The following is a 483,928-nucleotide window of genomic DNA, read 5'->3' as shown; positions in this document are numbered from 1 at the left end:
CTTCCGTAATTATGGAGCTAAAATTTACTTCAAAGAGAGTCTGAGGATTTGGTAAGACCATGTGTATTCGTTCCATTATGTTTATTATATGCATTCTATTTTAAATTATTTTTATCTAGCACTACATAAACATATTTATGCTGCTTCGTGATCTTCATAATTTTAAAATTGAACAGTAACTTGGAATTCCACCCTTTATTGCCTGAGACAAAGTAATTGCCCCTCTACTGGACAATACAAGGTTTCCAAGTTTTACTACAAAAATAATATTGTAAAGCAAACCTTTGTGCATTTGCTGAATTACATTCTTTGGATAATTTCCGATAAGTCAAAAGGTACAAAAATGTTAGTGCCTATCAATAATATCGCTTTCCAAAGTATACACTCACAGTGCCATCAAAATACAACCTAACACCAAATTATACCATTTTTTCCCTCTGAATTCCTTGCTACAAAATGTTACCTCTAGTTTGTTATACTTCAGGTTCCTTGATTGCTGTCAAGATCTGATGTCTTTCCTTGTGTTTATAAACTCTCTTATGTACTCTGATGTACATATTCTGTTCATAGCTTTGTTATACATATGAATTTCAATACCTTTATGAAGTGACCTTAAGCCTTGCCATATTTTATGCTATTGTTTTTCCCAGTCTCTTGTCTCTCTTTCCATTTTGTTTCTTTTGCTATTGTATTTTGTGATGTATTTAATGTTAGGTAGTCAAATTTCAGGTTTTCCCTTGTAAGGCCAAGAAAGCACACTACTAGAGTGTCTTACACCTGAAATGTCACAAGTTCATGCAGGTCTCAGATCAAGTTTTATTTTCTTTTGATTTTATATTTAACTATTCAACTATCTAGAATACATTTCGGTATATGCCATGAGATGTTATGTGAGTTATCTATTGCTGCATAACAAACCACCCAAAACTCTGTAGTGTGTCCATAGCTAGAGAAAAAAGGGTGTAGAAATGGAGACATGATTCTAGGGAGCCATTGCTGTAACGATCTACTACTTTTATCAAAATTGGTATTCCATTATCCAACAGGATTTTCTACATAACGCTTACCTTACCGATTGACTCATAATAATTCTCTTATTAAACACTTATCAGAAATAAAGTATTTTGGAATTTCTGTTCTCTTCAGTTAAAATATATGTCTATTTGGGGGCCAGTACCATGTTATTTTAGCCGCTGTTGTTTTTAAATGCTTTAATATTTGGCCATTAGGGTTAACCATTTTAGTATACTTAATTTTTCACAAAAATTCTTTGATTTTTGTGATTTTGCCCGGTAATTTTCCAAGTGAATTTTATGATAATTTTTCCAAGTTACAAGAAGATAATACTTTTGGATTTTAATGGGATAATAGAAAATCTATTAATAAATTTGAGAAAGGCTGATATCTTTATCATATTTAGTCCTTCATTCTAGAATATGGAACTCTCTCATTTATCTGTGGTTCCTTTTTTTAATTTCTCAGTAGAACTTTAAGCCAGAGATATCTAAACCAAGCCACGTCCTAAGCATAGTAAACATTTTTTTTTATTGTTAACATTTGTTGTTATTCTTAATGGATTTCTTTTTTCATTGTATAGGAAATACATATATATAATAATTATAAATAGGTAATATCTATAATATTATGTATTCTGATCAGTTATTGCTGATAGGCAGATCATATTTTCTGTCCGAGTACTCTTTCATCATTTTAATAAGAAGTATTTAATTATATTAATAATGAAAATTACTTAAAACTTTTGTTTGACAAATTGTTTTGGCTTTTCTAGTTTTTTTTTTTTTAAAGATTTTATTTATTTATTCATGAGAGACAGAGAAAGAGAGGCAGAGGGAGAAGCAGGCTCCCAAGGAGCAGAGAGCCCGATGCGGGACTCGATCCCAGGATCCTGGGATCATGACCTGAGCTGAAGGCAGACGCTTAACGATCTGAGCCACCCAGGCGCCCAAGCTTTTCTAGTTTTTTAATGTTATCCTCAAATTACCTTTTTGTCTCTTCCTTTCCAATATTATTTCTTGTATTTCTTTTTCACAGCTTATATTATGGCTGTGATTATATTATATTATGACTGAACACTAACTAGTAATGTTGATAGCAAGATTTTCTTCTTTCATTTTTGTTTTAAAAGGGATGGTTTTAACATTTTTCCATTAAGTCTATCATTAGCTGTAGGATTAGAATATTCATTGTCATGTTAAGGAAGTAGATTTCTATTTCTCTTTGTTTTTTCATTGAACCACTCCATTTCAAGTACGGGAGAGAGCCAGCTTCATACCCTAATGTAGGACACACGAACAGTTTTAAGCACCACTCAACATGGGAAATAATTTTTTTATCTGTTAATATGTGAAATAGAATTGTTTAAAATTTGGTTAGAATTGTTAACCATGGATACAGAGAACAGATTGGTGGTTGCCAGGGGCAGGGGCAGGGGTGGGCAAAAGGAGTAAAAGCATTCAAAAAGTATAAACTTCCACTTGCTATGTAAGATAAGTAGATCCTGGAAATGTGATGTTCAGAGCATGGTGACTCTAGTTAATAATTCTTTTTTTTTTTTTAAGATTTTATTTATTTATTTGAGAGAGAGAGAATGAGAGAGAGAACACGAAAGGAGAGAGGGTCAGAGGGAGAAGCAGACTCCCCGCTGAGCAGGGAGCCCGATGCGGGACTCGATCCCGGGACTCCAGGATCATGACCTGAGCCGAAGGCAGCCGCTTAACCGACTGAGCCACCCAGGCGCCCTCTAGTTAATAATTCTGAGCCCCACCCCCACCCCAGCCTGTCACTTGCCGGACCCTGGAGCACACTGTGTGTCCCACTGGCACCGGAGCAGACAGCGACCTGACGGCCAGCCACGGAGGCGCTCTTGGTGCTGCACTTGGTGCTATTGCTCCTGGCCGGGACTTGGCAACCGCTTTGGACTCTGAACTCGAGTTTAGCCAGCCTTCAGAATACAGAAACCAAACTGCAATCAGTATAAATTACCAGGATGCCCTAGAGACTTTAGCCCTGTGTGCAGAAAGGACATGTCTGCTTATCCCGGTGAGTGTACTGTGTGCATGAAAATCAGGGAAGGTGGTCATGATATCAAAATAATCCAGAATGGACCGTGTTGATGGAGCAGTTTATAGAAGAGAAATTGGAGAAACCACCTTCAGCAGTATGCTAGATGAATTCCATTTTCCCTTTTTCTCTTTCCTTCTTAGCACAGGATTTGTTAGCCCACATTTTCCGAGAGGAGGTGTGCAAGAGAGCTATGTGCAGTGACTGATAATTAAAGAAAACATGAAAAATCCTTCTTTCTTGGCTTTTGCCCCGTGAGTGAGCCTTATTGCCCAGGTGACTGGGGCACTGCTTTATTTAGCTGGAATAAAATCACATTGTATTCAAAACAAAAAACAAAAAAACAGGGCGCCTGGGTGGCTCAGTTGGTTAAGCGACTGCCTTCGGCTCAGGTCATGATCCTGGAGTCCCAGGATCGAGTCCCGCATGGGGCTCCCTGCTCAGCAGGGAGTCTGCTTCTCCCTCTCCCGCTCCCCCCTTTTGTGCTCTTTGTCTCTCTCACTCTCTCTCTCAAATAAATAAATAAAATCTTTAAACAAACAAACAAACAAACACAATACTGTATTGTATATTTGAAAGCTGCTGAGAGTAGATCTTAAAAGTTTTCATCACAAGGAAAAAACTATACACCTAAAACTATAACAATGTTATGTCAATTATATCTCAATTAAAAAAATTGTTAACGAGAGTCTGCATTTAGACTAGCATTCAATTACTCATTTAGTGAATAATTGACTTAACTTAGCAACTAACAGAGAAAACAAGCATTTGATTATGAGATCAAAATCACACACATCCATAGCATCTCTAATAAAAGTTTTCATGCATGACCCTCACAGGGAGTTCACCACAGAGTCTATCCATGTTGTTACTATTGTTCTTCAATCAAACAATAACTCAGATTAATTCTGTTGACCATAGTGTTAGATCAGTGTTCATTCTTGCTCTTTTTTATTATCTATGCCCCTACTGTTTCTTCTTTTTTGTTATCTTTTTCTCTCTCCTCCTGTCTGCACCAAGAACACCACTGTGTTATTCTTTCGCTGAGTGAGTATTTATTAAGCACCAGTTACGTGCCAGGCACTGTGCTGGTCACAGGCAATAAGAGAGAGAGCAAAAACTAAGCAGTTTGTTGCCCTCATTGGAGCTTACCGTCTAGGGGAGACAGATATTAACAGTAAAGCACTTAAACAAATGTAAAAGTCTAACAAGAGAATTTCTAGTAGGGAACCAGCCTTGTAAGGAACACCAGAGTAGGCTTCCCTGAGGAAATGGACTGAGCTGAAATTAATGAGTTAATGAGGCAGAAATGAAGAGAAGAGCTTTCAAGACAGGAACCAGCTTTGACACAGAACCTATGGAAGAAGGAAGCTTGAATTATTAAAGGAACTTTTTGAACGACCTTATGCATGCAGTTCAAAGAACGAAAGAGAGTGCTGCAAGAGCAAACTGCATTGCTAAGCAGGTGTCACATCCCTTCAAAGCCTTGGGGGTCAGGTTGAGGAAAGCCTCAGAATGGCAAAAATCATGCTGGCTTCAATGAGAATGGCTGCAGGTAGAGGATTTGGGAGGCCATGGCTACCGTCCAGGCAATGGTAGCTTGGACCAGCGAGGGTGGAGATGATAGAAATTCAACAGAATTTTAAGATCACAACCAACAGAATATAATGATGGATTATATTTAGAAAGCAAGAGAGAGGACAATTTCAAGAATGACTTTTGGATATCAACTTGTACAACCAAATGTTTTGTAGTACCTTTTTTTTTTTCAACATAAGGATCACAGGAAGTCGACCAGGTTTAGGATTCCTAGATAAGTGAGATCTGGTTTAAATATTTACCCAAAACAATTTGGAAGACGAACTTGCATAAACTTATTATCAATACTTTTGTGGCTACTAAATAAATGTTGTCACAAAATAAAATGTTGGGAAGGATACATTTAATCAGGATCAGAACATGGCCGGGCAGAGAGATTTTGCAATGTGGTTTTTACTATAGAATTTAATTGCTTCAGGCAAAACTGTTTCCTACAGTAATCAGCACCACAAGGATCTGATGTATATAGCACTTCATATCTAACAGTCAAAATGTTTCTTGGCAAGATAAAACTCAAAAAGGAAATGAGATATTTAATAAAATATAAATAGAAAAAAATCAGTTAAAATAAAGGAAAAGAGTTTTCTTTCCAGTGTATTTGTATCATTTCCTAGTACTAATTTTGATATTGGACCACCTTCAATTCCATTTCAGTTTGGCTTCAAATACTTTCCCTCCCTCCTTCCAGTGAGCCATTTAATAATAGTTTGTTGTCCTGCTGTAATCAATTTCCATCTCATGACCTTCTCATTAGCTTCAGAACTAACTCATAATAACATTGCTTCAATGTAAGAATAGAGCAATTGCCCTTCAAAGTCTCATTTTTGGAAATCCTGTGTTGTCATTAAAATGCCATAATGACCTGGACAGAAACTCATGTTGAATGCTTTAGTGATGTAAGACTTGATATCACATTAGCAGTGTAATCATCTCTTGTCAATCTGGTTCTGTTGGTACAAAGCTAATTGAGAGAGTTCAACTCTCCATGAGCTGAAAATTTCCTATAAGTGCAATTGCTTTTGTTCAATTGATTTTTATTCAATTGTATATTGCTTTTATTCAATAAGCATCTTGTGAAATTCTCTGAAGTCCCAGGAAGACTTAATAAATATTTTAATTATACTCTGTTTAATAAAACAGAGTCTCTCTTAGGAAGACACAGGAGTGGTGTGGAGGAGGGGAAAGAGTTGTGTGTTTACAGAAACTTGCAGGGAAGGTACTTTGGTAGGGCAGAATAATGGCTCCCCATGTCTTAATCTTTAGAACCTGTGAATATGTTACCGAACAGGACAAAGGGGACTTTGCAAATGTGATTAAGTTCTTGAGTAAGGGAGATTATATTGAATTTTCTGGGCGGGCGTAGTGTAATCACAGGGGTACTTATAAGAGGAGGGCAAGAGTGTCAGGGAAGAAAAGATGTGGTGACGGAAGCAGGGGTCAGAGTGAGGAAGAGCCACCAGCCAAGGATATGAGTAGCTTCTAGGAGCTGGAAAAGGCAAGGAAATGGATTCTCCCCTAGCACCTCCAAGAGAAACTCAGCTCTACCAATCCATTTTGCACTTCTGAGTTCCAGAACTATAAGATAGTAAATTTGTTTGTTTTAAGCTGTTAAGTTTGTGGTAATTCGTTACAGCAGCGAGAGGACTACTACCAGTACTTAAACTGTAAACAGTGGTCATCCCCTGGAGATCTGAGAAGGGAGACTGGGGTTTTAGAGGGCTTTTACTCTCCATTCTTCAGAATTATCTGAACTTCTCTGAAATCCTCATGGATTTATACAGCATCTTAAATAAAAATAATCATTAAAAAAACTAGATAATATTAAGTGAAAATAATGTAGAAAATTTTATATGGAATAATTTCTTAACCATCTAAAAAAAAAAGGACAAAAATAAGAAGAAAGCTTACTAAAATGTTATCAGTTTCTAGTCCTGGGTATTGAGATTATGGATGTTCTATTTCTATTTATCCATTCATTTACTCAACGGTTATTCATTGAGCATCTACCCTGTGCTAGAGAATATGCTAAGAACTGAGGATGCAGATGGGAATAAGATAGACACAGTCCCCACCCTCATAGAACTTAGAAATAGCAGGGAAGGCAGATATTAAACAGACAATTACACAAGTTATTAATTAATTATATTGTGATAAGTTCAACAAAGAAGTACTGGTGACATCATCATATAGGAGGGCAGCCTCACCTAATCAGGGGATGCTTTCCTGAGGAACTACAGCTTAGAACTCAAGGATAAATGGGAATTTGCTAGAAAGAAATGGGAAATACAATTTTCTTAATTTTCTATGAAGAGCAAACATCACTTTTATTTTCATAAAAAATGAATACTTTTAGTGGTTTTTAAAGGAATAACTAACATCTCTCCCTCTCTTTGTATCTGGTAACAACAGCTGCTCAGTGCTGGAAATGCTCTGCTCACTGATTGATTTAGCCAAATTTAGTTTAACAATCAGACATTTCTCTCTCTCTCAAATACTTCAGTCAAATAAAATATTTAAGTTAATAAAGCCACTAGACAAGTAAAATACAACAATGATTAAACAGCCTCCTTGTCTAAAGCTAACATTAGGAAACTGTTAAATTTATTACTTTTGGTAGCCGATCTACCAAGGAGAGCTTGTGAAATGCACTTAACATTGACCTTGAGGGAAATAAGACCCAGCTTCTTTGCTAGTTGAAGTTCTATTTTTATCAGATCAAAATTAAGGAACACAAGTGAAGGAAAAAAGGACAGAAGTCATTTTGAAATCAACACAAAATATATCACTAAAGGAATTTTTCTCAAAGGAATTTCATAAATGAAATAATTTGATATTAAAAGTTGGAATTCCAAATTTCTCAAAATTAGAACCTTCTGTTACAATTTCCAGATAAGTATTTTCCAAACTATAATTTGAGATAGCTTTGGAAGGGGAGAGGGTAGAATAATATCTCTGTAATAAATATGCTGTAATGATGTTTGTTGTTAAGGATTAACATCTCTAGGAAAACCAAAAGGAAGAAAAATAGAGTCTGTTAATAAATACCATGCCACCATAAATGCTAAATAAGTAAAGTGCTGTCAATTTTATTTAAGTGATCATTTTTATTTGTTTGCTTGTTTGCTTCTCAGTACACTGAGGTGTCTGTAATATTTTGAGTGGTAATGTCCTTTAACAAGAATCAGCAGAAAGGTAACTATTTCCCACAAATAATATATCATAGTGTAGAACTTTTAATAATGACACAATAAGAAATTACATTATTCACAACAGATTTATATCAGCTAAAATGCAAATAAGAGAGAATATAAAGATATTCATGAGAATGTTATAGAAATGGAAGATTTAGAGTTCAGATACTCCTGCTATCGATGAAATAAATAAAACATCTAGGATCTGTAGTGGATTGAATAGTGTCCTCCCAAAATTTATGAATGCTTGGAACCTCAGAATGTGACCTGATTTGAAAAGAGGGTCGGGGCGCCTGGGTGGCTCAGTTGGTTAAGCGACTGCCTTCGGCTCAGGTCATGATCCTGGAGTCCCGGGATCGAGTCCCGCATCGGGCTCCCTGCTCGGCAGGGAGTCTGCTTCTCCCTCTGACCCTCCTCCCTCTCGTGCTCTCTGTCTCTCATTCTCTCTCTCTCAAATAAAAAAAAAAAAAAAGAGGGTCTTTTCAGATGTAATCAAGATAAGGATCAAAATGACAGATCATACTGCATTAGGATGGGCCCCTAAATCCAGTAATTGTGTCCTTACAAGAAGAGGCAGAGACTCACACAGAGACCAGAGTCACGTAAAATGGTGGATTAATGTAACTACCAACCCACAGGACACCGAGGATTGCTAGGAGCCACCAGAAGCTGGAAGAGGCAAGGAAAGACTCTTCCCAAGAGACTTCAGGGAGAGCATAGCCCTGCCAACATTGATTTTAAATTTTCAGCCTCCAGGACTGTGAGAGTAAATTTCTGTTGTTTTAAGCCACCTGGTTTGCCGTAATCTGTTATGGCAGTCTTAAACAGGATCTAGTGTAGCTATTTTCATAGCCAATATTTTTTAGTATTATGCTATCTGCATCCATTATTTCCTCTACTTCTCTACCATCTTCTTTTGTAGAAATAGAGACCAACAAAAAACAATTTGTTTTCTGGTAATTATCACAATCAACATTTATTCATTCAACGACCATTTGAGCACTGCATCAGTAAGGATGATTTGCTCAAAAGCAACAAAAAACATATTCAATTAGCTGGCAAGACAAGCAGTCCACTGAAAGGGAGTTTCAAGGTTGGTTTGTAAACTCAATGATTTCTTCAAAGACCAAGTGTCCTCCTGATCCTCTGTCTCAGCATATTGCCTTTGGGACTCTTATTTGTTTCTCATGGTAGCAGAATGGTTGCTGAAGTTCCAAATATCATATCCTTGTATATCAAGAAGGCGATCTTAGTAGCCTCCCAGCAGGCTTTCCCTTAAGTATGCTTTTCCAGGACTTGGACACATGCCCATTTCCAGACCCAACAAAAAGGTGCAGGATTGGTAGGACTAGCAAAGATCAATCACTACTTGTCCTTTATGGCTGGTAACACTGTTTCCAGAAAAAGAGCTAAGATTCTGTGAGCAAAGAAGGAGTAGAATCACTTGGGCAAAGTATCTGCATATTTAATTTGATGAAGTGGGGCCAGATTTCTTTCCAAAATAGATGTCCCATCTAAACTACCACCAGTAGTGCATGAGGATTCCTACACCCCCCACACTTGATTTTTTTTTTCCATTCTTATAGGGGGAAAGTGATAGCCTAGTCTTTTAATATGCATTTCTCTGAGTACTTGTACTTTTGAGCATGTCTTATTAGCCTTTTGGATTTCCTCTTTCATAAACTGCCTGTTCAAATTCTTTGTCTATTTTAAAGGTGGATTTTCTATGTTTTCCTTTTTTATGTGCAGGAGTTCCTTACAAAGTACGGGTATTTAATCCTTCATTGGTTCTAGACATTTCAGATATGTTCTCCCCCTCCTATTATTGTTCTTTCAGCTTTGTCCATTTGTCCTTCATTGAACAGAGATCTTTAACTTAATGAGATTAAAGTAGACATACCTCACAGAGTTACTGTGAACTTTAAATATGATAATGTATATGGGACACCGGGGTGGCTCAGTTGGCTGAGCATCAGACTCTTGATTTTGACTCAGGTCATGATCTCAGAGTCCTGAGATTCAGCCCTGCGATGGGCTCTGCGCTCAACAGGAGCTTGCTTGGGATTCTCTCTCTCCCCCTGCCACTCCGTTCCCCCTCCCACACTCCCGCTCTCTCTCTCTCAGAAATAAATAAATAAATAAATAAATAAATAAATAAATAAATAAATAAAATAATGTGTATAAAACTCTTGGCTACAGTGCCAGGTACAAAGTAAGGGCTTAATAAAATAAATCTTAGATATTATTATTGCTTTTGTTGTAGTTATTTATTTGACCCTCTATATTGCAGAAGACTCAAAAGTATCTTTGGCTACCTTAACACCCTACATGTATCTCTGTGGTAGCAATTGCTAGATTGTCTCTCATGGTGGACAGACTGTGCTCTTTGAGGCCAAAAACCATGCCTTATTCATCTTGTATTTCCTATGACTCAAGACACCCTAAAAGGTGCTCAATAAATGTATTTTGAATAAATATATAAATAAATAAGGTTTTAAAGACATTTAAATAATGAAGAATACTGGGGCACCTGGGTGGCTCAGTCGATTAAGCAGCTGCCTTTGGCTTGAGTCATGATCTCAGAGTCCTGGGATCAAGCCCCACAATGTGCTCCCTGCTCAGCAGGGAGTCTGCTTCTCCTCTCTCTCTGCCCCTCCGTCTGCTTTTGCTCTCTCTCTCTCAAATAAAAAAAAAATCTAAATAATGAAGAATACTAACTGGGAAAATAATAATTATAGAAATCACAGAAAATTTTATATTAAAAAAATAAAATAGAAGAAAACATTTGCAAAAGACACATTGATAAAGGACTTTTATCCAAAATATACAAAGAACTTTTACAACTCAACAATAAGAAAATGAACAACCATATTTTAAAATGGGCAAAAGAGGGGTGCCTGGGTGCTTCAGTAGGTTAAGCATCTGCCTTCAGCTCAGGTCATGATCTCAGGGTCCTGGGATCGAGCCCCGCAATGCGCTCCCTGTTCAGCAGGGAGTCTGCTTCTCCCTCTCCCCCTGCTCCTCCCCCCCACGCCCGCTCATGCTCTTTATCACCCAAATAAATAAAAAATCTTTTAAAAAAAACAAACAATAATGACATACCATTACACGTGTATTAGGATGGTCAAAATCCAAAAACTGACAACACCAAATACTGACAAGTATGTGAAGCAACAGGAACTCTCATTCATTGCTGGTGGGAATGCAAAATGGTATAGTTACTTTGGAAGACAGTTTGGCAGTTTCTTGACAGAATCAAATACACTCCTACCATACAACACAGCAATTAAACTCCTTGGTATTTACCTAAATAGGTTGAGGGACTATGTTCACACAAAAATATGTACATGAACATTTATAGCAGCTCTATTCATAACTGCCGAAACTTGGAAGCAACTAAGATGTCCTTCAGTAGGTGAATGGATAAATAAACTGAGGTACATCCAGACAATGAAATATTATTATTCAGTGCTAAAAATAAATGAGCTGTCAAATTGTGAAAAGACATAGAGGAATCTTACATATGTATTACTAAGTGAAAAAAAAGTCAATCTAAAAAGGCTATGTACAATCACTATATGATTCCAACTATACAGCATTCTAAAAAAAACAAAACTACAGAAACTGTAAAAATATCAGTAGTTGCCAGGGTTTAGGTAGAAGGAGGGATGAATAGGCAGAACACAGAATTTTTAGGAGAGTAAAACTATTCTATATGATACTGGTGGTAGACACAGGTCCTTATACATGTCAAAACCTGTACAATGCACAACACCAAGGGAGACCCCTAATGTAAAATATGGTCTTTGGGTGAGAAGGATGTGAGAAGGATGGTGTGGAATGCCAGTAGAGAAGAAGGTTGTACATAAGGGGGTGAGGGAGAGAGGATATATGGGAACTCTGTACTTCCCACTCAATTTTGCTCTGAACCTAAAGCTTTTCAAAGAAATAAAGTCTATTTTAAAAAAATAAAAGGCATCAGTAAAAAGTACAGACTACATTATTATTACAAAATGAGAAAAGACAAATGGAGAGGACCAAATTCAGTGAATTAATCTAGAAGAAAGTGACATGGTATGTCAAAGAAAGCAAAATTAGTCCATTATTTTAAGAAAAAGAGTGGCTATTTTGAAAAGATGATTCTATGTATGATATATACTTTTCTTTTGATAAAGTGTTGTTTTAGCTACTAGCAAATATTTTTAACCACAGCAGCTAACGAGTAACAAGATGGTAGATTTTAATTACAAATAAACAGAGCAATTATATGGGGCAGTCAGCCAAAGAGAAAATGAGAAAAGTTAAGGGACATGGGTAATCCATAGTGCATAATCATTAACCTAGACCTTTGATATATCAACCCTTGACAGATTCATCAACAACTGGCAAATTCTTTCAACCCAGCAAATATTTCACCAGCCTAAAAATTCTTGCCAGTAATGACTCTGAATTTGCCCAAGGGTTCTCATGGCCCTGCAGAGTTATACTCAGCATTTTTTATAGTTTCCTTGAATATATATAGATGAAAAAATGTTCATCATTTGCACTTAAGGAAATTAGGGTTTAAATTTCAATTTGATAGATTCAGGTTCAACATCAGAAAGAAATTCATTACTATAATGTTTTTTTAAGGAGGCTGTGAACTACCTCCCCCAGAGACTTTTGAGAATATTGTAAAGACTGTATCTTTATAATGGTTTTGGCAGTAAGACCTCTTCAGTTGTCGTAAAAAATTATGTGATTCTATATGTACACCTTACTCTTTCTAATTGTACATGTAATTTGCTTATTGTCTAAGGAAGGAGCATACCTAATGAGGAGGCTTTGCAAGGTCCCCAAGACCAACAGGGATCAGTCTTGACTAGAAATGCCTTTCTCGACTTTCTATTCGTTGAATTTCTTTAAGTTGAACCTAACAATATTATTTGTGGAGGCTAACACTGAACATAGAACCTCTAGAGCCTCCCTTTTGGCCTCTTGAGTCTATTAGGGCACAGTGGTTAAAAATGCAGCCAATGCAGTCAGGGCTGCTTGGGTTTTGGTCTCAGTTAGTCCTCATTAGCTATGTCTCCTTGGGTGAGTTACATAGTTCTTATAAGCTTCGGTTTTGTCCTATGTAAAGTGGAGGTAATAATAATGCCTACCTTATGAGACACTGCCTATATGTTCATGCTAAAGCCCCTAACTCACTATCTGATACCCAGTGAGTACTCAACTAACGTTAGTCATTAACGTATCCTTCTTTCCCTCCCCTATGGCCAGCCCTATTCCTGGGATCCAGCAAGTTCTCAAGTTTGTTCTCTATCTGCCCCAATAAAAAATCAAATCGCAGGACTAAGGGGGCTGGGGGGCGGATTATTCCAGTAGTCTGACTGGTAACTGCACTACAAACTTCCGCTGCTTTCCTGAGTTTCACTTAATTAATAAAATAATTTTCCAATGTTCTTGTTTTTTCCATAACTTCGAGAAAATCTTTGCAAAATTAAAACAGGTATTTCTAATGCTTCTATCCATGGGGAAAGTAAAATAAATAAAGTTAAGTTATAATTCACATGGCCAGACATCTCTATTTAGTGGCATATGCTGAAAAAAAAAAAAACAACTAAAATTTTCACATAAATAGACTTTTCACAGCATTTCTAATTTTATGTTAGTTCTGATGAAAAAAATCCTAATCTTTTCATCTGTGACTTCAAAAGCTTCTTTGTAAATAAGACATAAATTGTTTTTGAAGAGAGAAGTAACCATTAGTGAAAGATATGTAGGGTTATTATGTCAGTAAACTTCTATAGCTGCATCCTACTGTTTAAAGAAAACACAAGAGGACAATTATTTTAGTTCTTAAGGGCATCATTAGGTAAAGAGGTCTCTAAACAAATTTAATCAAAATAAAAGGCATTTTTACTCCTTTTGTGTTAGTACCACAAAATGAATATGAATACTCTGTTGACATTTATTTCTTTTTATAGTTGGAGCTTTTTATCATTTGAGATCTAAGTTGATTTTTAAATAAATAAAACAAATTTTAATGTCTCCATGTGGCTCTCTCTCTTGTTTTCTCCACCCCTTCTTTAAAAGGATTTATCATTATTTATCTCAGGAAAAAGCTAATGAGGTCATTTTAAGCCAGGCTCAAGGATTCAAAGGAAACCTTAGAAATAATTAGAGAAAGTTCTGTAAAACTGATTTTGGACACCTTAGTGAAAGACAAAATTCTAGCAAAAGAAAGTGCTTTCTGATTAACTACTATGTGTCAGGCATCACAGTGAGCCCTGAGAATAAAAAGTTGAATAACAGAGTTCTTAGTTGTAGGGGTCTCATTCTGCAGGAAGGGAGGCAGAGAGCAGCCACTTGAATAAATAACTGTGTAACAGGGTTCTGGAGCTATAAGGAAGGTGTATCTCGTGTCCTACTGGGGACGCCTGGGTGGCTCAGACAGTTGAGAGTCTGACTCTTGATGTCAGTTCAGGTTATGATCTCAGGATGGTGAGATCAGGCCCTGCATTGGGCTCCACGCTCAGTGTGGAGTCCGCTTATTCCTCTCCCTCCCCACTCCCCCACTTGTGCTCTCTCTTTTTCTCTCTCAAATAAATAAATAAAAATCTTTAAAGTCCTATTGGAGTACAGAGAAATTGTTAATTCTAGCTAACTTCTCCTAATCCTAGTTTTTCCATGTGTATATGGAATTACATTAACCCTGTCTTCTAGAGTCATTAAAAAAATTAAGTGAGGGGCGCCTGGGTGGCTCAGTTGGTTAAGTGACTGTCTTCGGCTCAGGTCATGATCCTGGAGTCCGGGGATCGAGTCCCGCATCGGGCATCCTGCTCGGCGAGGAGCCTGCTTCTCCCGCTAACCCTCCCCCCTCTCATGTACTTTCTCGCTCTCTCAAATAAATAAATAAATCTTTAAAAAAAAAATTAGGTGAGATAATAAATGTGAAGTGTTTAGCACTGTGTCTGGCATATGATAAGTATTCAAGTTTAACTGCTGTCATCATTTTTGGTATTGCTACAATTATTATTAGGAAGAGCCAGGTAAGATTATGGTTATGGTTGGCAACATTAGAACTGGGTGTTCAGAGATGGGAGAAAGGATAAGAACTTGGCTGTCTGGAAGGGGCAAGGGGCATTCCAGGCAGAGGTAAGGACATGAGCCAAAATACAGAATAAGAGAAAGGCATGCTGTTAGCTTTTGAGGAAGGATGAGTAGCCCAAGCAACTGGAACATAGGAGTATGTTTCTGAGTGGTGGGAAATGGTGCTATATTGTGAAGAACCTTATACTCAATGCTGAGTGCTAAATTTCATCCTATGATCAGTTTACAGCCATTATAATTTTTTAAGTAACAAAGTAATATGATCAAATTTATGTTTTAGAAAGACAGCCGTAAAGATACTAGACATAGGAGGCTACAATAATAGTTTAAGAGAAAAGTAGTAATAGCTAACACATAATGCTTATTATGCACATATGCTAATTGCTTACCTCTTTATGTGTATTAATGTTTATAACAGCCCTATAAGGCAGATGCTATTATTAACTCCATTTTACAGATGTATGAACTTAAGTATTCAGTTGTTCAATAATTTGCTTAGGTTTCCATGGCTAGTAAATGTTGAGACTAGGATTCAAACCCAAAAAGTCTTCCTCTTGAGTCTGCATCTTTAACTGCTACCCTTCCCTGCTTTTCAAGTAATAAGAATCAAGCTAGAGAAAAAGCAATGAGAATGAAAAGGGAAGTTGTATTCAAGAGGCATTTTGAAAGTAGAATCAACAGAGCTGGATGACCAATTTTAATTTAATAAAGATGGATGAAGTTCCTACCACATGGCAAATACCTGCAGCTACAACATTGAAAAAAACAGACACGGCACACTGTTCTCATAAAACTTGTTTGCCAGTGGAAGAGCAGACAATATGTGGTTCATAGTAAAGACAAAGAAAGAACGAAATAGAATAATGGGTAATAGAAAATAAATAGAAAGGGAGCTTCTACAATTGGGTCAATTGTGACTCCAAGAAGATGTGAAGAATCCTAATGAGCCAGCCAAGGTAAACAATTTAAGTTATTAGAGTTTGGCAAAAGGAGAAGAGTGGCATGAGATGAGGCTGGAGAATTAGACAGAGATCAGTTTGTGTAGGATCTTTAAGGCCATGGTGAAACCTAGCCAAAGATAATGAGATGTAATAAGATGAGTATGAGGTATTCCAAAGGGTTTCAAGGAAAGGAGTGAATTGGTGTTGAGGGAAGAAGAGCAGAGTGGTTGAGGATTCTTTCAGAATGGGTGACTGAGAAGAAGATGCTGTTTCCATCGCAGTTGGCAAATACAGAAGAAGGGGCAATCTGGGGTTGTGGGGGCTAACAGTAAGTTCTGTTTGGGATATTTAGAGCTTGCATTACTGGCAGAACTTCCAAGCTAGAAAGATCTAAACTGGGCTTATTAGTAAAAGAGTCAAGGATAGACTTCATTATGTATAAGTCATAAGCTGGTCCTTGAAATCAATAGTGCTACTACCCAGGGAGCATCTTCAGATCAGGGCTTAGGCAAAGAAAAATGGAAAACCAGCCTGAAAAGAGGCAGTCAGTGAGGAAGAAGAAGGATCAATAGGGAGGAAATGGGAGGAGGCGGTAGGAGACTGGGGAGAACAATGCAACAAACATCAAGAAGGAAGAGACCTGGGAAGAAGGGCTAGATCTGGGGATTCAGAGGTCATTATGACCTTTGCTAGAGCAATTGAAAAATCATCTCTCATTTTCCACGGAAACCATCCAGGGCCTGTGCAGTCCAATTGCTGCCACAACAGGTAAAATTACTTGCATGCAACTGTTATCTGTGGATATCTTTATATTTCATGTTTCTGCTTTTATGATTATAATGATTCATTGTTTCAGTTCCTGTTACTGTTTTGTGTTTCCACCAGGAGAGATATAGGAAGCTGGTAGGAAAGATTTGGGAAGGAATGTAAGCTAAAATTGGAAATAAGACTATGTTTTATATAGGTGGAATGGAGGGGGGTGGTCGTGAGATATCTGAAAAGACAAACAAAATTGCAGAGGTCTAATAGCAAAATGCTGGAGAAATGGTAATTAGGCCAATTTAGTGGTGCTGACTAAGGATTCTTTTATGATAGTCATTAGTAATAAAGCTAGAAAGCTGGTTGGGATGGAATATGGAGGAGCTTAAATACAAGATTCAGCATGTCTGAGTCTTCTCCTGTATGTAAGAAGAACCTCTGAGGACTAGGAAGGAAGGAAGAGCCAGGACAAGACAACCATTAATCTAAGGATGGTGGCTGGCAGACTGCAGGCAGCAAGGTGTGTTAATTTGAAACCCTGTTCCAGTTAGGGAGGGGTCAGGGGAGGAGAGGCTCTATCAAGTGGAATCCTCATCAATCAGACAGCATGCACCAAACACTGAAGAATAAGTACTCTGCAAGACACTCAGAATCAGAGCCTGCTAGGACACCCCAAATCTATTCACCCACCTAGGAAGCAAGATCGATCGTAAGAGCCAAAGTATAGAGTCAAAACAGGGTAAGAGTGACCAAGACATCCAAAGGGGATGGACATGGCAGGAAGAAGAGAGGCTAAAGAATCCCTAAGTCCTAGCACAGGTACTGAGATAATAAGCTGCCATGGTCCAGTGGTGAGAGCCAGAATAGGGATGGGGTTGCAAATAAGATATATTTCAAAGTAATAATATGGGAGATGTGTCAGCTGTTAGACGCCCAAAAGAGGGAGTTTTAGACACAGTGACTACAAAAATGGTGATGCCCTTAATAGAAATGGAGTGAAAAGTGGGAGCTGGTTTTGAAAGGTGACAGTGAAGTGAAGAATTTGGCTTTGGACATGTTATTTTGAAGTGATGCTAAGTCCAAATTGAAATGTCTTCAAGGCCATTGAAATGTGAGATGAGAGATCAGGATTGGAGGTGGGCACTGCTTATAGACATACCAGATGAAGGTGTTGAAATGCATAAAATTTCAAAGAAGCAGAGACTAAAAAAAGAGAAAAATCAAGAGCCAAAACGAGAACCTCTCTGTCTAAGACAAAAGTAGGAAAGAAGAAACAGAACAAATTGAAGAGGTAGAAAGAAAATGATAATAGACCAGTGTCACAGAACCTAGAGCAGAATATATAAGAAGATGGTCTCTAGGTCATAATAGATGTTATGAGATTAGAGCATCAGACATTCACTAGGTTGTCTTCCCGCCCTCCTTTCTCCGTGAAAGGAGAAAGCTTAGACTCTGGTGGGTTCTCACAAGACGTCTTCTTCCTGCCCCCTCTAGCAGCCGGTCTTGGGGGAAGGTGGCAGGAACAGATCTGCCACGTAAATTTTGAGGGGTTTCTATAGAGGAGACTTGTGCCTGCCTTCACAGCAAAGCTCTGGAAGTGAAACACAAGGATCCCAAAGAAGTGCCTTGGGCTACAACAGGGTGAAGGCAGTGGTACAGAAAAGCCCAGTGATGGCTCTGGGTCATTCATCAGCCCTGGGAAAGTGAGGGGCAATGGCCAAACATTCTCCTTGCTTCAGAGAGTAAAGTATACAAAGCCAACAGCCAGAGGCCCAAAGGGTCTTATAGTCCTTAGAAGGGGATGGACATGGCAGGAAGATGGGAGACGTTAGTATGGACGGTGCAAAAAGTGAACCAGATGTGAGCCTAGTGTATGTCAGTGGGAGCAACTACCAGCCACTTTAAAGAAATCCAGAGCAAAATTCTCTGCTTACTCAACGCCATAATACCATGTACGACCTTCCAACCCCTGCTCCCTCCCTCTCCACACTCAGATGAGATGCCATCCTAGGGACAGTGCTCTAAACTGGACTATGTTTAAACCTAAATGGGAGTGCCTGGATGGCTCAGTCGGTTAAGCGTCCAACTCTTGATTTTGACTCAGGTCATGATCTCAGGGTTGTGAGATCCAGCCCAGGGTTGGGCTCCGTTCTCAGCACAGAGTCTGCTTATCCTTCTCCCTCTGCTCCTCCCTCCGATCTCTCTCTCTCTCTCTCTCAGTCTCTCAAATAAATTAAAAAAAAAATCTTTATAAAAATCTAAATAACTAAGAAATTACTGTATTTGTGTGAGTTAACCTCAGATTACAAGATAAAGCTTTCTGCCATCAGATAGAATCAAGAGCTAGAAGTAGAAATTAAATTTAGTTACGGGAAAATAAAGTTGTCATCTTTTGCACATTAATTTGTCTGTGAAATTTGCACCTGCTGCACATACACCCTAGCAACTATTTTGTTCCTTGAATAATTACAATATTCTACTTTTGATACAGATCAAAAAGCATTGTTGTATTTGATAAATTTAAGAGGTATGCAGTCCTGTCATTCTTAGGCACCCCAACCAGATTGCAGAAATCAAGGGAACGGTTAGCATACAAAGACTAGGCAATGAATGCAGTTGGCTCTGCGCTTTTTACCCAGCAGAATTGCTGAAATTTATCAGTGTTGCACCATAAACTGTTCCAGGAACCTCAACTCTCTTCTACCTTAGTGTTAATTTCCTTATCAAACAGGGCACTTACTGAGGTGTTCAGGAAGTCTATGTTCCCTGATAATTGCTTAATAGTCTTAGTCCTAGGGGGCTAATCAATCCAAATGGGTCCCTTCTCTGTGCCTGATGAATCGCTTCAGGTGCCCATTACAGAAAATCTGCAGTAGGTATGTGGACTGCTTCAACATCCAGGACCTCCTGGGAGTAGACAGAGTATTAATTCTAAAATGCAAAAGGCATTTCTACTTCCAAAATCCACAATATTATATATTCTGCTAACACAGATTCATGATTTGCCGAAGCCTAGAAAGCTTATGCCCACTGAAGGGGCTCCTGGAATAACACCACCAGGCTACCAGCCTCTGTTTTTTCAGGGGCTAGGGTGAGGAGGGCCCTGTGCCTGCTGGAACTCACAGAGCATCATCAGCAAACTCGCTTATTTTCCCAAACTCTTCTCTCAACATTTCCTTCACCTTCTGGCCTTATTATAAACCTGGTTCTCTCCTGAGATACTCTCATATGGTGCCTGGTTTTCCTCCATATTCCTGGAAATAATGGGCCTGCGGCTAAAATAGGATGTGGGATAGGTGTCCTCCTTGCTTCACCTCCAGGTCATTCTCTTTTCCTCCTCCCTAAAATTATCTGACTATATTATCAGATGAATTATCAGATTATCATCTGACTATACCGCTCAATACCTCTTCGTCTTGCAGTTATCCACCAGATTTTAATTCCTGGCTTACTGTCACTCTCTTCAACATTCCTACTGTCTTAATTCTTAGGCATTTCAAAATCCAGGCTTCTTCCAATATTCTAGCGTCTAAATTCCTTCACTTTCTCTCCTCCTTGCCCATCACCTTACATCAGTGACTCATTCTTTTGCTGTACCTTAGCCCTCATTATTACCAAAAAGGCAACCCTTCCGTCATCTAAATTTCCAGCGTCCAACCTTCTGTCACCACCTACTTTTCTAGCTCACTCTCTTAGAACCTGTCTCCAAAGATCTCTGACCATATCAAAACCAATGATTTGTTGATTCTATCCCCTTTTCACTTTCCTTCACCTCATCCCAGGTACTCATAGTCCCCTTTATCCAACTTGACTTCCATATTCAATCGTTACAATCAATTATCCTGTGTTCATGTTCATGTCATCATATTCCAGCATACAGCATATATGCCTGCCTAAAGCCTAACCCCTGTTAAATCCAAATCTCCATTGACAATATGCTCAAACCCCACCTCTAATCCATCACCACACCTGTCTTCAGAATATATCCTGAATACAAATGATGTGTATGTCTTGTACCATCAATACCCTGGTCCAAGCCATCATCACCTCTCTCTAGATTATTGTAACAGCCTCTTACCTAGTTTCTCTGCCCTTGCTCCCCAGACTCTATTCTCCGTACAGTAACCATAGTAAACCTGCTACCAAATAAGTCAGATGATGTCACACCTCTGCTTGTAAAATTCTAATCTCTTACCAGAGTAAAAGCCAAAGTCCTCACAATGACCTACCATGGCCTATCAACCAAATACTTGTACTAAGTAATTATTTGTTGCAGGGATGAATAAATGAATATTTATGAATAAAAAACTATTCTAAAAATGTCTCCATAGTATCCAAAGATGCCTTCTCTATGCTCTCTTCTCTACAAAGTTAAGAGCTTCGGGCTCTAAGTGGAATGTATCTGACATTCTCTGCAGACCATTGGTGGGAATTTTTTTCTTAATTTGACTTGAACTCTGTGAGGTCAAGGACAAAGTGTTGGTTATTTTTATAACCTTATCACTTAATATGATGCCTGGCACAGAGTACACATTCATATTTGTTGTGTATACCACAAAATACCATATGTGAGGAAAGTATCCATGTACAATTAGTGAACTTGTCCAGGGTGGCTTGAGAAATGTATTAACTGACAATATGCTCAAATAAAAAATAAAATAAAATAAAATAAAATAAAATAAAATAAAATAAAATAAAATAAAATAAAATAAAATAAAATAAAATAAAATAAATCCCTACTGCTACTTATCCTAAAGGATACTGCAAAAACAAAACAAACAAAAAAACTATCACATGATAAAGCGCTTTCTCAGAAATCAACACCTGCAATTTGGAGTGCCTACTTCTGTGAATTTCCATTTAGGATCCATATCTGAAACCCCAGTTTGGTTTTTCTGTCCTTGAACTTTTAATCTATATGGCACTTCTTTCCCAGTTGGCAGCACACAAGCTTCATGTACTTCAGTACCAGTTGCTTTAGAGGATACTGCCTGGCTTCTTGGAATGACCCAAAGACTCTCCAAAGTGACTTTCATCCCTGTCATGAAGTCTGTATTTTAAGTCAAGCCATCCTGAATGAATTCCTTTCAAACATATTGGAATCCCATCCAGATGTTATTGCACACTACGGTAACAAAGAGACAGACAGAAACTTCATTTTATTTACATCAAATAAAAATACGTATGCTTTGAAATTTACAGATACTTTCTGGAAGGAAAAATAAGACACTGTTAATAGTAGTAATCCTTGGGGCGCCTGGGTGGCTCAGTTGTTAAGCATCTGCTTTCGGCTCAGGTCATGATCCCAGGGTCCTGGGATCGAGCCCCACATTGGGCTCCCTGCTGGGTGGGAAGCCTGCTTCTCCCTCTGCCTGCCCTCCCCCTGCTGTGTTCCCTCTCTCGCTGTGTGTTTCTCACTGTCAAATAAATAAAATCTTAAAAAAAAAAAAATAGTAGTAGTCCTTGGCAATGGCATCACATGTGGGCATAGAGGTCAAAAAAGCAGAATTTTGCTTTTCATTTTTACACCTTTTGAAGTTTTAAATCTTTGGCTCTATGAATTTACGAGCTCAACATCATCCCTCCTACCCAGGCTTAGTGGTCACTTCTGCTTCCCAGCCTATGTCCTTGTGATCTGAGCTCCTCTCCTCCTCCTTCCAGAATCCTTGCCTGAAGGGCTCTTCAATTTGGGAAGAAGGGTCTATTATTTTATATACTTTGAAAATAGCTTAATTAAGGGCAAAACAGTATAAACCTTTGTAGAAGTTCTACAAGTGTACTTTGTTACTGTGTTGGCATATCTAATAGTCTCGTTCAAGCCGTTTCCTAATAATAATGACACCTGGCATTTACTGAGCCTGATCCAAGTGCTTTGCATGTATTAACTCATCGAATACTCACAAAAACTCATTAAGGTAGTACTAATTCTATCCCCATTGTTTATACTGGGAAATTAAGACACTGAGAACCTGAGTAACTGGCCAAAGAATTCAAGTAATTTGCTGGAAAAAGCAGAATCAGAATGCAAACCCTGGCATTCAGACTCCAGAACCACACTCTTAACCAGTAAGCTAGGCTCCCTCTTTTCATGCAAAAATTTAACATGTGTTTCTGTGAATTAAAAATAAAGAAATGAATAAATGGCTTTTACCTGGTTCATTATAAGTTTTTCAAAGTAAAATTTTGGCTAGCTAGTTTCTATTCCACATGTTAGTTTCTTATGAATTGCTTTTTTTTTTTTTTTTTTTTTTCCTTCATATTATACTTAGGGAGTTATTTTTAGTTTGGGGAAGTGTGTATACAAATTATAGTCTGATAGGATTGGGGACTGCTGGCTAGGACAATAGCACCCAGTTTTTTGGATTTTAAAAACTACCTATAATACTCTGAAGGTGTTATAGCAGTCCCACCCCCCCCCAGGTGGATATTCTCACTGATCTTTTGAGATTACAATAAGATTGTTGTAACCCCATATCATTCGAGGCTTTCTCTTTCCCTTGGGGATTTATGGAAACTTGGCCTGATGTCCTAATTTCAAGGCTTATGTGAGTACAGGCCCTCTCTGTATCCTTCCTGTGTCTCCACTCAGATTCCTGCACTGGGGCACAAAGTTCTAGCTTACCAATACTTTCCACAAAAACAAAATAAAGCAACACAAACAAGCAGTAATTTTTCTAAAGATTTGGTGTTGAGCAAGTAGCATCTGTTGCCTATCACCAGGAGTAGAAGTCCAAACACTTCTGCCCAATGCATCTTACTACCAGAGTCACCTGGGAAACGCAAAATAGTCAGGCACTGGGTGGAACAATGCTTTAACCACACAGGGAAGAGACAGGCAAGATCAGCTCCAGTAGTGTGTGGTGGTCCCCGATGGCCATGGAGTCCCTCTCAGCAGCCAACACAGGGCAACTGGCCTGCATGTACCCCTCTTGTGCTACAACAGAAGGACCTCGACTCTTTCCCACAGGGGACAGATACAGTAGTGGGGCTGGCCAGGTGCCATAGGACACACGTGCTTAAGCAGAACAAAGGAGTATGCGTTGAGTCTGAAACTGGGAAAGAGATTCCTACACAAGCTGATAAATCCAGCATGAGTGGTGAGTGCTCTTTATTACTTGATAGGGAAGTGTGATAAGGGCCATTCTTATGCAGCTGAGAGGGAACTGAAAGCCTGTGACTGCCTTTCCAAACATTTATAAACATCATGGGGAGGGGCACCTGGGTGGCTCAGTCGGTTAACCACTCTTGATTTTGGCTTAGGTCATGATCTCAGGGTTGTGAGATGGAGCCCCACTCTGGGCTCAGGTGCAGGGTGGGGAGCCTGTTTAAGATTCTCTCTCTCCCGGGCGCCTGGGTGGCTCAGATGGTTAAGCGTCTGCCTTCGGCTCAGATCATGATCCCAGAGTCCTGGGATCGAGTCCCGCATCGGGCTCCCTGCTAGGCGGGGAGCCTGCTTCTCCCTCTGCCTCTGCGTCTCTCTCTCTGACTCTCATGAATAAATAAATAAAACATTAAAAAAAAAAAAGATTCTCTCTCTCCCTCTCCCCCTGCCCCTCCCCCCCTTAAAAAGAAATATCATCGGGAAGTGATCCTTAAGATCCAGTGCTAGGAGGCTGAGTATGGGGTTGAGGGTGGGGGTTAAAGCAGAAAGGCAAGGGTAGGAAGAAAGGGCAAAAGAATTCAGTGATAAAATGGGATGTCAAGGTTAGAAATATTTGCACTTTTTCCTACCATGACTTAAAATATCTTAAGTTAAGGATAAATATAACATACACAATTGATCATTTAAATGGCTCAAATGCTTCTTTTTTAATGCTGGAAATGCTAAAAAAACACATTACCTAAATGAAAGAAAATATGTCATCATTCGCTACATCTGAAAACATTGAGTTAATAGCAAAATGTAGAGAAAAACATCTATTCTAAGGAAATTTCTAAATCAAAGTGCAAAGATATTAACAGATAACATTATTACTTTAAAAATAATTATTAAGTTTACTATATTAAGAAAAAAATTCAACCAGATTTTATAATTAAATAACTTGCCAGTTTTAGTTGAGGCTTTAACTTCTTTTTCATTCAGCTTTATTGAGATGTAATTGTATAATTGACATACAATGTGTAAGGTAGGATGTGATGATTTGATACATGTATGTATTTGAAAGTGATTACCACAATAAGGCTAGGCATCCATCCTCTCACATTATTACTTTTTATGTGTGTGGTAAGAGCATTTAAGATCTACTCTCTTAGCAACTTTCAAGTACACAATACCGTATTATTAACTTTAGTCACTGCACTGTAAATTAGATCCCAGAACTTATTCATCTTATAACTGTAAATTTGTACCCTTTGACCACTTTTACCCATTTCTCCTGTCTTCCAGCCCCTGGAAACCATCAATCTACTCTTCCATAAGTTTGGCTTTTTCAGATTCCATGTGCAAGTGAGATCATATGGTACTTGTTTCTGTCTGTCTGATTTATGTCACTTGGCATAATGCCCTTAAGCTTCATCCATGTTGTCACACATGGCAGGATTTCCTTCTTTGTTTTATGGCTGAATAATATTCACCACATTTGCTTTATTCATTCATCTGTTGATGGACACTTAGGTTGTTCCCATGTATTGAATACTGTAAGTAATCCACAATGAACATGCAGGTATTTCTGCAAGATCCTGATTTCATTTCCTTTGGAAATATACTCAGAAGGGGGCTTGCTGAATCATCTAGTAGCTCTATTTTTAATATTTTGGGGAACCTCCATACTGTTTTCCATAGTGGCTGTACCAATTTACCTTCCTGCCAACAGTACACTAGCATTCTCCACATCCTTGCCAACACTTGTTACCTCTTATCTTTCTGATAACAACTATTCTGACAGGTGTGACGTGATATCTTACTGTGCTTTTGATTTGGGTTTCCTTGATGATGAGTGATGTTGAGCATCTTTTTATGTACCTGTTGCCCACTTTTATGTCTTCTTTACAAAAATGTCTATTCAGGTTCTCTGCCCATTTTTTAATCAGATTATTTATTGTTTTTGCTATTATGTTGAAGGAGTTTAACCCCTTATTACATTTGTGATTTCCAAATATTTTCTCCCATTCTGTAGGTTTCTTTTCAGATTTTGTTGATTGTTTCTTCTGCTGTGCAGAAACCTTTTAGTTTGATGTTATCTCACTTGTTGATTTTTGCTTTTGTTGCCTATTCTTTTTGGTCTCATATCCAAAAAAATCATTGCTAAGTCCAATGTCAAGGAGCTTTTTCTTAAAGTATTTTTCTAGGAATTTTATGGTTTCAGGTCTTACATTTAAATTTTTAATGTATTTCAAGTTAATTTTTGTGTATGGTGTAAGATACAGGTCCAGTTTCATTCTTCTGCATGTGAATATTGTTTTACTAACACTATTTATTGAAGAGACTATCTTTTCCCCATTAAGTATTCTTGGCTCTCTTGTCAAGTATTAGGTGACCTTATATGTATGGGTTTATTTCTGGGCTCCTAATTCTTTTCCATTAATCTACAGAGTATCTATTTTATCCCAGTACCATACTATTTCGATTATTATAGCTTTGTAATATAGTTTTAAATCAGGAAGTGTGATGCCTCCAGCTTCGTTCTTCTTTCTCAAGATTGCTTTGGCTATTCAGGGTCTTTTGTGGCTCCATACAAATTTTGGAATTCTTTTTTTCCATTTCTGTGAAAAAATACCAGTGGGATTTTGATAAAGATTACACTGAAACTCTAGACGGCTTTGGGTAGTATGGACTTTCTAACAATATTAGTTATCCCAATCCATGAAAATAGAATATTTTTTCATTTATTTGTGTCTTCCTCAATTTCTTTTATCAATGTCTTAGAGTCTTCAGTGTATAGATCTTTTACCTCCTTGGTTAAATTTATTATTAAGTATTGCCCTTCCACACGATCACGCTGAGCTAGTACCCGGGCTTGGAATCGGGCCGCAACCTCAGCCGCGCCTGCCGCCGTTCACCGCCTCTGGACCATGGACCCCCGCAAAGTGAGCGAGCTTCGGGCCTTCGTGAAAATGTATAAGCAGGATCCGAGCGTTCTGCACACCGAGGAAATGCGCTTCCTGCGGGAGTGGGTGGAGAGCATGGGGGGTAAAATACCACCTGCCACTCATAAAACTAAATCAGAAGACAATATCAAGGAAGAAAAAACAGATAGTAAGAAGGCGGAGGAAAACATAAAGACAGATGAACCATCAAGTGAGGAAAGTGATCTAGAAATTGACAATGAAGGTGTGATTGAACCAGATACTGATGCCCCTCAAGAAATGGGAGATGAAAATGTAGAGATAACCGAGGAAATGATGGATCAGGCAAATGATAAAAAAGTGGCTGCCATTGATGCCCTAAATGATGGTGAACTACAGAAAGCCATTGACTTGTTCACAGATGCCATCAAACTGAATCCTCGCTTGGCCATTCTGTATGCCAAGAGAGCCAGTGTCTTCATCAAATTACAGAAGCCAAATGCTGCCATTCGAGACTGTGACAGAGCTATTGAAATAAATCCTGATTCAGCTCAGCCTTATAAGTGGCGAGGGAAAGCACACAGACTTCTGGGCCATTGGGAAGAAGCAGCACATGATCTTGCCCTTGCTTGTAAACTGGATTACAATGAAGATGCTAGCGCAATGCTGAAAGAAGTTCAACCGAGGGCCCAGAAAATTGCTGAACATCAGAGAAAGTATGAGCGAAAATGTGAAGAGCGAGAGATCAAAGAAAGAATAGAAAGGGTTAAGAAGGCTCGGGAAGAACATGAGAGAGCCCAGAGGGAGGAAGAAGCCAGACGACAACCAGGAAGCTCAGTAGGGCTCTTTCCCAAGTGGCTTTCCTGGGGGAATGCCTGGTAATTTTCCTGGAGGAATGACTGGAATGGCAGGGGGGATGCCTGGAATGGCAGGAATGCCTGGGCTCAATGAAATTCTTAGTGATCCAGAGGTTCTCGCAGCCATGCAGGATCCAGAAGTTATGGTGGCCTTCCAGGATGTGGCCCAGAACCCAGCGAATATGTCAAAATATCAGAGCAATCCAAAGGTTATGAATCTCATCAGTAAATTGTCATCCAAATTTGGAGGTCAAGCATAATAATGCCCTTCTGACAAATAAAGCCCTTGCTGAAGGAAAAGCAACGATCACCTAATGGATGTCGCAATAATACAAACCAGTGTACCTCTGACCTTCTCATGAAGAAAGCTGGGGTGCTGTGAAGAGAATCCCTACCCCTCTGCCCCACATGCAACTGAAACATTCTATAGTGGTTTGCCATTAGGGTAGTCATTCAGATAATGTTTTCCTTCTAGGAATTACAAACTTTAAACACTTTTAAACCTTAAAAACATTTAAAAACATATTAAAAGGGTGTGTTAGTCCCTACATTTTTCTTTACTAAAAAAAAAAATTTATTATTAAGTACTTATTGTTTTTGATGCTCTTGTAAATAGGATTGTTTTCTTAATTTCTCTTTTTTCCCCCCCAAAGATTTATTTATTTATTTATTTGAAAGAGAGAGAGCAGGGGGAGGGGGCAGAGGGAGAGGGAGAATCTTAAACAGACTCCCTGCTAAGCACAGAGCCCGACATGGGGCTCAATTCCATGACCCTGAGATCATGACCTAAGCCAGATCAAGAGTCAGATGCTTAACTGACTGAGCCACCCGGGCACCCTTAATTTCTCTTTCTGATAGGTCATCATTAGTATATGGAAAAATTAGAAGAAACAAATCATTTCTTGACAGGGAGGGTTCAGCCTATACTTTATGTCTATTTCCATTTCATTTCTAATCTTTTCAGCAGTGGAAAAACAATTTTACAAATGTATTATCCATCGGTAATAATGATTTACATTGAATCACACTGTATAGCAATGTTGTAGGCAAGATGTGTGTAATGAACTTCTTTTGCAGATGAAGAAACTAATTTTCTTCCCATGGTGTCACAATGTTTGCAAATTTCAGAGTTGACAGTCAAACCCAACAAGACAATTTTGTTTTCATCAGGACTACTTGACAATATTCCCCAAACTGAAAATCAGAGTGCAAGGTCTGATGGACACAAGTTCTGGCCCTTTCTTTTAATAATGCAAATGGCCACCAACATCTTAATGCCCTAGGACAAAATATAAAAACCCTCAATCCTAATTGTGTATACCAAGAAGAGAGATACACTCTTTATTTGGTCCACTTACAAATTGGAGTTATTACTGATACCAAGGTTTTAGAAACATGATTGTTTCACTAAGATCTTCTAATATAATAAACCAAAAGGAAAAGGACAAAGTAAAACCATTATACAAATGTCTGGTTATTTAAAGTTAACCAATGATAAGGTAGAATTTTCTGAGAAATGATATAGCAAAGTAGTTAAGACTCAGACTCTAGAGCTAGCATAGGTGGATTGGAAACTTGCCTCCACTGTATCCTAGCTGTATGACCTTGGGTCAGATACTTATGCATTTTGTGCTTCAATTTCCTTATCTGTAAAATTAGGATAATGATAGGATCTGTCTCATAGGATTTTTGTGAGATTTAAAGTAATTAATACACATAAAATTCAGTACGAGTCCACTACTATTTATTTCATAATTATTAATTAAGTGCTTACTATGTACCGGGTACTGTGGGTGCAACAAAAAATAATAGCATAAACAATGTTGCATTCATGGAACTTACTTTCTAATTGGAGAAAGACCATCATATAGAAAATATTTAAAAGTAACTGGTAAATTGTATAGTTTGCTAGATGATGATAAGTGGTATATAGAGAAAATAAGAGAAGAGAGAAGCAATAGGAAGTCATGTGGTGTGGGGAACAGTAAGGGAAGGAGGTTTTAGAGTTTAAAATAAGATTGTCAGGAAAGGTATGACTAAGAAGAGGATGTTGGAGCAAAAGTATGAAGGAAGTGAGGGAATAATCCACATGGATATTTGAGGGAAGAGCTATCCATCAGAAGAAACATAAAGTCAAAGGACATGAGAATAGAACATACATGGCAGGATCTGGGAATCCTAAGGAGGCAGAATGAACAAGGCAGGGGGGTAGGGGTGGGTAATGTAGGAGGAGGTCATGAAGTCAGAGGGAAGGGTTGGAGGTGGTGTGTGTGGGTGTGTGTGTATGTAAAGGCAGATTGTGTAGAACAGTTGTAGGCACTATAAAATTTTGTGGTTTTTTTCTGAGTGTGATGGGAAGCCACTAGAACAAGGAATGACATGGACTTAGTTTTTAACAGGATCACTTTAGCTGCTGTGTTGAGAACAGAAGTGGGCCCCATGGAATGGAAGCAGGGAGACCAACAGCAGGCTACTGCAATAATGAAGGTGAGAGATGATGTACTTGGACCAGGGTGGTTGTGATGAAAGTAGAGAGAAGTAGTTGGATTCTGGATATGCTATAAATCCATGGTAACAGGATGTGGGAGATGAAAGAAAGAGAAGAGTCAAGGAGGACCCAAAGTTTCTGGCCTGAGCAACTGGAAGGATTAAATGGTCATAACTGAGGTTGAGAAGACTTTGAGAGGGCAGGCAGAAGTGGAGGTGAACAGAAAGTTGGTTTTGGAATATTAAGTTTGAGGTACCAGTTAGAATTTAGAGTAGAATCATCAAATAGGCAATTGCATACAAGAGGTTCTGTAGTTTGAGAAAAGATCTAGGCTGGGGATATCAATTTGGGAAGACCAAGCTTACAGATGGCATATAAAGCCACAAGACTGGATGAGATTGTAAAGGGTTCCAGAGCTGAGTCCTCTCTGCAGTCCCCTGTAGATGGTACCCTCTATAATCAAGAGTTAGAAAAATAAAGAGGAACCAACAGAAATGACAAAAAAGGAGTGGTTAATGAGGTAGGAGTTAAACTGGGATGTGTTGTTCTGCCGCCTCTGAGCTCAGGCTAATTTTAATATTAGACCTCCATATGCTTAATATGTGGATAATATGAATCAACAACTAATTCTGGACTCCATCTGTTTGTATATCTGTCTACTTTTAAGGGTTCATAAAATCCTCCTTCCCAAGGATGGCACAAAGATGAAGTGAGACAGAACCCATGGGCAGGAGGTATTTTGTGCTCATAGATCAGTGAGGGTGAGGGACAAATGATACAGAATATTTGAATTTGCAAGTGTCTTGGAACATCCAGGAGTAGTACGACTCCTAGTTGTATCATGCTAAAATGGAGTAGAGAGGAATTGTAATCACAGGGAGTAGAAACATTGGGGAGATACTGAAATTGTGGTTATTGGATTATTAGAAGGCTTAGAAATAACACAGGTAGGGGTGCCTGGGTGGCTCAGTCATTAAGCGTCTGCCTTTGGCCCAGGTCATGATCCCAGGGTCCTGGGATCGAGCCCCGCATTGGGTTCCCTGCTCCGCGGGAAGCCTGCTTCTCCCTCTCCCACTACCCCCGCTTGTGTTCCCTCTCTCGCTGTGTCTCTCTCTGTCAAATAAATAAAATCTTAAAAAAAAAAAAAAAGAAAGAAAGAACACAGGTAGAGTTCAGTTATGATTAATCATGAATTAATTATGATTAATCACAGAGATAAGAATGAAGGAATTTAGCAAAAAGCAAAAACATTTGAAACAAGGAAGATACCTAGATCATGAAAATATCTAGATGCACTACCTCTTCTCTATTTTCATCTCAATGGTTGTAGTCATGTTGTGTCACTTTGTGTCATTTTGAATTAGGAAGCTTGAGAGATGTTTTTGTTCCTGATTTGTCTTCAATGTATATTATTAAACATCTTTTCGGCATACAGAAATGCTATGGATAAATAAGGAAAATACACTACCGGAGACAGAAAAGTTCGGTACCTTTTGCTATTCAAGTATTTATAGAACAAGTAAACCATGCTGTTTTCTTCTTATCTATTATTATTCTCATAAAGAGTTTTTCTCCATGCCTTTTCCATCATGACAGGGGACTATTTAGCTTTTTAAAGGGAATTAAAGTAATTTTTTTCAGGACAAAATGGTTCCTACTAGTTTGGAAGAGGAGGAACTCAGGGCCAAAAACAGCCTACTTGGTTACCTTTGAAGATCAAATAAAAATGTCTCAGTTCTCCATTTCCATTGTCTAAGAAACAAGTCTCAAGGTTTTCAGTGACTTCTAAAGTTAATTTCCACATTTAAGTCTCAATTTTTTCTCAATTCATTGAGGAAGTATATTTTAACGTAAGAGACTCTACAAAGTAATGTCAACAACAAATAGATTTTTACTTCAGTGTGGTTTTTGGTAAACATAGTCTAACTATAGTAAGCATTTGGAGAATTGGCTATGGTTAAGAGATTTATTAAGCTTTATTCATCTGAAGCAAATCCTAAGCAAAGTCCAGTGATTCTGACTTCCCTGTTCTAAAAAAAAAATAAGAAGGCCACAACATACAGTAATCATGCTAATGGTAATCCTCAATGTTGAGCATCACTTGTATGCCAAGGACTATGTTTGAACTCTATACGTGTTATTCCTAAACCTTATAATAATTCCACAAGATAGCTATTATTTTATACTTTCTAAAGATGGAGAAACTGAGGCAGGGAGATTAAGCAATGTGCCCAAGACAACACACCTAATAAGTGGCAGAGCTGGGAAATGAAGCTGTAAGAGTTCATATCAAAATAGGTTTAAAAAAAAACAACAGATTTGGTCATAGCTGGTTTTTCTGTATTACATTACTTCTACAATACATTACTTTTACAAGAGAACCTAATTTTTTAGACTTCTGGTGATCCAATTATTTATTTAACTCAATAGAGTATAGGAGGGTCAGGAATCCAGACTTGAAAAGTCAAGTGTACAAAATTAGTATAAATTCTTTATTTTGGTTATAGCTATTCTAGGTTTCCCTTGGCCCCCTCATCCACTGGTAAGTAGGAACAAAAGTCCAACATATTTTAAAGCTTAGTATCACACAAACATTTTAAAAACCCATTTGGGCAGTATTCAGTATGGTTTTTTTTTAAGATTTTATTTTTAAGTAATCTCTACACCTAATGTGGGGCTTGAACTTACAGCCCAGAGATCAAGAGTCCCGTGCTCTACTGACTGAGCCAGCTAGGGGCCCCTTCAGTATCTCTTAGATGAACATATATAGTGTTTCAGAGAGTCTTCCCCTGCTTCTCTCCTAAAATGGTCCTCATGTGATGACTCTAGGGTGTGGCCTCAGTGGGGAGGTGCTAAGGAAGGGTTGGAGTCTTCAGACACCAGGTCCTCTGCTTCCTCTGGTCCCAAGGTGATAAGCTTTGTTCAGCTGCTGCTTGACTTTGAGATGCTAGAAGAACCCAAAGTATGCTGACGGTATAATTCATGACCTGAAACCTATTGGCTTGCTCAGAGGTCAGTCCTTCTCCCTAAGCCTCATCTCAGGCAAGAGAATGACACAAATGTGTCCTTTGACGACCCAGGGCTACTTGATTGTTCTCCTTCTTCTCAGATGTAACCCTTATTTCCTTTCAGGAAGACTTCCACCTTGGTGTGGCAGAGTCATTGTCCCCTTTCTGTGGTTATCACCACTGATCTGACTTCCGATCTACTGTCTCAGTCTGGGGTGACTGGGGGACCCAGTGCCCCCCCTGAAGAAGGACTCAGATCCATAAAACTCCCTGGGACACTGGTGGCACCTTGTGAGACAGGGTCTGTTCTCTGGAGGATTCCTATTCAGCATCAAGCCACAGCCTTCCTGGGTATGTGCCTCTCTGCCTCCTGCTGCAGCAGTCCCCAACTAGCTCTGCCCCCTCCACAGATACTCTTTGGCACAGGTGAGAGGCCCACCTACTCACAGGCATCTGCTGTAGCTCTTGGGAATGGTGAACTCGCAGGGAAAGTTCCTGCTCCTAGGCCTCCTGGCTCACTGTAGTCACATCACCTCTTTCCCCCACGCTCCTACTTCCAAGAGCCCCAGGGCAGGTCAGCAAGCGACCACCAGGCTTTGAGATGTCAGTCTGTCTACCAGCTAAGCCACAAACTTTAGGGGAGATTCCCTTGAGCTTTCTTCCCTCAGCTTTGAGGAAATAACTATCTGAGCACCTCCCTTCCTTCCTCTATGGGGAGAGGAGGAGATAACTGTCCCACCTCCTCTTATCTGTCTCACTGGTAAAGTTTTTCCCTTTCACATGAAAACAAACCAGAAGTCTCCTGCCAAGAACCAGGCCTTTTTTAAATGCAGCATTAGACAACTGAGTAACTTAATTCTCAAAAATATGTTATCTCTTTTGTAACCCCATGCACTATTTGTAATCTTCTGGAGCTAGAAAAGATTTCTGTTACAACTTCACACTGCCTTATTACTCATTCAAAATGATGCCAGGTATTTAGGATTCAAGACATTTCATTTATTTTACTCTAATTCTTAATCTAACTGTGTTTTGTTTTGTGTTTTGTTGTTGTTACTGTTTAGCAGATTCCCTACTTTATTTCTCTCCGTGTGGTAAGGTTCCCATTATAGTTACAGAGAGTTTGAACACTTATCAAACAAACTCTTGATAATCATTATTGGTATTATTATTTAATGGGTAATTTTGATCAGCTACTCTTTGTACATAATATATTTCTTCATTAAGCAAGCACAGAGTCATCAAGATCAGGCCTAAAAAGGATTTTAGACATTAACTCATATGAATCTCTTATTTCACAAATGAGAAAACTGGAACTGAGAGTGGTTAAGTAATTTGGCCAGTGTCATATTGCTAGCTCATTAGCAGAGTTTGGTCAGGACTCGCCAATCCTTCAGAGCACTTAAAAATATTGAAGTTGGAATTATCTGTGTAATTTTTCTTGTATAGTCTGACTTCCCTCACCCTCAACATATGAAAATTAAGCTCCTTCAGAGAAGTAACTGGTTTATTCTCTTGTATTCCTAATGCTTAGCACAGGCTAATGCACATAATAGGTATTTGACAAATATCTATTAAATAAAGGAATGAATGGATGGATGGATTCAAAAGATATGTATACAGATTCTACTATGCTTGGTTTGGAAACTACAAAGATGAATAAGACAAGATCCAGAAAAGAGGAAGACAGAAACCAAGGGCTGTGGGAGCCCCCAAAGAATGATTCACTGTAGGAAGTAGTGTTTCTTCTTCTCTTGGATTGGGAAGACAGCCCTGGGGAAGATGGGCTGAGAGCCTCAGCCCTGGAGCCCTTCATCAGCTCCTATAAGATCCAGGACATAGATCTGTACTCAAGAATTTACACACCATTACTCTCCAGACAATTGCATATTGCATTTTTGTTCTGTTTTATTCTAGAAGAGTGGCTCATAGTATGTTAAAAATACACCAGTGTGTCCATAATTTCAGTGGAACAGGTGATTCACAGTTCAAATCACATGAAGGGAGATGATTATAAGTCAGCTATGAACTTATTGGTTCCAGAATAATTCAGGGCAGTAGACCGACTAGTTCAATGAAGACACTGGAGGAATCTTTTTCCATACGTGGTTCACAATCATGTGTAGAAATGATTTCCCAGGCTCCTTAGGATCCCTTGAGGTTGCCACGTAGTGTTGTAATAGTAGAGAGGTTATGTAATTATCAGGTTGAATTTTTTTTTTTTTTTCCCCATCAAGGAAAGTATCATGGGAGAAAGATGAGATTCCTTCTCCCTGTCCTTGGGTTTAAATTTTCAATCATGGGAAGTCAGAGGCCATAAAAATGGAAATGCACTTAGTTTACATAAACCACTCAACAAATTACTCACAGCGTCTGTTCTTCTAACCACTGGTGACAAAGTCTTAAGTGCCTCTAAAGAAGGATGAACACTCTTCTCAGTGGTATCAGTTGTATCCAGCCATTAGATCTACCTTCTCTCTTTCGAGAGGGTGCCCAGGCTGGAAACTATACGATATGGCTGAGATGGAAGCAAGGATTCGGCTGCTAGATGTAAATATGGTTGAAATAGAAAACAAACTTACATAATTATATCACTAGTCACTGATGCTATCATGGATCAACTATTTTAAGATGAAATGCCTCATACAGACACTCAGCAGTGGACAGTGGCCATCAGCCGACCACTCATTATCCATGGGTCAGTTGAATAATATAGGCCTTCCACATAGAATAAAACAATTCAGAATTCTGGTTAAATAAAGAGATCAGATAAACAAACAAACAAAAAATAGCAAGTCAAATCTTAGAGAATGTGGGAAATATGTAGCAGAGATGTTCCGTACAGAAATATTTGCTATTAACAGAAAGAAAAAAAATTCTAGAGAACTTGGAAAGTAAAGAACAAAGTCTCTGGCAGTCTCAGGAAAAACAAAAAGAGGGAATATTTATAGTATGCAGTCTGTATCCCAGCTGAAAGAGACAGATAAAATGATCAAGATTTTGAAATTTAAGGTATAGAGACGCTAAATCAACAGTATTAAAAACTTTCTAGGGGTGTCTGGGTGGCTCAGTCATTAAGCGTCTGCCTTCGGCTCAGGTCATGATCCCAGGGTCCTGGGATTGAGCCCCACATCAGGCTCCCTGCTCAGCGGTAAGCCTGCTTCTCCCTCTCCCATTCCCCCTGCTTGTGTTCCCTCTCTCGCTGTGTCTCTGTCAAACAAATAAAACTAAAATCTTAAAAAAAAAAAACAACAACTTTCTAGCAACAACCAAGGAAGAAACATTATAACGAAGCCAACAGAACAAGCTCATTGGCTTCATTTCATGGAGTGAAAAAGTATATCTGTGAATTAGGATTAATAAGGTAGAGTTGCTCACAGAGCTCATTGAAGTCATTTGTACATATTTATACATACATTCACCCTGTACGTCTTAATTTATACATATTCCTAGTAATGGGAAAGTGGAAATGATGGCATTCCTGCAAAATTAGGTACAACTGGAAGCATCGGTGAACATCTAAAAGCTTAAAAATGCTCACAACTCAAAGTTTTCATGAAGATTTATATCAGCTGGTTTTTATGTTAGGTTCATTATCACTATCTTTCATTTACTTTGAGACATAGAAACAAGTTTCCTGAAGACAGTAAGAAGAAAATGAAAGCGGTGAAGTGGGAAGGGCAAGGGTTAACTGAAGGTTGGATATGGGGAAAGGTGGGCATTCCTGCTTTTCTTTTTTCTTTTCTTTTTTTTAAAAGATTTTATGTATTTATTTGACAGAGAGAGACACAGTGAGAGAGGGAACACAAGCAGGGGGAGTGGGAGAGGGAGAAGCAGGCTTCCCGCCGAGCGGAGAGCCCGATGTGAGACTCGATGTGGGGCTGGATCCCAGGACCCTGGGATCATGACCTGAGCCGAAGGCAGACGCTCAACTGACTGAGCCACCCAGGCGCCCCTGCTTTTTTTTTTTTTCTTTTCGATTTTATTTATTTGAGAGAGAGAGCTGCCCACACACGTGGGGGGAGGGGCAGTGGGGGGGAGAGGAGGTGGGGGTGGGACAGGCAGACTCCCCGCTGAGGGGGGAACCTGATGCGGGGCTGGATCCCAGGACCCTGAGATCATGACCTGAGCTGAAATCTCACGCTTAACTGACTGAGCCACCCAGGCGCCCCTGGGCATTCCTGTTCTAAAGTCTATTAGTTGCTTTTTCATTTCAGAGATAAGATTGTTCCACCAGCTCTTCCACAAGCTGGAATGACAAACTGTTGTCACAGTTACAACATTTAAGTGCACAGATATTAATTATCATTCCTACCCTAGTACTTGATGTGACTTGCCTTCTAAAAACATCATTAAAAAAAGTTTGAACAAAATGCTACATGATTTTACGGGAAGCGGTGATCTTATGCTGCGGGAACCTAGGAAAGCTTCTTGAAAGAGATTGTATTTCATCAAGACATCTTGAAGCAAAAAGGATTTAGACATGCAGAATTGAAGATATTCCAAGCAGAAAAAAGAGCCTGAGCAAAGGCAAGGGGGCATCAGGCATTAAACGTATCCAAGGAACAGGAAGCAAATCAGTTTAATTTGCACTTACGTTGTGGGAGAGAAAACAGTGGATAATTAGGATCAGGGTCTTAAATAATAGAATGAGGAATTCAGTAAGCAACGGACTAGAACTTGGAGGCAGAGAATTAGGTTGTTTCAATTCTGCATTTGCCAGCTCAATTAACCCTCACAATAACTCAATGAGGTAAAGGTTTATATTTCCACTTTTATAAAAGAGAAAACTGAGGGGGTGCCTGGGTGGCTCAGCCGTTAAGCATCTGCCTTCGGCTCAGGTCATGATCCCAGGGTCCTGGGATCGAGCCCCACATCGAATCCCACATCGGGCTCTCCGCTCGGCGGGAAGCCTGCTTCTCCCTCTCCCACTCCCCCTGCTTGTGTTCCCTCTCTCGCTGTGTCTCTCTCTGTCAAATAAATAAATAAAAATCTTTAATAAAAAAAAGAGAGAAAACTGAGGCTCAGACTGGTTAATAACTTGTGGATTTCAGACATCAGAGTAAGAAAGACAAGAGTAGAAATCAGGACTCTTTCCCCTCTGTTATATTGTCCCTTGCTGCACTGTCATCTTTGGTTTAGTAGCCTTTTCCTCCGTGGAGACCACGAGCATTTTGCCACACTGGCCGTGTCTTTGTTTCCTAAAAACCTAGCACAGTGCTTGGCATACAGTATGTGATCAATAAATGTTAGCTGAATGAAAGAATGAGTATCTAGCAACCCGTTTTAATGGCAGAAGTGGAGCATAGGAGAAAGCCCAAGGCTGGAGATATCTAGATGTAGAAAGTAATCTGCTGAGGGGTTATTGGTGTAGCCATAAGATAGATGAGTTGAAAGGTATTTATAATAAATTTAAAAGCATTTAATGAATACACTGACTTTAGGATGAGCACAAGAAGGCTTTCTCTTTCCACTCTTATTGAATGGTAGCTACCAAGTCCAAAGATATCAGGATGACTGTCCCTATGAAGCCACCAATGCCATGTTATGAAACATCTTCTTTTGAAAGTGGATAGGATAACAGAGATATACAAAAACTTCCTCTTCTCCTTTCACAAAGGCAGTTCCAACATTGGAGCTTCCAAAATTTCGGTAACACCTGCCAATTTCTGAAACTTACAAATGAGAATGTTGTGGAAGACAAGAGAAACACAATTCAAAATTTCCTTAAAAGGAATATGCTGTGGTGTTCTGCTGTATTTTCTGGAGATGAGAGAAGTGATGACCTCTGAGAATCCATTTGGAGCTTATAATTTGAAAATAGATGAACTGATGTGACACTTGGTTTTACTTTAAATAATGGAAGTGTAGCAATCACCAACAGGTTTTTAGAAAGGCATGAAAAAGGTCATAACAACCTCCGTCTGTCCTGTTGATTGTGATTCTGCAAAACCAACAACCAGACACAGCTGAATAAAAAGACACCTAGCACCTAGCACCAATTATCAGGGATTAGAAGACACTCTCTTGTTTGATTGATTTAAATTTCATCCTGTTTTCTAGCTACAGGCATGGGAGATAATAGCGAAGGCAATTGAAATGCTCAAGCACCAAATTACAGTCATGAAAAGAGAAACTTGGATCTATAACTTGATTTAATTAGTCCCCTGTCCCCTTCCCCCCATTTAGGCTAGTCAGTGTCAGTGGGTTTTGGAAATGACAATCCTAAAAAATAATAGAGCAAATAAATTTACAAATTCAAAGCACATCAAACAATGGGCCTGCAAATGCTCAGAAAACAGAAGTAACTTTTAAATTTATTATGAATTACTCAAATCATCATTTTAGAATATTCATTAATATACATGGCAAAGTGTACTATGAAGATACATTTTGGAGTCTGGAACAGATGATAGAAAAAAATGTACATAAATAAGGTAGAGAGTTCGTTAGAAATACAAGAACATTTTAGAAAGCACAAAGGAAGAAATTACTTAAATCCATTAGGGCTGAATACAGATGGCTTTTGTGAAGAAGGTGCATTAAGTGAATCCGTGTAGATAAGGGAATTTTTCACTAAGTGAAAAACAGAGAAAGCTAATTGTAAGCTGAAGGAATCAAATAAGTAAGGGCTTAGAAATAAAAAAGTAGGGCGCCTGGGTGGCTCAGTCGGTTAAGCAACTGCCTTCGGCTCAGGTCGTGATCCTGGAGTCCCGGGATCGAGTCCCGCATCGGGCTCCCTGCTCGGCGGCGGGGAGCCTGCTTCTCCCTCTGACCCTCCCCCCTCTCATGCTATCTCTATGTCATTCTCTCTCTCAAATAAATAAATAAAATCTTAAAAAAAAAAAGAAAAAAGTATAAGATGCATGGGTTATTGCATATGATCAGTAAAGCGGACGATATAACTAGTAAGGTAAACTGGAATGAAATTAGCGAGGGCATGGAAATTTATGCTAAAAAACCAGCAATTTATTCTCTATACTAGCATTTTCCCATAGAATTTTCTGTAATAATAGCAATATTCTTTCTATATCGGCACACATGGCTATTTAGTACTTAAAATGTGGCTAGTTCAACTGAGAAACCGCAGTTTTAATTTTATTGTATTAAGGTTATTATTAAATAATTAATGTATCAAATTTAAATAGCCACATGTGACTAGTGTACCCTACTGGACAGTGTAGACAATGGTAGACACTAAAAGTTTTGTGGAAGAGAGCGACATGATTGGAGAAATGCTATAGTGTTAGTTTTCCTTCGCACAATCTAAAATGTTGATTTATTTGGGGAAGGAACCTCTTTAAATTCATCACTGCCCATGTAATCTTTAGTTTCATGATTTCACCTAATTAGAAAAACATTGTGAATGTTCATTAATTCTATTGCAGAAGAACAATTAATAGAGGAAAAATGGGTAAGCAGAATAGATTTAAAAAAAAAAACACCAGCAGATGGTAAATTCTGGTAAGTTTTAAAAATTTCTAGCACACCAACATGAATGCCTTGTGACTGTGTAGAAACAACACATTTCATTCCTTGGATGGAAAGATTATATCTTACTCATCCTAAATTGATTAATGTATGTATTACTAATAGTTTGCTCATGAGACTTAGAGTAGAAACACAAAACTAAGCAATATAGACACTCATAAGGGCATACTGGTTCTGACACATATGTGTAATTAAGAAATTTTAGGCCTTTAGGCTCACAGAATTGTCATTTGTCAATAATGATAAAAAAGAATAATAAAAACTCAAATGTGTTATTTGCATTTTGTGAAAACAAAAAAAAATTAATTGATGTCATCTGTTTCTTTTTCTCTGGGGCTTATGTGAAACTTAAAAAAGTTTTTACTTCAAAGCACATATTTATTTATTTATTTATTTATTTATTAAAGATTTTATTTATTTATTTGAGAGAGAGAATGAAATAGAGAGAGAGCATGAGAGGAAGGAGGGTCAGAGGGAGAAGCAGACTCCCTGCTGAGCAGGGAGCCCGATGTGGGACTCGATCACGGGACTCCAGGATCATGACCTGAGCCGAAGGCAGTCGTTTAACCAACTGAGCCACCCAGGCGCCCAGCACATACTTATTTAAATCAAAATGGAAATGCTTCTTTATATATTTTAGCTATAGCTTTTAAATTTAGAAATTAAATTTAGAAAATTTAGAAATTAAATTTAGAAATTAAATTTAGAAAAATAAGTCAGACTGAGAAAGACAGATATCATATGATTTCATTCATAAGTAGAATCTAAAAAAAAAAAAAACCAAAAAATGAATAAACAAACCAAAAAGCACAATCAGAACTATAAATATAGAGAACAAACCAATGGTTGCCAGAGGGAAGAGGGATGGGCAAAATGGGTGAAAGGGAGTAGGAGATACAAACTTTCAGTTATGAAATAAATAAATCATGGGAATAAAAGGCATAGCATAAGGAATATAGTCAAAAGCAGTGTAACTGGACTGTCCAATTTGCACTTGTGAAAATAACATAATGTGTAAACTTGTCAATTCACCAAGTTCTATACCTGAAATGAATGTAACATTGTGTGTCAACCGTACTAAAACAAAACAAAAAAAAAAAAATTAGAGGTTCCTTGGAGTTCAAGGAACTTATTTATATTTATTGTAGCTGTTAGGTTGACTGATAAAGACAAGATCTAATGGAATTACAGATTTCCCATTGGTAGGTAAAATATTTATGCAGATGAATGAACATTGAACTTCTAAAACCATTAAGTTCCAAGTACGTCCCTGAAAACGAGTGGAAATTCCTCTCTTCTACTTGCACAAGAGGTTAACTTTGTGCAACATGTAGGGTAACCTAAGGTGTAGGTTAACTTTGGAGCTAAGATGGCTGCCATAGGCCAAAGATAGGGGATGAAAACAGACACGTGGTCAGTAAGTAGCAGGGATACATACAGGATATATGCCACACTCCCTTCAGAGCAAGTCTGACTTCCCTTCCATGTATCTGCTTTTGTACGTTAGTAAACTACTTGTGGCCAATTAGTTAATAGTCTCCCACTATCCTCAGGCCAGAAATCACGCAGTCATCCTTGATATTTTCTTCCTCTCACTCACCACAGCCAATCTGTCAAGAAATCCTGCTTGTTCTATCTTCAAAATAGATCTAGAATCCAACCAGTCCTCATTGCCTTTACTGACTTCAGTTCTCATCTGAATCACATAGCCTCCCACTGTATGCCCTATTCCTACATTTGCTCTCTTAACTGCTTCTTTAAACAGCTGACAGACGTTCCTTTTAAAATGTAAGTCAGGGGGCGCCTGGGTGACTCAGTCAGTTACGCATCCAACTCTTGATTTTGGCTCAGGTCATGATCTCAACGTCCTGAGATCAAGCCCCACATCACGCTCCTCGCTCATCGGAGAGTCTGCTTGAGGATTCTCTCTCCCTCTCTCTCTGTCCACCCCTCCCCCCAACTCACGCTTGCACATATCTCTCTCTAAAATAAACAAATAAAATCTTAAAAAAAAATAAAATGTAAGTCGGATCACATTAGTGTGATTTCACTTTTCCAAAACCTTTCACAAATTTCCGGTTTCATTCAGAGTAAAAGTCCAAGAGCTTAAGACAGTTTACAAGGTCCCATGTGATTTGGCCTTACTCCTCTCTGCCCTTCTCCTCCATCACCCTGCTCCAGCCACACCAGCCTTCTTGCTGTTGCCAAACATGTCCGGCATCCTCCCACCCTAGGACATTTGAACGGGCTGCTCCCCCAGAAATTGGCAGGGTTAATTCCCTCACTTTCTCAAATCTTTGCTGGAATGTCACTTTCTCCATGACACCTTTGTCACTATTTAAAATTGTAACCAGCCTCTGGCTCTCCTTATCTCCTCTACTTTTTCTTTTCCCATGGCATTTATCACCCTCTATTTTATCTATGACCGATGTTGCTTATTGTTTCCCCCTCCTAGATGTATGTTTCATGCATTTGTTTTATTCATGTAAGTGCCTGGAAGCACAGCAGTGTCGGCAATGCCTGCCATGTAGCAAGAAATAATTGACTGAATGAATTATCATAAAGAATATTTTCACTGTAATGTGTGCAGCATAAGTGTATATTTATAAACCATTATATTTCTAGATATTACAAAGACATTGCTTAAGCTAGATTTTCTCTGCACCTAAAGATACTCCCAAATGATAAATGAAGAATCTCTATAAATGGCATTGACTCTTTCAAGTCATCATGATGTAACTTTAAAAGCCTTCAACATGTTTGTTTTAAAATATATATATATTAGAAAGTTTACTTTTTCCTGCTAGGGTATCTACTGAAATTTCCTTGGCTGAGTCTTATGCATTCTATAGATACGGATATAGATGGTTCATTCCTTCATTCATGTGTATCTATTTCAGGCCAGGCATTGTCCAACGCACTGTGAAAATAAGGATTTCTAGGACATGGTCCCTTCTTACGAGGAGCCCAGAACTTCACAGTGAGAGAGACTAGACTACAAATTATCACTTACAAACAACAGAGTTTATAACAGCAACTGGACTCAAATGCAATCTTAAAAGCACAAGCAAAGGGCCATGGATTGCAAATTTACTTTTGATCTGCTTATCACGTGACAAAATAGCACAGAACATTCAGCAAGGCATGGAACTTAAGAATGAGATGATCTGGGGCTTGGGAGCAAGATGGCGGAGGAGTAGGAGACCTGGATTTAGTCTCCTCTCAGGAATTCAGCTGGATAGGGATCAAACCATTCTGAACACCTACAAACCCAACAGGAGATCGAAGAAAAGAAGAGCAACAACTCTCTCATCAGAAAAGCGACCACTTTCTGGAAGGTAGGACGTGCGGAGAAGTGAATCTGAGGCGATATTCGGGAGGATAGACGGCGGGGGAGGGGCCTCCGTCGGCCGCTTCTGGCAAGTGATTGAGCCGCGGAGCACAAAATCGGAACTTTTAAAAGTCTGCTCCACCGAGGGACGTCACTCTGGTGGCTAAGCGGGGGCTGGAACCCTCCGGGACAGTGTGGTCTCAGGACCCTCGGGGTCACAGAAAGACCGGGGGTGCCTGAGTGCGGCAGAGCTCCCAGGTATCGGAGCAGGGAAGCCGGCTGCAGAGGCGGAGCCCAGGCGCGGGCTCTCAGCTCGGGGTTGCCATTGACCGTGATCCGCGGCACAGTCGGGCCCCTGCTCCTCCGGCAGGGACCCAACAAGCGGCAGATCCGGGGAGACTCCCCTTCCTTCTCTGGGAGGAGCCGCACGGAGCGCACCGCAGGGATCTGCTGGGTTTGGAGACTCCAGACCGGGTCGGGTACCGGAGATAGAAACGCGTGGTCACAGGCCGGTTGAGCACGGAGTGCAGCTGCAGACCGGGGAGACGGGAGTGACTGGCGGCTTTTCTCTGGGGGCTCACTGAGGAGCGGGCCCTGAGTTCTCGGCTCCTCCGGGGCGGAGATTGGGAGGCCGCCATTTTCACTCTCCGCCTCCAAAGCTGTACGGAAAGCTTGCAGGGAACAAAAGCCCCGGAGAGCAAACCCGAGCAGATTACTTAGCCAGGAGGGGGCAAGGGCGGAGCAATTCCGCCTCCGGCAGAGACATTTGGGAACCATGGCAACAGGCCCCTCCCCCAGAAGATCAGCGAGAACAGCCGGCCAAGACCAAGTTTACCAATCAATGAGAACAGCAGAACTCCAGCGCTAAGGGACTACTGCACATAGAATTCATGGCTTTTTTACCATGATTCCTTAGTCTTTTAAAGTTAATTTTTTTTTTTAACTGTCTTTTTGTCTTTTTATTTCTTTTTGAATTTTTCTTTTTCCCTTTTTCAAACAACATCTTATCAATCCCTTTTTAAAAAAAAAACATTTCTATTTTTCATTTTTAGAGTCATATTCTATCCCTTCATAGTAGTTTCCCGTATTTTTGGCTTATATATATAAGTTGTTCTCTCTTTAAAATTTTGAGATAGTTTCTTCTAACAGATTAAAATATACCCTAAATCTCTAGTATATGGTGTTTTCTATTCCCCTGCCTGATCCATCCTCTCCCTTTTTTTTCTTTTTCTTTTTTCTTTTTTTAAATCCTCTTCTTTCTTTTTTCAAACAACTTCTTATCAATTCCTTTTATAAAATTTTTTATAATTTCCATTTTTACAGTCATTTTCCATCCCTTCATCATATCAACCCTTATTTTTGTACATATATAAGTTTTTCTTTCTTTAAAATTTTGGGAGACACTTTCTTCTAAAAGACCAAAATACACCCCAAATCTAGTGTGTGGCACTGATCTATATACCATATAGATCATATTTGATCACATTCTGGTTTTTCTTTTGTTGTTGTTGTTTTGTTTTGTTTGTTTTTGTTTTTATCTTTATCTTTTTCTTTTTTTTTTCTTTTTCTTTTTTCTCTCTTTCCCCTTCTTATCCCACTGCTTCAGGTCTTTTCTGATTTGTTTAGAGTATATTTTCTGGGGACGTGGTTACTCTGCTAGCATTTTGTTCTCTCATTAATCTATTCTCCTCTGCACAAAATGACAAGACGGAAAAAATCACCTCAACAAAAAGAACAAGAGGCAGTACCGACTGCCAGGGACCTACTCAATACGGACATTAGTACGATGTCAGATCTAGAGTTCAGAATCATCACTTTAAAGATACTAGCTGGGCTTGAAAAAAATATGGAAGTTATTAGAGAAACTCTTTCTGGAGAAGTAAAAGAGCTAAAATCCAACCAAGTAGAAATCAAAAAGGCTATTAATGAGGTGCAATCAAAAATGGGGGCGCTAACTGCTAGAATAAATGAGGCAGAAGAGAGAATCAGTAATATAGAAGATGAAATGATGGAAAATAAAGAAGCTGAGAAAAAGAGAGATAAACAACTACTGGATCATGAGGGCAGAATTCGAGAGATAAGCGATACCATAAGACGAAACAACATTAGAATAATTGGGATCCCAGAAGAAGAAGAAAGAGAGAGAGGGGCAGAAGGTATAATGGAGCAAATTATAGCAGAGAACTTCCCTAATTTGGGGAAAGAAACAGGCATGAAAATCCAGGAAGCACAGAGAACCCCTCTCAAAATCAATAAAAATAGGTCAACTCCCCGACATCTAATAGTAAAACTTACGAGTCTCACAGACAAAGAGAAAATCCTGAAAGCAGCTCGGGAGAAGAGATATGTAACCTACAATGGTAGAAACATTAGATTGGCAACAGACCTATCCACAGAGACCTGGCAGGCCAGAAAGGACTGGCAGGATATATTCAGAGCACTAAATGAGAAAAATATGCAGCCAAGAATACTCTATCCAGCTAGGCTGTCATTGAAAATTGAAGGAGAGATAAAAAGCTTCCAGGACAAACAAAAACTAAAGGAATTTGCAAACACAAAACCAGCCCTACAGGAAATCTTGAAAGGGGTCCTCTAAGCAAAGAGAGAGCCTAAAAGCAACATAGACCAGAAAGGAACACAGACAATATACGGTAACAGTCACCTTACAGGCAATACAATGGCACTAAATTCCTATCTTTCAATAGTTACCTTGAATGTAAATGGGCTAAATGCCCCAATCAAAAGACACAGGCTAACAGACTGGATTAAAAAACAAGATCCATCGATATGCTGTCTGCAAGAGACTCATTTTAGACCCAAAGACACCCCCAGATTGAAAGTGAGGGGGTGGAAAACCATTTACCATGCTAATGGACACCAAAAGAAAGCTGGGGTGGCAATCCTTATATCAGACAAATTAGATTTTAAACCAAAGACTGTAATAAGAGATGAGGAAGGACACTATATCCTACTTAAAGGATCTATCCAACAAGAAGATCTAACAATTGTAAATATCTATGCCCCTAACATGGGAGCAGCCAATTATATAAGGCAATTAATAACAAAAGCAAAGAAACACATCGACAACAATACAATAATAGTGGGGGACTTTAACATCCCCCTCACTGAAATGGACAGATCATCTAAGCAAAAGATCAACAAGGAAATAAAGACTTTAAATGACACACTGGACCAAATGGACTTCACAGACATATTCAGAACATTCCACCCCAAAGCAACGGAATACACATTCTTCTCTAGTTCCCATGGAACATTCTCCAGAATCGATCACATCCTAGGTCATAAATCAGGTCTCAACCGGTACCAAAAGATTGGGATCATTCCCTGCCTATTTTCAGACCACAATGCTTTGAAACTAGAACTCAATCACAAGAGGAAAGTCGGAAAGAACTCAAATACATGGAGGCTAAAGAGCATCCTACTGAAGAATGAATGGGTCAACCAGGAAATTAAAGAAGAATTAAAAAAATACATGGAAACCAATGAAAATGAAAACACAACTGTTCAAAATCTTTGGGATGCAGCAAAGGCAGTCCTAAGAGGAAAGTATATAGCAATACAAGCCTTTCTCAAGAAACAAGAAAGGTCTCAAGTACACAACCTAACCCTACACCTAAAGGAGCTGGAGAAAGAACAGCAAATAAAGCCTAAACCCAGCAGGAGAAGAGAAATCATAAAGATCAGAGCAGAAATCAATGAAATAGAAACTAAAAGAACAGTAGAACAGATCAACGAAACTAGGAGCTGGTTCTTTGAAAGAATTAACAAGATTGATAAACCCCTGGCCAGACTTATCAAAAAGAGAAGAGAAATGACCCAAATCAACAAAATCATGAATGAAAGAGGAGAGATCACAACCAACACCAAAGAAATACAAACAATTATAAGAACATATTATGAGCAACTCTATGCCAGCAAATTAGATAACCTGGAAGAGATGGATGCATTCCTAGAGATGTATCAACTACCAAAACTGAACCAGGAAGAAATAGAAAACCTGAACAGACCTATAACCACTAAGGAAATTGAAGCAGTCATCAAAAATCTCCCAAAAAACAAAAGCCCAGGGCCAGATGGCTTCCCAGGGGAATTCTACCAAACATTTCAAGAAGAATTAATACCTATTCTTCTGAAACTGTTCCAAAAAATAGAAATGGAAGGAAAACTTCCAAACTCATTTTATGAGGCCAGCATTACCTTGATCCCAAAACCAGACAAAGACCCCATCAAAAAGGAGAATTACAGACCAATATCCCTGATGAACATGGATGCAAAAATCCTCACCAAAATACTAGCCAATAGGATCCAACAGTACATTAAAAGGATTATTCACCATGACCAAGTGGGATTTATCCCTGGGCTGCAAGGTTGGTTCAACATCCGCAAATCAATCAATGTGATACAGTACATTAACAAAGGAAAGAACAAGAATCATATGATCCTCTCAATAGATGCAGAAAAAGCATTTGACAAAGTACAGCATCCTTTCTTGATCAAAACTCTTCAGAGTATAGGGATAGAGGGTACATACCTCAATATCATAAAAGCCATCTATGAAAAACCTACAGCAAATATTATTCTCAATGGGGAAAAACTGAGAGCTTTCCCCCTAAGGTCAGGAACGCGGCAGGGATGTCCACTATCACCACTGCTATTCAACATAGTATTGGAAGTCCTAGCCACAGCAATCAGACAACAAAAAGAAATCAAAGGCATCCAAATTGGAAAAGAAGAAGTCAAACTCTCACTCTTTGCAGATGATATGATACTTTATGTGGAAAACCCAAAAGACTCCACCCCAAAACTGCTAGAACTCATACAGGAATTCAGTCAAGTGGCAGGATATAAAATCAATGCACAGAAGTCAGTGGCATTCCTATACACCAACAACAAGACAGAAGAAAGAGAAATTAAGGAGTCGATCCCATTTACAATTGCACCCAAAACCATAAGATACCTAGGAATAAATCTAACCAAAGAGACAAAGGATCTGTACTCAGAAAACTATAAAATACTCATGAAAGAAATGGAGGAAGACACAAAGAAATGGAAAAACGTTCCATGCTCATGGATTGGAAGAACAAATATGGTGAAGATGTCAATGCTACCTAGAGCAATCTACACATTCAATGCAATCCCCATCAAAATACCATCCACTTTTTTCAAAGAAATGGAACAAATAATCCTAAAATTTGTATGGAACCAGAAAAGACCCCGCATAGCCAGAGGAATATTGAAAAAGAAAAGCAAAGCCGGTGGCATCACAATTCCGGACTTCAAGCTCTATTACAAAGCTGTCATCATCAAGACAGCATGGTACTGGCACAAAAACAGACACATAGATCAATGGAACAGAATAGAGAGCCCAGAAATGGACCCTCAACTCTATGGTCAACTAATCTTCGACAAAGCAGGAAAGAATGTCCAATGGAACAAAGACAGTCTCTTCAACAAATGGTGTTGGGAAAATTGGACAGCCACATGCAGAAGAATGAAACTGGACCACTTCCTTACACCACACACAAAAATAGACTCCAAATGGTTGAAAGACCTCAATGTGAGACAGGAGTCCATCAAAATCCTAAAGGAGAACACAGGCAGCAACCTCTTTGACCTCAGCCGAAGCAACTTCTTCCTAGAAACATCGCCAAAGGCAAGGGAAGCAAGGGCAAAAATGAACTATTGGGACTTCATCAAGATAAAAAGCTTTTGCAAAGCAAAGGAAACAGTTAACAAAACCAAAAGACAACCGACAGAATGGGAGAAGATATTTGCAAATGACATATCAGATAAAGGGCTAGTATCCAAAATCTATAAAGAACTCATCAAACTCAACACCCAAAGAACAAAGAATCCAATCAAGAAATGGGCAGAAGACATGAACAGACATTTTTCCAAAGAAGACATCCAAATGGCCAACAGACACATGAAAAAGTGCTCAATATCGCTCGGCATCAGGGAAATCCAAATCAAAACCTCCATGAGATACCACCTCACACCAGTCAGAATGGCTAAAATGAACAAGTCAGGAAACGACAGATGTTGGCGGGGATGCGGAGAAAGGGGAACCCTCCTACACTGTTGGTGGGAATGCAAACTGGTGCAGCCACTCTGGAAAACTGTATGGAGGTTCCTCAAAAAGTTGAAAATAGAGCTACCATATGATCCAGCAATTGCACTACTGGGTATTTACCCCAAAGATACAAAAGTAGGGATCCGAAGGGGTACATGCACCCCGATGTTTATAGCAGCAATGTCCACAATAGCCAAACTGTGGAAAGAGCCAAGATGTCCATCGACAGATGAATGGATAAAGAAGATGTGGTATATATACACAATGGAATATTATGCAGCCATCAAAAGGAATGAGATCTTGCCATTTGCAACGACGTGGATGGAACTGGAGGGTATTATGTTGAGTGAAATAAGTCAAACAGAGAAAGACATGTATCATATGATCTCACTGATATGAGGAATTCTTAATCGCAGGAAACAAACTGAGTGTTGTTGGAGTGGGGGTTGGGGTGGGAGGGATGGGGGGACTGGGTGATAGACACTGGGGAGGGTATGTGCTCTGGTAAGCGCTGTGAATTGTGCAAGACTGTTGAATCTCAGATCTGTACCTCTGAAACAAATAATGCAATATATGTTAAGGAAAAAAAGAAGAAGAAGAAGGTAGCGGGAGGGGAAGAATGAAGCGGGGGAAATAGGAGGGGTAGACGAACCATGAGAGACGATGGACTCTGAAAAACAAACAGGGTTCTAGAGGGGAGGGGGGTGGGAGGATGGGTTAGCCTGGTGGTGGGTATTGAGGAGGGCACATTCTGCATGGAGCACTGGGTGTTATGCACAAACAATGAATCATGGAACACTTCATCTAAAACTAATGTTGTAATGTATGGGGATTAACATAAGAATAAAAAAATGAAAAAAAAAAAATTTTAAATGGTCAAACTTTAAAAAAAAAAAAAAAAAAAAAAAAAAAAGAATGAGATGATCTGGGATCTGAATCCCATACTTCACCTTCTTGTACTTTTTAATATATCTCTTTATTTAAGGATAATATACATCCACACAAGTGCATGTCTTATTTGTACAGGACAAGATGAGCACATCCATGTAACCTGCACCCAAATCAAGGAGCTGAACATGAGCAGTATCCCACAAGCCGCCCTTGAGTTCTCTCCCTATCACTTCACTCCCACATGGGGAACCACTATCCTGATTTCTTTTTCTTTTTTTTTTTTTTTAATTTATTTGACACAGTGAGAGAGGGAACACAAACGGGAGGAGTAGGAGAGGGAGAAGCAGGCCTCCCGCTGAGCAGGGAGCCCGATGTGGGGCTCGATCCCAGGACCCTGAGATCATAACCCGAGCCGAAGGCAGATGCTTAACTAACTGAGCCACCCAGGTGCCCCCACTATCCTGATTTCTAATGCCTAGATTAGTTTTGTCTGTTTTTCTACTTTATATAAATGAAACCAAATAGTTTGTATCTTTTGTGTCTGGTGCTTACTCAATATTATGTTTGTGAGACCCATCTGTATTGTTACATGTTGCTGTAGACTGTTGATTCTCATTGCTCATTGTATTCCATTTTGTGAATATAACATAATTTGTATTCTACTGCTGGTGAACACTGGAGTAGTTTCCAGTTTGGGGCTATTAAGAATAATGCTTCTATGAAGATTCTAATACATAACTTTTGGTGAATGCAAAAATACATATATTCAGCTCTAGTAGTTATTTCAAACAATTTTCCAAAGTGGCTGTACAAGTTTGTATCTCCCCAGGAGTGTGAGTTTTTATTACCCCATAGCCTCATTACCATTGGTATTTGTTGTCTTTTTACAATTTAACCATTCTTGTGGGTATACAGTGATATGACATTGTTCAATTTGCATATTTTTGATGATTAATGAAATTATTACTTCTCATATATTATTGGTCATTTGAAGTTGGATTTGGAGAGCCTCTTTTTGAAGTGTCTGCTCAAGTCTTTTGTCCATTTTTCTACTGGATTGTCTTTTTCTTATTGATTTGTAAAAGTTCTTTATATATTTGAGTCCTTTATTGGATGATTGTATTATAATGTATAATTATATTTAATATTTTTATTATATTATAATATATAATATATAATATATATTTCAGATATTGTATTATAAATATATCTTCTTATTTAATAAAGTGCCTTTTGTTTTCTTAATGGTGTCTTTGAGGAATAGACGTTCTTACTCTTATGATTTGTATGATTTGTAATTCATTCAACTACAGAAATTATTAACATAATTAACATAAGTTGCTGTTTCAAAACTCCTCAATGAACTCTTATAAAGCCATTTTATTTTATTTTTTTTAAAGATTTTATTTATTTGAGACAGAGAGAATGAGAGAGAGAGAGCACATGAGAGGGGGGAGGGTCAGAGGGAGAAGCAGGCACCCTGCCGAGCAGGGAGCCCGATGCGGGACTCGATCCAGGGACTCCAGGATCATGACCTGAGCCGAAGGCAGTCGCTTAACCAACTGAGCCACCCAGGCGCCCTTATAAAGCCATTTTAAAAGATCACTGTGTAAAGCATAGAAATGTATGTAATTACAGTTATGACAATGTTTCTGAAAATCTATGTATCTGGAAAAAATGGAAGAGAAAACAGAATAAAAACATTTTTTAAGGGTGGTGAAGAAATATTGGAAGAAAGTCTATTTTTAAAACTTTCTGAGTGCTTTTTACCATATATGTATTTCTATGAGTCATGTGCCTTTGTGTCCCCATAATAACAATCTCCCTCCACATATCCACTTCTATTGTGTTGCTAAAACAAATTATTACATTTATCTGTACTTAATTATCACAAGTCTATCTCTCTCTACAGACAGTGAACCCCTTGAGTCTTGCTCTTTGTATTCCCAGCTCCAGTCACAAGTCTGGAACATAAAAGGTTATTTTGTAATTGTTTAATGAATGAATGCATTACTTGATGAATAGATAAGTAAATAGAATTTTTCCAAATCTTAGCTATTCTCTCTCTATATATACTATATGCTTGGAAATTTTCCTAATGCTTTCAGACATTATGGAAGAGTTTTTAATCTCTTACCTCTAAGCCCCTCTAATTTAGGAGTTCCTAGCCGTCTTTGAGATCCAGAATCCAAATGTCTGGCTCAGCTACTCAACCAGTGTGGGGAAAAGAAATAGAGCATAGGGAAATTCTGCTTTGGCTAAAGAATTGTGTTACACCATTACTTCAGCCTGCATTTATTTACCCCAGATTTCATAGACCAGTGTGTATATTCTACATTTACAAAAAAGTAAAAGCCTCAGAAAGACCTAAAAAGAATACATGTAAACAAGAGGCACATTTACTAGGACAACATACAGGCATATGGTAGGTGTTACACATTTAGGGTTTTTTTTTTTCTGGGTAAGTGAAATATTTACAAATGGCCCAAGATATACAAATGGCTCAGTTGCTTATTTTCCATCTGTACTTCTCACAGACACTCTCTAGTTGAATGGAAGTTCCTCGATGGCAGCAATCATGTATGTCTTATTCCTTGCTGTATCTCAAAATCTAGCACACTCTCCCACGGTGGGAGCAGAAGACATTCTATCTGGTGACACCAGACATGCACTAATCATCTTGATTGGATAGAGCTTGCAAGACTGAATCCGCAAGTCAACAAGGAGCAAAGAGCCAAGAACCTTTTATATACCATCCTTAGAATTTCACATCAGGCAATGATATGAAAGCTTTCCCATGGCAAGCATGTATTTGTTGTTCCTAGTCCTCTTTCCCCTCTTCCAAACCACCAGCCTAGTTTTTAAGCACTATCCTCCCCTCATTCAGCCTTTCTCTACCTAGCCACACCTTCCTTTGCAAAAGTAATTATGAATATCTTGCCTTTCATATAGCTGGAATACGCCAAAAAGCACTGATTGTATGCATAAGGCTACCTGAAAACTTGCCATACCTCCAGTTACAGGCATACCTCATTTTATTGCTTTATAGGCATACCTTGCTTTCTTGTGCTTTGCATATATTTGTGCTTTTTTACAAATTGAATATTTGTGGCAACCCTGTGTCTTGCAAGTCTATTGGTGCCATTTTCCAACAGCATTTGCTCACTTCATGTCTCTGTGTCATTTTTTGGTAATTCTTGCAATATTTCAAACTTTGTTATTATTATATTTGTTATGCTGATCTGTGATCAGTGATTACAACTCACTGAAAGTTCAGATGATGGTTAGTATTTTTAGCAATAAAATATTTCTTAATTAAGGTATAGAGTTTATTTTTTAGACATAATGCTGTTGCACACTTCAATATGCATAAACACAAACTTTTATATGCACTAGGAAACCAAAAAATTTATTTGACTTACTTTATTGCAATACTCACTTTATTGTGTTGGTCTAGAACCAAGCCTGCAATATCTCTGAGTTATGCCCGGACTAGGTTTTTTTCAGATTCTCTAGACTATTTTGTGCAATGCAGTCTTTCTTATCCACTCTTCTTTGTATAAGTAAGTGGCCATCCTTGCCTGGCTATATTAAAGTGCATTTAGAATTACACATCCATTCAGGTTACATTCCTCTCCGGAGAGAAGGTGTGAGCTGTGCTCTGTCAGAATCTTGTCTATAAAGGGTGACCGTGAAAGGTCCTGCAGAAAGTGGCCTCTTAAATCCTAGATGCTTCACCTCAGCTGTGCTTGCTCACAAAGTAGGCTTCATGCCATGGATCCTGGTACTTTGCAAGTATTGTTGCAGAGAGAAGGAACAATGCTTAACTACGGCCATAACCTGCTCTCAAATAAGGTAAAGAATGTCAGAAGCTGGGACTGTAAGTTATGTGGCATATTCTGAGGGCAGAAATCAATTTCTATGGAACTGGAATGGAACACCTGCCTCATTTAAGGCTACCATATGACACACAGTTTCACAAGTGTTCAGAAAACTTCATTTACAAGACTCAATTAATTCTTGAGTTCCCTCCCTTGGGTAAAACAAAACTGTAGCTATAGTTAAGGCTTTGGTAGCAAGTGGCTTGTGTGACAAGAAATAGAATCAAGGAAAGATCTGCAAAGATGAACATGAAATGGACATTCAGACAAGGGTTTTGGGAAACAGCTGCGTGTTGCTTCTCTCCCTGGCAGATGTCAGTGGCCATCAAGGCCACCTTCTCTCTCACACACCCTCCCACAGTGTCAGGCCTCGAACACAGTTAGAGGTCATATTCTCAGGGTGACATGGACCATCTTTCAGACAGACAGTGAAAAGACATCTTAATGGGGGAAATGAGTCATCTTGAGAGCTAGGCGGAGGATGGGTATACCTTGATAATTGCGTGTTTAACAGGAAGATTCTTTACTCTCATGGCTGCACCATGAGCCCCTGAGAGCTCTGACGGCCCACGGCCCACTGACTACATACCCTTCGGATCCAATTAATGATGGCACCCACGCCACCTACCAAGCACATTTCCAATTTAAGCGGTCTCCAGCTCTCCATCACCACCCACTTCTCTCCTCCACCTTTCCATTCCTCTCTGTGGGGGTTAGCTAACTAGTTGACTACCTACTAGTCCTTCTATTAATGAAGATTTCAGCCTCCCTCTAAGGCCTTACACTGAAATCTGTAAGGATTTGTGACCCTGACAGGGAAAAAATTAGAAAGCAGCCAGCAAAACTTTCCTGAAGGATAGAAATACCCAAGATGTAAAAATTGTCTTATAAGGACGAATTCCACACTCTGAATCCTCCTTTTCTCCTTACCTCCAGCTCCCTGTGATGAAAGATCGGTAACCTTAGGAATAAATGACAAATTCTGTAACAATTAGGTTTCTTCCCAGGAGCTCCATGGGGATGCAGGAGTAACTCTGTGGTTGGGGGCTGGGGGGGCGGTGGGAAGGGGGCAGGTTTTTTGAGCCCCCGATTCTGCCTTTGGCCACCTGGCCCCAGGTTGCCGCGTCCCCGGGCGGCGTGCGCAGGTCAGCGCCGCGCCCCGGCGGTGGTGTGACTCGGAGGGGTGTGACTGCGAGCCCCCCGCGCGCGCCCGCCCCCACCCTCGCATTCTGTGCCCGCCCGCGCAGCGTGACTGGCCGCCGCCGCAGACCCGGCTCCGGGAGGCGCAGAGCGCTGCGCGCTGAGCGGGAGAGGCGAGCGGACTGCTGCTTGGCGTCCGCCGCGCTGTCCTCCCGCCTCCGCTCCCTCCGCCCTTCTCTGGCGGCCGCGCTGCCTGGGAGCCCGGGAAGCCGCTGCTCCGAGCCCGCAGCTCCGGCGCGCGGACCAGCAGCGAGGCGGGGGCGGCGGGAGCGCGGAGACCACAGGCCCCGGGGGCCGGAGAGGGGGCACTGGCTTGGGCGGGCAGAGCTGAGCGTGGGAGTGTTTGCGCGTGAGATCAAGGGCTGCACCCGTGCTCCGCGCGGACCCCGCCAGCCCCAGCCCAGCTCGCCGCAGCCCGGGAACCTCCCCGCCCGTGCCCCAAGGCACGCGCGGCACAGCCATGAACACCAACGATGCCAAGGAGTATCTGGCCCGGAGGGAAATCCCTCAGCTTTTCGAGGTAGGGGGCTAGGGCTGGCAGACGGCCGGGAGGACCCGGGGAAGGCATCTCCGGGCCTGGGGGGGGGGGGTCGGGGGAGGGAATGGAAGCCGCGCCCCGTCCCACCTTGCCGACACGGGGCGCGGAAGTGAAGGGGCTTGCAGAAGCTCGCTTTCCCGCTTGCCCGGGGTCGTCGCCTTTCCAGCGGGTTGCCGGGGTCCTTGTCCGATGGCTGGGCTTAGAAGCCCGCATCTCGCAGATCAAGTTTCAGCCTTCCAGCAGGGCTCTGGAAGCAGGTTGCCCCCAGTGTACCCCTCGGATGTGGAGGGTGGGCTGCCGGCGGCGGTCGGCCCCGCTTTCTAGGGGCGAGGGCCAGGCAAGGTGGGTACGCTGGCGCACAGGAGCGAGCAGGGACTCAAAACGGAGGGATCGAGAGCCCTAGCCCCTCCGCGCGCAGAGGGTCAGGACCCCGCGGGGAAGGGGAAGTGTGGACGGAGGTAGCCTTCTGCGGGGACAGCTTGGAGGAGAGAGATGAAGATGTAAAAAACAAATCCAAACCCGTCGAGTGCTGCACTATCTCCCGGGAGGCAGGCTCCCAGCGCTGCTATGCGCTTTCGGTGAATGAACTCCTGAGCACGTTTTCCGTCGCCTTGGAAGGGATCATTCCTTCCTCGCCCTGGCTGTAGCTTTCGCCTGCCTCCTCCAACCCACCTAGAGAAAGCAAGTCGGAGAGAGAGCGGCGAGGCGGACGTGACTCCTGTTGCTGTCTTCGGGGCCGCATCACAGCATCATCTCCACCAGGGACCCAGGGGATAAGGAACACTTTGGGAATGTGGGAGAGGAGGCTTGAGGGATGAACTAAAGGAACCTTGTTAGTTCTAACCGCAGCCTACGTCTCGGAGCCTTTTGCTTCCTCTCCTTCTCTCTATATTTGAATTTTGAAATATTCCTGAGTTCTGTGTGGTTTCGGTTAAAAACAAAACAAAACAAAAAATGGAAGCGAGCCAAGCTTCATAGATGGAGCTCCGGCAGATGAATTCCATTCACTGTAAACCTGCCCCCCCCCCCCCATTTCTGAAAGATGATAGACTGTAGACTGATCCCATTAAACCAAGGGTCATGAGTTGTTCTTTCTCCTGTCTGGGAGGTTTGTTCTGCTAAAAGGAATTTTAAAACACCATTTGGGAAAAGAATTTGATGCCTGTTTTCCCAGATTGTCTTTAAACTGGGCCACCATAATTGCAGATCTTCATTTTTTTCTCACCTCTGTAAGCCACCGGTTTCAGGTTGGTCTGAAGCCAAGATTCCCAGGTAAACCACACACTGAGCACAAGCCTAGTTTGTGAAACCCAAATCTAGCAAGTGTGTTACTCATGCTTGAAAAGAATCATGAGGTGTTGCATAAGGACAGGTCTCGGGGGTAGGTAGAGTTCTTAAAGAGTTTTCCTTTTTCTTCTTTTTTTTTAATTTTCAAAAAGTAAATATGGAGGGGCACCTGGGTGGCTCAGTCGTTAAGCGTCTGCCTTCGGCTCAGGTCATGATCATCAAGCCCGCATCGGGCTCCCTGCTCAGCGGGAAGCCTGCTTCTCTCTCTCCCACTTACCCTGCTTGTGTTCTCTCTCTGGCTGTCTCTCACTGTCAAATAAATAAATAAAATCTTAAAAAAAAAAAAAAAGTAAATATAGAGCAAAAGAGTTGAAGGTTTTGTCATAAATGTTACTACTGAGATCAATCTCATTTCTATACTTCTAAAATAATAATTAGAAACATCTGCAGGAATGTCACCTGATTGCAAAGTGCTGCTTAATAGTATGTCTATTTTCTTTATAAATGTGGGTACTATTTTTCCTCCTTGGTAACCACAGAGATTTTTGATGGTTTGTTCATGAAAATCTACACTGTGTATGCAGATAGGTGATAGCTGGCATTTTCATCCAGGTATTATGTTGTTTTGTTTTGTTTTTCTGCATATGAATGGGACATTTTAAAATAGTGTACACCCAGAAAAGGAAGTCTACTCTCTTAGGTGAAATGCAGTAATACAATGTACTTAAATGCAATCCTGGACATTTGGAAGATGGAAAAAGACTTCTGGTGACTTCCAAAGACTCCATCCTACCAGTAAGAATTTATGCTTTATCCAGCAGAAGACAGAAGTAAAACCTGCCAGTTCTCCATGTAATAAGCATAACCAAATGTTTTGTTTCCGAACAGAATTTTCTCTGTCAAACCATAATAATGGTATGTGAAGTTTCTAACTATACAGAGTTTATCAATTAGGTATCTATCAAACAAAAAACATTGCCTCAGCTTTAGATTTTAGACACCACTATAGACCACGTAATTGATTATTGGAATCTACATACTGTCAGACAACTAGATGTATTTAACTGACCTTTTCAGATTTTCTCCTGACTTCAGACATCACATGCACTAAATGGGATATCTCTGGTAGGTTCAAGTTTAAAATGTGTTTCTATTTTTAGAGTACATGTTTAAAATAAAAACCACGTTCCCCTGATATTGTCATGATTTCTTGACTCTAGCTAACCTTAGAGTGTATGTGTCGATCTTCTATTACTGTACCTTCGAGCAGAGATTTAGCAATTAATTTGAATTCTGGTGAAAGTCAAATTAGATTATTCAGCTTCTCTAAGGATTAACTCAAAGAGATGGAATAATAGGTTATCTTGGATCCCTGATGGTGGCTAACTATTAGAAGGAAGGGTTAAAATTATCCATGGAATGGAACTCATTCCTTCTAAAGTCAATACCCTTTGGGGAGTCAGATTTCTTTAGGGAGGTTGGAAGTGTATATTTTCCAGTTAAAAAAAATTTCATTGAGGATGTTCACTCATTTTAGGCAATAATAGGGATTTAAAAAAAAAAAAAAGAGAGAGACCTTGAGTGATTCATATTGTATAGTTGGATTATGTAGGGGGCACAGATAGTCTGGCATTTTGTTTTTATCCCATATCATATTTTTGCAAGATGTAGAGAGAGGAATATGTGCGTTTGGGAATCAGAAACATTGGGTTGGAATCCTGGGCCTACAAGTTAGTTTGATCAGCTCATTTACATCTCTGAGCCATGGTTTCCTAATCTATAAAATGGGGATAATAATACCACATAGGGCTGAGAGTGCATTGGGTGAGCTAAGGCATACTAAGACACAGGAAGCACTGCCACAGTTAGCTATATTAACATAGGAATGTGAGGAGTTAAACACAATGTGTGTGTCCGTATGTATGTGTGTCCGTGTGTGTCTGTGTATCTATAACACAGATCTTGACACACAAACTGAATGTGGATGCCCAGATTAGTTTTTTCCTCTCCCTCTGCAATTGAACTCCTCTCAGCACTCTAACCCACACTGTTTGGGATTTGAGAGAACAAATGTACCTGGAAAGAACTGCCTACCACTTTGAGCAAATTGTACAAGAATAATTTGAAAATAAAATATGGTATTTAGCAAAGATGTCAGCCTTTCAAAGGGTGTGTGTGTGTGTTGTACATTAATAACGTATATTGGTGATAATAATTCTCTGTGCTTTTTCCATGAAATACTGTAAAGGAAAACAGTTTGTACATCAGTCCAGTTCCCAGGAGTCAGCATTTCCAAATTTGTAGCATTTTTAGAAACTACTACATGTGACACATTGGACACCAGGTTTTCCTCTGTAACCTGAACGGATATTGTGGTGATTTATTATGTATCAAATAGCATTTTTTTTAAGTCTCAGACTATGTTTTGAGTAAAATATTTTTCCTAATTAGAAAACAGTCCAGGGGCGCCTGGGTGGCTCAGTCATTGATCGTCTGCCTTCGGCTCAGGTCATGGTCCCAGGGTCCTGGGATCAAGCCCTGCATCAGGCTCCCTGCTCAGCAGGAAGTCTGCTTCTCCCTCTCCTGCTCCCCTTGCTTGTGTTCCTGCTCTCTCGCTATCTCTCTCTGTCAAATAAATAAATAAAATATTTTTTAAAAAAAGAAAGAAAACAGTCCAATATGCACCTACCATGTGCCGGGGACAGTGTCAGGGGCTAGAGACTGAAAAATAAAAAAGACCCACTCTGGGTTGTTGAAGAGTTTACAGTTTAGAAGATGAGACCAACACATAAACTGATGGTTTCAGTATAAATGACAGGTAAGATTTTTTTTTTAAGATTTTATTTATTTATTTGAGAGAATGAGAGAGAGCGAGTACATGAGAGGGGGGAGGGTCAGAGGGAGAAGCAGACTCCCTGCCGAGCAGGCAGCCCGATGCGGGACTCGATCCAGGGACTCCAGGACCATGACCTGAGCCGAAGGCAGTCGCTTAACCAACTGAGCCACCCAGGCGCCCCAAGATTTTTTTTTTTCTGGGTAATACGGAATGCTAGGAAGAGGTCCATAAGCCAACGTGGGAGCTCAGAGGAGGCTTCCTGATCATAATAATATTAATGGGAACCACCAATTCTATTGAGTATTTACTCTGCGCCAGGCCCTCAATATGCACTTTACAAATATTACATTTTTAATCCTTAAAAAACTCTCTAAGAGGGGCACCTGGGTGGCTCAATCCTTAAGCATCTGCCTTCGGCTCAGGTCATGATCCTAGGGTCCTGGGATTGAGCCCCACATCGGGCTCCCTGCTCAGTGGGAAGCCTGCTTCTCCCCCTCCCACTCCCCCTGCTTGTGTTCCCTCTCTTGCTGTGTCTCTCTTTATCAAATAAATAAATAAAAAATCTTAAAAAAAAAAAAAACTCTGAGGTAGGTAAAACATTTTACAAATGAAGAAACTGAGGCTCGGAGCCTTTAAGAATGGGTAAGAATATGACAAATAATGACTGGAACACTTTTATACACTGCACTTTATCTCACTTTGATAGGGTGCCTCCATTTTAAACTATGTAGTTGTCTGAATTGTTTAAAAGGCAGAGAATGCTGAGCTGAACACTAATGGTCGAGAATTTAGGGGCTTTCTTAATTACTCAGCAGGTCATAATTCCAGCTCTAATTGTTCATTAAAAAAACAAATGCGAACACCAAAAGCAACCCAGAATTTAAAGATGGGACATACAACTCTTCTAACAAAGGTGGTTTTAAAACCTATATTACATGGGCATATTTTGTTGTTGTATTTCAGAGCCTCTTGAATGGACTTATGTGTTCTAAGCCTGAAGACCCAGTAGAGTACTTGGAAAGTTGTTTACAGAAAGTTAAGGAATTAGGTGGCTGTGACAAGGTGAAGTGGGATACGTTTGTCAGCCAGGAAAAGAAGACCTTACCTCCGCTCAATGGAGGACAGTCACGGAGATCCTTTCTAAGAAATGGTAATGTATACGTAGAATAATGGTTTATAGTTACAGCAGTTCTTTTTAAAACACACCATATAGACTATAGGTAGTTATTTGTTTTATTAGGTTTCCAAAAGCCTAGAAAGATATTTGACCCTGGAACATGATTAATCTCTCTGCTCCAAATTCTCATCATGTTTGTGATAAGACAAAAGCACATGCCACTGTCCAACACTTCCCTAAAGGCTTAATGAAATTTTGTCTTTCTGACTTTATTATTTTGCAATATGAATTACATTAGCAAACTATGAATTTTTCTTAAAATTGCAAATAAGAGTTTCCCAAATAAATGGATAGACAAAATAGTTATTATGTAATAATTAAACATTCCTTAATTAGCTGGGAAGAGCTTGGCATAATATGTTTCCAAACTCAGAGTTCATATTAGTGCATCTGCATAAATGCATATTAAGTTCATACTAGTTAATCCAACAAGTATTTATTAAGCAGCTACTGAATGCAACATAATAGATTAGGCATTTGGATGCTATAAAAGAAGTAGAAGACATGAACTTGTCTAGCAATTTTAAGAATAGTTTGGAACTAAGAACTGGAGTTCACTAGAGGAGATTCGTGGTATATTCTGATAGCTTTCTGAATTACATGCTTATCAAAATTAGTGGTTCAACATCAGCCAACCACCTTTTAGGCTCTGGTTGAAGTAAAATCGTATGTGCAAAATGGAATCATTTCCAATCAGGGGAAACTAAGTTTATTCTTTCCCAGTGGCCAAGATCATTATAATTTCAAAATTTACATCACTTTCAAAAATTGTACCATGAAATGTTTGCAGCATTTATAATACAAGTCTTACAAGTATTTGTAACAAATACAAGAGGGAAATAAACTTCTGTTTATTTTACTTAGTCATGATCTGCTTAGATTTTATTTGAATGCAGTGTAGGGGAAAAGTCATAGTGTGTTAATTTTTAAGAAACACAAACAGAAAGGGTAAGCAGAAACAACATTTTCTCAGAAGCATCTCCAGAGAGCAGACTCCTTCCCTGTCCATGCAGGAATCATCACTAGTTGATAGAGGCCTGAATGCTCAAGTGACAGTTACCTCTGAGGCACACCACTTAGTAAATTTCTGCTTGGGTGAACAAAATGACTTTTTCATGGGCTTGAAGGGTTCAAGTACCTTCCCAAAATGGCTAACTTACTTTCCTGGGTTGTTATATTGTTAGAATCTGGCTCAGTGTTAAATACGTCTGCCACACCCTTGTTTAATTAAGTGAGATTAAGTATGGGCAATCGTTTCCAAACCTTAAAGCACTGACAAACCTCAGGTATTACTGGATTTAATCTAAAATATTTTTACATTTTTAAATTTAAATCTAAGAGGATATTATATCCCCTTAGTTCAAAAGCTGCTCTCAGACTGGGTATGAAAAGTGACTGTTTTGCAACAAAATAAAATCCGAATGCTTCTATTTCATACTGTTACTTGGCTTGATTATACATAGAAGTCAGCAGGCCAAGTGTGTAATAGAGAACAGAGGAGACTGTGGTCAAATAAGTGAGAACAGTCATTGTCTAAAGGCAGTCATGTACAAATTTTGGAAAAATGTTGAGCTGAACAAAACATATCTACGGGGCTGTATTAGGCCCACAAATGACCAGTTTGGAACTCCTGAGTTAGCAGGATAAGCTAAAACAGGAATGGAAAATGTAGGTTTAACTTTCATTAGAATTACAATTGTTTATTAATTTTAGAATCTCCATACCTACTAATACTTTACCAGAATTCCTTCTCAGAGATCTTTTAATCATCAAATAGAACCTTTCAATGTACTATGATGACAAGAATGTCTTATTACATTTCTGTATCTAGGACACATGCTGAAAGACAGAGAAAGGTTTCTAAATGGACTTTTCTGTAATAATAACATTTTATTTTCTGAAATGCTTTACATACTTGTGTTTTGTAAGTAGCTATAATTTATGGAATATATTATTAAATTAAAGGAAACATAACTTCCCAGTAACTTAAAGCATTACTATTTCTAGAAATAAAAATGATTCATGCATATTTTGCTGAAATATTGATATAGATATGCTAATATATAATTATCATGAAAAATTATTCTATGAATTAAAACATTTTAATCATTTAGGCAAATTACTTTCATACATAAAGATATGATAAAAAAGTGAGGATAAATTATTGACTGAAAAGACTGTATTATCAATGTAAGATAAGCATCCATTTTTTTTTCTGCCATATGTACCCAATTGAACAAATAATTAGTTGTGAATAAGAGTTCTAATCCCATAGCTCCAAATGTCCCTAGAGCTTCTGTTCTGGAATATCTCATTGTCATCTTATACTCAACATGTTTAGAAGCAAGCATAGCATATTTGCTTCAAAACCAGCACTTCCTTCTTTTCTTATTTCGATGAAGTCAGAGAGTCAGTTGAGCATTAAAATAACCATTTATTGGGCACTACTATTGTCAGACATTCTTTTAGGACTGAAGATGTAGCCACTGAGAAAGAACAAACATGCTAACCTGCCCTGATGGAGTGACCTAGAGGGTATTATGCTAAGTGAAGTAAGTCAGTTAGAGAAGGACAAATACAGCATGATTTCACTCACGTGTGGAATTTTTGTTTGTTTGTTGTTTTTTTTCACTCGTGTGGAATTTAAAACAAAACAAACAAACAAAAACAGAATCCTAAATACAGAGAACAAACTGATGGTTGTCAGAGGGGAGGTGGGTGGAGAGATGGGTGATATAGATACAGGGGATTAAGAGTACACTTATCTTGATGAGCACTGAGAAATGTATAGAATTATTGAGTCATTACATTGTACACCTGAAACTAATAAAACACTGTGTTAATGATACTTCAATTTAAAAAATAAAATATTAAAATACATTAAAAAGAAATGTAAATACTATAGGAGTGTAGATAGTGAACACTCTATACAGGTATGATATATATGTATCATATACATATATGGTATATACATAAAAATTATGTATATATTATATATATACATCATATGTGTATAAATCATATATCTGTATGGTATATACATAAAAATTATATGGAATATAATGCTGAGGTTATTTTTTAAGAATTTTTATAAGAGATGTTAATCAGGAATAATTGTTGAAATAAAAATAATAAAGTTGGTGATCATTTTGAATATGGAATTTAAAAAACATTGATGGTGAAAAAAATAAATATATAATTAGAAACACAGTGGGTGCTATAGGAAATACCATATGCTATAGGATCAACCATATTAACGGGGGAATGGATTCAACCTAGGCTGGCGTTCAGGGTAGATTTCCTGGAAGAAGTGATATGCTAATGCTTGGAGACAGAAAGCTGCGTGGGTGTTAGCTAGAGAAGGATGGAGGAGTTTGAGTAGCTACCAGGGAATAGAGAATAGGAGTTCCTGACATAGAGGAAGAGGGTATGATATAGACAGGAGTGAGAGAAGCCCACTATTTCTGGAGCAGAAGAGAGAAGGCAGAAGGATGCTATATGAAATGCAGTGTTTTCCTTATTCATTTAGACTTGAAACCTGGTAATTGTTTTTGTAATATCACCTCCTTTCATGTCACAGATCCCAATCGTAACCATGTTCTTCATATCTACCGCTTGTGTCCATTTCCCGTGCCTCTAAGTGAAGCCCTCATTTCTCACCTGTGCATTACTGTACCTGACTCTTAGCTGTTATTCTTTCTGCTCCTCATCTCCCTACTCAATCCCTTCTAACCATCACCAGATTAATCTTCCTAAAAAACATATTTCATATTTAATTATGTCACTGCTCTACTCACCCCCTCCCAAAAAACAACACACCTCTCTGCTGGCTTTCTACCAGGTTAAAGCTAAACCCTTTACCGTGGTGGTCAAGGCCCTCTATCCTGTGGCCACACTCTGCCTACCCATCTTCTGGCTTTTCTCTATGGGAAGTCATCTATTCTCTTTGTTAACAATTCAACAAATATTTATTGGACACTGACTATGTGCCAAGCATAGTTCTAGATCCCAGGGATACAGTTCCAGATAAGTAAGGTCCCTGCTTCGGGGAACTGAACATTCTAATGGGAGAAGACAAACAGTAAATGGAGACTTCTCAGATGGTGAAATAGTAGATGCTATGTAGAGCATTGTTAGAGTAGTGCCCTGGAAATTAGGTGGCTACTCGAGATTAAAAAGTCAGTGAAGTTCTCTTATAGGAGGTGTCATTTGAGCTGAGGTATGAATGGCAAGCAGCAGATAGCCATGGGATTGCATTGGGAAAAGCATTTCAGGCAGTGGATTGTGGGGACAATTTAGAAGCAGGCAGACCAGTAAAGAGTCTATTATAGCAGTCTGGGTAAATGATGGTGGCTTGGGCAAGAGTTGTAGTAGTGGAGATGGAGATAAATATATGCATTTGGGATATGTTTTGGAGATAACATCTATGGCAATAGATGTGAAGAGTGAGGGAAGAAAGTAGTTGAGGATAATGCCTAGAGTTTTGCCCTGTGTTGGGTGAAGCAATTCAATTTCAGGCAAAACAGGATACTGTTGTCAGCGCCTTTCCTATCATAAACCCTTCCCAGAATTTTCTAAAGAATATCCACTATCATTGCAGACTATTCTACTCCTTTCGTGGAACTAAAGTGAGTCCAGCGGGTTAGTAGTCAATATCCTCATTTATTTATCAACAGAGCATGAGAAGTTCTACCAGATCAACATCCCAGAAAGAGATAGAAGCATGATGCCATGCTAAAATCCAGTAGTCCCCATAGCTAAATCCCTCATGGAAAGCCAAGTGGCCTCCTGTTTCTTTTATGCAGGTGCCTTTTGGATCATTAGGGCTTCTCTGGGCCCCCCAGAATAGTGACACACAGGGTGAGGAAGGAAGGAGCCATGAACTACAGGAACCATGGCTGAGTCTTGAACAACACGGGAGTTAGCAGCTGCATAAGGTTGTGAAAGTTGTGAGCTTGTATACTACATTACTCTAGGGAGCACCATTTGCAGAGATCAGGATATATACAAACTACAAGCAAGATTAGGCAGTACTTAAGAAGGTTCCTCTGAACAGGGGTTGGCAAACTATAGCCCATGACTTGGGTCTGACTCCTTACCTGTTTTTATAAATAAAGTTTTATTGTAACACAAGCTCATCCATTTGTTTTTATATTGTCTGTGACCCACTTTCCTGCTACCATGGCCAAGTTGAGTATGAGACTGTTAGAAGTTCAAAATATTGAATGTCTGGCCCTTTAAGAAAAAGTTTGCATACCACTTACAGGATGGGGTCTTCTTCCAGTTGAAAAAAACCAAACTCATTTAGTTTGAAAAATTTCCTCTACTAATGGGCTAAGTACAAAAAATGTTTTATTATGCTTTATTTTTCCCGTTTCAAAGTTATCTTACTCTTTTGCAGTAATGCCTGAAAATTCAAACTTTCCATATCGGCGGTATGATCGGCTCCCTCCAATCCATCAATTCTCCATAGAAAGTGATACGGACCTCTCTGAGACTGCAGAGTTAATTGAGGAGTATGAGGTTTTTGATCCTACTAGACCTCGACCAAAAATCATTCTTGTCATAGGTATGAGGACAGAAAGCAAAATTCTTATGCTATTGCTATAGAGGTTATGTTAATTATATGTATTTGCAAATACTAAGTTGGGTAATGACAAATAGAAACAAAAGTTCAAGAGACAGTAGATAGAAGTATTTTTAGCATAATTTTCAATAAAACAGAATTATTATAATTATATAATCTAATGCCTATTGCACTTTTATAGAATCTCATTACAATGTCCTAGAAATTCTCTATAATGAATTGGAAGTATTAATCTCCTCAAGATTTATTGTCCTATGGTTTTATCTGTTTAACTTTTAACAAGATAACTGAATCCATTAGAAGTTTTCTAAACATAGTATTTTTTTTGTTTTTTTTTATGTTTTGTTAATCACCATACATTACATCATTACTTTTTGATGTAGTGTTCCATGATTCATTATTTGCATATAACACACAGGGCTCCATGCAGAACGTGCCCTCCTTAATACCCATCGTCAGGGTAACCCATCCTCCCATCCCCCTCCCCTCTAGAACCCTCAGTTTGTTTTTCAGAGTCCATCGTCTCTCATGGTTCATCTCCCGCTCTGGTTTCCCCCCTGCTATCTTCTTCTTCTTCTTCTTCTTTTTTTTTTTTAATAAACATGATATGTTTTTTTCTTTTTAACTCAACAAATTGAATTTTTATTCACTATTAACTTTAGAGGGTAATAATAATAATAACATGTTGGTAACAACTCATATAAATGAAATCTTACATATGGCAAACTGGCACCTAAAATAAAGTCTAAGTTTTGATGTTTCAGACAGGCAAATCTAATAGAATAGTGTTTTACACAGCACATAACATCTAAGTATTAATCAAAATAATAATAAAAGTTACTTTTTAACATTGCTTACTATGAATAAGTATGAAATTACTAGTCTGATATCATTTCACAAGGAATGGATATGGAAAATGTTGAAAGTCTTTTGCAAAATGCATTTTTGACCATTCTTGCAAATTCTAACTTCCTCAAAATCTGTAAAAATCATGAGGAGACCTGTGAACATGCAATATGTCATCATTGTCTCACATTCCAGTTTCACTCAGCTTTCACAGAGATGACCAAAAGTGAAAATCGAGTGTGAAATGTTCAAAGCTCTTCTTGTCAGTAACATTAACAGAGGACAAAATGAATACAGCCCCCATGCAAATAAGTACTGTTTCCAGGAGATATAATGATGATGGCAACTAGGAAAAAAGCATACAAATAAACACACCAAGCTATAACAAGAATTTAAGTTCACCAGAGTAGAAGGAGTGACATTGGTCCATCTCTCAGTGTGATGAAAATGAAATTGCAAATATATTTAACCCTGAATTGTTTAAAATAATATCGTAGGAAGAAAGTATAGAAACTCTCTTTCTAAAAGTCATTATTCTTACGACGTATGGTAGCCACCATTATGCCATAAATCTCTTACTGTTCTTGAAAATGGAATGTTGTCTGTGTATGCTTAAAAGTTTGAGGTCCTTACCTAGAGGATGAGGAAATGCTTTATTAAAACATAGAGCTACAGGTGAAGAATAATTGGAAATTATTTTGCTATTTTGTGATGAAATATTCTTTCAATTTTATTTTTCTTGTTGCTGTTACTAAAATTTTGGTGATTATTAATAGGATAAACAAATGGAGGCTTGTTTGTCCATAAAAAATGTGTAATACCAAAATGCTCTTGTGTAAAACAACACATACATGAATTTTTTGTGCACTGTGAATTTTATATGAAAATGACTAAAATATTTCAATAAACTAAGATCTTTGGAGAAAATATAAATGCTTCAAATCTCCCCCGCTTCAAAGAACTCCACAGTTCTTTTTTACTCAGTAAAATCAACTGGCTTCCCAAGAGTGTGATGGTTTTAGGCTTACACACTATAAAGTTTTATGTATTCCAGGAATGATGCAGAACCAATGAGTGTAAATAACTTCTAGATTTTAGAGGATTGAGATACGAGAAGAAAGGAAAAACCGAACTTTAGGTTATCTGAGAAAATTGGGGCAATTTTATGATTTTTGAGGAATTATAATTGTACCTGAAGCTTACAAATTTTATTGGTACCAGCCTAAAAAAGGAGTGGAGGAGGTTCAGATACCCACATGGTATTACATTCAAATAAACAAAATTTCCTTTCTGATGATGCAGAATGTTTATTAAAGCCAGCCTTCTTGGCACAGACATGAATCTCTCTTATGTTAATTATAAAATCTAAGAGTTAGATGGATCCTAATATTTATAAGTATTAGAGATAAATAAATAGAGTAAGATTAAGCTCACTCTGGTTTCAGAGAGAAGAACATGAAATTAATTTGTTAATCAAACCCACCTAATAAATTAATGTTATTCTCTTCCACTGTGCTACTCATGTTTGTGTTGTCTGTTATTTGCTTCCATTAGTTGACAAAATTTTTTTTTCCTGAAGGTGCCATAACTTTCCTAGCATGCTTGATTTTTTGTTTAATTCAGTGGGATTTATAATCTCTTAGTTTGATGGTTTATGAGATAAAGTGTGGAAATACAGTTAATGAAAGATAACTTTCATTCTTCAAGGATCAAATCAGCTCAAATTTGATGGAGTTATTCATATAATTTTTTATTTCAAGCCAATCCATGAACTGCACCATAGGTTAATAGGCCAGAAACAGCCATTTAGAACCAAAACTTACTTTTTATTTACAAAGTAATGAATTTAACCTAGTAGCAGTTCATAATGTTAAATCTAATAGGATAGGATTTAGAGTTTCTTAGAAAGAGAATGGTTAAACATGCAAACAAATTCCTATCCTGATTTTAATAAAGCAGCAAAAAGGGGAAACCACATGGTATCAGGTGTATTACTTGGTATTGGGGTTAAATGATTCTCATAGATCTTAGAATTCTGTGCTTTAAAAATTTTATTTTTATTTATGAATTTTTTAAAGATTTATTTGAGAGGGAGAGACAGAAAGAGCAAGCAAGGAGCCTGAGGCGGGGCTCCATCCCAGGACCCTGAGATCATGACCTGAGCCAAAATCAAAAGTCAGACACTTAACTAACTGAGCCACCCAGACGCCCCTGCACTTTAAAATTTTTAAAGAGGAAATAAGCCCTGGCCAACTGTGTCTACTCATTCAGAACTCTTCTCAGAAAAAACAAACAAAACACCTGTCTTTCTTTTTTACTTATACCATTTGCAAAAAATAATTACTAAATAATTATATATAAAATGACTTCTACTCCCCCCAAAAGCTTGATATATTGAATTAGTAGGGAGAACATCAACTCACTTTTCTATTGAATTTTTTTCAATATTACTTAATAAATTATAATTATTTTCAGTGAGTATTACCAAAACATTTCATTCCTTATTAGACATTAACCTTTAGAAATATTTTGTCTATAGTCAATAATTTATGCTTAAATACTTGAAAATATTTCATTTTGGTAATTACTAAGAAGTAACAAATCGGGGCACCTGGGTGGCTCAGTTGGTTAAGCCTCTGACTTCAGCTCGGGTCATGATCTCAGTGTCCTGGGATCTAGCCCAGAGTCATTGGGCTCCCTGCTCCGAGAGAAGTCTGCTTTGCCCTCTTATTCTCCTTCTATCCCTCCTTCTCCCCCTGCTCATGCTCTCTCTCTCCCATATAAGTAGAGTCTTTAAAGAAAAAAAAAAAGTAACAAATCAAAATCAGGCTGGGCTGATTGCTATGTGCTTTATTTAGAAATTTGTTCAGATTTTAGATTCTAGTTAGTCTAGGTTGTTTAGAAATATAAATTAAAATAATCCAATATGATTGGAAATAAAATCTGAGGCATATATTTTATAATTATTTTAGGACTTAAGCTTCTAAAAAGTAAATGGTAATTATCAACGATTAGTATTGAGTAAGGTTGCAAAATGTTGATTACTTCATACTAATATATTACAAAATTGAAATTATCATAAGCTCTATGAAACTGTTCTGCTTTAAGAACCTATTCCATTCATTCTGTATTCATTACATAAAACTTCTGTGGAATTTAAAGGAGATGAAGCAAGGAGACCCATGAACGGAGTTAAGAAAAAAAAAAGATTTAAATAAACTGTCAATATTGATGTCCCTTTGGGTTTAAAAATAATAGTTACATTTCACCAAATTGCACATTAGCTCTTTGTTGGTATGGAACACATGTGTGTTATTTTGGTCATTGTCTCTTGTGTCCCATAGATTTTTCTTTGATTATAAAGGAAAAAACAATTAGGTTTTACAAAGAAGAACATGAAACAATTTCTTTCAACTGCATTGTCCAATTTTCTAAATTAGTTATTTACAAAAATAAGTAAAGGAAAAGATGTCTCTTTCCTCTAATAAAGTTGATCGTCATTCTGTCCTTCCCTTGGCTAAGTCTATACTTGCTCTGCATTCAGAGTTAGCACCAAGAATGGCACGAGCGTGGAGTTGCCCACTCTGCTGTTGGTGATCCAGACTCTGCATCTCAAGGCAGGGGTAGTAGCTGTATAAAAAGGAGTTTCTTCTTGTATCAGAAGGTCACAATTTTGCCTATTTTAACTGATAGGTGGTCCAGGAAGTGGAAAGGGTACTCAAAGTTTGAAAATTGCAGAACGTTATGGATTCCAATACATTTCGGTGGGAGAATTATTACGAAAGAAGATCCACAATACCAGCAGCAATAGGAAATGGAGTCTTATTGCCAAAATAATTACAACTGGAGAATTGGCCCCACAGGTACTGCTGTGTAATTTGCTTCTATTCTGCAAAGATTTTTATAGCAGTGGTGAGTGTAAGCTTAACTGTGTTTTTTCATCTTTTTTTTTAATTTGTAAAAGGAAACGACAATTACAGAGATAAAACAGAAATTGATGCAAATACCTGATGAAGAAGGCATTGTTATCGATGGCTTTCCAAGAGATGTTGCCCAGGCTCTATCTTTTGAGGACCAAGTAAGAATATCTCTATATTTTAAATGACCTATTTTTGCTTAAAACTTTGAGATTAAAAAAAAAAGATTTCTTGGAAGACTTGCTGTTGTTCTGAAAGAATTCTGGTCTGAAAACAGGAAAGTACATCAGTATGGATTAGCAGAAGGTCATTTCCTTGGCATGCACGCCTAAAAATTGAAGGCCATCTCTGCCAAAAAAAATAAAAACTAATAATAGAATTCATGATTTTTATCTAAAAATGCAAATCTCTCTGAATTTTTTTCAAAATACTTTACCTAAGATTATGTTTTGAATCTTTAATTACTTAAAACAAGCCTGTCCATACTGCCCAGCAATATAAAACACCACCCTGTACTTATATTGTTACCAAGTTAGGAAGCCCTCTTAACTGGGGTGTAAAATACTAAACCACCTACCTATAACAAGGTAGGGTTCAGGTAGCCGAAGTTTACTCAAATTTCAGTAGACTATGCATGCTCAACACCTAATATGTACATTTTTAAGGGAAATAAATCAATTAAGATATTTTGCATATCTATTGAATCTTTGAGAAGCAGGGTGACTGATTTTTCATGTAAAATTTTAATTACAAAAATAACACTGTGGTCATAAAAATTTTAAGTCCAGTGTAAAAAGTAAAAGTTCATTAATACCCTTATTCCATTCCACTGCCCTCCTCTCCTAAGAAATAGAAACACTGTTAAGCTGGTTATAGATCCTTCTAGGCTATTTTCTGTACATTAAACACACACACAGCCATGCATGTACATGTGTGCATGCTCATATACAAATGCATTTTTAATTTTCATAGCTATTTCCAAATGGTCCTCCAAAAAAGACTTTTCCAAGTTATAGTCTCATCAACATTGAATGAAGTATATTTCTCCAGATCCTTTCCAACCAGATAGAATTCATAGTTAAGATTTTTGCCAACCTGATAAGTAAGAAACAGTATTTCATCTTTTAAATGTACATTTCTTGAGTTACTACTAGAGTTAAGTACACTTTCAGATACTTTACTGCCGATTTCTATTTCTCATGTAAATTATCTGCTTTCCTTTGCCTGTTTTTTCTATGGACTTGTTTATCTTTTTCTTAGCTTTTAACATATTACAGATATGATATCAGAGAGAACTAAGTCAAATCAGATGTAAATTTGTATGTCATATAAAAGAAGTCTGGGGTTAGGCCGTTCAAAGCCAGAAGTCGGCTTCATAAAGCCTCTCTGAATATTCAGGTTAACTGTTTGGGGACATCTGTTGTGCTGGAATGTCTTTCTCCCCTCCTCAGGTTTCTCTTTCCCGCAGTACTCCGGAACCTTCCATGCTTTCTCAGTTTAAGGACTTGGTTCTAATTGCTCAGCCCTTGACGAGAGAAAAACTAGAAAAATCAATTTGTTGTTGTTGCCTCACCCGATGTTGCTGTTGAAAATGGGTACTGTGGCAGTTGTTTTATGTGAGTCTTGGCTATTAGTGGAGACCCAAGAGAGCCAAGGCAGGCATCCCCACTCAAACCCAGTCCCCCCTATGTATTGAATAACATGCATTTGGTGGGCACAAGCAGCAGGAGCTTCTTGATTTTTCTTCTCTCTTGCCTTTCGAACGTGCTGTGAGTCTCTTTCTTCTCCCCTGAATAATAACTCCCCTGAACTCAGGTAGATCTCTTAGCTTTCCTGGTCACTTTAAAATATTAACAGACAGGGGCTCCTGGGTGGCTCAGTCGGTTAAGGGTCCAACTCTTGATTTCAGCTCAGGTCATGATCTCAGGGTCGTGGGATGGAGCCCCACGTCGGACTCTGTGCTCAGTGGGGAGTCTGCTTGAGATTCTTTCCCCCTCCCTCTCCTTCTGCCCCTCTGCCCCTCCCCCCTCTCTTAAATAAAAAAAATAAATGAATCTTTCAAATAGTAACAGATAGTTTCACTTTCCGGTAATAAAAAGCCCAGTCCACAATTATATCTCAATAAAGCTGGGGAAATTTTTTTCATTAAAAAAAAAGAAGTCCAATATGAAATGAAAACTTCAGTTTTCCATTCAGTTTAACATGTCTTCTTGGACCTGGTTCAGCCTCAGGAATCCAAAGTGATGTCTCAGACTCCTGAAATTCTTCCTCACGTGACTTACAGTGGGGCAGGTAGTGGGGAAGGGGTAGGAAACGTGTAGCTCTCTGCCAACACTCTGGATGTCTGACCAGTCTCCATTTTCTCTTACAAAGCCTGCACATGGGTGATGGGCCAGGGGTCATAATACTGGTTGGGGACACCTGTTAACAAGTTCTATAAAATGGTCTGGTATCTCTCTGTAAGACATGCAGTCACTTGCATTTGCTGTTCTCAGCCATTCGTCCGAGGCTGGAAAAGTCCAGTCTGACATCTTTCTTAGGCTGGCGTTGTAACAGCCTAGAGGTTCTTGGCCACTGCAAGCAGAACGATTGTGCTGAGGTTGATGCCACCACAGCTGAGCTCCCAGAGTTCAGAGGGTGCAGAGGCAAAGCTGAAGTGTTTATGTAAAGCAAAGTGTTAGGGTCCACCCTGATTACTCCGTACCCTATGTAGGCTTAAGCTCTTGTGGTGTCTGTTTTTCTGGTACCATTCCTGACACCAAATGGGTGAGAGTTTTCCCTACCAATTCTCCAGTCCTCAACACAAACAAGATGTCTGATCATTGCATTCAATTCTAACACTAACTATCCAAGTTAGTATGGACCCTACCGGTTATGGGCTCAGTCCCACAAGACTGCCCCCACAGTCTTGAGGTCAGTCACAAGTTCCAGAGGCCACCTGTATTTCTGTCCAATCACGTATAAATTCTGGGGTTCCCACAACACCCTCATCAGTTTCAATAATTTGCTAGAATGACTCACAGAACTCAAGAAAATGCTTTACTTACATTTAGGGGATTATGACGAAGGTACAATTCAGAAATAGCCAAACGGAAGAGATGTGTAGGGCACAGTGTGGGATTGGGAATGCAGAGCTTCCATGTTCTCTCTGGGTGCACCACCCTCCCAGCACTTCAGCATGTTTACCAACCCAAAAGCTCTCCAAACATCATTGCTGAGTTTTTCTAACCCAATCTCTCTCCTTCTTCCTGGAGACCAGGGAGTGGGGCTGAAAGTTCCCACCTTCTAATCTCATGTTTGGTCTCTCTGCCAACAAACTCCAATAGTTTGACATTATTTTGGGCCCCACCTAAGTCACTTCACTAGCTTAGACTGAGGTATGGTCAGAAGGTGTTCGTTATGAACAACAGAAGACAGTCCTATCACTCAGGTAATTCTGAAGGTTTTAAAAGCTCTGTGCCAGGAATCAGGGACAACAACTAAATATATATTTTTCGTTATACCACAACTCCACAAGGTTTTTCTTTAATTAGCTCTTTTGTGTGTGCCTGTGGACCCATATATACATGCATGCAGAAATTTTCCCCAAGACTTCCTCACAGGTCCAGGGCGTAAGAAGAGATGGATTTCTTATATTGGCCATATACTACTGATGGTCTTACCTAGCACTTAAGTGTCTTATAGGACAAAGAAGTGTATTTTTTTCTATTAGGGAATAGTATCATTGTGAAGTGCAGATTGACTAGACAACTTTTCTCCTTGAGGTCATTTAGGGACCATGGTTCCTTCCACGTTGTTGTTCTGCCATCTCCTGGGATGCTTTCCTCATCTGTAGGGTCAAAGAAGGGTTGCTACCACATATGGTTCCAGCTGGCACATAAAGGGAAGAGAACATAAACCTCTGAAGGTCTGAAGTCCCAGATCTGGATAGTGCTCACATAGCAATTTTAAGAATTTAGTCATGTTGCAATTGTGAGGCAGGCTGGGAAGTATAATCCAGCTGGGTGACCAGATGCCTGCCTACAGTTCTGTAACTATGGAAGGATCAGAAAACGAACTGGCAACTTCTACCACAGTTTGCCCCTCTGGCAATCCAAATGTCGGCATGCTCCCTTCTTCCCAACATAGAATGTACTCACTCACCCCCAAGGAAAACACTCAGAGTGCCATCATTAGATCAAAAATCAAGAATCTCTACTTCATGTAAGTTCTCTCCATTAAGTCCAGATTAGACTCTTCAACCACCTACAAACTGAACATCACATTGTCTTCCCACCCTACCACCAATAAATAGTGGAGGAACAAGATCAGGAGAAGTGAAATAAAGGCTCCTGTTCAGAAAAGGGAATTTTGTGGTATATGACTACCAATATATGTGGTAGTCACTGAACCATAGCAAATAACAAATCCTTTCCCTAGCAGTAGAGTGATTTCAACTCCTCGTTCTCAATTGTCTTCTGAAGCCCTTGGCTTTCTGAAAAGTTATTCTTGTCCATTATCCTGCATGGTCACATCGAAGTATTGTGTTGAGAGACTATGCCTTCTTTGGGAGCTGTTCTTAATTTGAAAAACAAAAAACAAAACAAGCTTTTTCTGGCTAGGCTTATGGTTGTTTTGGTAAAACCATTTCCTCAAAAATTTGGTAAGTGTCTGCTGTATTTGCTTCCAGTTAGTTCCATGTGCCGGTAATTACACCCAAGTTCTTTTCTAGATATAGATATTAAGCTGCTTTCTTTCTTTGTTTTCTCATTTTGATGGTAGTTACTTTGAGGCCATATAAAAAACAGGCAGCATCCTTAATCTGGGTTTTGCCTCAGGGCTGGGTCTTCTTCTCTTTGGAGGTATAGAAGCAGTTGATTTTTTCAACCTGGTAAGTCTTAAGTTACTGGACACTTTCTTTTCTCTTTATCTGTTTACAAATTGGTCAGTTCTTTCTCAGGTTTATCTATTTCTTGTTGTATGTTGCTAAATGCAATAGAGAACAGTCAACACATATGATCATTCTAGCTCTTTCTGGTCATTTCTTCTCTAGCTGTGGGCTCCATAGGAACATGGTCTACCTTCCAAGTTACCACAAGTAATAGTTGTACCAAATACTTGGCAGTGGCAGACCAAGTGTTATTAATTTTCCAGCCTAAAATTTCTTTCTCTTACTGCCCAAGTGAATCAACGCCACATACGGTCATTAGTTTGATATAGTAGTACCCCACTTATATGACTAAATTGTCTATATTATTTAGAGTAAATCCAGGATGCTGTAATAAAAAGGCACAATGACACAGTGACATAACACAGAAACTTATTTCTCTTGTATGTAACAGCTGCACCGTGAATGAGGGCAGAGAACCTTCAGCCCGTACAGTCATTCAGAGATGCAGGTCATTGTTCCTCTAACTCCTAGGACAATGGTTCTCAATTTTTTTTTGGTCACAAGACCCTTTTACATTTTTAAAAATTATTAAAGACCTCAAAAAGCTTTCATTACATGGACTATATCTACTGATATCATATGAGAAATAAAAACAGAAATTTAAAAATATTAAGTCATTTTAAAATAACAATAAATCCATGCAGGTTAACATAAATAACACATTTTTATGAAAAGTGACCCTATTTTCCAAAACAACAACAAAATAGTGATAAGAGAAACATTACATTTTGCAAATCCCTTTAATTTCTAACTTAGTAAAAGACAGCTGGATTCTTAGGTCTGCTTTTGCATTCCAACTGCTGTGATATCATGCTTCATGTAGACACTGGAAAACTCCATTGTGCGTTTGTGAGAGAATGAAGGTGAAAAAGGCATGTAATTTGTTAGTATAAAAATAGCTTTGAAAAAAAAAAATAGCTTTGACCTGTGGCCTCCCTGAAAGGGTCTCAGCAATCTCCAGGGGTTTCAAGAGCTCACTTGGAGAACCCTGGGACATGTTTGACATTTGCATGGTGAAAGTGAGGTCAGCCGTGCCATGCCCCAAGGCCAGCTTCCACCTGGTTGGAAGGGGACAAAAGTGCAGAAGGCATGTGCTCACCTTCTTAAGTCCCAGACCCCAAGGTGCGCACATTAGTCTTCACAGTACATTGATGAGAACTGAAGTCACATGGCTACATCCTAACTTCAAGGGCCACTGGACAATGGAGTCACGTGTTTGGGCATGACCTGCCTACAGAACTGTTATTGTGGAAGATGGGAAAACAGATTTTGAGAGACAGCCAGCAGTTTCTACCACAAGCAGCATGCTTTCTTTCCCACCCTTACTTCTCAGTCTAACAGCTGAGCTCTCCCAGCCCTTGGCCTGCCATTGCAGGGGGCAGGGAGGAGATGGAGACACTCCTTGCTGCCAGAGCATAGCCCTGGTCTCCTCCTTGCATTTCGTGGTAGGTCCTTACTATCTGAAAAATTTCTTCTCACCTTCCACCTGATTGTTGAAAAGAAATAACAAATTAGTGAGGGGAAAGGAATCAAAATGGGCAAAAATGGGAAATCTAAGATCTTTTCACCACCAAGCAAACGTACTGCATAGCCAAGATTTTGCTAGATAGCCCAGAGTCCAAGGTGAAACCTAATAAGCAAAGTGTTTTTTTTAAAGGTTGTAGAATTTCATAGTTCACGGATGAACCTCTGTACTAGATTTCTGTACTGAGGATTTATTACAAACAGTAAAGCTGAAACCAGTAAGAACTCAAAGGTGCTATTCTTGAAAATGGAGGAGGAAAGCCTACACTAAATCTATTTTTTTTTAACTAACAGTAATTAACAATATATTCAACTCTCTGGCTCCAGCTAATTTTCCAATTATATTTTCTACCTCTGCATTCTACATGCTGGATTACTCCCTATTTCTCACGGTGATCTGCTCCTGCTATTTCCTCAGTGCTATTTATATCATCCCCTAAGTTTTTTCTTTCACTGTGCATTCTGTTTTTGAGCTCTGTTTGTGATACAAATAGACTTAACTTATTCTTTTAACTGCTTTATAATGCTACATTCTATAAATATGTCATATTAGCAGGCGATCAAGTTACTTTAAAATTTCTGTTACTGCCAACAATACTATGACCAACATCCTTGAACACATCTCCCTTTGCATATGTGAAGATCTCTCAGGAATATTTCTAGAAATGGATTTTCTAATGTAGAAGGAAGTGTGGGGGGGATATATATAATGTAGTAGAAGTGTGGGGGGGATATAGTTTTAAATCTATATTTTAGATTTTTAAAAATATGATATTAAAAAGTGGCCCCATAAATTTATGATTCCTTTTTTCCCATTTCTCCATACCTCACCAATACTTAATTTCAAATCTTTTTTATTTTAGGTTGTCTGATGGATTAGAAATGTAAATGTTTTGGCATTGCTATTTTATTTTGCGTTCTCTTAATCCCTAGCGAACTGAAATGTTTTTTAAATGTGTTTGTTGGCTATTTGTATCTCCTTTTTTGAGAATTGCCAAAATATAACCTTGGCACCTTTTTGTCTGATGGATTGTTTGAGTTTTTATTACTGATTTGGACATTCTAGATACTAATCTTTTGCTGTGTATTTTGATTATGTTTTTTCCATTTATATTTTTCCAAATTGTGGCAGAGAGACATACAGAATCATGTCCTATCTTTTGTCCTACAGAAGTTTTAAATTTTAATATGGTAAATTTATCAGCATTTTTTTGGGTTTTACATTTAGATCTTAAGAAAATGTTCCCTGCAGTCTCATAAAAATATTCTACATTTTTCTATTTATTTTTAATTTTGTTTTGAAGTTCAGGTATTTATTCTATCTGCATTAATTGTTGTGCATAGTGTGAGGTAGAGATAGAATTTTATTGTATGTTTTAAATGGAAATGAAAAATGTATCCTGTGGTTCAAAGATTGCTTGTTGCCTTGTACGTATTTTCCTCAATGAAATGACTTATTCCTGGATAGACACGGGTGTGCTTTGTCTCTTTATATTTTTCTGCATCAATATCATGGTTTCAATCAAAGAACTCTAAGTTATATCCTGATGCTTGAAGGACAATCTCTTCCCTTTCTTTTTTTAGTTGGCTATGCCTATATATTTACTCTTCTTTATGAATTTCAGAATCAATTTGTCAGACACATAAAAAAAACTGTTGAGATTTTATTTACATTTCAATATAGATCATATTATATATAGATGAATTTTCAGAGAACTGACATCTTCCCATCCATGAACATTGCCCTATCATTTCATTTACTCAGGTCTTGGTTTATGTTCCTCAATAAGTAAAGTTTTATAGTTTTCCGTAGGAAAGACTTGTACAATTTTTGTTGGTTTTGTTCCTGGTTTGCTGCTATTATAAATAAGCTACTTTTTCCCTAACCAATTCTCAATTGATCTTTGTGGAATTTTTGTGTGTGTCTGTCTGTCTCTGCCCCCCCCCCCCCAGGTAGGCTTCTGTTCTGTCCTTAGGGCAGAGCGGTCTCATTCATGCTGTACACTTCCTTCCATTCTTTTTATTTTCCCACCACTCCCACTCTCATGACCCCCACACCTGCCCTGCTACCTTAATATATTTCTTTACTACATTGGGTTCTAGTCAGTGTTTGTTGAAGTGGAAGACAGATGTTAGTGTCATGAATATCCAGAAAAGGACTCAGGTGATTGCTTCAAAAGTGATCTTGAGTTCCATCTCTCAGACCCTCATCTAATTCAGTGGAGTTGGTTATAATGTCAATGGACTACAGTGGGTTTTGACTCTCCTTTTCTATGTGCTTTTGGCTGATTTACCAACCCTCTCGAGGCCTCAGTGTTTTCCTTTGAAGAATGAGTATAATAAGATCACACAGGGTTATTGTAAAGATTAAATACAATCATGTACCTATAGTCCTTAGCACAATGTGTGGCTCATAGTGACTGCTTAACAAAAGGAAGTGGTTATTACGATTAGACATGTTGAGGACAAATACTCCATGGATTTGTACAATGGAAGGGCCTTCAATAGCCCTCCCTTCCTATTTGACAGAAGCTTTGAAGGTAAAAGGACCTTCAGGCTCCTTCTAGGGGAACCTTCAGATTGATGATACAGCCCTCAGAGGCCACCTTGAGGTGTTAAGGCAGCCCAGAACAGCTCTGCTTTTATTTTATGTTCTGAGGTTCCAGGCAAAACTCTGTTGAAAGAAATTTTTCTTGTGCTAAAAATGGCTAGAACCACTTCAGTGATCTGTCAGCTAGAGTCGGGACATTCACACTGTGGGGCAGAAACACTTGGAAGCCCACTGATGAGTAGGGGTGTTCTCAGTACGCATCTTGGCTTTCTGTATTTCAGCCAAGCCAGTGTCCCGCTCCCCCACCCCCGTTCTGGGTACCCTCTTTTGATTTCATCCATTTTTCCTGCTAGTTTCTCCTTTCTTGGGAGTGGTCCCACAGAGATGCCTCCTTTCCTTTCCTAGCTAGGCTTGTGCGTCCACATCCACGTGGTTTTCACGTGGGGAGTGTTTTGGTGCCTCTGGCGGCTTTGTTGGGGACCTGTGCAGAATTTCTTTGATGATAATGCTGGTTGATTTTCTTCCGAGTGTAATTATATATATATATATATATATATATAATGTATGCTTCTGTGAGCCAAATGTCCCAAAGATCCGGACATTTACTTTCTATTGTATTTATTGATACCATTTGGTGTTCAGCTAGCCTGATTTTTCCATTGTTCCTATATTTTTTATTTCGTTTTTGGTGCAAGCAAAGTATATTGTCTCTAGAAACTTGCATTTGAATATACGTATTTTATAATGGATTCTTATTGTGTTATCACTTTACTCCCCAACCTTAGCTGTTGTTAACTCCACTTTATAAGGAAACCGAAGCTCTGACAAGTTAAGTAACTTGCCTAAGGCCACCAGCAAGCAGACCGAGCTAGGATTCCCAAGGAGAGGATACAGATATTTAGACCACCAGCTTTCTGGAATCTTGAGGTCACAAACTCAGACTGAATGTGGGCATCAGACTTTTTTTTTTTACATTTTTTTTTTAAAGATTTTATTTATTTACTTGAGAGAGAGAGAATGAGAGACAGAGAGCGAAGAGGGCAGAGGGAGAAGCAGACCCCCTGCTGAGCAGGGAGCCCGATGCGGGACTCGATCCCGGGACTCCAGGATCATGACCTGAGCCGAAGGCAGTCGCTTAACCAACTGAGCCACCCAGGCGCCCTTTTTTTTACATTTTTAAATTTTATTTTATTATTTTTTAAATGTGTGCTAAATTCTAAAATTAGGAGATTTCAGATTAAAAAGCAGATTTCTACCTTGGCTTGCAATGGTAGCGAGGTAGCAGCTCCCCGTTCACGCTGCCACACCTGAGTACTGCTGGGCTGTCATTAGACAGTGTAGGGGGTGTCTTGTTCATGGCCATCCCCCACGCCCGCCCCAGCTGGTATCTCACTGTTTCAACCCCAGTCTGGCCCTTACAAGGCACTGGAGTCTGTACCCTGCAGTGCCCCTTGTCCTCCCCTTGTCTCCGCTGTGTCTATTTTTCATTATTGGTTTATCACAAAAAAATACCTCACAAAGATACGTACACCCTATTCTGTAGGTGACGTGACTGTCTGACATAGTGGGGGCCACACTGTCCGTCTAAATATTAAATGTTAGGAAGCTTCATCTCTCTTACTTGTCAAATTTAACAAATTAGAAGATCTAGTATTTCTTCCTGCCCTTTAGTTCATCATCTTGAGCCATCCTCCTGCAGTGCCCACAGCCTACGAAAAGAACCATGGCCAAGGGGATGAAATATGTCTTGATATGTAACACTCAGAGACCAACCGGGGGTAACTTCAATAATCACGTGTAACACAAATTCAGAACTTGTTTAAATCAGCAGCTTACCATGGTTTGTTTTCTGGGGTGTGTTATTTGTGGTTTTGAGGTACGACAATCATAGTTGAGGTACTGATGCTTAGCAATAGCAGGCAGGAGGCATTTTTCCTGGGTTATAGTGGAGTGGTCAAGCAGGGAAGGTAATGGAGAGAGCACTTGAAAGCCCCTCCAACCCAAGACACCTTCGCTTTCACCAGCACTTGGGAGTCTTTATTTTAAATAAAGCAATGGACCCAAGATTAGTCCTATAATCATGCCACTCTTACTCATGTGCTTTCCTTCAGGCTTCTTGAGCGAGGGAATTGTGCTTCTGAGGGTTGGGCCCATGAGTGCACACAACCCTTATGAATTCCACCTATCATGCACTGTGGGATCAGAGAAAGTGAGACTGGCTGGAGCAGGTGTATATAACTATGTGAAATTTTTATCTTTTTCTAGTTGTGGTTTCCTCTAGGATCTATAATTTAGCCTCAACTCTGCCATCTAAGAGGAGCCTAAAAATAGTTAAGCTCTGAGTTTGAATGAGTGAAATTGGATATATGAGACATTTTCAACTAGATAAATAGAGGTTTTAAAAATAAATAAATAAATAAGCAAACAACCAAACACTTAGAGATAAAAGAAAACCTATCCTCAAAGGGCTGTCATCCTACTTGCATAGTGAATTGATTTGACAGACATAATTTGATTTGCTGTTCCTAAGGGAGACAAATTTGATTTGTTCCTAAGGGGGAGTGATTTAATTTTAATTACACAAATTTTTTCTAAGCATTAGCACTTTTGTGCAAAATATAAGAGGAAATGTGGTTGTTTCCCCATGGAACTAATGACTTAGAAGTTTGCTTCTAATTATTTAATAATTTGGTTTTGAAATTGAGAATATATTACTAGATGGTTATTTATTTATTTATTTATTTATTTATTTATATTTTGATGAACTGTGACTAAGACCAATCAAGGTAAAAAGGCTGCTGAGGTTTTTACAACTTCCTTATATAAAGAGAAAAGACAATTTCCAAATTTCATAGAAAGATAAAATCAAAGTCCTCTTTGACTTTGTCCTGTAAACTAGGTACTGTTGCTACATAAGACATCATCCAAAATTTATTTATTGGTTTAAAATGACAGTATTTATAATTTCATATGCTTCTATGGATCAGGAAATCAAGAACTGCTCGGCAGGCTGGTTTTGACCCAAGATCTCTCATGACATGGTATTTAAATAGTGGTCAGAGTTAGGCTTCTTTACTCACATGTCCGATGCTTGGTTTGGGAAGACTCAACCAGCTGGGGCTGGAACAGCTGGACTTCCTCAGGCATCTCTTCCTTTCTCACCACATGGAAGTCCCAGGGTGGCTGGACCTCACAGCAGCTCAGGGCTCCAAAGGCATGTAACCCAAGAGAGCCAGAAGGAAGCCCGACTGCCTTTTCTAACCCACTTTCCAAAGCCATACCTCACAGAAAACAGGAGAGGGGAATAAGAATACACAACTTTTTTTTTAAGAGTGTCACAAAAAAACAAAACAAAACAAAACAAAAAAACTTGACGTATTTTAAACCACCACATCATGACACTCAGTAAAGAAAGACCCGTTCATTCTTCACTTTGTTCATATCTGTCTCTTCTCTTCAATTCCTTTCTTCCCAGCCTTTTCATGCCAGGTGCTCCCATCCACCTGCTTGGACTTTTAGAGTCCTCACTCTTCCACCTTCCTTGTCCTTATTCCCTCCACACCCAGTCTATCTTGTATCCTGTGGCCAGGTTAATCTTTCTAAAAGACCACTGCCATTAATTCATTCTTTTGGTTGAAAGTTTTTAATGCCAATTATTGTGTACAAGCACATGACTCCCTAGAGGGTTTGTATCAGAGTCAGGTACATGCCTTGTTAAAAAATGTGGATTGTTCAGGTTCCTTCACAGAATTACTGAATTAAAATTTCTTGTACGTCGAACCCAAGGATGTGCAATTTACCAAGTTAAAAATCAAAGCCGATTCTTAAGCACATTAAAGCGCAGACTTCAACTTGATGTTTAATTGCACACAGCAGAGGTTCTCAGCCGTAGCGTGCGGCCATAGTTATGGAACAAGCAGGCCATTGCTAACAACAGTAAAGTACTGACATTGAAGCACATCCACAGTTACCCCAATAATGTCATCTTCACTAGTCTTCACCCTTACTTTCTTGAGTGGGAGAGAAATTCCTCAGAATGGGAGCAGTTTCACATAAGATGTTTTCTCAATATTAATGTCATAAGGTTCTCGTGTCTCTGTGTAGATTCCCCGTGCAGTCTGACCCACATGGGGTTTGGGTTCCCACCATCCCTTGCATACATTTTGCCCTCACTCCCTTGCTATTTGTCTTTCCTTGATAGTCATTTTTTACTGCTTGTCAAATCTTACCTCCTTCTGGACAATTTCCCTGAGGATCCCCAAGGCCTTGGAGATTTCTCTTTACTCTCAGCTTGTTCAGCAAAATCGGTAATTGTCTTTAAGATTTATATGGCACTTATCATATAGTACCTAAATTCTTAACTGTCGGTTCATCAGATTGCTGTGTTGGTCAGGTTCCAGCAGGAAAGATGTGCCACACTCAGATAGGCTACACGGAAGAGCGCTTGATAAAGGATGTGTGTAGGACCCGGGGAAACTAACTATCGCAAGGCTGGTAAAAGTGGGATTTGTTACCCTCCCTAGGCCTGTAGATTCAAAAAGGGGGAGCAGTTGCTTGAATCCAGAAAAAGAATCAGACGTATGAAAAATGCTTCCTCATCGGAGCCTTGACCTTCCTTGAGGAGAGGTAACCAGCCTCTGGTGACCCCCACAGGATGAGAGCCAAGGGAATAAATATCCAGACTTTCCTCTCCTCCCTTCGTCTGATCTTCTGCTGGTGTTCACCAGTGAGCAGAACCAACTGGAAACTAGAGATCAAGGGACCCATTGATTTGTTCCAGAAGGGCAATCACCCAGGGCACAGGGTTGGGGAGAGAATAGTGGAAGGGGGAGCTTCAGAGGCCTAAGGAAAATATACAGCACAAATACAAATTTGCTCAAGTGGGGAGTCTTGTAACTACTTTTGTCTTTCTCATAGCCCTACGATGTACTACGTACAGTAGTTATTCAGTAACTCTAGCCTCATTCTTTTATGCCAGCATGCGTTGGTTTCATTTCCCTGGAATGCTTGATAAGGATGAGTGACAAAAGGCTTTCCCAATGTTAACATTTTCCATTTTTTGCACAGTGATTTACTCAAACATAAACTACTGTATTTCCTTAATTTCCAGGCCCAGTTCCCTTAATGTCTTTAATAGAAAAGGCCAGTTCCTTGAGAAAATGCAGATACACTTATAATTTGAGTCTCCTAAGTAATTACCAAAAATATAAATTCAAATTAAGCTAGCTGTCATATATTTTGGGAGCCCAACATACTATTCTCAGATCCTACTAATTTAGCCTCACTGACTATAAGCACATTACATTCTGTGAAGAGTAAATATGGGCACAAGGGTGCCCTGTGTTATGTGAAAATAATATCAGAGATGCTGGATTTCTAAAATGAATAAAGAGTAATTATTTACACTGAAAAGGACTCCGACCTTTTCAGAAAAATTCACCTGGGATTTCCATTATTTGGGTAGAAACAAACATACTTTATTTTTATGTGAGATGCTTTCTAAAAATAATGACATGGCCAGGTTGAAAATAAAGGACAGAGAAAGATATACCATGCAAATACTGAACATAAGAAAGCCGGAGTTGCTTGATCGTTATTAGATAAAGTAGACTTCAGGACAACAAGTATTGCCAAAGATGGAGAACAACATTTCCTAGTGATAAAAACGTCAATTCATCAGAACAACATAAAAATTTTAAATGTGTATATACCTAATAAATTTTCAAAATACGTGAATCAAACAATTGACAGAAGTAAAGGGAGAAATAGATAAACCTATACTCCTAGTTGGAAGTCTTAACAATCTTTTCTCAATCTTTGAAATAAAAACTAGACAAAATATCTGTTAAGGACCTACATCTGAGAAATAATAAGCATATCTAGAACATAGTATCCAACAACTGCACAGTACACATTGTTTTCAAGTGCACACGGGACTTTCACTAAGATAAACCGTGTATTAGGCCATAACACAAATCTTAATAAATTGTAAAAGCTTGAAATGTTGTAGAGTTTGTTCTTTGGCAACAATGACCAAAAAAGCAGTTGACAACTGTCAACATCAATTCATTTAAAAACTCAGCAAATTGAGAATATAAAGTGAATTCTTTTAATCTGATATGAAAAGCCTATAGCTAATATCATTCTTAATAATGAAACATTGAGTGCTTTCTGCCTAAGATTGGGAACTGCAGAGGTGTCCATTCTTACCACTTCTATCGAACACTATACTGGATGTTCTAAATAATACATTAAGATAAGAAAAATAAATAAAAGACATAAATATGGAAAGGAAGAAGTAAAACTGCTCTTGTGGATAATATGATTGTTTACAAAAAAAAATCCTAAGGAATCTATAAAATGACTACCCAAACTAATAAATCTAGCAAAGTCACAGAATACAGGGTCAATGTTCAAATCAATTTTAGTTCTATATATTAGCAACAAATTTCTATGTATTATGAAAATATAGGGTGAGCTACCTCTGGCTTATTGTTTAATTTCACTTCCCATGATAATTCCTTATTAAAATACTGACTTAGAAGGGTAACATCTTTTTTAAATAACATTATTTGAATACATAGTCATTAGTACTTGTCTATATATGAGGATGGGATAGAGGGTAAGATGCTTATGTTTGCATCAGAAAAGTGATAGTGACTAATGTTCTAATGTGATAAGTAGCCCTTGATTATTGCATTTAATCTGGTGTAGTCCTCAATTCTTTCTTTTTTTTTTTGCCCATGAGTCACGGCCAGAAAATAGCTTCCCATTCATGCTTGAAATAATGTCCTCCATGAGGACATAGATTCATAGAAGCACAAATTTTAGAGGGTACTTTCTCCTGAATATCATAACTGATGGTCCCTGCCTTTGGGGGTGGCTGAGTCATTACAGAGACAAACAAAACCAGGCAAAATTAGCATTTTCTCACTCAACTGACAGCAAAAGTACAGCTTTTACTACATGGAAAATTTCTTAGAATTTGTTTTTTAAAACAATCTTTGAATCAAAAAAGTTTGGTAGCTACTGATCTCCTTTTATAAATGACAAAATTGAAGCTCAGAGAAGTTAAGTGAATGGCTACATTTCACAAATCTAGTTAATGTGAGAGCAGGAGTAAATAACTCAATCCCCTGAGCTAGAATAAACAGCCCACACTTCTATGTCCAGTGCTCTTTCCACCCAATTGTATTGTCTTCCTGAGCACTAAAAAAGGATGAGTCTAGTCCCAAAGGACTGGGATTGATCATCTAACCAAACCTTTCTGTAGTTAGATCCAAAAGGCATTTTGAACAGTAGACAGCATATGAAAATGAATTTTTATATTCCCAAATGGTCTATTTTAAAGAGAAAGCACATCCAGTTTTACAAGCTCTGTTATGTTTACTTCAAAATCATTGTTTGTCTTCATAGTCACCTCCTCATAACTGTTCTCCAAGCATGTCTAAGAATTTTATAAATAGTAACTCTTTGGTTCTTCTCTACTGAGTAAATGTATTTGTATTTAAGAAAATAATTTTGGGGATGCCTGGGTGGCTCAGTCAGTTGAGCGTCTGACTCTTTGGTTCAGCTCAGGTCATGATCTCAGTGTCGTGGGATTGAGCCCCGCGTTAGGCTTCATGCTCAGCGAAGAGTCTGCTTGTTCCTCTCCCTCTACCCCTCCCCCTGCTGGTGCACTTGCCCTCTCTCTCTCTCAAATAAATAAATAAAATCTTTAAAAAAAGGAGAAAGAAAATAATTTTGAATTATATATGAAGAAAATCTCAAAAGTACCAATTGTTAAGCATTAGAACAAATTATTAGAGCCAACCGTTGACTTTTCTTGTCTAGAAATTTTTAGGAATTCTTTTTTTTTTTTAAGATTTTATTTATTTATTTGAGAGAGAGAGAATACATGAGTCGGTGGGGGGAGCAGAAGAAGAAGCAGACTCCTGCTGAGCAGGGAGCCTGATGCAGGGCTCGATCCCAGGACCCCAAGATCATGACCTGAGGTGAAGTTAGATGCTTAACTGACTGAGCCACCCAGGAGCCCCAGGAATTCTTTAATATTATTTTTGCGCACATTAAACACTTGGTATCTACTGAATGAATGAGTAAATGAATGAATGAATAATTAAATGGATAATGTTTTAAAATCTCTGGTGGGCCTTTCCATATCCATCATTCTTTACTTTCTATTAAAATTTAATAATGAGCCTTCTGAAAATTCATTCAACTATGTTTTCCTTGAACTACCAAATATTCTAATAAATATTATTTTTAGGCAGTGTGTATGTATGTATCTATATGTATGTTAATATATACACAGTTAGAGATAGAAAAACAGATAGAAAAAAAGAAATACACACACACACACAGGAGAGAAATATTTGGAAAGGGTTTCCAGCTCAGATTTGTTTCTGCCCAAATCATTCATACATTTCAAAGCACTAAATTAATAACCTAAAAATACCCTGTTAGAATGATTATATTTCAGTGCTCTGGCTCCCTGTTCAAGCAGAAAGGCCAAGGTGAAGGCGGCTGCTACTGTGGCGAAAAGAGACTCGAAAGTCTGGCTTCAACTCCATGGCACCAGCACAATCTGAAAAGACCCAGTCCTACAATAGCTATTGTCTTCTGGAGCCTTGGAAAATTACCCATTTACTAATTACCCATTTGCCATTGCAAACACTGAGTAGAACATGAAAAGTGGACATCAACAATTTTGGGAAATAACTTCATTGGCTTTAATAAAAAATCTCTTCTGTCCACCACTACTTAGCACTGAAAATCCTGTTGAGTCTGAGTGTGTGCGTGTGTGTGTGTGTGTTGTGACTATAGAATGAGACTGAAACGAAATTTTCCCGTATGGCTTATGGAGCCACCTTGCTAATGTGTATAAACCAGTAGTAGTGAAAAGCCTTCAATGTGTGTAAAGATAATGGCTCTCTGGCCTACTATGCTGAGAAGGATTTTGGAGCTGAGTCCAGAGTGCTGTGATCCTTAGCAATAATGATTCTCTTCATATCCCCAATGGAAAGCCTTTCCAGGATGGGCCATATCTGTGCTATACAGACTGAAGTTCTTAACACTTTGACTTCCCATTCAAGATGTTCTAGAACCCTGAATCTACCTGTTACATCTTTATAGGAGAAAAACACAAGACCTATACCGTTGTCGTAGAAGTGGGGTTATATTTAAAGGAGCATGGGGTGGGGTGGAGGTACCCACAGAGACTATTCCTGATTGTCAAAGAGAGTCCCAATTTCATGTATTCTGCTGGCCACTCATTAGGTAGTCTCTCAGCTTAGTTTGCTACTCTGGGTGTGATGATGGCTATCAGACCATCAACTTCTAAAATGAACCTTGAGTTCATCCCATTTTTATATCAGAGCAGTTCGTAACTGGAGGCCAGATTATGAGCTACTTTTTAAAATACAAGATGCAACTATTATACTTCTGGTGCTTGGTAGCACTCAACTAAGTGAATGAGCGGGTGATAGAAGAATAATTTGATTATATCAGCAGGGTTTTTCATAGACCCATTATTGCCTACCAGAACATAGACTTGGGTATAACTTCTTCATTCCTTCCTCTCCCCAAGTGTTTTTTCCAGTAAAATAAGAAAGAAAACATCCCATGTATTCATGGAGTATTCACATGGGCCACAAGTTTCCAGAGCTTCAGGCCCTCTTCTATGCCTCTGTTGTACCCTGCTTTGTGGCTTCCATTTTGGGACTGTATTCCAATATGATGGAATTTCCATACACTTTCACTGTGTTGAAATAACATTTTATGTGCCTGTTTCCACTTTAGATTGGGATATCCTTCAGACAGGGACCATGTCTTGTCCCTTTTGCATCTCTTTAATCTAGTGTGGCAGTTGGCTCATAGTAGATGTTTAATTAATGTATGTTGAACAGAAGTGGACACGTGTAAATACATTTCCCAGTATTGTTAGAACTCTTATTTATCAGAAGATTTTCAAAAAAGAAAAGGAATGAAATAATAGTGATCTAGTTTAAGCACTTGTAGGTACATATTAAAATAATTAATAAATACTTGTGAGAAGAATGAAGGGATCTTCCCTAGTGGTTCTCATACTTAGAATGTTCAAGAAAATCTTGAGAATAAGGTGTTCTACAGATATGGTCTCTAAATCTGGCTGGAATTTGTTTGGGTCTTACTTAGTTTCTCAAATGTTGTCTGAGAATATGAGTTTAAAGTATTTTTCTTCATTATCAATGTGAATGAGAAGAGTTATCCTAAGATAAACTAGGCAGAGAGATATAGTAATAGCCAATGAATAGAGTAGGATACCATCACTCCTCCAGCCACTAATAGCATAACAGTCTTTTCTGAATTTCCTTGGAGACAGTCTTTGTGTTTGAATGAATACTAAGCAATCAATGTAGATAAGTGTGAAATAGAATTGTATTAAGCATGTGTCTTCTTCTGAAGTGTTAGCTTCTCTTAGCCATACAAATCAAAATAACTTACACCTAAGAAAATGATACCAGTTTTTCTTTAGAACAACTGAAGTTTTGAAAAAAGTATTTCCATCTAAACTTCAAATGGAAATCTCTAATAATGGCATTTCTTGGTGAATTATCAGTCTATTTTCCATTCAGTAAGTCTTTGTGTGGAGTATTAATGGATATATCACATAATTTCTTACCTATTTTATATTCTCATATACTAGTTAGCATTTAATGTACCCTTGAATTTCATTTTCCTGCAGGAAATGCTTTTAAAAGATTTGGAAATGTGCTTCTTGGTAATAGAATTTCTAAACCACTTTTCTAATACTTCCTTTGAATGGTGGCAGTGTCTCAAAGCATAAAATCCAGTTGTCTAAAATAGGTAGGTCAGGAAGAAACCACACTGTTCTTGCTTTTTTAAGATATACTTTATCTTACTTGATGCAAATAGAAATATATCCTATATTTAGCTTCAGTAATTTTTTTTTGGAAAACTGATTGCTATGCGGCCGATCAGATAGGGATTTGGACCACATGATATTTAGAAGTTCATCCCCATCTTCTTTGAATTTAGAACATAATATACAATATGTCAGGTTTGTGCCCGCATATCAATGACAGGACTGCATGGGTAATTATTCCCATTGTCAATATTGAGGATCTAAATGCTAAATGTTTGTAAAGAAGCAAGGTTTAGAGAGGGGACAGTTCAGAAGTTGGCTAAATCGTAAACATTAGCAATATGCTGAGATCTTCCACTTCTTCAAGGTCTATCCCTATGATTTTCTTGGCTGGGTCTGAAAACATCACCTAACCATTTGCTTCTTAATAGACCCTGTTTTCTGTGGTCTAATCAGTCATGGGCCACGTGCACTCGTAATGAAGAGTCCATAGACTGACTACGATGAATCAGGCAGGCATGGCTTATCCCCCAGGTGTAGAAACAGCTGATGTGTTTTTGAACTCTACCCATTTGCCTTCATCCCTCTCTCCTGTCCAATCCTGTTTTATTTCAGTCTATTTGCCTAATGCTGACACTAATAGTTCCACCTATTTTCTAAATGATCATTAAGATTGAGCACATCTAGGGCGCCTGGGTGGCTCAGTTGGTTGAGCGACTGCCTTCGGCTCAGGTCATGATCCTGGAGTCCCGGGATCAAGTTCCGCATCGGGCTCCCTGCTCGGCAGGGAGTCTGCTTCTCCCTCTGACCCTCCTCCCTCTCATGCTCTCTCTCTCTCATTCTCTCTCTCGCAAATAAATAAAATCCTTAAAAAAAAATTTTTTTTTAAATAAAAAAAATTAAAATTAAAATTAAAAAAAAGATTGAGCACATCTATTAAAAGAATGTTAAGAATAATGGTCATGTTTTACATTATGTTTATCTGACCTCTTTATTTGTAAGGGGCGTTTCATCGTAGACAGTGCAGCTTCATTAGCTCTTCCAGATGATCTGCTTGCCCCCAGTCTGCCCCTGCGCTACCATTGGCATTCATTCTAGGGCATGAAATAAAATATAATACTCCCAAGTTCATAAGATAAAACCCCACCTGCTTAGTGTGGGAAGACAATCCCAGCCCAGCTAGTTTCAGCCTGCCTTTCCAGAACTTCAACTTTGGCTCATGAAAGGATCTTAATACATATTAGATGAATTAATTAAACAAATGAAGAAGTAGATACCTACATAATAAAATTAGTGGTGGGGAAAAGACATCTTGGAAAAAATAGTGCTGTAAATTTACATTCATTTCCATATTGTCAACCTGGTAGATATTAAATCAAACCTTAATCTTTTCCTCTTCATTAAATTCCTCTGTCTTGGCAGCCTAATGTATCCCAATTGCTTTATTGAAATGAAGATTTGTACCATAAAAACCAAACCACAGAAAGGTACTTTTCATGAACTAATGATATCTTCTTTTAAAAAAAAAAAAAAAAAGATTTTATTTTATTTATTTGTGAGAGAGAGAGAGTGAGAGAGAAAGCATAAGAGGGGTAGGGTTAGAGGGAGAAGCAGGCTCCCCACTGAGCCGGGAGCCCAACGTGGGACTCGATCCCAGGACTCCGGGATCATGACCTGAGCCGAAGGCAGTCGCTTAACCAACTGAGCCACCCAGGCGCCTCTAATGATATCTTCTTAAACCATTCGTGATATACTCTGTTCGGCAGATGTGATTAATGTGGTTTGTGACAAGTTGTGGGAAAAAAAAAAAGAAAAGAAAAAAGAGTAACCTAGATCACTACTTAATTAAAGTCATAGAAATGAATGCATTTGTAAGAGATGACCATAGGATCATGGAAAAGGGTAGAATATAGCTTTTCAGCAAGAAATGCCCAAAGTGTAAAAATAAGATTTCACATACTAGTTGTCTCCCTAAGTTAGTTTCTTTTTTTTTTAACTTTTTTTTTTTTTAAGATTTTATTTATTTATTTGAGAGAGATAATGAGAGAGAGAGGGCATGAGAGGGGGGAGGGTCAGAGGGAGAAGCAGACTCCCTGCCGAGCAGGGAGCCCGATGCGGGACTCGATCTCGGGACTCCAGGATCATGACCTGAGCCGAAGGCAGTCGCTTAACCAACTGAGCCACCCAGGTGCCCAGTCCTACTTTTTTTTTTAAGAGATTTTTTATTTATTCATTTGAGAGAGAGAGCAAACGAGAGCACGAGCGGGGGCGAGGGTTAGAGGGAGAGGAAGAAGCAGACTCCCCACTGAGCAGGGAGCCTGGTACCTCATAAATGGAATTATGTAATATTTGTCTTTGGGGGACTGGCTTATTTTACTTAGCATAATGTCCTCAAGTTTCATCCATTTTGTAGCATGTCAGAATTTACTCCTTTTCCCAGGTTGAGTAACATTTGATTTTTTTTTTAATTTTATTTATTTATTTGAGAGAGAATGAGAGAGAGCATGAGGAGGGGAGGGTCAGAGGGAGAAGCAGGCTCCCCGCTGAGCCAGGAGCCTGATGTGGGGCTTGATCCCAGGACCCTGGGGTCATGACCTGAGCTGAAGGCAGACGCTTAACTATCTGAGCCACCCAGGCACCCCTAGAATTATATAATTTTTAAAGTTTAAGTAGATTTTTTTTTTTAAGAAAAATCTGTTTAAAAAATAACGAGGCTGTCTTCAAATCATTTCTAGTTGAGGGGATTTTATCATTTGGGAAGGTCTGATCAAATCAGATAATAAGCTATTTGACTTGAACCTAATACAAATATTGTTAATGAAATAATATTAATATAAATAAGGGAAAAAGTAGGAATCTTATTGATAGATGATGCTAGTTTTATAAAAGGGAGTAGTAATAGTTATATTATGTTGGTAGGTTTGTGTTCTTTCTTTTTTTTTTTTTTAAAGATTTTATTTATTCATTTGAGAGAGAATGAGATAGAGAGAGTATGAGAGGGAGGAGGGTCAGAGGGAGAAGCAGACTCCCCGCTGAGCAGGGAGCCCGATGTGGGACTCGATCCCGGGACTCCAGGATCATGACCTGAGCCGAAGGCAGTCACTCAACCAACTGAGCCACCCAGGTGCCCCCTAGTTTCTTTCTTTTTTGACTTAATTGTATTATCCACTTCAGATTTTTATTGACACTTTAAAGATCCTGGAACTTTCATAAGCTCCCATTCTGAGCACTCATTTCTATATAGGGTTTCTTATAAAGCAGAGGTTAAACCGTAGCTTCTGGGGGCCTGTCTCCAGAGATCCTGATTCAGTAGAACAGAGTGGAGCTCGCTGATTTGCATTTCTGGCAGCCTTCTAGGAGATGCCCATCCAAAGGCAGCCAGGGCAAGGGTTGTTCTTTCAGCACCAGGGCTGTAGAGCCTCCTTCACATCACAGAGTTTGCCTCAGTGAAACACATTTCATTCAATTCATGTAATTTCTTGTGGTTGTAACAGTCTTGGGAGAGGGGGTGGAATTTGTCTTAGAGAAAGAAGCCTCAGGGAGAGTATGTTAACTGACATCAGGTATCATAAGAATTGCCCATGGAAGTGGCCCTCCTCTTTATTCTCGTATTTGCTTAAACACTGTGCTAATCATACTACAATTGTCTCTTGGCTCAACTATTAGACTATGAGTTCCTTAAGGTCAGGAAAAATGTCTTACTCCTCTTTCTAATCAAGGCCTAATAGCTACACTGATCACTGGAAATATGAGAGATGAAAATGTTATTTAGGGAACAACAGACTATCCTCAGTCTGTTAGTCCTCCACCATGATCTCTAAATCAAAAACGTGCAGGGACAGCAATTGACAGCAAGAAAAGAAATCTTTTATTATGAAATTTTGTCTCTAAACCCAGTGGGACCCAAGAGTACTGTCTGAACTCCTTGGGGAATTCCTTTTATGTAGGCTACTGGTAGCCTAGTGCCTGGGACCAAAGCAGGCGAGGAGACCTCCTCTGACCTTAATCCCACGTCTCCGATTGTCCCACCATTGTCACAGAAACATAAATCCAGATAATGCCAATGGAGGAGAAGAGAACAGGAAGTAGAGCCAGAAAAGCATAAATTGAGCTGGTGCTTAGAGCAGCCCAATGCAGACCTTCTGATAATTAAGTTTAGCAAATCTCTCTAGCTGCATAGAAAGAAGCAAGTTCAAAGAGAAAGGTGAGCAGCAGAAAGAGAGGTCAGTATTACTTCTCCAGCTTCTTGGATATAAAAGAGAGGATCCTAGGTGAGAGAAATCACATCCCTACCTCGTACTACAGTGGCTCAGTGTGGCTCAGTGAAAAGTCTTGATCTGACCAACTTTGGCCATACTTTTTCTCCTCAAAAGTGAAGAGAGGGAGATGGGGAGAAATGGAAAAGGAAGACTTGAACTTACTTTTCTTTTTAGGAATTAACATTTTCCAATCTTTTGTCCTTTTCGATAAACCAAAGGGTCTTAAGCTCAGGTCATAGAGTTTATAACCATATAACCATAAAGTGCCCATGCATATTAATTGGGAAAAGAGAGTGGACAAAGCATATGACAGAGCTCATCTGTTGCTAGGATCCCAGTTCATCTCTTCCAGTGTCTAAAATCTTCCACTTGTAAATGTCAAACTTAATTGGAGAAATCCCCATCAAGACATTGGTTGCTTCCATTCTCCTGGGGGGAAAAAATGCCTACCTGTTTAGATTATCTTCTGTGTAGGAGGATGAGGTCTAAAAGATTCTTATCTTGTGGGCTGCATACTTCACATAACATTTTGGTGTTGCATTCCTCTTAAGCCATGTGCCTGCCCTTCTCTGTGAATTTGTTGTCTTGGAAAGACCACTCTTCCCTCTCCATCTTTCTCTGGTTATTCCTTCCTCATCTTCATGTCCTGGCTCAATTGTAATTTCCTCATAGGAGCCTTCCAAGACCTCCATGACAGGGTTGGATTTCCCTATTATATGTTCTCATAGTAACAACTGCTCCACTTCTGTGTCATGGTACTTACCACAGTTACAGTTCTGCATTTGTTCGTGAGATTTTTTTGATGACAGTTTGTCTCTGCTAATTGGTCACAAGCTCCATCAGGACAAGAACATACCTGATTTGTGCTCACTGTTGGTCCTTGGTGCATAGAATAGAATTTAGCATGTAGTAGATACACAGAATATGAGTGTACTATTCTATGAGTTATCACAAACTTGCTCCAGTTTCTGTATATTCTTGTTAATACTTAGTATTGTTGGTCTTTTTGACTTTAGCCATTCTGGTGGATGTGTTGTTTCAATTTTCATTCCTTGGATTATTAACGATGTGGGCTCCTCTTCAGTTCATTTGTCATTTGGATACCCTCTTTTGTAAAAATGACAGTTCAAGTCTTTTACCCATTTTTCTATTGTTTTCTGTTTTTCTTATTGATTTGTAAGAATACTTTTTTTAAAGATTTTATTTATTTTTGAGAGAGAGCAACCGAGCACGAGTCGAGGGGAGAGGGGCAGAGGGACAAGCAGACTCCCCGCTGAGCAGGGAGCCCGCCACAGAGCTCCATCCCAGGACCCTGGGATCATGATCTGAGCTGAAGGCAGATGCTTAACCGACTTAGCCACCCAGGTGCCCTCATTTGTAAGAATACTTTTTATATTTTCAAAACAAGCCCTTTCTTGATAGTATGTGTTGCAAATATCTTCTCCAACTGACATTTTCATTCTCTTAATAGTGTATTTAATAAAAAGAAGTGGTTTTTTTTTTATGTTAAAGCCATTCAATTACAAAACTTCTTTATGGTTAGGGAATCTTAGGTCCTATTTAAGACATTCTGGTCTACCCTAAGGTCTAGAAGATATTTTGTTATATGTTATCTCCTAAAATCCTTACCATTTTACTTTTCACGTTTAGATCTGAACATCCATTTGGAATGAGTTTTGCATGTCATATCATATAGAGAGTCAAGTATCATCGTTTTCTTTTTTTTTTTTTAGTTTTTTTTTTATTCTTATGTTAATCCCCATACATTACATCATTAGTTCTAGATGAAGTGTTCCATGATTCATTGTTTGTGCATAACACCCAGTGCTCCATGCAGAATGTGCCCTCCTCAATACCCACCACCAGGCTAACCCATCCTCCCACCCCCCTCCCCTCTAGAACCCTCAGTTTGTTTTTCAGAGTCCATCGTCTCTCATGGTTCGTCTATCCCTCCGATTTCCCCCGCTTCATTCTTCCCCTCCCACTACCTTCTTCTTCTTCTTTTTTTTTTCTTAACATAGATTGCATTATTTGTTTCAGAGGTACAGATCTGAGATTCAACAGTCTTGCACAATTCACAGCGCTTACCAGAGCACATACCCTCCCCAGTGTCCATCACCCAGTCACCCCATCCCTCCCACCCCACCCCCCACTCCAACAACACTCAGGTTGTTTCCTGCGATTAAGAATTCCTCATATCAGTGAGATCATATGATACATGTCTTTCTCTGTTTGACTTATTTCACTCAACATAATACCCTAAGTATCATCGTTTTCTACATGAACATCCAACTGTCCAAGTAGCACTCACTGAAAAGGCTGTGCTTTCCCCACTGCATTGTAGAGCCACCTTTGTCCTAAGTCATATGCCCATATATTTAGACAGTGGATCTATTTCAGAGTTCTGTCTCGGTTTCAATGGTTTACTGGTCTTCCTTAAAATTCAGTACCTCACTGTCTTAATTACTGTGGATTTGCAATGAATCACATTCTCTGACAATAAGTTATATATCAGTTTATCCTTTTTCTTTAAGATTTTCTTGGCTATTCTTGGCCCTCTGCATTTTCAAATAAATTTCAGTCTGTTTTTCAATTCCCAGGACATACAAAAATTTAACAAAGCTGTTCACATTTAGAGATTACATTAAATCTATAGATCAGTTGGGAAGCATTGACATATTTTATGATATTAAGTGTTCCATTCATGAATATGGCATATACCTTGTTTTATTTCTGCCAAGGTCTGTGTAGTATTCTTGTGTCATTTTTCACTAGATTTTTGCACTAGGTGATTAAATGATTTTTTGTGGTTAAGTAACATTTTTATTTTTTCAATGAGATAACATTTCATAATTTTCACCATTTATATATAAACACAGGTTAATAAAACACATCACCAAACAATAAAATTTCATACTTAATATTTATAGTTGCATAGTTTCACGCTCACATGTTTTTAAGTATTGTATGTATTAACAAATTTCACAACACATCATTATTCTTAGAGTCATTAAAAGACACCGAGAAATCTTCTAATGTATGGTAGTAAATCACAACTGCTCAAGAACAGCAACAAAAAAATAGTGAAGATTTAGAAATAAGTGGGGGTCACTTAGGTGCTTTAATTTAACATTTTAGATTTGAAGCCACAATAGGCACCCAGCACACAAGGACCCCATGTTCACTTCAGTGAGAGGGAGGCGCTGAAACGCGGAGTAGGGGCAGGTACAGATTAACTTCAGTCAGTGCTGATGGAAGAGTTTAAAATACGCTACAAACGTTCAGAAAGTGTCATGACTGGGCATGTTGGAACTGAGTACTTGTACAGGATGGAACATCTGTCAGTAGGTCTCAAGAAACTGGGAGCAAAAGTGTTTCTTGGGTTGTCCATCGACAGATGAATGAAGAAGATGTGGTATATATATATATATATATATATATATATATATATATATATATACACGATGGAATATTATGCAGCCATCAAAAGGAATGGGATCTTGCCATTTGCAACGATGTGGATGGAACTGGAGGGTGTTATGCTGAGCGAAATAAGTCAATCAGAGAAAGACATATATCATATGACCTCACTGATATGAGGAATTCTTAATCGCAGGAAACAAACTGAGTGTTGTTGGAGTGGGGGGTGGGGTGGGAGGGATGGGGTGACTGGGTGATGGACACTGGGGAGGGTGTGTGCTCTGGTAAGCCCTGTGAATTGTGCAAGACTGTTGAATCTCAGATCTGTACCTCTGAAACAAATAATGCAATCTATGTTAAGAAAAAAAAAAGAAGAAGAAGAAGGTAGCGGGAGGGGAAGAATGAAGCTGGGGAAATCGGAGGGGTAGACGAACCATGAGAGACGATGGACTCTGAAAAACAAACTGAGGGTTCTAGAGGGGAGGGGATGGGAGGTTGGGTTAGCCTGGTGGTGGGTATTGAGGAGGGCACGTTCTGCATGGAGCACTGGGTGTTATGCACAAACAATGAATCATGGAACACTACATCTAAAACTAATGATGTAATGTATGGGGATTAACATAAGAATAAAAATAAATAAATAAATAAAAATTTTAAAAAAAAAGTGTTTCTTGGGCTTCAGGTTCATAGTCTTGACACCCTTCCTCAGAAGGCATCTCATATGCTTCGTTGTCCTGATGGTCAGGCATATCTTCCAGAATTCCTTCCTGTGGGCCTCCTTCTTCACTCAGGCTAATGTGAAGACGTCAGCAGGCAGGCATTTCTTTCTGGAGGTTCTTCGAGTAGGAAGTATTTCCTTGCTGCTCCAGCTTCCTGAGTCTCCCCACATTCTTTGGCAAATGCCCTTCGGGTCGTATGGAATTTCTTGGAAAGCCAACAATGACTGATCAAGTCTTTCTCAAGCAGCACCACACTAAAGCTCAATTAAGTAGTATTTTAAATTCATTTTTAAATTGTTTGTTCCTCGTATATAGGAATAAAATTGATTTTTGTAGGCAGAGACCATGCTAAATTTGCATATTTATTCTAACGGCTTTTAAATTCTTTTGGATTTTTTGCATGTACAATCACATTGTCTCACATGACTATTGTATTTCTTTCTTTCCAATCCTATGTTTTATTTCTTTTTCATGCTTTATTGTACTGTAAAAAATCTCCATTACAGTGTTGACTAGAAATGCTTATGATAAGCATCTTTATTTCAACGCAGGGGGAAGGTGTCAACATTTCTCAATTAAGTATGATGCTTGTTGTAAATTTTGTGTATTTATTCTTTACCAAATTATGGATGTTCTGTTGAATTCCTAGTTTGATAAAGAGTATTTATCGTGAATGAATGTTCAGTTTTACCAAATTTTTTCCCACATTTATTTTGTTAAGATGATCTTTTGATTTTTCTCTTCTATTCCGTTCATTTGATAAATTACAGTGCTTGATTTTTGAAAGGCAAACTAATTTTTCCTGCATGGAATAAACGCAAATTGGTCATGACAGACATAATCTGTTTATATCTTGATGGATTCATTTGCTGATATTTTACTTAGAATTCTTGCATCTATGTTCATGTGGGAGATTGTCCTATAATTTTTCTTTCTTTTAATGTCCTTATTAGACTTTGGATTCAAGATTATGCTGGCCTAATAGAATGAACTGAGAAGTAGTCATTCCTTTTATATTAAGTAGAAGGGTTTCTGTTAGCTTTGTGTCTGGTACAATTCACTGGTAAAGCCATCCAGGTTTTGAGTTTTCTTTGTATGAGGGTTTTGAATATGGATTTAATAATCTGATTTTCTGTTTATTCTTCTATCAGTGTAGGGAAGTTGTGTTTTTCCTAGAAATCTGTTCATTTCATATAAGTGTTCCAACTTGTTTTCATTAAGTTCTTAATATCCTTTGTCATCTTAATCTCTGTAGGATATTTAGGAATTCATTCCCTCTTATTATCAATATTTATTTTTGCCTTCCCTCTTTTTCTTGATTAGTTTCACCAGGGACCCTTAGTTATACTATCTTTATTTTATATTTTTGCCCCACTGTTATCTTTATCTTTTCCTTCTTTCTACTTTTTAGTCAACCTAAAAAAGGCCTTATTTTTTTTTTTACCATTTTGAGATGAATGCTTAGATCCCTAATTCCAAGGTCTTTCCCCCTCCAACATATACATTTAAAGCAATAAAATGTTCCGTGACTATGGGTGTAGCTACATCCCATAAGTTTTGAAATGTCATAATTTATTATCATTTAATTAAAAATATTTTCTACTTCCACTGTGATTTCTTTTTTTAATTTAATTTAATTTAATTTTTATTTTATTATGTTATATTAGTCTTTGACCAAGGATTATGTTAAAGTATATTGTTTAATTTCTAAACACAAGGATTTTTTAATTTTAATTTTTATTATTTATGCAGAGCTTCCTTTCACTGTAGTCACTGAAGGTAATCTGAATGTGATTTTCAATCATTTGAAATTTATTTAAATTTCCTTTATGGTTCAGAATATGGTCAACTTTTATAACTTTTCTATGTGTATTTTAAAAGACTTTATATTCAACTTGGTAGTTGTATCTATCTATCATCTATAAAATTGTTAATTGTGTTAAGATCTCCTCTTTCCTTACTGATTTTTTGCCATGTGTTCTATTAGTTACTTGGAAAGATATATTAAAATCTCCCACTGTTTGTGGATTTGTGACTTTCTTCTTTTAGTTCTGTTTAAATTCAGCTTTGTGTACTGAGAGCCTATATTACTGGGTCATGCAAATTAAGGTTATTATTTCTTCCTGGATAGTTAATCTTTTACCGTAATGAAATGACACTCCTTTAGCTCCAGTAATACTTCTCTTCCTAAAGTCTATACTTTGACATTTCAGGTTTTTTTCACTTTTATTGAAGTATAATTGACAAACAAAAATTGTACAACTTGATTTTTTATATATGTGAAATGATCACCGCAATCTAGCTAGCTAACTTATCCACCGCCTCACATAGTTACCATTTTCTTTGTTTTTCTTTTTTGTGGTGAGAAATACTTAAGATCTACCCTCTTAGCAAAGGTTCAAGCATATAATACAGTACTGTTAACCATAGTCACATTGCTATTTATAGATCTGTGGAACTTACTCATCTTGCATTACTGATAACTTGTACCTTTTCACCAACATCTCCTCATTTCCTTCTCTAGCCAGCCCCTGACAACCACCATTCTACTCTTTGCATTTGTGACTTTGACTATTCTAGATTTCACATATAAGTGAGATCATGCGGTATTTGTCTTTCCTTGTCTCGCTTATTACACTTAACATAATGTCCTCCAGATTCATCCATGCTGTCACAAAGGCAGAATTTCCTACTTTTTTAAAGGCTAAATAATATCCCATTGTATATATATTCCATATTTTCTTTATCCATTCATCTGCTGACAAACATTTAGGTTGATTTTTTTTGGTAGAAATGGGTTATTTGGAATTTCTTTTCTTCAGTTTTTTAAATTGAGGTATAATTGACATATCATTAATTCATTTCAGGTGTATAGCACAATTATTCCATATTTGTATATGCAAAATGATCACATAAGTCCAGTTAATATCCATTACCATACACAGTTACAAAAATTGTTTCTCTCATGATGAGAACTTTCAACATCCACTCTCCTAGCTACTTTCAGTTTTTTTTTTCCTTTGCCCATGAAATGTCAAATCAAGTTTGATGTTTGTATAGTTTTACCATCTTTCTATTGGTTAATGTTTCCATGGTATGTTTTTTCCATGCTTTTACTTTTAACATTTCTTTTTTTTTTTTATGTTATGTTAATCACCATACATTACATCATTAGTTTTTGATGTAGTGTTCCATGATTCATTGTTTGCGTATAACACCCAGTGCTCCATTCAGTACATGCCCTCTTTAATACCCATCACCAGGCTAACCCAACCGCCCGCCCCCTCCCCTCTAGAACCCTCAGTTTGTTTCTCAGAGTCCATAGTCTCTCATGGTTCGTCTCCCCCTCCGAGTCCCCCCCTTTCATTTTTCCCTTCCTACTATCTTCTTTTTTTTTCTGTATCTTTCTGTTTCAAGTGTACAGCTATATCAAGCACCTCTGATGCTCTTTCTTATATTCTTATAGCCCACCTTTTACTTGGTCATTGCTGCTGTGACCAACTTCATGCCATTGTAATCTGTAGCCACTCACTGGGGACATTTGGCTTCCTGCCCAGGGACTCACACATCCACAGTGTGAAAGTATGGGAAAGGTAATATGCCTGGGGGCAACTCTTGACCACTAGGGGATAGGATCTGGGGGATAAAGACTTCTCACATGTGCTCCTCAGAAAGCCTAGCAGCATGGAGGTCCCAGTCCCCAGTTGCAGTGACTAACTGGATACTGCACCTTTGCATTGGCTTGTCCTCCTCCTCTAGATTCTCCCCAGTCCCCACCACCAGCACCACCAGTTTATGGATCCTCCCATGCTGCAAGACCATATGGCCTGAAAAGCCTAACATATTCATTATCTGGCTCTTTACAGAAAAAATTGTCTAAATCCTATTCTAGGGATCACAACGTGCATCGTTAACTTAATGTCTCATAGAATTCAGTATTTCTGCCACTTCCTGAACAAATCCTTAAAACAGTTGAACTTCATGTACCTGTCTCATGACTGATCTCTATTTTTAAATACCACAAAATACTTTTAGTATTCTTTTATATGGTCAATACTCTTTTAGGTTTACCTACATATTTACCATTTCATTGCTGTTCATTCATTACTCTGGGCCAATTTTCTATCTTGGATCATTTTTCTTCTACCTAAAGAATATTTTTTAATGTTTCCATTAGTGTAGAATTTCTGAGGACAGATAACTCTCAGTTTTTGTTTGTTTGAAAATATCTGTATTTACTCTTGATTTTTGAAAGATATTTGTACTGCATACAGAAACCTAGGTTGGCAGTTATTTTGTATTGGCTCTTTAAAGATACCATTTTAAAAAATAAAATAAAAATAAAATTTGCATTTCTTTGAAAAAAGATACTATTTCATTGTTTTCTGGCTTTCATTGTCACTTTTGAAAATACAGCTGTTTATTGTTGCTCTTCTGAAGGTAATCTCTCATTGATTTTCTTCTGGCAGCTTTAAAGATTTTTTTGTTTTGTTTTGCTTTGGTTTTTTTGTCTGTCTAAACTTCTAGCAGTTTTACTATGATATGCTTAGATCTGAGGTTTTCTGTTTTTTTCTTTTTGGCTTTTATATTGCTTTTTGAATCTGAGGCTTGATATCATTTGTGAGTATACTGTCTAATACTCCTTCTTCATTTTCTCTCCCCTTCTAGAACTTTCTAACCATTCTCTCATTTGTCTTTTTTCCTATTTTCTGTACTTTTCCTACCCTTGTCCCCCCTTGTTTCATTCTGGATATTTTATTCTGCTCTTTTAGTTCACTAATTCTCTTTTCAGGTATGCCTAACTGGCTGTTAAATATACTTAATCACCTAATATAATGAGAATTTGGGGTGATTCTAAAGGGATTTAGTCCTGTGAGTCTGGTTCAAACATACCCTGATGGTGTAGCCCTGTGGAGTCCAACCAAAAGGGGGGCAGCAATAGTAGTTTCTAGAGCTCCTTCTCCTGGGTGGAACCCACATTCTAATTTCTGTCCCCCATCCCCATAGTCTGTTTAAAATTCTGCCCAGAAATTATTTCCATGTTAAATGATAGTGAAGTCTAATTATCTATCCTTTTTTTCCTCTTATGATCTAATCTAGCTTCTGTGACAATGATGTGTGTTCAGGAAATGTTTAATGGATGAAAGAAATAATTTATCTTACATTTTCACGGTGGGCAGAATAGGGAAGCAAATTTAAGCCCAATATTAGAAAGAACTTCCCAGTTATTAGAGTCTTCCAATAACAAAAGGGGCTGCCTTGTAAGTAGTAGGTACCCATCCCAAGAAATACTAATAAGAACATTCAAGTTCAAATGTTCAACTTTAAAAATCGCTTGTCAAGAGACTGTGGAGATAATTACAGGTTTGGCATTAATTTGGGTCAGATAACCTCTCAAGTTTTTTCCAGCCTTTGGTTTCTGTGATTTCAACTTTTGTTCCATTTGATCTTCTCTCTCTCTCTCTCTCTTTTTTTAGTGCTTTGCTTCCTGGTTTCTGACAGTGTCATCTGAATTATGGAGTGTAGGCCTTCTGACATATCTTCATAAAGAATAGGCCAGTCAAAAGTACTGACAGTTAGGAACAGGGAGTATTAAAACAAGCTCACTTGGCAATCTGACACGGTGAATATGTCTTTGCTTATCAAAGGCAGTCACGGGTTCATTTCAACAGAGTAATCATTCAGGTAAGGGAGACATGCCAAGGAGGTTTGGCATGTCTATATAATGACAGAAAAAAATTGATTTAGTTGATTCATTAAGAGAAATAATATCAACATTTGAAAAGCTTACTTCCTTGTAGACAAAAGTGGTATCTCAAATTTTGTTCTCATTTATGTATGTTCTCATTCATTCATTGAATCAGCAAATATATTTCGAGAACCTAGGGTATGAAAAGGTATGTCAAGGATCCATTTTGTTTGGTGATACTTCTCAACATGTCACAAGTGAATTTTATGAAAAGTTTCTAGGGACTTCACATCTTTTGGAATGCAGTGGTATCTGCTTCTATTTTGGGGAAAAAAAACATGAATGACTCAAATATTTTTCCCTTTAAAATAGAGTACTGTTTCATCTAAAACTAATGATGTAATGTATGGGGATTAACATAAGAATAAAAATAAAAAATAAAAATAAATAAATAAAAATAAAATAAAATAAAATAGAGTACTGTTGGAGAAGGTGAGGCCCTAATGACCGGGCATGTGTGGGGGTTACTAGGACTCAGATGAGCACACGAGTGGCTGTGGCTGTGTTATCCCCAGCTGCCACAGTCCTCACCGGTTCTACATCTTAATTGTTTTTTCTAATTCTCATTCTGTATTGTGTCATTCATACCAAAGAAAGATAGCAAGTTAATTACAATGATAAAATTAAATAATTCCCAGAGTCACTTCAAAGTCATCTTTCTCAAACCTGAAGTTGCATTTCATTGATCAAAACTTATTCCACTTTTCTGTAAACCTGAAACTGCTTTTTAAAAAAGGCTTTTAATTAAAAAAAAATAAGCAAAATGCAGTTTTATTTGAAGTCTGAAAAAGTCTTATAGGGCGCCTGGGTGGCTCAGTTGGTTAAGCGACTGCCTTCGGCTCAGGTCATGATCCTGAAGTCCTGGGATCGAGTCCCGCATCGGGCTCCCTGCTCGGCAGGGAGTCTGCTTCTCCCTCTGACCCTCCTCCCTCTCATGCTCTCTCTCTCTCATTGTCTCTCTCGCAAATAAATAAAATCTTAAAAAAAAAAAAAGAGTCATATAAATTTCTCTAATATTTCAGAAGCCAACAGTAAAAAACAAAATACAGTAGTGATTACATATATGTCTATCCATGGCTTCATTGTGTTATGTAGGGAGAAGCACTTACATTGTAGCCTGAAGCAAAACACAAAATGTATTAAAGTAAACCATTTCATTTGTTTAAGTGCACAATGAAAGAATTTCAAAAGTCAAAAAGTTTTTATCTGTATTTAATTCAGGGTTTTTCCCCCATATTTTGATATACATTGTAACTAAACCAAGAGTAATATAACATTTTATTTGTCAGAAATTGTCTTCTTCCTAGTATTTTCTATGTATTTATTTATTTTAGGGAGAGAGCAAGTGGGGGTCGGGATGGGGTGGGAGGCGGGGTGTCCAGGGCGGGGCAGACGGAGAAAGAGAATCTCAAGCAGTCTCCACGCTTAGCATGGAGCCTGACGCAGGGCTCAGTCTCACAACCCTGAGGTCATGACCTGAGCTGAAATCAAGTCGGATGCTTAAATGACTGAGCCACCGATGAGCCCTCCTAATATAATTTATTTAAAGCGAATTTTGAAGGATGTCATTTTTTATATTGGGTAAGGCTAAATATTACCAAGGATTTTATTAAACATAAATTTTACAATATATTTGATAAAATAAAGGTTTTAACTTCAAATAATGTCTTTATCATAAATGATTATAAAGTGATTTTCTAAAGTATTAAGGCTTCTCAAAAACTATTTAGAAGTTTTTTTTTTTTTATTAGGAAATACAAACTACAGAGATGGAGAGCTTTTCCTCTTATTTTACAGTTGAGAAAACGGAGGCTCAGAAAAAATGAACTATTTGTTCAAAGGCCAAAAATTAACAGATGGCAGATTCTAGATTTAAATTCAAGATGATCTGATTCTAAAATTCATGCTCTTAATCATAAATGCCAAAGTGTGGCTTAGGCAGTAGTAGGGGGACCTGGGGGAGGGGGAGTCTGAGTGACATTTCAAAGACAAAATCCATAGGCAATGCTGATGGCTCAGAGAAATGAAAGTTTTGATGAGTAAGGGTTCTCTTCTAGCTGAGAAATTTAGGAAAATAGTGTTGCTACCATAAAATACCATAACAATAGAAAAATAAATAAATAAACAAGATAGGAATTTCATTTAGGGAAAAAGGTGCTGAGATTGATTGTGGCCTTGCTAAGTCAAAAGTAGCATTAAGACTTATGGGTAGGGGCGCCTGGGTGGCTCAGTCGTTAAGCGTCTGCCTTCGGCTCAGGCCATGATCCCAGGGTCCTGGGATCGAGCCCTGCTTCGGGGTCCCTGCTCAGTGGGAAGCCTGCTTCTCCCTCTCCCTCTGCCTGCTGCTTGTGTTCCTTCTCCCATTGTCTCTGTCAAATAAATAAATACAATCTTTAAAAAAAAAAAAAAAAAGACTTACAGGTAGAGCTGTCCTATAAAGCATTTGAAAATACAGGCCTTAGATTCTGTTGAAAGTCAGTGCTGAAAATGTAGATTCAGGATCCATCAACTAAGGGTAGTGGTTGAAACCAGAACAGTGAAACAGAATGAGAAGAGAATGAGAATCTGGAGACATGACCTAAAAACAGTAGCATGATCTAAACCTCAAGGGAGGCCCCCACTTGTGGGCTTAAGGAGGGAAAAATGTGAGCCAAGAAAATAAAGAAATAAACAAATAAGTAACAAAAAGTTAAAGGAGGAGGGCGCCTGGGTGGCTCAGTTGGTTAAGCGACTGCCTTCGGCTCAGATCATGATCCTGGAGTCCCGGGATCAAGTCCCGCATCGGGCTTCCTGCTCAGCAGGGAGTCTGCTTCTCCCTCTGATCCTCCCGCATCTCATGCTCTCTCTCTCTGTCTCATTCTCTCTCTCAAATAAATAAATAAGAAATCTTTAAAAAAAAAAAAAAAGTTAAAGGAGGACCGGGAACAACCTAGAATCATGAAAGCCAAGAAATAATAAACATGGCTAAAATTTATTGAGCACTTACCGTGGATCAAATTTGTGTTGTGTATTTCACATACATTATCTTATTTAATCTTTAGAGTAACTCAAGGAGGTAGGTCTGTAGATCTTTATTGATAGATGAAGACACAGAGGCTTTGCAAAATTAAGCCAATATGCCTGTCACTCAGCTGGCAAGTCCTAGGGCAAAAACTGGAATGTGTGTTTCCAGCCTCCAGGGTCCATTTTCCAACCAGTGGTCTCTAGAGTGTACAAGGCAAACCACTGTGGTGTGGGAAGAAAATGTTAAAATTGCAATTATTATAGCTCTTCTTCTTTAAATTGCATTTTTGTGTATGTTTTACAACAAGCATCCTATATTAGTATGGTGAATGTGCATATTTTCTAAATTAATAAGTATATATTTATTGGGGCATATGCTCAGTAAATTTACTAATGTAAGGATGCAAAAAATACTGGAATCATTTCTTTATTATTATTTTTTTGAATCATTTCTTTAAACTGCTATACAAAACCACCTTTTTGTCTTGTCCCATCTTCAACAAGAAACTACATTCACTTTCTATGGCCATGCTGTCTTTTAAATGCAATACTAGTTCTAATTGAGTTAAATAAGAACTGTTTTCTTTTCAAGTTATTCCTTGGTATTTTCAGAAATTTGTGAAAGCTTTTGGGTTTAATTGGTTCTTTGTAATAGTAAAAGGAGCACAGGCTTTAGACCAGACAGATATCCGCTTTGACCTTTCTGACCATGTGACCTCAGACAAATACCTCATTTCTCAGAGCCAGGTTTGTTCATCTGTAAACTGGAGATAATATGTACCTGGCAGAGTACTGCAAAGTTTAGCAATATCGTATGAAAATAACTTAGCACTGGGCCTGGCATACAGTGGATACTTTCAGATTTTATTTATTTGAGGTGGGGGCGCACACGTGGTGAGAGGGGATGAGGAAGGGCAGAGGGAGAGGGAGAAAGAGAATCTGGAGCAGACTCTGCGCTGAGCCCAGAGCCCCATGCAGGGCTCAGTCTCACGACCCTCAGATCATGACCTGAGCCGAAATCAAGAGTCGATTGCTTAACCAACTGAGCCACCCAGGGGCCCCTACAAGCAATACTTTAAAAGAACAGCAAAAAGTAATAATAGGAGCAGTTCACTGTAGAGAATATCTATAGTTCAATCATCATGTCCCCTCTAAAATCCAGTCACATATACCTTTGGCAAAGTTTTGCCTATACTGTCCTTAATTTAACCTGGGTACTTGTTTGAACATAGACAAAAAGGATTTTCCAGAAATATGGAGGCCACTGCATACAGCTGTGCAGGTTGCGGAATGCCATTTATATGAGCTACAGGCATACCTTGGATATATTGTGGGTTCAGGTCCAGACCACTGCAATAAAGCAAATATCACAATAAAGCAAGTCAGGTGAGAATTTTGGTTTCCCAGTGTAAATAAAAGTTAATGTTTACACTATACTGTAGTCTATTAAGTGTGCAATGGCATTATGCCTTAAAAAAAATACCTTAATTTTAAAATATTTTATTGCGGGGTGCTTGGGTGGCTCAGTCGGTTAGGCAGCTGCCTTTGGCTCAGGTCATGACCCAGGGTCCTGGGATCGAGCCTCGCATCGGGGTCCTGGAGTCCTGGGATCAAGCCCCGCATCAGGTTCCTCTGATGGATCTGGGCAAAATCAACTGAAAACCTTTTGGAAAGGATTCACCATCCTAGATGCTATTAAGAAACAAATAATACATTATATGTTTAGAAAAAAAGATAATAGGAAGAGAAAAACAAAGGGGGGGAATGGGAGGGGGAGATGAACCATGAGAGACTATGGACTCTGAGAAACAAACTGAGGGTTCTAGAGGGGAGAGGGGTGGGGGGATGGGTTAGCCTGGTGATGGATATTAAAGAGGGCACGTACTTTTCATGGAGCACTGGGTGTTATATGCAAACAATGAATCATGGAACACTGGGTGTTATACGCAAACAGTGAATCATGGAACACTACATCAAAAACTAATGATGTAACGTATGGTGATTAACATAACATAATAAAATTAAATTAAAAAAAAAAGTCACCCACTTAATCTCTTTCCTTCCCAGCTTTTTGAATTTATTTTCATAGTGGGCTGATTCTAACACTAATCTTATATACATACTTTAGTAAAAATGGTAATCTTTAAAAAAAAAACATTTGTGATTCGTGGAAAGAGGTCAAAATATCAACATTAACAGGAGCTTGGAAGTTGATTGCATCCCTCATAGATGACCTTGAGGGGTTCAAGACTTCAGTGGAGGAAGTAGCTGCAGATGTGGTGGAAATAGCAAGAGAACTAGAATTAAAGTGGGCCCTGAATATATGACTGAATTGCTGTATCTCATGATAAAACTTTAAGGAGGTGATTCCTATGGATGAGCAAAGCAGGTGGTTTCTTGAGATGGAATCTACTCCTGGTGAAGATGTTGTTTGATAGCACTTTACCCACAGTAGAACTTCTTTCAGAATTGGAGTCATTCCTCTGAAACCGTTCTGCTGCTTTACCAACCATGTTTATGTACCATTTTAAGTCCTCTGTTGTCATTTTGACTCCCTTCACAGCATCAATTGACTTTGCCCAGATCCATCAGAGGAATCACTACCTATGGCAGCTTTCGCCTTACAAAATGTATTACTTAACTAGTAAGACTTGAAAGTTGGAATTACTATGTGGTGCATGGGCTGCAGAATCAATGTTGTGTTAGCAGGCCATGAAAGCAATGTTAATGTCACTGTCCATTTCCATCAGAGCTCATGGGTAATCAGGTGCATTGTTAATGAGCAATAATATTTTGAAAGGCATCTTTTTTCTGAGCAACAGGTCTCAACAGTGGGCTTAAAATACTCAATAAACCATGTTTTAAACAGATGTGCCATCATCCAGGCTTTGCTGTTCCATTTTTAGAGCATAGGCAGAGTAGATTTAGCATAGTTCTTAAGGGCCCTAGAATTTTCAGGATGGTAAATGAGCATTGGCTTCAACTTAAAGTCACCAGGTGCATTAGCTCCTATCTGAGAAAGACCTAGGTGGCATCTTCTTCCAGGACAAGACTGTTCCGTCTGTACTGAAAATCTGTTGTTTCGTGTAAGCTACAGCATTAATTATCTTACCTAAATAACTTGCTAGGTAACTTGCTGCAGCTTCTCCCTCAGCACTTGCTGCTTCACCTTTGCACTTCCATGTTACGAGAAGGCTTCTTTCCTTAAGCCCCATGAACTTACCTCTGCTAGCTTCAGACTTTCCTTCTGCAGCTTCCTCACCTCTCTCAGCCTTCCTAGAATTGAAGACAGTTAGGGCCTTGCTCTGGTTTAGGCTTTGGCTTTGGCTTAACGGAGTGTTGTAGCTGGTTTGATCTTCTCTCCATAACTTTCTCCGTATCAGCAACTAGCCCATTTCACTTTCACTTTCTTATCATTGACGTGTCCCTGGAGTAGCACTTTTAATTTCCTTCAAGAACTTCAAGGTATGCCTTGATAAGAGTAATGGCTCCCCCTATTCTTGTACAGAGCAGTATCCCTAGAAATATCCTGGCAAAGACATAGAGGGCCAAAGATACGGCATCCTCAACAGAATTAAAAGAGACGAATGCCACTGCCCACTCTTGCATTGGTTGGTGTGTTAAATGCTTGTCTGCTTATTTGATGTTCTTCGCAGATCTGTACTCCCGACTTGGTGGTATTCTTGGCTTGTGCCAATCAGAGGCTCAAAGAAAGATTACTGAAGCGCGCAGAGCAACAGGGACGGCCTGACGACAATCTGAAAGCTACCCAAAGGAGACTAATGAACTTCAAGCAGAATGCTGCTCCATTGGTCAAATACTTCCAGGAAAAGGGGCTCATCATGACAGTAAGTTAGCTATACTTTTACATGTCCAGTATAAGAACAATCTTTCAGATTTCTAATTCACCTGTTCTCATTTAGAAACCCTCTTTACTTTAAAAAAAAAAAAAAAAAAGATGGCTTTTCTTGGGTTTTAGATCCAATGGGAAAAAAATTGATAATTTTTACCTGCTTTGCCTTGATTAAGTCATTATGATAAAAATACTTTCAGTTTAGTTTAATTTTATAAAAAATGATAAATTTTAACCTTGGCTAGAATTCTATAGTCCCCCCCCCCAAAAAAAGTATTTTTAAATAATTAGTTGGATAATCTTTAGTACTTGCCCAGTTTCTCAACTCTTCTGTCTTTGGAAACCTAATAAAATTGATAGGCTTAAAAACACATAGTTGATAGAGTGTGCTATTAGACTTACATTATAAGTCCGGTTTTATCACAAAGTACCACGTAAAGAAATGAGATCCTGATGGCACAAAAAAGTTTCCTAAGGGTTTGACTTGCTTAAAGAAGTAATAGTGTCTGAAAATGGAAGGCATTGATCTTTCTGCTCCATTAACACAATGCTAGTATTTTCATAATTTGTTTTATGGTTAATGATACTCAATGTACCAACGAAAGATGAGACTGAATCATTATTTAATACAGTTATTAGAATACAGGAAGTTAGAGGTGAAGATTCAGCTAAATTATGATCCCATAACATCAAAAATTCAAGTATTAGAGGAGACAAAGGAATCACTGACCATCTGATGAAAACATTTTATGGAGGAAGACACCAACATCAGAGTAACTCCATGATAGCAGGATGGTGGCAGAGCTCAGCAGAACCTTCCCCCCAGCCCTTGGGTTTTTCTCACCAGACCAGAGAGTCTTGTCTAGTGAGGTTACAGTGCCTGGTAGACAATCTGATGAAAATAATTCATGCCTTTCTTAATAAAATTCACATAAGATTTTTTTTTTTTTACAAATTTTAGGTAAATCTACTGAAGCTCATCCACAGAGCCCCTATGACCTAGCAATTACTGGGTAAAAAAATATCTTCATTAGACTAAGATGCCCTTAGATCTGAGACAGTGTCACGACACTTGAATAATAATCTCTCTGCAGTCTTTTTAGCACTCTAAAGAAATATTTATTCGAATTTGCTCTTTGAGTCAAAGTTGTCATGTCAGAGAATTGTAAATCTGATCTGAAAATTGTTCACAGTGCCACAGTTCATTTTATGGTCTAAAAGAGACATTGAAAATAGGAAAGATTCAAGAAAGTCAGGGTGGATGTTTCTCTGGCTAATTTTGTTGGGATTGTTCCCTGTTTGTCTTGCAAATTACCAATGCTTCTGCACTGTGTCATGAAAAAAGAAATTTACCCTACAGACGAAACTGCCAACTGCAAAGTGCAGAGCCAGAGTTTTAATTGATGTTTGCAAGGCTTAAAGGTATTGCCAGAGTGTCTCTGATTACTCCCTGCCTGTCACGTTCGTCATCACAAGCAGAGCAGATTTCCCAAATGAATGCAGAGTGGGGATTGTTAATTTACTAATATTTTGCATGGAGGTGAAATGCCATTGCCTGTAATTGAGGGAGTCAATAACAATGTGGATGACAGCCTGTAACCTCACTGCTAAAACCAAATAAGCTTTAGGATAAACACCCCTTATTACTGGGAGACTTGCCTTGGAAAGTCACCTTTTGAAAAGTGGTGAACACAAACACAGGCTAGGCTCTGGGGAATAGAATTAGAAAATTTTGTCCATCAAAGGAGCAAATACTGCATCCTGAATCACATGTACTCCTTCAGAACGTGGATCATAGTTCGATTTTGGAATTAAAATATATCCGATAGCATTTCTGCTTTTAAAGACAAGTTAAATAATAAAACGATCATCCTTATTAATCACAAAACATATTAAGATTTTAATTAAAAAACTGGGAGTTAACAGATCAAACCCCTCTGTAGTTTTTTTCTGTTGCTTCTCCCTGCCCCTCTTAATTGATTCATTTATTCATTTAGTAAATATTTATTGAGGATCCCTGGGTGCCAGACATTCTCCTAGGTGCTAGGGATGCAAATCTAAATAAGCAAAAGGTAAGGATCTTTATTTTATTCCCTTACATATTACAAATTCCTAGAACAGTACCTGCGTGGTACATAGTGTGCTCCCAGTAAATGAATAAAGCTTACAGTCTATGGGGAGAGAGATACTAAACAAGGAGTTATTAAAGGTGGTAACTGTCGCAAAGGAGAATGTACAAGGCATCCTCACATATGTCATGCACTGTGTTAGGAATGGACTAGAACAGACTCTTCTCACCCACAAGTAAGATTAGTCATTTATCTTGGTGTGAGGTTCTTAAAGACCACGGAGACCACATCCCTCTTCAGTCCAGTTGAGAAACTTCATCTTGGTGCTTCTCTTCCCTAGGGCTTTGGAGTCTGAAACTCTCGCTTGAAATCTTATGCTCCAATGCCATTTAATAAATTCATGATGCTCTGGGACTTGGTCTCCATCTATAAATTGGAGATGACGTTACCTACCACATAATGTTGTTGTATGGGTGAAATGAGAGAATGTGTGTTACACGGCAGACGGTAGCAATGCAGAGGCCATGTTTAGGGTGCACCATGCAGCCCCACTGCCTGGCTCAGATTCCAGCTGCGCCACCTACCGCCTGCATCACCCCCTGCGGGCTACTCATCTCTGACTCAGCTGCCTGGCCTGGGAAATGGGTATAATCATCCATCCTACCTCAGTGTAATTATAAGGAGTAAATGGATACCATAACAATGCCTGGAATGTTGTAAGGCCAATTTAAGTGATTGATATTGTTTTATAATTCTTGTGTTTCTTTCTGTCTCTTCCCTTCCCCTCCCAACCCATCTTTTGGAACCTACAATTACCACTAACAATTCCGTGCTCTCTGAGGGCTCACTGTTGCCTTTTCTCACATAGATTATTGAGGAAATCCAAAATGAAGAATCTAGGTTTTAAAAACTTCATGCCAAATTCATTTTTTCTTTAAAAATGTCTGTTATCAATTTTTAAATTGTCCCAGTGTTTTTTCTTAACTTCTGTATTGGTTATCTAATCAAGCCATAAAATGGCTGCGTCTGAATACTGTGATTGGATTGCAGCAAACATCAACTCATTTTTTTTTCTTTTTTACTTCATCATTCACTCTACCTATTGGCAGATTTGACTCAAGAATGAACCCAGTGTGACTGAAGAGAAAACCTAATCAAAATAGCCAGGAAAATATGCTGTTATCTGAATACTGTATCTTATTGACATGATTCCCATGACATGGACCTTTTCATTTTTATTCCTTTATTATACTTATCCATATCCAGCCATCTGTGCATGAATTAAATGCTATGAAATCACAAGGCTAGGATATTAGGGACTTCATAGAATCTTCTCAGACAAGTTTATATGTTGTTTTTTAACTTACAATAGGGTCGGATGTAATTGCTCATCATGTCTTTTACAGTTTTGTGCTTCTAGTTAAGTTAGGTGCTGTGAGTTCCCCAAGTTTGTCAAGAGTTTTGTTTTGAAGTTTGTTTGAGTATTACTGGGACCAAGAAAGCTGCTTAGTTAGTCTTACAGAGTAAGCTCTGTTTCGTGACATTTTGAAGTACTGGGACTTGATGAAACTATAGAACTCTTGAACTATCATTGCCCTTCTATAGGATCTTCAAAAGTCTCAGTAATATATATGTGTGTGTGTGTGTGTGTGTAATGGTAATTTTTTATCTTTATTTTTAAAGCTTAAAGAAACCCCTAGTCTGTTTTAATCATCCTCCCTAAGTTGGATGAAACTTATTGAAGAAATGGTATTAGTTAAGACAGGTCAAGCTTAAGTAAATTTGATGAACTATTTAAAAAATACACACAGTTTTGTTCATTGTTTTAAGAAAAAGGTATTCTAAAATGATTGAAAAATAATAGGGTAAGATGTAATGTTTATATTGTTATTTTCCAAAATGCACTGTGCTGTTGATCCAGCCAGGAAAACGTGCCACTCACCAGGGAAAGGGTTACACACTTGTGTGCATGGAATAAATGCTACTCAATATAGATAATAATCATTACCACTGTTTGAAAGGCATATTTTTAGCACACACACAAAATATTAGGGATAACATGGTTACAAATAAAGTCTCTAAATAAATCTATTTGGCTTTAAGCAAAGCTCCCAATATTTGCCTTGTTTTTCTCATTTTGCAGTGGAGTAGGGAATACTTCATCACAGACTGGCTTCAGTGCTGGGGAACTGGCAGAGAGAACACATCCTTGTCAAAACCACAGTATTGTTAATTCACCAGATACTATCCCTGAGCCCCCCAGATAACCTCTTATGCCCTTATATCACTTCCTTCAAATTTGAGAATACCCATATTATATATTTCAAATTCACCACTGAAACTGTGTATTTCCCATCCCACCAGACACTCGTAGCCGAAGGGAAAATAAATAGAAATAGTAAAAGTTAATTTAGACAGAACTGAAAATTATTTGTCGATTAACTTAGTTTCATAGGAACCAACACTAACATTTAAACACAAGTACACTTACCTCTAAACTGCGAGTGCATAACCATTCGTTAATTATCACAGTTTCCACTAACATCACCGCACGGGGTGGGTGGAAAAGAAATCTAAACCGCACAAACCCTCAGCAGGTTTAGCAACTCACCTAAACATAAGAAAGACAGTGAAGATACTTTATAACAATTTACCTAAACAAATCCATTCTCCTAAAATTATACTCAGAGGAAAATTCTGTCATTGCTTCTCAGTACTTGAGGTTGATGAATTTGTAAATAGGTAACATAATGAAGCTGTATTTCCTTTAAATAGCGTCACTTATTCTATCCTGTTTAAATATTCATTGTCATGTAACGAAAAGGCCCGTTAATTCCTTTTGGGTGGGTTTAGTAAGACAGAATATAGTCAAGGAGTAGTGTTCAAAGGTTAATAAGAAAGGCTATAGTTGTATTCTGGCACATACTTACTTGGGTGAAAATGGTGAATATATGTGCTGGATATATGGCCCTCTGAATTGTTTTAAATTCAATTTAAAAAAACTGAGTAGACAGTGCCTTCTGGCATGAAACCTGATACTGTTAGAACTTCAATGTGAAGAGCCCAGAGGAAACATGAGAAATACCCATTTGACTTGAATACAGGGCAGCTTATAAGGAATCACACTGTGTGGGCAACAAGCATTTATAGACCCCTACTGCGTGCAGACGCAGCAAGAGAGAGCTGCCCTAGAGAAACTACTGTCGCTTCTTTTAGGAGAGTAGCATCTCTGTGGATTTTTTTGAATGGGTATTTAGATTTTTTTAAATTAGCATATAATGTATTATTGGTTTCAGAGGTACAGGTCTGTGATTCATCAGTCTTATAATAATACTCAGTGCTCATTTCATCACATGCCCTCCTTAATGCCCATCACCCAGTTACTTCATCCCTCCACCCCCACCCCTCCAGCAACCCTAAGTTTGTTACCTATGATTAAGAGCTTCTTATGGTCTGTCTCCCTCTCTGATTTCATCTTCTTTTATTTTTTCCTCTCTTCCCCTATGATCTTCTATTTTGTTTCTTAAATTCCACATATGAGTGAGATCATATGATAATTGTCTTTCTCTGATTGACTTATTTCGCTTAGCATAATACCCTCTAGTTCCATCCACGTCGTTGCAAATGGCATGATTTTTTTTTTATTGACACATAATGTATTATTTGTTTCAGGGGTACAGGTCTGTGGTTCATCAGTCTTCACAATTCACAGTGCTCACCATAGCACATACCCTCCCCAATGTCCATCATCCAACCACCCCATCCCTCCCACCCCCCTCCACTCCAGCAACCCTCAGTTTGTTTCCTGAGATTAAGAGTCTCTTATGGTTTGTCTCTCTCTGGTTTCATCTTGTTTCATTTTTCCCTCCCTTCTCCTATGATCCTCTGTCTTTTTTCTCAAATTCCTCGTATCAGTGAGATCATATGATAATTGCTTTTCTCTGATTGACTTATTTTGCTTAGCATAATACCTTCTAGTTCCATCCACATCGTTGCAAATGGCAAGATTTCATTTTTTAATGGCTGAGTAGTATTCCATTGTATATATATATATGCCACATCTTTCTTTATAGTTTCATCTGTCGATGGACATCTGGGCTCTTCCCATAGTTTGGCTATTGTGGACATTGCTGCTATAAATATTGGGGTGCAGGAGCCCTTCAGATCGCTGCATTTGTATCTTTGGGGTAAATACCCAGTAGTACAATTGCTGGGTCATAGGGTAGCTCTATTTTCAACTTTTTGAGGAACCTCCACACTGTTTTCCAGAGGGGCTGCACCAGCTTGCATTCCCACCAACAGTGTAGGAGGGTTCCCCTTTCTCCACATCCTTGCCAACAGATGTCATTTCCTGACTTGTTAATTTTAGCCATTCTGACTGGTGTAAAGTGTATCTCATTGTGGTTTTGATTTGTATTTCCCTGATGCCAAGTGATGTTGAGCACTTTTTCATGTGTCTGTTGGCCATTTGGATGTCTTCTTTGGAGAAATGTCTGTTCATGTCTTCTGCCCATTTCTTGATTGGATTCTTTGTTCTTTGGGTGTTGAGTTTGATAAGTTCTTTATAGATTTTGGATACTAGTCCTTTATCTGATATGTCATTTGCAAATATCTTCTCCCATTCTTTTTTTTTTTTAAGATTTTATTTATTTGTCAGAGAGAGAGAGAGAGCAAGTGAGCACAAGCAGGGGGGCAGCAGGCCTCCTCCTGAGCAAGGAACCTGACACAGGACTCGATCCCAGGACCCTGGGACCATGACCCGAGCCGAAGGCAGACACTTAACCTTCTGAGCCACCCAAGCGTTCCAATATCTTGTCCCATTCTCTTGGTTGTCTTTTGGTTTTGTTGACTATTTCCTTTACTGTGCAAAAGCTTTTTATCTTGATAAAGTCCCAATAGTTCATTTTTGCCCGTGTTTCCTTGCCTTTGGTGATGTGTCTAGCAAGAAGTTGCTGCAGCCAAGGTTGAAGAGGTTGCTGCCTGTGTTCTCCTCTAGGATTATGATGGATTCCTATCTCACATTGAGGTCTTTCATCCATTTTGAGTCTACTTTTGTGTGTGGTGTAAGGAAATGGTCCAGTTTCATTCTTCTGCATGTGGCTGTCCAATTTTCCTAACACCATTTGTTGAGGAGACTGTCCTTTTTCCATTGGATATTCCTTCCTTCTTTGTTGAAGATTAGTTGACCGTAGAGTTGAGGGCACATTTCTGGGTTCTTTGTTCTGTTCCATTGATCTGTGTGTCTGTTTTAATGCCAGTACCATACTATCTTGATGATTACAGCTTTGTAATAGAGCTTGAAGTCCAGAATTGTGATGCCACCAGTTTTGGTTTGCTTTTTCAACATTTCTTTGGCTATTTGGGGTCTTTTCTTGTTCCATACAAATTTTAAGATTATTTGTTCCAGCTCTGTTAAAAAAGTTGATGTATTTTGATAGGGATTGCATTGAATATGTAGATTGCTCTAGGTGGCATAGACATTTTAACAATATTTGTTCTTCCAATAATGAGCATGGGATGTTTTTCCATTTCTTTGTGTCTTCCTCGGTTTCTTTAATGAGTGTTCTATAGTTTTCTAAGTACAGATCCTTTGCCTCTTTGTTTAGGTTTATTCTTAGGTGTCTTATGCTTTTGGGTGCAATTGTAAATGGGATTGACTCCTTAATCTCTCTTTCTTCTGTCTCATTGTTAGTGTGAAGGAATGCAACTGATTTCTGTGCATTGATTTTATATCCTGCCACATTGCTGAATTCCTGTATGAGTTCTAGTAATTTTGGGTGGAGTCTTTTGGGTTTTCCTCATAGAATAACATGTCATCTGCAAAGAGTGAGCATTTGACTTCTTCTTTACCAATTCGGATGCCTTTTATTTCTTTTTATTGTCTGATTGCTGAGGCTAGGACTTCTAGTACTATATTGAGCAGCAGTGGTGATAGTGGACATCCCTGCTGTGTTCCTGATCTTAGGGGAAAGGCTCTCAGTTTTTCCCCATAGAGAATGATATTCGCTGTGGGCTTTTCATATATATGGCTTTTGTGATATGGAGATATGTTCCCTTTATCCCTACCCTGTGAAGAGTTTTAATCAAGAAAGAATGCTGTACTTTATCAAATGCTTTTTCTGCAGCTATCAAGAAGATCATATGGTTCTTGTCCTTTCTTTTATTTATGTAATGTATCACATTGATTTATTTGCAGATGTTGAACCACCCTTGCAGCCCAGGAATAAATCCCACTTGGTCGTGTTAAATAATCCTTTTAATGTACTGTTGGATCTTATTGTCTAGTATTTTGGTGAGAATTTTTTGCATCCATGTTCATCAGGGATATTGGTCTGTAATTCTCCTTTTTGGTGGGGTCTTTGTCTGGTTTGGGGATCAAGGTAATGCTGGCCTCATAGAGAGAGTTTGGAAGTTTTCCTTCCGTTTCTATTTTTTTGAAATAGCTTCAGGAGAATAAATATTAATTCTTCTTTAAATATTTGGTAAAGGGACACCTGGGTGTCTCAGTCATTAAGTGTCTGCCTTTGGCTCAGGTCGTGATCCCAGGGTCCTGGGATCAAGCCCCACACCAGGCTCCCTGCTCCTCAGGAAGCCTCCTTCTCCCTCTCCCACTTCCCCTGCTTGTGTTCCCTCTCTCACTGTCTCTCTCTCTCTCTGTCAAATAAATAAATAAAAATCTTTAAAAAATAATAATAAAAATAAATGTTTGGTAGAATTCCCCTGGGAAGCCATCCAACCCTGGGTTCTTGTTTGTTGGGAGATTTTTGATTATTGCTTCAATTTCCTTACTGGTTATGGGTCTGTTCAGGTTTTCTATTTCTTCCTGTTTCAGTTTTGGTAGTCTATACGTCTCTAGGAATGCATGCATTTCTTCCAGATTGCCTAATTTGTTGGAGTGTAGTTGCTGATAATATGTTCTTATAATTGTTTGTATTTCTTCGGTGTTGGTTGTGATCTCTCCTCTTTCATTCATGATTTTATTTATTTGGGTCCTTTCTCTTTTCTTTTTGGTAAGTCTGGCCAGGGGTTTATCAATCTTATTAATTCTTTTGAAGAACCAGCTCCTAGTTTCATTGATCTGTTCTACTGTTCTTTTGGTTTCTGTTTCATTGATTTCTGCTCTAATCTTTATTATTTCTTTTCTTCTGCTGGGTTTAGGCTTTATTTGCTGTTCTTTCTCCAGCTCCTTTAGGTGTAAGTTTAGGTTGTGTATTTGAGACCTTTCTTGTTTCTTGAGAAAGGTTAGTATTGCTATATATTTCCCTTTGGGGATCACCTGTATTTTCATTTTCATTTGTTTCCATGAATATTTTAAATTCTTCTCTAATTTCCTGGTTGGCCCATTCATTCTTTAATAGGATGCTCTTTAGCCTCTGTGTGTGTTTGAGTTCTTTCCAAATTTCTTCTTGTGTTTAAGTTCCAGTTTCAAAGCATTGTGGTCCAAAAATATGCAGGGAATGACCCCAGTCTTTTGGTACCAGTTGAGACCTGATCTGTGACCCAGTATGTGAACTATTCTGGAGAATATTCCATGTGCACTAGAGAAGAATGTGTATTCTGTTGCTCAAGGATGGAATGTTCTGAATATATCTGTGAAGTCCATCTGGTCCAGTATGTCATTCAAAGCCCTTATTTCCTTGTTGATCTTCTACTTAGATGATCTGTCCACTGCAGTGAGGGGGGGGGGTGTTAAAGTCCCCTACTATTGCTGTATTACTGTCTATGTGTTTCTTTGATTTTGTTACTAATTGGCTTATATAATTGGCTGATCCTATGTTAGGGGCAAAGATATTTAAAATTGTTAGATCTTCTTGTTGGATAGACCCTTTAAGTATGCTACAGTGGCTTTCCTCATCTCTTATTACAGTCTTTGGTTTAAAATCTAATTTGTCTGTTATAAGGATTGCCACCCCTGCTTTCTTTTGATGTCCATTAACATGATAAATGGTTTTCCACCCCCTCACTTTAAATCTGGGGGTGTCTTTGGGTCTAAAATGAGTCTCTTGCAGACAGCATATCAATGGGTCTTGCTTTTTTATCCAATCTGATAGCCTGTGTCTTTTGATTGGGGCATTAGGCCATTTACATTCAGAGTAACTATTGAAAGATATGAATTTAGTGCTATTATATTATCTGTAAAGTGACTGTTACTTTATATAGTCCCTGTTCCTTTCTGGTCTATGTTATTTTACTCTCTCTTTGCTTAAAGGACCCCTTTCAATATTTCTTGTAGGGCTAGTTCTGTGATTACAAATTCTTTTAGTTTTTGTTTATCTTGGAAGTTTTTTATTTCTCCTTCTATTCTGAATGACATCTTAGCTGGATAAAGTATTTTTGGCTGAATAGTTTTCTCATTTAGCACCCTGAATATATCATGCCAGTTCTTTCTGGGTTGCTAGGTCTCTGTGGATAGGTCTGTTGCCAATCTAATGTTTCTACCCTTGTAAGTTACAGATCCCTTGTCCCGAGTGGCTTTCAGGATTTTCTATTTGTCTGTGAGATTTGCAAGTTTCACTATTGTATGTCGGGATGTTGACCTATTGTCTGTGATTTTGAGGGGGTTCTCTGTGCCTCCTGGATTTTGATGCCTGTTTCGTTCCCGAGATTAGGGAAGTTCTCCACTATAATTTGCTCCAATATACCTTCTGCACCTCTCTCTCTTTCCTCTTCTTCTGGGATCCCAATTATTCTAATATCGTTTCGCTTTATGGTATCACTTATCTCTCACATTCTCCCCTCATGATCCAGTAATTTTTTATCTCTCTTTTTCTCAGCTTCTTTATTCTCCATCATTTGGTCTTCTATATCACTAATTCTCTCTTTTGCCTCATTTATCCTAGCAGTTAGAGCCTCCATTTTTTATTGCATCTCATTAATAGCCTTTTTTATTTCAACTTGGTTAAATTTTAGTTCTTTTGTTTCTCCAGAAAGGGATTCTCTAGTGTCTTCTATGCTTTTTTCAAGCCCAGCTAGTATCTATATAATCATTATTCTGAACTCTAGTTCAGACATCTTAATTATGTGCATACTGATTAGGTCCCTGGCAGTCAGTACTGCCTCTTGTTCTCTTTTTTGAGGTGAGTTTTTTCGTGTAGTCATTCTTGCAAAAAGTGGTCACTTTTCTATTTGTAGAGTTGCAGCTATTCTTTTCTTAGATCTCCAGTTGAGTTTACAGGTGTTCAGAATGATTTTACAGCTATCTAGCTGAATTCCTGGGACCAGATGAAATTAAGGTCTCCTACTCCTCTGCCATCTTGGACTCCTCTAGTAGTACACATTTAATTTACCTATTAGCATAGATCTTAGTAATCCTGGCTTTAAAATATCCAGAACTAAATTAAAAAGTGAATCTGATTACTTTCATTATTTTTTTTAATTTTATTCATTTTTTAAAAGATTTTATTTATTTATTTGACACAGAGAGAAAGTAAGAGAGCACAAGCAGGGGGAGCTGCAGAGGGAGAAGGAGAAGCAGACTCCCTGCTGAGCAGGGAGCCCGATGCAGGGCTCAATGCTGGGACCCTGAAATCATGACCTGAGAGGAAGGCAGACACTTGACCGACTGCCCCACCCAGGCGCCCCATATTTTTTTTTAAAGATTTATTTATGCATTTGAGGCAGGAGAAGCATGCTCAAGCCGGGGGGAGGGGCAAAGGGAGAGGGAGAATCCCAAGCCCACTCTGCACTGACATGGGGCTCAATCCCACAACCCTGAGATCATGACCCGAGCCGAAATCAAGAGTCCGACACCCGACCGACTGAGCCACCCAGATGCCCTCTGATTACTGTCATTACTGCGGGCTCTCAAAACTAAAATACATGCTATGATACCAGTTTCCTTCTCTGATCTTTTGTATAGAAAGGAAAGTAAAAGCACTGAGAGATAAAGCTATTTGCTCACAAAGTACAACCCACAGGTAGCAAAGCAGCATCTGCTGTTCTGGGAGCAAATTAGGCTGCTTCAGAATCGGCCTCAGAACAATGGGAGCAAACAAGCAGATACGGAATCTGCAGCGGCTTCTGTCATTCCATCTCCATAATAAGCAAGCATCAACTCACAACTTCTCCACACCCAAAGGTTGGTCAGTATCAGTGCTGTTCACACTCTGCAGACAGAGAGCAAACCAAATTACTCAGTGAAAGCCTCTCCTCTCAAAGTGGGAAATTGATGCCGATCATATGACAGATCCATTGTTGGCACCTGATGATAAGAGTGCCCACACCAGTAAAGGCAGTATTCTCATTGTGATGTTTCATGTAGGTGTTTACAGGAAAAATGAGGATGAACCTAAAGAATGAACATGCTTCCTTCTCCAAAAGAATGTAAAATATTTTTCTGTTGATTGTATTATTTTCAGACATCCATGAAATAGAGTCCAAAAAGCCCCAGTGCACGACTTATAAATCATCTTAAGTAGGGCCTGACACGATAACCATCTTAACCATCTGAAAGATTCACATGAAGAAAATTCCAATTCCAAGAACTATGATGGACAAGTCTATCTAAGAATATTTTAGTTAAGGCTTGTGCTGTTTCTATGGGACTGCTTTCATGACAATTTGTCTTTATTTATAATTTTTGTTTAGTAAAATGAAACTCAGAGATAGTTGCTAGCTGAATATCATGTCATACTAACAGCTTCCTGTAAACTCTTGTTTCACCCTTACAGTTCCTGACAGGAAAATGTACAATACTTGCATACACATTTTCAGCTGGTCATGTTTCCAGGAGATGCTGTGGTCAGAAAAATACTTGTGACAATAGTATCAATGAACATTCCACACTTCTAGAATTAGGTCTTGATTTACTTTAATATGTTATACTGAGACTTATTGGGACATTGAGTAAGAAAATCATATTTTTGGTAAAGTTCTTAGACTAATTTTTTTTTTTAATTTAAGACTAAACTAGTTGGAATCGATCAATATCTTTAAAGAGAGATGGCAGTGTAGTTAAATTAAGTGACTGAAGAGGATGAAGAGGAAAAAGGAGAAGTATGGGGGGGGGAAAAGAAGGGACAACAAAAGAAAAGGAAAAGGACAGGCATGAGAAACTTGCCAGTCAGGAAAAGACAAAAAAATATTATGAATAGATGGGGTCTTAAAAACAATGGCTAATAATTTTTGAGTGCTAAATATAAGCTTGGTACTACTCAAAGTGCTTCACATGTTTGAGGTCATCCATCTTCACTAACTCTCCATGAGGCAGACACAGGCATACTTTGTTTTATTGCGCTTCACAGATACTGTGTTTTCTACAACTTGAAGGTTTGTGGCAACCGTGCATCAAGCAAATTTATCGGTGCCATCTTTCCAACAGCATTTGCTTACTTTGTGTCTCTGTGTCACATTTTGGTGATTCTCGCAATACTACAAATATTTTCATTATTATTTGTCACGGTGATCTGTGATGTTACGACTCACTAAAAGCTCATATGATGGTTAACATTTTTTAGCAGTGAAGTATTTTTAATTAAGGTATGTAGATTGTTTTTTAGACATAATGCTATTGCCTCCTTATTAGACTGCTGTTAGTGTAAACATAACCTTTATATGCACTGAGAAACCAAAAATTCCATTGGACTGACTTGATTGCAACTTTCCCTTTATTGTGGGTAGTCTGGAATCAAACCTGCAGTATCTCTGAGGTGTGCCTGTCATTGCCATGTCCATTTTGTAAATGAGAACACTGAAGCTCATGAAAGCGTAGCTGGCCCAGGATTCCACCAGAGCAGTGCGGCTTTAGCCCGGACCTAGGACACCAGCCCCAGAGGAAGCATCTGTGATTGCTGTGTTGTCCCTTCATTCGAGATGGTGAAGAGAAAGCCCACTACTGCTTTCTCCAGGCATTTCTCATTTGATAAGCACCTCTAGTCAGCTGTAATCTCTTCATTTCTGTTTCTCTGAAAAGAATAAGTAAGAAAATTAACTCTGATGGTGCGTTCCATGGAGAGGTTGTAAAAAAAATAATAATAATTTTACTAGGAACAGATGTAAAATCATTAAGATAATTCATAAAAGTGATCCATCTGAGCACATATACAAGAAGGAAATTTTACCATGAACACCCAAGCCTTGTATTTTTGTTTATCTCCCCTACACATTATCTTCTTCGCTGGCTGAGTTGTACAAATCAAAGGTAAAGCCATGGCCGCAGTTTTGCTGCAGGCAAAACCGTGTCCTTATCTACTTAGAGTCTTATCATTCATCTTATCCATTATGACCGTTCTTTTATACTCATCCATTCAAACATTTTTATCCAGGGCCTGTTGCATGTCAGACGCTAGCACTTTCCCAACAAGGGCCCACGTGAGGCACGGTAGGGAATCCAAAGATGATGTGGAGATAAATCTGCCTTCATGGAGTTTGTGTGAAGGCAGTGATATAAACATAAATAACTTGAGAACAGCACAGGAAGGGGTAAGTGCCACTCACAGAGGTATAATAAGCCAGAAGGAGTCAGGGACAAGGGAGTGACTTCTTCCTGGAAGGATTAGGAAAAGCTTTACTGGACACGTGGGCCCTTGAGGGGTGAGTGAGAGTTCCCCAGAAATGGGAAGGAAGGACATTATAAGAGGACGTCAGCAGACGCAAGGCATGTAGGGTATATAATGGAGTTGTTAGAATTAGAAGGGTGTGGGGACAGACGTGCTGGACCAAACTGAAGAAGGCACTGCAGGGCTAGGCTAAGGAGGAAAGTCTAATTTGTGGGTGGGGCAGGCTTCAAAGGCCCTGAGCCAGGGAAGGATCTAAGGAGAAATATAAGCTGGTGGTTGTGTGCAAAACACTGAATGGAGAAGTGTCCGGAAGGGATCTGACAAGGGTGGATGCAGGGATGCTGACAGCATGTGACACAAGGTTTTACTCCTCCTGGGCAGGATCGACAACCATCTGGAGCTGACTGCAAACATGGGAGTAACTGAAAAGGTGCTTGAAGAAAATTAGCACGCATCAATCACTGGCATATGAGATGTAACATAAATTGTACTGATGTAACTATTTTGATTTCCCATTTGGATAGTGTTCATGGCAGAGTTGAAAGGAATTGGGATAGGAAAGGAAAAGTTACATAGCAAGGACTGTGATGAGCTAAAGCTTGTGAAGCAACTTTAAAATCCAAGCAGAGAGACAGCAGGGTCAGTTGAATCACCAATCTTTCCACAAATAGTTGTTTCAACATAACTCACCAAGTAAGTTAATGAATTAAGTGAAAAGTTATAGATATATTTGGAACCATTTATTTTCATGGCAGACAGCCCTACAGATCTTATAGATATGAGGACATAGTACCATTAAAGCACTGCACAGTAAAGGGTTATTATCAAAAATAAGAAGTTTAGGGGTGGGGATGCCTGGGTGGTACAGTCGGTTAAGTATCTGACTCTTGGTTTCAGGCTTGGGTGGGGATCTTGGTGTTGTGAGATCCAGCCCTGTGTTGGGACCTTTGCTCAGTGCAGAGTCTGCTTGACATTCTTTCTCCCTCTCCCTCTACCCCTCCCACTTGTGCACTCTTTCTCTCTCTCTCAAATAAATAAGTCTTTTTTTAAAAAAAGTTTAGGGGCTCCTGGGTGGCTCAGTGAGTTAAGTGTCCGACTCTTGATTTTGGTACAGATCATGATCTCAGGGTCATGAGATCAAGCTCCACATGGGGCTCTGCACTCAGTGGGGAGTCTGCTTGACATTCTCTCTCTCCCTCTCCCTCTCCCTTTGCCCCTGCCTCTGCTCACATGCCTTCTATCTCTCAAATAAATCAATAAATATATTTTTAAAAGTTTATATCCGTTAGGGATGTGTGTGATTACAAGAAATGGAGTGGCTGAATAGGTATGGGACACAGTGGAGGTTACTCCATTCATTCAAAAAAAGTAATCAAGTGTTTGAGATTACTGAAAGAGAAGTCATAATCATTCCAACTTCAGGATTGGAAATTGGAATAGGTGGACAGAAAAGACTGAATCAGGAGGTGGAACAACCAGGGAAGGAGTGGGGAAATAAAAGGAATTTTATTGTAACCATCTTAATTTCTTGCTGAGTCCCACCTCCCTAATTTAGGGATTTAACTGAGTACAGAATAAAATAAACTTAAGAATACATTTGGTCATCAATTACTTTTAGGCAATTATTTTGAGATTTCTAGCTAATATGAGGTACTTAATGAAGACATTGATTTTTGGCTTTCTGATCTCCAATAGGAAGTAACAAAACAACCCTAAATTTAAAAGGATGTCTGTAGAAAAGAAATCTGGATGTGTATAAGCTGTAACTTAAAAATATTTGTTTAATTAGGGGTGCCTGGGTGGCTCAGTCGGTTAAGCATCTTCCTCTTGATCTCAGCCCAGGTCTTGATCTCAAGGTTGTGAGTTCAAGCCCGGCGATGTGGAGCCTACTTGAAAACATATATGTGTGTGTTTAATTAATGCATTGACTAATGAGTTGGACTGAATTAATTAGTTCTAATAAGTTGAGTGTGAATAAGACGTGGTTAAACTTCATTTATTTGAGTTGGATAGGTACTTTTCAGTAGTGTTTTAAACTCAGCCTTTCAAAAACCCATGCCTTCCCCTGTGTATGGCCTCTAACCATTGCCAATTCACAGGTTACTTGAAGGTGTCAGCAACCATGAGAGATTTCTCAGAAAATACCACAGAGTGCGCTTCAGTTTCTACAATTCCTGTCGAATTCGGGAACAAGAAAGAAAAAGAGAAACAATAGATTGTTTTTTTAAAGAATCTTGTTTATTCGCTGAAAATTTTATCTGAAAATATCAAGATTGTCGTGCAATGTGAGATATGTTTTCTCCTCTCTGTTGAAACTTTTGCTTAAAAATCTGAATATAGACACCACCATCACTTGACATATACTTGATATGTTTATTTTTAGCTTTTCTACCAAGGCTTTAGAGTTCATATGTTCATGACAAACTAATTCTGACAAAAGTCCAAAAAGATGACTTGGTTCTTACAGTTGAATTCAGCAGTAACTCCAGTGAATCCCTGTCTGTCTCAGAAGATCTTAAAGCCTCAGGTGAAACAGTCTTGGCTGTGTTAGCAATGTTGGATGACTGCGGCTTACTTGTGGGTGCCTGTTCATTTCATCAACTCAGTCTGAATTCCCAAAACACTGGAATTTGGTATTAACAATATCAATTCATTAATTTCCTAAAATTGCATGCGTAGGCAGTTCCATTATGGCACTGCTCTTCTCCATGTTCTGTGAAATGATAGTTCTACTTTAAAATTGGACAAGAAGAGAAGAAACATTGGAAACTTCAATTGGTGCACATTATCTTCTATAACTTGTGTTGCTCACACACAGCATTCTCTTCAGCTAGGGGCTGTTGCCCAAGCTTTTTTTTTTTCCCCCAAGTATAATTAACGTACTGTGTTATATTAGCTTCAAGTGTACAATATAGTGATTCAACATTTCTATACATGACTCAGTGCTCATCATGATAAGTGTGCTCTTAATCCCCTTCACTTATTTCACCCATCCCCCCACCCACCTCCCCTCTGGTAACCGTCAGTTTATTCTCTAGAGTTAAGAGTCTGGTTTTTTTGTTTGTCTCTTTTTTTTGTTGTTGTTCATTTTTTTTAAATTTCATATATGAGTGAACTATATAGACTGCAATAAACATAGGGGTGCATATAGTGTTTTCATTTTCTTTGGGTAAATACCCAGTAGTGGTATTACTGGATCATGTGGTAGTTCTATTTTTTAATTTTCTGAGGAACCTCCGTACTCTTTTCCAGAGTGGCTGCACCAGTTTGCATTCCCACCAACAGGGCAAGAGGGTTCCCCTTTCTCCACATCCTCACCAACATCTGTTGTTTCCTGTGTTTTTTATTTTAGCCATTCTGACAGGTGTGAGGTGATATCTCATTGTAGTTTTGATTTGCATTTCCCTGATGATTAGTGATGTTGAGCATCTTTTCACATGTCTGCTGGCCCTCTGTACATATTCTTTGGAAAAACGTCTTTTCACATTGTCTGCCCATTTTTTAATTGGATTATTTGGTGTTTTTGGCATTGAGTTGTATAAGTTCTTTGTATATTTCAGATATTAAACGCTTATTGGATATATTATTTGTAGATATCTTCTCCTGTTCAATAGGTTGCCTTTTTGTTCTGCTGATGATTTCCTTCACTATGAAAAAGCTTTTTATTTTAGTGTAGTTCTAACAGTTTAATTTTGCTTTTGTTTCTCTTGCCAGAGGAGACTTGTCTAGAAAAATGTTGCTACAGATGTCAAAAAATTACTGCTTTTGTTTTCTTCTAGAAATTTTATGGTTTCAGGGGCGCCTGGGTGGCTCAGTCGTTAAGCGTCTGCCTTCGGCTCAGGTCATGATCCCAGGATCCTGGGATCGAGCCCCACATCGGGCTCCCTGCTCAGCGGGAAGCCTGCTTCTTCCTCTCCCACTCCCCCTGTTTGTGTTCCCTCTCTCGTTATGTCTCTCTGTCAAAAGACTTCATTTATTTACTTAACAGATAGAGAGAGAACGCAAGTAGGCAGAGTGGCAGGCAGAGGGAGAGGGAGAAGCAGGCTCTCTGCCAAGCAGGGAGCCAGACATGGGGCTCGATCCCAAGACCCCAGGATCATGACCTGAGCCAAAGGCAGCCGCTTAACTGACTGAGCCACCCAGGCGCCCCAATAAATAAAATCTTTTTTAAAAAAGGAAATTTTATGGTTTCAGATCTGGTATTTAGGTCTTTAATCTATTTTTAGTATATTTTTGTGTACGGTGTAGGAAAGTGCTCTGGTTTCATTCTTTTGCATGTAGCTGTCCAGTTTTCCCAACACCATTTGCTGAAGACACTGTCTTTTTCCCATTGGATATTCTTGCCTTCTTTGTCGTAGATTAATTGACCTTCTTACCATCGGTTTATTTCTGGGCTTTCTGTCCCATTCCATTGATCTATGTGTTTCTTTTTGTGTCAGTACCATACTGTTTGGATTACTACAGCTTTGTAGTATATCTTGAAATCTGGGATTATGATACTTCTAGTTTCATTCCTCTTTTTCAAGATTTCTTTGGCTATTTGGAGTCTTTTGTGGTTCCATACAAATTTTAGAATTATTTGTTCTAGTTTTGTTGTTGGTAGTTTGATAGGAGTTGCATTAAATCTGTAGATTGCTTTGGGTAGAATGGACATTTTAACAATGTTGATTCCTCCAGTACATGAGCATGGAATAGCTTTCTATTTGTTTGTGTTGTCTTCAATCTCTTTCATCAGTGTTTTATAGTTTTCAGAGTACAGGTCTTTTACCTCCTTGGTTAAGTTTATCCCTAGGTATTTTATTCTTTTTGGTGCGACTGTAAATGGGATTGTTTTCTTAATTTCTCTTTCTGCTACTTCATTGTTAGTGTATAGAAATACCACAGATTTCTGTATGTTAATTTTGTATCCTGCAACTCTACTAAATTTATTTATCAGTTCTAGTAGATTTTTAGAGGAGTCTTTAGGATTTTCTATGTGTAGTATCATGTCATCTGCAAATAGTGAAAGTTTTCCTTTTCCTTACCAATGTGGATGCCTTTTATTTCTTTTCCTTGTCAGATTGCTGCAGCTAGGATTTCTAGTACTATGTTGAGTAAAGGTGGTGAGAATGGACATCCTTGTCTTGTTCCTGATCTTAGAGGAAAAGCTCGCAGTTTTTCCCCATTGAGTATGATGTTAGCTGTGGGTTTTTCATGTATGTTGAGGTATGTTCCTTCTAAACTTACTTTGTTGGGGATTTTCATCATGAATGGATGTTATACTCTATCAAATGCTTTCCTGCATCTATTGAGATGATCATATAGTTTGTATCCTTTCTCTTGTTAATTTCATGTATCACATGGATTTGTGAGTATTGAACTACCCTCACAACCCAGAAATAAATCCCACTTGGTTGTGATGAATGATTTTTTTAATGTATTATGGGATTCAGTTTGCTAATATTTTGTTGAGGATTTTTGCATCTATGTTCATCAGAGATACTGGCCTGTAGTTTTCTTTTTTTGTAGTGTCTTTGTCTGGTTTGGGTATCAGGATAATGCTGGCCTCATAGAATGAATTTGGAATCTTTCCTTCCTCTTCTGTTTTTCGAATAGTTTGAGAAGAATAGGTATTAATTCTTCTTTAAATGTTTGGTAGAATTCACCTGTGTAGCCATTTGGTCTTGGACTCTTGTCTGTTGGGAATTTTTTAATGCATTTTTATTCTGGTAATTTGTCTGTTCAAATTTTCTGTTCCATCCACATTCAGTGTTAGAAGATTATATGTTTCAAGGAATTTATCCATTTTGTCTAGATTGTCCAATTTGTTGGCATAAATTTTTCATAATATCTTCTTATAATCCTTTGTATTTCCTTGGTGTCAGTTGTTATTTCTCCTCTTTCATTTTTGATTTTGTTTATTTGAAGCGTCTCCCTCTTTTTTTTTTAAATTTTTTATGAGTCTGGCTAAAAGTTTACCAATCTTATTGATCTTCTCAAAGAACCAGCACCTGGTTTCAGTGATCCATTCTATGGGGCTTTTGTTTGTTTAGGTGTTTGTTTGTTTTGTTTTGTTTTTTTGTAGTTTCTGTTTCATTTACTTCTGTTCTAATCCTTATTATTTCCTTCCTTCTATTGGTTTTGGGTTTTGTTTGTACTTTTTCTAGCTCCTTTAAGTGTAGGGTTAGGTTGTTCATTTGAGATTTTTCTTGATTCTCGAATTAAGCCTGTATTGCTATAAACTTTCCTCTTAGAATAGCTTTTGCTAGGGGTGCCTGGGTGGCTCAGGTGGTTAAGCATCTGCCTTCTGCTCAGGTCATGATCCCAGGGTCCTGGGATCAAGCCCCACATCAGGCTCCCTGCTTGGAGGGAAGGGTGCTTCTCCCTCTCCCTCTACTATTCCCCCTGCTTGTGCTCTCTCACACTCTCTGTCAAATTAATAAATAAAATCTTAAAAAAAAAAAAAGAATAGCTTTTGCTGCATCCCAAAGGTTTTGGACTGTTGTGTTTTCATTTTCATTTGTCTCCATGTATTTTTTTATTTCCTCTTTACTTTCTTGGTTGACCCATTCATTGTCTAGTAGTATGTTATTGAACCTCCATGTATTTGTGTTCATTCCAGATTTTTTCTTATGGTTGAAATCTGGTTTCATAGCGCTGTGGTCAGAAAAGATGCATGAGATGACTTCTATCTCTTTTAATTTGTTGAAATGCTTTGTTTTCCTTTTAGGTGTTAGATCTCTGTGTTTAAATTTTAAAGCTTACATTGAACATCAGATTTTTATTCTTTTTCCACACTCTCAGAAGGCAAATCAGTATTCTTCAAAGAATGCAAATTTCAGAAATAATGTGCATCTTACTGAAGCAAAAGCTCCACGAGAGAAAGTATTTTTACTGACGTCTTTACCACTGTATCCCAAACTCTCAAAACACTGTCTGGCACATAGTAGGTGCTCAATAAATATTTATTGAATGAAACATAGACTTAAGCTAACACCCTAATCATACCCTGGATTTGGAGACATAAAGAGAAAAAGTTACATGCCAGACAATTGAAAGCAGCATTCTTTATCAAAGGAGAAAAACGGGGTCAGTATTTAAAAACTAAGTGGTCACAGGCAAACTGATCATGGTTCTAGGCCATTAATTAGCTCTTGACCTTGCACAAGTTACCGAAACTCTCAGGGCCTAGCTATGACATTTGAAAACTAAATTTCCTAATACCTACCTCCTAGATAGTTTGTGGGAATTGAATGAGAAAAGGTAACTAAAACATTCAACGTGATGCCCAGAACAGAGAGAGTACTACTCAGACGGGTCTGTTTGTTATCATTTTGATGGTATTATCTCCTGTACTGGCCAGAAGTATTATTAGTCTTAATGCAACCCCATGTGCCATGCTACTTTCTCATCCTGATTCTTTTATTATATTGGATTTATGACGAGAGAAATCCCTGTATCCCTGTGGCGTGTTTAAGTCTCAAGAATGTGGCCACAGCAATTCCTATGAAATGATGAACAGAAAGTGGAACATAGCTAACAATCTGAATGAAGCCTTGCCAAACCTGTCACCAGCTATAAAAGCCCTTCAGAAGCTATTTTATAGGCTCTTGGTGTTGGTTTTTCTTTCTTCTCGTTTATTCTTCCAATTTCACTTTCACTCTCTCCATTGATTTCTGCCCCTTTCCCCTCTCTGAGGATAGTCTCAGTAGACACAAGGAGCACTGGGTAGGGTTGCCACTTCCATACGTTTGTTCATGCCTATGTCATTCAATTTCTAATATATTCAAACATATGCCATCCTAGGAAAAAGGTGCAAGGGACTCAATGATGGCTACAGCATTAAGCAAAACATAGTATGGTGTGGTGGGTCAAAGGCTGGCTTTGAAGTCACAAAGACCAGGTTTAATCCTGGCATGTTTCTTAACCTCTCTAAGCCAAAGTATCTTCATCTATAAAATGGGGATGGAGTTAACAGACTTGTAAGATTAATTAAGGATTAGAATAATATGAGTAAAGCCCTCCTATCACATGGGTGGTTAAATAAATAGTCATTAATGTACTCTGTAGTCCATGTCCCAAAACACTTAGAAACAAATCTAACAAAAAGATGTGCTAAATAATAATAATGAGTCATAGCTTATACTTATTGAGCACTTCATTGTGCTGAACAACATCATGGCAAATATTTGGAGGATGATGTATGCCCAGTGATGAATTATCTTATATCACGTGCTCTATCATGTCTAAGAGTATACCCATTCAAAGTGATAGAGTCCATGGGAAAGCTAAAATCCACTTCTGAAAGCTGCTCATTCCCTTTCAAAATGACTAAACTGGGAGACAACACCAACAGCTACTTATCTTAATGGAGACATTTTTTCAGAAGAAATGTCAACCACAAATCTGTCTTGGCAGATGCATGCTATGTTATTTTCTATCATTTTACTTCTCAACATTGGCAAGCAGAGCTGCTTGAAGGATGGGCCGCTTTTTAAGTTTCTATCAAGAGGAAGAGAAATGGAGTCTGTTTACTTCTGTTTTTAATTCTTTTTATGTAAAAATCTTATGCTTCTTTTTTCAAACAAGTGATATTTATGGAGAGATTGTGTGTATGGATCTGTGTGTGTGTGTTTGCACAGTGCCTATGCGTGGGTGAGTGTTGGTGGTGAGGGATGCAGAAGACCGTAAGAAGAAAATAAAAGTCATCCATTATTCTGCAACCCAGAAATAACCACTTTTAACATTTTGGGTCTTTTCCATGCAGTGTATTTCTATGATATTTTGACAGTGTGCTAGCTGAAATCATATTGTAGCCTGCTTTAAACATTTTTTTAACTTGAAATTATATCTTAAGCATGTTTGCAAGACATCTTTTGGGCAGTTTACCCTCTCAAGGCCTACTAGTAATGATCTAGTGTTTCTACTTCACAGAATTGACATGAAGCTCAAATTAGAAAAGATGTGAGTGTCCTTTGTAAGTTACTTCTAGAGCACACAAATTAAATTATTATTTGTTCTCATCCAGATACTGAGTAGTCAAAAGGCCCATACTTATTAAACATCTACAGAACACCCTGTAGATCACTGTTTTAGGGAGGGGAGATGAGCATGCTTCCATGTTGGTAGAAGGGACATAGTTGAAAGAAGAAAGGCTCTGAATCTATGCATGTAAACAGCCTAGTCAAAGTCTAGAATAGATCAAAACCAGCAGTTTAACCAATTTCTACAAATAGATGTTAAGCCCTTATAAGCCAGAGATTAAAAATGAACAAGATAGGGCGCCTGAGTGGCTCAGTTGGTTGAGCTACTGCCTTCGGCTCAGGTCATGATCCTGGAGTCCCTGGATGGAGTCCCGCATCGGGCTCCCTGCTCAGCAGGGAGTCTGCCTCTCTCTCTGACCCTCCCCCCTCTCATGTGCTCTCTGTCTCTCTCATTCTCTCTGTCTCAAATAAATAAATAAAATCTTTAAAAAAAAAATGAACAAGATAAATTCTCTTTTAGAAGCTACGGTTTGATAGAAACTCACTCATAGGAAGGGTATTCAGGGCAAGATACAGGAAGCCATGTAATTAATATCTGTCAAAACAAAGTTCAGAAGAAAACTAGCAGAAAAATAAGAAAGACCAATGCAAGCCCACAAGCCAAGACAAACCCTCTCTTCTAGCCCAGTCTCCTTAACGTTCCCCCAATGTGCCATTCCAGCTCACCCTCCCAAGGTTTGCTCCTCTTGCTGACACTGCCCTTCCTCTTCCCTTCTCCCTTTCAGGTCCTCCCCTTTGTCGCTCATTAGTTTACCTCTTCCCCAGACTGTCCCAGCCTATATCCGTCTCCTCTGTTTCTGAATTCCTTTACTCCTGAAACTTCACACTTGTACCACATATTTTCACTCTTAACTCTTTCCTGGGAGACAGTGTGGTATTAGGGGAAGGAACCAACTTTGGTTTCAAAGTGACCTGGGTCAAATCCAGCTTCTGTCACTTCCTGTAGGGCCTGAGCAAGTCCTGTATCTAGTTTGTTCCCCTCTAGAATGGGGAGATCTACCTCTGAAGGTGACTATCAAAAGTAAATGAAATAGGGGCGCCTGGGTGGCTCAGTCATTAAGCGTCTGCCTTCGGCTCAGGTCATGATCCCAGGGTCCTGGGATCGAGCCCCACGTCGGGCTCTCTGCTCAGCGGGAAGCCTGCTTCTCCCTCTCCCACTCCTGCTTGTGTTCCCTCTCTAGCTGTCTCTCTCTCTCTCTGTGTCAAATAAATAAATAAAATCTTAAAAAAAAAAAAAAAAGGTAAATGAAATCATATGTATAAAGAAACTGAAACAGAGTTCGGGCTGTTGATCCAGACCCCGTGTTCGACTCTGAGTTCTGCTGCAGCATCCGGGCAGAGTTACTCAGCTTATCTGTGGAGCAGGTTCCTCCTCTAGAGAAAGGAGTCCCTAACTGGTACCTACTTCTCAGGTAGTGTTAAAACAGCACCAGGCATGTAGTAAGTACTGTGTAAACATTTGCTGTTGTTATTGTTTTATTTGCTGCCACATATTAAAGTAAAAAGTAGTTTACCTATAATGCTTGCACTCACCCTCTAACAATTCAACAATATTTCCAGTTTTCAGGTAATTCTACTTCAGCAAACACAATGTTTTAATTTTTGAAAACTTTTTTTGCTTTGTTTTGATTTTTTTCATTACGTGTTTTTAAAAATGGATGGTATTATGTATGCTTCCCCAGTTGTAGTTCAATACTTTAAAAATTTAAAACTGCTAAAAGCTCTGGATCCAATTCCAACATGTGGGGGGTGGGACAGGAGTTTCCCCACAGCCAGCAAGCAATGCTCCAACACCAGCTGAGTATCTTGTAATTCAACTCAATTCTGACACTGTCTACCCAGAGATAGCATCAGATTCTTCAGGTTAAAGGCTCAGCCCCACAAGACTGTTCTTTGAACCCTCCACTTCAGACGCTAGTCCCAAACCCACTTGTGTTTCTGACCCACTGGCTCAAATTGGAGGGTTCAACATCCTCCACCTTTAGTCTGATTAAATTTGCTAGAAAGGGTCACAGAACTCAGAGAAACATTTTATCCATTTAGACTACTGGCTTATTATAAAAGGATACAACTCAGGAACAGCCAGGTGGAAGAAATTCAAGAGCAAGGTATGGGCAAATGATGCAGAGCCTCCACGCCCTCTCTGAGTGCACCACTCTCCCCAAATCTCCATGTATTCACCAACCTAGAAGTTTCCAAACCCTCTCCTTTGGGGTTTGATGAAGGCTTCATTGCCTAGGCATAATTGATTAAATCCTTGGGCTTCAGTGATTGAACTTAATATCCAGCCCCTTTCCCCTCCCTGGAGGTTGGAGGGTGGGACTGAAAGCTCCAACCCTCTGGTCACTTGTTTGGTTCCTCTGGTGGTCAGCCCCTATCCTGAGGTTCCAGGAGTCACCTCATTTACATAGCATATCCTTCTCATCACTTAGGAAATTCCAAGGGTTTTAAGAGCTCTGTTCCAGAAACAGATGACAACCACATGTGTATTTCTTTCTTTTTTTTTTTTTTAAGTAGACTCCATGAACCGTATGTGGGGCTTGAACTCACAACCCTGAGATCAAGACCTGAGTGAGATCAAGAGTCATATGCTTAACTGACCGAGCCACCCAGGAGCCCCCACATATGTATTTCTTATCATAAATTACAATATCACAGATGCCACTAACTGCCCCTGCATATAAAATGACCTGGAATATCACAACTCATGAGTTGCTGAAAGACCATATGGCATCAATCTGATTCCTCTCCTTAGCTTGTACTTCCTTATCCTATACATTAAAAAACCAAAGGATGATAAATGATTAAAATAATAAAACTATAAATTATGAAAATTACAAATTTTCTTAATAAAAGTACCCAAACAGGGGTGCCTGGGTGGCTCAGTCAGTTAAGCGGCTGCCTTCGGCTCAGGTCATGACCCCGGGGTCCTGGGATCAAGCCCCACGTCAGGCTCCTTGCTCAACGGGGAGTCTGCTTCTCCCTCCCTTTGCTCCTCTCCCTGCTTGTGCCTCTCCCTCTCTCAAATAAATAAATAAAATCTTAAAAAAAAAAAAAAAGTAGCCAAACAGAAAACTTACTCTAGGCAGGACATTAACAGCCAATGCACAGAAAAAAATGATCAGCAAACACATTATAAAACCTTTTTACTTCACTAGTCATCAGAAAAATCAAATCCATAATAATATTTTTATGTGTCAAATTAAAAGAGATTATTTAAAGTGCAATATTCAGTGTTGGCTGGTATATAAACTGTTGCCACCTTGAAAAGCAATTTGGCAATATGTATTGAGAGTCTTGGCAATGTCATGCCTTTTGACCCAATAATTTTACTCCTAGAAATCTGTCCTGATGAAGTGAGCATAGATAAGGATAAGTGTTTATGAATAAGAATATTCATCAAAGATGTATTCACTTCCTTGGTGATCTCATCCACCTTCATGTCTATAAATTTTTGTACACTGCTGACTCCCAAATTTATATCTCCAAATTCAACCTCTTCCTCGAACTCTGGACTCAAGTATCCAACTGCCCCCTTGACATCTCCATTTGGGTGTCTAATAGGCATCTCAGACCTAACATGTGTAACCTGAACTCCTGCTTCCTGATCCTCCACCACGAACACATCCTCAACCTTGCTGTACTCCAGCCTTCTCCATTTCGGCTGATAGCACCTCTATCCTTCGATAGTAGTTCAAGTCAAAAACTTTGTATTCTTTGACTTCTCTCGAGTCTCGTACCACACATCCAGCCTGTCAGCAAATCTTACTGGCTCTTCCTTCAAAATATATCAAAAGCCTACTGCTTCTCAGAACCTCTGCCACCCTAGTCCAAGCCACACCATCTCTCTCCTGGATTATCACAATAGCCTCCTAACTGGCCTCCCTATTTCCAAATTTATCCCCTGCAGATAGCAACACAAGGAAACATTTTTTTTTTTTAAGATTTATTTATTTATTTTAGGGAAAGGGAGAGAGAGCAAGGGGAGGGGCAAAGGGAGAGAGAGAGAAGCAGACTTTCTGCTGAGCATGGAGCCAGACTCAGGGCTCGATCTCACGACCCTGAGATCATGACCTGAGCTGAAATCAAGAGTTCAACACTTAACTGACTGAGCCACACAGGTGCCCCCAAGGAAACATTTTTAAAAGTTAATCAGATTATGTCATTCAAGTCCTTCAATGGTATCTCATCTCAGAGTAGAAACCAGAGTCTTGACCTTGCCCCACAAGGCCCTGTGTCGGCTGTGGTGTCCTGTTACGTCTCCGCCCTCATCCCTCCTCCTTTGCTCTTTGCTCCTTTGCTCTTTTCCACTTCTAGCACTGCCCTCCCTGCTGTTCTCTGAGTCCTCAGGCACAACTCCAACCACAGGGCCTTGCTTTGGCCATTCCTGGGATGCGCCTCCCTAATAACCGCATGCTTTGCTTCTTAACGCCCATCAAGTCTTTGCTCAGATGTTACCTTCTCGTTGAGATCTTACTTGACCCGCTATTCAAAATTGCAGCTCCCTTCCACCACACTCCCTACGCCTTTTGCCTGCATTACTTTTCTCCAGGACCTTTTACTATACCATTTAATTTATTTTATTTGTTGTCTGTTTCTACCGTTAGATAGTAAGCTCCATGAAGGCAGGGATGGATTTTTTTTTTTTTTTGGTCTATTTTATTCATTGCTATATCCAAAGCCTAGAATAGTACATGGTACATGGTAGGTGTTCAATAAATATTTTTTGAATGAATTAATCAACTCTCACAAGAGCAAAAGGAGGAAATAAAGTCCTACAATAGGAAAACTATTAACTATATCATGGTGCTTTTAAACAGGGAAATGTTTATAAACATTGAGTTGTGTTTTAATACTATACACGTGCAAAATTAAAAACTATCATAACATTTTTTTTAAACTTGAAGGAAACATAGCAAAAAAATTTTTTTAAGATTTTATTTATTTGAGATACACACACACACAGAGCACAAGCAGGGCAGAGGGAGAGGGAAATGCAGACTCCCCGCTGAGCAGGGAGCCTGATGCGGGGCTCGATCCCAGGACCCTGAAATCATTACCTGAGCTGAGGCAGACACCTAACCGACTGAGCCACCCAGGCACCGAAGGATTTTTTTTTTTAGAGAGGGAGAAGCAGGCTCCCCACTGAGCAGGGAGCCCGATATGGGACTCAATCCCAGGACCCCGGGATCATGACCTAAGCCGAAGGCAGATGCTTAACCGACTGAGCCACTTAGGCACCCCAACATATAGCAAAATCTTAATTCTGGTTATTCCTAGGTGATAATATTATAAGATATTTCTTTTATCTTTTATATCACTCTTTTATTGCCAAATATTGCATATAAGCATTACTTTTATGAAGTTTTTTTCAAAAACCATAGAATGGAAATATGATCATTATCATCATAACTACTATTTATCAAGAGTGTCAGAGGCTGATAAGTACAGTTGCTGAGTCTTTTCTGTCTATTTGGAAGGAGGCGGCATAACCAAGCTTTGGAGTCAGACAGGTTTAGATCCACTTGGTCTCTGTAAGCCGCCGCTTGTTCCTCCATGAACTAGGCTGACATTGCCTCCAGAGAACTTCTCTATAGACTAAATGTATATAAAACATTTGGCCCAGGACCTAGCACAGTGTAAGCCTTCAATAATTTGAAGATACTACGGCTGTTTTTGTTTTGGTTGTCATTACTATCCTCATCTGTTTAACAAACTCTAACTGTAACATGGGTAAGATAATTTACATTAATAGAGTGTAGGGATTTCCTCATGTTCACGTAGCAAGTGAGTGACGGAGCCAAAATCCCCACTGGAAAGCCTGTGCTCTTTCTGTCCCACTGTTCCACATCTACCCCAGAAAGGAAGATTACCAACTTCTGTTTTCACTGTGAGTACTAGAAACTTTGGTATCAAGTTATCTATACACAGCTGCTTTGTTTTTGACACTCTGCTTTGGAATGGATGTGTGAACATAAACAAAATGTCTTAGAGTTAAATTATCAGGGAAGAATGTGTGGTTTTAATTTGTGGACAATTTTCAGCTTAAAAATCTCTCCACTTTTCAATAAGGTCAAGTCAAAATGACAAGGAACTAACACTGGACTAAAAAGCTGGTAAATTTTTTTTTCTTTTTATTTTTTTTAGTATTTTTTTTATTCTTATGTTAATCCCCATACATTACATCATTAGTTTTAGATGAAGTGTTCCATGATTCATTGTTTGTGCATAACACCCAGTGCTCCATGCAGAATGTGCCCTCCTCAATACCCACCACCAGGCTAACCCATTACTCAGTGATTTAAAATTGGCTTTTGGGCGCCTGGGTGGCTCAGTCGGTTAAGCGACTGCCTTCGGCTCAGGTCATGATCCTGGAGTCCCGGGATCGAGTCCTGCATCAGGCTCCCTGCTCGGCAGGGAGTCTGCTTCTCCCTCTGACCCTCTCTCCTCTCATGCTCTCTCTCACTCTCTCTCTCAAATAAATAAAATCTTTAAAAATAAATAAATAAATAAAATTGGCCTTTGGCTTATATATTCTCTGAGCAGAACATTTGGTGTTTTTAAAATTTTTTTAACTAATTATAATGAATGCATATTAACCTTTACCCATTATTGTTAAATGTCAATGATCTGTCTGTGAGTAGTGTCATTAGAAATGCCAAGACTCTGCGGTTACTTTCTATTGGTCTTTGGTTCCAAAATAAATTATTCTCAAGAGGGAGAATAGAGGTATAGTATAGAAGGTTCTTTTTTCTTCTGATTGAATTGTGATAATAGCTTAGTAGTTGTACATAAAGATAAATATATGTAACCCTAATTTAACAGTTCAGCTCCATTTAGCAATCAAAAATGTCCTCCATCACTCCATGAACCTACACTATTTCCTGTTCATACCAGGATAACAATTTTTTTTTTTTTTTAAGTAATCTCTCTGCCCAACTTGGGGCTTAAACTTACAACCCCAAGGTCAAGAGTAACATGCTCCAACTGGGCCAGCCAGGTGCCCTTGTTTGCTTCATTGAAGTGGTGCCCATTTTCATCTTTATTCAAAGGTGGTTTTGTTATTCATTTTACGGATGAGAAAGCTGAGGTTCGGAGAAGTTAAATAACCTTTCTAAAATCACATCGTACATGATAAAAATGGATTTCAGACCAAGATCTAATTCCAAAACTTGTTTGCTCTCTAATACACAGCCTCAAATTTATTCAAAAGAATATACATTTTAGCCAGATCTACTTTTTTAAAAGGCAATCTAAATTTTGGAGGCAGGATTTTATTAGCAAATTGTTTTTTTTTTTTTCAATGGAAACAGATGCTACTTTTATTTTCTCTCATTTTCTTCTTCAAATAAGTAATATATACATCTCTCTTACAATGTCATGGGTTCTCCCAAATTATTCAAGTTAATGAAATCTCCTGTTGTCATCTTGGTCTGTTACCACACGTATAATTGTATTTCCTGTATCAATTAAACATGAGAATTATATTAATTTTGTCCTCTTCCATCTATATCATCTGAGGACAAAATGGGACTATACTGCCTTTTGTATAATATGCAGCATATGAAAATAATAAATGTGAATTGTTTAAAATAAGAATCTCATATTAAAATTACTCATATTACGAGAAAATAGTATTTTAGTTCAGAAGTAATCATTAGTTTTAAAAAGTACTTAACATTTAAGTAGCATTGAAGGTAAATTCATCATAAATTATTAAAGGAAAATAGACAAGTTTTGGAGTTTAGACTACAGCCATGCTCTTCCAAAAACAAGAATAAAAACAGCCGTTAAAGCTACTCCCAACTCATGCCATTTCCAGTATGGGATTTACTATCACTGTGAAATAGCAATTCTATCTACTGAGAACACCATATAATTGCCCCATATTACTTTTCTTCCCACAACAGCATCCCATGCTGTTGGAGGAAACTTTTCTCAGCAGCGTGTTTCTGCCCTTCCAGACTGAAGCTAACGTGCCGGGAGCAGGTCACAGTGAGTCTGGGACTGGATTCCGGCAGACGCCTTCTTCAGGGCTCTGGTCCCACCCGGCTGGTTCTCACCTGCTCACATCTGTCCCAAGCAACCGGTACACAACTTTTGTTTCCACAATTCACCTCCAGCCCTGTGGAGAATTCCAGCAGAGAGCGTGTCTGCCTGACCCTTTTTCCCATAAGTCACTGAGAGTGATGAAGCCCCAGATCTAAAAGCTAAAGGAAGCAAAGTCTACCTTCCTGCCTCTAACAAATCATCCCCCACGTGTCTCTCAGAAACCCCCAGGCAGCCTCACAGCCTTGCAGGCTCTCTCAAAGTAAACTTTCACACCAAGCAGAAGAAATTGCAAACAGACCAGGGAGAATTTGGAGGACAATTTATTTTCCAACTTCACATCTGAAAACTGTAAATAATCTAGTAGATCTTAATGAACAGGATTTAAAACCTTGAAAGATGGATCAAGATTGTCAGAAAGGACAATGGAATGAGATAGAAATATGGAATGGCATTCCTTCTCTTGGTTATTCTCCCATTTAGTACAGTCTCTTGTACCGAATGCCGTGGATTGTGGAGGAAAGGAGTATTTTACCTCACCTGAGCAAGGTGTGAGATTCCAGACTCCAGCTCTGGGCCTGTGCAGGTTAGCATGGTGGGGCCGGTCCGGGTTCCAGGACCCTATCTCCCAGTTGGGCATTGCTTCAGAGCAGCCCAGTGCCTCCCTAACCATTCAAATACTTCTGGGATCATTTTGGCTGTCCATCACCATGCTGAAGTTAACAGTGACTGCCGTGCTTTGTTCTACAACTCCTTTCTAAAGCCTTCCTTTACCGGTTCTGCTTTTTATTTATTTTTTTCTTTTAATCATCTATGTGTGGCTGGACGTCACTTTTCATTGCATGCTAATTTCCATCCCCTGCTGAACAAGAGAGGGTGCAGGCATGGAGAGATTATAAACATGGGCACACTCTTTCCGTTCACATTTTCACACAGTGAGTGGCTTCTCTCTTGCTGTCAGAATATTGCTTAGGCTCTGATTCATGATAATGTGCTTTTATTCCTAACTATAGTTCTCATGACCCAGAGCCCTTCTTGGCATTGTTTAGAACCTTCCAAGGTTACGTGAATGACTTTGAAGGAACGGTCCTGGCTTGACCAGGAGCTGGCTATCTAGTCTGTCTAGATAGGCAAGATGGGGCAGGGGAGGAACCTTATAATAATCCCTGAACCTAGAGACCTCCAGATGAAAAGAGTATTCTATAGCCCTGGAGTGGTCTTTGGAAAGGGGATTTCAAAGGAGGTTGCAAAAGCAGAAGTTTGGGAGTAAATTCAATGGCACTTTTAGGCCTGCTAGTAAGTCCCTTTCTGTCTGCAGTCCCCTGATCTAGTTTATTTTTATTCTCACTGTTGCCTATCCCTCAAGCATTTAAGAATCTACTCTAAAGCTTGGTTGCAAAGAATATGGGCTTCTACGTCAGGCAGTCCTGTGATGGTATCTCTGTCCCATCTACATGACATTGGAGCAGCTTACTTTCCATTGGGGTCAGTTTATTTTTCTATAAAATAGAAATAATAACTCCTCCACGGGATTATTAGGAAGATTTTAAAAGATACCTAGTGTAAGGAACTTTGCATTTAATAAATGTTTGATACATTAAAATCCCCATTATTTCACTGCTCCATAGTTAGTGTACAAACTAGAGAGTAATGAAGGGAAAGGGAGTAAAATTTTTAGTTATAAGTTCTGATACTTATTAAGACTCCTTGAGGAGATCTATCCTGGGAGAGGGAAGAGGGATCGAAGCGACAAAATTAGGTGATTGGATTAGTCATCCCCAGGCTGCCTGACCCTCTCAGAAAGGACCTAAGGAAGGGGCACACACACTCCTCCAAGAAAGCATGCCCTCATCTGAACTTTTGGATCTCTCACATCTGCTTTCGATTTCTTTTATTGTTCCTATTCCTAATCCTTACTGATGCAGCAAGCACTGTTAGCATTTGCTTGTCTTTGCTAAATCACAAATAATAACCCACTCTCTTCATACATTTTTAGCAACTGACACTTACCAGATCTTGAATTCTACCAGTAGATTTTTAAAAAATATGTTTCCTTTGAAATTGTGCAATGAATTTTAGAAAAGTGCTTTCAAAAATTCTAAGAACAAAAATGGCACAATGCAGAGAGAAATGCATGCCATTTCCTCTTTCATAGTAATGGTGGTGAAAATGCAGGGACTTAGCCCAATCGATCATGATAATGCTTCTTTTAGGAGCACTTAAACACCAAAATTTAACTGGAATTAAAATAAAAACTTAAAGGATAATGAACACCAAAATTTAGGCATCAAAGGACTTCACACACCTTTTTCCCATCTTCTTTGTGGAAAAAAATTATTAATAAATTTCAGCACCCTGGGGAATAAAAACAAAAGAGAATCCTTAACAAAACCGGGCTTGTGATAAAATCTCTACATTTAATATTCTAAAACAGAAGCATGACATTTTTAATACATTTAACTTACTAATGTCAAAGGCCAATGTTTTAGAATGAATTTCAGAACCCCATTCTCTCTTTGATCAAAAAAATATATATCTACCAAATCACTCTGGATATAAAAGGAATCAGATTTACTCATGCAAAAAGGGTAAAAGGAACTTTGGGAAGGCTTCTTGCCACCAGAATGCCACTTAGATAAAAATCTTTAGCCACAATTTTTAAACATGCTTACATTCTTTTTTGTAAGTAAAATGTAAACAGTTAAATATAGTGTGTGTGTACCTACAAGATGAAAGAACCTTGTATATGATTGCCCAATTTTTGTTCTTAGAATTTTAGCATGAGCACCTACCAATTGAAAATGCCACATAAATACCATTTTAAGGTTGCCTTGTATTCCATTGTAGGGATCTATCTAATCTCCTGCCATTTTTTTAATTCTTTGGTGTTTAGATTTCTAAGTTTTTACCATTATAAAGATATAACAAACCCTTTTGTTTATTCATGTCCACACCTTTTTTTTTTTTTTAAGATTTTATTTATTTGTTTGACAGAGAGAGAGATGGAGAGAGCAGGAACACAAGCAGGGGGAGTGGGAGAGGGAGAAGCAGGCTTCCTCCTGAGCAGGAAGCCCGATGTGGGGCTTGATCCCAGGACCCTGGGATCATGACCTGAGCCGAAGGCATATGCTTAACAACTGAGCCACCCAGGCACCCCAACATGTCCACACCTTTAATGATGCTTTCAGAATTGGTTCCAAAAAGTAAAATTTCTGGTTCTTCTTTGAGAAGACTTCTGTCTTATCAGTCAGTATGATATCAACCTAACATGTAATGACAAGTAATATTTGTTGGGTTAAAGAGTGAATAAATGAATAAACATATGATTGAATAGACATCCTTAAATCATTATTCAAGATTTGTGTACTCTCTGAAGTAAATTGTAAATGCTTTGGTGAAGCAAATATATTCTTTATTTTAAAGGTAACTTCTAAATCTTAAACATTATGCTGTAATGGGGATATCAGAAAAGTCTATTTAAAAATATTATTCTAAATAACATCAAAAATTGCCCAAGAGGGGCGCCTGGGTTGTGCAGTCAGTTAAGCGTCCAACTCTTAGTTTCGGCTCAGGTCATGAGATCAAGTCCTGAGTTGGTCTTCGTGCTCATCGTGGAATCTGCTTCAGATTCTCTCTCCCTCTCCATCTACCCATCCCTCTTGTGATTGCACTCTCGCTCTCTCTCTCTCAAATAAATAGAATCTTTTTTAAAAGTTGCCCAAGAAAAAATATGTGTCTCAGCCCACAAAATACATATATTGGGTAAATGTGTTATTCCTGAGATTTCCACTGAGAACACTGTCATTTTCCAACTGAATGAATTCTAACTTTGAGTCTGTAAACACCTGAAATTAGATTGGTATCTCAATTTCTTTACCAAAGCATGAGCCTAAAATATGGAATTTAATTTTAGCCTCTTGTTTGTCTACCATTCTCAGTACTATTTCATAATAATTCAAAGTGAGTATGCAAATCTCTTTTAAAACCCAGACCACTCCAAGAAAGCTGTGGGAGCTTGTCCTTGAACAGTTCCCAACTTTATTTTCCTAGCCAAACAAAATGGCTTTTGGCTTGCTTTTATTCTTTCTCTTTCACTTTGCTTGATAATAAAGTGACCAATCAATTCTCCAAGTAGTTACCATGAAACCCTCCCAAATAAGAATTTCCTTTTGGGTTAAAGTTCTCTGTCACATTAAGGCAACGTGTGTGTGTGTTTAAGAACCGAGAGAAGGAAGCCAAAAGGTCAATTTTAGCAATATCCCTTCCATATATGTACTTTATTCCTGAGACCCATTTTCCATAAGAGCGGGTTTTTTTTTAAGGAGATGATATAAAACAGAGACCTAAAAGTTATCATTGAAAAAGCAGTTAATACATTATGTTAATGTTAGTAAATTTATCTGATTCCTCAGTTTTATAATATTAGTAAATGCATTCTTAAACTCATAAAATTAGTCCCTCTTCCTTTTGACGTGGGCCTTCTATGATATCAATAACAAGGTCACTACTTACTCTGTGCTTATTATGTGTCAGGCAATGAGCTAAGGGACTCATATTTATTATGTCATTTAGTCCTCCCAATAACACTGTACTTTGAGGTATTATTAGCCTCATTTCATAGATGAGGAAACCAAGGCTATAGAAACTTGAAAATCCTTGGCCGAGGCCATGCAGCTAAAGAGCAAGGGCCATGTACTTCAAGCCAGGTCAGAACAGCATGCTCATGCTGCAGTGGAACATAGCACGTCATCAGATCATTGACCTCAAGCAGGAATGCCAACATATTTCATCTGGCCTGTGAAACTTGATCAATAGTCAACCTAAATGCTGTGCCAAGGCAGGAAAGCAGTTTGAGCTCTATCAGAAAGAATGGGGTTTTTTTTTAAGATTTTATTTATTTGGGAGAGAAAGAACAAGCAAGGAGAGGAGCAGAGGAAGAGGAACAAGCAGATTCCATGCTGAGCGCGGAGCCCAATGTGGGGCTCGATCTCAGGACCCCGAGATCATGACCTGAGCCGGAACCAAGAGTTGGACGCTTAACCGACTGAGCCACCCAGGTGCCCCCAGAAAGTGTTTTGGTGGACTACTAATGTCTTTGTAAATGCAGGAAAAAGAGGTGACAGCTTGCATGCTGGGGATCTGCCATCTGAGACCTAAAAGAAACAATCATGGAATAAGTGGAAATAGGAGCTGTTAGAGTGTTAGAGATGTCCTTCCCTAGAGTGTTGGTGCTCTGGGCCCCATCTACATTCTCCTCATGTTTTGTTCAATGTGAGAAGAAATTTTTTTTCCCTACAATCTCTGTGGGTCCCCAGTATTTTGATAGACTGAATTTTCAGCTGTTCTTCAGGGCTGCTTCCTGGGTTTCTATCTGGGGTACTGTGTACCAGATCATCTGTCGGGCTGGGAAACTGGATCCCATTGGGTCATCTTACTGCCGCACTAGCCACTTTTTCCCTCTGTGCACACAACAGAATGCAGCTATTTAGAGAGGCTGCAGTCATTAAATAGATCCAAAGTGTTGGTTCCATAAGGGGGACAGTGTCATGGAAGAACAGGATCATGGTTTGGAATTTGCAAACCTGGGATTTACTCTCACTCTGCCACTTGCTACATGTATGACCTAATGACTTAGCTTCTGCACCTCTGATTTCTCCTCTTTGGAAATGGATAAATCATGTTAATACCTGTTTCACTAGTTTGCTGTGATGCTCAAATGAGAGAGTGTAGGTGCAAATGTACTGTAAACTCCAAGGGCTCTGTGTTTTATTTATTAGAGGCATGTGTAATAGCTAATAGTCCACTTTATTAAATGTTTCACAGTTTCTTATAAAAAAAAACAAAACAGCAGTAAAGATCATGCTTCAGTGTTGAATCCAATCGCTGCAGCCTCAGGCTTCTGGTGCTGCATGAAAGCTCAAAGAGAGCACCACTGGCTTATATCACTTGAGACTCCAGTTACTGAACAATAATTAGAGAACATGACAATAATTTGATTTAGAGTCTACAGCCACAAGGTTCAGGCTCCATCCTTCTCTCTTCATACTCAACGCAAATCAAGAGGGAGGGCAAATGAGTAGTTGGGAGGGGCAGGTGCTCAGTTACTAGCCACTGGAGACGGGAGCCTACCATGTCTACAACTGATGCAAAACCAAGATAAAAGGTGGAAACTTCAGTGCATTCAATGCCAGAAAAAAAATCTTGTCTTTTTTTTTTAATTATTACTCACTTGATCAGTGGTTTCCTATGCGTTTTCTCTTTGGATTTTTTTTTCTCTTTGATCTTCAAAAAGAACCATTGGCATTTTGGTGTTGTAGTTACTAGAAAGGTTGTACAATGCCAACTGAAGTAAAAGGGATATGGATAAAATGAGAAATACACAGAAGTTTCACTTTCATTAAGTGACACATTAAATAGTGTTGCTCTGTAGTAAAGCTTAAATAAACAATGGCATCCCTCTACTTGAGTATTCAGCATAATGTGACAATCATTTGCTCCAAAAGTATGAAGGATGTCCTCTCATCTTTTGTGGGCTCAGTATCTCCTCTCAGACTTTGTGTTGTCATTCTTGGTTTCTCTCTTCATCCACCTCTCTTCTCATACTCTCTATGGGAGCTCAAAATCAATAAATTAGATTCTCTGAAAGTGGGATCCTTTCTACTTGAGTGTCCCATGGACAACTGAACACAACCTGTCCAAGACTGAACTCACAATTTCTGCCCTTTCCTAAACCTCACTAAAGATTCCTTACCTCACTAAATGTCCACACCACCTCTAAGGAGCTCAGTGTCAAAAACCTCAGTCATTCTTGACCACCCTCTCTTGCATACCCCCATGTCCTGTCCAGTCAGTGCTCAAGGTCTTGTCTTCCTAACTTTTAGAGAGCTCCTCAGGTTGGCCTCTCCTGCTGCTATAATTTCATTTGGCATAGCCTCTTGCTGGCATTGCTACAGTAATTCACTGCATTCCCTTTTTCCAGTCCAATTCCTTCCAGACAATATCTGCATCGTTCATGGGTGATATGTGTGATCACATCACTCAGATGCTTAAAGTCCTTCATTGCTTCCCTATTACCTCTTGAGTAACCTGAGGATTTCTTAGCATAAATGTAGGGCTATTCTACCATATTTCTTTCTGACTCTACTGAAATACTAATGGTTGTAAGTGAGGGATATACACAGAGTGATTTCATACCTTTGTGCCTTTGTAAAAGATGTTACTTTGCATACGCTTTACCCTTGGAGAATTCTTTCTCAGCCTTTAAGATTTAACTTGAATGTCACAATCTCTATGAAATCTTCCTCCTTTGTGTTCCTATAGCAACTTGTAAATACCTCCTTGATAGCACTTACCATGCTGTTTTATAATGTACTTTTTCTAAAAATCATGAAATAATTTTATTCAACACAACCAAAGAAAGAATCAGAGAATTTCAGGACAGGTCAATAGAAATTACCCAAACTGGGGCACCTGGCTGCCTCAGTCAAAAGAGCATGTAACTCTTGATTTTGGGGTTGTGAATTTGAGCCCTATGTTGGGTGTAGAGATTGCTTATAAATAAACAAACAAACAAACAAACAAACTTTTAAAAAATTGCCCAAACTAAAACACAGAGGAGGGGAAAGTGAAATAGAAAAAATAAAAACAAAAACAAAATTGAACATACTAAATGATCTAACATACATGTTATTTGAATCCTGGAATGGGAGGAGAGAGAAAATGGCAGAAGAATTTAAATTTAATTTAAATTTAAGAAACAATTTTCCAAAAATTAATGTTGAATGCCGAACCTCAGGTACAAGAAGCTCAGAGAATACCAAAGGTAAGTGAAAAAACAAACAAAACACCTAGGCATATAATAACAAAGCTTCTGCAAACGAGGGACAAAGAGAAAATCTTGAAGACAGAGGAAAAAAGACATTATATACAGAGGAACAAAGATAAGAATCATAGCACACTTTTTGTCAGAAGACATGCAATCCGGAAGATAATAAAGTGCTGACATGAAAAAAGAGTCAACAAAGAATCCTGTACCCAGAGAAAATGCCTTTCAAAAATGAAGAAATTGTGATGGGTATTGGGGAGGGCACGTTCGGCATGGAGCACTGGGTGTTGTACACAGACAATGAATCATGGAACACGGCATCAAAAACTAATGATGTATGGTGATTAACATAACAATAAAATTTTTTTTTAAAAATGAAGAAATCAAGACTTCCTCAGACAAATAAAAACCTAGAGAATTCGTTGCCAGCAGACCTACAATTCAAGAAATGTTAAAAGGAAAACTCACTGGGGCGCCTGGGTGGCTCAGTCATTAAGTGTCTGCCTTCGGCTCAGGTCATGATCCCAGGGTCCTGGGATCTAGCCCCGCATCGGGCTCCCCGCTCCACGGGAAGCCTGCTTCTCCCTCTCCCATTCCCCCTGCTTGTGTTCCTTCTCTCGCTGTGTCTCCCTCTGTCAAAAAATAAATAAAATCTTTTTAAAAAAAAAAAGGAAAACTCACTTTTTCTTATTTTTACTTGCTCAAAAAGAAAACTATTTAAGGCACAATCAACAGGCATGTATTTTGTGTTTATAACATATGTAAAGGTAAAACGTATGACAATGTAAACTGTAAAATTAAAAACAAATGTACAGTGCATGAGCACAAAAGATGAAAGGTAGGATTTGGGAACGTACTGTTGTAAGGTCCTTACCCCACATGTGAAGTAGTATAACTGTTTGAAGATAGAGCTTGATTAATTAAAGACGTATATTAAAGCAAGGCTAGATTGATGAAGAAACTGGGAAGAAGTCCCCATTTGAACTTAGTCCTCATTTGTTGAAGAAACTGAAAAGAAGTCCTCATTTGAACAGAGACGGTAGTGAAAAATTCTACAAATCTGAGGAAGCTCTGCAGGGAAGACACTGGAGCTGTCAAGTCAACAAGGACGAGAGCTGATACAACTGAAGTGTCAGAAGTACTTAGAATCTCTAGGCTGAGGCGAGTTTAGATGCCTTATGTCAGCACACTGCCATAGATTTGAGCAGAGAAGAGGTATAATAAACAGTGTTTGAAGTGCATTATTATTCTAGCTGTTCTGTATAGACTAAATGTGCTTTCCCAATCTTGGGAGGTCTGGCCAAAATCGCGCCACAGCAGGCATAGGAGAGAATATACCATTCCTACTTGGTAAAAACCGTGTTTCTTACTTTTACTCCCCAGTCCCAGCCACCAGGGCAGCATTAACCCCCAGTCTTGTGATCTGAACATATCATATGCCCCTTGAACTTCGCGGGTCTAGGATGATCCAGTATGAGAAGGACCAATGATTAAATAGGAAGGAATAGTGTATTGCAGAGATCCTTAGCTCTGGAGGAGCCCTGGCAGAAAGCTTCAGATGGTTGTTTCCCTCACAGATAAGGCCCCCCTTGCAATGAATGCAGTTGGCATCTTCAACACCCCTTCTGGACACTTGCCCGTTGTGGTTTGCAGAGGACATTAATCGTCATTATTATCACAGGCCCCAAAATGGAAAGGCTCCAGGTTTCTTGCTTCCTTTCTCTGCTGACAGTAGGTAACAGCAGAATTATTTGTCCTTTGTATTTAGGAACCTTAAATATTAACATCAGAGACTCCCGAGGGCTGTCAGTCTGCATAGACTCAAAGGACGTCCCCCCCACCCCGAGTATCCCATTTAGGTCCTTTGTTCCTAGAGATCCAAATAATCTTTGTGGTGGCAGTAGGGGAACCCACAAATGTAACATACTTGAGGATGGAAGAGTGTGTTCTGTGTCTTGAACTTATTATTTCATTGGTTCCCTTTTAAATTCTGTAACTAGGGTATTTGTGTTTAAGCAGAGCATATCTGTCTGAATGTGCAAGGTGACTAGACAAGGTGTCCATGTTGAAATTTGAAAACAAAATAAATATCAAAGATAGAAACAAGAAATATAGTCGACTTTGTTAGTGCTATTCGATCTCCATGTTTCCATTGCATGGCATTTCTCAGATTGTAACTTGTATATGTCATGAACCTAAAAAAACATAAATAACTGATCTCGGTCAGTGCTTAAAGTATGCATTTAACACAGACCTTGAAAGCCAATGGAGTCTCAAACGTATTTGACTATTCCCTGTGGGAAGACTGGGTTTTCTATCTGTTTCTGTAGCATGTCAACAGCTTGCAGGGTTCCAAGGAACTAATAATTATTGATGACAGCATCCTGAAGTTTCCTATTGAGCTCACAGAGTAAAGAGTGTTTGAGACTGTGGAAAAGACACACACTGAACAAGCCCGCTGAAACATGACGGCCGCAAGGGTGCAGCTCCTCTTTGGCATCCCCCCCACCCAGGGCTGGGATGGCCAAGGGAACTGCTCAGTACAGCGCACCACAGCCCTTGAGGTGGGAAGGGGAGTGCAGTAAGAGTCTCGGACCAAGCCTAGCACGCTCAGTGCTTCATTCATGATAATAATAGCTCACTTTTAAAAGCACCTGCAGAGCACCAATACCATGCCAAGCACTTTCTAGTCAGCTCTCCCAAGCCACCACATCACTGTCGGCACTACTGCTCTCCCTGTTTTTACAGACTAGAAATGAGGTTTGGAGAAGGTATGTTAACTACTCAAGGTCACACAACAGGTAAGCATAGTAGAGCCAGGGCTAGAGATCAGTGACTAACTCTGGAGCCCGCATTTCCAACCCGTTGGACTCTGCCACCTCCCACATGCCTATACCTGGAGGATGTTCTTTCAGCTCTTCTCATCTTTACTATGTACAGCACATGGTGGTAAACCCCAGTGGAAAATTGTGAGCGTACTTCTTCACTTGATGTGAGAAACAAGCATTTACCGAGCACCTCCGCTGTACCAGGCACCATGCTAAGTACTGGGACACGAACATGGTTAAGACCACCCTCAAGGGATGCCTGCACCGGGCTCCCTGCTCAGCAGAGAGTCCGCTTCTCCCTCTGCCCCCTCCCTACTCATGTGCTCTCTCTCTCCCCCTCAAATAAATAAATAAAATCTTAAAAAACAAGCAAACAAACAAAAACACCGTCAAGAAAAGCACCCACTAGTGGTGCTGATGGACACGTAACAGTACTGAGCACCAAGTGCTGTCAAGGTAGAGGTGTGTGTTTCAAGCCAGGCTCACCAAAGATGGTCAGGGAATGTCTCCAGGAGGAGGTGGCCTTGAATCAAGTTATGAATGAAAAGCAGGAGTTAGCTGGGTGAAGCATGGAGACCAAGAGGCCCGAGCCAGAGAGAGAGCATGGAGCTGAAAGCATGGCATGGCCAGGAAAGGAAGTTCTCTGTGTCTTAAGCAAGATTCAGTTTAGTCCAGACGCCCGTCCACTCATTTCTTCAACTAGTACTTAACTCTGGCCAACTTGGGATAAGACGCCATGCTCCGCACCAAAGGCTGCAAAGAGCAAACCACGGACTCTGCTTTCAGAGACATCGCCTACAGGAGACTGAGACAGATATACACATAAGCAGTTACTAAATATGTCTCCCTGGCGAAACTGACGGGCCCCAGTGAAGTACATTTTGACATTTGAGAGGTCTCTTGGCAAAATGGCCTCATTCATAAATATGCCTGGTAGACCAACAAGACTTTTAAGGGAAGATTTCAGCATGGAAGAGGGTACAATACAAACAACAGAAAATAGTGAACCTGAAATAAGTGGACATGAGAGAAAAAGTTAATGCCATTCTAGTTACAGCTTCTGAGAGGTAGGAGAAAATTGTATCAGCACAGAACAGGGGCAAGATGCACAAAAGAGCAATAATTATTTAACAGAAAATTGTGGTATAATATTATTGGCAGATCCTGGGGCGCCTGAGTGGCTCAGTCGGTTAGGTGTCTGCCTTCGGCTCAGGTCATGATCCCGGGGTCCTGGGATCGAGTCCCGCCTCGGGCTCCCTGCTTGGCGGGAAGCCTGCTTCTCCCTCTCCCACTCCCCCTGCTTGTGTTCCCTCTCTGACTGTGTCTGTCTCTGTCAAAAAAATAAATAAAATCTTTAAAAAATATATATATATATATTATTGGCAGATCCTAACACTAGGAGGTGGAAGGTGGTGTAAGTGATAAATTCCAAAATTGAGAACTCAAGAAATAGCAGTATATATCATTTATAATCACAATAACATCCAGAAGAAACAGCTAACATAAAAATATGTTTTGCCTGCAAGAGAAAGGAGACTGTTCTTTTTTCTTTTTTTTTTTTTTTAGACTGTTATTTTTCATTAAACCTTTCAATAACATACTCTTTTTCTTTCCAACTCTGGGGATGTATTGCTTTGATTTAATTATTTTCAAATTTAAAAAAAGACTTGGAGGGGCTCCTGGGTGGCTCAGTCATTAAGTGTCTGCCTTTGGCTCAGGTCATGATCTCAGGGTCCTGGGATCGAGTCCCACATCGGGCTCTCTACTCAGCAGGAAGCCTGCTTCTCCCTCCCATTCCCCCTGCTTGTGTTCCCTCTCTCACTGTCTCTCTCTGTCAAATAAATAAATAAAATCTTTAAAAAAAAAAAAAAAAGACTTGGAATAGTCATAACCTTGCCTAATGTAATAGCTGTGCTCCTGGCAATATGCTTAGATTAATTTTTGTAAATCAATCAATATTAATTATCTCTGAGCCCTTTTAGTAAGCCCAATAATTATTCTAAGCTCTGTGGAGGAATATAAAGAATCGCAAGATAGTCCATTCCTTCCATGAGTCTATAGTTTATTTGGGAAGACAGTGTTGTAAGGCAGGGTATTCCAAATACTAATAAGAGTAACAGCCTGGGGGCGCCTGGGTGGCTCAGTCGTTAAGCGTCTGCCTTCGGCTCAGGTCATGATCCCAGGGTCCTGGGATCGAGCCCCGCATCAGGCTCTCTGCTCTGCCAGGAGCCTGCTTCTCCCTCTCCCACTCCCCCTGCTTGCGTTCGCTCTCTCTCTGTGTCTCTCTCTGTCAAATAAATAAATAAAATCTTTAAAAAAAAAAAAAAAAAGAGTAACAGCCTGGGCTGTCTTAGGACTTCAGAGAGATGATGTGATGTGGGCTTCAGTTCACAGAGAAGAGAGAGAGAATTGCATATTGAGAAGAAGCACATGGTTAAGCGGAGGGATGGAGGAGACTTTCCCACAGAGATAGCAGGAAGCACAAGGGGGCAAAAGGTAAGCAGCTCAGATGTGATTACAAGATGGACAGTGTATTAATTTGCCAGGGCTGCCATAACAAAATACCAGAGACTGGGTAGCTTAAACAGAAATGGATTTCCTCATAATTCTGGAGACCAGAAGTCCAACATCAAGATGTCAGCAGGTTTGGTTTCTCTCTCGTGGCTTGCAGGTGGCCACCGTTTTCCTTTGCTTTCTCGTGGTCTTCCCTCTGTCTTGTTTGTGTTTTAACCTCCTTTCTTATAAGGACGTCAGTTAGTTTGGATGAGAGCCCACCCTAATGACCCCATTTTTACTTAACAACCCTCTTTAAAGGCCCTATCTCCCCATACAGTCACATTCTAAGGTATTGGGGGTTAGGGCTTGAACAAGTGAATTGGGGGGACAGCTTTCAGCCCATACATATCAGGGAGTAAACCAGCCTGGCAACAACATAGGATTTATGTTGAAAAAAGTGGGGTGGGGGCGCCTGGGTGGCTCAGTTGGTTGAGCGACTGCCTTCGGCTCAGGTCATGATCCTGGAGTCCCGGGGTCGAGTCCCACATCGGGCTCCCTGCTCAGCGGGAGGTCTGCTTCTCCCTCTGACCCTCTTCCCTCTCGTGCTCTCTGTCTCTCATTCTCTCTCTCTCAAATAAATAAATAAAATCTTTAAAAAAAAAAAAAGAAAAAAGTGGGGTGGAGTCGGAATCTTTGCCAAAGGGCAATCTGGAGAGGCCATGCCCATGTGGATTTTAGTTCATAGGAAATAATAAGTCCCTGGATATTTTTGACCAAGCCATAGACAAGGTCAGCCTGGTGGAAGGTAGTATGTGGGAGGTTGTGATCGGGAGTCCAGGCCAGAGGGTGGCGAAGAGTCAAGCGGTTACTGCAGTATTCCATCCAGGAGAGAATATTTCCAACTCTAACAATGGCAGCGGCGATGCAGAGGAAAGATATTAGAACATTACCAATGGGAAAACTTCGGATTCACAATCTTTTCACCACCAAGGAACTTAAAAAATTATTTTATCCTAATTGCCATTGGAAATTTCTAGAATGTCATTACAGCCAATCAGAACCTTTGATTAGCACAAGCTCATCACTGTTACTTTATCGAGGTGACAAGGGCAAGCACTCAGATTTCTAGTTGGTTTTCAGAGCATTCTTGTGAATAAAAGTACAATTGCCATTAGGCATTCCGAAATACACAACACTTAGAAGAGACGTATGGGGCGCCTGGGTGGCTCAGTTGGTTAAGCGACTGCCTTCGGCTCAGGTCATGATCCTGGAGTCCCGGGATCGAGTCCCGCATCGGGCTCCCTGCTCGGCAGGGAGTCTGCTTCTCCCTCTGGCCCTCCCCCCTCTCATGTGCTCTCTCTCATTCTCTCTCTCTCAAATAAATAAATAAAATCTTTAAAAAAAAAAAAAAAAGAAGAGACTTATGGACACTTATCACTGCTTTCTGAAAGCCCAGGGAGACTCCCAAGTTGGAAACCACTAACTGGACCCAGAAAGTCTCCATTTATAGGTGAAGAAACTTAAACAGACACATCCCAAATCACACTCAAAGTTATTAGCAGAAAGGAGCGAGAACGAGCTCCCTGCATCTTGTTCAAAATTAGTTATGTTCTGCTGAGAATTAATAGGACCTGCTGTCTGACTAGTAGCACTTCTGGGAAAAACTAAGTCACTTAAAAAGCAAATAATGATCCCTTCATTTATCTTTTGCTTAAGACTGGATTTTCCATTATTAAAGGCTTGCTGAAAGCAAGATAAGCCATTATTTCTGGGTTAAAATTAGCTGGTAAAAACACCACCTGGATACTTTTTCTAACATTGATTTCTCAGGTACATAATGGCTTATTATCCTGCCATATTAAACAACAGCAAGCTTACTGTTTCTTGATATATTCTGACATAATGGCACATTAACAGTCACATTGTTTAAAAGTTCCATTGTCATATACACAAATAAATGGGGCCTTAACCCGAGGTTTGAATGCTACTTATTCTGCTCCATGACATTTTTTTTCTTCCATAACTCTGCAAACAGAATATCACAAGTGTTGGGCATGCTAATTGCTTATTCAGACCAACCTCAAAAGTCTCCGTAGTGACATCCATATTTTATGGTATAAGTCAAGCTGCTAGATTAGCAGATGGTTGTCATTAAAGGGAAAGAAAAGTGAAAGATCAGTCACAGTTCTGCCCCTGTTAATGCTACATTTAGGGAGCAAATTAATCTTCATATTCTCTTCTGAATTACCACTCCAGTCACGCACACTCTCTCTCTGTCAGGAAGCGCTTCTCAGCCTTCAGGTAGAGTCTTTGCTGCCAAATCTTTAACATCTCAGTAACCCAAAATCCGTGTAAACTATTCTAGATCTTATCTTCCCTTTTTCACTTTAAGCATTCCTCATGTATAGGAAACGAGGATAATTTAGAATGAAATGTGGGAGAAATACTTTTAAAATCTTGTCAGCTGCATAAAACCTGACACTTAAGAGAACTATTATGCACTACTGAAAACAAAGTGTGGGAAGGATGAGATCTATTTTTTCAAAAAAGAAGATTGATGACAACCTTGAACTTTTCTGCACTTGGCCACCAGGAGAATGTAAAATGGGGGGAGGCCTTTTTGGCCGCTATTCCAGTAGGTGGACTGAGTCACAGACCACAGATTAAGGAAGCAAAGACAGAACATAAGGGACTGTGGGGAAAAGTAGAAAAGACAAGCAGGAAGGCTGGATGGAAGATGCACTTGCTCACGGAATGAGAACTACCCTGTCTAGAAAATAGGAGGCTTGGTGATAACCAAATAGCTTAAATAAGGATCTATAAAGTTTATCCCATGGATTATAGTAACTGACTTCTTTGACCCAAAGCCTGAATCACAAAGGGCTGTATTTGGGGGCCCTGAGATGTATTCAAACTAGGTAGCCCAAGGCTAATTTTCTGATGTTTCCAGAAGGACAGTATGGAATTTCTTTAATGTGAAACCCTATTGGTGAAAGTCAAGACCGCATCTGCCGGAGAGAAGAAAGTATGGAGACGGGGAAGGAATATTAGTATTCAGTTTTAAAACACGTAGAAAAGAACTTAGCCGATTCTTGCTCCAAATGCTAAGAGAGAAAGTGGATGAATCTATGGCTACCACAGGAAGAGTTTCTGGGCCTCATTGATAGGAAGGAAGAAGGGAGAAAAGTAGCATTATCCAAGGCACAGAGGATGCCTAGCACAGCAGAACTACTGACTTACGGGCGTGCCTGGGTGGCTCAGTCGTTAAGCGTCTGCCTTCGGCTCAGGTCATGATCCCAGGGTCCTGGGATCGAGCCCCGCGTCAGGCTCCCTGCTCCGCGGGAAGCCTGCTTCTCCCTCTCCCACTCCCCCTGCTTGTGTTCCCTCTCTCGCTGTGTCTCTCTCTGTCAAATAAATAAATAAAATCTTTAAAAAAAAAAAAAAGAAAAAGAAATGCTGACTTACGTAAGTGTAAGAGAGTGTCAGGACCAGGTCCTGAGAAGGGAGAAGACTGCCGAAAAAAAGACAAAATGAGTACCATTTAAGCTTTTTAAAGAAACTGAGTGTGATTACTAAGGAATTTGTGGAATTGGGGAGGTAAGATAATTGCAAATTATTACTATTTTAACCAATTGTTAGTACTTCACAACCACATTCTAAAATTCTTTTTTAAAGGAGTGTGGTCCACAAGGCAGGTGGACCTCAAACATGGGTCTTTGTGAATTCAGGAGTGAGAAGAAGGCCTCAGCTGGATGTGTGAGGTCCGATTTAACCCTGGGATTCTGTGGTTTGGGTAAGGATCACCAGCAACAAAGGATAATTAGCCATTCGATGGGACATGCAGAATATTAAGAAGTTCATTCTGTTTTTGTCTGACCATCATACCCAGTTACAGTCAGTTATGGTTAGTTTCATTTAAAAAGCTATGTTGATGTAGCATGATCTCTAATAGTGTGAAATGCTTATACCAACTGCTCATCTGTAGTTATTCATAATTGCATTATTTGTTATGGTTTATAAAACAAATATGTGAAGTTTTGCACAGAGCAGATATTTCATTATGTGAAAATTGTATTTTGCCAGACTACTGTCTTGGATGGGCTCATTACCAGTATCAGAAAACGGTTGATGAAACTGTAATATGGGACACTCAGACAAGAGTGTAGAAATCCATTTCAGCTCAGTGTGTGAAGCCAACAACCTACTCCTACGCAGAATGACGAACCCAGATCACTTGTAATACGTAAAGGAAAAAAATCAATGGGAAGAAGCACAGAGCCAAGGAGATGATCAAAATCACCAATCCATCCAAAAGAGAAGGCTTTTATTTCAGATCTGAAAGAACAGAGGAAATCAAAATAAATCCAAAAAGGGCTTTTTAAAGTTCTTAAATAAGATTTTTGTTCTGTTTACTTTACATCCATTATATAGCATGATTTTTTAGCTTTAAACATGAAGAAGTTCTAAAGAAACTAAGATAATAAACTGCAGAGTGAAGTCTTTTTTTTTTTTAAAGATTTTTTTTTTAATTTATTTATTAGAGAGAGAGCGCAAGAGGGGGAAGGGTTAGAGGGAGAAGCAGACTCCCCGCCGAGCAGGGAGCCCGATGTGGGACTCGATCCCGGGACTCCGGGATCATGACCTGAGCTGAAGGCAGTCGCTTAACCAGCTGAGCCACCCAGGCACCCAGAGTGAAGTCTTAATAAGAATACTTTAGGGGCACCTGGATGGCTCAGTTGTTAAGCATCTGCCTTCAGCTCAGGTCATGACCCCGGGGTCCTGGGATCTGGGATCGAGCCCCGCATCGGGCTCTCTGCTCAGCGGGGAGCCTGCTTCTTACTCTCCCACCCCCTCTGCATGTGTTCCCACTCTTGCTGTCTTTCTCTGTCAAATAAATAAAATCTTTAAAAAAAAAAAAAAGCATACTTTGGAAGTATGCATTCAGTCACTTTAGGAAAATAATATACTATTTTTACTTATGTATGTTAGAGAAGCTCTAGAAATTTGTGGTTAGTCATTATTGATGTATTTACTTGAAAGCTACGTTATTACAGTTTTTACCAGAATGATGCATGGGCACCTTTTGTCTTGGGTTGGATTCTGTAGCAGCAGAGCCTCTGAGGGGTCCTTGAGGGAGCGCTCTCAGAAGACACCTGTCATTGAGTGAGGGGAACAGAAGAGAGCAGGGAAAGAAAGCAGAAACAAATAAATGGTTCCAAGAGCAGTCCAGCCTCAGCCTGACCTCACCAGCAGCCCTGGGGGGTGAATTGCATAGAGACGGCCCAGGGGAGCAGCTCTCACCAGAATAGTCCGGGAGTGTCCTGTTAGCCCCCAACACTCACAACAACTGGGGATGGGTGTACCAACCCAGCACATATGTATTTCCTCCCTCAGTCCCTTCTTCAGGTAAAAACATCCTTAGGCTATTGACTTGGAGTGTCTGTGCATAGCAGGTGTTCAGGTAATAGCTGGTGGTTGAATAAACAGATAGATGCTACAGAAAAGATACTGAAGAACTAGATCGTAAGAAAGCAATAATAATAATCACTAGCATTTATAAAACATTTGCCATAGGCAGACACTATGCATGGATTATTTTTGTCAGGTAGGAATTTTTATTACCCTGTTTTACACCTGCAGAAACTGAAATGGATATGTTTTCCAGGGCCACACAGCTGGTGTGATAAGAGAGTCCACACTCTTAACCTCATTCTACCAAATGCTCAGATACGAGGAAAGTGAGATAAAATAAATACTGAAACCACTGAGCCTGGGTCATCTGCAGCTTCCTAGAGTGGGTTTTTTCCCCTTTTAAAAAATGGAATTAATAGCTTCATCTCCCTCCTTCTAAAAGGCCAGGAATGTCAACTCCAAGATAATCCTTGAATAAAAATCAGAAATTCTACCTTGGATCATGCAGAGTGGTTGAAATATCCACAAGATCCACAGTCTTCTTGTCTCTGCTATATGATAGATGAACCATTGAATGTGCACATATATAGTTATGCATTTTAAATTGGTTGTTTATATGTAGACCTGACTGCAGTTGAAAATATGCTGTGAATATTATTGGAAGGCATGAGATTAAAATGGATAGTACTTATTTTTCAGCATTCCTCCAAAGTGCAAGTTTTCAAACTCAAAATCTCATGAATCTTTGGAGAAAAGCCTTTAATGCATTTGGGGTCTTTCTAATGAGTTGCTTTGCTCCTCAAAGTGATTACTGGTTTTCTCTGTGCTGTAGATGAGATAGGGGACTTAAAGTTTAAGACACATCCCTCTGTAATTCGCTTGATATATTGGAGGAAAAAATGTACAATAACACATTTTAAATGAATATGAATATAATCTTAAAATGAGACAAGTCTCTGGCTACTTACAAATCTTTAAAAATCATGCATCTGAATTTTAAAAAGAGGCCTATATTGATTTCTCCTCCATGCGCGCTCACGGGATTAGGCTTAACCTCCTCGGCTGTCTCCCAGCTGTGTTCATTGTGACTGAGCATATGCAGAACCAGAATCAGCACATTCATAATAGAGGTTCTGCCTCCCCTGACAAGACAGCTAAGTAGGTCATGATTTTATGCCAAAAGGAAATGGCCTTTTGGTGGCCAAAGGACTGTTTTTTAATACTCCGTGGAAACCTGTTATGGTGATCTAGGATTAGCGTCATCACTGTCGGTTCTCGTGCCAAGTTCATCACTCTGCCCACCATCTCCCAACCTGCCCTTCAGCCAGGAAACAGTGGTGAGATTTCTTTTTAAATATTTTTTTAAAATTCAGGAAGACATTTTATGGTACTATAGTTGTTACCAGCTTTCAGAGTAAACACAGAAATCTAGCCTACTTCTTAGGGCATGATTTTTTGCAATACCTTATACCTCTTTTTGAGGCAGAACCATTGAGATAATTCGGATGATTCATGTATTTATCCATTTAGTCACTTGCAGAGCATCTCCTCTAGGTTAGTGACTGCACTTGGTACAAAAGAGATTGCAGGAAAGTCAGAGTGAGGCAAATTGGGGTGATTTGTTACTCTTGTGCCTTTTATTTCTCCTCTATCAATTTATGGTGGTATTTATAAAATAATTTAAACCTGGGGGGGGTTAAAAAGCTGAAGCAATGATAAGACCTATAAAGTTGTTAGGAAGATATATAAATCATTTTGGACTTAAAAGAATGTATCCCACTTTAAAAGCTTCCAGAAAATATGATTCTGCCAGACAACCATTTGCCACTCCCCCAACACAGTCATAGCGGACACTTTTTAAGATCTACGTGCCAAGCTCTACAGCAGTAATGGGTTATCTTACTTAACCTTTCGGTGATCCACAACCACAAGGCGGAGAGAGGCATGATGGTTATCACCTTTTTACGGATGAGGAAAGAGGCTTGGCGGATCAGTAACTCCTCCAGCGTTACACAATGAATAATGGTAGTGCTAGAATGTGGATCCAGACCGTCCAACTCAAAAGTCTCCCTCTACACCTTATCGCTTCCCTTGTTATCTGTGGTCAAAGCAAAACAATGAATTATTATTAACATTATTGAGAAACTTAATCCTCTAACCAGACCAAAAAAAAAAAAATAGTGTAGATCTGGCTGTGTGTTTTCTGATTCATAAATTGTTGTCAGATAAAGAAGAGTATCTTTATTAGATCTGATGGGGCAGCCATAAACCCAGATAAGGACACTTATGGGTCCTGAATGTCTGGGGCTCAGATGCCTTCTCTCCTATGACACTTTCTTTAATCCTCAATTTCACCCATGCTACACATCCTTCTCAATCCCCCTTGCCTCTCTGAGACCAATTAATTCTCCTTTCTCCTCTGATCTCCCACTGCACATTTCTGTGTAGGTCTGTGACAGCCATTACTCTCTATGAATGTTAGGGTTCAAGTGAATGCCCCCTCACTGGACTGTGAACTCTTTAAGAGCCCTATTTAGTGAGCACTGAACCTCCAGTGCATGGCACATAGTAGGTGCACAGTGTTTTTTTAATGAATGAGTTAATAAAAGTTTCCACAAATTCAACAGCGTCACTTTTTCACTTACCTTCAAAAGAGAGGACATTCATAGGAGCTGAAAACAGAGTCGTCTCTCTTCTACATGATATAAGGAGACAAACACCTTTGCATTCTATACCCACAGCAAACGTTAGGTACTTAACAAATATTTGTTGAGTAAATGAAAACCAACCATGAGAACTTTCCAGTGAGCTTGCAAGGGGCCCTGTGGGATGTGATAAATTTTCTAGATGTCCTACAAAGTCACTTTGTCATTTGTAAAACCTGACTTAACTGTTTTTGCTTTTGTGTAATCAAAGCTGCCTCATTCTATGAGCCTGGAGGTTACGTTTGAAATTGATACTAATTTTGTTTTTCTTAGGCTCAGCTTTGTGTCTTGAGACTCCTAACAGATTCTCATTGGCTTTGGCCTCCATTGACATGTCCCACGTGTACCAAATGGAAAGTTGTCTGTAAAATTTTGGAAGAGCCTGTTACCTTGCAAATACTACACACCCTTTATACCTTTGTAAGGTTACCAATCCCAATCCCCTTTAGGAGGAAATTTACCATGTCTATGATGGTAGAAATAAAAATAGAAAGAGAAGCAGACTCAGTTTGAGGCAGGATGGAAGCTGATAGGCTTTTCAAATGTTGTACTCATTTTGTCTTTGAATGAAGACAATCTTTGTAGAACAGAATCTCTCATTGCTGGTATACTTGGGAGGCTAAGAAGGATTTCTTCTAGGGGTCTCAAGCATGTTTGAAAATAAAATGATAGAGGAATAATTAAACAAAAATAACCTCTAACAGACCAAAAGAAACACACACACACACACACACACACAAAACAGTGTGGAGAAGGTAGAGCTGGGATGGGATGAGATAGAGCCATATTCTACAGCTGTACCCCTGACTCCCTCATCTTCCTCCCCCCAGCTTCTGCATCAACTACTGTCTGAAGGATCTATCAATACCACACTTACTCAACAGAATCAACCCAGCGCTACCCAGGAATCGAATTTGCTGAGTACACAGTTGGTTGAGTTGTGTGGCCGATAGAGCTCTTTTTCTAGATGAATCCACTTCAAAATTCAACAAATAAAATCTAGATATTGCTTATGGATGACACGCAATCTCTTTTTCTAAGATTGCTTCTTGTCAGAGGTTAATCATTTTAGCAGAGAAATAAGAAGAGTAACTCTTTTTAGTTGAGTCAGCTAAATGTACATAAGGTCTTAGCATCAGAAGCATTTATAGGGATGTTTTATCCATTGGCATATTAATTTCCCTCCTCTGTCCATGGACCTAAATATAAATCCCATTATTACAAATCTGATTTCCATTCTCATAATTTTCTTTTTCTCTCTTGCCTCATTGATTTTTTTTTCCTAAAACTTGGAGCAAAACTGCTGAATTATCCAAAGAGCCCAACAGCTATTAAGTTGTTAAACAATCCTCCATTTGTTTCCACTCTTTACTTTTTACGATCAAGACTGTTGCAGCCATCTTGCTAATAAATTAATTATTCTGAAACAAAGACTAGTTTGGTTTTTTGGGGAACTTGGTACACACAATAGTATCACAAAGTACTAGACTTGGGGTTAGTGAGTAAAGGGAAAAATGAGAATGATTGTTTAAATGGCTCTGAATTTGGAAATGACCTTAAAGCTAAAAATAGAAAAAAGAAATGTGTATGAGATAAATAAGAATATAGGATTTGTTCTTCCCAAAGCCAAAATAGCTTAGTTCTTTTTTTTCTTGCTCCTTTCTTTCTTTCTTTCTTTCTTTCTTTCTTTCTTTCTTTCTTTCTTTCTTTCTTTCTTTCTTTCTTTCTTTCTTTCTTTCTTTCTTTCTTTTTCTTTCATGTGGTGTTCCATGATTCATTGTTTGTGTATAACACCCAGTGCTCCATTCAATATGTGCCCTCTTTAATACCCATCACCAGGCTTAGTTCTTAAGAGCACAGGCTTTATAGTAAGACAGACCTGATATTACACCTAAGCCCTGATCTTCACCAGTTGTAGGACTTTAAGTAAGTACTTACCCTTGCCAGCCAACTAGCTCCTTGGGAGAATGATCCCTAAGGTTGTCCTGGAGGTTAATTGAGATGTTTGCAAAGTGCTTTCCTGTTGCATAGCGTAGAGCAAGTGCTCAATAAATGATAAGTACTGTCATGCACATGAGCTCAGCTGTCACGTTCCTATGCACACAGCCCAGCACACACTACATGCACGTGTCCAAGGATTTCTGGTAGTGGAAGCAGCTATCAGATCCAAAAACCCCAAGAGGGACTCCAGATAACTTCAGGAAACGAGAAGGTACATCACCCAATTCCTTCTCAGAAGGTGCATCCCAAGATCTTAAGGCAGATGTCACCCTTATTTTCTTCAGAGAAATGATGCCTTTCATCCCTTTCCACAGCTGTTCTCTCTCCTTGGAATGCCCTTCCCTTCCTTTCTTCATTTTGCCTGGTCTCACTTGTTCAGAACTTGACTCCTGGGTCAGGCTCCTCAACCCCCACATTCTCACCCAGCTCCATTTCCCAGGGCACCCCATGTGCGCCTCCATCACAGCCCTTCCCACACGGACCTGTCATTAATTATTTCCTTATCAGATTCCCAACGTAGACCTTGATCTCCATGAGGGGAGAGACTCTGCCATATTTGACTGATTCTAATTATTTCCCCAAAATCACACCGACTTCATGTTCACATCTCCAACAGGGGGAAACATTATCATGATCCTTCTAAGAGCTATTTTATGATCCTCAGTGATTATTGGCTATTCCCATAAAATACATGTCCGTAAATGTTAAGTGTAGTCCCAAAGAAATTTGTAAAGAGAAAGACAGCTCTCAATACTGGTAACATAGAACATGTGTATGAACTACAAAGGAATTTGATTTAAAATTTTAACTTCTTTCCTACTTGTACACGATGTGTTTCATCGTAATGTCCCACGCTCATATCACAAGATACATTTCCCTCCACTTTTCATTGTCTAAGCCAACCTCTTCCATTCCACTTGGCCTCCTCCTGAGTCACGCACAATTATGAACTGATCATATTTGGCCATGGTAGTTAAAGTCAACACTGCTGGAGAGAAAATTTGAAAAAAATAAAAGAATGAAGCATCTCAACTAAGAAGAAAGGAAAGAAAGAAAATAAGTAAATGTAAGGAACCAGAATAGTCTGATCTTCCCTGGGCTAAATTAGCCCCTAGTCACACATCTGGTGCTCAGGCAGCACAGCGGGTTTTTTGGGGGGTTCCCAAGGTACCACTTAGGGTTCGGCAGCAGGAGACACTTGAGCGCTGCAGAGAGTGGAGGCTGTAATTAGGAAAGGTACCAAGTGTCACATGAGGCTGAAATTTGACTTCTGAAACTCCTAACCAGCTTCTTTAGTTTGGAAGCCTTCTTGGCAGAGGTTTAAATCTCTATCCCACCTCCTTGTAGTTTGCTAAAACCTCGAATTGCTGGAATGCGGGGGGGAGAGATAAAGAAGAGCAAATAGGAAGGGGAAAGGGTATTTTAATTCATTGAATTTTCTGGGTAATTCAGTTTGACAAGTATTTGCTGTCTAACTGCCGGGCTCAGAGCCTCGTGAGGTGCAGCAGAGAAAAACTAGCAGCTGCCCTGTGAGTCTTGTCTACAATGAGTGAGTGTGTCTTGTCTATTTTCTGTTATATTCTTTTCACCTTTTTTTATCAAGTTTTTCTCAAGGTATTTTAGCCCTTATTGGTGCCTTAATAATTACAGAAAGGCTAACATGATCTTTTCTTCCCTCCATGCATCTTCAGTGCCCAGCCCATACCTGGCACGAAGTAGCTACTCAATAAAGCTTGAATGAATTGAATTACATCATGTATGCAGGATAAAAGATTGCACAGGATCCGTTTCCATTCCAAGACATGTTCTAAAACTTTGCTTCTTTGACAGAATCCATTCTATAAACCTATTTGCTGGGCTACAGATCTGTTTCTTAAGTTTTGAGGGAGAAGAGACAATGTTTAGTAGTATCATCTTAATAAATACTAAATTCTTTTGGCATGTACTAAATAGGGGTTTATTTCAGCTAGTTCCATTCACTGTTTATACCTTTTATGTGCTTTCTGCAGCAACATAATTTTACTTTTTTTCTAGCTTGAGCTATCCTTGACATATAACATTGCATAAGTTTCAGATGTATAATGTGATGATTTGATACATGTATGTGTTGTGACATGATTCCCACAATAAGGTTAGTTAACACATCCATCACTTCACATAATGACAACGTGTGTATGTGTGTGTAGTGAGTACATTTAAGATCTACTTTCTTAGCAACTTTCACGTTTATAATACAATATTGTTAACTGTGGTCGCCATGCTGAATATTAGATCCCCAGAAGGTATTCATCTACTAACTGGAAGTTTGTACACTTTGACGGACATCTCCCCATTTCTCCTGCCCCTCAGTGCTTGGCAACCACCATTCTTCTCTCTGTTTCTATGAGTCCAGCTTTTTTTTTAGATGCCACATGCAGCAACCTAATTTTAGAAGTGTCCCATCATAGTGCCCACAGATCAATGAGTAGGATCTTGGCCATTTGTTATCCATTCATGATTTGGACATTGGTCAGTCTGCTCTGGGTACTCTCTGAGCCTGCAAAATTTAATAACTAGCTACCACAGCCACACGCCCTTCAGCTCGAAAATTGTTCCAGACCTAGTTTCCACCACTGACTTGGATTCTTGATGCTCGGGCCTCCTCTCTCATCAGCAACCTCCTGCGTGACTGAAGGCCAGGCCTCTCCCCTCTTATTATGGGTAATATGGACTTGTCCACCATCCCCTGATAAGATAAGCAAGGAGCTTTAGGAAAGTCATCTGGAAAGCTGCCTGTCGGTCAGAGGCAGAGCTGAAGCCCTAGCTGGGCCATGGAGAAGAGTGGCTGAGCCAGGCCAAGCCCTACGTACTGGTCGATGGAGCCCTGGAGCAGAAGCAGAGCAGCTTCGCCCGACATGGCAGACCAGACATGGACCCATATCAGAAATCTGCTCTCCAGCCCCAAAGAGGCTCTTAGAAGGAGGGTAGGCATACTCTTTCTTTGGTTGCTGAAGGAGGACTGAATTGGGATGAAAACAGACACAGAATCCATGTTAGGTGACTTAAAGCAGGGCTGTTTGCAGAAAGACATTTTTGAAGGCTGCTAAGGAGGACGCAGCTGGAATCAAGAGTAGACAAAGAAGACTGTGGAGTGACAGCCAGTTTCCCTATGAAATTGGTAGCTTGAAGCTAAAGGCCCCCCAGGAGAGCTCTTTTAGGAGCTGGACAGTCATCTGCCTCTTGTGGTCAACTTTGCCTGTCCTGGCTCCTTCCAATGCTCCTGGCCAGCCTGCAGAGAGGGAGGTCCTTCTGCCAACAGCCACAGCCACCTGGTAGGCTACACGCATCGTTCAGACAAATAAAACCACCAAGTATGGTCTGAAAATAGGGAATGGGATCAAGAATGTTTGAGTATATTGCCTCTGGACCTGGCTTGGCTTGGCTTCTGCAGATTCTTAGAGGTATGTCCTAAGAGTCCTTCTAAAAGCCTTGATTTGTTCTGCAAGTGCCCAGCTAAGATTAAGTCTGCCCATGGAGCTGAGAGCTGATCCTCACAGCCTTGGTGGGTGGTGGACATTGGTCAGTCTGATGTAGACAGATGTGGATTCAGATCCTGGCTCTACCACCTGCGTGACCTTGGACAAGTTATTTAATCTTTCTGAGACCCAGTTTTTGAATCTGGGGATAATAATACCCCTTCTAGGTAACTGGATGATAGACATTAAGGAAGGCACATGAGGTAATGAGCACTGGGTGGTATATAAGACTGATGAATCACTGACCTTACCTCTGAAACTAATAATACACTCTATGTTAATTAATTGAATTTAAATTTAAAAAGAATATCCCTTATATAATGATATTGTAGGGACTGAATGATAAAAAAGTTCTAGGGGCGCCTGGGTGGCTCAGCTGGTTAAGCAGCTGCCTTCGGCTCAGGTCATGATCCCAGGGTCCTGGGATCGAGCCCGGCGTCGGGCTCCCTGCTCCGCGGGAAGCCTGCTTCTCCCTCTCCCTCTGCCTGCCTCTCTGCCTACTTGGTCTCTCTCTCTCTCTCTCTATGTCAAATAAATAAATAAAATCTTTAAAATAAAAAAAAGTTCTAATGGTGAATGGCATATAGTAGGTGCTCAAAAAATGGTAACTATACCTGGCACTTTGTTGATGGGTTGTTGAGTGCTGATGCAGATTCTGAAAAATGATCTCTCAGTCAGTGTAATAAGAGTAATCAAAATTCTTAGGCTCCTTTTCTAAGTCTCTATAGCAGGATAAGTCAGTCATTATTACATTGAGGTTTCACGTTCAGGAAGAAACTTTTTCTTGAAACCGTTTTCTCTGGAACCTCTTTATTGTGTTGACTTACTCCCAACAAAACTTTCCAGCTGCTGTCTATGATCTGAATACCCAGTGAAATAAGGATTCTATACAAAAAGCTGAGAACAGTCTTCTACTCAGATATCCACAGCTTTCCAGTGTTCTGTACTCATCACTTTGCATACCAATCATGTCTGTTTTTAGATCTGTCTTCTCACGTTTTCCCCTTATTTCATTCTGTTAAGAAATATGTTCTACACATCCCAGTTGAGTAGGGCCATACCACAGGAATTCTGCTCATCGAAATGGGATTGATTTGGCTTTCTCAGACAGAATATTGTCCCTACCCACTCCCCCCACCACACACCAAATCCATGTAGGTGCTTTTCTTTCAGATTTTGTGATTAATTATGAAGCTTTAGCAATACAATTCTGCAGGCTAATATAAACTGTCATTACTCCGTCACAGATGACTACAGATTTTACTCCAGTTACCACAGGTCTTTAAATTATTACTATTGGGGCGCCTGGGTGGCTCCGTCATTAAGCATCTGCCTTCGGCTCAGGTCATGATCCCAGGGTCCTGGGATCAGCCCCGCATCGGGCTCCCTGCTCCGCAGGAAGCCTGCGTCTCCCTCTCCCACTCCCCCTGCTTGTGTTCCCTCTCTTGCTGTGTCTCTCTCTGTCAAATAAATAAATATTAAAAAAAAATAAAAATAAAAAAATAAATTATTACTATTTTTAAAAAATATTTTATTATTTGACAGAGAGAGACACAGCGAAGTTACTGTGAAGTTACTGTGAAGAGGATGACAACCAATCAATCAGGTAGAGGGAAATCTCTAAACATATAAAAGAGAAAATTTGCAGGGCCAGTTATCTGCATGTTGGGGGTTCTCCAGCCGCAGATGACAAAAGCCATTGGTGGAGAATGTGCTTAATTGAAATCCCTTGCATGAAACCAAGGAGGGGTAAATAATTCAGGAAGCCAGCTTGATGCTCTGAGAATGACACTTATGGGATATATAAAACTGAGACAATACGAATAACAGAACGCACTTATTTCCTCCTCAAACTTAAGCAGAGAAAAAGTGGGAGATAGACCTACACTTAATGAAAGGTGCAATCTGGAAAGAGATATTGAAATGGTGTTCTCCCTTCGAGTCCATTTAGAGACATTTTGTAAACCTAACATTCCTACCTAGCAGAGCGAGGAATGCAGAAAGCCCTGTCTCCATGGAGAAGATTTGGACAGCCTGTTGCAGCCTGAAAAGCAGAGCCCAAAGGAAACAAAACCAAAACCTCGTGTCTGCCATTAAAAATGCACTTTCTCCTCACATGGCACTGCCTCCCCTCCCCCGACTATAATTTCCTTTCCTAACACAGGTATATTTTGTACGATTTTGAAAGCTGTTCCAACACTGGTTATTCAAATTAAAACATGCGTTGTGAGTGAACTGGGCGATGTGATAAGCATTTCATTTTGAAGTTACCAGTTGACCTCCCCAGCCCTCTGACATTAAATGACCTGAAACAGATTATGCAGACCACGTCCTCAGTGAGTCCTTTCCCTCAGAATAAGAAAAGAGTTTTGTTAAGATTGCCAGACAGAGGGGCGCCTGGGTGGCTCAGTTGGTTAAGCGGCTGCCTTCAGCTCAGGTCATGATCCTGGGGTCCTGGGAATCGAGCCCTTTGAAGGGGATCCCTGCTCAGCGAGGGATGTTGCCCCTCTCCCTCAGCCTCTCCCCCCTGCTCATGTGCTCTCTCGCGCACTCTCTCTCTCTCTCTCTCAAATAAGTAAAATCTTAAAAAAAAAAAAAAGATTGCCAGACAGATAACAGTCACTGAAAAGATGAAGTTGCCCATCTAATCACTGCATTTCAGAGCTGGGAGCAACCTCAGACAGCACGATTCCGTCTGCCCCAGGAAGCTTGCTTCTGACCTGTGAGCTGTAAATGAACTTTCATTCCTAGAGCTTCCATCACCCTCCGCTGATGGTACCCCGGCAGCATCGCCACTTCTGCTATGTGTTGCATTTTGAAGTTAACAGCCCCGGTTCTTGCAGTTCAAAACCTTTTTCCTTAAAAAGGAAAAAAAAAAGAAAAAGAAAAATTATCGCTACTTGAGTTCCAAAACACGGTTTGGAAACCCAAAAGCTGAGAATGCCTCGGTGAAGCTAAGGTTTCTCAGCTTTAGCACTACTGACATTCAGACGGGATAGTTCTCTGTTGTGAGGGGGCTGTCCTGTGCACTGCAGGATATTTTGCAGCCTCCTTGTCCAGCAGTGTCTCCCCTGCCTGTTGTGACAACCAAAAATGTCTCCCAGCGTTGCCTAATGTTGGGGTGGGGGAAGGTGGGAGAGACAGAATTTCTTCTGGTTGAGAACCATTAATGTATATGGTTTGTGTAAAAATAAAATAAGTAAAATGTTTGATGACTTAAAAGTCAGTTGTCTTACCATACACACAACCTCTCCAGCACTGAATGTTACCATTTGGCAAAACTCTTAGCCAACTAAGTGGCGATTGTTGTAATAACACCTAGTCACAATGCTCTCCAAGGTCTGTGTGCCATATTATCTGCTAGGAGAATGGAGAGACGAATCCCATGCTAGTCCTGGAGTTGTACAAGTGGGATGTTACAGAAAATAAAGCAGTCTGGGTTCACTGTTGTGATCCTGATGCAGAAGTAAACGGGCTTCAGCAGATCCGTGCAGTCCAGAGCTGAGTTGGGTATGTGGCTATCGTCTTCCTTCCTCATGGTCCATGCTCATCACCCAAACACTTAGCAGTTGGAATCTACCCAGCATGTGGTAGTTACTCAACAAATACTTGTTGAATGTTTTTATGAATGGTGTTTCACCTGTTGCAGTTGGCTTTTGCCTTGGACAATCACGTAATTTAGTCTGTGCTAGAATAAATAATAGCTTTGTTCAAATCAGTCAGAGGATAGAATATCTCCTGGAAAGTCTCAAAGTCTCTTGTATTCCTTATTGCACAATCCCCAAGTTAAAAAAAGAAGAAGTGTCTGTGTGTGTGTGTGTGTGTGTCCAAAGTACAGAAGCAATCAAATATCTATAAGATATACTCCCTCAGACCTATGTAGTTGCAGAGAGAGAGAAAAAGGAGGACTGCACTTTACGCCAGGCTCTGTGCTGTGTGTTAAATATATACCATCTCCTTAGGCCTTGCAGCAATCCTGTTGTGTAGGTGCTAAGAACAGGGGGAAGTAAGTTGCTACAGGGGGAAGCAGAAATTCAAACCAAGCCCCAGTGGAGTTTTAAGCTGTCTGAGCCTAGTCTGAAGCCTCCCCTGACTCACTTGTGTGCCAGGCCTTGAGTGCTTATTGAACAGAGAGCCCTGCCCACCACTGCCCTGTATGTCCAACATTGCTGACAACCAAGCAGCCTCTTCAGCATTGAAGGTTGGGCTTCATCACCCTCACCATGGTGGGAGTCTCTAGAGATGGCACCTGGGCCCAACCAGACCAGACCTACAGACCTGGCTCCTGTTAACACTTCTAGATTCAGATGCTGTACTGCTTCCCGTAACAGGGGGGTACGGCCTCTTAGTGGCTGCCCCAGGGGCTAAACAGCACAACCAAGAATTAGAGGGTACTTAACTCCTCAGAGGTAAAACTTGGACCAGTGGAAGAAGGAAATGAGGAGCGCCTGGGTGCCTCAGTAGGTTAAGCAACTGCCTTCAGCTCAGGTTGTGATCCCAGGGTCCTGCTCAGCAGGGAGTCAGCTTCTCACTCCACTCCTTTCCCTCACTCTGCCCTCTGCCCTCTGCCCTTCCCCCTCCCCTTCCTTCTCCCCGCCCCCACACCGTGCTCACATGCTCTCTCTCTCAAATAAATAAAAAGAAAGAAAAAAAGAGAAAAAGAGAAAGAAAGGAAAGAAAGAAAGAAAGAAAGAAAGAAAGAAAGAAAGAAAGAAAGAAAGAAAGAAAGAAAGAAAGAAAGAAAGAAAGAAAAGAAAAGAAAAGAAAAGAAAAGAAAAGACAGGAAACTGAAAGGAACCAGCATATAAATACCTCTCCTGTCCCCCTCTCCTGTCAGACTCTTCTGAGATGTAAAGGGTCCATTTAGCCTTTCTAGAGACCAAGCTACCAGCTCTATTTTCTTGTGAAGCTGCGGCCAGTCCAGGAATGTACTACCTTACATCTGTTTTCCTTTTTTCTTTGCCTTTTCTTTTTTTCCTTTTTTCTTTGCCTTTTCTTTTTACCTCACACTTACTGCCCTGGGTTTACACACACACACACCCTCCAATAAAGTGTTAGCCTATGTTTTGCCTTAGGCTCTGTTTTCTAGGGATCCCAAGCTAAAACATAAACTTATGCTCTCTTATTTATAAAATGACAATGTTGCCACCCATATCTGAAAAGTCCAAGAAAAAATAAAAACAAAATCCCTCTTTAGTACATTACTCCTTACTGAGGATAGCTAATAAATATTTTGAAAGAACAAGCCAGCCATAATATGTATGGATATAAGAAACAGTGCATCAAGATGGCACTAAATGTGCCTTCATGGTCTCCTTGTATCTGCCCTAACCACCAGCTGCTTTTCTTATCTTGCTTTTAGATAGAAGGGGCTGGGTTAACACTCATTTGAGCAGAAGGACTGTATCTGTCTTACTGTGATGGTGTCTGTAGGATGGAAAGTGTCAGTCATCCTGAATTCAAGTCCTAGCTCTGCTTATAGCTGTTTGACCTAAGAAAGTTATAACATCTCTAGGTAGATATTTCCTCGCCTGTAAAATAGAAAGAAAACTCTCTGCCTCACCTTTCCCATGGGCTGTTGCCACATGGTGAAAGCACTCTGAAGCACCATTCTGATGTGCTTTAACCTTAAGAGGAGGGAAGGAAATAACTTTCTAATTTAGGCTTCCAAAATTTCCCTCACTAAGACTGATGAAACGCTTCAGTAGGAGAATATAAAGGGGTAAATCCCTTAAATCTTCTTCAATATCTTCAAGATAATAATTAAGGTTAAAAGCTAAAGAATTGAGACCTCACCAAGATGGAATAAAAGAGACTGGAATTTCCCTCCCACGTGAAACAAACAGACAAAAGGAAAAGAAAAAAAATGTATATTAAAAAAAAAAAAAAAACAGTTTTCAAGATACCTTACATCAAGCAATGAGGTGATTCCTTGAGAGACAGGAAACACACGTGGTGAGTCCGAAGATTGTTTTTACTGCTGGAGACTTCCCAGAGCCCGGGGAGGAAGAAGGAAGCCTTGTGGCGACTGCGGGACCCCATGGGTTGGACAGACAGAGCTGTGAGTCTAAGAGACCAAGGTGACCAGAGGTCAGAGGACAGAGTACCAGAGATGTGAGCAACACGGAGAGAGCACTCTGGAGATCTGCCGAGGGTTCTCCTCATCCAGCTAGGTGCTAAGCAGTGCATGCATCTGAGCGAACTACCTGAAGCTGAGAGAAAACCACCCAGAAGGATTAACTGGTGCTACACCAGGCTTGGAATAGTGCCTTTTTCTACCAACCAGACTGGAAAAGCTCTTAATTCACAAGGTACTTGGTAGAGAACTTAGAAGAGTCTTGCCTCCACAGTGGGGAATAATTGGTCGTACACTAAACACTGATCTGGGCCAAACCAACAAATCTTTTTTTTTTTTTTCAAGTTTTTATTTAAATTCCAGTTAGTTAACATACAGTGCAACACCAGTGTTAGGTGTAGAATTTAGTGATTCCTCACTCACATACATCACCTGGTGCTCTTCCCAACAAGTTCCCTCCTTAACACAAGTGCTCTCATGCACCCCCCCCACCCCCTCCCCTACAGTAACCATCAGTTTGTTCTCTATAATTAAGAGTCTGTTTCTTAGTTTGCCTTTCTTTTTTTCCCCCTAGGTTCATTTATTTTGTTTCTTAAATTCCACAGATGAGTGAAATCATATGGTATATGTCTTTCTCTGACTTTTTTCACTCAGCAAAATACACTCTAGCTCCAGACACATTATTGCAAATGGCAAGACTTCATTCTTTTTTATGGCTGAGTAATACTCCATTATATATGTGTGTGTGCGTGAGAGAGAGAGAGAGATGTATATATATCTCACATCTTTTTTAAAGATTTTATTTATATATTTGAGAGAGAGAGCACAAGCAGGGGGAGGAGCAAAGGGAGAGAGAAGCAGACTCCCCACTAAGCAGGGAGCCTGACGTGGGGCTCAATCCCAGGACCCTGGGACCATGACCTGAACCGAAGGCAGACTCTTAACTGACTGAGCCACCCAGGCACCCCAATACCACATCTTCTTTATCAATTTCTTAGTCAATAGACTTTTTATAATTTAGCTATTGTTGATAATGCTCCTATAAACATTGGAGTGCATGTACCTCTTCAAATCAGTATTCTTGTATCCTTTGGGTGAATACCTAGTAGTGCAATTGCTGGATCACAGGGTATAGCTCTATTTTTAACTTTTTGAGGAACCTCCATACTGTTCTCCAGAGTGGCTGTACCAGTTTGCATTCCCACCAACAGTGTAGGAGGGTTCCCCTTTCTCTACATCCTCACCAATACCTGTTAAAAGTTTCCTGTGTTGTTAATTTTAGCCATTCTGACTGGTTCGAGGTAATATCTCATTGTAGTTTTGATTTCTATTTCCCTGAGGATGAGTGATGATGAGCATCTTTTAGTGTGTCTGTTAGCCATCCAGATGGCTTTGGATAGTCTTTGGAAAAATGTCTATTCATGTCTTCTGCTTCTGGATTATTTTTTGGGTATTGAGTTCGGTAAGTTTTTTATATATTTTGGATACTAATCCTTTATCAGATATGTCATTTGCAAATTTCTTCTTCCATTGTGTAGGTTGCCTTTTAGTTTTGTTGATTGCTTCCCTTACTGTGCAGAAGCTTTTTATTTTGATGAAGTCCTGATAGTTCATTTTTGCTTTTGTTTTCCTTGCCTCAGGAGACATATCTGGAAAGAAGTTACTACAGTTGATGTCCAAGTGGTTACTGCCTGTGTTCCTCTAGGATTTTAATGGTTTCCTATCTCACATTGAGGTTTTTCATTCATTTTGAATTTATTTTTGTGTGTGGTATAAGAAAGTGGTCCAGTTTCATTCTTCTGCATGTCGCTGTCCAGTTTCCCAACACCATTTGTTGAAGAGACTGTCTTTGTTCCATTAGATATTCTTTCTTACTTTGTTGAAGATTAATTGCCCATATAGTTGTGGGTTCATTTCTGGGTTTCCTATTCTGTTCCATTGATCTATGTGTCTGTTTTTCTGCCAGTACCATACTGTCTTGATCACTACAGCTTTGTAATATAACTTGAAGTCCAGAATTGTGATGCCTCCAGGTTTGCTTTGCTTTTTCAGGATTGCTTTGGCTATTTGGGATCTTTTGTCCTTCCATACAAATTTTAGGCTTGTTCTAGCTATGAAAAATGCTGATATTTTGATAGGGATTGCATTAAATGTGTAGATTGCTTTGGGCAATATAGACATTTTAACAATATTTGTTCTTCCAATCCATGAGCATGGAATATTTTTCCATTTCCTTGTGTCATCTTTAATTTCTTTCATCAGTGCATTATAATTTTCAGAGTAGAGATCTTTTACCTCTTTGGTTAGGTTTATTCCTAGGTATCTTATGGCTTTTGATGCAATTATAAATGGGATCGATTCCTTGATTTCTCTTTCTGCTGCTTCATTATTGGTGTATAGAAATGCAACAGATTTCTGTACATTGATTTTGTATCCTGCGACTTTACTGAATTTGTTTATCAGTTCTAGTAATTTTTTGGTCAGCCCAACAAGGTTTAAAATCAAAATCTGAAATAAATAAATAAATAAATAAATAAATAAATAAATAAATAAATAATAAAATCAAATCAAAATCTGAAAGGATCAAGTTGTTTCCAAGTAACTAAATTGCATTCCAGAACAAAGCTCAAGAATATTTATAGGAATACAAAAATAACTAACACCCAACACAGTCAAAATGATGATGCCTGGCATCCAGTAAAAACTACCAAACGTGCAAAGAAACACCAGATGTTAGAATTTGCAAAGGATGTTAAAAGTTATAATTGTATTTCAGATATTCAAAACCTTAAATAGAGACATAGACTTTTTTAAAGATTCAAATAAAATGTCTAGAGATGAAAACTATAATGCCTGAACTGAAAGATATCCAGGCTGAGATTAACAGTGTATCCAAACAGTAGAATACTACTCAGCAATGAAAGTGGATGAAAGATGGCTACAACATTGATGAATCTCAGAATAACTGAGCTGAGTGAAAGAATCCAGACAAAAAAGATTGCATGCTGTATAAATCAGCATTTTTATATGAAATTCTAGAGTATGCAAAATAATCTATAGTTAGAGAAATGTAGGATCAGTGAGTACCAGGTAGGGGGGCAGGAGGACAGAATTCATCCCCAAGGGGCACAAGGACACTTTTGAGGGTGATAGTTATGTTCACTATTTTGATTTTCATGATGGTTTCACAGGTATACAGACATAGATGTCAAAACTTACCATTTGTACACTTTAAATATATACAGTTTATTATATGTTGATTATAATTCAGCAAAGCTTTAGTTTTTAAAAACTAGAGATAGGCATGTATTTTTAAAAAAAAAAAACACTGCACAACTTGGGACATAGAGGATTTATAAATATAACCACATTTTTTAATATTTAAATTTTTGTAAATTTTAAAGAATGGTAAAATGTTTAAATCTGTAATTTTTTTACATCTAAGTCTATAGTGTCTACCGACTACCTCTGTTGTATAGTATCTGTAGTATCTAGTACAGTAACTAAAATTTGGTTTGGGAGCTCTTTCTTTTTTTAACAGTACATTGGAAAATTCCCCCCCCCTATTGTTCAGAACTACGTATTTTCATGGTTCTTTTTAATTAAAAACAAAAACCCTAAGAGCCAGAAGGCACAAGGTAAATTTCAGTTCTCATTTTTTCCAAAGCGTACTTTACAAATTAAGAAAATTCTACACATTTTTCTTAACTATAAGTGAGTGATTGTACACTTACTCCCCAATATCCTTCTCTGTTTGATACGTGGTCTAGGCCAAAAAACTCTCTGAGGGTCTGCTTAAGACTCAAGGGCTTTCATTCCTGTTGACCTGCTTCCTTAGAGATACTGTGTGATGCATGCTCATTATAGCTGGGAGTGAACTAATTTATGTCTTCTCTTGTTCCCAACTCGTCTGTCCTGACTTTGCCCAGTTTGACGCTGACCGAGACGAGGATGAGGTGTTCTATGACATCAGTGAGGCAGTTGACAGCAAGTTATTTCCAAACAAAGAAGCTGCAGCAGGTAAGTGTCTGTGTCCTTCGGGCCCCAGTCCCGCCTGACCACCTGCCAAGTGTCTGGAGTCTTATACTAATGTCAGAGCACAACAATCTGCTGTAAGGTTTTAAGGATGACGCTGTACTCAGAGCTTTACACTTCCTGGGACTCTCCGTCTGGCCCTTATAGGTAATGCTTTTCCTCCAGTCATTGTCCTTGTAAATTAGCAGGCAGTCCCAATGTAACATAGGACCTATGTGACTGTAATTGAAAAAAACGAATCTAGCCCATTCGTTGTTCAACAATTAAAAGTTACAGTTCCTCCAGGACTCCTTAACTCATACTTGTCTCTGCCTTGCCCCCTTGGGAAAAGCCTCCCCTTCTGTCCGATAGCTACTCTTATCCCAACCCACAGCTCCCATTTTGGCTCTGCGCCTTCCCTTCCTAAGCACTCACCCCTAAAGGTTTGACGTTGTGATAGTGTGGGGCTATCCCACACCCTTCTGTAGGCAGTACTCACAGTGCTGTCCTTGACCCTTTCCTCACTCTCTTTGACTCTCTGACTCTGGTCAACTCATTGTCCCTCATGGTCTCAACTATCAGTTCCATGTGGGTGACTCTCAAATCTTCGTCCCAGTCCTGACCTTCCTTCTCAGTAATGACCTCAGTGGGTAAAGACCAAAAAAGTTCTGAGCTATAAAGAAAAAGCCTAAACACTTAAAATGTTTAACCATATTTGATTTGAAGGACCCTAAGAAAGAATGCACCCTAAGAGAGGCAGAATGAAAAGAAAGGCAAGGATGTAGTCTTTCTGGGCAGCCCCACGGAGCACAGATAACAGTGTAAACTCACCTGCCTGGCTTTCCAGTGATAGTTAGAGTCAGAGGGCCTACTGCGGGGAAAGATGGAATACTGAGAAGCATGTACGATCATATAAACCTGGGTGCCGCTGCTCTGGACAAATGCTATGACACATGTTCTTCGTAAGTCAGTCTTTCATTTAGAACATTTACTTAGACCTCTAATAACAAATGTCTAACTGCTAGGTGTCCTCAGTTTGCTAAGACAGTGGAGTGGAGGAGCTGATTTAAGCTGCCCCTTGTTTTTTTTTTTTTAATTTATTTTTAAAATTTTAATTCCAGTATAGTTAACATACAGTGTGATATTAGTATCAGTGTACAATAGAGGGATTCAGTAATTCTGTACATTACTCGGAACTCATCATGATAAGTGTGCTCTTAATCCCCTTCACCTCTTTCACCCATCCCCCCACCCATCTCCCCTCTGGGAACCGTCAGTTTGTTCTCTATGCTTAGGAGTCTGTTTCTTGGTTTGTCTCTTTTTCTCCTTTGTTCATTTGTTTTGTTTCTTAAATTCCACATGTGAGTGAAATTGTGTGGCATTTGTCTTTCTCTAACTGACTTATTTCACTTAGCATTATAGTCTCTAGATCCATCCATGTTGCTGCAAAGGGCAAGATTTCATTCTTTTTTTATGGCTGAGTAATACTGCATTGTACATATATACCACATCTTTATCCATTCATCTGTCGATGGACACCTGGGCTGCTTCCCTAACTTGGCTATTATACATAATGCAGCAATAAACATAGGGGTGCGTATACCTTTTCAAATTAGTGGTTCTGTATTCTTGGAGTAAATACCCAGTAGTGGATGATATGGTAGCTCTATTTTTAATTTTTTGAGGACCCTCCATGCTGTTTTCCACAGTGGCTGCAGCAGTTTGCATTCCCACCAACAGTGCACGAGGGCTCCTTTTTCTCCACGTCTTCTAAGCTGCCGTCTTTAGAACACTTGACACTGTACTTTGTGGCTCTCTCGTGGCCCTTCTCCAAGGTGGCCTCATCCTGCGGTGGCGTGGCTGTGTTAGCTTCTGTGCTAGTCGGTAAACATTGTATCATCTTCCCTCTTAAATTTAGGGAGCAACCTGAAAAGAATCTTTCTGAAGACCATTCTACATCTGAAACGGGTGACACTGAGTGTTCCCTGGGGGATTCTATTTCAGCTCTGTATCTATAGAAAGAATATTTTTAAATCAGAAAGAAATTGAGAAATTCAAAATAGAGAGAAGTGAAAGCCATACTATCACTTTTACAAAATGCCCCAATTTTGCTGTCCCTTTTGAGTAACGAGATCATTGCAGGTGTTTTATGCATTAAATTGTTCAATGAAAGAAGGCAAAAATGTGTACATATATCTATATCTACCTCCTTCTTCTATACGTCAAACTTAGACTATTATTAAAGGTTCCATTTTCAGCAAACCAAGCAACCAATGCTGAAAGAACACAAAAGCTATTCAGTCACTATCTGAGCCGATAATGATATTCATTGTCTATTGCTTCCTATGATTTATTAGTCCTGTTGCCAAGAGCAACAACGTGTCAAGAAATTCCATCCCTTAATGATACAATAAAATTTCTGTTAAAAGCATTTTATTAGGAAAGCCAACTCTTCTTTGTAAGCATAAGTTTTCTTTAAAGAGGTTTTTTATTCCCCCTTCAACAGAGATCGACCATCGCTGGAGATTGTTTTCTAACAGTCTTGTTCCAGTTTAAATATTAACTGTAATATCTGTTAACCAGGTTGTTTAAGAGCTCTTGAAAATTTGTACTTTTTTAAAACAACTGAAAGAACAGTTTCTAATTAAATAAAATAAGTAGGACACAGGAACTAAAAGGGGCTATATGTTTAATAAGCCTTTGTGTTCAGATCACATTGCTCATTCCACATGAATCACTCCAAATATAGCTGAGATGAGGGTATCGTTTGAATCCAAGTACCTATCACCACTTCTACAAGTCAGTGGTGGGTAATATCCATATTATGGAAACAATGAAAGCTAAAGAAAATTGGCATTACCTTTAATGATGCTGTCAATAGCAACCACCCAGAAAGGAGCATCGATTGTCCCAGACTGGAGTGGCACTTCCTGATTCCGCTTCTGGTTCTCCCATTTCCACAGCCACCTGGTGACACGTCTCATCACCTGCCATGCACTGTTACTCATTTTCTCAGAATGTGGAAGAGACGGCAGACTCCTCCAAGTCCCATCCCATAGGGTACTGTAATGAAGGATCATACTCATAAAGCTGTTTGGATCGCTCCTGCTTCGACTTAAGAGTAGGCGGGATATGTCGGGAGCTATGACTTCTGTCTTCGATCTCACTTACTTTCTGTAGGACCTAGCCCAAGTTATTTGACTTCTGCAAAGCTCATTTTCTTCTTTTCTAAAATAAGGGGGTGATATTCTATAAAATACTGGTTCTAAAACTTCCATGATCTTATAATGGAAAAATACACGTTTACTTCTGACATCTTGACTTCCCCACAGCACGTAAGTGCAAACTGATCCCAAAATGGGCTTCAAGACAATCAAATATTTCGGCCCTCAGATACACCTTATAAAATTTCTTATTTGAAAAATAGCAAAAACACAAAGATAGAAAAATTGCACATAGTGGCATTACTTGGTAAAATTATACATAAAATTTAAGTTTCCAAATGACCCCTCTGGTCTCACTTTGTTAAATAGCGTGTGGTGCATTGTCTTCCCCACTCTTTTCTGGCAACCACCTTATTAACAATGGACTTGGCAAGGTCTGCTCTCCCGATATGATGGCATTACCCACAGTTGTGCTCTACACACCTATGGCAACTCCACATTTCATTACTTTTCCAAAATCCTTTGATGGGTCAAATATCTCCACTCCGAAAAATTTTATTGTCCTTTCAAAAGAAGTGTAAAGAAACACAAAAACAAGGTTGTAACTGCTTAGTACTTAGACAGTATGACAATGGACCAGTCCTTAGTTGATTTGTTGAACAGTAGGGGTAATCATGAGTAGAGAAAAAAAAAACAAGAGAAGAGTTGAGAAAAGACTGTGTGAGGACATACCTTGAAACTCTCTTTGGAAGAAAGGATGAAAGCAGCCTCTCTGGCAGAGGTTTATGTCTGAAAAGCATGTGAGATGCTTGACGTTTTTATCGTTCATTAAACATTAGTCATTGTGTCTTCTGACCAAGAATTATTTGGCAAAGACAAGTCTACAGTGAAATGCGGAGTGGTTTGTTTCTTCACAAGGACATATAGTATTTTATGGGCAGCACCGAATTCTGTCTTTCTAGCTGGTTAGGTGATATGTATTTCCCGGGAGGAAAGAGTCATTAAACAAGGATGATAAATCAGTTGTGCTCCAGGAGCCCCATTATGAAAATTACCAGTTTAAGTTTGAGCCTTGAGGATTAATGGGTAAGCAAATTAATGTAACCTGTAGTACCTACAGGGGGAAGCTCTCTATTAATACGTTAAGTTAACCCCATGTTTCTCATCATCAGGGACTAAAGTGACCCAAAGGCTGGAGGAAAAAATTGTCAGGTTTTCACGGAGTTAGCAAACTCTGCCCCACTGATTTCTGGAACGTCCTTGCTCTTCTCCCACTCCGCACTTTGCTCATAGTGTTCCCTCTATCTCATTTACTGCTACACACCCCTAAACCGCTTCCCCTCCTGGACCATCCTTACTCACTCTCAAAGTTTGGGCTCATAGATTCATTCCTTGTACTTAGTTCTTACCTCCATCATCACCTCCACTTCTAGTCAGAATTAGTAGCCCTTTATTTGGTTTCTGAACCTTGCTGTTGACAAATCAGAGTCCTCCACAGGACTGTCTTCTTCTTAAGGCTGGAAACAGTATCTAGAGTATCTGTGTTTTCTATCTGGGAGCCCAAAGATGGTGCCCAGCAAAGGAGAAGAGTCTAAAAATGTTTGTGAATTTAATGTAACCACAAGAACAATATGGAAACCTAGTGGGAGATAGTTTGCTTTACAAACATACACAGACAGCCTTTATCAGGTAGTCTTTTCTTTTCTAATCTTAGGTTCGAGTGACCTTGATCCTTCAATGATGTTGGACACTGGAGAGACCATTGATACAGGCTCTGATTATGAAGATCAGGTAATTAAAATCTAAAATTACCTCTCTATTTAAATATTTCAATTTTAGCCTTTGTAAATGTTTTATGAAAATTAGAATTATAAATCATTTTTGAGGTGTTTACAGATAATAGCATATTCCATGATAAATCATGCTAGCCTATAGCTTTTATTCACTCACTTTGGCCCTTCGCCCCCCCCTTCCCCACAGTTCCAAAACAGCAACTAATTAAGAAAAGGTTTGTGGTTTAAGTTACACGAGAAGGAAATGAGGTTATCTGAGGTTCTCTTGTGCAAGAATTTGCCTGTGTCTCTCGATCCCTTTCTGACAATGAACTAACAGTATTTACTGAGTACTAGCTACAGGCTCAGGGTTCTGCTTTTCTATTTCTAACTTTTGAGAAGGACTAATGACCAATGACAACACAGCCAAGAAGTCAAGTCTATTTTCTATTTTAATAAAACCAGAGAAATTTATCTGGGTCATTTTCCTCTCAGCAGAAGAACTCTCCCTCCTGCTGTATTTTAATAATCCAAAATAGTTGGCAAATGATCCAACTCTCTAATTAAGCTTTTTGTTTTAAAAGAGGGTAATGTCTGAAACTTCCTTCTACTGCTCATCAGTGCTCCTCTTCAGTGGCTGAAAGCCGAGAGAACATGAGGGTTTTTCCCCCACATCTTCAACTAATGTATGTCACAGATAAAGCAGATAGAGCAAACCAGTGTCCAGATATAATGGTTGGCTATGCATTTCATATTCCTATCCAGAAACTATTTTCAAAGGGCGCCTGGGTGGCTCAATCGGTTAAGCATTGGTCTTTGGCTCATGTCATGATCCCAGGGTGCTGGGATCGAGTCCCACGTAGGGCTCTGCGCTCAGTGAGACGAGTCTGCTTCTCCCTCTGCCTCTGTCCCTCCACCCTGCTGGTGCTCTCTCACGTGCACGGACTCTTGCTGTCTCTCAAATAAATAAATAAAATCTTAAGAAAAACAGAAGCCATTTTCATGAACATTAAGTTCTTTCTTTTATATTAAAAAGCGTGGAGAAAATATTGACAAGTGATATAATAGGTACTGTGTATTTATAATATTTTTAGCATTTATAAACATTTAATACATACCGAACATTGTGCCAAGTTCCTTAGATTCTTTTCTCACTAATTCCTTACAACATCTCTAGGAAGTAGGAATTATTATCTTTATTTTATAGATAAGAAAATAAAGATTCAAAGAGTAATTTTCCCACAGTTAAACAAAAATGTTTCACAATGGGGAAGGGAACTTAGGGCACATTTCCTCACAAATGCACCATACTGCCTTCTAACTCAGCCTCCAATGACAGGCCATTCATTGATAGATTTTAGGAGCCCTTTCAGTTGCCAACTCCCAAGACCCTAGCAGGGGCAAATTCCAAACACCACTATTGAAGGGGAGTTCATGATCCAAAATTACAGGCTGCGTAAAGACATGAACAATTACCAGATATCCAGCTGATTAAAAAATGGAAGGTTTCACACCCCAAGAACTAGAGAGAACAGGAAAGTCTGAAAGAAATTTCAATATAGAAATACTTAAAATATTCAAGAAGATAAAAGGAAGATAAACCATGAAACAAGTACAGAAAAAAGTGAGAGGGAAGAGGAAAAAAGGAAAAGGGAAGAAATAGAAATTCTAGGCACAAAAAATATTGTCATTGAAATAAAAATTCCGTTAACAATTTTGAATAGTAGACTAGACACAGCTGAAGAGGCTAAATGACAGAACTGAGGAAATTGCCTTAGAATAAACCAGAAAGCTAAACAGTTGCCAAATGTAAGAAACAACTCAGGAGTCCCTGAGGATAGATTGATTGGGCTGACATATTCAAAAAACAGTTCCAGGAGAAAATAGAGGGATGGGGCAGAGGCTCCCTTTTATTTATTCTTTGATTTATTTTATTAACAGATAATAGTTGAGAATTTTGCAGAGATGAGAAACAACACAAGTCCCCAGATTAAAGGAGCACATCCAGTTCTGAGCAGGATAAAAACAACAGAAACAAAACTCTTCCCTTATTCTTTTTTTCATTTAGTCATTTAACAAATACTAATTGAGCCCCTACTGTATGCCAGGTACTATGTGGGTAGTTGAAATACGTAATTGTACAAAAGAGGCAAGAAGCTTACATTCTAGTAGAGAAGACAGATACTAAACAATCAACATGATAAATTAGTAAATCCTCTAGATGTCAGAAGTGGTAAGTCCTATGGGAAAAGGAAAAGTAGAATAAGGTAAGAGGGTTAGGAATGCTGGGGTTGGGAACAAGTTATAGTATTAAATAGGATGGCTTCATTAAAGAGGAGCAATCTGGCAGAGACTTGGGCATAGAATGTAAAACATCAGAACACCGAAGACAAAAATAAAATATTCAAAGTCAAAAGGCATTACCTATAAAGGAACAGCAGTTTTGGTGACAGTAGATTAAATAACAAGAGCTTGCATTTATTGAGAACCTGTTATAAGCCAGACTCTGTGTTTTATGGTTTATGTGCATTACTGCTAACCCTTACAAAAACTCAAGAAGGTAGCTCCGTTTATCCCCACTTTACCGCAGAGGACATTGAAGCTCATGGAAGTTAAGACACTTCCCAAGATCACCCAGCTAGGCGAGCTGTGGAGTCAGGAGACAGACTTTGATCCGCCTGGCACCAAAATCTAGTTTCTACTTTTACCGTTCCCAGTAAAGCCGGTATCTGGGTCACTGGTGATCTAGTGCCAATTCCAGTTAACACTTTTTAGTTATCTTTCTTGACCTCTGCTGCATTTTATTCATCAGACTTTTACTCTGAAGAGTCATGTGGTAAATACCTCAGGCTCTATGAGCCAAATGGCTTCTGTTGGGATTGTTGAGCAAGGAAACCATAACAACACGGTAACAGAGGAGTACAGCGGGGTCCCAGTAAAGCTTTATGTATTGATACTGAAACTTGAATTCCATATAATTCTCATGTGATTTATCTCAACTGTTTAGAAATGTAAAACCCCTTTTAAACTGGAAGGTTGTACCCAAGCAGGCAGAGCAGTGGATTTGACCTGCAAGCTGGTTTGCTGACCCCAGCTCTAAACCATCCTCCCAGTCTTGACATTCTCCTCCCCCTTAGACTCTAACATTTCTAAATTATTTATTCTGTTCTAAATACTTCACATTTGTTACCTTATTTTACCCTCAATTATAGGAGATAGATATTATTACAATATTATTGTTATATTTTATTAAAACACATTTTATTTAAAATATATTTTATTATTACTTATTCTATTATTATTATTATTATAGTATTATTCCAATAAGGAAACTGAGGTACAGAGAAATTAAGCAGTTTATTCAAAGTTACACAGCTGGCAAGAGGTAAAGACAGAATTCATACACAGCCATCTGATTTTGGAGCCAGGATCAACAAAGATAGGCTAGGCTCTGCTGTAGTAACAAATAAAACTCAAAATCGTATTGAATGGAGCACTGGGTGTTATATGCAAACAACGAATCATGGAAAACTACATTAAAAACTAATGACGTAATGTATGGTGATTAACGTAACATAATAAAATTTTTAAAAAACAGATTAAAAAAAAAAACCTCAAAATCTGAGCGCTTTCCTTCCAGAGGTTCTTTTACATGCAACCTCCAGAGGGATCATGGAAGGGAAGGCAAAGAGCCTGAGGAAGACGGACCTGCTCTTAATCGCACATTACCTCTTCCAGCATTCGGTGGGCAGCCGCAGTCAGTGGCCCTCCGCACGTGCAGGGAGGCTGGGAAATGGAACTTGCTTATGCATCCAGGAATGGAGGGTTGAGTTTGGTGAACACCGAGTCAGCCTCAGCCACGTATCTCTTGTCCTGCTCTGTGTTCACTCTCTCAGCGCTCCTCCTACTTGTTGGTCCACTGGTTCTTGGTGTCCTTGCTGAGCTGCTCTCTGCCAGTCCCTTCTTTAAATGTCAGTGTTCCCCAACATCTGTGGCCCCTTCAATCCTCACTGAACATGTTCCCCTTTAAAAAAAGCTCAACCACAGCCACGATCCACTTCGCTCAGAGCTCCCAGGTGAGCTCCTGGTGCATATGTCTGCCTGCTAAACAGCGCTGGTTGGATTTCCCATGTGCATCTCAAACTCAACACATCCAAAACCAAAATCACCATCTTCCCCCACAAAATCTGCTTGTCCTTCTGTCTTCCCTATTTCTGTTAAGGATACCTCCAGCCTACCAGCTGCCCAAGCCAGAGACTGGATGTCTTCATAGCCTGCTTCCTTTCTTTCCCGTCCTACATCAGTTTGATCAAGAAGCCAGTCCGTTCTCCTGTGCAGAAATCGCTCCTTCCCACTCTGGTGCCAGCACCACTGCCCTGGTTGGCACCCTCAGCCTTCCTCCCTGGGATCACAGAGACAGTCTCCTAACCAATCTCCCTGCCCCAGCCTCCTCACCCATCGTAATTGTCTTGTTGAAAAACAAAGCCAGTCATGGCATTCTGCTTCTTAAAACCCTTTTTGGGGGTGCCTGGGTGGCTCAGTTGGTTAAGTGTCTGCCTTCGGGTCAGGATCCCGGGTCCTGCGATCGAGCCCCACATCGGGCTCCTTGCTCAGCGAGAAGCCTGCTTCTCCCTCTCCCTCTGCCTGCCGCTCCCCCTGCTTATGCTCTCTCTCTCTGTCAAATAAATAAATAAATAAAATCTTAAAAAAAAAAAAAAAACTTTTTGGCTCCTCATTGATGTCAGAATGAAACTGAGAGAACCTTCAAATCAAAATCTGACCCCCTACATCCCTCCCAAAGTCATCCCTTGCCAATCACCAAAACACACTCAATGCTCCAGCTACACCAAGCCATCTTCAGTTCCCCCAAGTGGCTTGTGATTTACACAGTCGCTTTCCTCTATATGGAAGCTTCCACAACCGTATCATGCCTACCCCAGATAATCCCACTCATGCGCCATCAGGACCAAGCTTCTTCTCAAGGAAGCCCTCATCTTGTTACATGTTCAGTTCACCTTCTCGGGGGGCGAGGGGGCGGGTGGCCATGAGATCCTATGTTGTAATATTCTCTGGCACTGCAGGGATTGTGTTCTGTTCTAGTTGTCCTCAATGCCTGCCACACAGTCTGGCATGCAGCATATGCCCAGTAAAGGTCCATTTTTAAAAGCCCATAAAATGACTTCAGTTCTTCTTCTGAATATGTAATTTTTGATAACGTGTTAACTCTTGCTAACTCTTTTGAGCCTGGGTTTCCTCTTCTAGAAAATGTTGATGGGAACCCTCACTTGGAAGTACTATTGGGAGAGATACACAGGGCAAGGAACCTTGTACAGAACAAAAGCTCCATAAATATAAACCCTTCTTTTCCAGCTTAGACTGAACTTTTCAGACATCACGCCTTTCTGTGTCTGACAAAGGCCCCCACATGCTCAGCTAAGGGAATGCTAATTGAGCACTTCTGCTTTTCAGTCTGGCATGTAGGAGCATAATCGTAACCCGTGTTTCCTAACACGTAAAAAGCTGAACAGACTGAAAATTCAACAGTTCTTAGATCTCTCAGAGACTCGTGAGGTCACAAAGCAAACCACTGTACCAAAAATTGGAGAGACAGGCAGAGTCAAAAAATCACAAGTGTAGAAACCCGCAAGCAAGAACCTCACCAGAAACCAGTGCCGGGGTAGGAAAACCTAAACTGTAATTGGCAAATTGCAGGAGGCTCGGTATGGGCAAGTGTGAGAGTTAAAAACTCCAGGGGGAGCAAGTCATAGGGGTCCCCACACTTTCGTGAGTTTTACCTCCAGGAGCTCTACCAGGTCCTCACAGTGAATATCAGAGAAAAATCATTTAGTGCTTCTGGCAAGGGGGAAGGGAAAAGGAACCATTTTGAAATACACCAGAGCCCTCTGTTCTTAACAAGACCTGCTCCCAGGGGAAACTATTTTATCAGAACCTAACTTGCTGGGATTTTATCAGAGCCTACCCTACCTGGGAGAACGGAAATACATAACTCCAGCCTCCACCCCCCAACCCCCCAGCTATCCTGTCCCACCTAAAAGGGGGGGAAACCTAAGATACACTGGTGAAGTTCATAGTCCAGGGGCTCACCAAAAGACTGAGACCTAATCATAGAACTATATGTGTTTCATAGAATGTTTCCTTTGCCCCTTCACCTTACCACTACATTACTAAAAGTTTATTTATTGCAGTTTCTTTTACCTAGTACATCATGTCCACCTTTCAACAAAAAATTACAAGGCATACTAAAAGGCAAAAACACATTTGAAAAGCATTGGAACAAGAGTAATAAATGGCAGGATTACTGGACTTATCAGAACAGGATTTTTACTACAAAATATGATGAATATGTTGAGGGCTTAAGTGAAAAAAGTAGACAACATGCAAGAACAGATAACATTCAGGGTAATGTAAGCAGAGAGATGGGAATCCTAAGAAAGAAATGAAAGAAATGCCAGAGATCAAAAACACTATAAAAGAAATGAAGAATGCCTTTGATAGGCTCATTAGTAAACTGGACATGGCTGAAGAAAAAATATCTGAACTTGAGGATATGACAACAAAAACTTCCAAAACTGAAAGGCAGAGAGATAGAAGACAGAAAACAAAACAAAAACAAAAAGCAGAACATTCAAGAACTATGAGACAATTACAAAAGATGAAATATACAAATATATTCAAACTGCAAAAAAAAAATCAAAGATAAAGAAAAAAATCTTGAAAAAAGCATGAGAAAAAATACACCTTACTTACAGAGAAGCAAAGATAAAAAAGACATTCAACTTCTCAAAAAACATGCAAGCAAGAAGAGAGTAAAATGAAATACTTAGTGTGTAAGGGGAAAACATTTTTTAAACCTGGAATTCCGTATCCTATCCTGTAAATTATGCTTCAAAGTGAAGGAGCAAAAGATTTTCTCAAACAAAAATTGAGGAAGTTTGTTGCCAGGAAGCCTGCCTTGCAAGAAATGTTAAAAGAAGTTCTCTAAAGAGAAGGGAAGGGATATAGATTAAGAATTGGTATCTACATAATAAGGAAAGGAAAACAATGAGAGAATGAATTAAATGAAAGTAACATGAAAACTTTTATTTTTCTTATTCTTAATTGATCTAACAGATAATAGTTTGTTCAAAATAATAATAGCAATGATGTATTCAATTATGCACGCTTATGTATAAGTGAAATGAATGACAGCAATGATACAAGGCATGGGAGGAAGATTTAGGAATATTTTGTTACTATAAGCCGTTCTCACTGTCCACTTATTTGAAAGTGGACTTGGATTCTTTTAAATGTATATTGCAAACTCTAGGGCAGCCACTAAAAAAAGTTTAAAAAGAAGTATAATTGATATGCTAAGAAAGGAGAGAAAATAGAATCATTTAAAACCTCAATTAAATGATTTAAAGCTCAGTTAAAACCATGAAGGCCGAAAAGTTTGGAAGCCAAAAACAGGAACAAAGAAAATGAGTAATAAATAGAAAACAATAACAAATATGGAGATATTAATCCAACTATATCAACAAACACTTTAAATGTCAGTGATCTAGGGGTGCCTGGCTGGCTCTGTCGAGAGAGCATGGAACTCTTGATCTTGGGGTCATGAGCTCAAGCCCTATGTTGGGTGTAGAGATTACTAAAAAAAATAAATGAACAAACAAAAATGTCAGCAATCTAAATATACCAAGTAAAAGACAGGGATTTTCAGAGTGGATCAAAAAATAAGACTGAAATATATGTTGTCTACAAGAAACCTACTTTAAATATAAAGACATTTGTAAATTAATGTAAACAGATGGAGAAAGATATGCCATGCTACCACTAACCAAAGCAAAACAAGAGTAGCTATATTAATTTCAGACAGAGCAAACATAAGAGCAAAGAAATTTATCAGGGATAAAGAAAGGCATTACATAACAAGAAAGGAGTCACTATTCCAAGAAGACATAACAATCCTTAATGGATATGCACCAAACAACAGAGTGGGTCCTGGCTCACTGTCCACCCAAGTCCTTGATCCCACCCCCTCCATCTCCCTAGGACCTTGTTCTATTAATGGGTATTGCTTCATCTTTCTCAAGGCTCTCATCCTCAAAGTATCATTTTTTTCCTCTATCTAACAACCCAACATCCCTACTTTGAAGAAAGGAGTGGTCAACAGCACCAAGTGTCATAGGAAGACCAAGTGGGATACTATCTTCTCCCCTTTCCTTCAATACCAAACTTGGTAAAAGCAAAGTCAACTCCTCTGCTCCATGACTTCACCTCCCAATCTACCCCGTAAACCAGCTTCTGCCTACCCTGTTTCTCTAAGAGACTATTAAAAATCATCTCATTACTGCCAAGTCAGGAAGACATTTACAATGTATGGAGTCCAACACACTGATGACACTTTTTTTTTTTTAAGATTTTATTTATTCGACAGAGAGACATAGCGAGAGAAGGAACACGAGCAGGGGGAGTGAGAGAGGGAGAAGCAGGCTTCCTGCCGAGCTGGGAGCCCGATGTGGGGCTCGATCCCAGGACCCTGGGACCTTGACCTGAGCCGAAGGCAGACGCCTAACAACTGAGCCACCCAGGTGCCCCAGTGACACTTTCTGCTTTCTTAAAACTTTTGGATCCCTTGGCTTATGCCACCTCTGTGGCCTCATTTCTTTGTCTCCTCCCCGCCCCCCATTATGGCCTGGAGAGTGGGCTTTGTAGAGCAGGTTATGTGTTTTGACTTTATTCTAAGAGCAATGGGAAGCCTTGAAGAGTTGTTTTGTTTTGTTTTGTTCATGGCAGGGGTATATGGGGCAGAGGGGAGGGGGCAGGACATAACATAACTACATTTATGTTTTAAAAAAAGATTGCTCTTGCTGCGATGTGAAGAACACATTGGAGGAAGGCAAGAATGGGTCGAGGGAAGCTTCAGTGGTCCTGAAAAGAGATAATGGATGGTACCTTGCACCGGAGTAGTGGAGGAGATGGACAGAAAGGAATTTATTTAAGAGGTACTTGTGAGGCAAAATCAACAGGACTTCATGTTAAAATGAATATAAGAGCCAACAGGGAGTGCACTTTGGAAAAAATTCTTGGGTTTTTAACTTGTACAGCTGGGTGGATGGTAGTGGCATTCACTGAGAAAGAACACTAAGAAAACACCAGTTCTGAAAGGGAAGAGCATGAGTGTAATTTTAGACATGTGAGTTCAAAATGCCTTAATGCATCCAAGTAGAGAATTCAAGTGAACAATTGAATATACAAATCTGGTGCTCAGAGGAAAGATCTGGGCTGGAAATAGATATCTGTGAGCTTCTGAATATAGGTAGAACATGAAGCTGCATATGGAGAGGATACTAAAAGAGAACAGACTTGAGAAGAGAAGAGGGTCTACCACTGAGCAATGAGGAAATTTAAAGACCAGGTAGAGGAAGATGGGGCAGGAAAAAGATGTAGAAGGAGCTGTTAGAGAGATAGGAGGAAAATCAGCAGAATGTGGTGTTCCAAAAACCAAACAAAACAGTATTTCAAGAAGCAGAGAGGGTCAAATGTTGACAAGAGGATGAAGAGGGAGAATGGAAAATGGCCATTGTATATAGAAACATGAAGGAAATTGTTGACTTTATAAAGGGCTATCGGGGAAGTCGTTTTTTGTTAGTTTGTAAAGGAAGTCAATTGAGCATGTTTAAAAGCTCACAGGAAGGATCCACTCATTAGGGAGAAGGAGAATATACAAGACAGAGGAAGGTTCCTCTGAACGCAGGAGGACTGGATTCAAAGGTCAGGTGTGTAATGTGGGAAGTTAATATGTTCCTGTCAGATGACTTGCAGAGGCAGAGCCATCTGTTGAGAGTCTGAGATTTGAAGCAAGTAGAGGATTGATTTGTAGAATCCAGTGGAGAGAGAACTAAGGAAACACAGCAGGATTGGCAAGCAGTCAGGGAATCCATTTGACATTAGTACCTAGAAATTTATTTTGACCAATTTATCCTTTTCCTTTTTTCCCCCATTCATTTAGCAGATATGTATTGGGTACCACATAGGTGCCAGACACTCTTCTAGACACTAATGATACAGAGCGCTGTGGGACTTCCATGGGGCACAGAGAACGTGGATAGTTCCCTTCACTCAGCTTTGGAGTTGTACCAAATATGTGCTGCAAACAGACAGAACATCAGCAGAGAGTAAGAGATGGTGGGCCCAGGACAGGAAGGAAAGTGGACAGAGGACAGTTAGGGGGCAAAGTCCAGAAGAACTAGCAGTACTTTTTACTTCTTTAAAAATATAACTCTATGTCACAAATACAAGCTCTTTTTTTTTTTTTTAAGATTTTATTTATTTGACAGAGAGAGACACAGCGAGAGAGAGAACACAAGCAGGGGGAGTGGGAGAGGGAGAAGCAGGCTTCCCGTGGAGCGGGGAGCCCGATGCGGGGCTCGATCCCAGGAGCCCGGGATCATGACCTGAGCCGAAGGCAGTCGCTTAACGACTGAGCCACCCAGGCGCCCCGAGCTAACTCTTTATTAAAAAGAATATTTTATCCTGCAATTCTGGCAATCCTGCAAGGATTTCAAATCCTCCTTCTTCCTTGAGATCTTCTCTAATAATTAAAGTAAACATTCATTTCTTGCCTGCCCCACTGAACACCCAGAGCACTTGAGGTTGATACCCCTCAGTCTTAGCACCTGATTATATTTAATATTGTACTTCATTATATACTGTCTCCTCTCAGTCCTTGTCTCTTACGTGCATCCATTATGAAAAGGAACATAGACTGTGGAGCCAGACAGACCTGGTTTAGAGCCAATGTCACATGTTTGAGTTCCAAGTTACTTAACCTCTTCAAGCCTGAGTTTCTTTACCTATAAAAATGGATGTAATTCCTGGCAGGCTATTTAGATTAAACAAGGGGCGCCTGGTTGGCTTAGTTGAATAAGGGTCCAACCTTGATTTCTGCTCACGTCATGATCTCTGAGTCATGGGATCAAGCCCTGTGTTGGGCTTCACTCTCTGTTTGGGATTCTTTCCTTTTCCCTATCCCTCCCCCTCCCTTTCTGCTCCTCTCCCCACTCGCACTCTCTCTCTTTCTCTTTAAAATAAATAAATAATCTCTAAAAAAGAGATTAGGAGGCGCCTGGGTGTCTCAGTCGTTAAGCAATTACCTTCAGCTCAGGTCATGATCCCAGGGTCCTGGGATCGAGCCCCATGTAGGGCTCTCTGCTCAGCGGAGTGCCTGCTTCTCCTTCTCCCACTCCCCCTGCTTGTTTTCCCTCTCTCGCTGTCTCTCTTTCTGTCAAATGGATAAATAAAATCTTTTAAAAATAAATAAATAAATAGATAGATAGATAGATTAAATGAGAATCTATGTAAAGATGCCTGGCATAGTAGACTATCATCTTCTTTCTTTCCTTCTCAGAAAGGAGGACCCTATGATGTACTTCTTCTGTGTCTACTACACTGTGACAGGGACACTGTCAGAATCAAAATAGACTTAATGAATAAAATCATAATGCCCCAACCCCCGGCCAGAACAGATAACAGAGTTTGTGTGTGTGTGTGTGTGTGTGTGTTAACTAAAGTTCCATAGTGATATTTACCTTCTAAATCAAGAAAAACTACATTTAGCCAAAGCATATGTTGGGTTGTATTTGTAAGACTGATTCAAACACTGCCATTCCCTAACCAATCTATTTGAGCAACATGGCACTTATCATAATTTGGGCACTTACTAACTTGTAGCCGACATGCTGAGTCCTGTTCTAATGGGCAAATCAGGTTTTTGTGGCAAGTCCCACAAGGCCCTGCGGAAGCCAGAAAAATGGAATGGCCAGGTTTACCTCTCAGCTCTGCAGTAAGCACTTGTTCTTGGTAGTGAAAACTGTTGATGGCCCATTGAAATTACAAAAGCAGGGACACTGGCGAGGGACCAAGGTCAGAAAGTTGTGATTTACAACTTTTCCCAAACACCAACGCAGAAACACCTGCTGTGGGTTGAGGCTGCCAACTCTCCCCGGCTGTCCTCATTGGCCAAGGGGGTTTGGAGCTAATTGATTCTGTAAGAAGCAAGACTAGTCCCCTTTGTAAATATCATAAGTTAATCAGGATATATTTCCACTCTTCTTGACTACAGAGTCGGGGATGTCCTTCCTGTTTTCAGTGTAGATATTACATATTCAGTAGCAATGTTCTATCACTTAGGTTGCCAGTTTGGGCCAGAGTTCAATATATTTCCACACTCGGAAGATGTAAAGTAAATGCCTCATCACTATGCATATCTAGCGTGCCCCTTAACAGGACTATAGGACAAATCTTTGCAGAAGGTAATGAGAACTGATAGAATTCCTCATTTCAAAGCAGGAGGATATACTCCAGAGGTAAAAATGTGTGAAAGACTGATCAGTAGAGACCGTTTGCTTTCCTCTTTCCAAAAACCCTATTATTCTTCTTGTCAGACAGGTTTAGTAATTAATCTCACGAGCTCCTGTGACGTCCTGTTAACTGGAGTAATCTTGAATTCCTTGTCATTTTGAAGGCAAAATGAAAATATTTATGACACACAATAGCATCATTGCCCAATAAAGGGAAGGAGATAGAACTACGTGTGACCTGTCACCTGATGTGCTTTGAAGCCTCCAAAACAGGAAACCGTCATTAATGGGAAACCAAATAAACTTCTAGGATTATGGTGTATGTACAGAAGTAAGGAGGTGGGGAGAGAGGGCAAAACGTTGAGAACCCAATCTGAAAGCAAACAGAGGCTTACACAGACTTCAATGCAAGTGGCAGGAGAGCGATGTGATGAGGGTGCCCTTTGCTCTTTGGAGTTGGTTGCCAAAGAGCAGTGTTACCATCACCCACCTACTGATGATCTTCCTCTTTCTTTTTTTTTTTAAGATTTTATTTATTCATTTGAGACACAGAGATACAGAGAGAGAGAGAGCATGAGCAGTGGGAGAGGCAGAGGGAGAGGAAGAAGCAGACTCCCCACTGAGTCAGGAACCCGATGTGGGACTCGATCCCAGGACCCTGGGAGCATGACCTGAGCTGAAGGCAGACGCTTAACCATCTGAGCCACCCAGGCGCCCCGATCTTCCTCTTTCTGTAGGCCGTCGGATCACAGTGTATATCCATACATCAATTTTCCTAAGGAATCTCTGTTCTTATTAGGGATGGCCACTATAACTACAGCAAGTGAAGACCCCAAGCTTAGAGTCCTGAGTGGGTCTGCGTTCTGGTTCTGCCACTTCGTGGCTTGGTGATGTTCACACATCTACTTAACTGCTCCGAGCCTCAGTTTCCAAAGCTATAAAATGAAGAAAATAATGTGAAGATTAAAGAGCTGCTTTCTACCGAGGCATTCTATCAAATGTAAAACACTATGTATGCAGCTCTACAAACATGATTATTTAGTATACGTTTCTCATGTCCTCTTTTGAATGTGGATAGAAAACATGTTAGGGAACAATAGTTTTACCACTTAGATTTTTAAAGGACCCCAAGAAAATAATAAAATAATAAAAACAAAGAATTTATTTGGGACTCCAGTACCATCCCAAAGGTTTCAGGGCAGACCTTCCTAACTTTGAAAGCACTTGTTCCTATTTTTAGCATAGCCTTTGTCACATGGATTATGGCTTTTTGTATACGTGTCTTTCTCCTCTAGTACATTATACCCAGGGGCACAGACAATGTCTACTTTACTATAATTCCTTAATTCTTTGCATAATGCTTGGTACAATGTAGGAGGGCAATTCAGACATATTTTTTCCATAAACAGAGTGAAGAATTTCAAAGGGAAGTACAAGGAGGAAATCTGACATTCTTACATGGTGACCAGAGACCAGGGAATAAAACAAATGTACATGGTGAAGATGAAAGCATTGTTTTAATCTGTGTTTTTGAAAGAGGGTAGCTAGGATATTGAGAGGTCCAAAAGCGATCATGCAAGAAGTGGTTGAAGGATCTGGAAATACCTAAGTGGAGAAGCACTTAAAATCCTAAAAGCACGATGAATGAGCAAGCTCCTGTTGGCCTGTTCACTCCATGGTGGGCGGGGTTTGTGGTCTTGTTCATATCTCTGTTCCTGACACCTTGCACAGCACCTGAGTGATGCTCAGTAATGAACTGTTCAGTGAAGAAATTCCATTATCCATAAGGGACTATGTCATTTTAGAAAAGAGAGTTAGACTTTACCATGCGAGCAAGGATTAAGCCCTAGAAATAGCAATGACAAAGTGGTGGGATTCATATGAATGTATAAGGAATTTTCTAACTAGTTTTAGGTTCCAGTTGAATATCTCATTGAGAATATTCAAATTATGGATAACCATTCCTCAGGGATATTTTTCAAAACTGATCTGTACTTGCATTGGGGGCGGAGGGGGGGTGGATTACCTGCGTCCTAAGGTCCTTCCCATCTCTGAGTCTATTTGTATACAAACAAGCCAAGGTGTGTGTGTATGTGTGTGTGTAAAACATCAACTCCCACTACCATCCCAGAAATATCTAAATATTGTCCCCACTAGCCTGCTCCAGGGCTTGAGGTCCCATCACCAAGGAATTGAAGGGGAGGGGAGGCTTGATACGGTGTCACTAGAAGGTCTCGCTCAATTTTCCATCATGAACTTATTTAATCAAGTATAACCAACTGCAGCTGAAAAAAATTGTCATCATTTTAGGACATTGTTAATTTTGCAGTCCTTTTCAGTTTTAAATTCAGACCAGTAAAAGTCGTGCTATTATCAAATATCAAAAACCATAGGAGTGGGGGCGCCTGGGTGGCTCAGTCGGTTAAGGGGCTGCCTTTGGCTCAGGTCATGGTCCCAGGGTCCTGGGATCGAGCCCTGCATTGGGCTCACTGCTCGGCGGGGAGCCTGTTTCTCCCCCTCCCTCTGCCTGCCTCTCTGCCTACTTGTTCTCTCTCTCTATCTCTCTGTCAAATAAATAAATAAAATCTTTAAAAAAAAAAAAAAAACCATAAGAGTGTTCTTTAAAAACGTAACCCTGTTAGGAGTAGAAACCTATTAAGTCACTGTCAGTCATGGACCCTGAAGCATGAAGGAATGCCTCATCGTTAACCAGAGGTGGTGTTGTCCAGTGTTACAGCCATGGTGCACAGTGGTTAAAACCATAGGCTGAGGGGTCAGACTGCCTGGGTTGGAATTCTGTTTCTGCCAGTTAACTAATCGTGTGGCCTTGGGCTTCTTTGTGCTAAAAGCTTCCTCACTTGCAAAATAGCGGTTTTATGAGGGCTAAATGAGATAATGTAACAGTGCACTCAGAACAATAACAATACCTAAAACGTAGTCAGTACCGATTCTGAATCAGACATAATGCGAAGCATCGTTCAAGTATTTTAACAACCCTAACCTCCAGCCCCAAGTTTCAGTTGAGACAGAGATATTAAGTGACTTGCCCCCGGTCACCCAGCTAGAGAGTGGCCAATCCCAAAACCTGTGCTCCTGACCTCCTCAGCCTCCTTGCTGAAAATGTTGCTTTCTAGCCTTGCATCTGTGTGGGATTTTCAGGGTAAGAACCTGGAGGAAGAGGAGTAGTAGTAGTAATAATAATAACAATAATAATAATATTAGCTAAAATTTCTGGAGTGCTTTCTATGTTTCAGCCACCATTCAAAGCACTTCACATGCATTAAGCCTCACCACAACCCTACAAAGTTTTGTTATTATTCCCATTTTACAGATACAGAACTGAGGCCCAAAGAGGTTAAGTAACATGTCAAAAATTCAACCAGGCAGTCTGACATCACTGAGACTCAACCACCACACTCTGGTTCTACTTTAGGATAGCCCTCGGTGGAGCAGGGGACTTTGGGAAACCAGGAAACCATATCCGTTCCAAGATCCAAAGGAAGACAGGGTGTTGAGGTGAAAAAGAGACAAAGACAGTTGGGACCATTTCCTTTTTGATGATTTTGCTAGAACTTCCCCCAGCGTTAGGAGTGGGAATGGGCCCAGACATGAACAGATGGGATGGACTTTTGAGGCACACGCCATGTGCTAGGAGGTATGGGGCTTTTTGTTTGCTTGTCTTGTCTTCAATTTAGAAGCTTGATGACTCAGGAAGAACACACTTGGTTCTAAATAGTAAATGCAAAAACACCCCTTTTAAAATCACTTTGCTTTTTAATTAATTTTCTTTGGGGGACACCAGCAGAGAACCCAACCTAAAACTTCCAGGTTTTTTTTTACTGTATATTCATCACCTTGAAGAAAATTCAGAGTCAACAGCTTTTATTAAGTGCGTGCCCTGTGCCAAGGGCTCTCATGATCAGTTTAATTCTCCCCTCAACCCTGGGAGGAAAGTATCATTATCCCCAAGGTCACAAAACTAATAATGTCTTCACTCCAAGTTCATCTCTTCCCAGTAAGCCATGCTGCTGCCCCAGAATCTATAATAATACCCCAGCAACCATCTCCCTGCAGAGCAAAACAAAACAAAACAAAAACCCCCAAAACAAACAAACAAACAAAAAAACTAGCTTGTATTTCATCCCAGTATTTGCAGTTATAGGAGTCAGTCTCTTCACAGGCTTATAAAATGAGCAAGCCATATAAGCAGATGTCTGAGTTTGTAAGAAATGTCAAGTCTGGAAGGAGGGGGGAAAGATGGCAGAGGAGTAGGGGACCCTATTTCAACTGGTCCCCGGAATTGAGCTGGATATCCACCAGACCACTCTGAGCACCCACGAAACCAGCCTGAGATGTAAGAAGATCTGGATCTCTACAAGCAGAATATCGCAGGCGGTTGGTTTTGAGGTACGAAGCGGAGAGCTGTGATTCCGCGGGCAGATATCGGAGGATAAACGGCAGCGGGAGGGTGCCTGGCCGTGGGGATCCTACACCACCAGTGAACAACAGCCTCGCGCGCTGCGGACAGGCACAGACTCGCAGACCACTAGCAGCGGGGAAAGGACTCTAGGGCAGCCCCCGGGACGGAAACCCGGAGCGGCGGGGTTGCGCGCGCACGAACTGGGAGCGGCTGGCGGTTTTAGAAGCACAAAGGGCAGAGACGTGCCCCGACCTGGAGGCAGGACTGGGAGCACTGCAGAGGGGCGCACAACCCAGGACGCTGCAGTTTATAGCAGCACAGACAGAAACGGAGACAGTGTGGCCTGGAGGGCTCACTGAAGAACAGACTGAGGTCTCTCTGCCCTGAGGCACAGGGTTGGAAACGGTCTCTTCTGCTCTGACTCGCGGAAGAGACGCGGAAAGCCACCAGGGAAAGCCGTCAGAGAACAAAAGCCCCAAAAACTGATTCCCACTGAGCCCATCCCCTGCCACAGGGGCGCAGGGCAACTCCGCCCAAACAGGGTTGCCTGACTAACAGCGCGGCAGGCCCCGGAAGACAGGCTTGGAAAACAAGAGGCCAGCAACCCTAAGGTCCCAAGAAAACAGCTGCATCTTGCTTGGGTTCTGGTCAATAATTTCGACTCTATACATTCCCTCAAACACCCATCAACAGAATGACTAGGAGGAGGAGCCCCCAAAACAGAAAAGACTCAGAGATTATGACTTATGCTGCAGATTTACAAATGGATGCAGATATAACCAAGATGTCGGAGATGGAATTCAGGCTAGCAATTGTGAAGACAATGGCTAGAATGGAGAAATCAATTAATGGCAACATAGAGTCTCTAAGGGCAGAAATAAAAGGTGAACTGGCAGAACTTAAAAATGCTCTCAATGAGATCCAATCCAATCTAGATAATCTAATAGCTAGGGTAACTGAGACAGAAGAGAGAATAAGCAATCTGGAAGACAGTATAATAGATAAAAAGGGAAAAGAGGAGGCCAGGGAAAAACAACTCAGAATCCATGAAAATAGAATCAGAGAAATAAGTGATACCATGAGGCATTCCAGTGTCAGAATACTGGGAATCCCTGAGGGAGTGGAGAGAGAGAGAGGACTAGAAGATGTATTTGAGCAAATCGTAGCTGAGAACTTCCCTAATCTGGGGAATGAAACAAACATTTGAGTCCTAGAGGCAGAGAGGACCCCTCCCAAGATCAAGGAAAACAGGCCAACACCCCGGCATGTAATAATAAAACTTGCAAATCTTAGAACCAAGGAAACCATCTTAAGGGCAGTTAGGGGGAAGAGATTCCTTACGTACAGAGGGAGGAACATCAGAATAACGTCAGACCTATCCACAGAGACCTGGCAAGCCAGAAAGGCCTGGCAAGACATATTCAGGGTACTAAATGAGAAGAACATGCAGCCAAGAATACTTTATCCGGCAAGGCTTTCATTTAGAATGGATGGAGAGATGCAGAGCTTCTACGACCGGCAGAAGCTGCAAGAATATGTGACCACTAAGCCGGCCCTGCAAGAAATATTAAGGGGGGTTCTATAAAAGGAGAAAGACCCCAAGAGTGATATACAACAGAAATTTACAGGGACAATCTATAAAAACAACATCTTCACAGGCAACATGATGACAATTAATTCATACCTTTCAATAATCACTCTCAACGTGAATGGCCTAAACTCTCCCATAAAACGGCACAGGGTTGCAGATTGGATAAAAAGACAGGACCCATCCATATGCTGTCTACAAGAGATTCATACAAGAGACTCATTTTGAACCTAAAGATACATCCAGACTGAAAGTGAAGGGATGGAGATCCATCTTCCATGCCAGCAGACCTCAAAAGAAAGCTGGGGTAGCAATTCTTATATCAGACAAATTAGATTTTAAACTAAAGTCTGTAATAAGAGACACAGAAGGACACTATATCATTCTTAAAGGGTCTATCCAACAAGAAGATCTAACAATTGTAAATATCTATGCCCCCAACATGGGAGCAGCCATCTACATAAGCCAACTGTTAACCAAAACAAAGAGTCCTACTGATAACAATACGTTAATTGTAGGAGACCTCAATACTCCACTCTCAGCAATGGACAGATTATCTAAACAGAAAATCAACAAGGAAACAAGAGCTTTGAATGATACATTGGACTAGATGGACCTCGTAGGTATTTACAGAACATTCCACCCTAAAACAACAGAATACTCGTTCTTCTCAAGCACACATGGAACTTTCTCCAGAATAGACCATATACTGGGTCACAAATCAGGTCTCAACTGATACCAAAACATTGAGATTATTCCCTGCATATTCTCAGACCACAATGCTCTAAAACTCGAACTCCATCACAAGAAAAAATTTGGCAGAAATTCAAACACTTGGAAACTAGAGACCACTCTGCTCAAGAATGTTTGGGTCAACCAGGAAATCAAAGAAGAACTTAAACAATTCATGGAAATCAATGAGAATGAAAACACATCAGTCCAAAACCTATGGGATACTGCAAAGGCGGTCCTAAGGGGGAAATACATAGCCATCCAAGCCTCACTCAAAAAAATAGAAAAATCCCGAATTCACCAACTAACTCTACACCTTAAAGAACTAGAGAAAAGGCAAAAAACGACGCCTATGCCATGCACTAGAAGAGAAATAATTAAAATTAGAGCAGAAATCAATGAATTAGAAACCAGAAACACAGTAGATCAGATCAACGAAACTAGAAGTTGGTTCATTGAAAGAATTAATAAAATCGATAAACCACTGGCCAGACTTACCCAAAAGGAAAGAGAAAGGGCCCAAATTAATAAAATTATGAATGAAAGGAGAGAGATCATGACTAACACCAAGGAAATAGAAACAATTATTAGAAATTATTATCAACAACTATATGCCAATAAACTGAGCAATCTGGATGAAATGGAGGCCTTCCTGGAAACCTATAAGCTGCCAAGACTGAACCAGGAAGAAATTGACAACCTGAATAGGCCAATAACCAGTAATGAGATTGAAGCAGTGATCAAAAACCTCCCAAAATACAAGAGTCCAGGGCCTGATGGATTCCCTGGGGAATTCTACCAAACATTCAAAGAACAAATAATACCTATTCTACTGAAGCTGTTCCAAAAAATAGAAACAGGAGGAAAACTTCCAAACTCATTCTATGAGGCCAGCATTACCTTAATCCCCAAACCAGGCAAAGACCCCATCAAAAAGGAGAATTTCAGACCGATATCCCTGATGAATATGGATTCCAAAATCCTCAACAAAATCCTAGCTAATAGGATCCAACAATACATTAAAAGGATCATCCACCATGACCAAGTGGGATTTATCCCCGGGATGCAAGGATGGTTCAACATTTGCAAATCAATCAATGTGATAGAACACATTAATAAGAGGAGGGAGAAGAACCAAATGGTCCTCTCAGTTGATGCAGAAAAAGCATTTGCCAAAATTAAACATCCTTTCCTGATTAAAACTCTCCAGAGTATAGGGATAGAGGGAACATTCCTCAAGTTCATAAAATCCATCTTTGAAAAACCCACAGCAAATATCATCCTCAATGGGGAAAAGCTGAGAGCCTTTCCCTTAAGATCAGGAACACGTCAAGGATGCCCACTCTTGCCACTGTTGTTCAACATAGTACTAGAAGTCCTAGTGACAGCAATCAGACAACAAAAAGAAATAAAAGGTATTCAAATTGGCAAAGAAGAAGTCAAACTCTCTCTTTACACAGACGACATGATACTTTATGTGGAAAACCAAAAGACTCCACCCCCAAGTTAACTAGAACTCAGTAATGTGGCAGGATACAAAATCAATGCACAGAAATCAGTTGCTTTCTTATACACTAGCAACAATTCAGTAATGTGGCAGGATACAAAATCAATGCACAGAAATCAGTTGCTTTCTTATACACTAGCAACACAACTATAGAAAGAGAAATTAGAGAAACGATTCCATTTACAATAGCACCAAAAACCATAAGATACCTCGGAATAAACCTAACCAAAGAGGTAAAGGATCTATACTCTAGGAACTACAAAACACGCATGAAAGAAATTGAAGAAGACACAAAAAGATGGAAAAATATTCCATGCTCATGGATCGGAAGAATAAACATTGTTAAAATGTCTATACTACCCAGAGCAATCTATACCTTCAATGCCATCCCGATCAAAATTCCAATGACATTTTTCAAAGTGCTGGAACAAACAATTCTAAAATTCGTATGGAATCAGAAAAGACCCCGAATCACCAAGGAAATGTTGAAAAAGAAAAACAAATCTGGTGGCATCATGTTGCCCAATTTCAAGCTATATTACAAAGCTGTGATCACCAGGACAGCATGGTACTGGCACAAAAACAGACATACAGACCAATGGAACAGAATAGAGAACCCAGATATGGACCCTCAACTCTATGTTCAAATAATCTTTGACAAAACAGGAAAAAACATGCAATGGAAAAAAGACCGTCTCTTCAATAAATGGTGCTGGGAAAATTGGACAGCCACATGCAGAAGAATGAAACTCGACCATTCTCTAACACCACTCACAAAGATAAACTCAAAGTGGATGAAAGACCTCAATGTGAGACAGGAATCCATCAAAATCCTAGAGGAGAACATAGGCAGTAACCTCTGACCATCGCCCACAGCAACTTCTTTCAAGATACATCTCCAAAAGCTAGTGAAACAAAAGCAAAAATGAACTTTTGGGACTTCATCAAGATAAAAAGCTTCTGCACAGCAAAGGAAACAGTCAACAAAACAAAGAGGCAACCCACAGAATGGGAGAAGATATTTGCAAATAACACTACAGATAAAGGGCTGGTATCCAAGATCTATAAAGAACTTCTCAAACTCAACACCCAAAAAACAAATAATCAAGTCAAAAAGTGGGCAGAAGATATGAAAAGACACTTCTCTGAAAAAGACATACAAATGGCTAACAAGACACATGAAAAAATGTTCATCATCATTAGCCATCAGGGAAATCCAAATCAAAACCACATTGAGATACTACCTTACACCAGTTAGAATGGCAAAAATGGACAGGGAAAGAAACCACAAATGTTGGACAGGTTGTGGAGAAAGGGGAACCCTCTTACGCTGCGGTGGGAATGCAAGTTGGTACAGCCACTTTAGAAAACAGTGTGGAGGTGCCTTAAAAATTTAAAAATAGAGCTACCCTATGACCCAGCAATTGCACTCCTGGGTATTTACCCCAAAGACACAGATATAGTGAAAAGAAGGGCCATATGCACCCCAATGTTCATAGCAGCAATGTCCGCAATAGCCAAACTGTGGAAAGAGCCGAGATGCCCTTCAACAGATGAATGGATAAAGAAGATGTGGTCCATATATACAATGGAATATTACTCAGCCATCAGAAAAGATGAATACCCAACTTTTACATCAACATGGAGGGGACTGGAGGAGATTATGCTAAGTGAAATAAGTCAAGCAGAGAAAGTCAATTATCATATGGTTTCACTTATTTGTGGAACATAAGGAATAACATGGAGGACATTAGGAGAAGGAAGGGAAAAATGGGGAGGGGGAATTGGAGGGAAAGATGAACCATGAGAGACTATGGACTCTGAGAAACAAATAGGGTTTTAGAGGGGAGGGAGGAAGGGGGATTGGTTAGCCCGGTGATGGGTATTAAGGAGGGCACGTACTGCATGGAGCACTGGGTGTTATACGAAAAGAATGGATTGTGGATCACCACATCAAAAACCAATGATGTATTGTATGGTGACTGACATAACATAATAAAATTAAATAATAATAATAATAATAATAATAATAATTCCAGTGGATTGGAACACTGAAAAAAAAAAAAGAAATGTCAAGTCTGTGATTGTTTCTCTTTTGATGCATAATAACCTTTCATTTCCTTGTCATTTACTTAAATTTAATAACTTCTTATTTATAAAAGCAAAACTAAATGCTCTGGAAATTTTGGATAGTTATAATAAGTATAAAGAAGAAAGTTAACATTAACATTTTGGGGTATTTTATTGATTAATAGATATGCAGATATATAATAAAGTCATAATCAATTTTTTTCATTTAATAATATAGAATTTCCCATGTCACCAAATAATTTTTGTAAACACTTCCTTAATGACAGTATAAAGTATAATTTCATAGGTATACTATATTTATTTTCATCATTCCCTTACTCCAGGGCATTTATTTTTCATCTTTTCACTGTTATAAATAATGCTGCCCTGGCATGTCATTGCACATAAACCTTGCCCGTATCTCTGATTATTACCTAGGAAAGATTCTTAATAATGAGATTATTAGCCCACATGGTATAAAAGGTAATATTGCAATATTTCTACTTCTTTCTAATCAGATATACTTCAGGGATAAAGCAAGGATTCTTGACGGGACAAAAGGATTCTAAAAAGAAAGATTTTTAGATACGGCTGTTCGTCCAAATCATTTGAAATAAGAGCTGTCAAATTGGGTCCAATTTAGTCCTACATGACTCCGGATACAGAACATACATTAGATGCTAAAAATATCTACAGTCCATTGATCAATAAGGTAGTAGTCCGTTATGCCAAGTCACCCGGGGGGCCAGGCTAGGTTAAGGCTCTAGGACGTGTGGCAGAATCCCTTGTCGTTCTTTTCCTTGGAAACAAGCTAAATCTACAGTCAGTCCTTTATTTCAGCAAGCAGTTACTGACTTTCTTTGGGCCCAACTGTGTGCTGGTGCTTCCATGCCTTCTTCCTTTCTCTAGAAACAGTATCATTCAAAACATCCAAGAGTCCTTGCTACTTCCAAACGCACAGGCTCCCTTAAATACTTACAGCTAGTTCCCAGAACATCTCCATTAATTTCCTTATGTTTCATTTGACCTCCCTGTTATCTGTAGAGGAAAACGTGTTTTTACAGGAAGAAAAGAAATTTATAGAAGCAAAACTAAGAAAGAAAAGTAAATCGGGGCGCCTGGGTGGCTCCGTCGTTAAGCGTCTGCCTTCGGCTCAGGTCATGGTCACAGGGTCCTGGGATCGAGCCCCGCATCGGGCTTCCTGCTCTGGGGAAGCCTGCTTCTCCCTCCCCCACTCCCCCTGCTTGTGTTCCTTCTCTCTGTCAAATAAATAAAATCTTTAAAAAAAAAAAAAAGGAAAAGGAAATCGATTCTTATAAGCTATATCAGACAGACTAGAAGCCATAGAGAATGATACAACAAACAAAACACCATTTATCCACTTCCCAGCTTTAGAAATAAAACATTGCAAATAATTGAAGCCCTCTGTGCACCACTTCTCCAATCCCATTCCCCTGGCCCTCTCAGAGGTGTCCACTATTCTGCATTCAGTGTTTATCAATCCAACATCTTTCTTTATATTTCTACTCCATGTGCAGCTATGTCCCAGAGTGTAGGTTTTGGGAAAGCAGGTGCTTTGTCAACTGCTCTGTCACTATCACCTAGAACAGCATCTGGCACATGGTAGGTAGTCAACAGTATTTACTGTATGTAATATAGATAATGGATTCTTAAGCAATGTAGGAGTTTTTCATGTTTTTAACCCCTAATAAATTGTCCCATATTGTACATATCCTTCTTAGTCCATGCTGATAATGCAACCCTGCTTCATTCATTTTTACTGCCATATAGCAGTCCGATGGAAGATTAACACAATTTCGTAATCTGTTCTTCTAATAACAACATTTAGGTTGTTTCCAATTTTTAACATTGTAAATTTGGTACACTGAACATCAGGGAACTACCTCCTTTTCCGTTATGTAGGGCTTCTCTATAACAAATAGCAGGGGACAAAGTGGACAGGGTCTGGCCCTTGGCTCTGCTAAATCTCTTCCTCTTCTAAATCTCTACTAGGGTGAATGGGAAGTCGAGAAATCAGTTCAGCGCTCTGGCCATCAGCTTCTTCACAAATGAAATGAGGCCAGCCGGCGAGCCAGTCTTTCAGTGGGTTTGGGCATCTTCAACTTAATTACACATTTCCAAATTGCTCTCACTGAACCGATCCTAAATATTTAAATGTAATAATTATATACCAAAGGTAATTGGATTTATGCAGTTCTGTCACTTCATGCAATTTTATAACTTTATGCAATTCTATCAGTAAAAACATGTATAAGTACAGTCATCCTGTATTTGAAATATGTGTCAACTCTAAATGAGAAACATTTAGAACACTTTTAGCAACAACGGTAGAGTAGTTAGGTAAGGACTATAGACCGCCTCCATGTAACACTTCTGTATTTTTCTAAATCAGTTTGCTTCCACAGCCTTATCCTTGTAGGCAATGAAAGTTCCATTCTCAGTTATGGTATGAGGAGCCCCTTCTTCCTCTCTTCTGGAGTCGTACTAGAGTCTGGGAAGACTTACCCAGTCTAAAAAGTTTGAGGAAGAGGTTTCTGGTGTTCAGTTATTTATGGTCACCATGAGGTTCGTATTGTTTGAGCCTTTGTGACCCACTCAAAAGTGGGCTTCTCCACTCACAGCATCCACGCTGCTGGGACCAGCTGGACCACAGGGGCAGTTGAGACCCAGCCATCCGCCTACCAAACTCTTCCACAGGCCTTGGTATTTCCTAGGACTATTGGCATGAGAGTGGGGCTCAGGTCTCTTCCATCCACACACTACCAACCCCCTTTTTGTGCTGAGGTAGTCTCACTTCCTGGCTGGGGAAGGCAGTATTGGTCTACTCTCCTCTCTTTGGATCTCACCCTAATCACATCGTCTCTTGGGCTGCCGGCATTACTCCATCTGTCCTAAGAGGCTAGGCATCCGTATTCTCTCTCTCTTTCTGTCACTCTGTGTGTGTATGTGTATATCTGTGTGTGTGTGTCTGTGTGTGTCTGTGTGTATGTGGGTAAAATGGACCAACAGCAAAAAATAAGATGTGGTTACTTTTTCATCACATATCCGGCTAGCTTTATTTCCAGAGTTTTTAATCATTTTTATTTTTATCAGCTTTTATTTACTCTGAAGATGATTGCATTCAAATAATGTATTTAAATTCTGAAGACCAGACAGTAGCTATCTTGTTGACTTTATGTTTTCCAAAGGGACTTAATAGATTTGCTAAAACCAGAAATTAATATTTATCACCAAGAAACAGAAATCATTGTCAGGCAAAGTCAAGTTGAATGGATAGCAGCTGTACCTGCAACTCTTCACTGGGGCAAGTTTTAACTGATTCAGTCTGGCACACAAGTAATTGGACAATAGTAATTTTACACACGTGCTTGAGTAGGTCTAGGCTGCCATTTAAATGGAGACGTTCTTTCTCAAGCTTTTTTTTTTTCTCTTTTGTAGAATTTAATTTACAGACCACAATCTTTACCAAGAGTTAAGATCTCAAGTTTCATCTTCTCTCTGAACGAAAATCTTAAGTTGGTTAATCATCTCCTTTCTTTGGCTGTAGGGTAGAAAGCTTTTCCCACTGCCCAAGCAAGGATGACCAGCTCCCTCTTGCTGAGCGCTCAGTATGAGTCAGACATTAAGTGTTTCACATACCGTATCCATATCAAAGCCCTATCTGGTTAGCATTATTAAGCCCATTTCATAGATATGGAAACTGAGACTGAGTGTTACATGACTTGGCCAAGATAAAGCACCTAGTGTGTTGCTGAAGTAGGACTTGAACCAAGTCTCTTTGATCCAAAACCAGGGCTCTAAAATCTGGTAGCCATTGCCCTGGCTGGCCATTAGAATCACCTGGTGCATCGGTAAACCTGCCCCACCCCCCAAAGATTCTGATTTTTTTGGTCTGGGAGAGAAACCTGCGCAAAAGTATGCTTTAAAAACTCTCCGCAGGCGCCTGGGTGGCTCAGTCGTTAAGCATCGGCCTTCGGCTCAGGTCATGATCCCAGAGTCCTGGGATCGAGTCCCGCATCGGGCTCCCTGCTCCGCGGGAAGCCTGCTTCTCCCTCTCCCACTCGCCCTGCTTGTGTTCCTGCTCTTGCTATGTCTCTCTCTGTCAAATAAATAAATAAAATCTTTAAAAAAAATAAAATAATATAAAAACTCTCCGCGTGGTTCTGATGTGCAGCCTGAGAACCACTGCCGCCAGCTATGAAGTCTGAAAGGCCTCAAGTGCCCAAAACTAGGAGAGTGGATCAAAGGCGCCAGCAGCAGTGGTTTCCAAGATGTTAGAAAATAGGACCCTTTCAAGTTCGTTTAAAAGTGAAGAAGATGTGCCAGTTCATGAAGGTGACCTGAAGTCGGAGAAAGTGTACCGGAGGTGCCTGGGATTTTGCCAGTTCCAGAGAGTTATTCAGCTCAGACTTGGCCCACAGTGGCAGGATCTGTCTGGTGGAGAAACGCGCCAGGGGAGGACCCTAACGCAGCAAGTAATTTGTCAGTGAGTGAGAAAGGAAGTGTGAGATTTCACAGTTTTTAGAGAACAGTAAAGAGAAGACTCTAGCCTATGATCTTGCAGGAAACGGGGAGTCAACCCCACCCCACTTCCGGCAATCCCTTCTGAGCAGGGAGAGGTCTCAATCCGTATCTGCTCAAATAGAGACTCCTCAAGAGGTTAAAAGACTGTTCCGGTGCCAGAGAGGAGAGCCACCTCGACCTGGCTGCATTTCTCTGTCTCCAAACTTGAGCTGGGGCTTAAGAGAGTGAGGAGGAGTTGGCCAGCAGGGGGCGTGTGTGTCAGAAAGGGAGAACACAGACATGAAAGCACAGGGGGGCCCCCACAGTTCCAAGTAAGATGACCAACTGTCCTGGGCTTGCCTGCAACTGTTCTGATTTTAAGGCCCAAAGACCCACATGCTGGGAAGCCCCTGGGTTCTGGACAAACAGGGTTGGATGATTGGCCACCCTAGTCCCAAAGAACCATGAGGAATGGGGAGGGAGTGGCATAGAGGGCATCAGTGAAGCTGAAAGCCTAGTTTTCCAACTGCCCTGAGCAGCATTTTCTGAAGGCCAGTAAACTCCCTTTGTTCAGGTCTGTTTGAGCCTCTTTCCAGTGTCTCAGGTCCGATGTCTTCCTCCCTATGTATTCCTTTCTTTTTCTGGAGCACATCCTGGAGTAGCTTCCTAAAAAATAATCGGCGGAAGGTAAATTTTTTAAAAATTTTTTATTGTTATGTTAATCACCATACATTACATCATTAGTTTTAGATGTAGTGTTCCATGATTCATTGTTTGTGCATAACATCCAGTGCTCCATGCAGAACATGCCCTCTTTAATACCCATCACCAGGCTAACCCATCCTCCCACCCCCCTCCCCTCTAGAACCCTCAGTTTGTTTTTCAGAGTCCATCGTCTCTCATGGTTCGTCTCCCCCTGGCAGAAGGTAAATTTTTTTAAGTCTCCCATCACTGAACGGTGTTATTCTTTCCGCATCATTTTCTGATAGGTTACCCAAGTATTTACCTGAGAGAGGCAATCAATTTTCCTCAAAATGTGGAAGGCACTGCTCTAGAGCATATTGTCTTCTACCTTGCCATACTGTAGTTTGCTGTTATTCTGATTTTCTATCCTCTATTATTGTGACATGTGTCCTCTCCCCAACCATCACCTCCCTGGAAATTTTTAAAGATACTCTACATATGCCTCATTTTCTGAAGTTTCACTGTGATGTGCCTTGGTGGGTATCTTGGTTTCTTTCCCTGGGCTGGGCATTTGGTGTGACGTTCCAATATGGAGACTCAGGCCCTTCAACCCTGGGACATTTCCTAGTGTTTTGTTTCTTTTTTTCTTTGCTTATTTTCTACCCTCTGCTATTTCTATTCCTGCTTTTTAGATTCAGCTGTTAGACTTCCTAAATTGATCTTCTCCTTCTTTTCTCCCATTTTCTGCCTCTTAGCTTTTCTACTATGTTCTGCTTCATGGGAAATTCCTTAACTTCACCTTCCAACTGTTCTACTGATTGATTTCAGCTATCATATTTCTAATTTTCAAGAGCCTTTTCTTTTTCTCTGTTCCTTTCGCACACCATAATTTTTTTTTTTTACTTTTATGGTTGTTTTATCATCTCATACCATTCTATAATATTTAGATTGGTTTCTAAATTTTCTTTGTTTCCTACATTATTTTTATTTCCTTTGGATGTATTTGTTTGTTTGTACCTCTTTCTTTCATCTTTAAAGGTTTCCTCCTAAGTTCTGAGATCCATGGCCATCTGATTCTATTAAGAATGAGGCAGGCCGGGGCGCCTGGGTGGCTCGGTCAGTTGAGCATCCGACTTTTGATTTTGGCTCAGGTCATGATCTCCAGGTCGTGACATTGAGCCCAGTGTGGGGCTCAGCACTCAGCAGGGAGTCTGCTTGAGATTCTCGTTCTCCCTCTGCCCCTTCCCTCCCACCCTGCCCCCGGCCCCAGCGTGCACACTCTCTCTCTCTGAAATGAATAAATCTAAAAAAAAAAAAGGAATGAGGCAGGCCAGCAAGATTAGGCCGTGCATTAGTTTTAGTTTCCTGTAACTGCTGTACAAAATTACTACAGACTTGGTGACTTAACGCAACACAAACTTATCATCTTACAGTTCCGAAGGTTAGAAGTACTAAAGTCAAGATGGCAGCAGGGCTGCCTTCCTTCTAGAGGCTCTAGGGGAGAATCTGTTTCCTTGCCTTACCTAGCTTCTAGAAGCTGCCCACATTCCTCAGCTTGTGGACCCTTCATCCATCTTCAAGGACAGCAGCTAGCCTCTGCCAGCCAATCCATTCCCCTGTGTCCTCCCTCTCTCTGATGACTACTTCTTTCTTATGCCTCCCATTCTGACTCTGACCTCCTACCTCTCTCTTTAAGAATTTTTGTAATGACATTGCCCCACCCCCACCCTAATCATCAGGAACATCTGCCTACAAGACCTCTAAATCAGCTCTGCAAACTTCCTTTTGCCATAGGTAACATGCTCACAGGTTCTGAGGATTAGGATGTGGATTTATTTGGGGCAGGGGGTTGGAGCATTTTTCAGCCTACTATAGGCAGGGACTGGGCATTTCCCTGTGGACCTCCAATGCCAGAATATAGAAATTTTGCTATCGTTTTCCAAACAGGTAACTTATGGTGTCTTGCCAGGGAACAGGATCCTGGCTCTTAGTTTACTTATTGAGAGTGGACTTAGCAGTCCAGATGCCCCATCTCATATTCAGCCTCTGGCCTCCTTTCTGGGTCCCAGCACCCAGGTCCTTTGTCTGGAACACATATCTTACCTCCTTTCTCTAAAGAAAAGTAATCTTATTAAAATGGCTCTAATTGTATCACTCTCCTTAAAAACCTCTTAATGCTTCTCACTGTTCTCAAGATTAATTTCAAACTCCTTTCATGAATTACAAGTTCATAAATGGTTAGGCTTCTGCTTGCTTCTCTAGCCTGTAAAAGTTCTCCAAGTGTCCTGTACTTCCCCTGTCATGGCAAGTTTGGGAGTTGGCCATTGCCTGTTGACATGTCTGAGTGCCCCCCCCACCCCCACCCCAGCACCCTGGAGGAGCCTCAGCGACAGACACCAAAACTGTCTCCACTCATTCATTTGACCCAATGGCTCTCAAACTTTAAGGAGAATGAGAATCATCTGGAGCACCAGGTAAAACACAGTTCCTGTGCCCTGCTCCTACAGTTTCCGATTTAGTAGGTCTGAGATGAAGTCTAAAAACCGGCATTTCTTACAAGTGTCCAGGTGAGGCTGATGCTTCTGGTGCAGGGACCACACTTCGAGAACTACAGATTTAAAGACTACCTTACCTGTAGGGCATTGTCTTGTTCACCTCTACATCCCCACAAGCTAGCAGAGTACTTGGCATATGGCAGGGCTTTAATAAGTGGTAGCTATCATTATCATTACCAATGTAAGCAGTTGGAAAAGGAAATTTATCTTGAGTTTCTTGAACTCAGGAATAATTAATTAAATAACTGTGACTTCTGAACCGTTAAAATACATTTTATACTCTTTTAAAGATTGTAAATAGAATTTACAATCTTTCAGCTGGTACAGTGCAGGTACCAAGAGGAAACACTGACACTCAGAGAAATCTGTGAAGGCTCTAAATTTTATGTTCTTACAATAGGCAGAGTGATCGCGTTAGGCTTAAAGTGCATCTCATATCTCAGAAATATGACAGAGTTCTAGACCTTGCCCAAGAATACAAATTTCATTAGTGAAAGAGTCATTAAGACAAAAATGAAGAACATTTTCAAATATAGTGACTGTGTCCAATGCATGCTAATAAACTGATTAACGCCTTATAGAATGAAAAAAGAAAGATCTTATAGAATGGGTCACTGTACACGCAAAGGTGTAGAGAAGAGGCTATGTCACTGTTAGCTACATTGCAAAAGAGGAATCCAGTGAGGAGCATTCAAAATAATAGTAAGTGTCACAAGAAATAGACAAAACAAGTCAAAGGAAGAATGGATGTTTACATATATAGACCCACTTGCACTTTCAACAGGGATTTGTTGCCAAACTGAGAGTAAGATTAGAATTTATTTGCCCACATGCATTGGCCCAGTAAAAAGGAAAGAAACCTAATATCCATGGTTGTTTGGAAATTAAATTACCCATCTTAAAATTGCTCTGTATTTCAGCTTGGTTTAATGTGATCCAGAGAGGCCATCAAAATGTTCTAGGAACATTATTTGAAGAATAGAAAGTTTTCTTTATAGGGGGACAAACAGTAGTCTTTGGAAAAGCATTTCTGACTCTACTTTCTAAGAACATTTTCTGTCTTTCCAAGGCCCACAAGTTCTTAGGCTATTCATAAGGACAAGAGAGCAGATGGTCTGTATCACCCACATCATAAACTTTACCATTATAGCTTTTGCACAAGAAAACGAACAAGCCAAGGAACCTTTTCACTGCCTTGGTCTGGCCCATTGTAAGTGCTTAGCAAATATTTGTTGAATAACCGGATGGGTGGATGGACAGACGTACAAATGAATGGATGAGTTATATATGAGTCCTGAATTTTCTGTTTAAAAAAATTTCTACTTGAGCAGTACATGTTTATTTTATAGAACTTATAAAATATAGATATTTAAAAGGGAAAGGACCTGTAACCACACATCCAAATTTAAGCTGTTTAACATGTTATTACTTTAATTTTTATTATCAATTTTTGTGTATACATATATACTTTTTATAAAAACAGGGATCATACGGGTGCCTGGGTGGCTCAGTTGGTTAAGCGACTGCCTTCGGCTCAGGTCATGGTCCTAGAGTCCCTGGATCGAGTCCCGCATCGGGCTGCCTGCTCGGCAGGGAGTCTGCTTCTCCCTCTGACCCTCCCCCCTCTCATGTACTCGCTCTCTCTCATTCTCTCTCTCTCAAATAAATAAAATATTTTTTAAAAATAAATAAATAAATAAATAAATAATAAAAACAGGGATCATAGTATGCCTACTATTTAGTTACCTATTAACATAATAATGTGTTGTAAATTTCTTTCAATATTAATAAATATGCTTCCTTCGGGGCGCCTGGGTGGCTCAGTCGGTTAAGCGTTTGCATTCAGCTCAGGTCATGATCTCAGGGTCCTGGGATCGAGCCCCACATAGGGCTCTCTGCTCAGCGGGGAGTCTGCTTCTCCTTCTCACTCTCCCTCTGTGCTCTCCCTCTCTCTCTCTCTCAAATAAATTAATAAAATATTTTAAAATATAAATAAATAAATAAATATGCTTCCTCACCACTTTTAAATAGCTGCACAAAAGCAGAAAAAAGCACAATAATTTGGTAATTTTGTAAGTTTGTAATTTCAGAATCATATTCAATAAATACAGTGGCATTTTTCTCTATGCCTTAAAATAATAAAACTGGGTTTATTGAAAATATTCTTCAGATAGGCTAGGAAGATTATTATTGATAACTTGAATTCTGTTTTAATGGAGAAAAGTAATTTGTATCAATTCTGGACAAACTAGAAGCTCTGCAATGCTTAAAGTTATCTTTTTTTTTTTTAAGATTTTATTTATTTATTTTGAGAGAGAGAGACTGAGAGAGAGAGAGCACATGAGAGGGGGGAGGGTCAGAGGGAGAAGCAGACTCCCCCCTGAGCAGGGAGCCCGATGCGGGACTCGATCCAGGGACTCCAGGATCATGACCTGAGCCGAAGGCAGTCGCTTAACCAACTGAGCCACCCAGGCGCCCATGCTTAAAGTTATCTTAAAATTTGTTATTTTGACTAGTTTAATTGTGTCCCTGCTGTCTTATTTGCAATTTAGCACCAAAATTTTTTTTTATGGCATGCAAAGAATTCCGATCCCTAATGGGATTATGATAAATATGGATTCGTTGGGTGTGAATTAGTGAAGTATTTCAAATAAGCTATAGGAGAATATTAGAGGGAGGAACTTCTTCACTCCTGATGTTTGAGGGGAGCCCAATAACTAGCACCCCTCCTTTCTGCCTGACTTCTAAATAATTGAGATGTCCCCAAACAGTCCCCTTTCTCCTCTAGAGAGCAAGGGAACAGAGCTCAACACAGTGAGTCTAATAATAATAAATGAAGCTCACATTGGTTTAGTGCTTTTGAAATTTTATCCATCATCTCATCTGAGGCAAAAAAAAAAAAGTCAATATGTCATTTCAGCAACTACATATTGAACATCTGTGTACTAAATGTCAGGCATGATGCGAGATTCTGGTGGTGACAAAACTTAATTAGGATTCACTTCATGCTTGCCTTCAAAGATCTCAGTCTCTTGGCAAAGACAAGCATGTTACAAAAAACATACCCTCACTGTGTGTGAGTCCCTTAGTTAAGATTCTTGTGGTTGCAAGTCACAGAGACCTGTTTAAGCTAGCTTACACAAAAAGGGAAATTTATTATTAAACTTTGGGGACCTCTCACAAATCCAAGGAAGAAGGTACCTGGCCATTAGGAACAATGCAGAACTAGGTGCTGAAAGACCATTAAGAATTTCCCTTCAGGGCGCCTGGGTGGCTCAGTCGTTAAGCATCTGCCTTCGGCTCAGGTCATGGTCCCAGGATCCTGGGATCGAGCCCTGCATCGGGCTCCCTGCTCGGCGGGAAGCCTGCTTCTCCCTCTCCCACTCCCCCTGCTTGTGTTCCCTCTCTCACTGCGTCTCTCTCTGTCAAATAAATAAATAAAATCTTTAAAAAAAAAAAAAAGAATTTCCCTTCATTTTATGTCTCTACCCCTCTACATATCTTCTACTGGTCTCATTTACATGGTGGTAAAGTGTTCACCAAATGGTCCATCCAACAGAGAGGCCAATATCTCTCAATGTAAATTCCCAGGAAAAGATGTTAATTGTCCAAGCTTGGTGTAGGTGCACCCCTGATCCAATCACCTTTGGCCACGGTTACAGTTTAGGGGCAGGATGGGTGCTGGGTAATGAATCTAATAGATGCTTACTGCATTGAGAAATGATAGAAGTGTTATGGGTTCATGAGGAGGGAGTCACCTGTTCTGTCTTGTGTGTGGAGAGCACTGTGGAAGATGAAAAGATGAATGAACTACACAACTACCTCTAACACAGGACAGAGTATGATATGGTGGCTATCACAGAGATCCAGTATGCTCTATGAGCACATAGCGGAGGGAGATCCATTCCAGGGGAAGGAAAGAGAAGGACTCTTGAGTCCAGCCTTAAAATGGATCTTTTAATAAGAGGAGTGTAGGTAGCTAAGCAGGTCGCTCTAAGGAAAGGTTATAGGCTCAATATAGAGGTTGGGAAAGGCAGTGCATACGGAGGGACAGCCTGGGGGACTTATAGGAACAGACAGTAACACTGGAGGGGCAGACTGGCCTTGGTCAGGAAGGGCTTTTTCAGCGCCGCTGTGGTGGAAATCCCGCGTCATCCTTGGAGAAGGAAGACATCAGATCTGCGTTTTAGAAATATTCTAGGCACCAAGTGGAAATATGGACTAAGTGGAGAGACTGTTTGCAGCGAGGCTATTAGGAGGATATTTTAAAAATTCAGGCAAAGAGAGATGACAGGCTGGTGTCAGAGCAGAAGCAAAGGGAATGAGAGTTAGGTCAAGGGAGGGTGGATCTGCAGGACCTTTCACCCAAATCCAGGACTCAATTCTGAAGACTGAGTCTGGGAGCTCTTCCCCAAGAAGTGGGGGTGCTCCTTTTGCAGTGTGCTCCTGGAAAAGGGGAGCTGCCTCTTCCACTTGCTGCCCTGCCCCTCACTGTGCCCACCCGCCTGCTCTACACCCTGTGACTGATGTTTGAATGCTGACTGGCTAGCAAGTCTGAATTCTGATGCAATTTCTAAATCCTCCCTCCCTGCAACATATTTTCTCATTCATGAAAGCTACGTGCTGCCACTCCAGGGTCCTGTGGAGAGAGAATACGGATAGCAGGCCAGGAAAAAACAACAACAACAACAACAGCTCTAGATATCCTTTTTTAAAAGCTCACTGCAACCTTCAGTAGATGAAAAATGTGTATCAGCAATTCATTGAAGGCAATGAGTAGTCTGTTCTTGAGTTGCCGTGGCAACTGCTCAATTAAGTGAAAAAAAAAAACGAAAAAACAAATGTACTGTAGTTGCTCTTGAGCTTAACATTCTTTAGAAAAAAAAAAAGGAAAAGAAAGAAAGTAATATGTTTGGTGAGTTATTTTCCCCAAGGCTTTCCTAAGACTGCATTTTCTGCTTTGCCTTTCCACCAGCATGTCCTGTTCACCCCTCCATGCCAAGCTAAATGCTAGGTTTGCTGTCATCCATGGTTTGCAACACAGGAGCCTCAGATTTCACCTCAGAATGTTCTGTGGTTAACATTTGCTTACATCCAGCTTCCACCAAAGGCCACTCAGATAGAGTTCTGTTTTATAGAGGAGAGCCTATATTGGGAGAATAGGTGGAATAGTGGGTGGGTTCTAGCACCAGATCTGACCCCAACCTTATCTTATAACTTTAAATAAGAGATGTGACTTTTCTGAAGATGTGAAAAATTACCCTTGCCTTGACATATTAAGAAACAAAGGGTATAATAAGTATAACTCCTTACGCTTGTACACTTCACGAAATACTTTCAGTGGTCTGATTTTCTCTTGGGCACCACTCTCTGGGGTGGCCATCGTTCTTCCCACTTTGGACAGAGTGATCTTTATAAAAACACTGAGCTGATCTTGTCGCTTTCCAGCTTACAGCCCTCAATGTCTTTCCTTCCACTGCTCTTGGGATAAAACCTGAACTCTCACTGGGGCTTCCCCAGGGCTTCGCGAGGGCACCATCCGCCTGGCTGTCTTCACCCAGCCTCGCTGGTCTGCCTTTAGCTGGCTCGGGTGCAGGCTCCTCCCCTGGATCTTTGCATCAGCTGAGGGCTCTTCCTGAGACAGCGTTATCTCTCCCCAGTTGGCCAACCATGATCCACGTCAGAGCTCCAGTTTAGTTTTCCTAGACTCTTATATTTTATATACATCTATATTTAATATACATTTACTTATATGATCATCTAATTAATATCAGTCTCTCCAAATAGACACAAATCTCCTGAGCCCAGGAACCATGTCTAATTCTTTAATTTTAGTACATATGCAGGAAAGACATGAAGAGCCATTGAAGAGAAAGATTTATTCCAACCTTTAGAACATTACCATTGTCCTTTAAAGTTTTATATCTTGCAACTGCAGGGGAAGGAGACCACTCTGAGCTGCTAAGATGTATCTAAGGAGACCGGTCCTGCCCCTCTCCCCAGGTCAAGTGGTTTCATAAACAGAAAGCACAGCCTGTATTCATACCCTGCCCTTTCTCTTCAGACCTCATCCATTCCTCGAAACAGTAGCATCGTGAAGTAGGAAGGGAATAGTGGGTGCTGTATTATGAATCAGGGAAGGAGCAGAGAGGAGGGGCTTAAGTGCTGGGGTTGTGTCAAAGTGGTGCTAGAGGACCGGGCCAAGGCCAAGCTGGCATGCACGTGCCAGGCTTAGAAGCAGAGTGCATGTGTACTTGGAGGAGGAGCTTGGGCAGGGGGTGAGGGAAATCTGACTGATACCGTGGAAGCGGCATTTGCAAGAACCATAAAACTCTCATTTGTTCTCTCCCCCCGCCCATAACTCTCACTCTTTTTTTTTCTATTCCGAATATTTAATGGAGAAAAAAATGACCAAGCTTCACTTGAAGGCAGGCCACTAGGAGCCCATGGAGGACCTTTGTGCAAATTAGAAAAAGAGCCTCCTCTAGGCACGCACATCCTTAGGGAGACACACAGATAATCATATAAGTAAATGTATATTAAATTTGGATGTATATAAAATACAAGAGTCTAGAGTAGATTCAGTTCCCACTCAGCTCCCCAGCCAAGACCATTTGCACAGTGCACAACGGCAGAACTGTACATGGAAGCCATGCCTCAGAGGCCGGCCACATCCAGATCCCAGCAACAGGGAGAGGACTGCCTTCTCTCAGCAGCAGAGGTCCAGCCCTCCATTTTGAATGTCCCAGCTTTGAAGAGTTAACTTCTTGTCTGGATTCATCTTTCCTGAGCTTCTTTTATTTCTGCTTTTGGCAGTCATTCCTTTTTTCTGTATGAGAGACTTTGAGAAGTAGAAAAGAGCAGACTGGTTTCCTTGGTTTCTGCATCTGTGTGTTTTCTGGTAGTGGGTTGAAAGTGTGTTTTCCAATATATGATGTCATCGTGCCTTTTAAATATTCCCCAAGTACTCTTTGCCAAAGGCTCTTCAGAAGGTAGTAGAGTATTTCTCTTTTACCTCCTGTGGAATTTTGTACCAAGATTTTAAAACAAAGAGGAGATTAAAAGGCTGGCCTTCGAGTAGAACATATTGCAGGAAGCATACAGCTAGGTCACTCTAGAAAACCCGTTAGCTGCCTTCTGCATTGTCTTGGCAAAATTATAGCAGACAGCCAAGAAAGAAAGGGCAAAGTCACTGGGGGAAAGGATTTTCAAATATTGTTTCAAAATAAGAGGTGCTGTGTATCAGTGACCATTGCTGCGAAACGGCTGTGAACTTAGTGGCTTAAAACCACATCTATTTATTATCTCTCTTGAGACACTGGAGCTGGCTAAGCAGGTCCACTGATGGAAGCTGGGCTCACTCACACATCCACAGTGTAACATCCCTTTTATGTGTCACCTTGGCTAGGCTGTGGGTCCCAGTTACGTAATCAAACCAATCTAGATGTTGCTGTGAAGGTAGATTGTAGGTAGGGTTAACACCTACAACCCATTGCCCTTACGTAAAGGAGATTATCTTTTTTTAATTGAAATATAATTGACATGTAACATTGTATTCATTTTAGGTGTACAAGATAATGATTTGCTATATGTATATATTGCAAATGATGACCACAATAAGTCTAGTTAACATCCATCACCACACACGGTTACGAATTTTGTGTGTATGTGAAAACTCTTAAGGTCTTCTCTTTTAGCATCTGTCAAAGATACAGGTCAGTATTGTTGACTATGGTCACCATGCTGGACATCACATCCTAGGACTTATTTATCTTAGACCTGGAAGTTTGTACCTTTAACTGCTTTCACCCATTTGGCCCAACCTCCACCCCCTGCCTCTGTCAACCACCAATCTGTTCTCTGTAGCTATGAGTTTGGGTTTTTTTTAATTTTAGATTTCACATATAAGTGACATCATACAGTATTTGTCTTTCTCCATCTGACTTATTTCACTTAGCATAAAGCCCTCAAGGTCCATCCGTGTTGTTGCAAATAGCAGGATTTCCTTCTTTTTATGGTTAAATAATATTCGTGTGTGTGTGTGTGTGATATTTTCTTTATCCATTCATCTGTCAGTAGGCACTTAGGTTTCTCCACACCTTGGCTATTGTAAATATACTGCAGTAAATGTGGGAGTGTGGATATCTTTGCAAGACAGTGATTTCTTTTGCTTTGCACGAATACCCCTTAAATGGAATTGCTGGATCATATAGGAGTTCTATTTTTAGTTTTTTTGAGAACCTCTGTACTGTTTTCTATAATGGCTGCACCAACTTACATTCCACCAACAGTGAAATAATCCTTCATAATATGGGTGTTGAAAGGCCTTAAGAGCAAAACTGAGGTTTCCCTGAGGAAGAAGAAATCCTGCCTGGGGTCTGCAGTGTTACCTCCTGCCCTAGAGCTTCCAACCTGCCAATCTGCCTTATGGATTTCAGACTTGCCTAAGCAGTCACCACACTCTTGTAAGCCAATTCCTTGCAATAAATGTCTTCCAGAGATAGAGATATAGAGATAGAGTTACATCTTTCTGGTTCTGTTTCTTTGACAGAACTCTGACTGGGTCTGACCCAGCTGCTGGGTTGGCCAGAGCCTGGTCAGTCTAGGATGGTCTAGCAGCAGAGTGGAACTCTGCTCCACATGGTCTCTCATCCTTAAGCAGGCTGGCCTGGGTTTGTCCTCATGGCAATGGCACGGGACCAAGAGAGGACATGGCAGCATGCAAGGTTCTTTTTTTTTTTTTAATATTTTATTTATTTATTTGACAGACAGAGAGATAGCGAGAGCAGGAACACAACCAGGGGGAGTGGCAGAGGGAGAAGCAGGCTTCCTGCGGAGCAGGGAGCCCGATGCGGGGCTCGATCCCAGGACCCTGGGATCATGACCTGAGCCGAAGGCAGACGCCTAACGACTGAGCCACCCAGGTGCCCCGGCATGCAAGGTTCTTGATGTGTAGCCTGAGAACTGGTACACCATCTCTTCTTCCTCATTCTGAGGGCTGAAGCAAGTCATAAAACTGGCCCAGCTTCAAAGGTGGGAGAAAAGACTCACCTCTTGATGAGGGCATCTACCAAATGACCTTGCAAGAGGCATGAATGCAAAGAAGAGTGAAAATCTGAGGCCATCTATCACAGACTATTTGATACAATGGTGCAGAAAAGGACAAACATCAAACCTTCTTTCTAACCACCAGTGTGCCTTTTCCCACTCCTTAAGGCAGGTAAAACTATAAAATATTCAGAGCCCTTAATCTTCTTACTTCCAAGTGGGGGGTTGTACAACCTACCTCATGGGATTTGCATGAGAACAGTGAGGTATCTGTGAAAGCACCAGTTGTAGTACCTGGAAGGAGCTCAGCAAATGATACTTCCCTTTGCCAGCAACCCTTGAGCACCTACTGCATACAAGAAAAAAGAAGGTAGCACATATTTGAAGTACAGGACTGGAAATTTAATTTAACTATTTTTGTAGGGTCTGTATACATAGGCAAAAATTATTTTCAACATAAAATAATTACTTGACAAATATCTTAGTCTCTATGTGGTAATTCAAAAACAGTTTCTGAATTTGCAGGGGGGAAAAAAACACCTTACAGACACAAACACAGTCCAATCCCTGTAACTTTTCGTGATTTTTAACTTTCTTATTTAATGGCACATTTAAGTTGATGCTCAGGTTTTGGAATCAGACAGACCTGAATTTGAATCCCAGCTCACACATTTTTTAGCCCCAATACTCAGGCAGATTTCCATAATCCCTAAAACAGAGCTTCAAATATGTGTAACGGGGATGATAGCATCTCCTTCAGTAGGCTGTTGGTGAACAAATTAAATGAGATAATACCCAATAAATGCAGTTGTTAGTATTATAACCAATATAATAAAATGATAGAAATATTATTTCAGGGTTTAGAAAGTACTGAAATGCCTTTTTTTTTTTTAATTGTCTCAACTGCCTGCTTACTTCACCTATTCACACTTTTCCCTGAAAAAAACAACTATGACAGCGCTGAGCCTTATTGCACCAGCGTGTTGGGGCGGGGAGAGACTTCCCTTCTGTAACTGGACGAGTCTGGAGGCTCATCTGTGAACTGTCAAACTTGCACATCTTACAGTCTATCCCCAGAGACTGTCAGCGCAAATAAGTATCACCACACAGGCGACCATTAAGTAAACAACCACAACAAATTAAATCAGTAATAATGAAGATAAAGTGATCATAATTTATAAAGAAAAACAAGAACAGCAACGAAAAAGCATCCTTCCTGAAAACTGTTAAAGATGGCCAGTTTTAGTACGTGCCACACTCTGTGGGAGCCCCGAACATTTCTGGGCCTTGTACAGTAGCCAGATTCTTAGGATACTGAATTGGAGTCCTCCAGGAGCTCTAAAAACACACTGATTTTAGGTTTGGATTCCAAATACTCCTAACCTTTAACAACTCATTTATTGGAATACTGTTAAGTGCCTTCAAGTATGGGCAAAAAATGAAATTCTGTACACTTAAGAGCCATTTTTTTACCCAAGAAAAGATTTTGCAATTCTGGGTAAGTTCAACAGGATTCAATGAGGTTGCTTGCACCTGCTAGCAACCTAACTAAAATTGGTTTAAACAATGTAAAATGTTGTTTCCTCCCTTAACCACAGTCTAGAGGTAGATGGTTCCAGAGTTGGACCAGCAGTAGTCACACAGGCCAGACTGGTCCCCCTTTCCCATCTGCCCTCCTCCGTGTATAGGCATTGCCTCCCTTCAAGGTCTCCAGCTGGCAAGGGCAGCTCCAAACATCTCGTCCTCACATGACCATTTGCAAAAATAGAATGGATAAATGAGCCTGATCCCCGTGTTTTTCCCTCTCTTTTTTTAATAGGGAGGAAATCTGTCCTCTGAAGCCCAGAAACTTGCCTTTCACATCCTGTTGGCCCAGTTTGGGTCACAATCCTATGCCCATAATGCGGAGGATGGAAAAGCAAGGATCTGGCGTCCTCAGTGTCCAAGGAGGGAGGTGGCTCTGCTTGCAAGAAAGTGGGTTGTTGAGTAGGCATCTAAGAGTGTCTGCCAAAGGGAGTTAGTGGGGAGGGCAGGGGGGTGGCCCTGGAAGGGTTCTGGAACCACCTATTCTACCTTCACCAATAGGAGCTCCATTCTTCTCTGCTTTAGATATTAGGCTTCCATATGAAATTCTGTTTGAATAAAAGCTCCCATGGATAAAAATCATTTACAACCCTTTGTTTTAGCACATGCTCAAATACCTAAAAGATTTGGTGGGTCGAAACTGTTTGCTCACTGTTACTTTCCAAGCATTTTGAACCATTCTTAGCATATAGGAAGAGTTTGTGTTAATTTCCTATTGCTGCTCTAACAGATTACCACAAACTTGGTGGCTAAAAAGAACACACGTTGATTATCTTAACAGTTCTAGAGGTCAGAAATCCAAAGTGGATTTCACTCAGCTAAAATCAGTGGCCCAGCAAGATCTCATTCCCCATCAACCCATGTCTACACATTGTTTCTAGTGGGAAGAACAATTTTTTGACCTGCCTCTTTGATTCACAGCTCCCACCTGGATGTCCTCATTAGTTCCTCCTTGCTGTATGTCCCACAGCCACCATCTAACCCTGTTCCACTCCCCACCCGGCCTCACCCTCTAGAACCTCAGGGAGATGGACATGGACATTCAAGTTGGAGAATCATGAAAGTGAGAGACCTATAACAAGGTTGGAGCTGGACTCTGGATTTAGGGGTGGTCTTTGGGAAGCCGTTTGTTGCCACTGTCATGGTGATAATCAAGAAGGGCTTCAGAATGTAGAGAAGCATGGGAGTGCTCCCATGATGAGCAAAGAACTCAGAGGTTAGAGGGATCGGAGAGGGGTTGTCAAAGAGTCCTTTGAGCCCTCCACTTGCTCACTTCACCCCACCTACCTCCCCTCAGTCTTAGTTCCTTTTTAAAGAAAGATGGTGGTGGGAGGGACAAAGGATGACTCCCCTGGGCAATATTTTTTGCCCTGGAAAACACATGAACACATATATATAGCAGCTGTTGTTCTAATAATTAACCCGATTTTCCATTTTGCTGAGAGTAACTCATAAGGAGAGTATATTATGATAGCACTTAACAAAGTGCTAGAGACAAGCCAGTGTGCTCTGTAGTTCCCAGTGGTCGAAACTAAGCTTTGCCATTTTATCTCCATTTTATAAGGAATCAGAAAACAAAGGGGTAAAGGCCAAATAACTCGCCCCAGTAAGACTCTAGTCAGATGCGACTGTGAAGATGTCGAACATTAACTTTAAATGAGAGGAAGTCAGGAGCACCTGGGTGACCCAGTCGTTAAGCATCTGCCTTCAGCTCAGGTCATGATCCCAGGGTCCTGGGATTGAGCCCCACATCGGGCACCCTGCTCAGCAGGAAGGCTGCTTCTCCCTCTCCCACTCCTCCTGCTTGTGTTCCTGCTCTCACTGTCTCTCTCTCTCTCTGTCAAATAAATAAATAAAATCTTAAAAAAAAAATAAATGAGAGGAAATCAGAATGGGAATTTTGCTCCTACCTTTTACACCAGCAGCCGGACCAAGCCCTGCTTAACAGCGGTGCTGCATTTGGCCTACAAAGACAAGATCCAAGTTGTCTTGCATGGTCTTCTAGCAGTAAGGTGAAAACAGGAAGTTGTAGGAAAGCCTTTTTCTTTAAAATTTTTATTAGAGACACCAACACTTCAATTTATACATAAAAGAAGAAAAACACCATTCCTCCTAGAGAACTAGATCTGTAAACCACTATTTAAAGTAGCTCATGTAGAGAACTTGCAATTTAGTAAGACTGGAAGAAGGTTAGCCTAGCATCCCCTATGTTTTTTTATCCCTGTTTACTCAATTATACAAGTACTTCCACAGCAAGCAGACCTCTAATTGTGTATATCTCAGTGAAAGAGAAATAACACTTGCCGTAAAATAAATTCTTGGGTGTAACTAAATTACACACCACTTCCCACACATTTTTTTCCAAATTGCCCATTACTTTAAATGAAAACATACTTTTGAAAAGAACTGTAAACACTCCAAACATTTCTAAAGGACCAGTCTCCCCTCTTCCTGTTGATAAAATGCCATTATGTTTCTCTTTGCCAATGTTCCCCTGCGGAAGATCCAAGGAATTTCAAAACTTCATTCACAGCTTCCCAGTGAATTTGACAATTTCACTTTCAAATCCCTTGGTAAGCACGACCCAGCTTCATTCCTCTTTTCGCAAGTGAATCCCTCGTCCTTCCTACTCATGTGACACCAGGAGCATTCACTACACCCGCGCATCGTGTCATGTAGCCCCTCGTTAGACTCTGTGCTCCTGCGCTGGGTACGCGGACGGGTCCTGGCGGTCCATCTGGGCAGCAGGAGACGCATCAGAACACGGGCTTGGGAACCAGGAACCCACCCTCGCTGGGGCATCCTTCACAGTAACAGAAGCTTGCTGAGCCTCAATTTCCTCATCGGAACAATGGGAAATATCAAACTTGCGCACCTCCTCGTGTTTTTCCGAGGATCGGATGAGATCATGCACATTAAAAACACTCTAAATACTGGCAAGTAGCAAGTCCAATAACTTTTTAAAATCGTTCACACGAGGTGTTCACTGTTTCTGGTTTGTTTTGTTTTGTTTGATTTAAAGATTTATTTATTTATTTATTTATTTATTTATTTATTTATTTATTTGACAGAGAGAGAGACATAGTGAGAGACGGAACACAAGCAGGGGGAGTGGGAGAAGGAGAAGCAGGCTTCCCGCAGAGCAGGGAGCCCGTCGGGGGGCTCTATCCCAGGACTCTGGGATCATGATCTGAGCTGAAGGCAGACACTTAACAACTGAGCCACCCAGGCGCCCCTGTTTTTGGTTTTTAACAAGAAAGATTCCAAAATTTTCATTTTCAAGTTACAAGATGGGGAAATAGCCTGGTATTGTTTGGGTTGTTCCTTTTTGAATGATTATTTCTTCCTGTTAAGATTCTGCTTCTCAGTGAAGATGACCCCTTCTGAGAACTGCAGAACATTTTGTGCCTCAAACCCATCCCCACCTTCCTGCTCTTGCGTCTTAGAACCAGTGATGGAGGCGTTAGAGCAGTTTAAAAAGAAACCTAGGAAAATCCTCATATGCTAGCGTTTCACGGTCCACGATTCTTCCAGAATTTGGGTCATCTGCTTAGTACTAGTTGAGGTAAGAAAAATTTAGAAAAGACTGCTCCTCACATTCGTTTCGGAAACTAGAGAACCTCTTTGAAATCCATTTTGTTGAAACTTGACGTTGGTATCTGTGCTCAGTGTCAGAGAAAGAAAACAGTCTTTCGGCGCGCCTGGGTGGCTCAGTCGTTAAGCGTCTGCCTTCAGCTCAGGTCATGATCCCAGGGTCCTGGGATAGAGCCCCGCATCGGGCTCCCTGCTCAGTGTGGAGCCTGCTTCTCCCTCTCCCAGTCCCCCTGTTTGTGTTCCTTCTCTTGCTGCCTCTGTCAAATAAATAAATAAAATCTTTTAAAAAAAAGAAAAAAGAAAAAGAAAAGAAAACAGTCTTTTCTTTACAGCATTTGTGAATTTTAGGGCAAGAAATTCACCTTAGCTATGACATTCTGTTGTTAAATAAAGCCTCTTTCTCATAATCCCATTTGAAGCTCTATACATTTTTACACCATGAAACACACACACACGCTGTTGAATACAAACAAGAACTAGGAGGACACCCCCAAAATGACCTAGTACTTCTCCTTCCTCCAGGGGAGCTTTCATTCTGTGGTCCCCAAAAAGATTTTTTTTTAAGATTTTATTTATTTATTTGAGAGAGAGCTCCCGTGCATGAATGGGGGTGGGGTGGAGAGAAAAGCAGACTCCCCACTGAGCAGGGATTCCCAACGCAGGGCTCTATCCCAGGACCCGAAGACCATGATCCAAGCTGAAGTCAGATGCATAACTGACTGAGCCACCCAGGTGCCCCCCACCCCCAGAAGGATTTTTAAACATCAACACTATCTACCTCAGGAGGGGCGGTAGGAATATCTGATGACATGACCTCACCTCCGAGACCAGTGAGAGGATACTGAGAAGGAAACACAGGTTGGTATCAGGGCCCTGAGGGCAGCAGTGGAGGCCCAGGCACACCCCATCCAGCGGCACACAGAACTCCAGTTATGTCATTCCTCACGCACAGGGTCGCAGCGAGGGTCCAGTGAGATTCTATCGGCAGAAACGCTTCCAGAGCTGGAAGGCACTTGGCATTATGACCTGATCTGCTTGTGACAATGCCACACAGAACTGGTCCTGCAACCAGGAGCACACACCGTGCTGCGGTCAGAACAGGCTGCAGGGTGTCCTTTCTTAGGATTGGTGAACCCATCTGGGAGGCGATGTTGCTCTATTTTGATCTCTCCCCCCCTCCCCATTTCAATAATTCAAGGAATTGGGAGTGACAGACATCCATAGCACAAGGTGGTGATGATAGGAGCTCTGACCCGAAAGGAAAACATATACACACCCCAGCTAGCTGCTCTTCCTACTGGTCATACCAGAATCTAGCCTTGCAAAGGCAGTTCCTTGCCTGCACATCCACACAGGGAAACAAAGTTGAAAGCCCGTTGCTTTTGCTCTCCTTATGGCTCTGGCTTGACTGGAGGATGAGAGATCTAGACCACAACAAATCCATAGTCCAAACCCAGTTTCCCATAAAACCACAAATCCTGTCTTGAGGTTCTAGCCATGTCACTTCAACAGGATTCTTGATTTCTCCTCCTCAGTTACCAACGTACTCTCATAAATATAGCCCAAGAAGATGTGGTTCCCTGAACTTGGTTTTGTGTGTTAGTGGTTTGGCTGCAGCTTTTCCTATCTTCCCCAGCATTTATCACCTCATTGCAAGGCTGTCTTGGCTCCATATGTGTGACTCATAATTGACGCTTACATAAAATCTGGGCCAATATTAGTACTATTTCTGTCCGTTTGTTCCGATTTGGTATTCCACGTTATGCCCCCAAAACTTAGTTTAATACTGTAGAGAGTCACCTCTGTCTCCTTGTACCCACAAAGCCCAACCTCACAATTCAGACTTACAGGCGACAGAAGGCTGACTAGATGGAGGACGACACAGTGAAAGGCTGTATGTAACACAAGGAAGCACCCACGGGCCCTCAGGGGGGAGCTCGGGAGTTCATGGGCTGCGCTTTCTTGAGGGCGGCCTCCCTGAAGAGGTAGCATAGAAACTCGCATAGAAACACCTTAGCAGGTATTTCTCAAATAAGCTTATAGAGCATTTTGCTTCTTACAGAACCGATGTTCTGAATTAATGCCCTTCATGCAGAACACACCTCACATTTGAAAAGAAAGAGAGGAGACTTAGGGCCCCCAGGCTCTGTATGGCAATTTTTTCGCCAAAACAGAACCAGAAGAGTTGGCCTTTCATTAGTTGCTGTTGTCGTTGTGTGTGTGCCCGTGTGTGTGCATGTTTAAGATGCCAGATTAAGTGTGTTTACAAAAGATTCACATAGGAATCATGACGCTTATTGAGCCTCACTGGAAAATAACACCCTCCCATCCAACATCCCATTTACCTGGGCTTTCACGTCAGTGAATGCAGTGTGCCCCGTTCCTGGCTCCACTCCGCTCCAAAAACCTAGTCACTATCAATGTTTTCATGGAAATCAAGCTGGGGCTCATTTGAAGCATTTGGGCAAACAGACTAGAAGGCTATGAATAAGAGCAATGGATAAAAACAAGTCAGACTCAAGAATCCAAATAGAAGTGAGACAGGTGAGACAGGTGCATTGTTTTATGAATTCACATGAACCTTGATCAGTCTCCTAAAGCCTGACAGCCAGGTAGAAGAAAGATCTGAAGCAGTTTAGCCTGTAAGAGGGGTGTAAGTCTGATACGTCAACAATAATATTAAAAATCGAGGGAGAGGCCTCCCTAACACTACCTGGATATGTTCGATAGCTGTTTGACAAGCAATCAGCAGAGTCTGATCGAACAATTCTTTTCCGGCAGAGGCTACTGAGCCGCTTTCTATGTAGATGCATCTTAGGCAAACATATAACTGCTTCGAACGGGTCTCTGTCTCAGGTGGGCTTCCCTAGAAGCAAAACCTGAAATGAGGATTCTTTAAAAGTAAGTTATTAGGCAGTGCTCTTAGGAGAGGGAGAGAGATGCAGGATAGGGCGGGGGTAGGAGCTAAGCAAGGATGGGATCCCGGCTGGATATTAGCTTCAGCCTGATCTCAAGGGAAACTTATAGCAGAGTCATCCCAGGTTGAGGGTGGGGCCAGACTTCTGTGAGCCCTTTGCCACAGCTGAGGGATGAGTGCACCAGGCAGGTAGTAGCAGGACACTAACAGATCCGTGGTGGTCGTTAAGCTGATGGGACTAAATCTCTAGGAGCCATGCTATGTGGTAGGAGATGTGGTTCTCATCCTAACCCTGACTTCACTAAAGACATGATGCTATGGCCATGGGCCCCTCAAATGACCTCTGTAACCATCAATTTCCTCATCTGTAAAATGGGAGAAGGGGTGGCAGGGTTGGATTAGACGATCTCTATAATTCCCAGCTCCGAAATGCAATTATTTGAACAACGGAAGTAGGGGTAGCCTCACTGAGGAATAATTGACATTTTTCCTATTCATGGAAGGAAGTTAATTAATGTAAATGTGTCCCTGAATGACCACTCCATTAAAAACTCTTCTCTCACCTGGAATAGCTCTGGATACACAGGCAAATCTAAGAAGACAAGCAGTAAAGTTGCCCTGAAGGCGTATGTTCTAAAAAGGGATGGCAAGGCTCTGTTTTCAAACAAGTACTCTCAGAGCAGTTAACCTCAAGGGAGCATTAATGCAACCAGGCAACCTCATTTAACTGACTCCTACATCAAAGCAAATTAGAAGCAAGAGGCTGGAGTGAAGCGTGAGCCACAGGCTGTCCCTGCAAAATGGCACCACCTCTATGAAGAGCAGTTGGGCAAAATCTGTCAGTTCTAAATACATTTACTCTTTGACCACACAGCGCCTTCTCCGTGAATTTATCCTGCAGGTACATGTGTATGAAATGAACTTCACATGAGCTTATTCGCTGTGCTACTTTTTCCAAAATAATCCAAGATCAGAAACAACTCAGTGGTCCATCAATAAAGGACTAGTTTGGGGCGCCTGGGTGGCTCAGTCATTAAGTGTCTGCCTTTGGCTCAGGTCATGGTCCCAGGGTCCTGGGATTGAGCCCCACATTGGGCTCCCTGCTCAGCGGGAAGCCTGCTTCTCCCTCTCCCACTCCCCCTGCTTGTGCTCCCTCTCTTGTTGTGTCTCTCTCTGTCAAATAAATAAATCAAATCTTTTAAAAAATAAAATAATAAAATAAAGGACTAGTTAAAAAGAACAACTGTGGTAGCTTCCATACAATAGAATACTGTACAACCAAGAACATTATGGATGGACATGGAAAGTTCTCCCGGGTACATCAATAAGTGAAAAAGCAAGGGGAAGAACAATATCGTTCTAGATCAGTATGTATATTACGAACATATATGCATGTGTAATATAAGTGTGCTCCTTTTTGTATGCAAAATGGAGGTAACAAGATTATATATTTATATTCAAATATATCCTTAGGTATCTGGAAGTTGTTTTTTATGTATCTGGAAACAGATGCAAATAAAAAACTTCTAAGAGTGGTTACCTATATGGAATGAGGGAGTGGGAACATGGGATGGATGGAGACATAAGTAGAAATTAGAATTCTTACCAAATGTTTTTATAAATTTTCATCCTACATTTTTTCCCCAGCTACCACTGGTTCTCCTGTAAGGAAAATGTAGCTGCTGCTTGATTAAAAAATAAAATAAAATAAAATAAATTTAAAAGCGGGCATCAATCAAAGCTGGTCCTTCCAATTTCCCTTATTTCATGCTTTAGTTTTCAGGATTGGCCAGTGGCTAACCGTATGACTCACAATGCTGAAAATACTTCCTATCTGGCACTCTGCAGAAAGTGTGCCACGTCCAATGTTAAACCACAGAGTTGTTTGTTAAACCACCGTGACTATACCCATCAGTGAGCTTTGGGTACTGAAGAGTGTTGTCTTCTTCAAATCAGCTTTTCTAATCACAGATAGATCATGCACCAGGAAAATGAGGTGCGATACTGTACCAAGCAGTACAAGAACAGCATGAACTCAGGTTTCGATCTGGGCTATGTCCCTCACTTCTACGTGATCGTGGGCAACTTCTCAAACTCTCAGTTTCTTCCTCTGTAAAAGGCAGACAGTAATAATGCCTCCTTCATAGAGTTGTTTGGAAGGTTAGGTATGTTAATGCATGTTGGCAAGAAACTTAGCACAATACCTGTTGGTACTGTCATCTAATATTTTGATCTTTTGGGTGCCTGGGTGGCTCAGTTGGTTAATATTTTGATCTTTTTTTTTATGTACAGGGTGATGACCAGTTAAATGTATTTGGAGAGGACACTATGGGAGGTGAGTTTCCTTTACTGATCAGAGCAAACTTGTGTTTTAGTAGCTTTGAGCATGTCTTCTTTATTAAACACCAACCGAGAGACAATAAACTATGAACAGCATGCACTTTTCCCTTAGCCAGGCTCCACGATTCAGATTGGAACTCTTGGGATCTTTCCCCTCTTGGTCCATGCAAAGAACCAAAGGGACACCTTACTTAGAGATGCATTTCCCGACTTCCCAGAGAACATGACCCTCGACATTCTCAGTGAAAATAGAATGTTCTGGTAAAAATATGTCTGGGAAACACTGAACATTCAATCCCCTTTGGAAGAGGTACACATAACAGCATTAGCAAGACTCCCACAAGTCTTGCAATAAAGACAGCTGGCTAACTTTAATTTAACATTCTTCAGATTTATTGGAATTCAAAAGTCTTTTTCCTGCATAGTAGTTACTAATCTGCAGTGTGCTGTTGGGATGCAACCTAAGAAACACCCAAATTATCCTGCTTTATAACTGTTGTCATGTCAAAAGTCTTGCAACAACTAAAAAATCCAGGGTTAATTGGCTACAAATGGAACTGAAAGTAGATAAAACTATGTGAATATGAGATTGTCCAAAAGAGATAAGGTTCCTGATTGCCCTTAGGTAAAGTACCTCCTAACATTTCCACCCGGTAATAAATGTTGCTGTAATTTTGGTTCATGAAAATATGTTTGTATTGACTGTGAGCACATACAAGTAAGTGATCTGGCTTTCCAAATAACCCCAGCTCTAATTCTACACTGAGCCATGAGCATGAGGTGGTAGATAAAGTGCCATTTGATGATAATGGCTATAGCAGTATTGAAAATCTCAGCTACCAAATGACATCATGGTGATTCATGAGGAAAGGCGCATACACATGAGCCAAGTGCAAATAATCAACCTAGTCCCAACTGGGTAGGGACTGATTGTTTAATAAAGTTTCCCTTTTTCCTGGTTATAAGATTACATGCATTCATTGTGGAAATTTTTTTAAGGTAGAAAATAAGAGCCATCTAAAATCTTATGACCTCTAAATAATCATGGTTAACATTCTAGTATCTTTTATTCCAGTGTGTTTGCTATATACTTTTTACATAGTGGGGAATACATGTGTATATACAAATGTTATTCTTTTTGTGTATATCATAACATAAGCATATTCTCATGTCATTACAAACCCTATAACATTAACTCGTGATGACTACACTGTATAAATGTTTCATCATAGGTACAACTATACCTAATAATAACCACAGACACTTTCCTAGATTGCAAATAAATTAAAAGATGCTCCACTTCATATAGAATTGCTGAATCACTATATTGTACACCTGAAACTGATATAACCCTGTACGTTAACTATATGGGATTTTTTTTTTTTTTTAAATCATTGCTCAGCTTCAAAAAAGGAAGCTGGAAGTCTAGAGGACATGAGATGACCATCTGGTCCACGAGTTAAAAACACCAATGTATGTGCCTTTAATAGAAAGCTCCAGATAACATAGGATTTTTCCAGTCACTGTAGGTTATTCTGTAAAGAGACTGCAGCATCTCTTTGATTAGAAAGAATAAAAAAATTTCATCCCTCAGTCTGAAAACCAAATGTTTCCAAAAACCCCAAATTCACATCTTTCCTCTGATTTTAGCTTCCCTGTCCCCTTCCCTCTTGTTCCCAACCCAATTCTTCTTGTCCCATTCTCTCTCTGGAATTGGGTCTTTCCTTCAGCTAATAGTGGATTCCAGCAAAAAGGTGGCATTTTTATATAAATGAAGCATCCCAATTCTACTGAAAAGCAAATTTGATAACTGTCAGAGGAGCAATCTAGCTTTCAAAAGTACTTATCATCTACATCAAATGTGAAGTGAAAGTCAGAGTCCTATCAGTTCATTTTAAGTGTAAAGACTGCAGTTTTGTCACCAAGATGGGAAATAAAAACCTTGTACTCTCTCCGGGTAATTGCTTTCCCTCTGTCATTTTAGTCAACTCACACCCATAGGATGAGCAAAAGCAGCAGCTTCCAGAGCCAGGAGAAGAGTCCAGAGCTCCACCTAGACTGAGAACTCAGGGCTGGCTCCACCCAGGCAGGCCCCTCCCTCCTGGGTCTCCCCACTGAGGGGCTTCTCCAGGAACTTCCATAGCCCAGGGTCTGAAATGCACAGCTCAGGGGACCAGCGTTCCAACAAAAGCACCAAATATGTTTGAACTTCAGAATCTTTACTTTAAAACTTCATGCATATTTTCCATGAAGTGAAAAATCACGATATCCTACATCCTAATATATTACTGTCTATTCAGCGTATATTGTAGTTTGAAAAGCACCTCCCTTAGCATAAGGGTTAACAAGAATCGTAAAGTCTTCAAAATTATCTTCAGTTACTCCATCTGCAATCACATATGTCCAGCTGAGGGAAGCATCTAGTCTCAGATCTGTTTTGTTTGTCCAGCATGGTGCTCTAAAAATTTGACTTTAGATGTTAGAGCTTGTTAGCTATAGTTCACAACACTCCATGCCCACCCACCTCACTGGTTTAGAATCTTTGCCTGGCCTTTGCCTAAGCGCATCCAAGAAACTCTTCTCAAGTTCTTTGTGGAATCAGCCTGCTGCCCCCACCCCCACCCCTGCGGGTATTAAACTAAGCTGCTCAGACAGGAGCCAGTCCCAGGATTAACCTAACATGGTGACATCTTCTGAGCCTCCTAGAGCCCGCTTCTTCAGCTTTTCACCATCATTTGTTCAGGATGGGCTCTCCGTTGGAGCAATAACCCCCTTAGTGGTTTGTGCAGATTCCCCCTATGAACTTCAGAGCATCCTGAACTAACCTCCTTCTTCTGTGCTGTTGGTCTGCCCCCAAACTCTGTGACCCTCTCCTGGGACAGCTGAGTAGGCAGTCCAGTCTCCATAACGAAAGCCCCATGGCCTTAAAGCCAGGGGGAGTTTTTGTTTCTGCTCTTCTCTGAAACATTCTTGGGTAGGACAGCTGTTTCTTCTGTCCTCTCAGGTCCTCACTCTAAACATTTTTTTTTTTTTTTTTTTAGTTTGAGGATCCCCTGCTTCCAGGCTCAAATGGTAACCACTGGCTCTTTCACAAAGCCATTCCCAATTCAAGTCTGGGGCTGTGGTCATCTCTTCAAGTAACCTCACTCTTACCCAAGGTCTCTTAGAATTTTGGTTTACTTTAGATATCTTAAACATGCAGGGCTCCTGGGTGACTCAGTCAGTTAAATGTCTGACTCTTGATTTGGCCCAGGTCATGATTTCAGTTCAGGGTCGTGAGATGGAGCCCCGTGTTGGGCTCTGCAATGGGGGTGGAGCCTGCTTAAGATTCTCTCTCTCCCTCTGCCCCTCCTCCTTCTCTAAAAAAAAAAGAAATATCTTAAACATGCAAAAATAATTGCATCATAATTTTAGCCAAGAGACAAATGGGACCGTTTCCTCCTGTGGTCCATTCATTTACAGGAACCACAGAATCATAGGTATTTGAAATGAGAGAGACATTAAAGATCACTACTTTACTTACAACACCTTTACTTTACAGATGGAGAAACCGAAGTACAAGGAGAGGAAGTCACTAGCCTAGGTCTAGTCAGTTGAGCACAGGAGAAAAAGTATAGCTATTGTCTACCCATCCTTCATGGCCACCTACTACACCACATGACAACTGGAAATCTTTTAGGGCTCCACAAACTCTGGAGGGTTTTGCACTTTGCCAAAAATTTCTAATCATTCCCTGCTTTGAAGTAATAGTCCCCCTCTTACAACTGTTGCTGGGAATGCAAACTGGAGCAGCCACTCTGGAACAGTATGGAGGTTCCTCAAAAAGTGAAAAATAGAGCTATATACTATGATCCAGCAATTGCACTGCTAGGTATTTACCCAAAGGATACAAAAATATGTATTCAAAGGGGTACATGCACCCTGATGTTTATAGCAGCATTATCAACAATAGCCAAATTATGGAAAGAATCCAAATGTCCAGCAACTGATGAATGAATAGAGAAGATAGATAGATAGATGATAGATAGATAGATATAATGGAATATTACTCAGCCATAAAAAAGAATGAAATCTTGCCATTTGCAACGACATGGATGGAGCTAGAGAGTATAATGCTAAGTGAAATATTATTTCACTCATATGTGGGATTTAAAAAACAAAACAAACGTAAGGGGGATAAAAAAGCGAGGCAAACCAAGAAACAGACTCTTAACTATAGAGAACCAAACTGATGGATACTGGAGGGGAGGTAGGTGGGGGATGGGTGAAGTGGGTGATGGGGATTAAGGAGTGCACTTGTAATGAGCACTGGGTGTTGTATGAAAGTGATGAATCACTAATTTCTACACCCAAAACTAATATTACACCATATGTTATCTAACTGGAATTTAAATAAAAACTTGAAAAAATAAGTATATAAAGTAGTGGTTCCCAAAATTCAGTCCTCACTCTCACCATCTTTGTGATTTTTGCTTCGTCTCTATACGTATATGACCTATACTAGATATTATTTACCTAATATTTTTCTCTAAGTTGGCTCACTTATTATTTAAATACATTTATTTTAGAAGGAACTTTTATATCACTACCTTAAATGGAAAATAGTATTATTGTCTATAAATAGGAACTGTACTTAAAATATTGTCTTCCAGACTCCCTATTTGTTCTTTAACTCCTCTTTATTAAAAGAGATCAGCAAATGTTAAGGAAAAAATGTAAAATAACACAAAACTGAGATACTTAGAAACATTTTTAAATAATTTTTAAAATAATCTTTCTTTGTAATTCATGCTATTTAATGGCTTATCAGTTTTGCCACCTAAAATTGATAGTTTGTGTTAAAATGAAATAGGTTACCTGGGTCTGGGAATAAGGCTGAAATGGTCATCGGTGCCTATTAATTATGACCTATTAACACATTTACTCAGCTTGGGCTTCTTACCAAATAAAACTACAAGATTTTGGTTTTTATACAACATGAGTAATACCAGGGTTTCAAAACAGTTTTTCTTGCCAGTAACTTAAATTATTCTTACTTTAAAGGTTTCATGGAAGATTTGAGAAAGCATAAAATTATTTTCATGATTGGTGAGTAACCACCCTCAAGTTTTCTAATGCAACTGCTAATAATAAACAACTTGGTAGAGAAAAAAGACTGCTCATTTCTCACTCTGCTTTGAAGCCTTGCCCCTTTTTTGGTTAGGATAATACCCCCAAGGCTTCTGGATTGTTGCTTTCGTTTATGCAGTTTCATATTGTTTTTGGCTTTGTATCTTTACAGCATAGACAAAGTAGGACTCTAAGGAATGTCAGACTCCTGAGTTTAGCTCTACAATAATAAAATACATTATAATCCCATGGGTATGAAGATGTCATACATCAAAATCTAACACACACATTTTCTGTTTGAACAATGAGCCACACTGCTCCCTAAACCTCACTGCTAAATACATCAGCAACCACATATTCCAATATACTTCCATAATCATACCCTGCATTCTTTTTAGCTAATGGTAAAAACGATGTCACTTATTCTATGCCTCATACTATGAAAGTTGCTGGTAAATTAAGTGTGGGATAAAATTCGCTTGGGGTTCAGCAGCATTTTCTAAGCACCTACTGTGTTCCAGGTCATCTCATTTAAACCTTCCACAATCCTGTCGGTTGGTGGTCTATCTTTATGACATATCTATTACACAGATAAAGAAACTGAGACTCAGGAAGGTAAAGGAACTGGCCCGAGGTCACATAGCTAACGAGTGTGAGAGCCGGATGTCCAGTTTTCCCCATGGAAATCAATGGGCCTATTTGAGCAACAGTTATAATTGCACAGGAAAGCACAAAATGTTGTCAGAGCACCTCCCAAACTTGGTACTTTTCCCTCTAATGATTCAAGTCTGTAGAAAAGTTAATACACCTACCTTTGCATTTTTCAAAAAAATGTCTATTCATATTCAGAAATAATGAAAAGGTCCACACCTCCTCAATGAGTGGGAAAACGAATGGTTACCAGCACCCAAGAAATATAATCGGGTAAACTTAGAATCTTGCACCTTAAAGTCGGGATGTTGCCTTGGAAATCTCTCACTAAATCTCCCTCCTTGTCAGATGAGGAAAATGAGTCCCGGAGAATTTAAGAGGTTTGATCAAGGTCGTTCAACCAGCTGGTGGCAGAAGGGACACCAGGGCTGCAGCTCCCCATCCCAGGCCTCTCCCCACTGCACCACTCAGTTGTGTGGGTTGTGTCCCTGGACTGTCTCCCACATTCAGTCACCCACCCAATACTTACTGAGTATTGGACCCATGTGGGCACTGAGCAGGGATCACGAGCTTCAGTCCTAGACAGAAAGAAGAACTCATCAAATTACTATCACACACTTAGGAAGGAAACAAAGAGCTGAAACAAAACAACCTGGGTTGAGTGTCTGGGGTAGACGTGGGTGATCAGAGTGATCAGGCAAGGGTTCTCGACAGAGGTGATGTTTAGGCAGGGAACAAAAGGAGGAGGTGGAGCAACCGGAGGATTAACAGAGGTGAGAGGAGGAAGAATTCCAGCCAAAGAGAACGGCCTGTTTTGAATAGTGAGAATTCTGGAGCCCCAACCTGAATTCTATCTCTGACCTGCTTGCCTCTCATTGACCTTAGCCATGGGAACTGGATGAACTCTTGCCACACTTTTTACATGCTTTTCAGAAAGTAAAAGTACATTATTTCTACTCCTTAACTGAAGAGAAACTCATCATCGAAATAGCAAAGAAAATTCCCCTTTCCACATAAACTTTAATCACTCTTCTCGGCATCAAGGCCATGCACAATGAATTATACGTTCTGTTCAGCTTTTATCTGAGGGGCCAAATTAGGAAAAGGAGAGGCTCTTTAAACCTGATGTTCAGTAAACAAAGAATGAGCCTTTATTATCACATGGAAATCTGTGGTTTTAATAATGTGGTCCAAAAAAAAGCTTCTAAAAATACTACAGCATGTTTTGTGTTTATTATTTTCCCTAGCAATAATTTTATTTCAGATTTACCCGGTTTAGCACTCACAATTAAATTTTGAAATGTATTTTCAAGTATCACTTCTGTCTGTCTACGTATAACTAAAGATCTTGGCTCACCTGTTACCAAGACCTGTGCCCTTCACAAAGTCAAATAGCACAATATAAAATCTTTGGCATCAGACAAAGCTTGAGACCCCCAAGGGTCCACAGACTACAATCCAAGAACTGTTGCTCTGAATAAAGGTTTTTCTTATGTTAACCAAACTCTCCTGTATTTTAATTTATTGGCCAGTTACTATTCTAGTAATGATTTCCGCCTACTGTTTGGGCAGTAGAAGGTACAAAACCACTGTGACATGAGGAAAAATGATTGTTCTTCTTTTAGGGTATTTACTGGACTCTGCTTGAAAATTAACGCCTTAGTTGTAAATACTTCCTTGACAGATGGCGGAGTGGTATTTTGGAGCTGTATTATTGCAGGTCAGTTTGAAGCTCGTAAAAATACTCAGGATGTCATAGACACACCCATGGCAGTTTTGATGAGCCCTAATAAACAAGAATCCATCGATTTCAGTGAAACAAGTGTGGTGTTGCCTATACCAGAAGATGGTTGAACTTTTAACTTTTCGAATTATGGTCTTGACATCTACACAAGACACGTGGGGTTGTGGCATTAGCCAGAAACTAGGTTGCCATCCTCGCTGTTAGCTTGAAAATAAAAATCAATATTCCTAAAGCACCGTCCCCCTACTTTAAAGTATCCTCGTTCCCTTTTGTCTGCAGAAAGGTGCAAACTCCTTAGACTGACCTTCAAAGCATTCTCCCCACTGGCCTCCACATGCCTTCCCATTTCCCACTCCAACCCCGCCATGAGTCTGTGTTTCCAACACCCCCCCCCCCCCGCGTTATCATTATCTCTTCAACTTCCCTCGCTTTTGCCAGTCCTGTTACTTGAATGTCTTCTCCCCTAGCTAATGATGCGCCAAGGTCAGGTTTAAGTTCTAGCTTCCTGTGACGTCTTCTCTAACGGCCAGCCTTCTTCCTGTGTGCTCCTCCATTGCTTGTGTCTGCATCGCTCATTTAGATACCCCATAATGACTTAGAAAAACAAATATTTGTTGGGATGATTCTTTAGGAGGCAGTGTGGTCAGTTTCCATAACAACCAAAATAGCAGTTGGAGTTCTTGGACTGGAACTGACAGGCAGGTTGCTGCTGCGTGTAGCTGTTCCCGGCAGGATAGTTCTCAGGTTAATTATGAGCCTAATCAGATGCTCCTGACTCCATTGTAGCTGCTCTCCTCTCCCTGAGAACAGCAACGCCAGCTTACCCCACTCCCCAAAGCCAGGGCAATTTCTTGCTCATTTGCAAAACAGTTTGAAGTCACGGTTAATAGCACTGACCACCGTCTGAGTGGAAGACATGTTCGGGGAAAGTGCACTGTCTGGCCGGAAAGGAAAAGCGGCAAGGGTCCATCTAGTTAGCCCTTTGAATGTGGTGTGAATGTTACCTCTTTGTTCATGAAGAAGGCAGTTCAGTCGCTGTTTCTAGAGAAATACTTTCCACAGGACAGATAAGGGATCTCACAGGATCAGACCAGCGATCAAAAGGATTGGGAAAGATTCTCTGGACTTCGGTAGTTCACACACAAGACATAAGAACTGGGCTGATGTACAAGACCGGGGCTCAGTCATGGCCGAAAATGGAAAACTATTTGGATAGTGTAAAAATGTCCTTTAAAGAGCCTCATTATGTCCCACTAACAGGCTCCTACAGTTTTCACAACCTTTTCTGGTACATTTCTTTCCTTTCTCTCTCTCTCTCTTTTTTTTTTAATCTCTTGATCGTTATCTTGCTATTTTCCAATCTATTTTGGCTTCTTTTTCCCTTCTGTGCTTTTCATAGCCTGCCTGTGCCCAAAGTGTGACATAACCTGAATTCCCATTAATTCCTATCCAAAGCTTTGGTAGAAGTGCTTCAATTTGGAAAATCATATGACTTTACAGATGAGGTGTCATGCTAATGGCATTATGGTCAAGACATCATTCTGTGAACATAACTTTCAGGATGTCAGGGACACAGATGGCTTTGTGTACCTTAGCATTAGTACTGATAAACTGCTTTTAAGTAGTAAGCTTTGGGAAGCACTTTTACAATATTTTGTGTTATTCTGTGTATTTTTAACCCAGTGCAAACTGGTCCTATTTATTTCCTTAGGGAAAACTGTAGAAATGAGAATTTTTGCTTAAAGCTCAATATTTTTTTAAAGATTTTATTTATTTATTTGAGAGAGAAAGAGAGAGCACAAGCAGGGGGAGCAGCAGGCAGAGGGAGCAGGAGAAGCAGACTCCCCGATGAGCGAGGAGCCTGATGAAGGGCTCGATCCCAGGACCCTGGGATCATGACCTGAGGCCAAGGCAGACACTTAACTGACTGAGCCACCCAGGCACCCCTAAAACTCAATATTTTAATGCCTTCCATTATTTCACTATAGCTCTGATGTCATTTCATTGTTGCCCTGTTATCAAAGAACTATGAATTAATTTAATCTTTAGAGAATATTACTTGGGGCCCAGATTAAACATTCTTCATGACATTGATGCACATATTTGGCTAAATAAAAAATGAAAAACAAAACTGATTGTTTTAACTTGAGGTAGCTGTATTAGAAGCCAACATTCATTGAGCACTAACACACACTAGACACTATAAATAATGTTATCTTATTTAATGCTTATATCCACCCTATGGGGTAAGTACTATCCCCATCCTGACTTTTCAGGTAAGATGTTAGAGAGTTAAATAATTTGCTAAAAAGTGATGGATCTGGGGCTTGAAAGCTTGGATTTTATCACTGGCGACAAATGCTGCTAGTTTATTGTCCTTGAAGTACGGGCTCACTTTGGATGCAGCTGTCTTGATTCACACTGTGGTTTTATAACAATTGCTCCTGTACTATTTATTAATGAAAGGCAATAGCCTCTAAGTGTTCTAATGAAAATAGGAGACTGCCCCAAAAATACAAAAACACGGGGCACCTGGGTGGCACAGTGGGTTGAGCATCCCAGCTCAGGTCATGATCTTGGGCTCATGAGCTCGAGCCCTGCATTGGGCTCTATGCTCAGCAGAGAGCCTGCTTGAGATTCTCTCTCTCCCTCTGCCACTGCCCCTCCCCCCACTCTCTCTCTCCCTCTCAAATAAATAAATAAATCTTTTTTAAAAAATACAAAAACACTAATTCAAAGGGATACATGCACCCCTGTTTATTGCAGCATTATGTACAATAGCCAAATTATGGAAGCAGCCGAAGTGTCCATCGATAGATGAATGGATAAAGATGTGGTACATATATACACACATACCATAGAATATTATTCAGCCATTTGCCATGACATGGATGGAGCTAGAGAGTATTATGCTAAGCAAAATAAGAAACAAATACCATATGATTTCACTAATACGTGGAATTTAAGAAACAAACGAGCAAGGGGGGGGCAAAATAGAGATAGAGCAAGAAAGACACAAGCCAAGAAAGAGACTCTTAAATGTAGAGAACTGAGTTACCAAAGGGGAGATCAGTCAGGGATGGGTGAAATAGGTGATGGGGATTAAGGAGGGCACTTGTCATGATGAGCACTAGGCGATGTATGGAAGTGTTGAATTACTATCTGTACACCTGAAACTAATATAACACTGTACATTAATTATACTGGAATTAATTTTTTTTTAAAAAGAAAGAAAAAATAGAGGACCCCACCCTAACCCCAGCATCTGTGACCACACACAGTTCTGAATGTTTCTGTGTAGCCAGTGGTATGAGGGATGTCTGAAAGGAAAGCCTGGGTACTAGTCAGAGGTGGGCAAAGAGGAATGCATCAGGAGGACCAACAGGAGACTCCAAAGCAGGGGCTACATGGAGGTGGAGGGGACAGATCTCAGGGATCATTGGCACTGGAAGAACCAGGACTGGGGGAACGGTATAGAAAACCCTTCAGGTGGGAGAATAGCCCTGACATGAAGACTGAACTTTGAGCTTGAATTAGTACCATCAGGCTGCTATAACAAAATACCATAGCCTGGGTGGCTTATAAACAACAGAAACTCATTTCTCACAGTTCTGGAGGCTGGGAAGTCCAAGATCAAGACACTGGCAGATTTGATGTCTGATGAAGGCTTATATCCTGATTCGTAGACAGCTATCTTTTCCCTGTAATCTCACATGGTGGAGGGGGTGAGGGAGATTTCTGAGGCCTCTTTTAAAAAGGCACTAATCCTATTCATATGGACTTCACCCTCTTGACCTAATCACCTTCCAAAGCCCCACTTCCTGATACCATCACATCAGGCTTTAGGATTTAACATATGGATTTGAAGGGGACACCAACATTCAGTCTATAGCAGAAAATGGACCATCATGGTTATCAGAAATTACTGGATTAGACTAAGAAAATTCAGACTAGACTTAATTGAGTTTCTACTATAAAATGTAAACAGGTAGCTCATCGGTTAGACTGGGTTCACAGAAAGAAATATGTTTCCATCTGATTGTCAAACCTGTGGTCTGCCCTAACTGAAACATCATCTCTGCTCTGGACATAGACACATGATTTCCACAGCCCTTTCTCCATGAAGGCATACAGTTATTAAGGGCCCTTTTGGCACTCTTCTGGTCTGACATCTGTATTTTCGAAGTCCAGGCCATTCAGGTTGGGAGAGTAAAAGAAGAGAAACATTGGGCCACTTTCCAAGAGAGTCTCAAACGCATTTACAAACCAACAGGATGTCTTTCTTTCTTTTCTTTTCTTTTTTTTTTTTTACGATTTTATTTATTTATTTGACAGAAACATAGCAAGAGAGGGAACACAAGCAGGGGGAGTGGGAGAGGGAAAAGCAGGCTTCCCGCTGAGCAGGGAGCCCAATGCAGGGCTCGATCCCAGGACCCTGGGAGCATGACCTGAGCCGAAGGCAGATGCTTAATGACTGAGCCACCCAGGTGCCCCCAACGGGATGTCTTTCTAATGTTGGATAAATGCAGGCATTGTGTACTGACAATGAACCTACTTAATTACGTAAACCTTTTCACTGCAAAAAGGCTCTAAGTAATGTTGAATAGAACAAAACACTTTCTTCATTTAATCAGACCAAATTAATAAACCTTTATCCAGGGCTTACTCTACTTAGAGAACGATGAGGTTCAAAAAGACATTAAACAGTCCTTGGAATACTGCATGACATGGCAGAAGTACAGGGTTTTTCCATGTTTTTTAAATTATTGCCTCAAGAAAGGAATGTTGCTAAGTCAATTGAGTCATCCAGAAGAGCAAATTACTCCTAAAAAGAAAAGCACACAAGTGAATGACTTCTACCAAGTAAAGGGTTTGGGGACCTCATGCCATCATACTCATTGTCCCCCTACCCATTTCTTCAAATCTTTTTGGAAGCACCATTAACTTACCAACAGAGTCACCTGGTGAAGATTTAGTTACTCAACCTGTTCACTCATCCAAGGCCACATCTCCAGGCCTGACTCACTGAAAGCTTTTTTTTTTTTGCTTGTTCTGAGACCCACTAAGAATGATCAATGCCACAGACTCTAGAAGGACCCAGCACTGGAAATGACAGAACACCCAAAATCTTATATCTAACCTCTGTGTGCCCTTGGGCCAATCCCTTAGCCTCTCTGAATTTCTTTTAAAATGGCAAAATAGGGCGCCTGGGTGGCTCAGTTGTTAAGCATCTGCCTTCGGCTCAGGTCATGATCCCAGGGTCCTGGGATCGAGTCCCACATCGGGCTCCCTGCTCGGCAGGAAGCCTGCTTCTCCCTCTCCCACTCCCCCTGCTTATGTTCCCTCTCTCGCTGTCTCTCTCTCTCTGTCAAATAAATAAATAAAATCTTTAAAAAAAAAAAAAGGCAAAATAATATTTGTTTTCTGTCCACCCCAAATATGAGCCACCAATGAATTAACACATTGCTAACTGTTCCCTTAATTGAAAGCATGTGCAACAGAGACATAGCCCCAAGGAAGTAAAGTGTGAGGGCAATTGAATAAGTCCAGGTTCTCATCTTCTACCTCCCAAATATTTATTTTAATTACCTAATAATAGTATTAAAACTAATATATACTGGTGACTTACTACATTCTAGATACTGTGCTGCCTGCCTTCTTACGTATTATCTTACTTATTTCTCACACCACTTATCAGTACTCATGTTCTTTCCCATTTTACAGATGAAGAAGTAGAGGCTCAGAAGGTTAAGGAAATTTCCCAAGGTTACACAGTTAATAAGTGACACAGTTGGGATTCATACCCCACTTTCCCAGACTTCAAAACCCATGCTCTAAAACTGTTATAGATATGTAGTAAGGAGAGGTTATGGGAGTAGAGTGGGTGGGGGAAGAGTTTGCCATAATGAATGCTCCAATTTTCTATTTGACTTTGTTCCTATATAGCTAGCTATTGATGTCTGAAAGCAAAGACAAAATAATAAGACATCAAATGAATATCAATGAAACAGACCTCTGAGTGCCTCAGCCAGGTTCTGCCAATTATTTGCAATTCCTTAATAACTTCAAAACAGGAAACAGTTTGAAGCCATAAAAGTATCTGAACCGTTCTGAACACCGCTCCCCCCCCCCCCCCCCCGCCCAAGCACATTGATTTTGGAATACACTGCATCTTTTTACTAAGAGGCATATAGTGGGTATCTTTTTTGTGAGCATTACTGAAAGTATTTCAGAGAGCCAAGGGCAACAATGAGCAAGTGTTTGAGAATGTGATTCTAGGTACATCTGCAGGAACCTGGTGCTTCTGAGATTTTCTTTGTGGGTTGGATAGAGCACCTTGACCACATATTGATTTCAAACAATGGTTTAGTTTGGAGGTGGAGGGGAAAAAAATAGCCCAGGCCAAGGAATATACAGACTTCAGGGGGGCTGTAACTCCCTAATGATAAAAATATTTTCTCACTACTCTATTAAATTCTCCCATTAACTGTATATTCCTTTGGGTGACTTTCATTAATTCCTTTGATACATTTATTGAGTTTCTACCATATATCAGCAAAATGATAGGCTTAATCATACCAAGATGAAAGATCTCAAGGAGCTCATGTTATAGGGAGGGAGCAAGCAACCCACACAGCCTGGCACATGTCACGGCCGTGGCTCGGGTAATGGGGAGAAAGACTGAAGCGGGTATGTGGGCGTGGAGCGGACAGTCAGCTGAGTCCGGAGAAAGAAAAGGAATTGGCCAAGTGCTGAGTGGGAAAAAAGTTGGCGTGGGTCCAGGGCAAGGAGAGGGAACGTGTGCGCGTGCGCGAGAGCCTCCAAGATGCGGGCGTGGGAAGCGGTGAAAGGCAGAGTTGCAGACAGACGCAGGGTCCAGGGCAGGAAAGGCTGAGAACCCGGCTAACAAATGTAAACTTCAGCTGGTAGCCACAGGGAGCTGTCAGGGCTTTTACTCCGTCACAGGTCCCAGATCTGGATTTCAGACAGCACACTCTGGAAGCAGAGAGAGGGCGCCTCGGCTGCAGCAGGGAGGCCAGCCGGGAGGTCAGCTGGGTGGTCCTGCAGGTGAGGGACAAGGAGGCTGTGGAAGTGGAAAAGAGGAAGCCCATCCAAAAGATTTCAGGAAGTAGAATCAATAGGACATAAAGATCCATTGTGTTTGGGTGAATGAGAGGAATGAGCATGACTCGGAAGTGGCTAGTTTAGATGACCAGGTGAACAGAGGTGTCCTTCAAGGAGAGAAAGCACGTGGAGAAGAAATGGGTTTTAAGAGAGTGATGAAGAGTTTAGTTTTAAACATTTTAAGATTGAGATGCTTATGGGACATCCATCAGGTAACGTCCATTAGACAAGAGGTTTTCGAAGTCTAGTATCCAAAATAACGAGTCCTGGCTGTAGACACAGGTGTGGAATTCACCAGGATACAATGGCAGTGAAACCACACATGTGCGAGGCATCAGCCCAGCGAGCTTAGGGACACTGAGGCTGGAAGGAGGCTGAGACCTGGAGTCTAGGAAACACCCATGCCAGAGCCCAAGGAGGAGAAAACAGAGAGGAAAACAGAATATCAAGAGCAAATGGTGTCCTAGCAGGCAAGGGAGGGGAGAGTTTCCATGTGGGCAAGGTTAAATAAAATGTAATGAGAATTGTCTGCTGAGTTTGGCAACAGCAGAGTTACTGGTGCCTTTGGTGAGAGCAGTTCCGGTGGAACAGAAAGGAGTGAAGCCAGCTGGTTGAGGGGCACTTGGGTGGTAAGGAAATGAGGATGCATATAGACTAACTTGCAAGAAACTTGGCTCTCAGAGAAAGCAAAGACAGGGAAAGAAGGTCAAAAGTGGATATGAGAGAGTGAAGCATATTTATAGAAAGAGAGAGGTAGTACTGGGGTTTCTGGGTGGCCCAGTTAATCGTCTGATTCTTGATTTTGGCTCAGGTCATGATCTCAGGGTTGTGGAATCCAGCTCCACATCATGCTCCTTACTGGTCACGGAGCCTGCTTAAGATTCTCTCTCTCCCACCCCCTCTGCCTCTGTCCCTCCCCCGGCACTCTCTCTCTTTCTCTCAAATAAATAAATAAATCTTTAAAAAAAAATAGTATAGAGTCTAGTTAAGAGCACAACCTACTTGAGTTCACATGCCATCTCCCCTCTGTCCTGACCTTGGGCAACATCCTTATACCCTCTCTTCCTCAGTCTTCTCACCTGTGATGTGGAGGTAATGATGTTATCTGGGTCATAGTGTTGATGTGACGATGAAATGAGTTAAACACATGTCACAGTGCTCCTAGTAAATATTCAACAAGCGCTAGCTATTATTACAACTATCCTATGGTGAGTGAGGGGAGACAGCCAATGAGAAGGAGAGGACCCCGAGAAAGGGGAGGCCAGGAGGGGATCGGAAGTGAATTGGAAAGAGGTAGAGGATGGGGGAGCCTTGACAGGTTAAGAGGTTGGGTAAGCTCATCTATCTGTTTCTAGTGTCATTTGTTAAAAGTAAGTGCTCCCTAAGGGACTTACCTGTTAAGTGGTATTCTACCTGGAGCACCTGGGGTCGGCTGGGATCAGGGAAGTTGAAGCGGGAGAGTATCTGTTAGGCCCTGGGCTTACACCTGCCTTTTGGCTGCCGCTTCCTCTTGTGGACACATTACAGCAGTTGTTTACAACCCAACACAGATTTTACTGTAGGAGGCCAGATGTAGCCTTGAGGAATAAAGCAGAATAACAAGCCAGTGATTAAGGGGACGGTAACTGTTTTGGCCTTCCCAAATGTAACATTCCCAAAGTATCCCCCTCTCATTTTGCTCTAGACTCCAGAACTAAGAGTCTCAGAGCATTTTTTTAGTTGTAAATGAAACATATTTCAACCAACCATCAGGTGGTCAAGGCAATGAAAGACTCTCTCCTCTTGTAACTGAGTGCAGCTATTTTGTGTTAACAGGACATAGTCCTGTGACCCAGGAGATTTATTTTTTCATATTGTCTAGGGCACTGATTCTGAAGGTAGTGTTCCTTGTGGCTCTGCTGTGCTTTGAGGAATGCTTTCCACCAGAAAGTGGATCACTGTGTCAGTGCCACCCACCTGCCCATCCACTCTAGCCAAATGACCTCAATTTAAAGTGGAAGGAACTTATTTGGTCCAATTACATATTTTCCTGCACGGACTAACTCTTACAGTAAATGCGTGGAAAGCAGGCTTGGACGGAGCATCAAGCAGAACACAGTCTTATTTTTCTTGGAAATCCTCAACTTGGTCTGGGTGGAGCTGTTGAGGCAGGTTCTGAGACGGTCCCTCATTCCAATGTTTGTTGAGAAAGGAAGAGAATATTAAGCAGTGAGAAAGCTGGCTGAGCCTAATCAGCAGTCTCCTAGAATCTACTGGAGACTCCTTCTTCCACTGACCGCTTGCTTGAAGGCAATGATGGCCATTGGCTGGAGAATGGTTTTTACTAAATCTCCTAGAAGACAAAAACCATGCCCTGTCTTTTTCTTTTTTTCCCTTCTTTCTACAGCACCTTTCAGGACACCTGGCGCTTAGTAAGCATTCAGTTCAGATCTTTAGAAAGAATGAATGAATGGATTAAAATGGAATGGAAGATATAAAGCCTTCATTGTCAGAAGTAAATATATTAACTTGTCTTCTACCAATAACCTTCTCCGAGTCGTAATGACAAGAGCAGAGGTTTCGAGTAAAACTACAGGGCTTGGCCATTCTTTATTTTTTAAGATTTTATTTATTTATTTATCTGACAGAATGAAAGAGAGAGAGAGCACAAGCAGGGGAGCAGCAGGCAGAGGGAGAGGGAGAAGCAGGCTCCCCGCTGAACAAGGAGCCCAGGAACCTGGGATCATGGCCTGAGCCAAAGGCAGACACTTAACCAAGTGAGCCACCCAGGTATCCCATGGGGCTTGGCCATTTTTAAGAACCAACCATAACTGAAAGACTCTTCCTCTGGATGGGTCCTGAAAGATCGATATGGAGTCTTTATAAAGTCTTCCTGGCCCTTTCCCATAGAAACAAAATAAAAAAATTCATGGCTTTGGTAAATTTTGCTGAGTAAAGTAGCATGTGGCTTCTCTATCAGAATGAAATTCCAGTCCACCACTATGTAACTGGCATAGATGCCAGGAAGCAAAATACAAAACAAATAGTTAGCAAATCATTGACCTTGATGGTACTGATTCCGAGTGTTAGCATCATTCAAAGAAGGGAATGTAGACTAAAGTTGATTTAATGTTAAACTGTCCTTGAAGATAGGAGAACAAGAAAAGGAGGAGAATTTTTTTTATTTTTTTTAATGTTCCCATCCCTCAAGGAGCTTATAATCTATTTGATGAGGCAAGAATTGATGTTTATGAAAACTTTAGACTTAATACTGGACAGTGTAGAGTTAACTGACAAAGGAACTATTTAGTGAGTGTTAGCAGGAATGGAAGGACAAAGAAAGCACAATGGCTCAATGGTTGGAAGCCCCTTCCCAGGGAGGCTGAGAACCAAGGGGAGCCTCAGAGAATGGATGGGATCCCCTAAGCTTGAGAGAGGGCTGAGGAGAGAGGGCTACCAAGAAGGGAGATTTTAAGTAGGGAACAAATCACAGTAGTAGGAATATGCCCTTCATGGCCCAGGAAGAGGAAGAAGATGGACCAAATCATAGAAGCCCTGGATGCAGAGAGATAATGTGATATTGACCAAGGATGAGTCCATGGCTGGTGAACAGGCAAGGGAGGACCAGAGGGAAAAACTACCCTTGAGGAATTTGTTCTATTTTTATTATTTCCCACTCCCTCGTTTCTCTTGGGACTCATGCAGCCAAAATCTCTCCTAAAACAGATTACCAGATTTTTTTTTTTACTTAAAGAACTTTTCTTTTTATAAAAATAACACATCTTTGGGGCACCTGGGTGGCTCCATCGGTTAAGCGTCTGCTTTCAGCTCAAGTTAGGATCCTGGAATCAAGCCCGTGTCGGGCTCCCTGCTCAGCACGGTGTCTGCTTCTCCCTCTCCTTCTGCCCTTCCCCTGCCTCTCTTGTGCTCTCTCTCTCTCTCTCGATCTCTCTCTCTTGCTCATTCTCTCTCAAAATAAATAAATAAAATATTTTTTAAAAATACATCTTCATCCTAGAAAACATGTATCGATCACAACAAATCACCCAAAATCCCAAAGCTTAAAGATTAATACTATTAAGAAGTTGATTTATAGCCCTCTTGTTTCTATGTATATATATTTTTTAAATATATATTCTTCATCAAAATGAGATCATGCAACTTTAAATCCTACTTTTTATACCTAACAAAATATCTTAGGGGCCTTTCCAAGATCCTGAATATACTATGTCATGTCTTGAGGTTTTCTTGCAATTGAACTGAAACAGAAAAACAGAAAAGCACCAGAAGGTTCCTTGTACCCCCTCCTATTCACTGTCCCCTACAAGGAATACCATAGATATTTTTGAACTTTATATAAATGGAATCATAGTATATGTATTTGTTTGTATCTGTCCTCTTTCAATACATCATTTTAATGACTGCACACTATTTCTTTGCATAGCTATAATTTATTCAATTTATTCCTACTGTCATGCATTTTTCACCAATTTTTTGCTTTCATTAAAAATTCTCTAATGAATATGTACTAAACAGTGATTTTTTTTCTTACGACCACTGATTAAAAAAATTTAAGACTTTTGACTTATATACCAGATTGCCCTTCTAAAAGATTGTACCAATTTTATATTCCCATCATAGCATATAAGACTTCCAATTTCCGTGGTGTGGCCCAAAATTGAACACAAAACCCCAGATGTAATCCAACTAACATCACTACAAATGTCTCTACCGGTCTTAAATATCCTCACTTCCTTTTACAGCACATAAATAGACTGCAAGTACAAATATCCTCTATGTTCTCTGACAAAGACAGAAATATAGACTGGCAGTGCTGGAAATGACCTTGGAATTTATCTAGTCCAACAAGCTTATTTTCAGACGAGAATACAGAAGCCCAAAGAGGAGAAATGTCAGCGCAGACAGATTCCCAGTGAAAAACAAACCAGAAGACCATGTGTAGAAAAGCTGCAAAGAAATAAAACAGGGGCGCCTAGGTGGCTCAGATGGTTAAGCGTCTGCCTTTGGCTCGGGTCATGATCCCAGAGGCCTGGGATCAAGCCCCATGTCAGGCTCCCAGCTCAGCGGAGAGCTTGCTTTTCCCTCCTCCTCTGCTTCTCCCCTTGCTTGTGCTCTCTCTGTCACTCTCTCTCTCTCAAACGAATAAATGAAATCTTTTTTAAAAAAAAAAAGGAAGAAAACAAAATATTTCTGGCAGTTACCTTTGGGAAGTAGGATTATGGGAAATTTTTCTTTTTACTTTTCTGAATTATTTAAATCTTCAATAAGGAGCATATATTTCTTTGACAGTAGAGAAAAACTATTTTCTTTAAAAGAAGGAAAACATAGAAAGGATAGGCTAAGTTTGTAAATTGCCTACTATATTCATTTAATGCATGCCTAAGATCATAGTGTAAAGTGGGCTACAAAATAGGAAAAAAGGTGGCTTCATAAATTTAAGATGAATTTGGAAGAGGCAGAATACTCTACAACAGTGAATTCTCAGAATTTAGAGACCTAAATAAGAAGAGCCTGACTGGGGCGCCTGGGTGGCTCAGTCGTTAAGCGTCTGCCTTCAGCTCAGGTCATGATCCCAGGGTCCTGGGATCGAGCCCCGCATCGGGCTCCCTGCTCCTCAGGAAGCCTGCTTCTCCCTCTCCCACTCCCCCTGCTTGTGTTTCCTCTCTCGCTATGTCTCTGTCTGTCAAGTACATAAATAAAAAATCTTTAAAAAAAAAAAGAAGAAGAAGAGCCTGACTGGAGGTGCCTGGATGGCTCAGTCAGTTAAACATTTAACTCTTGATTTGGGCTCAGGTCATGATCTCAGGGTTGTGAGATCAGGCAGACGAGCCTGCTTAAGATTCTCTCCCTCTACCCCTGCTCCTCCCCCTCCCCCTCAAAAAAAAAAAAAAAAAAAGGAGCCTGACTGAAGCAACTTTTGGAAGGCTCTAGTCTATAAGCTTGGTGAGTCAGGTCTGGAACAGGCCCTGGAGACCTCTGGTTGAAGAAGAAAAGGACAGGTTTTTTTAGTAGTATTTATACTACAATTTGGAAATCCTGTCTCTGTCTCTGTTTGGAGATAGAGTTAGGATGGAGATGGGGCCGAGATGGGGATGGGGTGGGATGGAGATGGGGTAGGATGGAGGTGGGTGGTAGAATGAAGGTGGGATGGAATGGAGATGGGGTGAGGATAGGCATGGGGTTGGGATGGATTTGGGTTTGGTCTGGAGATGGATATAAGATGGAGATAGATAGGGGAAGGAGATGGGTTTAGATGGGGATGTGGTTGGGATGGAGATGGGATTAGAATGGAAAAGGATTTAGGATGGAGAATGGTTTGTACTAAGAGCTATAGGAGTTCACAGCATCATGTGGTGGAAATGTTTAGGAATCACTGCCTTGGTGCATGCCATTTCCTCTCACCCAAGACCTGAACCTTCCTTGTCTTGTCTCTATCTAAGAGCTAAAGTCAAGGAATCCAATTCCAGAGTCTTGTCTTAATTAGACATTTCACATGTCTTTCTACACCTATGATAGATTCTGTGAATGGCAGGACTGTTCGAGTTGTCAAAACAGAGATGAAATCATGTCCCTAATGTCTCCAGGTTAGTAAGTGGTGGGCTGATAGGGTTGCTAGTTTTAACAAATACAAATACAAGACAGCTAGTTAAATTCAAATTTTAGATGAGCAGTTATGGGGTGTAGTGTAAGCCTGTCTGATGTAATAATTAACTGGATGTCAGCTGGCAACCTTATGGGGCCATCATGAAAGCCTGGCTCCTGGTTGACTGAAGGCTGTGCAGTGCATTTCTGAATAGCAGGTCTACCTGATTTCCAGAATGGCCTTACATGTGAGAGGCTGTAGAGCTTAGCAGTTACCAAGGCACAGGTGTGCCCTCAGATACAGATTTTTAACCTGTACAATAGGGTTGCAAATAGCACTTACTTCAAATAGTTGTTGTAAGGATTAAATGACTCTAGCTCTTACATACAGATAAGGCAAGGAAGGTTCAGGTCTTGGATGAGAGGAAAAGACAGGCACCAAGGCTGTGACTCCTAAACATTAAAACACACACACACACACACACTGATAGAATAGATACTTATTAGATCAAATATCAAGCCAAAGCACTGTGAACCAGACATCTTTGTCTGAACAGTCTGCAGTGACTTCCCAAACATGTCTGTCTCTGAGCCACTTCATTGGTACAAAATAGGCCACAGTCCCCCCTTCTATTCTCTCAGGCTTGATGCAGAGAAAACAAAAAGTTCCCCTCATCTGCAAAAGAGAGGATGGCCCTGCTATTGATAAGGCGATGAGGATTTTTATTAACGATTGTAACAAGTATTCATTCACAATAGAACCATTATCTCAGCATTGTTACATTGTAAATATTAAAGGAAAGATCAACAAAGACTCACGCAGTGAACACTGGGGAGTTCACAGCACATTACCTTCTTTAAAGGTTATCTAATCTAGAAGTTCCAAATTGGGTTAATCATCAGAATCATCTGGGGAATTTTTTAAAGATCATCTGATCATCTTTATTTATTATGAAAATATTTTAAACATTCAGCAAAACTGAAAGAATTTTACAGTGAACACTGGAACAGCCACCACCTAGATTCTGCCATTAACATTTTACTAAAACTCGTTTTATCACATATCTGTCCTTCTATCCATCCCTCTATCCAGCCATCAATACATCTTTTTTTTCCTTACACATTTCAAAGTGAAATGCAGATATCTGTATACTTTCCCTGGAGAGCTTTCTAAAACTATAATTTCCCAGGCTTCAACCCCGGTGGTTCACAGATCTACTGATTTGGGAACGTTTTCAATACCCTAGGTGATTTTTCTGCACAGTCAAGTTTGGGAAAGTATCTGTCAGAAGAAGCTAGCTTATGCCTGTAGAAACAAATAAACCCACCTAAAAATCTCTGTAGTGTAGAACAACAAAGATGTTTTTTCTTCTTCTTTCTCCTCTTCTTCTTCTTCTTCTTGTTCTGGACTAATACTACATGTTCATCAACAGGTGACTAGGATTCACTCTGGTAACCATGCTGACGGAACCCTTACTATTTGAAACATTGCTAGTTTCATGGTGAAGGGACAAGAGACATGGAAACCATGTCCTGGCTATAAAAACCTCTGTCTAGATGTGACTCACATCCACTTCTGCTCATATTTCATTGACCAAAGCACTTGGGAACTCCTAAGTTAAAAAAAAGTAGGGGTAAATAATCCTTCCTCAGAGAGGAGCATTATGGAAGGGGAGTTTGAATATTCAGGAAGAGTAATAAAACACACACACATAAACACAGAGAGAGAGAGAACCACTAATTTCATCCAGACTTGGGGCGCCTGGGTGGCTCAGTCATTAGCATCTGTCTTCCGCTCAGGTCATGATCCCAGGGTCCTGGGATCGAGCCCCACGTCAGGCACCCTGCTCAGCGGGGAGCCTGCTTCTCCCTCTCCCACTCCCCGTGCTTGTGTTTCCTCTCTCGCTCTCTCTTGCTCTCTCTCTGTCAAATAAATAAATAAAATCTTTAAAAAAAAATTTAGTCCAGACTCTTCAATTCACAGACAAGGAAGCCAGCATCCAAAGAGCAAAATCTCCCAAGCTCTCACAGGATCACTCAGCTCGTTCAATGCCCGAAGGGCCTAGAACCAAAGTCGGCTAACTCCCAGTGTCATACACAGGGCTACCTCCCATTCCCTGAAGCTCTCAGCTTGTTTACCATTCATTCATTCACTGATCTAACAACTACTGAGTGCCCACTATACACCAGGCCCTGATACAGAAGGCATAGCACCTGCCATCGAGAAGTTCATGGTCACATGTGAAGTTTTTCCATATAACCTGCAACTGACCCTGTTACTGGCATATTTTATCCTATTCACCAAATAACCTGAAGCAGCAGTGCATTTCAGAACCTAACAGAGATGTTGTCTTTGAGGATAAAGATCTATTTTTCTTAGTTGTTTCCAGCCAGACAGAGTCAGTTCTCAGCAACAGCCTGCTGAAACTCAGCATGGTGATACAGCTCACCCCAGATACAGAAAGCTGAAAGTGACTCATAGCCTTACAGTGGCTGGGATCACTCCTAGGGCACGGTCAGTTCATGATCCGAAGGAATAGTAGCTTTTCTCGGAAAGGAATCATTCAGTCACAAAAACCTAAACCCAACCTTGGGGCACATTTTCATTTAGGGAGAAAGAAGTATTTCAAGAGGTAGGAATCGAATAGATTTTTAAACTCTCATGACCATATAAAAATAGGATAGTTTGATATGCAAAAGATATTTGATACCTTCATATAACTGTGAAGACTATCCATCTTTAAAGATGTTAAAATCACAATATAAAAGTGCTGTTCCCTAATTTGTAATTAAAGAGGTTGAAGTTCAAAGAGGATAAGTGACTTGATCAGTGTCCTCTAACTAGATACAGGTATGAGATATAAACTTGGAACTTGAGTCCTTTGGTCCAATGTTTCTTTGACATGAAAGGAAATTGAGTTGTCACTTTTGTGGGCCCACAAGTCTCCTAGACATTGGCCCTACTGAACAGTTGCCTGTGACACCATGCAAGCTTCTGTGGGGATACCAACAAAAATAAAGCAGTCTCTACTTTCTGTGAGCTTCAGCCTAGCAAAGGAAGGAAGAGAATGTGGGCAAAATATGTGTCCTGGAAGCCAGTGGAAGAGAGAATTCCAAGATGTTTATCAATGGTATTAAATGCTACTAAAGGGACAAAAACAGTAAAGACTAGAAGAAGGTCATTAGATTATATGGCAATTACACAATCACTCTTAAACTCTTAAAAGATCAACTTCAGAGAGTGATGACAGCAGGATGTGGCTTGCAAGAGGACAGGGAGTCAGTAAAAGAGAGGGAAATGGAAACAGTTTTAGGATGCCGAAAAAAATAGGAAAGAATATAAAAATAACTAGAGGATGCAGACAATAGTAGAAATATTTTCATTTGGATTGGAAAGAAACCAGCCTATTGTTACACAAAAGAGAGATAAGATGGTGCCAAATGAGAGGAGTACATTTAATGTGGACAAGAAGGAGGAGCAAGTTTTTGGAGCAGGAAGGAGGTGAGGATCCTTTCATCATCAAATAATTTATTCTTGGGGGAGATGGATGAAATAGGTGATGAGGACTAAGGAGTGCACTTGAGATGAGCACCGGGTGATGTGTGGAAGTGTTGAGTCACTGTATCGTACACCTGAAACTAACATAACACTGTACGTTAACTCTACTGGAATTAAAATAATAAAAAATAATAAAAATAATTTATTCTTTGAGCCACGATTATGAAGCGTCTGTTGTGTTTCGCACTATGTTTGGGCACCAGAATGAGCAAAGCATACCCATAGCCCATGCTTGTGAAACATCGAGTCCAATATGGAAGACAGACCTTAAGTAGATGGTAGAGAGATGAGAGTCATTATACTATGAGAAGTGCTGTCAAGGAAAATGCCATATGGTGCGACAAGAGCCAAAGCAGAGAAATCCACCTTCAGCTGAACAGTTGTGTAAAATAGTCTTCCAAACAAAAGAAAGGAGGGATGGAAGACAAAAGATGAAGACACATATGATTTGAAAATGTTGAGGAAAGAAGATAATCTTCACCTTCCTAGTGAATAGGAGGATTAAAAATACTTGTAAGAATGGGGCACCTGAGGGGCGCCTGGGTGGCTCAGTCGCTAAGCGTCTGCCTTCGGCTCAGGTCATGATCCCAGGGTCCTGGGATCGAGCCCCGCATCGGGCTCCCTGCTCCGCGGGGAGTCTGCTGCTCCCTCTCCCACTCCCCCTGCTTGTGTTCCCTCTCTCTCTGTGTCTCTCTCTGTCAAATAAATAAATAAAATCTTTAAAATAAATAATACTTGTAAGAATAAGAACCTTTGAGTATGTTGGAAGAATATGTTGGGAGATTTGAGGACAATGGGGAAATACTAGAATCTATCCATGGACATCCAATTTGATATCAGCAAAAGAGGAATATATTTACACAGAAGCAGTAGAAGCTATTTTGAAGTTAGAAAGCATGACCCAGGTTGGCTTAGTTCTCTGGCTTTGTCAAGGAATCCTTAGCAACCCGGAGTAGATGCACATAAAGTAAAGTAAGTGGGTTGGGCACAGAGTAGTTGGTGGTTCTCATGGCAGCCACAACAGAATTCAATGGGGTCAAAGGATTCACAGCTATCAGAAAGGGCCTGGTGGGGCTGCCTGGGTGGCTCAGTCGTTAAGCATCTGCCTTCGGCTCAGGTCATGATCCCAAATCCTGGGATCAAGCACCAGTCCTGGGATCGAGCCCCACATCGGGCGGGGAGCCTGCTTCTCCCTCTCCCTCTGCCTGCAGCTCCCCCTGCTTGTGCGCTCTCTCTGTCAAATAAATAAAATCTTAAAAAAAAATTGAAAGGGCCTGATGTCTAGCTGGCTAAGGAGGTAAGTGGTCCAAAGGGAATGGACCAACTCAATGAGGTCACAAAGAGGGCAGAGAACAAGCTGAGAAGTGAGGTCAAGGGAAAAGAAAAAGGGGAGAGAAAGACATGAGCAGAGTGGAACTACAGACCCACACCATAAGGAACTCTCAGTTTCTGCCAGATCAATAGGGAGCTAAAATTGGGTCAGTGATGCAGGTCATTGGTGCTGAAGAGGTTTAAAGAATGCTGAGGCTCGGGTGGGAATGAAGGCCTGGAAAACTTTGTTGATGACAGTTAGAACCCAGAGAATGCAGTGTCTTACAGAAAATAAACTTTGTTGAGTTTTCTAAATCTACGTGTGTGTGTGTGTAAACACAGATGCTGATATGTATCTTAATTACCTACAAATGGTCTGGACATCCCTAAGTAATGGCTAATCCCCAAATGTTAGATTATGTGTAATTCAAACCCCGATACGCTGGATGACACCCTGCAGATGTAACTCTGGAGAACTAGCAGGATGAGGAACCTTCCCTTTTTATATGTAACATTTACCAAGTACCAATCTTTGGGCAAAGAGGTGGGGACAAGGAGAGTTTTTCATGAGATTTGGGAGAGAGGGACAGATTTCAGAGACTTTTCAAACATAGACTCAGCTTTTCAAAGTTGTCTTAACAACTGGTCAGGAATGGGAGAGAAGGAGGAAGGAGCGTCTAAGGTGGAATGAGGCAGAGAGTTGGTTCTCATTTCCCCTCATTTTACAGATGAAGAAACTAAGGCTCAGGGAAAGTCAGACTCCCCTGTAGCCACACGACTTGTAAGGGGCAGAGCCGGGGTTTTATTGACCGATCTACCTGCCCAGTGCCCTTCCCAGTACATTACTCTCCTCGCCTTCCTGCCATTCTCCGCAGGACCTCCTCACACTCCAAACCACTGTACTAAAGGTGCCAGCTCACCCTTCATGCTCTTCTTTTCCTGTGTCAGTGAATTGTGCATACTCATTGATTCCTGCCGGGGTGCTGAGTCCCTCCCAGTGTTTGTGCGATGGTGTTTACAGACCCGGCTCACTGGCCTGTCTCACTGCTGTGATGTTGGGTTCACCTGCCAGCCTGCCATTGGACCGAATTCTCTGATGGAAAGGACAGGGCCTCGGAGTCTTTTTACTCTCAGTGCTTCGCCAATGCTGCCCAGCAGATGTTAGTCAAATGAAGAGCTGTATTAATAGGGTTCATTCCAGGTGGCACCCTACAGTTAACAAGATAACCGTAAAATGCCAACAAAGGACATTATAACCTGCTTTATGCCATTACTATTTGAAATATTTAAAGATAAAAGTGTAATAGAAACTTACATACTTGCATTTGTTTGGATGGGGGGGTTCAACTAGTTCTCCACCTGACATCATGATTTGTTTGGTCTTTTCTTCCTGAGCCCAGAATGTGCTACCACACACCAGCTTTGCCATCCCATCCTGACGCCAAGCACCCTGCCATAGTTGCTTTGGAGTCAGGTCTTCTCTTGCAGGGCCCAGCCAACGAAGCCAGGAGTTGGCTCCTAAGAGGGGATTGGCTGATGGATCCAGGAGCTGCCTCCTTGCAGAGGATGGCTCCGGGAAATAGAGAGCTCACTGGAGAAGGGGGCCACGCGGGCCTGTGAGGTGATGCAGCTTTCAGCTGCACCTCAAAGAACAACAAGGACCCCGGGTTGGCAGCTCTTCTGCAGGGCCTCCTTCTGTATAGCTCTGTTGGAACTTCAGTCGGTGGGGTGGGGGGCACCTACTGAGCTGTGACATGAGAGTTCCGAGTATTTCCGCTTGCACAATATAGTGCCTTAGGCTTTCCATGGAAAAAATTTTAAATTATATTGGAGGTCGAGAAGAAAGATTTCTCAACTTTTTTTTCTTTTGATGTGTTGACGACCCCTTCAAAAACAGGATCTCATATCGCAGACGCTGTGTGAATGACACCGCGAGGTCTTGCGTATAGGGTCGCTCGGGGCTGTGAGCCTTGAGTAATGATCCACCAGAAGTCAGTGAGATGACAGGAAATGTGACAGCTCCTCATCTGCTATCAGTCATCTTGTCACCTGAGAACACAGCCCACTCGTTCTGATATGTGGCACCTCAAAAGATTTTTTTCCATTATAACAAATTATCCTGGAGGGATATCAAGACCCCATTGTTTTTTATTTAAAAGTCGTAAGGCCTCAAAGATGTGCAAGTGACATGATATGAAAATTCATATTTCTACTTGCAGTTTTTGCGCCGCAGTGATAAAAATCACTTTGTTCTCCAGTTGGGAGCCATGGGAAGAATCAAGGCATTGTGTGGATTACTTAAAATTCCACTGTGCCTGCACCATTTGGCCAAAGAATGCTGAGAATTTGCCGCTGTTGGTCCACAAAAGGCTCCTAAGTGGGGCAGGGCTGCCGTTGAACACACAGCTGTTGTTCATTTGAGCAGAAGATTTTTAATTGCCTTTGCGTCAAAATTTATTAAATAACATTTTAGAGGAACAAAAACTGTAATAGTCGGATTTGTGGAATGCTGAAGGAAGAAAGTCATTGGAGCGCAGCATTTTTGCCTTGTAAGCCGAGTCTGAAAATACCTTTTCCACATGACTGGCTTCCAGCCATCCTAAGAGAAGGGTTTCTAGGTGAATCTGGCCACAGAAGCCCCGGAGGCGTCTGCAGGGGCTCAGCCCCTCGTCATCCTTACTCGTTTATCTGGAAGCACTTCGTGCCTGAGTGACCTTCTCTTGTTCCCATACTCCCGCTCCGTTTCTGTTATCGTAGGAGACGAGTCCTGGTGCTCAGAGCGAGTGTGGCACTAGCTGGGGACCAGCTGCTCCTCCTGAGTGGTCTGCCCTCTTTTTGTGAGCCTCTGTAACCGCTGTTTTCCTGTTGCGTCTAGCCCACCCACGACAGTCCCGTGAGGTGTCGGAACCCTTCCCAGTTAGCAGACAGCGGAAGGTAGAAGACGTGGACCTTTCCTTTATCATCTGCCAAGGCAAAGGAGAGAAAAGACGAGGCCCTTCTTCTAACGAGGAACGACAACTAAGCTTCCCTCAAGAGGGAAGTTGCTCACTGTCCTGAGAAAGGGGTTTTGAATATGAAGAGAGGCGAACCCGGGAAATGGCGGAATAAGTCATAAATCCTCACTACCATGTTAACATCTCCACCACGTTTTGCATTTTAGTGTTCAGTATTCCCTCTAACAGGAAAAAGTTCAGTTCCTCAGGCACTTATGAAGCACCTACTGTGTACAAGGTGCTATACTAGTGAGGGACCTGGAGGCCAAGTGGCAGGCAGGCCGAGGGCACCCACATGCTGTCAAAACCACTCCCTCTGGCAGAGGGGAGGGTGGGCAGGACTGATTCCTGGCAGAAGGGGCAAGCAACTGACGGAGGCCTAAGAGATGAAGAGGATCCCAATAGTTAGAGGAGGAAGGAAGGGCCTACAAGGCTGAGGATCTGGGAGAACAAAACCATGGTGGGCTGGAAAAATATGTCTTGTTGCAGGGACAGTATGTAGCTGGACATGACAGTGTTAGACGAGGATAAGAAATGAAAAAAAAAAAAAGGTTGGAGAGGTTAAACTAGATTCTGGAAGGTTGAAATGCCACTCTAAGGAGTTTGGATCTTATCCTGTGGGGACTGGAAAGCCGTTGAATGCTCTGGAGCTCAGAAGTGTCAGTGCTTTTCAGGCAAATCATCCTGCTAGCAGGTCTGCTAGACTCTAGAGCCTCACCCACTCCCCCCTGCAGAGGCGGAATTACTCTTGAGGACCTGCTCATCCTATAGACAAGCCTGGCTAGCAGGGAAGAGAGGAGGAAATGCCTCTAAGAGCCAGAGTCCAGGCTTCACATCCTTGACTTGCTACATACTAGCCGTGCAGCTATGGCAGTTGAGTTAATTCTCTGTGCCTCTGCTTCCCCATCTATAAAATGAGGGCAAGAGTGCCTGCCTCTTAAGATTATTTTAAATTAATACATAAAATGCTTAGAACAGTGGGTGGTACAGTAAGCTCCTGATAAAGGTTAGCTATGATTTTACATCTGCAAAGAAGGTCTTACAACTTAGCAATTGGTTGAAATTTGGGTGAGGGAAGGCAAGAGAAAGAGTCCAGGGTATAATGCTCATCCAAGGAATATGGCTCATACTCAGAACTAATAATAATATTCAGAAAACAGCAGAAAAAAATCATATTGAATTCTATTCTACAAAATAATCTTCAAAAGTGTCGAGGAAACATGCAGCTTCCACTCCTTCTATATGGAAGGAGACCAGAAGGACCTGACAACTTAAAGGCAATGCTTGATTCTGAATTTGACCCACTGGCTTCAAAGGACATTACTGGGACAAATCCACTGAAATCTGAATGGGTTCTGAAGATGTAGTTATGTAGCAAGATGTGCTTAGCTCCTTGTCTGGAGGCAATGAAACCAAAGTGTTCTGTAGTGATGAGGCATCAGGAGCTACTTACTCTCAACTATTTCAGGAAGTTCTTTATTCTCTACTGATAACTCTTCTCCACAGTTGGGATTGTTTGAAAATGAAAACAATGTATTTTAAAAATTAATAGCTAAGATTTGTTGAGCGCCCACTGTGTACCTGGCACCGTGGTCAGTGCTTTGCACATGAGCATATTCAGTTCCCCAGGAGACTCTTTCATCTCTACCAAAAGAGTCCCGCGCCCCTCCCCAGTGCCCCTGGAGCAGCATGAACTCTCCCCAGAAGAACACTACAGTAGTTACCTACTAACTGCTTGTTGTGTATAACGCCTGCCCTCCCCCCTGCCCTGGACAGCCCACTCTTTGAGGGCAAGGAATGTACCCCATTCTCCGCTGTATCCACAACTCCCAACACAGCTCCCTATAAAGCATAAGTCCCCCATACGTGCTTGGTGAATGAAGTGCATAGACTTGTACACCATGGCGACTTGGGACAGGTGTCTGATACATGACTCCTTTTCTAGGTGGCCCAGGCTCTGGCAAAGGCACACAGTGTGAAAAGCTGGTGGAAAAATATGGGTTTACACATCTCTCGACTAGTGAGCTCCTGCGTAATGAGCTGGCATCAGAATCTGAAAGAAGCAAATTGATCAGAGACATCATGGAACGTGGCGACCTGGTGCCCTCAGTAAGCAACAGCTGCTTTGGGGGGGGGGGGGGGCGGATATTTGGGAGTGTTGCAGTTAGTCTAAGCTGCTGGAGAAAAGAAGCCCCAAAAGACAATAGCTACATTTTATTTCTCTCTGATGTGAAAGTCAAGAGGCAGGTGGAGGGTGCTTAGCAGAGACCCATCTGCCAGACTATGTACCGGCCCAGGTTTCTTCCACTCTGTTGCTCTGCCAGTCCCTCAAGTGTTAGCCTATCTCATATTCTCCCAGGAAACTGGTCCCCACAAAAACCTTCAAAGCAGAGGTGAGCATGCTGCAGCAGAACCTATAATTAGAACCCTCTGGAAAATAGAAAATAATGTTTTAGCCTAGTTCTGTAAAGTATGATAGCATTATCTTGCAATCTGGTATCTTCCTTAGATAGTTTAAGTAAAGAATATCCCTTTCATGCATCTTTTTTCCTTTCAAGTCACCATCCATCTCTGAGCTGCTGGATGCCATAGGTATCAAAAAATATTCATTCGTGCCCTATAAGGGCCCACGCTAGGCTCTGTAATTAGAGCTTGTACAGTGCAGGCTGTATTGGCTAACAGAGCTTTATGCTTCCTCTTCAACCAGCCACCGTCCCTAGCAATTCTCTCAAATCAGTGAATATCAACTGTTATAAAATATTTACTGGAAAAAATCAACAGAGAAGCACATTCTATACCATGTTTTGCCTAGTTTTAAACTGCCACTATGCTTAATTTATGCAGTGTTACCATATGAAATACAGCCACTATATTTCATCTATTCTAAGATGCTATTTTAAGACACCCCAGTAAAATATAACTGATAAACTATTCCATATATAACTATATACCAGCACAAAAAACACTATTAAACTGTGACTGATTGTAAGATATCTACCAATTTTATAGACAATAAAATGTGGGGGGAAAGTGAGCCTAAGAGTGGATGAAATATGATACATTTCTGTCGGCTGTTAATCTTATCTGAACCTTTCTCCCTTCCAAAATGGGATGACTAGTGGAGATGGGTGGTAATGCTAGTGTTGTTCTGTACAAGAGCTCAGATCCTGACCACTGTCTCTCTGCTCCAGGGCATCATTCTGGAGCTCCTGAAGGAGGCCATGTTGGCCAGCCTCAGCAACACCAAGGGCTTCCTGATTGACGGCTATCCCCAGGAAGTGAAGCAAGGGGAAGAGTTTGGACGTAGGGTGAGCTGTTTTTATGGAGATCTTCCCAGAAGGAAAATAAGGGACATCATTGAGGTTGGGGGATAAATTCAAAAGCCTATCCCTCTCCTAATTACATTAATCAAACTTTCAGTTGCAAATGGCAAAAACTCAACACAAACTGACCAAAAAAGAGGGGAGTGGGGTGGGTGGGTGATGGTGCTGGATTTATTGACTCAAGTAACTAAAATGTCCAGGAGTGGTTCACACTTGGTTGGACCCATGTATCCAAATTTGTTCATCCATTGTGTGCCTTTCTCCATCTCTTGGATTCCGGGCTCATATTTCACCATCTAAATGATCTCAGAGAGAGTGTTTTCCTTTTCCAATGGGGGCAGCAGATGACCCAGGGTAGTGTTTCATTATCCTGGATTAGGTCATGAGCCCATCGCTGAACCCATCACTGTGGCCAAGGGGAAGATGGGAGGGCATATAATGGAATATCTAGGAATACCCTGATTCATCCTGGAAGACCAGGCTGGGGATGGGAAGGGAGGAGGGAGCACCATACCTGAAGCACTCGGACTGAGAAAGGGAAGGGAAATTACCCAAGAAAGAATAGAGATGCCCTTAGAAGCCAGAAAGGGAATTGATGCTGGACAAGCAGAGTCAAATGTATGCACCGCTCCAACCTCCCAGCATCCAACCTCCCCAAGTCCCTCCGTCTCCTAGTGAAGCAGGTGGGGCAGGGCCACTTACAGGGGAACAGTAGTAAGTAAAAACCATCATAACTATCCCTTATTGAACCTACTCTGGGCTCGCTCTGGTGTTACACAGTGTATATCCATTTACCTCTAAAGTCCAAGCAAGGGGGAAACAATTGTCCCCAGTTATTAAACAAAGAATCCAGAGCTCACAAGAATTCATATTTATCTAGATAGCTCTTTAGACTAGTTTTAAGACATTTTCATGTTTCATTTCATATATTTTTAATAACCTTTTTAGATAGATAGAGGAGGTATTTTCTTCATGTTAAAAGTGATGAATTTAGCCCAAAGAGATTACATGACTTGCCCACAGTCACATGTCTGGTAAGTGACAACTGCTGGTAGGATGAAGATTCCAGAGCCTGTCTCCATCCATCTCTAACACTGCAATGTGGATTACAGTGAATCAGACTTGTATGTCTCCTGGAGGTTAGTCTGACCTTCTGAGCCTGTTTGATTGAACTTCCTTAGGTAGTATCTGAATATTTAAAGGCCATTTGCTCACCTTCCCCTACATTTCCTGCCAGGAACCAAAGTCAAAGAAAAAATGTGCTGGCCTAGTTGGCAAGAGTGGGATGAGCCCACCAGGGCTGTCCCTCCGCTCTGGAGCCTCCAGCAGCAAGGTGGGAGTAGCAGAACCTATGACTCTGGTGGTTCCAGGAAGTTCCCAGTGGGGGGCGCTCACAGCCAGTATTCTACTGAGCTTTCTCCCGCACAACAAACCACTTTAAGAGCTCAAACTTCGATATACATCAACTACTTTTTTCAAAAAAAATGGAATTGGGAAGATTGCTATGCCTTTTTTAAATATCATGATAAAATACCCATAACATAAAAGTTAACATCTGAACCACTTTTAAGTGTAGAGTTCAGTAGTGTTATGTGTATTTGCGTTGTTGTGCAACCAGTCTCAAGAAGTCTTTTCTTCTTGGAAAACTGAAATTCTACACCCATTAAACAACAACTTCCTGTCTCTCTCACCCCCGCTCCAGCCCCTGCAACCACCATTCTACTTTTAGCTCTATGAATTTGATGACTCTAGAGACCTCTTCTAAGTGGAATCAGCCTGATTTGTCCTTTTGTGGTTGGCCTATTTCACTTAGCATCATGTCCTCAAGGTTATTCATGTTGTAACATGTGTTACAATTTCCTTCCTTTTTAAAGCTGAAGAATATTTTGTTTATCCATTCATCCATGAACAGTTACTTGGGTTGCTTCCACTCTTTGGCTATTGTAACTAATGCTACGAACATGGATGTACAAATCTCTCTTCAGGACTTTGCTTTCAACTCCTTTGGGTATATATACAGAAATGTAATCACTGGAGCATCTGGTAATCCTATCACACACCACCTACTGTAGCTGCTGCGCCATTTTACATTCCCACTAGCAGTGCACGAGCATTCCAGCTTCTCTACATCTTCACCAACACCTGTTATTTTCTGGGGGTTTTGGGAGTAGCCACCCTAATGGGCATGAGGTGATCTCTTATTGTGGTTTTGGTTTGCATTTTCCCAAAGATGAATGAAAGATGTTGAGCATCTGTTCATGTTCTTGTTGACCATCTGTTCATGTTCTTGTTGACCATTTATATATCTTCTTTGGAGAAATGCCTATTCACATCCCTTGCCCATTTTTGAATCAGGTTGTTTGGTTTCTTGTTATTGAGTTGTGGGAGTTATTTATATATCAGATATATAATTTGCTAATATTTTCTCCCATTCTGTATGTTACCTTTCGTTCTGTTGATTGTGTCCTTTGATGCACAGGTTTTTCTTAAGATTTTTTTTTTTTTAGTAATCTCCACACCCACCATGGAGCTCGAACTCACAACCCCAACATCAAGAGTTGCATGCTCCACTGACTGAGCCAGACAGGCACCCCGATGCACAGAAACTTTTTATTTTGATATAGTCTAATTTATCTGTTTTTGCTTTTGCTCCCTGTGGAGTTTTTTTTGAAGGTTTTATTTATTTATTTGACAGAGAGAGACAGCTAGAGAGGGAACACAAACAGGGGGAGTGGGAGAGAGAAGCAGGCTCCCCTGTTGAGCAGAAAGCCCGATGCAAGGCTCCATCCCAGGACCCTGGGATCATGACCTGTGCCGAAGGCAGACGCTTAACGACTGAGCCACCCAGGCGCCCCATGTTCCCTGTGTTTTAATGTCATGTCCAAGAAACCACTGCCAAATCCAATGTCATGAAGCTTTTCTCTTATTTTCTTTAAGAATTTTATAGTTTTAGTTCTTTCATTTAAGTCTTTAATTCATTTTGACCAATTTTTGTATACGGTGCAAAGTAAGGGTCCAGTTTCATCCTTTTGCATGTGGATATGTGGTTTTCCCAATACCATTTGTTGGAAAGACTGTTTTTTCCCCAGTTGAATGGTCTTGACACCCTTGTCAAAAATCGTTGGACCATCTGTGTAAGAGTTTATTTCTGGGCCCTCTCTTCTGTTCCATTGGTCTGTATGTCTGTCTTTATGCCAGTACCACACTGTTTCTATCACTGTGACTTTGTAATAAGTTTTTCAATCAGGAAGTGTGAGACCTCTAACTTGGCTCTTTTTCAAGATTGTTTTGCCTATTGAGGAAACCTTGAAATTCCATGTGAATTTTAGGATGGGTATTTCTATTTCTGTAAAAAAAAAAAAAAAGCCAATGCCATTGGGACTTTGATAGGGGTTGCTTTAAATCTAGATCACTGTGGGTGGTACTGACATCTTAACCATATTGAGTCTTCCACAGACTGTTTAACATTTTAGCTTCTTCTAGTCTTTTAGCCAAGCTGTGGATAAGGTTCCTGGGGATACACCATGAATAACTGAGTAACCGGGAAATGTTTTCTACACTTCAGAAACAGGGCCTTGGCAAGTCTAGAGGATGGAGAGAGGATAGAGAGGAGTTGTTGTGGGGTCAGGCCCTTGACAAGGGCTGCCTGCTCGCAGGGATTGGCGGTTGTGGAAGCACACCATTCAAATAGGTGGGAGATACCCTGTAATGGCCACAGGGTCCACGGTGTTTCCTAAGCTTCAGGCTTCACGGTGACAGCACACTTCTAGGTGATTTCACTGAAACTTACTTTGCCTGTGAACTTAAGGTCCGAAGAGCCCTGGGAGGGTCTCCAAGAGAGTCAGGACAGGTCATGCAATACTAGCTTGGAAGTGCTGGGGGAAAATGTCTTTGAAAAGTCTACTTTTCTAAATTGTTCTTTTGAAGGCCCCAAATGGTCCAGTGTGGTAAGGAAGATGTATGGTAAAGATGAGCATCTCTTTTTTTTTTTTTTTTGTCAATTACTAAGTGCAAACGACAATTATAAAAGTTATAATCCATATTCTCCCTTGGGGATTTTTATAACTGGAGGCAAATCCCTGATTTTAGGCCCGTGGGGTTCCAAACTGTTTTGAGCAGTGGCATTCACGTAGAGCTTCTTTAAAGCATGTCAGTCAAGTGGTCCGGAGTTCAAAAAGCTGAATCTTGCCTCTGTCCTATATTAGTGCGACTCTGGGCAAGTCACTCAACTTCAGCCTCCTCCTCTGGACAATGGAGGTAATAACACATCTGCCAAACCCTAATTCAAGGATTTTGTGAACATTGAATGACATAACATACATAAATGTGTTTTCTAAACTGTAAAAGGCTATAAAATGTTATCTCATTTAGGGTCAGTTTTGTTTTTTTTTTTTTTTTTTTGAGAGAGAGAGAGAGAGCGGTCACATGCAGGGGGAGGGGCAAAGGGAAAGGAAAAGAGAAAATCATAAGTAGACTCCACGCTCAGCACAGAGCATTACACGAGGCTTGATCCCACAACCCTGAGATCATGACCTGAGCCGAAATCAAGAGTCGGACACTTAACCAACTGAGCCACCCAGGTGCCCCAGAGTCACTCATTTTTTTTAATCACACCTCACACAAATCTGTAAATCCCGATTTGGTCAAACCTTTCTCCTTTGCTTATAACCCAGGTAGCATGAAGTAAAGGTTTTACATGGCTAGTGGTCTGTTCCTGGCCTTTGGCATATATGAATTCAAAAACCCATATGATTTCCCCCAAAGTAAAGCAGAACTCTCCCTCCCACTGGGGGCCCCATTCAGACAGGCATTAGAATGTGGCAGAGGGGCGCCTAGGTAGCTCAGTCGGTTAAGTCTGCCTTGGGCTCGGGTCATGATCTCAGGATCATGGGATCAAGCCCCAGCTCCCGGTTCAGTGCGGAGCCTGCTTCTCCCTATCCCTGTGCCCCTCCCCTGCTTGTGCTCTCTATCTGTCTCTCGATCCCTCTCTCAAATAAATAAATAAAATCTTAAAAAAAAAAAAAAAAAAAGGAATGTGGCAGAGAAGAAAGCTTACTGGAACTCAGGAGTGAGAAAGAGTCATTAGCGTGGTGACCAGGCAGTTTCAACCAATGTTAAAACTCATGATGCCATTTCAAAAAATACACAAGTGCCCAGTTTCATTAATGACCTGATGACCTACAGTGAGAGGTCTACAGAAACAGTCTTTTACACACTGCTGGGAGGAGTTTGCAAAGGTCAAGCATGGTATTGATTTGTCCCTGGGTACAGTCACCTTGGAAGATTCTAATGTCCCTTACTTAGGCTGTATGCAAGGGAACACATCCAACCTTCCAAAGCAACTACTTGCTTTAAACTTGACCAGAAGAACAAAGATGCTAAAAATACACAGAATGAGCCGCTCTTGATTCATTTATGCCCCTGCAGGGACCCCATTGTTTGTAGAGCCCCCTCCAAATTACAGGCAAGGAATTAATTCGAAATTTGGCAAAGACAAACACAGACATCTGATTTTCTCCAGAGCTTTAGAGCAATCAGCCAGGTTGGGAGCAGCGTGAGCGTTTCTCATGCACCAATCAGGCCCACAACTGTTTGAAGCCCATTCGGGCCTGGGAATGGTTTTAACCAGCCTTTCTGTGTCGCAGAGACTGATGTGCCTGCTGCGTGGGACCATCTGTTGCCGAAAAACCCCAGTTCAGTTCGTTAGGCTGACGTTCTTACATACCTATAGTTGAGTCCTCTGAGACGCAGCATCTGTAAGGATTTGCTTGACTGCTGTACATGACCTCACCAAAGACCAAACCCAAACTAGTGTCCACCGCTTAAGGGTGTGTCTATGTGCGATTTCTCTACGACTGTCCTATCTTCTATTCCCAACGCTGGTTTTGGCCCCACTGAATTCATGATCTGTGCCTTCAGTATCCAACATGGTATAAGGGGGGGGGGGGGGGTCAGTGTGTGTGAGTGTGTGTGTGTGTGTGCACGTGCCCGCACAGGTGTGTCGACGTGTGCGTGACGGGGGCAGAAGGAATATGAAGAAGGAGTTGGGGTCTCTGACCATCAACTCCATCGTCTACTCCAGTTGAGAACTGCTGGGCACAGTGTCCAGGTCCTAACAGGCCTGTATTTGGAGCTCTGCTGCACAACTCACTGGCAAGTCACTTAACTTTATCTCAATTTCCTCTTCTGTAAAACATAAATTGAAAATGGCTACAGCCACGCCTCTTGGGAAGATTGGATGGGGTCCTTGAAGAGTACCTGACACATTCATAAGCCTACATATGGTGTTCAATCAATTGTTAGTCTTTTCCAGAATGACGTATTTTTGACTGCAGAAATAAAAACTGTATACCTCTGAGACAATACAGAAAAGTATAAAACAAAGACTAATCACCCAGAGGTAACTCCTATTAACCTTGTCATGTCTGTTCTTCCAGTCTGAGTTCTACCCATTTGGTTTTTTTTTGTTTTGTTTTGTTTTGTTTTAAGATTTTATTTATTTATTTGAGAGAGAGAGAATGAGAGACAGAGAGCATGAGAGGGAGGAGGGTCAGAGGGAGAAGCAGACCCCCCGCTGAGCAGGGAGCCCGATGTGGGACTCGATCCCGGGACTCCAGGATCATGACCTGAGCCGAAGGCAGTCGCTTAACCAACTGAGCCACCCAGGCGCCCTGAGTTCTACCCATTTGTATACAGATAATATCATACGGAATACATAACTAATAGAGTAATAGCTGTTATTTTCTGAGCACTTGAAATATGCCAGGAATTGAACTAGATGCTTTACATATGTCATTTTATTAATCTTTAAAATCCTATTCAGCAGATACTATTGTTTCCACTCTGTAGAGTTATTATCGTCTCCAAGAGGGCTATGTGCTTAGCCTGGCTCTCCAGTGTGAAATTGAAGTGCTTTCCTACATTAACCCAAGCTTGTGCTCAACAACAGCCAAACTAAACAGATATTAACAGAAATAAAATGCATGTGCTTGCTCTTGGCTTTTCCCTCCCAGGAGCCTCTTAGCTGAAATTGTGCCCTTCGCCTGAATATGCAGATCATTTTCCTGGGTGTGTGCAGGATGACATTACTACCCCTCTGCCTGATGATGACTCTTAACTACCTCATAACACTTCCATCTACAGGATAAGTGATTCTCATTTTCAGAATGAGTTCTTCCCCCGAAAAAATAGAAGGGGGGGAGGGGTTTTGAATCTGGCCAAAGGACTTTCTAGTTGGTGTGTTCTAGTTGCTTGGAATTGCGAGGAGCCTTGGGGACCACCTTGGGATGCCCCACTTGCAAATTCCTGCCCTCCTCATCTGACTTCCAGTTCGTTATAGAACTTTGAGCTGTGTAATGATAGAATGGTAGCAGCGGGATGGTATTTTTGTTATTAGGGTTGTGTGTTCAGGAATGCTGGAATGACCCAGATACCCCTCCTCTAGGGAGGTTCCTTAAGGGGAGGTACCTCTGAGGTGAGAGCAAATGGAAAATAGGCATGCCACTTTCTTGTTAACCAAGGGCCCTTACCTCCCAGCGCGGTGAAGCCAGGAAATACGCTGGAGCATGTAACTCAGGCGAAAAGCATGGGTGGGGCCTCTGACTCTTTCTAAACCCAAATCTGACCAACGGGGGCTTTTACAATGAAAAGGGATGAATATATTGCCAGGCTCACATTTACGTAGTGCTTAAAATGGGCCAGGCACTTGACGTCTATTAACTCATTCATCCTGGCAATGTGTCCTGTTGAGGTAGAAACTATTATTATCCTCATTTTAAAATGAGGAAAATGAGGCACTCGGAGAGAACAAGACCGCTATTTCTCCCAACAAAAGAGAGTTTTGGGGGGCACGCCCCTGCCCACTGGTAAATAGGGCCCAGCCAGTGTCCTGACTTAATCAGAACAAAACTAAAGTGTGGGTCAGGGGAGAGCAGGGTAAACGCCCCCTCCCGTCCCACCTGCTGGGATCGGGCAAGTCAGTAGCCCACGGCGGCTGAAGCGGACCTTCTCCTCCTGGTGGCTGCTCTCAGCCGGGATGAGCGCTCATCCCAGCTCGATCCCGAGACGCAGCGAGAGCCCGCGTCCGCAAAACAGAAGGGTCTCGCACGCCACCCGCTTGCTTCCCCGCTGTCTCGCCCTCGTCTCCTGGCCCCGTTTGGCCCCCCGGCGTCTGGCCTGAGCCCCGTCCCGAAGGAGACGGCCACGAGGGGAAGTCCCCAGGCTTTGGGGCTACACACAGCTGACTCGGGGCCGTCAGTAACAGCCCTCAGTGGCTTCGGGCAAGTTAACCTCCCTGAGCCTCCATTTCCTCTTACGCAGAAGAGAGATGATACTTCCGGCAGGAAAAGGGCCAAACGGGCCGAAGGGAGGGCTGTAGGCAAAGCCGTAGCTATCGAAACGTTGTTTGCTTGCGGGACGCCAACCGCCCCTACGGGACCCTGTGCTCTAACACGCAAAGCCTGTGAAGAACCAACTCCGCCGCGTCAGAATTGCGGGGACCCCAGCAGGGTGAGGCTGGGGGCAGGGGCGTGTCCCCAGGTCTCTGTGAGTCATTCGCACACGGGCAGAGCGCTCTTCCGGTCACGTGGTGCTCACGGGGAGCCAGTCTCGAGGAAAAGAGGCCGAGCTGGGACGCAGGGAACTCGTCCGGAGGACTTTCTGAAGAGAGATGTAGATCTCAGTGCTTTGGGAATGGTTAAAGAGTATTTCATTCAAACATTTCAGAAACCATTAGTGGTACAGGCCGCTTCCACATGGAAAGACGGCTGCACAGCGTGTTGCGTAGGAAGGGAGCGTGGGAGGAGGGTGCGGTCAAACCCCATCGTCTTGGAAACGGCTTGGTAGAGCAGCTTTCCAAACTGTTACCCTGCGAAGCACTGGCCTGGAGATTTTCCTAAAGTGAGGGACTGATCCAGCGGGGTCAGGGATGGTGCCTGCGACTGCCTTTCTCACCCGCCCCCAAATGATGCCTGTGCCCCTGGTCTGTGGGCCGCGCTTGGGGAATCCGCGCGGAAGCCAAAACCGCCCCTCGGTTCTGCATTCATTCTGACGCCAGCTGCAGCTCAGCTACCCATGATCTCTGTGTGCCCCTGAATGAGTCCCGGAATTATCTTTCCCGTCTTCAGGAGCGGCCCCCAAACTCCCACAGTTAGAAAAATCACCTTGTCTTCTCCTGCAGAGCCCACCGGAAACGGCTCCGGGGAGCCCAACTCTAACCGAACCCCAGGCCGCCTCCCAAGCTCGCCCTCTGCTGGTAGACACGAGTCATTTCCTTCTACACCCAGCCTCTCCTGCTGCTCAAACGCTCCTTTTGTTTTCCAGTTGATACAGGCAGAAAAGGTGCATGACCTAGTCCAGAGGTTTCGCTCTTGTAGATTCTGGAGCGTTTTCTCACCCTGTTCCTTCAAGTACATCCTGTAGAGGGGGTAGATAAACGTTTGATCAACCCTTACTAGCAACTTACTGTTCCGTGGTGCCTAAAAGTCCTCCTCCCCCCCGATTTTGTTCCCATCCCTCCCAGGCACTTTCCAGAGTGGGGCGGCAAGCCTTCATTTACTCACAGCCTGACCACTGCAAGATGACGGACGAGAGGGAGCAAGTTTCTTGGTGGTTGTGGTAGGGGAGGCGACACAGACACAGAGACATTAGGAGCCAAAGAACGTTTCAGAGAAAGATTGGGAGATTCCTGCTGCTGATCGTATCATCATCATTTATTCACTGAAACATTTCTTAGTCACCTACCTACTATCTGCAAGGCTTGGGACCAGGAGTCAAGCATTCATAACCCTACACAAAGAGATTGTAGCCTAATAGGAGAAATAAGCCTAATAGCTAACACTTACTAAGTACCATATGCCAAACATCATACTTACATTATTTTATTTAATTTTACTTACCCCTTACAGCAATCTGTGATCATCCTTATTGTACAAATGAGAAAATGAGGGGCACTGACTGGCTCAGTCGGTAGAGCATGTGACTCAATTTCAGGGTCGTGAGTTCAAGCCCCACATTGGGCGTGAAGCCTACTTTAAAAAAGAAAAGAAAGGAAATTGGGGTGCAGAGAAGTTGAGTGATACTTTCAGTTAATGATGGAGTCAGATAGCTTAAAATTACAATTTGTTATTTTCTCTAATGGGGCTCTGGGGTTTGATGGGCTTGGCTGGCTCGTTCTCACTTGAGGTCCTTTGTACAGTTGACTTTGTACAGTCAGATAGTGGCTAAGGCTAGGGTACATATCTGGCGCCAGGGCTGGGATGTCTAAAACAGTCAAGAGCTAGCCAGGCATCTCTGTTTGCACGGCCTCTCTGAGTGGCGAGCCTGGGCTTCCTCACAGCTTAGCGGTCAGAATAGTTGGACATCTTAGATGATAGTTGATCAGGCCCAAACTGCAAAATTTCTCATGATCTAAAAGCATACGGCCCATGGGGCGCCTGGGTGGCTCAGATGGTTAAGCGTCTGCCTTCGGCTCAGGTCATGATCTCAGGGTCCTGGGATCGAGTCCCGCATCTGGTTCCCTGCTCCTTGGGAGCCTGCTTCTCCCTCTGCATTTCTCTCTCGCTCTGTCTCTCATGAATTAAAAAAAAAAATTAAAAATAATAATAATAATAAAATAAAATAAAAGCATACGGCCTCATTTCCATTATATTCCCTTGGTCCAAGTGGTTACGGATCAGCTCAGTTTCGAGGAGGTAGAGTTCTGGGCTCTGTGTCTCCGTGGAGGAAGAGCTTCAAGTACACCAAGGCAAGGAACTGATGAAGACCACCTTAGAGAACGTCACCACACCTTCAGCAGCCTGACTCCAACCTTTGTGCCTTCCACCCTTACGCTCTGCTGACCCCGCATCAAACAGACACAGGCACTCCGTGCTCCGAGTGGTCACGTAGGATAGAACCGGGTACAAAGAAGGAAGTAATTAGCTCTTCTCATCAGGGAAGGCTTCCCAGAGGAAACACCCATATGCATACACACACAGATGTCCCCTCAGTATGGAGGACAGATTGTGACTGCAGTAGGTAGCATACTATATGATCCCTACATTTTGTGAGGTGACAAAAGCTGAGGGCAAGAGACCGCTCTGAGGCAGCACATGGAAAACAGGAGCCATGAAGTCCAGTCTCAACTCGGCCACGGTGTGGCTGGGGGGCCTTGAGAGAACCAGAAGGCCAGGAAAGGAAAGAACTAGAGGTCTTTCCAGAATATCACAGAGTGGAATTTCTGACCATGTTGTGCTCCCCCACCCCCAGGTTGGAGACCCGCACTTGGTGATCTGTATGGACTGCTCAGCAGACACCATGACTAATCGCCTTCTCCAGCGGAGCCAGAACAGCCCTTGCGCGGAAGACGCCGCCGCCATCGCCAGGCGCCTTGAAGCCTACTACCGAGCGTCCATCCCTGCGATTGCCTACTATGAGACAAAGACACAGCTACGTAAGGTGAAACATCTCGCTCCCCTCCTCCAAAATGAGCCAGTTACCTTTTCTTTCTCTTTTTTTGAGAAAAAATTTTGGTCAAGGGTTCTGGGAATTAGAGCTGCATACAGCTGCACAGTTTCACCTTTGTATAAATCAAAATTAAACATCTGTCATCATGCAGACCACAAAAAGTTGGTCACAGGGTTTTCACAGATGCCCTTATAGTTGCTAAAAACAACTCTTTTTTCCAAAATAGAGAGAGGGAGGAAGGGCGGGGGGCAGGAGCGGGGGGAGACATGGACGAAACATAGCTTCTGCCTTCCAGACCTCAGCTGAACAGGATGACCCAAAAGGTCTCTTCTAGGTCTAAGATTCAGTGACTCTGAATTTCTAGACTTTTACACAGGTCATAATTGGCACTTGGATTTCTTACGGTAACTGTTACTGAGAAAAGCAGCAGACGGGGCCGGGAGAGCAGGTAGTTTGGTGCCACAGTGAAGAGACTGTGGGGAAATGGGTCGCGTCAACCTAACAATCACAAGCGATAATCCCTGGTGAATCACCATTTATTTCATGAATTTGGGAAAACTACCCAGTCCCCCTCCATCCACTCATCTAATAAGCATGTATGAAGCCCCTCCTGTGGGCTATCCATTGCCCTAGTGGTTTAGATATGGATTGTAGATACAGTTCTTGCCTCCTAGAGCTTCAGGGTTTAGTAGGGGCGATAGACAAGCCTCTGATTACGGTATGGGGACAACGTGAGCACAGAGCGAGTTCCAGCGGCCCTTTAACCAGTCTGAGGGGAAAGGAAAAGCATCGAGGAAGGCCACCGGAGGACAACTAAGCTAAGCCTCAAAGAGGGAGTGATGGGAGGGGAGCAGGGCACCCCACACCGAAGGAGCCCCAAGTGAAAAAGGTCAGGCGGAACAGGGAACTCGGCTTGGCTAGGACATAAGGTGCCAAGGAAACGAGGAACAAGAGATGGGGATGGAGAGGGAAGCATGGACCAGATCAAGATGAACCTTATGCAGAACCAAGTAACTGTCCTGTGGTGGATGGGAGGGGGGCAGACACAGGAGTTAAGACAGAATGGTCAGTCCATCCGCCTTGCGGAGGATGGATCCGAGAAGCAAGGCTCCCAGGGAGGCTGGGTGCCAAAGCACAGTAGAGAGCGCGAACCCCTACTTTCTGCTGGTCACAGGAAGTTCAGAGGAGGCATCAATTAGTAAATAACCAACGTGTCTCTGAGGCAGCTACATCATCCGTTCCTTGGCAGAAACCACTGATAATGAATTCTCATCTTCTACACCTGTTAATAGTCCATTTTCCAGAATCCTAAGAACTTAGCCCTGAGTGTAGAGGTCTGAAAGGTGTCCTTTGATTTAATGCAGGGATGTCAAATATGGGGCTTGAGAGCCCCCATCCCCCACTTCCCTTCCGTGGCGGACATTGCTGACCACTCGTTCTGGGGCCCTCAGAGTGCTTGTCAACACAGCACTCCCGGCGGCTCCTAGCAATTCATGGGACCTGATCTGCAAGAGGAAACCTACATGCTGTGCTCTGTGTAGCGTTTGGCTGCCACGTAAAACAAATGCTTACATTCAACACAAGCAAAAAAAGAAAGTACATTATGTAAGAGCAGGGTCTTAAGAATTCAGGGTTGCAAAAGCCTTTACAAGATTAGTGATTTCTACCCTTTGTGCAGCCTGGAACACCTAAGAAAATTGTCCAGATAGAAGAGAATTTCTTCCACTTTCGATTTGTAGAGGTGAAAAAAAAAATCATTAAATCATTCAGAGTTTAACCACTTGCAGAGTCAGAAAATCCCTTTTATCTCCCTCTGGTCTCATTCCAACCTAAGTTCTACACACTTCACAGGTGATTGGCACACGGATACAGGACCGAGTTCTCAGAAAAATCTGAGTCCTGGAATCCTCCTTAGAAATATCCAAGTTAGTGGAAAACGAAGTTTCCAGGTCCATTTGACTCATCTCGTCAGCTTTCCCTGCATTTTGAGATGCTGGCAGCTGGGTCCATGGTGAGGTCACGTTTATGATCCGCTTAGCAAATATTTAAGATCGCTCCCAGCCCTGACTCCAGAGCGGTGCGCCTCCAGCCCGCGGGACCCCCAGAGGGCCTCTCAGAGGAAGTGCCTCTGCCCAAAACCGGATGAACGTGCCCGCTCCCCAACCTCCCCCAAGGACAGCAGGGGCCCTCGGAGTGCTGGGCGCAGGGAGGTGAGACTCGTTGCAGTTGCCCCCGTGGGGGCTGCCAGCAGCTGGGCCACAGAAGTGGGGACTGGAGGAGAAGCAGGGGCAAGTAACAGGTTTGTTTTCCATGGGGGATGGGGAACGCCTCTGCGCTCCTGGGCTCCATCTTCTTGCAACAGCTTCATCTCCCCCCTCCCCGGATTCTCCGTGACAGTTTGTGGCTCGTCCCTGTGATGCTCTTTGGATGGTTAGCACCTCCTCCCCGTCTGGTTGGTTTATGGACCCTCGGGCAGGGCTGTGTACCATGCAGGTGGGCCCCTGGATCATTTCAGGAGTTTTCTTGAAACTAGGTAGGAGTGGTGCAGGCGCTCCAAGATGCAAGCAAATCAGCAGCTCGGTGAGATTTCCTCAGGAATTCGAGCCACATCATGGTCCAGCCCAGAAGTAGACCGCCCTGCACCAGCGCTTCCTTCAGGCCTCAGGGTTGCCCAGGTACGCTGAGGATGAATCCGTCAGCTAACACCCCTGCCTAGGGACAGGCAGCCCTTTGGGCCCCCAGCTAGCCAAAAAAAAAAAAAAAAAAAAAAGTGCAGTGAAATTTCAAACAAAGGTAACAAAAAGCAAAGTGGAATTGATACAGCCACTCTTTATGCCCTTATGATGCCAACATTATACAAAACAGAACTTCTGATAACGTAAACTGCAGGCTAGAGCCGAATGTGAGACAAATGATCCCCCCACTTCCCAGCCCTTTCCCTCCTCTCATTAAGGCAGCTTTGCTGGGCACCTGGGCAAGCGCTAGAACAGAACTTTACTCCACTCCTCTCCCCCTGCGCTGTGCTCAGGGCAGACATCCTTCTTCAGCTGCAGCGCTGCCGTCTCACTAGGTCTGGTCAGTTGCCTCAGATGTGCCCAACACGCAGTATGACAGCCACACGCACCTCGCTGGGACCGACCCCTAAAAGGAAGCTTTTTTCCCTCTGAGTGAGAGAAGTCATCATTTAAAAACGAACAAACAAAAAACTGAAATGTAGCATTTCAGGGTAAAAAGCATAGTACCTGGCCAAAGACCCCTGGCGGAGAAAATACCGTCCTGGGCAGCAGGAAAACTGAGGCATGGTGCTGTGATGGAGCGCTGTGAATCTGGATGAGGGATTTCACTGCCTAACCTCGCCCTTCTTCACCCTCAACTAAGATGGTTGGACAGAGTAGGACCTCCTGGAATCCTCCAGGTCTATCACTATGATTCTTGGGAATTGGGAAAATAAATAAATATATATATATATATATATATATATATATATATATATATATATATATACACACACACACACATAATTTTCTAATCATAAAAGTAACACGGACTTATTTTAGACAATATAGCAAGCTAGGCTCTTATGATGAAGTCTTATCATCACTCAGAGGCACACATTCTGGAGTATTTCCTCCAAATCTTGTTGCTGTGAATTTTAAAAACATGACTGTAACCATAGGCATATTGACTGATTAGGGCTCCTCGGTTGTAGGTAAGAGGCACCAACTCCAGCTGGCCTAACCCAAAACACAAAACTTAATTATTAAGGTGATGCAACCCACAGCTGAAACCCAGCAGGCCCAGGCAGGCTGTGGGACCAGGTCCCTCTTGCTTTGCACACATGCCTTCTTCTCTCACTCATCCAGATTTTTCCTTCTCTGGCCCAGAAGCCAGAATATGGCCACCCTGCAAATTCCACATCCACGTGTTACCACAACAGTTCCAAATTCCAGACAGAAATGTTCTGACTGGCCTTGCTTTGCTCAGGGTCTTCTCCCTGGTCCTGTCAACTCTGGCCAGGCAGATGGGGGTCACATGGGACTTTTTCATTTGTTCCGTGGATATTTTGTTGAGTGAGGACTATACATCAGATACTATTCTTGGTCCTGGGGACACAGAAATAAACACAATAGACTGAAAAATGTTAGACAAGAAAGTAAAATAATTGCTGATAGGATAATCTTTATGAATAAAACAAAACAGAATGAGTTGTTGGTGGGGGAAGGGAGGGCGTATTTTAGGTGGGTGTTTGGAAAGTGTCTGAGGGGTAGCATTTGAATTAAAACCTGGCCCATATACACATGGCTGCCTGGGACTCTTCCCTGAGAATTGGGTGGGCGATAAGGAATTCCCAGGAGAGAAGGGCTTGTTGGGGGGGAGGGGTTATCCCCCAGAAATAGCTACCTCAAGTGGCATAAGCAGAATTGTATAAATTAATATTTCAAGCTTCTTTTTGCCAAGTATAAACGTAACAACTTTTTTTAAAAAAAAGACACAAACTAGAAAATGTAAGAGTATAGAGATAAGAATCTTCCACCCAAACCACTAATGAACAGTTTGGTATATTTTCTTACATTTGTTTTTCTCCACCTGTTCCGTACTTTTTGCTCAGGGTGATAATCAGCCCCAAAACACCCCGGGCCATAGATGAAAGGGGCTTGGTAACAGATGATAACTGTCCCTGGGTTATTTATTAGCCTTAATCAATTAAAAAAAAAAACAAACAAAAAGAGAGGCCAATGACTCCGGAAACACGCGTTTCACAGATGCAGGAAATCAAGTTCCTTGGCAACTCTCTCTACCTTTGCAGAGGAGAAAGTTAGGGTTTTTGTTCCCCCATTCTTCTGCTGCAGTGTCCCAGCTTCATAAATAGTTTAGCCATTTTTAGTAAGTCCTGAAATAGAGCAACATCCATTGTTGTTCTGGGGAGTCATCCAACCTGGCAGGAGACTTCCTGTGAACTGAGGGAGAAAGAATGAGAAAGGCAGTCCCTGGCACCGGCTGGAAGGGAGGGGACGCAGAAGGCAGGGGAAGGTCAAACTTCACCCTTGACGACCCTTAGCCGACTGGATTCCGAAGTGCGGAATCTAACACAAGTAAAGGAAAAGCCCGGATTACCTTTATACCTTGGATTCTCTGTACTTGAGGTCTTAATTTTGATTCTTCTTTCAGTTGGCTAAAATAACTCTTTAGTTCAGTTTTTCTGTGACTCTCGGACAATGTTGCTACAGGGGCTTTACACACAAATGACAGCTTCACTGGATATAACATTTAGGTCATAATATTTTCCTTTCTTTTTAAGCTTTTATTTATTTATTTGAGAGAGAGCAAGGGTGAGAGAGAGCAGGAGCAGGGGGAGGGGCAGAGGCAGAGGGAGAAGCCCCGCCGAGCAGGGAGCCCGACGCTGGGCTCGATCCCAGGACCCTGAGATCATGACCTGAGCGGAGGCAGATGCTTAACGACTGAGCCACCCAGGTCCGCAGTCGTAATATTTTTCAATCAGCATTCAGGAAACATCGCTCCACTGTTCTCAAGCATTTAGTGTCGTGGAGGAAAAGGCAGAGACAGATTTGGAAGTCAACTTTTTTCAGCTGGTATCTTTAAATATACTGGGGTTTGGGTCTTTTTGTTTTCCCCGTGTCATTCGGTTCTCGTGTCCAGATTTCGGTCTGCCTTCATGCCCTGGCACAGTCACCTTTCTTGTCTAACTTGAGAGTTTTCTGTAATTATCCTCCGATTACTTTTGCTGTCTTTCTGTTCCTTGTCTCTCCTCAAAATCCCTCAAAAACCACGAAATTCTTAGATCTCTGTTCCTTCTATACTAGCTCTGTCCAAAAGAAATACAAATGTGACCCAGTGTGGAATTTTAAGTTTCTCCAGCAGCCACCTTTAAAAAAGCCAAAAGAAAACAGGTGACCCCGATCTGATCAAGGCTTGGCAACCGGTGCGTATTTGACATGGACGGCGCATCTCAGAGTGGCCGCGCTCAGAGGCTCAAGACCAACATGCAGCAGGGACGTCTGCAGTGGGGAGTGGGGCTCTCCATCTACAGCCCACTCCGTGACGTCACTTCTGTGCTCTGGACTTCCTAGGAAAAAGCCCAACTCCGCTTTTCACGCTATCAGTCCTGCTCCCGAGCTGCCGACATTGAGCTTAATGCTCAGGTGCGTTTTCCGTTGGCCCCAGCTCAGTCTTTTTTCTTCTCACACTGCTGCCTTCTCACCACACCTGTTCTCATGCCGTGACTGCTCTCATGGCACAGCATCCACGGCTTCCTACCTATGGTCTAAACCGGCAACAGCATCCATTCGTTGCCCCTCCTCTGTGTTTGTAGAGCCCTGTTTCTTTCCCCAGCTTCGTACTTGTCATGCTTTATTATACTGACTTCTCTACAAGTCTGCAGCTACCAAGAGAAAGTCAATTCTGTAGTGGGAAGCGGGATGTCTGTCTTGTTCGCAGCTTTTCCCCCGGGCACGATGCCTGGCACAAGAAAAAAACGTGCTCAATAAATATTTATTGTTGAGTACTCAAAAAATTATATTTAAAATTTTTCTAGTTCCTCTAGGTTATGATTATCAGAGGTCTTCTTTCCTTCTGAGTCTCTGAGAATGTGTGCCCTTTGCCTGTTTCTAGAGTAGTTTTCCCCAGAAGGCTCAGTTTGTCTTAAGTTTACTCATCCCCTATTCTGGTGATCTATTGCTGTGTGACAAACCACTCCAAGACGTAGTGGCATGAATCGACAGCTGTTACTTGCTTCAGGCGTTTGGAGGAAGCACGGTGGCGATGGTGCCTCTCTGCTCCATGGGGTTTGGGGCCTCAGCTGGGATGACTCCAGCAACGGGAAGCTACCACGGTGGGGGCTACTGTATCCACTACGGAGACGGGTCCTCATTCATATGTCCGGAGCCTGAACGGGGCTGGCTCCGCTGGCACTGTCCACCGGAGCACCTACACGTGGCCTCTCTGGAATGGCTTGCACTTGGCACAGCACGGTTCCCGGCTCCAAAGGTGCGGCCCCAGGAAGAGCCTCCAGTGAGTGAGTGTTCCGAAACACCAAGGCGGGAGCTGCGAGGCCTCTTCTGGCCAAGCCTGAGAAATCACACAGCATCCCTTCTACCTCATTCCACTGGTTATAAGAATGTCCCTAAGGCCAGCCCAGGTTCAAGGGGAAGGGGGTTCCATTTCATCTCTTGATGAGTGAGTAGCAGGGTGATATTCAGAAAAGTATGTGGGGTGGGAGATACTGTTTCAGCTCTCTTTGGAAACTGTACTCTGCTACGTCCTTCAATTTGGGGGTGGATTGGAAGGAAATCTCCTGACCCACAAGACGTGCAGGTGATCATAAATGTCACTTGATGTGTGCTCGAGGACCAGTGGCACTCAGGACTGGTCCTTTTGGATCTCATGCTGGAAGGCAGGCTGGGGTGCATCCGGGAAGCTCACACCTAACATGGGATTTCGGGGCTGAGACGTGCTGAGCGGGGACCACCATCACCCTGAGATGCACTTGACCTGTGCCTCTTTCTGCTTCCCCTCCTGCACCAGATCAGTCCTTCTGGTTTGGGATGTGTTCCCCCCTCTCTCCTTAGTCGTTCTTTTGGTAATACGGTCTTAAATTAGATTTAGAAAAGGACATCCTGGTGGGGCTTCGGGAGAACAGCTCTTGCCTTTGAAAGTCGTGGCCACACAGCAGAAGGATAGATGCCTGCTTTTCTGGTCATTTTCTAAGTCAGGGGCAGATTATGGAATCTAATTCCACTGGCAAGAGGTAGCAATCCAAGTTTTCAGAATTCCTGCGACCATTCACCTTTTTCTGGGTCTCCATGGGCATTTTAGTGGGAAACTGGGAGAGGCTTGCCAGATCCCACGCCCCAGGGGGGAGGGGCAGGGGGCGAGCGTCTCTTCAGATTCTCTGAAGATCAAACAGGCTACGGGAAAAAAGCATTAGTGGGTGGTTCCGTGGTCCCAGCTGTGTTAAAATTGCCAAGTGTTCATGTTGGTGGCTAGCTTTAGATTTATTTCAAAGGATTTTTTTTAATTACCAAAGTAATAAGTGCTTACTATAATAAGCAAAGAGTAAAAGTATCTACGTATGTACACATTATATATATGTATATATATAATAAAACAACTAGCAATGCTCCCTCCAGCCTTACTTCCCTCAAATAACCAGTGTGAGCAGTTTACAGTGTATCTTTCCACCTCTCCTCCTCACCCTCTTCTTCCTCCTTCTTTCTCTGTCTCTTGTATCTCACATTCTCTTGCTCTTGCTCCCTCTCTGACCACTGACCAATCTACTCTGTATAAACACCCCCCTCCCCCACCCATGGTGGAAGGTTCTGATTTCATGAAAATCCTACTATCCTGTACACATTTCTCTGAAACACCTGGCAGTCAGTACACATCACAATGATGTTTTCTTTTTAATAGCTATGAAATCCTCTCTAATATGGATATTCTATAGTTTCTTCAGGCATTTTGTTTCTAGTTTGTTTTGTCCACTGCGAACAACTGGGCAGTCGATGGGAACACCCTTATTTAGGCTTTTGTGTCTCCTAGGAGAGATTGTTGAGCTGTTTTCAGCAGAGGCTTTTTTTAACCCATTTGCGTCCACTTCCCTTTCTCTCCCTGGCGCCGGAGAAGTTTTTTGAACCCAGAAAAGCTCCGGGATTTCCCAGTTCCCGATGGCTGGGCCTCTCCTATCAATGCCCCTCGTTCAGCGGAGTTTGCACCTCAGTTCCGAGTGCGAGGCCTCCCCGGATTCAGGCTGGACCTGCCCAGGTTGAGTGCCACTAGCCACCCGGCTTTGGAGACAGCCCTCCCGCCTGCCGCCCAGTGAAAAGAAATGTGCACGAGGGGGCAGATGACTTCAAGGAGCCCTAAGGTTCTGTCCCTCTCACTTGACAAATGAGGCATAAATCTTCCATCTGCCTCTGACTTAGAAACTTTTTTTTAAAGTTTTTATTTATTTGACAGAGAGAGCACGAGCAGGGGGAGTGGCAGGCAGAGGCAGAGGGAGAAGCCGGTTCCACACAGAGCAGGGGGAACCCGATGCGGGACTCGATCCCAGGACCCTGGGACCATGACCTGAGCCGAAGGCAGATGCTAACGACTGAGCCAGCCAGGCGCCCCTAGATTGATTTTAATTATGTAGTATTAAAGATTCAGTTCCTCGGTGCTAGCCACCTTTCAAGTGGCCCCTGTGGCTCCCACTTTGCATAACGCTGTTCTAGACTATCCTAGAAAGTTCAACCTAAAAACTGCTGGTATTTTAAACAGGAAAATGACTGATCAGGGAGGTCTTAGAATTTTTTTGATGTCTACGAAAAAGAGCTGTCATTCAAAGTTAAACTCCAGACAAAATTCGGAGGAAGAGGAAAAAAGAAGGAAAGATTTTAAACGTAACTTTCTAAATGGACAAACCGCGCTCAGACGTTGGGAAGTCCTGCGTGCAGAGAAGCCATTCATATGCAGATTATAAATCGTTCTTAAATTGTTGCTAATGCTTGTCTTTACGGCTCTCTAGAGCAAAGGCCTCTGTAGCCCTCCCTCCTACGGCCTTGAGAATGAGGAGCACTATGTGGCCTGACCGGAATTGCAAAATGGAGGGCTCCCCAGAAGCGTCGTTTACATCACCCTAACTTTTGAAGACCAGCGGACGCTGGGCCCCAGACAGCGTGCAGGTGCTGCATATTAAGGGTTTTGCCGAGCCTCGTCTGGCAGTGAGGGGGTCCCCGCGGTGGGGGGGCTCCGTCTGGCTCCACGGAGGATGAGATTAAAAGAGGAAGAAGGTGGCGCACACAACAATCATAAACCACTCCGTGGCAGCTTGGGTTTGCCCCAGAAGCCCCATGGCGCCAGGACATGAAAAACAAAACTAAAATTCAAGCAATGTTTGTAACAGCGTGGGAAAATTCAGGAGAAACGCAACTAGACCCGGGCAGTGTTTGAACCAGCCCAGCTTTATGGCTTGCAAATTCACAGAACTAGAGAGAAAGAATAGACAAAATGTGCGTTTCCTAAGGCAGTGTAACTACTCTCCTAATTTAGGACATGTTCTGCTGACTACTGGGAAATATTATCACTGAGTGCTCTCCTTTGAGAAGTCAGGTGAAAACTCAAGATTCTATTGTGTTTCCTGTTCACTTGCTCTTAGCTGTTTTTATAAAAAAAAAAAAGTATTTTCTATACTGATCACTTACTGCAGGATTTTATATCAAGTCTCAGACCCAAAAAGATAGGTTCTTAAAGTCAAAAGTAAATCCACTTACCCAGGTTTCAATTAAATTAAATACATTAAAACTTCATACATTCTGACTCTGCCAAGTCAGACTTGGAGGTCTTTTGGGAAAAGGATGTCGTGAAGCTTATACTTTAACTCTTCCTGGGAAAAGAGAGTTGCTATAAACTAATATAGCATAAGCACTGATTATGGAGCAAAACCTCGGAGGATGTCTTATTTTCTAGTTTACACGATGCTGAGGAAGTCCCCCCCACACAAAACAATCAGGATCCAGGATTCTTAACTGTTCACTAAGGATGTTCAACACCTGCACCTTGTTAGCTGGTTTCAATGTGTTAAAGTTGTAAGCACTGAGAATAGTTCCTGTAACTTAAAATGCACTCAATAAGTTGGCTCTTTCCCATTTCCTTTGAGTTAGAGTAATATATGAAAATATCAAAGTCACTTAACCGTTCTCTTAGAATATTCTCCATGTGGGAATTCTCTGAGCAGGGGGACCAGAGACCTGACCTATCTGCCACTAATATGGTCATGGACAGTGTAAACAATAAGGCACTTTACGGATCTAAACCTTCTTACCCACCCCCACTACATGGGAGGGAACCTGAGAGGGGGCCAGGGAAGTGAGTGAACACCCTTTCCCTCCTTCCAGGGTTTGATAAGGCAAGGGCGGGTTCCGCAGGGCAGAGGGCAGTGGCAGGTTTGCCAAAAAGGGATGTTAGGAGGGCAGACATTCATTCCAAGGCTTGTACATTCAGGTTAAAGATAATAAGGCATTATGGGGCAGTAAAAAGGAATGAAGTATTGATACCCACTAAAATATGGGCGAAACTTGAAAACATGGTGCTTAGTGGGGGGAAAAAAAGTCACCAGAAAATACATTTACTGTGTGATTGCTTTTATAGAAAATGTCTGGCAACAGGCAAATCTCATCCTGAGCTATATTTCCAGCCTCCTCTACTCCTTCCTCCAACTCAAGCAGCATTTGCTGGATCCTCAACAAATGACCGACTGTTCCCTGAAAACTCCACGTGCTTTCAGATCCCTATGCCTTTGCACATGCTGGTCTCCCCACAGAGAAGGCTCTCCTCCTTCTTTATTATCTTCAAATGCAGATCTAGTCCTGTAGGCCCAGCTTGACTGTCAACACCCAGCGAACAGTCTTGACGCCCACTGATGGGCACCTCACCACCATGAAAATGTCAACCGAGATTTGAAATAGCATAGAGTATCAGAGCTGGAACCAAACCTGGAGGTTACCATGTCTGACATCAGTCCCTTTACAGAACAGAGGAGGAAACTGAGGCCCCGAGGGGATGCACGGCTGGTCTGAGTCCTGAAGCTCACCGGAGACAGTACCGGGTTATCATCGCTCCTGATACAGTGCTCTTTGCCTTACACTCCAGCCCTCTTGCAATTTTTTGACTAGGCAAATATTTATCAACGACTTTTATGTACCTGTGATCGATTATATCAACTCATACTTTAAAAACCCTTACGTGTAACTCCCCATTATTACTGTGAAACAGAATCTATAGGCCTCTTTATGGTCAACAAAGGCTTACCATTCCAGCTTCACTCCTTGCTGCCCCAACCAAATTCAACCACGCAGCCATTCTGAACTGGTGGATGTAATATCACGTAGTCAAAAGTGCAAGGACTTCGAGTCAGAGACCTGGGTGTTTTTTTTTGTTTTTTTTTTTTTTAAAGATTTTATTTATTTATTTGAGAGAGAGGATGAGAGGAGAGAGCGAGCACATGAGAGGGGGGAGGGTCAGAGGGAGAAGCAGACTCCCTGCCGAGCAGGGAGCCCGATGCGGGACTCGATCCCGGGACTCCAGGATCATGACCTGAGCCGAAGGCAGTCGCTTAACCAACTGAGCCACCCAGGCGCCCGAGACCTGGGTTTTGACCAGGTCCCTGCCACATACTTAGCTGTACAACCTTGGGAAATTTAATTCATCTTTCAGAGCCTCAGTTTTGTCACGTGTGAAATGGGGATGACCGTATCTGTCTTTCAAGATCCTTGTCAGAATTACCTGATTGTTTAAAAGCATGGAGGCTGGGGAGCAGGGAATGGAATGAGGGAGCAAGTGAGGAGGGGAAGGACTGGAGGAGGGAGGGAGAGAGTCAGGGAGGGGATGATGGAGGGCTTGAGAGAGGATGAGAGAGAGAGAAGAAGCGAGCTAGCAAGCATGGGCAGAAGTGGAAAAAAAATTAAAAATAAATAAAAGCACTTATGCTTCATTAATGGTGAAGTTTATCGTTTTAGATGATGACGACGACTTTCCTCAGGAAGTGTCCCTGCCCTCCCAACAGCCTGGAAGGTGCTCCTCTATCAACCACTCCTGTACTTACCTCAAACCATGTCAATTCCTGTTAATTCTTTGTCTCTGCTCTTGAGCTGGGAGCTCCTTGAGAGCAGGATCCTTTTGTCTTGTTCAGCTTGGTATCTCCAGCACATAATACATTGTTAGCACCCAGGAAATGTTTGTTGGTTGAAAGGAAAAGGAAGGAGAGGAAAAGCAAGAGGCAAGGTGCTGTAATGGACACAAGCATGGCAAAGCCGAAGTCTCTGCCCCCAGGTGGAAAGCCTCTGACTCTCTAAGAATCGGGTAGGACACATTTACTGGGGGAGGGGTGCTTACATTTTTTAAAATTTTAATGTTTTCCTTATTGTGAAATACATCATACACACGGCACTGCAAAAGCAGTGTGTATGGTTTGAAGAATTATAAAACGAACACCATGTAATCACGACGGAGGCCCAGAAGTCGGAAGGAATGGCAGCTCCCTGGGTCTCCCCAGGTCACCTCTTCCTTCCTCTCTCCAAGAAGTGGCCACTTTCCTGATGTTTATGATAATCATCTTCTTGCTTCTCTTTATGATTTACCACTCATGTATGGATCCCCAACCGACACAATTTAGCGTTGCTTGTTCTTGAATTTTACATAACTTGAATCATACTGTATGCATATTCTTCCGAGACTCGCTTCCTTCTCTCACTGCAACGTTGAGAGATTAGCCCCTGTTGCTGACTGTAGCTGTAGGGTTTCTTCCATCACTATACTGGTCCATCATGTGACTATGCCACCATTTATTTATCCATCTATTGCTGATGGACTTTTGTGGTTTTTCCAGTTTGGGGCTATTACAAACATCACTTCTATAAACATTGTTGTATCTATTTTCTGGGATATTTAAATGTGGTGGGGTTTTTTTTTAGCGGGGGGGGAGCGGTGGGTTTGAGAATTTATTTTACCTTCAGGATCTGTGAAGTCCCTAGCATTGTGAAATCGAAACTACTTTGCACAAAGAAGGTAGACAAGAGCGGAAGAAATCAGTGTTTTTCAGAGTGTGGTCCAAGATGACCCACAGCAAAATCATCTGGAGAATGTGTTAAATATGTGGATTAGATGGCCCAGCCCAACCCTAGCAAATGAGAACATGTGGAGATAAAGCTTGAAAAAGCTGCATCTTAGCAGGCTCGCTGCCCACCTCTCTCACGAGTCTTAGGTGGGTCACCAGGCCTCCTCTTCCTGCTGTCCGAGGTGTGGTGGGACACTCCTCAGTGGCTGGGACAATGTTAGGAAACTTTGAGAGAGGAAGGGTACGTAGTAGTGCCTTCATGCCCAGGAATCAGCTCCCTCCCTGCTTCCTCTGGGACAGCCCCTCGAGGTGGTGAACCAACAACGTCCAAGGGGACCAGTTGCGGTCCCAGCTCTCCGCTTTCTTCTCTGCAGTCCCACCCCATGCCCTATTCCTGTCCTCCAAATGCTCTGCAGCACTCAGAAGTCTTAACTCGTCTTTCCATGAGCCTCAACGATACTTTACCTCAACAAGGCACCTAGTTTTTGTTGTTTTAAATAGATTTTGAGTTTTAAATCACAGCAAAACTGAACATAAAGTACAGAATTCTCATATACCCTTGTCCGCAAACACAACACAACCTCCCCCACGATCAGCATCCCACACAAGCGTAGTATGTCACAATCGATGAACCTACATCAACACATCATTCTCACCGAAAGTCCAGGTTAATGTACATTAGGGTTCACTCTTGGTGTTCGCACTCAATGGATTTTGACAAATATGTGATGACCTGTATACAACATTAAGTTTCACTATCATAAAAATCCTCTTTATTCCACCCATTCTTTCCTCTCTCCCCACAACTCAGTCTTTTTACTGTCTCCCTAGTTTTGCCTTTTTCATAATGTCATATGGTTATTTAGCCTTCTCAGATTGACTTTTTTCACTTAGTGATATGAATTTAAGTTCCCCAAGTCTTTTCATGGCTTGGTAACTCGTTTGAGTGCTAAATAATATTCCACTGTCTGGATACCACAGTTTATCCACTCACCTAATGAAATCTTAGTTGCTTCCAAGTTTTGGCAATTATGAATAAAGCTCCTATAAACGTGCATGTGCAAGTTTCTGTGTGGACATAAATTTTCAGCTCCTTTGGGTAAATAGCAAGATGCACAATTCCTGGATGATACGGTTAAAAATGTTTAATTTTGTAAGAAATTGCCAAAGTGTCTTCCAAAGTGGCTGTACCATTTTGCATTCCTCAGCAAAGAATGAGCATTCCCGTTGCGCCACACTTTCACCAGCATCCGGTGGGTTTTTTTGGATTTTGGCCAAATAGGTGTGTAGTGGTATCTAATTGATGTTTTAATTTAGACAAACCTAGTTTTTAAACAACTACTCACTTTTCCTCTGTGGTTTTGGGGTCTCTTATTTTAAAATTTTGCACAAGTTATGAGCAGGTAATTCATTTTTTATTGTTAGAAACAGTCTTATCTACAAATATTTCTTAAGACTAACTTTCTGGGGGCGCCTGGGTGGCTCAGTCAATTAAGCATCCAACTCTTGATTTTGGCTCAGGTCATGATCTCAGGGTCGTGGGTGCAGAGTCGGTTTCAGATTCTCTCTCCCTCTCCCTGGCCTCTCCCTATGCTGTTGTGCTCTAAATAAGATCTTAAAAAAAAAAAAAAGACTAACTTTCTCTTTTTTTTCCCTTTTAAATGTAGGTAAATGCAGAGGGGACGCCAGAGGAAGTTTTTCTTCAACTCTGCACAGCTATTGACTCTATTTTCTGAAGGCAAAAAAGCATGTGCATTAAGGAGAGTGGAGACAGAAAAAAATATTAAAAGGTTCATCCCTTAACACAGTATGTTTCAAGTTAAACCTTTAGTGCTCCCCGCCGCCGCCCCAATCCTAACATTGCTGTTTGCTGCCCAACTCGACCTTCCTGAGAGGTGTCTGGAAATCATGCATGATGTATTTCGTATGCTCCACCTCTTCTCCCTCACCCCACAGCTGTCCGCCCCCTGGCACCACACTGCTCTGCGGTCCCGGCCGTGCCCCCGAGCTGCTGGTGTGTAAGCCGCAGTGAGTGCTGGCGTGCGCCAGTGGTGCCCCCAGGACTCGCAGCAGTCTGTCTGGTTTCCCTCTGCCAAGTAGGGGATTGGCGCCCCTAACCCCGCAGCACATTTCCCTTCCTCATCCCGACACTGACATGCTGTTGCCTGATGAAGGGCCTTCATCTGAGGGGCAGGCCTAGGCATCTCCTCAAGTCTCATCCACTAGCAGTAGCTCAGAGCCAGAGACTGGGCTGACAACTCCAATTGCTGATAAGAAATGTGATTAAATTTGATAAGAGATAATACAGTGTGAAATTGTATAGCTTTCCCGAGACAGTAAAACCCAGACTAGTCACCAATAACATGTGTCCGTTCATTTTTTGGAAACTGGCTACTTGGACTGCTGTCATAATGGCTAAGAAAACAAACTGGATAAATTGTCTAACCTGATCGCTTTTATACCTGGTGGTGCATTTCAGCAATGATGAATTAATACCAATGATCAAACATAACTTTAAAGCACGAGGTGATTTGTTACTGCATTCACTGGACTAATGTCAGCTTACAGTTTTGATTTCACATGATCACCTATTTACTTATTGTTACTGCCAAGCAAGTAAGAAATAAAGTAACAGTAACCAAACTGATGTGGGTAGGAGAGGCATGTCAGTACATGATGTTTAACAGATCCCAGAGGTACATTCGTTTCATACAGGCCTTCAACAGGGCTGTGCAAACCTTATCATATCCATATGTAAAACTGTGTTTTCCTTGCTTCAAACCAGTGAAGTTTGGGTTCTCTTTTGTGCTATCAGTTGCCAAATCAGAGCTTCTTATATATTCTACTGGAATAATTGCATCTTCCATTCAGTCACTATAAAAGACCATAGTTTCAGTTTGCATGACTTTTTTCCCCTTCAATGGTTGTGCTGATAAGGATCCAATTCTGGGACAGAACTGTATTTTTAAAGTCATTTTTTTTCTTTTGAAATGGATATGTACAAATAAAATAAATGGAACACAACAAAACTCTTTTTCTATTTATTTGTAACTCACATCATTCTGGAAAGCACTTGAAGCCTTATTCCAAACAGAATTAGAAGCAAAGACAGTAATAGTTGAAATTTAGGATATGCTCATATGGTTTTAATTTTGGCCATAGATCAGTTTTGAGCTATTACAGAGAGAATTCTCAGTGTACTCATGATACATGGTAATTTTTGTATTTCCTTTTGCTCTAGCAGTCATTCTTAAACAGAAATGTCCGTGTTTGCTAAAGAAAAAATTAAGCTTCTTTGGTTACAATTATGCCTCTATTACAAAAAGGGGCATGTTCCTACAACTCACACAGTTGTCAAATGCTTCATTACTAGCCCAGCTGTCACACTCTCTATAAGGGGGCACAAGGAGCATTTCAGCAAATGAGAGAGTTAGAGGATGAAAATTATCACTTATGCCAAAAACACAAAATGACTCTTTGTAGGGATTAACATTCTTTAAACACATACCACATACTGGCAAACACAGTCCATGCCTACCACAGCTCTGACAGCTTCAGGAAGGGAAATGAGATGGCAGGGCAGCAGACAGGGCCAGCCATGGCTTTTATGGCTGTAGCTGGCTGCCCACTTGAAAAAAAAAAACCAACCAACCAACCAGCAGGGGTAAATGGCTTTGCCCCTGAAGAGTATCTAGAGATGCAGTAGATTGCTAAAACATGTTACTGATGTGGATGGCTTGAAATAACATCACTACTTTAAAGTCACAGGATTTTAAAGCAGGAAAGGATCTCAGAGGTGTTTGCCTAGCAAAAGACCTTGTGTGTATGGAAATAAGACATCAGAACACGATCCAAACTCCTTTACAGTGGTCCACATTCAAGGCCTCACCCGCTCTGGCCCTGTAACTTTGTATCACCCCATCAACTATACTCTCCTCTTGCTCATTTGGCTCAAGCTACCTGGCCCTCTTAATGTTGCCTAAACAAGCCAAGCTCTTTGCTCCATCAGGACCCTTGTTGCTATCCTTCTGCCTCTTCCACCAGGTTATCCATAAGCTAATTCCTTCACTCCGTCCAGGTCTCTGTTCAAATTTACACTCGTCATCAAGACATTCTTTGATTATTCCATCTAAAAATGACAGACAGGTCTCCATTCTTCCATCATTTTTCTTTAACTGTTATTTTTCTTCACAGCATTTATCTCTGCTTAACTTTACGTAGTATTTCACATGTACTTGTTTACTGCTATTCTGCTGCATTAGACTATAAGCTCTATAAGGGCAAAGCATAGCAATTTTTGAGAGCTAACATTTAAATCCTCTGAACCTTTGTTACTTCCCTATAGAGATCATAATAATAAGCACCCTCATAGAGGAGTTGTGAGGATTAAACAAGTTAATTATACCTCTATATCATTTACTAGTTCCTACTGTTCAATAAAAGGTGGTTTTTAGTCAACATTTATTGAGTGCGCCTCACAATTGGGACTGGGACCCAGAATATCCACTCTAGTGTCCTTTCACTCTAAAAACATGGCAGAGAATCAAGATATATGGCCTAGCTGGGGATCCAGAGAGAAGTATAATCTCAGTCGCCCAAGGTTGAACCACATCCTCCAGAAGAGATAGGATGCAATTCTTCAGTCCTCTCAGAGCCCTGGAAAGATCCTCTGAGGCAGGCCCTCTAAGGGCCCCACATGGGCACTCACAGACACACTCAGACATAAGTGGTCTCTCTCTCCTACCTTCCTGGAGAAAAAATGTAACTCATGGAAACACCGATCATACTACCAATAAATATTTACTGAAAATCTACAAGAGCTAGGCAGGCCATAGGGATACAGACAGACATGGATGGTCTCTGTCCTCATGGAGCTAAATGTGATACCACTCTCAAAAACCCATTTAATCGGCTACATGAGAAGTTTAAAAAAAAAAAAAAAGTCATGGGGGGGATCATATCAACAGAAGCGTATTTCATAAAGTTAAGAAATAAAGACCCTTAATAACCTAAAAATGACAATGCCTCCATAATCTTTGTGGGGAAAAAAACTACCTGTTATTTGGAGACTTCCAGTACACCTAGAGCAACGGCTTTCAAACTCTGTTACCCACATTAAAAAAACACAGTTTACACAGCATGCCACAGTTACAACTAAAAAAGGAATTTCACAAAACAGTATTTATCCTTACCACCTGTGATATACTATTTTCTTAAAAAAAAAAAAGTTCTTCATATCTCAGTATATAATTGTTCTGTAATGTAATTTAAACAAAAGGGGAACTGGATAAGGCATACTATTAGGTTAAGTGAGAGGCACCAAACATGCATGGAAACAAATCGTCTCAGACAGGAGACTTTGCCTAAAGCCTCATGATCACATGTTTGCTGTCAAATCAGAATATGTAAATTCTATGTATGTGTGGTTTTCTAATTCACCATGGCCGACGATTTCAGTGCTTTTCCCCCATCCACAGATCTGCTTCTCTATTCTGTGCTAAGGTTTGTAACTCTAGGAGCCACACCACACCAGAAAAAAAGACTGAAAAGCAACCCCTGCGCACTTCCACCTGCAATACCTTAGTGACGCCTGACACAAAGGGAATATTCTTGCTCCAGAAATTGGGTAGTGACTCTGGAGCAATCTGTTTAGGTTAAACTTTACTAACTATATGACCCCGAGCAAGTTATTTAACCTCTCTGGCTAGATCTCCTCATATGAAAACAGGATAATCAACACACCTTTCTCCTAAGGTGGTGAGAATTAAATCTGCTATCATTATCTTGCTTGGCACATAGTAAGCACTTCATTAGTATTTGCTATTATTATTAGTGCACACCACACCAATCAAAACCTCTTCTGCCTAAACCTTAGAGCAGTGGTTTTAGGTGTCATTCAAAGTTCCTTCAGTTCTTAGCAAATAACTTGAACATATCTCAGGAAATACATCTGACCTACTAAATACCACTTAATATACAATGCTTTTAACAACTCAGTCTATGTTGTCTGTTAAAGGCCATACTTCCTTATAGGAGATGAAAGGACTACTTGCAAAAGACAGCCTTGCCCATTCTTCCAGTCCGCCAATTAAAATGACAACAACACATTACTACTACTATGCCCTCTAGAGCATTTAAAAGCCAGGAGGACTATATGCTTGGAGCTGAAAATGCAAAATAAACAGATCTTTACTCAAGCGGAAAGTAATGCTCTTTGCTACTCAAAATTTTCAAAATCTCTGCCCTTGAAAAATACATTTAAGTAGATTTTGTGTATTGTTTAGATGAGAACTGTATCATACACAGCCCTCTTCCAAAACATACTTTATACTTTATGGGACTTTTTGAATGGACCTGAATGGCTCTCCAAAACCAATTGGTATTATTTCTATAAAACACAAGTTTCCATCAAGTGCTGCAGTCTTGCTACAAATTGAAGGCAGAACTCCTGGCATATTCACTTAACATTTAATATCAGAATGCCCCCATGTTAACAATTCCCTCTTCTCCCAACTAATAATTCCAGGGTGAGAGGTTAAGTCCACTTCCTGTTCTGATGCAATATATTTTATCAGCATCATCAGTAATCTTTAATCAATATATTATTTTCAAACCCTCATATTTCTATATTTAAAATATTATATTACTTTTTTCAGTTAAAAAAATTCAAGGTATGATTTTAGTACCTCACAACAAATATTGAAGGACTAGTAAATAATGTCCCCTTGATTTAAAATTGGAAAAAACTCTAAAACTAAAGTAAGTATTAATATTTAATCTTAGAATATTTATTCATCTCTTCCAATAGTCAATAATAATTGTCAGTGCATACAGTGATCTTCAAAAACCATCTGTTTAAACACATGAGGGGGGGCTTACTTTGATCCAAAAGAATAAAATTTTTCAGCCTAAGTATAGTTTTCACATCTGGGCATTAATAATAGCATTCTTCTTTAACCATGGTGTGTGTTCTTTTTGTAACCCAGTTTAATTTAGTGTCTCAGCACACACTGAGCGAAAACATAACCACCTTTCCAGAGCTTCTCACATTCAACCCATTTCCATAATACTATAGTCCTTACTCTTTTTTTAAAGGACAAAAAGGTAAAGCAACCCCTTAAAAAGAATTTCTTTTTTGTTTTAACACTAGTAAAAAAAAACTCCAAAATCTAACCAAAAGGAACTCACAACAAGCATTCTATAATATAAACAGACAGTATCCACATAGTTTATTTCTCACAGTTCTCCTGACAAATGAACATTATTCAAGAACATACTGTATACACAGATAAGAAGAAACATACAAAATGTTTTAAATGATGCACAACAAAATCCAGCAGTATAAAAGAATGCATGTGAACTCTTGCTCACTGCGCAGACTAAATTTAATCACTTGTTTAAATAGTAATAAAAATACAATCTTTTATGGATCTTGTGCAGACTACAAAAGAGGGAAATTATTACCATATATATGATTTTTATATTAGGCAGTTTTCTTTGATGAGTTGCACTGACAACTCCAAATACAGAGGCAGAAGGCTGTGTATTTTAAAGGAATTAATGTTGTGAATTAGAGACTTTACACAGTTACTACCACTGGCACTTTTCACCATAGTTTGTACACATCACATGATCATCTTATATAACATTACATTTAAAAAATATATCTGAGTGACAATTGTATAACATTCACACACCATGAGCTGGTCAAGGAAGCAATGCCACAGCGGCCTCCTGTAGTGCTTCGCTGTTGGTAAGAAGGACAGTTCATTGTGGTTAAAAGAAATTAGACATCAATATGGTTAAGCAGCTCCGATTTACTAAAGGCCATCAGTGGCCACCACTGGGACAGTGAGTTCTTTTTAAGTGTGTATCCTAGAAGCAAATACCATCATTGGTTAAAACTTTGTCTAAGAAGTCAGCTTCTGTGCCGAAAACTATTTTCACAAAACTGAAAGCTACTAAACTGTTTTAAGATAAATACTTTGTCTTCTCATTATCCTATTTATGACCGAGTTCTTTGAAACCTTTGGAATTTACTCTCTTCAACGTGTGCTCTCGTTTCCATCTCACCCATTTAAGATCACCACCTAAAAGGCTTTAGGGTGGTGGTGAGAAATTCACCAGGGAAACCCTTTGCTCACCAGGAATGTTCAGCTGCTGAACACTGATCTAGAGCCACAACGGTGCAGAGCTGGACTTGACGAGAACACTCAGGAAGCTGTCATGCTGTGAGTGTCATTTCAGGGAAAGCAGAGAATCTTTCCAAACTGTGCACATAATTCACAATGATACCATTGCTATGTGTTGAAGAGGACTAGTATATGATGTTCTCTTCCATGTCATCTGTTTGCTGGAAAGTAGTTTGGGTCAAGGTAATTATAACTGGTGCCCTGTGACACACAGTAGTCTCTGTCTAAGAATGTCTCTGACCTATAAACAGGTTCTAACTGGTGATCTTCCTTGTGAATATCTGTTTCATGTAGGCTGCAAAGAAAAAAACACACACACACACACATATCATTACATGGCATTGGATGCATTTTTGTCTAGACATTACAAAACTTCCTCACAGCTCTACCTATTCAAATCCATTAATCTATCAAAATCTCTAATGGGAAGTTACTTGAGATGTGGTATAATTAAAAGTTCTTAATTGCCTAGAACAACAAAGTTTAATTCACTAAGTGTGGTCATTCTCTAAGTAGTTTGGAAATCAAATTCACTAGTGGCTATGAAGCTCTTCACTTGTCAAATGTGAGACCTACAATGAAGAAAACACTTACCAGTCTGAACAAGAATCACAGAAATCCAATGACATTTCTGGAGGACAATCCTGGCAGTGCCACCGAACACCCTGGATAGGTTCTATGCCACAGTTATCACACTGGAGAAGTTTCAGAGAGAAAAAATATTAAGCTACACACATTGGGGGCGCCTGGGTGGCTCAGTCGCTAAGCGTCTGCCTTCGCTCAGGTCATGGTCCCAGGGTCCTGGGATCGAGCCTCACATCGGGCTCCCTGCTCTGCGGGAAGCCTGCTTCTCCCTCTCCCACTCCCCCTGCCAATCTCTCTGTGTCAAATAAATTTAAAAATCTTTAAAAAAAAGAAAGAGGGACGCCTGGGTGGCTCAGATGGTTAAGCGTCTGCCTTCGGCTCAGGTCACGATCCCAGGCTCCTGGGATCGGGCCCCGCGTCAGGCTCCCTGCTCCGTGGGAAGCCTGCTTCTCCCTCTCCCTCTGCCCTTCCCCTCCCCACCCCATTCATGCTCTCTCTCGTTCTCTCTCAAATAAATGAAATCTTTAAAAAAAATAAACAATAAAAATCATTTGTGGACAATTAGAAAAATCTGAAAATAACTTGGTTATTTATTTTCATTATATATATTTAATTCTCTTAAATGTGTTGATAATATTGTGACTATATAAACATTTATGGTGAATATCACAATGTCTGCAGCTAATTTTCAAGGCATTCAGAAAAAAATACACATACTCACAAATAGTTATATGAAGCAAATATGGCAAAATAGGAACAATTGTTAAATCAAGAGAATGAATATACAAGTGTTCATATTGTATTATTCTTTCAACCTTTCTGGATATTCAGAAAATAAATTTAAATATAAAATTCAGGGAAAATTGAAAAGTTACATTTGAAGTCATATAATTCCATCTAAAGTAATATAATTAGGGGCGCCTGGGTGGCTCAGTCGTTAAGCATCTGCCTTCGGCTCAGGTCATGATCCCAGGGTCCTGGGATCAAGCCCGCATCGGGGTCCCTGCTCTGTGGGAAGCCTGCTTCTCCCTCTCCCACTACCCCCACTTGTGTTCCCTCTCTTGCTGTGCCTCTCTCTGTCAAATAAATAAATAAAATCTTTAAAAAAATAAATAAATAAAATAAATAAAAAATTTTAAAAAGCTACACACATTGTTCCAAAACCTTTTTTTCCTGATGGGAAACACACAATGTGCACAAAAACATCCTCTCCTCTCCCCATGCACTAGACAGCAGTGTAACACGAAAATCGTTGTAAGTCAGATACAATTTCTAGCAAACTAGCTGAAATTCCATCCGTTCAAGATGGAAGTACAGGTGGGTGAGAGGTACATTATAATAAACTAGGGATAACCTTGAATATGCTTTAATTTACTTTTTGGAATTTTTTTATTTTAATTCCAGTATAGTTACATACAAGTGTTTTGTTAGTTTCAGGTATACAACATAGTGATACAACAATTCTGTACATTATTCAGTGCTCATCATGAGAAGTGTACTCTTTAATTCACTTTTCAAAATTTTAAGTAATCACCTGCAAATTTGGACACTTGATTAGTAATAACTGTTTACCTTAAACGGACCTCAGACCAGTGTATGACGACTGTGATTGAAAACCACTGACTCAATACCACAGTTAAAACTATACAAATAAATTACAGAACTATTGAACAAGCTATCACTAAGTGAACCCAGGTAAACACAAATCCTCTCTACACTTTTATCTTATCGAATTACTCTCCAAAGCCTGAAGGATCCTAATAACCAATGCCCATCATAAAGAAAAGGCAGATCTAGCTTCTTCCCAATGTGGTGGCATCCTGGTAGCCCTCAGTCTCTCCTGGGTGATTTTGGAAATAAATCTTATTTCTAGTTTCTTTGATCATCAGGCCAACTAGAGTGGCCGACAGATTAGTAAACAAGCCACAGCTGGGTCTTACAGCAAAATTTTGAGAAGTGGAGCGTTTCCTCTGGAAAGGCCAGAGGTAACAATTGGGAAAATTTCTAATGGAGAAGCAGGGTTATGGAAAGACCAGGAGGAAAAATCATTTAATAGAGTCTGGCTAATGGCCATACTAGAGGCTCAGAGGTATAATAATTTTAAGTTTCTGTGTATCAGTCACAGCACATATCACTATGTTTATGTAACCACTACCAGCAACTCTATATAGTTCCTGGTCTCATTTTAGAAATGCTTCCTCCAATCTCACCAAATACAATCAATTCTAAAGCCCAAAGTGTTCTCAAACTTGTCAATCTCTCTCGATTTCCACAGCCACCAATCAAGCCTGGGACATTCTCATCTTTTGTCTAAATTACCAAAAGAGTCTCTAACCAGTCTCCCTGCCTCCAGCCTTGACTTCTTCTTATCCATTCTCCATACTAAGTCCAGAATGATCTTCTTCTCCACCACTTAATTTTTTTTTCAATTACATAAATAACATACATGAATACATTACTGTTTATAGAATTTAACAATATAGTATTCAGAAATTATCCACTCTAACCCCCCTGCCTTCCCAAAGATTATCAATACTAATAGTATAAATAATAGGAATGATTTTTCTATAGTGCAGATTTCATATTACTCTCTGCTTAAACTCCTTCAATGATTCCCCAACCTTTAAGGAAAGTTTAAACTCCTCAGCAAATTTCCAAGGCACCTCAATAGCCTCACTACTCTCCAGTATGTTCTCTAGTCATAGTCAACTATTTTACTAACTTAACTAAATTCCTTATGAGATGAAAACAGAATAAGGACAGAAACTGAGTCCATCTTGTTTACTACTGAATCCCTAGCACTTAAGCAAAGTGCCTGGAACATAATAAGTATTTCAAAATTTGCTGGAATGAATGGATGTACTTCTACTAGCCTGGAAGGGGAAAAGAAATTTCTCATCTATGAACAACAACAAAAAGAGAAATAGCTCTGATGGATGAAAGGATAAAGAAAATGTCACACATACACAATGGAATATTATTCAGCCATAAAACAGAAAGAAATCCTGCCATTTGTGACATGGATGAGAGAGTAGAGGACATTATGCTAAGTAAAAGAAACCACAGAGAAAGGAACAAGTGCTATACAATCTCACATATATATGAAAACAAAACCCCCAAAACTCATAGAAGCAGAGAGTAGAATGGTGGTTGCCAGGGGCTGGGAGGTGGGAGAAATGGGGAGATGTAAGTCAAATGATAAAAATTTTCAATTATAAGTAAGTTCTGGAGATGTAACGTACAGCATGGGATTAATAATACAGCACTGCAGACTCGGAATTTGCTAAGAGAGTCCATCCCAAGTGCTGTCACCACACACATACAAAAGGGTATCTATGTGAGGTGATGTTTTTGTACCTTAAAATTGTGTATACCTTAAATATACACAATTTTTTTTTTGTAAAGATTTTATTTTTTATTTATCTGCAAGAGAGAATGAGAGACAGAGAGCACGAGAGGGAGGAGGGTCAGAGGGAGAAGCAGACTCCCTGCTGAGCAGGGAGCCCGATGCGGGACTCGATCCAGGGACTCCAGGATCATGACCTGAGCCGAAGGCAGACGCTTAACGACTGAGCCACCCAGGCGCCCTATTTTTTTATTTTTTTTAAAGATTTTATTTATTTATTTGAGAGAGAGAGAATGAGAGAGAGCACATGAGAGAGGGGAGGTCAGAGGGAGAAGCAGACTCCCTGCTGAGCAGGGAGCCCGACGTGGGGCTCGATCCCGGGACTCCAGGATCATGACCTGAGCCGAAGGCAGTCGCTTAACCGACTGAGCCACCCAGGCGCCCAATATACACAATTTTTGTCAGTTATATCTCAGTAAAGGTGGGAGTAAGAAAGAGAAATAGCTAGGCAAAAACATCTCATATTTTACCTCAAAATACAGATGTCTGTATGTTTGTCTTCATTCCATTGAATCATAAACCTATTAACATCAGTACCTGTAGCACACTACAGTTAAATGAACAGGACTAGAACTAAACTTACTTTTATCTGTGTGCTGCAAAGTCTGGAATTTAAAGCTCCAGAAACCACCTTAAATATCTCTTATCACCCTTTCAAAAACTGAATAAACAGTAAAATTTACCTTGAAGCCCACATGTTGTACAAATCCACTTTCAGCTTGCATCTGCTGGAGTTTCTGCTTCTTTAACTTTTTAAACTGTAATAGTTCCTTATATTCAGGTAAATTCCTATACATGATAGGAATACTTTCTTCATCCTAATAAAGAATAAAAGAGAAAACAAAAATGTTTGATAATTAAAATGAACTAAGTATAAGAAATACTGACACAGGGACGCTCGGGTGGCTCAGTCGTTAAGCGTCTGCCTTCAGCTCAGGTCATGATCCCGGGGTCCTGGGATCGAGCCCCACACTGGGTTCTCTGCTCCATGGGGGGCCTGCTTCTCCCTCTCCCTCTGCCTGCTGCTCTCCCTGCTTCTTCTTTCTCTGTCAAATAAATAAATAAAATCTTTAAAAAATAATAATAAAATCTTTCAAATTGCTCCTCTAGAGTATCCTCTCCTTCCTCAAGCCCCACAATGGCTTAAAATCTCCCAGTGGCTTCCTGTCTATAGAGACAAGTCCAAAGTCCTCAGCTAACAAAAGATTCTTTACAATCTCACACTTCACCTACCTCATCTCACACTTTCTTTCACCCATTTCAAATTCTTGTCAATTAAAGATGTTAAATTATAGCTACTGCCTTCCTATGTCAGCACAGAGAATGACAAAATAAGTAATGTAATAAATATGTAACACTAATAAATATAATGTGGCCTAACTAATGGGATAAGAAATTTTAAATGAAATTTATTAAATTCAGATATATTTTAAGCTATTACAGAGTAAAAATGCTGCCAAATTTTTTAATTTGCATTTTAGGTCTAAGAATACTATTAAATTTGGTCAACAAGACTAAGAAAAGTTAAATCACCTCACAACCAGCAGGATGGCTACTATCAAAAGAAAAAAAAAAAAAAAAAACAGAAAATAACAAGTGTTGTCAAGGATGTAGAGAAACTGAAACCCTTGTGCACTGCTGGTGAGTAAGTAAATTGTTGCAGCCACTGCAGAGAACAGTATGGCGGTTCCTCAAAAATTGAACGTAGAATTAACATGTGGATCCAGCAATTTCACTTCTGGGTATATACCCAAAAGAACTGAATGCAGGGACTCGAACAGGTATTTGTACACCTATGTTCATGGTAGGATTATTCACAATAGCCAAAAGGTAAAAGCAAACCATGTCCACTGACAGATGAACCAATAAACAAAATGTGGTATATATATACCACGAAATATTATTCAGCTTTAAAAAGGAAGGAAATAGTTATACATGTTATAAGATGGATGAATCTTGAATACATTATGTTAAGAGATATAAGCCAGTCAAGAAAGGGCAAAACCTGCATGATTCCACTTATATGAGGTACCCAGAGTAGCCAAATTCATAGAAACAAAGTAGAATGGTAGCTGCCAGGGGCTGGAAGCAGGAGGCAATGGGGAGATGCTGTTAAATGGTTCAGAGTTTCAGTTTTCCAGGAATTAAAGAGTTCTGGGGATTGGCTGCACAAAAATGTGAATGTAGAGGCGCCTGGGTGGCTCAGTAGGTTAAGCGGCCACCTTCAGCTCAGGTCATGATCCTGGGGTCCTGGGATCGAGCCCCATGTCCGGCTCCCTGCTCAGCGGAGAGCTTGCTTCTCCCTCTCCCTCTGCCTGCCACTCTGCCTACTTGTGCTATCTGTCAAATAAATAAATAAAATCTTTTTTTTTTTTTTAAAGATTTTATTTATTTGAGAGAGAGAGAATGAGAGACAGCACGAGAGGGAAGAGGGCAGAGGGGGAAGCAGACCCCCGCTGAGCAGGGAGCCCGATGTGGGACTCGATCCCGGGACTCCAGGATCATGACCTGAGCCGAAGGCAGTCGTTTAACCAACTGAGCCACCCAGGCGCCCATAAATAAAATCTTTAAAAAAAAAAAATGTGAATGCACTTAACACTACTGATCTATACACTTAAAAACTAGTTAAGATGGTAAATTTAAGGTTATATGTATTTATCACAAAATTTTTTTTAAATACTCATAAACAGTTATGGGCATTTAAAAATAGTTGGGTATTTTTGGGTATAGTTGTTATAATCAGTTTTCAAGTTTACTTAAGGAGGAAATCTACGACTAATTTCAAATGAGGCTAAAATGGTATACAGATTTTAAAACTGTATGGAAGTATATACATGTAATCATATTCTCTCTCTAGATATTGCTTTTTTTTTAAATAAAGATTTTTATTTATTTATTTAACAGAGAGAGAGAGAGAGAGAGTGCACAAGTAGGCAGAGCGGCAGACAGAGGGAGAGGGAGAAGCAGGCTCTCTGCCGAGCAGGGAGCCCGATGCGGGGCTCGATCCCAGGACCCTGGGATCATGACCTGAGCCGAAGGCAGCCGCTTAACCGACTGAGCCACCCAGGTGCCCCTAGATATTGCTTTTCTGAAGAGAAACTGCAATCTGTAAATTTTACCACTAGTGGCTTCATGAATATACATTTGAATAATCAGAATGATTTAAACTGGTGCTCATTTAAAAATAAATAAATTAAATCAACCAAACAAAAGTTAAATCAAATTCAATCTACTACATGTATTAATCTACCCCTCACCTGGCTAAATTTTGTTCATCCTTTAATGCCAACTTGACTAGCACTTCTTTAGAGTTCTTTCACTTAAACTCCAAATCTAAATAAAGTACTTCTTTTTTTTTTAAAGTAGGCTCCGCACCCAGCATGGAGCCCAACATGGGACTTGAACTCACAACCCTGGGATTAAGACCTGAGCTTAAGATCAAGAGTTGGATGCTTAACCAACTGCACCACCCAGGTGCCCCTCAATCATTTTAAAAATAAGAAAATAAGGGGAACAATCAAGCACTTATAATGCCTTTTCCATATGTACCTTCGGGTAATCAAATAGTTGATAAAGAGGGGGTTACTTCACAGAATATTTTATCAAAAAAATAATGAAGAAATGAAGGAATATCACTATTTTGTAACATCGAATGAATTAATGAACCCAGGCAATGATCAACAGCTACTATGTCAAAAAAAAAAAAAAAAAAGACAAGCAGATTGATGAAAGTACACATGAAGTAGTCCTGCTCACCCTAACAAACAAATCTGGGTGGTGTGATCTGTTAAGAGTCTGACTCTTGGGGCACCTGGGTGGCTCAGTCAGTTAAGCGTCTGCCTTTGGCTCAGGTCATGACCTCAGGGTCCTGGGATAGCACCCTGCGACCAGCTCCCTGTTCAGAGGGGAGTCCGCTTCCCCCTCTTCCTCTGCCCTTCCCCTGGCTTGTACTCTTTCTCAAATAAATAAATAAAATCTTAAAAAAAAAAAAAGAGTCTGACTCTTGGTTTCGGCTCAGGTCGTGATCTCAGGGTCATGAGATTGAGCCCTGCATGAGGCTCCACAGTCAGCATGGAGTCTGCTTAAAAATCTCTCTGTCCCACTCTGCTCCTACACCCCGTGCATGCTCGCTTGCTCTCTCTCTCAAATAAATCTTAAAAAAAAAAGCAAAAAACAAATCTGAATCTGGTCAGTCATCTAGACCTACTTTCAATTTACAGAAAATTCAGGGAGCAGAAAAACGGAACTTCTAAGTGACACCAATTATCTAGACCTACTATCAATTTACAGAAAATTCAGGCAACAGAAGACAGAATAACTGACACCAAGGAGAAGCAAACAAAATACACACAGTGGTAAATTCTAATGACCCAATTTTTCAACAAAAAAGTTATAAGAGGAGAAAAGGGGGATGGGAAGGGAAGGAGGAAAGGAGGAAATCTATTGCAATTTATGACTGGGGAAACGTGAACTGAGCTTATGTTTGATCGTATAAACAATTACCTTTTTATAAACATGATAATAACTCTGTTATGTCTGAGACTTGCTCCAAAATAACCCAGGATGGATATGAGGTGGGTAAGAAGTATAGATGAAAATAAGATTGCAACAAGCTGATAACTATTGAAGTTGGATGACAGGTGCATGTGGGTTCATTGTACTACTTTATATTTGCATTTGTTTAAAAAATTTATTTTATTATACATATAATTCATTTTATTATTCTATTTTTTGCATGTTTTTAAGCTTCCTCTCATTTACATAGTATATAATAATATATATTATTAATATATAACAATTTAGCAATGTATTGTTTTTGTTTTTAACAATATATTGTTTTTAAAAAGTCCATAAATTTGCCTGGTAATTAAAAGAAACCAACATTCTCTGAAGGGTAGGAATAATTTAAAAATTCTGATGCTCTTGGGCGCCTGGGTGGCTTAGTTGGTTAAGCGACTGCCTTCGGCTCAGGTCATGATCCTGGAGTCCCGGGATCGAGTCCCGCATCGGGCTACCTTCTCAGCAGGGAGTCTGCTTCTCCCTCTCCCGCTCCCCCCTCTTGTGCTCTTTCTCTCTCTCACTCTCTCTAATAAATAAATAAAATCTTAAAAAAAAATAAAAATAAAAATTCTGATGCTCTCATTCTGTACCCCTGATCTGTATAACACATAAGATAAATATGTTTTTAGGGGCGCCTGGGTGGCTCAGTTGGTTAAGCGACTGCCTTCGGCTCAGGCCATGATCCCAGAGTCCTGGGATCGAGTCCCACATCGGGCTCCCGGCTCAGCGGGGAGCCTGCTTCTCCCTCTGACCCTATCCCCTCTCATGCTGTTTCTCTCTCTCTCTCAAATAAATAAATTAAAAATTAAAAAAAAAAAAAGATAAATATGTTTTTATATAAATAGGTAACTTACTGATGCTTCTTCAATAGCAGTGTTCATGTGGCTATGAAAACAGGATCGGTCATCATCTTCATCCATATATACTGGTGGTTCATGGGAAGTCATGAAAGTGGAAGGTTTAAAGAGATGCTTATTAAGGGGGTGCTGTCGTCTGCTTGTTGAAGACTAAGTGAGAAAACAAATCTTTAATTGAGACACTGGATAATCATTCAAAGAATCAAAGATACTCAAATATAACTATTACTTCCCTCCAAGTCTATCTATTGAAAGGATTTTAGCTCTACCCTTCAGCATAGTCTTATGTGGTTGTTTTTCCTATATTACCTGGAATTTTAAAGCACAACTAGATTAAAAAAAAAATGTAGGGGGAATATCCCAACAACAGTACAATGGATCACATGCTATCTAGCTTGTAATTGGATCCCCAGCATTGATCACACTCTTGATATTCAAATGCTGAGCACTCCTCTTACAGTCATCTTATAGAAGATCAGGGAAGATGAAGTAGCCTAAGCCAGATATATTTAAAGATGGAGGTTAAGTTTCTTGTTCAGGGTGCTGCAGTTAGATAGTGGTAGAACCAAGATTACAAACTAAGCCTGTGTGGGACCAAAGCCCTTACTCTCAAAAAACTGTACAGACTGCCTCTCTTCATAGACAGTATAGCCACAAAGAGTAACCTCATCTACAGGCAGAATCATCATTTCATCTGTTTCAAGATTCAAACTCTAACCGTGACAAAGAATCACTATGTCAGTGGGTGGGCTAGATCACTATAGTCGAAATACTAACTTAAAATTCAGTGCACCCAAAGGAGGGAACACATTTAAGTTTCTTTAGTATTCCTTTGTTATCATTACTAGTCTTAGCTGTGAAAATATAAGGTGCCCAACACACCTAAAGTTAACTTGGAAATTAACCATGAAAATTAGAGCTGTTAAATTAAATATTAAGGTTCCAACATTCCAAAGTTATAGGATGAACTCTACATATTTGATATAAGTAATGCTGTATTTGGGGGGGGTGAATCCAAGATATTTAAATCAACTGACAAATTAAAACAAGCTTCCAAAGCTTGGTAAAAAGATGAAAAACAAAACTTGTAAAACATGGAGCTGTAGAAACAATATTCCTAATGTAAAATCACTTAGTAAGGAAGCTTCAATAAGGAATGGTAACAGCATTAGATATGCTCTTATTTTCTTACGTGAAGGGTGGCAGTGGTGGTGGAGAGGAAATATCAGGATGATTTACTAAGGACATGAAAGAGGCCAATTGTGTGCTTTAGTTTTTGCAATTAAAGCAAAAAATTGGCTACAATTTGATGCAGTGGACTATGTAGGAAAATGATAATAGCTTTTTCACTGTAAAAAGCAGCAGAGAATAGTGGAAAAGGCCTGGGATCAGAATCAGAGGTCAGTGGTTCTCAGACTTAATAGCTATATGACTGAACAACTGACTCCATTTACCTTAAGGCCACTTTGCTGTTTTGTTTTTTTTAAGGCTGTATTTTTAAGTAATCTCTACACCTAACAAAGGGCTCGAACTCACAACCCTGCAATCAAGTCACATACTCTATCTACTGAGCCAGCCAGGTCCCCCAAGGCCTAGTTTTCTCATCTATAAAAATGCTGTAGGGGTGCCTGGGTGGCTTAGTTAACGGTTAAGTGTCTGACTCTTGCTTTCAGCTCAGGTCACGATCTCAGGATCATGGGATCGACCCCCGCATTGGGCTCCATGCTGGGCATGGAACCTGCTTGGGATCCTCCCTCACCCCCTCCCCCTCTATGCCAACCTCCCTTCTTCCCTTCTCCCCCTTCTTAAAAAAAAAAAAAAAAAAAAAAGGATCTAGAGCAGTACCTGACATAAAGCATTCAATAATAATAATAAAAGCTAGCTACTAATATTGTTATTAGTAAAGTGAACGTGATAACACTACCTACACTTCTAGAATTGTAGTGAGGATTAAATAATGTATTTTAATAAATATTCCTATTTTTGGATTTATGTAGCATATCGAAAAACAGAAACTGATTATGTTTGTTGAAGAGTCAAACACCCTAAAATTTTTAACATCACAAAGGCCTTTCTGATATACATTCAATCTACATCTTTCAAGTAGCATCCATTCATATAAACTAACCTATTCCTAAGAAAATAAAGAACATAAAGATCTTTCAATTTCATGGAGTAGCAACAATGGAATCCTATCCTGTGTCCATGCCCAGTATAACAAAATGATTAGAGTAAGTCAGATTTTAAAAATAAAACAACTTTGTTTTGATAAATGTATACACTTTTACATAGCAATTCTGACTTTGATAAGTTTAATCTAAGGTCTAAAGTTTACTTTCCTATTTTCTTTTTACCTTTTTGGAGTATATATATAAGTTTGGTGTTCTGCCTGGGACTGGAATGCCAGCTTTAGTTAGTTTTATGAAATATTTCTGCACTCGGCTGGCAACCTAAGGAGATATGACAAGTCATTTAACATAATTACAAGACATGCAATACCGGAATAGTTTTTTTTTTAATTAAAATATTCCTGTGTATCTTAATGAAGGCTAATAATTTAAAATTTATCATAAATCTAGAAATAATTTTAAAGTGCCAACAAACACACTTATATTTTAAAATCTAGACAAAAAATCATTAAAATACAGGAAATGTGTTTGACTCCAAAGCTAAATACATATTTTCAACTAATGAATGCTCATGCTTATACTATTAAAAACACACCTATTAATCTCAATGGTAACGTGAAGAAGAAAACTGCTAGATTTTTTTTTTTTTTTAAGACAACCACAGAATACTTCCTAAGTATGTCACAAATCTATCAGCACAGTCTAACCAAAAAGTACACAACCTGGTGCACTCACTAAACATTCAACAGACACTAAGTACATTACATTCTTATTTTTCAGTAATGATTGAAGAGAATTATCTCAAGTTGTTTCAGAAATCAACACAAAATATACCATGTTAAAAACAAAACAAAACAAAAAACCACATATTATAGCATTATGTAGCTAAAAATGATGTAGCAGATTTGCTGATGTTAGTGGCATTATCCTTCATTAAAAAACTATCAAAAACATGCCAACAATATGGGGCCATCTCCTCTATTACCTGTTTGGCTGTCCTATTGCCCAGTTCATCTGCTATCTTCTGCCAGCGTCGAGATTCTACTTCTTCAGGAGGGTATTTCAGGAGTAGCTGTTCAAGCTTTTTCTAAGACAAACCGAAGACCAAATTTAAGAAAGTTAATACTGAGTTTCATAAATAAATACATTTACATAAATGAATAAATACATTCACACTTCTTTTTAAACTATTTCCCTCCCCAACTTTGGGGGTTAGGTCACTAGAAATCCTCATAGTAGGAAAAATTTCTAGTAAGGAACATAAGACTTCACAGGAAAAATGAGATTAGAGAATAAACCTATGGAAAACCTTGTAAGATTTTCTATTCGCTTAAGCAAAAACACAGCACCCCCCCCAAAAAATTTTAATTAATAATACTTTACACATCTTAGTAATTTCCATTGACCATCTTTTCTTGCTAGACTATGTATGAGCTTGCTCCTATAGATTTGACAAAAACATCTAAATTCATTCGAATTTAGACAGAATATTTAAGAGACTTTTCCTTCCTTTGTGTGGTCTTCCATTCAAATACTTGATTTTTAAATTCTTACCTATCCCCTAAATTGTTCCACAGTTCTAAAGATGCAGAATAATCTGGATGCTTGAAATGAATTTCCTAAACCTTTTCATAAAACACTGAACTCATTATAGCTCTGGGGTTAATCCTCATATGAAACAGAGATGTGTCTCAAACCTTACTCATGAATAATCCTAGCCATATGCCAAACCGTAACAGAATACTCTGGCGTGGCTTTGTCAGTTCCCCTCCATAACAAAAACAAGAACTCATTCTCAGGCACTGCTTTATTTGGCCCCAGGTTTTACTCTTCCAAAGCTGTATTACAAACACTTTATTCCATCCATTTCACTATCTTTTTCAATCCCCTTCCTATAACCCAGATTCCTTTAAAACCCATCCCCAAACTGGAATTCGTATATTCTCAAAATCCAAAATTCTTGAAGTGTGATAAAAACTATACAGAAATAAGTTTAATATTTTCAGTTCTTAGTTAAAAGGGATCATCTACAACAATATAAACTTAGTCATAATACTGACTCTAATCTAAATCTTTTTTCTTTAACATACACAATTTAGTAACATTACCTGTTCTTCAACAGTCCACAGTTGGTTAAATGTTTCAGGTTTGGTATCATCACAAAGGCGTCCTCTTATCATCTGCATATAAAATAGGGCCTCTGTCAAAAATAATAAAGACTACCATTTGACGTAGCGAAATAAAACACATATTGTGGGATTTTTTTTTTTTCTTTTAAGATTTTGTTTATTTATTTGAGAGAGAGAGAGTGAGCACAAGCATGGAGAGCAGCAGAGGGAGAGGGAGAAACAGGCTCCCTACTGAGCAGGGGGTCCGACGTGGGGCTCAATCCCAGGACTGTGGGATCATGATCTGAGTTGAAGGCAGATGCTTAACCAACTAAGCCACCCAGGTGCCCCCATATTGTGGAATTTTTTGTTAATTTCAAAATATTTTAGTAAATTATTTAATGTGTAATTTTTTTATTATTTACAAAATGTCTTCACATTCCTTTATTTAGTTTTTATACTAGTGGCAAGGCCAGGACTCAAATCCTGGTTAAATTACACTGCACAGACCTCTTATTTTTAGAATAAAGAGGACGTATCACACACTGTAAGGGGCACGTTACAGGTACTACTCGTTTAATCTTCACACAACTCTACAACACAGGTAATATTAATCACATTTCATATAAAAGGGAACTGCAGCTTGGAGGCTTTAATATAAATGACATCTGACATTCCACAGCTAGTAAGTGGTGGAGCTGGGATTCCAACTCAGATTTCTCTTAACATCAAAGTCCATGTCCCCACTATCTTCAGTGAAAGACTGCTTAAATTTTAAGAATACAAACCAGGAAATGTTAAAATATTTTGTCTATAGTTCAAATTTTCCTGCTCCAAAGCTTTATACTGTTTACCTGAGGACGACTGTTTGAGCCTTCAGGACCATCACTCAAAGGCAACATAGAATATGAAAGGGACTCTCCATCCTTCTTAGGATCTAAAGGACTTTTTGGTCTAGCAGGTAAACCTACTAAAAAGAAGACCATGTATAGGATTATTAAAGCAAGACTGCCAGATATTTCTCTATTTAAATTCTTATCATGTAATTTCTTACCTTTATCGAAAACAAGCTTAACTCTCCTAGTATGTCTTTTACGATTTTTAAATTCTCTTTCAAAGTTCCCAAGGCTATTGGTATATTGGTCCCATACAATCTCGGGCAACTGAACAACTCTCTGTGGATATGGAAGCCCTATATCAGCCTGGGAGAAAAAAAAATAAAGTGACAGTCCAAATTTAATTCAAAAAATTATCTACCACAGCCAAATTTTCAGAGGACTCCAAATCCAAATTACCATCAACCAGGCATTTCTGTTCACTGTTAAATCCAAGAGCCAATAAAGTTAGTATAGTCTAAATGTTAAATAGTAAAATGATAGCAAGTAGAGGAAGAATGAGTTAATAAGACAAAGCACTATTTTTAGATATAGCTCTAAAGCTGAACTATATAGACATACTTTATCACTAATACACTTTAAACATAAAATAACAAAAGTAAGAAAGGTTTTATCTTTAAGAACAGCATATGAAATGTGTTTGACTGAAAAAGATGAGATCTGATACACAGAATTCATTTTATTTATTTATTTATTTTTAAAAGACTATTTATTTATTTGACAGAGATCGATACAGCAAGAGAGGGAACACAAGCAGGGGGAGTGGGAGAGGGAGAAGCAGGCTTCCCGCTGAGCAGGAAGTCCGATGCAGGGCTCGATCCCAGGACCCTGGGATCATGACCCGAACCGAAGGCAGACACTTAATGACTGAGCACTCAGGCACCCTCAGAATTCATTTTAAATATACCCCCAAGTTCATGACTTATTCATAAAACAATGAATTATTTTCACTATATATAATTCTTATCACATACACAAAAATTATAACATCTTGAGAATCAAAACCACACATTTAATCTATTTGGAATTCAGTTACTTAACCAACTACCTTTAGAGAAGTCATTAGTTGTCATAATTACTAAAACCAGATCATTATAATCAAAATATCTTTTGATAGGGATTTGGTTTACAGAGGTGTATATTTTTTGTCAGAACTCATAGAACAGTACAATTAGAATTTCTGAATTTCACTGTGTGGAAATCTCACCTTAAAAAAGTTTTAAAAAAGATTAAAAGGTAATAATATGCATCCTGAAGTGTTTTGGTGTAAAGTGTTCATGTCTGCCACTTTGAAATTCATTCTTGAAATAAGATGGAATGAAGGATTGAGTCATACATGATAAAGCAAATATAGTAAAATGTTAATTGTAGAATCTAGCGGTGAATATGTGCATGTTAACTATACAATACTTCCAATTCTTCTGTGTACTTAACATTTTCCATAGTAAAATGCTGAGAAAAACATCAGGTCATAAATTATGAAACTGGCAAGCAAAATCCTGTTTGACACAGTTTTTTTTTTTTTTTATAAAGATTTTATTTATTGGGGCGCCTGGGTGGCTCAGTCGTTAAGCGTCTGCCTTCGGCTCAGGTCATGATCCCAGGGTCCTGGGATTGAGCCCCGCATCGGGCTCCCTGCTCCAGGGGAAGCCTGCTTCTCCCTCTCTCACTCCCCCTGCTTGTATTCCTGCTCTTGCTATATCTCTCTCTGTGCCAAATAAATAAAATCTTAAAAAAAAAAAAAATGTTCCTTGCATTCTATGTGCCAGTATATACCACAAGTTTCCTTAATGTCCACTAAAACAAACAGATCACATGTCAACAACTTAATATAGTAAACCTAAAAAAATAAGTAAATTAAATACAGATGGTACGCAACTTATGATGGCTCAACTTATGATTTTTTGACTTTACGATGGTGCAAAAGTGACGCATGCTTCGGATTTTGAATTGTGATCTCTCCCCAGGGTAGGGATATGTAGTACAATACTCTCTCGTGCTGCTGGGGAGTAGCAGCAAGCCACAGCACCCGGTTAGCCACGGGATCACAAGGAGAGAAAATCTATACACTGACAGCTATTCTGTACCCGTACAACCATCCTCTTTTTGACTTTCAGTGTAGTATTCAATGAATTACATGAAATATTCAATACTTTATTATAAAACAGGCTTTGTGTGAGATGATTTTGCCCAACTGTAGGTTAATGTTAAGTGTTCCGAGAACCTTTATGGTGAGCTAGGCTAAGCTATGTGATGTTCAGTAGGTTAGGTGTATTAAATGCATTTCGACTTACAGTATTTTCAACTTAAGACAGGTTTATTGGGACATAACCCATCATAAGCTGAAATATCTGTATATATAAGTAAACACACACATACACAAAATGGAAAAATCAACTTCTAAATTAAATCCAGTAGAAAAATTTCTTTCCAAGGAACATGTCTTTCACAATTATTAAGTATCTAGATTTAATGTAATTCCATACATTTTGATTAAAAATTATTAAGATGGCCAATATCACATCTCTGTTTCTGAGATAAAGTGAAAAGAAATTAAGTTCTTTTTTTTTTTTTTTAAAGATTTTATTTATTCATTTGACAGAGAGAGACAGCAAAAGAGGGAACACAAGCAGGGGGAGTGGGAGAGGGAGAAGCAGGCTTCCCGCCGAGCAGGGAGCCTGATGTGGGACTCGATCCCAGGACCCTGGGATCACGATCCGAGCCGAAGGCAGACGCCCAATGACTGAGCCACTCAGGCGCCCCGAAAAGAAATTAAGTTCTAAACTAAACCTGGAAGTGGAGAACTAGCAAATAACCAACTGCATATAATTCTAGTAAAAAAGCCTAATTGCAACTTTTTTGCCCACCAGAGAACATGAATAAAGATCAAGGTTAATAATTTTTTTGCTACTATTAACTCTTCTATCACCACCTGTTCTAGTTGAATCAATTGTAAGTAACCACTATAAGTACTATATCTTTTTGCACTAGAAATGTTTAATAATGGCAATGCAGAATCAATAAACACTTAACTGGACTCAAGAGTACAGAGAGGGTAAATAGGGTCCTAAAAAGTTTAGAAGTCTTAGCAAATCAATATATAAATTCCATATTCATTATGATATGAGAAAGTAATGATTGCCAAGTAAATAATATAGCTAGAAAAATCCAAATAATAAATTAATACAACTAAATGAAACAAAGTCCCCAGGGCTGTTCCCTCAACACCTGGTAGACCACTTTTGTGACTCATTAAAAACTGGTAACTAGGGGCGCCTGGGTGGCTCAGTTGGTTAAGCGACTGCCTTCGGCTCAGGTCATGATCCTGGAGTCCCGGGATCGAGTACGGGATCGAGTACCGCATCGGGCTCCCTGCTCGGCAGGGAGTCTGCTTCTCCCTCTGACCCTCCTCCCTCTCAGGCTCTCTGTCTCTCATTCTCTCGGTCTCAAATAAATAAATAAAATCTTTAAAAAAAAAAACAAAAAAAAACAAAAAAACTGGTAACTAATACCTATACTAACTTATTGTTTTGTTTTTTAAGGTGGAGAAGTTTCTTTATCATAGTTTCTCAGTTTTAATGTTTTCACACAATGCTGATTAATATTATGCCTCTCAAATTTATTAAATTTGAGTCCCTAATTCAAGATACATACTACAGTATAAATACACATCTAGATTATCCATACTTACATACAAGAGAGTTATAAAAACATGAATCACTTTCAAATGATTTAACTGTTAAATACGAAAGTTCTGTTTTAAGGAAAAGAGAAAATTAAAAGGAATTTTTACACTAAAGTAAAGGACGTTACAAGGGCATTAAAATTTATACTTCCTCTTCATAGACTTGGCAACCATAACCTTAAAGACATTTGAAATAGTTTTTTGTTTTTATCACCAATGTTTTCTATCACACTTCATGGAGAGTTACAAAAGTACCTCAAAACTAAAGCAGTTAAAAGTATTTTTTCTTTTCGCTTTATTAATTCTTAAGTTGTGAAAGAAGAAGGAAAACCCTCTTTTCCTTTTTACCTAAGATGGGAAAGGTAACAGGAAAAGATCCTAAAAATGGCTACGGAATGGGACATCAAGTTCCTAATATAAATATCCAGTTAAACCTCTCGGCTATTTTCATTGGAGTATATTCTGTTCGGGGGCGGCGGGGGCAGGGATGCTTAAGAAGGCAGTATCCTGCCTCAGTAGTATGGGTAGTTTAGAAGGGAAAAAAATTAAACATTTAAAAAAGTACATACCCATATTAAAAGAATAAATCAAGTTATTACCGAATATATTTCAATAAATCTTAAAAAGTGCTCAATATATACCTTCTTCTGGAGTTTCTCCACAAATCCAATGGGATTTTTTAGTGCTTCTTTCTGGTGTTTGCCTAAACTTTCAAGGTCTTGGACTGCTTGAGAACGTTGAGCTTCGAGTACAGCAATCGTCTGTAACAGTCTCTGATAACTACAGAGACAAAGAAAAATACCTCACTAAAATTTTCTAGTAACAACAATAAATAAAAACTGAGTTCAAGCCATGATCTACTATTAAGCCACACAGTCTTTTTAAAGTTACCTGAAAGAGTTTAGTAAAACATATTACTGGGAATAAATGAGGTCTTCCTGAGTTACGAAGTACCTAGTCAGAAAATATCAGTTAGAGAAAGCAAAGCCTTATTTCCCCATCCTAAGTTTTTACCTCTTGAACCTGAGTAAGTACAGAAAATTAGAAGGCATCTTGACTTTCCAACAAAGTCATTAAGAAACTGCTAAATAAAAAACAATAAAATCATAAGGTTTTAGCACTAGGAGGGATCAGCAAGTTCAGCCCCTCTGTTGTATTCTGTTGGAATAAGGAATCCGAGGCACATTTTCTTGCCCAGAGTTAAGCCAACTGTACAATAATTAAGACATGATTTTAGGCGTCATGGTTCTCATTTGCTCTTTCCATTATACTTTCACTCTACAGGAAGTTTACTTTCCAAGCAATTCTTAAGTATTGAACATTTTTAAAGAAGAAAGGCCTTAAAGATACTTACTCCCTACCTACAAAGGTCTGTTTAGCACAACATATAATTTTACCCACACAAACCTACTATCTGCCATTATCCTGAAATCCACTATGGTACTAGTTAATTCTCTTCGTCTCTCTCACTTTGATTCAGATTGTCCTGCCTCTCTAATGTCTATTTTCAAATATCAATGCACATATGGGAATATGTTAGCCCAAAAGTCCTGAATGTTCAAATACACTTTTGCAAAAAGAATGAGGAAAAAAAAAAAAAAAGTCATTCCAAGTTTGCTTCAAAATAAGTGGTTAAGTCCTTAAATGTATAGGTAAAACAATTTTTCTTTATGGCTTCAGCTAAATTTCACTGCATTTCCCAACTAGACTGTAAACTCCATAATGGCAAACACATCTGAGAAGTTCACGGTTTTGTTTATCCAGTGTGTAGCACACTTCCCAGGACAGAGATGATCGATAAATATTTTTGAATGAACAAATGAATAGACATGTCTTGTGCAATCAAAAAGTATACTGAATCTTTTAAGTTCAGAAGTCAGCAAACTAGCAGAAATTTCAAAGGTAAAACAACGCAGTTTTGAGGCTCACAGCCACAGCATAATTGCAACATGGCATTCTCTATCAGGACACTTCTCCAGCCCCTGCCCACAACATACCTATTCTTGCTCTTGAAATGTTAATAATTAAGGTAAAAACTAATAACACTGAAGGGTAAGACTCCTCTCAAGCGAGAGATACTTTATTTAAAAGTTAGAACATAATTGGAAAGCAGGAACCATACCAAGTCACTCCTGGATAAGTTACAGAGGTTAAGTCTAAACCCACTTCCACGAAGCCCCCATTTGCTGTGAGGTATATGGAGTGCACAAACCCTGCCTGTGCTGGCTATTTCCATGAGGCAGGCTCACCGAGGCACAATGTTAGGATGATGGTAGTGAGCTAAGTACTAGAACCTATCCTCTCTACAATACTCTTGACTGGCATACTTCACCTCCAGAACTCCTTCCCCACTAGCTGAATAACCAAAGATTTGTCATGGTGTCCTTATGACTGATCTCTGTTTTAAGCAAGACTTATATATTTCTGTATCATTAATATAAAAATGAATATGAGTCTATTAAACTTGTAGCAAACTGCTCTAAGCACAATAACAATTAATAAGGAACAAGTAAGAACATAGTTATGGAAAAAATAAGCACAGGCTTGAAAAAAAGTGCTGTAGTCAGTTGTTGATGCTGGGAAGAAAGGCCTCCTCTCTTTGAAACCAATAAACTGTTAACAATTTTTACTGTATTTAAATTATTTTTTAAGAAGAGATGACAAAACAGAACTCTTCAAACTCTATTTGCTTCTCTTTAACCAAGATAAAATGATTAACAAATTGAAAGTCCCACGATAAACACTGGTAAAAGACTTAAAGTCTGGAATAAGTGAAAAGACTGTAAGAAAGCGGTAAACTCAAGTCTTCTAGACCAACTAATTTGAATCATTTGAGTACTCTTTAGAGTCCTCAGAGATTTTTTTTTTTAAGATTTTATTTATTTGACAGAGACAGAGACAGTGAGAGAGGGAACACAGCAGGGGGAGTGGGAGAGGGAGAAGCAGGCCCCCCATGGAGCAAGGAGTCCGATGCGGGGCTCGATCCCAGGACCGTGGGATCATGACCTGAGCCGAAGGCAGACGCTTAACGACTGAGCCACCCAGGCGCCCCTAAAGTCCTCAGAGATTTTACCAGTAAAATTACCATATATATTCCTATGCAGAAATGGAAGCAATCATAAAAAACTAGGGTGACATCTAAAAAAACCAGTATGATACAGTCAAATCTATTTTCAATCCCTCCCACCTACCCAACCACTTCACCTCCAAATGCACACTACTAGAAACTGATCCAGACATCAATCAAGGCAAGACTCATTTGTTCACTAATTTGATAATTATTTACTGAGAGAATTAAGGCACTATCCTAAAAGCGTTAGTAATTATCAAAGCAAATCAGGCAGGCATGGACTTAGGTATAACAGAGAAGGAAAAAACTGTATGGAAGTGAATGGATAGGACAGTGAATGGATGTTGTTGGGGACAGAGGATGGGTATGTGAGGTCCATCATCCTAGCCTGTCTACGTTTTTGTATGTTTGAAATTCTCCGCAATGAATTATAAAAGAAAACTTCAACTTCAATCCAAATTAATGGAGGAATTAACCACTGTACTCTTCCTAGGCTGGTCAGATCACACCTGCTACTGTATTCAGCTTTGCTTTAAGAGAGACAACCAGGTTCATGAAGAGACAAGGTGGATGAGAAAGTATGTAATAAGAAATAACAAGTGTCTTAACATTTACTGAATGTATACTATAAGCCAGACACTGTATTTTAAGTATAATAACACAGTCCTCACTATAAACTTACAAGACAGTACCATTATCACTATTTCACAAATAAGGAAACCAAGGCACAGACGAAGTGATTTGTCAAGATCATACCAGCCATTTATTTTGGAGATGTGATGTGAGGAATGGTTAAGATTCTGAGAATATTTACCCAAGAAATTAAAACCTCCAACAGAATATTGTTTCCATCTTTATTTAACACACAGCTACGTAGAAAAGGAAATAGACTTTTACAGGTTATAAAGAGTCAAACCAGAATCAAATTGTGATAAAGGCACAATATGAAGAAAAACACTGTCTCAGTCAAAACCAGTAAAAGATGGCAGTATAGCACCCAATCACCACAGATGTTCACACAGATATTTAAAGGAAATTCAAGCACTAAAAATACTGCAACTCTTTAATTCCAGCAAAACAGGCTACTTTCACACATTTGCTACTACTCACTCAACCAAGTAATCTGTAGAATGATTTTTTAAATGTATATACTTTTGTGTGAATGAAAGTATAGTTACAGCATTCCCACAAGGACAACTTTGTATTAAACCTATCAAAAATTATTTGTTATCTATTTCTAAACTAAATCCACTGCTACAAATAGTAGGCTTGCCTGTGGCAAAGAATTGTTAATTTTATTGTCTCACGTCTTCAATGTAAAGTAAGTTTAGCTTTTATACTGTGTAATTTTATTTTATTAAAATATTAATACTCTCCAGTTCTAAATCTAAGTTATTTTCACTACCTTCATTATCCAAGTCCTCCTGAATTCTTTATTCACATCTGTGAATATAAAACATTGACATAGGGGCATCTGGGTGGCACTGTCAGTTAAGTGCTGACCCTTGATTTTGGCACAGGGCATGATCTCAGGGTCATGAGATCAAGCCCCATGCTTTGCGGAGTCTGCTTAAGACTCTCCCTCTGCCCATCTTGCTCTCTTTCTCTAAAATAAATAAATGAATCTTAAAAAACAACAACAACAACAACAACAACAACTATTCTAGGGGCACCTGGGTGGCTCGGTCAGTTGAGCATCAGACTCCATTTCAGCTCAGGTCTTGATGTTGGGGGTTGTGTGGGTTCAGGCCCCACACATAAGGCTCTACGCTGGGCCTACTTTAAAAAAAAAAAAAAAAAAAAAAACACTATTCTAGGGACGCCTATGTGGCTCAGTCGGTTAAGTGGCTGCCTTCAGCTCGGGTCGTGATCCCAGGGGCCTGGAATCGAGTCCCACATCGGGCTCCCTGCTCGGTGCAAAGTCTGCTTCTCCCTCTGCCTGCTTGTGCTCTCTCTCTCTCCATCTGAGAAATAAATAAAATCTTAAAAAAAAAAAAAAACTATTCTAGATCAGAGGTCTACGACCTTTAGCCTGTTTCTGTAAGTAAAGTGTGTGTGTGTATGTTTATTTTGGGAGAGAGAAAGAAATGGGGAAGAGGGAGAGAGAGAATCTGAAGTGGGCTCCACACCCAGTGCAGAGCCCAACATGGGGCTTGATCTCACAACCCTGAGCCAAAATCAAGAGTCAGATGCTTAATCAACTGAGCCACCCAGGCCCCCTCTATAAATAGTTTTATTAGAACATAGCCACACTCATCTGTTTAGATAATGTCTATGGCTGCTTTCTAAATACAATGACAGAGTGGAGTAGTTGCAAAGCGCAGTTGATTCCCAAAGCCAAAATTATTTATTATCTGACCATTTAAGAAAAAGTCTGCTGGGCCCTGCTCTAGATTAAAGATACAGAGACATGACAACCAAGTATAATATATAATCATGAATTAGGTCCCAGAGAAGGGGAAATAAACATTTCGGGGATATTTCTGGGTACAGACAGAAAAATGTAAATACAGATTGTGGATTATATATTTCATTCTATCAATGCCAGACTACTGAGGTATAATAAGGTATTTAAGGTTATGCAAGAGAATATTCTTTTTTTTTTTTCAGATTTATTTGAGAGACAGAGAGTACAGAGCGAGAGAGAGCACGAGTGGGGGGTGGGGGGAGAGCAAGAAGCAGACTCCCCACTGAGCAGGGAGCCCGATGCAGGGCTCGATGCCAGGACGCTGGGATAATAACCTGAGCCGAAGGCAGACACTTAACCGGCTGAGCCACCCAGGCACCCCAAAGAATATTCTTCTTTTTAGGAGATACATACTAAAGTAAAGGGTGATGAGTCTACAATATACTTTTAAATGTCTCAGCTTAAAAAAATTAAAAAAGGGGGGAGCGCCTGGGTGGCTCAGTCATTAAGCGTCTGCCTTTGGCTCAGGTCATGATCCCAGGGTCCTGGGATCGAGCCCCACATCGGGCTCCCTGCTCAGCAGGAAGCCTGCTTCTCCCTCTCCCACTCCCCCTGCTTGTGTTCAATCTCTCGCTGTGTCTCTATCAAATAAATAAATAAAATCTTAAAAAAATAAAAAAGTATATGGGATGGGAAGGAAGATGAGGGTAAAGGGAGAGAGGGAGAGAATATTACAAAATGTTAACAACTGATGAATTTAGCTGAAGGCGATACAGATGCTTACCATACTATTCTTCCAGCCTTTTAAACTTTTATAATTTCCTAAATAAAAACTGAGTAATGAAGAAGCAATTCATTACACTTTGCTACTGAAAAAGAACAGCTTGATTATCCTATGAACACTGAACTTAATTAAATAACACTGAAAAAAAAAACTAGAGGAAGTAAGGCAACATAAAAATAAATGTATTCAGGGACGCCTGGTGGTTCAGTGGGTTAAGTGTCCCACTCTTGATTTTTGGCTTAGGTCATGATCTCAAGAGTCATGAGATGATGCCCCATGTCAGGTTCCACGCTCAGCACAGAGTCTGCTTGAGATTCTCTCTCTCCCTTTCCCTCTGCCTAGCCCCCACCCCACACTCTCGCTCAAATAAATAAATATTTTAAAATGTTTAAAAATGTATTCATTTAACTATACTGTACAAAGAAAAGGGAAAGAAGTATAGAAAAAACTTAAAAGCTAACCAATATGTTTTCACATGTATGCACGTGTACAAATGCACACATGTATGCACTGGTGAACAGGAGGAAGTAAGAGAAAAAAGAGCAAGACATATGCTGGATATCATTTTCAACAGGATAAAACTATATAAAGTGGATCAGTTCTCAAGAATAACAATCAGGCAATTTTAAACAGCAATATATTCCATCCTAACACCTTACCAGTGTAAAACAGTTTTGGGGGAAATGCTTCAATTTACTCTACACCATCATTTCAAATCATGTATGGTACTTCTACTTTCAGCAAAATACTGAGCTCAATATATAAATGATTGAAGAGAAATTATTTTGATATAAGCAGAACATACATATTTTAAAATCAATTTAGTAAAAGAAAAGCTGTATGATACTTTTTCTTTCTTTATGAAGGGTTTCAAACACTGAAACTGTAGAACAGCAAAAATTCAATAATTCATAAATGATTTCTCATTTACTATGAAAATCAAAAGTCATTAAGAAGATGAATAAAAAGCCTTTTATGATACTCTGTGTTAAGACAGAAATGAATACCTTAGTTTCTGATAATATGCCTTTCCAGGTATAATGATCAATTCTGCATTGAAAAATAACTAAAAATGCTGAATTAAAGACAAGTTAAGAAAAAAAACATGTACCTGTTTATTTTAAAATCATGGAAAAACTGATAAGATACTAAGACTTCTTTTATTAATAGGCCAAAATCTAAGTGAAGGCATAAACTGGACCATGTAAGTCTGGGCTCAATTTTCTGTACTTCACTTGCCCAGGAAACAGAAGACAAAGCCACTGAGGTAAGTAGTCTAATAAGAGATGCTCTTCCTTCAGGACCTCTCACTCCCATCCCATAGAAGAGTTGCTTTGTAGGCGCCCAGGTGGCTCAGTCGTTAAGCGTCTGCCTTCAGCTCAGGTCATGATCCTAGGGTCCCGGAATCAAGTCCCACAACGGGCTCCCTGCTTGGCAGGAAGCCTGCTTCTCCCTCTCCCACTCCCCCTGCTTGTGTTCCTGCTCTCACTATCTCTCTCTGTGTCAAATAAATAAAATCTTTAAAAAAAAGAAGAAGAAGAGTTGCTTTGGGACGGAGAAAAGGAGCAGATAAAAATTTCAACCACAAAAAGCTGTCACCATAAGAAAGTCCAAATAATATTACCTGGGTGGCCTTAAACAACCAAAACCACGACTACAGTTTAAAGCAGTGCTTCTGGACTGATGCACACACACCCATCCCCCACCAAGATACCCACAGAGGCAAATGCAGTTTTCTCTGGAAGAATACATATTCATCCTAGGCCTCAAAGATAACCCATTAAGAATTTTCCAAAGAAAGTAAAGAGCATCTATTTAAAAATTACCAAGCATACAAAAAAGCAAGACAGAGTAATAAAAGACAAGCTTGAAAACAGCTACAGGGAATAGGAAACTACAAAAACTAAGATGCTTTGAAAAGGAAGCAAATTCAAAAACATTTTTTAAGGATTTTATTTATTTATTTGACAGACAGAGATAGCAAGAGAGGGAACACAAGCAGAGAGAGTGTGAGAGGGAGAAGCAGGCTTCCCGCTGAGCAGGGAGCCCGACGCGGGGCTCAATCCCAGGACCCTGGGTTCATGACCTGAGCCAAAGGCAGACACTTAATGGCTGAGCCACCCAGGCACCCCGCAAATTCAAATTTTTAAGATATGATAATTAAAACTAAAAGCTCAATGGGGACAAATTTCCTCTTTCAGAAAATACAGATGATGTAAATTCAGAAGAACCCTTCATTGAAGACAAGCTGGAAAAAATATTTAAAAGCTCTTAAAAGTCGCAAAGAGCTAACAGACTCATGAGACGGTACCAAATTAAGATCCATGGTAAGATGAAAACCAGAAAGTTAAAACATGTTTGGGGGCACTCTTGCCCTGGAGCAATTTATTGACTGGATTGAACAGGAAGCTGAGCAGTGTTTTTGATAGCTTAAAATGATAGAAGATTAAAATTGGGAGTGTAGAGCCTACCAAAGGTAGAGGCTCTGGAAAACAAACCTAAGCTTTGGTCTTGTATCCTGGAGGACACACCCTCGGAGTAAGGGTGAAAAGGAAGTAAACAGCCCTCTCAGAGTGGACTAGGATATCTCAGTTTGTAATTAACTAGTAAGACTGAAAATGCAGACACACCAAGACCCAGACATCCCATATGTAGTATATAACCTCAAGAAACTCTTGAATATACATAATGGCATGTATTTACTGCAGACTTATTCATGATAATCCAAAACCAAAAACAACCCAAATGTCCACCTAAAAAAAAAACAACAAAGAGATAAACTGTGGTATAGATATGCAGTGGAATACTATACAGCAATGAAAATGAACAAAGTACATCTATGTGTACTAACACAGATGACTATCACAAACGTAATAAATCACAAAAGAGTACATGCAGTGTGGTTCAAAAACTAAACTTTATTATTTAGGGATACACACATAAGTAGTAAGACCTTTTAAAACAGCAAAGAAGGATTTTCACAAAAGTGAGATAATGGTTATCTCCAAGAAAAGTAAGGGAATGTAACTAAGGAACTATTCACAGAGGAGGACTTCTGGAGTACTATCCATATTGTGTATCTTAACCTGGATTGTGGTTAAACAATTATAGGCTGTTTGATTTCATAGTTATTCCATATCTGCATGTCAATATTTCATTAGTATTATATGTATGAGATATTGCACTTTTTTAAAGGGAAAGTTTTCTAGGAAGAAAATGTTACAGAGAGAACACTTCTACTTCTAGAACTTTAAGATTCACAGAGGAGTCCTGGTTCAAGTCCCAGCTCTACCAGCAACTAACCATGGGATGTTATTCAAGTCATTAAACCTTGGGCCTTGGCTTCCTCAGCTACAAAATGAGAAGAATGGACCAGGTAAGTAATTCTAAAAGCTTTTTGCAAAGTAAAATATTCTATGATTATAAGCCATTTGTTCAATTCTGGTCATTCACTGTATAATGCTAAGTGAAATAAGTCAGTCAAGAGAAAGACAAATACCATATGCTTCCATTCATAGTGGAATTAAATAAGCAAAGGAGTAAAAAAGAGAGAGAGAGACAATCCAAGAAACAGACTCATAACTCTAATAGAGAATAAACTGATGGTTACCAGAGAGGATGTGAGTGGTGGGTGGATGCATGAAACAGGTGATGGGGATTAAGGAGTACACTTGTGATGAGCACTGAGTAACGTACAGAATTGCTGAATCACTATATTGTACACCTGAAATTAATATAACACTGAATGTTAACTACACTGGAATTAAAATAAAATAAAAATACAAAAAAATTTTTTAAAAAATACAAAAAAATTCTGGTCATCATTATTTCACATTTTTTCTGAGTTAAAAATGGGCTCACTTAATACTGTATACATAAACACAGCATTAAGTCGATCTTTTCTTCATACAGAATCCTATTTGAGACCTGGGTTTATCAGCTCTGCCCATAGCAAGAAGTATGCCAAGTAACTGATCTAAGGGATAAGTTTCCCCTACTTCACAATGTCTACTCATGATACATTAATGAGTATTTAATTAATGATACATTAATGAGGCTTTACTCTCACAAAGGTTACTTCCAAAATGAAATTATGTGAAATATAATGGCTATGGTTTATGAAGAAATTGGCTGTTCTGGCTGTGGGTCACTGAACAGTGTACTTCCTGAAGGCAAGCATTTTAAGGTGCACCCATGCCACAGTTTTTAAGTATGTCTTATCTCATTTATTATATTGTGCGATCCCTGAAAGGAAGTCCATTTTTCTATTTCTTGTACTGTTCCATAGCACATTAAGATTCAAAAGAGATATAGAAAGTGCTCATAAAGATGAAAGCAAAAGATGAAAACAAAAACCACAAAAGAAAATATAAATAACTGAATAGTTATTTGGGTGACTTTTCAGTGGTTAAATGACTGTATACAGAACACTATTATAATGGTATGTATGCTCTTATAAGTTTTTTAGGTATGCTAAAGATACATATAGCCTGGGTCCTTTTCCACATGTAAGACTTAGAGGGACAGATAAAAAGCATACTTACCAAGTTTACGGATGACATGAAGCTGAGAAGGATAGCAAATACTGTAGATGAAAAAAATCAGGATTAAAAAATAACAAGCAAGCTAGAATACTAGACAAGATGAAATTTAACCACATAAACAAAAATATGGTATTGAACTACAAAACAGGCAAACAAATACAGGATGGCATGAACTTGCCTTAACAAGCACAGAAAATTGTGAGCCTCCCAAATGATCCTAAGTTCAATTATGATGTTAAAGTGTGAAGTAGCTGCTCAAAAACATGTAGTATTAGCTTAAACTTGTATGAACCCATTCAAACACTTACCAAGTATGCTCACTGTGTATATAGCACTAAGTCAGCCATTCTGAAGGATACAAGTATAATCAACATGCAATCCCACATCTTAATCATTACAATTAAGACAGTGTGCATGTGTATATTGGTAATTGCTTATTTAAATACTAAAAAACAAGGAAGCTTATAAAATTCCTAGTCAATTCCCAAAATCGACAAAAATTATAATGATTAATATACTGCAAGAGAAAAACATACATAAAATTTGACCAACCATGTTATAAACAAAGTGATCATTCCTGGGAGCCACAAGCACTATTTCATAGAAGAAGTAAAAACCAAGTAAACACTGAAAATTTGTGTATTTCAATAGAAAAGAAGGTTAAGATATTCCAGGTAGAATAAATAGTACAAGGAAAAGCACAATGGCAGGTTAAGTGCGACACACACTGAAATAAGTGATAGTCTAGAGAAAATACATGAGGGGAAATGGAGAACACAAAATAAAAATCTTTAAATGAAAGAACTATAGGTGCGCCTGGGTGGCTCAGTCGTTAAGTGTCTGCCTTCGGCTCAGGTCATGATCCCAGGGTCCTGGGATCGAGCCCCACATCAGGCTCCCTGCTCAGCGGAAGCCTGCTTCTCCCTCTCCCACTCCCCCTGCTTGTGTTCCCTCTCCCACTGTGTCTCACTCTGTTAAATAAATAAATAAAATCTTTAAAAATAAATAAAATAGAAGAACTATAGATTCAACAGGACAAGAAATATGAGTTCTAGGGGCGCCTGGGTGGCTCAGTTGGTTAAGCGACTGCCTTCGGCTCAGGTCATGATCCTGGAGTCCCGGGATCGAGTCCCACATCAGGCTCCCTGCTCAGCGGAAGCCTGCTTCTCCCTCTCCCACTCCCCCTGCTTGTGTTCCCTCTCCCACTGTGTCTCACTCTGTTAAATAAATAAATAAAATCTTTAAAAATAAATAAAATAGAAGAACTATAGATTCAACAGGACAAGAAATATGAGTTCTAGGGGCGCCTGGGTGGCTCAGTTGGTTAAGCGACTGCCTTTGGCTCAGGTCATGATCCTGGAGTCCCTGGATCGAGTACCGCATCGGGCTCCCTACTGGGCAGGGAGTATGCTTCTCCCTCTGACCCTCCCCCATCTCATGCTCTCTGTCTCTCATTCTCTCTCTCAAATAAATAAATAAAATCTTTAAAAAAAAAAAAAAGAAATATGAATTCTAGTCCCATTCTGAGAAGATCAAATAGATGAGCTTATCAGGCTTTCAGTCTCCTCTTCTACAAAATAAGAGTCTCTAAAATCACTTTCCATTTCCAGAATTCCCGGAGATACTGCTTGAGCACCTATATTTAAAAACAAAAACAAAACTCCACAGATAATTCTGAAACATGTCCTTCATAAAGAAATACCATTCTAATGCAATAGGGAGCAGCTGCAACTTTTGAACCATGATGATATAAGAAAATCTTTGCATGTGGAAGGCTAATATGGCTGCAATGTTTAAGATAAACTTGAGAAAATGGCAAAAGAAACCACAGAGAAAGCAATGTAGCCAATGTATAAGATTACATCCTGAACACCATATTTAACACTGAAGTATACTCAGAAGTTGTTAACCAGCTAGGGTTCTGAAAAGCAGAAAAGTTAAAGAAATGTAGATGATCCGAGAGAACATATGAAAGTCTGCTATATAGAAAAAGGAAGAGACCTATTTCAAGTCACCTCGAAGTCAAACTCCCATCACTAAGCAGAAGTTCTAGGGAAGAATCTGAGGCTCAATAAAAGCAAAGATTTCATAAAGTGGTGAGTTCTCGGGGCGCCTGGGTGGCTCAGTCGTTAAGCGTCTGCCTTCGGCTCAGGTCATGATCCCAGGGTCCCGGGATCAAGCCCCACACTGGGCTCCCTGCTCAGTGGGAAGCCTGCTTCTCCCTCTCCCACTCGCCCTGCTTGTGTTCCCTCTCTCGCTGTGTCTCTCTCAAATAAATAAAATCTTAAAAAAAAAAAAATCACAAAGTAGTGAGTTCTCTGTCACTGTTAAGTTCAAATAGATACTGAATAATCACCATCAAAGGATACTGCAGAGGTATTGTATTAGGTGGAAATCTGGACAAAACTTATATCAAGGCCATTCCAAAACAAAGTTTCTAAGGATACTAGAAAAGAGCATTTAAAAATTAAATTTCTTCAGTCTGAAAAGGTTATATATGATTCCAATTATATGACATTTTATAAAAGATAAAACTATAAGGGCAGTAAAAAGATCAGAAGTTTGGTGGAAGGCAGGAGGGCTGAACATGACACAAAGGTGATTTTTTTATATTAATGAAATTATTCTATATGATACTGTAATCTTGGATGCATACATTATGCATTTGTCAAACCCATAAAACTTTAAAGGACAAAAAATGAACCTTAAGGTATGCAAATTTAAAAAAATCATCTAGAAGGTCAGGGGATCCTAAGAAGGAATATAAACTGATTCAAGATTTAACTGTATTATAAATCTCACTGAGAGGGTAAGAAGGAAAAGGTCCTGACCTAGGTAACTTTGGAGATGAGTGGCATCTCTAAGACTAAAGGCAAAAGGAATTGCACATAAGCACATATTCTAACTGATGTAGTTATTTCCCACAGGTGTAAGAGTTAACAATTCTAATACTGCTATATATTTATATTGGAATTAAACAATTAAATAAATGGGTGATAGATGGCCAAATCTGCCAGTGCTGGATTGGGAATTTACAGATAAGCAAGGGGAGGAGCTAGAATGATCCAGTGGTAATATACGGGATTAGAGGTAGAGTCAAAATATGAACTCATGTTTAGCTTAGTAGAGATGCAGATGATTATACATAGAAATATTCTATGGAGGGGAGCCTGGGTGGCTCAGTCGGTTAGGCGTCTGCCTTTGGCTCAGGTCATGATCCCAGGGTCCTGGGATGGAGCCCTCATCTGGCTCCCTGCTCAGCGGGGAGCCTGCTTCTTCCTCTCCCTCTACTTGTGCTCTCTCACTCTCTATCAAATAAATGAAATTTAAAAAATACATTTATGGTTATGTGTATATACACAGGTTAGTATACACATACAGACACAGAGACGTACCAAAAATACACCACCTTGATGGGACATAGAGAGCTAACAGATAAGTTCCCAATGGCCAAAACAAAGTAGTACTAAATTATAACCCAAGGTATAAAAATAAATATTTAAGTCCACACTGATATAAAGAATTGAATGACGAAAGAAAAATCTCCCAAGCAGAATTCCAAATAATTTATGTAGACACTCTGCCCTCAAGGAGAGAGAACCTAACTCCCCACTCCTTAAGTATGTGCTGTGCAGAGTAACTTCCTTCCAAAAAATACAGTATAGAAAGGGTGAGGAAAAAAGAATACAGTGGAGAAACCTGAAAAATACTACCTCAGCCAAGTGATCAAATCAACATCAACAGCACTAAATCATAGTAATAGTATATAGCCTTGGTATGATGTGATAAAAATGGCACTTAACCTCTGTGTTCTTCCTCCCCAAACCTTCAACCCCAGCCTAATCATGAGGAAAACATCAGACAAATTCCAATAAAGAATATTAATACCTGACCAGTACCCCTCAAAACTGCTTAGGTCATCAACAACAAGGAAAGTCTGAGAAACTGCCACAGTCAAGAGAAGCCTAAGGAGACATGAAAATTAAATCTAATTGGTATCCTAGATGGGACTTCAGAACAGAAAAAAGATACTGTGTAAAAACTAATAAAGTATAGATTTTAGATAATAATGTAGTAATATTGATTCATTAATTATAATTAATATATCATACTAATATATTAAAAATAGGGGAAATGGAGTAGGGTGTATAAGGGAATTCTGTAATATAGTCTTGATTTTTCTGTAAATCTAAAATTGTTATTTAAAATACTATTATTTTTGGGCGCCTGGGTGGCTCAGTCGTTAAGCGTCTGCCTTCGGCTCAGGTCATGATCCCAGGGTCCTGGGATCGAGTCCCACATCGGGCTCCCTCCTCGGGGGGAAGCCTGCTTCTCCCTCTCCCACTCCCGCTGCTTGTGTTCCTGCTCTCGCTATCTCTGTCTCTGTCAAATAAATAAGTAAAATCTTTAAAAAAAAAAAAAAACCTATTATTTTTTTTAAGAGAGAGCAAGAGTTCCCACCTGTGCATGAGCAGGTGGGGCTGGAGGGCGGAGAGGAGCAGAGGGAGAGAATCTTAAGCAGGCTCCACAGGCTACACCTCATGACCCTGAGATCATGACCTGAACCGAAATCAAGACTCAGACGCTTAGCTGACTGAGCCACCCAGGTACCCCTTTAAAAGAAAAAAACTGTTTAGGGGGCCTGGGTGGCTCAGTCGGTTAAACAGCTGCCTTCAGCTCAGGTCATGATCCTAGGGTCCTGGGATCAAGCCCCCCCGTCGGGGTCCTTGCTCAGCAGGGAGCCTGCTTTTCCCCCACCTGCCGTTCCCCCTGCTTGTGCTTGCTCTCTCTCCCTCTATCTCTCTCTCTCTGTGCCAAATAAATAAAATCTTTAAAAAAAAAACTTTAAATAAAAAATTTAATTTTTTAAAATAAAAATTAAGATAAATCTTGCAGGGGTGCTGGGTGGCACAGTGGGTTAAGTGTCCGACTCTTGGTTTTGGCTTGGGTGGTGATCTCAGGGTCATGAGATCGAGCCCTGCATTGGGCTCCAGGCTCAGCACAGAATCTTCTTTTTTTTTTTTTAAAGATTTTATTTATTTATTTCACAGAGAGAGACACAGCGAGAGAGGGAACACAAGCAGGGGGAGTGGGAGAGGGAGAAGCAGGCTTCCCGCAGAGCAGGGAGCCCGATGCGGGGCTCGATCCCAGGACCCTGGGATCATGACCTGAGCCGAAGGTGGCTTAACGACTGAGCCACCCAGGCGCCCCTCAGCACAGAATCTTCTTAAGACTCTCTCCCTCTCCCTCCACTCCCACCCACCCCACCCCACCCCCTGCCCCAGCTCTCACTCTCCCCTCCCCCTCTAAAATAAGTAAATACTTTTTAAAAAGATTTTATTTATTTATTTGAGACCGAGAAAGAGAGAGAGAGAGCACAAACAGGGTGAGGGGCAGAGAGAGAAGACGACTCCCTGCCGAGCAGAGAGCCTGATTGGGGGGCTGTCTCCTGGGACTCTGGATCATGACCCAAGCTGAAGGCAGACGCTTAACTGACTGAGCTGCCCAGTCACCTCTAAATTAACATATTTTTAATCAATCAATCAATCTTAAAATCTTCCCTATAGCCACTATTGCTTTGCTGTTTAAAATAGCAAAAGGGAAAGTATGTAGTTGAGGTATATATTTAAGTTGCAATGTAAGAATTTAAGACAGCCCATCTAATTATGTTAAAAAAAAATTTATGTTAGCAAATTTACTGTCATTTACTCTGCTATCTCTGTTCAATATGAAAATCTGTTCAAAATACCTTTTTAGATATTATCTCTATTCTGCTTAAAAGTGGTAACTGCTAGGGGTGCCTGGGCCGCTCAGTCGGTTAAGTGTCTGCGCTCAGGTCATGATCTCAGGGTCCTGGGATGGAGCCCCGCACTGGGGAACCTGTTCTGCAGGGAGCCTGCTTCTCCCTCTCCCTCTGCCGCTCCCTTTGCTCATCCTCTCTCACTCTTCCTGTTAAATAAATAAAATCTTAAAATAAAAAGTGATAACTGCTAGAGCATTTCAAATGTAAAATCTCTGTCAAATAAATGTAATCTCCAGACCTCCTATGGTTATGCATCTTAAGTCACTAAGTAAGCACAATTCTAATCTTTTAACTTTAGTGCTTCAGCACAGTAGTGACATTAAAATACCATTATGCCTGGCATGGCAATATACTCTTAAAAAATACAATCTGATGAGGAGGCTGGGGCGGGGGGAAGGGGAGGAAACAGTTAAGGACAATAGTTTCTTCAGTTTGGTATGATATATCAATCACTCATATATATATGTGTGTGTGTGTGTGTATATAAAACAATTATTATAACAGTTATATCACAGTATTTATAAGACCAACATATTCACAGCACAGTGTACTTAAATAAGTGGTAAAAGTTTTTTTGTTTTTTGGGTTTTTTTAAGGTGTATAACCATCTGGTAACAGCTGGATTTATATAAAATTTTAAAATCACAAGGTGGAATAAAAATATTTTTTACCTCTTATATTGACACTACTACCTTATAATCTCATTATACTTGTACTACTATTAACTTTACTCTTTGTACAGCTATTGTTTACCTTAGTTGTACTCTTTTTATGAATATTTAGAGTATAATATATATTACTTATATATAATATATATTTATATATATTATATTAATTATATTTAATTATAATAGTATATATAATATTATATAAATTATTCACATATATGATTATATTTTTGATCAAAAACCCTCTGAAACAGGTATTAGTACCACTTTATAGATGGCATAACCAAAACGTGGAAAGGTTAAATACTTGTAGATTCTTGCCAGGGTTTTTTCCATAATATGATTATTTACATATCCTAACTTATGTGAAATACTGAGCTTAGACTGTATACACTAGGAAAATCAGCCTATATCTAAAATTCAGAAATGGCTGAAAACCTAAATGAAGCCTTAATTTCCTGCCTTATTTTTAAATAGCAGAATAGTAATAAAATTAGCCTATTTAACAATTCTTCCTATTCACCTACTAGTAAAAATACTAATTCAATAACAGAATGTAACAGAAGAATACCATTTTTTTCTTAAATGGACCATAAACAGGGTAAGCAATATTTTAACTAAAACATTTGTCATTCATAATTAAAGAAGAATTCTGATAGCCTCAAACAATTATACAAAAACACTTGCCCCTTTCCAAGAAGTCTTCATTGTGTATTTTCTCAATATATATTTAACCCCCTGAAAGAAGTGTAATTTCTTTCTTTCTTTTTTTTTTTTAGATTTTATTTATTTATTTGATACTGAGAAAAAGAGCACAAACAGCAGAAGGGGCAGAGGGACAGGGAGCCTGATGCAGGGCTGGATCCCGGGACCCCAGGATCATGACCTGAGACAAAGGCAGACGCTTAACCAACTGAGGCACACAGAAGCCCCAAAATGTAATTTCTAATGTATTTCAAAGGGTATTTTCTTTTGCATAAAGGTTTCACCAACAATCCTGAAAATACAGTCAGGGCTCTATAACAAAAATTATCACTTTTCTCTTTTCAGAGTCTATCCTGGTACCTGGAAACTGGCAACTTATTCAACTTCCTCAAGAAATTTAGCTGTAAAGGGGAGAAAGTAAATAGAAAAATAGTTGAAAAAGTATATGGAGTATGATGATTTTTAAATCAGGAAAGACTGAAACATGTGTAAATGCTGATGGGAAAGGGCCCACTGGAAAGGTTGATTCTGAAAAATAAGAGTAATAACAAACAGAGCAAGGTTCCTAAAAGAAAGTTAAGAGGGAATGGAGCTCAACTCACTGCTGGAAGGCTTAGCCTCAGGTAGGAAAAAGAGATCCCTCCATTTACTTAAAGATTATTTATCATCATCATCACCATCATTTTGAATCGAAAATTTACTACTTATAAGGTATTATGCTCTTTACAACTGCTAGCAGCCCTATATATATTATTACTCTCTTTCTATAAATGAGGAAAGAAACTGAGGTTAAGTAACTTGCCAAGGTTTCAAGTGGTAGATCTGAACCCAACTAAGCCTCTCTGCCTCCCAAAAGCATCATCAGTAGGCTACACTCTCACTCACAAACTATGGGTACAGATGCAGATAAGTATGTGGCAAGACGTTGACTGGGGTAGTTCTCCTCTGCTGCCTTTTATTTTCTCATGCAGCAGAAAGCAAGATCACCTGCGGAGTGAGGGCCTGGTGGCTTAGTAAGAGTTAAAAAGATCTTAAATAGTCACAAAGAAAAACGGATCAGGGAAATATGGCAGGTGCAGGCCACCCGAGAGGCTCCACTCTCTAACTGGAAATCATGAATTTATACTGGTACCAGCATGCAGAAGTATGTTTCTCTTCAGTAGGAACAAAGGAAAAGCAATGGGAGAGGGGAGGGAAAACTGTGAGCTATGTTCTTAAAGATCAGGCGATCTAAGCCAGGTAAGAAAAGGAGACAAGGGGGCGCCTGGGTGGCACAGTTGGTTGGGCGGTCAACTCTTCATTTCGGCTCAGGTTGTGATCTCAGGGTCGTGAGATTGAGCCCTGCAGCAGGCTCCGCTCTCAGTGCGGAATCTGCTTGGGACTCTCTCTCCCTCCCCTCTACCCCTCCCCTGCTCGTGTGCATGCTCTCTCTCTTGCTCTCTCTCTCAAATAAATCTTAAAAAAAAAAGAGACAAGGACAGATAAAGGCAAATATACGAAAATTAGAGTTCTTAAAGGAATAAAAAACTTTGAGCATTCTTTCGTGTATTTATTTTCCAATTATCGGTTGCCCACCTATTCTGCACCAATTACGAAAACAAAAGGAAAGGCATAATAAACAAATACACTGCAATCACATCTCGAGTGTTATGGGAAAGTAACAGCTTCATAAACATTCTCAAGATACTAAATAATTAATTGAGACACTGGAGATAGAAGAAAAATGTCCGATGGTGAAAGGGAGCAAAATAGTTGAAAGAACCAAAAGCAAGACTCGTGTACCTAAAATACGAATAGGGATGGAAATGGGGTAGTAGTTTAAAATGTGTTTCTCCTGGGGAAAGGGACCAAACCAAATCTAACTTATCTTTATAATATGTGGTGTCTAAGACTAGGCGAAGCCTATAGTAAGTACTCAACAGATGTTTGCTGAACTGAATTAAGCCAGAGCAAGAAATTAAGCCCAGATTACAAGTCTGCTGACTGATAGAAATTATTTCAAAGGATCGTTACTACTGAAGCACCAGCTTTAAGCAAAGGTAACTACCCTAGCACTAAAATACTTATTAGGAAGTCCTAATTTACTGTTCTAGTGACCAACTAGAATTTCACCTACTCTTAAGAACACTTAATAAGTCAAAATAGGTGGTCTTAAACCATTATTTTTTATATGATTACAAGCATGATTAACAAGCTACTGTAATTTTTCCACTCTATCTTTAAGGTAGTTTTAAATTAATTAGTTAAACCTGGGACTCTGAACAGAGATATAAATTACGATGTCTAGAAATGAAAAAATAATTTCTCAAAACCAGAACCACCGATTTCTTCAAGAGCCTGCCAATTTAAGTTTCTGCTAGGCTATTAAGACGTTAGAAAATAATTTTGTAAGAATAATGCCTATTTTCAATTTAATCATCACAAAAGCCATATAATGTGAGTTTGCATTTTGTTGTAGTCTTCAAATGGTACTGCATATTAACTGAATTCCTCCAGAAAGCTGAAAGATTTCAATCATTTCTCAGAATCAAAGAAATGATAGGGGCACCTGGTGGCTCAGTCAGTTGGGCGGGCGACTCTTGATTTTGGCTCAGGTCATGCAATTTCAGGTCATGAGATCATGATCTCAGGTTATCAGAGCATCAGGCTCTGCACTTAGTAGAATCTGCTTCTCTCCCTGTCCCTCTTCCTCTCCCCACACACACTCTCTCTCAAATAAATCTTAAAAAAAAAAAATCAAAGAAATGATGGAAGATGTTCTCAAGGACCTATCTCTACTATGTCCTATCTTTCCCTCAATATCACCTTCCTCCAGACAAATTTCTCTTTCATCCCACAAAATGTAGGGTCATGGGAGTCTCTTAAAGGTGGAAGAGAAAGCCTGTACAGACATATTTTCTCAAAGCGGTCTAAGGACCACCTACATCCATATTCCCTAGATGCATGTTAAAAACATAGGTGCCTGGCGGCACCTGGCTGGCTCAGTCAGTTGCGTGTCCAACTCTTGGTTTTAGCTAGCATCAGGATCTCAGGATGGTGGGATGGAGCCCGTCATGGGGCTCCACACTCAGGAGGGAGTCTGCTTGGGATTTTCTCTCTCTCCCTCTGCCCTTCTCTCCTCAACCCCCGCCCCCCCGCACACAAACACACACACTCTCTAATATAAATACATAAATGAAGTCTTTAAAAAAAAAAAAAAATCTAGGTGCCTTGTCTATCCCAAATCTACTAAAACAATCTCTAAATGTAGGCCCAGGAATCTTTTAAACATTTTAAAGAAGACAAGATAAGTTTTACATGGGTTTAAGTTTCAAAGAAGTTTCTTCTAAAAAAAAAAAAAAAGGAAAATATTTCAAATCTAAGATCTTATTTCTAACAACCTAGAAACAAAAAAAAAATCAAAATATCAAGCATCCAAACCCTCTAAATTACCCAAAGTATGAAATATTCATGCAAATATATAAGTACTGATAGTTTCCTTAAAGTTGCAAAACACTTACAAAATACTTGAACAAGGGGCGCCTGGGTGGCTCAGATGGTTAAGCTTCTGCCTTCAGCTCAGGTCATGATCCCAGGGTCCTGGGATCAAGCCCCACACTGGGCTCCTTTCTCAGCGGGGAGCCTGCTTCTCCCTCTCCCTCTGCCTCTCTCCCCCGCTCATGCTCTCTCTCTCCCTCTCTGTATCTCTGTGTCTCAAGTGAATAAATAAAATCTTTTTTTTAAAAAAAATACTTGAACAAACTGTAAACTCCACAAGATTTTCAAAAAGAACCAGTCATTTACACTTTTAGCCCCTTGTTATGGCTTATACTATGAAGTCAGAATATTAGGCCTATAAAAAATTTCAGAACAGGAAAAGCTTTAAAGAATCATATTCAAAACTAATGAAAATTTACTCACCAAAAAAGTATCTGACATTGTAAATTTTTTTCTCAAACTCTACAGCAAATTTAACCAAAATGTTAGTTTTTATGAAGTTTGAGACTTTCATTTTTCCAGTATCAGACTCTGAATGGGGAAGGTGGGGGGCAGGGACAAATGATGACATAGAACCTTGATGATCTTGGCACACACTTTTTCTTACCAGCTTAATTAATATTTCATAAGCATTTATCATCATTTCACACTGACCTTCAAGTGCTGATGATGCCTAACATTTCATATTTCTTTCTTTTGACAAAATGAAAACTTTCAGAAAAACAACTTCCAGTACTCTGAGAGTACTGGACACATAAAAATATTGACGACCTTGCAATAATTACATATAACACCCATTTTATTAAAGTAGGTGACCTATCTGTTCATTTATCTCCGGCAACTAGCACTCCACTAGCATGAAGAAGGCACTCAACAGACACTTGCTGAATTAGTAAATATCAACTGACACAAATCTATCCCACAGATGGATTAGATCATTTAAAATTCTTAGAAAGTTTTTCAAAAAAAATGTTTTAACTGATTCTAAACTACTTCAAGAACAAATTATTCTATAACATTTAATAATTAAAAATAATTAACCAAAAAATTTAAATTGCTCTTACAAAATATATTTGTTGGCTTTCACTGAATATTTATATATTATGAAGAGTGAAGAAACTGTATCTGATAATTTACAAAGCCTTATTAGTTACTCTTCAAAATATATGACCAAATTAATAAAAATATGATCAAAGTACAACATATTTCTGTAAAACCACTTCTCACATCTGCTATTTGGACTGGACCTTTGAAATTCTGGGCCATCTAATGGCCTATATACAATATAAGCATTTCTTATTATTGTTGTAGATTTAGAATAGAGTTATGCTTAATAAATACCAGAACACATCTTATTAGATTCCAAATTAAAGATTAGTGCTCACTTTATTTAAAGGGGCAAAATGAGAAAAAAAGGAAAATACATACGCAAAATTTAGAGGTTTTTCCCCTAATAATAAATAAATTCATAACAAAAATGTTTTAATAGAAAAACCAATCTGAAATTTCCCTTAAGTTGAATCATTTAAAAAAAAAAAAAAAGAAAGAAATTTAGTCTCGGCATTAAATGCTTTGGATGGGTTCTAAAGCTATTCTATATACAGCAAGGTTTCCAAACCTGACTGAATATTAGAATCACTTAGAGAGGTTTAAAATAGAGACAGAGAGATAAATGAGGCTCTACAGGCTATTTAAATCAGAATCTCTAGGGCAAAGCTAGGCACTCATATGTTTTTAAAACATTCTAAGTGATTCTAATGTGCAGCCACAATTGAGAATCACTATGCTATGTCAATCCTATAAGGAAATAAAGAGTCATTAGGAATTACCAATATTAGAAAAGACATTGCTACTCACAATTGAGCTAAGTGAATGAAATTAACTGTTAACAACTGACAGGCAAAGATAATGTATAACTGCAATATAATTTTTAAAAATTATCTGTGAGCTAAATGTTTTAAATCTTCATAAATCAAGAAAGTAAACAGTCTGCACCATGTATCAGAAGTAATATTTCTAGTAAGATATGTGAGAACAGGCAACTCAACATCCTCTTATGTTCCGCACCCATTCCCTGGATCACTAACCTTGCTTTTTGCTTTTGAATGTAAATGAATTAAGGTTTTTGAACATCTCAAAAAATTTCAGTATTTGATAGTATGAGCCCTCACTCTCTTTATACTTAAACATATTCCTATGCCTCCTATTTTGTTTCTGGTAAAAAAAAAAAATAATAGTAATGTTTGCCTCTATTTAAATTATACACACACAATTTTAATTAACTACAAACTATAAGAGAAAAATTTTTACTTATACTGATTTGACTGAAAAACTTCTAAAGGCAAAGTACAATCTGGTTAGGAAAAATAAGCCTGCATATTAAAAATAGAAACATCATTTATTTTTCATAACTAAGAGAAAAAATTACCTGTGCCACGAAAATCAGTATTTACAGAGTGTGTCCTTATATAAACTATTTAAAATATTCAATGATCTTTACTTTTACCACTTCTTTGGTTATAGTTGGCACATTCACCTTCAATAAATCGTTAAAACATCATCTAGCTGCTGTTAATTTACTGGTCTTTAGCACTAACCACAAAATCCCTAACATAATAGCATGTAGAGATAACTCTTCCATTTCCAGAGAAATGTTAGTATAACTGACATTTCTCTTAAACTAGAAGTTCATTTTCACTTGCATTTAGAGAAGTTAATACTTTCAAATCCTAACCATCGAATGAACTTGTGATGACCAGATCTTAATATAATAAATACTTGAATTTTATTAGAATCAAGAGAAATAAAACTTATTCTCTACTCCTATTCCACTCCTTTAAAAAGAAAAAAAAAGATACCTATCTTTAAACCCTGCTTCCCAGCTCTGCAGAATTAGTTTTTCTTAGTATGTATATGAGTGGGTGGAGATTGAGGAACCACAGTGGTTCATCTCTAGTGTTGATGTTCAGCATGAGGAAGAGAGAACAGGTAGACTTTTTGAAAGAGGAAATGAAATGAAATGTTTTATTAGAATAAAATAAAAACATCCAGGAAAGGGACCTTTCTCTTTCATCCTGTTTTCCTCTATTCCTTGCTGCACTTCCTAACCGCATAGGAACACATACCAAGAGTCTTACTCCTATCTGATATACCAAAGAGGGTACAGCCTACAGACTGACCGCTTATTTCAATACTGAATACACATTAAATTTTTAAAAAATTAGAAACCAGGACCTCCTTCAGTACATTTTACAATCCATTTTTAACATATCAAAAATTTCAAAGGGTCCTTAGACTGAACACCACAATAACTCAACAAATATGAAAGAAGCAGTTAAATCACTATAGTGGTAACTCTAATGCATAGACTCCATGACACCTTTTTTAAAATACAGGAAGCCCTGCTCCATCCCTGCATGACCCGGGTGGCCTCCCAGAACAGTGTCCCAGCCGCCACCCACAAAGGAGTCGAGCCCAGCGGGGGTGCTGCGCAGGGCCCCGTGGGCAAGAGGCTACAGCAGGAGCTGATGACCTTCATGATGTCTGTGACACAGGAATTTCTGCCTTCCCTGAATCAGACCACCTTTTCAAATGGTGCACCTGGCTCGGAATATGAAGACCTGAGGTACACGCTCTCCCTGGAGTTCGCCAGGGGCTACCCTTACAATGCACCCACATGGTGAAGTTCCTCACACCCTGCTACCAGCCCAGCGTGGACACCCAGGGGAACATCTGCCTTGGCATCCTGAAGGGCAAGTGGTCTATCCTGCTGTCCATCCAGAGCCTGCTAGGAGAACCCAACATCGATAGCCCTTTGAACACACATGCTGCCGAGCTCTGGAAAAACCCCACAGCCTCTAAGAAGTATCTGCAAGAAACCTACTCAAATCAGGTCTCCAGCCAAGATCCTGGACTGTCTAGCCTCTCTCCTTGTGTTGCCTTTTTATTTTTTCTGTAGATGGTCTGTCCTTTTTTTCATTCCTGTCTAGGACTCTGTAGCTTAAGCTGTGGTATCATTTTTGTTCTGTTTCTGTTTTTTAAATTAAATCTCTGGTTGAGCCCTTCTGATGAATATATTAAACAAATACACTGGATTTTTTTCAAAAAATAAAAAATAAAATACAGTAAGCCCTACAAAAAACAGGTACAAATAAACAGAATTTTTTTAAAATGTGTATCTCAACTAAGATCTTCCAGGAATATACATACTGACTAAAGACAATGGCACTAATAAATACAAAATATTTTTAAATGTGTTTTTCAAGCGTGTAGATTGCTACCTAGTAAGATTTAAACACAACTCCTCAATTATTAAGCCACTGAATGTTTCTGACACAAGCTTCAAGACACATCCAATGGTGTAAAAGGAGCTAGAGTGTATAGCAAGTATAGGTACCACAGAATTATAGAATATTAGAGCTGGAAGGTGCCACCTCAAAGACAGGTACAACCTCCTCATCTCACAACTGAAGAAAATGAAGTTCAAGGAGATTAAGGGACTTCATGATTGGCCAGCTAAGTAAGGGTTGAGAACCATGCCAATGCTCTTGATTTGACAACCTAGTGCTCTTCCCTCCTTAACACAACAGAAAATGAAGATCTGGGGATGGCGAGGTTCTTTTTTAAATCCCTTAATACATCTTTATGAGAACTAAATTTTATATGTTTGATTTTTTTAATATTTTTTAGTTACATAACAAAGACCAAAAAATGTAAATCGTGAAAAGAAATAAGGTCCCCATAATTTCAACATCAAAAAATAGTTATCACTTTTTTTTAATCTTTGGGTCAAATAAATTTTATTTTAATTTTTTTTTAGGATTTTATTTATTTATTTGACAGAGAGAGACACATCAAGAGAGGGAACACAAGCAGGGAGAGTGGGAGAGGGAGAAGCAGGCTTCCCGCCGAGCAGGGAGCCCGATGCGGGGCTCGATTCCAGGACCCTGAGATCATGACCTGAGGCGAAGGCAGCCGCCTAATGACTGAGCCACCCAGGCACCCCCTGGGGTAAAGTAAATTTTAATAAGGTATTATACACTATAACTCAAAAGGCAGGTGAATATATTACTGAGAAATTTCTTATTCCATGATAAAACACTTCACTATTCTAAGGAAAGCTTCATTTCTGAAAAAGCTTTGAAAAGATTTATTAACAAGGGAATTAATTATGCAAAAAAATTCTTTGCTTTAAAAATTACCAACACTGGGGCAACTGGGTGGCTCAGATGGTTAAGCGTCTGCCTTCAGCTCAGGTCATGATCCCAGGGTCCTGGAATCTAGCCCCACATCGGGCTCCTGGCTCATCAAGGAGCCTGCTTCTTCCTCTCCCTCTGCCTCTCCCCCTGCTCATGCTTTCTCTTTCTCTCTCTGTATCTCTGTGTCTCAAATGAATAAATAAAATCTTTAAAAAAAATTTTTTTTAAATAAAAATTACCAACATTATCCTTTAGAAACCTTTAAAAGCCAAACAAAACCTTTAAAATTATTTCATTTACCCAAAAAAGGGTTTTTTTTTAAAGATTTTATTTATTTATTTGACAGAGAGATAGAAAGAGAGCACAAGTAGGCAGAGCGGCAGGCAGAGGGAGAGGGAGAAGCAGGCTCCCTGTCAAGCAGGGAGCCCAACACGAGACTCGATCCCAGGACCCTGGGATCATGACCTGAGCCGAAGGCAGACACTTAACTGACGAGCCACCCAGGCGCCCCACAAAAAAAGTTTATAAAAACACCTACTACATGAAATAAAATATCAAGCATGGCAAATATTTTTATATGGCCCAAAAGGTCTCTGCTTATGTATGCATTAAAAATACAGCAGGGCCACCACATACCAATTAGATTGGTTAAAATTTAAAAACCTGACAATACCAAATTCTGCTGAGGATAGATATAGAGCAACAGAACTCTCATTCATTACTGATGGGAATACAAAATGGTACAGCTACTTTGGAAGACAGCATGGCAGTTTCTTACAAAACTAAACATACTCTTACCATAAGATCTAGAAAGTACAAATTTAGGTATACTCCCAACTGATTTGAAAACCTACATCTACACAAAACCTGCAAATGCAAATGTTTATAGTAGTCTTATTTATAATCACCAAAATCTGGAAACAATCAACATGTCCTCCAATAGGTAAATAAACTATGACATATCCATAAAATGGAATATTATGCAGAAATAAAATGACATGGACAATTAGTATAATACCTCTGCTACTTCTACTCATTTTACATACAACTGGTCAAGAATACAGTTGGACCCAAAACAACAAATGTCTATGATGGGCATCTTCTGACAGCCTATACTGCCCAATAACGTCTTTTCTGGAAGACATCCTTCCAAAAAGCATTGGCCAAAACAGACTTTGCTTCTCCACCTCCAACTGTTAACTCTACCCATGACCAATGATAATTTTGAAAGGGATGAAAACCTGACCCAGGGAAGTCGATCTACTGTACAGTCATTAACCAGGCTTTTGTTACAGAACGTGAAGAGGATCTGAGAAGAAAGGTAAAGTAGAAAGTTGGAGCCAGAGCAAGAACAGTGGAAAGTCACTGCTGTTTGCAAACTGAAAACATGCGGGGAAAGTGAGCAGAAAACGTCAGTAAAAAGAGAACCAGTCTGTACTGCATAAACTGAAGCACAGGTAAGAGAGTATCATCTTAAATACCAAAAGGTTATAATTTCACAAGGCCTGGCCAGGCTTTATTTCCCGACCTTGAATATTCGTAAGATTGCCTACTATTTATTTAAAATAAGCCTTTTTTATATTTGATATACTTTGAATGGGTTTTCAGATTCCTGCAACCAACAAACTCTTACTAAAACAAGCTCTAACTACCCTGACTTTGTTTATCCCCCTTGCTAGTTTTGTAAGTTTTTTTGTTTTTGTTTTTTTTTATTTATTTGACAGAGACACAGCGAGAGAGGGAACACAAGCAGGGGGAGTGGGAGAGGGAGAAGCAGGCCTCCCGCAGAGCAGGGAGCCCGATGCGGGGCTCGATCCCAGGACTCTGGGATCATGACCCGAGCCGAAGGCAGACGCCCAATGACTGAGCCACCCAGGCGCCCCTCCCCTTGCTAGTTTTAAATAACCTACAGTTCCTTACTGTTACTGGGTTTTAATAACCTTGTATTCAAATTGAATACCATTTGAAGTACCACACAAAGGTTTTCACAGAGAATTGTTTAAAGAGTATATCAGGTTTTTTTTAATCCACATATTTATAGCCTTCAAAAAATTGTGTTTTTTTCTTCCCTAAAGACTCTAGATTTCTTGTGGTAAGAAACCCTAAAAGGTATCTTTTCAACTGGTTCCTAGTACCTGTTTTTCTAAATCTATTCAATAAAATTCCTGAGTTCCCTCAAGAATTCAAAAGATGAATGCAGCTAACTGTATTGTAGTCAGTATCATAAAAGTTGCACAATAATCTAGAAAAAATCCTGACTACCAGTCAGATCAAGATTTACATATTTTCCCTACTCTAGAGTTTTAGATTACCTATTCTAAGAAACAATACACTGTAACATGTAAAAAGTTCCCCTTCTACTCTAAAATTGCAAATACGTAACAATTTCACATAATAGAGACAAGCCAGTAATCTCTAGTTATAAACTAATACTCTGCCAGGCAACATACCTCTATACAAACTATGTATCTCTCAAGCTATCAGTATATAATCATTTTACAATAACTTCAAAGATACAGGATATGCCTTGTATTTTTCATTATTTCTAGCTTCTACTCAAAATTATGAGGTTATACAGAAAAAGCGGAGTAATATCCTCTATTGAAAATCTTTAAGTAGGACAGACACATAAATAGATAGGGACACACATTTCCTTTCAAGTCCTTCAATAAAGATAACCCCAACCAAATTCTTATCATTCCGTATAGCTTTCTAAAGCCTACCAGCAAAACTCTGGATTGTAAAAATATATTTGAAACTGTACAAAACATTCTGATCATACCAAACTTATAAATTTATTTTATAATATAATGACTTCCTCTCTTTGGGGTCTGGTATTAACAAGTGAGCTTACATTTTTCATACAGCCATATAAAAACATTTATCTCACCACCTGAAAATGTGGTCAGACAACCAAACTAATCAAGAGATACACCCTTCTTTCCCATGTCCCCCACCATCCCAATATCTCTCCGTAATTCCTGAGTTAACTCTGTGAATGATTGTGTAGTTTATTCAACATTTCTTTTGAAAATTTAAAATCTAGTTTTTAAGTAAAAAAAGGAAATCATTACCAGTACTAAATTTTATAAATTATAAATTCAGAGTATTAAAAGTGAAACTAATGGCATAAAAAAAATCTCTATCAAAAGCATACTAAATTTTTCTCTGACATTTTCAAAGAAGCATAAGGCTAGACATTTCTCCAATGATATATCAACCAACTAGAAAGATACGGTTCCTTCAAAGAGCTTGAGGTCTACTGTACATGTTGCTATGATAGAGCTAACAAGGAGCAATCAGTCAATCTTGGGAAGATTGGAAAGATTTCTCAGAGTATATGATGTCTAAATTTAAACGTCCTTCTCCCTTTGCAGACAGAGAAAGGAAGATAACCAGGGAGATAGGTGGTCAGGCATATGAGAAAGCCTCAAGTAAAAGAACATAATAATCAAGGAACTGAAGGTTTAATCTGTTTAGAATATAGAGAGGTAGAATATAGAGAATAAAGAGAATGTTTAAAAATCATGGAATAGTTCATTTTAAAGAATAGATTTTATTCTAAAAACATTTACTCCAGCTACAGTATAGGAGTCCATTGAGGAAATAGTATACTAGCACCAGAGAAAGCAATTAAGGAAGCATTTCCAGCAATCAAGAAGACAGTGCGTCAACAAGGGGCGCCTGGGTGGCTCAGTCGGTTAAGCATCTGACTATTGATTTCAGTTCAGGTCTTGATCTCAGGGTAATAGGTTCAGGCCCTGCATTGAGCTCCACACTGGGTGGGGAGCCTACTTTAGAAAAAAAAAAAAAGTGGCAATGAGAATAAATAAAGCTGAATCAGTAACACTGGTGGAAGAGGGGCTGTAGTGAAGAAGTAACTGATGATTACTCCCATTTTTCTAGACTGGGCAAGTGAAAGAAACTACCAATTAAGGTAAAAGATAGTGTTGAATATTGGATGTACGTGAAGCAAGCAATGGTTAAGTTCAATTTTCGACATGTTCCACTGAGTGTATTGTGTGGAAGGCAAATGGATATATCTATTGTAAGCAGTCTGAAGCTCAAGAATAATCTGATTGGATATATACATTTGGAAATCCATCAATAGAGATGGTAATTTAAGCCACAACAGTGTGTGAAAATATCAATAGACAGCATACAAAATAAGAAGAAAGTCAATAACTAAAGCATGAGCAGTACCAAAAGAGGAAGGGCAAAGAAAGATACATTTATATATATTAATTTGAATTACAGAAATCAAATCATGCCATTTTTTTTAATAGATAAGAAAACTGACAACCACAGACATTAAAGACATTTACCCAGCATCATACTGCCAGCTAAAAATTGTAATGGAAGGGGATTACAAATCTAGTCCTCAAATCTAGTCCAACTTTTGTAAATAATTTACAAATAAAACTTTTTTTTTTTAAGATTTTATTTATTTGAGAGAGAGAGTGAGAGAGAGAAAGAGCACAAGAGGGGGGAGCGGGAGAGGGAGAAGCAGACTCCCTGCTGAGCAGGGAGCCCGACATGGGGCTCAATCCCAGGACTCCAGGATCATGACCTGAGCCGAAGGCAGTCGCTTAACCAACTGAGCCACCCAGGCGCCCTACAAATAAAACTTTTAAAACTATTAAGATTCTAGAATTAAATGAGATAGCATTTTAAAAATAAAAACATTATCCAGTCATGACTGGTGTCTTTTTTTTTTTTTTTTTAAGATTTTATTTATTTATTTTGAGAGAGCAAGCTCATGAGAGAGAGCACAAGCAGAAGGGAGCGGCTGAGGGAGAGGGAGAAGCAGACTCCCTGTTAAGTAGGGAGCCTGATATGGGACTCGATCCCAGGATCCTGGGATCATGACCTGAGCCCAAGGCAGAGAGTTAACAGACTGAGCCACCCAGGCACCCCACCATGATTGGTGCCTTAAAAAAAAAAAGTACTTATAAAATATTACACTTGGTTCATTTAACTTCACTCTTCATATCCCTATATATATATTTTGAAATGTTTATTAAGAAGATACTTTAGGTGTTGACTAGTGTTCAATGGTACTTTCTACCCTCATTGCCAATAAACTATTAGTATGACACTTTTTCTCCAACTAGAAGTTTAAACATAACAAAGTAATTTCATGCTTTTATATTCTGAGAACTGTTAGTTAAAACATGAAAAATTACATTTAAAATTAAGAGGGAAGATAATTTAAGACACATGAAAAGAAGCCAACAACAGCAAAAGTTGAATGAGTTCTCCAACTCAGCATAAACAGTAAAAATAGTATCAGGGAAAATAAATTTCTGCAAAACACTGGACAACTGACAGACATAAAAAGAGCATATTCACCCTAGCTTTCTGAAGTATAGTACATCAAATCTGGCCTACCTAAAAAACCTGAAGGGTCTAAGAAAAATAACTAAAACCTAGCTACATTACTCTTTCATCTCTTATGGTTACCACTTTAAACCTAGTAAACATTGTTTCATATCTTCTTGTGTGTTGCTTTATCTTTTACCCATCCTCATGAACTGTATCTGAACCAGTAACCCAATTTTTACTTCTGCTCAAACCATAGCAACACTCCATCAACACAACTAAAACAATGTCAAGTCTCTTTTATCCTCCTTCTTCAATTCAAATTGGTATTATTCCAATTTCTCTGACTTCAGCTTCTTAGAAAAAGAAATTGCTTAAACTCATTTTTAAGGTATAGGTAAAAACTAGCCCTTACTGTCACAAGAGTGTCAACAAAAAATAATTTCCAAATGGTCAAACTTCAGGCTGGAACTGTCGTAAGAAAACATACCTAGTGCCTACTGAAATTAAATCAGGAAGTTCCACTTTCAGTCATGACAGAATAACACTGAATATCCTTCTACCATACACAACTAGACTACTGGAAAAAATACGGAAACAATTATTGTTAGACAGTATGCAGTGCAGGACTCTGATCTGCGAGAGAGAGCAAACAAATGAGATAAGGTACATTATGATCACATTTTCTACACGGAAGAACCATCAGTACTATGGAACAGGAAGCGGTCTCGCTGAGCAGAGGGAGAGAAAAAAGGAGTTTGGGGAAGTAAGGCAGCTGGAATTTGTGGGACACAGCACCAAAGAGGAAGAAGCAAAACAGAAAAAGACAGCAAACACCAAGTATCTGTACAGAGGTCCCCTTGCATCTTCCACATACAAAGTTGCATGTGTAAAACAGGACCAAGCAAAGAACAACTATCAAGGAGTTGTAGAGAGAACAATTTTAAGTGTTTTCATGAGGCTAGAGTCCTGCAGGTTTCAACCAGCCAGAGTAAAGAGCTTTTTTAAATGAGACACGAGAAAGGCCATGCCAAGAACTAAGGCTAAACTAAACCTAGCATATAGGCTGCTCTGGACTTCCCTATCAGAGCTAAAAGATAAACCTTAATAGAATCAACCTTATTATCAAGTAAATTAACTAACTGCCTGTCAGAACAAATTTCAATACTTTTTTAAAGAAAGAGAACAAAATCCAAATCCTCAACATATTTCAAGTGTCTACTATACACATATTACTAGATACGTGAAAATTAAATCGTAACACACTACAGAGAATTCTGCCTACTAAGAGTGTCCCGAACAAACTGCTCAGTCTCTTCCCACCACTTTACAAATTTCTCTACGTTAAAATCAGAGATTCAAGAGAAAAGCAGAAGCAGCTTTCCATGATAATGTAAAAGAAATAGCGGTACACAGACCTCACTGAAGATAGAAGCAGAAAAGTCACAAGACAGATCTTCTTATGTATTACTAAATATAATATCTGATGACATGAGTCATCACAGAAACACATAAATGGTACAGCCTGCTTACCAATATGTAAAAACATTTTTGAGCCTACAAAAAAACTACTAAAATAAAGTTCCTGCAACTAAAGGCTAAGCTTCAACTAGTCTCAAATAAATGGTAATTGTTTTAAATGGGTTTTATTGCTAATGAGAATGTATTGCCATATATAAAGAATAACTGTTGTTTCTCTATCCAGAATTTAGAAACCTGTTTACTTATGTAAGACACAGCCTCTAAACCAGAAAGCAAACAAGAAAACACACAATTAAAACAAACATCTGGGCGCCTGGGTGGCTCAGATGGTTGGGCGTCTGCCTTCGGCTCAGGTCATGATCCCAGGGTCCTGGGATCGAGTCCCGCATCGGGCTTCCCGCTCCTTGGGAGCCTGCTTCTCCCTCTGTTTCTCTCTGTCTCTCATGAATAAATAAATAAAATCTTTAAAAAAAAAAAAAAACAACACATCTCCTTGCACTAATGCTTATCCAGGCATTCAAAGAGAAATTCCTCAGTGCATCACTCAAGAATCATGAGACAAAATTCTAACAAGCTTGGTTATTCTGATTTCCAAGTTTAAAGAGAAATAAAAGCACTCAATTAGAAGGGAAGGTTGAGTTACTAGAGGAAGGTAGCATCATAGCACTAGTGACAACAAAATGAAAGTCAACAAAACTGAAGAAGAAAATTATAAAAAGTCACAGAACTTCCAGAACACAGAAAAGAATCTAAGTTATAAGAGCATAAAAAGCAGAGTCCAAATCATTTAACAAAAGCAAAAACAGAGATATTCTGGCAGTGATGGCAGAAAGTATCACTCATGACCTCTGTCAGCAAAAATGACCCTAAATGAAGAAAAAGTTAAATTATACTCAGGTACAAATACACTTGGATTACAACAGAGAATCACTTTTATAAACCATTTACATCACTTGAAATAAAAGATGCTGACATTCAAAGGAAAAAACCAAGAGTTCACTGCACTGATGATTTTGAGTAGTCAATGGCATACTGTATCTCTTACAACCAAAAATTTTATATTAAGGACAGTTATTTCCCTCCCCTCATTAAATTTTGTGCCAAACTACTGGGGCCACTCTGGCTGTTATATTCCACAGCTTCTTCCAATTAGTTGAGAAGGTACACTATGCATGAGTTTTCCCTAGTAATCTCTGACTTTAATATACTCAATTGCATTCTAAACATCCCCCAAAGTATTTTTGCAAATTATCCAAATTATCTATTTAAAGTCAAGCTGTAGCAAGTAGTTTTATATACCCAATTCGTACAGGGCAATTATTTTTCACAGACACACTAACAGAATATTCTTTAAAACCATGAACATGAAAACATTTCATCCAATAAAGAGAACAGGTTACTTACCTATAATGCTGATTCTCTGACAGATAAAACCAGATAATCATTACAATTACAGAGCTTAAACTCATACTAAAGAATTTTGAAAACTGAGTACCCAGTATCTGCTCCCTTAGATAACCAGGAGTAATTCTGACTATGAATTAGAATATGGGAGTTCTAGTCCTATATCTACCAGTAGTTCTCAGAATTTCAATAAGTAACTTCAAAACCTTAATTATAGCACATACCCTCCAAGCGCTGTGAATTGTGTAAGACTGTTGAATCACAGACCTGTACCTCTGAAACAAATAATACATTATATGTTAAAAAGAAAAAAAAAAAAAAAAGATAGCAGGAAGGGAAAAATGAAGGGGGGGAATCGGAAGGGGAGACAAACCATGAGAGACTATGGACTCTGAGAAACAGAGGGTTCTAGAGGGGAGGGGGGTAGGGGGATGGGTTAGCCTGGTGATGGGTATTAAAGAGGGCACGTTCTGCATGGAGCACTGGGTGTTATACGCAAACAATGAATCATGGAACACTTCATCAAAAACTAATGATGTAATGTACGGTGATTGATACAACATAATAAAAAAAAAAGGAAAAAAAATAAAACCTTAATTATAAGTTAGGAAATGGGGACTGTATAATGCCACCTATGCTATCTACTTCTGAGTTGTAGTGGGTGCCAAATGAGAAACTAGAGGAAATCACTTTGTACCTTATGAAGCAAAGTACAAATGTAACATTATTTTATCTAGGGCAGGATGACTCCTCTATTGCTTTCTAAGCAAAATCCATCCCTAGTCCTGGAGCCTTCTGGCCCCTCGAGAGAAACTTAGACAAACAGTAAAAGTAGTCTCAAAGAAAGTGAATCTACAATAAGACCTGATGAGGATTTTCTCTATGCAGTTTCTGAAACTAATGAAGATATCAAATGATTCACATAAGCGTAGTATAAAAGGACGTATCATATTATTTGAAGTACATTGTTTTCAGAGAACCAAGTTTAAAAATACAATTCCCATAAATATTCTTTAATATGGCTTGAAAATTTCTTCCCTACAGACTATATGAGCAATACTCTTTTGATAAGCAGTAACTAGCTTATTCTTATACTTTCATTATCTAGAAACTTGAAAACTGGTATAAACATTAATAATCTTATCAATGAGTTAACCCTTCAGAAGACCTCAAGAATCCAAAAACTCTTAATCTGACTTTTCATCCTCTGCCTGTTTATGAAAAGTTATAGGATCTTTAAATGAAGCTATCCAAGGCCCTTCAAATAATTTACTTAAGTATTCTTGTACAATGAGAATTCAGAGAAAATTGACCAAAACACATTTTCTTTTGAATATTTATTTCCCAGTGACTGGCCTTGTGAATTGGGAAAAAAAGCTCTGAAACATTAAAACCCAGGACCTAAAATCTTCCATACCTGCTCTCCCTAGAGCCAGAACTTCAAATCTGAGAGACCTGATTCAATACTTCTGATTCAAAATCCACAAAAGGTCAATTCCCAAAGAGAAAAGGCAAATCACAGTTAAATACATGATCTCAGTCAGTCTGGCTATTTAGGCCCAAAAGGGAGTCACTGGGTATTATCTACCACTTTAACAGAATCTTTCAACCTTGAAGACCAGAGTTTTTAGACAAAGTGTATTTCTTCTGATTCTCCACCCACTCACATTTCATGAAATAATCCACACCTGGAATCTTGCCAGGAAAAAAAGATAATCTTCAGTCCCCCTTCCCTTGTTCCTAGTAGAGTTCTCCATTTGGAAAAATAAATATATAAAAGCACACTGTGGGTGTATGTGAATAAGAGAGATGGCATCTAGAGAGGAAACAGGGTTAAGTATCCAGAATGCCCACAAATTCATTTCTCTGGCCTATGGTCTAATTACCATGAATCAGGTCTAAGGCTAGGATTCTACACATAATATCTTTTCAAAAATTTACAAGTCATTAGATGACCCTATATGTAATACCCTTGCAAATAAGACAGATAAATTTTAGGCTAAATGGTAGGATTGAAGGTTGCTGATTAATCAGTGTTAATTTAGAGAAGAGTTGCAAATGGAATGAGAAGAGCCATGTTCTCTCGGCTCTGGATAAAGAAATATGCCTGCTCAGTGTTTTCTATCAATAACATATTTTTGAATCTGGCCATCAGGAAGTATTCACTCCCTACTGGTAAAGATATTCATGTATAATCTGGGCAATGCCCAATTCCCAGTTTCAAAGGCACTTATCTGGGGAAATTTACTAGCATGAAGAGAATAAGAAAGAAAAAAAAATATTTGATGGGGGTGTATGTGTGCACCTGCGTGTGCAGGAGAGTATTATTCCATCTACCCATTTATCTTTTTTTCTTTACCCCAAATGCATTTTCAAACCGATAGAAATTAACTTGAGACCTCAAAGCACAAGATGGGTATCATGATGCTATTTTTTACAATGACAATTTGGGTAAAAAAAAAAAAAAAAGCCAACATTATATCCAACCAACTCTCGGCTCTAAACAAAAAGCAAAGGAAGAAGTACGTTACTGAAAAGAGATTACATCTAACATGATCAAACATCCTCTCTCAATTTTCTTTAAATTATCTCTAACCAAGATGCTAATCAAGACGCTCTCACTCCATCTCACTCTTCCCAATATGCTTCCGTCGGAGGAAAAAAAGTTAAAAGTGAAGTGTCTAAAGGTGCTACCTTCAAAGGACTGGAGGAAGGCAAAAAAGCAAGGAGGAGTTATTTCTTTTGCCCAACGTCACCGAATGAGGCATTAAACTGAAAATACTGTCCCCAAAAAAGCAACTACCATCCAAATTCCAAAGGACTTTGCACACCGTGAGAAACCCATGAAACTATATTGTTCTCATTCTCAAAGGCTTAAGAATATGGAACATTACTCTTTAAATGTTATGGCCACTATCTTTAGACAATTGTTTTATAGGTTTATCATCCCTGAGAATGATCATCAGGAGAGCTCCAACAAAAAATGTAACATAATGAATTAATGGGAAAATATTTTCCATCAATATACCAGCTAAGCCTTAAGAGAGCATCTCTTTGCCAAAGAAACAATAAAAAGAACAGAATTGAGTATCATTTTATTAAAATGTACACTTCTTGAGTTCTTGGTTTTTCTCTAGCATATGCTCTGCTGCTTTTGCCTGCAGATAACAACTCTGTTTTTAAAAACTAATGCATAATACTAATGGTAAGAACTCTATCTGAAATTGGAAAAAACTTCACTTATTCATTTATTGAGTTTTCTACCTCAAATTGGACTTCAAATGTTTCAAATACATAAAAATGTTAACCGTTTTACAAAATGAATGAATAAAATGCTTGGATAAAATGACCTCTCTACTAAACTAGTAAAATACCTTTTATTAAAAAAAAAGGAAAATTTTCAGAGAAGAAACATGCTAAAAGGCCACCATATTATGTCATGGTCCACAACTAGGATTTGGGTTATTTTGATCTGATACATACCAGAATCTGGGAATTGTCACAATAAGAACATTACAAAGTTTTCTCAAATCAGTGTTTTCCCACAGCCTATAAAATCTGTGCTAGTAATTCAAAAGCTTACTTTGTAGGAGTAAAGGTGATTAACTCATATATGTCTTTTACTGTTTTTGATCCCGATATTCATGATAAGCACTGTTCACTGTTCATTAATGTTCCTTTCAGGATTATTCAGAGTTAGCTCCAATTCATTTGTGTTACTACCCAGAATACTTTAAAGCAAATCTAAGCAAAACTGTGATAAATTTGGACATCCTATTTTTAAAAGTACCTTCATTACAAAGGCTAAATGACAGCATTTTAAGATAGCCTCCCCTTCTAATTTAGAATCAGGAGAAAGTTATCTCAAATACTTTATGTAAACTATAGAGCCAACTATAACTCTTGCTAATGTGCTAATTACAATATACAATTACCTATCATAGTTTTAATAGTAATATCTATTTCTGCAAATCACGAAAGTCAAAGGTAATGCATAAAGTACATTTTAAATGAAAAGTTTTAATTGGAAATTAGATAGCCTGCCAGATTTCCCTCATCTATATAATGTCTAAGCACTCATTAATTGTTCTACGCTGTCTGGAAGGCACATAAAGCTCTACAACTATACATCCAAAGTGTATTGTGAAAACTAAAGATGTTTCCATTTTACAAATTAACTGAAATGGTACAAAACTTATTAATAAACAAAAACGCCATCAACCACGTTTCCATGTCTTTTCTATTTGAGATGTGTGAAATATCAAAACTAGAAAAACCATATAGCCATTGAGAAGAGTAATAAAGTTGAGTTTTAAAGTCTTTCTTTTTTTTGGAGTTTTTTTAAGAGTTGAGATAATCATTATGTTAAACCTAAAATTTCAGCTAAAGCATTAATCTTAGCTATAATAAAAATGCTATGAATAGACATTTATGAACAGATACTGAAAACGTGGGGGAATAATAAACAAAGCAGAATTCATGGTTACCATATTTACACATACTCTTTGTTGTGTTTCAGTGCCACATGATCTGATTCAAAGTAATAAACATCAGGATCATCATCTTCTTCTTCTGTATTGTGCGGATTGGCACTCTCTTTGGCAGATGGCAAATGTCCAATATTAAGTCTTGCCTCTGAGGGTGGCTTACTTAGTCCTTCACTCCCATAATTTTCAGAGTCACAAAATATTCCTTTTTCATTCTGAGAAATTTCATCAGGATTTGTGGGAGATTCACTTATGTTATCACTAACAGTTGCGTTTGTTTCATTGGGACTAAGATTATTCTCCTCAAATTGTCCATTTTCTCTGCAAGGAGAACTGTTTTTAGTGGGACTACCTCTGGTAGGGGCCGCCCTTCGTGGTGAAGTTCTCAGAGTATATCGATGTTCTTGAGGTTCTGATAAAGACATCATTTGAGCTGAAACACAGTCTAGAACAGAAGATTCTGGTTCTCCAGAGACTGGCATACTCTCAAGACTTGTGTCCAGGGCGTTATTGGTGTTTTCATTACACTGCTCTTTTGAGGCACTGCTATCTCCCACCACATCTACTTCCTCCTCAGAATCCCTTAAGGATGACTGAATTTCAGAAAAGGGGCCTGTAGCTGGCTCAGTAGTCAGCTGATTAACATGTTCCACAGGCAGGCAGGCAGTTACTATTTTGTGGTCCTCCAACTTGACCTGCACTTCTGAATTTGTGCAAGGCACGTTATGGTCTATATAACTGTCCTCCTTCCTACTATCAAGGAACATTGAAGTGTGGGTATCCGAATCCCCATTTTCAGCTACTGACTTTTCCTGCAACACATATGAACCAGTGCTATTTTGTTTAGTGTTCCCATCAGGCTGACAGTCATCACAGTTTATAACAGCTGAATCACTGTCATCAACACCATTGACAGCCAAATAGCCTGTGATTTCTTCAACTACTGCAGAATTAAGTGGCCCTTCCTCACTGACATTCACCTTTTTAATTTCCCTTTTCTCACAATCATCCAGTATAAGACATCGACAAGCTCGTTTAGTCCCTTGAAAATCTGCATCATTGTCCACTACTGTATTCCTCTGTTCTACTGACTCCTTGTCTGATTTTATAGGCGAATCTTCTTCTGAACTGTTTGGTGCTTCAGATCTAAGACAACGCTTAATTCTTTTTAAAACTGGTGAAACAGGTTCTGTTTGCCTTCTCTCACAATTTTCTACAGCCTGCCTTTCTATGGTATCTTTTTCTGAAGAAGAAAGTCCTCTTTTCCTAGGGCTTACCCATGATTCTCGAGTACTTTGCTGTTTTAAATCAGTAGTTCTTCCATTATTATTTCCTTTCTGAATCTGCACAGGCTCTGGTCTCTTCTTTGGTGATCTTGATCGTACTTGAGAATGAGAAGAGATTTCTTCAGGGTGAGCAATGCTACGATTCCTTAAAGTTCTACCACAAAAAGATTCATCCAAGCCGTTTAACCCCACTGTTGATCTTGTAACACGAGTAGATCGGGAAGCAGCCATACTATGGCAAGTCCCTACAATACGGTCATCATGATCCACTCATTGGGAAACCTTCAAAAATGTAAACAAAATAATGAGAAAAAGGTAATAGTTAATATACCTAAAACAAAAGCATAAAGCTATTAACTTTTAAATCCAAGTATAGCCAATATTAATAAATTATGTGATATAATTTCTTTTATTAATATTTCCAAAAACGATATTAATAATAGCTAACAATTACATGACACTTAATATGTTCCAGGAATTGTTCTATATGCTTTACATACATTGACTCACTTAAGTCTCACACCAATTAAGATAGGTGCTATTATCATCCCTACTTTACAAATGAGGAGGGTGAGGTATCTGTACCGTTTAAGTGATCTGTCCAAAGCCACACACTTAAGTGGCAGGGCAGGGCTCTAGAGACCATGCCCTTAACCTGCCTCCTGTGTATCTGCCTCTCAGATACACAGGCACAAAGGGCCCAGAAAAGATTTCCCTGAAAGACAGGATTTCATCTTGGTTATTAAAATAATACCCTTGAATTTAGATAGCAATTATCACAAAAACTATTCCAATCATTTCTTATGTTTTCTCAAAACATTCCTGGGAGGTAAAGTGGTAGAGCAGAGCAGACCAAAAATGAGTTTTTGGTCAAATCCTTTGATGACAAACTATGTGACATCCAAAAAATTTTGGTTGCAGTAGAATTTTTGTAATCAAGCAGATGAATAGTATCACAATCCTAGCTTCCAACAGCTAAAAGAAAACAGAGCAAAACCAAATCTCCCTAGTCTCTAGAAGTACAGCCATAAATCAGCAAGTGAAAGGAAGTATTCTGAAGAGGATGGAAGAAAAAGAAAAGGAGCCCCAAAGCAAATATTACATCTAAGAAATCAGGACTACACATATATAACCCCACTTTCTCCTTTGAATTCCTGTATATACGTATATGCCACAGTTTTGACGCATGTTGGGAGATAAGCTGGTTTTCTGGTGTGGATGTTTGGTGTTTCTAAGATAGAAATGCAAGGGAAATTGAAAAATGCCCTGATTGATCCATCTGGATAAACTGTGAGTGGTTATTATTTTCCAAAGGTTCTCCCATAAAGCAGAATAAAGGAGCTATTAACATTTCAAGTATCCATTCTTCTCTTCCTCTTCTGTTTAGCTTTCACAAGATAATCTGCCACTTCACTGCTTAACTTCCAAATGGGGTGTAGGATGGATAGAGAAAGAGGCCAATAATGGCTGTAGTAGGTAGTTTCATAGTACCCTCCCACCTCCCTTTGCCATGCTTCCCATAGTCTCCTTCTCATATAAACCCTCCAAATGCCATTCTACCCCTTCCCCTGCAAACCAAATATAATCTCTCCTTTGCCTCAACTAGAAGTGTTTAACAGTAGAAAGGTTATGAAGAACTACAGAAGCCATAGCAACATGCTGCCACATACAAAAAAAAAGAAACATTAAAGGGAACTGTCTTCCTGTTTCTGCCTGCTGACAAATGAATTTAAGTTTCCTAAAAAATATGTAAGTTGACTGAGTTTAATTTCGTTTCAGAGTAAGGCATATTTTTCAATTTTTAATTAACAATTTTTGAAAATCTTACAAGACTCACAAAACCAGCCCTGGGATTAGATAGAGTATGATAATTTGTTCTAGAGAATTCCACAGCCATCTCATGAACAGCAAATACAGGACACCAATCAGAAGTTAGAAATACATTTCACATAGTAAACTTTTACTATTTTGGGATTCATTAGAGGGATGTGACATGTAATTCTCTTTTGCTTAAATCTTGTCATGAAGATTACAGTCTATTTTAAATCACAGGTAATAAATACTGAATGTCCCATAAATACCCACTTTTAATTACAAAAAATTCAAGTTAAATTTCAAATATTTCAAAAAAGCACAAACTAAAAAATGTTAAAATCAGTTTATTTGTTTCATATACCCAAATATGGAACTCTCAAATTTGAAGGTTATTGATTTTTAAATATTAATTACCTATGTAAATACACAAAGAAACATATTTAAACTTTACTTACAAAATCTAATGCAAATATATTTAACACTAATTATATTCATAATTATTCAAAAATTGATTATATTCATAATTTATGATTCAAAAATAACTGTCAATAGTAATATTTTATAAACACACAAAAAGAATCTCTTAATCTTTACTTTTTAAAATGTAATGTCAAATAGGGCATATAAACTTCAAAGGATTCCAGTAACAGGCACCCCTAGCCCTTTTCTTTCCACACCAATCTAAATGAAAGCAAAATCTCTGCCTTGTCATTATTAATAAAATAAACTTCTTATTATTACTACTCAGTTACTTGTAAAGAACATATAAGGTTATATATGTTACATAGGATATCCTATTACATAGGATTATACATGTATACATAATATGTATAATTGTAAAACACCACCTTAATGAGGGCCTATTTCTTCACTATTCCAGGGATCAAAACACTGATTAATATGAAAGATGAAACCTCTTTTTGTTTCTTCTCATCCCTAAAAAGCATTTTTATTCCATTCATCAACCACAATAAAGTCCATTTTAGTAACAGTTCTCAAATCCCGTGCCATTGAGCCACATTTAAAGCGAACTTGTTTTATACAAGGACCCTTTTGGTACCTCAAACTCTTGCAAACTCCCAAGTGTGGCCTGAGAACCAGCATCATGGCAACTCTTGGAAGCTTGCTGGAAATGCAGAATATCAGGCCCTGCCCCAGACCGACCAATTAATCAGATTCCCAGGTGATTTACATGCCGATCAGGATTTGAGAAGCACTGACTTAGACCACTACATCCAGACAGTATTCTTTTAAAATAATACAGTCATCAGGTTCAAACTAAATTAGATCTCTGTATAATATATCCTTTAATTCCTTATTTGAGTCTAGTAATAAAAATTTATAAATAAAGCCATGATTACTTTGGCTGAACTAGTACCGAAGAGAGGACTCAGTCTCTTGCCTGACATTAACATACTGCATGCGCTTAAGGTAATAAATGGTAAAAATTCTGAAGACTAAATGAAATTTAAACACTCTTCCCTCTGATTTTGTTTTCTTCTGTTCTAACCTTTTTCTTCATCTTTTCTATTTTGAATAGGCATATATAAAGGCACATACTTTCTGTAGTTATCTAATAAACAGCGCAAATTTCGATTACCAAAAAGGGACTAAATCTGTCCTAATTATCTCAACCAAGTCTCAAAGTTGTTTTGCCATGCTTAGCTAAGTATTATAGACTAAAGCAGTTGTCTTCCTCATTTTAGCTGCATAATACAGTTACTGAAGAAATTCAGTGAAGAGGTTTGGAGCACAAAATTATATTCCTGCTAAAAATTAAATTACTAAGGGAACAGAAAGGAACTTATTTACAAACTAAGTATCTCAGAAAATACCCTTGCTAGTTAACTAAATAGGAGGCACATGGTGAAAACCTTAGCCAGCACCCAACTAGAACTAGAAATTCAATCACTCTAATTTCAGAATTAAGAGAAACTGTTAGTTAACATATTCATATGGCAAAACGCAATCTAGCAACTAGAATGAAGTTTTTCCTATGTTATCTACCATCTAATGAATATGGCACTTCCTAGAACAGAAGAGAATATGACCAACTCATCACTAGAATTAAATAGACTCCCATCCTTTCTTCTCCACCCTTATAAGCTTTCATCCTATTGGAGAGCACATCAAGGACAGTCAACCAAATTTCAACCTGTCTATTCATATTAAGCCCCAAATCCTACCTATAATTCTAACATCTCATCTGTGCTGTTGAACTATCCTCCCCCCAAATTTGAATCTACTTATACCTCAAATCTAACTGTAGGATTCTGAAACAGTATCAGCTGCATTTCAGATCATAAATGTCCAGCTCTGTGATCCCATCTGCAGAACTGCATCAATATGAACTAAAAGGAATAAACATTAAACTAAAACGGTCCACCTAATGAAACACTACTCTAGCTATCACCTTTACTTATGAGAAAGAAATCTCAAAAAGATTTTTCAAAGATAATGCCTATAACCTTCTGCTCCACTATAATTACTAAAGTAGTATGGTTTATTTTGGGAATTGAGGGACTGGCAATCGTCCATTAACATCAACGTTCTAGCCAGTATTTATCATCACAATATTTAGTTTCATTAATTGAACAATTTTTAGGAAACTGGTCATGATACCATACCAAACCAAAGTGAAAGGCAAAAAGAGCAAGAGCAACTGGAAAGTGTTACCAATATGATTTCTACCTAGAACATAAACATGAGTTGCTTAGTAACGGTTCAGACCATCCTTGTCATGCAATTTTTTTAAGACAAATTTCTTCAGCTGAGCAATTACCACTATCAGGTTAAAAGTAGGAGAGTGAAACATGGGAACCCACCTATGCAATTCAACTTAAAGTTCTTAATATTTGTGTTTTGAAGCTGTGAATTCTATCATGTATTGCCTTACATAAAGTGATCTCTTCTTTCTTCCCCATTAAGAGAGACAGATAGATATAGATAACATAGATACATTGACAGAAAGCTGAATGAATACATGCTTTAAAAAAAAACTGGGGAGAAGTAGAAGTCAAGGAATTTCATAATGCCCCTTGAATCAAAAATACCTAGGGTGTCAAAGACAGGTATAATGCTCTCGAGATTCCAGTGTACTTAGTCACTTCATTTATACCCCTGTTAGGAAGAGTGGGAAAATATTTCATCCCTAACCCATTCCCTATAGCTCCACATTCTTATGAACTGCCAGCCAGACTGCACAAAATGCCATGCAGAAGAAAGTATAGAAATGTAACAAGTCAACCCTCCCACAAAAAATATCAAACTATAGTTTTCTTCACTACTGCAAAACTAAGTAACTTACCTGTACAACCAAAGATCTATCATTGTGGAAATATTATCTCTTTTCTTTATATCCTGAAGGAGTTGGAGCTATGATCTAGAATAGAGCTTAAGCATCAGGGTTTCAGACTCTCAGCTTCAGCCATGGAGAATACTAGAACCTCCTAAATTCCTTTCTTTAAAATAAAATAATAAAAAAAAAATTAAAGAAACAAATTAACTTATGCTAATAGATTTACCCCTTCTATAAGAGGAAACAGCAGATAACAGAATATCTATTCATAGTAACATCTTAATAACTCTGTAGCCTCAGAGATACCAAGAAACTGGAAAAGATTTTTAAAAACCAACAAAAACAAACCAAAAAGACCTTGAAATATACTGAATCCTCATAACAACTTATTACCAGTTTGCATCAAAATGTGACTCCACTCTTCTCTAGAGTCTACGGGCAATATTTTGTTGAGGTGACCCAAAGACTGCCTTTGATAAAATTACTCACACAGAATTTTAAATCTCTTACTCTTATTCTAGAGGCCCTCCCAAACTTTGGCCTTCAAGTATTCAAAACTGGGACTGAACAACAAAAATAATTTAAGTTATGCATACCAAAGAATCAACTAAGTCTTCAAACATCTGTATGATAACCCTGATGATTACTAAAGTGCCTTAAGACTCTATTATCATGAAAAATTTCTAATATTTTTGGCATATGGATTTTCAACTAGGACAAAAACAATATGGATTTTCTGCTTTTAGTACCCAGTTGGCCAGATATTTTAATTAATCTAAGTATACTCCATTTCTTGGACAGTCTCTTTAATTAAGAGTTTTACTTTATAATAATGTATATATGATATCCTTTTCAGAGAATCTGGCTAAATGGTTATCATAAGTGCCCATCTGGAAACAAGGAGGAACACCAGGGAAAAGACTAGTGATGTTTATGATGCAGCCTGTCACTTTATTATAAACATGAAAGTAAATATTCTAAAAGTAGATATTCTAAAAGATTTTCACAGTGAAGGATTACAATTTTAAAACTGATGCAGTTAACAAACCTTGTGAACTAGAGTTACTGCCTAGTAAAAATAAACATTACAGTTTTAGTAAGCTAGGAGATCAGTACTAATATCTAATATCTACAGATGCAACCTCTCCCAAATATCGCCTGTAAATTCGTGAAAAACACAACGTAGGAAAATTGTCTAAATAAAATTATTTAATACTACATTAAGAAATATTCTAAGTTAACATAAGGAGGGTACACAGTGAAAACATGATCCTACAAAAAGTAACCCTTGACTTGAAAACTCACTCATCTTACAACAAAGATTCCAACTGCCAACTCCTTAATACCCAACCTTGAAAGCCTTTCACAAACATGGCAAAACGTTACATTCTATAGTGTGTGGTGGGGGTGGCAAACATCAGGGGCAGAGGATCCACAATTTAAGATGTGTCTCTGAGTACACATGGACATGCCCATTCTAGCACTTTATTCCAGTTCCAGTTGGCCACCTTCTACCCATTGTGGATTGGGTTTACTATAGGAACCTCACCCATTATGGTATTTTTACAAGGCAAGGATATCTGCAACTGTCATTTTCACAGAAGAACTGATACTTACAGCTGAGTTCTAACAGTATTATGATAGACAGGATCACCCAGATATCTTTCTTAAAAGCCTGATACACTGAAAAAGAAACTTTAGTCAATTACTTCTACTAACTAAAGCCCCCTTGGCCTTAATTAAGATTACATTTTTTTCTTACCTTTTTAAAAGTGTTTTTCGCCTAGTATTTGATTCCCAAGCGTCTGTATTTATCTGTCATCACTGTTAATGTCCATGTTACATTGAGACTTCAGGTATTAATTATTTATATTGGATGTACTAGCACAACTTGGTATCTGTGAAGGGAAACCACAATATAGTCACTATGGATGTGTTACTATTTACAGATATGTGGATAAAAGTGATATTTCTAAACACTTAGGTAACACACTGCATTCTCTACTAAGCTGCACAAATAATTCCTTATATTAGGCTACAAAATAGGTGCTATCTTCAATAGACTAAGATGATTTGCTAACACTCTTACCAATGCTTCTCAGAGTACCCACATAAAATGTTTCAAAATTTAATTCTAAATTAAAATTTTTACAAATTTGAGAGCTCTACAGACTCCTTTTCTAACTACCAATGTAGACATAGTTCATTTTCCAGAAGCCTGTAATTGCTCAGGCATTAATAGAAAAGTATTTTGGGGCACCTGGGTGGCTCAGTCGTTAAGCGTCTGCCTTCGGCTCAGGTCATGATCCTAGGGTCCTGGGATCGAGTCCCGCCTCAGGCTCCCTGCTCGGCGGGAAGCCTGCTTCTCCCTCTCCCACTCCCCCTGCTTGTGTTCCCTCTCTCACTGTGTCTCTGTCAGAGAAATAAATAAAATCTTTAAAAAAAAAAACAAGTATTGTATGTGTATGTGTGTTTTAATAATAAATCTATAATGGTTAAAAATGCAGTAAAAAAGATCATGACTTTCCTTAAATGTGACTTTAAAACATTCCGTGTCTTTTAGAGTAATGATTTTGTCTTACCCCTCTACGAATAGTTTGTGAACAGTAAGCTATCCAAACATTCCCTAAAAGTAAGCTGCTTAAAAATCTAAGATTTTTAGATTATAGATTACAACTCTGAGAAACACATCAATGAGCTTATAATCATGAAAAAAAGCATTATATAAAACTTTAAGTCATTTCAACCAGTTTATTAGTAGAAAAACATGAGCTACAAAAAACCTCATTCATATTATGAATGGCATTCTAAAATGATTTACCATTGTATGCCATTCCAAATTCCTATATAATAAAAAGAAAAAGCAAAAATCTACACAGAAATACAGATAGCTAGAGTGCCTGGGTGGCTCAGTTGGTTAGGTGTCCAACTCTTGATTTTGGCTCAGGTCATGATCTCAGGGTTGTGAGATCAAGTCCCAAAGTTGGGCTTCATGATGGGCATAGAGCCTGTTTTGGATTCTCTTTCTCCCTCTCCTTCTGCCCCTCCCCTACTTGCGTGGGCATGTGCATATAAGCATTCGCTCTCTCTCTCAAAAATGAATGGAAGGAAAGGAGGGAGGGAGGGAGGGAGGGAAGGAGGGAGGGAGGGAGGGAGGGAGGGAGGGAGGGAGAGAGGGAGGAAGGAAGGTAGGTAGGTAGGTAGGTAGGTAGGTAGGTAGGTAGGTAAAGAGAACCTTACACCTGTTTGTGAATAAAATTTGACAGTGGAGTTGTCAACCTGCCAGATCTCACCAGTGAAAAGTTTCATTATACTGGAGTAGAAACTTAATATAATGTTATGCCGGTTATGTTTCAATTAAAAAAAAACACAAGAGAACAAGACAATGGAATAGTGTTTAAGAAACACTGATATCTACCATTACGCACTTACAAGTCTATTCATTTGTTTACAAATGTTAAACAATACCATAAAAAATTAACACTATTTGTGTAAACAGTAACAGCTTTATTCCTAAATTTAAAAGTTGCTATATATTCTCTTGTAACAAGCAAATTAAACTAGCCAAAATTCTTATACTCCTTACACTGCATTCTTTGTTTCCTTCACTATACATTTCAAATGGAGCAGATAAAGTAGTTTGGTTTGTGATAGCTACAGTAATTTTTTATTTGAATTATTTAACTATAGTAACTTCCAGAAATTTAAAAAACTTAGCTATTTTGTCTTTTAAAAGCATACAAAATGGAAAACCATTTAAATCCTATTCCTAAGGCCTCCGTATTTATTCCTTGCTACAGAACTTTGCTTGTTTTCACATACTAATAAAATCAACAGACTATTCAAGAATTCCAAAGGCAAATCCAAAACCAATCTTGACTGAAAAGAATTACTTTTCCTACTATTTGCAGTCTAACACTGGTGCTACTGTGCTAAATAGATTACAGGATCTAAGATTCATGGCACATATGAAATCACTTCAAAAGACTACAGAAAATCCCACTAGAAAATATTAACAGTTCTACTGATACAACAAAGTTATAAGCTACAAAACTTACTATAAAACTGTGATGTCTAAACTAAATGCAACCTAAATTATAAGACACTGAAACTTTTTTTAGTTTTATAGAACCTTAGAAAATTTTCAGGACAAAAGTTATATATAGATTCATATTAGTACCCAATTCTTCAGTGGTTATAAGTGAAAATATTGAATTGTGCACTATACCAAATGATTTTAAAAGAAACAGATGAGGACATTCAAAGGTGGCTGTAAAAAGCATTAGAATAATGCTCAGGGACAGAAACACCTTTGCTAGACAATTAAACTTATCACACTCACTTGCTATAGAGAACTAAATTGAATATTTGGTGCAAAGTATAACCAAAGAAGAGCACACTTTCCTGGGTCCCTAAGTTGTTTGGAACCACAGTTTCTGTGTCTTGGATGCCTTCAAAAGATTTTAGAGATAAACCTATATTTCACAGTCAACAGAAAGGTAGCAGAAGCATGGGTTTGATAGAAGGAGACAGAAATAGGATTCCCTACCATCAAAAATAACTAACAACTATCTGACCATGAGTAAGACACTTTGCTCTTCTATGCTTCATTTCCTCATCTAATACACAGGAGTACTTCTTAGGGTTACTCTGAAGTTCAGAAGAGATTATGTCTGTGAAGTACTTTAGCTTACTGGTTTTCAAACACTAGTGTGCCTAAGGAAATCCTGAACCCTGGGGCGCATGACTGGCTCAGTTGGTTAAGCATCTGCCTTCGGCTCAGGTCATGATCTTAGGGTCCTGGGATCGAGCCCTTCATCTGGCTCCCTGCTCAGTGGGAAGCCTACATCTCCCTCTCCCTCTGCATGCATCTCCTTCTCCCTCTGCCTGCCGCTCCCCCTGCTTGTGTTCTCTCTCTCTCTCCCCCCTCTGTCAAATAAATAAATAAAATTAAAAAAAAAAAAAAAAAAGGATTCCTGAACCCAACCACCCCAGAAATTCAGATTCAGTAGTTCTGGATATGCATGCATAAATCTACATCTTTAATTAAGCACTTCAGGTCATTCCAAAGTAGGGGCTCCCCAAGGATATGGATCATACTTTGAAAAAAGTTACATCAGTTTCTTCTGAAGCTTTTGTGTTCATAAGCATTACCCTAGGTACCTGTTTAAAATGCAAATTTCTAGGGGTGCCTGGCTAGTTCAGTCAGTGGAGCAAGTGACTCTTGATCTTGGTTGTGGGTTCAAGCCCCACATTAGGGGTAGAGACTATGCAAAAATAAAATCTTTAGGGGCACTTGGGTGACTCAGTCAGTTAACCAGCAGACTCTTGATTTCAGCTCAGGTCATGATCTCAGAGTTGTGGGGTTGAGCCCTATGACAAGCTCTGCACTCAGCAGGGAGTCTGCTTGATATTTTCTCTCCCTCTCCTCTGCCCCTCTCCACCACGCTTGAGTGTGCTCTCTCTAAAACAAATAAATCTTTTTTAAAAAATAAAATAAAATCTTTAAATAAACTACAAACTTCTAAACCTCATCCTTAGAAATTCAGATTCAATAAACTTGGGGTAAGACACAGAATCTTCATTTTATCAATAACCACAGGTGATTCAGATGCAAATAGCTCATGATCCATCCTTTTAGAAACCCGGCAGTAGATTTTCCCCTACATATTTCCCATATTGTATCCCACCTCTGTAGTATCAACATCCAAGACCAACCTTAGGCTTTCATCATTCACATAAACTAACTTACCTGCCTTTTAATTGGTCCTTCTACTTTAAGTCTCATTCCTTATAAATGCATGTTCTACAGAGTGATCTAAAATGCACACTTACGTCCCTCTCCTACCTAAAATGCTTCCAAGGGACTTCCACTCTTGGCCAAGACAAAGTAACAGGAATGAGATTTATGCTGCCACCAAAAACAACTAAAAACAACTAAAAATCTGGACAATATGAAAACATTTTTTTCTTTCAGACACTGGAAACCAGACAACGTAACACAGGACAGTGATCAATGAAAGAGGAGAAACAAATGAGGCAAAGCTTATAACTGCTCCAGCTTACTGATGGGAGAGTTTCCAGACTACAGAGTGTGGAGGGTAATTAATGAGTTAAAAAGATGAACTGAGTAGTCTGGGAAGGCCAAAGTAACTACGGTCCCCAGAACATGAGAAGATCTACAGAAATTCCCCTCAGCCTTGAGCTGAGTACTGATCAGTGTGCATGTCCAAGGCCTGGAAAAGGCCTGGAAAACCATCTATAAGGAATACAGAGAATGATAATCATAGCCAGGGGTATGCTGGAAAATTTTTAACAACCTGGAGCAGTTAGTGGTTTGTAGTTCCTGGTTTACAGGGTTACCAATGTCTGTGGTATGAATACTCCCACCTGCAGCCAATTTCAAGCTATTAACTATCACTGAGTGCTAAATTAGAAAAAGATAAATGGTAGCACATCAAACATTATATAGTATTTCTACCATAGATATAGAACAGATATAAATTACCACCTGTGCACAAAAATAATATATAATAATAGAATAAAGAGGTAACGAGTTTTGAGGCATGATCCTTTGTTCTTAATGTAACGAATTTAATTTTAAGTGTATACAATTTAATTCTATTAAGAATTAAACCAGCTCAGGGGCTCCTGGCTGGCTCAGTCAGTGGAACATGCAACTCTTGATTTCGGGGTTCTGGGTTCGAGCCCCAAGGTGGGTGCAGAGTTTACTTAAAAATAAAATCTTAAAAAAAAGAAAAGAAAAAAGAATTAAACCAGCTCTGAAACTTCCTAACATTTTAACAAACAGCTCTCACAAGCTCCAGCATACCACATCCATGGCTCACACTGCCCACAGCCCACCCAGGGACAGCAATAGTGCGTATACCTTCCAGCCAGAGTGGAAAACCTTCTAATTCACAGGATATCAAGTACAGTGCTCAGAGGGGCAATGCCTCAGTAGTGGGGCAAGATGAGCTCTAAAGACTACTCTGGTCCCACCTAACAGAATAAAAGCAAGTCTAAAAAAAAAATAATAATAAAGCCATTTCCAAGGAACTTAACTCTGTCCCAAAACAAAGCTCAAGAATATTCATAGTAATACAAAAAATTTCAGCACCAAACAAGGTAAAATTGACAATGCCTGCATCCAATCAAAAATCAGCAAACATGCAAAGGAGGAAGATAGCAGTCATAATGAGAAAAATAATCAACAGAAATTGATCCATATATAATAGATCTACTAGACAAGAACATTAAATCAGTTATCATAAATGCAGTTCCTGGGGCGCCTGGGTGGCTCAGTCGGTTGAGCATCTGCCTTCGGCTCAGATCATGATCCCGGGATCCTGGGACCGAGCCCCACATCAGGCTCCTTGCTCAGCAGGAGGCCTGCTTCTCCCTCTCCCACTCCCCCTGCTTGTGTTCCCTTTCTGGCTGTCTCTCTGTCAAATACATAAATAAAATCTTAAAAAAAAAAAAGATTAAATGTAGTTCCTAGGTTCAAAAAGGTAGACAGATGGAAAGATTAAGCATGTTAGGTAGAAGTATGAAAGACTTTTTAGAAATTTGATTGTTTTAGTAATAAAAAAAATGCTGGCTGGGATTAACAAGAGATTAGACACTCCGAAGAAAATATGTTAATGAACATGAAGACAAAGCAACAGACGCTATACAAAACAAAACAGAGGAAAACAAGACTGAAGGGAAAAAAAGCATAAATAAACTGTGGGACAACATCAAGCATCCCAGTACATGGGTAATCAGAGTATCCAAAAGAAGTAGGAAAGGGGCACCTGGGTGGTTCAGTCAGTTAAAGGGTCTGGCTATTGGTTTGGCTCAGGACATGATATCAGGGTCCTGGAATTGAGCCCCACGTGGGGCTCTGGACTCAGAGAGGAGTCTGCTTGAAAATTCTCTCTGTCCCTCTCTCTCTGCCACTCCCATGTGTGCACTCACCTGTGTGTGCACATGCGTGCTCTCTCTCAAAACTAAATAAATCTAAAAAAAAAAAACAAACCAAAAAAACCACAGAAGTAGGGGGAAAAGTGTTGGAAAAAATAATGGCCCAAAACTTTTCAAATTTCATGGAAATAATAAACCCAAAGATTAAAGAAGCTAAAGATAGTAAAATTTATCTTTAAGGTATTGAAAGAACCTATTAAGAATTCAGTTGCCAGAGAAAGTATCTTTCAAAAACTAAGATGAAATAAAGATGATTTTAAATTGTAAATGTTAAAAGATAGCATCACCAACAGACATGTACTATAAGAAATGTTAAAGGAAGTTTTTCGGACAGAGGATACTAGACGATAGTCTGGATCTACCCAAAGGAATGAAAAGCACAGGAAATGGTAAATGAGAATAATATAAAATATTTTCCCCCTTAGTTTTTAAATCTCTTTACAAGAGAATTGATTATTTTAACAAAAAAAGATACCAATATATTGTGAAATTTATAACAGAGATGGAAGTAAACTGTAATAGCAAAACAGTCAAGAGATTCTAATAGTACACATGAAGTGGTATAGTGTCACTTCATACATGTGGTAAATTAAAGATGTATACTATGAAACCTAAAGCAACCATTAAAAAAAAAAGGAAAAACAAAATGAAACACATGGATAATTAATAAGCCAACAAAGGAAATAAATATATTAAAAAAAAAATCCAAATAAGGCAGAATAAAAGGGAAAAGGGATAAAGAACATATAGGAGAAATTTTTAAAAACTGGAAGGGAGGAGGTTTAAACTTACCTATATCAACAATTACTTTAGTGTAGCCTTTCAAATGTAAGTGGTCTAAAACAGTTTAAAAGTAGTTTAAATTATTTGAAAAAAGTTATCTGGGGGGCGCCTGGGCGGCTCAGTCGTTAAGCGTCTGCCTTTGGCTCAGGTCATGGTCCCAGGGTCCTGGGATCGAGCCCCACGTCTGGCTCCCTGCTCTGCGGGAAGCCTGCTTCTCCCTCTCCCACCCCCGCTGCTTGTGTTCCCTCTCTGGCTGGCTGTCTCCGTCAAATAAATAAATAAAATCTTTTAAAAATAAAATAACAATCTTAGAACAAAACATAGGTATATAAATCTTATGACCTTCGATTAGACAGTTTTTTACATTTGACAATAAAAGCATAAGGAAATACAAATAATATATGATCCCACCTATATGAGGTACCTACAGTAGTAAACTCATAGAGGTAGAAAACAGAATGGTGGTTACCAGGGACTAGAGGAAAGGGGAAATGGAGAGTTATTGCTTGATGGGTACAGAGTTACAGTTCTGCAAAACAAAAAAAGTTCTGGAGAGGAATGATGGTAATGGGCTGCCCAACAATGTGAATGTACTTAATGCCACTAAATTGTACACTTAAAAATGGTAGGGGTGCCTGGGTGGTTCAGTTGGTTAAGTGTCCAACTCTTGGTTTTGGCTCAGGTCATGATCTCAGGGTCTTGAGACTGAGCTGTGCATGCAGTGGGCTGCTTGCTGAGCGTGGAGCCTGCTTAAGATTCTCTCTCCTCTCTCTGCCCCCTCAACTCCCACTCGCCCATGCTCTCTCTCTCTTAAAAAAAATTTTTTTAAATGGTTGATTTTATGTCATGTATATTCTACAACAATCAAAAATCTAAAACCAGGGGCGCCTGGGTGGCTCAGTCATTAAGCGTCTGCCTTCAGCTCAGGTCATGATCCCAGGGTCCTGGGATCGAGCCCTGCATCGGGCTCCCTGCTCCACGGGAAGCCTGCTTCTCCCTCTCCCTCTTCCCCTCCCTCTCCCCCTGCTTGTGTTCCCTCTCTCTCTGCGTCTCTGTCAAATGAATAAATAAAATCTTTAAAAAAAAAAAAATCTAAAACCAGGGGCGCCTGGGTGGTTCAGTCAGTTAGGTGTCTGCCTTCGGCTCAGGTCATGATCCTGCAGTCCTGGGATCAAGCCCCATATTGGGCTCCCTGCTCAGTGAGGAGTCTCTTTTCCCTCTCCATCTGCCCCTCCCCCCCAACTCTTGCTCTCTTTTGCCTGTCAAATAAATAAATAAAGTCTTTAAAAAAAATTTAGGGGCGCCTGGGTGGCTCAGCCAGTTAAGCATCTGCCTGTGGCTCAGGTCATGATCCCAGGGTCCTGGGACTGAGCCCCACGTCGGGCTCTCTGCTCAGTGGGGAGTCTGCTTCTCCCTCTCATTCTCCCTCTATGCCCTCCTCTCTTTCCCAAATAAACAAAATCTTCAAAAGAAATTTGAAAATCAAAAAAGAACAAACAAAAAAAGAACAAGTAACCCAAGAAAAATGCAGATAAACTAGAATCATCAAAATCAAAACATTTTGTGCTAAGAACTCCATCAGGATCATGAAAACACAACCCAAAAAAATGAGAGAAAGTATTTGGAAATCATTTGTCTATAAAGTTCTACCTTTACAACATCATGAAAAGACAATCTGATTTAAAAGTAGGCAAAGGCCTTGAACATATTTCTACAAAGAAGATATACAAATAGCCAATAAGCACATGCAAAGATGCTCAACATCAGTAGCCATCAGCGAAATACAAGTAAGAACCACAAAGAGATACCACTTCATACCCACTAGGATAAACATAGTAAAAAGATGGACAATAGTAAGTGTTGGCAAGGATGTGGTGAAATTGCTACCCTCATACATTGCTGGTAGGAACAAAAAATGGTGCAGCCGCTTTGGAAAAGTTTGGCAGATCCTCAGTAAGTCAAACAAATTTACCCTATGACCCAGGAATTCCACTTTTAGATACATATGCAAGAAAAAGGAAACAGGCTCACAAAAAAACTTGTTCACAAATGTTCATAGCAACATTATTCATAATAGGCAAAAAAGTGGAAGTAACCCAAATGTCCATAAACTGTTGAATGATAAAACAAAATGTAGAATATATACAATGGGATATTCTTTAGCCATAAAAAGGAGATGCTGAGACATGCTACAACATGGATGAACCTTAAAAACATTATGCTAAGTAAAAAAAAACAGTCACAAAAGGTCACATGTTATATGATCCCACTGATATAAAATGTCTAGAACAGACAAATTCATAGGAACAAAAAGGAAACTGGTGGTTGCAGAGACTGAAGTGGGGGGAGACAGCTGAAAGTGACAATGGGTATGAGGTTTCCTTTTAGAGTGATGAAAGTATTCTGCAGTTAAGTACTGGTGACGGTTGCACAACTTTGTGAATATATTAAAAATCACTAAATTATACACTTTAAAAGGGTGGATTTTATTATGTCTCAAGTTTTATGCCATATCTCAATTTTTTTTTTAAGATTTTATTTATTTATTTGACAGAGAGACACAGCGAGAGAGGGAACACAAGCCAGGGGAGTGGGAGAGGGAGAAGCAGGCTTCCCGCAGAGCAGGGAGCCAGACATGGGGCTCGATCCCAGGACCCTGGGATTATGACCTGAGCCGAAGGCAGACGCTTAACGACTGAGCCACCCAGGCGCCCCAGCCATATCTCAATTTTTAAAAGAGATTATAAATCACTTGTCAATGAAGTAAATAAGTTAGATGAAATGGACAAACTCCTTGAAAGATAAGAAACTTCCAAAGCTCACCCAAGGAGAAATGGATAGATTAAACGTATCTAAAGAAATTGTAGTTAAAAACTTACTAACAAGTAAAAGTCCAGGCCTTGAGGGCTTCACTGGTGAATTCTGACTATACTGAATATTATGCATTTAAAGAAGAAATACCAATCTACTCAAACTCTTCAAGAAAACTGAAGAGGGGGGCGCCTGGGTGGCTCAGTCATTAGGTGTCTGCCTTCGGCTCAGGTCATGATCCCAGGGTCCTGGGATAGAGCCCCACATCAGGTTTCCTGCTCCATGGGAAGCCTGCTTCTCCCTTTCCCACTCCCCCTGCTTGTGTTCCCTCTCTCACTGTCTCTCTCTCTCTCTGTGAAATAAATAAAGAAAATCTTAAAAAACAAAACAAAACAAAAAAAAACTGAAGAGGAATACTTTCTCAACTCATTGTATGAAGCCAGCATTATTCTGATACCAAAACTAGACACAGACATTACAAGAAAATACTACAAACCAATATTCCTCATGAACATAGATACAAAATTCTAAACAAATTTTTAACCGATTCCAACAATATATAGACATACCTCATATTATTATTTGCTTCACAAATTGAAAGTCTGTAGCAACCCTGCCTCAAGCAAGTCTATTGGTGCCATTTTTCCAACAGCATTTGCTCACTTTCTGTTTCTGTGTCATATTTTGGTAATTCTCCCAGTATTTCAAACTTTTTTCATTATTATTCTATTTGTTATGGTGATCTGTTGTAAGTGATTACAACTTGGTGAAAGCTCAGGTGATGGGTAGCATTTTTTAGCAATAAAGCATTTTTAAATTAAGGTACATACATTGTTTTTGCAGACATAATGCTATTGCACACTTAATATACTACAGTATAATGTAAATACAACTTTTATATGCACTGGGAAACAAATTCATTTGACTTGCTTTATTGAGATATTTGCTTTATTGCAGTGTTCTGGAACCAAGCCAGCTGTATCTCCAAGGTATGCCTGTATAAAAGGATAATACGTCACGACCAAATGATGTTTATCCCCAAAATGTAAAAGTGGTTTACATGTATTTAAGGTTGGTTCAATATAATTCACTTTATAAGATCTCCTATGCAAATACTGAAAAGGCATTTGACAACAATCTATATCCCTATCTATAGTGACAGAAAGGAGATGGATCGATAGTTGCCAGGGTACAGTAAGGGGGGGGGGGAAGAAACAATAGGAAGAGATTACAAAAGGGTATGAAGAAACTTTGAGGGGTGACGGCTATGTTCATTACCTTGACTGTAGTGATGACTGCACAGTGTATACATGTATGAAAACACATCAAATTACATGTTTTAAATTATTGTCCAATAAATTACTCTTCAATAAAGCTATTCCAAAATAAACCCCCAAAATAAAACACCTTTCCAGGAATACAGGTTAAAATCTTACTTTCTTAATGGAGATGCAAAATTGTATCTGGGTTGTTCCAGCCCTACCTAATTCCACTCTAAATCCTTCCGAGCAGCCAACCTGATCTAAGTTCCAATCTCTGATCACAAAGGTTTTCAACCATGGTTAAGGGTTAAGTATCAAAATCATCTGTGGCACTTAAAAGAGTAGGAATTTGATTCTGTAGGTCTAAAATTCAGTCCAGTTATAATTTTTTTGGTCATTTTTTAAATTTTATTTTTACTACTTTTAACTTTTCTATTGAAGTACTATACACAGAGGAAGTGCACAAATTATAAATGTACAGCCTGAAGAATTACTACAAAGCATAAGTATATATATATATATATTTCTTTTTTTTTTTAAGTTTATTTTTAAGTAATCTCTACATCCAACATGGGGCTAGAACTCAAGACCCCAAGACCAAGAGTCGCATGCTCTTCTGCCTGAGCCAGCTGGGCACCCCAAGAGGCATATATTTTTTTAAGAGTTCCAAGGATGATTTGGATGAACAGCCAAGGATTAAAACTACTACCTCTGCCTCAAGCATCTTTTATCTTCCTTTCTCTTTGCTCACCTAACATGTATCTGGCCCTTCAAGTCACAGATCAAATGTAACCACCACCTCCTCCCTCCACGAAGCTATGTGTTCTCAGGGAACCCTGTGTATAGCTCATACCACTGAGCTTCTAGGGTATTTTTCAAACTGTTTTTTAAGGCAAAAACTCTTAAGTTATATGCTAGAGAAAAAGAACAGAGTGAAATTATTCTAGTTAAAAGCAAGTATATTGGGGCGCCTGGGTGGCTCAGTTGGTTAGGCGACTGCCTTCGGCTCAGGTCATGATCCTGGAGTCCCGGGATCGAGTCCCGCATCGGGCTCCCTGCTTGGCGGGGAGTCTGCTTCTCCCTCTGACCCTCCTCCCTCTCATGCTCTCTGTCTCTCATTCTCTCTCTCAAATAAATAAATAAAATCTTTAAAAAAAAAAAAAAAAAAAAAAAAGCAAGTATATTGACTGCAGGATAAAGAGCTTGCCCACCCTTCTTTAAACTATCCCACTAGTAGATTAAAAATTACAACTTACTATACTCATCTATTTCTTGTTTGTTTCATTTATCACAACTACTTTATAGCAAGGCCTTTCTTATTCTTCATTTCTCTGATGCCCAGAAAACATTCATTTAACATTATTATCGGGACATTATCCAAACAGAATAAATATGGAGGATAAGTCAATAAGGGGAGAAAAATGTTTGAGGAAAGGGGAACAGTACCTATGGTGGCACTGAAATGGAAAAAGAATAGGCCATCAGAGGAACTGGAATGAGGCCAGGAAGGCTGAAGCCTAGTTAGCTAGTAAGCATCATGAAATAAGCTTTAAAGCAGACAGCTGTTAGACAATGAAGGGCTTCATAGGCTATGGTAAAAATCTGATCCTTTCTGTTATTTACTTTTTAAATTTTATTTTTAATTTGATTATTTTTCCTACTGAAGATTTTTAATGACACAATCTGATACACATTTTTAAAAGATCATCCTGGGGGCACCTGGGTGGCTCAGTTGGTTAAGCGACTGCCTTCGGCTCAGGTCATGATCCCGGAGTCCTGGAATCGAGTCCCACATCGGGCTCCCGGCTCAGCAGGGAGCCTGCTTCTCCCTCTGACCCTCTGCCCTCTCATGCTGTTTCTCTCTCTCTCTCTCAAATAAATAAATAAATAAAATTTTAATTAAAAAAAAAAAAAGATCATCCTGGCTGCTGTGTGAATGTGAACTGAAGAGCATAATGGGAAGGGACCAAGAGTGTAACAATAAATGTGATTAAAAAGGAATAAAAGAGGGGTGGTGCCTGGGTGGCTCAGAAGGTTGAGCGGCTGCTTTTCGCTCAGGTCATGATCCCAGGGTCCTGGGCTCGAGCCTTGCGTTGGGCTCCTTGCTCAGAGGGGAGCCTGCTTCTCCCTCTCCCACTCCCCCTGCTTATGCTCGCTCTCTCACTCTCTGTGTCAAATAAATAAAATCTTAAAAAAAAAAGGGGGGGGAATAAAAGAATAAATAAAAGTTTAAGTAGAAAAGTGATAACATCCAATGCTGTCACTCATTTTCATTCATTCAACAAACATTGAGAACAACCATAGTCCTGGCACTGTTCTGGGCACTGGGAATGTAAAGGAAAGTTCCTGCTTTCACAAAGCTTATATATATTTTTTTAAAGATTTTATTTATTTATTTATTTGACAGAGAATGAGAACACAGCAAGGGGGAGCGAGAGAGGGAGAAGCAGGCTCCCCGCTGAGCAGAGAGCCCGACTCAGGGCTGGATTCCGGGACCCTGGGTCAAAGGCAGATGCTTAACCGACTAAGCCACCCAGGCACCCCACAAAACTTACATTTTATATTAACAGGTCAATAGATAAATTGTGTAAGGTGATAAAGCTACAAAAAATAGAGCAAGGTAAGACAATGAAAAATGATGGAGTGGTTAGGGAGGAATTGTCTAATGACCTAACATTCTAATAGCGATCATGTAGGTAGTAGGGCCTGGTAGGCCACAGTTACAAACTTTGAATTTTATTCTGAGTGAGATGAAAGCCACTGGAGAATTTTGATCAAGGGAGGAACATGATCTGACTTTTATTTAAAAGGATCATTTGAAGAGCTGTGTGCAGAACAAACTGTAGACAGCAAGAGTAGAAACACAGAGGATGGTTTTTGGAGACTATTACTGCTATTAGAGAAATAATGGTACAGTATCAGTTGAAGTGTTAAATTACCTACTTCAACATAGCTTTTGAAGGCAGGTCCAACAGAATTCTCTCATTGGATGTGGAGCTTCAAGAAAAGTCAAAGAATGAATCTTAAACATTATTCTTCTGCTCAGGGAGTACTCCTAAAAATGCTGTCTAGTCCCTCTTTGTTACTGCCTTCTTTCATCCTTCCACAGGCACTGTACTAATGCTGAGAACTCTTTTTTTTTTTTTTTAAATATTTTTTTTTTAATTTATTTATTTGAGAGAGAGAGAATGAGAGACAGAGAGCACGAGAGGGAAGAGGGTCAGAGGGAGAAGCAGACCCCCCGCTGAGCAGGGAGCCTGATGCGGGACTCAATCCCGGGACTCCAGGATCATGACCTGAGACGAAGGCAGTCGCTTAACCAACTGAGCCACCCAGGCGCCCCAATGCTGAGAACTCTTAAATCTGTATGTCAACTTCTACATTTCCCTTCAGAAGTTCAGTTCCATATATCCAACTGCCTGCTGACTCTACAAAAACCTCAAATTCTACTTGTTCAAACTGAATTCACCATCTTTCTTTCAGCCCCAATATCAATACCTGGTTCCTCCATTAGATTTACTTATTTAATGAATGACACTACCAAATCTCCTACTGACCAAACCAAAACCCCAGGAGTGACCCTTTTAGTTCCCTTTTCCTCTATCATCCAATCCACACCTTCCATATGCATACCCAATCATTTATCATATGGGGGGCCGCTGGTACAGGATGAGCATTTTAATGATGTCACAGTGCAAGGGTAAGGAATTTAATTTGCTTTCTCTGACTTGTGGTATAGACAGAACTGAATAACAGATTAGTAAATGCTCTAATATTTGTTCAAAAATAATCTAGGGGAGTAAAAATCTTCAGCCAAAGACTGTATTCTTTGTAGAAGTAGAAAACCTCAAGCTAATTCTCAGAATGTGAATAGTCCACAGAAGAATAATTTATGAATCACAGCTGAAGTTGTGAAAGCAATGTAAGTCAACAAAGACAAGTAAGAATAGGAGAATTTTTCAGACAGAAACTCAGAAGGCAACACTGTCCATGTGTCTGGGTATAAAAGAAGAGATAATTTAAGAAACTGACAAAGAACCATTAGAGAGGACAGAAACCTGAAAAGAGTAACATAAAAAATCAAACTCTGTGTTTGTGCTACTGGGTCCCAAAAACTGGTCTTTGATGAAATGAGTAAAGTACAAAACATACCTCATTTCCTTTTAAACCCAGATTTACTCAATTTAAAGAATTACTTTATTCTGGTTTTATGCCACTCCACTTTTTTGGTATGAAAGGACTTTTCTGTAAATTATCTAATGTCATTTTTTAACAAAATTAAAAGGGGCCACCCCACATTGATCCCAAAAATTTTTTTGAAAATTATACTGTACTGGTCTATAAATTTTTTAACTCCTGTTAATTAAATACAATAACTTAGAATCACTGAGGTTATAATTACACTGAATATGATATCATACAAAAAAATAAGTATTAAAAACACAGAATTGGGGCGCCTAGGTGGCTCAGTCGTTAAGCATCTGCCTTCGGCTCAGGTCATGCTTCTCCCTCTCCCACTCCCCCACTTGTGGTTCCCTCTCTCACTATGTCTCTACCTGTCAAGTAAATAAATAAAATCTTAAATAAATAAATATAAAAAGAATTATTCAACTGTCACGTCTAAATATTATCCAACAATCCTATTTCATATTAGTAGATTAAAAGAGTACTAAACAAAGTAAAAACATAAAAACGAGAATCCGGGGCGCCTGGGTGGCTCAGTCGTTAAGCGACTGCCTTCAGCTCAGGTCATGATCCTGGGATCAAGCCCTGCATCGGGCTTCCTGCTCCACAGGAAGCCTGCTTCTCCCTCTCCCACTCCCCCGCTTGTGTTCCCTCTCTCGCTGTGTCTCTCTGTAAAATAAATAAATAAAATCTTTAAAAAAAAAAAGAATCCAATGAGAAAAATGGGAATTCTAAAAACCCACTCAGAAAATAAATAAAATAATTAAAAACCCATTCAAAAGCAATTTTTCTATAAACTACAGACTCATTAACCATTAGGGACTATTTCCCATTTTCTTCCTACGAATCTCAGAGTTATATGCTGTTTTTTATGTGATAATTGTTTATTCCATACTTCTCAAAATATGTTATTTATTCCTATGCTAGTAATTTCAGGCTGTAAAAAAATGAACTTTTATTTTATTCAGGTACTGTTCCTTTTAAGGAGTATTAGGAAAAAGTGCATGACACCAATCATTTTATAAAACATTTTTTTTAATTGAGGTGACACAAAAAAGTTATGTCAAAGAAAAGTCTAGGGGCGCCTGGGTGGCTCAGTTGGTTAAGCGACCGCCTTCAGCTCAGGTAATGATCCCAGGGTCCTGGGACTGAGCCCCGCATCAGGCTCCCTGCTCAGAAGGGACCCTGCTTCTCCCTCTCCCTCTGCCTGCCCTCCCCCTGGTTCTCCTCTGTCAAATAAATAAATAAAATCTTTTTAAGAAAGTCTAAAGTAAAGAATTATAAGGATTATATCCAGATACAACAAAAAAATAGAAGAATTAAAGTTTGAAAGACAGTGTTATTATTGTACACTCCAAACACACAAGTTATTTTTCATAAACATCTAACTCCACATAGAAGATAAATTCCAAAGTGTTTATTAAATTCATAAATGCTATCTCATTTTCCCATTGATTTACAAATTCAACTTCAAAAGAAAATCTTTTGGCCCCAAATACAAAAACCTTTCCATGAAAACTGTCTTTTAAAAATGGATATTAAATAAACATAGCAACAACAGAAAGAGTTCATTTCAATGGTGCCCATTTTACAATGAACTGTAAAAAGAAATCATATAGAGGGGTACTTTGACTAAAAACATTTTAAAGGTCTCTATTTAAAGTTTTCCAAGTTCGAAAAATGGACCTCGTTTAAAGAAAAAAAAAAAGGAAGAAAAGAAAACCTCAGTATAGTTCTCCAAATTTCCTTTGAATATAAAGACTATTTTTATTTATTTGCCCAGACTTAGCATCAAAAAACTTCACCCAGAAATACTTAAGGCTAGGTACTTTTTCATTTCTGGGTCTTCTCATCTTTTTCCCTTGGCTATAAAGTTATTACAGTTTTGCACTTCACCTTGGAGTAAGCTTCTTACAAATAAAGAATAAATTCAGAGTATTTTTCCCTTTCGAGAGGTGAAATTTAAAGTCACTCTGTAATAGCTAACTGAGCCAGACTCAAGGAGTCTAGTGGTTTGTAAACAAACCATTAACTCTTCTTAATTATATATCAACAAGACATGTTTATTTCTGTAGTAGAAGTTCTGGCCTATTGAGCAAATTAAAGAAACCAAAGAAGACTAGGATAGAAGGTATTTGAAAACAGTGGCTATCCACAAAACTCAGTCTTCGGAAAATTCTGCAAACATGAATCAAAGGTGATTTATCTATATGGTGTTGATGCACCTACAGCATATATTTGAAAGACATCTGAGTAGACTGGGGAAAAAACAAGTTTTAGATTCCCATCCAATCTAAACAACTTACTAGTTACATGACCTTAAGTGATTAATCTGATACTCAGTCCTCATCTGTGAAATGAAAAGAAAGCATTCTGACACACAGAATGGTCCTGAGAATAAATAAAAGAATTTATATAAAGTACCCCCAATATATAGGGCATAATCGATAGATGCATATAATTATGGCTGTTAACATTATGTCCACTTTGCCAGGCACTACAATTTATTTGCATTATCTCATTTAAAACTTTCAAAATCCTGGGGTGCCGGGGTGGTTCAGTCGCTCAACTACTCTGATTTAGTTGTGCCTGAAGCCAGATAACCACCTGAACTTTTTAATTTCATGAGATAAAAAAAATTCCCTTAGTTGACTGATGACGTAGAAGAAATGAGACGAGAAAGTATCTATATATCAATCTGAGGTCCCAAGTGGCCTGGTTATTCTTAGAACAGAAGAGCTTGGAAATGATTCTTAGACCAGAAAGACTGATTCATTCCAAGATGCATTAACTGAGCACATGTTATGTACTATGCACTTACCATGATTAAGACACAATCTCAGCTCTGCACAACCATTCATCTTTAATGGACATTTGCAATCTAAGTATATATTAATAATTCAGCCAAGCCTATGTGAAATGTCTGATGTAAAGATCCCTCTATTATCTTTAAAGATTTTATTTGAGACAGAGAGAGAGAGAGAGGGAAAAAGAGAGAGGAGATTCCCCACTGGGCAGGGAGTTCAATGCAGGGCTCGGTCCCAGGACCCTGGGATCATGACCCAAGCCAAAGGCAGACACTTAACCAACTGAGCCACCCAGCTGCCACTATTATCTTCAACTTTTATAAATGTTTCCTTTTATCAACTTTCAGTTTTCCTCACTAAAGATACCTTTCATAGCTAATTAACTATGTACATTTTGAAAATGCTTATAAATAATTATGATTAAGTGCTTGCTTTAAAATATTAAAGACAAGTCTCACATTTATAATAATTTTAAATTCAAATTCTACAATGCTATATTTAAAATGGTTATAAATTTGTCAATTAGTTAAATTTAGGAAAAAAACTAAATTCCCATTCATTTTATTCAGTGATTTTTCTCTAAGGATGTTTAATTTAATGTTAGTTAAATTTAATGTCACTTTCTTTAAAACCCAGTCACAGGTAATAAATGATTACATAACCCTTTCTAAAAGCCATGCTCCATATGTCCTAAGAATTCTCAATGGTCTTGGTCAACAAAACAATCAAGAAAGACTAGACTAGGAAAAGTGTCAAGAAAAAATAAAATAAGATGAGACAAGCCAAGGTGAAGATTAATAATAAGTTAGAACATTTTACCATTCCTCTATCAGGACTGAGTCCTTCTAGAAAATCTTTTGGTATCAATGTTAAGGACTGAGTATCAAAATGCAAATAACTTGCAACTTAGATCTATAGCAATTCTTCCAAGTTCTTGCATTTTTACTGTCATTCTCTCTCAGAGAGGACAAAAAATTTTCACCAGCATATTTATCCACCTCTAAGTGGATGTTCCACCACCTTTAAGAATCTATAGAGAATGAGGTGCCTGGGTGGCTCAATGGGTTAAGCATCCAACTCTTGATTTCTGCTCAGGTCATAATCTCAGGCTCCTAAGATCTAGCTGCCTCCACTCAGTGGGGAGTCAGCTTGCAATTCTCGCTCTCCCTCTGCCCCCCTCCATTCATGCACACGCACTCTGAGTAAATAAATCTTTAAAACGCATGATATTGCAAAACATATTAATGCATTCTCACAAGCATACAACACAATTTACTGTTCCATCTGTGTAGGATACCTTTCTGTTTTTTAAAGTTTTATTTATTTAAATGATCTCTACACCCAGGGTCGAATCCATGACCCAGAGATGAAGAGTTGGATGCTCTACTGACTGGCTGCACCCCTAGAATACTTTTCTGGCAAGTTCCCTCACTTCTTTCAGTTTTCTCTCAAGTATCACCAAATCGGAGGCTTCCCTAACTACCTATATATGATAATCCCTGCCTCCACACAACCACATCTCTATCCCTGTTACTCTACTTTCAGCTTTTTCCACAGCACTTATCACCAACTGACGTATATATTAAGTTGAACCTTAAGAAAGTGCCAATCTTCCAAATCAAAAATGGCCAAAAAATAGCAATTTAGTAAGGTTCACCAAATATTTGGTTGTTCTGTTTCCCACAACTTGAATATAAGTTCTACTAGAAGGACTTATCTATTTTATTCACTTTTATAATCCAGAACCTACTCTCAAACTTGATGCCCAACACATATTTATGGAATAATTATTATACAATTAGAAACAGCCTTAATATAAAGTACAAATACAGCTTACACATTCCACTTCACATTCTGGTGCATTCCCTTCCATTCTTATTTACATGTGGATTTTTAAATCAAAATTCACAAACACGTATCTACTTTTTATATCCTGCTTCCCTGCCCCTCCCCATTCCACTTAACATGCCACACGATTAAAGTCTTAAAACTGTTAATAGCTATACAGAAACCTTGTAAGTAGTCCCTAATTTAACTATATCCAGTCTCTTAGGACACTTAGGCTGCTTCTGATACTGTACTATTTATTATAAATAAACCTCTGATGAATGTCCTTGTACATTGTATGTCTGTGTCTCTAATTACTTCTTCAAGACAGACTTACTGGGTCACATGATATGAATTTTTTTAGGCCCCTATGGGAGACCGTCAGGTTGCTTTTAAGATAAAGCTGTATTTAAGGCACCTGGATGGCTCAGTCCATTAAGCATCCGACTCTTGATTTCAACTCAGGTCATGATCTCAGGGTTGTGAGATCAAACCTTGCAGTCATATTCCATACTGGGTGTGGAGCCTGCTTAAGATTCTCTCTCTCCCTCTTCCTTTGCCCCTCCCTCTCTCTATCTAGTAATTATTTTTAAAAACTTTTCATTATATTTTTAAAAAGCTATATTTAACAAAACTTCTAAATTTATTTTAAAGTGACTTTGCAAAAAAATACATTAAAATATGCTTAGAGGGACGCCTGGGTGGCTCATCCGGTTAAGCGTCTGCCTTCGGCTCAGGTCATGATCCCAGGGTCCTGGGATCGAGCCCCACACTGACCTCCTTGCTCAGCAGGGAGCCTGCTTCTCCCTCTGCCTGCTGCTTCCCCGGCTATGCCTTCTCTTTCTCTCTGACAAATAAATAAATTAAAAAAAAATAAAAATAAATAAAATATGCTTAAGAAGCATACTTTACATAAAAAAGAAGCCTCATAATGCTTTACTAATTTGCTATCACTCAATGTGGCTTTAAATGTTTTAATGTTACTAATGAAAAGGAATTTTAGATTTAGGCTAACTAATGTATTATTTCATTTCATTTTATCTAACAAACTTAATGAACTATTTAATCTTTTTTAAGTCTAATCTGTATTTCTATTTTAAAAAAGAAAAAACTTCTTTCCAAAAAAGTATGACTGGAGGTGTGGGGATGGGGAGGGGTCTCAGATTTCTTTTTAAATTTCTGTACATCCTTAAAAAGAAAAAAGGAGGGGTTCAGTCGATTAAGCATCTGTCTCTTGTTTTTGGCTCAGGTCATGATCTCAGGGTTGTGAGATCAAGCCCCATGTGGGGTTCTGTGCTCAGCAAGGACCCTACTTGTCCCTTTCCCTCTGCTTTCTCCCTTTCCCTCTCTCTACAATCAATCCATCAATAAAATCTTTAAAAATAACCTAGACCTTTATGGGGGTGCCTGGGTGGCTCAGTCGGTTAAGCGACTGCCTTCAGCTCAGGTCATGATCCCAGAGTCCTGGGATCAAGTCCCACATCGGGCTCCTTGCTCCGCGGGGAGCCTGCTTCTCCCTCTCCCACTCCCCCTGCTGTGTTCCCTCTCTCTCTCGCTGTGTCTCTGTCAAATAAATAAATAAAATCTTAAAAAATAAATAAATAAATAAATAAAAAATAAAAATAACCTAGACCTTTAAAAAAAAATCAAACCTGAAGATGGCATGTCATAAATCATAATATAGCTGAAATCAATAAAGGTCAAAAGGGACATTTTCTAGAAACTCTAACAAGGCTATAGAAGGGTTATAAATGCTGATTCTGAGATATTTCAATTTACCTAAGGAAAAAAAATTTTCCCCCTAAGGAAAATTTTTGTATTTGAATTTGACATTTGAGGTAGCAACATTTATCAGAGAAACACACAGATGCCAAAAACCTGATTATCAGAACTTCAGATTAAACATATCCCTCAGGAACCACTGCCAAAAATGCAGCTTCATTCCACTGTTTTAAGTGCAAGGCCCAACCTCCCACAGTAAGAAAACTCACAGTGTAAAACATTATTTACCAAGGAACACAGGACTTAAAAAGATGCCAAGTGTCATCAAGCTTCCCTACTATAAGAGTTCTATGTTCTCCTGCCTTTCAAGAGCTATTTTCTGTTTTTAATATCAAACACTTACCACTGAAGTCCTGTATCTTCCTACAAGACCCCTTTTCCCAATCAGTATGTTCATTAGAAGATAAAAGCATCAAAATCTTATAGAAGATACCTAAGTTGGATATTCCAAATTAAATCCTGCTTTCTATCTAAGCCACTTGATGATTTTTTAATTTTTCACTAAAATGTTTTATCCTTATCCAGAATAAATTAATGTAATTTCATTCAATTTTTTTAAGTATATGTGCTACCAAAGCAAGCACTAAATTAATGTAATTCAAGCATCAATTTCTTCTTACAGAGCTATGGTAATTTCTACAAATTGATGAAAAAGTCAGTACAGTCTCACATATTAAACTAACCACACAAGATGATCTAAATTTTATGATAAAAATTTCACGGTTCTGTATTTCATAACAAAAGTAGTAAAAATATTTAGGTTTAAAATCTCTCAAAAATTAGTAATACATGATGTCATTTACATAAAGTTTGAAATCAAAGAAAACTATGCTGTCAAAAGTCAGGACAGAGCGCCTGGGTGGCTCAGTTGTTAAGCGTCTGCTTTCGGCTCAGGTCATGATCCCAGGGTTGGGACCCACCTCGGGGTCCCTGCTCAGCAGGAAGCCTGTTTCTCCCTTGCTCACTCCCCCTGCTTGTGTTCCCTCTCTTGCTGTCTCTCTCTCTCTGTCAAATAAATAAATAAAAACTTAAAAAAAAAAGTCAGGATAAAGATTACCCTTGGGATGGGAAAGTAGAAAGTAACTGGAAGAAGGTACTGCTAACATGCTCTTTCTTGCTCTAGTTGCTGGTTACTTGGGGAGTGTTCAGTTTCTCAAAATTCACTGGGCTATACACTTGATAATGTTTTATGTATCTACATATGCATGTGCTATACTTCAATAAAAAAGTTTTTAAAAGTTAATTACCAACAGAATAGGCAAGAAGCCAGAAAACTAAATTTATAGCAGAGATATACCAATAGAGACCAATGCAGCCTGGTACTTTATTTTTTTCTTTTCTAAGCAACAAACTATTAGATCCTGAGATTTTACAAAATCAAACTCCTCTGAAAGTCCCTATCAAGGGGCGCCTGGGTTGCTCAGTCGGTTAAGCGTCTGCCTTCGGCTCAGGTCATGATCCCAGGGTCCTGGGATCGAGCCCCGCATCGGGCTCCCTGCTAAGCAGGAAGCCTGCTTCTCCCTCTCCCACTCCCCCTGCTTGTGTTCCCTCTCTCAATGTCTCCCTCTCTGTCGAATAAATAAAATCTTTAAAAAAAAAAAAAAGTCCCTATCAAATCTAGCTGGTTCTTCCCCCAAATGCAAAGGTTTCTCTTCTTAGTCACTACACCATTAAAATCCCTTGGAAGCTCTTAACCAAGTCATCACTTCCTCCTTACTTTGAAACTTCCATCTCTGACCTTCATTTCCTTCTAGTTTTCCTACCTCTGAGATAAATTCCAAGTCTCTTCCCCTCCATTTTCTCAGGCATTGTGACTCCTCTCTGCATCCCCCAAAATGTACATGTTCATTTCTTATCCTCTCTCCACAGGTAAAATCATTGTAACTCAGATTATTTTAACCTATAAAGTTTTGTATCTGTAGCCCCAACCTCCATCCCAAACTTCAATCTACCATATTCTGTGCTCTCAATCTAGAGGTTCCAAAAGTATCTTTTATTCAACAAGTACAAATCTCCAGTCATTTTCTTCCTACCCCAAAAATATTATCTTCTTCCTGTTTCAACAATCTCAGTGAAAAATATCTAACAATCCAAGCTAAAAAGCTTTCAGGGCGCCTGGGTGGCTCAGCTGATTTAGTGTCTGCCTTCAACTCAGATCATGATCCCGGGGTCCTGGGATTGAGCCCCACACTGGCTCCCTGCTTAGAGGGGTGCCTGCTTCTCCCTCTCCCTTTGTCCCTCTCCCCACTCATTCTCTCTCTCAATAAATAAACTCTTTCAAAAAAAAAAAAAAACAACTTTCACACAGCTTAACTCCTTTTCCCACCAATATACAAACTATTATTTTTTAAAGATTTTATTTACTTATTTGTCAGAGAGAGAGAGCCCACAAACAGGGGAGCGGCAGGCAGAGGGACAAGCAGGCTCCCTGCTGAGCAAGGAGCCCAACGTGGGACTCGATCCCAGGACCCTGGCATCATGACCTGGGCTGAAGGCAGACGCCCAACCAACGGAGACACCCAGGCATCCCCAAACTAATTATTCTTCTACAATGTCTTGAAAAGAACTGTCTACGTCTCTTTCTGCCCTATTGTTATTGCTCCAGTTGAGGCCATCATCACCCTATTTGAACAACTATAATAGTCTTAATTAGTTCTGCAATTACAATCTATTCTTTACCTGCTCACAAAATGTTATAATAAATCCAGCCCTGATTCTGATTTTTTCAGTCCAATTAAAAAAAAAGACAATGATTTTCCCCCATCTTCAATGGAAAACTCTTCTTCCTTAAAGCCCAATTCGATGATTCATCAGAATTAACTGCCTTCTCTTTTGCTCCCACAAGGCTTAATTCTTCTAGTACAGAATTTAAAATGTGTAATTTGGCATATCTATATTCCCTACTTGATTACAGGCTCCTTAAAGGAGCAGTGCAATTCATTTTTTATTCTCTTAGTACAATGCCTTAAAGTTGGTGAATTTAACAGAGAATTCTGCTTATACAACTTTTTTATCTGAATTCCATACTTTTTTTTTTTTTTAATTCTTTACTTTTAAGCAACTCACACTATAAGTTCCTGCCTGTGGTTTCAAGCAAAATTTTCAAAGCTGCTTTGGTTATACCTATCCTTTACAATGAGTTGTTCTGAAATCTTATAAACACAAATATTTATCCGAAGCATAAAAACATCAAAAATAACAAAAAGTCTTTTTAGATATATCTCTAAGTTTGACACAGATCCCCTTTTAACACTTTTTTAAAGGTTTGGGGGTTTTCAGTTTTTTTTAAGTAATCTCCACACCCAACATGGGGCTTGAATTTACAACCCCAAGATCACAGAGCCAGCCAAGCACTCCGCTTTTCAACACTTTTTGAGAAGGCTATTTTATACCTCTTAATGTAATGTTCTTAATGCTGATAAGCTAGTCTTTATCTTTCTACCTCACCTCCAAGGATGGAAAGTGATTTCCAAAACTACTGTTTTCTTTTTCAAGGTTTATTTATTTATTTTGAGAGACAGAGAGTGACCACGCGTGCATAGCGGGGAGGGGTAGAGGAAGAGACTCTCAAGGAGACTCTGCTGAGCTGAGAGCCCAGCTAAGCACAGAGCCCAACTCAGGGCTCCATCTCACCTCCCTGAGATCAGGGCCTGAGCCAAAATCAGGAGTTGGACGTTCAACGGACTGTGCCACCCAGGCATTCCACCACTAATTTTCTTTTGTAAAAATAAGATTTTATATCTGTTTCTAGTCTTGTGGTATACTTAGAGTCACTACAAATTAACAAAAGCTATCAACACTTCTCAGTTCCTTTGTGTCACTTAAATGATCTAAAACCTATGCAGCATTAGCCAGATAGGTAGAAAAGGTTCTTGGAATCTAATCAAGTGCTGAGGCAACTTGGGTGGGGTTTACAGAACTTGTTCAAGCAATGGAGTTAAAAAGCAGTCACAAAAAATTTACAAAAGGGGGCACCTGGGTGGCTCAGTCGTTAAGCATCTGCCTTCAGCTCAGGTCATGATCCCAGGGTACTGGGATCGAGTCCCGCATCGGGCTCCCTACTCCACTGGAAGCCTGCTTCTCCCTCTCTCTGTCAAATAAAGTCTTTAAAAAAAAAAATTTACAAAAGGGCACTATCTTGAAGTTCCATTGTTATCACAGGGACAAGTGTTAAAGGTTCAATGTGCCCCTCTGTGGCTTAAGAAAAAACACCTGGACAAAGGCAGCTCCATAGGCCAGTGCAGGGCTGATAATCAGCCTGTCAAGAAATTATAACTAGGGGCGCCTGGGTGGCCCAGCTGGTTAAACCACTGCCTTCGGCTCAGGTCATGATCCTGGACTCCCTGGATCGAGTCCCGCATCGAGCTCCCTGCTCAGCGGGGAATCTGCTTCTCCCTCTGACCCTCCCCCCTCTCATGCTCTATCTCATTCTCTCTCTCTCTCAAATAAAATAAAATCTTAAAAAAAAAAATGGTAACTGATCTGTAGTCATAAACTGTGTCACAGTAATTTCAACTTACTCAAGGGAACAGAACTGTTTCCTTAAGTGACTATCGAACCTCCAAAATGAACTAGAACTAAATACTGAAATTAAGTATGTTAAACCCATGATATTAATACGTCTATGTTAGGTTTAAAAGCTATCCTATGCATATATATTTTTTACATTCTTATAATGTTTAAGAGAATTTTAACCCTATAGACTCTGACAGCCTTATGATTCTAAATCTGACTGACTAGGGCGCCTGGGTGGCTCAGTCAAGTAAGCCTCTGACTTGATTTTTGGCTCAGGTCATGATCTTGGCGTTGTGAGACTGAGCCCATTCATCAGGCTCACACTCAACGTGGAGTTGGCTTGAGATTCTCTCTCCCTCTTACTCTGCCCCTCCCCCAACTTGCACACTCGTGCTCCCTCTAAAAAAAATAAATAAATCTTTAAAAATTTACATAAATAAAATTTAAAGGTGTGAGTGTATTTGGTTTGGTTAATAAGCAATACTTCAAATTTAAGGTGTGAGTGTATCTGGTTTGGTTAATAAGCAATACTGGAATGTTTAAGAGAACTTGTAATAACTTTAAAAAGTTTTAAGTATTTGAGAAAGTCCTGCTTGTTGAAATTTTATATTACTCCATAAGGCATATGAAGTGCTAAAACATAAAATCAAGTAAATTAAATGTGTAAATATAATTAAGCAGTAGTATTAACAGATAAAATTCAAAGAGCATTTTTTTCAAAGAGCATTTCCCTAGTGCCCAACATTGTTCCAAGTATTTTATACTATAAATTCATTCATTGAACAGTCACTGAGCATCCACCATGAACAAGGCATAATTCCAGACTCAGACATGAACAAGACATCATTCCAGACTCTGAGAACTAAATCAGGGAACATAATTTCAATCTTCATGGATCTTATATTTTAATGAGACAGTATCAGTTATGATAATTACTATGAAGAAAAATAAAACCAGTGTAAGTGTGGGAAGGGGGTGCTATTGTAGATGACATAATAAAGGTACATCAGTGAGCACCATCCACACAAATCTATGTAAATGATACCTCTTGGAAACTCCCTCTTTAGAAAAAAAGCTCTCTACACCAGGTGACATTTGAATCTGAGAAGAGAGCAAGCCATGCAAATATATGAGAAAAGTATTACAGGAAAAGAAAACAAGTACACAAGCCATTTTATCTGGGAAAGGTATCTTAAGGGAGAGTTAATCTATTCAGTTAGAATTACTGACTTAAGGGCACCTGGGTGGCTCAGTCGTTAAGCATCTGCCTTCGGCTCAGGTCATGATCCCAGGGTCCTGGGATCAAGCCCCGCATTGGGCTTCCTGCTCCGCAGGAAGCTTGCTTCTCCCTCTCCCTCTCCCTCTCCCCCTGCTTGTGTTCCCTCTCTCGCTGTCTGTCAAATAAATAAAAATTAAAAAAAAAAAAAATTACTGACTTAATACAGTATTTTGGGGGGGGTTCTTAAAAGTAAGTAAAAAAAGGTTTATGCATTAAGGTTTATAAGTAGGTTTTTACTACTATGCTGTAGTTTGGTACTATAATGAAGGGCTGCTAAAATATACCAGCTGATTTTTTTTTTAATCTATAACAGGCTGAAGGTGAGAATGACTTAAAATAGACAAAAGAGATCTTTTGGATTGATAAAAATGTTCTAAAACTGGACTACGGAGTTCACTGCAAACCACTGTAAATTTACTAAAAATCACTGAATTATACACTTAAAAGAATATGACTCAGAAATTCTCCCTCCAAAAAAACCCTGTAATTGATAAAGTGACCAGAATGTTCCATTCTTATACTACCTTGAAATTAACACCAGCATTTAGATCTATACTGCAAATCTTCATGTCTTACTTGAAACTGAACCCAAAAGTTTAATTTTAACACAATAGGGCCTGTAGATACTTAACTACATTGTGGTTTGCTTTAATAAATACTTGGAGGACACTTATCACTGTGCAATTTCATCTGAAACACTAACCAGTAAGAGCTGCCTTATTGAAATTACATGTAAGAACAAAACATGTAAGAGAACATTTGGATAAATACCCCATTGATGAATAAACTTATGAGATTTGTATTTTAGAGTATTCAAATCACATCTACTTCCAGTTGTTTTTGTGTCTAAAACACAATATTTTAGCAAAAACAGTCCCTGAATACAAGACCTAGAAGAAAATTCAAATATCTATATGTGATACAAAAAATTCATTAGAACACAACATATACTGTGGTGCTGGAACAAGGAAGGAAAATACAAATCTACATAAATGGGTCCTATAACACCTCACTCCAAAAGCAGAATTTGAATCCTTAGGTTCATATCCCTGCATTCAGCCCCCCCTGACAATAAGATATATAACCTCTTTGTTTCAAACTGCTCACTGTGGATTACAGGTAACAGTAACCATCCTTATCAGGTTGTTGAGAAGACTAAATAAAGGTGAATACAGTATTTACATGTATCTAGCACACAGAAAATGTTCAGTAACTCTTAACTTAGTATTACTTTTTTTTTTTAAGTAAGCCCTACGGCCAAAGTGGGCCTTTAACTTATGACCCTGAGATACACAACTGAGCCAGCCAGGTGCCCCCAATATGTATTTTTTTTTTAAGTGGGCTCCACGTAGAGCCCAACGTGAGGCTTGAATTCACAACCCAGAACCCTGAGATCAAGACCTGAGCTGAGATCAAGAGTCGGACACTAAAGCAACTGAGCCACCCAAGCACCCCTATGTATTTCTTTTATAACATTTTTTTTTTAAGCTTAAGTAAACTCTAACCCAACGTGGGGCTCGAACCCATGACCCCAAGATCAAGAGTCACATGCTCCACCAACCAAGCCAGCCAGACACCCTTACTTTTATAGTAATCATCTAGGGCAACCCTACACAATCTTCAACATACCTTGTAAATGCCTGGGAATCTCATTAAAACGAGGCTCTGTTATTTGGAATATCTGGGTGGGGCCTGAAATTTGCATTTCTAACAAGTTCAAGTGCCCAGGAAGGACACAAGAAAGGTTCCTAAAACTTAATACATCAGAATCACCAAAAGGGCTAGTTTAAAACAGATTTCTGGGTTCTACCCCAGAGTTTGGGAGAAAATGCATTTGTAACAAGTTCCCAAGTGGTACTATCCTGCTATTCCCATTTTGAGAACTACTGCTCAAAGGTTCTCAGCTAGGATGTACATTAGAAACACTTGTGGGGGGGGTGTGTGTTGCTTAGAGGTAGGTGTCCTGATATAACATAGTACTGATTTTTTTTTTTTTAATATTTTATTTATTTGACACAGAGAGAGAGCAAGAGAGGGAACACAAGCAGGGGAAGTGGGAGAGGGAGAAGCAGGCTTCCTACCGAGCAGGGAGACCGATGCGGGGCTCCATCCCAGGACCTGGGATCATGACCTGAGCCAAAGGCAGACACTTAATGACTGAGCCACCCAGGCGCCCCCATAGTACTGATTCTTAAAGTGTGGTCTCCTAACCTGCTAAATCTGAAACTCTAGGGGTAGGGCCCAGCCATCCATTATTTAAAAAAAACAACCAACCAACCTCACAGGTTTGCTTGCTGAAGTCTCAGAACCACTAAGAACCACTGTGTTATAGTTACAAACAAATCAGAATTCCTTGGTGACATTTTGCTAACTACTAAAGAAAAGGATCTACCTATATACGTGGCTTAGGTCAACTGGTAAATGTCCTGACTCATTCCCCAAGACGGCATTTATTCAAATTTAGTGGTAACTCCGTAACAGTTAAAAAAGTCAGTTACTCTCTCCTTCATTCTTCTTGAGATAATGTTCTCCTATATCATGATGTTGCCCTAAAGTCAGACATTTAAAATCTCAGAGCAAAAAGAAAACTTTAGAAATTAGGCAAAAACTTTGTGTAACATTTAATTTCTACAAAAGCTCAACAAACAGGGCGCCTGGATGGCTCAGTCAGTTAAGCATATGCCTTCAGCTCAAGTCATGATCACAGGGTCCTGGGATGGAGCCCTCCATATGGCTCCCTGCTCAGCGAGGAGTCAGCCTCTTCTTCCCCCTGACGCCCCTGCACCCCCCCGCTTGTGTTCTATCAAATAAATAAATAAAATCTTTGGGGGAAAAAATGCTCAGCAAATAAAAGATCACTCCAAAATGGAGGTGCATGTTATTCTTAAATTATTCTTGAACAAAATATCTAATTTCAACAGTCACAGGCCATTTGTAATATTCTGGCCCTAGCTATTACTGATGGTAAACAAAGTTAGTTTATAAAGAAAATTACATGTATCTTCCAGGCTAACCGTGGGACTTATATGAAAGAAAAATTATGTGAAGGAACGCAGTAATCTTTCATTATGCCTTTCTTTAAAATTAAAAAAGTGAGGGGCGCCTGGGTGGTTCAGTGGGTTAAGTGTCTGCCTTCGGCTCAGGTCATGATCCCAGGGGCCTGGAATCAAGCCCCACATAGGGCTCCCTGCTCAGCGGGGAGCCTGCTTCTCCCTCCCCCTCTGTCTGCTACTCCCCCTGCTTGTGCACACGGGCTCTGTCAAATAAATAAAATCTTTTTAAAAAAAATTTTTTTAAGTGAAATGGGAGGGATAGAAAAGAAAATAGGGAGAATTTCTGTGAGAAAGTTGCACTTATATTTGAAGCCAGCCTGAAAGGGGATATAAACTAAGCAAAGCTTTTAGCTGATTCTCAAATTTTCATAGCCTATAACTTGATTTTATAATGTGTACACCACAATGTTACACTGTTCATAAATATAAAATAAATACCTTAAAAGTAAAATGGCTTAAACAAACTGCGACTTTTTTCTTGGGGGGATGGACACTCACCATATTCTTTAAAATAACAGAGGATACCACAGGGTGTCTGTCATAAAAATTAGAATAGGAATCACTACTTGAAAGGAATTCAAAGAATGAAAAGAAAGCTGCCAAGTCATAGGATAAAAGTCCAAAAAGCCATTAGCTGGTCAGGAATGCTGTACCAAAGTGTACAAAACAAAATTATTAAGCGGGGGGGGGGAAGGCTGAAGTACTATTGTAGGCCAATCAATGACAGAAATTAAAAGAAATTAAAAGAATCTTGTTTGCCCAAAGAACACTAAAACACAGAAAGGGTCTACCACACATATGATGTCCCCTTCTAAGAGTTCTTGAAATCATGAATGCAACGGGAAAAATGTCTAAGTCAAAGTGTTGAGATCTCCAGGTATAAACTACATTGAGTTCTAGGACTTCTAAAGCAGGATAAAAATGCAATAATGTTGATAAACAAAATTCAAGTTCAAAAATAGACAAAATTATTCTATGGTACTAGACATTAAAATAGTGGTTTCCCATGGGATGGGGGTAGTGTTAATGAGCACAACAAGACACAGACAGTTTGAGATTTTGATAATGTTCTGCTTCTTAGTAATGATTACACAGGTATGTTTACATTGTGAAAATTCACTGAACTGTAAACTTATGAGAACTTTCTGTATTACACTGTAATCATATTTACATTTTCTTTAAAGCAGGAAGCAAATAAAGGACACTTCTCCCTCAGAAAATGAAATGTTACTGCAAAAACAAACATTAAAAATATCTATTTAGTGGAGACAGTTCAGATTAAGAATTACAGGTTTGGTGTGAGTACAGTTAAGACACAGAAGTATTATAAAGTTCCTCAAGCGCTAACAGTAGATAAATCTCACAAACACACACACCTTTCTCAGGAGAAAAAATTCTTGGCACCTCCCTCTATAATACTGTCAAGCTAAATAAAGCATTATTTCACCTTATTTATGAAACACAATAAATCTGTTTTCTAATGGGGAAGTGTATAAGAACTACAGGATGTATTCCTTAAGCTTCTGACCAATTTAAAAAAAAAGGAGAAAATCTAGTAAGAAAGGTATAAATAACTGCCAGAATGCAATTAGCGATTGTTATTTCCTGGACCACTTCAGTGCCATTTTGCAAAATCAACTTATCCCTTACAAAGTAAGCAGAATTCCGGTAGTAATAAAAGGTGTAAATTATGTTCCAATCCCTTTAAATCTCATCCCAATCCAAGGAAGAAAGAAATTCCACCCCATCAAGTTCTTCACCTGCAATGCTCTTTATGTGATCCCCAAGCACAGGACACACATTTTTTCAAATATTTATTTTCAAATATTTATTATGATTTCACAGTCACAAAGTTAATCTCGTTTTTCTTCCTAGCATTAATGCAATCATAACGATCTGTAAACAACACAAAATGTTAGTCATTATTTAATAAAGTAATAGCTTTGGAGACTTCACAGCTTTAAAATATAAGTAAAAATAGCTCCCTTTTTTCAAAAATTATTTTAAGATCTTGAGTAATTATTTCGTAAAGAAAAAAAAAACCCTTCATAAGCAATAAAAACTTTAGATATTGAAAATGCTCTCCTTGGCATGGATGGTCTCACTAATGCTCACCTAGAATTTCTTATTGATTATTAAATGTCAGTACATGTGCCACACTGCTGTTCTTAACAGTTGAAGAAGAAAGGTATTGAGATTCTGTAACTAGAGTCCTAGAACTGCCAATTAGCACTTTTTCATTAAATAGAGGCATATGATGTCAAACTACACATTACTATTTAATAAAGGACACCTTAATCACACATCCTAAACTGTTGATCTTAGCAGTTTATTTCTAATTCCACAAAAATCTACCAAAATAGCTTTTCTCTTTATAGCCTCTAATACTGTACTCTTAAGTAGTTTCATATTTCGTCCATTCAAGAAAGGAGAGGGGCACCTGGCTGGCTCAGTCTATACAGCATGCGACTCTTGATTTCGGGGTTGTGAGTTCGAGCCCCACATTGGGTGTGGAGATTGCTTAAAAATAAAAATCTTAAAAAAAAAAAAAAGAAAGGAGAAATTACTTCACTTAACCTTACCTAATTCTGTGGTATGGGAAAAGAACTTAGAATTTTGGCTGACAAGAAAAGGAATTATAAAACACTGTTTTGTACAGAATGAGCTTTATTATCCTCAATTTGTAAAGTGCTCTTAAAAATCAATATGAAAACAAATATCACAATAAAAAGATACCAGGTCAAAAGACAGTAGATGTGCCTTAAGAATCTTCTAAAAAACAGTACTAATATTTTTTTAAAGTTTGGGATAAAAATAAAAAAGACTTAAAATGTAAAAATGAAACACAAAACAATGAGAAAATAAAGGATTATTTAACAGAGTTCAGACAATTACCAATTTGGAGGAAAACATTTATATTCTCACTTCACACCAATACCAGATGAGATAAACAGTTAAATTTATTTAAATCTAATTTATAAAAACTAAAAGAGACAGTATTAAATCAGTATTGTTTATTTATTACACTTCCAGAGGAGGAATTTCAGAAGTTCAAAAGTAGAACAAAATTAGGTCGAAATATTTGATTAACATTAATTTCCAAATTCTGTTTATCTAAATTCACAAAAGAAATACATCTATTAATAATGTTTCACCTCAGTAGTAGGCTAAGAAAAAAGTGGTATGACTTACACCCCGTGAAGTTTTTATAAATAATACTTAATATAGAGATAAAGAGCAATAGCCACTTCAACATGAATATAAATTGATCCTTTTGGTAAATAGTGTGACAGATATGCTTTAAAAGCCTTTAAAAATACACCTAAAAATCACTTCTGGTGTTGGCAATATACGAAAGATAATACTATATACAGGAAATTATCTTATACATATATATGTTCTTCACACTGTTATTTATATATGCAAAAAATTAGAATACGGCAATGTTACATCTACATACAGGACATCATACAACCACTTATAATTATGGTTATGAAGACTCATTGTGAGAATGGAAAAATGTTACCTAACATTAGATTAGAAAGCAGAACATGGTATTAAATGTTTTATTTGCAAGTATATAAAAATGTATTTTTTAAATAATGTAAGAAGTATATCAAAATGTTAATATGGTTATATTAATTCCTCAGATTTAAAATTCCCAAGTCAGCCATTAAAGTCATTAAAACACACACACAACACAGTTTATACTTAAATACTATCTATCATTACTCTAACAATGAAGAGAGAAAAACAGTTTAAATTAACGTATTAAAAGAGACTGAAAAGGCAAGCAAAGCAACAAAGAAAATCCACTACAAAATGAAACATTTCTCACCTCAGGACACTCACCAGTGCTAAGGATGGAGACTCAGTATCAGTGTTCAAAACTATAGAACTGAATTATATGAACTGGTCATTGACAAATTCTAATTATTTGCTTCAAAAATTCCTTTATTAATAAAGGTGCTAGTCTTTATAGACAACTGTTTATCACTGATATCAAATATTAAATGTAGGGGAGCCTTATCTGGGAGGTAATCCCTTGAAATAATAAATAAGGAAATTAAGAAATAGATAAAAGCAATAAAATAAAACAAAGGAAATGCCATACACAACAGCATCATTTTTATTTGGTATCATCAGATGAGTTCTGTAAGCCAATTTTCCAGAAAACTGAAAGCATTAATTAACAAAGCTTTGAAAACATTTACTCATAACAATCTTTTAAAAAGACACCAATTCCTTACTTCCTTAAACACAATACATAGAATAAAAGTTTATGATTAAGGTCATCGTGTGACACACCATGTACTACTACACTTCTCTGCAATATTGTGATTCCCTCAGAAGTTAATGGTAACAGGACTGTATGTCTCTATGCAATGGCCTTAAAACACTTCTTCTATAGTTCCATCTATTTTTTAATAGCTTTTCTTCCTTTTACCTTGAAATAAAATAACATTTCAGCTGTCAGTGTGCCTAACTCCAACGACCAATCCTGTGGCTTATCATCTGCGGGCTATAAAATCAGATAACTAACCCTGTTGGTGCTGCAAAACTTTACTCAACTCAGGAGTTTCTGAAGAAAGACCACAGGCTTTTGGTACTTGATTACAGTTATTCTGAAGCCTCCGGATTCCTGCTGTTTCAAATGGCTGAGATCACTAACACTCAAAAAACGTTGGCTGAATTACTGAATATAACTTACAGTGGAGTTCCTAATAATAATAATAATAACTGAATAGTTTGATAGTCTCCTCAGGAAAAGTTACTGAACTCACTTGTCTCTGACAAGACAAAAATTACCTACCTAAATGAGAAAGAACAGCTGAAAAGAAAAAAACAGAAAGAGGTGAGAAGGACAAGTTCAAATAAAATAGCAAAGTCTATACTTCCATGGTGTTAGAAGTCAACACTTAAGACTTTGGGAAATATTCACTGATCAGTACTTTTAAAGTATAATTACAGTGGTTATCAGAGCATTTAACCACAGAAATTTGTACCACAATGTATACCACATCTATATTAAATACTACTTGAAAAATCAAAAAGTCTTCCAGCAAATATTCCTTGCAGTTAAATCCAGACTGAATTTTCATATGAAATTAGACAAGTTTTTTTAAAAAGCACCTGCAACATATTCTCACTGACATTTCTGGTCAAGTAATTTCCTATCTCTCTTGGACACTGGTTCAAGAGGTGGGAAATAAAATTTATACTCTTGATGTAACTAATATGTAACATAAGTATCAACACCATATAGTTTACAAAATTACAGGTCTATGGAAATTAGCATTGTTTCAAACCCCAAGAAAAAAAATCTGTGAGGACAGATCAGTACTGTATTATCACTGTTATTAATTTCCTCTGATCACTGAAGTTTATCAGCTCTCACAGATCACTTTTATGACAATTTGAGAAAAGGGAAAATAAATTTCTTGGTTATTTAAGTTTTACTCAAGCAAATTCAGATCATGTGAGATACAGGCCTCTTCCTCCTCAGATTTTCTCAGTATATTTCCACCCAGTACCTCAGATAAGTACTAGTCTCTAAAAGACTGGTAACTCTCTCTTGGGCACCTGGGTGGCTCAGGTGGTTAAGCATCTGCCTTCGGCTCAGGTCATGATCCCAGAGTCCTGCGATTGAGTCCCACATCGGGCTCTCTGCTCAGCAGAGTCTGCTTCTCCCTCTCACTCTCCCTCTCTCTCAAATAAATAAATAAAATCTTTAAAAAAAAAAAAAAAAAAAAGGACTGGTAACTCTCAAAATCCACTACCAAAAAGAATTTATAAAGCAAAGTTGTAAGAAACATGTATTATCTCAAGAATGAGATGCACACAGGAACTACCTAAGGCCCAATTACCAAGCAAAACTTTGTAGATATCTTTGCAAAGGCCATTACAGAATTGTGACCTTAGAGTCCACTGTCATTTTCACAATTTTCTACTTCTAAAAATAAAATATACTCAGCAAATGTTATTTAACAAGAGCTTTACCTAACTAAAGAATTCACAAAATTTCAATTAAGTATCAAATTCAGTTGCTGACTTTTTATGACAAGTGACATCAAGCAATATTTGAGATAACTGAAAACCATTTAAAAAAAGTTTTAAGAGGAAAAAATTGCCTGGAATTACAGATTCCAAATTCTGGTCAACTCAAATTGCCCTCCAACCGTAATGAACCTGCTACCTCCTCTTAGATCATGGCTCTGTCAACCTTCTACCATCCTCTCCTTTCTGTGCAACTTCTTCAATTTCATCTCAGTATCCAACTACACAGTCCCCTGTCTCCTTTTCCTCTTTCCCACATCAAACCTCTCAACACTCTTTCATTCCCCAACGTTCCTACTTGAACTATTACAACAGAAAACCACACTGCCCAAGAAGAGTGAAGTCACTTTCATGTGACTGATAGTAATACTGCTAGTAGGTTTGGGGGGAAAATAAAAAAATAAAAAAAAAATCACAAAATGCTGCTTAGCAACTTCTGAGTTGTACATTTGTTTGTATTAACTAGTGATATACCTACCACTCTCCTGCTAAGCTCACTAAATTGCATAGTCAGAACTATTTAACTAAGCTGATAACTTTTAAAACTTCTGGAAAACTACCATACACATACTTGGGTTATAATTTAGAAAATATAAGTATCACAAAATATAAGCATGAATATAAGGATAAATATATAACACAGTATAAATACTAAACATAAAAATATAAAGCTCAACTCCTTATTTCTTTAAATCCTATTTTACATGGATTTTATTTTGGTGCAAAGCTAACTAGCATACTAAATCTCTAGGACAAAAATAATGCTATCCCTCAAGATAATTTCACAAAACCGTTACCACCAAAAAATCTGTACAAAGAATTTTCTTTTTAAAAAGCAAATATACATATATCTGTCAAGACAATAGGCATATATCACTAAATAAAAATTTAGGTGAGTAGAAAAATTTTTACTGATTGCTAATGTTGTGATAGTGTATCTTAAAATACCACTCCACTTCCTCCTCTTCGTTAAAAAAAAAAAAAAAAAATACATAGAATAGTACACAACTACCCTAAGAACGGTTACAGAGATTTAAGACTGAGTAAGGCAACTTGGCAGAGTGTAACAGGGAGCGTTTTACTCTATATACTTCTCTGTATTAAATGTAAAGGCAAATAACACTTTCATAGCTTAACAAAAAATTATGAGTGGATTACCTAGTTATCTGATTAGCTTTGTAATTAACTTCCCACTACGAATACTAAATAAATTCAAAGACTGTTCAAGAATATGAAAAAAAAATACTGTAAATTCATTTCTGGTAAGACATCGAAAGTTGGAGAAAAATTAATTTTGTCAAACTCATTTAAAGAAAAACCAAACCTTGATACCAAAGTTTATGAAGACAAGTTCGGTTTTAACTAAAATTTTGACTTAAAACATTCCACTATTACTTTAAACATATGACCCAAAACCATCCTTGAACATCAAAGATGGCAACCTCATAATATAGTAATCAAAATCATATCGATAATTATGAGTTAACAGGCACGCACAAAAAGATTAAAAACGATTTTATTCTGACATCAGGTACTGTCAGAGATATAAGCGCTCCTTCCAAATACTTACAAAAACTACTGTAAATACAAAGTCAGTCAGAGTCATGAGGAAGTTATCAATGACCAAGTAAGTGGGAGTAAATGATGCCCAGAGAGAAAAAATAGAAGGCGCTTAGTTTTAAGCGTCTGAGAATGGCCAGAGGAGAAAGGTACTGCAGCAGAAACAAGCGACAGAACTGGTTAACAGGTCTGGAATTCTTTAGAAAATGGCAACAAGGGGAAAAACTGACAGGAACGTTTCAAAGAGCGAGCAACGGTATCCGATGGAATCGTCACGACTGCGCGAGAATCGCTCTGAACTTCCAAGGGAGTGGGACGGGGGTGGAACTATCACTGCGCGGGGGAAAAGGAGCCGGGGCTGAGGGGTGCAGACGCTTCTGCAGGTGGCGGAGCGCCCGCAGGGGGGTGGGGAGGAGGACCGTGTCGCCTCAGTGGGGTCAATGTAGTCCCTTCAGGACTAAACGAAGCTAACCTAGCACGTCTCCCGGCACCAAGAGGCACTCGCTCCCGGCCCCTCCCTAACAACTTGCCTTGTAGAAAGAGTTGCGGGTCCCAGGCCCCCGGAACCCAAGGCTTCGCCATCCAGGATAACTGCTCTGCCAACAAGGTCCCGCGAGAATCGAGAGATCTCGCGATACGAACCCACTAGCATCTCGCGAGTTTCCTCTAGAACCAACATGGCGGTACAGGGAAATCGGCATTTCGGAACTTGGACAGTGCTTCATTAACGGACTGGAGAATGTGTAGAACAGGGAAATAGCAGAAAGTCTTTTCCGCCTTTTATTTCTCATCTATCCCCCCTAGTAGAGAAGAAAAGCGGTAGAAAACCCTAAAGCCTCCAATGACTACTGTTATACCACACAGACAACATGCTTTGCCTCAACCAGCCTCCCAGCCTGTCACGTGGAGGCAGATTCTCGGCGTGCCCGTCACGTGGGCCGCTCGCTACTAAGCGAGCGCGCGCTTGTCCTCCCAAGAGCCCTCCCCGCCCCCTATCGCCCGCGCACACGTGCGCGCGCACCCCCACCCCACGTGGGGGCTTCGCCGTCGCTGCCGCCGCCGCCGCCGCCGCCTCCAACCCACCCCCTCCCGGCACTCAGCTCTAAATCCGGGTCCCAAAGTCGATGGTGCCCCGGGTTCCCTCCTCCTCCATTCTCCCTACCCCACGTCTGGCCCCCACCACATGCCCCGAGCGGCTGCTCACCTTTCGCGCGGGGCAGGGCGCCGGGGGCCACTCGGGGAGGCGCCGCCGCCGTGGCCGCTCTCTGCCCCCGCCACGGCACTTGCTCGGGTGGCCGCCGCAGGAAGCTCGACAGCGGCGCCGCGGCGCTTCCAGGTGGGTCCCCGCCTCCCGCTCCTGCCACTTCCCGCAGCACCAGCGGCTCCTTCCGGTCCCCTCCTCTCTCCTCGCTGGGACGGTCGGGCGGGCGGCGGCGGCTGCAGGCGCGCTCACTACACCGCCTGCTGGTAACCGCGGCCGGTGCAGCGCCGGAGGCCTGGGAGCTGCCGAGGTCCGCCCCCGCGGTCAGCCCTCCTCCCTGCACGAGGGTTGGTCTTCTGAGGGCAGGACCCAGTTCATCCCCTGCAGTAGTCTTAACTCGGCCCTTTGCTTTTGTTGGGGAAAGGCGTCGCTGTAGCCCCGCTGTTGGAAGTCCGCTTCATCCTGCCCTTTGTGGCCTCTTGAAAAATTTGGACACGCTAGCTCCCTTAGCGGTGTGGTCTCAACTATATATGGATATTATATATATGCTCCTGCCTACTTCATCTCCAACCACACGACCCCCAGCTCACCCCTTTGGCTTTGTGGCTGTTCTACAATGCACAGGCTCTGTCCAGTTCAAGACTTTAAGCTTGCCTCTAACTAGAACTCTTAAGATCTCTTAACTCTTTGATGTTCAATGCATACTTCAGTTCCCTTCTCGAAGGTCAACATCTGAGGCTTCCAGACCACTTTATCCAAAGGAGCACGGTCGCACCACCGCTCTTTCTTCACCTGCGTATATTTCTTCCTAACTGTTATCACTTAGAGAATGTCGGTCTCCTGCCACCAAGAAGGTGAGATGCATAAAGGCAGGGATTTTGTAACTTTTGCTCATTGCTGTGTCCCCAGACCTGTGTCAGGCACAAAGAAGTCTTTAATAAATACTGTATTAAAACATGACAGCAGGGGCTTGTGGCTGGCTCAGTCGGAAGAGCAGGCGACTCCTGATCTTGGGGTTGTGAGTTTGAGCCCCACCTTAGGTATAGAGATTACTTATATAAATAAATAAACTTTAAAAAAATAAATAACAAAACATGTTAACAAACCATATTGGGCATGCAGGAAAATTAAAGCCCAATAAACATTGATGGAGGTAAGTACTTCCTTTGGGTTCATAGTTCCATTGACACTCTCACCATTTATGACCTGTGGAAAAGCTGAGCTAGATCTCCTTCCCTGTCTAAAGTTAAAAAATATTCCAAAAATATAAAGTCCAGAAGCCATTTTAACTGGAGTGCTCCTGCATTTGTCAAGTACTACTACTCCATTGCTTTTGTTTTCCTTGTTTTTGGAACTTTTTTTTCACGCAAGTGGATAACGTGCCTCCTTTTTTTTTTTTCTTGTAAGTTATTAAATGGTTGAATTGACTTTTTGTATTTGTTTTAGTTGAGAGTTCAACTCAAAATAGCATCCGCTTCCAGACAAAAGGTGACAGGTATATTTTTATATTAACACATCAACAAGCCTTTACTGAACCTAATTGGTTCCAGGCCCTATTCTAGGACTAGAGTCACAAAAATAAACAAGATTTCCCTACCGTGCTCTATATACTTACAGAACCAAGTTCTATGTATAATAACTGTAACAACCATCTCTTCTAGAATCCTATGCGACAGGCAATATGCTGTGTACTTTTTATCACTTATCCTATTTTAATCTTCCAAAAATCCTGAGATAGATACTATTAATGTCGGGCACCAAAAGTTACTTCTCAGATACCCTTCAGAAATGAAGGACTTATTACCAGCAGTCAGGAGTGTTCCATAGACAGTCATGAGCTGTCAGCCCCTTCTGGTGTTGTTCAGTGTCACACCTTTTCCCAAGGAGGCCACATCCAAAATGACTGATCAGTGTAGAGCCACTAGTAGTATCTATCAGGATTGTTGGAAGGGGGGCGTCTGGGTGGCTTAGTTGGTTGGGCGTCTGCCTTTGGCTCAGGTCATGATCCCAGAATCCTGGGATGGAGCCCCACATCTGGCTCTCTGCTCAGTGGGGATCCTGCTTCTCCCTCTCCCTCCCACTTCTCCTGCTATGTGTGTGTGTGTGTCCATCAAATAAATAAATAAAATCTTTAATAAAATCTTCCTTGTTGGAAGGACTAGCCCTCTCACCTCAACATGGGACAGTTCTAATGGATCATCCTATCTGTAGAACAACTTGCATCAGCTGATGCATCCCATTAAGATTACATCAACGGCTTGACTTCTTCCTCTGCCCAGTTCTTCCCTAACCTCACAAATGATGATCCTAAGAGCATTTCCTAATTAATCTGCACACAGTCATGTAAGTATCTGGATCCTGGAGAACCCGACCTGTGACTCTTCACATTTTTCTGATGAGAAAGTGGGCTTAGAGCAGTTATGTAATTTGCCCAAATTTGAACTGCAGAGGTTCTATGTAGAGATATAAATATTGTGGGAACAGAGGAGGTTTGGGAAAGGCTTTTTACAAGGGTTGGCATTCGAGTTATAGCATGAGTTTGCAAAGCAGAGAAAAAAGACTCGTCAACTGAGGGAACTGCATGAATGAGTGTACAGGAATGTGAGAGGGGAACTACAAGTAGCCCCAAGTGGCTGGGTTCTAGGGTCTTTGGAACAAGCACTAAAGAGGTAAGGGGGAAAAGACCAGTTCATTGATGGTAAAAAAGATAGCAAAGGAGAGAAAACTGTAGGTTTGGGTGTTGATCCTGGCCAAGTAGAAAGGGCTAAGAGTCCCTCAAATCTTCAATTATCTAAGAGAGGGAAAAGGAGCTTCCTTGCTCTCAGGAGGAACCACAGCCAAGCTCACTGGTGAAGGTCACTCCCTAATTATGATATATCCCATTTGCCCTTTGTTATTTTCATCTAGGATCACAGAATACTGAAGATGGAAGAGACTTCAAGATCATGTAATTCAGGGGTTTGTACAATATTTACTGAAGCACTGGCGTTCCTTTTATAAACACAATCTTATCCCAGAATCCAACACATAATCCAAATAAAATGACCTGGGAATTGGCAACCACTGTCACCTCCCTTGTCCCTTACTGTGGCCTTTAAGGCGCTGCCTCAGAACGTGTTTGGAAAACCATTGATATAGTTCATTCATTTGTTCTTTTACTTTTTCTTTTCTTTTTTTTTTTTTTAAAGATTTTATTTATTTATTTGAGACAGAATGAGAGACAGCATGAGAGGGAGGAGGGTCAGAGGGAGAAGCAGACTCCCTGCCGAGCAGGGAGCCCGATGTGGGACTCGATCCCAGGACTCCAGGATCATGACCTGAGCCAAAGGCAGTCGCTTAACCAACTGAGCCACCCAGGCGCCCTGCTTTTTCTTTTAATAGACATGCTGGGAGCTGTACAAGGTGCTGGAGATACAGTACTAAACAAAGCAAGCATAGACCCTACTCTTACAGATCCTATAGTCTAGGGAGGGAGGTTGACATTCAAGAAATAATTACACAAATACTGTACATAAGTTCAAACTGATAAGCACCATGAATAAAAAGTACAGGTCACTATGAGAGTATGTCCATAATACCTCAAAGTACATGGTCTAAGGTCTTTAGAAAGAAGAAAAAGGGAGGACTTCCTGAGGAGGAAACATTTAGGCTGAATGAAACCTAACGTATGAATGTGCATTTAGGACTTAGTCAAAGGGTGTGGAAAACATTATAGAGAGAGAGAAGAGTTGATGCAAAGGCCCCTATGAGGATGGAACTTAAAACTACTTACTTGCTTACTACCAATACTACTACTATGACCAGAGATAAGCTACTTTTTCTACGTATATAAAATATGGTATGAAATAATGTATCCTAATTGCTATTGTTAGGTCATGTTTTCCATGTCATATTATTCAGAAACCCCAAGTGGTTATGTAATTTATTTAGCCATTTTTCTTTTGGGGGGTATTCAGGCTACTCTACTTTCATGCTATTATAAATGACTGGTTTGATGAATGCCCTTATATTCAAATATGTATCTAGATGTTTGAGGGGCTAAATCTTCAAGATTTGGGTAGCTGATTGAATGTGTTGGTATGTTAAAAGAGAGATAGGATTCCTGGGTTGTGTGACTGGGGAGATGGAGGTGTCATTGAGGACCACAGGAAATACTAAAGTAGGAGCAGGCTTAGGGGTGGAAATGATGTGTGCCATTAGAGTATGCTGAATTTGAAGTAGCTCATACATCCAAATGAAGCTGCCCAGGAGTCAGGAGAATATATGTGTCTGGGATGCAAGCCATAGGTCAGAAGTGGAAGTACAGATTTGGGAGTCTTCAACATATAAGCAGTAACAGAAGCCTGGGTTTGGATCAGGTTATCTAGGGAGAGCACAAAGAGTGAGAATTGAAAATACAGAACAAAACCTAGAGAAACTCAAACATTTGGAGGCAAGGAAGAGACGAGACGACTATAGAGGAGAAACAAGGGGCCAGAACAGTAAAAGAAAAACTGGATAGAATGGTACCCCCCAAACCAGGGAGGAGATAATTTGAAAGAGAGTCATCAACATTAAGTTATTAGAGAAATTTGCCAGCCATCTATTTTGTGCCACACACTGTGGTAAGCACTAGGAGTGAACAAGACAAATCCTTTTGGTGCTTATTGTCTAGTAGGGAAGATGTTGTACACCACCTAAAAAACCAAGATATTTGGCAGATCTTTAAAAAAATTATACCTTGCTTATTTCTAAAAACACATGGCTTACAAAAAATAGGCAAAATCAAATTTAAAATAATTAAAATGGGAAAATTCAGACAACAAAACAGAAGAATAATGCACAGAAATACATATTCTAGGGTCCTGAACACTTTTTTTTTTGAAGATTTTATTTATTTATTTGACAGAGAGAGCACAAGTAGGCAGAGGGAGAGGGAGAAGCAGGCTTTCCACTGAGCAGGGAATCCAACATGGGGCTCGATTCCAGGACTCTGGGATCATGACCTGAGCCGAAGGCAGATGCTTAAGGACTAAGCCACCCAGGAACCCCCTGAACATTTACTTTAATTCTGGCAGATGTTGTAATAAGGAAAAACAAGATCAGTTATGATAGTCTCAGTATCCATAAGATAATAACAAACCAGTTGCTCAGAGGAGTACTAAGACCAGAGATGAATTTGTCCTACAATTTCTCAAAACAAGACTATATTATATAGTGAACTGTATCTTCAACAGCATCTTTATAGTAAATCCTACAACTAATTTTGTGGGGCTCTTTATTAAAACATCTCTTCACCTAGGCTGAAGGCAATTTTTTTAAGCTTGGAAGAGGTAAATAGCATAGCCCAGGTAAGAAACTCTTACAGTCTAATTTAGCACAAGGAAAGATTTGAAAGTTTCAACATTTATTACATCACAGACCCTGAACCACTATCCTTTCATTTTCTACAATTCATTTACAGGGTGAAGATTTTGAAAAAGTCCCTCAAAAGGAATCTAGAATGAGAAAATCATCATTTTGCAACCTGTAATGAAAGCACTGATTCAGGCAGTACTCATAAGTAGATAAAACTATTAGTGGAAAAGTTGATCAGTAACTTTACAATGGAAGAAGTGGGTTCTCACCATCTGAACCCAGATCAATCCTTGTATCATTAAAAGTGGAACAACCAAGGGCACCTGGGTGGCTCAGTTGGTTAAGCGACTGCCTTCGGCTCAGGTCATGATCCTGGAGTCCCTGGATCGAGTCCCGCATCGGGCTCCCTGCTCAGCAAGGAACCTGCTTCTCCCTCTGACCCTCCCCCCTCTCATGTGCTCTCTTGTTCTCTCTGTCTCAAATAAAAAAAAAAAAAAAAGTGGAACAACCAAGTATTGTGTGACTCCCTCCTACTTCCTTCCCCATGCTTTACCAGGCTGATAAATTTGTTAGATGGTTATATTGGTGTCTCCCAATGAACTGCCTTTTGGTATTCAGGCCCTCACATGGTTCCCTCCCAACAGAAAATAGCAGAAATGACACTATGTCAGTTCCAGTCCTAAACTTTTATTTATTTATTTTTTAAGATTTTATTTATTTGACAGAGAGAGACACAGTGAGAGAGGGAACACAAGCAGGGGAAGGGACAGAGGGAGAAGGATCCCCACTTAACAGGGAGCCCGATGCGGGGCTCGATCCCAGGACCCTGGGATCATGACCTGAGCCGAAGGCAGATGCTTAACAACTGAGCCACCCAGGCGCCCCCAGTCCTAAACTTTTAGAAGCCTGCAGCATTTTCTTTCACCCTTTTGGAATCCACTGCCATCCAGTAAGATAGATCAGGCTGTCCTAGAGAGAAGCCACATGCAGAGGTCCTGGATGCTAAGATCCTAGAGAAATAGAGGCCTTGATGGAGATGAATGTTGTGACTCAGCCAACAGCACCAAGGCCCCAGTTACGTTAGGAGCCTTTTTGAACCTTCCAACATAGTGTGTCTGCCAACTCAGTGCAGCCTCATGAGTGACTCCAGACAACCCACAGAATCATGAAAAACAATGAATCCTTGTTTTAAAAAAGTTTTGAGGACTCTGTTATGCTACAAAAACGTAGCCTTCAACCTGAGTAGCATCAGGACTGGTTAGCGAACTACACCTGCTGCTATATTCATGAACAGTCTCAACCTTCAGTGTCCACAGGTCCTTGGGCAGTTCCCATGGCTGAGAAAGAAAATTGGCCTTAAACCCAAAGGGCTTATCTGATAAATCTATACCTGAATAGTGGCTATCATAATTATGCCTTCATAATTTTGCCAGGCATGAGTTACTTAAGTCATTATCTATTTAGCAATTAAAGCCATGTTGGGGCATGGACTGGGATCCTGGCCTTTTCTGCCATTGGTGACATGTAAAAAGCACTGTAGGACTGTGTTATCTGTCCAGGCATATTACCTGCCCCCCAAATTGAGGAGAGAGATACATTTACTATGTACTTTATATCTTTTAAAGCATTTCCTTTCACAACAACCCAAGAAGGCAGAGATTCATTTTGCACATGAGGAAACCAAGGTCAGGGAACTTGTCAAGGTTATACATACAGCTAGTAAGTGGCAGAGTCCATGTTCAAATATGAGCAACTTAACTACAGTACATCGATTGCATTAATAGTTTTAATTGTTCATATCTCTCTGTATCTACACTTTTGCCATGTGACTTTTCAGTTCCTCTCATTAAAAGTAGATTTTATTCTCACCTCCCTTATTTCTGGGTTTCACCACGTAACTTGGTTTGGCCAATGAGATATTAGTAGATAGGACACATACAGAGGCTTGAAAACAACTTGCGCCTCTGCCGTGACCAAGAGAACTAGCCTGGTGAAGAACACAAGAAACAGAGCCCAACACAAATGAGTGAGCTCAGCCAAGGTCAAAAGACCTGCCTCGCCAATTCCCACTGACTGTAAATACATGAGTGAGCCCAGCTGAGATCAGCTAAGGCCTGATTAGCTGAACTCCACAGACTTGTAAAATAACTAAATGTTTTTGTATACCACTGAGTTTTTGTGGCTGTTACATAGCATTATTGCAGCAAAAGTAACCAATACAGGGGCGCCTGGATGGCTCAGTCCGTTAAGCGTCCGCTTTCAGCTCAGGTCATGATCCCAGGGTCCTGGGATCGAGCCCCACCATCGGGCTCCTTGCTCTCTGGGGAGCCCGCTTCTCCCTCTCCTCCCCGCTTGTACTCTCTGTCTCTCCTCTCTCTCTCAAATAAATAAAATCTTAAAAAAAAAAGAAATTTACTTGTGACTTCTGAGAGAAGAATAGGTTTTGGAATCAGACACATCTGGGTTTGAATTCTGATGCTTAGTTGTGTGTGCCTGGGCATATTAATCTGTAAACATGTTTAGCCTAGTGCCTAACATTTGCTAAGAATTCAGCATTAGTAGTGATTAGTAGTAGTTGTGTTATTATTAAAACAGTCTCCAATAGCCTGTTTTTTTTTCTCCCTGAAGAAATAGTTCTTACCTAATCCCCTGACCTGCAGTCCTTCAAAATGGTAACAAGTATATTCAAACTCTCACCTTGGAGAGTTAGGGGAGTAGCTTCAAAATACAGGGAAATTGCCTCTTTCTGATACAATTAACCACACATAATATTCCAAAGTTTGTTACGAAAATAGTAATGCTACTAACGAATGTAACTAATCCTATAATCTGTTTCAAAAGAATGCCCGGAGATATTATATAATGGTGAGTAACAGCACTGTTATGAAGTTACATTGACTCTAGTTGGAGTCCCCTATCTGCCTTCTCTTTGCAGTGTGATTTGGGACAAGCCACTTGACCTAAGTCATAAGGTTGTAATGAGGATTAAATATAAGTAAAGCACTTTAGTAGGTTGACTAAAACATCATAAATATCCAATAAATGGCAAGCAGTATTAAAAACAAACTTTTTGATTATCTCCTAATGCCAAAATTACAATAAACGCTGGTAATTCAGAGACAGATCAATAACGTTGAATCCATGAAGAGGGTCATACTTTAACTATGAGGCAGGAGAAAACACTAGATACATCTTTTAAAAATTGAAATACATCTTAATGATTGATTAAGCTCATCATTTCATTAAACATCAAAACTTTAAATACTATACCAAAATGACTTATTTTGCATACCTCTGATTAAGAAATAACAGGAAGATATTATATATTAACAAACTTTATACTTTTCACTCACTCTTAATATTCATTAAATAAATTCAACATCCAAGTTATAAATTTTAAAATCATTTTTATTGAACTAATTATAACAATACTGTTTGAGCTGGTGGCAGTTGCCCCACACCAAAACAAACCCATTGTGAATGCTATTCAACATCCTCAAAGTAATCCAGTTTGTTTTTATACTTGGAATATAGCTAAACTTTTGACATCACATAATCAAGCAAATAGCGGTGCATACTGCATACTATATTATCCAAAAAGACTTTATGCATTTCATTAAAAAAAAAATCATTTTGCAAGTGGCTTTAGCTTTATCAACAATCTCATCAACACATTCCATACTTCATGCTCTCAAAATTAAAAGTACCCTAAAACTAACTAAGTTTTTTACTGATTTTAATGAATACTATCCAGGGTTATAGGAATTAAAGTTTAACATTTTACAGTATAAGAGGCAATAAGTTACGGATATATGCTGACACAAATTCCACTCAAACTAAATACATCCTTGATACATTCAAAAAGACATACTGTAAATATTAATATGCTAGTTTATATGCTGCAGTGCAAAAGAAGTGACACCCTAACGTTTCCTGAGCTTTAGGAAATTAACATTTTTCTGACTACAATTCTCAATTTAAAATAGGCTCTTTATTATATGAAGCCATGTCAAAACTATACAATTAAATTAGGGTTTTGGAGAACTGAAAAGATTGGTCAGTGTTATGGTGTGTTAAGGTAATGAAAAAGTTTCCAAAGCAAAAGTATTTACAAAACTATAAAGGATAGTATGGATTTGCATGTAGTATAAAGATCAAAGATAACCTACTGATTACCAAATGATCACAATTATCCCTTCTCTTTCAAAAATATTACACTGAAAGACTTTATGGTAAGTTATCTAGCATTAAATATACCAACCTGTAGTATATCACACATTTTAACACATTCTTCCATAATGCCCAGTAAGAAGGAATAAAATATTAAAAATCAAGAAAATAAACATGCTTTTAGGAATGTTTTTGCATGTGTATGTGAGAGGAAATGAAAATGATTTCTCATTAGAACTCTATACCCTCAAAATTACAAAGACCGAGTTTCTACTTCAATTTTTTCTTCTGCTTGTAGTATATCAGGGTCAACGTGAACAACTGGAGGTCGTAGAATAACTTCAGGCCCTCCACCATATATAGACTGTAGAAAATTCCACGTTTCTTCAGAAATCTGACCAGAATCTGCTCCTAGAATTAAGTACAAATAGAAAGAATAATATTTACAAACCTACATATTCATATTGCAAAACCTTCATAATGTACCCCCCAGCACAAATCCTCCAGGGATAAATGAGAACTAAGGGAACACAAATTTCCAGACTACCAGCCCATTATGGTCTTAGTATTTTTTCCTAGCTCCTATCAACAGCCTTAAACCTTTCCTCAGATAACAAACACTGGCAGCTTTTCTACTATTTGTTCTCCTTCATATATGAATTATATCATTAGGCTGGGTAAAAAAGTGGCACAGATGGCTAGTAATGTTATATTCTTAACAGTGACAAATGGCTTAAGTATTAGTCAACTTACCTTGCCTGAGCATCACATTGCCACATTTAGTGACTGCAATTTTAGTGTTATCAATAGGACCTGGAGGATCTAAGTCAAAAGGAAAAACAAAGGATCAAAATGCATACTTTTCAAAGAAATGTACCAAAGAATTATGTATTTCTGTATCTGAAATAATTGAGGGATGTAACTATGTAATCAAATTGATTATTTTGGGGTGCCTGGGTGGCTTAGTCATTGGGCGTCTGCCTTCGGCTCAGGTCATGACCCCAGGGTCCTGGAATCGAGCCCCACATCAGGCTCCCTGCTCCACGGGAGGCCTGCTTCTCCCTCTCCCACTCCCCCTGCTTGTGTTCCCTCTCTCACTGTGTCTCTCTCTGTCAAGTAAATAAATAAAATCTTAAAAAAAAAATTTGATTATTTTGTAGTCATATTATTACAGTTAATTTTTAAGCATCTTCTGAGCCTCTTCCTTTTTGGGTCTTAGTTCCCTCCCCCACCCCAAATAGAACCAAGAAAGAAAGGGAGAGAGGCTCTCTCACTACCATCTAAAATCTCACTTTAACTATCCATTTGATGACCACAGGTTAAAATGCACTTTTAATGTTATAAAAGAACAATTCTTTTGTAATTTAAAAAGAAATTATGTGATTCTTGAGTTATTTCAGACTGTCATTACTTAAACTAAAAACAATAAAAGCATTATAAACTGAAATGTTAAAATATATTCTTTTTTAATTTAAGGGGGAAAAAAACCTGTTTTCCCCCTGAATACAAAAGTACAGTGCATGTTTATTATCAAAAGCTGTAAAACAAGGGGTGCCTGGGTGGCTCAGTCGTTGCGCGTCTGCCTTCGGCTCAGGTCATGATCCCAGGGTCCTGGGATCGAGCCCCGCATCGGGCTCCCTGCTCCGCGGGAAGCCTGCTTCTCCCTCTCCCACTCCCCCTGCTTGTGTTCCCTCTCTTGCTGTGTCTCTCTCTCTCTGTCAAATAAATAAATAAAATCTTTAAAAAAAAAAAAAGCTGTAAAACAAAACAAAAAGGCACAAGGAAGAAAAAATATTGTAATTCCATTACAGAAAGATAAGCAGGTTAAGTATCTTTGTGGTCTTTTTGCCTTTGCATATGTTTGCCATTTTTTTTTAAATATAAAAGGTTCAAACTATGAATACAGTATTGTAACCTTTTTCATTTATCAAGAACATCTTTTTAATTATCACATATTGCCACAAAAATTATTTTTAAAGTCCACATAGTATGTCATTGTAATGGTTAAAACATCATGTAACCAATCTTATTGTTGGGTGGATTATTTTTAACTTTTCAATATTAAGATTGCAGACTAATTTTGTTCAGTTCCTTTATTCCTGCTATGAATATGCTGTAAGTCATGAAACAGTTAATAAAACAACTAACCAGAATACAAGCTAGAATGTTAGATCCTTGAGGGCAGGGATCTTTTTCTCTCTTATTCACTGGTGTAATCCCAAGTGCATATAGATATCCAAAAAATATTCGTCAAACAAAAAATCAGCTAAGAATTTCATTTTTCAGTTAACTACTTACCTCCATCTTTACCCTTCACAAAACTTTCCCATTCTCTAAACCACTGCATACTGATGCAATAAAAAGTAGCTGGAGAATCCTCCTCTTGGAATGCTCTGTTGAGCTACAGGGAGAAAAAAATCAGTCACCTAATATCTAGAACTTGTTTATAGCAGAACAATACAACCATTCTACTTTAGCATTTGATAAGGCCAATACCTCATAAAGAATGTGATGCACATTGATGCTAAGTTATCTTAGTACCACTGTAATGCCTTTTAGTAAGCAAGTCAGTCTAGGTTATGTCTCAAAATTTACAAGTACACACAAAAGAAGAATAAGACACTGGGTAAGTCAAAATGGTCAAGGCAAGTCTTCAAAACAATAAATAGTCCACATATTTATTAAAGATCAAATGTGTAAATCTTATTTAAATATACTATATCCACTGTCTACCCTTTACTTCTGTTCACTGAAGATACTGGTGGACATGTTGTTATTACAAACACAATGCTGCAATGAATAATCTTGTACATGTCGTTTCACAAACAATATACATACATGTTTAGGACAATTCTCAAATGTGGTGGAACTAAGGTTCCTAAAGATGTTCCACTTCCTCTTCTAAGGCCGAAGTAAATGGGTATGTGACTCAACTAGGCAAAACTCTACTAGAAATGGAAATCTTTAGGAGTGATCTAATGGTGAGAATGAAGTCACTCCTATGTCAGTTTTGTTAGCCACATACCGTTCCTGAAATTTTGGAGAATTCAAATTTTCCTTTTGATAAATTTCTTTTTTGCTTAAGTTACCCAATGTGTCTTCTACTGCCTTCAATTAAAGAAGCCCAATTGAAAGAATAATTGATATAGAAAGAAAGAGGAAAAAGAGCCTAAGGAAAATGAAGGGTATCTGAAATTTATCCAACTGTACTAGTATGAAAAGACAGTGAGACTTCTAAAAATATTTCAGTATGGGTAACTAAATGCCTATGGTACTATCCGAGGACAAAGACAGCCAAGTCCAGATAATACCGCTCCTATAATCAAATCTATTAAAACCTTGTCATTGTCCCCAAAAATCCTTATAATAGCACAGAAGTATCTCCATGATCTGGCTCCATGATTAGACTTCATCTTCTAGTAACTTTCTTCCTCATTTATTCACTCATGGTCACAAAGACCTCTTTGTTATTCTCAGAACCAAGCAGTTACTTTCCTGCCTCTTAAAGCTTTTGCATGACTACCCCCTTCTTTTCACACATATTTAAATACCTCCCTCACCTCTTTCGAGTCTACTTAAATGTCACCTTCTAAGGCCTATCTTGATCACCCTATTTAAAAATGCACCTGACACCTCCCTTCATCATTGTACTCTTCATCCCTCTTGTTCTGTTTTTGTTTTCCTTTTCCAAAGAATTCATTACCTTTTAATATATCATGTATTTTTTTTTATTAAATGTAAGTTATTGGAAGGCGAGGATCTTTCTGGGATACAAGGTAGTTGCTTCCACAGAACAATGAAAGGCAATGAAAAATGTGGCTGTCTTGATGGTTAACACATAAATCAAAGCATGTCTGTCTCAAGGTATAGAATTAAAGTTAGGACTTTCCATGATGCACAATTTATCCCTAGAGAACTGAGATTCCTGAAATATAATATCAGACTGATTCTACCAGATGAATCCATTTAATTCATAGCATTACTGGGTTTGGATATTTTTAGGACTTCATCCTTCACATTAGAATATTTCTTATGTGTCCAGGTGGAGCTTTCTAAATATTAGGTAACTATAATTACCTCACTAATTTAAAGATACATGTTTTTTCTCTAGTTCTGGGAAATTTCTCTGTTGCCCTAAGTTGTTTCCCCCCTTCTATTCTCTTCTAAAATACCTATTAAAAAACACTGGATTCTATGTCTATCCAATATTCAAAACTTTTGATTTCCATCTGTTTATCTTTGTGCTTCATTTTAGGAGAAATGCTTTGCAAGATCTTTCAGAACACTAATTTGCTCTTCAACAGTATTTATGTGGCTATTTAGTCAATTCATCTACTGAGTTCTGTTTTTATGATATAATATCCCTACGTATCTCCCTGAGGATCAACTGTATTTATTTTAAAGCATGATTTAAGAATTCTATGTATTAGAAGCTATCTAAGATAATTCCTTCTTCAACTGAGTTTCTGTATTTACTGCTCTATCCAAGCAGAAACCTTTATGCTTGCTGCCTTGTACAATGTAAAGGGCAGAATGCTGAGGTTATTATTGGTATGTCACTTTCAAGCTTGAAGCCTATGCAGTCATTTCCTATGGCCTTTGGTTTGCTTCTTCAGTCTGATCCTACCTACTTTTTTAATTTTTCAGAAACTCTACTTTTCCAGTCTACCAAGGGCACCTGTATCTGTACTTCAGTGTTAAGTTTTATACTAACACATAGTTTTGTTTAAAAGAGGGGGCAGGTTCAGTAAATTTATAGTTTTGCAACCACCACCACAAACCAGTTTAGGACACTTCTAACACCCCAAAGAGTTCCCCTGCACCATTCTACAGTTTCTACAGTCCATCTCTTGTTCTCAGCCCCAGGAAACCACTGATTTACATTGTCTTTATTATTTCCCATTTTTCAGATGTTTCATATAAATGGAATTTGACATCACATAGCCTTTTCATGTCTATCTTCTTTCACTTGGCATAATGTTTCTGAGGTTCAACGATGTTGTTGCATGCATCAACAGTCCAATCTTTATTGCCAGTAGTATTCTATTGTAGAGCTACCATATTTTGTTTATCTATTTGCCAGCTAACATTTCAACTGTTTCCAGTTTGAGTCAATTATAAGCAATACTGCTATGAACATCTGGTATAAGTTTTTTTTTCCTTTACTTTTTTTTTTTTTTTTTAAGTAAGCTTTATGCCTAACATGGACCTTGAACTCATGACTCCATGATCAAGAGTCGCATGTTCTGGTGCACCTGGGTGGCTTAGTCGTTAAGCGTCTGCCTTCGGCTCAGGTCATGATCCCAGGGTCCTAGGATTGAGCCCCACATCGGGCTCCCTGCTCGGCAGGAGGCCTGCTTCTCGGTCTCCCACTCCCCCTGCTTGTGTTCCCTCTCTCGCTGTGTCTCTATCAGATAAATAAATAAAATCTTAAAAAAAAAAAAAAGAGTCTCACGTTCTACCAACTGAGCCAGACAGGCGCCCCCTGTGTACAGGTTTTTGTGAACTAAGTTTTCATTTCTCTGGAGTAAACAGTCAGGGGTGACATTGCTGAGTCATGTGCTCAGTGTTTATTTAACCTACAAGAAACTGCCAAACTGTCATTTGGCATGTAACATTTTGCATTCCCATCAGCATATGACAATTCCAGTTGCTCCACATTCTTGCTAGCCCTTGATATTATCCACTTATTTTAGCCATTCTAAAAATCGTGTGATGGTATTTCATGATTTTTAAGTTGCATTTTCCTAATGGCTGCTCATAGTGTACCTTTTCATGTGTTTACTAGTCATACCTTCTTAGAAATAATGTTTATTAAAATATTTTTTCTTTTTTTTTTTTTTAAAGAGAGAGAACGCAAGAGGGAGAGGGAGAGAGAATTTGAAACAGGCTCCACTCCATACTCAGCACAGAGCCCGACAAGGGGCTCAATCTCACAACCCTGAGATCACGACTTAAGTCAAAATCAAGAGCCAGATGCTTAACCAAATGAGCCACCCAGGCACCCCTACTTTCCTTGTTTTTAAACTGAAACATTTGTCTTGAGTTGTATGAATCCTTTATATAGTTTGGATATAGTCTTTTGATGATGTGTGATTTACAAATACCTAGAACTTACACTGGATTTGGTTCTAGCTTCCTAACCTACAATGTTTTTCCCAGTACCACCATTCTCGGTCTTTTTTCCTTTCACTATTCTTGGCCCTACTGAATGTCTAATTCACTGAGATAATATTCCACATTACTTCTGACTATGGAACTTATTTTACACACAATAAATGAAGAAATAGGCTCACATCCCATGGGAGTCATTGACCTTATCATGTGGCATCACCTAAAAACTGCTGGCCTATTGAAGACTCAGTTTTTGTACACGGGTGACAAAACTTTATGGGGTTGGTACTATCCTCTACGCTGTGGTATATGCTCTAAGCCAGAAACCAATATATAGTGTTGTTTCTCCCATAACCAGAATACATGAGGCTAGGTACTAGATAAATAAAGTAGGAGGATGTATCCATTAGCACCTAATGACATATTCACAAAAGCTTCGCTTCTCATCTCCACAACTTTGGCCTCAACTAGTTTGGAGGTATTAAATTCCAAAGGGAAACAACAATAGTTTTACTGGACTGAAAGTCAAAATACTTCTCTGGTTATGTATGGTTCCTCATGTCACTGAACCAAAAGGCAGAGTGGGTTACAGTACTGGCTATATAAAAGGTGAAATAAAATGACCACTACACAACAGGAACAAGGAGGATTATAGCTGAAAACCAGATTAAACCCACTGTATTCGTTTCAGAGGGCTGCTGTAACAAATTACCACAAACCTGGTGCCTGAAAACAGCTATTTCATCTCCCAAAGTTCTGGAGAACAGAAGCCCAAAATCAAGGTACTGGCAGGAACATACTTTAGGGGAGATAATTAGGGGAAATTCTGTTCCTTGCCTCTTCAAGCTTCTACTTTGTGGCTGGCTGTATATTCTAATCTCTGCCTCCTGTCTTCATATGGCTTTTACCTTTTCTGTGTATCTCTTCTGTATGTCTCTTTATAAGGACATTTATCACTGAATTTAGGGTCCATGCAGATAATCCAGGATGACCTCATCTCAAGATCGTTAATTATTTACATATGCAAAGACCCTTTTTCAAGTAAGGTCACATTCACAGTTTAGGTCAATTCACAGAGATTAGGACATGGAAATACCTTTTTTGGGGACCACCATTCAACCCACTGCAAGCACCATTCAGTATTTCCATACCCAGAGGTTAAAAGCTAATAGACAACTAGAGAAATCTAAACCAGGCAAGATTACAAAGACCTCAGATTCCTCTGAAATGATGGTCTGGGTTACTTTACCAGGTAAACACAACCACAACCAACTGAAGTGCTGATTAAGAAAACAGGGAATATGGAATGGGTAAGTGATCAGCTGTAGACATACATTTCTTCCTTACCGCATATGTATATCTGTAAACATTTACCAAATCTGTAAAAAATTATCAATTTACTTTTCCTTTCTTTCATTCCTCTACTATTTATTAAGTTTTTTTAAAGATTTTTTTTGAGAGAGAAAGCGCGCGCGCGCATGAGTAAGCATGGGGGGGAGGGCAAGGAAGAAGCAGGCTCCCCACTGAGCAGGGAGCCCGAGGAGGCGGGGCTGGATCCCAGGACCCTGAGAGATCATGACCTGAGCCAAAGGCAGATGCTTAACTGACTGAGCCACCCAGGCTCCCCAATATTCTTTAGATTACAGTATAAAAGAGAGATTGTGACTGAACTGACTGAACTAAAGATGAATGACTAACATCTGAAAGTGGATACAGTGACTCATAGAAGTTCGAGTCTCCCAAGTTTAGGAAAAGGTAAGTGCAGCATGTATTAGTACATGAGCTAGTTGCAAGGTGTTAAATAGAAACATGATACTGTTGCTACTGCCGTTGCTTACATGTATGAATGTGTATGAATGCTGAGCTGACAAGAGGCAGACTTTACTGTACGGCCCACAATGCATCATTTCCATTCATTCTTACACTCTCTTCTGTGAAGAGGAGAAGCCTACATTTTCCAGGATCCCATGCCAGTAGTATTCCAGGTTAGGCACTCTCAATGGTATATGCAATATATGGAAGTCAGAAAGAAGAAATTTTTTCTCCCCTCTGGTGGGAGCTGTGACAGGCATCCACAGATGGCATAAATAGGATTTTGCCACCACTTCCAAGCATCTTCCCAAGAATCCTTCACTTGGTATAATAGGCTAACATCTTTAACAGCAGCATCTTGCATCTTTTTTTTTTTTAAATATTTTATTTATTCATTCAGGACACAGAGATACAGAGAGAGAGAGAGAGAGAGAGCACGAGCAGGGGGAGAGGCAGAGGGAGAAGCAGGCTCCCTGCTAAGCCAGGAGCCGGACGTGGGGCTCGATCCCAGGATCCTGGGATCATGACCAGAGCCAAAGGCAGATGCTTAACCATCTGAGCCACCCACGTGCCCCAGCATCTTGCATCTTACGAGCACCCTCAGAATAACCCACCAGGATCCTGAGATTAGCAGCTTATTAGGCTTATTAGATTTCTGAGCATTCTCCTGAGATTTACCAGTGGCAAGCAATAGAGATAATTCCCACAGGTTTTGTGCAATTTTTAATTTTTTAACTTTGAAACAATCTCAAACTTAGAGGAAAACTCCAATGTAACACAAAGAAATTTTCTTCCCTCAGACCACTGACAGTAAGTTGCTAAACATGTTCCTTTCCTCCAAACATGGTGCATATTTCATACGTACAAGGACGTTTTCCTACACAACTAACACAAATGACAAAAATCTGGAAATAAACATTGATATGAACCAGCCATTTCTCCAAGGAAGGCTGGTACCTTTTAGTGGAGAAAAATGTCAAGAAGCCAAAACCTGATGAGAGCTAGGTATGTTTAATCCTACTGAAATTATCATTGCTCCCAGGCCCTTTTAATAACAAAGTTAGGGAATTAACATATGTACATCATTTGTTTCTATATATGTATACGCACACACATTTGTACCTATGTATGTATGCATGACCATGAGTTCACAAAGGTACCTACAAGTCCAATCTAATACTAATAGCACAATCCAGTTTAGTTTTCTCCCTTTCCACATTTGTAACTCTCTTATTTGACAATGAGAAATCTGGCTCTCATTGTACTCATTATTTGATGAATTCTATATATGGAACCAATCCCTAAGTCTATCACCCACCATCCCGCAATCCCCAGCCAGCCTGGGTATCCGTTCTCATGTTGCCTGGGCTTCAACACCCTTGACTTGGCGCACACCACATAAGAAGCTTTCCTTAACCTGTACAGGCTCTGAAGCCCTTCAATACCCCCATTCCTACCTCCAGCATGGCAACCTACCCTACTCCCAGATTTCCTGACTCAGCAGTGGTCTTCTTGACTTTCAATGACCAGTCCTTTCAGTAGTTGTTTAAGTCTTTCTTCGCCTATATTCTTATTATACTCAAAATACTTAGAATGGCTTCTGTTCCCCAAGCCCTAATGGATGTAGTTATTAGCCATTTATTTAAGCATTCATGGAATGAACTATTTTAAATATTCAACAAAAATGTGCCTCCTTAGGTTTAGGAAACAAATGAGGCCCAAGCACAATAAACAAATCGATACCTATACTATCTTCCTGTGTGTGTGAAAATTTCTTTACTTTAGGCAACAGCACACACACACAAAAATCCTAAATCCATGAAAAAGAAGCAGGTGTATGTGTGTATGTGTGAACATGTGCTGGGCAGCCGTAACACGAAACATACTGTTCATCTGTCTATTTAACAACTTCTTCCCCTCTTTTACTGAATCTCAATTTTCTCTTACAAAATTACCATCCCTCCACCAATACAGTTTTAGTAGGATTTTTTTTTTTTTAAAGATTTTATTTATACATTCGCCAGAGAGAGACACAGTAAGAAATTCCCGGAACACAGCAAAGGGAGTGGAAGAGGGAGAAGTAGGCTTCCCACTGAGCAGGGAGCCCGATTGCAGGGCTCAATCCCAGGACCCTGGGATCATGACTTGAGCGGAAGGCAGACGCTTAACAGCTGAGCCACCCAGGCGCCCCCAGTCTTAGTAGGATTATCAATGCATATGCCTCTAAGGTGACCCAAATTCTAGATTCCCTACTGGGAATTTGGGTCATAAATATACAGTTGGAGCTATGCTACTGACAATAGCACTCTGAAAAGACTTACTTCTTGCTACCTACATAACTGGAACTGTACTAGTCCTTGTCCATAAAACCTGGTTGTTTAGCAGTGTACATAAAATAATAACCTAGGGATACCTGGGTGGCTCAGTTGGTTAAGCGTCTGCCTTCGGCTCAGGTCATGATCCCAGGGTATCCCTCTGCCTGCTGCTTCCCCTGCTTGTGCTCTCTCTCTCTCTGACAAATAAATAAAATCTTTGAAAAATAATACTGATAATAATGATAACCTAGACTGGTAATATGCTATAATTAACCAGTAATACTATGACTGTTTCTCCTCTTTAATTACTTATTTTATTACCTATGAATGACTTCATTTTGCCTCTCTGAATTAGTGCATGTTAAATGTTTCTTTTTTCTCAACCACTGTGATGTTTTAAAACTTCAGAGCCTAAGACCCTCAAATAGTTCTGAGCCCACAGAAAAAAACCTGAATTTGCATATGGATGGGTCATTCAGTCAACATATACACATTTAAATGATTTTGAGTAGAGTTGGCACACAATGTTACATTTTAGCTTCAGGTGGAGGACAGTGATTCCGTAAATTTATACATTATACTGTGTTCACCACAAGTCTAGCTGCCATCTGTCTTAATCTATCCCTACTACAACAGTATCATTGACTATATGCCTTATACTGCGCCTCTTATTCCTGTGACTTATTCATTCCATAACCAGAGCCTGTATCTCCTAGTCCCCCACATTTAGATGGTTTTTAATTTACTTGCATGTTGATCCTTTTCAAAAAGTAGATAATCTGATGTATCTTAAAACTGCCAACGACTAATTCCACTGTACTGGTAACTGTGAAAACTGCACAGACATAGCTTACACTTCCTTAAAAAGATCAAATAGATTATTTCTAAAAAACAAAAAGAAAATACCCAAAAACAAGCAAACAAATAAGAAAAACCTAGTTGTTTAGCTCTTCCTATTGATTATGTGACCACTTTCAGATTGTTGCTTGCAATCAAGGAATGCTTCATAATATACTCATTTTGAGGGGTATATTTGTAAGTATAGACAGTCTCACAAAATGATACTGTATTTCACAAAAAGATGGAAGTAGAGAATGCAGTCTGGGTATATGCTTTCAGAAGAACACTAACTAAAGGAAACCTGTAATTTGCCATTTCAATAGATTACTTGCAAATGCCGATCTGTAAAACAAAATTTATTACCAACCATGAAAATAAAACCCCACAAAAGAACTTAACTCACTAGAATTTTAGTGACCTGTTTCTCACTGTTATACACCCAGAACACTTAAAATCTATTACAACTCTTTCATCTAATCATTTCATTAATATAATATAGTTAACATAATAATAGTTCTACTAATTGTCTGTTCTTTATCCTAGATCACATTTACAATTCAAAAAGCATCACTTTACCCGAATAAAAATTTCCAATTCAGTTTTTCTTCTTTTTTCAATTTTCTCCGCCTCAATTTGGCAAGTGTGACAAATGTACAGATGGTTGACAGCTGGTCCTCCTCCATACCTAAAGCATGAAGAATTTAATCATTATGATAATGTTGAAGAAAGTGGATGTTCTAGGAATTTTGTCTCCAACTTTGAGTCAATGGCTAAATCTCTAATAAAGAATAAATCCCCACAGAAAAATTCTCAGTCATAATTAAACTAATGTAAAAATCATATGATTATAACAACTTGATTTTATGTTTATCAGGGTCAATGACTCAAATTTATTGACTAACCTGCTTTATACTTCAACTTTCCCTTACAGCTATTTCTGCTACCAGATATGTTAATGACAACAACACAAAGTAAAAGAAGTGGCTTTCAAAAATTACAATACAACATAAATCATAGTTCAGTGCAGCCATAGCCTTAATCAAGTTTTAATCAGAAGGAAGCTTTTGCTGGCCTCTCAAGAATTTTTTCAGTATTTAACTAAGAAAACATAGTAAGGAAATTATATATAAAATGTTTTAAAATAAAATTTAAAACTTTAAAATTTCATAGTTAAATATCACCATATGCTTTTACAGATACAGATAATTAGAACATAAAAATTAGGATATTATCTAGATTATGGCCACATTAGCTACAAAGTCTTCCTATTCCAACTTCAGAATGAATAATGATGGAAAACAGGATTTTCTACATAAACAGCATAAAGCACAAGGAGCATATGTGAAATAATACAATTCCCTTTTAACAAGTTTCACCAACTGATTTTCACAATACCATACTGTCTGATTTTAAAAAACAAACCTGCTATATAGGTTATCCCAAATGTTCTGAGGCAGCATCAACACCAGGTCTTCAATATAACCAGCTTTTCGTGGAGGAACACCTAAAAAAGTTCAGATGGGTGGTCTCATTCTTAAATTCCTTTATACAACTTTCAAAGGTTAAACTCATTTTTAAAATGATTAATCACTGGCATTTTTAAATCATTCTTCTTAAAAATTAAGTATAAGCATTTCTGGTGATTAATGTTCCTAAAAATAAACATATTTCTTGAAGTACAGAAAAATCAGCTAACCAAGATCTTCAAGTAACTTATGTAAATCTTTACTAAACCTTGACTATGTACTGGGAGAAATCAAAGAAAAATAAGAGACAATCTTTCCTTCACAGAGCTTGAGCTAGCAAAAGAAATGAGGCACTTACATACCTAACTATAATAAAAGGCAGTCACAAATAAATACCATTAAAAGTTTATGGGGAGATTCAGAATTGGAAGAGTATTATGTTAGTAGTTCAAGTGGGGAAATAGTAAGAGATAAATTCGCATACAGAAACCTTTCAAGGTTTAGGTTTCTATATCCACTACAGGATATTCCTACTATCTCTTGTGGTTTCACTACAAAAATTTCAATTAACAAGAATATGGAGTCTTGGGCGCCTGGGTGGCTCAGTCATTAAGCGTCTGCCTTTGGCTCATGTCATGATCCCAGGGTCCTGGGATCTAGTCCCACATCAGGCTCCCTCCTCGGGGGAAGCCTGCTTCTCCCTCTCCCACTCCCGCTGCTTGTTTTCCTGCTCTCGCTATCTCTGTCTCTGTCAAATAAATAAATAAAATCTTTAAAAAAAAAAAAAAAGAATATTGAGTCTTCAACCATGAAATTTAATCAAGGTGTCACACTAAGGTGTTATTTTTCATGGGTACAAACACGAACATAGCCGATCACAAAGGCTTAAGTTATATGTAGCAAATAAGTATACAAAGCTTTTTTGTTAAATTTCAAATACATTTTCATACTTAGGAATAGAGCCACCTATTAATTTAGACAAAAGGGATAAGAATCATGGATACAGCTGGCAGCTGAATGCCTCTCGGCCGAGAAAAACAATGTGTAATAGAAGTGCTCACTGTACCATAACTGGCTGTGTATATCTCTGCCTCTACTATGAAATTCGAGTTTAGAGAACAGAAATAGTATCTTTGGTATTCTCAGGGTCTAGCACAGGTACTCAATAAGTATCTCTTCAGTGAAGAGGCTACAGATGGCCTATAAATCGAAGAAGAAGCCAATTTCTGAAACTAGAAAATTAAATACATTTAAGTTAGACTGAAGATGAAGAAATGAGAAATAAATGGAAGAGGAAAACTCTTGGCTCTTCCCAATTTGTAAATTATTTAACAGCAAACCCCTACCACTACTTTTCATTACAAAATTTCTTACCTTGGGGTGCCTGGGTGGCTCAGTTGGTTAAGCAACTGCCTTCGGCTCAGGTCATGATCCTGGAGTCCCGGAATCGAGTCCCGCATCGGGCTCCCTGCTCAGCGAGGAGCCTGCTTCTCCTTCTGACCCTCCCCCTTCTCATGTACTCTCTCTCATTCTCGCTCTCTCAAATAAATAAATAAATCTTTAAAAAATAAATAAATAAATAAAAATAAATTTCTTACCTCCATGAATACAGAGAAAATCATTATTTGAAATAGGGCCAGGCTCAGCAAAGGTCTTAAATTTATTTAGCCACTGTCGAGAAATATAAAATTGAAGGAGACTTGGTTCCATTATGTTCAATAAATTTGAAATCCTTCGTCTCTCTTTTTGTGCCTCTTCACTGCTTTTCCTGTTAACAACAACGATTCATTAAACTTAATATGCATTTTACTCCATCAGACTCGTAAATGCATTTTTCCCTCTTCCTTATTAGACTTAGCACACACAGTAATACTATGACTCTGACTAGGCTTGGGACTTATTCAAGAGCAATATACTCTGTATCACCCCCCCCCCAACTATATTATAATACCCCTAAAGGGCAATACTATATCATAACTACTGATAATCCACCTAACTACTGGCACACAGTAGGCATTCAAATGTTTGTTAATAAGATCAATCTAAATAATGTTTTCTTTCGGTAGCTAGTATTTAACCTTTTACAAGATACTGAAAAATACCAAAGATCCATTTTTATAGTAATACCTCCTTTATTAGCTATTTTAGGAGAAAATCTGGTACTTAATTCCTACCATCAGTGCCTAATTTATCAAAACCAATCTTTCTAAAACAAAATCTATTCCTCTGCCCTTCAACTAAATGATTTAATATTTTCCTAAGAAAAGATCATTCTGCACGTAACTTTTCATTTTACTCACAAAATGAAATAAAAATAAGACAACTTTTAATCTTTATTCAGTAATACATTTTGAAAGCCTTAGAAGTTATAACCCCAAAGTGAGATGTTCTTCCATATTTGTCAAAATAGCCTATCCATGAGAATTACTTCCTTACCTGTAGAAAAGAACATAAGCTTCTGCATTTTGTACAGTAGATTCTGAAACTTCAGTGACACTCTGATCATCAAATTCGTACCAGAGATTATTTAAATTGTTTCGGCAGTAGGCAATATAATGTCCACCTGAATTTGAATAGAAAAAATTTAAATAATTTCAGTAATACAAAATTAACATAAGGATCAAAGTACTTTTTAAAAAAAGATTTTATTTATCTGAGAGAAACAGAGAGAAAGAGAGAGAGCACAAGCAGGGTGAGGGGAAGAGGGAGAAAGACAAGCAGACTCCCCGCTGAGTGGGGAGCCCAACTGAGGGGCTCAATTCCAGGACTCTGAGATCATGACCTCAGCTGAAGTCAGAAGCCTAACCAACTGAGCCACCCAGGCGTACCAAAAATTAAAGTACTTTTTGAATCCTTAGTTCCTAGCAGAGACTGAGATATAGCAAGAACTATGCTCATATTTTTTTCCAGTATATATCCTCACCACCACCACTTGAAATGAAAATAAGGAAAAAAAATAATCTTTAAAAAAAACAGTATAAAAATGATGTTAAAGTCCTTATTAAATTTTATACAAAATACAATTTCCAGTATTTCAAATTCATAGCAAAATTATTCAATTTCCTAAAATTTTCTGTCATGTTTTTGACAACCAAAATAAAATTAAAATATATCTATTTTTACATTTTTCTTTTATTTAATCAAGTCTTAAGAGATCAATTTAGATGGTTACTTTTTTTTATCTAGACAGATGTCAAACCTATATACTTACTACTTGCAGTTCCATGATGACAAATGACTGACAGAAGATCATAGGTAACAATCTGAACTGGACTATCTTTAGCAAGAAATGGCTGAAGATCCAGACCTTCCAGCGGAAATGAAACATGGGTACTGATTTTGGTGGAAAACATCAGTTCATGTCTGAATCTTTTAAGATGGATGCATAAAATCTAAAAGATAAAGATTATTCAAAATTCTATTGTTTTGTATGCTAGATAAAGGAATCTATTATATATAGATATTAAACTGTCCAGGTTAAACATTACCCTGCAATTATGATAATCTGATTCCAGAGACATTAAAATACAGAAATGGTGAAACCTGGTACTTCCTAATAAGTTCACAGCTACTAGTTTTTCTAATTTTATATTTTATAACCTTCAAGATCCTACAAGGTCTGATTAAACTATGGTCAACACAGTTTTACAGATAAGGGCACTTATTTGCTATGTAACTCAGTATCTTAAAAATGGATAATCCTAATAGGGTCTATAAACACAGCAACTGGTCAATAGAACCACTCCATTCTTCAACTATGTTACATGGTATTATGTTACGGTTTTATGTTCCTACAACATAAACTTAATGATAATAAAGCCCATACCTCAGGAAATTTTTGTACTTTACAAAACTTTACTCCATTCCTTAACCTGGGGAAGAAGAAAAGAAAACAAATTTAAGTAAACCTGTTTCCCATATGAATCTACAAAAGCTTTAGTTTTTTTTTTTTTAAGTACACTGCACGCCCAGTGTGGAGCCCAACTCAGGACTTTGAACTCACGACCCTGAGATCAAGACCTGAGCTGAGATCAAGAGCCAGACATTCAACTGACTGAGCCATCCAGGCACCCCTAGTATTTTTAAATATATAGCAAAACCTTTTAGAAAACACAAGGACAAAAAATGCTCACTACTGAATTATATGCTACCAATTTAAAAATACATACTAATGAAACACTGGAGTCCCTTATTTAAAAAAAAAATATTTACAATATCAGTAATAAAAATTTAGGGAGTTGTTAATTCTCTGATGAAAATTATCTTTTTAAACAAATGTGCTAATGTTATAGCCTGGCTATGCCTTTATAACATTCAGATACCAAGTAAAACTGGGTAAAATAAAAAACCAATTTTATAGAATTGGTTTGTCAGGTCAATATATTTTAACTTTTTTTTTTTTAGTTTTTTGTTGTTATTGTTGTTTTTTATTTTTTTATTTTTAAAGATTTTATTTATTTATTTGACAGAAAGAGAGAGCACAAGCAGGGGGAGCGGCAGGCAGAGGGAGAGGGAGAAGCAGGCTCCCCACCATGCAGGGAGCCCAATGTGGGCCTTGATCCCAGGACCCTGAGGATCATGACCTGAGTCGAAGGCAGATGATTACTGATTAAGCCACCCAGGCGCACCTTTGTTGCTGTTTTTAAGTAATCTCTACACCCAATATGGGGCTCGAACTCACAACCCCGAGATCAAGAGTCACAAGCTCTACCAACCGAGCCAGCTGGGCACCCCTATAACTTCTACTTTTTAAAAATATATATATATATATATATATAACCTTTATCATTTTAATTTTATTATTTTTTAAACTGAGGCATAATTGACATGTAACACTGTATTAGTTTCAAGTGTACAATATAATGATTCAATATTTGTATACATTGCAAAATGATCACAATAATTTTAGGTAACAACCGTCATATATAGTCACAAAACTTTTTTTTCTTCTCTTGTAATGAACAAAAACTTTTAAAATCTACCCTCTTAAAACTTTCAAATATGAAATACAATATTATTAACTACAGTCGCTATGGTGCACATTACATCTCCATGATTTAAATTATAACTGGAAATTTGTACCTTTTGATCCTCTTCACCCATTTTGCCCATTCCTCACTCCCACTTTGGCAATATAATCTTTATTCTTAAATGTGGAAACACGTAACTTGAGTTTAAGGGTGGTTATTATTAATGATCAGTATTAATGTACACTTGAGAGATACCTACTTTGGATTTGGGGCAGATGCAAGGTTCTTTTCCATCTTCACTATTATCTTTTTCCTAGTTAATGTTTTCAAGGAAAGTTCCCCCTCCAGGCCACTCCCTCTTCAGCTATTAGCTACAGCTTCCAAGACAAACTAATAAATACTTGCCAATTCATTAGATTTTTCTTGTAGAAAGTACAAAGCAGCTTTTCATCCTTATTGACCAAACAATACGCCATTCCTTTTTGTCATAAGAACCAACAGTTACAGATCAACATTTCCCTACATTTATTGCTAAACAGCCAGATGTTTGTTATTATGAAGGTTCTAGTTCTTATTAGGACACCATTATTCTTCTATTATAGAGATTCAGAAAAACTCTCCAGTTCACACAAATAGATCTGTCTTCAATTCTCCAGTTACTTTTCTTTTCTAACTTACCACCAAGAAGCCTTAAAAGTTTACATTTATTACAAGACATTTAAAAGGCACCTAGCAGATGTAAAGAAATACCGTACTTTTCTTAACTTTCTATTCTGCCATCATACAACAGGTAACATCAAAGTTGGTATAACATTTCTGAATTTTCTACAGATTTGAAACTAAGTACCTTTATAGTCACTCTGACTTCCTAAATCTAGTCTGTTAACATGGTAAGTCAGAAGAGAACAGTGCCTTATTTATGATGGCAAAATTTATATAATGAAACTGTACGTTACACATCCTAATATATCTTTTATACCAAATTTAGAAAATGCTTTATGGAAAATTACATACTTATTTTATCTCAAAATATATATAAACTTTCACATCTTAGATAAACCTATTAAATTTATCAAACTTTTACCTCAAATTTGTTTTACAGAACAACCTGTCTCTTTATTTTTCTAGGACAAAGTTTACTAGCCTTTATTTTTCTAAGTAAGGTGCAAAATTAGCTTCACGTACCCAATTCAAATGAACAAGAAAAATACCATTTATAATACAAAACATGCGATTCAAAGCACTGTCAATGACACTTACTTTTTGCATTTTTCACAACTGTACATATTGTCACCTGGAAACAGAACATATCTGGTCATTCCTCTCAAAATAAAAGTAATTTATTTTCTTTTGGTTCTGCAATTCTTGGGAGTTTGCCACATGCTGATTTTGCGGCACAGTAACACAAGGCTCACATTTTTTAGTCTCTGCTCAAGAGTCAGCTCATGATAGCTACCTTGCCTAAAATACCCTCACCTCCCTCTCTTTTCAACCTTGAAGGCCTATCTCAAAGAACATCCTCTCCATTTATTCACTCAACGAACTTTACTGACTGCCTGTTATATATGCCAGCAAGGTGGTGAACACACAAAAACAGTGGAATATCTTAAATATTATGGAGGATCTCAGAGTACTCCATATATACAACTCTTTTACATGGGTTGAATCTCCCCTTCGTTGAATCCCAGCTCCTTTTTATTTATTTATTTATTTTTTATTTTAAAAGATTTTATTTATTTATTTGACAGAGAGAGCGACAGCGAGAGAGGGAACACAAGCAGGGGGAGTGGGAGAGGGAGAAGCAGGCTCCCCGCCGAGCAAGAGCCTGATGCGGGACTCGATCCCAGGACCCTGGGATCATGACCTGAGCCGAAGGCAGACGGTTAACGACTGAGCCACCCAGGCGCCCCATCCTTTTTATTTTTTAAGACACCTCACCTACCACATTGTCTTATACTACAGAAATCTGTATAAATTATTTCAGGATATGATTTATGTTACTTATGTTACCATGGCAGATACTGGCAACTATGCTGATATGGGCAGGTACTATTTAAGCCGCCTTAAAACTTAGCTTTTACACATACATTTTATATTTAGTCCCACTAGTATTTTAGATCACTCACGAATTAGCCGCAGTTGAAAAACTGTTTCATATTTACCTTTTAGTTCATCTCTGGCGAAGAAGGCAGCAAGACAATCTTGCAAGGTTACTATTGGACCCCAAAACCAGCTAGGAACACATGAGACAACAAACCTGAAACATTATTGACAGAAAAAAAAAAAGCAAGTGTTCTGCCAGTACAGCAGAAACAGCAGTTTTAACACTCAATTAATACAAAGAAAATACACACATACCTCTTCACATATTCCATGAAAAAAGCTATCCACCCTTGTGGAGCATATGCTTCGCCACATGATCCTGCTTTGACTATGGAAGTTGGGTGACTGGATGAATGCAGCTTAGCAAGGTCTTCCTTGCCGGGAATTGGCAAGGACAGATCTTGAAAGGTCTCGAGGGTTACAGACACCTAAAATTGTTTCGTGTTTAAAATGGAATGAAAATAATCCAACACAAACATAATTATAAGAACAAATCTCAGACTGCACAAAGCAATTTATAAACAAAAAAAGAAAAAAAATCTGTAACAGTAACGGCAATAGCAAAAATACTTGCTCTGAACCAGGTGCTGTTCTAAATTTAATCTTCACATAAACCTTATGTGGTAACTACCAACATGCCCATCAGTCAAGGACACTGTGGCATAAAGAAGTACATCCAGACACTCTAGACTCAGTACCAAACTCTTAAGCATTACTATGGTATTTATTTTTGGAAATGACCTCTCATGATAGTTTTTAATGTTTTTTAAAAAAGAAGTAAAACCTGCCATGTAATTTTTAAATAGCTGAGAACATTTCAGGATGATTCCATTTAAATATCTAGTACCCAAATAGCCTACATTAAAATGATCCTCTTGAAAGCCCTTAGATTTGACTTATGAAACTAATACAATAATTAAAAACTTATTTTTGAGGTTTTTTTGAGAGAAGTCATTTTATATTCCTTAATTCTGAGATTTAGAGATATGATTAAAAAACTCATGATTTTAATTTATGCTCGTGTGTATCAATCTGACACTATCTTTATTATCTGAGCCCTAATCTTAACATAAGAAAATATTTATAAGCCACACCACCAAATGTAGAAGATACATTCACAGCCTTGTGCCTGTGAATAGCAACAGTTTCCCAGCATATTAATTTTGCCAGCCTTGGGAGAATATGCATGTGTTATCATTTACTGTTGCTGAGCAACACATCACCTTTATATGTGACCAGAAATGAAAAACTGAGTTAATTCTTACTGCTGATGCATTCCTGTCCAATGACAAGTCAAGACCCATCCTTTCAAAATGTTGCTATTACTTCCAAAAAACAAATTCTACTCCTAGAATCAATTTATACTGATGTAAACACAAGAAATGCATGTATAACCCTCAGCAGCAAGGAGAAAAAATTAAACATTTCATTCCATTTGTCAGGTTTTTGTTTTGTTTTAAAGAGCATTTGACAGAAATTCCCTGTGTATTATAATTCCCTCATACTCACCCTGTCACAAGTCAGACACTGCACTGAACTAATAATTGTTCCATCAAATATGTCTGAAATAACACTTCGGTATTTCTTATGCTGTTTTTTTCTCTTTGGAGATGGTGCAGATTGAGCTAGGATTGAAAAACAAGCGTAGAACATTTTTTTAAAAAATCAAGGAAGTTCCTTTAGCAATTTTCTCTGGAATCCTTAACAATAAAAATTTACTATGCCAATGAAATTTTGTCCAAATACCGTTCAAGAGAATTACTTTAAAAAAAAAATCCCTAAGAGAAACCAAGATGAAATAGGAGGTGTTTGGTCTCCTCAGCTCAACTTCAATCAGAATAATTTTGCTTCTACTTATTTGTTTTTGCATCCAAGTAAGGCCTTATTTGAAAAAAGGATTCTATAATTAAGTTTTGAGAGTTTTTAAATATATTTTGGGCACAAGCCCTTTGTCAGCTATGTGATTTACAAGTATTTCCACCCAATCTTATTTTTTCAATCTCTTAATAGGGTCTTTTGCCAAGAAAATTTTTAATTTTTTCTTTTATGGATATTGCTTTTGACATCTTTAAAAAACTTTTTGTCTAACATGAGCTCATGAAGACTTCCTCCTTCTTATGTTTTTTCCTAGAGTTTTCGAAGTTTTACATTTTATAATACTGGAATTCTCATACATAGCCAAGTAGGAATGCAAAATTATACAGCTATTCTGGAAAACAATTTCATATAACAGTAAGCATAAAACTAATGTAAAACCCAATAACCCCATTTCTGCGTATTTACTCTAGACAAACTTACATTCACACAGAAACCCGTACACAGATGTTTATAGCAGCATTATTCATAACCGCCAAAAACTGGAAACAATTCAAATGTTCTTCAGAGTGAATGAATAAACAGTAGTATAGTCATACAATGAAATACTACTCCGTAATAAAAAGGAACTATTCAGACATGCAACATGACTGTATCTCAGATGCATTACACTAAGTGAAATAAGCCTGTTTCAAAAGACTACGTACTATATGATTCCATTTATATGACATTCTGGAAAAGGCAAAACAATAATAATAGAGAACAGATCAAAAGGGCTACAGTTTGGGGACGGGTAGGAGGATGATCTGATTACAAAAAGGTAATATAGGGAATTCTTTGGGGGTGTTAAAACTCTTCCATATTCTGTTTGTGGTGGTGGTAACAAGAATCTATGCAATGTGTTAAAATTCAGAACTCTACACCAAAAGAGCGACTTCTTCTCTATGTAAATTTGTGCCACACACACACAAAAATTTCAAATCGTGGTTGTATAAAATTATGCTGTCAATTTTAAAGGACTGAATGGTATTTCATAATTAACACTTTAAATTATCAAAGCAAAGGAATCTGAGTTAACTGAAACTTCTACCTTTTTTGTGTGTGGGTGCCAATCCTGGCCACAAATTGCCTGATTTAGGAGGGCTTGCTGATAAACGTGGATTAACACCTTCATTTGATGGGAGGATCTGTGATGTAGACAGGTCATTCAAATGGACATCAGTAATATATTCTGTAATATTTAAAATTTGTATTATTATCTCAAATAGTAAAATTATCCCACTTATCAAATAATATTAACTAATTTAAAGGTTTCTTCATTTGAAATTTTGAACACAATTCACATTAATAAATGACAAGTGAAATATTTGATAGACAAGGTCCTCGCTAAGCAAAGTAACAGTGATTTTCCACCTAGGAATCCAAATAAAGCCAAAGAAGATTGTATTTGTTCTCATTTAGTATTTTTTAATATTTGTGATAGTTTTTTTTTTTTTTAGATTTTATTTATTTGACACAGAGAGAGTGACAGCGAGAGAGGGAACACAAGCAGGGGGAGTGGGAGAGGGAGAAGCAAGCTTCCTGCGGAGCAGGGAGCCCGATGCTGGGCTCGATCCCAGGACCCTGGGATCATGACCTGCGCTGAAGGCAGACGCTTAACGACTGAGCCACCCAGGTGCCCCAAATATTTGTGATAGTTTTTAAAAAACTTTAAAACCATGTAGGAGAAAAAAAGGTCATTCTCTCAAATTAACATTATAATCAAAATCTAAGAAGAAATTTAGGCATAAAGAACAAATTATTTTATTCCCACTGTGATAAAAGGAAATACATTCCTTTATCAGGAAAGGGCCTTTTTTAGAAGGAAATTATGAATCAGGAAAATAAAAGTTTCTTGACAGCTATCTTGAGAGTTTGCTGTTTGAATCCTAGTATATAACACAGATTCCCCGGCAAGGGACTGTGCTCAATCAGTATTTGAGTGAGGAAAAGAGAACTGCTGATAAAAGATCCTAAAACAGAATGACTTCAGGGATTTTTCCAGATAACGCAAAATAAGTGACTTTTATTACTTCCACATAGGGCATTTCTCATGATTTCAACCATGACTGAAAAAAAAAAAACAGACTACTTAATACTAGAGGAAGAGGGGAGCCTGGGTGGCTCAGCCGTTTAAGCATCTGCCTTCAGCTCAGGTCATGATCCCAGGGTCCTGGGATCGAGCCCCACATCGGGCTCCCTGCTCAGTGGGAAGCCTGCTTCTCCCTCTCCCGTTCCCCCCGCTTGCATTCCCTCTCTCGCTGTGTCTCTGTCAAATAAATAAATAAAATCTTAAAAAAAACAAAACACTGGAGGAAGAAAGGGTAGGAGACTTACTCTAGGACTTCCTGAAGAGAATAAAGTTAGTATTATCAAGGACAGGGATTGGCAAATGTTTCCTGTAAAGGACCTGATAATAAATATTTTAGGTTTTGCATGCCAAATATGGTCTTTGTCACATTTTTAAATCAGGTCTTTGTAAAATGTAAAAGCTCAGATCCTTAATCTAGGTCATCAATTAGTCACTACGTATAAGAACAAGTCTGCTACGGAACAATAAAGAACCACTATGTCCCTTAATCAGGCTTTTGACAAGGAAGGCCTGAACAGCAGTCTACAGCAGCCTAGGCTAAGTCTTTCAATACTGACATTTCATGTATTTATTGACTAAACAGCTTCTAAACATATCTAAACTTCTAAACATAAGGCCACTATAATTAAGGAGCCTAACATGTTTTCCTGACTAGAATGCATTTATGCGCTGTACAGAGGGGAACCACTAGTATTCCCGTACTCATGGAAATAACCTTTTCCTCAAGAAGGAATTTTGGGTTCATTCAATACCAATAAATTGTTTAGTAGTTTCATTCATTAGAAATTACAGAAGATAAACCTTTTTATATTACTTGTGTCTCACTTATTTTTAAGATCAGAGAACTTAAACTTCTGATGGTTTTTTTATGTGCTTTAAAAAACTAAAGACCAGGGGCGCCTGGGTGGCTCAGATGGTTAAGCGTCTCTTCGGCTCAGGTCATGATCTCCAGGTCTTGGGATCGAGCCCTGAGTCAGGTTCCCAGCTCAGCAGGGAGTCTGCTTCTCCCTCTCCTCTGCCTCTCCCCCTGCTTGTGCTCTTTCTCTCTCTAAGTGAATAAAATAAAACCAAAAAACTAAAGACCACATTAAGCCAGATAAATTAATTCTTGAAGAAATGAAAGTAAAATGCAAAGCAACCCAACTCAATTATCTTTCATCTGGCCATTTGCTCTCTTCAAAAGAACACTGACTAGTATTATGATATAATCTATCATAACAGGGTTCATTATAAACTCCTACATCAAAACATATGCCAAATATTTTGTAGCTGATATGACTCCCAATGACAGCAATCTAAATCGAAAAGTGTGTAAGATTACAAAATTGCAATTTAGGTTATTTTGCTTTTTCCCCAGGATATTAACAGAATATGCATAAAATGACATTAATTTAACACTCACATGCAAATATTGCTAACTCTACTAGCTGAAAGCCCAAAAGTAACCACTATTTAGTTCTTTTCTTCAAACTGAATTATATAATGTGATATACTGCACACAAAGTATTAAGCTAAAGCTACTAAACAGCCTATTCTGCTTTTATGTTAAATAGACTGTGAACATTAACACGTAAATCAGAAATGTTCTGATTTTACTCAGATGCCATGCTGATTTTCCCCCCAAACATCAGAAAATGGTGAGTTATAATCTTAAATACAAATATGCTAACTTGCACGCATTGTCTACAAATGAAACACTACCATTTTCAAAGTATTAAATTGTTACCTGAAGCTCTGCTGTGTATTTGCACTTTGACAGTTTCCTGGTTGTTCAAGTCAGCTGTTTCAGATACAGAGTCTCTATCTTTATCTAGTTCTCCTTCAGAATTTACTTTATTAATCTTATTGCACATCTTCTCTTTTTGCCAATCTTTTGACATTTCAGAATTGTTCTCATCGTCCTGAATCAACATTGTTGTTTCGTTATTATCTTCAGAAAAGCCTCTAGAGCCATTTTCATTTTCTGCTTTATCACTGTTGCTACAAGATTCACAGGATTGAAAATCTACATCTGATTGGCTCTTGTCTTCTTCCATGGTCTCCTCAGTCGTTATAGTTTGAGGATCTTCCTCAACTTCCATGACCTGTTCTTTTAATTCTTCATGAAGCAGATCCATTAAACATCGAAGGAATTCTTGAGCATCCTAATATATAAGCAACAGAGATATTACCATTTCATTAAAAATATGTGCACAGGGTGCCTGGGTGGCTCAGTTGGTTAAGCGACTGCCTTCGGCTCAGGTCATGATCCCAGAGTCCCGGGATCGAGTCCCACGTCGGGCTCCCTGCTCAGCGGGGAGCCTGCTTCTCCCTCTGACCCTACCCCCTCTTGGGCTCTCTCTCTCACTCTATCTCTCAAATAAATAAATAAAATCTTTAAAAAATAAAAATAAAAATATGTGCACATAGAAAATTAAGAAAAAAATACATAAACTGTGCTTATCAACTGATTTCTAAATGTGCAGGCATTATACTGAGGAAACATCAGGCACTGAAGGGATGGGAAGCACTATGTTCTAAAAATTTATGTAAATAAAACAGAAGTAATTTAAAAACAAGATGATCTAGAGGTAGGCTTTTAGTACTGCTGCTATTTTTTAAAAATGGAGAAGGCATAAAGAAAACATGGACTTGCCTCATATGACAATTAGAATTCAGAGTTGTCCTAAATTCAAATATTTTATAAGTTTGGCTTAAAATTAAAGTTTCATTCAATCTTGTACTATACCCCAAAGAAAAATCCCTGATCAACTTGGAATGCTTTTTGAAAATACAAATCTGTGGGTAGAGGGGTATGCAAAATGGGTGAGGGGAAGTGGAAGGTAGAGGCTTCCGGTTATGTAATGAATTAGTCACAGGGATAAAGGGTACAGCATAGGGAATATCGTCAATGGTATCATAATAGTGTTGTATGGTGATAAATGGCAGCTACACTTGTGATGAGCAGAGCATGACGTGTTATATTGTCGAATCACTATGCTGTACACCTGAAACAAATGCAACACTGTGTGTCAACTATACTTCAATTAAAAAAAAAAAGAAAAAAGAAAATACAAACGTGTAGACCCAACTCACATCTACTAAATTCAGTGTCTGGTGATCCAGGAATGTGCACCAGAAAAAATTAAAAGGGAACAGGTATTGTTTTGAAAAAGAAAAATATGTGAGGGCCAGGTGTTAACATTAAAGGAAAATATATAAAGCTACAATAATTGAAACTGCCATCACTACTACTTCAAAAAAAATACAAGTCAATGAAATGAATTAGAAAGTCCAGAAGCAGACCCTATAAAATATTAACATAAGCATAAAAATTAATAAAGAAGAAATTTTAAAAATCAGGTAAGAAAATTCTTAAATTTGTAGTTTGGTACAATCAGTAGTAATGTGAAAAATAAAATTTGGATTGTAACACAAAATAAATGACAGATGCAGAGAATTAAATATTTTGAAAATAAAGCAGGGGCGCCTAGGTGGCTCAGTCGTTAAGTGTCTGCCTTCGGCTCAGGTCCTGATCCCAGGGTCCGGGGGTCGAGCCCCACATCAGGCTCCCTGCTCAGAGGGAAGCCTGCTTTTCCCTCTCCCACTCCCCCTGCTTGTGTTCCTGCTCTTGCTGTCTCTCTCTGTCAAATAAATAAATAAAATCTTTAAAAACAAAAAAAGAGGGACGCCTGGGTGGCTCAGATGGTTAAGCGTCTGCCTTCGGCTCATGATCCCAGGGTCCTGGGATTGAGCCCCGCATCGGGCTCCCTGCTCAGCGGGGAGCCTGCTTCTCCCTCTCCCACTCCCCCTGCTTGTGTTCCCTCTCTTGCTGTCACTCTCTCTGTGTCAAATAAATAAAATCTTTAAAAAAAAAAAAAAGAAAGAAAGAAAAGAAAGCATAAAATATAGGTGGAAATTTATCTCTAGATGTGTTACTTTTTGAAGCTAAGAGCACTAGAAAAAAGACATATTTATCAACTCAAAATTTAACAATTTCTAGAAAAATATAAAATTACAAGAAAGGTGGAAAAATATAAACTAAAAATATGACAACAGGTTATTATTCTTGGTAAATAAACACACAAGAAGTGATGACCTAAAACATTGGACAAATAAATTATAAAGGAAGAAATACAAATGACTACATAAAAGCATAAGGCATAATGGCATTGTGCAAACTTTAATTAAAGATTAATGTTATGAATGAAAAAGAATGAAGACTTACCTGCTGAGAATAGCCCCGAAATGTTGGATTTACTGTTTTAATTCCTTGAAACAGAGTAGTAGGCACAACAGAGCCTGGCCTGAGTAAGAAAAAATTTTAATGAGAAATTTGTGACTTTCACTTTTCATTTTAGAAATTTAGCAATCAAGAATCCAAGCTGTTAGTGTTTCAAAAAAAACCACTAAAAATTGCCCAGTATTACGTTTCATAGGCTCACCAGAACAGCTTACTAATGACACTCAAGATATGTTTTATTGCTCTTCTCCCTAATGAAATGATCATGCTCTACTATGATTTTTTTTTTTTAAAGATTTTATTTATTTATTTGAGACAGAGAGAATGAGAGAGCACATGAGAGGGGAGAGGGTCAGAGGGAGAAGCAGGCTCCCTGCCGAGCAGAGAGCCCGATGCGGGACTCGATCCAGGGACTCCAGGATCATGACCCGAGCCGAAGGCAGTCGCTTAACCGACTGAGCCACCCAGGCGCCCCAAAGATTTTATTTATTTATTTGAGAGAGAGAGAATGAGAGAGAGCAAATGAGAAGGGGGAGGGTCAGAGGGAGAAGCAGACTCCCTGCCGAGCAGGGAGTCTACTATGATTTTTTAAAAATACTTATAATTACTTAAAAACAAAATTTTAATTACTTAAAATTCCTGGGATAATAATTAAGATAAATGTACCCAGTACATTATCTAAACAAGACTATTCTGAATTCCATGTTTTTATTTGAGTACAGCTGACATAAGATTTTAAAACCAGCATCGAGTAACCATGAGAACAAAAATGAGAAGTCAACCAAATGTGAGATTTAACCACTTTTAGAATTCCGTACTGACACTTCTGCAGTTTGGTAGGCTTTCAGGAATATTAAGTTTAAAGTACAGAATCAGGACAAAAAAGCTCAAAACACAGCAGTTAAGGGGTAGTTCTAGCTACACAGAAAGGAATTTAGAAACATTAGAGCCTGTAGGAGCACCGGATAACACAGTGGGAATAAATGACAATGGAGGATTCTGGCTCTTTAATATTAATATTAGAGATATAAATGACATCTACTTCATACCCAAAAGAACTCATTAAAATCATCCTCAATTTTTTTACAAAAAAATAAATTCAAAATGGATTAAAGGCCTAAATATAAGACCCGAATCCATGAAACACCTAAAAGAAAACATAGGCAATCTCTTAGACATTGCCCTTAGCAACATACTTAGGGATATGTCTCCTTCGGCAAGGAAAACCAAGGCAAAAATAAACTATTGGGACTACACTAAAATAAAAAGTTTGCACCCAGCAAGGGAAACCATCAACAAAACAAAAAAGCAACCTAGCAAGTGGGAGAAGATACTTGCAAATGATATATCAAATAAGGTGTTAATATCCAAAATATATAAAGAAGTTATACAATTCAACACCAAAAATAAAACCAAACAATCTGACTAAAAGATGGGTAGAGGACCTGAACAGACATTTTTCCAAAGACATACAGAGGGCCAACAGACACATGAAAAGATGCTCAACATCACTAATCATCAGGGAAATGCAAATCAAACTCACAAGGAGATATCACCTCACACTGATCAGAATAGCTAGTATCAAAAAAGAAAGAAAGAAAGAAAGAAAGAAAGAAAGAAAGAAAGAAAGAAAGAAAGAAGGAAGGAAGGAAGGAAGGAAGGAAGGAAGGAAGGAAGGAAAGAAAGAAAGAAAGAAAGAAAGAAAGAAAGAAAGAAAGAAAGAAAGAAAGGAAGGAAGGAAGGAAGGAAGAAGGAAGGAAGGAAGGAAGGAAGGAAAGAAGGAAGGAAGGAAGGAAAGAAGGAAGAAAAGAAAAGAAAGAAAGAAAGAAATTACAAGTGTTGGCAAAGATGTAAAAAAAAGGGAACCCTCATGCACTGCAGGTGGGAGTGTAAATTGGTGCAGCCACTCTGAAAAACAGTACAAAGATTCCTCAAAAAATTAAAAATAGAAATACTATATGGTCCAGTAATTCCACTACTGGTATTTACCGAAAGAAAATAAAAACACAAATCCAAAAAGATATATGCACCCCTATGTTTACTACAGCATTATTTATAATAGCCAAGATATGGAAGCAACCTAAGTGTCCATCCATAGATGAATGGATAAAGATGTGGTATATATACAATGGAATATTTATACAGTCACAAAAAGAATAAGATCTTTTCATCTGCAACAATATGAAAGGTCCTAGAGCGTATTATGCTAAGTGAAATAAGTCAGAGAAAGACAAATACCAAATGATTTCACTTATGTGCGAAATCTAAGAAACAAAACAAATAAAACAAGCAAAAAAAAAAAAGGCTCTTAAAAACACAGAACAAGGGGCGCCTGGGTGGCTCAGCCGTTAAGCATCTGCCTTCAGCTCAGGTCATGATCCCAGGGTCCTGGGATCAAGCCCCGCATCGGGCTCCCGGCTCCACGGGAAGCCTGCTTCTCCCTCTCCCACTCCCCCTGCTTGTGTTCCCTCTCTCGCTGTGTCTCTCTCTGTCAAATAAATAAATAAAATCTTTAAAAAAAATAAAATAAAAATAAAATAAAAATAAAAACACGAACAAACTGGTGGTTGCCAGAGGGAAGCTGGGTGAGGGGGATAGGTGAAATAGATAAAGGGGATTAAGAGGTACAAACTTCAAGTTATAAAATATGTAAGTCACAGATCAAAAAGTAAAGCATAGAGAATATGTCAGTAATATTGTAATAACATTTTACGGTGACAGACGGTGACCACACTTACCATGATGAGCATTAATATATAGAATTCTCTAGTCAATATGGTATATACTTGAAACTAAATTGTATGTTAATTATACTTCAATTAAAAAAAAGAAAGAAAAGCCGTTCTCTTTTCCTGGGACACTAAAATCAAAGTAGTAACAAATTTTTGTCTCATTTAAGAAATGTTCTTAGTAGGGGGTCATATATGTCGAAGAAAACTGAAGCACTCAGGAATGTAAGAATGTTAAAACTTTACTAATGAAATTTTTACATTAGAAATCATTAACGATTTCAAAGTCTTACAAGGTTTTCTATCATTTATTTTTCTTAAAGATTTTTATTTATTTATTTGACAGAGAGGGAGAGAGAGAGAGAGCATAAGCACGGGGAGCGGCAGGCAGAGGGAGAGGGAGAAGCAGACTTCCCACTGACCCCAGAATCATGACCTGAGCTGAAGGCAGACACTTAACCAACTGAGCCACCCAGGCACCCCTTACAAGATGTTTTTTTTTTAAAAGATAGCTTTGGTGACTGTTTTCTTACAGGAAAGGTTGAGCAGTTCTCAGGAACCTTTAAAAAGGACTAATGGTAAGGGGCGCCTGGGTGGCTCAGTTGATTAAGCCTCTGATTTTGGCTCAGATAATGATCTTAGGGTCCTGGGATCAAGCCCTACTTCAGACTCCTTACTCAGCAGGGAGTCTGCTTGTCCCTCTGCCCTGACGTCCACTCTCTCACTTTCTCACTCTCAAATAAATAAAATCTTAAAAAAAATGGGGTGCCTGGGTGGCTCAGTTGTTAAGTGTCTGCCTTCGGCTCGGGTCATGATCCCAGGGTCCTGGGATCAAGCCCTGTGTAGGGCTCCCTGCTCTGCAGGAGGCCTGCTTCTCCCTCTCCCACTCCCCCTGCTTGTGTTCCCTCTCTTGCTGTCTCTCTCTCTGTCAAATAAATAAATAAAATCTTTAAAAAAAAAAAAAGGACTAGGGCGCCTGGGTGGCTCAGTTGCTTGTGTCTGCCTTCGGCTCAGGTCATGATCCCAGGGTCCTGGGATCCAGCCCCGCATCTCCCTCTCCCTCTGCCTGCTAATTCCCCTGCTTGTGTTCTCTCTCTCTCTCAAATAAATAAATTTTTTTTTAAAGATTTTATTTATTTATTTGAGATAGAATGAGAGAGAGAGAGAGAGCACATGAGAAGGGGGAGGGTCAGAGGGAGAAGCAGACTCCCCGCTGAGCAGGGAGCCCGATGCGGGACTCGATCCCAGGACTCCAGGATCATGACCTGAGCCGAAGGCAGTCGCTTAACCAACTGAGCGAGCCACCCAGGCGCTCAATAAATAAATATTTTTAAAAAATAAATAAAAATTTTAAAAAGGACTAATGGTAAAAGCAATTTTCCAAATAGTTCTAAAACAAAATTAGTAAAATATTACACCAATTATTCTTCTAATGCTACACTTTAGAGCAAATAAGCGTAAAGAGAAAAATGAACATTCATGTTAAGTATCTATGGTCTGATTTTAGCATTGTCAGAATGCCTACTCCTGCATTATAACTCAAGCGTCAGTAATCGCAGCTTTTGCAATTCAACACTAGATGTCCAGTCCAGATACTTCAAAGGGATGTTCAGTTTGAAATATAACATGCCCTAAAATGAACTTGTCTCAAATCTACTTTTTTCAGCTCTATATATGTACACCTGCATCCTTTTAATATTTGATACTCATTTAAAAACATAATAAAGAGAATAAATATATTAAGTACATACCTGCTCTTATGCCACAGTTCTGTCATCAGTTTGAGATAACTTTTACAAATGGCTGGTTTCTTATCTGTTCGAGCTAGTCCTCCACAATCAAGAAAAAACTGTGTCAAAGGTGGGCTAATTAAAAAAAAAGAAAAATGCTGAAGTGGAATCAAAGCTTAATACTGACTGACTTCCAGGCAAAGAAAATCTGAACACTTTGACTTTTCCACCTATAGAAAAGTATAAAATATTTTCATAGCATCTCTAAAAATGATGACAAATTAGTTCAAGCTCATGTCTAAACATAAAAACAAATAACTTGCTCAAAGACACACAACTACCTAGGGTCTAAGCCAGAAAGAGCAGTCTCAGGAAACCACAGGCATGAACAGAGTAACCCCACTGGGACAACAATGGATTATGTCCCAACCCGGATTCTTGCCTACTCTACCTGGAGGATTACTTAACAAGAAAGAAAAAATAACTTTTTCAGGACATGTACATAGTTTTAGTTGATCCACATAATTTTCTAAAAAGGACCATTTCAGAAAGTGAGAGGGAAGGAGAGGAATGCGTTGAGGATGGTGAGGTAAGTACAGCCAAGGATTTATGGGATCCTGTTGGCTGTGAAACTGAATAGAATTAATTCTTTCCTGTATTACTATTAATGTGTATTTCTTTCTTTTCTCCTCTGACTAGTCATCTTTTTTTTTTTTAAGCATACTACAGCAGCATGGTTTCCTTCCATCCAAGTACTAACCAGGCCCAACCTGCTTAGCTTCCAAGATTAGATGAGATCAGGCACGTTCAGGGTGGTATGCCCATATACTAGCAGCATGGTCATCTGCTCAAAGAGTGAATTCATTTTTTTTTCCTCAAAGAGTAACTTTAAAAAGTTGTACAAACAAAGCTTATTTCACTACTTACCAGTTAGAAAGAGCCTGCAAAGCTGCATTCATGTAACAAGTATTTCCAATATTTTTCAAACCTGTAAGACCTATTAAGAAAAATCATAAATTATGTCATCATTAAATAATGCAATGACTTAATTTTATAAATGTTTACTGAATATGTAAATATATATGGTACTTATTATGGTTCCCAAACTATGTTAAGAAAATACAAAATAGGGGCGCCTGGGTGGCTCAGTTGGTTGAGCAACTGCCTTCGGCTCAGGTCATGATCCCGGAGTCCCGGGATCGAGTCCCACATCGGGCTCCCTGCTCGGCGGGAAGCCTGCTTCTCCCTCTCCCACTCCCCCTGCTTGTGTTCCCTCTCTCGCTGTGTCTCTCTCTGTCAAATAAATAAATAAAATCTTTAAAAAAAAAAAAAAAAGAAAATACAAAATAGGAGTGCCTGGCCGGCTCAATGGGTAGAGTGTGCGACTCTTGATCTTGGGGTTGTGACTTTGAACCCCACGATGGAAGTAGAGATTACTCAAAAAATTGAAAATTAAAACAAAAACACACATTATGGGGCGCCTGGGTGGCTCAAGTTGTTAAGTGTCTGCCTTTGGCTCAGGTCATGGTCCCAGGGTCCTGGGATTGAGCCCTACATCAGGCTCCCTGCTCAGCAGGAAGCCTGCTTCTCCCTCTGCCATGCCCCCTGCTTGTGTTCCCTCTCTTGCTGTGTCTCTGTCAAATAAATAAATGAAATCTTAAAAAAAAAAAAAATAATGAAAAAAATATATATTATGGAAATACAAAATAACAACTTGAACAACTCAGACCTCAGGCTTAAACTAGTGTTAATTTTTAGATAATTATTTAAATACACATTTAAAAAATTAAAATTCCCTTGTATCAATTACAAAACACAAAATCTGTGCTATATTATATACAGATAGTTTATACTAAGAATTCTGGGCTTTGGTAAAGTGATGTCAGAGAAACCAAGCATCACTCAAAGCTGCCAGTCTGCTTTCCTTGCAAATGAAATTTTACAAGACCAAATTTTTTTTTTTTTGGTCATTCACATCTTTAGAGTCCTTTTCACTTCTGGAGTTTGAAATTTTCCCATTACATAGTTTCCTAAAGAAATGGGCAGTGCCATACAAAGGAGTGACAGGAGAATTATTTTACCTCTTGCTTTAAGTTCATCTTCTTCTTCCACTTCTATGTCCAAATCATCAAATACAGCAACCAGAGGAGTTTTTAATGTTGTATTACTGGGTATTTTAAAATCCTTGATAACAGAAAAGACAGCTAACTTGAAAAAATCCTTTATGTTAAAATTTTTTAAAATTTTATCTCATATACACATCTACAGTCTAAAAGTTAAGAGATGTTATTTTAAAACTATTAACAAACTCTGGTATTACCAATCAGAATAAAATTTACATTTATATCCTGAAATCAATAAGGATCTACACTAGGTAAGAGCATGTCACTACATCTATATTAAAATATGTACTTGAATAACAAAGCCACTTGTGACTTTTCTGAATTTAAACACAATTAATTCAGTGAATTCCAATCCAATTCAGTGAGATCACATTACGGCTAAAAAAAATCTAAGTGCAATACCCTACACTGTCTTTTCAGATTTTTCTAACTTTTTACAGGAAAAAAAATACTTAAGTTTTTCTATCATAACACACCAACTTACTGTAGACTTCTACAATCTCTCCTGATACTTGCTACCATACTTATTTTGCATCCTTTTGCGCATATGAAATAGTTCCCTTGTTTTAAACAGTAATAAAATATTCCAGAATTAATTTCCAAGTACTGGCTTAACTCAAAGGTTACAACTGGTGATCTGTTGGTCAAATGCTAGCTCACACTTAAAAAACAAAAAAAAGGGACAAAGCCTAACAAAAGAAAAACTTTGATCTAATATTTTAAAAATTGGGAGAGCTCACATAAAACTCAGATCATGCAAGATCTCTTGTAATAGAAGATCGAACTACAGTGAACCCATTTAGCAACACTCAGTTAAAGGAGGAAACTGAAGAGCAGCATGCACTTAGCATGTGCTCTGCTTCTCCAACTTATTACAGCTTATTCCACCTCTACAATGCATGCACATGTACTTTTATACCCACCCACTTTATACATTACTTTCCTGGTATCTGTAGATATTGAACATTTGAGTTGGCCCCATAGTCTCACTTATATTTAAGTATAGAGACTTAAAAAAAATCACTTAAAATTTTACCTCCCAGAAAAAATTTCTATTTAAAAATCTTAATGACCTTTGAATGGTTTCGAATACTACTATTTTTAATTAATGTTCCAATGAATTGGGTTCAAACAGCATATAAATTTTATAGTAGGGGCGCCTGGGTGGCTCAGTCGGTTAAGCGTCTGCCTTCGGCTTGGGTCATGATCCCAAGGTTCTGGGATCGAGCCCCGCATCGGGCTCCCTGCTCAGCAGGAAGCCTGCTTCTCCCTCTGCCTCTGTCTGCCGCTCCCCCTGCTTGTGCTCTCTTGCTCTCTGTCAAATAAATAAATAAAATCTTTAAAAAAAAACTTTATACTAAAAAAATTTGTACAAATAACATTTTTTATTGTAATTTCTTCAACAATGGGATCAGGAAGTTGCATGAAATTAAATTCATGCCTTTTATGTGTTATAAATATAACTCACTAGAGAATTATTTACAAGCCATCAGAAAAGTATCAGTATATTTATTCAACCAGATTCAACATTCATTAAGAGTATGAAATATCAGGGTGCCTGGGTGGCACAGGAGGTTGAGCTACAGACTTTTGGTTTCGGCTCAGGTCATGAGATCGAGCCACACGTCAGGCTCCACTCAGCACGAATCTGCTTGGGTTTCTCTCTCCCTCCGCCTCTGGCTCTCCCACTTGTGTTCTCTCTCTCTCTCTCTTTGAGATAAATAAATAAATCTTTAAAAAAAAAAAAGAGCATGCAGAAATGGCAACAGACAGCTGTTTTAACTTACTTTTCTTTAGTCAGGGATGATTATTTTGTCAATGTGTTTTTATTTATATTTCTCTTTTGTGAACCATCTGCACTTATTTTTTCAACCACCTTTGAGTATTACCCTTATAAATTGTTATTAGTTCCTTATGTGATTAAACTTTTTGTTACCACATTTTGGTTAATAATGCAAGAGTGTTCACGAAAATTTACTTTCAAACTATAAAGGCATTCAAAAAAGACAAAAAACACATTTCTGAATGATAAATAAGTATCAGCGGGACAAACAGTAATGGTAATGTGGTGATTTACCCACTAGAGCCATTCAACCGTGGAACTAGAAATGCAACAAGTTGTACCTTGTCTAAAACCTATTCATTTAGGGGCGCCTGGGTGGCTCAGTTGGTTAAGCGACTGCCTTCAGCTCAGGTCATGATCCTGGAGTCCCGGGATCGAGTCCCGCATCGGGCTCCCTCCTCGGCAGGGAGTCTGCTTCTCCCTCTGACCTTCCCCCCTCTCATGTGCTCTCTCTCTCTCTTTCTGTCATTCTCTCTCTCAAATAAATAAATAAAATCTTTAAAAAATAAAATAAAATAAAACCTATTCATTTAGTCATAGAATGTGTATGGCAAGCAAATTTATTAGCATAAATGTCTACTATCAAAACGTGATACAAAGATATAAAAGAAAAATAGAAGAGTTGGTACCAAGGAGGAAAGTACAGAAATACAATGTGATTTTTATGACACACAAGGAAAAAGCTCACTAATGTGTTAATTAAACCATACAGAGCAAATGAGCAGAATAAGTTAGAAGCCACTATTCTAATTTTTTCATTTCCTTTTTCCTATTTTTATATGCCTGGAAAATTCTCAAAATTAAGTGATCAATCTTTGCAAGCCCACACATATTTTGGAACCAAAGGTCAATGCTAAGCTTTGAGATATCCTATCTGGTTTTTGATAAATTAGTAAAATGTTCTTAGTAATATAAATGGGGTAGAGAGGGGAGAGAAATTAAGAACAGGGAGCTGAATTAGTATTTGTAATTCAAATACTAATTTGAAGAATGTGTTCTCCTAGAACCAGATTGCTAGAAAAGGATACACTTTTTAAACTAGTTTTTTTTTAATTTTAAAAACACAACAGGTGCTTTTCCATCTTCAGACAGGTGGGCTTCAATCTTACCATAACCTATCATTCTACAAAAGAATAAAGGCCAGCCTCAGTGTTTCAATCGAGAAAAAAAGGCACATTACATAAATTTTTAAAGTACATATTAGGTGGAGTGGTTTTAAATCACAACTACATGACAAATTCTGAAATCACTACGTGAAAATGTATGATATTTTAATTAAATAAAGTTAGATTATTACCTGGACACTGTTTTCTTGTGTTTGCTGAAGTGGTCTTACATGAGGCAAAGAAGGCTGAGTTCCTAATTTCCTATCCAAAAATACTTCTTTGCTGCAAGCATAACACCATACTCGAAGAGTGGTAAGGTTCACAGTTAGATAATGCTTTGTCTCCTATATAATTTCACAGGAGGGGAGAAGAGGAACCAAAATTAGATATAGGTGAAAACATTTCCAAAGATCATATAAAGGGGCACCTAACTGGCTCAGTTGGAAGAGCACTGGACTCTTGCTCATGACTTCAACCCCCACGCTAGGTGTAGAGATTACTAAAAAAAATAAACAAACTTAAAAAATTCATATAAGTGGGGTGCCTGGGTGGCTCCGTCAGTTAAGCATCCAACTCTTGATTTTGGTTCAGGTCATGATCTCAGGGCCGTGAGATTGAGCCCCGCATCCAGCTCTGCCTTCAATGGAGTCTGCTTCTCTCCCTCTCCCTCTGCCCCTCCCCTCATTTGCTCCTCATCTCTCTCTCTCAAATCTTTTTAAAAAATCATGTAAGAGGGGCGCCTGCGTGGCTCAGTTGTTAAGTGTCTGCCTTCGGCTCAGGTCATGATCCCAGGGTCCTGGGATCGAGCCCCCACATCAGGCTCCTTGCTCGGCGGGGAGCCTGCTTCTCCCTCTCCCTCTTCCTGCTGCTTCCCCTGCTTGTGCTCTCTCTCTGTCAAATAAATAAATAAAATCTTTAAAGAAAAAAAAAAATCATATAAGATAAACTCCTGGCCTTTGATGAGTAACAATATACTCAAAAGAGAAGAGTTAAAACTGGAACACCAAAAACACATTCTTCAGGTAAACTGCTAAAGTAGTGAATAGTACAATATCTAACCCTACTTTAGAAATTATTCTATTGTCATTTTTTACCACTGTTCAGCATGAAGACAAACAAGAGTAAGATTCTGTTTTGCAGTTAGCAAATAAGTGTAATACAAGAAAATAATTGACAAAAACACAGTAACAATTCTAGAAGATCAGAGTGGCAAAACAATGAGCCCAATGACATGAGTCAAAGCAAAAAACCGCTCAAGCAATAGTGAATGTATGATCTTGGATATATAAAGCTTTGGCCTTTCTCAACTGGAGTTCTGCAAGAAAATTTGTGCTCTACAGAAAATTATTTCAGTAACTATTTTTTCAATTCTCCTAAAAATGGTACATAGCACTACCATTCTAGATGCATAAAAGACAAGTAACGTATGTATAATGATGCCTGAGGACCTTGGGATATTCAGGCTTAATTAATTCTCTTGAGGAACCTTGACTGAGGACAATTCATGCTATAGAAATATCAATGTGAAAAAGACAGTTCATTCTCAAAAAACTTACAGTTTAGAAGGGGAGACTATAAAAGAGGCATGCCAGAATTACACACAAGCACCAAACCACCAGGGTGAAGTAAAAAGGGAACTCCAGTTAAGAGAATGTGCAGAAGGTAATAAGAGTTGAGACCTGAAGTTAGCCAGGTCCTATCACAAGTGGAGGCATCCACTCTTAACTTCAATCTTCACATCTCCTAAAATTCCAACTATCATCTTCATAAATCAGGAGGCAAAGTTCTTAAATCATTACTCTCTTAATTACAACCTCAATCTAATATTGATCTTAGCAAATCCCCTCCCCACCTTTTAAAAAGTATAAGCTAAGATTTAATTCCTCTTATATGAAAAAGGGCAAAATTTTGAACTGAAACTTGAAATAATGTTGTATTTGCTTTCCATTTCCTTCAGGCTCTCTTTAAAAAATATCTTGCATGAAAATTTTCTGTACACTGGGTAATATATGGAATTGCTGAATCACTGTATTGTACACCTGAAACTAATATAACACTGTATGTTAACTAACTGGAATTAAAAATAAAAGCTTAAAAAGCAAGGAAGCAAATAAATAGATAGATAGAAAAAAAATTTCTATATCATACCTGAGAGTGTATGGTGCTGTGATCTACTTGTGATTCACCACAACCAACATATGAACATCTATTCTATAAATAATTATACAAAAGAAAAATAAGGCATTTTATAACATGTGTAAATGAACAATAACACTGCAATTTCAATTAAATTTTGATCACACGTTTTAAATCAATGACTAAGTGACTTTACATAGTAAGTTATTTTAACCAAAAGGTATTAGGAACAGAAGAATAAAGTGAGAATATTTCTAAGCTAAAAGCTAATGCCACCTCTAATAAAAGGCAAGCATAAAATATTTTAATGATTTACTAAAACTCTGCAAAAGCAATGCAAGTTAAAACCCAGAGTTTACAGTTTAATTTTTGTTATCAGTAATGATCTTTTTAAAGTATATTCATTTATAAAATCCTCTGAATGTCAAAAAATCTTAGAGTTACCCTTATTCAGATATAAATTTTTATAATATTAAACTTTTGAAAAGGAACATACACATACCTCCAGGCATGCCCAAAGATTTGGTCCTCTGACTTTACAATCCTGACAAGTACCCTATGAAACAAAAATCACATAGACAACATTATCATTATATTGACACAGCCAAACACATACAATTGACTAGTAATATCATATAAAAAATTAGAACTCATGAACACACAGTATTATAGTAATTTATTTAAAAAATACATATTTGGGAGAAAAATGAGTAATTTTTTAAGGAAGGAAAAACTCTATATCTTACATGAGATTTTTGTATTAAGTCTTCTTTCGTTATTTCACCAACTGAATCCAAATGTGGACAATAATTTCGAAAAGCTGCCATTTTGTTAGAAATTTTTTCCTGTCTCCCAAGTATTTCCAAATGAGGTAATACCTACAGGACAAATAACCAAAAAATGTTAATTAAAAAATGCTAATATAGTAAAAATAATTAAAATAAAGGACAGGGTGCCTGAGTGGCTCAGTAGGTTAAGGTCTGCCTTCAGCTCAGGTCATGATCTTGGGGTCCTGGGATCAAGCCCAGCATCAGGCTCCCTCAATGGGGAGTCTGCCTTTCCCTCTCCCTCTGCCCCTCCCCACCCCACCCCCATCCCACCCCACCCCACCCCACCCCCGCTCATGTGCATGCATAGGCGCATGCGCTCTCTAATAAAATCGTCAAAAAAATAAAATAAAGGCTAAAATAATAAGCATATGTGTTTACAAGTCTACCCTAGAATATATTTTTCAAAATATACCTAGATTACCTTCATACTTTAAAATGCACATTGACAATTTATCTACAAAGTTAACATTTTATAAAGACTGACAATTATGAGGGCCCCTGGGGGGCTCAGCGGTTAAGCGTCTGCCTTCCCCTCAGGTCATGGTCCCAGGGTTCTGGGATTGAGCCCCAGACTGGGCTCCCCGCTAAGCTTCTCCCTCTCCCACTCCCATTGTTTGTGCTCTCTCTCTCTTTCTCTATCTCGCTGTCTCTCTCTCTGTCTCTCTTGCTGTGTCTAATATATAAATAAAATCTTAAAAAATAAAAAAGATTGACACCTATGTATCAATATAAATTTGTTTCTACAATATTTTTGCTACTTTTTCCCCTTTCTCTTTCCCATTTCACATTTTAGAATATAAATAAGAGAAAAAATTTCATTTATTCCATTTAAGTACTCTTTTTTTTTTTTTTTTTTAAGATTAACCCTTAGGCTGTAATAGGAATTAAAGGTAAAGAATAGTCAAATGGAAACATTTCTTTTCATACTAGCAGCAGCCCGTAGTGATGATATAAATGAAACTGTCTGGTATGTTAGCAGTATACCAAGATGGTCACAAATCAGAATTTCTCAACATTGGCACCACTAACACTTTGGGCCAGATCTTTCTTGTGGGAGTTTGTACTATGCATTTTAAGGTAATTAGCAACATTTTGCTTCTACCTATTAGATGCCAGAACACCCTCTCTATTCTGAGCTTTAACAACTATAGTATAAAATTATGTCCTCAAAGGGACAAAATCGTCCCAAGGTAAAAACCAAATTATCACAAGATCCTTTCAACAAACCTGAGGTGGAGTACCACTATTACCTTCATTTCATATAAGGTTAAGAGAAGCAAATCTGACTGACTTGCCATTGTTAGCATTTGGCAGAACGAGGATTTCAATCCACCTATGTATCTTATGGGTAAGAGCAAGACTGTGAAGTCAAATAGAATTGAGGATACCAGTAAGAGCAGGATGGCATAACTAACTTATGGAGCTATTTTAAGGATTAAATGAGGTAGTACACATATCAAGTGTGTAAATACACACACATAGTACTACGCATACACAAGCACATAAAATTTTATTAGGCACTCTGCAGCATCCCATTATATACTTTTTTAATATGACCAGTAGGTGTCATACCTCCCTTCCCCATATGACCACAAGTTTAAGACTTAGTGTCCCACATCGATTACAATTTTCCTAATATTCTTCAGGAGTTTCCTCAATTCCATTAAAATAAACAGAAGGCAAAATGTTTTGCAATCCCAATACACTTAACTTCCTCCAAGATATCACAATATTACAAATATAACTTATGAGAAAAAGAATGATAGGAATATTATGTCACTAAATTTTATCTATCTCCACTGCAAATCTTATAAATCATAGAGCTAACTGCTATACAGCATTCAATGCGTAGAAATCTTATGACTGGTTCAAGTAAACTGAGTGATTTCCAAGAAAAAGTCTCAAGTTTAAAATTCAGTACTTCTAGATCTTCTTTCGAAGTACATTCTTAATAACATGGCTTTTCATGCCCTTAGTTTATCTTTGCGGTTTGAGAACACTATTTGGGAACAAAATAAGAAACTTACTAGGAAAGAATAAACACTTATAAATGCTAAAATATTAACACATTAAACAAAAAGTTTCAATGAAATCCAATGAGTCCAATATTATCTTGCAACCTACAAAATGCAACGGGAAATCACCCTGGGGGTTAATAGTGAATAAATAGTTATTTCTAAATATTACATTATTACATAACATTAGGGATGCCTGGGTGGCTCAGTCGGTTAAGCATCTGACTCTTGATTTCAGCTCAGGTCATGATCTCAGGATCATGAGATTGAGCCCTGCATCAGGCTCCACACAAGTCTGCTTGAGATTCTTTCCCTCTGCCCCTCCCCATGCTCCAGACTTTCAGATGCATGAAGTTAAACTTAAAATAACTGTTAATATTTTCCATTTCTTATTTACATTTTAGGAAGAGTCTGGCAATCTTTCCCACATCTCACTTCCTTTTGTGCTTAGATATTTCTTCCCTCTCATCCAACTACCTCTACTGCCAGCCATTATGGAGTAACAGGAAACAGATTCACGCTCTCAACGTAATTAACTAAAAAGCCAGACAAAATATATAAAACAATGGTTATCAGACATTGAACAATAGGCAACAAGGCAACTGCCCCACCTGACTGCCTAGAAAGAACTTCTAGGCCATAGTACACATAGGAGAAAACCCAAACAGTCTAGCAATCTCCTTGAGTTGAAGGGGCAGTACTGAAAATGCAGAGAGGCCAAGGTGGCTAGAATTCACAAGGCAGAGTAACAGAGAGGAAGGAACTAAACACAGAGCAAATAAACTCATGAGATTTGTAGAGGGCTACCATCAGGTTTTTAGCTGAGAACTGATAAGCATGCATGTGCATGTGATTAAACTACCCTAAACAAGGGAAAGAACTACTGTAAAGGAGTAGGTAGAACAATCCTCACAGCCAATACAGATCTGTTTGTGCCCCCATCAGTAAGTTTAAAGTCTTCATAATACAGAAGGAACAAAGTACTCAGAGGGTATTGCCCCAGTAATAGGAAATAAAGTATCCCTAGACTAAAAACTACTTTTGTTCTGCCTTTAAAAAGCTCAAAACAATATTACAGGACCAAACTATTCCCAAGGCACTTAACTGTGTCCCAGAACAAAGCTAAGGATATTTAAAGCAATAATGATGAAGAAAAAAAAAAAACAGCACCAGACAAGATTTTAAAAATGGCAATGCCTGCATCCAATCAAAAATTACAAGACAGGAATGCAAGCTGGTACAGCCACTCTGGAAAACAGTATGGAGGTTCTTCAAAAAGTTGAAAATAGAGCTACCCTACGACCTAGCAATTGCACTACTATTCACCCCAAAGATACAAATATAGTGATCCAAAGGGACACCTGCACCCCAATGTTTATAGCAGCGATGTCCACAATAGCCAAACTTTATCCAGATGAATGGATAAAGATGTGGTATATATACATACACACAATGGACTACGCCTCAGTCATCAAAGAAATGAAATCTTGCCATTTGCAATGATGTGGATGGAACTAGAGGGTATTATGCTAAGCGAAATAAGTCAATCAGAGAAAGACAATTATATGATCTCACTGATATGGGAATTTAAGAAACAAGGCAGAGGATCATAGGGGAAGAGAGGAAAAAATAAAACAAGACGAAATCAGAGAGGGAGACAAACCATAAGAGACTCTTAATTGTAGGAAACAAACTGAGGGTAGCTGGAGGGGAGGGGGGTGGGGGGTTGGAGTAACTGGATAATGGACATTAAGGAGGGCATGTGATATAATGAGCACTGGGTATTATATAAGACTGGTCAATCACTGAACTCTACCTCTGAAACCAGTAATACATTACATATTAATTGAATTTAACTTTAAAAAAAATAAAAAGTATTGAGAAATAATCTTATCCAGCACAAATGTACCTCTCCTGTCCCCCTGCCCTAGTTTTCAGGGCACCCATCTGCTGTCTTAAGCCCACTCTCTTGAAATACCCCTGTGCTATGAAGATGTCCATGGGGCAGTAACCATATTTATGTTGTTCTATACTGTATCATATTTTGTCATCATTCAGTTATAAAATCTTTTATAATTCAAAAAAATTACAAGATATACAAAGAAGAAAAATCAGATCCACAGCAAGGAAAAAAAGAGATCCAGAGATAATACAGATGACAGGATAAAGGATACACATTTTATTTTTTATTTTTAAAGTAGGCTCCAGGCCCAGCTGGAGCCCAACACAGGCCTTGAACTCACAACCCTAAGATCAATACCTGAGCTGAAATCAAGAGTTGGACACTCTACTGACTGAGCCACCCAGGTGCCCCAAGGATACACATTTTAAAGAAAAACTACACTGCAAACTGAAATACAAAAAAAAGACTGAGAAAATTAAATAAGAGTATCACTCAGCTGGGTGCAAAAGTTCAAATTTGATGAAAAATAAAATCCTACAAATTAAAGCAACACAACGAACTCAAAGCACAGACACAGGAACAAATTACACCACGGCACATTAAAACAAGTTGCTTAAGGGGGGCAGTGCAGGCCACTGGCTTCCCCACAGCACCCTCCATGGGGCTGCCTTGCAGGCTAGGCGTGGCTAAAAACAAACCAACCAACCAACAAGTTGCTTAAAACCAGTAATAAAAAGAACATCTTCAAAGTACCCAAGAAAGGCCAATAATGTATGCTAGAAACAATGCAAGCCAGAAGACAGTGGAGCAACATCTGTACAGTATTGAAAGATCACTGTCAGGGCGCCTGAGTGGCTCAGTCGGTTAAGCATCTGCCTTGGGCTCAGGTCATGATCCCAGGGTCGTGGGATGGTGCCTGCTTTAGGCTCCCTGCTCAGTAGGGAGTCTGCTTCTCCCTCTCCCTCCACCCCTCTACCCTGACTCATGTCCTGTCCTGCATGCTCTCTCGCTCTAATAAATAAAAAATCTTTAAAATAAAATAAAAATGCTGAAACAACTTATTACCAGCATACCTGCACTGTAAAACCTACATATATGCTTCAATATTTTTTTTCATGCTCATATAATCAAATACAGAGAGACCTATATGGCCTTTTTTGGCCAGTAATACAGACATCCCTCTCTCTCAACTTTTTCTTGGATACACATATGTCATGATGCATGCCCTGCATAAATTATTCAATTAATTCTTCTATAGATGAATACTCTGTTTCCATATTCTGCCATTAAAAATACCCATATGATCTTGGGATGCTTGGCTGGTTTAGTCGGCGGAATGTGTGACTCTTGATCTCGGGATTCTGAGTTTGAGCCCCAAGTTAAGTGTAAAGATTACTTAAAAAAACAAAATCTTAAAAAAAATCTATATAATCTTAATACAGGCCAGTTTGTAAAATCAGATTTTGCAAGATTACATTTCAAAAATTATACAACTTACATTTCCACTAATAAAGCCATTTTCTGCACAGCAACACCATTTTCTCTACTAGCAATAAACATCACTGTATTTTTACTTTTGCCATTTAATAGGCACATTGTTAGATTTCACCAGTACTTTAATTTGCATTACTTGACAACCAGTGAGTTTGAGTGTCTTTTCATAAGTTCTATGGCCTCATAGATTTGCTTTCATTAACTACTACTTTGAAGTTTTTTTTGTTTTTTTTTTGTCTTCTGGATTCAAATAGAATTTCTACACTGCAGGGGTGCCTGGGTGGCGCAGTTGTTAAGCGTCTGCCTTCGGCTCAGGTCATGATCCCAGGTGCTGGGATCGAGCCCTACATTGGGCTCCCTGCTCCGCGGGAAGCCTGCTTCTCCCTCTCCCACTCCCCCTGCTTGTGTTCCCTCTCTTGCTATGTCTCTCTCTGTCAGGTAAATAAATAAAATCTTAAAAAAAAAAAAAGAATTTCTACACTGCAAATATTTTTTCAAACTTACTATTTGTTTATTAAGTTTTTAATTTTGATGAAATACACAAATTTATCATCTTAGCCATTTCTAAGTGTACAGTTCAGCAACATTATACAACATTCACACTGTTGTTCAACCAACATTCACATTGTTGTACAACCAATCTCCAGAACTCTTTTCATCTTGCAAAACTGAAACTCCACAGCCATTAAATAGGAGCTCTCCATTCAACCTCCCACCAGCCCCTGGCAACCACCATTCTACTTTATCTCTATGAATTTGACTAGTCTGGGGATCCAAAGAGGTTTTTCAGAGGAATTATACAGTATGTCTTTGTGATGACATTATTTTACTTAGCCTAATGTCCTAAAGATTCATCCATTTCATAAGCATGTCAGAATTTCCTTCCTTTTCCAGGCTGAATAACATTCAGTTGTGTTTGTATATACACCACATTTTGTTAATTCATTCATTGATCACTGGACACTTGGGTTGCTTTCACCTTTTGGCTATTGTGAATAATGCTGCCATGAACACAACCGTACAACTATCTCTTCAAATCCTTGCTTTTACTTCTTTTGGGTAGATATCCAGAAGTGAAATTGCTGGATCAGGGGTGCCTGGCTGATTCAGTTGGTAGAGCACACAAGTCTTGATCTTGGGGTTCTGAGTTTGAGTTTCATGTTGGATGTGGAGACTATTTAATAAATAAATAAACTTTGAAAAAAATAAATTGTTGGATCATATGGTAATTCTATTTTTCAATTTTTGAGGAATCACCATACTATACATATACATATATACCAGCAGCCATAGTGGCTGCACCATTTTACATTCCCAGTCCAATGCACAAGGGTTCCAATTTCTCCACATCCTCACCAACCCTTACTTTTCTAGGTTGTTTTTTTTTTCCCCTGGTTTTTTGATAGTAGCTATCCTAATAGGTGTGAGGTGATTTTGCTGTGGTTTTGATTTGCATTTCCCTAATGATTAGTAATGTTGAGTATCTTTTCATGTATTCATTAGCCATTTATTTATATACCTTCTTTAGAGAAATGTCTATTCAACTCTTGTTTTTTAATTGGGTTGTTCGTTTCTTTTTGTTGTTGAGTTGTAGGAGTCCTTTACATATTCTGGGTATTTAACTCCTTATCAGATATATGATTTGCAACATATTTTTACCCATTCCATAGGTTGCCTTTTTACTCTCGACTGTGCCCTCTGATGCACCGCTTTTAATGTGATATAGTCAAATTTATCTATTTACCTTTGTTGCCTGTGCTTTTGGTGTCATATCCAAGGAATCACTGCCAAATCCAATGTCACAAATGTTTTCTTCTAAGAGTTTTAGTTCTGTGCTTGCTTCGGCAGCACATATACTAAGAGTTTTAGTTCTTATGCTTAGGCCTTTGATCCATTCGAGTCAATTTTTCTATGCGGTGTAAGGTAAGCATCCAACTTCATATGTTTGCATGTGGGTATATAATTTGCCCAATTCCCTTTGTTGAAAAGACCTTTCCCCTCTTTGTTTTTTTTTTAAAGATTTATTTATTTGACAGAGAGAGAGAGAGAGGGAACACAAGCTGGGGGAACAGCAGAGGGAGAGGGAGAAGCAGGCTTCCCGCAGAGCAAGGAGCCCAATGTGGGGCTCGATCCCAGGACCCCGGGATCACGACCTGAGCCGAAGGCAGACGCTTAACTGACTGAGCCACCCAAGCGCCCCGACCTTTCCCCTCTTTGAACAGTCTTGGCACTCTTGTCAAAAAACATCTTATCATATATATGAAGGTTATTTATGGACTCTATGCTATTCCACTAGCTTATGTCTGTCTTAATACCAATACTGCTAACTTTCTTACAGTATCCTTTATCATTAAAGGCTTTAATTTTTATAAAATCAAACATGTCTCTTATAATAGCTTGAGTTTCTAATCTTAAAATTTCCTAGTCCATATAGCTAAAGCTGTAGAATAACCTTAACTAGTTGTTAAAGAAGGCTTTAATCCATCTGGGGTTTATCTTAAGACAGGAACCCCAATTTTATTTTCTTCCAGATGGGCAGACAGTTGTACCAGCACCACTTACTACACAATCTACCCATCACCTACTGAACTGTAATACTATCTTTACGTTTATTACTCTTGCACATATTTCTGGATCCTTCATTTTGTTCCAATAATCTAATTATGCCAATACCATATTTAATCTGAATACATGGAATGTAGAGTATTTCAAAAACTGTAAGACATTCCTCATTCACTATTCCTTTTCAGTTTCCTTGGCTATTCTCTGAATATACTAGAAAACACGATAGTTTTACCTCTTGTTTTCCAGTATTAATTATTTAACTTTATTGTTTTAATGCATTTACTAGAATCTCTAAGGCAATGTTAAATATAAAAATGTTAAAAAAAAAAAAAGTGATTTTGGGCATCCATTTCTGGGTCTTTGTTTTAATGGTCTAGCCACTTAGGATATTTGCTGTAATTTCCTCCTATTCTTAATTTACTTTGATTTTTTTTTTTAAGATTTTATTTATTTATCTGAGAGAGAGAGACTGAGAGAGAGAGAGCATGAGAAGGGGGAGGGTCGGGAGGGTCAGAGGGAGAAGCAGACTCCCTGCCGAGCAGGGAGCCAGATGCGGGACTCATCCAGGGACTCCAGGATCATGACCTGAGCCGAAGGCAGTCGCTTAACCAACTGAGCCACCCAGGCGCCCAATTTACTTTGATTTTTTAAATTAGAATTCTTTTTTTAAAGTAAGTTCTAAGCCCAATATGGGGCTTGAACTCACGACCCCAAGATCAAGAGTCATACGTTCTACTGACCGAGCCAGCAAGACGCCCCTAATTAGAAATGGCCAAGATTTTTATTTATTTATTTGAGAGAGTGAGGAGAGACAAGGAGCAGGGAGAGGGGCAGAGGGAGAAGCAGACTCCCCACTGAGCAGGGAGCCTGATGTGGGGCTCGATCCTGGGACTCCGGGATCATGACTTGAGCCGAAGGCAGATGCTCAACGGACCCAGGCACCCCAGAATTGGCCTTAATGAACTTTATTAAATGTCTTCTCAGCAGCTACTGATGATTTACTATATTCCTTATTTCATCCACTGATATAATCTATTAACAGATTTGATACGAATGATCCTTGCATTGGTATGCCTATGGGTCAAAATGTACTATTAGTCTGTTGCTTCATATCTAGATTCTATTGGTTAATATCGTATTTAGAAATTTTGCAAGTGAAATTGACCTTTTTGGGTAACATTTTTATCAGGGATAAAAGTACATGTGCTTCACAGAATACATTCAGTAGCTTTGCATCTTCTATACCATAGAAAAGGTTTTATTATTTATTATTATTATTGTATGTTCTTTATAAATTAAATGAAACTCAGCTGTGAAATTATCTGCTATGGTGCCTCTTTGCAGGACATATCTTCAATCATCTTCTGACCCTTTAGTGGGAATGGGTCAATTCAAGTTTTTCACTTCTTGGATCAAATTTACTAATTTATATTTTGCTATTAAATCATGCATGCCCTCTCAATTTTCAACTTTACATCATAGCATGCATGTAATATTCTCAAGAAAATTGCATAACATTCCATTAATCTCCCCTATATCCATGTGTCTTTGAGGTTTCCTTTCTCGTTCCTAATCTTGTGCATTTTTACTTGATTTTATTTTCTTCTACAGAGGTTTATCTAGTTCATTGGTCTCTGCAAAGAACCAGCTTTGTGATTTATCCTTTCCACTATTTTTGTTCTGTTGTTTCCAATTCCATTAATTACAGCTTTATCTTTAATTTCCATGTCGTACTTGGTTTTGGTTTTATTTTCTTAATCCCTAAATATGAGTACTAAATTCTCTTTTTTTTCCTCACTTAATAAAAGTATTTAATTAGTATGCATTTTCCTTTAAATATCAATGTTGGCCAATTAAACGGAAATTTTCTCATTGCTTTCTAGATAATCTTATCTTGCTTTTGATTTTAGAATGTTTTAAGTCCATCATTAGAACAGATACATAAAAGGTATATTCACAAATGAATACCACACAACAGTTTGACCACTTTAAATGGATGGATAATTTATCAACAGGGATAGATCTAAAGTACATAATGTTGGATTGGAAAAAAAGGAAGATACAGAATGATATGTACTGTATGAAACCACTGAAGTAAAAATTTAAAACCTGCATTACAGCACACTGTATCTGGATGTAGACATCCTATAAAAATATAGTCATTGAAGGTTATGTACTCTGTTGCCTCAAAACAAAGAAATGGGGACTGGGGAAAGATTAAGTACTCTCTGTTCTGGTGTCTTGTATTAATCTTTTGGTATCTAAACAATTTAATGAGAACTAGTGCATGTAAACAAAAGCTAATAATTTGTACCAAGGCAATTTAGTATTCCTTACAATTAAACATAACACTATCAAAATAGAAGGCCCTTAATATTCTAGTTACCTAGTTTTACTCAATTAATTCACTATGGTAACAAAATCATTCTTTTATTCCTTCTTTTGATAAAGATTTACTGAGAGTAGGATATTTAGACACAAGAGGACAAGGCAACAGAGGTTCTAAGCTACTTCAATTTCTTCTCCAGTGTATACCAAAAGAAAGAAGGCATGCATGCTTTCACTCTGGTCTGACAGTTTGCCCAGGGAAGACAGGTACTAGGCATTAGAAAAGACAGACAACACAAAGGCAGTGAAAATAAATGTAAATGAAAATGCCTTTTTTTAAGTATATAGATGTAGATCCCACAAAACTCTGAGATTCCTTTAGAAGCTTGTGGTTCACAGGATGGGAATCACCAGGGAGCACAAGAAAATTCAAGCTCTGCATGGAAATTAAGGCTTTTCATAATTGACCCCAATTTGTCCTTACCTTTACAATCTTTTATCTGGCAACCTTTTCAGCAAACTTTTCCTCTAACTACCCTAACTAGACTTATTTGAAATTTTCTCAGCCTTATAATGATGGCAATAACCCCAACTAAAAAATGTTCCTGGACGAATTCATGTTCTATGATGTACAGCTCAATTGCCCATCTGCAGATTCAAAACTGCTTCTGAAGTTATTACTTTTAAGCAGGGGGAAGGAGGGAATACCTTGGCAGTACAATCAAGTTTCATGCCCAAAATTCTACCCTTGCCATCCAAAAAAACAGAAGAGCACATATTCAAGTTTTAGGAAAAGCAAAGGGACCTGTGTCATTAATATTTGTTACACATCAGGACATAGTTGGTGACCTAATAAAAAACCTTTTAATATGGAGAAACCATCTGCATTCCATTGTCTAGTCTATTCTAAAAGGTAAAGCTATTTATAGAGTCAGATTCAAGCAACCATGAGAAAAAATTTATGTCAGGAAAACTGGTAAATAATTTATAGTCATAGAGAAGATTGATATGAATCCAGAAAGTCTTTACTAGCAGGTGGCAGAACTGTTCGTATTTTTAACAAAACTCTGGATAAAGGCACAGAAGGCAGGCTTGCAAAATCTAGTTATAAAATTTTAAAAATTAAGCTTTTTAGAGGTGCCTGGCTGGCTCAGAAGAGTATGCGACTTTTTTTTTTTTTTTTTAAGATTTTATTTATACATTTGAGACAGAGATACAGAGAGAGAGAACAAGAAGGGGGAAAGGCAGAGGGAGAGTGAGAAGCAGGCTCCCCACTAAGCCAGGAGCCCAATGTGGGTCTCAATCCCAGGACCCTGGGATCATGACCCAAGCCGAAGGCAGACACTTAACCATCTAAGCCACCCAGGCGCCTCAAGTATGCAACTCTTGATCTCAGGGTCGTTAAGTTTGAGCCCCACGTTGGCAGTTTACTTAAAAAAAAAAACACAAAAACTAAAACCTAAAAAATAAACAAATAAATTTTTTTATGTAACTTGTAAATGTTTTTTTATAGGTAATGGAGAGTAAAGAGTACACTTGTGATGTACAGAATTTTGAATCACTACATTGTACGCCTGAAGCTAATATTCCATTATATGTTAATTATATATACTGAAATTAAAATTAAAAACAAAAAATAAATTAAATTGAAAATAACAGTTCTTTTTTTTTTAAGATTTCACTTATTCATTTGATAGAGAGCACAAGTAGTGGGGAGAGGTAGAGGGAGAGGCAAAGGGAGAGGCAGAGAGAGAGGGAAAAGCAGGCTCCAGGCTGAGCAAAGAGCCTGAAGTGGGGCTGCATCCCGGGACATGGAGATCATGACCTGAGCCGAAGGCAGACGCTTAACCATCTGAGCCACCCAGGTGCCCCTGACAGTAATAGGTTGTTTTTCTTTTTTTTAAGATTTTATTTTTTATTTGACAGAGAGCAAGAGTAGGAACACAAGTAGGGGGAGTGGGAGAGGGAGAAGCAGGCTTCCCACCGAGCAGGGAGCCCCGATGCGGGGCTCAATCCCAGGACCCTGGGATCATGACCTGAGCCAAAGGCAGATGCTTAACGACTGAGCCACCCAGGCGCTTGGAAAAATAAGCTAAAATTAACAAAGATGGTCATACCATATCCTATATTAGGGTTCAAAGAATCTACTGTCTAAAGTGACACTAAAAAGAAAAGGGTTTCAAGTATTTAGAATCCAGACTCTAGGAGATGCATGGAACAACAGTGCAATTCTTACTCAATTTATCAATAGGTTTCAGGATAAAAAGAGTAATCGGTCTTGGGCACCTGGGTGGCTCAGTCGGTTAAGCGACTGCCTTCGGCTCAGGTCATGATCCTGGAGTCCCGGGATCGAGTCCCGCATCGGGCTCCCTGCTCGGCAGGGAGTCTGCTTCTCCCTCTGACCCTCCTCCCTCTCGTGCTCTCTCTCTCTCATTCTCTCTGTCTCAAATAAATAAATAAAATCTTTAAAAAAAAAAAAAGAGTAATCAGTCTTATCGTATTCATAAACTAGATTATATCTGGAATATTTTATTTATGAAGAATACTAAAAGCTACAGGGGCGCCTGGGTGGCTCAGATGGTTAGGCAGATGATGGATAGGCTTGGGTCATGATCCCTGGGTCCTGGGATCGAGCCCCATGTCCGGCTCCTGGCTCAGCAGGGAGCCTGCTTCTCCCTCTTACTCTCCCCCTGCTTGTACTCTCTCTCTCCATCTCTGTGTCTCAAATGAATAAATAAAATCCTTAAAAAAAAAAAAAAAGAATACTAAAAGCTACAGAATAAGAATACCTTCCATAGAAATCCTTTAAAATAAATAGTTTGGAAACTATCTTGTAAGACAACACTGTGGCTAAGAGTAGTTTCTGGAGCAAGGCTACTTAGGTTCAAACCCAATTTCCCTATGTCCTAGGTTTGTGACCAGGGTTATTTCTCTGTGCCTCAATTCCCTCATCTATAAAATTGAGATAACCATAAATATCTACCTCATGGAGTTCTGGAGTATGTATAAAGCACATACAAAGTGCTGCGGCACCTGGCTGGCACAGTCTGTTAAGCATCTGACTCTTGGTTTCGGCTCAGGTCATCATCTCATGGGTCATGAGATCTAGCCGCCTCTGGCTCTGAACTCAGCAGGGAGTCTGCTTGAAGATTCTCTCCGTCTTCCCCTCCCGACTTGAGCATGGTTGTGCACACACTCTCTCAAATAAATAAATCTTTTAAAAATAAATAAATAAATAAAATTTAAAAATACATATAAAGTGCTTTAAACAGAGACAGTAAACAATAAAATATTTACTACTATGTGAAATAATTCAAGTATGGACTTTTAGACAGAAGACAAAGGTTGGCAGACTTGATATATGTGTTCCAATTATTTGGACATAATGATTCTTTAAGTATGAGGAATACTTTTTTTATGTAACTGGAGAAAGTTAGCACTAGTAAACCCAATCAATGGTGAAGATTTTCAATGATTAGAGCTATTAAGAGATCCGGAAGTGGGTGGAAAAACTCCCTCAACTCCCCTTTGTTTGATAGGATAATTCTGAGGCAGTTCCACAAAAATCTCCACAGGATTAACCCCCCAACACACACACCAGATCCCATTCATTGGCCTTTTTTCCCTTCCTTAAATCTTTACCCACTCCCTCACTGCTGCTTCCAGCATCTCACCTGCACCCATGTCTTTTCGTTTTTTGGTTTTTTTTTTTAAATTTAAGTAAGCTCTACTTAACATGGGGCTTGAACTCATGACCCCAAGATCAAGATTCACATATTCTACCAACTGAGCCAGCCAGGTGCCCCTGCACCTGTTTTTATCTAAAGGCCTGCTTTCAAGATAGCACTTCAGAGAAACTACAAGGACCACAAAAAGTAATGCTACGGACATCTAGCTCAACCTAAAGCTGCCCAAAGGAATCTCCTGGTCTCAATCTTCTCCCAATTACAGTTCATTCTGCATTCATGTGGAATACATACCTCTTCTGATCAAACACCTTTAATGAATGAAGTCTTTCATAATTTGTCTTTTTCATCTCCTATTACTATCTTACATAACCCATAACTTACTATCAGCCAATTGTTCTACCAATCCTGTGCTTGCTTCGGCAGTACATATACAAATTGTTCTACCAATCCTTTCTTAAATATAACTCGTATCTTTTCAGAAACCCAATTATCTTTCTATTTTAGAAATGTCCTACAATATTCCCCTGTTGAAAACCTTTCAAAGCTCACTCATCTCAAATAACATCTCTACCAAGACTCAATAACAAGTAACGTCTCCCTCACCTAAATTCCTGGTTATAATACTCATAAGACACTTACAGTAGTAGTGGGGAAAAAAAAAACAACTACCCTACCTGACCAGAAGTTTGACTATACTTCTTTGAAGGCAGAAACAACGTTTCATTATTTTTATTTTCCAAAGGGCTTTCCCTGGTAAACTCACAGATATTTACTTACTTAGCCTTCTAAGATAACTTTATTTTGATACACGCACAATTTTTAAAATATTAGTTCTCAGAGCACCTGGCTGGTTCAGTCAGTAGAGCATGGGACTCCATCTCAGGGTCATGAGTTCAAGCCCCACAATGGGCATAGTGCTCACTTTAAAAACATAATAATAAAAATAAAAGTTCTCTTAATATATACACTATACATATATATACCATACAAAATTCATGCTCCTTTTTATAGATGATTATACCACTGTACTTATCTTGGAATCTTTGGAGCTATCCTATTTATCAAAATGCTCTTGCCATCACATGCAGACTTGAAAAAAAAAAAGTTTAAAAACTATACTAAAGGAACTGTTACTGGGGCACTGTCTGGTTCAGTCGGAGAAGCATATCACTCTTGATCTGGGGGTTGTTAATTCAAGCCCCATGTTTGGTGTAGAGATTACTTAATAATTAAAACTTTAAAAAAAAAGCTAGGGGCGCCCGGGTGGCTCAGTGGTTAAGCGTCTGCCTTCGGCTCAGGTCATGATCTCAGGGTCCTGGGATCGAGTCCCGCATCGGGCTCCCTGCTCAGTGGGGAGCCTGCTTCTCCCTCCCCCACTCCCCCTGCTTGTGTTCCCTCTCTCACTGTGTCTCTCTCTGTCAAATAAATAAATAAAATCTTTAAAAAAAAAATTAAAAAATAAAATTAAAAAATAAAAAAAAGCTGTTACTTATTACTTTTAAAAAGATACCCATATTTCAAATTTCTCACCATAAATCTTTCATCATTTTTGTACTTCATGCTCTTGCAGAGTCCACAGTCTTATTTTATAATTCACAGTGCTTTAATATCTATCTGAATTCCAATTTTTATAAAAGGTTACTTCAGCAAGATTATTTCAGGCTTTAATGAAATTCTGACCCTTACACAATTTTGAAATGCTTCTGTCATGGGAAAAGACTTTACTTCTTGGCATTCCTAATTTAGAGACTTGGCATGAGGTTCAACTAAGATTGCACATGTGAAAGGTCATTGAAAATTCTAACAGCAATACATAAAAATTAAAAATTATCTCAACTCAGAATTTCAAATATTTAAAATAAACTACTACAATCTAATGCCATTAAACTGCACTGTTATTTGGTTATTGGTAGTTTATGAAAGACAAAAAGTGAAAGTTGGCAATAAACGAGATCAAAAATGAGATGTAATCTTAAGTAGACTATCCCTCTTGCATACAGCAGGTCAAATATTTTATTCCTGGAATATTTTTCATATAATCCTTTTCTTCCAATCCTACCAAAGTCAATGAAATAACACAAACCGGGCGCCTGGGTGGCTCAGTTGGTTAAGCAACTGCGTTCGGCTCAGGTCATGATCCTGGAGTCCCAGGATCAAGTCCTGCCATCGGGCTCCCTGCTCGGCAGGGAGTCTGCTTCTCCCTCTGACCCTCCCCCCTCTCATGCTCTCTCTATCTCATTCTCTCTCAAATGAATAAATAAAATCTTTAAAAAAAAAAAAGAAAGAAAGAACACAAACCTACCAACATAATATAACTATTACTACTCCCTTTTATAAAACTAGCATCATCTATCAATAAGATTCCTACTTTTTCCCTTATTTATATTAATATTAATTCATTAACAATATTTGTATTAGGTTCAAGTCAAATAGCTTATTATCTGATTCGATCAGACCTTCCCAAATGATAAAATCCCCTCAACTAGAAATGATTTGAAGACAGCCTCGTTATATTTTAAACAGATTTTTCTTAAAGAAAAAACAATCTACTTAAACTTTAAAAATTATATAATTCTAGGGGTGCCTGGGTGGCTCAGATAGTTAAGCGTCTGCCTTCAGCTCAGGTCATGACCCCAGGGTCCTGGGATCAAGCCCCACATCAGGCTCCTGGCTCAGCGGGGAACCTGCTTCTCCCTCTCTGTCTGCCTCTCCCCCTGCTCATGCTCTCTCTTTCTGTCTGTATCTCTGTGTCTCAAATGAATAAATAAAATCTTAAAAAAAAAATTTTTTTTTAAATTAAAAATTATGTAATTCTAAATATCTATTAAACAAGACGTCTAGAGATCCCTGTGGTAAAATTCATCCTCAGTTTAGAGCCTATGCATGCTCCTGCTAGGATTTTACCCTCTGGCCCAATTTTCCAGGCCTAACACTAATTATAAGAGAATGTAAACCCTAAAAATGTTTAAGTTGAGTGCAAAACACCTAGAAGATTCTCAAACAATAGTTCAACTTGCACCCGGTAAACATACAAATGAAGAACATTTTGTACTTGGTAAATATATATGACTAAAAGTCTGGAAAACTACACACTATGAAAATTCGACACAAACAAAAGCTGCTGATGGACAGACTGTACGGGACAACCTCTGAAACAACATGGATCAAATACTGGTCGGAGAAAAATTCCAGGGACGATGACACCTAGGATTTTCCCGTTAATAACAATGAATAACGGGGCTTTGGGGCTGCATGAATAGGTCCGATCACCTCAAATTGCGCTACAAAGCGAAACCAAGACCTAGGATCCAGCGCGCTGCGGGGCTTTCAATCGTCTGCGCCCACCATGGGGGGCTGGCAAATCGGATGGGACACCGTGGAAAGGAGCGGGGCCCCTCTCAGGGATTCGCTTCACCCCTCCAGCCTCCCGCTTCCCAGGGGAGCGCCCCCTGGGGGACCCTTCCTCATATCTGCAACTGACTTGCGTCCTTCGTCGATCCCCGCCGTGGCGGCCACCAGATCATTACTGTAGTAACGCGGAGCACAGAGACCTAGGCCTTCATCTCCCCCGCGCGCCCACCACCACCAAAGACTAAGAAAAAGAAGCCACTGCAGCGGCTGCAGCCCCAGAGCTTGGGAGCGAGAACCGAGAGCGGCTCCTGGCGGCAGGCGAAGCGCCCTTCGGCCCCGCGCCCCTCCCAGGAGCGCCGCGCTCACCTCCACGGCCTTCCCCGCGGACCCCGCCAGCGCGGCCAACGGTGGCCTGCGGCCGCACCTCCGCAAAATCCTCTTTCACTCCCCGGGATTCGGAGAGGGGAGGCGTCGCGTCAGGAGGGCCGCGAAATGGCTCCGCAGCGCTGCCCGCGGGGTACCCGCCTCCCGCACCGGCCACTTCCCGCAGCAGCCGCAGCTCCTTCCGGTGTCTCCGCGGACGCCGCAGGCGTCTGGGGCGTCTGGGGCGTCGCGGGAGGGCGGGAAGGGGCGGAGCTGCCGAGACAACCAGCCCCACCCCTGGGGCGTGGCCGCGGTGGCTGGACCCAGGTGCAGAGACCGTGGTGTGTCCTAACCCCTGGGACTTGCAGAGTGGCTCTGCTGCTGGGACGGAGTACTTGCAGAGCAGTTTTAGGCTTCGGGCTCTTGTCATTTTTACACATATTCTCCCCCTCTTCTACATTCACACTATACGACCTTTGGCAGGTCTTGTTTCAATGCATTAGAGAATTTGCATTAGGGCTGGCCACTGAAGGGCCTTAGGTTTCCAACCTTATGCAAAGAAATATTAGACAACATAACTCAACGCTGTTTTTTCTCCTCTTTCTTCTCCCAACTTCTTAGGGCTTAGATTCTCTGAAAGTAATTTATTTTCCTTTTCCACATCTGCAAAGGAGAAATTCATCTCTCCTGTTTTCCCCTAGGCCAAAATCAAGATAAAATGAAATATTTATTGAAATCTTAGCATCTGCTTAGTGCCGAGAGCGCTGAAAGAGACATACCTTCTAATAGGTCCGAGGTGATCGGACCTATTCATGCAGCCCCAAGACCTTCTAAGGTCTTCTAACTTAAAATTTGTTCAATTGATTACTACGCAAACAGTAAAAACAGTTAATGAAAATTATTGTTAAAATTGCCAGTTTCAATCTGATTATCTCTAACTTTATAGTTTCCAGAATGGGAGCATGTAGCCAAGTACTATGCAAAATGATCAATCTCCATCAGAATCAAGTAGAAAATATGGGAGCTTCTACTTCTATTTTTATGATAAAAGTGGAAAAAAATGAACCTTTGCTAGCTATATAGGAATTGACACCAATACCTCGGTTTGCACCACAAAGGGTCACCTACCTGGGTTCACTGAGAGAGGATGGAGGTTTCACAATTTGGAGGATGCCTATGACACTACCACTCCTTTTTTTTTTTTCAGCATATTTCGAAATATTATGTTTACATACTACAGGATGTAGGCAATGTGGTTAATTTTTATTTTAAAAATCGAATATCTAAATGTTTTAAATATTACTCCTTTGTTAAGAGGTAAGAGTGATCATGAAAAACATTTGTTCTCTTGATGTCTTGTTATCTGGTATCAGACTTAAAGGAGAATTGTGTGGATTTATTTGAAAAAAGACAGTGTTGGGGCACCTGGTGTCTCAGTCGGTGAGGCATCTGCCTTCGCTCAGGTCATGATCCCAGGGCCCTGGGCTCCTTGCTCAGCGGGGAGCCTGCTTCACCCTCTTCCTCTGCTGCTCCCCCTGCTTGTGCTCTCTCACTCTCTCTCTGTCAAATAAATAAATTTTTTAAAAATCTTTTTTAAAAAAAGAAAAAGACCGTGTTCTAGATTTTCTAACATTTGCTGTGATAGCAAGAGGCTGCTCTCATCAATATGCTAGTTGCAAAATTTTTTTAATGTGTACATTTAATATTTAATCAAAGTAAAAATGTGGGGGAGAAGAAATGAAGGAAAGGAAGAAGAAAAGAAATATGGGTAGGAAGAGGGAGAAAGGAAGACAATTAAGTGGTTATATCAAGACAAATACCTTCTCCAGGGGCACCTGGGTGGCTCAGTCATTAAGCATCTGTCTTGGGCTCAGGTCATGATCCCAGGGTCCTGGGATCAAGCCCCACATCAGGTTCCCTGCTTAGTGGGAAGCCTGCTTCTCCCTCCCCCACTCCCCCTGCTTGTGTTCCCTCTCTCACCGTGTCTCTCTCTGTCAAATAAATAAATAAAATCTTTTTTAAAAATAAAATAAATTAAATTTTAAAAAGGACAAATACCTTCTCATTTTTGCAATTGAGTAATGGCAAGTGAAAATGGCACAAAACATATATTTGATGTTCATATGCCTGAGACAGAATAAGCCTTGGCAAAAGCTCTTCCCCTAGTCAGACATACTATTATCAGATACTCCAAACTTCGATCCCTCATTCACCTGGCTAACTACAGCCCTGATATTCCTTTTTTAAAGATTTTGTTAATTTTGTTTTTCATTTTCAGAGAGAGCGATAGAGAGCATGAGCGGGGGGAAGGGCAGAGGGAGAGGGAAAGAGAGAATCTCAAGCAAACTCCTCCCTTAGCACAGAACCCAACATGGGGCCGGATCTCACAGCCCCAAGGGATCTCACAACCCCAAGATCACAATCTAAGCTGAAATCAAGACTTAGTCGCTTAACCAACTGAGCCACCAAGGCACCCCTGGATGGATATTCCTTGTTTAAAGCAACACTATTCACCCCGTTATTCCTCATTTCAGCATCCTGTTTGTTTCCTTCAGACAATTTATTGTAAATTTTAATTATGTTAAGGTTTTTGTGTGTATTTAATTTTTTGCCTATACCCTCAGAACTGTAAAGCTCAGTGAGAGCAGTGAGTATTTCTGTCTTGCTCACAGTATTCTCAAAGTCCAGCATTGAAAGACTCAAATATTTGTTGATTCTCAACTGGGGGTGGTGGGTGTTCCCCCCATGATGGATATGTGGTAAAATTCCTGAGGAGGACTGGAGGAAGAGAAACCAGCTACATTCCTTTGCATTAACATGACGGGAGAGTCCAAAACATCATTAGTGCCACTATTGAGAAACCCTGATTTAAACTGAGGCTTTATAATATGTTTTTGGATATTAGTGACAGAAACTCAAACTGTTGTTCCTAACGTGCTAAACATGATGGATTTGGTAAGGGGCAGGCAGAAACCAATTTTATTGTTTCTCATTATTGTCTCTGAAAACTCTGAAGATCCCTCTCCGTTCCTAGGATAAAACCTTAGGCAAAGACTTTAGCTTTTCCCACGTAATTAAAAAGTCCTAGAGTCATGTTCTAATAATAAACAAATGGTCTTTTCTCCCTGGTATTAAAAATCCTGTCCAGTGGCAACGTCAAAAATCCCAGAACCCTACAGGTGAAAAATTATCTGCCATTCCCTCCCTACCCTTCCCCCTGACTGGCTTTTCATTTTGGGCCCCTCCTGGGTTGAAGAAGACAGGGACAGTAAGGATCTTTCCTGACTAGAACAGTTTTGGCCTGATGTCATTGCCCTCTGGGTATAGTTGAGGTCTGAGGCTGATCTTTCTCTCCTGGAATCATCACTCACCTACAATCTACAATCTACAATCACCTACAAGCAGTATATCTTCTGGTGTACCTTATGACATATGCCTCAGTCCTCTGGTTTCCAAGGATCCATCCAAAGGTTAGGATCATCTCACCCATGAAGAAGTCCTATTGGACAGCCTCTCTCAAGATGACCCAATCCAGCTCTCTTACATGGGGTCCTCACTTGGTCCACAAAAAGCACATGTGTATCTTTCACAGAAGTATGTGCTGTTCCCAATCAGCCTGTGTGCATCTTTTGCTTGGAAGCAGTCTTAGCCAATTGACTTAAGACTTTTCAAATGAGAATCAGTTACCAAGTCTTGTCTGTCTAATATGCCAAAGGACACATGTCATCTTTTCAAAATGGTCCTCTTAAAGCCCTTCAGACTTGTCTTGAGATGAGGGGGAAGCATCTACCTCTCTACCCTCATTATAGTACCTTGATTTGGATGGGAAGGTGTTTGACATTGGCTTTTGAGACCTCTGCCAAGAAAATCCATTTTTATTTTTTTTATTTTTTATTTTTTTAGATTTTTATTTATTTATTCATGAGAGACAGAGAGAGAGAGAGAGAGAGAGAGAGAGAGAAGCAGGCTCCCAAGGAGCAGGGAGCCTGATGCGGGAATCGATCCCAGGACCCTGGGATCATGACCTGAGCCAAAGGCAGACGCTTAACCATCTGAGCCACCCAGGCGCCCAAGAAAATCCATTTTTATCTATTCACAAATAGGGTAAGGGTTCAGTTTACTCTAGCTTGGGGATTCTCAAAGATAACACTACTGACACCTTCGATTGACTAATTCTTTGTTGTGGGGTATGGTTCTGGTGCATTGTAGGAGGTCTAGCAGCATATGTATTATTCACTAGATGTCAATAGCACCTCCTCCCACTGGTGACAAAATCACCCCCACTTGAGAATTACTGCTTTAGTTTGGGTTGGTGCTTCTCAAACTTTTTTCTGATTATCAGATTAGATCATTCAGAAAATTAGGTCAATAGACAAGAATGCTTACAATTAGAGGTTTCCAGCAGGGATCACCATCTGGGCATACCGTAAGCTACTTGAAGCATATCAGTGGGCTGGGGTACATCACTTGAGATGCTCTTAGGCAAAAAAAAGGCTCTAAGGCCAAATTTACTCCTCTTATCTCATCTTGGTTATTGACTCTTTAAATCCAAGGAAGGCTAACTAGAACTGGGCACTCGAACATTACTAAGATTCCCCATGATCTCTTCATCAGTCATTTCTTGAATTTGCCATCTTGCAGTTTTCTCCAAGAACAGAATTCCTAGTTTAAAAAAATCCCAAATAATGGGTTTATTGTCTTCACCTTGGTTAAGTGCTGCTCGGAAGCATTCAGCCAGAGGATTATGGTCATGGAAGAACAAAGCAGCCTCAATGACAATTATGTGGATGGATGGAATGAAAGTTTCCAAGAGAGAAAATAAGGGGCCAGGTCAACCCAATATTATTAAAAAAAAACAAAAACAAAAACAAAAAAACCCCAAAAAACCCTGATACTGGCTTAAAGGCTAAGTAAAAAGATTTCTGACGGGCCAGAGGAGGAAGGATTTTTTTAGACAGAGGGAAGAACATAGGCAAAGGGATATCAGCAAGAGATAGTATGCTAGATATGGGAACCTACAAGGGATCAGTTTTACTAGAGCAGAGTTTGAGGGCAAGGAGTCAGGGAATAGGCTAGACAGAGAAGGCAGATCATGAGTGATTTTGTCTGCTAAGTAAACTTTTTCCTCTAGAGATCCATGAAGAACTTTAAGAAAGGAAGCAACATGATGAGATTTATATATTGGATTACTTGGAGAGCTGAGAACGGCATAGATGGAGGCAGACTATTGTAGTATACAGACAAGGGAGTCTAAGGACCTAGCAGTGGAGATGGCCATGAGAGCTACTTAGGAGATAAAATCAATAGATGTACAACTGACTCCATGGGGAATGGAACTTAGGAAGATTTTTCTGTACAGATCCTTTTCATTCTTGCATAGATTTTTTTTTAAAGATTTTATTTATTTATTTGAGAGAGAGAATGAGAGAGAGTGAGTACATGAGAGGGGGGAGGGTCAGAGGGAGAAGCAGACTCCCTGCCGAGCAGGGAGCCTGATGCGGGACTCGATCCCGGGACTCCAGGATCACGACCTGAGCCGAAGGCAGTCGCTTAACCAACTGAGCCACCCAGGTGCCCTGGCTTTTTTCTTATAGGGCCCTTTTGTGGGTTCCTCAATGAGTGCCCCTCCTGCTGGGACCTCTCACTGTATTATTTCCTACCACTGGGGACAAAAATCTGTGGTTAACCATTTGGATAGTCCACTTAGCTCCTGGTTCAAAGATATAACCTCTTAAGGTCATTCAAATCTGGCTATCTTCTGTGGCATTCACATGGCCCCCAGGATAATTTTTCTTGCAAAACTGTAATACAGGCCACTTCCACTGCAGCCCTCTCTCTGCTCTGCCATCAAAGACCTCTTTGAATAGTCTATTATCTTTATATTTTTCAGGTGACATAAACTTACAGAGCACAGAGTCAAATGGTCTGAGTTTGTGGCCCATGGGTGGCTCAGTCAGTTAAACGTCTCCCTTTGGCTCAGGTCATGATCCCAGGGTCCTGGGATCGAGCCCCGCATTGGGCTCTCTGCTCAGCAAGGGCCTGCTTCTCCCTCTCCCTCTGCCTGCAGCTTTGCCTACTTGAGCTCTCTCTGTCAAATAAATAAATAAAACCTTTAAAAAAAATTGTCTGAGTTTCTGTAAGTTCTTTCACTTGGCTTGAGGTGGGGGTAAGATGGGATATGCACTCTCCTCTCCTCACTCTTGGGGAAGGGGGAGGAAAACACACAGCACTCAGAAAACTGTCTCTTAGGCATTTTCATTTTTCAGTCTTCTTTGATCAATTCTGCTGTATCATTCCCTGGAGGTATGTGAGGACTGAGGATTGCTAAAGCTTCATGTTATTCCTAGCATACCCTGTGTGGTTGGTCTAGCATCCTTTCTAAGAATACTTAGGACACTTGGCATCTATTTCTCTCTCTCTCTCTTTTTTTTTTAAGATTTTATTTTATTTATTTATTTATTTATTTATTTATTTATTTATTTAAGAGAGAGAGAAGGTGAGAGCGAGAGAGAGCATGAGTGGGGGGGAGAGGCACAGGGAGAGGGAGAAGCAGATTCCCCACTGAGCAGGGAGCCAGATGCAGGCCGGATCACAGGACCCTGAGATCATGACCTGAGCCAAGGGCAGATGCTTAACCGACTGAGCCACCGAAGAGCCCTGCATCTCTTTCTTTCGTTCTTTCTTTCTTTCTTTCTTTCTTTCTTTCTTTCTTTCTTTCTTTCTTTCTTTCTTTCTTTTTTAAAGATTTTACTTATTTATTCATGAGAGACAGAGAGAGAGAGAGAGAGGCAGAGGGAGAAGCAGGCCCCCCGAGGAGCAGGGAGCCCGACGCAGGACTTGATCCCAGGATTCTGGGATCATGACCCAAGCCAAGGGCAGACACTCAACCGACTGAGCCACCCAGGCGCCCCCCGGCAGGTATTTCTTTTAGCTTTGGAGCTTCTGCCAAAGGAGATGGAAAAGTCCCACTGAATATGACCTACATCTTAGAAATTTGTGCCAGGATTGTTCTAAGTTCTTAACCATTTTTTGGTATCTTGCACCCCTTTGACATTCTGGTAAATGATAAATTAGGGACCCCTTTCTCACATAACATTTCTACATGCATAAAACAAAATGTATAGGATTACAAAGGAAACCAATTATATGGCAATAAAGTTTTATCCTCAGATCCCATGGAGTTACTTCTCAAGTTAAAAATTTTCGTAAGAATCTTAGTGCTTTACAAGAACTATTACATTTATCTTCCTAACACCCCAATGAGGAAACTGAGGCATAAAGATGTTAAGTACTTGGCCTAAGACCACACACCTAGTAAGAGGTGGAGAAAGGATTTGAACATGGGCAGTCTAAAACTACAGCATTATTTTGGTACTATACATATTGGATCTTACAAATTCATTGATGGTTGACTAATGATTCCCCTCACTTTGGGTGAGGGACAGACCTTTAGAGTTAACCAAGCCCCATTTTTCCCCTGGGCCAGGATAACATAAGACATCATATCCTGTGGTACCTGGCTGCATCAGCCAGTAGAGTGCAGAACTCTTGATCTCCAGGTTGTGAGTTCGAGCTCCATGTTGGTTGGGTGTAGAGATTATTTAAAAAAAATAAAATCTTAAAAAAAAAAGACATCATATCCAAATAAGAGACTGTGCCTCCCTGATGCTGCATGCATATGGAATACCCTGTCCTATGGTTTAAGCCACTATTTGGTTTTCTTTTCTCTGGTAGCTAACAGCATCCTAACTGATGTACCTACTAACGACTAAGATTGTGTATTTTTTTTTAAGATTTTATTTATTCATTTGACAGAGATAGATACAGCGAGAGGGCACACAAGCAGGGGGAGGGGGAGAGGGAGAAGCAGGCTTCCCGCAGAGTGAGGAGCCCGATGCGGGGCTTGATCCCAGGACCCTGGGATCACGACCTGAGCCGAAGGCAGACGCTTAACGACTGAGCCACCCAGGTGCCCCTAAGATTGTGTATTAACCTTAAAAATAAGTCAATTATTTTATCAGCAAAAATAGGTTTATATGGGGATAACAGAAAATTGCAATTCGAGACAAGCAAGGTATGGCAAAGCCATAGGCAAGTCAAACAAACACAGAAGAACATTATCTTATGGAGGAGAAAGATGGGAGGGGTTGTTTTGAACAAAAGTCCCTTGGAGAAAAGCAAGGGTTTGGGATGATGATGGTTTGTCCCTGGCTTGGTTGCCGTAGTCGATTTCTTGTGGAAGATGCAATGTGTATCTTTCCTGTTGGGGCCTGTGACTGATGACTCTTTCCCTAACTGACATTGAGTGGTAAAGCTTTCCCTTCCAGCTTCTCCTTATATCATCTTGAGTCCACTCTAGTGAGGTTTCCCTTCATTAATTTTAGCAATTAAATACTCTGCCAACCCAGGAGAAGGGAGACTTGGAGCAAATTACATTGATTTAGAAAAGTAATGAAAATATGGTCTTTCTTGTTCCCTTGTTAAAGAGCAAAATCCATAATGGGTATGTACTAATATCTCTTTCATAACATTTATTGTGGAATTAAAAGAGGTAATGTTCTCAGTAAAGTTGCTTTAAGTGGTAGTTATAATTACTACCGCTCTTCCCGTTATGTTGAGTGTTTGGAAGTTGTAGGAAGTAGGGAGGAGGCAGCAGAAAGGAGATTGGGAGAATAAACAAAAAACAGACTTACAAATTCCAGGTTTTTCAGATGTCAACAGTACCATTTACTTTATAAGTGCAAAATATTTTCACACAGAATTCTGTGCACTTTCAGTTATTATTCATCTAGCAATGTCACACATAGCATTGTCATTCTCCCTCCCTATTTCCCATTTGACTAAATAGGAATTGAAAACTAACAGAAATGATTATTCATTCCTGTTCCTTAGGTAGGAATAGTAAAAACTGCTGTCACGTTTTAGTTATCTTTACAAAATTATTTTTACATTTCACCACAAATATGCTCAGCAATTGGAAGTTTTAAATCCGCAGTTTTGGAATGTTTTGGCTGAAGACTGCACATGGAAACAGCATCTTTTTTTGTTGTCGTTCTCCATTCCGCCCCGCCCCCCGCCCCCGCCCATTTGTTTACTTGTGTGTTAGAACCTTAGAACAGGGTATATATACTCTGCCTACATTTACATATTCTAATTCAGTGGGAAACATGGAGGAAAAAGAGTAATTGAAATCAATAACTTCATCAATACAGGGTTAGAAGGCCTCTTAACATTCATTCGTTTAAGTGCTGCGGATATATAGTAGAAGTTCTTAATCTGGGATCCATGGATTGGTTTGGGGCGTCCGAACTTGTATATACTGTATGTATTTTTTTCCTTTAACAATGTATGAGCGTGTCTATGAGCATTTTTCTGC

General features: G+C 39.4%; 3 protein-coding genes, 1 long non-coding RNA gene and 2 pseudogenes across 18 annotated transcripts; 3 read left to right on the top strand and 3 right to left on the bottom strand.

Moving 5' to 3' along the window:
- Positions 1–26,592: 26,592 nt before the first annotated feature.
- Positions 26,593–27,879, top strand: LOC135364161 (hsc70-interacting protein-like; annotated as a pseudogene).
- Positions 27,880–56,206: 28,327 nt separating this feature from the next.
- AK5 (adenylate kinase 5) lies at positions 56,207–295,778 on the top strand. Its single transcript, XM_045897391.3, has 14 exons — positions 56,207–56,432; positions 61,537–61,723; positions 67,152–67,319; positions 71,877–72,046; positions 72,148–72,261; positions 112,776–112,967; positions 181,398–181,488; positions 186,361–186,437; positions 236,299–236,341; positions 241,390–241,434; positions 267,366–267,529; positions 268,612–268,728; positions 279,991–280,179; positions 295,465–295,778. The coding sequence occupies exons 1-14, from the start codon at positions 56,373–56,375 to the stop codon at positions 295,531–295,533; spliced, it is 1,686 nt and encodes a 561-aa protein (XP_045753347.1). The 5' UTR covers positions 56,207–56,372; the 3' UTR covers positions 295,534–295,778.
- On the bottom strand, positions 275,290–280,136 carry LOC135364160 (uncharacterized). Its single transcript, XR_010410894.1, has 4 exons — positions 279,373–280,136; positions 278,640–278,771; positions 277,905–278,157; positions 275,290–277,401 (listed from the first exon to the last, which is right to left on the bottom strand). It is a non-coding gene; the product is annotated as an uncharacterized LOC135364160 (long non-coding RNA).
- Positions 295,779–296,824: 1,046 nt separating the features above from the next.
- ZZZ3 (zinc finger ZZ-type containing 3) lies at positions 296,825–407,196 on the bottom strand. Of its 11 annotated transcripts, none has more exons than XM_064588957.1 (15): positions 407,056–407,196; positions 367,728–367,863; positions 367,583–367,648; positions 365,975–366,128; positions 359,582–361,134; positions 320,857–320,995; positions 316,689–316,836; positions 316,489–316,604; positions 315,635–315,706; positions 314,512–314,613; positions 313,752–313,847; positions 311,395–311,547; positions 306,664–306,798; positions 302,584–302,684; positions 296,825–302,284 (listed from the first exon to the last, which is right to left on the bottom strand). In XM_064588957.1, exons 5-15 carry the CDS (start codon positions 361,081–361,083, stop codon positions 302,140–302,142), a joined length of 2,709 nt encoding a protein of 902 aa, XP_064445027.1. In that variant the 5' UTR covers positions 361,084–361,134; positions 365,975–366,128; positions 367,583–367,648; positions 367,728–367,863; positions 407,056–407,196; the 3' UTR covers positions 296,825–302,139. The 11 variants fall into 11 exon arrangements, with proteins under 11 accessions (XP_064445027.1, XP_064445029.1, XP_064445035.1 ...); XM_064588959.1 differs by lacking the exon at positions 367,583–367,648 and adding an exon at positions 399,995–400,130 and having other exon boundaries at positions 407,056–407,181; XM_064588965.1 differs by lacking the exon at positions 359,582–361,134.
- On the top strand, positions 345,201–345,631 carry LOC123858515 (ubiquitin-conjugating enzyme E2 C-like; annotated as a pseudogene).
- Positions 407,197–415,776: 8,580 nt separating the features above from the next.
- Positions 415,777–474,775, bottom strand: USP33 (ubiquitin specific peptidase 33). Of its 5 annotated transcripts, none has more exons than XM_064588956.1 (25): positions 474,556–474,757; positions 470,133–470,363; positions 456,761–456,892; positions 456,517–456,570; positions 456,027–456,089; positions 454,070–454,222; positions 450,888–450,990; positions 449,734–449,803; positions 448,828–448,941; positions 444,333–444,411; positions 441,852–442,269; positions 439,085–439,225; positions 437,689–437,804; positions 436,435–436,607; positions 436,239–436,333; positions 435,337–435,370; positions 432,933–432,978; positions 432,318–432,498; positions 431,543–431,669; positions 430,705–430,874; positions 429,063–429,144; positions 428,217–428,325; positions 418,858–418,960; positions 417,313–417,381; positions 415,777–416,970 (listed from the first exon to the last, which is right to left on the bottom strand). In XM_064588956.1, exons 2-25 carry the CDS (start codon positions 470,205–470,207, stop codon positions 416,813–416,815), a joined length of 2,865 nt encoding a protein of 954 aa, XP_064445026.1. In that variant the 5' UTR covers positions 470,208–470,363; positions 474,556–474,757; the 3' UTR covers positions 415,777–416,812. The 5 variants fall into 5 exon arrangements, with proteins under 5 accessions (XP_064445026.1, XP_045753335.1, XP_045753338.1 ...); XM_045897379.3 differs by having other exon boundaries at positions 436,239–436,309; XM_045897382.3 differs by lacking the exon at positions 470,133–470,363 and having other exon boundaries at positions 474,614–474,775.
- Positions 474,776–483,928: the final 9,153 nt, after the last annotated feature.

The sequence above is a fragment of the Mirounga angustirostris genome, unplaced genomic scaffold (assembly GCF_029215605.1).
Source record: "Mirounga angustirostris isolate CCGP_5_RB_7025 unplaced genomic scaffold, mMirAng1.0.hap1 SCAF_4, whole genome shotgun sequence".
NCBI lineage: Eukaryota > Metazoa > Chordata > Mammalia > Carnivora > Phocidae > Mirounga > Mirounga angustirostris.
The sequence above is the reverse complement of the archived record's forward strand: the minus strand, read 5'-3'. Positions and strand labels throughout refer to the sequence as shown.

Bases quoted from the DNA above. Each gene is read 5' to 3' on its own strand.
- AK5 (XM_045897391.3), top strand. From the start codon at position 56,373: ATGAACACCAACGATGCCAAGGAGTATCTGGCCCGGAGGGAAATCCCT. The intron at 61,724-67,151 runs GTAATGTATACG...ACTCTTTTGCAG, and splicing joins GAGATCCTTTCTAAGAAATG to TAATGCCTGAAAATTCAAAC. The intron at 72,262-112,775 runs GTAAGAATATCT...TGTTCTTCGCAG, and splicing joins CTCTATCTTTTGAGGACCAA to ATCTGTACTCCCGACTTGGT.
- ZZZ3 (XM_064588957.1), bottom strand. From the start codon at position 361,083: ATGGCTGCTTCCCGATCTACTCGTGTTACAAGATCAACAGTGGGGTTA. The intron at 315,707-316,488 runs GTAAACAGTATA...TTTTATATGCAG, and splicing joins GCTCAAACAGTCGTCCTCAG to ATGATAAGAGGACGCCTTTG. The intron at 313,848-314,511 runs GTAATAGAGGAG...ATATCTCCTTAG, and splicing joins GCAATAGGACAGCCAAACAG to GTTGCCAGCCGAGTGCAGAA.
- USP33 (XM_064588956.1), bottom strand. From the start codon at position 470,207: ATGCTTAACAGACTGTGCCAGCCAGGTGCCGCAGCACTTTGTATGTGC. The intron at 442,270-444,332 runs GTAAGTCTTCAT...CTTATATATTAG, and splicing joins TTCGGGGCTATTCTCAGCAG to GATGCTCAAGAATTCCTTCG. The intron at 417,382-418,857 runs GTAAGTAGTTAA...CTTTTGACTTAG, and splicing joins TGTGAAGGGTAAAGATGGAG to ATCCTCCAGGTCCTATTGAT.